Source organism: Urocampus carinirostris, chromosome 18 (genome assembly GCF_059441175.1).
Source record: "Urocampus carinirostris isolate Australia breed hairy pipefish chromosome 18, RoL_Ucar_1.0, whole genome shotgun sequence".
Classification (NCBI taxonomy): Eukaryota; Metazoa; Chordata; class Actinopteri; order Syngnathiformes; family Syngnathidae; genus Urocampus; species Urocampus carinirostris.
In genome coordinates this window covers 8,690,879-9,234,921 of record NC_142366.1, presented here as the reverse complement: position 1 = coordinate 9,234,921, position 544,043 = coordinate 8,690,879, and the positions used below count along the sequence as shown (strand labels likewise).

The following is a 544,043-nucleotide window of genomic DNA, read 5'->3' as shown; positions in this document are numbered from 1 at the left end:
AGAAATTCAGAGTCAGGGTGGGGGGAGTTTCCGCTCTTTTCTTGACATTACACAGACAAGCAAAAGTTTCAGTAGAAGAAAGTTGGAAATATTTCCAGTTCTATAATGAATTCCAACTAGCTGCTTTGTTGCATTCGAGTGACACTGTGATTTGACCTCTGCATGTCGCTGTATTGTGTCCTGCAACCAAAAATGAGTGCTGCAAAGACTCGAATTGACCAAACCGTAACATTTTTATTTTTCGCCCGGTCTTTCACAAGGTATTTGTTTTTTTGGGGTACCGGTTAAAGCAAGAGGACAGACAATGATGTCAAGCTCCTTCATATTGAACCTCATGTTATGTCAGATAAGAACACATTTCTTGACCAATATAATTATTTTTAAAAAATACACATTTGTGATAGTTCATGTATTTTTGCTCGTTATTTGATTTAATATTGGTAAAAAATATGGTACACCAAATAAAAGCTTGTATTCGTATTAAAAAGAATTAGCAATAAAAGTAATTTATTTTTTACATTACACAAAAAAATCATATAATTCAGTTTAAAATTGCCCCCTGAAAATGGGTATAAAAGTCCCTAAAAAAATTGGCTGTTCTGGCAAAAAAAAAATAAAAAAAAAATGAAAGCTTTCTTTTGTATTATTTACTGCCCCCTATTGGTAAAAATAATCAAGAATTAAAAAAAACTTGATTTGAATAATAAACAAAAATACGTGAACAATCATGAATGTCATCTCATCTCATCAGCCGTACCGCTTATCCTCATTAGGGTCGCGGGGGGGCTGGAGCCCATCCCAGCCATCTCCGGGCAGTGGGCAGGGGACACCCTGAACTGGTTGCCAGCCAATCGCAGGGCACACAGGGACAGACAACTCATTCGCTCATTCACACCTAGGGACAATTTGGACCGGCCAATTCACCTGAAATGCATGTTTTTTGGAATGTGGGAGGAAACCGGATTGCCCGGAGGAAACCCACGCAAGCACGGGGAGAACATACAAACTCCGCACAGGAAGTCTGGAGCTGGATTTGAACCCACGACAGGTTCCCATGACATGAACTGTGCCGCACAAGCGCTAACCACTGCGCCGCCGTGCTGCCCCAATCATGAATGTGCATTTACCTAAATAGTAATCGGTCAAGAAATATGTATTCATGTGTCATAACATTAAACTCAACTAGAGGGTGCTGATGTCATTGTGGGTATCTTGTTGCTACAGGAAACAAAAAACCTAGTGAAAAGGCTAGGGAGATTGAACGAATGAAAAATGAATGGCCTATTGTCATTATAAAAGTATAACGAAGTTGGAGTGCTTCTCTTTTCAGTACAAGTAAAACCAATTGAAAAGGAGCAAACAAGACAACTGGTGCTGGTTGGTCACTTTGAGTCTCCTTAGTTTGTCGGCTTCCATGTGCTTTGTAGCATTCGTTTTGGGTTGACTACACAAATGGTTGCGTTTGTATCATGTCACGCGCATCTTCAAATGTTAACAGTTGGCCATATTGGATGGGTCCAATGAGTCCACACGCAGTTTGACGTTGAAATGAAAATGGAAGGTGAAAGGCATTTTTTTACATAACTGTTTAGAAACACCACGAACTACCGCCAAGCGACCTCCGGAATAGCACAGGCGAACTTAAAAGTCCGATGATGGTTCGCTGATTGCCTTATAGAACCTTTCATATCTTCACACGTGACGTCAAAGTTGAGCTGGAGGCGAAATAACTCAGTATTCCGCGCCTATCAAAACACTGAAGAACCCAAGCTTTTTTTTTGCAGTCTTTCCAATGCATTTTTACCTTGTTTGACTCATTCTTGCTCAAGCATACTCGGGCTCCTATTTTCCTGTTTTAAGTTATTTCTGCTACTCGTTTTTAAAACCTAGTTCGCCAAAGAAGATTTGATTGCTGTACTTATAAGCTCAACCACAATAAGGTAAACTTGCACCTATCCATTACAGCTGCCATTGCACAGATTTATATAACTTTTGATCTAAAGAGCCATAATACCAAGATCCCCTCTGGGCTCCAGAACTAGAGGAGCTCAGATCAGGAACTGGCATGTCCCGAGGCGGAAAACTACCTCTACACAATCAACTTTTTTTGTACAAGGCACTAAAGCCTGAAAATGTTTACCCACTAAACTAAAGGAAGAGTCAAACTGGGTTCTTTTCAAACATTACCTTTAAAGACGTTTAATCCAAAGTCAGATATGTGACCAGCTGTAGCCTATGCAATTGTGCTGTTTTATTATACTATGTATTTTATGTATGTTTTTTTCTGTAAAAGCCCTTCTGGGGACTGACCTTGAAAATTTGCCTTGCCTAAAATGTTACAGTATGTGACATGAGTTTATGGAACATATTTGTCCCTTTTCAAATAAACGCAACTTGAAAGTTTTATTTTGGAGAGATATCTATTTTGAGACAAAATTCAGCAAAACCACCATATGTGCTCTCCAGACAAAAGCTATTTGTTTCAGCGCATTTAATCTTTCCGTGTGACATTGGATAATATCATAAAATTGGTTAATCTAGTGGTTCCAAGAGCCAAGAAGAGATCCACAGGTTTGAGAGCGTTCTCCATTCTGGCCCCGGTGCTGGGGAATGCTCTTCCCCCTGAGTTTCGATCTGCAACCTCAGTGGAACTGTTTAAATCTAGGCGTAAAACACACTTTTGTTCTATAGCATATGAATAACCTGTATCTTATGTTGACAATATATGTGTATTATTTGTTATTGCAACATCCACTGCAGCCTGGTCATCCTGGAAGGGGGATTACCCTATGTGCCCTTGCTTCATTTTCCTCGTGTTGAGGTTTTTGAAATTTTCTTTGCCCTCATGTAGGTTTTAGATCAGGGGATGGTGTAATCATAGTCTGTAGTTTGCAATAATATGTGGTATGTGCAGCCCTTTGAGTCCCTTTGTGGTTAAGTGTGTCACAAATATATATGACTTCACTTGATTCCAGAGTCTGTTCTATATCAACAAATGAACCACTTGTCTCATTCAGGCAATTAAGAACTTTGAGATTCATTTTTACCTTCATTCAAGGTGCATGGAGCGTTTTATTGCAAATATGTCACAAAAAACTGCAAACGAAAAGTTTTTGGATGAATTTCCCTTCAGCAATGTGAGAGGCGCGTGTGTTGTGTTGCACAGCTCTGCCCGCCCCTACCGCTCACCCAACCAAACTGTTTGGTGTGCTTGGCTAGAGTTTTTGGTAATTACAGTTTGTTGTGTGGGTTTTTGTAATAAAGTGTCTCAACAGTGAACATTGTTTAATGATTCTTCAGCGATGTATAGCCAAAATAGGGTGTGTTAATGGGACACTTTGACTGTAAACTGTAGGTAAAACTGTGCTCTTTATGTACTGTACCAAACATATTGTGTGTTAAGAGTAGCTTATGCTAAGCATGCTCCAAAGCTGACAATTAGTTGATTGGAATTGGAACCTTACGGGAGAATTCTCACAAGCAGTATTTTATCACTGGCATATTTACTTATAAAAAGAGTCATTTATGGCTCCGGGGCCATAGTGTTGCGTAGGGGTTGGGAACCTATCTATACAGTGATAGAGTGGTCATATATTATACACTGTCCTTTTAAATACAACTAGGCCATTTGATAGGTAATTGACTGTGATTGAAATGTCAAATCCAGGCGCCGACGTGTTCTATTTGAATGTTTACGTCTGGCGGGTTTATGGCCGCCATCTGTTGCCCCGGGATCAAAGACAGGCGGTTCATGTGACCAATTTGCCGGGAACCGCCCGAAGCGGACAGTCATCATGAATTCTGTCCATTGCTTTACTTAAAACCAGCTCAGACTTTTTTTTTTTACATCTTCACTCTGCAAAGTCTGTGTGAGTGTGGAGTTGTGGCTTGCAAATACAAGCTGGTTAAAGGGAACATCCTGACCTGATGTCGGCGACCTTTCACCTGAGCCTAGTCATGTGACTGTAGAGACCCTGTGAGGATTTGCTCTGTTATATCTGAGTCCAAACAGATAACTAGCAAATGTTTTTTGATGAGCTGAGGATTCTTTTGCAAACTTTGAGAACTTTGATACCTCTTGAGGGTCTTGCAATTTTCCACCTAATAACATGTTGGCTGCATGGCTTGCGGTTTGAGCTGAAGGCCACAAAGAGCTTCAGGAAACCTTCTTGGACGCCTATTCCACTGACTCGGTCCCAAAAACAGGATTAGATTCGGATTATGCATTCAATGGGGAGTTTGAAATTAGGTTAAGGGTTGAAAATAGGTTTAGACTAAAGTTTTTAGCAGTTTGGGTTACAAAGTGTGGTTTTGAACTTAGATTAGGCTGAGGGTTGAAGGTTTGGGTTTAAAAACAATGGGTTAGGTTTTCCAACTAGGATTTTTGACAAGTGATAGGGTCAGTGCTTGAAACTAAGGTCTGAGTTTCAAAACAGTTTTTTTTTTCTTAAAGGAACAGGATGTATCTTGGGCAGCACGGCGGCGCAGTGGTTAGCGTATGTGGGGCACAGTTCTAAGCTCTTGGAGGTTTTCTGTGTGGGTTCAAATCCAGCTACCGGACTTACTGTGCGGAGTTTGTATGTTCTCCCGTGCTTGCGTGGGTTTCCTCCGGGCACTCCGGTTTCCTCCCACATTCCAAAGACATGCATTTCAGGTGGATTGGCCGGTTCAAATTGTCCCTAGGTGTGATTGAGCGAGCGAGTTGTCTGTCCCTGTGTGCCCTGCGATTGGCTGGCGACCTGTTAAGGGTGTCCCCTGCCCACTGCCCGATGATTGCTGGGATGGGCTCCAGCACCCCCGCGACCCTACTGAGGATAAACGGCGCAGCTAATGAGATGAGATGAGTATGTATCATTTGACCACTGGTGCAACTGAAAACAGATGCCACAAAGCACAAGAAAGAATACAAATTGAAGAGAGTCAAAGTGACCAAACTGTAACACATTCTTCTTCTTGTTTTTTGCCCAACCCTTACAAACTGCACATTTTTTCTTCTCAATTTTTGACTTTCTCAATTTTTTTTCCCGATGGCTGTAGCAGCAAGATGGCAGAAAATAATCTCAGCTCCCCGAGGTGAGGCTCATGTTATATCAAAGAAATGCACATTTCTCAACTTATAAAATGCATGTTTATATTTTCATATGAATAAATTGCAAAGTAGTGATTGCGTCCTTTTGTTTGTGTTGTGTGACTTAAACTTTGAAGACATGTCTGGTGCGCCACTGGGCTGGACTTGAGCGGCTGGCAGGCAGCCCAAGGAACCAATTGGTCGGCCTTCTTTCCTGTTGGTGCGCTCATCTTTCAGGCTCCTCCCCCTGCCCCGTCAAATCCTTGCGTTTGACGAGAGTCCGTCATTGCAGGAGAGAGAAGCGAGAGTTGAAGATGCTGGTAGGTAGAAGACTGGCTGCCCTTGGGCTCTTGCTGCTCGGCCTCTGCCAAGGTAATGTAAGGTTTTTTTTTATCTCAGTCAGAACTTTTATCTTAAATGCTTGCTAGACTAAAAATAACAACCTGGAGATTGCATATCCTCCTTTAACTATTTACTGCAGTGGTTTCCAACCTTTATGAGCCAAGGCACACTCCTTTCATTGGAAAAAATCCCATGGAAGAACACCAATCAGTGCTGTTGCATTTTCGGTAAAAGTAAATCCAAACGAAACAACTTTTGGTAGACTGCAGAGGCACACAAAGTGCATCAATTCCAGGGCACAGCACAGAAGTTAATTACTGTGTGCTGCGGCACAGTGTTTGAAAAACACTTGATTTACTGGATGCCAGCTATGGAGCCTTTTTAGCATGATGAGGAAGAAGTCTACTGAAATAGTGCCAAGTCTTATATATTGTTTGAGGTGGGGGCAACTCATCTTTACTCTTGTGCCAATGTGAGACCTATGGTTGTAATTGGTTCAAACTGGATAATGTGTGCAAGAATGCTTTTAGATAGTATGACGTCAAGCAATAAAGGTCACAGCAATGTATCGAGTCAGCTCAAGTCTTCTATTTAATATCTGAGAAGCCTAATATAACAGTAAAAAAGGCAGTTCCGCCCCTATAAAAATGGGACTTTCAAACAAAAGCTGTTGAACACAATCCTTGAGTTTGCGTGTCTGGGTTGCTTACATGACTGAAATAAACAATTACAAGTTAACCCGCAGGACGACACTGCTTCTAAGTTTGAGGTGTGGGTTTGTATTTCAGGCCTGGAGGAGGACGATGGCAGGGGAAATCAGTGCGCCAATTTCACCGACCTAAACTTGTCTCACTGCCTGCTGGGCACTGAGTTGTCAGTGCGCCTGCTGCTCTTTACCGGCGCCAACCCGGCTTGCGGCCGCGAGCTGCACCACCAACGTTTGGCTTCTGAGCCGCTTTTCGACCTTTCCCGGCCCACCGCCTTCGTCATCCACGGTTACCGGCCCACCGGGGCCCCGCCCGTCTGGATCGAGAGACTGGTGCGCCTCCTGGTAGAGCGACGGGGGGTCAACGTGGTAGTGGTGGACTGGAACAGGGGGGCCGCTAACCTCAACTACATCACCGCCGTGGCCTACTCCAGGGAAGCCGCTCTCAACCTCACCGCCTTCATCAGGAACATGCAGGTGAGAAAACTTGCATCAGTGGTCAATGGTCCAAGCCTATTGTTAATCCTATGAACTCATGACAGCACGCCTTGTGGTCTGACGAGACCTACTTTAAAAACATACTGTATTGTCTGGACTAAGGCGGCGCCTTAAACTCCAAATCGGCCAGAAATTTGAATATGCGCCTTATATGGTGCAAAACTGTCACAAGCCAGAAACGGAGACAGGACCCAGTAGCGTTCGTTTACTCTGTTTTATTGATAAAGAGAGAGAGAGCAGTGCTTGCTTCCACTATCCGATGATCGACGGACACGGGTAGCAGGTGGCAGGAACGCGGAAGTGGCACTTCCGTGTCGAGCGAGGATAATCGTAGGCAGCAGGGATACCGGTCAATAGCCGGGACGGGAGAGCAAGGGCGGTATCAAGTCGAGAAAAGAGGTCTGCAACAGGTATCAGGCAGTAAACAAGGAAAAACAGGTCAATGGTCGGGATGGAAGAGCAGGGCAGAAACGGGTCCAGAAACAGGTCGGCAACAGGTATCAGGCAGAAGAAAACAGGGCAGGAAAATGTTGGAATGTTTGGAGCTTGCCTAGCTGGAAGCATAGGTTCGCAAACGGTCAGACAGCTTCCTCTTGGAAGCCAGGGATTTAAAAAGAGTCTTTGAACCAATCAGTGCTCAGGGCTGTTGGCTCCAATTGGGCAGTCACCGGTGCCCTGAATCAGAAATCATGACACAAAAGTTTGGAAATGTGTTAACATATTTGTGTCATTATGAATCAGTTTTTATCACTAATCACAGTTGCATAAAAATGGTGGCAATGAGAATCGAGCCAGCGGATAGCATTGGTAAGAGGACCGAATTCCAACTATTAGGTTTTGAATGCGTAAGGAATTGATACCTAGATTGCTGCAATGAGAGTACAGGATCCAATCCACTAGACCACTTAGGATACAGAAGATATATGAAGAGTCATTTGGTCTTATCTCATTATCACCCTTTTTTTAGTCACGGTACCAGATATGTTTGAGAGAATGTTGTTTCACTTTTTCTTGGTGCTAACTAAGCATATAAGCGACACACGTTGTAAATACATGCGGCCATGCGTTAATGTATATCATCCAGGATGACCTATTACTTCCCACAATGTTGTTCTCCTCATTCAGTTTAGAACAACCAAATTACTTTCCACAATGCCTTTCTTATTATTCAGTTCAGAATCTTGTGGGCTTCATGGAGACTTTGCAAGTCAGCTGTACCCCAAACTGGTTTAATGTCTGACAATATTCTTGCAGCCTGGCCCAATAACATCAACCATTTGGCACTGTGACTAAAAACAGTGAGATGATGACATAAGACCTCATGCCTTTTCAAGGGTTCCTTTTATCCCTAGTAGTCAAGATTATCGAATTCCAGCCAACGCCATGGCTTGAGATTAAGTCCTGTTGCATCAAATGTTATGCAATTATGATCAGTGGTATATTTCAAATCGCAAATTGAGCATTTAAAAAAAAAAATTGTGCAACCATAGCCGTTACAGTAGCTTTAATTTCATGCGCCTCATATATGGGAAAATATCACATAAGACTATATTTCAGGGGTCCGCCTAAAAGTGAGGAAAATACGATACTTGGTTGGGGTATAGAGGTACCAAAGAATTCTAAGATAATGATACCAAGCGTTCCTTTCCTGATGCTTGCATAAACTAAAAAAAAAAAAAAAAAAAAAAAAAAAAACCAGCTTCAGAACTGTTTGTGGTTTTTGCCCACAGGACGAAGGAGCCTCTCTGGAATCCATTCACCTCATCGGGGTGAGTCTGGGGGCACACCTGGCTGGCTATGTGGGCGCCAACCTGAAGGGAAAAATTGGACGCATCACAGGTAACAATAGGTTTTTTGCTTAAAAACAATTCGAGGAGTGTATGCCACAATAGTGGTAATGATTCCTTTTTTCCCCCTTGCAGGTTTGGACCCAGCCGGGCCTCTCTTTACGGGCGCCGCAGCGGACGAACGGCTTGACCCATCGGACGCAATATTTGTGGACGTCCTGCACACCGACATGGACTGTAAGGGTCAACCTACTTCTTAAACTAGCATGCTCTTTACCTCACAATTCTTTCCATTTGTTTTTTTTTTAATGCACATATGGAATGTAATTCAGTTGTTTAAAGAGGTATTAGGCACATCCCAGTAGTAAAACAACTACTTATTAAAATATATTGATTTGAATATGAAGCAAAAATACATGAAATATCAATAAACATGCATTTTTTTATAGATATTTTATTTATTTATATGACATAACATGAGCCTCACCTTGAATGAGCTGACATCATTTTTGGCCATCTTGCTGTTGCGGGGCCCCTTAAAATCCAAAAACCTTGTTAAGGCAAAGAAATGAAAAAAAATGGTGCAGCTGATTCCCTCTGAATCTCCTTAGTTAGTGTTCTTTCTTGTAGCACTTGTTTTTGGTTGCAAGACACAACACAGCAACATGTAGTGGTCAAATATTGTACACCCTCTAAAAGGACAAAAATAAAAAGCTTTCATTCTCCAACAATACAGTAGCTATTGCCCTGCAAAAACTAAAAACTAAGAAAATGTTGCCTACTTCAATTCATTCAGTGCCATTGATGACTATGAATGTCAAAATAGTGATTGTAATTCAACTGAGTGATCTCTTTAGTTTGAACATGATTCTAATAAAGTAATACTATAATTGAGCAGAATAATGTTTTATGGCACTCGTTTTTGGTTGCCTTATACAATACAGTGACTGTGGTCAAATACAGTATCAAATATTAATTAATTCATTCATTATCTGCACTGCTTATCCTCAGTAGGGTCACGGGGGTGCTGGAGCCCATTCCAGCTATCTTTGGGCAGTGGGCAGGGGGCACCCTGAACTGGTTGCCAGCCAGTCGCAGGGCACACAGAGACAGGCAGCTCACTCGCTTATTCACACTTAGGGACAATTTGAATCGACCATTTAACCTGACATGCATGATTTTGAAATGTGGGAGGAAACCGTGGTGCCTGGAGAAAACCCACACAAGCACGGGGAGAACATGCAATCTCCGCACAGGTTTGACCTCAGAACTGTCCCACACAAGCGCTAACCACTGTGCCGTCATGCTGCCCAAGTATTAAACAATGCCCATGTAAATACAAGTAGTTTATTTGAAAGGTTATTGACAGTGATTAATGTAACTAAATGTAAAGCTTTAAGTTCAAAAAAGAAAAATTATACTTGGATTATTTTTATTTTACAGTACTGTAATTTCCTGGTCACATTCCATGTTTTTTTCTAATTATGAATACAAAGAAGCCTGTCTTCACCTAAAACAAGATTAGAATTCTCCCCGAATTCTCACTTTGAAAATTAGGAATCGGCCGATTGCTCCCTTTTTTGATTGCAATTCCCCTCATTAAGCAATAACGAACCTTGCAAACACAACAAGGCACCTATTTACTCACAGCAAACCAGACTGCATTGAATTTAAAAAAAGAATGCGTATCAGGTTTATTTACCAAATAAATGCTTGATTCTACTGTACCGCGGCAATAATATCAATCTTTGATAACGTTTTCGACCAGGATAAAAGCCGAAATGGGTAAGTGACGAAAAACGAAAAAAAAAAAAGAGTTAGTCAAATTCCTGTACAAAATTGTTATACTTCGTACACAATTTTAAATATGGGGAAAATGTATAAGTTGACCGGTATGTAAATGTATTTAGTGCTGCTGGGTAGGAGGCCACTGACGTTTTTTTTTTGTTTTGTGGCAGCGTTCGGCCTGCGTGGGGCTCATGGCCACATCGACTTTTACGCCAATGGGGGAGCCGACCAGCCCGGCTGCCCCAAAACCATTTTTGCCGGTAAGCACTCACTTCTCTTGCACAAATCTGATTTCATCTTGCTGATGTCTATGAATCCCCCCTCCCCCAGGAAAGTCTTACTTTGTGTGCGACCACCAGCGCTCCATGCTGCTCTACCTCTGCGCCCTGGACGGTTCCTGCAACCTGACTGCTTACCCGTGCCCGTCCTATGCCCTTTTCCTGGAGGGGCGCTGCCTCCAGTGCCAGGCCTTTGGGCCCGCCTCATGCCCACGGTTCGGTCAGTGTCAGGTGGTCCACTTAAGCCACAACATACAACAAGTAAACGCATACCTGTCAACCTGTATGTTTTTGCTGTACGTTTATTATGCATTCTAAAACGTGTATGACGTACAAGAAAATCTGTACAGAAAAACGCAAATTTGTCAATTATGGGTACCATCCGGTATACACCGATTATGACGAAACGGCAAATCAATCAAGTCAAACGAGTTTGCCGCGGTAGCCTCTATCTCGGTATCGTTTTTTTTGTTGCAAACGAAGCGAGCGGTTTGATGCTACTGTGCGCAAGTGTTTGCCGCCTCGGATTTCATGTGGTAGTTATGTAGTGAAAGGAAGTCCGTCTCTTTTTAGAGAACCGGCTTTTTCGGCTCAACTCATTAAAGAGAGCCGGATCTCATGCGGCTCACTTGCTTTGATGCATTATATTATGAATCATTATGTTTTATAAAGAAGTTAAGAAAAAAGGAGGTATAAAAGGAGAAAATGAAAAAGACAGTTTGTGGTTATCCCTTTAATCAGTATATTACCAACAATAATTGAATGCAGAATTAATAATTTGAATAAGAACATGTATTATTCTACTTAATTATATTTGCATGTATTTTTTCCTCCTACGGTGAATGTCCAGGCTACTTCATTTTTGAATTTTTTTTAATAATACACCTCATTCATGTTGAGCAATTCAGGATCTCACAACAAAATTTTAATTAACAATATATATTATATAACGAAACACGAGTACAACATAACATGTTAAACTACATAAATAAAAACGTTTGAAAAAAAATATGGTGTAAGATTATATTGTATTTTGAAAGGGAAAATACAACATTTTGTAAGGGCATGGAGCCGTGGAGGTTGACAGGTATGTAAACGCTGTTTGACTTTTTCCATTTATCGGTTGAAATCTGTGCCCTCTCATGCAGGCTATGACATTATACAGTGGCGAGAAAGTCTCAAGCGACTGGGACCCACCAAAGTCTTTTTCAGTACCACGGCCTCGCATCCCTACAGCAGTGAGTCCAATTTCAAAAGTGAATGTTTACAAGGAAAGCAAGTATTTCAGCATAACACAACATTTTGTCCCCCAAACTGGCTCTGCATGGGTGTTGTTTCCTAGAACTGAATTACAGAGTGGACATGGTGACCTGGAACCAGTACCTGCGCTGGGCGGTGGTCTACATTCGACTCCACAGTGGCAAGAACGTGACTGAGGCCCGCATCGATCAGTGAGACGATTTTATTTTTTTTTTGCAAACATATTAAGGCCAGAGCCCAGTTCAATATCGAAGTTGATGATCAAATATCTAGTGGCAACTGTGGGAAATAGCAAGCATTTAATGCATTGTACCAGTTTTTCAACCTTTTTTGAGCCGGGCACAATTCTTTTTCATTCAAAACAAGCATAATGACCTGGCAATGCTGGGCATGCTACTTAGGCGAGGTTGTTGGGGCTGTGGTTTGGTGAATAAGCGCCAGGGAGGCACTAGGGGGTGTCAAAGAGGAGTATGACTGCATGCAGCTCCAGGCCACCTGTTCACGAAAGCAGATGTTTATCACTCTTGTTGGAATTTATTTTTGGTGCTTAGACACGAGCCCTAGCTAAAACACTCCCAGATGCCTAAAGTACAACCAGGGTTGGGTAGGGTTACTTTAACTTGATTACTTTCAATTACTTTTGGATTACTCCAATACCAAATATGCTAATAAAAGACAAAAGAAACTAAATATGAATAAAATTATGACTCACAACACGTGGTAAGCTTTCTCTCCTGGCTTTGATCTCTTTGATCTTCGGCAAAACTAACAAAATGCGACAGGAACAAAATGAAAATAAATCCTAACAGCTTGCCAACATCATTTTTGCCGTTCCATGTATTCCGTTACTCCCCAAGCCTGCACAAAATTTAGTAAAAAAACCCCATCTAGTGGCACCTACAAGAAATCGCAAATCGTTTATGAAATGAAGCTTATCTAAACTCCGTCGTTCCTAAATACAGTAGTGGGCAGGCCCCCTGGCGGTGTGCGAGGCTTCGTCAAGGGGGATATAGGCATGTTTGACTTAAAAAAAAAAAAATCTATTTCAATTTTTTTTTTAACTTTCCAAATAATTAAGAGCAATATCACCTCCACAGCACTAGGGAGCAGTGGCGCTCTCATTATCAGTGTTTTGTTTAAATGTAACCTCCTGCCAGCGCATAAAACACTGAGTATAAGCATTGAGTATGAAGTGTAGCTGTTAAGTGAAGCAGAACCTCAAGTGACCCCATAAAAAAGAATTAATCCAGATGAGGAGACTTCTTGAGGGAATGTTCCCGAAAATAAATAAGAAGCACTGTCTCAACTGTTGTTTTGGCAGTAAACTTCTGCGTCTGGAGCAGTTCACATCCACGCGTCTCCTGGCCCAGTTCGACGAGGATCTGCCACACGTGCACAAAATCTCGCTGCGAATCGGCACCGGCAACGTCATCGGACCTCGATACAAAATCCGACTGCTGCGGATACGACTCACGCCGCTGGAGCACCCGCAAAGGTAGGACAGGCTTTTCAGTATCGTCCGGGCTCCTTACCCGGGGCGTCCAATCATCTGTTTCTTTTCCGGCCAGGCCGCTGATGTGCCGCTTTGACATCATCATGGAGGAGAACACGGAGGTGGCCTTCCGACCGCAGTCCTGCGACTCCCGCCTCTGATTGAATGATAACAAGCTGTGGGCGGAGCTACAACTTAAAGACACACCTCCCACGGGTTGGAAAGTGAAAGGGACCAAAATAGACTTGGAAGTATTGCTTTTGTCGGTGATGGCATGGTTATGCCAATCCCAAAAAAGAGTGTGAAGAATGCTTTTATACAACTGCAGCTATCTTCCCGATTGGCCAGTGTGATGAGCCTAAAACATTTGCCCAAGGGAGCACCAATCCTTCCAAATCTCTTGATACGATTGGACGTCAACGCTTAGGAAACGTCCTTCCATTGAGGCCAAATTAGAGCAGATTATTGTTGTCTGTGTGTGTTTGTGCATTTTTACTACACTGACTTTGCTTTTGTACCAGAACTTTTGTTATTCTAGCAGGTGTGACTGTGTGCCTTCAAATGTAATGTTTACAAACAACACACAAAAATCATTGATTTTAACTTTAATTATATTTCATCTTGAGTTTTGTCACAAAAGAGCTCAGTAAAATCAGTCTGCTCAAGTTGTTAGTTGTTATCTCTAGAACTGCTCTCGTATGTGCCGTCCTTGCACAAGGATGAAAGAAATGTTTTCGGGAACAGTTAAAATGAAAACAATATTTGACACAACAACACACCTTTTCAGGGCAAAAGAAATACTAGGAAAGAACTGAATGCTGTGCCGGGTCAACTTTAGGCGGCATCACCAGCTAGAACCTGCATAAAAAGGACACAGCAGGGGGGAGGGAAACAAATTCAAGTTAAATCAAGAGGTAGAGCTTCTAAGCGGCGGGTAATTTTTAGCTGTGTGGGTGTGGCCGACGGAAAATAGGAAACGTGATTGGTCGCTGAGTCTAAGGCCAAAGTGGCCGGTACAGAAAAAGACATCTAAAAAAGATGTGCTGAGCTGCAGGACGGAACAGCCTCAAGAGGATCAAGGCCATTATGCAATTGTTTTCGCTAATTTCTGAGCTTGATTAGCAAGCAGGACCTTACAAATGTGTGAGACAAGAATTGATTTGAAATTAAAATAGTCCGTCCAGCATTTTTAACAGATCAGATTATTGACAAATTTATTAATAATGTCTATTCAAAACCAAACAGTATTTTAATTATTGCTTGAAAAGGTAAAATGCACCTTTTTGATGGCCAAATTCCAGCACTTTTAAGGCCAATTTTACAATTTCTCCAGTACCATTTAAAGCGTAAATGAAGTGTGAATCAATCCATAGACCCCCTGTTTGAGGTGACCCAAGTGCTGCCCGCAGGAACAAGAACCAGAAAACTTGACAAATCCAGCAGGTGAATAGGGCATAGAAAATGAAACCATTTCTGCGCCCCATTTTATCTGTTTGGTTCATGTTAAACATGTCAAACTCTCCTGTGTTCTTCACCACGGACAGCACTCAAGATGGCATCTTGGTCTGATGCAACAACTTAATCTACCTGAAGAGGGCAATGACGCTTCACATGACCAACTAATTCAATTGCATCTTCTGTGTCGGCATCATTTTTAAGATGACTTTAATGTATACACATTTTTTTCGCTCAATGCGTGGTCTGTCAAGTCAAACTTCCAAGAAGGATGGCAATTTTAAGCATTTTCAAGCACCTCATAAAAATTTCAAACATTTTCCTGTGCTTAAAAACACAACAGTAGCATTCAAGCATTTCCCAGATTTCAAGCACCCGTACAAATCATAAAAATTACACTTATCTCTGGGGACTGCGGAATTGCCGAAATATTTAATGTTTAAGGGATAAACATTAGTGATAAAAACACATTTGTTAAAAAAACTATACGAAACAAAGCAAGAATAAAACTATCATATAAACCAGGGGTGGCGAACACGTGGCTCTAGAGCCGGATGCGGCTCTTGACCAATAAGAATGCGGCTCTTTGCCTCATCATATTTTCTATATACTGTGGCTCTTTGCCTAGTTTTTTTGTGTGTATTGAGGGTGGACACTTTCCTTGAAATCAACACAGGAACAATACTTGTATTGTAAGGAGAGGAGTGTGTTATGGGAAATAATGTTTTTAATTGTGTGTGTCTGTCTGTCATGGCAGGTCAGCGCGTGGTGTGGCTCTGACTCTCACAGTTAAAAATTTCGGCTTTGTGTCAAACTTGTTCGCCACCCCTGCTATAAACCTTTTAAAAGGCAAAAAAAAATGCTTTTTGATCGCTTTGGGTTTTTGTATTAATAATCTTCCTCGTGCTGTGTAGCACTCGTTTTTGGTTGCATGACAAAATAAAGCGGCATCCAGTGGTAAAACATTACACACGGTCCCTTAAAGGTTAGGGATAGATAAATACAAGAAATGTTATTAAGGAGTTACCCTTGTGGTTGCGGCGGTTCCACTTCCTGGCGCGGGGTTGGTTCTTCAACCTTGACGCGTCGTCGTTCTTATGTGGACCGCCTCGCCTGGGACCCTGCAGACACACGCACAAACATTTCTCATTGTCCAACTTTTTACTGCCCGACGTGATTTAGGACATTAATCAGCAACCACCGGTTCCCAGGGGGTGAATCATTGGTACCTGGCTGCACAGAAATAAAAAATAACCAAAGGTTTTTCCCCGCCCATGAGGGGTGAGGACTTGGGCTCCGAGCTCGACTGAAACTGGACTTAATGATTGTTGGCCAAAATCACCCTTCATCCTCTCGATTCCTCATGAATAATATAAAAATTTGGGTTTGCTTCAGGCTTGGTCCCTCAAATCAAGTTAGTTTGTCAGGCTCAGGCTGAAGCTTTCCCATTTTGGGCTCGACCTTAACTGTTTAGCCCGTACGATGTCACCCGTCACTGAAAAACGTAATGCCAAATGTCATTGAAATATTTAATAATAATAATAATAATAATTTCCTTGTATTGTCATTCTGTGTAACAATGTACACAGAACGAAATGTCGATTGCACCTGACCCGATGCAGCTGCAGCCAAGAGAGGGCGCCGCCGACCACTTTTTAAGTCTTAGGAATGACTCGGCCGGGGCGCGAACCCGAACCTCCCAGTCTCAAAGCGGGCGCCTTACCATCTAGGCTACTGAGCTGGTAAGCACTTGGGATTCAAAATATGATTATTTAATATTATTAAATATACAAACTGCTATGATTTTTTACATTGTGCCCAAAAATGACCCAACCACCCCACCTTGCATGAAAATGTCCCTCCTTGCAGCGCAAACCTTACTAATACATCTTCGTATTAAATTTTTGGGGTACTGTAATACAACAGTAAAACATTTGCACCCCGTGCCCTATCGGGCAGGTGCACCTCCAGTAGTGTTAGCTTCTAAAATAGAACCTACAACGGAGACTGCGCGCATTCACACAGTGCGCCCTATGGGCGTGAAAATACAGTGTATGACTTGACTATTGTGAAAAGTATTTAGATCAGGGGTCGGCAACCGATGGCACACGTGCCAGCAGTGGCATGCGAGCGCACGGCCAAATAATAATGTGTTTTTTTTTTAAGCGCATTTACCTGAAATTTAGACATCTTCAGTTATGTATAGGATTTATGTGGGTTTTGCAGTGTGAGTTTGCACGGCGAGAGAGAGAGCGAGAGACCCATGCTTTTTTTTGTGCATAATGCCCCGAGAGCGTTGTACCTCGCGCATCAAGTGTTAAATGTCATTACGAGACAAAACATGAACATGAACATGAATTCAAGGCAGAGACATTAAAACGCACTGGGTCCAGATGAGGCAAACAAACACAGATTCTAAAAACCTTTGTCGCTGCTAAGAACACCACCACTGAAGCTATCCAACAAATTGCTCACTGTATAGCAAAGCACAGAAAACCTTTACTGATGGTGAATATTTTAAAGAAGCGTGTGTGTGTGTGTGTGTGTGTGTGTGTGCGCGCATGCCTTCTGCATTGCTGCTGTTATTTCAAGTTTTGATATTTCCTGCAACAAGATATCATTGATGAGTATAGTAAATGACCATATTATTTGTGTTTGATTGTAGTTTATAATTGATGAAGAATGGTTGATTCTGGTTAATTCTTGTGGTAAAAAGTTGAAGTCAGAATGGTTACAGGCCTTTCCACATGTTGTTCACATTCATATTTTAACTAATTGACGGCCGCTATTTGGAAATGGGAAGCACATTGTAAAGCGCTTTGGGAAGTCTTGACTTGAAAAGCACTATATAAATGCAGATAGTTTCATTTCATCCATATCAGTAGGTGGCAGTAGATTTTTATATACTTTTGATGTACTAATTATCTGCGCTTGAGGTAGCACAGTACATTTAATAACTTAATTTGTTTAACAAAGCGGTTTAAGATTGTACTGTAAAAAAATAAAAACAAAGCACATCATTCTTTTTTAAGTATTATTTTCCATTTTTATATACTAATTATCTGCTTATGAGGGAGTACAGTGAAATATTTGACATAACTTCATTTTCAAACATTTTCGACGGACAGTGTGCCACGGAAGTTTTTTATAAATAAAAGTGTACCCTGGTTCAAAAAGGGTTGAAAAACACCGAGTTATACGATTAAAATGTACATCCATGTTGTATATTTGGACTGGTGTAAAATGACAGCTCTGTTGGATATTAAAAAAATGTTGTGCGAGTCATTAATCTTGGTGTGGCACACTGATTTACAAGGAAATTTGTAAGTGGCACTCCGCACCGGAAGGTTGCGGACCCCTGGTTTAGATTGTCATGGTGACGGAAAAATATAAGCTCCGTCTTTTTCCTGTCAGCACTTTTTTTCCTTCTATCATGTTGATAGTTTATCAATACTGTTGATCTTAAATTCATTGTAACCGTGTACATGATGATCAGTGAAATACAAATAAAAATAATCAATTATTATAAAATTTTCGTTTGTTATGATTTTAGAATAAGTACACACATGTTTATTGGCTCACTTGGACCAGGCCGAGAAAAATATTCTCGGAAGGACAATGAACCGGTTTGTGGCACAGAAAAGGTTGGGCACCGCTGATTTAGGACTCACGGTGTTGCCGCCCTGCCAGTTTTCCGGCTTTTCCGTAGGCATGGCATCATCCCGGGTGAAGAGGATGTTGGCGGGTGCCGGTTGGCCCGTCCCCAAGATAGTGATGGTCACGCCTTGCAGACTCTTCTGACATCGCCTGTCGAGGTCATGTCTCAAATCGCCCGGCCCGTAAGATGCCTGAAACGTTGACAGCGGCAGTGGATTGGAGCCACCTTTGGCGGCATGGCCGTCAGGCTACCGGATATTGATTTTACCTGCGCTTGATTGGCTAGGAGCTCCACTTCATCAGATGATGGTGACATGTTTGTGCTGAGGATTGAAGAGAGAAAAAAATGGATGCTTGAAAATGCAAAAAGATAATCAATGTATTGATTTAGTGCCACCCTTGTCCCCTGTGTCCCCAACCATAAAATAGCTGGCTAAACTTTTTCTTTACCTGCCATTTTTTTCATTATATAGCCATTTTATTTATTCATCAAGATATTTATGAAAAAAAAAAACTTTTCTGACCTAGCCTGTTTTGAGTGTTTCAATTATTATTATTAATCGTTGCCATTTGCTTAAATGATGAATGCTTCAAAATTAGGGTTGATATAATGGTCTATTAGTAGGCAAAATAAATTATACAGTACATGTAGATGCCTGCAGGTTCATCCAATTCGTCCATCCATTTAAACTTTTAAAGTACTTTATAAATCCCGATTTGTCAAGTCAAATTTATTTATATAGCCCTTAATCCCAAAATGTCTCAAAGGACTGCACAGGATTACAATGACACAATTACCTGATCTTAAACCAACATGTGGGCAAGGAACAACTCAAAACCTCAGCGTGAGGAAAAAGAGAAACCTTGAAAGGGGACCTCACAAGTGGTACCCCCCCTTTCAGGGTGACCAGGGTGAATTTGTGTGTTCATATGGGCATTATAGGCTACAAAATGAATAAACAGATTTTTGTGAAATTAACACGCTTGTACTTAAGGCCTCTGGGAGTGTCTTTAGCTTCGTTATGTGTCAAGGCGCCCCCAATAAAATACCAACATCTGCTTTCGTGTACAAGTGGCTCTGGAACTGCAAGCGGCCATGTGGATCTTTGGCACTCCCTCGTGGCTTGCATGAATGAAATCTTAATGAGGGCAGCACGGCGACTGAGAGGTTAGCGCTTCCGTGGCACAGTTCTGAGATCATCACATCAAACTTCACTGTGTGAGGTTTGCATGTTTTCCCCGTGCTTGCGTGGGTTTACTCCGGTTTCTTCCCACATTCTAAAAACATGCATGTCCGGTTAATTGACCAGTTCAAATTGTCCCTAGGTGTAAATGAGCAAGTGAATGGTCTGTCTCTGTGTGCCCAGCGACTGTCTGGCAACTGGTTCAGGGTGTCCCCTGCCCACTACCCCAAAGATGGCTGGGATTGGCCCCAGCACCCCGCGACCATACTGAGGATAAGCGGTGCATATAATGAATGGATGGATGGAATCTTAATGATAAAAATGAGTAGCTAAATAGACCTAAATTATCTTTTTCCTCATGTATTGCTGAGGTCTAAGATTTCAGATCGTATCTGTAAATAGGAAAAAAATACATTCAATCATTTTCTTCCCCTACAAGTTTTGCCCGTCTTGCAATCAAAAAGCTTGCATACTCCTGTTTTCAAGTAATCATGGTGAGAGTGACGTACCGCTTGGATGAGAATCTCTGGTCAAGTGTCATGCCGGCGCTGTCCTCTTCAAGGTTGTCCTTGTGTCTCTGTGCCGAGAAGCGGCTGTTCAGGGTCAGGCCCTCCCCTCGGAAGTAGAGCTCTGCAAAACACAAGCACAGTAGGTCGTGGCCTACAATCTTGGGCTGTCTTGTATTCTGACCTTGGACACTGTGCACCAGTGTGATGATTTCCTGCACAAATGTTCCTCCACCATCATTCTGTATCACGCTTCCCTCCGGCCGATGGTGACTCACGTTCACCAAGTCCACCGACAGTTGTCGCTCTGACACGTAGTACCGCAAGCTGCCAGGGAGAGGACAAGAGGTCAGCTTTTTGTTTTTATTTCCAGCAAAGGATCGAAAACCAACTTTTGTTTTCACTTTACCACTGCCCTGTAATGTGACCAAAGCACAACAAGATGGCAACATTTTACAAGGCAGTCATTTGTGTCCTTCCTTCAATAGAATCACAGTATTTGCAGGCATTCTTTTGCGTGGATGAGCAGGGAAGGTCGGAGCTTGACGGTTTCCATCTTCCTTTGTTACCGCAGCATACAATTTTCTCAAATATTTTATCTGGACAGTTGAATTGTCCTGAGGCGTGACACCCTAAATCAGCTGTCAATCAGTCCATGGTGCATCCCACCTGTGCTGAAAAAGTGTTGACCTGCAAAAAAATTTGCTCGCCATCTGTAGTTCACATTATATTGTCCCAAACAACTTCTTAAATGTTACCGTTGGGAACCTAAGTGAAGTAGAGACTGTAGGTCATCTACAGACAATAATGACCCCTTTGAATAACAGCTGAAACAATGGAAAACACAAATTTGAAGCAGTTACTTACCTGATAAAAAGTTCAACCCAAGTTGCGTACTCAATTCAAGGGCAGAGTTTTGGAGGGACGTGTACCCAACAATAATATGTGAGCACTTAACAAAATGTCCCCACCAATGCCAAGACCAAACCTACACCTTAACTCATGAAGAAACTCAAACTTGCGTGAACAGAGCTTTAAAAAGTGAGGAGATGCTAGTGAGTTTTCCTTGACCGCATTTGTTTTTTGCCGTCCCAATCTTCAGCCTTGTCATTGTAAGTACTCGCTTCAAGCATCAAGCATTTTTCATGGCAACAAAGCAAAGTCTGGCTAAGGTCTCACTTGGACGCTGCCTTGACTTATGCGCCCTGCACACAAGAACATCCCCACTTGTACACGATGACACGTCCTGCTCATGATGCAAGTGACCGACAGGCAATCCAAACTCACAGTTGATAGTCTTTTCCATTTTGTATCTGATGCATTGATGTCACCTCCGGCTCTGGAGGGGTCCCGCCCGACTTGAAGGTTCTCGGTGGTGAGGTCCAGTCTCCAATCTTACCTCAAGTCCTTCTTTCATTGCTTGTAACACTTTGCACTAACGTCCATTCTTCCCTTGTCAACATCTGACTGAGCTCACGTAGCATCTTCACGTGGTGTCTAATTGCTTGAGTCCATTTTGAGCTTCCGGCCTGGTGCATCATCTTCAACCAGAACTTCTGAACTATGTCACCTTATTCAATGTGGTCAATTTGGCCAGGCTCGAAGCATCAGCATTGTATAGAAGTTTACCTGGAAAAATGACGTCTCCCGTTTACTTCACCGAAGACAAATTAAACAATAAAGGCTCATTATCAGCGTAGCAGTGCTTCTCAGAAGAACTTCATTAGAATCCAGCCGGTTTAGCTTATATAGACTCGCATACCAAAATGTCCATTCCCATTTCCCTTACAACCAAGGACTAGATTGTCGTGAACTTTCGTGTCAATGTGAAGTAAGACATGCAAGTCAGTTTCCCCAACGATATACTGTTCCCCAGCATCAGGGGGTGCTCACATGTTCCTGTTCCTTGAAATAAGCATTGTGCTCATTAACATCCGATAGTTTCTTTTATTGATGGTGTGCGGTAGGATTCCCACAATTGTGATCCATTTGATGACAGTTGAATGCTGAAACTTGTTTGCAAACGACAGCCATTATTCCCATGAATTAAACTTTTGCAGCGCAGCATAGTTGCAACATTTTCATGTCATTCTAATGAATTTTCTGTACAATGTCCATATTTCTGCAAAAAGTTCATCCATTGCCATGTCATGGTTCCTTGGTGTCCATGTTGTGATGGTCTTGGACACCTTCCCCAAACATTTTTCTTTGCTGGGAATTTAGTGGGAATGTCACATGTCCATGGTTTTCAACTTCTCCTTCTAAGCATAAACTTCCGGATGGCTTGAAACATTGCCACATTCAAAGTCAGGTTTCCAGAAAAAAAAAAAGATCCGTGTTCTGGAAAAAAGCGAGCTGACAGACGTGGTGAAGTTTCATTAAATGAGCGTCAGTTGCCAACAGAAATGTACAAACTTCACGTACTCCATGTTAATCATCTTCTTGTTCCTTTTTTGGTCCCCCCTTCAACTTGATTCCTTCTCGAATGTTCATGTTCTGATGCAGCATGTCATGTTGCCACTGTGCTGTTCGAAATTTTCTCTTGTCTGGCACAATTATTTTTCAGGCTCAAGTAATAGCACCCACAAAAAATATTTCAGGAATATCACAAAGAAAGGAGTGAAGATGTGATGAGGTTGGACGATAGACGAATCAGAATTCTCTGTAGAGCTTTTCCAACGACCAACTGCCAACACGACATGATGTTCTTATTTTGAATGAAATTTTGAAGCTAAATAAACAAATCCGAGTTTATCTTCCAGGTCAGTTTGAACTTCTTTCACACCCTGTACCCCTGAAGAACCTCCCAGAAATCAAAGAGACTCATTCTCCTCTGCCAGACTTCTCTTTTGTGGTCCTGCTGGTTTTCTTGGTAAAACTTGAATTTGGAGGAGCTTTGTGATTTCTAATACGTTACCTTGTGTGTGGGACGGAGTGGCTCATGTCCACTTTGATGGTGAGTGTCTCCTCAGTGACCACGGTCACATTTTTAGAGTTGGGTTCCTCCCACGGACGCGATCTGGGGCGTTCCACTTCCATATCCGGGTGGCCCGTGTGCCAGCGTCTGTCAAGAACGGAGCGGACATGCTCCGTGCGTTGGTCGTCTTTGGTCAATTTGGGCTTCGCTTCTTTCTCTCCTGCAACTGAGCGAGTGTCCTTTTGAATTCTGTATCTCGCTCCGTCTTCCTTATGCGGAATGTTTTCGTAACTCTTCTGAGAATCTGTCCAGTTCCCGTAGTTTCCGGTCTGGTTTCGACCGCACTCGTCTTGGCCCTCGCGCGAACCATCCCAGGCTCTGTGATTTTTGTTGGCTACTTCTCTGTCAAATTTAGTAAAGTGTGTTGGTTGTTGCAAAAGGGGGCTCCATTCGCTTTCCGAGCCATCCCCCCGATGATCTGGAAAGTGACGTTTTCTGGAATCTTCTCGGTTGAAACGTTCCTTGGAAGAGCTGGCTGGAGCAGCATATCGGTGTCGCATGTCCACATCACGCTGTCCATCATGATCCGAGCGTTCCCAGCGTGGATATTTGGATTGTTCTTGGAATGCTTGACCATGTTCCTTAAAATGATGTGTTCCAGGCCAACGAGGATTTTCATCAGGTTGAAAATGTCCAGATGAGTGGCGCTGATCCCTAAAATCATTGTTCTCCCGCCTGAACCTACCAGAGTAAGAAAAGTAAAGTAAGTGAGAAATAAAAAGGAATGTGTTCTGGACGTTTTTGGTTCTACATTTACCCGCTGTGATGCAGGCCATCTGTTTCTTCCCGGAGCCGCTTCAAGAATGCTTGAACATCCTCAGTTGGATTCTTTCTGTGATCCTCAGCATGTTTTCTTCTGCTTCCTCTTTGCTGCTCTGACCGAGCACCTGGGCTGGCTTCTCCATACCTCCCGTGGCCGCGGTAATCGGCGTCCCGCCTCCGGTCCGAGCGATCAGGGGAACTTTGAGTGTGCAGCGGCAACGATTCCCTCTGGAACCTCAGAGGTGAACATGATAACCTTCTGCTGTTCCGGTCTTCTCTGAAATCTCTTCTTTGTCGGTCTGTGTCAAATCCACCGCCATGCTGGAAAGATCCTCTTGGTGCGTAGCGGTCCTTCAAATCTCGCTGAGGTGATGGCCGTTGCTGAAAGCTTCCCTCTTGATCCTGCCGTCGCCGAAAGTGATCTTTCAGAGAAAGAGAAGATTTCCTCCCGCCTTGGAATAAGATGTCCTCACCAAACCCGCGTTCTTCATCCACGACGTTGGGCCTCCGTTCACCTCCATAGCGTCCTACTGAATCTCTGGAAGATCTATGTTCGTCCCATGAGGACCTCCTGGGCGGCATAGCAGAAATAACAATTAGAACAAGTACAATGATTAGCATGAAAACCTAAGAAAGTTAAACTAAAGAAGAACCTGTGTGCCGAAACCTGTCTGGACATCCGGGAAGCCTTTGCAGACTACAAAAACTTGATCGAATGGCGGATTTCAAATCCCGCGCCGGATCCAAGCAGAAAATCACACAGACGACAACTAAACGCTCGCTGTATTAAGATAATTAAATGCCAAAGTAGCTTATTATTAATTCCTGCCTCGTTAAACAAGGCCCGAAGCACGTTCGCTAGCTTTGTTACTTCTTCTGTGGTTTTATTTGCTTCAACGTCTTTTGGGGGAGGTGCGGGACCGCAAGGCGCATTGCCGCTGCCTGTCGGTATGGAGTAAGACACCTATTGTGTATTAAGTCATAATGTACATTTATTTATTTCGCTTTATATTTCTTTTTTTCCCTCTAGGTAAGAGTAGTAACCGTTGAAAAGCATTTTTTCCCGTTTTGAGACCCGCTTGTAAGAAACTGCACGACAAACCAGGTAAAAAAAAAGTCAAAATTGCTGTGCTGGCTCATTGTGATAGGATCACAAATCATATTCTTGCACTTTGTTTATTGGTTTAAGGGGCAGTGTGTACTATTTAGTGGCTCCAAGTGGTCCATAAAAACTTTAATTCAGTAAAAAACATTGATTTGAATACCAGGCAGAAATACATGAACTATCATACCAATGCTAATGTGTATTTAGAAAAAATATGGATGGAGACATTTCTATTTCTTTAAAATAGTGAAAGAAAGTCGCCAGCATGTTTGTCTGAAATCTTTCTCCTTTGCTGTGCTCCAATGAACTGGTTTTCATTAGACAATACAGTGCCATCTAGTGGTCAAATATTACACACTGGGCCTTTAATGATTTTAGGAAGCTTTTTTTCAAACTGTCTTTTTAAATGTGAAACTTTTGATGACATCAAAAACGGATATATCGGCTCTGGATAGGTTTCACAGCAGCAAGCAACAGCTTCCATAAATTATTTCAAAATGCCGTGACTTTTATCCTTAATCATGTGAAAATGAGCATGATTGGCAACTGTTATCTTTGATTATTGAGTCAGTAGCGTTATTTCAAATATTCGCAAAGAAGTCGGAAACGAGAGATTTTCAAATGTATGAACACATTTTTATTCGTTCTGAACACATTTATATCGGACTTGTGTTTGCACAAACAAAAAGACAGACTCCATGGCTTGATGAACTTTATTGATGCTACTCATGAGTCATCCATGCATCAGTTCTACTACAAGGATATATTGAAGCGTAGGGGGACCTTTATCCTATGATGGCCTCCCAACAGAAGCGAAAGAGTGTATTGACATGTTAGCTCACGTACTCAGAGCGGGTTAAATTGAGTGTTTAAAGGCAAAAGTGAGCGTGGAATCGATGAATAGTTGTGCAGCTAGCGTCGGTGTCTCACAGCTGTTCGTGCACAGCGGTCACACAAAGTTCTTGCTACAATTCAGCAGACATGCAGCGAGCGCCAGATGGATCTCCATTCCGTTTCTGACTTCTCAGCTCCTTCCTCGTCATCTCAGTGGCTTTGCTGGCTCGGCCGAGAGCTTCTGGCAAAATCTTTCGAGTGAGATTGGATCTTGACGATGCCTGCGCTTTTATTCACAAGTGACAGTGACTAATTTGAAAACAAGAGGCTACTGTACGTGGGAGGAAATCGCAAATGCGGATTATGGCCTGTGCCGCTTTCCCACTTCGACTTTTGTCTTCGACCAAGTGAGATGTTGAACGTGGATGAGGGCCGGCTGGCCCTGGAGGGAAAACCAAGATGGCTGCCGAAGACCAGCAAGTACGCCAAATCCTGAAAACAAGATTAGACATGGCACTTCAGGATAAAAGACCAAAAAGAGATAATCAAGGTTGGATTAATTGGCAGAAATATTCATAAATGTGTCAGCAAAGTGTAGAGCAAATACACTTTAATTCCAAGCATGAACTTTGATTCATATTGTAATCCAATCCTGTTTGTCAGGAGAAATATCTTAAAATATATACTGTAGTGCTTGGTGATAGGCCGGAGTTGGAATTGCATTGTAAAAAAAGGGACGCTTGACAGGAGGAGGAGAAACTAAAGAGGCTTCTGAAGACGATGGAAGAAGACATGGAGGAGGATCTAGGTGACGAGAATGTACAAGATGGTGAACTAGAATGGTTGTCCATTTTAAGAGCATCATCCGCGTTGAGACGCGAACACATTTTTGGGTGGCATTTAGACTACAATTTTGAAATGGGGTAGAAAAGTGCTGAGTCAGATTCTTTAAGGCATTTTTCAAATTTAGGGTAACCTATCTGACTGCCTGTGAAAGATGGTGGTCATTTCTAAACTTCCCACTTTTCTGGGACTGACAGAAACATATACAAACAAACAAACAGATATATACAGTACAAGTCAAGTCAAGTCATTTTTATTTGTATAGCCCTTAATCACAAATAGTCTCAAAGGGCTATACATACTTATATTCTAAACGAAACATCATCACCACCATCGCTTTGCTCGCAGATGATAAATATAGAATGTACATGTATGCATGTATATTTATTCATAAACGCATACGAGACAAATCACATTATCTATTTCCTCAAGTATCTCGGATTTGTGACTGTATGGGCAGATAAATGAAATCCAGTCATTCAAATCAATCAATTATTTTTTTCTTCCTGCCCCATCCCCCATGCCAATTGTTTGAACCCGGTGCTTAAAATGTTTTTTCGGTGACCATTAACCCAATGCGGCCCACCCTGTCCTCACCTCAGACGTCCACCTGTCCAGGGTCCACACGGCGGACGAGGGGAGAAGACGTGGCGGCGGCGGCGGTGGCGCAAGCCTGGATCAAGAGGTTCTCATTCAGGTCGCCAGCTCGCAGTTCCGTGTATTGGCTACTGGGATCCGGCTCGTCCGTCAGCGGCGAGAATTCTTGAGCGCTCGCCGGCTCGTCCCTGGAAACTGGACTGACGGACGCAGACCGACCAGGAATTTCCATTGAGGACCTATCGGTGACAATTCCAAACATCTAATCTGTGTTTTTATCCTCACCTGACATCCATAGACTGGACCCCATCCGACAACTCGTCCACACAGCTCTTGTCCAGCGAGGCCAACAGGACAGCAGGCGTCTGGATAGGAGTTGGGGCATCCTCCTCCAGGACCAGCGGCGACATCTCTGCCCTCACGTCACATGCTAACAGTAACATGCATGTAAAACGATTACATATAACTTAATCAAGACGGCTGCAGAACGTTTCCTCAACAATTTGGTCGGTCTACGTACGTATTGTGTTCAAATGAAGACTTGTCACTTAACCTTTTTTAGTCTTTAGGTTGCCATTGACTAGTTTGAAGTTTTAAAAGCATTTTAAACATCAGAAAATGTTCATTAAATGCACACTACATTTGACCACCAGATGTCGCAGTATTGTATTGTATTGCATGGAATTGCCCCCTCCTATCTTTCAGATTTAATTTCATCCTATGTTCCTGTTTGGAGCCTTACGCTGGGAAAATGCTGGTCTACCAGTAATCCCAAGAGCCAAGAAGATATTGGCAGGATTAAGAGCGCTCTCCATTCGGACCTTGCTGCTGTGGAATGCTCTTCCCTCTGAGATTTGATCTGCAACCTCAATGGAACTGTTTAAATCTAGGCTTAAACACACTTGTATTCTATAGCTTATAGAAGACCTAGCTTTCATATTGACGATGTCTGCTTATCTTGGAAGGGGGATTACCTCATGTGCGGTCCTTTCTTAAACTTACTTTATTTTCCTCATGCTGAGGTTTTGAGTTTTTCCTTGCCCTTATGTAGGTTTTAGATCAAGGGATGGTGGAATAGTAGTCTGAGGTCTCTAATGGTCAGTGGAGCCCTGTGAGACATCTTGTGATTAAGAGCTATACAAATAAACATGTCTTGACTATTGTGTAGTCCAACCGAAAATAAGGACTAAGCACAAGGAAGAATACGAAGAAATGACCAAAAAGCACAATTTTACTTTTTTACAAAGCTTCTCCTAATGTTTTTTACTTTTGGGGTACCCGTAGCAGCAAGATGGAGGACTATCATGTCAGCTCCCTCTAGTTGACCCTCATGTTATGCAAAATAAATACAAATTTGTCAACCTACAGATGTTTACAAAACAATGCACATTCATATGATGGTTTTACTTTTTATTCAAATGAATGGGTTTTTTTTATGATTGAGGTTGTTTGTTTTACCACTTGTTGTTGGTTGGTTGAATCCCTTAACAACAAGGCCTGAGGAGGGATGGGCACCCCTAGGCTGTACTTTCCCAAGACACACCACGTGAAGCGGTCCCCCTACGAGGTATTAATCAATAAAGATGTCCCTTTAATGATTCAGATTCTGGTAATTATTCAACAGCTTGTGTCACATGACCAACTGTGATTTTGTTTGTCCAATATCTGCACCGTTTATTGGGTGTTGGACCCCATCCTAGTTATCTCCGGGCAGTGGACAGGATAAACCCCCGAACGGAATGCCAGTTTCAGGGCACACAGAAACAGACAGACATTTACACGCTCACTCATACCTATAGATAATTTGGAGTAACTAATTCCTTTGCCATGCATGTTTTTGGAATGTGTGAGGAAATTAGAGTGCGCAGGAGAAATTCACGCAGGTACAGCAAGAACATGGAAACTCTGCACAGGAAGGTAGCTGGATTTGAACCCATGACCTCCGAACTGTGCCAAAAACGCACCAACCATTTAGCAGCTGTGCCGCCCATGACTTTGTTTGTATTTACCATATTTATTTATTGACATATTTCTTTGAGACCAGTAACCTGATTAGGTAGTTGATATAAATTAACTTGACTTACATTAAAATGTATTACAAATGTCGACTTCTATTGGTGTAATCACAATAAAAATTTGGATTAAAAAAACATCACATTTTTGGATCGTTTTCAATGGTGGTGTCTTCCACTAGAGGGCGAAATTTCCTCTCTGACTTGAGCTGCTGAGTCACACTGCAGTGACGTCACAACAACGTAAATAACTCTCAAGTGGATTCCCCAAAATAATCACTTTGGCTTGTCGTTAGAGGGAAACATAACCTAGTCAGAAATGTTTGTTGAACCAAATATGTTCAAGAATTTGTCAGAAAGCAGATCAAGTCGACAAGAGAAAAGGTACCTGCACCATCTACTGGAGCCTCCACCTCACTCTTACGAGTCCTTTTCATGATTTCTTCGATTCTCTACAAAGGAGCAGACAGATGGGAAGGTGAGGTTTGGCCCCTGGGTCAATTACCCTGGGCGGGGTCCTTTGGGGTCATCACCTTCTTCCTCTGCTGCCTCTCGTGTTCCTCCTGTACGTGAATCTGCTCGCGCTCCCTCCTCTTCCTCTCAGCCTCTCGGTGGGCCCTCTGGAAGGCTTCCTCCCTCTAAGGGCCACAAAAAAAGAGAAAGCTGAACCAAAGCCATCTCCTGGAGCCAGAGCCACATCTGAGCGTCCACCCACCTCTTTGTCTAGCTGCTCCTGCATGTCCTTCCAACGTTGCTCCTTCTGCCGGCGTTCTTCATCCTCACGACTTTTCTTCTCCTCCTGGGCCTGCCGTGCCGCTCTCTCCTGCAGGTCCTGAGCCTCCTGCTGCTTTTTGCGTTCTTCCTCAGCTCTGAGCCTACCAAAGCGACGAATGACAAGATTGCAAAAATGGAACCGAGTTCTCATATTATGGTTCATACACCTTTTTCATGGCCAAGTTCAAGCACATTTTAAGGAATTTCAAAGCCAATTTTTCAAATTTCTCTAGTATCATTCAAAGAAGAAATTTGGTGAGAATCACGTTTTTTTTCCAGGTAAACGAATATATCCACGATTTACCTATGTGATTTGTAATCTTGCATGAGTATTTATTTACTAAGACTAAGACAAAACATTTAGAAATTTTGAGTAAATTGCAAATAAGTAGCTTACATTTTCAGTTGCGGGAAATTATTCCCATTACAATTTACCACTGGGAAACGCTAACTTAATGTTTTACATGGCACTTTATAAATGTCCATAATTGAAACGTAATCTTCACACTAATAAACAGTTTATGATTGCATAGTCATTATGTGTAAAATGTAGTGAATGGTTAGCAAAATAAAACATAATTAAACTAATTCTGTAAATAAAATTTCATATGACTGGAGCGAGCTGATGCTTCCATTATGAAGACTGGGATCTCTTTATTACATACTGTGCAGCATTTAGTGAGTAGATTTGTTTCACGTTTTAGACATTGTGTTTTACTGTTTTCAAGCCATTGTTCATCAAACCGGCAGCCTGGCGGAATTTTGGTCTTTTCAACTGTCCTCTTGGGCGCGACACATAGGAGGTATTGACGCTCCATATTATAATACCGTACAAACTAATGCCAGCTGTCGTTAATAAAAAGGAAGAAGAAATGCATTGGCAAAGCCAAGCCACCAGAGCAGGCTTGTGGGCGTCATTTTCAGGCAGAATTGTTTTGTTTTCTTCATTTAATGCCTGGTCTATAGTCTACTGCTGAGAAACATGGCAACAATTTAAAGCATTCTCAAGCACTTCACCCAAAATTCTTGCATTTTTTTAAACCTTGAAAACACATTAGAATTCAAGTATTTACAAGGATTTCAGCACCCGTACAAACCCTGTGAGAAAGAAGCAGACTTACAGTTCTTGCTCCTGGCGCTGAAACTCCTCCTGCTCCTTCTGGATGCGGGCCAGGCGGCGCCGCTCGGCCAGCAACCGCGACGCCTCCTCGGCGTCCATTGTGCCCCCCGGGCTGCGGCCTGTGGGCGTCCCCGGGGATTCTGAGCGCGTCAGGGGACACGTTAACAACTTAAGCCGCTTCTTTCCGGAAATGGGACCGTTGGAGCTGACCTGCGCAGAGTTCCCTGCTGGCGGATTTGGGCATCTTCTTGTTGGCGACATTGGTGCCAGGGGTGGTGGCCCTTGGCCGGAGGGGGGAGGACGGATGCTGGCCTGGTGAGCAGGGCGACTGCGCCCGGCTTCTGCTGGCTCGCATCCTGCAGACAAAGCAGCATGGATCTATTTAGGCTAGTTTGGAGGAAGTGCTTTGGTACCAGGAGCATTTCCTCGGAGGTGGACACCATTAAAGGGACATTGTGTATTATTTGGCACCTCCTAGTCTCTATAGCAGGTGTCACCAACACGGTGCCCGCGGGCACCCGGTCGCCCGCAAGGACCACATGAGTCGCCCGCGGGCCTGTTCCAAAAATAGCACATCTCATAGAGAGCTGCGTCTAAAAATTAATTTTGTTCTGTTGCTATTATTTTTTTAATCACACTTGTATGTATATAGATTTAAAAAATACTATCTTAAAAATACTTTAAGGTTAACGCGCACAATATTTACCTATGGGCAGTAAAGTAGAGCTTGTGGGATGTGGAGAGTAAGCTAGCGGGCGCTGTATGCACTTTCGTACCCCAAAAACATGGCAGAAAAAAGAAAGAAAACGTATCTCTTTCACAGTGAATGGGAAGAGGAGTTCTTTTTTACGACTGTAAAAGAAACCTGCGTGTGTCTGATTTGCGGGACGACCGTGGCGACAGCAAAACGGCACAATGTGGAGAGATATTTCAATACGTGTCACAAAAGCTACCATGATAAATATCCACCTGCAAGCGCCCTACGGGCAGAAAAAGCCCGTGAGCTAAAGACCGCTCTGGGTAAGCAACAGTCTTTTTTTACGAGGCCGGCCAAAAACTCACAAAAAGCAACCGAAGCCTCGTTTAGAGCTACACATTTTCTGATCAAGAAAAAAAAGGCATTTACAGATGGAGAAGTTGTCAAAGAAGCGATGTTATTAATTGCTAACACTGTATTTAAAGACGAGAAAAATGGAAGCGACCTAATCTCCACTCTTTCCGACGTCCAACTGGGGGCATCTACGATGGCAAGACGAGTATCAGCTATGTCCAGTAACTTGGTCGATCAGTTGGAGCAGGATCTGGCGAAGTGCAAGTGGTTTAGCCTCCAGTGCGATGAGTCCGTGGACAGCAGCAGCACAGCGCAGTTATTGGTTTTTATCCGGATGGTGTTTAATGATTTCTCCACAAAAGAAGAACTCCTGACACTACTGCCCTTAAAGACAACTACGAGAGGAGTTGACATTTATAACACGGTGAAGGAGTTTTTCGTGCAGAAAAAGGTGCCATTGGAAAAGCTGGTAGCGGTGACAACAGACGGGGCTCCTGCTATGGTCGGCCGACAGACAGGTTTCATCGCTCACTGTAAACGTGACCCAGACTTCCCCAAATTTCTGCATTACCATTGCATCATTCACCAGCAGGCGTTGTGTGCGAAAGTGATCGGCTTTGGGCACGTGATGACTCCCGTTGTGAAAATCATAAACAACATCCGCTCCAAAGCAAAGCAGCACAGGATTTTCAAGGTACTATTAGAGGAGATGTCAGCAGAATATGGGGACCTACTGCTACACACAGAAATCAGATGGCTCAGCAGAGGACGAGTTTTGCATCGTTTTTTGTCTCTTTTGCGTGAAATCAAAGAGTTCATGCAGTCCAAAGGCGAAGATGTCTCACTGCTAGAGGACACAGAGTGGACACTTGACCTTGCATTTTTGGTGGACATTACTGGGAAATTAAACCTCCTGAACTGCCAGCTGCAAGGCAAAGGTAAGACTGTTGTCGATATGATAAGTGCTTTAAATGCATTTAAAGCCAAAATGAATGCATTCTCTGCAGATTTACAGAGAAAAAAAGTTCTGCACTTTCCCTCTGTGCAGTCAGTGCTGAAAGACAATGCTTCTGCATCTGAGACATTTGAAAAAGTGGCAGAAAAGTACATTGAAGTAATAAACAGACTTGGGCAAGAGTTTGAGAATAGGTTTTGTGACCTTCATCAGCTTGAACCATGTGTGTTCTTCATTTCCAACCCTTTCATGAATGGGGACACAACATGCTTTGCTGAGCAGTTAAGTGCAACGTTCAACTTGGATGCTGGACAGGTGGAGATTGAAATTATAACATTGCAAAATGATCTCCATCTCAAAGCCTACCAGGCTGCACCAAACTTTTGGCGCCTTGTTGACACAGAGAAGTACAGTGGAGTATGCACAGCAGCCATGAAGGTTGCCAGCCTGTTTGGCTCAACCTATCTCTGTGAATCAGCATTTTCTGACATGAACTTCATCAAAAACAAACACAGAACACGCCTCACTGATGCACATCTGAGAGACTCACTCACAGTTGCAGTGTCAAGTTACACACCAGATTACAACACACTGGTGAACAGCATGCAATGCCAGTCTTCCCACTAACCAAGGACGGATACCAGATGTAGTCAGTGACAACATGGTAGTGCCATGGCAAAGTTGAATTAAAATATTGAAGAATTGTGTTCAATTTAAAAGTGTGTTCATGACATTTAAAAGTTATAATTTTGTTAAACATAACACAGACTTGGCCATTAGTTCAAAATGTGAAATAAAAAATGTATTACATATTTAAAAATATGTAAGTTGATTTTGTTTAACATTACATAATTGTTAACTTTTTGAAACATGTTGCAACATAGTTCATGATTTGTTAACAGGGCATGTCAGTGGCTTGTGCAAATGGGATATTTTTTGCTAAAATGTAGTGATGTAAGTGATCATCTGAAAATGTAACAAATACTGTGATTAATAGAGATAAAGTGTTGAATATTGATATCTGTTTCCCACCTTGTTGTCATTTTTGATAATCATTGTTAGAAATCATTAACATGATCAGTGTCTTTACATAGGTGAGTATTACTAATCATTATAAATAATGTATAACTAAAGGCAAACTGAGCAAATTTGTTATTTCAGAAGAGCGTATCAAACTGGTAGCCCTTCGTATGATTCAGTAACCGTGAAGTAGCTCTCAGTTTCAAAAAGGTTGGTGACCCCTGCTCTATAGTATGTAATCTTATTTGTAGCACTCGTTTTCAGTGTCACAACACATATACAACACAGCTAGGGGTAAAATATAACAAACTGTCCCTTTAAGACTTTCAAATGCAACAACATCATGCAGGCTCCCCCGATTCAGGTTCTGGATCCAAATAGGTCTCCGAGGTTTATGATCTCAAAATCACAAGGCTTCCGCAGTGTTCTCGTTTGCCCGCGTCCCTGCGTCCTAGACGCATCATTTTTGCTGGGGACGCATTGTGTCAAACTTTTTTGACACAAAATTGTCATTATTACCCGATACTTTTTTTTAACAAAGATTTACCGCACTCGGGCAGCACGGCGGCAGAGTGGTTAGCGCGTGTGCGGCACAGTTCTAAGGTCTTGGGAACCTCCTGTGTGGGTTCAAATCCAGCTACCAGACTTCCTGTGCAGAGTTTGTACGTTCTCCCCGTGCTTGCGTGGGTTTCCTCCGGGCACTCCGGTTTCCTCCCGCATTCCAAAGACATGCATTTCAGGTGGATTGGCCGGTCCAAATTGTCCCTAGGTGTGAATGAGCGAGCGAGTTGTCTGTCCCTGTGTGCCCTGCAACCAGTTCAGGGTGTCCCCTGCCCACTGCCCGATGATCTCTGGGATGGGCTCCAGCACCCCTGCGAACCTACTGAGGATAAGCGGTGCAGCTAATGAGATGAGATGAGATGAGTTGAGATTTACCGCTCTCAACTTTTCGTCAGGCAGATACGCCATTATTGTTTTGGTCTCGCGGTTCGAATTTTCGTCTGCACGCCGATCTCGGAAAACAAGATTGTTGTGGAGGAAGTCCGTCTCTTTTTAGAGAACTGGCTTTTTCGGCTCAACTCATCAAAGAGAGCCGGCTCTCAAACGGCTCACTTGCTTTGATGCATTATATTACGAATCATTATTGTTGTATAAAGAAGTTAAGAAAAAAAGGAAGTATAAAAGGAGAAAATGAAAAAGACAGGTTTGTGGTTATCCCTTTAATCAGTATATTACCAACAATAATTTAATTAATTAATAATTTGAATAAGAAAATGTATTATTCTACTTAATTATAATTGCATGTATTTTTTCCTTCTACAGTGAACGTCCAAGCTACTTCATTTTGAACTTTTTTAAATAATAAACCTCATTCATGTCAAGCAACTGAGTGTCTCACAACAAAATGTTCATTAACAATATATGATATAAGGAAACACATGTACAATATAACATGTTAAACTACATAAACACGTTTGAAAAAAAAATATGGTGTAAGATTTTTTTTGTATTTTGTAAGGGAAAATATGTCGGTTTGTAAGTGCATGGAGCCGTGGCGGTTGACAGGTATGAGTATGCCTCCGAAAAAACAGTTAGTATTAGGTGAAAATCAACACAAAATTGTTAATTTCTTCAGTGTCAGTAATAAGTCGAAACATAATGCAGAAAGTGATAACAACGGCAATAATTCCGGCAGGAAAAAACAGCAGATAAATTCTTCGGAAGATCGCGGAGGCAAGGAAAACTAGTGTGTTGAAGCCAACGATTTGATGAAAGAAAATAAACTAAAGAATATAGATTAATATAATTATTTCAGTAATATTATTTTGTATAATGTAAAATATTGTTGTGAACTGAAAAATCTTGAAGTGATAACTGATTTGCATTACCAAACTGTGATGATCAAAACTGAATGAATATATAGATTTCTATTATATATTTGTCGCCGATTCACAATTTCAACCTCGATAACACTAAATTTTGGGGATCCATAGATCTCAGTTGGGACCCATAGATTTTTGAGCATGCGAGTCCCCGAGACCCATCACTTTTCAGGGGTAAAATGAACACTGCTCCTGAAAAAATAGCAGAGGAGCTGGGGACAACCTTCAGAAAATACGTGTGTTCACCTTTTTGGTGTAGCAGGTCCTTTCCTGTTGGCCCGAAAGGACGAACTCCGAACAGGTGCAGTTGGAGCTTCTCCCTGCTGAAATTACGTTAAGATGAATTTACGTTTTGCTTGTTTCGACATTTGTGTGCAAACTGACAGTGGGCGTTTTGGCTTGTGTAGTCTCCTCGGGAAAGGCTGCGACGCTTCTGCGGTTGGACAAACTGTGTTGAGGTCGCTGCTTGTTGGAAAAGGCTACACAAACAAACAAAAAAAGTTGTTCCAGATCTTGGACAAATGTTTGACGGGCTGCACGATTGCACCTCACCTGATTGCGTGTCGTTGAGGGCGGCAGCCGAGTTGGACAGCTGCTTGATCATTGCTTGATCCCAAGGAGTGGGGGGAGTCAAGAATTCACAAGCTGACGGACAAAACAATGGAGTCGGTCAAAATGGGAACTCGGAAAAAGCTCAAATGAGGTCACCACGCCAGGTTACCACAGTGATGAAAAATGACCAGGGATGCATCATCGGAAATCAGACGTTTTCCGATTGTGTCAACCACTTGATAATTGCACAAATAGGAAACAGAGGGCTTCCTCTAGTGGTTAGCAAATGTATCTCCCAATTACATATGTAGGTGGCGTCATTTTGAGCTGCCGTGATAACAAAAGGGATGGACAATATTTACACAACATATTTTGCTTTTGATGTGTTTTGCACATTAAATATAACACCTGCACACAAATGACAAAAAAGCACAAAAACACACACGGAGCGAAAAAACTAGCATGACATGCAAAGCGTGCGATTGGTCAGCGAAGAGGGCGGGGTAAAATTAAGTGAGCGATCGCTACCGTGACGGGTTTGGTGGAGCGGACCGGGCTGGACGGAGCCAAAGGCGTGGCAGGGCGGGGTCTGAGTGTTACCTGGTCGGCAGGTCAGCATTGCAAGAAATAAATGTCAAAAGATGATGCGTTCAAGAAAACAGGGAAGAAGGATGAGGCCAAGCAGGTGCCACAAAGGAAGCATGTTAGATTTGTGTCGTGGGAAAAAAATCTTGACAGAAACAATTACATTTGGAAGCATTGTAGAAAGGTTTATTTGACTACAGAAGTCAAGTAATGTATAAGAAAGCTGACGGAATTGTGCATCACGCTGAATACAAAGAACATAGTTTTACAATTTAAACATGATAAACTTGAATATATAGTTTAACTTAAATGTGATTAGTGTGTAAAGCAAGTAAGCAACCAATACTCAACAGTTGTTTTTCTACAACGCAGACACTCATTTAAAAGCCATAGTGCCACGCAAGAAGCTATTCATTCAGGGAACAATTGACATGATGACGTTAAACATGTTTCTAATATATATATCCATGTCATAAATAAATACTATGTGCCATTTCTATAAAATTGCCCAAGGGGATTAATATATCAAAAGTTTTTGGGTTACAAACGAAAATTATTTCCCCTTGGGGACAATAAAGATATATTTATCTAGAGTCGCAGCTGAACCATTTTAGGCTTGAAATGTGATTTTTTTTCTCATGTCTTTTATAAGTAATTGGAATCTGTCTATCCTGTAACAAAGAAGTGGAATAGACACAAGCTTCAGCCTAAAGCCTTTTGGCACATGTTTATGTATTATATCAATGTATTGGACTGCTGTTTTTGTGCAGCTTTTTTTGTGATTTAATTTTGTTAATTTGTGGTCGATGTTGTTTTTGTGCAGTGCCCAAATGAAAATCCACAAAATGCCCCCAAAAAAGGTTTGTTGTGGGGGCTCTTGAACGCGACACACCAAAGAGCTAGGAAGCCCTGGAGGGCGTCGACATTCTGTCCTGTAATGGCGGCCGAGTTGGGGCGGGATCAATTCTTACCGGCCTGCGTCATTTCTTGTTTGTTAAAAAACAGCGCTCAAGGTCATGTTGCATCCTCGCACAAATGCGACCTGTGGAAAGTCCCCAAGGCTCCTGGACCAAGCGGCCCCTGGGCAAAGCGGCCCCTGGGCCCCCAAATCCCACTCACCGTGATCTGCATCCGGTGGGCCCCCCCACGTCCAGCGCTTGGGCCTGTCCTCAGTGTGTTGTCGTCTGGCTTCCCCTCCGCCTCCTCTCCGGCGAACCTCCATCCTCTCAGTCCTCTCCAGCCTCTCCTGCTCGTTGCGTTCCAAAACAGGGAAAAAGAGACATTCTCTGACCGAGCCATCACTACGGCGACGCGGCCCCGGCGATGCGCAGGGTGACGCCATGGCAACCGCATCCGCACATCCGCCTCGCCCCTTCGCTACCTCAGTGCAAAAGCTCGCCGCTTTGACGCCAAAGAGCGAGTGGGCGAGAAAGAGAGAGAGCGCCGAGGCACACCTCACTCCTTTCCGCTTTGTCTTTCCCCTCCCCCCTCCCTTCCTTGCTCTCCCCATCCCATCTTGTAGAGCAGGGGTTGGGTACCATGAAAGAGCCGTATGGTAATGGATTTTTTTCAGTAGAGCCAAACCATATATTTAAAGACAAAAGTAATAAAAGATGCTAAACCTTATCTCCCGACAAAAGATCATTTTATACGGAGATTATAATTCATTCGTATATTACCTTCCGTCTCGATTACTGTAATGCACCACTCTCCGGTCTCCCGAAGTCCAAAATCAAGAGCCTTGAGCTGGTACAAAATGCTGCAGCGAGCCTTTTAACTAATACAAGAAAGTTTGATCACATTACCCCGATTTTAGCTAACCTGCATTGGCTACCTGTTAGCTTAAGATGTGATTTTAAGGTTCTGTTGGTAATATACACAGGGATGTGATTTTTCCGCTAATTCGCGGAATTCCGCTTTTTTTATCTCCAAAAATAAAATTTTAAAATTTCCGGTGTTTTAATTGGTAAAAAAAAACGATTTCGTCTCGACAGCATGCCATTTGAGTGTTTCCGTAACTGAAATGAAACGTACTTGCGATTGGTTGAAGTCTCGTGTTGACCAATAAACGCGCTTGTTATAGGAGTGTGCCATTGTTCATTTCTCACACGTTTTTGCCGGGTGTTTAAAGAAAGATGTCCGTGATCGAACGCAAAGATGCTCCGCGAGCTAAAGAAATTGATAAGATTGTAAAAAACAAGTTTCAATGGGACTGGTTGGAGAAGGAATTATCTACGAATGTTGGAAAGAAGACTGTGACGAATTTGTTCAATGACTTTATTCGGAAGATCGATCGTGCCGGGAAAGCACTTTGCATTTGGTGTCATGATACCATCGACTATGGTGGGAGAGGTTTCAAAGCTCTTGAAAGTCACGCAAAGAGCAAAAAACACGTGAAAGAACTCCAGTCAAGAACGACAAATTATTCCATCGCTGGAAGTTTCGGTGCCCAAACGAAAACTCCAAAACTTTACGGCCTCCATCCCTTATTGACATCACAATCGGAAGCGGTAATAAAGAGACGTGATCCACCCCAACAACCTGTACCAGTTGCTGATAGAGTCGTGAATTTTGAGGTAGGTGGTAAACTTTTCAAATTTATTTGACAGTTTTCCCATTTTTTTCGAAAATATTATAACGTAATAAAAATGGCCATAAATATTTAACAATTACAATAATAGATTTTCATGTGTACATTACACCAACACTTTACTGTAGGGCCTATACTTATTGTACTTTTTACTGCCCTGGTCCTACCTGGTCCCCCCCCCCCCCCCCCCCCCCCAGCTAGCAATCACCCCCCCCCCCCCCCCCCCCCGCTAATTTTCAGATAATTTCACTTTGGTCAAATCACATCCCTGTATACAAAATCATGCATGGACTTGCTCCCTCCTATCTTTCAGATTTAATTTTCCCCTTTGTTCCGGTCCGGAGCCTTCGCTCTGAAAATGCTGGTGTACTAGTGATCCCAAGAGCCAAGAAGAAATCCGCAGGTTCGAGAGCGTTCTCCATTCGGGCCCTGGTGCTGTGGAATGCTCTTCCCCCTGAGATTCGATCTACAACCTCAGTGGAAATGTTTAAATCTAAGCTTAAAACACACTTCTATTCTATAGCATATGAATAACCTATATTTTATGTTGACAATATCTGTGTATTATTTGCCCTCATGTAGGTTTTAGATGAGGGGATGGTGTCATAATAGACTGTGGTTTGCAATAATCTGTGGTCTGTTGCAGCCTTTAAGACTCTTTGTGATTAAGGGCTATACAAATAAACATGACTTGACTTGACTCTACGCGCATTTCATTTCATTGTGTGACGTTGAAGATTTCATAAAACATTTGAAGTAATAATAACAGCTTGTGTCACATGTCAACAAATATCATACTCCCTCGCGGAGTTACTTATGATCATTGAAGCTCATTTTGACTGTTATTTTTGACCGGAATAATAGTTTCATTACAAGGTGGGAGCGGAGTTCTTTTGTAAGAATGTCACAAAATACTGCATATGAGAAGGATACAGGATGTATTTACTTTGAACTATGCAACATGGTCACAGTTCTCACCTTGGGAATCGAGTGTTCATTATTTGTCTTACATTCCATTCTGATGAATCATTCCACAAATACGATAGAATACTAAAACATTGTGTAAAAATGCACACCCAAACTTTGAGTTCTTTTGTAGGTGAAATAAATGTGTGTTATACACGGATACTATGGAATTTCTTACTACTGTCCGTATGAAATAATGGCTATTTAGATGTGATGCCGTCATTTATTTTTTCGTTTTTTTGATGCCTTTATTTGTCACAAGTGAACAATGAGCATCTCGCAGCCTAGAAGATGCTGTTCACGTTCCTGTAAACTGATGATGTCATCTCTTGCCACGGCCGCCAATACTCATTTTCCAGCTCACCGCTTATTCAATGCTCACTGAGGGCCAACAGCCTTTTTCATTGAGAGGCCTCCTCCCCCATTTCCCCCTCCACATTTTCCACATCAGGCCCACTCACGCCAATCCTTAAAAATGCAATTGAGGGATCATTGATAAACCACACGCCGTCATACTCCGATTTGGCCGTTATCAATTTGTCCGAGTGAGGCCTCGTCAAGTGACAGCCCATTGCCAAATTTTAATCCAAGCTAGCTTCAAAATGGCCGAACTCTGACCTTGTGGGCCTCCCTTTGCCGCTGTGTGGTCATCTTGCGCTCTGACGGAATCCGAGTGCCGCTCCCTTTGGCCTCTGACCGTTCTGCACACATGAGCAGCATCTTATTTCATTTTGGGAAACAAGCAAAGTCAAGCCATGTTTATTTGTATGGCATTTAATCACAAAAAGCCTGAAAGGGCTGCAGAGACCACTATTACACCATCCCCGGATCTGAGACCTACATGAGGGTAAGAAAAAACGCAAAAAGCTCAGCATAAAGAAAATGAAACCGTGAGAAGGGGCCACACATGAGGCAATCCCTTTTCCACGATGACCAGGTTGCAATAAATGTTGCAAGGGCATCAACAGACAATACCCAGATATCATCAACATTAAATATATGTAATAACAGAATATCCAGGTCACAGCTTTCTGCCCTAAAACTTTACTGATGCAGCATGTTTAAGTCATCATGTCTGTTTTGTTTTGCTCACTCATCAATTAGACCAGGGGTTTAGTTTTGGAGCCACATGCTTGAAAAAACATTGTCACAGGGCCCCGAATAGTAAATAAATGGCATAAAAAGTGTGCCTTAGCTGGGGGTCTTTTTGGAGGCTCACAGTTAAACTAACTCAGCGATTTAAGATTTGATTAAAAACAGTTATCAATAATTTTTCCTTTCACTAAGATTTAATATCTCTGGTAGTGTTTATCGACTGTGCATTTAAAATAAAAAAACAACGATCAAATTAAATTTAACGACAGTATACTGTTTTAACTCTAGTAAAATCATACAGACTGCAAAGTGATAAAAAATAGCATACAAACACTAAACTAACTAACTTTATTGAATGATTTAAGTCTTTCTGTTTTTAGTTTTTTTTTTATGAAAATGTCTACCTGAATATGGGAACTTTGATGTTGGATTTAATATCTTTCATAGAAAAGATCTAAAGTTCCTTTAAAATCCTGCAGACAACCAGGGGCGATTTTTTTTCTCATTTCATTTTTTCGGAATGCCTTAAACAGTGCCTCCATGACTTTCTTAAGCAAAAGAAAAAAAATAGGTTGGGTTTCCTTAATGTTCTCTGGTTGATTAATGATAGTCAGCAAATACAGCTGTAGTGGGTGCTTTTTCTCAGTAGCGCCTGGCTTTGGCGGCATCCAGTGGACCAATTTAAAACTGCAGGTCACTGTAGCTCGTTTTTCTCTTGTGCTCCTCCCAGCATTGTCTTGCGGGTTACATAGAATGATGTAGCGGGCCACATTTGGTCCGCAGGCCATGAGTTGTCTCCACTGACCTGTGGGGCTCCTGCCACGGGATGCTGAGCAACAAGCCTTCCTATTGGTCGAAAAGGTCGTGGGTGGTGGGGCCAGAGCTGCAAGATGTTTCTTTTTTTAAACATGATTCATTTTGCCAAAAGGCAGGACAAGCATGCAAATATACAGCAACGAGTGAGAGGAAAACGTGACTGAGCTACAAGGACACAGTTCACATATTTGACATGCAAGCTATCAATCAAAATATTGTAAAATAAAATGATATGAAATATGAACCAGAACGTCATCCGGGAGCAGCTGAATCATTGTTTGCACTCAGGTGCCCTCATCAACAATGGGAGATTGATAACGTTCAAAAAGGTAAAATGTGACAAAGATGCTTTAGCTAATTGTGTCAGAAAAGTTGCACATTTAATAGCAACAAAACCTTCTTAAATCAAGACAACTTTTCACGCTAAATCAATTTAAGCTCCTTATCACAATTTCAAAATAAAAGCATTCTCTTTCTGACCAATTTTCACATTGTTATCCTCATCCCATTTTGAACTATAGGACATGTTCCGAAAATGAGAATGTAATGCTCAAGTTCTTTCTTTTCTGTAATGTAATTTAAAAAAAATGTTTCATATTCTGGATTATTCACAAATCAAGGGAAATATTTCAAGTTTTGCCATGGCTGATGAAGGCATAAATTAAAAAAAAAAATCTGAGAATATGTCCTTCAGGAACTCCACTGGCTCCCGATTAACCAAGGAATCGCCTACAAAATCCTTTTGTACACCCACAAGGCCATAACTTAACACTGGGACCTCCTTCACATTGCAATGTTATCTCGCATCCTCAGATCTTCCTCCTCCCTCAATCTCACTGTACCGCTGCCTGTCTCAGCTTAATAGGGAGCAGAGCTTTCAGCCAGTCTGCCCCCCCCCAGCTCTGGAACTCAATACCACCCTACCTCCAGAATTACACCACCATCAAATCCAGACTCAAAAGCCGCGTTTTCAGACTTTCCTGTTCATAATAATAAATAATAATTATCCGCCTCACATACCACCTCACTTTTTTAACTCTGTATTTATTTACTTGCTTGTTTTATTGTTGTTTGATAATCTATGGACCGCAACCTTGGGTGTCCTAAAAGGCGCTTTGAAGACAGATGTATTATTATTCATGTGTAAAAACATGTATTACCATTTTAGTAATATAGAGAATATACATTTATTCTCTCTATGCTTATTATTCCATTTAGTGTTTCTTTTCTACCACTAAGAGGTGCTAAATAATACACACTGACCATTTAAGCCTAGTTATGGAAATAAATGCCTCACCCAAAGTAGCAGTACTCATGCACAAATAAATGAAAACAGAAAATAAAACACGACTTGTCATTCTACAGCAGTTTTTGTACTGGTTATTTTATAGCATATAAAATGTAAAGAAAAAGAAAATGAAGTGACCTGTGAAAGCAGCCGGACGGTTCATGGCGTGGGTCAGTCTGGTCCGCCCCCCCAAATAAAAATAAATAGAATATACAATGAGACAATAAGACTTTGCAAACACTCGGATGAAAAGAGGATGGAGGACTGAGGAGGAGAGGGATGAAGAAAGAGTAGAGAGGGAGGGGGAGCACATCCGCTCCGTTTCCCTCCATCACTCATTAGCTCGCTAATAGCCTAGCATTCATAATTTATACTCAAATAAAAAAATTGCTCCTGGCCGTTTGACGCCACATCCACGGAGTGGTTTTCATTTTTTATTTATATTATTACCTTGTGTTTGTTGGAGCAGCCTCATTTGAATATTCCTCCCCTTCTTTACTCATTCAAGAGGAGACTTCAAAATTTGCTCACATGAGTGCTATGAAAAAAGATAAATGGTCGTCTTAGGTGCGCATGCGTGGAATTGTGTGCACGTTTTTTTGCTCACGTGTTTTGAGCCAGGCGCACGTGCGGCCGAGCAGACGTCAGCTGGCTATGGCCTGGCGGCACTGTGACGTCACTCCTAACGTCAAATCACGCCGTAACGTCACGTAAGGTGAAAACAAGTGATGTTGAAAAGTGACTCAGCCTTTCAGACAAAAAAATGTCTAAAGATTTATCTTAACTCAAAATTCGCTCATACTATGAATTTTTCATATAATAAAGTAATTACTTACACGTCAACAAGGTGTTTTTTTCCTCATCCAATTATCGATGCACTCAAGCCTGCTCATTTTTAAGGCCAAGGGTTTTTATATGAAACAAGCGAACTGACGTGCAGTACCCACCCGATCCTCATGAGGGGGCAGTCCAACTGCTCAAGAAGACCAAAGGTAACTGGAAAATATTTACTTTTATATTGCAGGATTCTTGCTAAAAATGTAAATTATATATATATATATATATATATATATAATTAAAATGTATTAGTAATTGGATAATGTTAGTGAACAATTTATTTTCTAGATTGCAGGATTCCTGCTAAAAATAAAACATTTTATATAATAATAGTCAGGTTATGTTTATTTGTAGAGCCCTTAATCACAAAAAGTCTCAAAGGGCTGCACAGACTACCAATTTCACATCAAGTTATGAAAACTTCAGGATGACTTTGTTTTTGCCAGTCTCTCACGAAAATGTGATTGTTTTTGTATTGGACAAGCATAATAATGGCCCAGGAATTCTCCTTGGGCGATGTTGTTGGTTGAAAAAGCGCCAGGGAGACACTAGGTAGTGCCAGATAGCCACATGCAGCTTCAGAGCCGCTTGTACACATAGGCAGCTGTTTATCGACTAAATTCATATGTATCGGGTGTGTCTTGACAACAAACCTAGCAAACCACACTCTCGAAAACCTAAAGGGCAACTGTGTAAATTCACCAAATTCGTTCAGCCCTTTCGGAGCCGATAAGCCACTTACTAACATACACGCACATCTGGATTTATATATGACTTTGGATGGATTAGAATAGGATTCATGCTAAAAGAATAATAAACAGTACAAAAACCTGCAATGTTTCTTTTTTAAATTTGAAAAGACCCAAAAAAGGCGAGAAGCTCCATTTTGTTTCAGGCCCAAGTAGGAACTTGCATTCCTACTGAAGTACAGCTTTTATGTTTAAACAGTGCAGCATGCTGAAAAAAATAAGACTGCAATACTGTTAAACTGATGATAAAAGAAGAAGAGTTTGACAAACACTTGAGAGACTTTATTTTTAAGGACGAAAAAACTACTTAATTCCAGATAGAGTTGATTTACATATATACCAAAAAGTAAATCAGTAAAAATCAAACCAAACAAAGGAAATGTTGAGTGGGACAAAGACAAAAGATAGTGTAGGTGTTTATTGGTGAATCCAAAGATTCTCTCTTTAAATTCCACTAGATGTGAAATGAATATAAATACACTTTTTAAAAGGATTTCGCAGTCAAAGAAATAATGTTCTGAAAAAAAAAAAAAAAAAAAGATTTACCCCCTCCATTGTGTCCACATTCAACAAACGTGTCTGCAGATGGAAAAAAACAAAAGATTTATATAGAGGATTTTAGAAAACGTTTTTGTCGTTGGCTCAAAATATCCCAGGCGGGTGCGTTAAAGTCTTTAGATCTGTAAGAGAAGAAAAGGCAAATATGAGGCTTACATAAATAAAGGGCTGCAACCATTTTCCGACATCTACAAATATCGATAATAGAAATAGTCGACGGTGAATTTCATTTTTGACTATGTTGCCTGACATGTTTGTCTAACAGATAGGCATCCCTGCATTAATCTCTGCTGAAGGTTGCTCAGGCGCAATAGCGTCTCTCGAGCGGTAACCAACATTTAGGAATGGCAGCCTCAACATCAACTACCGTAAATTCCGGACTATAAGCAGCTACTTTTTTCTCCAAATGTTCAGCCCTGCGGCTTATTCAGTGAAGCGGCTAATTTATGGAATTTTTCTAACGGCCACCAGCGGCAATGGAGTTTAAAAGGTAAGATTAAGACCAGTAGAATATGTGCACCAAGAAAACCTGAAATCTCTAAATCCTAGCATGTATTTTCTGTAAAGTTATAGTACGTTCCGATACTGAGGAAGATGCCCTTGATGGCAATAATAATGAGAAGGAAGTTGAAAACGACATACCGTGATTTTCACAATTACGGAATGCTATTTTTAAACAGGCACGTTTGATACATTGCGAGCGTGATCCTACTAGTGTGTTGGTACCTTTCAAAGGCACGGTTTGGGATGAAAGTTATGTTATTATTATTAAAGCTTTGAAAACTCTCTTGGTGTACCGTCTTTCTTCGTAAATATGTGTAATCATGTATAATATGTATTTGCAACTGTATATTTTTGTAATGTATTTATTTTAGAGATTTATTCTGTTATGTGTTCTACGGACGAATCAAAAATAAGGGGCGGAGCAAACGCAGGCTGATGGGAAATGTGGTAAAGCTGAGTTACCGGTAGATCTGTCTGTTGTTGCAGCGGACAATAGTGGATGTATATTTTTCCCACCCTTAACTTTGGAAATATATATTTTGTTTCCTTGGATTACTTTCAACGGGACCCGGACTTTACAAGTCTGCATCATTCGTTAATTACGGGTATCATTTTCATTTGTGATGTCAACTGTGGTTCCGGAATTGTGTACTATCTATTGAGTTACAATTTTTGAACTCCCATCCAGCTTGAGTTAAACCTGTGACAATGTTGCAAGCTTCACTGCGGCTTATAAATGGGTGCGACTTGTGTAAGTAAAAAAGCAGCAAATCTCTCAAAAAGTGGTGTGGCCTATAAACAGATGCGCTGAATAGTTCGAAATTTGCGGTACATGTGTCAAAGCTTGTTTTGGAGCATTTTAGCCTGGATACAGTTAATAAAAAATAATAATAATACAGAGATTGCCTTAGGTTTTCCAGGTAAATGGGACAAGAACAACCCCCAAAAAATGAAAATCCTTAAAGTAGTGTTGCACCTTTTTTGGGTGGCCCTTATCAGGGTGGACTTACTGGCAGAAAATGAGAGCAATCAAAAGCTTGCCGACTGTCCGACTGAGAGAACGAGCAAGAGGACCCTGTATGTATTTCAAATATGTCTATATTTTTTATGGGGGGCGCGACTCGATCAAAGCCTTGCAGACAGAGAGAGAGCAAGAGAACATATTGAGACACAGTATGTATTTTAAATGAATTGATGTGTTTGTTTTGGGGGCGCAATTTGATTAAAGCCCCGCTGACTGGCCGACTAATAAAGAGAGAGCAAGAAGGAGAACATTGCTTCGGCGGCATGACAAAGGCGCGGGACACAAACTCTTAGCGAGATGTAGAAGGAACGCAGAGCAAGTGTCAGCTCACAGTACAGTATGAAAGATATTACGATGTAAATTTGCCAATCAGCATTGGAGATCTCAAGTACAGGTTATGGCCGGTCAACATGAATCTTGGCTGCCCCCGCCCGCCATCCACTACCCCCTTCTCAGCAAGAAGACTTCACCATAGCGAGAAAGATGTCGGGAAGCATTTTTGGGGCTTTTTTTTTTTTAAATAATCTTTTTATTCCATATAATTAAATGGACAATCAACTTGAATTTTGGTTGCCCGAAAAGCATCCGTTATTTTTTATCCATTTGTATTTTGTATATTTTTCCCGCGGAGCAGTGATACCAGTGGTAACTGAAGCACAAAGTCGCGAGAGATATCCGAACTTGCGAAGTTTGCAAAGCAGATCTTGTGTATCATGGCGATAGATTAGTGACGCACGTACATTTTAAGACAAAGCACGTTGGGAGAGTTGAATGAAATTGAGTCTGAGTGACTCGCCTCTGTAAGATTCAAGTCACTATCAGGCCAATACGGTTTTGGTGACACCCACATGAGCGTGGATTCAACTAAAAAAGAGACTTTGAGCGTTATGGCAGACTGGGCCTGACAAATATATGTGAAATAAATGCATGCCGTCAGAAAAAAACAAAAAAAACATAATTAGTTAAAACCTTTTGATTTCACCAACTTTGCGGGCAACCACTGAATGTACTTCACAACGTGGACATATCTGCTTTATTTATTGTTTTTTGTGTGCAAATCCAAAGTATGATCACTAAATATGTATTTTTCACTCTACCAATTTCTCTGTTTATTGTCATTTGACACAGTGCAAAATTTTAGACGAAAAACCCAAAATATATCTGAAGATTCCACTAGTCGTTTCAATAGTCAGTGACTAGTCGACTAATAAAATAGTCGTTAGTTGCAGCCCCACGTGAAAATTTACAAAAGGGAGACTAACGTCATCGATATCCTCGTCGTCATCGCCGATGTCGTCGAACTGGATCTCATCGTCGTCGCCGGGACCGAACGTGTCAGTCTCGTTGATTTTGGCTACAAGATGCAAACAAAAAGTGACTTTTGAATCAATTTAGCGTGGCGGCGGCCTCAAATCAAAATGTAAGGGCGTCGGTTCCTGACCGTGCTCAGGCAGCTCGCCGTACGCTTTCAGACTCCGAGCCTCGTCTGCGTTGTACTTGAGGATCACGTCCGCCTTGTTGTCCTGCAAGCACACCAACAGATCGTGTCAATCCTGATGTAGAATTAAGGGAGAAACGCAAAGGTTCGCCTGCCCCCACCTGGTAATCCCTCAGCCCCACCAAGATGATGTCAGACGTGTTGATCCAGACCTGTAAGAGCGCAAGATATGAGGTCGAGGTTGATGTAGAGTCAGCGTTTAGCTTTTGTGTGAGCGTACCTTTTTCCGGAGCTTTCCTCTGATGTGGCAGAGCCGCTTGGTGCCGTCGAAGCACATGGCCTCTAGACGCCCGTTGCCCAACATTTTGATCACCTGAGCGTATTCTGAAAGAGAAAAATAAATGTAAACATCCTTAGGCAATATCTTATCTTTTCCAGAATCAAATGAAAATTTGAAATGCGAAATAAGTCCGCCCAAACCTATTGTGCGATCATGCTGAGGACTGTAGCTTCTCCTCCCATAGACTTTTCCTTTGGCTGATTTAAGTTTTGAATTATGGACCAGCGAAATGGTGGCAAATTATTACTTTTGCCATGTAAACTTTGAGGACCTCTAAGACTTAATGTTGGAGATTTAAAACTAACCCTGTCACTCAAGTGCTTACCCAGGTGTCAACTGAAGAAGGCCTTTTCCTTGTCTGCATCAGTGTCGGAAGACAGGTAAAAGTTTCTTCTAGGTTTTATTATAGCCAAATATTCTGGGCACAAACGAGCTACGAGAAAATGTCTTTTAGGATTCATAAGCACGCCATCAGAAAGGCTGACGATTACTTTTATACTAAGAAATTGAGTGATATATCAAGGATATATCAAGAAGGCAAGTAATTATATCAAGACGTAAATAATTACACTCAAACACAAACGATCACGAAGTGCAATAACTCATACAATAATCACAAGTATCAATATTATGGAAAGAAATCAGCTTATATCACATTACACATCTGATGATTGTAACATTCTTATTGGGAGTAACCAATCAAGCAGAAAATTATGTTATGACTCAACATGTTATGACGAGTACAGTAGAAGAATATGTAGACGGCACTAAGGGAGTTTCACCGTTGTCATCTTGAAACTATACAAGTTTACTTTCATCGAAGATTCCAAATAGTGTATGTGTGGACCTCAATTATTTGTTTGAATGTGTGCCCTACGACTACGCAGTGATATGCAGCTCGCAGCTCACGCACAAACTTGGGAAATAAAAATGCTGATGCAGACAAAATGCAGATGTTCCCATCCCGAGTGTTGACCAGCAGATTGCTTGTATGTGGATGCAATTGCTAAGGACTGACCTTGTCCGTCCTCTTTGAACACCAACTCTCTTTTCTCAGACTCGTTTTCATTCTTTCCACGCCGCCGATTCTTTCCTCCCTTACCTGCAAAGGGCAATAGAGACTTAAGTTAGTTCACACTGTTAAAAGGACAGTAATATTTGACTACTAAATTCCACTGCATTGCGTAGTGCAACAGAAAACAAGTGTTACAAAGCAAAAGGAAGATTAAAAACTACGGACACTCAAAGTGCTCAAACTGCTACGTTTATCTTTTAATTATTTGAAAGCTTTATTTTCTCAAATACCTGTAGCAGCAAGATGGCAGGTAAATCATGTCTGCTCCCTATAGGTGAGGCTAATGTTATATAAAATGAATGCAAATTTCTCCACCTATAAGGATCTTAGTTTTCAAGATCAATTTTAGCACCTCTAGGAAGATATGAATACTGTAATATTAATTGACCCTTTAAAGCTTGACCAAGACGAGTCTGCCACAACTTTGCATAATATAGTCACCACGTACCATTTTTATGAATGTTCGGACAATTAATATACATGGGTAGATTAGTTAAAAGTGTAACAATCTCGAGATTCGGAGCCAAATAAAGAAAATATATACAATAAACCATATTGAGTGTCGGAGGCCAAATAAGAAAGCTCGCCGACCCCTTCAAGTTAAACGAGCTCTTCGTTAACATCGGCGAGCCTCGGTTGGTTATTTTCTCATCGAATTGTAACATTTGATCATCATTAAAACGAAACACAGGTGGAAAATAGCAACGGTAATGAAAAGAACAGCGAGCTAATGCTAACTAGCATTAGCGGCTACTTGTCACGTTTCCAGCCTTGTCGCCGTTCCTTATCAATGCGCACTCACCTTTATTTTTGGGCATATTCCTTTACGCCTTCTTACGACAATCCCAAATAGAAGCAAATTAAGTTTAGGTTTGTTGAAAAAAGTCACAAACGGCGTTTAAACGTCAAGCGGACAAATAAATGAAGAGAAAAGCCCTAAATCGAGCACGAATAGCGAGTCACCGTGCCTGAGTGCGCATGCGTAGAGTGATACTGCCTGTTGGTGAAAAAAACTTTATTGGGCGAGTTTGGATTACATTGTTGGAATAGATTGTGGACTTCCGTACGAATAAAAAAAAAGACAAACGATTAATACTAATTTTTAATTGTGTTTTCAATATTTTTTTAGCCCCAATGTGTAGTATTTGGCCACTAGATGACACTGTGTTTTCTGGTGCGAGCGAGGGTCAATGATACACAGCGTGGCGGCAGGATGCCGGACAAATATGGAGCTGACTTAAATGAAGATTGCGCTGTGTAAAATAAATACAAGTTTCTCAACCTACATTTTTTTGAATGACAATCAACATTTTTATGATTGATGTGAATATTGGTCAAAAATACATGAACAATGTTTTCTTTTTACTAAATAAAAGTTATTTTGTACCACCAGGAAGCACTATGACACATCGTCCCTCTAACTAACAAAGTATGTCATATGCATCCATCGATTTGTTGTGACGCTTTTGACACAAACCGAAGCGATTTTAATGGTAGCGAACCAGAAGGAAATTTTCGTTTCCCTTTTTCATTTTTATGTGTAAATGACGAAAAAAAAATTCAAATCAACATTCATTTGGTGTCCAAGCAAACAAACCCAGACTGGTCTAAATTTACAAAAACCGGTTTTGTCGAACCTGTGACGTCATGTTATTGTCGTGTGGATTTACATGTCCTGGATTGTCGTGTCAGGTCACAAATATGATCTAGTTTCCCCCCCAAATCTATACATATAGAGGTTTGTTATAAATCAGTCAAAAGGGTACATCGTCGTGTAAGGGACTTTTGAGTGAAGAGTTAAGAGTAAATAGTATACTATTGCCCTCTCGTGGCGGGAACTTGACAGGAGTTGGCTAGCATTTTTTAATTTGAGTTTGATGTTCAGGACAGATATACAGTATATAGTAGCCTATTTTAGGATTGTAGAATATAACATCTCCTAAATATTAATGACAAAACAACAAGATAATCATCTTATTATTAGTTTTATTTTTTTTTTTCATAAAAAGTCTCCCTGCAGGTACAAAATAAAAATAAAAGAGGTGGTGCAGCACTCGGGGCCCAGCGGATCCAGGAAGAGCAGAACATGAATAAAAGGGGCAATTTTTTTCTTTACATTCCTTGTTCCCAAAGCTGTACAAATACAGAATCCCCTTTACAAAGCATCAGTGTCCTAAGTGTCACCAGAGGGAGGCCGAGCACAAACCACTTTTCCTTCTTTTGACAAGCTACACACTAACGCAGCTAAGTTTCGAGTTTTGCAAAGCAGCATCTTCAGGTGTTTTGGAAAACTTGGGATGAGTGCACCATACACAAAGCAGATCGCAGAAAGTATGGGAGCAATTATTCCATCTTGTGGCGATCTAGATGAGGACAGCAAACGGAAGCACGAAAACCTGAGCTTTTTTTCATTGGGTCGCGTCCATGACGGCGAGGAAGTACTTTAGTTTTTGTCTGCAACAGAGAAGTCATGACAGCGGACAAGACATTTGAGATGACATCTTTGCGTGCATAAAGCTTTCCCATTTGGCCAGTGCACTTTGTTCCCAGCAAAACGTTGCAAAAAACGATTCGTAATTGTCCCAAGTTGATTTTCTAAAGGGAGCTTCTCAAAACACAGATGACAAACAACGCTTTTTCATTCCTGCCAAATGAAACACCTCAGCGCTTTCCAACAAAGTTCATTAGGGCCAAATTTGGCCAGGGCACACAAACACAAAATGCAGTCATAGGAGTTGGCGTCTTTCTTGAAGTCTCAGCGCTCTACATCACGCCCTTTGTTCTCATCAACCGTTTTGTTTTTGTGGCAAGGGGCGAGGCATATACTCAACAGGTCGCCAATTAATCACAGGACGCACAGACAGATGGCCATTCGATCAAGTTTAGATTTTTCCTCCCTGCCTAACGAAACAGGAAAATCAATCTTTTTGTCAGAAAAATGTACCCTTTGTACCAACTACAATTTGTGATACTTCATCTGACCTGATTTTATTGTAAAATCCTGTATACTGTGAAATTAACCTGAGTAAAACTTATACCTTGTCTGTCCCATCTTGCACAAAAAAAGACTGATGTGAAATTTTCCTGGTTTTGTAGTGATGTATGGGACATAGCAACCACCGTGTTGTGTTCAACTTGTACTTTTGCAGCACCCCCTTGTGGCTACTTTTCCTTATTTTTAATTGAGGAATGTTTTGGCAAATTCAGCCAACTTTTATCCGCTTGACACTGCCAGATTGAGATTGCACTCTACTCCCAACTGACTCATTTTGTAATGATGAAGATTATATAATTATATTTATGTTATAGTGAGGTTTGGAAACATTTCCGATTTAAGGACCCATCTAAAAATCAAAGTGGCCATTGTATGAGCGAGAGCATCCTATTTAGAACATTAAACCAGTGTAACTCGTAAGGAGAAGGAGCGTATTTCTAGATGGACAGCTAATTATCGAAATAATAAAATGTGCCGAGTGTGGTGACACCAGACTGACACAAGTCGAAGTTTTGACCAATCACCACTTGTCAGGTATGTTGTCAGAGTAACGACAGGGAGGGATCTTCCGAAGCGTCCAGGTGATTATCATTGTTGTTTCCTGGCCTTTATGTACAGTGTGCTGGCCTCCTTTTCTGATTGTCTGAAGCAAAATTCCTACAATGGCCCCCTGATCAAAAGAGTCCGACACATGTGCAAGACGAGGACTGCCTCTTTGTGCTACGTTTTTTAGGGGCTTTGGTGCAGCCTGGATGTCATCAGTAGTCTGTCCAAGGTCAGAGTTAAGGGGGGAAGATGTCAAAGAGCGGTGGAGGTCAGTTTCTTCACCCCCCTGCGCTGCGCCAACGTGGAGCAGCCCACCGGCTCCAGCACTGGCGGCACGTTCCTGTTCAGGGCCAAGTAGGTGGCCGCCATGGCGCCCTGGGAAGCACATATTCAATCAGTCACTAAAAGCGATCTATGTTCCTAGGGAGGCGACAAAGAAGATCACACTCTTCCTAGACAAATGAAAGAAATCTTTCAAAGACAAACTTAGGCTTATCAAAATAAAAAGCAGATTTAAAGCTGCTTTAACTCAGTAGTTTATTTAGTTGAAGCTTCACCTTCTTGCAGCACTATGCCAAGCTATAGTGTTTAACAGCCAATTAAAGGGTTGGTGTACAAACATGGCTGATTTTTGTGGAAATGGCTGGGGTTACCTTGACAAGGTGCGGTGCATCCTGCCTGTTGAGCGTGTATTTGGGCAACTGATCTCGATGCGTCACCCAAGGGTGGCGCAGAACCTGACCGGCCGTCAGACGCTGGTGGGGGTCCACGTGCAGCATCTTTGACACCAGGTCCTGAAGAGCCACAAGGGTGAATATATTGTACTTTAAATTCAAAAGGAAAACCTTAACAGCTCAATCGAGCAGGTACCTTGGCCTCAGCCGACACAGAGTTCCAATAGCCTCCGCTCAATGAGAACTTGCCGCTGCCGATTCGGGCCAAAATCTCCTCCGGCGTGTCCTCGGGACCGTTGGCGAATGGAGTGAAGCTGCAGGAAAGTGGACAAGTCGTCACAACAAACAAGTGGGCAAGTAAGAGGTTTATATTTTTTCCCATTTTGACCTCACCCTGTAAGCATTGTGTAGAGAAGTACTCCCAAACTCCAGATGTCACAGGCGGCGTCGTAACCCTGCTTTTTCAGAACCTGCAAGAAACGTCTGCAATAAACACCAGTGCACACAATACAAAAATCAATCTGGCAGCTGCCGTGAATAGACCTCAGGAGCCACAAAATTGGCGGTGTAGCAGGGCGTCATGAGCAGGCCGTTCTCAGCCCTCAGCTGCTTGGCGAAGCCAAAATCGCAGATTCTGATGGATTCGGCGTTGCCGCTCTCATCCACATAGAGGATGTTGCTTGGCTTCAAGTCGCGGTGCACCACCTTTAGGAAGGATATGTATAGGCACCGTGGGCATTTGGCAGCGGAGACAACGCCAGTGAACTTATTACCCCTTGCACATGGAGGTACTCCAGCGTCTTAGTGATGGTGTAAAGAACTGCGCTAGCTTCTCGCTCAGAGAAGAACTTCTGCCGAAGGATTTTGTCCAGCAGCTCCCCGCCCTTCATCAGCTCAGTCACTAGGAAGACAGAGCGGCCGTCGTCGTAGACCTGAAGGCAAGACTGCAGCGTGAGCATTTGGGCAGCGTCACCAGCTGGCGGGCGTTGGGACTCACGTCTTTGAGCGTGATAATGTTGGGGTGCTGCCCGTATCTCAGCAGGATCTCCACCTCCTCCGTGGGGTCCCGCTTGGTCTTGTTGATAATCTGTGATGGGGCAAGGCACAAGTTGAGTTGGGGACTCGACGTGGTTAGTGATGATCAGTGTGTGGGGCCCACGCACCTTGACGGCGTATTCCATGCCGGAGCTTTTGTGCACGCAGCGCTTGCAGAAAGAGTAGGAGCCCACGCCAATCTCCTCCTTCACGTCATAGGCGTCGCTAAACTGGGACGTGCTTCTGTGGAGTTGCTGTAGAGAGAGCTTCAATCAAACTCCGCCCTCCTTGGCTTAGTTTTGTTGGCGTACCTGAACAATGGTGTTTGGAAGCGGCTGCGGTTCTTCTTCTGTGATAGCCACAAAACTGAATCCTCGGAAGAGCTGGTGGGCGTTGGCACTGGGCGGAACTCCCGGCGAGTCTGACGCCAAAATGCAAGTTAGCTTGTCAGCCAAATGTTGGCGTCACGGTGAGGGAGGAGGGCTGACCTCGCGGTGTTTTGGCAGTGAACTCCGGGTCGAAGTAGAAGGTGTCGTCGGGCCGTCCTGCTGCTGGCTTAAAAGGAGGCGGGATTTCTCTGCGGAAGAGTTTCTGCAGCACAATAGACAAAGTCTTGTTTGTGAAGGAGTCAAAAACTGGGGCGGAAAAAGACAAGGCGAAAACGGACATTCCAGTCGATGGTACTGAAAAACTGATGCCTCTTGATCTCTTCTACGCCATCCGGCCCCGCCCCTTCAAATGTGAAAAGAACCATTGAGCTAGGACGACATCAACACGGATGAAGCTCAATTGCTCACCTAATCTGTTGGAGGGGTTGCGCTTAAAAAGGTTTCTGAGGAGGCTCTGCGCTTCCGAACTTAAAAACTGCGGCATGCCCAGCTTGGCCCTGCAGACGAACATTCAAAGAGATTCTCAGCTCAACTGGGAAATGCCAGCGGCACGTTGAAGATCTTTTGGCCCACTCACTTGAGGATCATGGTCATTGTTTCTTTGCGGTCTTTGCCTTGAAATGGCAGTGTCCCCGTCAGCATCTCGAACTGCAGGAAGGACAAGAAATCACAATGTACACTAAACGAAAAGTCACATAATCCCTTTTTTGTAATGGCCAAGCTTTGATTATTTGTGGCCACTTAATAGTGTATTTTCACAAATATAAGGTTACTTTTTTCCCCTTGGTTTTAAACCAGACACTTCATAGCAAGATGTGGATTTGACATTTTTTTGCAAGATTGTATTTCTTTTTCAGAATACATTATTGGACTGTGATTAAGCAAAAATACACTATCATAAAATAGGTCAAATAAAAAAGGAGGACGTATCACTGGCTCACCATCAGCACGCCATAGGACCACCAGTCGGCACTGTGCGTATGCCCCCGCCGGTTGACAACCTCGGGGGCCATGTACTCCACTGTGCCGCAGAAGGAGTAGGCCTTATTCTGGTGGTCGATGGACTCCTTGCTCAGCCCAAAGTCTGACGACAAAGGCGATATTTGAGGGAGGGAACGCATGGCGAGGCGGTGTCAAATTCCTCACCTGTCAGCTTGATGTGTCCGTCCTCATCCAGCAAGATGCTGAAACCACAAATGTTTTAAAATCAAGATGTGAACCCAAACCAACATGACTATTTGTTGGTGTGTATTTACTTTTCGGGCTTTAGGTCCCTGTAGATAATGCCCAGGCCGTGAAGGTGATCAAGAGCCAGTGCTAATTCTGCCAGGTAGAACTTGACATCTTCCTCTGTGAACATCACCTAAAAAGTGAAAAATAAACTTGAAAGGCCATCATGAGAAGAATTGTACCAGCTTGTGATGCTTGTCCTCTGACCTCTTTAGAAAGCCTGGTGAAGAGGTCACCCCCTCTCAGGAAGTCCAGGATCAGGTAGAGCTTCCCCTCTGTCTGGAAGGCTGGCAGAAAAAAAGGAAACAGCAAAGATAAGACGACTCTTCCTGTTCCGTGGGGGCTGATTGGCGAACTTACCATAGTGCAACTTGACGATGAAAGGATGATTGACTTCCACCAGGATGTCCCTCTCCATTTTTGTCCTGACTCGGTCGCGCACTGAAAACATAACCATTTTCTTTAAGTTAACAACATGACTTCGGTGGAAAAGAGGAAGGGAGCTGTCAGTCACTAGCAAATATTTGGAGAATTCAGGATGATCCTCCAACTTTTTAAAACTCATTCCATGAAGCTTTAAGTCAGATCTTTAATAAAAGGATCTGGACAATTCGAAATGATGACTTCACTTGTCTAAACAATCATTGTTGGGGACCTTGCTTTGTAAACATCTAACGGCAATTAAATAAAAGCAAACGTTCCATTATACAGATTTATGGACTGACGATGTTTAAATAAAACACTCAACGGTAAAAACACAAATATATACATTGCAACAATTGACAAATGCAAATGAGGACAAAGACTAGTGAGAGAAAATAGGAAAAGGTCTTGAAATTTAATTAGATTAGATACATTATCTTCTGTTTTGGGTTATTTGTATTTCATTCATTTTTGTTGTGATTTCCCCCCCAACATTCAGTTGTATAAAATATTATATTGAGTGTGAATGAAGCCTACATTCAGTCCAAAATACTATGTTAGGTTTGAGCATAAAGGTAAAAGATTCTCCTTGGTTGACAGCTTTGCGTCACCTTTGAGTGTGGCTTTCTTGAGGACTTTCATGGCGTAGAGTTGGCCGGCATCTGGCCCAGTTACTTTCCTCACCAAGAACACCTAAAGAGAAGCGGCAGGTGCAGATCAGCAAGCTTTTCAATCCGCGGAAGTCACAATGAAAGCTCTTTATTCATAAACACGATGGACACTGGGCGTGAGCGTAAAGGGCCCCCAGCTTGCCGTCTTTCATGCAAACACACGGTAAGGCGTCAGCGAACAAACCTTGCCGAAGGAACCCTGCCCCAAGACTTTGCGCAGCTCAAACTGGCGAGGGTCTGCCTTCTCGCAGCCTTCCTTCACGTGGTGGGTGATGCTAATCTCCTTAAAGGACGAGTCGTCCTGTCACACACAAAAAAAATAGGTCAGACCAAATGTTTCACGATTGAGTGCTACATGTCGGGACAAGTCCACACTGTTGCTTTGAGGAGCATTTCTCGACTGCACTTGGAGGATACTTCCAAATTTAGAGGCCTGAAAAGGAGGAGCCGCAATCTTGGCTCAAATTTTGATGATTGTGCCTTTTAGGGCGAGGAGAGGAGAGAGAGCGCAAGAAAGAGAGATGTGCTTTGACCATGCTATGCTATGTTTCACCAAGCTTTTTGAAATTGGGTGCTACTTCTTGTCGATTTGAGTCCTGAACCCTTTTTTATTGAATTCAGAAGAATTTATTTACTTTTACAAGTGGGAGGCTCCAATTGTTCTGAAGACCAACAACAAATATTTGACATTAGAAAAAAAAAAAAAAAAAAAAATCAAGCCCTCCATTATCTGCACCGCTTTTATCCTCACTAGGGTTGCGGGGCTGCTGGAGCCCACCCCAGCTTTCTTCAGGCAGTGGGGGACACCCTGGAGAGGTTACCAGCCAGTCACATAGCACACAGAGACCTACAACCATTCACACCCTACATACAACCATTCAAACGCTCGTTCATACCTCGAAAAAATTCACCAATTAACCAAGCATGTTCTTGGAGTGTGGGACAAAATCAGAGTGCCCGAAGGAAACCCAAGCAGGTACGGGGAGAACATGCAAACCACGCACAGGAAGGCTGGTAGCTGAAATTGAACCCATGGCCATGCTTTTTTAGATTTTAGACAAGATGGCTGTGACCTTGATGTTGCTAACGTCAACTTCAGCCCAGGCAAAGCCATTAAAAAGAGGAGAGTTGTCTGTAGGCAAACAAATTTGAATAATTCGTTTGTTATATTGCATTTATCTCGAGACTCAAAGTGCTTATAATGGATGCATTATTCATTCACATATTCACAATTGACACAGCACTCCTGGTGACCTTTCCACTCAGCAGTTGAGGCCGTCTGCCCCCACCCTACAGACACCAGTTTCTCCTTCTGCTCCACCGATTTTGGGATAACCCATTCCGCAACAGGTGGAGAAGGCTCCCTGAGGGCGTGATGCAAACAGGTACGGTTGTCATGGAGGCGCCGCCGCTACCTGCTTTGTGTGTCCTGGTGACTCATTCCATTAAGCATTCAGCCTTCAATCTCTTCACAAAAGAAAACTACAAGGCCGACGTAATCTACTCTCGTAGTCTCCCTCCCCTTGCCCAATTCCGCCACATACCTGTCCTTCCCAGGTGGAGGGCCTACCGGCTGGTGCTGCACGTGAATTCCATTCGGCCCGGGTGTGGCTGAGGCTGTGCGGCGACAACATGCTCCTGTCACAATAGGACTGAACGGTACAGAGCAGTACCGTGCAGTACCGAGCAACACCGGCTTCTTGACACTTTGTCATCTTCATCGCCTTGCTCACTCTCGCTCTCTCGCACTACTCTCTGCCTCACTTGTTTATTTTCTCAGTTTGATCTTTTGGGAACAGGACTGGCCCATTATCATTTTCAACTCACAGGTCAGGCTAGTGTGTTTAGGATTAAATGTACTCCCAAGTGAAAAAGTTGGATAAGTAGTAGATATAGATAATGACAAACATTTGTTGAGGTTTTTAAAAAGATGGCAAAAATAGACGGATGACGGTTCCAAACATTTGCACACGTGAGTCACAACACAGATGGCAGATCACAGGCGGAGCCACAGGACTCTCGTGTCGCATCTCCAAATCACAAGATTCAAAGTGCAAAGGCGGTGCCCGTCTTGGTCTCAATTTGGATCAATCAACAAACGATTTCATTCCACCAATTCATCTTCTGCACCCCTTATCATCACTAGGGTTGCAGGGATCCTGGAGGACATCCCAGCTATCAGCAGGCAAAAGTCAGGGGACAAACTTTAACTGTTACTCAGCCAGTCACAGGGCACACAGAGACAGACAATTTACATGCTCAATCACACCTAGGGACAATTTGGAGCCGCCAATCAATATGCCATTCATGTTTCCTGAATGTTTGAGGAAACCAAAGTGCCCATGCAGCCACAGAATAGAGAGAACATGCAAACTCTGGACCACGGCGCTGACGTGCTAACCACTCAGCAGCCGTGCCGACGATTCCATTTCCCTTATGCAAAATCTCGGAACGCAGACTCACACATGTAATGAGTTTGGCCTACATTGTTTATACAAGAACTGTTTGGTTAGTCATCAGAAAACATGCCAACCAACTCACAGTCCAACAGCGGCTTGGTGATCTCAAACAAGCAAACAGGCTTTGGTTCCTCTCGCTGGGCTCGTTCCTGGGGGGCAGCATGAATTGGCGCAGCGCTTTAAGGGCCCGCAAGAGCTCAACAAAAGCGGGCACAGACGCCAACTTGCTGTGGGCCGCCAGCCTTGTCATGGCCAAAAGTCACAACTGCCAGTGTGAAGGAGTCGTGCGAGGGGATACCCTTGGCAATAGGAGATGGGGCAGTACAAGAAGGGGGAACGGGTTTCCCCACACTCTCCTCCCCCTCTGACTCACAAGTGCGACTTTCCATCCAGAATTTCCGTCAGGTGTCCAACAGATTACTAACGAAACAAATGAATTCTTTTTTCTTTAAAAGTATCAGCCAAGGCTTAGAAGATTGAGTACATAAGTCCAGCCCACACGCAAAAGCGGCACGAAAGAGTGAAACATTGATGGCACTCCATCAGCAAATATCTATTGGAAACTGATATGGTTCTCTGCGTGCCCCGCAATTGTTATAACAAGAAATCGTGGGTTGTTTACTAAAACAAAAAACAAAAAAACAGATATTACATTTATAAACTGTTAATTTACCTCTTGGTATTGTTAATTAAGGTATGTTGATTATAGCTACAACAATTTATCAGTAATTGCATGTTCTTTTTTTATTTTAAATTCAAAACTTTCTTGATTTAAGGTGTTTAACTGGAAATATTCTCAGATGTCATTGCTTTCCTTTTGACCAAGATAAAATAATTACGTGATTGGTAAAATGAAAAAGTTACTAATAAATCCAATTTATAAAATACTGGTGGAAATGTACAAACTACAAAGTTTTCATTGAATTTATTGATTCTAAAATGAACGGAAAATAGGAAAATAGAAGCATGAGTGGCATTATCCCTTGAGTAAAAGTTTTTGCTTTTTGTCCAGAATGTTCTTGTTTGGGTCTTTGGCATGCGGTGTCTGTGCCATCCTATTTTCACAACAAATGGAAAAGGCATCGACTGGACAAGTTGTTTTGGTCAGTGAAGCGACAAGGCTTATGTGTCCTTCCCAAATCCACCTGCTGACCTCTCGCACACATTGTGCACAATGACAGCCAAGCTGACATTTCTTAGGTTACCTACACCTGTTGTCACTTTCTGCACCATGACAGCCATAAAAACCGCGAAAATTTCTTTCCATCCACCGTCAACTCAAATCCAATGTGTGTGTGGCAACGACATTCCAGCACACACAACGTGTAACCTCTAATTCTGTTACGCAAGCAAATTAACAGGCCGGCCGGCAACCCTGCACACACACACGAACAAACACGCGCGCTCGGGATTTATCGGGTTAGAGGTTGGCAATCCATTTCCGCTCACTTCGGATATGGCAGATCCAATGAAGGACACATATAAGCACATCATACACCTGTGCTACAAAATCACCCAACAATTTAGTGTGCCATAGTTTTAAAACAAAATTTTGCAAATCCTTCTGATTTTAAATGATTCCAAATACATGTAACTTGAAGTAAGATGCATGGCCGTTTTTGAAAATCTCAATTTTGTCCATCTTTGTGCGTTGATGCTCTCTGTTCAAATCATGACTATCCATCCCCTTAATCTTAGTTCAGTTATGGGGTTGGCATTTCCCCGTTTTAAGTTTTGAAAGCATAAGAACAATCTGAAAAAAAAGGATTAAAAAGGAACTGTACGGAATTTGGATTTTTTTTTTTTACTCGCTGCCGCTATCTCCTGGCTTGTGTCATCATTCCAGCCCGTCTGCTAGTTCATGATGCATGCGCAAGTACATCAATTTCATAGACACGCTTGATGAAACGCTTCTTTTATCATCTTTCTTGGGATTTGATTTGGCATTTGGCCTCTTATTACTTTCACAAACCAAACCAAACAGCTCGGATGAAAAGATAAAAACAGATATGTGTAGTGGAAAATGAAGCATAAGAGCTCTTTGAATTCATTTGGGCATTGTTAACACATACTTTAAACAAACAAAAAAAATGTACTTTCAACTTTTAATGACCACGGGCTTCTTTTTTGACAAAAAGAAATGAAGACTTACATATTTGTAGATAAAAAACGCTAACTGTAGGAATGAAACTTACACACAGACAACTATCTGATTGCAAACAAAACCAAAATGTCGTTAGTGCTTTTCACAACGGGCGAAGCAAGAACAATTGATTGTGTTTTGCCAATGACCGACAGTGACAAACGCAACATGACTCAGCACATTTTCCTCAGAACAGAAAAAAAACAAAAAAACGGGACAAAGGTCAGAGGTGGTGGGCGTCCACACGTCCTTGCAGCACCCATGTTTCCATGGCAACATAACAGCAGAGCGGCTTGATGAACGATGGAGACTTTTTGTGTTCACACACTTTTTTCTCTCATTAGCGCAATCAAAGCACTTCATCGGTTGCCAAAGGAACCTCTACGAGCCTCCTAATGATTCTACAAATGAAAAGCATCCGTCCTTCCTCATTAGGGACTGCACTGGACTTGAGTCCGGCCAGACAGACTTCAGAACACACTTAAATGCTCGCTGCTTATTTGAAATATGCAAAGTACGTCCACACATATTCTAAGTAAACAAGCGTAAAATAACCACGGTTATGATATCAAAAAATGACAACAACAGCGTGCACTCAAACAAAGATGATCACTAGCGTTAAGTGTTGTTTTTTCTCTCCTTTTGTTGTCAGGCATGTCACCAGGCAAACATATTCTATCACCAAGCAGTCAAGCTCCATTATGAATGCAGCCAAACAGGACAGCTCGGAAACACTTTGGAACCAGTTTGATGTGTCCGCTGTTGCACTCCAGATGATAGTCTTGGAATATTTAAAAGCGGGAGTTGGCTTTTTCTTTATGCATAGCAAAACTCATTTTAGCCTGCTTGTAAACATGAATTTCACACCCAAAATTTCATTACTAGAGTGTCAAGTTAGGTTTATTTGTATATTTACAAAAGGTCCAAAAGGGCTTCAAAGACCAACATGACAACATCCCCGATCTGAAACCTACAAAAGAGCAAGGAAATATCTAGCCAATTTGGTTGAAAACATTTTCATATCCAGTTGAGGGTCTGCATTCTATCCTTCTTTGTACTACAAGTAAAATAACTCATAGATAATTAAATAATGAAGCTTATTGCTAACAACTTAGTGAGATTCAAGTGGACTATCTACTAGAAGATACAAACAGCCACATGAATAATTATCAAGGGTGAAGCAAACCAGGACTTCAGGCAACTCATGCAACCAGTCACATACGACATAAATTCAACTTGTGACCCATGAAAGGAAAATAGCCACAACAAGACACTCCTTCTGCTAGTGTAAGCAACTGTCAAACAAGCCCACCAACATAAAAAAATTCAACATGGCCTGACCTCAAGCCGGCGTCTCCTGGCGTGCAGCAGAAGCGTCTTCATGGCGCAGAAAACCAAGCGCGAGAAGAGTGAGAAGAGCAAAAAGCTTGGGCAAAAGCCGCCAGCACGCACAGGAAGAGCCGCCAGCTGCTCGTCACGTCCTGTCATTGTTTCCCTGGCAACCACATCTGTACAGGAAGACAACATCTGTCCACTGATCTGCCGGACTCAAATCCATCCCACAAACGTTCTTGTCGGTACAGGTTGTCAGATGTGACATTTCCCATCGGTCTTTGAAGGCACCACCGACAAAAATTCCGATGCTTGATGGTGTTTGAAATTCCACAGGTGGCAGTGCAATAGAAGAGGATGAAGGTTGAAGGGAGGAAACGAAACAAAGTTTGGAGCTGGCGTGTCAAATTCTTGCCGGGTCAGCGCAAGCATTGCAAGATCAAATTCTTTTTCACTTTCATCTCCATTTACCAGAAAACATTTCAGAGGTCAAATTCAGGAATTGTAGAAACATGGCCTTTGTTTGTACCTCATTACATAGCAATACATAACAACGTATCCCATCGGCAGATCATTTTGCCAACTTTAAGGAGTGGTGTTTTTATTTTTCGTAAAATAAGAACGTTTATACTTAAAATTAAAAAATGTGTCTTATCCGTCACTGGGTAGATTATAATGGGCGATATGTTGGTAGACAATATTTTTAAACAAGCAAAAGGATCCACAATTGGGTCGCTTATTAGACAATGTGTCTTATTTCAAGGATGTTTTTTTTATTTATCAAAAAAATATGAAATATATAAAAATGAGAAAAAATATACATAAGAACAAATATCTAGATTCGGCTAAATATGATAATTGTGCTTATTTTTAAGGATAACTTTTAAGGAAAAGATCAAATATCTTAAAAGAATAACAATAATACCTAAAATAATACATGTTTTTTACCAATGAGGTCATATTTGTTGTCTACAGTGTATAATTGAATTACCGTAAATTCCGGACTATAAGCCGCTACTTTTCCCCCCAAACGTTCAACCCTGCAGCTTATTCAGTGATGCGGCCAATTTATGTAACTTTTCTAACAGCCGCCAGCGGCGCTCGAATTCAGTGCACATGACGCAGCTTACAAGCTAAAGGCAATCGAGCAGTCCGATAAGAAGGAAACAGAGCTACTGCACACACTTTTCCTTGCGAGCGTGTTGCTAGCGTGTTTTTGAATAAGGGAGCGTGGGACGACGTCTATATGACAAAGTCTCTTTCCCATATTAAAGAAGGACAACTTTGATGACGACAATTATAGGGAGGAAGATGAGAACGGTTTACAGTGATTTTTACATGTACGGTATGTTGTTTTTAACAGACCCGTTAACTATTGCGAGCGTGTTGTTAGTAGCGTTTTGCTACCCTTCACAGAAACGGTCTGGGATGAAAGTTATAATATTATTATTAAAGCTTTGAAAACTCTCTCGGTGTACAGTCTTTCTTTGTAAATATGTGTAACCATGTATAATATGTATTTGCAACTGTATATTTTTGTTATGTATTTATTTGTATTTATTTTGGACACTTATTCTGATAAGTCTTGCACTGACCAATTTAAAAGAAGGGGCGTAACAGAGTACGGAGTACTTTATGCTCAGTTAAAATCGCGGGACTCAAAGTAGGGTTTGGGTTAATTTTATGATTGTGTTACAAGTTTTAACGTGGGCGCACGCGGCTTATATACAAGTGAGGCTTGTGTAAGTACAAAAGCAGTTATCCACCTAAAATGTGGTGGGTGCGGCTTATTATCAGGTGCGCTCTACAGTCTGGAATTTACGGTAGTCATTTAGTAAAAAAATTGACTTAAAACATTTGCATAAAGTGTAGGTGGTTGTTCAAACCTGACATAGCTTGGCCTTTGGCTAAGTTGATTTTTGCAATCCAGAGATGGAATAAGAGCTTGCTCTGTCCACTCCACGCATCGGCCCGGTATTGCAGTACCTCCGGGAACGGTGCATTCGCAATGATCGCAGCAAGGCTTTAGGGCTAGGACCTTAGCTTGGCCTTTTGGCTGAGAGTAAGTGTCCTGGCTCCTAGGCTTTGTAGCGTATTATGAACTGACCGATAATGGATAATGAATAACGAAGATAGAACAATAACCCTTAAAAACCCCCGCATATATGAAAACGGACATTTTCAAGTTTATCCAGGTGCATGAATAATATATTTTTAAAAAATGCATACATGATTGAAACTTGAAATGATCGCCAAAAAATCTAACTAAAACAAAAAGAGCTCGCTGTGTTGTGAACGCTCAGAAAAGTGTGAAGGTCACTTTACATCATGGACATTACTTTTTCAAACTGTTGCTCCCAGGTAGATTAATTAGGAAAACCGGGTCTAAAACTAAATGTTTGAAGAATAGCCTCTACCCTAAAGCAAAAGTCACCCTTGGCGCTGCTAAATGCAACGGTTACCATGCTTAGAGAATGTGCAACGATGACAGGGGATGGATGATTCCGTTTTTTTAGTATTACCGTATTTTCATGACTATAAGGCGCATCTAAAAGCCTTTATTTTTTTCAAAAGCTGACCATGCGCCTTATAATACAGTGTGCCTTATATATGGATCAATATTGAGTCGCAAGGTCTCGCAAATATGACAAGAGGCTGCCGACTAGATTTTCCCCGTAGGCGAAGTAGTCCGCAGCGTATGCTGGGATATATATATATATACCACCGTTTCATTTCCTAACCAATGTGTCAATCATCATTTGAATTGGTCACTATTGGCGAAGGTTTTTCGGGAGTAAAGGAGGCAGGTCCTTTTTAGCATTTACAGGCTCGCATAGGCTTAAGCAGGGCAAAGCAAAGCCTGCGACTGCCCGAAAAAAATGTGAATCACAAATTTGGTTGCTCAACGAGAAATTTTTTTTTTTACTACTGTAGTCTGTATTTGTAAACAGTAATTATAGAGCTAAACAGACAGCTAGCAACAGGCAACGGCCATCGATGCAAATGCTTCTTGGCAGATTTTTTTTCTTTTATTTGTCGGCATTATTGCATGTTTTGGAGTGTGAAAATATTTTACAAGGTTGGATTTAGTATACTCATGAATGTAAGAGGACCAGGGTTGCGTATTATTATTAATCGTTATGGCTGCAAGACAACTTTGGTGAGCCACCCTGGCTTTATATTTTCCCAGTATTTTGTTTCGGACTGATCTAGATGTTTCTGTGATGAGTCTATTTAAAAATTCAATTCAAAGTGTCTTTTGTCATATGCACAGTAAAGAAACACGTTTCCCTGCAATATGAAATTCTTACTTTGCTGTCCACACAGTTGTCAGCGAAAAAGAAAATAGAAATTAAGAAATGGTTGGCATTTCTTGAATCCCAAGAGTTTCTGGGTCCGTACGTGTCTGAGACACGTACTTGCTTCTTTGCGAGCCTTTGGAATGTAAAGGAGTTAATAAGTTTGACTGAAGTATCTGACCGTTTTTTTGACGTTACCACTGTAGCGCCTTATAGTCTGATGCGCCTTATGTATGGAAAATATAGGACAAAAAAAAATATTTTTGGGGCGTGCGCCTTATAACCCCGTGCACCTTATAGTGGTGAAAATATGGTACTTACATTTATTCCCTTATTCTTAAATTATTTTTAACTGTTGTTTTTATCTTGCAAATTTTCTTGCACCATTAGAATGGCACTTTTTGTTTCGTTAAGCATTTCACATGTGACAATGACAATTCTGTATTCTACCAGATTGTATTTAATTAAATCCGAATCAGAATCTTTGAAGCGTTTCATAAACCACAAATAAAAAATGTGTTGCATGAGGACAAAGAGACCCCATGGATATTACAATGGATATGAAACAGTATCCAAGAAAGCTTTAAATGATTGTTTCAAGTGTGTTGCTGACACACTAATTGTCCTTCCGAAAAGGTATCGTGTGGCAGGCTGAGCTGCCATTGGCCACTTTCGGAAAGCAAGTGAGTGAACGAGAGAGATAGCAGCAAGTTCAGGAAGACAGTCAAACGTATGACATCATCTGACTGTGACCGCGCACAATGGTTATACCCACAAAGCATTGTCCTCGGTACAGCGCCACGCCTGGTACAGAGTACAAAACAGCAAAACTATTTTGGCATTTTTCTCGGCAGCAGCAAGCATCTGTGAGCATACCTCACTGAGCACTTTCAAGAGACAAAGAATGTCAATGCAGACTGACACAACAGATTAAACACCATCTGTCACACACGCACACACAGGAAGTTGCCACATGATATGTAGAACACGAAAAGCCGCATGAACTCACAAGGAGAGGATTCATATTTTTAGTTGTGGTGCAAGAGGTCTCACTCCCTCTCTTGAATCAATGATGAATGCCTCCTTTGATCTCCCATCTCAGAGGCGGGTGGTCGGCTGCACCTCAGAGGCTTTGTGCGCTTCTTCGAGCACACACCTGAGCCGCAACAAAAGTCAGCAGATGCAGAGGGGGGCGGGGGTCCCCCCCAAGAGAGCAGAGATTCCTCTAATGTGGCCCGGAAGCCATTTAGGGCCATGATGCGGGGATCAGAGTGTGCGCACAGGGCCAAATCTGATACCAGCACATATTTGCAACAATCAGCCACTTAGTAAACAAGAGTGTCAGAAATAACCTTTTGATTCCAGTCAGATCTTAACACACAGCGCACAAACCTACCAGCTTGAACTTCAAATTGCAGACAATTGCGCACGCGTAAACGAAGCACTCTGGAGAGCAGCATAATGACTACTCAGCTTTTCTCAGCCAGACAATCCATAAAGCTATCTCCTATGCATTTAAAAATCGATGCCTGCAGCTGAGGGGAACACTAACGCTACTCTGACCTTTTGTGCAGTCAAAATGAGACGTTGGCAGAGACTTTGTAGGACGATGACAACATGCACTCAATTGCAAAACAATTTATTTTCAGGACTATAAGACGTACAGTCAGAATATTCCTTTATGATATCTTTTACAAGGCGGATGAAATAAAAAGTACAGTAAGAGCAAGGGTTTCTTTATAATTTAAAAAAAAAAAATGTTTTTTTTCCTAGAACAAAATTTATCTGGAAATATGGTTTCACAACTAAATAAATTAATTCATAAAAGGTAACCATAATATTGAAGTATTTTATTCTTATTATGCATTTCTGTTTTTATTTGCTGTATTTCCGGTCTGTAAGGTGCACCAAATAATAAAGTGCGCATTTGAATTGTTTGCAAACTTTTGGTTTTACGCTAAGCCTTACAAACAATAAAGCAAACCTAAAAAGCAAATATTGGCGCACAAAAAAAAAAGCACCATAAAACAGGGTGTACAGTCGACCCTCGCTACTTCTAGGTTCCGCGTTCGCGGGTTCAGAGCTTTGCGGGTCTAAAAAATGATAATAAAATAAATTTTAAAAAAATTAAAAAATTAAAAATTAAGCATTTTTTAAGGGGTGTCGTTACTTTGTGGTTCCACGTTCGTGGGCTCAGAGCTTCGCAGGTCTAAAAAATAACAATAATAAAATAAAATAATTAAAAAAAAAAATAATAATATATATATTTTTAAAGCATTTTTGAAGGGGCGTCGCTACTTCGCGGATTTTCACTTTTTGCGGGTGGTTTTGGGCCCCATTAACCACGATAACCGAGGGATTACAGTATTGTCTCGACTCAAAACAAGTGATTGGGAAACTTTTTGACCCAAATAGCCATGAAAGCAAAATATTTAGAGAAAAGCTTATTCTTCAGCGTATTTTATTTCACTGTGTAACATTTGATTTTTGATTAAAATCTATGAAATAATAATAATAATGTTAGTCTGTCTCCCGTAAAAAGACTGTATACCACTTAAAATTTGCAACCTTCCTAAAGTAACTTCAGAGAGTTAAGGCTTATTTTGAGCATATTTATCATAAATAATGGCTTTAAGGTACGAGCAAAGTGTTTTTTTTTAAATGTCACAAAATTCTGCAAACGAGGATCCAACGTATTTACCTTCAGCACAGACAGCACTAGGCGAGAACCATATGGGAGTGCTTGAGCTCTGAGCAAAGCTGCTCTGCCCATCCCTACCGCTCACACAATAAATTTTTTTGGGTGCTTTGCTGGATTTTTGGGGTGTTTACAATTTGTTCTATGGGTTTTCATCATAAAGTATCTCAACAAATATCATACATTGTTGAATAAGCTTCAATGTAAAGGACTCCTTAGCGAGTTAGGGCAACACAATAAAATCAGAAGGATTTGCAAGATGGTTTGCTCTGTCATAATTGTTTTCTAATAGATGGCTGACTGAATCTTGCTGTTTTGATGGGTTTAGTCAGAGAAGTTTGACATACAAAAGACATCAGAGGAGAAACTTACATTGCAATGCGTGACGCCATCGTCCTCGCCCACTGAGTCCTCAAGGTCATTGGTGGCATCCTGCAAGCACACAGGTAGTTCAACAAGGAAGCTTTTTTCTGTATCTGTCAATAAGCTGATCTCAAATTGATTGTGGAGTGCTTCAGAATACAGGACGCTTTTCTCTTTTTGATCACAAACATGTCAGTAATTTCAGACTTTTCATGCACGCTTGGAGGTTGAATTTGGGGATGCCATTCAGTCACGAAAACGCCCGCAACGTGCCGCGACATGCCGCCAAATTCCAGGAATGACACCATTCGACTTCACTGAGTTCAAGTTTGATCATGACGTGCAGTATCAAAAGCAGCTTGATTGACACCCGTATGGCAGGAAGCGAACGCCTGATGGACAGGAAGTCGCCGCTCATACAATCTCCTTCCTGAACCACAAAGCCAAGACTGCTCCTAGCAGAGATTTCTCAAACTGGAAGAACTGTGAGTGACTCCACCAGTGGAGCTGTCCCAAATATTTTTCTCCAAAAGTTGCTGTTATTTTTCTTGGATCATACCACAAAAGCCAAGAACAGAAGTGGAAGCACCACATGGGTTAAAGAATTTCAGCTTTAAGTCTCTGTTAAGACAGATTGATGTTATTGCAATAAAAAAAGAAAACACTAACAGTAAAAGAGTGTGATAATATATTTGACATAGTTCTCAGTCTTTCTTATATTTAGCTATAACCATTACCTCATTAAAAATATCACTCTGTTTTGGAATATACTGTAAACACTCTAGGTTTATAGTTATTAATGTACTATAATGTTGACCTAATAAGAAAATCATATTTCAGATAATAGAACATCATAAAAACACAATATCCATCATCATTTTAAAAAATCTTGATGAGCAGTGGTCAGCCATAAAGGCCTGATGGAAATAATACAAGCAGAACAGCAGATGGGGTCGTGGGAGTTTTACACTTTTTATAATTCAAAATATGCTTTCAGCTACATGCCCACCCCAAATAACAAGAATAAAAGACTGTGTGGCGCTGACAGTCACAAATGTGAGTTTACCCACCCATTAACCTATTGAAGTAGGCTAGCAGTGATGAATAGGCCGCTAGCTTGAAAAAAAAATAGGCTGCGAGCTTGGCAAAATATTGAGCCACAAATGTCCCTTTTTTCTTTTACGTTTCCAGCATACAAAGAACACAATTATGTCCACAAATGACACTGAACATAATCTGCTAATAGCAGTATGCCTGGCAGAATTATTGCCCATTTCATTTGATTAATTTTTAGTAAAGTTCATCGCATATTTTTTTTTCTCTTTTGGCTGCTGTTTACGAAAAACATTTCCAGTAATTAGGATAGAAAATAAAAATGACAAGACAGTTTGAAAAAGAACGCCCATGTGGGACCAATAAATCACGTGATAAATTTAGCAGATTCATCATTCATATTGTTTGTTTTTGGTGGGTTGTTTCCAGGACATTCTTTGAGAAACAAAGAGCTTATTGTGCAGTTAAACATATTTCTTATTATATTTCTACAAGATAGTGACTGCTTTTACCATAGTAGTCATGTGTAGTAAGCATGCGCAAAAGCCTGAATCCTGTTTACATGTTTTGCAATTAGCCGTCTTCACAGCATTGTGCAGTTCCCAAATTATTTAACAGATGTTTGCACATTTATTTGTCAGCAATGCAGTTTCCTTAAAGAACCAGTGTCGACCGCTCGATGTGTATTGTGTGATGCAACTGAAAATATGTGCTACACAGCACTAAAAGAATAGCTACGGGGAGACAAAGTTACCAAACCATACCATTTTGTTTTGTATTTTTTGCCCAGCCCTTCGAAAGAGTTTTTTTTTTTTTACTAGCACGGCAGGACAGTGGTTGGCGCTTCCGCACCACAGTTCTGAGGTCAGAGGATCGAACCTTCCTGTGCGGGGTTTGCATGTTCTCCCAGTGCATGCTGGGGTTTCTTCCGGGCACTCCGGTTTCCTCCCACATTCCAAAAACATGCATTTCAGGTTAATTGACCGGTCCAAATTGTCCCTAAGTGTGAATGAGCGAGTGAGTTGTCCGTCTGTGTGTGCCCTGCGACTGACTGTTAACCAGTTCAGGGTGTCCCCTGCCCACTGCCCGAGGACAGCTGAGATGGCCTCTAGCACCCCCGTGACCCTGAGAATGAGCGGTGCAGATAATGGATGGATGGATGAAGGGTACCAGTAGCAGTAGCAGTAAGATAGCTGACAATCATGTCAGCTCTTTCCAGGTGAGGCTCATGCTATTTAAAATAACTGCAAATTTCTTGATCAAAAAGGGTTTTTTTAATGCATGTTTACATAACAGGATATATATTCTTGCTTTTTTATCAAATCAGTACAGTATTGATTTGAATGAATAATGTATTTGTATGGAACCACACTTCGAATGATATAGTGTCTAAGACTAAAATCTTGAATTTCACAAAAATCCATATGCAGACATTGCAGACTAAATACTAAAATGATTGCTACCACATTCGTATTATCATTATCCTTATTATTATAGGGTCTATATTTATTTGCTACAGAGATATGTTTCCTGCACAAGCACCAGTGGTAATGGAAGTACTACAATATTTCAATATTGATAATATAGAAAATGCATATTCACCATCAGAACACTATAAATTATTTTTCAGCAGTTTTTTAAGCGAGCAGTGCTTATTATTAAGCGCCTCCTACTGGTAAATAAATATTCATTCTTTAAAAAATATGTATTGATTTCAATAATAAGCCATTATACATGAGCTATAATATTCACATGTATTTTGTAAATACTCAGAGGTTGGGAGATTTTTTTACATAACAAGAGGCTTACCTAGTTTTTATTCTTTTTCTTATTATCTATTTTTTCCTTTCTTTGTTTTCTTTCTTGTCCTCTTTTGCTCTTTTCCTTTACATTTTTCTTTTTTGTTATGTTCGTTATTATTTCTTTTTTGTTAACATTTTTTTGCATGTTTTCTTTCTTGATCTCTTTTACCTCTTTCATTCTCCGCGAACAGCTTGGGAAAAAATGAGTAGAAAAATTGTGAATTTAGGTCATTTCCCGATTGCACGACACAATACATATAGAGGTCAAATATTACAAACTGCCCCTTTAAACTTCGCACTTTTTAGGTAAGAACTGTGCGACTCACCTCGTTGGCGGCGCCCCCTAGTGGCATCTTCTGCCAGGGATCAGCCAGCTGAGCCAGCGGCATCTTGTCGTTGCTCTGCCTCGACTTGTCGGTTCTCTCCTGCCTTCAACTTTACCTCTACCTTGGCCCGGGACCTCCCGTCCACTGCGGTCCCGGTTCAGTCCAGCCAGTCGCAGTCTTTTGCGGTGTGTTTCTTACGGACCCCCAAAAAACTGTTGCCCTGATTGGGCGACTTTCGGCGGCGCTCTGGAGCTTAGGCAAGGCAGACGCGCTGTCGGCGGAGTCCGCCCCTTACTCCGGGCGTCAGACGGCTAAGAGGATGTCCGCCTTTTTTATTTCACTCGAGCGGGCGAGTTGATGATAAAAAGTAGGCGAGTGGGAGCGTGGTGGCGTATTTTCCGCCGCCGCCTTCTTGTCTTTCCGTGTGTCGCGGCTTCCGCCTATTTCCCTTCGGCGCTTTCCTCTCCACTCGCTCTGACTTCCGGTACTTCCCAATATGGCGGCCGGTGTCGGCTTACCTGTGCTGCTTCGTCATCGGGGCGGAAAGCAGCCTGCCCGCTGCGGCGCCTGTCTAAAAAAACGCCTCACAACGAATGGAAAAGAGAAAAAAATGCCCCCCACCCCAGAAAAATCAATAAAGAAAAACAACTCAAGCACCCCACCCAAAAAATGAATAAATACCTTTATAAAATGAAGGGAAAAAAGAGCCGTAAAGCCCCTCATATCAAAAATAAATTTAAAAAATACTCTGAAACACAACAAAAAGAAAACAAAACAAGACAAAAAGACACCAAAATAACATATATATTTTTTTAAACTCAAACGTAAATAACAAACATAACAATAAAGGAAAACAAGTCAATATAGTGCACCACAAAAAATGGAATTTGATAAAAAAGAAAAAAGTGCCTCAAAATACAAACAAAGCAAAACTAGTCAGATAGGTACATAACAACAAAATAAAATTAAGACCATGAAGAAAAAAGAAAACAAAACCAAAAACACCCCAACAGAAAAGAAAAAACAGTAACACACCTGGAAAAAAATGTAAATGTCCCTAAAAAAAGTGCCTAATAACAAAACAGTAAAGGAAATAAGTCTAAAAATGCTCCCCACAAAAGAAAAGGAAAAAACGAAACAAAAACACCTGAAATTTTTTAAAATTGCAAATTTCAAAACAAATAAAGAGAATTACAAAAAGTGCCCTAAATACAATGGGAAACCACGCTTAAAAAGGAAAACCAGTAAAACAAAAAAACACTACAGAAAAAATAAAAGAAAAAGGAAACAGAAAAATGTCCGAAAAAAATATGAATCATAAATAAGACAAAAGAAGCAAAAAAGTAAGACGAAAAAAAAAAATCCTCAAAACAAAACAATAAAGGAAAACAGCACAAAAACTGCACAACAAAAATATCAAAAGAATCAAGTGCACCAAAACAAAGAATGAAAACAAGTCAAAAACGCCCCGCAAGTAAACATTGTGAAGTACCCGGTGGGTGTGTTTTAGCCTGGTGAGAAGACAGAGGAAACGAAAGCTGCCGTTGCTGCTAATAGTTGTCATAATGTGTGTTTGTGCGCCAGAATCTGAGAAAAAAAAATTGTGATCGTAAATGGTTTTCACAGGATCCTAGGGGACAAAAGAAGAGAGTTGTGTTTAAATGCATTTAAGTGAAAAGGGAAAAGAGCATTAAAAATGCTTGTTTTAGCAACACACACCTTATATCAGGTAAGAGAAATGAAATGTTTATAATTGTTGCTACCAAGTCCATTTTACTCATTATATCGGCAAAAAATGCCAATGTGCACAAAACAAAAACAGGCACGAATTGCAATAATTGTTGGACAAACAATCCAAATGATTTATGGGATAAATTTAATCATCGTGTGTTTTGTTTTGTTTTTTTAAGAAGAAGCGTCTTTTGATAAGGCTATACGCTAACAGTTAGCTGAAGTTGAGAAGATAACAAGATACTTTGCCAATATAATAAGTAATAAAGTTTTGATTTCCATCCATCCATTATCTGCACCCTCAGTAGGGTCACGAGGGTGCCGGAGCCTGTCACAGCTATCTTCGGGCGGGGGGCAGGGGACACCCTGAACTGGTTGCCAGCCAGTTGCAGGGCACACAGAGACAGACAACTCACTTGCTCATTCACACCTAGGGACAATTTGGAATCGGCCAATTAACCTAACATGCATGTTTTTGGAATGTGGGAGGAAACCGGAGTGCCCAGGGGAAACCCACGTGAGTACATGCAAACTCCACACAGGAGGATTCGATCCCATGACCTAAGAAATGTGCCGCGGAGGCGCTAACCACTGCACAGATTTGATATCAACAATCATAAACGTTTAATTTCTCTTACTTGATATGCAGTGTGATATGCAAACCAAAGCGTTTTTGATGAGTGCCTCAGTCCAATCTTTTTCGCTTAAACGCTGGGATCTGTCAAACTTCAATTTGCGATCACCAACTTTTTTTTGAAGATGATGGTGGCGCGCATGGATGAAGTGGCTCACAGCTCTTCAGCTAATTTTTTAATATGTGTATTATTTGCCCTCATGTAGGTTTTAGATGAGGGGGTGGTGTCATAATAGTCTGTAAAAATAGTTTGCAATAGTCTTTGATCTGTGCAGCCTTTTGAGACTCTTTGTGATTAAGGGCTATACAAATAAACATGACTTGACTTTTCTCTCAGGTTTTGGCACACAAACACACATGACGACAATTAGCAGCTACAACAGCTTCCTTTTCCTCTGACTTCTGACCAGCGCAACTATTCCTTTGCCACCAGCTTCAACTCTGATGTCAAGCTTGACGTAGGCGATGAAAGGGTAAATAAAAACAAAGAAAAAAGGCGGGAGGGGAGTGTGATATTAATTTTACTCCTCATTCTAAAAGGAATCACGGCCAAAAGTGTGTAGCTTTGGCCAAAGGGAATTAAGTTTTATGGGGTTACCGCTCAGTTTTTTCTGTGCATATCAATGCGCCTCTGCACCACATTATTTTTGTTCAATTCCGGAGTTCGTCACGTGACGGCTTCCCGAAGAACCTCTTTTGACCAATCAAGTGGAACTATTCGGTCGCACAACAATAAAGAAAATATGCCAGGTTTTCCATGTGCAGAGTATTTACGTGTTTAAATTCAATAATAAATGTTGAACTTTAATAACCATGAGCAACAAAAGACCGAATGCTGCTGCTGTTCCAGACTGCAACGCTACTCTTGTCCCTTAGGTAGCGCTAGAAACGAGCGAAAACTTCTCAAAACTTGGCTTTTTTTGGCCCTGCTTGATGACATTGTGGAATACCCGATTATTCAGCTTAATGTTGAACATACAAACAAACAGGCAAGCAAAGAGTATTAAAAACACGTTTAAAACTTTATTCTTTTTCATAAACTTTAAGAATTCAAAATTGTTGGTATAAGACATCACCAATGAAAAGGGGAGAGCGGATGCAGTTGTAACACAGTGAAAGTCTGACCAATTGGAAGAGATTTTTTATTGATGCTGATATAGGACATTCTCATTTTTAACCCCACACAGGAAATTTGAAGACACTGAGTGACATTGTCCTAATGTTATGTGTAACAGAGTTGAAATTTGATTGTTTTGAATGTTTTTTTGAATTCTCACAAAATCTGTGTTTTTGTTGTATTACTGTTAATATTCCGGTACGTCATTCAGTTGTTAAGTCATGGGCGTCTGCGACTGTTCTTTTCGTTTGGCACTTTATGGGCTTCAGCGCTTGCCGTAGCTTAAGTGAGTTTGTAAGCGTTGAAGGCAATAAACCCAGAGATTGTGAAACCTTGTGTCGTGCATGAAAGAGGGTCGCTACACTGGTGCCGTGACTACACAACTGGATCATTTTGATCAGCCTCTGAGCAGATCCCGGCGTTGCTGCATATTCTTCTTGTGTCCACTAGAGGGTACTGTTGCACTGCATTGGCGCTTTGATTCCGTTTTATGTGTTTGTGCCACTGTGCATTTGCTATCAATACGTAAATTATTAGTTCATTTCTGGTTTTTATTTTTTCCCTTTTTTATTTTCAATTCTTTGTATTACTGAAAGTATAATGGCTGAAGGATATAGTAGTCAAAATGGCGATTTTCAGGGCTTTTCTATTGGCAGGGGTGTTCATTTTAATGGTTTGAATGCAAACACACTTACTAGTGGGTATGGAAGTGAAGGTGTAGGTGGTCTCCAAGAACATGTTAGTGATGGGAGGGACAGGGGGCGTGGTATGAGCCCAAACTGGTCTCCAAGTGAACAGTTCTTGAGGGAGAGTGCACAGACTTCAACCCCAATGAGTGATAATATTGCCCTGCAACACCTGACTGACATGGTAGGCCGAATTGGAGAGCAGATAGGCAACTCAGTATTGGCTAGTCTGCTCTCTTCTGGTTTCATTGATCGCACACATGCACATGACACACCAATGACTGGAAAAGCAGCGACTGTTATGACTAAAGACGACCCTAGACCACATAACACAACGCAGGAAAACACTACACCGGTAATTGTCCATGTCAAGACTGAACGTGAAATTGTGACTTTCAGGGGAAATGGTTCTGACAAGTGTTCAATTCAAGAATGGATCACCATGACTAAAGCCCAGCTTCGGAAACAGTCTTATACAACATCTGAAAAAGCAGATGAGATACTAAGCAGGCTTTTAGGGAGGGCAAGAGACGTTGTCAGAGTAGCTCTCAGGAGTGATGAGGCACTTGATGTGAGGCAAGACCCAGATATCATTTATGACATTCTAATACGATTTTTTAGTCATTCCTCGTCAACTCTCCCGTTGCAAGATTTTTACACCACGCAACCCACGCCAAAGGAAAATCCAGTTGACTACTGGATCAGACTAAACAAAGAAGCAGACACTGCTGATGAGGGTTTGCGTCGCTTGGGCAGAAAAATGGAAAACCTTGGCGGGGAAGTGGCACAAATGTTTGCAAAGTACTGTCCTGATCCACAGCTATCGAACATTTTCAGATGCAAGCCTGTTAATGAGTAGACCTCTAAGGACGTTCAACTCAGGATAGATGAGTATCAAAGGGAATCAGGGGCGTCAACTAGGTCTTGCAGTGTCCCTCCACTGAAGAATTACCCGACTGCAGTGCTTGACAGTGAATCTTCTTGTTGTTCCTACTCTGGCTCTATAGAGACGGGTCTCCAGTCCATTTGTCCCCACCATGTTAACCCCGATCAATATACAGATTTTTCGTGTGTTCGACAGCATGCCCAGCGCCCACAGCATGTCTCACCGCCTGTCCGTGTCCCACCACAGCATGTCCCACCACAGCATGTCCCACCACAGCATGTCCCACAGCCTGCTCAGAAAGATGACAGTGATGTCCTTGGCCGAATGATGAGCATGCTAGAGAGAGTTTTGTCTAGAGTGGAGCCACGCAATCCTGAGCGTATTCAGAGGCGCTTAAGTCCTTTCAACTCCCCTCCATGTAAGGTGTGTGGTGGCGCTGATCACTCCACTTTATATCATTGCAAATTGAATAATCTGTGTTTCAAGTGCCTAGCTCCTGGTCACTCTAAGCAGCATTGCCCCGACAAAGTTTCTCCCCAAATCAGTTCAGTTTCGGGAAACTAGCTGACCTGTATTCAGAGGGAGGCCGTACAGGTCAAAATGAGTTCTCCCACCCATTTGATCTCAATTTCAATTCAGTTTTTAATTCTGACACGTTCACACAATCTCAGTTGCCTAATATTGTTTATCAAAACACACATACTGTAGGGGGCAGCGATAGTTTGTTTTATGTACCAGTTAGAGTGGGGAGCAGTATGACTTTGGGGGGGATGTTGGATAGTGGCTCCATGGCCTGTACCGTGAGTGAGACTGCTCTGCGTAAGATGCTCTCTGTTGGAGCAGTACGTACAGAAGACGAATTTTCCACCAACGTGACACTCATTGGTGTTGGGGGTCGACGAGTGTGCCCAAAGTCAGCTTTCAACATCCATATGGAAATCAATAACTGTAAAATGATTGTGCCAACAATTGTTGTTGAGGGGCAACCTGATGACCTAATCATTGGAACTAATGTTATCAGAAACATATTGCATGAGTCAAAGAAGTTTAGTGCGTACTGGACAGCAATCTCTGCTCCATCATCCACTAATGCTGAAACGGAGCAATTTCTTTCAATGCTAGCTGGCTTGCATAGATGGAGTGGTGGTGAAATGCCCGAGAAGATAGGCACAGTGCTCTGCAATTCAGCCACATGCCTTGAGCCTGGCCGTGAGTACCTCTTGTGGGGGAAGCTGTCAAAAACTGCACGAGTATCTCCTGGGAGCGCAGCGATGACAGAACCTACGTCGGCACAATCTGCCCCCAAGGGTCTAATGGTCGCCAGAATCGTCACACCTCTGTGGGCAGATGGATGGGTTCCACTGAAGGTCATGAATGTCACAGAATATCCGCTGTTTTTGAGACGCAATGCAAAGCTGGCTGACTTGGTGCCTTGTGTTGCTTTGGAGGATCTAGACCTGGTCAGTGGCCATCAGAGTACTTCCGTTGTGCAATTGCCTCCTGTCTGCTCTGATGTAAGTAATGCTGAGGAGAAGCTACAGTCTATTGGCCTGGGTGAACTAGATGTTGGCTGTTGTGATGCATCGTCTGAGTGTAAAGACAAGTTGTCAGAGCTGATCATTCACTACCAAGACATCTTCTCGCGTAATCACCTTGACTGCAGAAAGGCGAAGGACTTTGTTTACAGAATCCATCTGGTTGACCAAAAGCCGTTCAGACTCCCTTTCAGACGTGTGCCACCGAGTCAGTATCAAAAATAACGCCAAGTCTTGAATGAAATGGAAGAGAAAGAGATCATTCGAAAGTCGACAAGTGAATATGCTTCACCTTTAGTTCTCATCTGGAAGAAGAATGGTGATATGCGTGTGTGCACTGACTTTAGGTGGTTGAACAAGAGGACTCTGAAAGACGCTCATCCTCTGCCACATCAGGCTGATTGCTTAGCAGCACTTGGTGGCAACTCCTTCTTCAGTACAATGGACTTGACGTCTGGGTTTTACAACATGCCTTTACACGAAGATGATAGGAAGTACTCAGCGTTCACTACGCCTATGGGGCTTTATGAGTACAACAGGTTGCCACAGGGGCTCTGTAATAGCCCAGGGAGTTTCATGAGGATGATGACTTCCATTTTCGGGGACCAAAACTATTTAAGTCTGCTATGCTACTTGGACGACATTTTAGTTTTTGCCCCTGATGAAAGTTCTGCACTCAGACGTCTTGAAATGGTGTTCAGCAGACTCCGTGCCCACAATCTGAAACTGGCCCCCAGAAAATGTCACTTTTTAAGGAAATCTGTAAAATTCTTGGGCCACATTATTGATGAACTTGGAGTGTCTACCGATCCAGAAAAAGTTGAAAGTATAAGCAAAATGACTGTGGCGGACTTGATGGAGTCGGATGGAGCGACACCTTCTGAAAAACGTGTACGGTCTTTCTTGGGCATGTTAAATTTTTATCAACACTTCATTCCGGGGTATTCAACACTCGCAAAGCCCTTGTTTTACCTGCTGGCTGGCCAGAAACAGAAGAAAGGCAGAAAGCCCAAATGCACTGTAGTGGGCCGCAAACTGAAATCAGGTGACTGGACTGCTGACCACGACCAGGCATTTACAGACCTCAAAAAGGCCCTTATCCATTCTGTGGTTTTGGCTCATCCAGACTTTAGTCGTCCATTTTTGCTGTCGACTGACGCCTCACTGGATGGCCTTGGAGCCGTTTTGTCTCAGGTACGTGAAGGTGACACAGTGGCTAGGCCAATTGCGTTCGCTAGCAAGTCTTTGACCCGGTCACAGAAGAACTACCCAGCTCACCGTTTGGAATTTCTTGCACTGAAGTGGGCTGTGTGTGAGAAGTTTAGCCATTGGTTGAAAGGCCATGAGTTTACCGTCTGGACTGACAATAATCCACTTACACACATTATGACTAAACCCAAATTGGACTGTTGTGAGCAAAGATGGGTGTCAAAGCTGGCCAGTTACAATTTTGAAATCAAATATGTGCCTGGTCCCAAAAACACGGTTGCTGACGCTCTCAGCCGTGTCCCTTTTTGTCAGAATGTTGGCCACAGACTAGTCAGTGAACCTTTTCATGATCTCACTGCGGAAGCTGCGGTTTTGTCTGATACAGCCGTCCAACAGACTCTCAGAGACTCTACAGATCAGCCTGTCATGGCAGAGAAGCTGTCCCATTCTATAGCCACAAATGTCCAGTCATTACTCGTGTCGGCCCAGACTGTATCCAATCAAGAAGTTGCTGCTGTTGTCCAGTCACACACTGAATGGGCCTCCGGTGCGAGAACTCGTGCAGCTCAACTGATAAGCCACATGCCCCACCTTATTCCAGATACACTACCCAGTCTGCCTGCCTTCTCTATGGATGACCTGCGAGAGGCTCAGTCCAGGGACAGAGTTTTGTCTCGTCTTCGGTTTTATGTGGAACGGTCTCGAAGACCGTCTAGACGTGAAAGGGCACACGAGACAAGTCAAGTTCTGGGCCTCCTGAAGCACTGGGAGAAGTTTGTTCTGAGTGATGATGTTTTGTACAGAGTATCCCGTAATCAGATTTCAAATGCAAAACGCCATCAGTTAGTGGTCCCTGATTGCCTGAAGGCCGAAGTTTTAAAAGGGGTGCATGACAGTGCGGGCCATCAAGGCCAGTCAAGAACCCTGAGCATCGCCAGACAGAGATTCTTTTGGTTGCATATGGACAGAGATGTGAGGATGCATGTTCGTCAATGTCAGCGTTGCATAGTCAGCAAAGTCACTGAGCCTGCAGGGAGGGCCCCTCTGGAAAGCATTGCCACTTGCCGCCCATTGCAACTTGTTTGTATTGATTTCTGGTCCGCTGAAGATTCACACAACAAATCTGTTGACGTATTAGTGATAACAGACCATTTCACCAGATTGGCACAAGCTTTTCCATGTAGAGACCAGTCAGCCAGGCAAGTAGCTAAAGTTCTATGGGAAAAGTATTTTTGTGTTTATGGCTTTGCGGAGAGGATCCACAGTGATCAAGGCCCAAGCTTTGAGAGCAATTTGGTCGCAGAACTTTTACAATTGTCTGGGGTGCGTAAGTCACATACTACCCCGTACCATCCGATGGGAAATGGAAGTGTTGAGCGTTTTAATCGTACTTTGGGCAATATGATCAGAGCTCTGCCCCCTGAATCAAAGCAGGACTGGCCAAGACGTTTACAAACACTCACATTCATGTACAATTGCACTGCTCATGAAACTACTGGATATGCACCATTTTACTTGATGTTTGGGAGAGTTCCTCGCCTCCCAGTCGACACTCTGTTTGGGAACATTTTGTCTGACCCTGACATTACCACCTACGGCAGATATGTTGCAAAACTGTCTGAAGACCTGAGGGAGGCTATGTCAATTGCTCAGGAACATGCAAAAAAGGAACAGGGCAGACAGACTCAACTCTATAACAGGGCAGCAAAAGGGCCGTCAATTGGAGTGGGAGATAGAGTCCTTGTGGCGAACAAAAATGAGAGGGGCAAGCGAAAATTGGCTGATAGGTGGGAGTCTACCATCTACACTGTTATTGAGATGAACCCTCAAACACACACATTCAAAATTCAAGACACCATCACAGAGAATGAGAAGGTTGTTCACCGTAACCTGCGGATGTTGGTTAACTTTCTCCCAGTTCAAGACCAGCCCTCTCTCCAGTCTGATTTGTCTTTGTCCTCTGCACAATCATCTGCCTCTGTTTGTTCTTCAATGACCAGTCCCACTGTCTCCGAAGAATCTCATGCTCGAGTGCCTGCTCAGCTAAACCGGTCTGGATGTGCTGCAGATGATGCGCAGAGTCTTGTAAGCATCTCAGGCCCTGACAACTACACAGATCTCACGCCTGCGTCTGGGGAGAGAACCAGAGAGTGGGTGCATGGGCTGAACTCTGAAAGTTCTGATCACTCTGGTCATTCCTTGACCACTCATACTCACGACACTGCTGTTAGGGATGACATTTCGACTCTTAGTGAGCATGATCATGTTCAATCTGTAGTGGCTGCTGTCTCTGGAGGTAACGTTAGCCACACTGATCAACCAGAGTCTGCACCACACCGCACTACACGCCTGGGTCGTGTTATACGACCAGTCAACAGGCTTCTTCACACTATGGCTAGACAAGATGTCACCAGACACCTACAGTGTAATGTTTAGACTATGCGTAACACAGTAGTTTGAGCTCTTGGGGCATGACATTTTTTCCCTTTAAAATTCTTCTAAAATAACTTGGTTTTGGAGATAATGTTTTGTGCTCATTTATGTCTTATATATGTCTTGGGTGAATGTGGAATGTGTAAGGCATTCTATAGCCGGTGGCTGGTTCAGAGAATTTTCTCTGTCCACTGCATCCTTAAAGAATACTTCTCAAGTCGGTCCTAATATGTGTGACCCAATGACTACTGTTAGATATTGATTTTGATTTTATAACCAAGTGTCAGATTTTGTCCAGAATTCGGTGGGGGTGGGTGTAACAGAGTTGAAATTTGATTGTTTTGAATGTTTTTTTGAATTCTCACAAAATCTGTGTTTTTGTTGTATTACTGTTAATATTCCGGTACCTCATTCAGTTGTTAAGTCATGGGCGTCTGCGACTGTTCTTTTCGTTTGGCACTTTATGGGCTTCAGCGCTTGCCGTAGCTTAAGTGAGTTTGTAAGCGTTGAAGGCAATAGATAGATAGATAGATAGATAGATACTTTATTCATCCCCGAAGGGAAATTCACTTTTCCAGCAGCATCCCTAAGCTGAGAACAATCGAAAATAACTGAGAACAATCGAAAAATAACACGGGAGCTGCTGGAGTGGCTGCCATTCGTGACGGCGCCGGAGAAACGATTCAATTTGAATCACTAAACCCAGAGATTGTGAAACCTTGTGTCGTGCATGAAAGAGGGTCGCTACATATGGTTTATTTTCAGGAAAGATTTCAAAGTTTTTCTTTCTCATTTTTTGTTTTATGTCAACTACGCTAAATATTGACACATTTCTGGCACATGGCTCAAATGTCCACATTCTTGGCTTCACTCCTAAGTGTTTTTTTTAATACCAGCCAACAACGCCACGGAGAACATTTTAGCTTAATAAAGGATGATCGGTACGGGGACAGTTGTAACGCATGCAAAAACTGCTACAACTGTAAACGTTAGTATAGTGCAGGGGTCACCAACCTTTTTGAAACTGAGAGCTACTTCACGGTTACTGAATCATACGAAGGGCTACCAGTTTGATACGCTCTTCTGAAATAACAAATTTGCTCAGTTTGCCTTTAGTTATACATTATTTATAATGATTAGTAATACTCACCTATGTAAAGACACTGATCATGTTAATGATTTCTAACAATGATTATCAAAAATGACAACAAGGTGGGAAACAGATATCAATATTCAACACTTTATCTCTATTAATCACAGTATTTGTTACATTTTCAGATGATCACTTACATCACTACATTTTAGCAAAAAATATCCCATTTGCACAAGCCACTGACATGCCCTGTTAACAAATCATGAACTATGTTGCAACATGTTTCAAAAAGTTAACAATTATGTAATGTTAAACAAAATCAACTTACATATTTTTAAATATGTAATACATTTTTTATTTCACATTTTGAACTAATGGCCAAGTCTGTGTTATGTTTAACAAAATTATAACTTTTAAATGTCATGAACACACTTTTAAATTGAACACAATTCTTCAATATTTTAATTCAACTTTGCCATGGCACTACCATGTTGTCACTGACTACATCTGGTATCCGTCCTTGGTTAGTGGGAAGACTGGCATTGCATGCTGTTCACCAGTGTGTTGTAATCTGGTGTGTAACTTGACACTGCAACTGTGAGTGAGTCTCTCAGATGTGCATCAGTGAGGCGTGTTCTGTGTTTGTTTTTGATGAAGTTCATGTCAGAAAATGCTGATTCACAGAGATAGGTTGAGCCAAACAGGCTGGCAACCTTCATGGCTGCTGTGCATACTCCACTGTACTTCTCTGTGTCAACAAGGCGCCAAAAGTTTGGTGCAGCCTGGTAGGCTTTGAGATGGAGATCATTTTGCAATGTTATAATTTCAATCTCCACCTGTCCAGCATCCAAGTTGAACGTTGCACTTAACTGCTCAGCAAAGCATGTTGTGTCCCCATTCATGAAAGGGTTGGAAATGAAGAACACACATGGTTCAAGCTGATGAAGGTCACAAAACCTATTCTCAAACTCTTGCCCAAGTCTGTTTATTACTTCAATGTACTTTTCTGCCACTTTTTCAAATGTCTCAGATGCAGAAGCATTGTCTTTCAGCACTGACTGCACAGAGGGAAAGTGCAGAACTTTTTTTCTCTGTAAATCTGCAGAGAATGCATTCATTTTGGCTTTAAATGCATTTAAAGCACTTATCATATCGACAACAGTCTTACCTTTGCCTTGCAGCTGGCAGTTCAGGAGGTTTAATTTCCCAGTAATGTCCACCAAAAATGCAAGGTCAAGTGTCCACTCTGTGTCCTCTAGCAGTGAGACATCTTCGCCTTTGGACTGCATGAACTCTTTGATTTCACGCAAAAGAGACAAAAAACGATGCAAAACTCGTCCTCTGCTGAGCCATCTGATTTCTGTGTGTAGCAGTAGGTCCCCATATTCTGCTGACATCTCCTCTAATAGTACCTTGAAAATCCTGTGCTGCTTTGCTTTGGAGCGGATGTTGTTTATGATTTTCACAACGGGAGTCATCACGTGCCCAAAGCCGATCACTTTCGCACACAACGCCTGCTGGTGAATGATGCAATGGTAATGCAGAAATTTGGGGAAGTCTGGGTCACGTTTACAGTGAGCGATGAAACCTGTCTGTCGGCCGACCATAGCAGGAGCCCCGTCTGTTGTCACCGCTACCAGCTTTTCCAATGGCACCTTTTTCTGCACGAAAAACTCCTTCACCGTGTTATAAATGTCAACTCCTCTCGTAGTTGTCTTTAAGGGCAGTAGTGTCAGGAGTTCTTCTTTTGTGGAGAAATCATTAAACACCATCCGGATAAAAACCAATAACTGCGCTGTACTGCTGCTGTCCACGGACTCATCGCACTGGAGGCTAAACCACTTGCACTTCGCCAGATCCTGCTCCAACTGATCGACCAAGTTACTGGACATAGCTGATACTCGTCTTGCCATCGTAGATGCCCCCAGTTGGACGTCGGAAAGAGTGGAGATTAGGTCGCTTCCATTTTTCTCGTCTTTAAATACAGTGTTAGCAATTAATAACATCGCTTCTTTGACAACTTCTCCATCTGTAAATGCCTTTTTTTTCTTGATCAGAAAATGTGTAGCTCTAAACGAGGCTTCGGTTGCTTTTTGTGAGTTTTTGGCCGGCCTCGTAAAAAAAGACTGTTGCTTACCCAGAGCGGTCTTTAGCTCACGGGCTTTTTCTGCCCGTAGGGCGCTTGCAGGTGGATATTTATCATGGTAGCTTTTGTGACACGTATTGAAATATCTCTCCACATTGTGCCGTTTTGCTGTCGCCACGGTCGTCCCGCAAATCAGACACACGCAGGTTTCTTTTACAGTCGTAAAAAAGAACTCCTCTTCCCATTCACTGTGAAAGAGATACGTTTTCTTTCTTTTTTCTGCCATGTTTTTGGGGTACGAAAGTGCATACAGCGCCCGCTAGCTTACTCTCCACATCCCACAAGCTCTACTTTACTGCCCATAGGTAAATATTGTGCGCGTTAACCTTAAAGTATTTTTAAGATAGTATTTTTTAAATCTATATACATACAAGTGTGATTAAAAAAATAATAGCAACAGAACAAAATTAATTTTTAGACGCAGCTCTCTATGAGATGTGCTATTTTTGGAACAGGCCCGCGGGCGACTCATGTGGTCCTTGCGGGCGACCGGGTGCCCGCGGGCACCGTGTTGGTGACACCTGGTATAGTGCATGTCATATGTGCACTTGGTTAGCTTTTGAATATGTGTTATGCCCTTAAAAGTAATTGGTGTGCTTTTTTTCCTAGCACGTCTAGGGAAAGAATCAGGAAGACAAGAATTGGTCCTGCCAACCAAGCAGAGCAGCCGGCCTGTCCAGCTCTATCTCACATGCTGAAGCTCAAGTTTTCAATCCAACTTCAGTGCATCATCATTTAAAAGCAATATCAAGAAAAACTGTTAAAAGATAGAGGAAAAACGTCCAGAATAAAATTCTCAGAGACACATCTGTGAAGACTGTACATGAGGAAGAGGAGAGGACTGAAAAAAAGAAGACACCACCCGTGGCAAAAAGAAGACTTACCAGTCTTTCTCATTTCAAAAGAAACAGACGAGAGAACAAGAAAGGGAAAAAAAGAAGCCCCACACTCAAAGAATCAAATGATTGAGCTACTTCTGTTTAGTCCAAGACTTCTGTTTAGTCTGTGCGAACAAATGAAAGGGTAAAGAAAAGTGGGTAAAGTGTTTTGATTGCAAGTAATTTGCCAGTGAAGGCTGCACCCCAGGCACTGGCTTATACATTTGCCACAACTGTTTGTCAGATTCTTGTTACCAATGCTGTCCATACAAAATGATGAATGTGATACTAACACTTAGTTCTATTCCATTCTCTTCTTGTCATATGTTTCTATTAAATCATAAATATAATATATCTCGATGCGGTGGAGTAGTGGCTCTACACAGAGTCCCTCACCTTATCTCTAAGGGAGAGCCCAGACACCCTGCGCAGAAAACTCATTTCAGCCACTTGTATCCGGGATCGTGTTCTTTCGGTCATAACACACAGTTCATGACCATAGGTGAGGGTAGGACCGTAGATCGACCGGTAGATCGAGAGCTTTGCCTTTCGGCTCCCCCCTCTCTTCACCACGACGGACAGGTACGGGATCCAAATGACGGCAGACGCTGCAGGCGGGTCGCCTGTGGATCTCTCGTTCCATCCTACCCTCACTCGTGAACAAGACCCCAAGATACTTGAACTCCTCCACTTGGGGCAATATCTCATCCCCAACCCGGAAAGAGCATGCCACCGCCCAATATCTCAAATGTATTTGTCATAATAAATCACACCGGTACAACTGTCCACAAGCAGTATTACAACCACGCTTGGTACTGAGTACGGTTGTAATACTGTGTATGTCTCTGTTTGAGAGACTGTCACAGAGTTACGAAGCACTCTACCATTGAAGTCTATTTGAAAAAGACAAATTAAGTTACCATGTATAAACATTTGAGAGGACTAGCACAAAATATCATAAATGGGGAGGGAGAAAGCAAAATGTGTTAAAACTGTACCCGGTTTCCCCTAATTATAAACGATATGAGGTAGAAAAATACTTGCAATCGTACATTTGTAATAAACAATGGCAGATGAGCTTCGCAGTTGTCATCCATGCATGCGTGACTCACACATCTTTCCACGAGTACAGGAATCACCACTAAATTTTAAAAAAATAAATGACGTCATTATTTCCATACGACACGCTCTGACCCTTGACATATTGATGGGAATTACATCATACAACTTTAAACCGAATAAAAGATCAACTCAAAAGTATAATTTTGAAAGGAAATAAAGTCAGTCTGAGAAAAAAAATGTTTATATTTATTTAAAACAAATAAAACTCACCAAAACTGTTCAGTCATAACAGGGAATTTCTACTAAGAGAATGAAGTATTTTTTTTTCCGAGGAAACACGTTTATTGTAGTTTATATTCATGGTACAAAAATACAATAGGAGAAAAACGCCGCTTGACTGCTTCTTTTGAATGATGTTTGAAAATTGCAAGACTTTTTTACATGTGAGTCAGTGTGTGAAAGAAAAAAAGTGCCCAGGCTTGCCCTTGTCTGTGATCATGTGGCGACGAGTCACAGAAAAAAATGACAAGTTGGTAGAACCAAAAACGAAGGAGTCACACAAAGATCCGGTCGTGTCACTTACTTTGTCAGCTCCTTTCACAATACACATTTTTTCTCTCCTGATGTGTCAAGTGTCAATCTCATATTATTTGATAATAATTTTTTCATTGTTTATTTTCCATCTTGCATCCCTGGGGCATTTCCTTTTGTTGCTGAGTGATTGTCTTTTTGATAAACTGCACTTTTGGTTTGCCATTAGAGGATTCATCAGAGCACTGCTTTTCAAGCAGGGATCCACGAAACCTTATCTAGTGTTCCACAGGAAATTTCATTTAATCTTCTTCAAAAAAAGCATGCCATTGTTCAGTATCTTCGCTTTCTTTTAACTGAGATCCTGTAGCATTCGTCCATATCAATAGGTTGCAGTAGATTACTGTTTTTTGAATGAAAAAGCATGCCGTAGCTCAAACTATGTTAAAATAAGACCGCTTTAGAAAACTTGATATCCTGACATTCACCAGAATCTTGTGAGGAAGAAACATTTGAGTTTGACACAGAGGATTTGAAGACGAATGGCCATGGGTTTTAGAACCTTGAAATATGACATTTCACAATGAGAAGATCGGATAAATAAAACTGTACAGAATTTGAAACTTTTTAACACTTTGCAGCCATCTCCTTGCTTTTAAGGGACAGTGTGGAATATTTAGTGCCTCTTAGTGGTACAAAAAAACCTTCACTCTGTTAAAAAAAAACATTGAATTGAGTAATAGGCAAAAATACATACACTATCACACCAATGTTAAAGCAGTGTTCATGGGTCGAGAAATGTGCATTTGTTTTACACAATGGAATCCATTCCAAGTAGCGGTCGCCATGTTTGTCTGGCATCTTGCTACTATTCTCTACTCATTCGATACCGGTTTTCGATTGGATTTGACAATACATTGCCATCGAGTGGTCAAATATTACACAGTAAATCTTTTAGTCATGATTGCAGCCTCTTTTTTATACTTTTCAAGAGTTCGGTTCGGGATTTGGACTGTACTTGAAATAGGCCTCTTCTTACTTTCACCATTTTCATGCTACACTAACAGATATAAGAGAAAAAGCGCAGGGACGAGCCTGAACAGCTTTGCTAAAAGTAAGATAGTAAGAAAACATTTTAAGGGCTCTTGATCTCAGTTGGGCATTGTTAACACATCGGGAAAATATTCTACTGGACACTTCTAATGCCGCACCCCACTTTAAGGTAAAAAAATAAAATAAATGTTGGAGTTGTGAGAGGTTGCCTTGGGCTTCTCAGATGCGTGTGATTTCCAGCTTCCGCTGGTCAGTCACACATTTCGCAACAAACGAGACTGGAAAGCGAAACGCAAAGGAGGATGACTAACTAAATTGTTTGCTGTCCACTTCTGCTTTTTCTCTTTCTTAAAGAAAGCTCGCTGGAGTGGCCACCTCACACAACACACTCCAAGAACGCTTCAAAATTTTGTTTGCTTCCTTTTCTAAACACCATGAAGACTTTTTTGCTGGCTGCGCTCCTGGTGGTCCTGGTTCAGCATGGACGCGGACAAGGTGAGCCGGTGGCGCGGTTAGTCCACATCAGGTTACAACGCTAACGTCCAGCTTGTGTTGCGGTCTGCTAGGGAAGCACACCGAATGCTGTAAGAAGGTGAGCACCAAGGAGATGACGGAGGAGGTCTTTGCCTACCGAGTGGAGATCGCGCAAGCACCCTGCCTGCCTGCCGTCATGTGAGTTTTGGTTCATCCTTACATCTACCAAATTAATTTATAGTACCGTATTTGCCGCACTATAAGGTGCATTGGATTATAAGGCGCACATTCAAATTTTTGATCAATTTGGGGTAAATCCGGAAAATACGGTTAGAAAGAGCACATACTGTAGGTGCCCCCCGTGGCCACAAACCGAAACACAAACCAAGCCAACTAAATGTGTCTGCAGATTCTACACCAAAGACAGCTACTACTGCGCAGCCATCCGCGCCCCATGGGTCCGTCGCAAGGCCGCCGCCATTGAGTATGTTTGGCCTCTGTCCTTGTGATCCTCATCTTTCTCCTAGTCCTCATCTTTTTTATTCTGCATCCTCACAGGAAAGCAGCCGCTGCCCGGGCCTCCACCAAAAGCACGCTGCTCTCCATCCTGACCTCGACTGCTTCTGCACTTTCCACATCTCCACCATTGTCATCATCAACAGCAGCCTCCCAACTCCCCTCGTTTTCTTCCACTGTGTGACTGAGACCACAAGAGATCACCCGTGTGTCTACAAATATTTATTGTATGACCAATTTAACTGACTTTTCTATTTATGAGCAAAATCTTATTCTCTAACTTATTGTAAAAGAACATGCTATTTATTGCTGACATAAGTCATTATTGGTGGTCACAAATAAAAAAAAAGTCTCTGAGATCTTGTCTGGTGCTTTCAATCACGTTTCTTTGCACAAGTGGTAGACATCTCTGTCTCGTGGTTTGGAGGCAGAGCGTTTACTCTCGTGGAAAAGGAGAGCCACAGCACACAATTTTGGCGCTAAACGAATTAACCCAACACATCAATTATAATAAAATACCTGATGTAAAGCACAGCGAATGTCCAAATGCTCACATGCAGACTACCAAGAGAAAAACGCTGACGTTCTCTAGGCAACACACACATAAAAATTAGTAGCAAAGATGTTGCAAAAATTTGGCTTGTCGGTCATTTTGAGCTTGCCCTTGTTTTTACTGCTACCTGCTGGAGAGAACGGACAGTGCCGATTTTCTTTTTTTCTGTGCAACTGTATATGGTAAATGTTCTGCATTTACTGTATAGAGCACTTTTCAAGTCTCTGTAGACCTCCTAAAGCGCTTTACAATGTGCTTCACACTTAACCATTGACACACACTCAGGCAACAAAAGCGGCGTCAGTTATGCTTATCGGGGGTGTCAGGAGTTCAGTGTTATGCCGAATGACACTTCAACATTTAACTTTCAGGAGCCAGGAATCGAACTTTGGTCCCAAACCGAACACTCTACCTCCTGAGCTACTGTATAGGTAAGGCAGTACTTCAACTGTCATCATGGAAATATTAAAAGAAAAAATATATAAAATAATTCAATTTATTCGGTGTAAAAGTTATTTTCTATTTAATTTCACAATGTTTAAACTTTTTTTTAATGGTTGTTTTTTCACATCTCATGAATATTATATATAAAATTAGTCAGTAAGGTATTACTGTGCTGAGCGTCTGCAGAACGAGGAACACAATACTTGTGGCAGAAGGTGATAGTGAAACCAAGGATTGTGATTTGGCGCACACACATACCTGTCAACCTGTACGTTTTTGTCATACAAAGTACTTTTATGATCCATTTTAAGACGTGTACGACGTACAAAAAAATCTGTACGGAAAAATGCAGATTTGTCAATGATGGGTACCATCTGGTATACACCAACTATCACGAAATGGCAAATCAATCAAGTCAAACGAGTTCGCCGCGGTAGCCTCAATGTCTGAAGTTTTTTTCGTTGCAAACGAAGCAAGCGTTTTGATGCTACTGTGCGCATGCGTCTGCCGCCTGGGGATTTCGCATCAAGCATCATTCCATGGTAGTTGTGTAGTGAAAGGGAGTCCGTCTCTTTTTAGAGAACCGGCTTTTTCGGCTAAACTCATTAAAGAGAGCCGGCTCTCAAATGACTCACTTGCTTTGATGCATTATATTACGAATTATTACGTTGTATAAAGAAGTTAAGAAAAAAGGAGGTATAAAAGGAGAAAATGAAAAAAGACAGGTCTGTGGTTATCCCTTTAATCAGTATATTACCATCAATAATTGAATGCAGAAAATGAATTAATAATTTGAATAAGAAAATTCTACTTAATCAAATTTGCATGTATTTTTTCCTGCTACAGTAAACGTCCAAGCTACTTAATTTGTGAACTTTTTTTTATAATATACCTCATTAATGTCGAGCAACTCAGTGTCTCACAACAAAATGTTAATTAACAATATATATGATATAACAAAACACATGTACAATATAACATAAACTACATAAATAAACACGTTTGAAAAAAAATTGTGTACGATTTTTTTGTATTTTGTAAGGGAAAATACGACATTTTGTAAGGGCATGGAGCCGTGGAGGTTGACAGGTATGCAGACATCAGCCTCAAACAATAGAATTAGTGATAATAATAACAAGCTCGCAGCAAGTCAAGCCTTCCAGTTATTCTTTTCCCCTCATTGCATGGACTTTTTCATATCTATCTATTGATACTTTTATTTTAAAAATTATATACTTCATTTATGAATTAAAGTAAGACAATGAAACATCATTCACTTCTACAGTTCATATATTGCTTTCTTGCTTTGTGAATCAAATTATGAATGAAATGTAGCTCCATTTATTTGTAAATCCGACTGTGCCTCACCAGACACCCACCAACCCGCAGGTCACTGCATTTAACATATGTTAATTATTTACCGGCAACTTTAAGACGCAATGGAAAGGAAAACATCAAGAAGTGAGAAAATGCGGAAGTAGAGAGAAGCGCAAGTGCAAAAGGGGCCGATGACAAGGCACTGAGTGGTGAGACTCGACACTGTTTCCAGGTGGCTCACGTGTCATGGAGAAATGCATGACAGGCTTAAAAGTTGCACACAAAAGTTAGGTAGGAGGTGACGCAGCTGATTACACAAAAATCCCTGTCGACGAGCAACTTCTATGTTACACAACTTTCTTCAGCTCAGCAGTTGTCATATTGAGTCAAGATTAAGCAAATGGATCCCCTTAAGTTACTGTCAAGAATCTTCAATTCAAGAAGAATACAAAAACTTGATAGCCCCACGGTTTTATTAATTAAAAACAAAGTTAATAGTTATGAATGATGACGATTTCATCGAATAATGTTGATTCTTCTTTGTTCCTTAGAAATTAAATAGTTGTAAAATGAATGAAGAAAGACATAGTCTAGGTTTTGATTTGTAATTTTCAAGCTGATGTTTGCACCTCTAAATGTGTTGCTTCATTACTTTGTCTGCGTTCCTTGAAGTGAAAAAAAGAAAAAGCGACACAACACCATGTCGGAAAAAGTGGCCTCCGGCTTATTGACAGTTGCTCACTTTTAGACTTCCCAGTAAAGAGGGCGTCCGCCATTCAGAAAAAGAAGAGAAAAGCCGGCGGAAGGATGACTAAACAAGACTTCTGCTTTTTTGGTCTTAAATTGGGCCACGCCAGAGTCGCTGCTTCACACACATTTTTGCTGACCTGCCAACCAGACCACCACTAATTTTTGCAGAAGAAATGAAGAACTGCGGGAGTCTCGCCAAAACTTTTTTGCTAGCCGCTCTTCTTCTGGCTTTGGTCAAGCGCGGCCGCGCACAAGGTAGGTTTGAAAGTCTTACTCGATCCAGTGTCAGAATGGCCATTGCTAACGTCTCGCTTGTGTTCCCCAGTAGGGAAGCCCACCGAGTGCTGCAAGAAGGTTAGCTACAAAGAGGTGACAGATGAGGTGCTCGCGTACAGAGTGCAGATTCCACAAGCGCCCTGCCTCCCTGCTGTCATGTGAGTCCGAAATAAGCTGAACACCCTCCAAAAATTATACAGGTTCTGCCATATCTGCTTCCAACAAGGCCTTCCACGTAGGCTCTACACAATAGATAGAAGGATTGCTTTGACACAACTGGCTCATGAGGCTTTGATTGATGATCAAGATATGCAAGAGCACACCCTAGGCTAGTAATTGAGAAACATCATCCGAGCTCTGACGCACTAATCTTTCTTCTACTTGTTGTCGTCCTGTAGCTTCTACACAGACAAGGACTTCTACTGTGCTGCCATCGACGCCCCTTGGGTCCGGCGAAAGGCTGCCGCCATTAGGTGAGATTCCTCTTCCTCCTCATCTCCTTCATAATTCTTACAGTTGCCATCCTCACAGGAGGGCTGCTGCTGCCGCCGCCACATCTAGTACCAGGCCACCATCTAAACGCTCCACTAATATCCCTCATTCGTCATCTCAATCGCCCTCACCTTCCTCCTCGCCACCATCATCCTCTTCCTTCACCCCTCGCCTCCGTGCCACAAGCCACTGACAAGATGAGCCCTTTGTAAAGATGACTACCATTTTACAGATATTTATTGCTTAATTAACAAGGAATTATTTATTGTAAAACATGTTATTAATATTATGTAAAGTATTTATTGTGAAACATTATCATTAATGTTGATCATTTGTATTTATTTTGGAAGTCACCTTATGAGTGGTCACTAATAAAAACTGGAAAAAAAAACTAAATGGGAGTCCTCTTAATGCTAGATTAGCATTAAATCTAAACAGCCATTATTGGAGTTTGTGTGCCTTTGGTCATGATAACACAGGTGACATAAATGCATTGAAAATAGAAATAATCATTTCAAGAACTTGGGAGCTTTGGGGCCAGTTGAGTTGCATTAACGTTTTATGTGTTTTGTTCCTTGTTAATTGGACCTTGAGTCTGCCAACTAAAGTTGAAGTGAACTATTACAATATTTAGCACAGCGTTGGAAAAACGAAAAAAGTATTTTTTGTGTAACCTTGAACGATCACAAGAGAAAGGTTTCAGTCTGCAAGATGGAGGCGGCCCTGTAGATTCTGGGGCCCGGGGTGGAGTGCGGGCCCTCGTTGAGGGCCAGCGAGGCTGCGCGCAGACTGCACTCGCGACCGCCAGCGTAGTGCTTAAGGGACACGCTCTTGTGCACCCTCCGCAGCTCGCTCTGGACCTGAACACATAAAATAAATGTTGGACGTGTGGAAAGATGACGAGGAGAAATAATTACCCCTTTTCGCACATGTTATGTTAACAAGTGGCACGCAAGCGCGCGAAAATGCGGCGGGTCCGAAATGCCGTATTTTGAAGTCGAGTCGAAGTTTTTGTTTTGTTTTACTCAATAATTGAACTGAGTTTTTGATTTATTTGATATGGCGCCTAGAAAGACAGTTTCTAAACCATGTTTTTGCGGTGCCGTGGACCATGGAGCAATGATCCAGTGCAGTCACTGCAAACACTATATTCACTATGAGTGCTCTGGACAGTCAGTTCAGGACCTAAGCCTCGCGATACAGGATAAGCAAGCTACTTACATCTGCAAGTCCTGCGTCCCCGGCTTATCCGCTGATGATAAGGATTCTTACGCCTCTCTGAGTAGCTCTGGAACGGTGTTCACCTACGTGGATAGCACTCCGGTGCCTCTATCTGGGTCGTCTGGGCCGTGCGGTGCCCTGAACTCTGCTGATTTGGTCTCTACTGTCCGTGAAACCGTGAAGGCCATGGTACCAACTTTGGTCCGAGAGATAATGACGCAGATGATGCCAGAAGTTGCTAGAATGTCGACTAGCCTAATGGAGGAAATGCTAGCAAAGGAGGCTAGGAAGCATGATCTCGTGGTGGTTGGAGCAAAGACACATCGAGAAAATGGGGAAGCTGTCCAGGATACCCAGCTCTTTCAGCAAGTCGCCGAAGCAGTTCCGGGAGTAGAGAAACAGGACATTCTGGAAGTTTTTCGTGATGAAAGGCTGAGGAATGATGGTAAACCCAGGATTGTGAAGATCCGATTCCGGAATACAAGATCAAGGCTGGCGTTTCTCCGTGGATTCAATCGGGTGAAAAGTACCTTTCCGACGTTGTCTTCTGGATTTGTTCGTCCAGATATGACACCAAAAGAAAGGGAACGCGACAGGGAACTACAGGACGAACTTAAGCGCCGTCAGGACGAAGGTGAAGTAAACATTATTATACGGGACGGGAAAATTATTGTCAAGCCGGGAAATGCCTAAGGTCGCCTTCGCCTTTCTTGAACAGCCCCTTGATTCATCTCATTAATGCCCAATGTTTGACTTCTAAGGCAGATGACTTGGTTTCGTACATCAATTTCTACACCCCTGATATTTTGGCAATTACAGAAACTTGGTACTCCGCTGGTGACACAGGGCCAACTATAGAGAAATATCAGTCCATTAGAACTGACCGTAAAAATGCCCAACATGGAGGAGTTTTGCTCATGGTTTCTCATGGTATAACTGTGTTTTCTGTCGCTAATTATCAATTCGATAGAATTGAGTTATTGAGATGTGATATTCTTATTTCTGGGGTGAAGCTGAGAATAGTGCTTGTATATCGCTCTGGTCTGAGCTCTTTTCAGGCCAACGTCGCTATGTTCGAACATCTGAATTCTATTTTTGATACTAAATTGCAAATTCTACTTATGGGTGATTTTAACTTTCCTGACCTTCACCACAGTTTTCTTCAAAATTCTGATACTAATCTAACTTCAATGTTCAAAAACTTGGTTTCAAATGCAGCTTTCTTTCAGCATGTCGATAAACCAACCAGGGGGTCCAATGTATTAGACCTTGTGTTTTCCACTGACAGATATCTGATTAAAAACATTGACGTTGGGCCGAGTTTCTCTACCAGTGATCACGATTCTGTTACTTTCCAACTTAACCTGGCTCTTAAAAAAGATACCGCTGCTCAGAACTACATAAATTTTAAAGACTGTGATCTACATGGCATGAGATACTTTCTGTCTAGTGTCAAATGGTACCTCTTATTTGATAATTGTGGGAATATTGAAGAAATGTGGGCAATATTTAAATCTGTTGTTTACACTTTGATATCTGTATACGTACCCTCAGTTGCTGTTACACCTCACGTCAACCGTGATATAGCTGAATTGCATAGGCGAAAACAGTTTATTCACAAGCTTTATAAACGTGATCAGTTGGCATACTTGGAAAGTTATCAAGATGCTTCAAGGGAACTGCGGAGGGCCATCAGGCGGGAAAGGGTGGCCGAGGAAAATAAAGTTTTAGAGGCTAATAATACTCGTAAATTATTTTCATACATCAACCGTAAACTAATTTCTAGGGCATCTATTCCCAACCTGAAGGCATCTGACGGTACCGTTGCTACAGATAATGCTGACAATGTCCGTATATTAAATGATCAGTATGCCAGTGTTTTTGGTCGTGACAATGGGGTTTCACCCGACTTTCCCAGCAGAACTTCAGCTGTTCTAAATTCTGTGGAACTTTCAAAGGACTTAATTCATAGATACTTGATAAAACTTCCCAGCAAATTTTCAGCCGGCCCTGACAAAATTCCAAATTTTTTGCTTAAAAAGCTAGCTGACTTTTTATGTGAACCATTATTTTACCTGTTTTCTAGATCTTTTGAGGATTCACAGCTGCCTGAGGACTGGCTTAGTGCTATTGTCATACCGATTTTTAAAGGGGGGAGCACAACAAGTGCAGCCAACTATAGACCAGTTAGCTTGACTAGCTGCGTCTGTAAAGTGTTTGAGAAAATTATCTCAGATGCCATATGGAAATTTATACAGGAGCACAATCTTTTTACGTTTAAACAACATGGGTTTAGGTCCGGACATTCTACCATGACTAACTTAATAGCTCATTTGAATAATATTACCAGTATGTTTTTTGTTCACAATATGGCTGGTCATGTTGTTTACTTAGACTTTTGCAAGGCTTTTGATAAAGTGTCTCATAACAAGCTTTTACAAAAACTGAAATGCTATGGTATTAGGGGAAAACTGCTTGAATGGATAACAGCATATTTGTCAAATCGTAAACAATGCGTAAAAATTGATGATGTTCTTTCAGCGTGGTCGGAAGTTTGTAGTGGGGTACCGCAGGGCTCAGTACTAGGACCATTATTATTTCTGTTTTTTGTCAACGACCTACCTGAGGCCATTCAAAGTAGTGACATCTCAATTTTTGCCGATGATGCTAAACTGTCGGCTTTCTTACCAAAAACCCAGGTGACAGGAACAATTGATTCTCTCCAAAATGACATTAAATCAGTTTTTCTTTGGTCCGAAAAGTGGCAACTGCAATTGTCATCTCATAAATGCTTAGCATAGTCGTTTTTACATGGTTCTGTTCCGCTGTATAACATTAATGATCATGATTTGCATGTTGTTACTGAACATAAGGATCTGGGTGTCACTCTTACTTCAAACTTAAAGTTTATCACGCATATCGCCAAAATTACCAACAAAGCCAATAACATAGCATCAAACATTTACAGAAACTTTTACAACAAGAACCCAGCATTCTTAGTTCGAATGTTTTGCGTTTATGTTAGACCCGGGTTAGAATATAACAGCGTTGTGTGGAACCCTTACTTACTCAAGGACATTAAACTACTGGAAGGAGTTCAACGACGGTATACGAAGCGGATACCTGGGATGCACAGCTGGTCATATCCTGAAAGACTACAAAGACTGAACTTGGACTTTTTGGAGCTCCGTAGAATTCGATTTGATTTAATTTTTGTGTTCAAAGTACTGCATGGAATGATCGATGTGCCTTTTGATCAATTTTTTGAGTTCTGTCGTGTTGATGGTTTACGTGGTCACAGATATAAGTTACGGGTGCCTAGACCTACCAGCAACTTGCACGGAAACTTTATTTCTTTCAGGATACCAAAAATTTGGAATTTTTTGCCTGACCGGGTTATTAGTGCAAATACGGTGCAAACCTTTAAGCAAAGGTTGGCAGAAACAGATCTGTCAAATTTCCTTAGGGGAGGGGGCGTAAGGTGACCATATTTGGCCATGCTCACTCTCAGCATTAGTTTTTCTTTTTGTGTCATGTTTTGATTAATGTATCCAACAATACCTTCAATAAACATTTCATTTCATTTCAAAAAAAAAAAAAAAAAGACAACGGAACTCACCTCACAGTTGAGGAAGCAGTACAGCACTGCCACCATGAGACCCTGAAACACCCGGTGAGATTAGGAGGAAGGGGAGCCAATGACAACAGGACAATACGATCCATAAAGGACAACAAAAGTGCAGTTTGGTGAGACCTGAAAAGATCCGAGCCCCAGCTCAAAGAAGATCTTGACGCGGCGCAAGGTGGGGTCGCTGGGCTCCATCAGGTGGACGAAGACCACGTAGTGGATCCCGAACAGGGGGATGAGCAGCAGGGTGGATTTGGCCAGACGCCTTACGCAAAGAAACTCAGTCAAGAACATTTTTTTGTTATTGGCCGAAGAGGTTGTCACTCAATGCATTCGACAATAAATGCACTACTCCATCTATAACTTGTGCACTCTGAGATGTGAAAACGAACTTGCTTAATTTTAGTGGAAATTGTTCCAACACTGGAGGATGCTGATCGACTGAAAACGTGTATAAACCAACTGCAATCATTAAGATCATTCTGAATACAGCGTTGATTTTTTTGAACGCCACTCATGAAATCATGACATGAATTGAAATGAGTGTTTCTTTTGAAATGTAATTAAAAATCTCAAAACTCCCACCCCCATGCTAGGAAAGAGAAGGGCCATCAGCGGCGGCCTACTTGTACTGCGACTGCTCGTTGCCGCCCACGTCGGTGCATCGTAGCTTCTGCACCAAGATGCGGATGATGCTTATGAAGAGGATGAAGTTGACCTGCCACAAAAAAGGCACGTTTCAACGAGAAAAGTCGACCTGGCTTGGACCGCTCTGTCACAGGACATACCAAGACGCACGCCATGATGGGCCAATCCAACAGTCTGCTGGCCACCGGGTTGTCATTCCTTTCCCAGCACCTGAAGATAAAATGCCGGACACATTTTAGCACAATTTTGACGCCTTCAAAATTAGGCTGAAAAACTAATCTAATAATAATTTATAAAAATTGGGGTCATATTGGTGTCCCTGCTATCCTTCAAGTGTTTCGTCTGTGGCCAAAATAGTAGAAAATATTGATTAGGAAGTCAAATTGGTTTTTTGCAGATGTAAGATGCACTGTTGCAGAAGAACTCACCAGGTGTCATCCAGATGGAGGCGGCACAAGATCCACGCAACAGTAAAGGCTCCCGGGATTCCTGCAGGGCATAAGGACGTTGTTTACAGTGAGCTGGAGTGACGAACGGCGCCAGCGCTTCAGAGTTTATAAGCCGAACATCCAAGCGCAAACATTTTGGCAGCTGGACGGATGGCTGCTTTTGTTCCGTGGAAGGCGGGCACCTATTGGCACCATGTCAACGGCAATACACGGGACAGTTTGTAGATTGGATGTTGCAAGTTTGGCTTTTGATCTTGGACAATGATTAGACACTAGAAGTGTTTTTGTTAGGAAGTCGGGCTTGGACTTCAGATAGAGGACGGCAGCAAATGAAAGCCAAGCTAGAGTGTTTGAAAGCGTTTTAAAATTGTGGCAAGGGTCGGGAGAGGAACGCGTGCCGTACCCCAGCCGATCAGCATGAAGACAGGGAGTCGGGCGCAGCGGGCGTGCAGCACCAGCAGCAGCATGTGCAAGTAGAGCGCCTCCACCAGCAACCAGAAAAAGTTAGCCATTATGGCGTAGTTGAGGAATGCCAGGCTGCTCTTGCAGCCTACCTGCCACAACAGACAGACACACAATTTTGCATTACTCCAAAATGGAAACGTCAAGAAAAGGTGCAGCTGATTGATGGTTGTGTGACTTTGTGTGTCCTTGTGTGTGCATCCAAGCATCGGTGTCCTTTGGTGTGTAAATGAGTGTTCAACCACCCGTTCACATGTAAGTGAAAAAGCACATGAGACAATCTGTGCATGACTGTCCAAAATACAGGTTGGAGGACATTTGCGGTACGCCCTCTATAGTTGTGTCAAGAAAGCCTCGGTTTCATTAAGTCTGTTTTTTTGCTAGCAAATAATGGGGATCATTTAAATATTATTTTAAAGATTTTGTAGTGGTACAAAAATATACTGTTTCAAGATTGTGCTTGTTAAAAATAGTTATTTTCCTATTTTTCTACAGTTCAGGGGAAAAAATCTAAGAGTAACAAAAATAGGGGTTAAAAAATATCAATGGAACTAAAATGCTTTTTCAGCAGTGGCATATTAGCCCCCTAAAAATAGATTTCATAGAATGTACAGCTTTGGAAAAATCAAACGATTTATTATTTAGAAAGTTTTTACGTAAACCTAGCTTATAAAAGGCTCTTTACTTTTTTTCCAAAGAAAATGGAAATTTTCAGTCTTTTTGCACATATATGTGGAAATGTGCTCGGGTCACCAGCGAGGGCTGAACGCTGCAGTCGAGCGAGTCCTGGTCCTGATCCGAGAAAAGCAGAAGATCTTTGGTCAGCACTGCGGCGGCCCTCAGCATGAAGGAGGCAAACAGGTTGACGTGGATGTAGTTCCTTGTGCAATGCAGCCTCCTGCACACATGCCGGAATGTGTTTGTGTACACGAATGTCCACACTATCAACCTTGGTAAATGAACATCTGGCCGGCTGGATTTACAGATTTGTAAACATGCACACAAACTGCTTGTAATAAGATTAAGGAAAAACAGGTAGAAGCAGGCCAAACTGGATTGTTTTTGACCCAATAAATGGTGAGAAAATACTTAAATGGATTCACAATATGTGTTACTTATAAAAGACAATTACCACAGTTAAAACTCAGATCTGCTTTTTGACAACATGAATTATGGATTTGTTTTTTTCCTAATTGTTCTTGTGGGACTTTCCTTCATGGTGCTGGATCACATTTGTAATGCATTTTTTTGCAAAGTGATGAACATTCCCCATGGTATCTCATCAAATAAGCACTTAACTTAGTATGTGTGCACACACCTGAAAAATGCAATGACGACGGTGCCGCTGAGCAGACTGATGAGCGATAAGCTGTGACCCAGCGTGGACAGAACCATCACCACCTTGTAGAAAAGCAGCTGAACACAAACAAACATCATCATGTTCCTTTTTCAAATCCTGGCTGCATATTTTGAGGCTGGAGGGATTGCGTGGGATTTAAGAGCTTCTTCTGCGAGTCGAGGCACAATAGCAGGAATTCGGACCCACTTGTGCAACGCGCTCACAAACACAGCAGTGCAAAAACACTACTTGAGTCTCTCCCTCACTAAAGTGTGGAGCAGCTGTCTTTTTTATGAGCCTCCTTCCTTGACAATGTCCATTTTTGGAGACATTTTGTCTTTTGGTGGAATTTGGTACAGGCAAAAACAAACACACACACCTACATCCTTGTGTACGAGTATGTGTGCGTCCCTCTCCTGGGGGGCATGTCTATCCATGCATGTCATGGTGTATGTGTGCCCAATCATTGTGTGTGTGTGGTGTGTTGTCTCTGCTAAACATTCTTCAGACAGAAAAAGCCTGGAACACCCAGCAGGAGACAAACACAAGTTTCCCAGAGAAGAACTTTTTTTCTCATTCACCTCAAAGCTCTGGAGAGGATCTCATGCCAGGCATGAGAGTGTGCGCCAAATGAAAGCTAAAGTGTATTTTTGTTGATATTTTTTGTGTGTTTCAGATTGTGATGACAAAACATTGCAGTCTTTCATGTCTTCTTCCTCCTCACGTAAACACACGACAGTGACCAGACCAGGAAGGAAGTCTGCACTTTTCTAAGTATGATGGAGCGCAAAGTTGCCGAAAAAGATGTGTTGTCCGGGCTCACCTCGTTGGGCTGTTCTGTGTCGTCAGACGAGCAAGCGGTGGCGATGACGGGAACGACATCGGACCAACCTCTCCGGGTGCACGTCCTACTCAGGTTCCCTGCCAAGAAAAAATAGCACATTAACTCTAGTGGCAATTATTGGACGATAATTTGAGACTTTGCACTTCAAAAGAAGATTCCAGATTAAAATATTTTCAAAGCAATTGTGTCACTAGTTAAGATAATTTGTATCTAAAACGTTTTTTTTTCTTTTCAGGTCATTCTGTTTCAAAAAAGTTATGTATGCATCAACCTAATGGTTGCCTTTATGGGTACAACTCAGAAAGTGTATTTTGCAGACTAGAAGCCACTACCTTTGTAGGTTTTGAACTCTGCAGAATATATTTCTTCCATCACTAGGGGCAAAGATAAATACTTTAGTTTTACTTAAAGTGGCCTAAAAATATCTGAATCATGGTATGTTCATCGTTCTGAGGTCATGGGTTAAAATCCAGCTCCCAGCCTTCCACTGCGGAGATGGCAAGTACTCCCCATGCTTGCATAGGTTTCCTCCGGGCACTCCGGTTTCCTCCCACATTCCAAAAATATGCATGTCAGGTTAATTAGTCGGTCCAAATTGTCCCTAGGTGTGAATGAGCGAGTGAGTTGGATGTCTCCGAGTGCATTTTGACTGGCTGGCAACCAGTTCACGGTGGCCCCTGCCCGCTGCCTGAAGGTAGCTGGGATGGGCTCCAACACCCCCTTAACCCTACAGAGGATAAACGGTGCAGATAATGGATGGATGGTATGTTCATTTTTTTTCCATGAATACTTATTAAATAATTCCAGATGTTTTCCTATTTAAGAATTTCACCAAATATATTTCAGCCATGACTGTTGCCAGGGTCAGAAATCTAGCTGGAGGCCTTCGTCATCAATTTTACAGGCCCTGTAGCATAAATACGTGTAAATAAGGCTGTTACTTTAACCAATCAGATTTCGACTTGCCAACACCATGGCCTTCTACCAGGTGTAGGGAAACATCAGCATTTTTAAAAACTATAATTGCCTAGTCGCGGTAACGGAGCTCTACAACTAAAACGTTAAGAAAAATATCCTCGTGTCCATTGCTTCAGTCAAACGAACATTATCGGCCCTAAATTGAATGGAAACTTAAGCAAGAGTAATTGAAATCTTCTTGAGGAAAGTAAGCAAGATGGATTTTGTGTACAAACAAAAAGGATTTTTGGCGAGTAAAATCTAGCAATGTACCTTAACAATTTTGAACAGGTGCAGTAAATGTTTTACAGCCATAAAATATTAATTGAGTGTTGGATTGATTTTGACGTAGCACTGCTGAAGGCCTATGTATGGAATTCACAGACCGCCACTGGTATGAGGCCAACACTTTGTTGAAACAAATAAAGAGTAAGGAATTGAGAACACACCTTTTTTTCCGAAGAGGTGGAGGAGGGGTGCGGGGCAAGGCTGTGTGAGCACCTGGCCCACCTCTGCGCTAGGCCAGCACGAAGCATTGTCCCACTCGCCAGCACATCCTGAAACAGGCAACATACTAGTTAATGTGGCTCTGCCACAAACACATCAAATGACTCCAGGTGTGACCTGCAAAGGGCGTCGCATCCTCGAGCAACCCGGCCTCGCACTCTTGGCTTGCTCTCTTCATCTCCCACACAAAATGGCACACGGAAAAGCGTCCCGCCACCTGCCGGGGAGAGATGCACAAAATCGCCAAATGTATAGTCAAATGGTCGTTCGCAGACAGCACACAGGCGTCAAAGTTCAACTATTGGGTGGACCCAATTCAAGATTTAATGGTCAGGAAATTTGTAAAGGTGATAAGACAGGGGTAGCCAAACTTTTCGATTCAGGTCTACGATGGAATTAAAAAAATTGGTAGAGAGGTCCGGGCAGGAGGAAACAAATACTGATTTGATTTTTTTTTTATATCTGCAAATACATAATCTCGATCCAATCACTCAGCGAAAACAGGAGGAATACATTTAATAATGGCCTATCCAAGTTTACTCGTATCATCGCTGCTATTTCAAAATGACGCATCACCATTTTTTGAGCACTTTACATTGGAACTTTTTTCATTGTAAACATTCCATTCATGCAAAACACAAATGACAAAAATGGAGATAAACCTTTCAGGAATAGAAGCAACCGTATACATTGAAATAAACATGCAGACATCTCTATGTACATATTATATTTCATTTTTTATTTTTCTATAAATTTACCATTTTATCTGGTTTTGAAACGCTCAAAACTGAAGCAAGGTAATATATTACGTCCCTTTTTTAACTTGATAATATACATTGAAGAACTCAAACAATGGCTAGCTCAGATTTTTTAAAATATTTGGATAAATAATGCTTAAAATATTGCAATTGTGGATACATTTCAATAATCATTTGGCCATTGGCCTTAAACGCAATTCAGATTAAAGTTTTCTAAAAAAACATTTTATGGTGAAAACACACTAAAGGAAACTGGGGACGAAAGTGGCACCACATCAACATGTTTTAAAACTAACCATAATGCATATATTATTTATATGGGCTGGATTAACCTATGTGGCATGCAGGTGCATATTAAGTACATTTTCATGTATTTGTATTTTCAATAAAATAGAGAACGTGTCAGGACCAGAACAGTCAGGACCCACTTGCATTACATTTCTCTCAGTTTTATTAGAAGAAAGGGTTGCACCCACGATCCGGTGATCGCTGAACCCGGGAAGCAGGTCGCTCTGAATGCGGAAGTGGGACTTCCGTGGCAAGCGATGGGGGTATTGGGAACGGAAAAAACGGGTTAGTAGCTGGGACAGGAGAGCAAAAAAACAGGTCAAAGCCGGGAAACAGACGGGAGCAAAAACAGGTGAGAGTCAGGGTCGAAAAAAGCTTGCCTAGAGTAAACTGAGGTTCGCAGACGGACTGACAACAGGTGACAGACAGACGTGGGTTTAAATAGTGACAGGGAGCCAATCAGAGCCCGAGGCAGTTGGCGCCAAAGAAGTGGGCACAGGTGCATCACATCGGTAATCATGACAGAACATTGAAAAGTACAAATTTGAGAGGTCAAATTTTACCAAGGGTATTGAAAACGTGTAGATGTTCAAAATGACATTGTGCTGTGATGTACAGTATATCTTATTGCATTTGGGAGCTAACCACATACGAGACAATAAACATGCTATGTATACCTTTTGGACGTATTGACATTCACTATGATTCATAATATTTGATATATCATAAACCTGGTGTGCTTTAGCATATGAATAACCTATATTTTATGTTGACAATATCTGTTTATCATTTGTTATTGCAACATCCATTGCAGCCTGGTCATCCCGGAAGGGAGGATTACCTCATGTGCAGTCCCTTCTCAAGGTTTCTTCATTTTCCTCATGTTGAGATTTTTGAGTTTTTCCTTGCCCTCATGTAGGTTTTAGATCAGGGGATGGTGTAAAAACAGTCTGTAGTTTGCAATAATATGTAGTCTGTGCAGCCCTTCGAGACACCTCGTGATTAAGGGCTATACAAATAAACATGACTTGACTTCAACGTATTTCCGAGGAATTTAGTATTTTTCTCTTCAATTGAACGCATAGTAAAACATTTTGTTGAGTTTTCACACCGCGACATCAACTGGTTGCGCTAAAGCCCAAATAATTGTGGGTATTAGGCAAAATTCCATTTAAGTTTTTCAGGGAATAACTATTGGCAAAATTGACATGTATTGAATAAAAATTCTCACCACTTTGACTCATTTAAAGAAGTACTAACGTTTTACATTGAATATATAAGTGTTAATTGGCCAGTTCAAATTGTCCCTAGGTGTAAGTGAGTTGTCTGTCTCTGTGTGCCCTGGCTGGCAACCAATTAAGGGTGTCCCCTGCCCACTGCCTGAAGATAGCAAGCCCGCAACACTAGTGAGGATAAGCTGCGCAGGGAATGGATGGATGGATTGATGGATGAATATACTGGACTGTCTCAGAAAATTAGAATATTGTGATAAAGTTCTTTATTTTCTGTAATGCAATTAAAAAAACAAAAATGTCATACATTCTGGATTCATTACACATCAACTGAACTATTTCAAGCCTTTTATTATTTGAATATTGCTGATTTTGGCTTACAGCTGAAAAAAACTCAAAAATCCTATCTCAAAATATTAGAATACTTCCTCAGACCAAGTAAAAAAATAATTTTATAACAGCAAAACTAAATCAAACATTTGAAAATGTCCATTGATGCACTCAGTACTTTGTTGGGAATCCTTTTGCACGGATTACTGCATCAATCCGGCGTGGCATGGAGGCAATCAGCCTGTGGCATTGCTGAGGTGTTATTGATGCCCAGGATGCTTCTATAGCGGCCTTCAGCTCATTTGCATTTGTAGGTCTGGTGTCTTTCATCTTCTTCTTACCTATACCCCACAAATTCTCGATGGGGTTCAGGTCAGGGGAATTAGCAGGCCAATCAAGGACAGTGATGCCATGGTCAGTGCACCAGTTACTGGTGGTTTTGGCACTGTGGGCAGGTGCCAGATCATGCTAGAAAATGAAATCCTCATCTCCATAGAGCTTTTCAGCAGAAGCCAGTGTAGCTGTTGGAGAACGGGGGTGATGTGCTGCTGGGAAGATGTTTTTGTGATGATGCGAGCAGAGGCGTTTTGAACCAGCTGAATTTTATGGAGGGACTTTTGAGGAAGGCCGAAGAGGAGAGCATTGCAGTAGTCAAGGCGGGATGTGACAAGACTGTGGACGAGAATAGCAGTGGTGCGGAGGGTGAGGGAAGGGCGGAGTCTGGTAATATTGCGGAGGTGGAAATAAGCAGTGCGGGTGATGGTGTTGATATGTGAGTGGAAGGTAAGCATGCTATCCAGGATGACACCCAGACTCTTGACCTGGGGGGAGGGGGACACTAAGGAGCTGTCGATATTGAGAGAGAAATTGTTTACTTTGGATAAAGTGGATTTGGTGCCAAGAAGGAGGAATTCTGTTTTATTGGCATTTAATTTAAGAAAGTTTGTTGTGAACCATGTTTTGAGTTCGGAAAGGCAAGAGGTGAGGGAGGGAGGTGGGAGTATGGAGTTTGGTTTGCAGGAGAGGTAGAGTTGGGTGTCATCAGCAAAGCAGTGAAAGTGGATATTAAATTTGCGGAGGATATGACCAAGAGGCAAGAGGTAGACGATGAAGAGAAGAGGACCTAAGACAGATCCCTGGGGTACACCTGTGGTGACTAGGTAGGGCTTTGAGGTGAAGGATTTCAGCTGGACAAACTGAGTGCGGCCAGTGAGGTAGGAATGGAACCAACTGAGGGGAGTATGGGTGAGACCAATGGAGGAGAGTCTATTGAGGAGGATAGGGTGAGAGATTGTGTCGAAGGCGGCGCTCAAGTCTAGGAGGATGAGGATGGAGACTAAACCGGAGTCAGATGCTATGAGGAGATCATTTACAATACGGATTAGGGCAGTCTCTGTGCTGTGGCGGGGGCGGAAACCAGACTGAAAGGGCTCATAGAGAGAGTGGAGGGACAGGTGCGAGTGGAGTTGAGCAGCAACAGTTTTTTCAAGGATTTTCGAAATAAATGGAAGGTTGGAGATGGGGCGGAGGTTGTCAAAGTTGTTGGGGTCAGCACCATGTTTTTCAGCGTGATTGACCATCATGTTTAGCTTCTTCCATTTTCTAATACTTGCTCCAAGAGTGGACCTTTTTTCACCAAGCTGCTTGGCAATTGCTACGTAGCCCTTCCCAGCCTTTTGGAGGTGTACAATTTTGTCTCTGGTGTCTTTGGACAGCTCTTTGGTCTTCGCCATGTTACAAATTAAAGTCCTACTGATTGTATAGGGTGGACAGGTGTCTTTATGCAGCTTACGACCTCAAACAGGTGCATCTGATTCAGGATGAAACATGGAGTGCAGGTGGGTCTCGAATGGGCGGACTAACAAGTCTTTCAGGGTCAGAATTCCAGATGATACAGGTGTTCAAATAAATTGTTAAAAAATCATGTATTGTGATTTCTGAATTTCTCTTTTTAGTTTATCTCCCTTACAGTGGACATGCACCGCACCTACGATTAACATTACAGACTCCTCCATGATGTCTATGTGGGAGAAAAAGCAAAATAGCAGGATGTTCAAATACTTATTTTCTTTACGGTATATATAATGCTATATTACACAAACAAATCGTTAAAAAATTATGCATTGTCATTTCTGGATTTTTCTTTTTAGTTTATCTTCCTCACAGTGGACATGCACCTACGATGAAAATTTCAGACCCCTCCATGATTTCTAAGCAGGAGAAATAACAAAATAGCAGGGTGTTCAGATAATTTTTTTCTTCGCTGTACATATACATATAAAAACGCAGACAATTTACTTTTTTATAGTCACTTTTAGGACTTGTATTGTTCTAACGGGTGGGGGGGAGATTGAATAAGTAAATGAAAAACTCAATTTGTATGGATAGATCTGATGTCACTGAACATTTTGAGTAGTTGTAAGTCCAAAATATTCATTAACGGCTAAGTTAGGACACCTTTAAGTCCAAATAATGTACACTGACATGCATTGAGTCAGGAAAGAAAACGGTTAAAAAGCGTTGCGGGCTGCATGTGGCCCACGGGAAGTAGTTTGCCCACCGTTGAGCTAAGGCATGAACAAAACCCTTGTTAAAGAATTGCTAGCGTAAACACAGCTGGATTTGTTAAAACTTTCTAAGGAGTTAAAAAAAACACTCCATATGATAGAGTCCTTCTCCGAGTGTGAGGGAGTAGGAGGGTCAGAAAGAGTGTGTTTACATTCACGCCGCAAACCATTTGAGATCAGTCAATGCTTTAATCAAGAAAACAAGACGGGCTGAACTAACGATGACGCATTTTCATATTTCTGTGCGTCGCCGGTCCAACACTCTGTTGACTCCCGGCTGGTACAAATTGATTACGCCGAGGAGATAAAGACCATAAAACATTAACCAGAAGCTGCATGGAAATGTGCCAGGGTCACGTATGGAGAGGTATGATGGTGACATCACCGTGCAGTTCCAAGTCCAACACAATGATAAAGTGCATGAGAAGATTAGCAGATGATGGGTGTCAAAAGAATTACATTAATGAGGATTATAATTGATGATCCAGTTTCTGAGCTTAATGACATAACTTTAAAGCGTATGAGGAAAATAGAAAGTCAAGCTGTATAACACCAGAAGATGCTCAACAAAGAGTATGTTTACATCAACGATCAGTTGAACTCTCGGGCTGGATCCATACTTTCTCTTCTGAGAAGGGCCGACTCAGTAAAATAATGTCATCTTTAGCTTTGTTTTTCCGAATTATGCTTTATCAATCAGCTTTCTTTCGTAGCCTACCCAACATATTATAATCATGGATGACAAGGGAGCTTTTCTAAGCAAAACACATTTATTCACAAACAATGGGGAAAAAAGATGTTCAAGTTTGGAATCGAATGTGATAAAGGATTTAGTTTAGGAGTTTAGTGAATGCAATTTTACACCTAAACCAACTTACCATGCTATACAAACTCAACACTGCCCCTATTATTTCTTTAAAAAAAAAAACATAAGATAAAAATTACCAAGAGACTCACTTCTTTTTTTGACAGACTTAGAAATTTTTGGCGGGCTGTGTTAAATCATCTATTAGACTGCATCTGGCCTGCAGGCCGTATGTTTGGCAGAAAAGATTTCCATGCAAGCAATTGCAAAGGTAATATTGCCACTATTCTGATCAAGTAAACAGAGTTCTGCAATTGCAATGGTTGGGTTAGTTCTTTCATTTTCCTATGACTCATGCATGTATACACACTAATGTAATCTAGTCAAGTCAAGTCATTTTTATTTGTATAGCCCTTAATCACAAAGAGTCTCAAAGGGCTTCACAGGTTATCACACAGATTATATTACACAGACTATTTTTCAGACTATTATTACACCATCCCCTGCTCTGGAACCAACACGAGGGCAAGGAAAAACTCAAAAAACATCAACATGAGGAAAATGAAGATTGCTTGTTTCTCTCATCAAGAATATTTGATGCCACAAAGCACGGCAATGGAGCTCACTTTTGAAGAAAAAAAACCCAAACCATTTGGTGAGTGATGTGAATGAAATATTCATTTGTTTAAAGTCAAGTCTAGTCATGTTTATTTGTATAGCCCTTAATCACAAAGAGTCTCAAAGGGCTGCACATACTACAGATTATTGCAAACCACAGACTATTATGACACCATCCCCTGATTTAAAACCTACATGAGGGCAAATAATACACATACATTGTCAACATAAACTATAGGTTATTCATATGCTATAAAATAGAAGTGTGTTTTAAGCCTAGATGTAAACAGTTCCACTGAGGTTGCAGATCGAATCGTAGTGTCCTCTATTAATTGTTCAAGGTTACATTAACCATTTACATAAAACAAAATTCAGTAAATTTAATTTATGTTGAGTAGCATATTTGGCATTCAAGTTACATTACTTTCATATTATAGTGTTCGGGTTACGTTACTGATGACATCTTTTAACAGGTAATTAGTAACTGTATCGAACTACATTTTAAAAGTAATCCTCCCTGCATAGATTGCTTAATAAACTTCCATTCACATAATTCTTTTAGCATCATACAGCCAAAATGGGGTCTGGTGGTGTGACACCCGGACTGCCAACTGTAGCCCGAATTACTCATCTTAAAGTCAGAAGCGACACAGGGGTGATCCGTGTGTTTTGAATTTGATTTCCGAGCCATTATTTCATCTCTGACCCGTATGTACTCGTGGAAAGAGCCATTTGAAAAAGTAAAAGGGAAAACAATGTCTAATTGCGTCATGATGTCGCTCATTCCTCCCTCTTGCAATCACAATACTTGCAAACACCATGGATATGGGGTTGTTACTTTGTCTCAAGCCAGGTAAACAATTTGTTTTGATTGCTCCAGAAACCTGACTTTCCATTTTCTATCAGAATACAGCCTGCTTGCAAATATACCCAAAAAACATGACAGGATCTGCCAACGTGATGGACTCACCTCATGCATGAGGAAAATCAGCACCAAGATGAACCTCATGATCTTCTCGTGCAGCTCCTTGGGCACTGGAAGAAGTGCGTGCATCAGAGTCTCATGTGCTTCTTCATCGACTCGCCATTCAAAAGCGACATGATGACGACAAAAGGAAAACTTTTCCCCGCATGTCTGCAGAAGAGTGCTTGGGATGGAAAGAGAAGCAGCAGAGGCAACTTCCAATGTGTCTCGCTTCACTATGCGCGTTCTCGTCACACTCACAACAGGCGCGCGCTTTGCCCAATCCTGGGCCACAGCGACCTCTAGTGGACAGAACAAAACTTTTGTATTGATTAGTTATTCAAATCAGAAGGGACTCTTTTGAAACATGTCTTGAGAAATATAGCAAGAAATAACGTTACAGAAGTAGAGAGAAAAGAAACCTCCATAGAAGTACAATTTGGAACATGTTGAGGCTCGAAAAAAGGCGGATTTCCAAAATGGTTGCTTCACCATCTCAAAGTTTTTCTACATTAAATTGTTTCAAATTGAGAAATGTAGAGAAATCGAACATAAAGTTTATATTGTCGATGTCTTTGGGCGAAATTTGTATCACTGTCAATTATTGTTTTTTGGATACAGCTGTTTGTACATCCCTCTTCCCTCTCTCACTCTACTTTCTAAATTGTTACATTTTTCTGGCATGAAATTGTTTCATAGTTCATTAAAATATAAATGGTCATTACTTACGTTTTGTTGTCTAAAACATTTTCTCAGTGTCAAAGTTGTTGCCATACAACAGCACACTCAGTCGTCTTATCGGCAGCCAACTTGGAATTTCAACCAGCAGTTGAGTTTGAAATAATGTTTTATTTTCACTCAGAAGGTAAGATACATGCTTGGAAAATCCCACAAAAAATGGATTTGAAAGTCATTAAAAAACATGCCAGCAACAAGGCAGAGGTATGACGCTATTAGGCGGCCATCTTGAAATTCCAACCGACAGTTGTTTGAATTTTTTTTAATTCAACAGGTAAGATGCATGCTAGCAATATCCCACGGTAAATAGTGGATTTGTAGATCATTTTGAAAAACAAATCAACAGATTTTTTTAAAAACACACACACAAAAAAAACAGTAAATGATATTAGCATCACTTGCTAGCAAAAAGGCCGATTTTCTTTGAAGTCATCTTTTCAGTGGCAATCAAAGAATTCAAAGTTAAGACAGTTAAGTTTGAAATTATGTCATTTTTGGGGCTTTTTATCTGCTCAAGATGTAAGAAATCTACTGAGAAAATCACTCCAAACCTAGATTTGAAGGTATTTTCAAATGGACAGTGTGTAATTCTCCATTCAGGCCCCGGTGCTTTGAAATGCTCTGAGATTTTATCTGCAACCTCAGTTGAACTGTTTAAATCTAGGTTTAAAACACACTTTTATTCTATAGCTTATGAATGGCCTATATTTCATAGTGACAATGCATGTGTATTGTTTGTTAATGATACATCCATTGCATACTTGGTCATTCTTTTTTTTATTTTTTTATATTATACTTTAATTATTTTATATTTTATGTTTATTTTTATTGTTTGTTCATGCAACATGGTGCGGTTTTTGAGTTATTCCTTGCCCTTGAAAGATTTTATACATTTGACTATAAAAGATTTTATAAGATTGAATACAAGTTACATTTATTGAGTGCAATAAAGATTTTCACCGAGTAGGCTTAAGTGCAATGACAGGTCACGCTGATCCGAATGCGGAATGTTTTGTTTAGTTCTGTTAATAACAGGACTCTGACGCAGGACAGCAGACATTGTTTGGAGAAGTTGTTTTGATTGGTCCAGACATCGCAGCGCTCTTCTCCGAGATGATGGAGCCAACGTGGGGGCTTCCCTGGCACGCCCATGGGAGGAGCCGGCACACCAGCTTGCGGAAAAACCGTGGGCCGAGAGAAGAAAGCGGGAGAACAAGAGAGGAGGCTTGACAGAGACTCGAGCGACACTAATTCGGCCATATCGATAGAGTTCACTTAGTTAAATTGTTTAAGAAATTAAATCTGCCCCCGTGTGGAATTGCCAGTCTCCTGTCCATCTTTTCCATCAAGAAACAAGCGCGTATTGTTAGGTGAATGTAGGTTTTGTTTGGTTAATGGAGTCAGATAACTATTACGAACAATTTGGTAAACAATACATTTTAATATTTAATTCCTAACACCCTCATGTAGGTTTTAGATCAGGGGATGGTGTAATAATAGTCTGCAGTTTGTAATAGTCTGTGCAGCCCTTTGAGACTCATTGCGATTAAGGGCTATACAAATTAGCATGACTTGACTAATATTTAGTGCCTTCTTGTGGTACAAAAACGTCATTCAGTGAAAATTAAATTATTTGAATACTAGGGAAAAATACACAAACCATCCTACTCATGTTATTTAAAAAAAATCATTGGCTGAGAAATTTGTATTTCTTTCACATAGTGGAATCCCCACTTAGGTCACCACCATGTTTGGCTGGCATCCTGCTGCCACGCTGTGCTCACTCGCACCTGACAACACAGTACTATCTAGTGGTTAAATATTAAACACTGAGTAAAAAAAAAATATATATATGCCAATGACGTCAGCATCACAAGCTCACACTGAAGCCCGGGTTTCTTTAGCCAATCAAAGCACTTTATTGCACTTGTATAGTGTGAGTGAGCCCACAGAAGACTCTTTTATAAAAGTGTCATTTTCATCTTTTGAAGTCATGTGTACAAAACAAGTCACGCACATCTGTACCGTACAAAATTGACACTATTTACATACAATACACACGCATTCACACCTGATGGGACGTGGTTGGCGCACACGCGCCGGCTAAATTGCTAGCATGGCTGATATGCATCAAAAAGTCGTTTTCTGTCACTGCAGACATCCGACAAATTAACAAAATATCCAACAGTTGGCGGCATTCTGCCCTCTACAGCTTCTTCACCTTTTTGGGACGGACTGACAATATTCAAGTTTTTCTCTGTAATAAATAGTCATATTCTGCTTCTAGACTTTGAATAAAACTTCTGGGTTAGTGCACATAAGACGCAGCATGGTATTTTGGAGCAAAAAGACGCAAGCAAACCACTTTCCTAATCATTACTATGATATGTGAAATGAAGGCCTCTTTTTGCTTCGATGCAGCGGACAATACCAAGCTCCTCACCTCTCACTATACAGTTCCTTGACTTCACCATGCCACTAGATGGCGCCAAAGAACCACAAAGAAAAAAACATAACCGACGCCCTTAAGTCAGTATGCAAATATGCATAAACTATGACATATCTAGTCATTCACTGTTATTCCTCAAGCTTTGCTACAGTTTGGGAAGCCCTCAGACCAGTCAAATGAAAACAGATGCAAACTGCATTTCCTCTGCACAGGGGCGCATCGTCAGACCGCAAATTGCAATTATGGAATTGTTGTAGATGGTCGTTTTATAAATTAGTGGGGGGGGAAAAAATCTACTAAGATTGAAACTAACAAATATTTTTCGCTTCCTGACTTGAGTCAACTTGCATGCAAAAACTCACTTCCTCTGCTGAGCACTTCCATCAGACCACAAATTGAAATGATTGGAAATGGGAATTGTATAAATTAGGGGGCCTGCAACAGGCTGGCAACCTGTTCAGGGTGTCCCCTGCCCACTGCCTGAAGATAGCTGGGATGGGCTCTAGCACCTCCTACTGAGGATAAGCTATGCAGATAATCGATTGATAGATAAACTCGGGGCAACCAAAGTGAGTACAATATTTTTCTCTTTTTTGGACTTGAGTAAACTTGTTGCTATTGCAAGGGTACAATTTCTCTGGACGGGGGCGCCTCATCAGACCGAGAACTGCAATGGTGGGATAATTGGAAATAAGAATTGTATAAATGAATCCTTCAACTTCGAGTGTGAGCCTAATTTGGCAACGTGCGGACGGAAATTTCTTGATATTCCTGCTTGAAGCGACACCAAATGTACCCGTCACACGCACGTATACACATAAAATCTGCAGGGGTGGGGGGAGGGGGCTGCATATAGGGGCTACTTGACACCTCTTGGTCTTTGCACTTTCTGTCCATATAGATTATGTCAATGTACAATATTTATATTTTTACACAAAGCTCCCCCCCCCCTCCAGTCCCAGAACACTTCCTGGGCTACATGTTGTAGGCCACGTAGATAGGGTCGAGCTGGTCCTGCAGGAATCCGTCTCGCAGATGCATGCGCTGCTTCTCGCCACGTGAGTTGATGGGGATGACGCCGATATCAGTCACCACTACCACGCCAACAATCAGGTAGTGCTCCTCCAGAACCGCCTTGGTCACCATGGGAACCAGGTCCAGCGCCTCCTGCTCCGAGCCCTCCAGTTCCACCACCACAACCAGCAGGTTGGTCCACGGGAACACCGCGCTAGCACACACAACACCATCGTTAGCTTATTTGCATACAATGGAAGTCCCTCGGCGATACACGAATGTTTAAAGCGGAAAGCACGTCGGACAGTTGAACGGAACAGTCTGAGAGTCTGTTACTATTCAAGTATCTTTCAAGCCAGTACGGTTTTGATGACATGTTTTGTACCTTACAACTGCGTATACTGTATTTGGCTATAAAAGAGAGCTTTACGCCAGACTGTGCCTAAAAAATCAAATTTATGCAGTCAGAAGAACAAACGTCTGTTGTTAAAAAGTAAAGAAAGACAAACATCAGTTGTTAGAAGTGTTTGATTTTAAACTCTTGAGAATTGTTAAAGGGACAGTGTGTAACATTTAGTGCCTCCAGGTGTTACCAAAAACCCTTCATTCAATAAAAAATAACATTGATTTGAATGATAGGTAAAAATACATGAACTATCATCCATCCAACCATCCGTTATCTGCACTGCTTATCCTGAGTGGGGTCGCATGGTTGCTGGAGCTTGTCCCAGCTACCGTCCGGCAGCGGGCAGGAGCCAATGCTTATTTTTATTGATATTCATAGGTCAATAAATGTGCAATTCTTTTACACCGTGGAATCCTTATATAGTCGCCATGTTTGTTTGGCATCTTGCGGCTACACTGTGCTCCTCCTACAAAGTGAGCCAAAGCCTCAAAATGTGTTTGGCAAGAGTTTAAGCAAAGAGAGATTTTTGGGGTAAATATCCATCCATCCATCAATTGTCTTCCGCTTATCCAGGGTCGGGGCAGCAGCCTTAAAAGGGAAGCTCAGACGTCCCTATCCCCAGCCACTTCCTCAAGCTCATCCCACGAAATCCCGAGGCGTATCCAGGCCAGCCTAGAGACCTAGTCTCTCCAGCGTGTCCTGGGTCGCCCCAGGGGCTTCCTGCCGGTGGGACATTCCCGGAACACCTGCCGAGGGAGGCGTCCAGGAGGCATCCTTATCAGATACCCGAGCCACCTCAACTGGATCCTCTCAATGCGGAGGAGCAGTGGCTCTACACAGTGACTGAGCTTCTTACCTTATCTCTAAGGGAGAGCCCAGACACTCTGCAGAGGAAACTCATTTCGGCCACTTGTATCCGGGATTGTGTTCTTTCGGTCATAACCCACAGTTCATGACCATAGGTGAGGGTAGGACCGTAGATCGACCGGTAGATCAAGAGCTTTGCCTTTCGGCTCAGCTCCCTCATCACCACGACGGACTGGTACAGGGTCCGAATGACGGCAGACTCTGCACCGACCTGTCTGTCGATCTCCCGTTCCATCCTACCTTCACTCATGAACAAGACTCCAAGATACTTGAACTCCTCCACTTGGGGTAAGATCTCATCCCCAACCCGGAGGGAGCATCCCACCCTTTTCCAATTGAATTAATACAATCATCCGACTAATCGTTTCAAGAGTCGGTGACTAGTCAACTTTTAATATAGTCGTTAGCTGCGACCCTACTATTAATTTTTTTTTCAACTTGCACTGACCACTCCATGATGCTTTTGTGCGCACGGGTGACGGAGGTCTCAATGTCGATGGGGTGGTAGCGCATGCCACGCAGCTCCATGGCCTCCTCCAAGGCGCCCACCACGAACAGCGCGTCGTGTCTCTCTGCCGACAGGAAGCGTACGTAAGGAAACACATGCAACAGGCAGGGCAAAACGTGCAACAGGCACCAACCTCCGTTGGCGTCGGTGAGCTCAGTGCGGCGGAGGAAGCCCAGGTAACCAGTACGAGCCCACACCGTCTGTGTGTCGCCAAAACTCAGCCGCGAGTTGAAGTGGTCGGACTGCAGCACCTCCTCGCCGTAGCCGCTGTAGTAGCCGCTGCCGTTGTGGGCACTGTGCACCCAAATCTGCCCAGAAAAAAGACCTCTGTTAGCACGCGCCACAAGTCCCGGAGGCGACTGCATCCAAAAGACGGCAGCACCTCGCCCAGGTGAGAGTCCCCCAGCGGGCCTTTGGTCTCGGGGTTGGCGATGATGATGCGGACGCCTGGGAGGATCTGGAGGAAATACCAGTTGCAGTGGTTACACTACTTCTGCTTGGGTTCGACTTTTAGGAACAATAACATGTTTTACTGTTGACATCATGCATTCACTATTTGCTAACTTTGGGAGCATTTATACAATATTTGACCACAGGATGTCGCTGTACTGTATATTGCAACTGAAAATGAGCACGAAAGAACACAATGAAGAATACAAACTACGGAGACTCAAAATGACCAAGACAATCGCCTAATTTACCCTGCTTTTTGTGTGAAATACGTCACAATTTTTTTTCTCTGTACTTTATAACACTTGTTTTACATTACATGACAAGATACAGGGAAAGCAAGAGTCAAATATTATTCAGAGTTCAGTTAAAAAGGAGTGTCATAAGTAGATGAGAACACTAACAGATATTGTTTGGCATTAGCCAAAATGACATAATAATAAACTTTCATAAAATCGCAAACAGCAATTGAAGATGATTTTTTTCATTTTTCTTGCAGTTTTAAAACAATACTATAAACGAAAATGAGCTCTTAATTTCTGTCTCTTCTTTTTTTTCCTGTCCATGCTGTACTAGAGCAACATGCTACACAAAGGAACAAGATTTTCATCACGCTTTGACTTGAGTCACCAGATTGTGGGAGGAAGAGCAAATGCGGCACACGTTAGAAAATAGTCTCTTTTGATTTCAGTAGCGTCTTGCTGGCAAAACAGACGCAACTGCTTTGGCAGGAAAAAAATCTCAAAGGTTTCCTTAGAAATGTCCTCAGTCAACTAAAGTACGTGAAACCAGGAAGGGAAAAAAAAGGGTCTCACTTTTCCGGACTCCATCAGCGGCAGACTGTGAGGAGAACCTCTCTCCACCAGACGCACCCTGAAAAACAAAAACATGAACGTTGCAACGAGCTTACCGCGTTTGACTTCAGCCAAGATGTTTGGACCAAATTTGACCTGTCATGGCGGAGCGCCCTCATGTCCACGTAGACAGTGGTCGGGTCCGGTCCGGACGTGCCCTGCACACCGTGACCATCAAATGATACTCAGTGTTTCAAATAAAGGTCTTACAATAAAGCTCGAAACTGATTATCAGTTGGTTGGAACAAGAAGAAAGCCCAAACAGCATCTGCTTCACGGCCAGAAATTTCTGGAGATGGAATAAGAGCTTGCTCTGTCCACTCCACGCATCGGCCCGGTATTGCAGTACCTCCGGGAACGGTGCATTCGCAATGATCGCAGCAAGGCTTTAGGGCTAGGACCTTAGCTTGGCCTTTTGGCTGAGAGTAAGAGTCCCGGCTCCTTGGCTTTGTAGCGGATTATGAACTGACCGATTACGGATAATGGATAATGAATAACGAAGATAGAACAATAACCCTTAAAAACCCCAAAACCCCACAACTCTATTGCTTTTCTTAGTCTGGACCAAATAGGACAATACATAGATATTATACTGTATTTATTAAGATTTTACATTTCAATAAAAAACTTCACTCCAAACTTATATTCGTGGTACCACCAGATGGCGCCATCGCATTTAAAAAAAAAAAAACAACGACAACAACAACAATTTGATGTTATGTTTACCTGCAAGCAGATGGCCAAGTTGACCCTGCAGCCGAAGGCAGTGCTGACGGAACGTGGGTGCAGGCCCAGATCTTTAAAGAGTTTGGAGAAGGACAGCGTGAGGGACATCCTGGGCCTCTCTTCGGCCACCACCACACATGCCCTGACCCGCGACAGGTCCAGACCTCGGGCCTATGCAGGGCAGAAGAAGCATTAAAGTCACGTGATTATGGCAATGGCGCAAACGACGCAAATTGAGCCCACCTTAAGGCTCTCGGTCTGCAGGCCAAGCCCTTTGGTGCAGAGTTCCATGACGCTATAGGAGCAGAAGGTGTCTCGCACTCTCAGCTGGCTAACAGCCAGCAGCCACAGAGCCGGGTTGGACTCCAGCTCCACCGGCGGGATCAGGATGGACTGGTGGCCTGAGTAGACACTGTGGAGACGCACAAAAAAAGGAACGTGAATCAATTCTGGAGACAGAGAGGAAATTAGATCACGCTCATATTTTACAATAATTAACAAGTCTTCATTAGGCGACGATTACGTCTCATTTGCTGGCTGATTTATGTCTGCTGGTGGGCCAAGTTTGGAAGTAAGTGCCAGACAGTTTCAAATAGTACAAAGGTTGTTTGCAAAATAAAGGAGCTCCCTTTGAACAACACTCTTGCTTTTCTGCAATCTTTTGGGTCTTGTTAAACATAATTTTTGAAACAGGTGAGGCAAAAACAAGTAAAAAACAAAGTTCTTATGTATGAAAGGAACCAAAGAAGCTGGAAAAACCTGCAGAGACACCAAAGGACGAAGCCCAGGCCGCAGTAGGGGTCCAGGCAGATGGCCACCTCTCTGGACGGGTACAACTCGCACTGCAGCTTCACCGACCGGCAGAACGCTCCCACAGCATTATGGGACATCTGTGATGGTGCACATGATGAAAACAGCACAAGGGGGACAGCGGAGAGACGGTTTTGGGTAACCTGAACTGACCTGTACACCCGCCAGCATGCCGGTGGTTGACACGCTAAAGTCCAGATATGCCAAACCGTCGGGGTTGGTGGGCTTATACAACGCTGGCGGCTTCTTCTTTGGCAGGTCATCTGCAGCACAGACACACTGAGTCTATCTTGTCCTCTTTTTTGTAAAACTTGGAGCTCGGAAAACACTAAACAGTACCTGTATCTAGGACAGGCGGCCAATTCCTGATGTCCACTGTGGCCGTGGCCTCTTTGGAGCGGAGCAGTTTGCAAATGACAGCCGTGGTCATCACGCAGGCTGAGTGGCTGACCTGCAGAAGCACAAAAGAGTAATCAGGAAAGGTCCAGCCTAAAGTTGTGTAGCCTATTCTAGTTAACGAGTCCAGCCAGACCTCCACGATCATCTTGACGGTGGGCAGCGTGGTGGAGATGTTCTGCGGGTGGGGCGGTCGTACCGTGATTGGGACGCAACCAGCGTAAAGCGAGCCATAGAAGGCGGCGATCAGATCGATACCTGGAAGGTGCACACGGGGTAGGAATGGGGAGGGGGCTTGGTTCAAATTGGGCTTTGGAATGGAGAGCAAGTTCGGTTCCTACCTGGTGGATAGACAAGAGCCACATGGTCTCCTTCCTGCAGGCCACCTCGCTCCATGAGAAGGGCCGCCACCCGCTCTGCCCGTTTGTGGAGCTGCAGGCAGGTGAGGGAGCTGGAGACTGCGCCCTAGAGGAAGCAGAGAGAAGTGTGCTATTCAGAAAATGGAGCCTGCTAGAACGTTAGAGGTTCCTCCTGAGGCTTACCCTTGAGCTGAGCAGCGTGTAGAGAACATGGTCAGGCGTGGTTTGTGCTCGCCACTGCAAAACCTCTGACAGGAACAAGAACTTGGCACCAGGAAATGAGGTGTCAGTGGAGTTGATATTTAGCAAAAAGAAAAAAACCTGAAATTTCAACAAGTCTCACCTGGTCGTTGTCGTCGGTCTGTCCCAGATCTCTGCCGCTGGCTTGAGCAATGCGTTTTCCAGACACCAAGTTGCCTACCATCACGGAGGCAGGGCCAATCTCTGCAATGTAACGGACATAATACTCAGCATTATCATATCATAATTATAACTAACAATTGCGAAGGTCACCTGGCTGCTTCTGTCTGGGTTTGGGCAGATTTGTGACGCAGGTGTGGGGGCACATGAGCACGTTGCAGGGGTGCAGCCCCCCCTCGAGGTAGAGCTGCTTGATTTCTGACAGGTGGATTCCACCCAGAGGCGTCTTGGGCAGCGTGTTGGCCGGAACCAGAGCCAAGCAGAACACGCCCACGCCGTGAATGCTGTCGATGGCCTACCGAGGTGGAGGGTAAGACATGGTAGGACACAGATCACGACTTGTCATGAACTGCGTTTTCCATGTCATTTCTACCTGCAAGACGCGACTCATCCACTGGAAGCTGTCCTCTTCAGTAGAGTCGGGTCGCTGCTCGGCCACCACCACAATCCTCTCGTCCCTCAGGACGCTCACTGAGAAGACGGCTATCCTGTGTCGCACAAAATAAATGTAGATGTTACGCCTCATGTGTTCGTTCTCTGTGGTTATGTCTGACCGTCAGTCACCTTCCCCTGTAGACAAACTTCATGGGCTCCACCGCCAGGGCGGTGGCCACAATGTCATCTGCGTTGTGCCGGCGCCCACTAACCATGATGAGGCCGTCCATCTTGCCCGTGATGAAGACTAGGCCACCGGGCCCGATGAAGCCCAGCAGGCCCGTCCGCACAAAGGCATACTCACTAACCAGACCGCCGCTGCCGCTTACTGGGTAAACCTGCGAGCGAGCCGGTCGAACAGTGTCAGACGAACACCATACCGCATTAGCATTGGCCAAGAGGCTAAAAGACGGCCCACCTCGAAGGTGTTCTTTGTCATGCCGGTCAGGCCATAGTAGGACATGCCAGTGGCCACGGCACACACACACAGCTCACCGATCTCGTCAGTCTGACACAGCTGAGGGACGCCTTCGGGTTTCACCACACACACAAGGCCTGCAACACAAATGACAGACTTGGTGAGCAGACATTAAACCAGATTGACTTCTCCTATTTAATCTTATCAATTTGATGCATAAATTATTTCATTTTTTTTAAGTGCAGCTAGTAAATCAGAAAGGCAAACGCACCTCCTGGTGCGACCGTGCCGACGTCCTGCACGGTGAGGACGGACAGCCGCTCCTCTGTGTCCACGCGGACCACACCGTAGCTCAGACCCTGCATGGACAGAACCCCGCGGCCTGGCGGCTGACTGCTGTCCTCCACCGGCCTGCGTAAACACACATTGAAGTCATTAATGATCACTGTTTGCAGTGTGGTGCTCAAGCATCTGCACCTCCTGATGGCAACGGTGAGCGCCTCGGGCGAGCTGGCACAGGGACAGATGACCTCCGCTCTCAGTCCTTTGGTCTGAAAGACGTTGAGGAAGGCGTCGCACGATGAGATTGACCCTGATGGAAAATATAATGCGCTCATCTTCTTTTCCAAACATAAAGTCAAATAAAAATATAATTCGTAATTTTTAGCTCTTACAAGGGTTCGATCCGTCGGCCACAAGCAGCATTCGTAAGGAGCTGAGGTTGATGTCTTTCTGGTCCTTGTGGGCCACCAGAGCCCAATGCATGTCCCTGGACTTGACGCAGGACACCTTTGCTGCGGAGCCACAAACATGAAATAACCGTCTCAGCCTTTTGCAGGTGGGTCACATCGCCACTCTGGTGTCGCCAAGCTCACCTTTGTACTGGCAGACTTTCTGGATCCATGACAGCGGGTTGACCTTCATCAGTGAGTAGGGCACGCTGATCACGTGCATCATATTCATCACGCTCTGCACAGTCACACAGGAGGGAAGACGTATTTTTGACTACTGAGGCAGTTAATCCTAAAACTGACCTGTTTCACTCAAATAAGAAAATAAAGCATTGCCATGGAAGTCATTTACTGCCACCTGTTTTCAAAGAAGCACTTCAGTGTTTGTATTACATTATTTTGATCAAATATAAGCATACAAAATAAAATTAAAAGGAGACTTTCACCTTTTATCAATGGTTTTTTTTTAGTTTTCTAGTTATCAAGAGTGTAATGACGCCTTCATCAACGAATACATGGATGATACAAGTAGAACCAACAAAGACACTAATATTTCTATCCCAAAAAATGAAGATTTCTATTCGTATTACCGTGAGAATTCCATGCCACAAGCCCACGTCCTTCTTGAAGTCCAGCACGTTGACAATAGTCTCCGCTGCAGAATGATAGATGTGTTAAGACAGGCATGTCCAAAGTTCACCCCAGGGGCCAGTTACAGCCCATGATCAAATTTCTACTGACCTATGGCCTTTGTCATAAAATTAATAACATGTGGTCAGCCAGTGATGTTGACGCAGTATAGAATTAATTTGTAAAAATAAATTCACCAGCTCGGTGACCTTGGGGTTAGGGCGCCCGCCTCGAGACTGGGAGGTTGCTGGGTCAAGCTTCGGCTGGGTCATACCAAAGACTTATAACATTGGTACTCATTGCTTGGCGATTGGCATTAGGGGTTGGAATTGGGGGTTTGGTCACCTAATGACTTCCAACACATCAGTTGGGTTGAGCGAGGGGGCTGGGAATCCCCTCCTCTGTATCAATCTCCCAGAAAGAGTCAGAAATGTGAATGTGTTCTTGACTCTAGCCACCTCCCACTAGGGGGATATGGCTCCGGTGTATACATATATATATATATAATAATAATAATAATAATAATTTCCTTGTATTGTCATTCTGTGTAACAATGTACACAGAACGAAATGTCGATTGCACCTGACCCGTTGTAGCGAGCCGATGCAGCCGCAGCCAACAGAGGGCGCCGCCGACCACTTTTTAAGTCTTAGGAATGACTCGGCCGGGGCGCGAACCACCGACCTCCCAGTCTCAAAGCGGGCGCCTTACCATCTAGGCTACTATATATATATATATATATATATATATATATATATATATATATATATATATATATATATATATATATATATTCACCTTACCCTTGGCTTTCTGTGAAAATAATAGCCTACCCCGTTTCAAACATGGCAAATGTACATAAAAAAAGAAATGGGAAAGTTGACTGTGAGGCCCGCCGATTCCAGGAAAAGGGAAATTGTAGTAATTTTCATGAAACAACAGTTTTCTTAATTTGCCAAGAGACTGTGGCTCTTTTCAAAGAATATAATATCAACAGACACTGTCAGACGAAACAAGCTGACTACAAAAAGCTCACTGGAAACAAGGCAGTAAAAAGGTAAAGAGAATGGAAGCTGATTTAACGGCACAGCCGCGCTTTTTCAAGAAACCCTGAGAGACAAATGCTACAAAGGTGAGCTAAGAGGTCGCGGCACTGATCGCCAAGCGCTGCAAACCTTTCAAGGAGGGGGAATTTATTAAAGACTGTTCAAAGAATGCAAGGCTGAATAGTCGGCCCTCGCACATTTTCACCAAATCTGTCCCTCTTTCTGAAAGTTTTGGACACTACTGTGTTAAGAGAGTTGCCTGCAGCCACCGGGGGACGCTCTGACCACACTTACAGGTAGTTGCATGCCACTTTCAAAATGTTTGGCTTATACAATATTTAGCTTTAAACTCTGTAGAGCAGTTAAGTTGAAACCGTAAATTTGGCATCGTCTTACCTTCTGTGTAGCAGCAGGATTGAGTCAAAGCCTGGCAATGGGTGAGCAAAGCAATCCTGGTCACTGTCACACCCAGCACGCTGCCATCCTTGCATGTTTTATACTGGCAAAGGCAATCACAACATTGGGATCAAAAATGATCTCATTTGGCCAACTTTAATTTCTCGGCATTCACCTCGATGTAGGCCGTGTCGTTGTTGGCGTCCTTGATGTGAGGGAACCAGTCCCTAGGCGGCTTGGACAGGTGCTTGGATTCAGTGACAAACCACAAAAGTTTTGGCCAACCTGGAGAACAGTTTACAATGGTACTTGAGATTTGTTGAAGAAAAGAAGTATGGATTTAAATAAATGTACCTTACCTTTAAACTGCGGAATCTCGCCGGTGGCACTTTTGGGGAGCCCTTTATGGCAGGCATCACTGGTCAGTGCCACAGTCACGCCACAGCTTCCCAACAAGAATCCGATCTGCTGGCTGCCTGCATCCTAAGAGAGGAGGCACGGTACCATTGAGTGTCCGAAGAACGCCATTCTTGGAGGCGCTATCGTGCAGAAGGCGTACCTTGCGGCTGAGGGGCACCTCAATTGGCACCGGGACCACCTCGGCTAGCAAGCAGCCGTAGAAGGCCACCACAAAGGCTACTGGGTCGTTGTTGGGGAATACCAGCGCCACCTGAGTGTTGGCGGATGGAAAACGTCTCATCAGGAATGCTCCAAATGTAGAGACACAGAGAAAAAAAATCAAGGGGCGTTACTCACCCTGTCTCCGGGCCGCACCATGGGCTCCTGCTTGCTACCAAGCTTATGGAGAATGTTGTAGGCCAGCTTGATGCTGCGAGACCACAACTTGCCTGCACACACAATGGCAGGCTTCAGGCTTCCGGGCCAAATCCGGGATGATCCAGAATGTCTGCCCACTTACCGTAGGTGAGAACGTAAAGGGGCTTGCCCGCCGTGTCCAGGCTAGTGAGGCAGGGGGCTTTGGGGGATATGGTGCCCCAGCGTTGGAGGGCAGCCTCCAGCGACGGCGGCCAATTGGTGACCACACCCAGGGCGTCACCTCGCACCAGCATCATTTCTGCCCCCTCGGGACGAGGCTGGTTGGGGTCCGGCTGTTGGACTGCACACAGGGCAAGAGAACGCTCTCATTAATTGCGCCCTATAAAATTCCAAGCTGTTGCCGTCTGCGATCTCGAACCTTCCAGAAGTTCGTCAAAGTCATCCACGAAGAACTCTCGGAGCGGCGGTCGGCGAGGTTGCTTGAGCGTATTGACCAGCTGCTGGATCTTGGCTGACACGCGACTGCTGACCGGCACTCCTGCCAGGCCCAAACAAAATGTAACATATAACAATACAAACTACGGAGACTTAAAGTAAGCAAAGCGCACGATAAATGCTAATCTATTTACCTACGAATATTAAAAAACAAAAAATGCTAGTTCATACAATAGTTCATGTAATTTCGCCTAACATTTAAATCGTTTTTTTTTTTTTAAATTGATTAAGTTTCTGCACCACTAGAAGGCACTAAATGTTAACACAATTTTCCTTTAAGCCAGTACTGTGCACTCAAATCCTTGAGAGCCGCCTGTTCTGAATAATTTTGGAGGTTTCCTCTGCTCCAAAACAGGTGATTTGAATCACCAGGATTGTTATCAAGCTCCTGTAAGCCTGCTAAGAAACTCATAATTTTTTTCAACTATGTTGAAGAAGAGAAACCTCAGAAATATTGCTGGGCCCACTGCGTTAATTTATCAACGGTGATGCCTTCTTATGTGGGCAAGAAAAGCAATGTAGAATTCCTGGCTTTTCTTTTCTTACCATCGCCGGTCTCCATGCGCTCTGCGTTGCCGTACTTTTGCGTGTTGCGGGCGATGGTGCCCATGTTGGACATGGGATGGCGCTCCGTATGAGAGTGAGGCGAGTCTGATGAGTAGCTCATCACGTCCCCTCGGCCCGAGTGGTTTTCTGCAGAGACGTTTCATGCCTTAACTTCTTTTTAGATTTAATCATCTTCTGCAGCGTGGAAATGAGAAAGTACCGTCCGACTCTAGCGGCGGCGGCCACAGCATATCAGAGCCGAACTCGCAGGAGCGACGTAAAGATCCTCCGTTCTCGGCTACGCTCAGCGCTCCTTTTCTTTTGAGCGACAGGTGCCCGATGCCTGTGCCAGACGACCAAATGACAGGATTGGGCATGAAAATGGTAAGAAGGACGTGGAGGAAATATGTTTTGGTACACTGTACAAGCCAACAAAATATTGACCCTCGTCGACCCACACTGTGTTTTAGGGATCTGCGGGAGACACCACATACACATACACTTTGGGGATATTATACGAAAAGAAAATAAGGGAATAAGCCGGGATAGGTTTGTTATTTTGGATGAATCTAGCCTCAAGTCGGTTGCATGAAAGTGGGTTATGTTTAGCTCAACTCAGGTATTGATTAACCCTAGAGATACATCTGGCACTTTTACTGTCTGTAGTGTAAAAAAAAATTCAAAGCATCTACGTATCTTATGGTACGTGCTGCCCATCTTAGCCCCGAGGGGAGCAGAGCTTTCAGCCACTTTAGAACTCATTACCACCTAACTTCCGTAATTCTGCCACCCTGTCAATCTTCCAATCCGGACTCAATCTTTCAGACTTGCCAATTCATCATAAACAGCCTCACATGGTCCTACCCTTTTTAAATACTTTGTTTTTTTGTTTTTATTAATATCACTGTTAAATATTCCGTGTAAAGCAACCTTGGGTGTCCTTAAAGGTGCCTCGAAATAAAATGTATTTTTATTCTAATAATGTATACGCTGCAGTTGACCATTCACCCCCCTGATTGGCTAGAAACATAGAAGTTTGGTTTGATTCATCCATTGCTGTATCTTTCTCGGGCGGTTATGCGTGCTGTTAATATAACAGGTGCCCGGCCAAACAGGCAACTACTGCAACCTGCGAGAATTACACTGATTTTAATTCAAATACACGACTCAAAACACCTGATTTACTCGCAGCAAAATCTCCCGATACACCCCCTCAAAACATTTCCTCCTCGAATCTACATGATTCATACAGGTAACCCTTTTTGACTTCAAAACAGCGAATTCCAATTAAGAGTAAGATATTTTTAAGACTGCAGAAACCTGTCACATGACACATCTTTGGTGACATTGCGGTCTCACCGTGGTGCGAGGACGCCAGGTGTGCCTGTGTCAGATGCGGTGGGCCCCCATGCGTATGCGCCAGATGACTCAGGTGCGAAATGTGCGCGTGCGCCAGCGAGTCGGCCAACCGGCCAGCGTTTCCACTGCCGCCGCTCTGCGTGGAGGAGGACGAGGAGGAGGTGGAACCCAAATGAGCGGGGCCCAACAGGGAAGGCCGCCCCATCCAGTGCTCCACGCCCGTCATGTCGTCACAGGGGCCTGCCTCCTCCTCGGAGCCCGACGAGGAGTCTGAGCACAAGGGCGACAGGCCTAGTGAGGGTCAGTCAGGCGTCGCCGGCCGTTGCTCGCCCCCCCACCGCTTGCTCACCTGGTGGCGTGTAAGCATCCATGGAAGTCTGCACCACAAGGGAGCGCCGCTTGGACGGCATGGGCACCGCCACTTTTCTCTCCACGTGGCGAGCCAGCACCGCCTGCACCGCCTCTGTGTGGACGTCTGAGATAAAAAAAAACATGTCAGGATTGTCTTCTACATCTTTCTGTGACCCCCAACCACTTCTGCATTCTCGGAAACAGTCAGCTTAAAACATTCCAGTTTCGAGAAAGCATGGAAAGATGAATAACCTGGGTCAATTTGACCCAACCCCTTGGGTTGCATTGGGAAAAAAACTTTTAAATGACCAAAAATCATCAATTGGTTTAAATTGCATTGTTTTGTTGTATAGAAAAAACTAAAACTAAATTATCTCCTTTTTGTAAAAAAAAACCAACAACCCCTAAAACCGAATTGTTAAGAGTATAAGATTTTTTGAATAATTAAAAAAAAAAATCTCAATCGGGAAAAAAATGGAACATTGGTTTTTTTCTATAGGTTGCACCCCAAAATTACACAAATTTCTGTCAGATTACCTTAAAAAATAGGCCAAATTGTTAAACACCCCAAAACATAGATCATTCTGTCTTGAAACACTTGGAGCCTAAAAGACCCCCAAAAGTTGGATTCATTTTATCCATTAGAACTCTTTGTATGGTCCATTTTTTATCACATTTTGGGTTATTTTAGAGATGTTGATGTAGTTTGGCCCATTTCTCCGCCACTGCCTGCTTAATTTCCAGGCAAAAACTTCCCAGGCAGGTACCTCAAACTAAAGAGGGCCGATTCTTGCATGTTTAAGAAGTTTTCTTCCTCCTACAACAAGTTCTGTGGAAATCTGATGAGCAATCTGATCAACTAATGACCGATATTTACATCAGTTCCATTCATTTTTGAATTGCCTATATTGTCATTATTAACAATGTATAGAACATTGTTTGCAATGAGATTAGACATGGCACTCCAGGACAAACACATAATAAAGGCTTTTTTTCTTTTTTAATCTAAATGGACAAGCTTCTTCACCTGAGCGGTAGCGTTCGTCTCTGGTGCCCGATGTTCGCCGGCGGTGGAAACGGGCAGCAGAAGGCGGCCCCAAGGGTACCCGGTGAGACATTGGACCTTCCATGCCTGCAAAGAGAAGCACACCAAAACACGCATGCACATACAAAACACATTAAAACACACACACCACATGTGCACAAACACACAATACAAAACGATAGCAGGGGGAAAAAAAGAAAACATGTAGATGAATTAACAGAAAAATAGCATTTTTCTGGATTGATCAAAAGAAAAATGATTCATAAAGAAAGGAAGATCAATCAAACAAAAAGTGATTGGCTGCCGGCATCAAGAGCGGAACCTGCCGTGCACGTACGTGCAACATGTCAGCAGGAGAGCAGGCCCAAGCTGAGCTCCACGGAGCGCTAGCCTACTTCCGCTAAACACATTGGCAAGCGCCATTGTCTGGTTTTGGCGGGAATTTGCCTAATTATTTGGGATAACTTGACTATATGTTTTATTTTAATCTAACATTAGCTGTGTGAGGGGTTTCAATTACCTCCAACGTGTGGAACAAAAGCTCTGATCAGCTTGGACCTCTTCTTCTCATAACCCTTCTGAGTGATGTCGCCTGCAAACACACACACGCACGCACACACACAACGTCTCGGCCAGTCAATTACACGCAGCAGGTTCAAAGGTAAGAAACTAAAAACATCAGGGTGAAAAAATAAAAAATGGAGGTAGGAGCTAAAACTCAATTGTTCTGCACCAAATATGATCATCAAAATGTTTGAGAAACATTAAACGGATTTTTCTTTTTAGCCATGGGAAAAGATGGAAGGGCTTGTTGCTTTGGCCACAGCGTTCCGTCACACGTTGGGCCCCCGGGTTCAACTAGCAGCGTTAATTCTGATAATTCCTCCACTTGTACTCCATTAAACACAGTGCTTGACTCATTATTGATCGGCAGACTCCGCAACAATACAAAACCTCAGAGAAGGAAGAAAAGAAGGAAGAGATGGAAGGAAGATGAAGTAGGGGCAGTAAAACACAAGGAAAGAGGAGGAAAGGGGAGAGGAGTAAAAGCATCAGAACAAGAAGTGTAAGAACAGAAAATAGGTCAGACACAAACATCAGAATAAGAACGAGGATAGAGGAAAGAGGGACGAAGCAAAAATGAGTAAGAATGGTAGAAGAGACATACGAAGAATAGGGAGAGGAATGATTAAAGGGATAAGATGAAGAAGAGGAGATAGACGGCCAGGAGAAACAATCAAAAGGGCCAAACATGCCATCAATGAATGGAGAGACTCATCAACATCCCTTCTGGTGATCAGGCCTCAAGGGAGAAGCCATCTTCCACGGCAGCTGCACAGGGAGGGTGTTGCCTGGCAACGTTTCTCCTGGAGAAACGGCCATCTTGGATGTGGAGAATTAAATGAGGAGCGAGAGGTAACAGGTGGGGAACCAGATTGTGGTCGTTCTCCATCTTTGATGTCTGTGTGGACATCTTGTTTTATTTGATGTTCTCATCACTTCACACACACAAACGTGCCAGAGTTACAACGCGCACGCACGAGTGTGCGTCACTGGGACCTCGGGCTGTCACGTTTGTGAGCTGCGCTCGCCAATTACACTCTGAACCGGGCCGGCATCAGCACAAAACAAAAGTGGGCCTGGCTGGTGATTCAGTGGGTCGGGGAGTGGGCAAAAATAGCAACATGAGACTTGAGGGGATGCGACTCCTATGTTGCTGAATTGCAGATGGCTTTGAAAAGACAAGGTGCTTTCCAGAGTGGACAAATTGTCCGATCAAGCGCAATGAAGGAGTCTCACAAGGTTCCAAGACGGTAGCGTCTTTGAAGACTCCTAATTTTCCCGATCTGTCAATCAACGTCAACGAGAAGCTTATCAGAGAACCGACGGTGTTTCCATCTCAGACAATCAAGCGAAGGGCAAACAACAATGACAAGAAGTGAGAATGTTTTTTTTTTTTATTGAGTGTTTCACGTATTTGTAGCTGTTGGATCCCGCTGTTTTTCAAGTGGTTCCACAAGGTGAGCCAATCAGAAAACAACACGACTGCTGCGAAGATTTAATTTCACTTCATGGTTGCGCAAATGAGGATTCATTTCAGACTACTAACGTTTATCTCTTCAAGCACTTATGCCCAACACACAGATGACAGAAAGAGAAGGAATAATTGAAAAGCTCTAGAGATTCAAACAAGTTTTACAACAGATTTGTCCGGCATACTGTGTCTCCAGCCTCAGGTTCAGAACATCTTGAGCCTCTAACTGTCACGGTCGTCATGGCGACCAGTATGCCACGCCCCCGAACTCAAGCTGAAGCAGATCAGCTGATTGCTGTTCTGCAATTTAAGGCTGGATTTTGGGTTTGGCGGGTGCTGGTTCATTACTCATTATTCACAATCCCGTTCTGTTATGCCTTGTCCTGTTTTAGTCTGTTATGCCTTGTCCTGTTGAGTTCGTGCCGGAGGAACTCTGTATTGTTCTGTTTTGCCCCGGAGTATTGGGCGACTTTTATTTTATTAAATAAAACCTATGGATCGTCAACGCATTTGAGTTCTCCCTTCATGCCTCCTGCCTCCGTTCTGGTCCGGTCACCTTCCACGCCACCACGTCTCGTGACAGAATGAACCAGCCAACAATTGAACTCAGCGAACGATCCCAGCGCGACTTGGGGAGAGCTGGAGTGCGCAGTTTGGCAGGCGCCTACTGAGTTGGCCTTCCCTGCCCGTTCGAACCACGGCCCCGCCCGTCGTGGCCCTTGCTGTGCCTCGAATGGGGTCCCAGGAAGAATTGACGCCTGCCTGCCCGACTCCCGTGCCGATTGCCTGCTATTCCCTCTCCCCTGCGTGCAAGTCCGACTCCGACTCCCAAGCCTGCCTGTTCGACTCCCAAGCCTGCCTGTTCGACTCCCAAGCCTGCCTGTTCGACTCCCAAGCCTGCCTGTTCGACTCCCAAGCCTGCCTGTTCGACTCCCAAGCCTGCCTGTTCGACTCCCAAGCCTGCCTGTTCGACTCCCAAGCCTGCCTGTTCGACTCCCATGCCTGCCTGTTCGAGTCCCATGCCTGCCTGTTCGAGTCCCATGCCTGCCTGTTCGACTCCCATGCCTGCCTGTTCGACTCCCATGCCTGCCTGTTCGACTCCCAAGCCTGCCTGTTCGACTCCCATGCCTGCCTGTTCGACTCCCAAGCCTGCCTGTTCGACTCCCAAGCCTGCCTGTTCGACTCCCATGCCTGCCTGTTCGACTCCCAAGCCTGCCTGTTCGACTCCCATGCCTGCCTGTTCGAGTCCCATGCCTGCCTGTTCGACTCCCATGCCTGCCTGTTCGACTCCCATGCCTGCATTGAGTCTCCCTGTACTGATTTTGTTCAGTCTTTCCTGTCCTGTCTTGTCTGTTCTGAATCTGATCCCCCCTTGAGTCTGACTCTTCTGAATCTGATCCCCCCTTGAGTCTGACTCTTCTGAATCTGATCCCCCCTTGAGTCTGACTCTTCTGAATCTGATCCCCCCTTGAGTCTGACTCTTCTGAATCTGATCCCCCCTTGAGTCTGACTCTTCTGAATCTGATAACCCCCTGAGTGCGACTCTTCTGCATCGGCCTGACCTGAGTGCGACTCTTCTGCATCGGCCTGACCTGAGTGCGACTCTTCTGCATCGGCCTGACCTGAGTGCGACTCTTCTGCATCGGCCTGACCTGAGTGCGACTCTTCTGTAGAGGCCTGACCTGAGTGCGACTCTTCTGTAGAGGCCTGTCCTGTTTACCCGTTCTGATTTTGCCCTGATTTTGCCTGTCCTGTTCTCGTCAGTTCTGCCTGTCTGTTATCCCCTGTCCAGCTTGCCCGCCGGACCCCCCCCTGCCGAGCGCCGATTCCGATCCGCCCGACGCAGATGGCGCCTGTCTCTCCCCGTTCCTGCGTGTTCGGAGGAGGGAGCGGGGTTGCCCCAATCGTGAGCGTCGAACCATTCCGGGGCGTGAGGTTGTAATTTTTTCTTTTTTGGGACCTCGGGAGCTGTCCCTTAAGAGGGGGGCTCTGTCACGGTCGCCTTGGTGACCAGTCTGCCCCGCCCTCTGGGCAACAGCTGAAGCAGTTTCCACTAATTGTGTGTCTGATTTAAGGCTGCATTGTGGGCTCTGCGGTGGCGGGTTCATTAATACTCATTATACACAATCCCGGTCTGTTATGCCTTGTCCTGTTTAAGTCTGTTATGCCTTGTCCTGTTTTAGTCTGTTATGCCTTGTCCTGTTGAGTTCGTGCCGGAGGAACTCTGTGTTGTTCTGTTTTGCCTCGGAGTATTGGGCGACTTTTATTTTATTAAATACAACCTATGGATCGTCAACGCATTTGAGTTCTCCCTTCATGCCTCCTGCCTCCGTTCTGGTCCGGTCACCTTCCACGCCACCACGCTCTCGTGACACTAACGCAGGGGTGGGCAAACTTTTTGAGTTGCGGGCTGCATTAGGTTAAAAGTTTGGAGGAGGGGCCAAACCTGGTGGAAACAAAGATTGATTTGATTTTTTTGTATCTGCCAGTACACGTTCTCGATCTGATATCTTGGCAATACATGAGCCAAAAAGATGATGTAGGCCTATCAATTTTTTCTCATATCGTCACTGTCATTTCAGAACGACGTGGACTTATTTCTTTGTAAACAATCCATTCAAAACTGAGAACTTGATTATGAGTTAATTAATCATAAAATAAATATCAAGTATAGAAAATGTAGCCAGGTAATTTATTATTAGCCTTGAGTTGTGTACACATAATAGCTTATAGATAACGTTTATATGGGGAAACCAAATCAACAATTAAAAAACACCAACACTATTTATATACACCGGTAATCATATTATCATTTTTGTTTGGCGGGCCGAATTCAAAAGCCATATGTGGCCCGCGGGCTGTAGTTTGCCTACCTCTGTATCGACAAGCGGACTGGATAGCAAATTAACATCTCTTGAGAAACCAAAGTGTTTCCTCCAGGACTTCAATCCTGTTTTTAAATGTCCCGAACAGCTTGAGTTCTGAACAAACGTGGGCGGGATTGCGGCTGGATGATGTCCAACTACCTACGACTACAAGTCTGTCACTACTGACGTCAACCTGCCACCCTCGGATCAGAGAACTCCAAACTAAATGGGACGCTCATCAAAAAATCAAAACAAGCAGAGATGAGAAATGCTCTTAAATGGGACTGCACTGATTCATGAAACTAAACAGGACCCTCTCCACAAACTCAGCTTTAAGTAGAAAGAATCAGAAAGGGCTATGAATGAGGCCGTACTGATTCATGGCCTGTGATTTGCATTCAGGCAAAAGTAAGGACAGACTGCAGGAGACGTTGGAAACAAAGCGCTCTCACTCGCTGAGCCAACAAAAGAGCAACAGGTCAGCAAACGGGACACTAACAAAGGTCTTCTCTCAGAACTGCAGCCTGGCAAGCATCTAGCAACTTTGCAGATTGTCCGCATTAGTTTGGGAGTAGTGTTGGAAGTAACGCATTAAAAAAGAAACGTGTTCCTCGAAAGTAATATACTTTTCTCTGTAACAAGTTCTGTAACACCTCATTAATACAATTTTGTAACGGTCGCTATAACATGGTGCATTACTCTGCTACCTTTTAAAATCAAATCATGAATTACAACATCCTTTTGTCCCTAATTTACCCTCCGCCGCTCACAATGTAACATTTAACACTCAATCCCCTAGCAACACAACACTGGACACTTTACATATAAAGGGTGGGCGTGTTTGTAGGTACCTACATACAAAGTAGAACTACAGTAAATAAAGTTACGGTGGCGCCGTCTCAAGCGCACAGTACAAGAGCACTGAATTTCTCCCTACTGATATTCTGATATTCTCTCTATTGTATACACCGTACCTGGACACAACACGTTTTAATGTATCCGCCTTTTCAGATTCGTCCTTGAATTCATGTTCATGTTTCTTCTTGTAATGACGTATAACACTTGATGTGCGAGGTACAACGCTCTCGAGGCATAATGCACAAACAGCAGGGTCATTTTTTGCACAAAGCCCCAGTCATATGTCCACGCTGGCTGAAAAGAACGAGATTCATTTCTTTATCGCGCGCCGATGTTTCTGTGGGAGGGTTAAAACACGCGAGGCACCGCGCAGAAACACACTCACCGTAGAGCCGCTAAACAACATAGCGCGCAATGAAAATGTAAAAATTTCAGGTAAAAATGCGCATTTAAAAAAAATCATTATTACTTTGTCGTGCGCTCGCATGCCACTGGTTAACCCCGCGCGTGCCAGTGCTGGCAAGCGTGTCATAGGTTCCCGACCCCTGGTATATACTCAAATCTAAGCTGTATTTACAACAGTAACATAAAATGCTCATATTTGGTTGTGTGTCCCCCGTAATGAATGGTAGGCAGTGTGCAGCGAGGGGGCGTTGCTCATACAGGAAGAATGAAACAACTAGGGCAAATGTGAGGCCAGAATTTAAGGGAAAAAAGTCCTGGAATCTTAATCCTTTTTTTATAAAATGATTTCTGCAATGCACCATGCCTGGTTAAGAAAGAAAATGTCTTGGACAGTACCCCGAAACAAATAAGGAGATATGGGAGTGGTTTGAAGACAAACGACAAAATGGATATAGAGTGTCTCAACTAAGTATTGGTTTGCAAGCTCTCAAGATAGACAGCACGTGTCAAGATATATGGGAGCTTCACCACTACCACAGGTTGTCGAACACTTTCATTTCTATTTCTTTTATTATGTGGCTCTTTACGCAGTTTTAGGGGGTCAGCTTCTTTGCGAGTATATAAAGTTACTTTTAGGGTAATATGCTACTTTTGGAAGTCAATAATCCGTCATTTTTGACCCAAGTAACGCAACCAACAGTTTTGTGATATCCTAACTTTGACAAAATGCAAAGTGAATGTTGCTTTTCAGCAAGTTGGAAAAGAAAGTGAGTAAGATGCTCTTCCGCAGATGAATAAATTAAGGATGTGTCTTCTGTGATATAACGTGAAATGTTGCTACGCCTTCATACAGCTGGGCGGCTAAGAGTGTGTATGTGGCGGGAAGAGGGAATGGATTGTGGGTCGCGGTGAGGGAGGGATGGAGGGAGGGGGGCTGAAAAAAATGTTCCCGAGCGAGCGAGCATCCTTCTCTGCTCGGAACAGGCCTCGAACAGCAAAGGCGAGAAGGCCCCAAAAGCGGCCCCAAAAGCGGCTGCAGCATCGCGACGCCCTCGACGCGCACGCGCACAGGTAGCTTCTCTGTGTCAACATCTCAAGGTCAAAGCGGGAGGGGGGCAGGCTAGGTTGTCCCCCTCCCGGGGAGGGGACAAAGAGCCGAAGCGAACCGAGGGCGAGCGAACATCACGCTCGCAAACATCTGGGTGGGAGGAGGGGTGAAGGAGTGGAGCGAATGGGGGGCGCTAACAATTAAATTCCGTTAGTGAGGGTGCGGATGGCGATGGGATAAGAGAGGGTGGGGTTCCCGCTTGCACGCACGCGGAGCTCCGCTTACCCTCTGACAGCTCCAGCTCCAGCTCAGCAAGGCGGGCTCGGATCTCCAGGGGGATCGGCGACGCCTCTCGGTCCGCCATTCCGTTTCGCTGCTCTCGTCTGGCGGCGAAAACACCTTCAGCCTCCTGCGCCCCCTCCCTCCTAGCTCAATGGCTCCCTGGCTTCGCTCCTTCTTTCCAGCAGCGCGGCAGGAGAACAAAGAAGGCGGCTGTCAACGGGGGTCCGCCATGGCGTCCGCCGTCCTGGAAGGGCTCGAGGGCCGGCCTAGTGCCTGAGCAGGCTGCGGCAGTTGGGCTCCGAGCAGCGGGCGGGTTGGCTGGCTGTCTCGGGGAGGATGAGGAGGCGGAGGAAGATGATGAGGAGGCTCGCCGAGCTTCGCTGCCGCCTGCTTGGCTTTGCTTGCGGATCAGGTCACGTGACGACATCAAGGCGGAACGGGAGGGGCTGCAGCGCCGCTTGTCGCCGCCGGGAGCGCTCTTGCTGGGAACTGTCCACAGTCACGTGAATTTGGGGTTTGTTTCAATGCTGGCAACTTTTGACGGCGAGTGATAATTTTGGGGAAACGGAGTGTACTCGTTTGTTTTCACCATTAAAATGACGATTCAAATAAGATTCGCCATTGTCATGTCTTTCTTTATCATAGTGTTTTTTATTTTGTTAAGACCACAAGCATATTATGAAAATCAACGAGACATTATTTAAAGGGACATTGTGTCTTATTTAGTAAATCCTTCATTAACAAAACAAATTCGTTCATTAACAAAACAATATTAATTTGAATAATAAACAAAATTACATGAACTATTATACGAAAGTTTACTTTTAAATATGAAATGATCTGCATCTATATAGCGCTTTTCAAGTCAATGAAAACTTCCCAAAGTACTTTACAATGTGCTTCACACTTATGCATTCAGATTCACACAGCAATAGCGGCCATGCAGTCATGCAAGGCACCAACCTGCTTTTTGGGGCATTAGGGATCCTTGCCCAAGGAAACTTCGACATATAACACAGAGGAGCCGGGAATCGAACCTGCGATCTCTTGATCCCTTAGACAAGCGCTCTACCTCCTGAGCTAATGCCCTACTCTTAGGTAAAAAAACGTATTTGACATTCCATAAATCTCACCTGGAGGGAACTTACATGATTGTCCGTCATCTGACAGCTAAGCGTACACAAACGAACCAAAAACATCGTCAAAGGCTGGACTAAAGGAAATGAAAAATGGTGTAGTCACTTTGAGTCTACTTAGTTTGTATTCTCTCTTGTGCTTTGAAGCACTTGTTTGCAAAGAATACAGCGGCATCTAATGGTCAAATATCAGACATGGGGACTTGAGACTTAGTGACTTGGACTCGAGTCGACTCGAGTCGCTGTTTTTATGACTTGTGACTTGACTTGGACTTGGCAATCTAAGACTCGGGACTTGACTTGTGACTTGACTTGCCCAAGAAAAAAATACTTGGGACTTACTTGGGACTTGAAGGTGAAGACTTGAGACTTACTTGAGACTTGCACATGTGTGACTTGGTCCCATGTCTGTCAAATATGACACAGTGTCCTTTTAAATCAATAATATAGCGTGTCTAGCATCAGCGTGATTTTTTTCCTATGCCAGATTGTTTACAGTTTACACCATCCCAGTCCTCATTCGCGATGGAACTCACCTGCCTTCTACTGGACAGAAAGGCACACTGCAGCAGCAACCCGTTTTTTACCAAATTAAACATCACAACCAGTGTCACAAATAAATACACAATACATCAAAAGCTACACTTTTATGTGGAAAACGTATTTAATACTTTAAAGTACTATACAAAGGGACAAGCCTTGTTTCATATGGAACGAAAGGTAAGTAAACAGTCAAAATAGCTAAAGAGAATCTTGCAGAATCTGTTTTTTACTTGAAATGGGACAAAATCACAAATAAAAACAAGGACTAGTCACAAATCTCAACGAATGTAATCGTCCATTTGTTCTTTTTTCCAAATATATATGAAAAACTTGCTTTGCACGGACTTGGGTTTCAGAATGCAAGTGAGTAAATAACAACAAAGAAATATGAGCAGAAACAACAGCAATGTATAAAAGAAAAGATGGAAAAACCACCTCAGCAAGTGCACAAAAAGACTTTTTGCCACATCTATTTCTCCTCAAGAGGAGGTACGGCTCGAGCAGAAGATTTCTGGCAGATGGCAGCGTAGCTCAGCTTGTGGGAGGCCTGCTCAATGACAACAGTGTCAAGCTTGGAAAATCTTTAGATATTTCATTTCTATGCTGTACCTCAATACTGATGTCATTGGCAGAGGTGGACACAGGTTGTGAGACTTCAAGTTCACGCGTCTTCTTGACACCAAGAGGCGGAAAGTTGGAGACTCCGAGCTCAATAGGGGACGGCTGGCGAGGAGGTGACGGTTGTTTCTGTGTGCGCACAAAAAAAAATCCAGACATTTGATCACAAAGCTGACATGCACGCGAAGCCATCAAAAAAAAATCCAAACCTACATGATTTAGTCCAGTTTTTTTGAAGTTCTCTCTTCTTTTAAAGCCACTGTTGACAGACCTGTTATTTAGCAATGACTTAAGACTCACTCACTCAAAAAACAAGATGAAAATAAATGGTTTCAGTCACAAGTCTGCTGGTTCCTTGTGCTGGATGTTCTACCTTGCTCTGCCGCGATGAGGCCTGTTGCCTCTGGAGCGGTAAAACCCCTGACCAGTCCTTAACATCTCCTCCGCCGGGTAGGTACAATCGTTTTGATTCCTGATTGGACCCGAGCCTGGTGTTCTGGCACCCTTCCTGCGTGGCACGCGAGGAGGGAAGCGAGGGACTGCCGGGAAGCCATTTGGGGGAGCCAGTACCTCAAGCTGGTACATACAAGAACAATTACCGTATTTTCCGCACTATAGGGCGCACCGGGTTATAGGGCGCACCCCCAAAAAATAGTTTTGGTCCTATATCTTCCATGCATAAGGCGCACCGGATTATAAGGCGCTACAATGGGAACGTCGACAAAACAGTCAGATAGTTCAGCCAAACTTATTACCCCCTTAACATTCCGAAAGCTTGCAAAGAAGCAAATACGTGTCGTAGGCACATGCGGATGCGGTGTCCGTACGATGTCACTCAAATGCATCGTTCCAAATATCATTCGGAAGGTTAAAGTCTTGGGATTCAAGAAATGCCAACCATTCCTTAGTTTCTATTTTCTTTTTCGCTTGCAACTTTACTGTGCATTTGACAATAAACACTTGGAATTGAGTTTAATTTAAAAAAAGACCCATCACAGAGATCACTCTGAAACTAGATACTGGAAAATATATCGCCGGAGTAGCTCACCGAAGTCGTTGCGTTCAATAATAATGTGCAACCATGGTCCTCTTATATCCGTGAGTGTAGTAAATCCAGGAGAGTAAAATATTTACAAACACAGAATAGTAAAACATGTTTTATCTATGCCTTAGACAAACAAACTTGCTATTCACATTCATCTTTTTCGGCCAATTGCAGGCTTTGTTTTGCCCCTTTAGCCTATGCGAGCCTGTAAATGATGAAAAACGATTCGCCTCCTTTACCTCCGAATAACTTTAGCCAATAGTGATCGATTCAAATGATGATTGACACATTGGCTGGGAAATGAAATGCCGGCATATGTATCCCAGCATACACCGCGGACGACTTCGCCTTCGGGGGAAAATCTAGTCGGCGGCTGCTTGCCTTAGTTGCAAGACTTTGTGACTTAATATTGATCCAATATATAAGGCGCACTTTATTATAAGGCGCATGGTCAGTTTTTGAAAAAATTAAAGGCTTTTAGGTGCGCCTTATAGTGCGGAAAATACGGTAAGTTTTCATGGGTGTGGACAGCAAAAATGACAAGACCACTCACCTCAGCAAAGTCTGAGTACCCAGTTTGGCCCCACAGGGGGTGTGTGAAATGGAAGAGTTGCTGGTAGGCGTCTGGGGGAAAGTAGGACGGCTGATGATCGTCCAGAAGGTCGGGCCGGGTGGGGCCAAAGCCGTTTCCTGACGTGAAGGGCAAGCTGCTGGATTTGGCTTTCATCCTCACCTTGATCGGCTTTCCCAGGAAGACGCCAACCTCCTCTCGTAGGTACTTGTAGGCCTGAGCAAGCGCACATCCAGTAGCATGCTTAATGTGTGCCGGGCCACTTTTGGCTTTGGGATATCTGGTACAACTTGATTTGGAACAGTGTATCGTATTCAAATGTATTTCTTTTAGGATCATAACAAAAAATGTCAATGAAACATTTTTCTTTTAATGTAAATTTGATCTTTTAAAGGAAGACTTCTCTTAGGTGTGATGTATTTTTTTGCCCTGTAATCAGCAGAGATTTTATCCATCATCTTGTAACATTATTATAAAAACTCGTGGTGGGCCTGATTGAATTTTGGGCTATATGAATTAAAACTATTTCAAACGTTAAAATAAAAACAAGACAAAAACAATGAGTCAACAACAATATGTTCGAAAAGGGGTAGTCAGAAGCAGATAATTATTTTCCCTACCCCTTTATCTTCCCTATTAAATACATTTTACAAATCTTCTTCTCCTCTTGTGTCTAATACAACAAAATCTTACGGATATACTTATTACATAGGTCAGATATCAATAGTTATAATAATTACAATTATCACATATTTTATACACTAATCTTCGTAATACCCATCCCTCAACGTCATAATGCCACTAGTTACCAAATATCGCTGCGGCACCAATGATAATAACAATAAAAATAAACATTATATTTATGATAACAGTTATGATATAATAATAGCAACAATAACAACAAGTTAACCATAGTTTTAAACGCAGTATTTCCAATCTCACTCATATCCGATTTTCTTGATCCCTGTATTTTGCCAGTAAAGTTTTTTTGTGTTTAAATTTGAACACATGAATAGTTGGACATTGTTTGATCTCATCTTGTAAATTATTCCAAAATTTGACTCCACACACAGACACACACATACTTCTCCTGGTTGTTCTCACCTTTGGGATTTTGAATTTACTACAGCCCCTCAAGTTATAATTTCCCTCTTTCTGAATGAATAATTTTTGGATGTTTTCTGGCACCATGTTTTTGTTGACCTTAAATAACAGTTGTGAAGTTAAATTTTTTATCAAATCATCTAATTTCGTCCAAATTATTAGGACTGCATGAATAAAATATTAGTGTGATCCCGATATCCTACCCTGTGTACGGTTCTTATTGCACGTTTTTGAAGAATAAAAAGGGGCTGCAGTGAACTTTTGTCATTATTGCCCCTGACTTCTGCACATTATGTTAAGTATGGCAGAACTAGAGAACAATATAATAAATACAATGCATTACAGTTTAATAGGAATTTGACTGTATATAATCACCTGGTAGAGGTCAGCTTCCGATCCGAAGGTGATGAACCAGCAGTCGCTGCTTACAAACTCACAATTCAAGAACTTGGGCAGCTTCTCATCACTGAAGAGCTCTTCTACTTTCTGCATGACAATGGAATACTTCATTTCAAAGGATCACAAAAGGACGCGAATCAAGAATATTCAAGCCGGCCTTTCCTGGCGTGGCGTCGTGCTCGGAATTTCACGAAGGATGAGGACATATCGGCTGTGGTTGGCTCGCACCTTCTGTCCACAAGGCGACATTTGGATCCGAGGCAGAGCTGAAGAGGAATAATAGACTCAGTGTCTCACACTGAGAATAACAAGGTCATCGACACCAACTTTTAACGACATCGGTGACGAGCTGCATGTCGGCACCAAGGCACTTGACGGTGTGGAGGTCTGCGAGTGTCGCTATGGAAACATATTCCTCGTTGTCCATCTGAGACCTGAGGTACAAGTCGCAGGAAAGGTTCTCCCTGGTGAGAAGCACAGCTGTAATTTCTTTTCATTTGCACGTCATCCAGCATCCACTTTTAAATGGTTCATTTCTGAATGAGGAGGAATGTTCTTACCTACTTAGACAGAACTCCAGCACAGACCTCAGCTGTTTTTTCAGCTCCCCTAAAAGGAAACAAAGTCATGAGCCTTGATGACTCACTGAGTCACAGCTTGCTTGTGTACCTGTGTCTGTTTCTGCTGAGGCTGGGGTTTCCATCTCAGTAGCACTCTTGTGGATCGACTCCATGGGCAGGATGTCATCTTCAAAGGGCCCCACACAAGCAATCACATTAAAAAAAAAACATGGTCTTTATAGTATGTATAAATTTCTCTCAAACATTAGAGAAGCTCACTTTGCAAGTGTGTGTGGTCGTCGGGAAACTGCATCCATGGCTGCTGAGCTTGTGACAAATTGTAGTAGCATCCTGTCCACACCTGGGCTTCAGGGTTGAGGGTCTGCACAAGGGAGCACGGGTACACGCCTGCAGCGTCATCATCCTTGCATGGCAAAAGAGAAAGACTCACAGCCTGGGGGCTGCCCATCTGCCAGGCCCACTCGTATGGACCAGGACGCATAACCGTGCTGTACGGGAAAGCTCCTAGCAGGAGGTTTCCAGCCACCTCGTCATGACTTGCATTCCAGGTCTGCGGATCCAGTGGGCACAGAGAAGCATCAGCGTCCTCTGCCAGCAGCTCTGACACCATAGTGTGCATGCCGCCCTCCTCTTTGCCCACTTCCTCCTCCTCAGGTGCTTCATGGCCCAGGAAGTGGATCTGGTAAGATGGCATGAGCGCGTGACTGTCCACCTGGTCTGCCTCCAACTGACATAAAACTGCATTGATGGGTTCGCTTTCAGGAGAAGCACAATAGGGTTTCTTTGAAGGCTTCTTTGACAGCAAGCACACAGTTTCTTCTTCGTCACTTACAGCTCCATTGATTGATTGTGAAGGATCAATTGGCTCATCTGTTTTGTCTGTTTTTTCCTGTGAAGACGGCAGGCTTTCAGAGTTTGTCACCTCCAATGATGAGGCGGTTAAACAAAGGCTTTTTGCCAGTTCCGACTCAGTCCACAGTTCAGAATGTGTGTCCTGCTCAGGGGCTTCTGGTAAACTTTTTTCCATGGACATGTTTTTATCTAGTTCTAAATTTTCTACATTTCCACAGTTGGGGTTGTGGTGATAGCACAAGTGCGTGAGAGTCGGATGGCTGTCAATTACCTGGTCTTTCTTGTTTTTACTTGCTGTGGGACCTTTGGTTTCTTTTTGCAGTAAACACGTGTCATCTTCCTCGTTTTGCTGCTTTGATTCTGGAAAGCAACTCACATTGTCATGAAGGAATCCTTTGATACTTTCAGCAGATTTTTGGGAATTTTGGATATGATGTAGATCATTTACTTCGGAAGTGTCAGGTTCTCTTACTGCTTCAAGCTCAGAATATGTCATCTGGTCACTAGAGTCTTCTCCATCAATTTGTCCAGGAGAGTAGACACTTCTAGACAGTTGGAGTGAAGTTAAGGGGATGAGGGGAGAGGTCACTTGTGTGACAAATGGGCTAGTGTAGATGATCTCCCCATCCCCTTCCACACTTTTACTTTCAGGGACATTATCCGCATTCTGGATTTTCTGCTCTATAATGACAGGTTGTGGAAAGAAATGGAGAGCATCATTAGCTGGTTGTGAACATTGGACATGGCCACCTATGTTTCCCCCGCAACTTGTATTTGTTTCCTCAGGAGTTGGAACCATTGAAGACTCCTTCTGGTCACAGGAGTCCTCTTGATCCACTGAGCCTCGATCTTGGGATTTGTTGAGGGAGATTGTGGAAAAGGTAATTTGTTTGCGAGTTGAGTCACTTTCTTCACTCTTCATCACAGTGACACCATCCTCTCTCGGTCGATGAGTTATAACTTTTTCCTTGTTTTGTTGCTTAATTACGTCAGGTTTTGGAAAGGAGCACACCTCTTTGGGACATTCATTCACTAGCTGAGAAAGTCGGACCTCCAAAGAAACACTCTGCTCTACGAGAGTCCTCGGCTCACTTGACTGCAAAAACGAGTCAGCTTCATGGAGTTGAGGAGCTTCTGAACTTTCAGGCTGATAGGGTGTTGCCAAAAGGTTTGGGGGAAACAACACTAGTGAGAGGTTTATGTTGTTGTGGATAATCTCGTCGTCATCACGTTGACAAACAACATCTTTGTCATCTCTCTGCAATACATTTTTATCTTCAATCTCTGCGTGTTCTGCAACATGAAATTCTAGGTGTGAATCAGGGACTTCTTTGTGACGTTCACTAGCTGGTTGTGAATGGCTGATGTCGAATGGGATCTCCTGGAAAATTGGAGGCGATTGACCTGAGGTTTGGACATCTGACGACACACTCTGATTGATGAGTGTCTGCACACTTAAGTCAACTTCTGCTTTTGTCAAAGCTGCCACATTTTCCTCAGGCGTTCCCTTCACATGAAGGTCAGGGATTGTTCCTGAAGTGTCGGTCAGAAATACTGGGAACAGGTCCTGGTCAAGCAGATGTTTAGATCCAAAAGTAAGGGGTGATATTGTCAGGGCTGGCCTGGGATCAGCAGATGAGGCAAATGTTTGGGGCTGGCCGATGTCATCGTGGTCAAGGTCGTTGGTGTCAAAGGTGCAAATGCTGTAGAACCTCTGAGTCCTTGTGAGAAAATCCTGGCCCAGAGTTGTGGTGACAATACAGTCATGGTTTTTAGAAGAACAGAGATCCTGACCTGAGATGGATGCTGACTTTGGTTCATGTGACACCTCGCCACAATCCACGGGGCCTGTTTGAGTAGCACCTGACCAACTACCTTCTGTCGTAAGGACCTTTTGACCCTTAGGATTGTGAGTGAACCAGAGGGCTCGACATCTAGCGTTTTCCAATATGTTCTGTCGGGCTGGACTTTGAGAGAGAACCTCCATGTAGGGGGCCGGCTCACAGCAGTGCAAAGGGGTTATGCTAGCTGATGAGTCCCCGACAAGGCTAGCATCGGCTGAGTTAAGAATAGCCGGCTCCTCCTCATCGGAGTTCCGCACAGGGTGATTATCCTCACTGTCGATTTGGACCACCTGAGATCCACTGTCAAGTCCAGCTTCTTCTTCTTTCACACAAACATGTTGAGCAACAGCCATGACTTGTTGCCTCAATCTCTCCACGCTGTCCTGGTGGTCTTTCTGCGAGTTGTGCAGGAGACGGTTCTCCTCGCTGGCCTGGTCCGGCTCGGCTTCCTTGCTGAAGCAGCAGCCCATCCTGCCAGAGAGGAAAAAACAATGCAAGAAAACTAAAAAGTGTTCTCACGTGGTCCTCCTCTCATGCTGCAATACAAGAGCATGTACACAGCACCGGCTTTGCCCAATAGCCCCCCTCTCTTACCCAGAATAGCACATTTGAAGGGGTTCATATGTCCCTGCCACTCAAGACAACACGTGTGTGTGCAACAATGAATCGGGTCAGCACATGGTCCATTGGCCCCCAATCACTGTGGAGCGCTCGCTCCTCCCACACACATCCAACTATTCAACTTTCATCCACTCCTGCTGTCTCTTTCCTTTTCACTTACATTAACTGCCAGTTCCCGAATAAACATGTCCTTAATTCCTTTTGTGCACGTCTAATTCACCCCCTCTTAAAACACGTGAGTTGGAAAATTTTAAAAAATCCAAAGGAAGTTCCAGTAAGCTAACAGAACACTCGATGATAATCTTGCATTTTCATATCACTCACGTTTTACAATTAGCACAAAGAAAATTAAAAAGGAAAACTGCAGTGCTGCATGCAGTAGACTCCCCCCCAAGCTGCCCTTCAGCTGTCTCCCTTCACATACTTCCCACCCCCACTTGGACTGAATCATTGAAAGGTTACGTTTATTTGTAGAATTTCACAGACTGATAATCCAAAATACCGCTAACCCGCTCATTGCAAAAGTTTTGATACATTTTTAGTATGATAATTTGGAATTACTATTTGCTCCAAACATGCAAAGGACACTATATATATATATAAAGTCACCCACAGTCTGATTGAACAGTAAGTTCAGCCCTGCAAAAATAGACACTAATGTTTATATTTAATTAAATGGCAGCTCATTCATTTACAAACTTTTTAATATAAGGCATTTGATGCAGTAATAGCAGCTTCTAAACCAGAATGTCCAAAGTCCGGCCCGGGGGCCAATTGTGGCCCGTGGTTAATTTTAATCCGGCCCGCGGCCTCCGTCAAAAAAAACAATAACGCCTGGCCCGGGTGTAGAATTATGTACCAGTAATACATTGAGCAGCAGTGCTGTTACCTGCGTGTTCTAAGTGCTGCCATCTAGAGGCTCCAATAGGAACAGCAAATTAGAATGTGAGGCCTGCCAATTTTCTAAAATGGCGGCAATTAACAAAAGGAGGAAAGTTGACTGCGAGGGCCGACGGTTCAATGATTGGTGGAAATTGGACTATTTCTTCACTGAAATACGTAACAACTGTGTCTGCCTCATTTGTAAAAAGACAGTGGGTGTTTTTAAAAAGTTCAATGTGAAGCGACAGACAAACATGCTGACGCATATGTCAAGATCACAGGTAATGAACGCAGCGAGAAACAGGAACATCTTGAAGCTAGCTTAATCTCACAGCAGCAATATTTTACAAAAGCTCGAGAGTCAAACGAGAATGCTACAAAGGCTAGTTACGAGGTAGCAGCGCTGATCGCAAAGCATTGCAAACTTTTCACGGAGGGTGAATTTATCAAAGACTGTGTGATGACAATGGTAAAAAAGATATCTCCTGAGTAGCAGCAAGAGTTTTCCAAAGTCTGCCTGGAACGTAACACTGTGGCGCGCAGGATTGAGGAGGTGTCATCGGACATCAAAAGACAATTGGGAGTCAGAGGAAAGGATTTTGACTTTTTTCACTAGCGACGAAAAGCACAGACACTGCTCAGTTAACTATTTTTTTGAGAGGAGTGGACAACAAAATGAATATTACTGAAGAACTACTTGACCTACAGAGCCTGAAAAACCAAACAAGGGGAAGAGATTTATTCTCTTCTGTTTGCGCTGCAGTGGATAACATGAAACTCGAGTGGAGTAAAATTTCAGGGATAATTACAGATGGCGCGCCATTGATGATTAGCAAACAAAGCGGATTAGCAACACTAATAAGTAACAAAGTAAGTGAAGAAGGAGGGAAAGCTGTAAAACTCCATTGCATCATTCATCAGCAAGTGCTGTGTGCTAAATATCTCCGATACGAACATGTTATGGGATTGGTGATAAAATCAATTAACTATATCCGCTCCAGAGCGCTATGCCACCGTCAGTACCATTAGTTTCTCAGCGAGATTCATGTGGAATATGGAGGTGTTGTCTATCACAATGACGTGAGATGGCTCAGTCGGGGTTCTGCACTGTCACACTTCTACTCACTTAGGCAAGAAATCGGTGAGTTTTCGGCTAAAAAAGGACAACTAATGGGAGAACTAACTAACCCTATTTGGCTAGCTGATTTGGGGTTTCTAGTTGACATTAAAAAGCATCTTAATGTCCTCAACACCAGACTCCAAGGACCAGATGCAGTCATAAGCCAACTATATTCACATGTCAAGGCCTTTGGAATCAAGCTGCAACTGTTTGAAAGACACCTGTCGTCGACTCAGCCCAGCACTGCACACTTTCCAGCGCTGCAAGAAATCATGGCCAGATTCCCACGGAGCGATGTCAGTGTGCAAACAAGGAGGTGCGCGTCAGATATTTCATTTCTGGCTGAAGAGTTTGAGGACTTCAGTTTCAGGACTTTGCAGCAATCGAAGGAGATCACTCTTTTTTCCTCACCTTTCTCCGTGGACACAGATGATGTTCCAGACCATTTGCAGCTGGAGGTCATTGAGCTGCAGTGTGACGCAGAGTTCTGCGGTCAGCACCAGCAGCTTGCTCTCGCCAACTTTTAGCAACAGCTGAATAAGGACAGGTTTCCAGAGATTCGAGCATTTGGTAAGAAAATGCTAAGCTTGTTTGGGTCGACGTATTTGTGTGAGAAGACATTCTCGGTTATGAACTTAAATAAGAGCCATGTTAGTACACGGCTATCAGACTCTCACTTACAAGACATCTTGCGCATCAATACTACTGCCATTGAGCCAGACCTGGCCTTTGTCCTGCACTCCAGATCTCAGTTTCACCCATCACACCAATGCGGACAAGTCCTCATTTTTCATTGAGGGGGGTTATGTTTGTTTATTACTCTGGAGTGAAAGCCTGCAGGGTTGGACTGTAAGGTACGCACACAGCACGCTACACCGCTAGTGCGCACATAACCACCGCGCTTCCTGTCCCCGGGTCGCCAAGCGAGAGGGAGAGAGAGGTGTGCCAATCAACATTTATAGTTACTGTCATATTTTGAATAAGCCCTGCACTTGTTGATATGACAATTTATCTGTTATTGTGTTTAAAAATTCTGTAAATATTAAACTGCCATGGTGAGATAGTTTTTTTATGTTACAAATGTAATTTGCACCCAAGAGTACAATTACTTCTCTTCAACTGTTATAAAAAAGTTAATAAAAGTGTTAAAAAAGTGAAGTTAAGTGAATATTTAATTTCAATTTTCAATGTCAATTGAATTTTGATATGCATGTATCAAATGAACCAAAACATATACTTAAGATAGCTGAAATTAAAATAAAAAAGCAAATGTGAAACACAGAATGGCTCGCTTAAATGTATTTAAATGAATTGCTATTATATGTAAAGAACGTCCGCCAAGGTTGGCCCACCTACATTTTTAACACACCAAATCTGGCCCACTTTGCAAAAAGTTTGGACACCTCTGTTCTAAACTGTAATGGATTCCATTGCCTTGCAAAAGTGAGAGCAATAATGATGCTCAAATTATTTGTAAATTGTATTGACTCAACTTCTGTACAAGGAAAAAGAATCAAATTAACATAAGTATGTAGCTGAAACTCTAGAACTAGCAGTGGTAAATGACCAGTCAAATACATAATATAACATAAATAACCGACCAAACATAAAACACTAAATTCACACTAATGTTGGCACTTACGCTTGCGAGAAGAAACAAATAGTTGAAAATAAAATCAGACAAAACAATAAACTAAAACGCTCACAGTTAGCTTAGTAAACTAGCATGCTAACGACGGCTATTGGCTCCAATTCGGAGTCCATCGAATTAGCTGTTACCTAGACACGAACCAAATTACGTCAAATTGAACCTTCAATTGGACACACGGTAAAAATGTAATTGTTGTAAAGAGATGGCAAATATAACTTACCAGAGTAGTTATAGTTTTGTGCACTTAAAAAAGTCCCTAAACTAGCTAACTGAGCGTGCAATTTCTGCGCTTCTTTTGAAGCGTGGCGCCTGCGAATTAGCAATCCTCAATTACTATGGCAACAGTTAAGGAGAGGATAAAACAAAAATGCTTTTAATGGATTTAAATAAAATAGCAGATCAGTGTTTGATGTTGTGTTTTTTTACTACATAAACACAAAACTATTTTTAATCCATAATCTTTAATCATATGTGGTTTGCGAGTTTAAGATGTGGAGAAACGAAAGGAAAAAAGCTCACTGATATTGGCCATTTGGCCCATTTATTTGTATTTATTTTTGTAATATTCATAAACCTTTGCAAGCAGTAGATAAACCATTTAGCTTGACCCGGATTTCTGCAAGTGTTTGTAACGTTTTCAGTTTGACAAACCTATAAAAATGTTTAGCTGATGTTAAGTTACCGTTTGTATGACAGTTTTGTGTCCAAATCACATTTTAATCCATGTATGCAGAAATGTGGGCCATCCAAAAGGGTAACACCAATTCCGTAGAATTTAAGCATCAATTCGATTAACATGTATACAAAAGAAGAATAACAAGTTGTGGAGGTTAAATGTATTGGAGTCGTGACTTTGTCATTTTGTAAATGATTATTATTATCATTTAAGCAAAAAAAAAAATGTCTGATGCATTTTCACTGTGTATTTTGCGCAAAGAAATTGCCTTTGAGCTTAAGAGTTGACAGTTGAATCTGATAGCTATTTATGAGCTAATTGTTCCAAACAAAGTCAGAATAATAGCAACCTTTTTTTTGCTATGAAGCTGTACATAACAGGCGTAACATTGAGGAAGAACCAAACATGCAAAATACATGAACTGCAAGTAACACAGTTGCTTAAAAGGACAGTGTAGTATTTGACCACTAGAGGTCACTGTGCAATTGAAAACACGTACTGTAACGCACAAGGAAAAATACAAACTATGGAAACTCAAAAGTAACCAAACGGCACAGCTTTCTCCTCATTTGTTTGCTTACCATTTGCAAAGAAAGATAAAAGAGAAGGAAAAAAGTAAAAAAAAAAAAAAAGAAACGAAAACGAAAGAAAAAAGGCGAAAAAGAAGGAAAAAAGGCAAATGGAGAAAAGTAATAAGGGTAAAGAGAAAAATTAAAAAAAATGAAAAGAGATTAAGAGATGAAAAAGAGTAAGCTTTTGAAAAGACAAAAAAGGAGAGAGACAAAGGAAAAATAAGATAAAAATAAAACAAAAATGGTAAAAAAAAATTAAAAAAGAAAGGGGGAAAGGGAAAATAAGTGGAGCAAATGAAAAAAGAGAATATTTTCTTTTTCAAAAGAAAAAAGAGGGAATGACGTGGGAATACGGAAATAAAAAGGAAAAAACAGGAAAGATAGAAAAAAAGAAAAAGACAGAATATAGGCAAAAATAGGAAATCAAGTTCAAAAGAAATAGGTTAAAATAAAGACAATGAATAAAAAAGAGAAAAGAAAGAAAAGAAAAAAAAGATAATTCACGTATTTTTGCTTATTATTCCAAACAATCTTGTTTTTGTTTTAACAAATGAAGTGTTTTACGACGAGGAGGTGCTAAACAATACACACTGTCCCTTTAATGCAAGATATGGCCTTGACCCTTAGATTGCATTCTTTTCAACTCTACTTTATTCTAAATTAGGGGTCTCCAACGTGGGACATCAGGTGCCCCCTAAGAACACCTGAGTAGCCTGTAAACAGGTTCTGAATATAGCTCATCAGTGATGGGTCATTGTGATTTTCTAGGAAATTCGATTTCTAACTGACATGGTTTTTTAGTGGTTGAATTAACCAATGTTAACCTTACTTACAACCACAACCTGCTTATAACGTAGTAACAACATAGTAATAACATGATAAGTTGTTATTTTAGCAATACATTTAAAACCAATAACCATTCGGAAACAGAAAGTAGCTCTCAGCTTAAAAAAGCTTGGTAACCCTTGGTTTAAATGATCTCCGTGAGCAACTCTTGTCACATAATAAAGTGGAGTTGTATGTTTACTTGGCGAAAGCCAAGCAGACTGTGAATATAGGTAGGCGGTGAAGAAGGTCTCAGGAGTAGAAGCTCCAGTAGATGGTGTTGAAGAGGAGGTAGGAAAGCGGGAAGGCCAATCGCGAGTACGAATCGATCATGTAGCTGTTGCTGACCAGAAGGTCTACGTGCTCCCGCAACGAGCGCTGCCGGCGAAGGCGCGTTCCTTCCGAAGGACGTGGCGAGGAGGCCGTCATTGTGGTTGTGGTCAAACCCTGAGCCGCCCGAGGGAACGTGGCGAGCTCCATGTCATTGTCGTGAAAGCAGCCGTCGAAGGCCATAGCCTGGTTGGCGTCGAATGTCGACGGGAGCTGCAACAATCATACCAGTCAAGCTGAGCTAATTGCTCCCCTTATTGATACTGTAATTATCCTTATTAAGCCATTATACATCTTTCAAACACAACAGTGCACCTATTTACTCACAACAAGACAGCCTACAGTGTCATGAAAACGTGTTTTCCTACTTCCTGATTTCTGTGTTTTTTCCAGATTTATCACTCACTAAGGTTTCAAATCATCAAAACAATTTTAATGTCACATAGAGACAACCCAAGGAAATACAAAATTCACTTTTAAAATGTTGATTGAAGTTAATAAGGCCCATCTGGCCCTATGTGAATAATTGCGAGTTTGGCCACCTTTGACTGTGATAACCGCAATAGAAAGTTTATGGTAATTGATAACGAGTCTCACAACACTGTGGAGGAATTTGGCCAACTCTTTCTTCTATGCAAAGTTGTTTTACATCTGCCATATTGGATGGTTTTCTAACTTGAACTGAGATTGAGGGTGCCAACTAGGGGCCAAACGTTCTTCTTCAGTACTACCTGGTAAACACCGCAATTCATTATTCTGTCAACCACAGCATATTGTCCAAGTCCTGAGGCAGGAAAGCAGCCGCAGACCATCACACTGGAACCACCATGCTTTGCTGTTAGCATAATGTTCTTCATGTTCTCCAGCTTCACTGGTAAAGGATCTGTTTGAGATCTTAGGACCATCAGTTTTAAATATTATTAATATATCGCTATCCTCGGGTATTGTTCCTGTAGCCTTCAAGTCTGCCGTCATTAAACCCACGCTTAAGCGACCTAACCTTGACCCAGAAAGCCTAGGTAATTATAGGCCAGTGTCAAATCTGCCATTTCTTGCGAAATTACTTGAAAAGGTCGTTGCACAGCAGCTAAATGACTACATGTCAGAAAATAACCTTTTTGAAACTGTCCAGTCAGCATTTAGAGCAAATCATTCTACTGAGACAGCCCTTGCAAAAGTAACCAATGATCTCCTTTTAACAATAGATTCTGGTGCCTCATCAATGTTACTGCTGCTGGATCTCAGCGCTGCTTTTGATACGGTCGACCACAACATATTATTGATTCGTCTAGAACGCATTGGTATCTCAGGAACTGTACTCTCGTGGTTTAGGTCCTACCTGTCAGACAGGATGCAATGTGTTAACTATGGCAATATGACCTCTAAACAATCTAATGTCCCTTGTGGTGTTCCTCAAGGCTCTGTACTTGGCCCCCTTCTTTTTAGTATTTATATGATCCCGCTTGGTGACATTATCCGCAAGTATAATATTAGTTTCCATTGCTATGCAGATGACACTCAACTGTATGTGCCACTGGAAAAAACTGGACATTTAAGTTTTAGAAATCTGGAGGATTGCCTTACTGAGATTCAAAGATGGATGTCAAATAATTTTTTACGCCTTAACCCAGAAAAAACTGAAATGTTGATTATTGGTCCAGCTCACTGTCGTCATTTGTTTTCAAACATTACCCTGAACCTAGACAAATGTAATATCACCCATAGTGACTCGGTCAAAAATCTAGGTGTTATATTTGATCCTAATCTGTCGTTTCAGTTACATGTGAAAAATATTACTAGAATAGCTTTCTACCACCTCCGTAATATTGCGAAGATTCGTTCAATGCTGTCCCAATCAGATGCAGAGATTTTAATTCATGCGTTTATTACTTCTCGGCTTGATTACTGTAATGTATTGCTTTCTGGTCTCCCGATGTCTAGCATTAAAAGTTTGCAGCTGGTTCAGAATGCGGCAGCTAGACTTTTGACTAAGACTAAAAAGTTTGAGCATATTACACCTGTATTGGCCAACTTGCACTGGCTCCCAGTCCACTTAAGATGTGACTTTAAGGTTCTCTTATTAACATATAAATGTTTGCATGGGCTTGCACCCTCTTATCTCTCTGATTTGATTTCCCCCTATGTTCCTGCACGGAGTCTGCGCTCGGAAAATGCCGGTCTACTTGTGATTCCGAGAGCCAAGAAGTCTGCGGGCTCGAGAGCGTTCTCCATCCGGGCCCCGGTGCTGTGGAATGCCCTGCCTCTGGAGATAAGATCTGCAACCTCAACGGAAGTTTTTAAATTGAGGCTTAAGACACACTTCTATTCCAAAGCATATGATTGATGCCCACCTCGTATTCTGTTTTGTCCTGTCTTTTTCTGAGGCCTGCCTGGCTGATACGAAGGAGAAGGATGATTTGGGATGGGTCAGCGGACCGGGGTCTGACCTGCAGCATGTCAACCCCTGCATTTACCAGCTGGCGTCGTCGTTGATGTCATGCTCTTTCCAGACATTTTCAACATCTTACCTAGTGTTTACTATTCTGTGTACAGTAATGCTAATTGTAATTCACCCTGTTCAATCCTGGAAGGGGGATTACCACATGTGAGGTCCTTTCTCAAGGTTTCTCTTTTCTCCTCACACTGAGGTTTTTGAGTTTTTCCTTGCCCGCATGCTGGTTTGCTAGTTTAAGATCAGGTAATTGTGTAATTTTGTAACTGTAATCCTGTGCAGTCCTTTGAGACATTTTTGTGATTAAGGGCTATATAAATAAATTTGACTTGACTTGACTTGACCTGTGGCAATTTTATTCCAGATGTAACAGGCTGCACTCCTCCCAAAAGTTTTTGACTCATCAGTCAACAGAATGTTTCTACAAAACCCTTGAGCATAATCAAGATGCTTTCTGGGAAATGCATGTTCTTTGGTGACAGCAGTGGTTTTTGCCTGGGAACTCTCCCAGAGAGGCCATTTTTGGCCATTGTCTTTTTAGAGTGGAGTCATAAACATTGACTTAACTAAGGCTATCGAGGCCCACAGTTCTTTGTATGTTTTTGGAGGTTCTCTCGTAACCTTGTAACCTGTTCTTTTGAGCCGTCGCCGCACTCTTGTAGTAATCTTAGTTGGTCGACCACTCCTAGGAAGTTTTGCCACTGTTCTCAGTTTTCTCCATTCGTAGACAATGGCTCTGATAGTGGTTCGCTGGAGCCCTACAGCCTTTGAAATGGCTTAGTGACCTTTACCGGACTGATAGATAAAAAAAAAAAAATCAAATTTCTTCTGGTATTTCTTTGGATCGTGGCTCGTCAATTGTGTTTATGAGATTTTGTAGCCAACCTCACTTTGTCTTAACAGATTCAATTTAAGTGATTTATTGATTCAACACGGGTGGTTCCAATCAATTTTGGGTGTAGCCTGTGAAATTGAACTCAGATTTCCCAATTCTGTCGTTAGTCACCGTTTCAACAAGTGAGAAAATTACTATTTTACAAAGGGCCAGATAGGTTTTTGATTTTCTTTTGTGCCCTAATCCATTAAATCAACATTTCAAAACTGCATTTTATATTTCCTTGGGTTGTCTATGTGTGGTAATTTCATTGTTTTGATGATCTGAAGCCTTTGTGAGTGATCAATATGCAAAAAAAATCCCCAGAATTTAGGAAGAGGGCAAATAAATTTTCACGGCACTATATGTAGAATTAAAAAAAGATCATTTGTGGAGGCATGTTGATATACCAAATAAACAAGCCAAAAACAATTCTTTAAGGATCTTTTCCCATCTGCAGTATATTGAGTGCAGCAATACACATTTCACATATGTATTCGACAGATGATTTTACTTAGTAGCAGCAACTGTTACAATTTAGTTTAATTTGCAAGAAAGATGTCAAAGTATCCGTTCCATTGTCTTCCTATACCTGAATGTCCTTACATGCCTGAAAACTTTCCCACAGTTGGCATCCTCTAGCTCCAACTTTTACATCCTTTTTACACAAAATGCAGAACAAGAAATAAAATCGTTTTGTTTATGATTTCTTCCACCTAGCATATTCACCTCAGAGAGATTCCCATTATTTTATTGTGTTGACTTGATGCTCTTCTTACTTGTCCCTTCTTCAATGCTTACTGTCACAATTATCACTGGTTGATTCTTCCAATATAACACAAACGCCTGATTCAAAATACACTGGTTCCTCTTTATATGAGCACCTCCAAACACAAACATTTCGATGTACGAGTTTTATTTGGAACAAAAAATTTGCCTGCTATATGTAGGAAAATCCAGTTCATGAGCAGTCCCAGAGGCTACCACTAGAGCAAAGGTCGGTAACCTTTGGCTCGCAGGCCATATACTGTACTGCTATATTCATGCGAATTCCTCTGTGCTATTCCAATTTTTGTGATCTCAGTGTCAGGTTTGGTGCGTGCATATCCAATGTTCAGTCCAATATATAAAGGGCACAGTTTTACCTACCGTTTACAGTCAAGTTGTCACACTAACAGACCCGTTTTGGCTGTACATCGCTTAAGAATCCATTACATGGAAGCTCATTAAATAATGTATGTTCACTGTTGAGAGACTTTTTTGTAACAAACCCACACAACAAACTGTAATTACCCACACAAGTACACAGAACAATTTGATTGGGTGAGCAGCAGGCGTGGGTGGAGCTATGCAACACACCACGCTTGTGTCATACTGTTTTGAAACAATTATTTATGAAAAAACGAAGGTCAAAATGAGCCTAAACAATCTTAAGTAACTGCAGAAGGGAGACAAGTTTAAAGTGGCAAATTTTTTGATATGAGACACAGGCCCTGGCATAATTATTTCATAAATTCTATCAAGTCATTTAAGGTCACACAGTGAAATGAAATGTGCTGAAAAATCAGATTTTGTCTGGAGTGCAAGTTAATATACGGTATTGCTCTCTCTCCCCCCAAAAATCTTTTTTTGCCGTTTCAGTCAAAAAAAAGTTCCGACCCCTGCACTAGAGACTGCTCGAGACCGCTAACCGCTTTAGACTTTTCACCACCAGCATCAGCTCGGTGCAGTTTGTGCATCCAGAACTACTACATCCAAAAATAAAATTAAAATGTACTGTAATTGTATGTGTGTACGTTAATTTTAAGTTACAGTAACAATATGAGCTCGATCTTATCTTTCCCCCCATATTAATAAATGTTATCCATCAAACACAATTTGAATTGATCAAAAAACCTATAAAATACTGGAAAAATGTATTTAAAAATGTACAAATTGACATGTATAAAGCCCCCTTCCTGCTTACCTTCCCCTTCCTCATCTTCCTCATCTCCTCCAGTGTGGTGCAGTAGTTGACGGCAGCGTACTCGATTACGGACAGGAAGACGAAAAGGAAGCTGGTCCACAAGTAGATGTCCACCGCCTTCACGTACGACACCTGACCAGGAAACCGTTCTGTTCGTACTTGTACTCATACTTGAGTACCTATATAAATATTTACTTTGGCGGAATGACACCGCTTTTTCTAACCAATAGGGACACTAGGTTCAGAAGATAAGGCGTCATTCTGCCAAAGTAAATCTTCAATATTTGCTAAAAGTTATTTCTATACATGGTGTAAATGCTCTGTACTTTACCTTTATATTACATTCCCCCAAAAATGAGATACAAAATCGTTTTAATGACATTTGAGCGAGTAATGTACGCGCTTTTGGTAGGGCAGACATTTCACGCGTGGGAAATTTTTGGGGAATGACCCCGGTAAGTTATAAAAACAACTGAATGAAAATGTCACACAAAAGAACATCATATTCTTCAGTTTAAAAACAGAAGATAGTGAAAAATGCAGCTGAAAAGCTCCAGTGCGACTTATGTTTTTTCCTTCTTAATAATGCATTTTTTTTGGCTGGTGCGACTTATACTCCAGAGCAATGTTCCCTCTAATTCTCCACGGGTCTGAGCGTTCACACAAAGTCGGTGAGGAACGCTTGAAACAACAGTGAGCAACAGCAACCCCAAGTGTGACAACTAAGTCATTATCAAACATGTCGAAAACTTGACATCTCTTTACATTCTGCTGAGTTTCCGGCAATTTTTTTTTTTTTCATTTTTGAATGAATTTACTAATGTATTATTGCAAAGGTTGTATGGCCTGCAAATGTCATTTGTTTTTACAACAATTCTTTCACAAGATTTCCATTTCTTTTTTTTTCCTGGTATCTTTTGTCGCATAATACTAACATTTTTGGGGGCTTATTTAGTCGGTTGCACGATACACAACTGTATTTAATCACATTTTTAGTGGAAGTACAATTTTGGCAACAAGATTGACTTGGTATAATTGGAAATTATTTGAATGAAACACAAACTTTTTCTTACTTTTCCCTGTTTTTTTTTCAAAAAAAAATTTAATTCCTTTAAAAAATCTCATTGTGTTTATTTTTTTCCTAGCTGCTTTTTTCTTTTTGTTCTCTATTTACTTTTTTTCCTTTGTTTCTTTTTCTTTTCTTTTTTTCTGTTTTTTTTCTGAATTTTTCCTTCCTTTTTCTATTCCCTTGTTTCTTTTTTTCTCAGCTTTACACTACTTTTTCATTTTGGTATTTTTTTCTTTTTTGTTCCATCCCCCCTCCTTTAAGTCATTTTGTGCATAATTTTACATAATATTTGGTCATATAGGGATGAAAGAAGCAAAAACAACCTGAAGAGCCGTTTAGGACCCGAAAGAGCCGGTTCCTTTAAGTGAGCCGAGCCGAAGAAGCCGGTTCTTGAAAAACTCTACCGACTTTACTCAACTTCGTTCTACTTTGATCTTGACTTCCAAATACTGCATTTAGAACACAACGTCAGGGGAACCCTTGTATTTTTACCTTCATGCACCTTCTGTGCGGGTCAGATGTATCGACATTTCGTTCTGTATACACGTGTACACGAATGACAATAAAGAAAATCTGAATCGGAATCTGTAACTTTGACTAAATTCACTTCTTAATTAGCAATTTCGAGCCCTGATCTTTGTGAGCTGGCTAGATTTTCTTGTGCGCGGAAAAGCTCTGGGTAGTGCGCAATTATGTACACACGCATCTTAGAGGGAACATTGCGCTGGATAGATTTTCTTGTGCGCTGAGAATGTGCGGGCAGTGTGCAATTGCGCACGCGCACAGCTTAGGGGGAACATTGCTCCAGAGCCACTTATAGTCCGAAAAATACGATACTTGTGAGGCCGGCACTTCACCTGAGGCATAGAGGAGGAGACGCCCGTAATGATGGTGGACATGGTGAGCACGGTGGTCATCCCTGCACGTCAAAAATACAAAAAAAGATTGTAATACATGAAAAAGTTACAAAGTGGGGTGAGGTTGGTGTCTGCTGAGGCACAGTCCAATTTCGAAATAAATGAAGCTAAATCGTATGCATCATTTGATTGGCAGAGCAAGAAAGTAATGTATAAACTGAAGTGTAGAAAAAACTTTTAATTGTCTTAACTTCTATATGAAGTCCATGCCCTGGATGGCTTTACTTGCTGTTAGATTGCTAATACTATAAAAGATTCTATTGTTTGGGGCGCCAGATTAGAATCATTGGTTTCACAATCACCCTCTGCTATTAAGCATGAGAATTGAGTACCTCCCTCTGCAGACGTTTAGCTGTTTTTTTTCTTCAGTTTTTTGGAATATATTTGTTCGATTATTGGAATATTCTATTTAATTCATTCATTCATTCATTATCTGGGCCGCTTATCCTCAGTGGGGTCGTGGGGGTGCTGGAGCCCATCCCAGGTTTCTTCAGGCAGTGGGCAGGGGACACCCTGAACCGGTTGCCAGCCAGTTGCAGGGCACACAGAGACAGACAACTCACTCGCACTCTAGGGACAATTTGGACCGGCCAATTAACCTGACATGCGTGTTTTTGGAATGTGGGAGGAAACCGGAGTGTCCGGAGGAAACCCACGCAAGCACGAGGAGAACATGCAAACTCCACACGGGAGGTTCAATCTCAAGACCTCAGAACTGTGCCGCACACGCGCTAGCCTCTGCGCCGCCGTGCTGCCCTATTCTTTTTCAGTTCTTCAGAATTTGATTTTGCAATTTTTCAGAATGGTTTTTCCATTTTTTCAATTCTTTCATTAATCAGATTTTTTCTTTGTTTCTCTTTTTTTCTCTTTTATGAGATGTTTTCATTTTTTAGTATTTTCTCAGTTTTTCAGAAAATAATGTATTTTCAGTTTGTGGGATTTTTGTTTTTTGGAACTTTTTTTTCTGTTCATCTGAAAAAAAAATCAATTCATTAAAAAAATAATAATAATTCTTTCAGCTCAGTTGTGCATCCCTAGATGCAGAACACGGCAGAAAATTATCTTGCATCATGGCAGAGTATCAAGCATACTGATTGCTTTAGTAATTAATCATTTTGAAAAAGAAAATCCCCAAATTGTGAAGTTAAATGCGAAAGAACTTTAACACCGAATAAATATAAGCATTGATGATGAAAGGTGAGGCACGTACCTAAGGAGACACGTGCGGGCACGGCCCTGCGGTCGATCCAGAAGGAGACCCAGGACAGGACCACCATCAGCATGGTGGGGAAGTACGTCTGCAGCATGAAGAAGAAGATGTGTCGCCGCAGGATGAAGTTGATGAAGAGCCTGTTGTACCAACCTGATGCACAAAAACACAGACAATGCATGGATAAGGGTCGCGACCTTTCTTGAACTAGGCGCCAACCTGTGCTGCTGTAGAAGGCCAAACCGCTGGAGGCCCGAAAGTGCTCGATGAAGAACTGCGACAGGACCATCTCGTCCGTTCTCAGGGAGTCGTTGCCGTTTTTCCAGTACAGCATCAGGTCGTTCTCATTGTACGCGTCTGAGGACAAGTCGGGCATTGGTGAGGACCAGATCATGACATAACCACCCCTGACACAATATACTGTATATACTCTGAATTTTACACATTTGACTATAAAGGATTTTATACATTTGACTATAAAGGATTTTACAAGATTGACTCATAATGCAATGAAGATTTTCACTGAGTAGGCTTTAGTTCAATGACAGGTCAGGCTGTTCCAAATACAGAATATTTTGTCTAGTTCTGTTGATAACAGGACTCTGACGGAGGACGGCAGGCGTTGTTTTGAGAAACGCTCTGTGTTGTTTTGAGAAACGCTCTGTGTTGTTTTGAGTACCCCAGACATCGGGACGCTCGTCTATGAGATGGTGAAGCCCAGGGGGCTTCCTTGGCACGCCCATGAGAGGAGCCGGCACACCATTATGCGGGGAGAAGTTGGCCAGTAAGAGAAAGCTAAAGGACTTCAGAAGAAGGCTTCCCACACAGACTCCAACATCACTAATTCGGCCATTTCAATGGAGTACACAAAGTTAAATTGTTAGGGAAATCAAATCTGCTCCGTGTGAAAATTTCGGCTTCCTGTTCATCTTTTCCCTCAAGAAACAAGCGCCGAATAAATTGTTGGGTGAATGTAGGTTGGGTTTGGTTAATGGAGTCAGATAACTAATTCGAACAATTTGGTAAACGGTACATTTTGAGATTTAATTCCCAACAACTCGCATATAAGCATACATCGCATGTACACTACCATTCAAAAGTTTCAGCTCACTTACATAATTTTGTGTTTTACATGAAAAAGTCACACTTTTATTTATCATATGAGTTTTCCAATATCTGTGTTCTTTTGCCCCTATTCATCTCTTCCTTTTGTTGGCCAGTCTCAGATATAGCCTTTTCTTTGCCACTCTGCATCGCAGAGTAGCCTCTAAATTGTAGATGTCCACACTGATGTTTTTTGGCTACTATTTAACCAAGCTTCTAGTTGTATTTCAAATAAACTGGAGACACTAATGTACTTGTCATCTTGACACTTCTCTTTACAGGTTGGAGCCTGTTTGTGCAATTTCTTGCCAATTTCATTTCTTAGAAAAAGAATAGACTGTTGAGTTTGATGTGAAAGTTGTCTTTTTCTGGCCATTCTAAAAGTTTGCTCCATATACTGGACTAGCTCAAAAGAAGGTCAGTTTTATAGCTTCTTTAACTAGCCAAACTGTTTTCAGCTTTACTAACATGATTGCACAAGGGTTTTACGATCATCCAATAGCCTTTTACCACAAATTGCAAGCACAATGTATGTATGTAACACTGGACTGCTCTTGCCCTTAGGTCAGGATTGCATTTCGGCTAAAAAAGAAGTTTGTTTTTTAATGTGTGCTTGACTCACAACTCTCCAGCTCCAGTGAGCAGTTTTGTGTGTCCAGAGGGAAGCTGCTGAAGTCCATGGAGCATAGCGAGGTGACGGTGACCCTAAAGGCAACACAACAGATGAAATACAGCCTTAGGCCCGGATGACCATTGTTGCCTGGGTTTCGGTCTGGGTTTTTAGCTCACCTGACGCTGTAGAGGATGTTGCCGTCTGGGTAGACGCGCAGCATGATGTTCTCCATGGTGGTGTCGTGGATGAAGGAGCGCTTAGAATGGGCGAAGAAGACGTCGGGCACCCAAATTTTCTTGACCAGCCGCGAGTCGAAAGTGCGACTTTGGTTGGTGTGCGACGGGAAGGACAGACGCTCATCCTTCCAGTAGTGGCGCAGGTACAAGGTCATGGTGAAGTCCTGCAGAAGTTGAACATGTGCACCGTTGAGGGAGACAATGCATAGGAAGTAATTTTTTTTGATGTGACTCTTGTTGGTGGACTTAAGTCTCCTGGAAGTGAACCGGGAGCCGGTTCCCCCACCAATCAGGAGCTATTTCCCTTTGAGATGGTGATATGTCTGTCATTCACGAACATAACAGCCGGCTAATTGTTTTAAACGATGGAAGCCAGTTACAGACTGGTTGAAAGCAAGAAGCTCTTTTTTCCCCCTCTCTAGCTTTTTTGTCTTGAAGGCACTCACGGTTGCTCAACATGCGTGGTGTTGTCTTTTAGAGTGCAATACAGGGGACAAAAAGAAAGAAAGTATGTCGAATAAAAGTCCAACCAGGAAAATGATCAAATTTTGGACTCATTTGACTGATATTGATCAGTGGTGTGCAGTCAGATGCAGTCATCATGGAAATATAAAATGAAAATATATTAAGTGGCTTTATTTATTCAGTGTTGAAGTTCTCATTTACTCACTCACTCACTCACTCCGGAGGAAACCCACGCAAGCAAGGGGAGAACGTGCAAACTCCACAGAGGAGGGTTTAATCCCACGACCTCACAACTGTGGCGCACACGCGCTAACCACTGCGCCGCCGTGCTTCACTTCTCTCATTTAATTTCACTTTTTTAATTTTATTTTTATAATGTCAGAATTCTTACATGATATCATGAACATTATTAATGCAATTTGTCTGTGACGTATCCTCAAAATTATAAGGTCGTAGTATAAAAATCAATTCCCAAATCGATCATTTGATCAAAGTAGCAGTTGCTTTGTTTAAAAAAACGTTGAAAATATTTTTGTACGTAGTTGCCCCACAATTTTTTTTATCAATTTGTGTGAAAGACCCGAGAACATAGTAATATAACACAAAAACTGGGCCGATTTGCCCCATGGAAAATATTTATTTCCTACAAAACAACGCAGAAAATTGGATTGAATTGATCTCAGGAATAGGTCAATTTTATCTGATTTTGGAGGGAGAGAACATTATATTTACAGTTCATGACCTTACCATTTTTTAAAGCTAACGATGGGTTCAATGCATGCTCTGAATACCGGTAGATCGAAAAAAGCCTTTGTCTAAATTATATTGTGCGCTACAACTTAGACCTGCATTCAGTAAGCTTTCTTAAGGGAGCGTGCAAAAGAAAAGCTCCTCAGTCAACACAGTCAAGTCGACCTGCTGGAGCTTGCACAATAAGATGCGCTATATTTCCAATTGTTGTTTTTTTTTTTTGTTTGTTCAGCTGAGTTTGTGCAGCTGTTCAATGAAAAAAAAACACCAAATTGGTCATGTCACATCAAGTTCTCAGAGACAATGAAGAAGGCGCTTTGGTTATTCTGATGCATAGAGAAACTTGTGCGGACTCACCATGTTGACTTCGGAGATGCTGTCGATGCTCTCCACTTGCACGTCGATGCCCACCGGGATGGCAGCACCTGCCAGGAAAACAACAACGCCATTGGAATATTAGAATATGTAACCAGCCACATTAGTGTGCTGTGTAAATGTATTTGCACCCTTCCTGGATTCTGTTTTTTTTTTTTTGCATATTTATGACTCTTTAAGATTTCAGATCATCAAATAAATTTTAATAGAAATTATAAAAAATCCAATATGGCGGCGCCCCTGTTCGGCTGGGGCTACATCGGCTCGCTACAGTTTTTTACACTTCGGCCATAAGACCCAGTCTTCGACTCAGTTTTGACGGCGCACAAAGTCGGCTCGAACTGCAGATTAATATACGATCGCAGTTTTTTTTGCTGGATATGCGATCATCCAGACATCAAGCGCTCGGTGCTATGACCACTCGGGAGTGTTTATTAGCCACGGACTGCTATGTCAACAAGACCCAGCGGCCTACAAAGCAGCTAAGCAGAGTGGCAAGACAGCGGCGTGACCGGACGAGGAAGCGAGGTTGTCGGGCCGGGGTAACAGCTAGGCTAAAGGCTAAACCCTTCAAAACGCCTCTCCCATCCATTTTCCTCTCCAACATTCGCTCTCTGGACAATAAACTGGACCATTTAACAACTGGAAGTGGCATCGAACCGCGAGATGACGAACTGCTGCGCTAAAATTCTGACGAAGACATGGTTAATCTTATCTATCCCGGCTGACGCTCAAGGAAACTGTGCGGGTCAGATGTATCGACATTTCGTTCTGTATACACGTGTACACGAATGACAATAAAGTGAATCTGAATCTGAAAAAAGGGATTCAAATCTATCAGTCCAGGAAAAGGTCACTAAGCCGTTTCCTGTCAAGCACCAGAAACGGAGACAGAACTCAATTGCGTTCGTTTCTTAGTTTTATAGAGAAGGAGGCGAAGGCTGGCACCCACGATCCAGTGATCGTCGGTTGCGGGAAGCAGATCGCTCGAAACGCGGAAGTGGCTCTTCTGTGCCGAACGATAGCGGTGTCGAAGGCGGGAAAACCGTTCGGGTTGCCGGGGCGGAGGAGAAGAGATGTGGTCAAACAGAAACAGGTCGAAGCAGGGAAACGTACGAGAGCCAAAAACAGGAGGGAGTCCGGGTCGGAAGGCTTCCCTTAGCAGGAGCTGAAGGTTCGCAGACGGTCTGACGCCGGTAACAGGGAGCCGGGGGGTTTAAAAAGTGGCAGGGAGCCAATCAGCGACAAGGGCTTTTGGCGCCAACAAGGCAGCCACAGGTGCCCCAAATTAGTAATCGTGACAGTTTCCAAGGCTGTAGGGCTCTAGTTAACCACTGTCAGAGCCATTATCCACTAATGGAGAAAACTAGGAAAGACGGTAAATCTTACGAAAAGTGGTCGACCAACTAAAATCATTCCAAGAGTGCAATGACTGTTCAACCAAGAAAGTTATAAAAGAACCTCGAAAAACATCCAGGAACTGCAGGCCTTGCTGGCCCCAGTTAAGGTCTGTGTACATGACTCCACTAAAAGACCTACACCGGCCAAAAATTGCATCAATGGGAGAGTTCCCTGGCGAAAACCACTGCTGTCACAAAAGTCCACAAAAAGACATCTTACATTTGCCAAAAGTATCTTAAATATCTTCCAGACCTTTGGACAAACATTCTGTGTGTAGACTGATGAGTAAAATTATTGAACTTTTTGGAAGGTGTGCAGCCCATTATATCTGGTGTAAAAATGGCAGAGAATTTGACAAAAACAACATAATGCCAACAGTAAAGCATGTTGATGGCAGTGTGATAGTCTGGGACTGCTTTCCTGCCTCAAGACCAGGACAACTTGCTGTGGTTAACGGAGTAATTGATTCTGGTGTTGACCAGAAGATCCCAAAGGAGAATGTCTGACCATTAGTTCATGTTCTCAAACTCAATATCTCTTGAATCATGCAGCAGGACAACGATCCGAAACACACCAGCAAGTCCATGTCTGAGTGACTCAAAAACAACACAAAATGATGGTTCTGGAGTGACCAGGTCAAAGTCCGGATTTAAATCCAATTGAGATGCTGCGGTGTGACCTTAAACGGGCTGTTCATGCTTGAAAAATCTCCAATATGGCAGATTTGAAACAACTTTGCAAAGATTGTTTCATGGCACTGTAACTCATGATTATTAACCGCGAGCAAAGCAAGGGTTGTGATAATGTTTTTGTTCCGGAGCTAAGGACTGTATGTGTATACACTACAGTTCAAAGGTTTTGGGTAGCTTAGAAATGTGCCTTTTTTGATGAAAGCAAAGTTTAGAGGATTCATTCAAAAGAAGAATCAAAAACATTCTCTTTACCTTCTTAATGTCTCAACCATACTTTCTACTTATTTTGCAACTCTTTTGATAAGTTAAAAAAAGGGTGGCATTTCATGGAAAACACACTATTTTCTGGGTGACCCCAAACTTTTGTTTGTAAGTCCAAGGAGTTAAGATATGACCACAATCTTTTACAGGCAGTCTGGTCGATTACCCTAGATGTGAAAAATGCTGGACAAAAGCTAACTAAACACTTTTGGTTTTGTTGATTGAGCATTTTTTCACAGAAAGATATTCCACTCTCCAATCCTAGAACAACATTGAATATCAACACCATTTCAGGATTTGAGCCTCCACCCGGGCTTAGTCGTACTCTTTGGAGTTTCCATTGTCATGTAGAAACGAAACAAAAATGTGGACAACCATTCTCGTTATATACTTTCTTAAACTATAACTTCTTCATTTGTTTAGTCCTAACTTCAGAGATATTTTATTTCAAATTATAACCTTACTTCTTTTAGTAGGATACACAATGAAAGACAGGGATCATCAATTTAAGTTTGTGAGATGTTAAAACAAAGCACATTCCGAGAAGATCACGTTAAGTAAAGTCCAGCTTTTGGCTGTTTGAACAAAATACAATTGAGTTAATCATTAGGAATTGATCGGCTTGAGTAGAATTTCTCCAAAGATGATGAGGCGATCATCAGTAAACAGCGAGCAATACATTTTCAATCAGTTTCTGGATTGACTTTTAGGTACAAAAATGATGATGGGAAAACACGTAGACCTTGGCACAAGTGAATTGCTAGAGGCAATGTCTTGTATGCCCAGAATATTTTGTAACAAAACCTTTGAAGAAACTGCTCATCTGCATCTCCTTTCTCGGCATCTGGAACCAAGGACCACGCTGAGGAAAAAATACATTCCTTTACACCAGGGTGCCCCCTAAAGACAAATGTGGTGCCCGTAGAGATGTTCTGAAAATAGCTCACCAGTGCTGGGTCATTGTGATTTTCAAGTAAAATAATTTGTATTGGTTGACAGAGTCTATTTAACCCTAATTTTAACAATACACCTGGTAATAAAATAATGATAACATAGAAATGACATAACGGGGGACTTCCGGTGGCGCAATGAGGTAGACGGCAGCAAGGAAAGTAGCTCTGACAAAAATCACTAAAGAGTAATGTAATACTTACTTGGAGAAAAGACAGAAAAGGTATAAATTGTGACTCATATTAAAGACAAATTATTCAACAAAACATGGTCAAGAAGGGGAAACTTGTCGAGGAAAAGGGCGCTAAGGAGAAAAAGATCGAGGGAGCAGAAGGAATGGCATCGGTCGACGAGGGACGTGACTCGGCCATCCTCCACGAAATCCGTAAATTACGGCAAGAACACACAGAAGCAGCAAGGGAAAGCAAGACTGCGATGACAAGACTGGAAAAGAGCATCGAAGAACTTCTGGAGCGCACTGTGTTGCTGGAGCGGAGGGTGGAAAGCCTGGAGAAGCTACATGCTAACACGGAAGAGCGAACGTCAAAACTAGAGCAATTAACAGTCTCCTTGCTCCAACAAACCACCAAACTAGCAACAAAGTGTGAGGACTTGGAGTCGAGATCACGACGGAACAACATTAGGATACATGGGATTCCCGAGGGTGCCGAGAGAAAAGACACAATCGGCTTCATAACAAACTTTATTAAATCGAACATTCCGACAACAGAACATATGGATGTGCGCATTGAGAGGGCACACCGCTCACTGGGGAACAAGTTTCAAGGTAAAGCACTGCCACGGGCAATTATCGTACGTTTCACCGACTACATAGTGAAAGAATCCGTAATGAAAGAAGCATGGAAGCAGAAGACAACGTACGAAGGCAAGACCGTTTACTTCAACCAAGATTACACCACAGAAATCCAAAAAAAGAGGAAACAAGTAAGGGACGTTATCAAAAAGTTAAAGGAAAAGAACGTAAAGGCACAATCACCATATCCCGCCCAGCTGAAGATGTTTTTGGACTCAGGAATAAGAACATTCTCTACACTGATGGAGGCAGCAACATTGCTAAAAGAAATGGGGATCGAAGTGGAAGAGGACAACACGGAGACACTGCAAAAGATGTTGTCAAAGAACATTTGGACCACAGTGACCGGAATCGAGAGGAAGACAAGGGAACACCCCCATCATAGAAGGTGACTTACAAGCTCCTGTGGAGCAAAACGAAGCCATATTCGGATTTGGGGAGAAAGAGTAAGGACCATATATGCCCTTTCTATTATAAATTCAATAAGTTAGAAGTAAGTAAAATACCAAGTAAAATTGTTATCTTTAAATTAAAACAATGTATGTATATATATTGGCATAGAGCTACTTTAAAATATTTAGTTAGTTATAACTATGGACGACGGTACAAAAGTTGTTCACGCACTGAGTGCATATTTTCAGGAGGGTAGCCACAACTCTCCAATTGGACTCTTGGAAGACATGGGTTTTTGTTTTTTGGGTGTGTTTTTTTTCTTTTTAGTGGGAAATTATGTGTGCTTGTCAATATGTTTGTTAGTAATTTGGTTTGTTTTGTCAATGGAGGTGTTAGTAATTAATGTAGTGTTTCTGTATGCTTCAAAAATCAGTGAGACTCAATACAAAGCATGAGCAATCTAAATATTGTTTCATATAATGTACATGGGCTAAACCACCCCATCAAGAGAAAAAAGATATTGAATCAACTCAAGACATTGCAGAGCTCAATAGCCTTATTACAAGAGACACATTTGACCGAGATTGAACATAAGAAGCTAAAAAGAGAATGGGTGAACCAGGTGTTCTACGCATCCTATGGTAAAAGGAGGGGAGTAGCAATTTTACTTGGAAAAGGGGTGGCGTTTAAAGTCGAAAAAGAAGTGAAGGACAATCTGGGGCGATATATAATGATTATAGGGTCAATGGCCGGTTGGGAAATATCAATAATGAATGTTTATGCACCAGTTGAGGAAAAGGGGACTTTTTTTCAAGTATTAGCTAAAGTAATAACCAACTGTGCGAAGGGAATGTTACTTATAGGAGGTGACTTTAACACTGTACAGAATTGCAAAGTGGACAAGTATCCTTCAGTACACGGAACAAATACAAAGACGTCGAGGATGTTAAATAACATAACTAAAGAATTGGGATTGATAGATCCATGGAGAGAGAAGAATCCCCAAACTAAAGACTATACTTTCTATTCAAACCCGCATGGCAGCTACTCGAGAATTGATTACTTTTACATTTCAAGACAACATATGCATACAGTAGTAGAGTGTGGTATAGAGAATATTACTATAAGTGACCATTCTCCAATTACTTTGAAATTAAGTTTAGACAATGAACCCCATTTTAGGTATTGGAGGATGAATGTATCTCTCCTCTCAGATAAAAACGTAGTACAGGAAATAAAACGGTGTATAAAAGAATATTTCCAAATCAATGACAACAATGAGGTTTCTCCAACAATATTATGGGAAGGAGGGAAAGCTGTAATAAGGGGGAAATTAATAGAAATATCGTCCCGGCTGAAACGAATACGCTTAAAGAATCAGAAGGAATTGGAGGATAAGATTAAGGAACTAGAAGAAGAACATAAAAAAACACCAAATTAATCCAGATTACAGGTATTAAAAACAACCAGAAGCAAATTAGATGAACTTTTGACAAATAAAGCAGAAGGGGCTCTGCGCTTTGTGAACCAGAGATACTATGAAATGGGCAATAGAGCCAGTCGACTGCTAGCCTTCCAACTTAAAAAGGCCCAAACAGATAGAATTATATCACAAATAAAACATCCTATCTCTAAACAATGTTTAGTAAAACCCAAAGGTATAGCAGAAGCATTTGCAGATTATTATAAAGAATTATACAAGGACTCAGAAAATGACTTAGATAACTACACGGCACAAAACTTTTTAGGAAAACTACATTTACCAACACTAACAGGGGGGGGATACATTAGAAATTATTCGCCCCATTACAAAACAGGAAATACAAGATACAATAAATAACTTAAAAATAAATAAATCACCAGGAACGGATGGATTCCCGGGGGTGTTCTACAAAAGTTTTAAGGAAGAATTAACACCAGTACTGCAGAAAGTATTTAACTATGCTCTAACAAAAGGAGATCCCCCCAAATCATGGTCGGAAGCCATCATAACAGTCCTGCACAAAGAAGGAAAAGACCCAATATTGTGTGAAAGCTATAGACCAGTTAGTTTACTTTGTAATGATCTAAAAATTCTTACAAGCATACTGGCAAAAAGAATGCAGAAATTTATAGCGAAATTAATTAGAAATGATCAAACAGGGTTTATTCCGGGAAGGCAGGGTGCAAACAATATTAGGAGGATACTAAACATAATTACGAGCACAAAATCTAAGACCCAACCCTCGATGTTACTGAGCTTGGATGCACAAAAAGCTTTCCATAGGGTGAAATGGAGCTTCTTACATCAATCACTTATAGCTTTTGGCTTCCCTCCAATATTTGTTGAATGGGTGAAAATAATCTATAAAAATCCGAAATCTCGTCTTAGAGTAAATGGTCACTGTTCAGATTTCTTTGAAATCAAAAGAGGAGTCCGGCAAGGGGATTGCTTAAGCCCACTCTTGTTTGCAATAAGCATAGAACCACTCGCAGAATCAATTAGACAAAATGAGCAAATAAGGGGGATATTGGATGAAGGAGGAACAGAACATAAAATATCATTGTTTGCAGACGACCTGTTGGTAATGCTGAAGGAACCTTCGTTATCAATACCACCACTGTTGGAGAGCCTTAAAATATATGGAGAAGTAGCTGGGTATTCAAATAATGAGAGCAAATCAATAGCAATGATGATATCAGGAAAATGTCCAACAGATGTGATTGAAAGGTTTGATTTTAAATGGACAAATAAAGGGTTTAAATATTTGGGGGTGACCATTACACCACATTCCACACAGCTGTTTGATGCAAATTATGGAATGTTGATAAAAGAAATAAGGAAAGATTTGGAAAAATGGGAAATTTTGCCCTTAAGTCTTATCGGCAGGATAGAAACAATCAGAATGAACATATTACCAAGACTATTATTTCTGTTTCAATCCATTCCAATTCTGATCCCGGCATCCACATTTAAAATGTTAAATAAGTTAATAGCAAAATTCCTTTGGCAAAACAAGAAACCTAGAATAAAATACAAAACCCTGTTAGCTCCTAAAGAAAAGGGGGGCCTAGACCTACCCAATATTAAATATTACTATTGGGCAGCTCAAATTAAAGCACTCATCTTGTGGATTACTACAGACAAAGATGCGATATGGGTGGACATGGAGCAACGATCTTGTCCAAATATGCTGGTGGAATCGTTACCATACATATCAGTCACGAGGTGGAAGAAATTAAAAATCCAGAATGAATGGATTAAGGGAACTATTAAAACTTGGTCAACAATACAAAAAAAATTAAAAATATCAAGATCTGTGAATAGGGCTACCAAAATAGCGAAAAATCCAGACTTTAAACCTGGGGGTATGGAGGTAGGGTTTCAAAAATGGGCCCAAAAAGGACTGATGTTGATTACCCAAGTATTGGAAGCACAGGCAATGAAATCATTCGAACAACTCCAACAAGAGTTTGACCTACCCAGAAATGATTTTTACAAATATTTGCAACTAAGGCATTACCTCCAGAAACACGAGGAATGGGGGAAAATATGTAAGGAGCCAACTAAGGTAGAGGAATTATTAATATCGTATACAAAAGCACAATCAATAAAGGGGGTGATATCAAAACTATATAAAGCTCTGAGAATGGATCTCAGTAATGAGGACATGGCAGTTAAGGAAAAATGGGAACAAGAAACTAATGTAGCGATAAAAGACAACGAATGGGAAAAAACATTGAAAGAGGGACACAAAATAACCAATAGCCCGACATGGAGGGAGTTTGAATGGAAAGTAAAAATGCGATTCTTCTATACACCCTCTATCACTTCAAAATATAAAAATACCTCAAATCTATGCTGGCGTAACTGTGGGGGGGTCGGTGACTTTACGCATATTTTCTGGAATTGCCCTGTAATATTAAATTTTTGGAGAAGTATCCAGAGAGAAATAAAATTAATCACGGGCTGGGAGTTGCGGTTGGACCCAAAGGCTTACGTAATAGGAATTTTGCCAGAAGAATTACTATCTGGTCAACAGAAATATATACTAAGGGTAATGCTTCTGGTAGCAAAGAAAATGATCACAGTGTCCTGGCTGAAACCACAACCTCCTGACATAAAACAATGGAGAGACAAATTAAAGCAAATGTACATTATGGAAAAAATCACTGCAAGACTTCAACTGAAACTTGACCAATTTGAGAAAAGATGGAAGCCTATCACACAAATTTTACTTGATGTCTAAACACCTCCCCCTATTTATTATGTGCGTTGTTTTTTTTTTTTGTTTTGTTTGTTTTTTGTTTTTTTTTGGGTGTATATTTTGATTTATTATTTTATATATATGTATTTATATATATATATATATATATATATATATATATATATATATATATATATATATATATATATATATTTCTTTTTGTATGGATGTATTGTATGAACGTTTATTCTTCCTTTCTATTAATAGTATTTTTTTCTTCTTTGTTGTTTCTTCTGTTATTTATGAGTGTGTCAAGTGTATATATTATGTGTTGATGTATGATGGAGGAATCAAACCTCTGTCAAAATTGGTGTGAGAAATAAAAAGTTAAAAAAAAAAAAAGAAATGACATAACATTTTACACATTCAAATATTTAAATTCCAGTCCATGGACTTATGGACAAAAATAAATCTATCTATCTAAAATATATCTAAGTATTGATATTTTTTTTAAGCAATTAAAAAAGAGTAATAGAATGAAAAACTATTCATGCATTAAACACATTTTTGTATTCATCTTTTTATTGGCCCTGCGACTGGCTGGCAACCAGTTCAGGGTGTCCCCTGCCAACTGCCCGGAGATAGCTGAGATGGGCGCAAGCACCCCTGCGACCCTACTGAGGGTAAGCGGTGCAGATAATGCATGGATTGATGGATCTTTTTATTGATTTATTTGACAGGAAATACAACAAACTAAATTCCAATTCATGGGTTTTATAAAGGGAATGAGCAAAATGTGCATTTTGGTTAGCTGGCTATCTGTCACGGTTGCCCATGGCGCCCAATGGGCCCCGCCCGTGTGGCCTTAGCTGCGGCTCGTTGTCGTTGTTTAAGCTCAGTGCTCTCACTCACCCTTTGTCAGTCCTTCAACGAACCTCTGCACACATAAGATGTGGGTTTTGACTCTGTCCGGTTTCCTGCTTGTGTTTCCTGTCCGGTATTGTTCCCGTCTATTTTGTCCTGTTTAATATTGAGCTCCTGTTTCATTCCAGGCTGTTTTGTTCTGTTTTTCATCGATCTCCAGTGTCTGGTAGCGTTCCTGTCTAGTTTGTCCTTTTTAATTTCGATCTCCAGTGTTTGGTATCGTTTCCGTCTATCTCGTCCTGCTTGTTATCGAACTTCAGTCTCCAGTGCCTGATATCAATCCTGTCTGTCTCGTCCTGTCCGGTATGGACCACATCTGTCTGATATCTACTCGTGCTATTGGTATCCATCTCGTCTGCCTCTGCCTTCCTGTCATTCCAGGCCAGACTGCTGCCTTACGTCTTCCGCCCAACGATCGCCGAATCACTGGCGTTTTGGGTTAACACGCATGACTGGCCCATTTCCTATAAAATAAAGCTTGTGTGAGAAACGTCACGCATCTGGGTCAATATCCTGTTCCGGTTCTTGACACTATCTGGCTACCTTTGTAGCAAGCTATCTAGATAGCTTTTACTTTTTCGCATGATATCTAGCTAACATTATATCTTTTTTTGCTAGAGATCAAACAAAATTTTCTAGCTAGCTATCCAGGTTTTTTTTTTTGCTTTCTATATTGATATTTATTTGGCTTTGTACTCTTTTAGCTCGCTAAAGTATCTAGCTCACTTTGTTTTATTTTTACCTGTTTACCGTTCTAGACTATCAGGCTTTTTAGCCATTTAAAGAGCTATCTAGATAGCTTTTTACATATTTTCTGCGTGCTATTTAGCTAACAATTTATCTTTTTTATGTTTATCAGGCTAAAGTTTGACTATCTTTCGAGCTTTTATTTTTAGCTTTCTATCCAGCCATTCAGATGGCTTTTCACTTTTCCAGCTAGGTATCTAGCCCCCTTTTAGTTTTTTACCAATTTACTTTTCTAGGTAACTATCCAATCACTTTTTTAACAAGTCATCTAGCTAAGTTGATTTTTTTTTTTGTAGAAATTTGCATCAACCTGGGTTCCCTTAGCACAAAAACAAAAAGTAGCTTGACGCTTGAAGAAGGTTGGAGACCCCTGCATTACACCTCCTTTTGAGTTTTTCCACATATAATGACACATTTTGGGGCTTGCTTTGAACAAATGGACCAAAATGTTTTTCAAATTTTCAATTTCTCAAAACAACCCAATCTAATGTCTTTTTGTAAAATCCAAATTGGGCTATTCTTGGAGCCAACTACTTTTCCAGGTGGCTTTGCAATTCCCGCTCGTCAAACAACAACACAGCACTGAAAATGCCTTTTTTTAACCACTTTTGAAGCTTCAGCGGCGGTTCGGGAGGTTCCCTGACCTCGGTGTGCTCGAGCTTTTTTCTTCTTTTTTTTTGTGTGTGTGCTTGTCTGATGTTGAGTTAATTCCACCTGAGCGTCACAATCATTGAATGGCTGCAGCTCTATGAACACTTTATCTAATGAAGCTCAGCAAAGCTCCTGCAGAGGACATCGCCATGGCAACCGCTGGCCGGCCTGGGAAAAAGTCAGAGGCCTGACTGGGGGCCCGGGTGCTCTTTTGAAAGAACTTTGCAACATTAAAATAATCGAGGAAAATGTCCAATATCTTTCCCTTTCTTATGAAATAAAATCTTTGTGTACTGATGTGTTGTTTGTGAACAAAACGGTTCCGAGAAGTTATTGACGGGACACCTTTTCCCTCTTCTGATTGGTTCTGTTTGGTCACTCTGAGTCGCCATATTTTGTATTCTTGCATGTGAGTTTTGGAACTGGTTTTTGGATGCAGTACTGAATACCCTGACACCTAGTGGTCAGATAATACATACTGTCTATTTAATAAAATAGGGTATTTAAATAGAGACAACCAGTCATGTGCTGTGCTAGAATTGCGGTACGTTTAAATACCTTAGTCGACATCAGCACTTTGATCTTATCTTAGAGAGAGAAGTCTTGGCACAATCCACAAAAAAATGAATCCATAAATAAAATAAGAATGACAATTGAAACCTGTATTATTCAATTAGGTGTTGTAAATTTGAGGGGGAGTTCAAAATAATGTCTAGAAATGGACAGCATAATGGCTTCTTTAAAAATAACAAAATAAATCTTCGAGTAATCAAATAGAAAGCTGTATGTTTTTTTCTTGTTTTAAGCTATATTCCAAATAGTTTGTGTATTCTTTTAGTTACATGTTAAGAATATTACTTAAACAGCTTTCTCCCATCTTCGCAACATTGCGAAATTCTGCCCTATGATGTCCCAGTCCGATGCTGAGATCATTAATTATGCGTTTGTTACCTCGCTTCTCGATTACTGTAATATACTCTGTAGCATCAAAAGCCTGCAGCTGTTACAAAATGCAGCAGCGAGGGTTTCAACTATGACCAGAAAGTTTGATCACATACCCCCGATTTTTGGTTGCCCTGCACTGGCTCCCTGTCAGTTTAAGATGTGATTTTAAGGTTTTCTTGGTATTATACAAAACAATGCATGGACTTGTCCGACCATATCTTTCAGATTTAATTTCCCCCTATGACTCTGCTCGGAACCTTCCCTCGGAAAATGCCAATCTACTAGTTATCCCAAGAGCCAAGAAGAAATCCACACATTCAGGAGCATACTCCATTCGGGCCCCGGTTCTGTTGGATGCTTTTCCCTCTAAAATTCAATCTGAAACCTCAGTGGAAGTGTTTAAATCAAAGCTTAAAACACTTCTATTCAATAGCTTATGCGTGATGTTGACCTAACGAGGCTGTCTGTGTGTATTTTCTGTACAGCCATTTGAGACTTCTTGTGATGAGGGGCTATACAAATAAACATCATTTGACTTCTTCATAATGAGCTTCACTTAACAAACAATAATTGTATCACTATCACAGATAAGATTAAGAAGATCAGAGAAGGCTCTCTACAGGTCCAAATGTATGGACAATGTTGGAGGGGGTGCGAGAATGTTCATACATGCCAATCTTTTGAAATTAAAAAGCAATAAAAACACAATCCATCTCAAGAACATCAAAAAACAAACAAACATGGTGTGTCATGATTACTGATGCGGGGCACCTGAGTCTGCTCCGTTGGCGCCAACAGCCGCGGACGCTGATTGGCTGCTTCCTCTTTTTTAAACCCCCATCTTCCTGACAACACTCGTCGGATCGTTTTTGAAAGTACGCTACACGCTAGGCAAACTTTTGTGACTCCTGACTCTATCCTGCCCTGTTGTTCTGTCTGATTCCCGCTGCCGACCTTTTTTCTGGACCCGTTTATGTTTTTGCTCCTCCGTCCCGGCCATCGACCTGTTTTTCCTCGCTCTTGACATTGCCTGCGCTGGACACGAAGTCTCACTTCCGCGTTCTCAGCGATCTGCTACCCCGGATCCCCGGATTGTGGGTGCAAGTCCTTTCCTCGTTCTAAATGAAACTGAGTAAAACAAACGCAATTGGGTCCCGTCTCCGTTCCTGGCACTTGACATGGTGTGCTTGTTAAAACCAGAAGGGGCAAACTTGTATCAAAACGGAAATCGAATGCGATTTTTGGAGCAGTTTATTGTCGCATAAAGTCTCGCATTAAGGTAAAGCAGCCGTAAACTCAAATACAACTGTAGATTCCTGATTTTTGTTAGTTGTTTCAATTTGAAAGACAATAGTTTAAAAGCCGTTTTAAAGGGAAAATAGCAGTAGTCTAGTGCAGAGAACGGTAGTGTTGGTGAGTATGAATGTACTTTGATTTGAGCAAAACTAAAAAGTTGATACAGCAAAAAATACCTTCTTTAAAGAACTCCAACAAATTCCGTGTATCGGCACAAAAGAGAATTTTTTTTTTTTAATGAGTTCTGAGAAAACTTCACGTGGCTGCATACTGAGCATACACAGGTGAAGAAAAACAGGCGTTGTTCGGGTGACACCGAAAAATGAGGAGAATGATGACGATGATGGATCAATCGGCGTCGCTTGACCTCCTTCATCACGTTATTCCGACTGACGAAGGACGAGACGGAATTATATCCATCATTGTCACTCCGCTGCTTGACCTCTAAGTCACCTTGATCACATTGCTAACCCGACGAGACGCAATGACGAGACGAAATTATATCCATCATTGTCACTCCGCCGCTTGACCTCTAAGTCACCTTCATCACGTTTCTCCGACCGACGAAGGACAAGACGGAATTATATCCATCATTGTCACTCCGCTGCTTGACCTCTAAGTCACCTTGATCACATTGCTAACCCGACGAGACGCAATGACGAGACGAAATGACGAGACGAAATTATATCCATCATTGTCACTCCGCCGCTTGACCTCTAAGTCACCTTCATCACGTTTCTCCGACCGACGAAGGACGAGATGGAATTATATCAATCATTGTCACTCTGCCGCTTGACCTCTAAATCACCTTGATCACATTGCTAACCCGACGAGACGCAATGACGAGAAACGTCTCCGTTGCACCAAAATTCAACAATCGTTTTACAAAATAGCTGACGGGAATGCAAGCGCTGGCAAGAACTCCACTCAAGTTCTTTTACTATTTTATATTTTTATCCTAATTGTTAGTTATTAAGCACAAATGAAAGGACGTAAAAGAAAGCAAAGATAATTTTAAAGGCCGCGCACGACAATTAGAGTCTAGAGCGTCGTCCATGCTCGCAAAACGGCGGCGCCACCCTGCTCCTCTGCTCACTTTTCAACTTTACTACATTTTGCGGAGAAGAGTTTACCCATAAAATTAATAAGAACCAAAGACCTTGAACAACTTTACGATCTACCAAAAGTTTTAGATTGTTTGTCTTTTTTTATTCTGTTCTTGCAGTCCTTGGTTGTGAATAAGCTCCTATAATGCAGTGTTTCCGAACTATTTTATGTCACGTCCCCCTAGGAAGAAGAAAACCTCTCGTACCGCCCTATATGAGAGTGCCACTGGCCCTAGTGTAGTGAAGGTGCAGTTGCATGTTATTCTAGGGCAGTTAATAAATAAATAAAAAACTTAGAGAGGTCAAACTAGCCCCCCTTGACAGAGCCTCGCCTCACTTTTTGAAAAACCACTGCTAAAGTATCAGCTAGCAACATTTACTAATAGTATTTTTCCAGAATGGCTAACTTTCCTCTAATTTTTAGCATCACTTTAGAAGATAACGCTAAATAATTCTGCCTGAAACGCCAGTTTCACAGGACATTAAATACTAATGCTAGCATCTTGTCTTCTAGACACTTATGATAATGCACAGGTGTCAAACATGTGGCCCGTGGAAGAGATCATACCCTCCAAGGATTTTTATCCAGACCGTGAGACAACAATAAGAGAAGCGCAAGAGAAAAATGAGCTGCAGATTTAAATATGTCTACTTGATGTTGCCAAAGTCAGGCACCACTAGCAAAGCAACTGGAGCTTTAACTCTCTCTCTCATTTCTTTTTTTCTCCCTCTCCCCCTCTTTTTTTCCTTCTGTTTCTTTCTTTTTTGTTTGTTTCTTTGTTTCTTTCTCTTTTTTCTTTGTTTCTTTGTTTCTTTCTTTCTTTCTTTCTTTGTTTTTTTCATTGTTTGTTTGTTTGTTTCTTTCTTTCTTTCTATCTCTTTTTTTCTTTGTTTCTTTCTTTCTTTCTTTGTTTCTTTCTTTTTTTCTACCTCTCTATCATTTTCTCTTTATTCATCTATTTATTTTTCTTTCTCTCTTTCTTTCTATCTCTTTCTTTCTTTTTCTTTTTCTCTGTCTTTCTTTCTCACTGTCTCTTTCTTTCTATCTCTTTCTTTCTTTTTCTTTTTCTCTGTCTTTCTTTCTCACTGTCTCTTTCTTTCCTTCTCCTTTGACTATTTTTATTCCTCCTTCTCTTTCTTTTTTCTCACTCTTTCTTTCTCTCTTTCTTTCATCCTTTATTTATTTCTCTATTTTCTTTTCCACTCCTTTCTCGTTTTCCTTTTGCTTTCTCATCCCCTCTCCTTTTTCTCCTTTCTCTTTTTGTATTGTGCTCTATCTCTCTTAAGTATTCTCTCTATTTCGCTCTGTCTTTTTCCCCTTGTCTCTCTTTCCTTCTCTTTTATTTACTCTGTCTCCCTTGTTCTCTCTCTCTCTCTCTTTGTATCTCTCTCATTCTTTCCTTCCATCATTCTCTCTTTTTCTCTCTCTCTCTCTTTGTATTAGTCGCTCTCTTTGTTTTTAAATCTACTTGCCTGGCCCCCGTGAAATTGTTGTTCTAGCATGTGGCCCCCCAGCTAAAATAAGTTTGACACCCCTGTCCTAGTGTCTTTGCCTTAAGGCCAATTGTAAAACCACTTCAATTTGAATGATCAGATTACATTATTTAAAATCAAACTGGACACAAAGTAGGTACATTTTGTAAATTGTAAATTTTTGTTTTGGGTTAAAAGATGAAAGTGAAAAAGTCAGAAATGTCGTAATTAGTTGTGATAAAATCAAGATTGTCATTCTGTTTTTCAAAGAACATTCTAAATTATTTACTGCCCCCTAATGTTAAAAAAAACAATTCATTATAAAAACATTATTGATTTGAATGCTAAGCAAAAAATCAACGCAACTCTCATTTGCTGGTGAGTAAAGAAGTTTGTATTTATGTGACCTAGCGGTAGCTGACATGTTTGCCGGCCATCTTGTTGCTACGGAAAACGAAAAACCTCAAGACAAAAAAGTGAGAAGAAAAATGATGCATTTTGGTCACTGAGTATCCGTAGTTTGTATTCTTTATTTTGCTTCGTAGCACTCATTTTCAGTTGCACTACACAATACTGCGACATTTTGTTGTTAACTCATAAACGCTGTCCCTTTAAAAAATGATGACACTACTAATGTCATCTCGCCCATCCCTACGAGCATGTCTACATTTTTTCGACCTATTTTTCTTACGCACGCCTTCAGTCGAATTTTAAGAACACCCAAATTGTTTGTTTACTTTGAAATGACTCACGATCCCGTCAAAGATTGCTTATTTCCTGAAGACGCTCTTTAAAACACGCGGGTGAGTCAGCCTATTGTCACGCATTCACAATTCAGATGTGACTTTCTTTCCATCTGTTCTAGACCAGGAATATAATCCAGATTATTGCACACCACACGCTCGCTCGCTATATCACAATAACCCACATGCCCGGACACACAATCCCATCACACTCACACACCTCCACGCACGATTGTGGGATGTATGTGGGTCATCAGTTGAACCATGGCCTGACAGACCTTCAAGTCGTCCATGGGTGGAACGGACCTTTCCCTCTTGCGAGATTAAAACGCAAGAAGGTCTCAAAAACAAACATTGTTCCGATTGTGAAGGTGTTTGGATTTGTAAAACCTGACTGAAAGGGTTGAGAATAAGGAAGCATTTGTGCGTGGTTTGACCTCCAAAGCCGGGTCTGATGGCAAAGTCGTGCTCTTCGATTCTCAGCAGTTGCTCGGTTTTTATGAGGAGCGTTTTGGTGCTGTCCTGCCTCTTCAGTTTGTAGTCGATGCGTCTATGCAAACGTGCAAAAAACAGACACAAAAACACACGTGAGCTCTCATTGCAGGGTCTATGTCATGAAACACAAAACAATTTTTACCTTTTGAAAGAACATTTAGCACCTTTTAAAGGGACAGTGAGTAGGATTTGACCACTAGATGTCGCTGGATTGGGTAATAAATCATTGCGTAGTAAATCATAAGGGAGAATACTGTCATGATTACTGATTCGGGCCACCTGCGGCTGCCCCGTTGGGGCCAACAGCCCTAGTCGCTGATTAGCTCCCTGACTCTTTTTGAACCCCCGTCTTCCAAGAGGAAGCTGTCAGACCGTCTGCGAACCTATGCTTTCAGCTAGGCAAGCTCTGTACTATCCGACATTCTCCTGCCCTGTTTTCTCCTGCCTGATACCTGTTGCTGACCTGTTTCTGGACCCGTTTCTGCCTTTCTCCTCCGTCCCGGCCATCGACCTGTTTTTCCGCTGCCTACGACTACCCTCGCTCAACACGGAAGGGCCACTTCCGCGTTCCTGCCATCAGCTACCCGTGTCCGACGATCATCGGATCGCGGAAGCAAGCACTGCTCTCTTTCTCAATAAAAACTGAGTAAAATGAACGCTATTGTGTCCTGTCTCCGTTTCTGGCTTGTGACAAATACAAACTACAGACAACACACCATTTTACTTTTCATATCTTTGCTCATCCTTTTTGAGGTTTTTGGGGACCTGTAGCAGCAAGACAGCAGACAAATATGTCAGCTGTTCAATCTTGCTGAAATATGGTCACTCCGTTGTTATTAAAGTCTGTACTATTCAAAGAACTGTAATAACTATCCATATTCTTATATTATTGTGCAAACTACAAGTGGTTTTAACACTACACTACACAGCATCATCTCCAAATGGAAGAGCAGCTTCAGCGACAGACTGCTGTCACAGTCTTGTTCCATGGACACACTGAGAAGATAATTTCTTCCTCATGCCATGAGGCTCTTTAACTCCACCCGCGGGAGTAAAAGCCCACATTAAACCACACCCCCACATTGCATATTACCTTATTTTTATTACAGTGAGTATTTTATGTAGCACTATTTAAATACTCTTTATCAACACGTTACATTGGGTATTTATGTATTCTATTCCTTTTACTTTATTGCTGTTTTATTTTCAACACAAGGATACTGCTGGAAGTGTGAATTTCCCTACGGGGATGAATAAAGTATCTATCTATCTATCTATCTATCTATCTATCTATCTATTTATCTATCTATCTATCTATCTATCTATCTATCTATCTATCTATCTATCTATCTATCTATCTATCTATCTATCTATCTATCTATCTATCTATCTATCTATCTATCTATCTATCTATCTATCTATCTATCTATCTATCTATCTATCTATCTATCTATCTATCTATCTATCTATCTATCTATCTATCTATCTATCTATCTATCTATCTATCTATCTATCTATCTATCTATCTATCTATCTAAAAGCGCCTCATAGCAACAAGTTCAATGGCCACAAGACCGAAGTAGCACAGGGTATAAGTATAAAAAGCTTGCTTCAAATGTCACTTGGGAAAATGTACCCTTCGTCTCTATGACAATAATGTCCAAAATATTCTGCCAGGGAAAAAAACTTCTCGAGAAGTTGTCCATCTCCAGCTTCTGATTCCACTAACATTCTCATCACCCAATATGCAACAAACACGCAAAGGACAAGAGAAAAACTTCTGTCCTTCAACATTATCAATGACAATAAATACCATTTGAATTCTAAAGTCAAGGGAATGTCTCCACTAGGATAGAAAACCAAAATGAAGATGTGTGTGACCTGGATTTTGTGACCTGGTTAGGATCATCTACAGCAGGGGTGTCAAACTCATTTTAACTCGGGGCCACACAATACAACAAACATTCTGTCGGGAGCAACAAAGGAAGAGAAAAAAAGAGACACAGAGAGGGAGAAAAGGAGTGGAAAAGAGAGACAGAGAGAGACAGAGAGGGACAGAGAGACAGAGAGACAGAGAGACACAGAGACACAGAGAGACACAGAGAGAGAGAGAGAGAGAGAGACAAAGAGACACAGAGAGTGAGGGAGAGAGAGAGACAGAGAGAGAGACACAGAGAGACGCAGAGAGACACAGAGAGACACAGAGAGACACAGAGACAGAGAGGGAGAGAGAGAGAGAGAGAGAGAGAGAGAGAGAGAGAGAGAGAGATGCAGAGAGAGACACAGAGAGAGACAGAGGGAAAGAGATACGCAGAGAGATACACAGAGAGACACAGAGAGAGACAGAGAGAGATAGAGAGAGCAAGAGAGAGAGACGCAGAGAGACACAGAGAGAGACAGAGAGAGGGAGAGAGTGCAAGAGAGAGAGAGAGAGCGAGAGAGAGAGACGCAGAGAGACACAGAGAGAGAGAGAGAGAGAGAGAGAGAGAGAGAGAGAGAGAGAGAGAGAGAGAGAGAGAGAGAGAGAGAGAGAGAGAGAGAGAGAGAGAGAGAGAGAGAGAGAGAGAGAGAGAGAGAGAGAGAGAGAGAGAAATATATTCAAGTACAGTGTCTTTGTGATCTACAGGATCGTAGGGACGTATCAAAACCATCGAGTATCCTCTAGGATGGAAAAACCGTTTGTGTCTCACCCTCCAAACTTGAACTTGCTGTTCTCCCCGAGGAAGACCTCTTTGTGCCTCCGGCGTCCAGTGTTGCGTCCTCCTGTCACCAAGGCGACCAAGCCGGCCACGGCCACGCAGGTTAGGGCCTCCACCTTCATGTCTCAAAGCATCCTGGTCCGATCCGATTGGACGCCGGCCTCACACCTGCGGCCGCATCCACACCTGGCGCATCTTCTTCTTCTTTGCTCTATTCCTGCGCCATTCTTCATCTCCTGCCAGCTTCACGTCCTGCTCTGTCTGAAGCACCCTGGATTGTTCTCTCTCTCTCTCTCTCTCTCTCTTTCTCTCTCTCTCTCTCTGATTAAAATCGATATGATTCCATTTCTCCTGGCGATGGAGGAATGCCACACTAATTCCGGGCTAATCCTCTTACGCCCGCCCGCCACAATCTTTCTACAAACACACGGCAGCACCAATCAGGAAAAAGCAAGCAGGCGACCTGTTGTGATGATGTGAGCCGCTCCTCACCTTCGTCCTCCGTGTGAACAAATGAGTGTGTTTGCGGGTAAACGTGCAGAGGCCGGCAAACAAAAGCTGGAAAATGAGGTAGCGGCTGCAATCAAACAATCAAGTCGTGCGGCTAATCCCGCCCTGCTAATCCCGCCTCATCTCACACCTCAAATTACACCTCTGGAAAGTCCTAATCCGACACAGTACGGTGACGCCTCGCTGTAACACGTTTCACTTTTCACGTCTTGCTACTTCGACTGATTTGCATGGTGCACTGCGTTGGGATTGGCAAAAGACTCTTTCCGCTGCGCTGTTATACTATACTGTTAGGTTTTAAATATTAAAATGTATCGTTTACCAAATTGTTTGAATTAGTTATCCGACCCCATGAACCAAACACAACCTACATTCACCTAACAATGCGGGCTCATTTCTTGATGGAAAAGATGACAAGAATAGCCGACATTTTCACACGGGGGCAGATTTAATTTCATTAGCCATTTAACTAAGTGAACTCCATCGAATATGACCGAATTAGTGTCGCTCGAGTCTCCGTCAAGCTTCCTCTCTCGTTCTCTCGCTTTCTTCTCTCGGCCCACGTTTTTCCGCGAGCTGGTGTGCCGGCTCCTCCCATGGGCGTGCCAGGGAACCCCCCGCGTGGGCTCCTCCATCTTGGAGAAGAGCGTCCGATGTCTGAAAAACAACACCGAGCGTTTCTACGTCATCAGAGCCTTGCTCTCAAAACATCACTCGCCGTCCCGCGTCAGAGTCCTGTTATCACCAGAACTAGACAAAACATTAACTCAGGAGGTAGAGCGCTCGTTGTGGGATCTCCGTGTTAAATGTCGAAGTGTCCTTGGGCAAGACACTGAATCCCTAATGCCCCAATAAGCAGGTCGGCGGCTTGCATGGCTGCATGGCCACTATTGGTGTGTGAGTGTGTGTGTGAATGGGTAAGTGTGAAGCACATTGTAAAGCGCTTTGTGAGGTCTTCATTGACTTGAAAAGCGCTATATAAATGCAGACCATTTACCATTTACCATTCCGCATTCGGATCAGCGTGACCTGTCATTGAACTTAAGCCTACTCAGTGATAATCTTCATTGCACTCAATACATGTAACTTGTATTCAATCGTATAAAAAATTTTATAGTCCAATGTACACGTAAGTAAAACAACTCTCCAAATTTTCGCTCCTTAAGAGCAAAAACGTTTGCAATTCAAAGTTTCTGTCATGATTAGTGATGCGCCGCACCTGAGTCTGATCCGTTGGCCCCAACAGCCACGGACGCTGATTGGCTTCTGACCTCTTTTTAAACCCCCGTCTTCCTGTCAACGATTGTCAGTTCGTATGCGAACCTTAGCTACACGCAAAGCAAGCTCTTTTTGACTCCTGACTTTTCCCCGCCCTGTTTCCCGTCTGATTCCCGGTGCTGACCTCTTTTCTGAACCCGTTTAACATTTTTTGCTCCTCCGTCCCGGCCATCGGCCTGTTTTTTCTCACTCTCGACACTGCCTTCGCTCGACACGGAGTTGCCACTTCCGCGTTTCAAGTGATCTGCTACCCATGAGCGACGATCACCGGATCGTGGGTGCAAGCCCTTTCCACCTTTGCGGAGTTTGCATGTGCTTCTCGTGTTAGCATGGGTTTCCTTCCGGCACTCCGGTTTCCTCCCACATTCCAAAAACATGCGTGTCAGGTTAATTGGCTGGTTCAAATTGTCCCTAGGAATGAATGAGCGAGTGTCTGTCTCTGTGTCCCCTGCCCAATACCCGAAGACAGCTGGGATGAACTCTAGCATCCTTGTGACCCTACTGAGGATAAGCGGTGCAGATAAATGAAAAAAAAACAGTCTGGGCTGAAAAAGGTATTTTATTGTTCTCGGCTTACCCTTAACCACCTAAATCATCGGGGGACCACTTCCTGTGGTGTGTCTCGGGCAAGTACAGCCTGGAGGCGCCCATCACTCTCTAGTCTCCCCCACATGAAATCAAGCCGTTGTTTTTCGTTGTAAAGCGCCATTCCCCGCTTCAGAGTTAAACCGGACTTTTGCATTGATTGCATACAGTAATTAAGTATTTAATTGTGTAATAATTATAAAAAGTAACGGTTGATTTTCTTTCTCTCTTTCTTTTTTCTTTCTCTCCCTCTCTCTGTCTCTGTCTCTCCTTGTCTCTTTCTTTCTCTGTTTTTTTATTTTACTCTTCCTTTTTCACCTCTTTCTCTCTTTCCTCTTTATTTCTCCTCCCCTCTCCTTTTTTCTCCCTTTCTCTTTCTGTTGTGCTCTCTCTTTCTAAAGTCTCTATTTCCCTGTCTTTCTCCCGTTTTCTCTCTTTCCTTCTCTCTTATTTACTATGTCTCCCTTGTTCTCGCTCTCTCTTTTTTTCTTTCTTTCTCTTTCTCTCTCTCTCTTTCTCTTTTTCTCTCTCTTTCTTTCTCTCTTTCTTTATTTCACTCCCCCCTTTTCCACCTCTTTCTCTCTTTCCTCTCTCTTTCTTTCTCCTCCCCTCTCCTTTTTTCTCCATTTCTCTTTCTATTGTGCTCTCTCTTTCTAAAGTGTTCTCTCTATATCGCTTTTTCTTTCTCCCCTTGTCTCGCTTTCTTTCATTCTTATTTAGTCACGTTTTCTCTCTCTCTTTATCTCTCTCTCTTTCCTTCCATCATTCTCTTTTTTCTCCCTCTCTTTGTCTTAGTCTCTCTTTCTTTATAAATCTACAAGTCTGGCCCCCGTGAAATTGTTGTTCGCCCCCTGCTAAAATAAGTTTGACACCCCTGTGCCAATGTCTTTGCCTTAGTCCCAATCGTAAAACCACTTCAATTTTAATGATCAGATTACATTATTTAAAATCAAACTGGACACAAAGGAGGGACATTTTGCCAAAATAATTATTAAAAGTAAAGGTCAATTTTCATAGATTTTGTCTATCAAAAGTATGTTTTGGAACCCAATACCCGCGATAACTATGTATAACTGAATTTAAGAACAATACAATAATTGCCAAAAAAAAAATAACTTTTTCTATTTTACAGATTTTTAGAAGGTAACCCCCAACGAAAAAAACAGGCTTAGCTGTAAATACCACATTACGTCTTTGACTAGAGAACTGTGGTCGGTTTTGCGCAATTACTCCTGTTTTACTGACACATTGTTTGGAAGAACGGCTAACTGATGTTATCAGAAACTGAAAGTATTTCTGTGTACCGTCTTTCTAAGGAAATATGTCATCTTACAATGTATAGTCGAGATCAGGGGTGTCAAACAGGCGGCCCGCGGGCCGCATCAGGCCCGCTAAGGGATCGAATCCAACCTGCGAGAAAACGCGCAAGAGAAAAATGAGCTGCAGGTTGAAATATGTCCACTCGATGTTGCCAAAGCCAGGTGCTTCTTACAAAAACGCTGTAGTTGTATTCTTTCTCTCTCTCTCTCTCTCTCTTCTTCCCCTTTTCTCTCACTCTCTGTCTCTCTCTCTTTCATTCTCTCTGTCTCTCTTTTTGTCTTTCTTTGTTTCTCTTTGTCTCTTTCTCTCTCTGTGTCTTTTTATCTTCTTTTGCTCTCTTACTTTTTTCATTTTCTATCTTTCTCTCTCTTGCTTTTCCCTTCTCTCTTCCTCCCATTCTCTCCTTCTTTTCTTCTCTTTTCCTTCCTTCTTTCTTTCTATTTCTCTTTGGATTTCTTTCTTTCTCTCTCTTTCGTTCCCCCTCTATAACTATTTATCTTTTTATCTCTTTTGTTTCTCACCTTCTCTCGCTCTCTCTCTCTCTCTCTCGCTCTCTCTTTCGCCCTTTCTTTTTCTTTGTCCCAACCTTTCTCCTTTCTCTTCCTTTCTTTCTCTTATTTCTTTCTCTCTCTTTTTTCTTTCTCTCTAATCTACCAATCGGGCCCCCGAGAGAATGTTTCTTCTATCGTGTGGTCCCCAAGTTAAAATGAGTTTGACACCCCTGGTCTAAATTTTACGGCGCTAACACAATGAAGCCTCGCTATAACGTGAACTAAAATGTAGATATGAAAAAAGTTTAAAAGGTGCGTTGATTTGTTAAACACATAGTTGTATCTGTAAAAAAAAGTTTTTCTAGTATAGAATAGAATAGAATAGAATATACCTTTATTGTCATTGTTACAAAATGGGTTAACATATTGTGACAACGAAATTGGGCATGACACTCCAGTTTTACACATTCACAGTGAGGTATGAGCCAAGAAGATAAAGGAACAGAGAAGATAAGGTTATAAAACAAGGGGGATAAGGCTATAGTTATAATTTACATGGTATTTACACAAGAAATGTCGGCATGTGGGATGTTACATACAGTGTTGTCGTGATACCGTTGGTATCGTAAGGGTTGTGCAATATTGCATTTGGTGCAAAGTCATCATAGTGCAAAAAAAATAGTCAGCATATGCATTGGTGCAAACATAGACAACATAGTGCAGAAAAAAGGAAATGGTCAGACATTGTGCAAGGTGAGCAGTAAACGTAGTGCAGTCGACATGTGCAAGAACATAGACATTAGTACCATTATATTCGTATGAGGTAGTGTTGGCACAAGTTTTCAGGTTTTTTGTGCTGTGTCTGTTTTGAGCAGTGAACAAACATAGTGCAGACAGCATGTACGTGAGTACCATTTTACATTCGTGTGAGGTAGTTTTTTGCAACAGTTTTCAGTTTTTTTGTGCGGTGTCTGTTTAGGGTGGTAATGGCTGTGGGGAAGAAACTGTCTCTGAGTCTGTTCGTTTTTGCTTTATGTGACCTGTAGCGCTTGCCGGAAGGCAGCAGGTCGAAGAAATGGTGGCCGGGGTGAGAAAAGTCCTTGATGATGTTTTCTGCTCTGCTGAGGTAGCGAGAGCAGGCAATGTCCTCCAGACTGGGCAGAGAGCAGCCGACGATTCTCTGGGCTGTTTTGATGATCCTCTGGAGCTTTTTCCTGTCTGCTGCTGTGCACCCAGCATACCACACCGTGATGCAGTATGTTAGGATGCTCTCCACTGTGGCTTTGTAGAAGGACACCTGCAGCTGCTGTTTTAGGTTTTAGTATGCCACTGTCTTTCAGATGGCGCCAAAGGACAAATTGACTGAAAGATCTCCACATTTGCCTTTAACTGCTGATACCAGACCCTAATAAGGTGACTGTGCCTACAGCAAAAGCTGAATGTTACTATGCACTTTTATAAGTTCCTGTCTGCATTTGGTCACTGATACTTTGATGTCCGTTCCTGACCAACTCGGGACTTCCAGTTCCTTTCCAGCTGTGAGTTTTGTCTGGGAGGTGCTTTTTTGTACAGCGTTTTCTCATGGCATTTCCTTTCAGTGTATCTATCCTTTGAGATGCATGTAAAGCAAATTACTAGAACTGCCTTCTTCCATCTTCGCAACATTGCTAAAATCTGTTCAATACTGTCTCAGTCTGATGCGGAAACAATAATTCATGCATTTGTTACCTCCCGTCTCGATTACTGCAATGCACTACTCTCCGGTCTCCCGAAGTCCAGAATCAAGTCTCTTCAGCTAGTACAAAATGCCGCAGCGAGGCTCTTAACCAGGACAAAAAAGTACGATCACATAACACCGATTTTGGCTAACCTGCATTGGCTCCCAGTTAGCCAAAGATGTGACTTCAAAGTTCTCTTAGTATTGTACAAAATCATACATGGACTTGCTCCCTCTTATCTTTCAGATCTGATCTGCCACTATGTCCCGGTCCGAAGCCTACGATCTGAGAGTGCTGGTCTTCTGATGATCCCGAGAGCAAAAAAGTCTTCTGCTGGTTCGAGAGCGTTCTCCATCCGGGCACCGGTGCTGTGGAATGCTCTTCCCCCTGAGATTCGATCTGCAACCTCAGTGGAAATGTTTAAATCTAAACTTAAAACTCACTTCTACTCCATTGCATATGAATAACCTACTCCTCTTGTCGGTTGAAAATAGTTTGTGTAATATAGTGTAACAATCTGTGAAGCCCTTTGAGACTCTTCGTGATTTAGGGCTATACAAATAAAAATGACTTGACTTGACTTGACTATAATAGAGTATTTAAATGCATGAATTTTTTTTATTTTTTTTTAAAAAGGTTTTTAATGTGACAAATTCGGCCTATCTCGGTTTCTTCGTGGAACCTACTCCCTGCCATGGATTATGATTCATTCTTCATAAAATCTTTTTAAAATCGGGGGCGGGGGGGGTGGGGGTTGTAGGGGGGGCTGTCAAGTTGGACACAACAGATACAGTTTCTGAACGGCTCAATGAGCACACTAAAGTCGCAGTTACATGTTTACGCTTCTGTGCCAGTGGGAAAAAAAAGTTTAGCTCCTCAGTTTGGAGCTACTTTTCCGCACGTTGTTTCTCTGTGCCAAGTCTCCATTTGCTGGAGCTGAACCCACTGCCATTTGCTATCATGTACATGTCAACCTGATGTAAGTTCTTGGAACTTTCTAGGGGGCACTAGAGTATGGATTTTTCTTTTTTAATAGTGGCTTTGAATCAAATTACAACATCTTAGAATGTCAGAGTGTGGCTGTCAGGTTTGGTTTTCTCTCTCTCTCCACCTGTCCTGCTCACTTGGCCAGGGGTCTCAAACCCAATTGAGTTGGGAGCTGCTAAGGCCAGGAGCTGGGTGAGGTTGAGCCGAATGGGCTTTTCCACAAAAACAGCGCTGATAAAAACATTTCACTGTTCTTAAATGGACAGTGTTTTACATTTGTCCACTGGATGTCGCTGTAATCGGTAGTGCCACTAATAATGAAGACTACAAACTAAGGAGAATGAATGGGATTTTACCCAGTCTTCCTGAAAGAAAGAAAAAAGAAGGGAAGAATATTTTTTTTTAAAAGGAATTATATAAACAGGGAGGAATAAAAGGGGGAAATAGGTTAAAAAAAAGGAAAACGGGGATAAAAAGAAAAGTAGGGGAAAAGAAAGAAAAAAATGGAAAGAAAGAAAGGAATTAAAGAAAAAAATGACAAAAATGAACAAAAACAGTCAATTTTCTCTATTTTTTCTTTTCATTTTTTCATTTTTTTTCATTTCTCTTTTCCGTTTTGCCTTGAGTTTTACTCTTTGTCTTATCTGTTTCTTTTTCATTTTCCCTTTGTATTTTTTCATTTTATTTGTTTGTCTTCTTTTCAAAAGTAAAAGGTGCATTTCAGTCACTTTGAGTTTTCGTATTTTGTCTTCTTCCGTTATACTTTTAGCACTTGTTTTCGGTGGCACGACAGAATACAGTGACATCTAGTGGGAAAATATTACACTCTGTCCCTTTAACTTTCCTATCAAGGCAGGGGCCTCAAACTATCATTCTGGAGGCTGCGAGTTTGAGACCCCTGATTTAGGTATTCCTGTTTTTAGGCCCTGTGCTAGTTTGTTGCCTTTTGTACCACGTTCCAAGCCTTGTTGTCATAGTTTTGTTTATTTCCAAGGTACCGAACCTGTGCCTTCTTTCTCGACCACGACTGCTGCCTCTGTTGATTAAGATACTTTTGCCCCGATTCCTCGTGTGCCAAACCCTGCTTGAAATACAAACCACTGTACTATATGTATTTCTGCACTGTGCTTCCATGCCACCCCGAAAGGGTCTCTGACATCAAAGAGTTGAAAGAGCAAAAAGAACAAAAAATGACAACAGGGCGATGATGTCATCACTCGACATTGTAAAATGTATGCTAGATTTTAGCCTAAAAGTACAGCGTGTAAGATTTGGACACTAGATGTCGCTGTATTGTGTTGTGCAACCAGAAATAAGTGCTGCAAAACACAAGGAAGAATACAAACTACGAAAACCAAACCGCAACATTTTGCCTCTCACAAAGAAAGATAAAAAAGACAAAGAAAAAGAAAGAAGCATAAAAAGGCAAAACTGAAAGAAAAACAAAAACAAATCATGAAATCATAAGAAAAAAGGAGGGGAAACAAAGAAAGGGGAAAGAGGTCTGGATAAAGTGATAAAAAGGAAGTAAAAAGAATAAGAATCACAGAAGTAAACAATAAAGAAAGAAATGAATTAAAAAAAGGAAGGACAGAAGGAAAGAAGGAAGGGAATAGGTAATAACAAAAAAATAGAGGAATGTAAAAAATAACCAAAAGAAAACAAGAAGAAAAATGAGAAAGGAAAAAAACACACACAGAAATACAAAGAAAAAAGCAAGAAAAAATGAATTAAAGAAAGGAAGAAGTGAAATGAAAGAATGAAGGAAAGAAAAAACTAAGAACAAGAGAAATAGTGAAAAAGAGAAAACTACAGAGAGAAAAAGTTTTTAGAAAAGAAAAGAAAAAAAGAAAAATGAGAAAAAAGATCCAGACATAAAGAAGATAAAAAGAAAAAAGCAAGTAAAGGAAAGACAGCAGGAAAAAAGCAAGAAAACCTCACATTATATGAAACAAATTACACAATTCTTGGGGAAAATGCACTTTTATAAGATCATGTATTTGTGTTTATTTTTCAAACCCATATTGTTACTTCTTTTGATGATTTCTTTCCCTCTAGGAGGCGCTAAATAATACACAATGTCCCTTTAAAACCTCAAAACAAAAAGCATCAAGTGACATCACACCCTAAGCTTGCCGGAAAAACAATTACAAAACACAAATAAAACAACTTTCTAGTTGCACCCAGAAGTCATTGCAGAGCTTTTTGGGTGCGGCTTAATGACGCGAGAAGATGAGTGTGTCCGATCAAACACTTCAATTGCAATTGAATACAATGTGTGAGAGCAAAACAAGGTCGGGAGCTCTTTGAATAGAAAAAGCCATGACATTATAGCAAACACTTGCTAACTCCACCCACGCGGTCGAGAGGGACCCACGGGACGAGCGTGTGTGAGCGTGAGTGCGCGAGAGAGCGAGTGGGAGACACACGCGCCGGTTCAAGCCTCTCTCTCGTAAAAAGAACCTGTTGATCCAGTGACTTACGCGGCAGCGGGGTTCGCTCTTCCTCTTCAGCGTAAGTGCACCTCCGTTTCTTTCTCCGCCGCTCTCTCGTCTATGTTGATCTCTCACAAACCATGCGAGATACTCTTCTCTTTTTTCAAGGATTGTGGGACTTCTGGCTACTCTCCCACTTTAACAAACTTCTTAACTTGTTGGGATGTTTGATTTCTCAGTCTGATGACATCTCACTGATGAGTGATACCATCGGGACAGAATCTCACATCAAATCTTGCTCTCACACTAATTTACTTCACTTGAGAATGATTGATGCGTGAGAGGGCAGTAAGACATCTGTCTTTTCACAGACGTGGGTTTTGTATGATGGCGGTTTGACTCTTCCCCCTGGTGTATTACTCCTCTCACACTTATAAAGTTGTATTAGACCAGGGGTCACTAATTTCGGCCCCCAGGATGCTAGTTTAAGGCCCTTGCCTTAATCTGAAAGTTGAAGGGACAGTGAGTATCATTTTACACGAATGCTAAAAGCGCGAGAGAAGAAGACTAAATTTGGAGACATAAAGTGACCGAAAAGGAGAGAAATAAGAAAATAAAAAAGAAAAGAAAACAAATTGAAAGGAAAAGATAAAAATGACTCAAAAGGTAAAATGAAAAAGGAAAAGAGGAAAAGGAAAAGAAAATGTGATAAGAAAAAGAGTAAAACTCAAGAAAACGAAAAGAAAAATGAAACAAATTAAGGGGCGGCAGTAGCTCAGGAGGTAGAGCAATCGTTTTAGGATTAAGGGATCCCAGTTCGAATCCCGGCTTGTCCGTGTTACATGTCGAAGTGTCCTTGGGTAAGACATTGAACCCCCAATTACCCCCAATAAGCAGGTTAGCGCCTTACATGGCTGCAAGGCCGCTATTGGGAAATGTGAAGCACAATGTAAAGCACTTTGGGAAGTCTTTGACTTGAAAAGCGCTATATAAATGCAGATCATTTCATCATTTCAGGATAGAAAACTAAATGAGGAAAAGAAAATTGGACTAAAAAGGAAGGAGAAAAAAAAAAAAAAAAAATAAAAATATATATATATATATATATATATATATATATATATATATATAAATATATGTGCGTATACAACAAATAGTGAAACCCAAAAAAAGGAGTGAAAAATAAAAAAGTAAAAAGTAAAAAGGGAAAGGGAAAAAAAAAAGATAAAATGTGAAATTTAAGAAAAAACGAAAAGAAAAATGACAAAATTCAAAAAGACAAAAAGAAATAGGAGGGTTTTTTTTGTTTTTGTTTTTTTCTTTTTATTTCCATTCCTTTTTTATTTTTCCTTTTTTTCCCTCCATTTTCTTTTTTTGCTTTCATTCCCCCTACTTTTGTTTTATTCCCATTTTCCTTTTTGTATATTTTTCTTGTTTTTCGTTCCCTATTTTTTTATTCCTTTAAAACAAAATGTTTCCCTTCTTTTTGACTTTTTTTCTAGAAAGGCTGAGGGGAAAATGTGAAGAAAAAGGATGCTTTGTGCTCACTTTCAGTCTCCGTAGTTTGTAGTTTTCCTTGGACTAAATTTTGGTTGCACTGCACATGACAGTGACATCTAGTGGACAAATATGGAACACTGTCCTTTTAAGAACAGCTGAATGTTTTTGTGGAAAAGCCCATTTGGCTTTAGCGACCCCCAACTCAGACCCCTGTATTAAACAATGGATTGTTTTGATGCCCGACTTCTCTTGGAAACCTCTGACAAATCTCAGACATACTGCTTATTTTCTTTTTCAAACGATGGTGCGATGTCTTGCTAATCTCACACCTTTACAAACATTTGAGCCTATTGAGATGGTTGATTTCTCATATAACTACAGCTCACTGATAATTGGGTCCAAATCCTACCTCTCACACAAATTATTTTTCACTCGTGTAAGTCTTTGATGAGATGTGTGAGAGGGAAGTTATTCATCAGTTTCCTTTCACATATGTCACTTAAGAATGACAGCAGTCTGACTCCTCTCGAGAGTCTCACTTCTCTCACACATATTTGACGTTGGCCTTGTTTGATGCCTGACTTATCTCAGGACGTTTTCATTAATCTCAGACATAGTGTTCTCTCTTTTTTTGTAGATGGTGGGACGTCTTGCTCCTCTCACACCTTTACAAACATTTGAGCCTATTGATATGGTTGATTTCTCATATAACTACAGCTCACTGATAATTGGGTCCAAATCCTACCTCTCACACAAATTATTTTTCACTCGTGTAAGTCTTTGATGAGATGTGTGAGAGGGAAGTTATTCATCAGTTTCCTTTCACATATGTCACTTAAGAATGACAGCAGTCTGACTCCTCTCTTGAGAGTCTCACTTCTCTCACACATATTTGACGTTGGCCTTGTTTGATGCCTGACTTATCTGAGGACGTTTTCATAAATCTTAGACATAGTGTTCTCTCTTTTTTTGTAGATGGTGGGACGTCTTGCTCCTCTCACACCTTTACAAACATTTGAGCCTACGGAGATGGTTAATTTCTCGTGTAACAACAGCTCACTGCTAATTGATCCCATTTGGGCCCAAATCCTACCTCTCACACAAATTAATTTTCACTTGTATGAGTCTTTGATGAGATGTGTGAGAGGGAAGTTATTCATCTGTTTCCTTTCACATACAGTATGTCACACTTAAGGATGACATCAGTCTGACTTCTCTCTTGAGAGACTCACTTCTCTCACACATATTTGACCTCGGCCTTGTTTGATGCCTGACTTACTTCGAGAAATTTTCATAAATCTCAGAAATACTGTTCTCTCTTTTTTTGTAGATGGTGGGACGTCTTGCTTCTCTCACATTTTTTACAAACATCTAAGCTCATTGATATGTTTGACTTACTCATCACTTCTACGTGATCCCAACCTGCAACGAATCTCACATGAAATCTTGCTCTCACACAAAATTTCCTTCACTTGTGTGAGTCTTTCATGTGTGGGTGGGCAGTTACTCATCTGTCTCCTTTCACGGATGTCACTTTGAGGATGAAGGCGGTCTGACTCCTTTCTGGGGAGTCTCACTCCTCTCACACATATAAAATTGAAGTATTTGCCATTTTCTTGTTTTGATGCCTGACTTCTTTCTGCCACTATTGGTCTCTCAGGTGTGTTGCGTTGCCTTTTCTGAAGATCTCATAGATGTCGAAACTGGCTAATGATTACACAAGAGGCCTCAGAATCTCGCAGAGCGTGACTGATTCCACTCTCATACATTCTGATGTCATGAGAGGCACGCCTCTTTCATTGAAATCTCAACCCACAACAACGGACATTCTTTGCTGCTGTATATTTTTAAGAAGGAAAACTTTCAGGAATAAAAAGTGAGCACAGTTGTTTGTAAATCCTGCGAGAGGAGGCCACAATTCGTTTGGAAATGTGAGCAAGTGAAAGCGACAAAGGCCACTGATAAAGTGGATAAGAATAAAGCGGTTATTAATACCGTGTGCCGACTTGGCACTTTTTCAGCAGCTCCCGGGTTGCAGTCAGCTTATTTTGGCCGCGTCCTTTGGGACTTTTTGCTTTTTTGGTTGTGCTGCGCTTGTATGCGGATGCGCTCGTATGCTCATGCGCTAGTATGCTCATGCGCTATTATGCGCATGCGCAAGTCTGCTCGTACGCTTGTAGGCTCATGCGCTCGTTTGCTCATGCGCTCATCTGCTCATGCGCTCATATGCTCATGCGCTCATATGCTCATGCGCTCGTATGTTCATGCGCTTGTATGCTAATGAGCTTGTATGCTCATGCGCTCATATGCTCATGCACTCGTGTGCGCATCCGCTAGAATGCTCATGTACAATTCTGCTCATGCGCTAGTAAGCTCATGCGCTCATTAGCTCATGCGCTTGTATGCTCATGCGCTTGTATGCTCATGCGCTTGTATGCTCATGTGCTGGTCTGCTCATGCGCTCCTATGCTCATTGCCTAGTTTACTCATGCGCTTGTATGCTCATGTGCTTGTATGCTCATGCACTTGTATGCTCATTGCCTAGTTTACTCATGCGCTTGTATGCTCATGTGCTTGTATGCTCATGAGCTCGTATGCTCATGCGCTCGTCTGCTCATGCGCTCACATGCTCTTGGGCTAGTCTGCTCATGCGCTTGTATGCTCATGTGCTTGTATGCTCATGCATTCGCATGTTTATGCACTTGTATACTCATGTACTTGTATGCTCATGCGCTCATGTTGTTCATGCGCTCGTATGTTCATGCGTTCGTATGCTCGTGTGCTTGTGTTTTTATGAACTCATATGCTCTTGTACTGGTATGCTCTTGCACTAGTATACTCATGCGCTCGTATGTTCTTGCACTTGTTTTCCTATGTGCTAGTGTTGCTCATGCGCTCATTTGCACTTGCGCTCGTATGCTCATGCACTCGTGCGCGTGCAGTTTTGGTGCAAAAGCGCGACGGACTCTCGCCGTCTACTGCTTTGGGCAATGGATCGGCGGCATTTATCCAGATAAGAAACCCAAACAAAGAAACTTTTTTCTGAGAGAATTTGGAGGTGATGAAATGATGCTAGAGGTGAAATCTTCCAGGACGGAAATTCACAAGTGTTCTTTCATGATGATGGCATTTTTTCTGTATTTTGTGTGGTTTGGATTTGAGTTATTAGGCATTATGTTTCTATCGTTTTGGGTTTGGGGTTAAAAAAAAAAGCACGATGACTGTGGAGAAAGTCTAAACTTGGACTGGAAACCAAATTCTGTGTGCTCGTATGGTTGAACTTCTTAGTCACATTTTCTGGATTTATACAACAAATTTGGGGCCTAGTAGTCCCTCTGAGGATATTGTGTTGGTCCTTATTGATTATGGGAGTGAAATGTGGTTTTCAAGTTTAGGTTGGACTTAGACTTTGAATTAGGCACTACACTTTTGATGGCTAAAGTTGGGAAAGTCTTAATTAGGATAGAAAAAGAAAATTGTGTGCGTGTACTCATATTTGTGAGATTCCTCGGCTCTTTTTCTGGATTTTTACGACAAATGTAATTCCGAGTAGTTCCTATTAGGATATTTTGGTCGTCCAAATATGTTTGGAACCCGTTTTGACATGGTTGAAATGTGATTTTAGAGTCTGGGCTTGACTTGGACTTTGGGTTAAGAACTCAGTTTTGATGGTAAGTAAAGCCTTAACTAGGGTAGAAAAAACTGATTTTCTGTGTTAACTAATATTTATGACCGTACTTGGACCATTTTCAGGATGTTTACAATAAATGCGGTGGCTAGCAGTCCCTGTGGGGATATTTTAGTGGTCCTGGGGTGGCTAGGACCTTTTTAAAATGTGGTTTAAGGCACTAGGTCGAACATTGACTTAGGGTTAGGCACTCTGTTTTGATTGAAAGGGTCAGGAGGACAGGGTAGAAAACGCACGATAAGAAAGGAATGTCTCAACTTGGACTGAAAAACAAATCGTGTGTGTTAGTACAGTACCGTATTTTCCGCACTATATGGCGCACCATGTTATAAGGCGCACCTTCAATGAATGATATATTTTAAAACTTATGCCATACATAAGACGCACCCAATTATAAGGCGCTATAAGTGCATGCTGGTTTAAGATCAGGTAATTGTGCAATTTTGTAATTGTAATCCTGTGCAGTCCTTCGAGACATTTTTGGGATTAAGGGCTATTTACGGTAAATAAATGTGACGACTTGACTACAGTAGAGAATGTAGTTACTTTATGCAACCTCTAGATGTTGCCACGCTCAAGGGAATGTCAACAAAATATTCAAAAAGGTCAAACTTTATTAACAAACAAGCTTTCCACAACTCCATTCACTCCCAAAATAAATAAACAGCCGTTTTATTATTTTCTCTGAGGTAAAGCATTTTCGTGACACATCTTTGAACAACATCGACATATCATTTTATTTTTTGTCCATTTAGTCAACACGCAAAGAAAAAAACGTCTGATACTGTTATTTTAAATGAAACGTTAGTGCAATCGCAATAAAGTGACACTCGTAATGTGCAAAAACAACGAGTGCAAAGCAATAACATAATAACTGTAAAATGTAAAACGTAAACACACAAAAGAAAAACAAAGATCACTCTATAAGCTCCTCATCGACGAATCCCTCGAATTCTTCTTCTGCTGTGTTCGAATTGACCATATCTCAGTGAATGGGCCATCCAACACGTCCGGTGTTTTTGTGCCAGCGCTGTTGCCTTCATACGTATAGTTATCGTACTGACACTTCTGCTTGCCGCTCTTTGTTGAACAACCCACTGTTCAAGTGTCTCCTCTAACTCTGGCCATCTTGCTTTATTGCCACGGAAACTTTGTTGAGTTTTCCTTACTTGGCGGAGCTTATCTTCATCCTTTCTCCACTTCCGTACCATCGATTCATTTAAGTTTAACTCTCTCGCTGCCGCTCTATTGCCGTGTTGTGCTGCGTGACTGATCGCTTTGAGTTTAAACTCGGCGTTGTACGCGTGTCTCTTAACAGGAGCCATTTTCTTATACAAATGCACGTATGAAAGAGAATCTCTCTCTCTCTCTCTCTCTCTCTCTCTCTCTCTCTCTCTCTCTCTCTCTCTCTCTCTCTCTCTCTCTCTCTCTCTCTCTCTCTCTCTCTCTCTCTCTCTCTCTCTCTCTAACGTGACATTCTGAATAATTCTGCGTTTGTTTAAGGTAAATTGTGCTTTACATCTTCACCAGTCATAACCCTGGATTCAGACAAATACTGTATTTGTTGAATATGAATTAAGCAGTTTAATGGGGTAGCCATTTTGCCACTTAGTAAACAAATACAACACGAGCCCTGAGGCGTGTTCAGGAGAGTGATCAGACATGTAGTCTCTTGATAATCGCTTGCCGCGCACTGCTGAACGTTTTGTAATCGCTCACTGTGATTGCCTTACTGATCCAAAATGGCCGACGACAGTACAATGGATTTCGTTCTACAGCTTGCTTTGAGCGAGTTGGCTGAAATGAGCGACAGTTCGCATATTGACACAGTTAAGGTTATCCTAAACGCAGTGGAAGGGTCATACCTGTCTTGCATTGTTCACAAACATTACCAGGCAATGTAAGACGATATATTACATCGCCAACAGCACTCGTCAGGGTGAGATCCTCCATCTTCTGCACTGTGGACGCCATGTTGGAAATCAAAGTAAGCGGTCTTTCTCCCGTGATTACTCGGGCACGCGAGCGCTCAATAATCACTGGCCGTTCAGAAGCTAGCGATAGCTCGCGATAGCAATCACTCACTCTCATGAACACGCCTCCGGCAACTACCAATCGTTTAATATTTCCCAGTATGCACAGCGCGAAAAATGGAGTCGGCGGCTGTTTCTCGTAGTTGCGAGACCTTGCGAATTTAATATTGAGCCATATATAAGGCGCACTGTGTTATAAGGCGCATGGTCAGCTTTTGAAAAAAAATAAGACTTTTAGGTGCGCCTTATAGTGCGGAAAATACGGTACTTTTATCAGTAACCTTTTTAGACCAATTTCCTGGAATTTTAGTATAATACACCTGTCAACCTATATCTTTTCTATGTATGATATGTTTTTGATTGTTTACCCTGAGTAAAATCTTTTTTTTTTTTTTTTACACCAATCTCGTCTTGATTATTAGGCTCTAATGCAGGTAATGTCTGTCACGGGTAGGAGATGACAACATCACCATAGATTGCTAATATTGTTGCAGTATTGTAAATAGTCTGTTTTTTTTTGTGAGTAAATAGGTGACAGATTGAGAAATGAAATTGTGAGAGACAGAACTGGAGTAGTAGTGGAACTGAGCAAGCGTGTGGATAAGAGAGTACTCGGTTGGTTTGGACACATGGAGAGGATGGATGAGGAGCGAATGTTGAAGAGGACCTACAGAGCAGAAGTCAATGGAAGGAGACCGAGAGGAAGGCCGCGATTGACATGGATGAATGGTGTTATGAGTGCACTGCACGAAAGAGGTCTAAGTATAATGGAAGCTCGAGCTTTTGTTGGTGAGAGGAATGAGTGGAGAGGTGTTGTAAAACGATAGTGGGAGGTTTACATGCGTTCTAAGGGATGAGCAGGGCACCCGTATGATGCGGCAGGGGTAAACCAGTGAAAGCTGTCGGGCCCTGCTGTTGAACAGAAGAGTGTGTTGTGTCACCCTGAGCCTTAGCCGCTTTCTTGTGTCCCGTTTCATCTGGAGGGACGAAAGCATGACCAACTTGGGTGCCAAAGTGCTTAACTTGTTTGGGTGTTTGGGCATTTAGGTTGGCCATGGTCCCCAAAAATTTTGTGCGTGTTTTTTGCTACTTTTTACCTCTTTTATTTTCTTTGTTTTTGTATGCGTTTGTCTTGCTGTCGGTCACCCTTCTCGAGGGATATGACCAGGGTAGATAGATAGATAGAAATAGGTGACACATTGTGTTTTTAAGGTTTATTATCGCTTAATCAGGGAAATTGTAAACATTAACAAGGGGAGTAACTTGCTGAGGTTGACAGGTATGCTATCATTGTGATTTTGTGATTAAGGATTATACAAATAAATGTGACTTGACCTAACCATTGTTGGGCCCGATTATTATATTCCGGTGGTACAGATGTAGACCTTTTTGGATGTGCTTAACAATGACAGAAAAACAAAAGTATGTTTGTTACAGATCCAAAGAAAGCAGATCTCCACGGTGGCGGATATAATGGACTGAAGGCCATCGTGTCCTTTCACAGGCAAGAAGCATGTCGGCTTTGATTTGCATTCTGGCCTGCTTCCTCCTCCGGATCAGCGCCGCCGTTGCTAGCGTTAGCGCCGCGAAGGACAAGACACCAGGTGAGACACAAAGACGTCTCTGTCCTGCAACAACCCCGAGGGGGGCGTTTTCGTCTTCAGACTGTCTTTGAAAGCCTGAGTGACCCAATTGGATCACATTTCTGTGGGTAAACTCAGCCTGACTTCAACAAGTTTGGCCAGCGCCCGACATCATTTACATGTCTTTATTGGGACAGCTTTGTTTTGAATGGGAAAAGAGACACATTTAGCTGTTTGCAGAAGCTCAATTCCACCCGAAAGCTTTCCAGTTCAATCACCTGAAAGGACTTTCTGACAATCTCAAGTAGGAGTCGTGCCGTTGCCACCTGCGGACAAAGTTTTAGCTTGCCAAGTTGGCAACATGAAGGGAAGGGCACTCAAATTCAATCGAACTCAAAACAAATGAGACAAAAGATGCGCTAGCTAACTTCCTCCAAACCGTGCAAGCGTTAACAGTTCTTTTGTCTGACTCCATGTTTGCTCGTCTTATTCAAACATGTGTCCGAATCCATCCTTTGCTGATAAAATCACAACAAAGCAGATTGCAATCAGTGCCACCTTTGAAAAGAGTTACCACCCTGCACCGGACATTATTTGGACGTTGTATTTTGGATTAAATCAGGTCAGGACATGACTTGGCAATCTTTTGGAAGATGAGAGCTACTGACATAAGTGCAATGGGATAGTTATTTCATAAGGATTTAAAAAATAACAACTTATCATGTTATCACCATGTAAGTAATATGTTATTCCCTAGTTGATATGATTAGAAGTAGGCTTAAATAAGCTCAGTCAGCCACCAAAACTGCTGCCTTGTATATGGCCACTGACTGATTTACATATACAGTAAGACCTCGGTTATCGCGGTTAATGGGCACCAAAACCACCCGCGATAAGTGAAAATCCGCGAAGTAGCGGCGCACCTTAAATGTTTTTATTTTTTTTTCAAATTATTATTTTTTAGACCCGGTTAATGGGGACCAAAACCACACGCTAAAAGTGAAAATCTGCGAAGTAGCGACGCCCCTTCAAGAAAAAAAAAAAAATCTTATCTCATCTCATTATCTGCACTGCTTGTGGGCAGGGGACACCCTGAACTGGTTGCCAGCCACTCGCAGCTAGCTGCGTTCTTCATCGACGCATGAGCCGAGTGGTCCACAGCTGGGCGATTTTACGTCCACCCGGGACAATCGGAGACAAATTCACGACAGGGTTTTTACTTGCGCCGCACCGCGGGTGCCGTTCGGTTGCTCCCGCGAGCGAGCCCCTAACCTGCGGCGCGGGTACTTTCGGGCGCGATACGCAGGACACCGACACAGTTACGGGGGTCCCGCGCACGTCCGCCGCCTTTCGCCCGCCTGTCTCATGCCGCGCTACTGGGGTCGTCGGATGAGCTGGCTCCCCCCAGTTACGGGGGTAGCCCGATCACGCCCGCCGCCTTTTCTCGCGTCGCGCCGTGTGACGCCATGTCCGCCGAACTCGCTCCGTCGCGCGGCCTAGGTGTGACCTCCGCCGACTCCCCCCAACCACCGCCAACCCCCCCCAACCACCGCCAACCCCCCCAAATTTTTTTTTTTAACCATTACAGACCGCGAAGCTCTAAAGCCGCGAACGTCGAACCGCGAAGTAGTAGTAGACACTTCTCATTAAATGTACGTACATTTTGCACGGTCCAAAGCAAACATCTCCGTCCGAAGTTTCTATATGTTTTGTGGTTATGCATCTGCCCTGAAAGGCCCGACTGAAACCACAACACCGTTTTGAAAGTTTCGTTTTTGTCATCACTGTCAGAACCAGAACAGGAGGAGGATCCAGGTGCATAACGTTTTCACACAAGCTTTATTTTACGGGAATGGGGAAGTCATGCGTGTGAACATAAACGCCAGTTATTCGGCGATCGCTGGGCGGAAGAAGTAAGACAGAAGTCCCACGTGGGAAAACAGGAAGCCAGAGGCCGACGAGATCAATACCAGAAACAAGAGCAGATACCCGACAGATGGGGTCGATACGGGAGAGGATGGGAAAGACAGGATCGATACCAGATACACAAGGCCATTTAAAGATTAAAAAACAAATAAAACCATCTTAAAATGAACCCTGAAATGCACAGGCAACCAGTGAAGGGAAGCCAGAGCCAGTATACAGACGCTGACCAACTAACAAACGGAAGATGGTTCGTAACTTGAATTTGTTCGTAAGCTGGTTCAGTGATATATTTTGTATGTTTTAAGTTTATACAAGTATATTTAAGGCTTGTATAAGTAAACTTAATTGTCTTGTCCTAAAAAAATAAACATTTCATAAAATAACATGCTCTATAAAGATAAATAAATTTAAGTTTAACCTACTTATGGAAGATGAGCTTCAAGAGTTAGGCGACTTCCTCCACGGTGGTACAAAGTGACAGAAAAAAAGCGATCCCACCATTTTCTCAACCGCATTAGGCTTTCTTATTCCACTTTCGTTTCCAAAGAAACGGCTCGCCTCTTCTTTACACTTTACACCAACCACATTGAACAGATGCTTGAGATATTAAACAATAAAAATGTTTAATGTCAGCGTGCTGGACAGACGGTATGGAAAGTTTACACACGAACTAGGAAGAGGAAGCGTATTTCTTCTTTGGGGTGGATGCTGGGTGAGCTCTCACAGCGCCACACGCCGGTAGTGGCGGAAAGAAGCACTACAGTTCTGTCCTGTACTCGGAAAAAGTTGCACAATACAAAATATGACTTACAGCGATATCCGGATATTTTTTGACATGTTCGTGTTTTTCGTAACTTGAATGTTCGTAAGTAGGGGATCATCTGTAATGTGCTCCTCCTTACTTGTGCAAGGTAAAAGTCGTGCAGCGGCATTTTGGACAGGACATGACTTAGTCCGCAGGGTGAGACAGAAGACTAGCTAATTCCATGTTACAATGCACTGCAGCCAGGATTTGAGGAAGGCATGAATCACAATCTCAAAATGGCAATTCTCCAGTAAATATCTGGAAAATAGGCTTTCATTTGGCCATTCAGTGTTGACCCAAAAACAGTTTTTATTGAAGATCTTAACAAGGTCCTTTTGTCACATTTCAACCAAACGAAGGTGTCTTCTTTTCAAGCATGAGTGGAAATCGTCCCCTGCAGCTCTGCTGACTTTAACGGATTGTCGGGAATTTGACGTCATCCGTTCGAACGGTAAGCTAGCGAGTTGGAACGTAAGCGACAATTAGGCGACGTTGGCTTGTGGTGACAAGCGGGACGCTAAAAATGTGCGCTTAAAAATGTGCCCCTGGTGCTTTCCTGACCGTTTTGGTCGACCTCGGCTTATTGCAGGTCGCCTTTTCACGCGATAGGGACGCAACGGGATTGCTTTACTTCTCTTTTTATATCGAAGGAATTTGTCTGCTTGTGACTCGTGTGTCTCATTTCGGAGAATGGACTTCATCTAAACTTTCCTGTGTCAGGACCGGAACAGGCAATGACCCCAAATGCGTAACGTTCACACAACACTTTATTCAGGGATCGAGGAAGTCAGGGACAGGGGAAAAGAAAGCGATCTGTTGCTCGCTGGACAGGTGGAACAGGAAGCCCCCGCGGCCTGTGACGGATGGGGCCGGAGAGCAGAGCGTAATCGTGGATTGGAGCAAGTCAGGTAGCCGGGACAGGAGATCGGAGCGTGGATCGGAACAAGTCGGGAAGCTAGGATAGGAGAACGAAGCGTGGTCGTGGATCGGACAAGTTGGGTAGCCGGGACAGGAGAACGCCGCGTGGTCGGAGATCGGAACAGGAAACAGGGGACGGAATCAGACAGGACATAGGAACAGTTCAGGAACAGAAAGGGAGCCAGAGTCAAAAAGTGCTTGCCTTGCATGTGCTAGGTTAGCTGACGGACTGACAAGGAGTGAACGAAAATGACTTGCTTAAATAGGGAGAGGGCTAATTAGGGAACGAGTGGCGGCTGGGGCTGAAAGAGTGACCGCGGGTGAGGGCAATTAGTGAGCAAGTGACAGAATTGTGATATCCGTTACTTTTGCATTAGAAAGTTTCCTATTTTTCAGATTTGTTTTGAATAATGAGCAGTGCCTTGTTTTTGTTTTAGCTTTCCGAAACACATTTACTACTGTCTAAGTCTATAGCCACCTGTAGCGACCCGGCTGAATGATGGCCGAGCCTTTTAACTGATGTATCACAGTGATTTCTTTAGGCAACTGCTGTCAGGACCAGAACAGGAAACAGGAAGCAGAACCCACTCGCGTAACGTTACGCACAGTTTATTGAGGAGCAGAGGAATGAGCGCACACTTGATCCGGGGATCGTTGGTCGCGGAAGTAGATTAATCGGAACGAGGAAGAGGTCAAGATAAAACAGATCGGGGCGTGAAAGAAACAGGAGCAAAACACAGGCAAAAAAACGAGATTCACAGGGCTTGGAAAAACAAGAGCAAAAAACGCAGGCAAAACGGGGATTCACAGGGCTTTTCACAGAGTTTAGCAGGAGTTTCGCAGACGCTCCGAAACCAGGCACCTCACAGACAGCGTTTAAGTAGTCAGGGAGCAATCGGTCAACGCGTTTCAGCTGCTGTCCATGGGCGGGACCAATTGGGCGCCATGGCAACCGTGACAGAACCTGGCGCCACACGGCAGGAACCAATTGAGCGCCATGGCCACCGTGACAAACAGCTTCATTTAGGGCAATTTTAGTACGTAGCAACGTAAAAGCTGTAAAGCACAAAATTACAATACATAATGATCCTTCCTATTTACAATGTTACAAGTTTTACACAATGAAATGAAATAATTGCATTAGTCGGGTTGCTACGCCACGCAGCATCGGAAATACTCCACTGCCTTGAAAGTTTTGAGTCCCTGTCATTCCAAGCACCGCATTATAGTGTTTCTGCAGTTCTATGTTTGTAGTATTTTCCATAGTAAATCTTTTGTGGTATATCTGTAGTATCACTTTAAATGTATTTTTTTAGTATTTCAATAGTCATAATTGCATAGTATTGCTGCCGTACTACTGCAGTGGTATTTTGTAGTATTTCTGTGGTATTTTTATATTTTTGGTTGGTTGGGAACCAATACTAATGGCAGAAGACAAAAAAAGAAGATTTGTCAGCATTAGAAAGTGATTACTTTTTAAAGGCTACATTTACTGCCAATAACGTCTATAGCTGTCATTCGCACCCAGTTCAGTCACCGCCATTGAAAGCTAGAGTCATCAATAGCAGTTTTCTTTCCCTTGTTTCTAATGAAAAGAAAACTGTCATGAGGATAACAGAAACACTCACCTGGCCAATGCTGCTGTTCACACCAGCTCACACTGGAACTCTCACGCCGAAATTGTCCAACAATACTTGAGGAAGCCAAACCCCTTTTCAAATATGAATCTAAAATTAAAAAAGGACAAGATTTGCGCGTTTTTCCGCATATTCTTTCGTGTGCGGTTGAAGACAATACATACCTGTCCAATCTGAAATCTCTCCAGTATTTTATGCGTTTTGATGATTTCAAATTGTGTAGTGTGGGATTTTTAATTCTTATTTTTTTAAACTCGATCTGGTTGTCTAATCCGGATGGTCTCGGTCACTGGTAGCAGACCACAACGTATCTTAGATTGCTGATGTCGTGCTAAAAATGTCACAGTTGCCCATGGCGCCCAATTGGCCCTGCCCGTTTGGCCCCAGCTGCGGCTCGTTGACTGATTGGCTTCCCTCCTATTTAAGCTCAGTCCTCTCACTCACCCTATGTCAGTCCGTAAACGAATCTCTGCACCCGCAAGACGTGTGTTTTGACTCTGTCCGGTTTCATTCCCATCTATTTTGATCCCTAGTGTCTGGTATCGTTCCCGTCTATCTCGTCCCGTGTGATATCGTACTCCAGTCTCCAGTGTCTGGTATCGATCCCGTCAGTCTCGTTCCGTCTGATGTCTGTCTCCATATACACGATCACATCATTTCCACGACATTTTGACTTTTGTCAATGTCATTTTCTCCTTTTTTTAGTTTATCCCCAAAATTGGCAATGGTGGATTACATTAATTACATAGTGTTTTCCACAAAAACAGAGCTGGTAAAAACATTCTGCGGTTCTTAAAGGGACAAGTGTTTGATATGTGCCCACTAGATGTGAATGTTGTCGTGCAACCAAAATGAGTCAAAGGAAGACTACAAACTACAGAGACTGAAAGTGAGAAAAAAGCACCCTTTTTATTCACATTTTTCCCCAGTCTGTCATGAACCAGAACAGGATCAGGACTCAAACGCGTGCTGGCACTCACACAAGCCTTTTATTTTACGGGAAATGGGGAGTCATGCACGTTAGGAAGCAGTCTGGCGTGGAATGATAGGAAGCCAGAGGCTGACGAGATTGATACCAATTGCCCGCGTTGATATCGGACAGCTAGGGTCGATACTGGACAGGGCGGGACAGACAGGATAGATAATGAAACAGGATAGCGAAAATAAACAGGACAAACTAGACGGGAACGAAAACTGGAGAAAATAATAACTGGGACGAAAATAGAAAGAAACAAAACTGGAAACCGAAATTAAACAGGACAAAATAAACAATACCGGACAGGAAATACCAACAGGAACAGGACCGAGTTGAAACCCACGTCCTGCGGGGAAGAAGTTCGTTGACGGACTGACAAAAGGAGAGTGACAGGGCTGGGTTTAAATAGCAGGGAAGCCAATCCGTCAACGAGCTGCAGCTGGTGCCACACGGGCGGGGCCAATTGGGCGCCATGGCAACCGTGACACAGTCTTTCTCAAAAAAGACAAAAAGTTTTTTTTTTAAAAGGAAATAAAGAATAAAGAAAATAAGAAAAACAGATCAATATTAAAATGGGAATAAAAAGGGGAAAATAAAGCAATAAAGGGAGAATGGAGTAAAAGAAATAAAGAAAGAAGAAAATAAAGGAATTAAGAAGAAAAAGGACATAAGCGGGGGAAAATGCAATTTTCCTTTTTCTTTTCATTTTTAAATTTTTCTTTTTGATTTTCTTCTTGAGTTTTACTTTTTGTCTTTTTTCTTTTCACTTTTCTCTTTTCTTTTTCATTTACTTTTCCTTTTCTTGTTTATCTTCTTTTGAAAAGTTATACGGAGCATTTTGGTCACTTTGAATTTTTCTCATTTTGTCATGTTTTAGCACGACAGAATACGGCGACATCGAGTTGGCAAATAATACACACTGTCCCTTAACTTTCATAAAAAGGCAAGGACCCCAAACTATCATCGTTGGGGCCACAATTGGCCCCCGGGCCGAGATTGTTGGATCCCTTCATACTACATTTTGTTCTTAGAGAGCAAGGTGAGCACATGGGGAAGTTTTTTGCGTGCGTCAGCCCACAAATGACTCGGTGCTTTTCTGGCGTCTGAGCCAAAGAATGACGGGAACGTCCGAGCCGTCTGAGAGCGGAGGGGGCTCGGGGGGGCAAATTCCCAACAGGCCGGGGAGTTTTGTGGCCTGGGGGCAACAAAAACACTCATCGGGCGTCTGACCTCATCAATAGCCAGTGGGAAATGCAGCCCACCTCAATACGTCAGCATTCTTTTGGGTCAAGATAAGTGCAAATTGCTGAAGGACGCAAGACTTTCAATGAGGCAGATTAGAATAATAACAACAATAATAATAATATAAATAGATTTTATTTAAAAGCGCCTCTCAGGACACCCAAAGTTGCTATACACCAAGGGTCTCAAATTGCGGCCCCAAGGATGATAGTTGGAGGCCTCCGCCCTAATATGAAAGTTGAAGGGACAGTGTAAATAATGTTTTCACTAGATTTTGCTGTATTCTGTTGTGCCACTGAAAATGAGTGCTAAAAGGACGACTGAAAAAGACAAAATGCGGAGACTTAAAGAGACCAAAGTGCACATTATGTATTTTGAAAAGAAGAGAAATACAAACATACGAAAAGAAAAAATCAATTAAAAAACAAAACGATAAAAGGCCATAATAAGAAAAAAGAATGAGGAAAAAAAAGAAATCAGAGGAAAAAATAACATTGAAGAAAAAAAAGGAAAGGAAAAATTAAAAAAAAGAACAAAAATAGAAAAAGGAAAAGAGCAAATGATAGAGGAAGATAAAAAGTAAAACTCAAGAAAAGAAAAATGAAAATAATTTAAAACAGAAAAAGAAAAAGGAAAAAAAGACACAAAAAAGCAAAAGAGAAAAACTAAATAAGATAAGGAATAGGATAAAAAGAAAAACTCAAGAAAACAAAAAGGAAAATAAAAATGAAAAAAATAAAAAACAAAAATGAAAAAATGAAATAAGAACACAAAAAAAGCAAAAGAGAAAAACGAAAACAAATAAGAATTTGGAGATAAAGTGAAAAAAAAATTAGAACAAAAGTACAAAAAAGAGAGAACATTTCTTTCTTCCATTTTTTGTCCTTTTTCTTTTTAATTTCTTTCTTTTCTTTCTTAATTTTCCTTCTTTTCTTTCTTTTCACCTACTTTTTTAATTATCCCGTATTCCTTTTTTGCCTCTTTTCCTTATTTTTTCTTCCCCAATTTTTATTCGTCATAAAAAAATCTCTTTCCCTCCCCTTTGTCTTTCTTTAAGAAGGGCTGGGTAAAAATGCTAAGAAAAAGGCTGCTTATTGCCCACTTTCAGTCTCCGTAGTTTGTAATCTTCATTTTTGGTTGCACTACACATTACAGCGACATCTAGTGGACAAATATAAAACATTGTCCCTTTCAGAACAGCAGAACAATTTTTAGCACGTTTTTTTTAGTTCAAAACTCCATTTTGGCCCAACCTCACCCGAATCCTAGCTTCAGCAGCCCCCAAATCAATTGACTTTGAGACCCCTGCTGTACACAGAATATAAAACTAGAATAAAGCAAACATGCAATCAATTTAAACATTGTAAATTCCAAAAGGAGGGTGACATGTGAGGAGGTTTATTATTGATAGGCTGAAGAGTCTGAAGTCTGATGAGGTGGATTTTGAGTCCAGATTTGAAAATGGACAGGGTGGCGGAATTCCGAAAGTAATGTGGTAATGAGTTCCAGAGCTGGGGGGCAGAGCGACTGAAAGCTTATGCAACCTAAAACAAGCTGAAGAGGCAACAATAGCACACCCCTTATAAGCCACACGGCGCACCGACATCTCAAGGAAGTGTTTTTCCTTATTCTGTCTTTGTTAAAATTCATCATGCTATTTGAAAACGAGCTACTTCGAAATGACTTCAGCAGCCTCAACTCACTTGAATTGCTTTTGCAGCATTTCCACGCGCAGTCTAGCTCTAGTGGACTACGGGGACGCTGCAGCTGGACTTTTGCTACTGTCAGTGCTGGCTCCTCTAGTTTTTTTTCTTTCGACATACAAAAAATCTGGTTGAAATAAAATAGAAGAAAAAGATGTTCAGAGTTGCTTTTTCAGCATATTAAAAGAATAGAACATTGCTATGAATGTTATTCAACTTCAACCCAGTGAAGAACATTTTTGGTCAGGGGCCACATTGTATTAAAAACACAAGAGAAAGAATGGAATGTAGATCAAAATGACCAAAAATCCTAAAATGTACTAAAAACTACTGAAAAGGTTGGAAAATGAACAAAAACTTCTGAAAAATTATGAGAAGGCTCGGTGAAGCATAAGAAGTATGAGGAAGTACAAAACGTGCTGTAAAATAATTAAAAACTGAAGTATAAATAGGACTAAAAATAAAAATAGGACTAAAAAGAAAAATGTCTGAAAAGTATGAAAAAAAATCCCTAAAAAGTAGTAAAACGAATAAAAGTACTAAAAAAACAAGTGAAAAAAGGAAAAAAATATTCGGAAAAGTATAAAGAAATTACTAAGTCATATGAAAAAGTTCTGAAAGTAGTAAAAAGTGCGAAAAAGTACCGATAAGTCGTAAAAAGTACGCATAACACCCCCAACATTTTAAAAAGTAAAATATGTCCAGAAAAATTGTGGGAAAAATGAGAAGTATGAAAAAATTACTGAGTGATGTGAAAAAGTCCTAGAAGTAGTAAAAAGTATGAAAAATTCCTGATAAGTAGTAAAGAGTACAAAAAAAAACCCTCAAATAAATAAGGGAAAAAAAGTCTACAAAAGTATGGAAAAATGTTCCGATCTCTGACCACGCTTCGTTCACGAGGGCTTCCCGCCCCTCCTATCCAGCGAGCACCAGATTGCTGTCTTTTCCTCTCACCTTGACTTCCAGATCTCTTAATAAAGCATTGTGTGAAACGTTACGCATTTGGGTCCACTGCTTGTCCCGGGTCTTGACAGATAAGTAGAAAAAGTACTAGAAATCAAAACAAACTAAAAGAGTACAAAATGTAAAACAGGGGTCTCCAACTTTTTTCAAACTGAGAGCTACTCCTTGCCACTTGCTAGTGCACCCAGTTTGCTATGCATTTGTGACATAATAGCTAATCTTACTACTACGTACTGTACTATGTTTTTACTAATTATTGGAAAAAGAAAGGAAGAGAAAAAAAGAGGATGAGAGAGAGAGAGAGGAAAAAGCAAGAAAGAGAACAAGAGAAAGAAAGAGAACAAGAGAAAGACAGAGGGAGAGAGGAGGAAAAAGAGAAAAAGAGGGAGAAAGAAGGAGAGAAAGAGGAAGAAAGAAAGAGAGGGAGAGAGAAAAAACACAGGGAGGAAAAAGAGAAATTGAGAAAAAACGAGAAAGAAATGGAGAAAGGAGAGAAAGCGAAAGAAATGGAGAGCGAAACACACACAGAGAGACAGAGAGAGAGAGAAGTAGGAAGTAGGGTTAAGTTGACTAAGTCAACCACGTAAAAAAATATTTTTACTAGAAAATCACAATGACCCAGCACTGTTGAAGTTTTTCAGAACAGGTCGGCGGGCACCTCAGCTGTCCTCCTGGAGCAACCTGGATGCCTGTGGGCACCAGGTTGGAGACCTCTGTACTAGAACAAGCTGACACAATCGTTTCATTTTTGTCGTTTTTTTGGTCTGATTGTAAAAGATTACGTAGTTCAAAACTGACCTAAGCGTGTGTCGTCTTTGTCAGACGCGAAAGTGAGGTGCCTGGTGTCGAAGGCCTGCCATCTCCCCTGCATGTTTCCGCCCGGACCCAACGCGAGCGTGCGCTGGTTCCGGCAAGAGGCGCCGTTGCTGAGTTTTGGCAGCCTGGTCCAGCAGAGTCACGGGCGGGCCGCCGTGTCGCCGTCCATGGTCGCCGACGGTAACGCCACCCTGATCCTCAAGGACGTAGGCCCGCAGGACCGCGGCACCTACCGCTGTCACGTGCGCACCACCCTGGGGGAGCACAACGCCAAGGTTGTCTTGAAGGTGGAGGGTACGTCGCACGACAAACTTACAAGTGATTTACGGTCTTTGGTGATTTATGACACCCCCACTGCCAATGAAATATCCTTGAAGGCTTATCTAGTTTAAAACACCCAAATAATTGGATCGTGAGGTTTCATGTTTTCTTACACGTTTTTTACAATATGGTCATAAACTATTGAACGGTGTATTGAGCTGTGTATTACCTAGATCTAGATTTGTTTTTCGTGTCAATGGTGTCCCGTATTTCCTAAACATTCTCCTGTTTCATCTTCAAAAGTTTGTTATTATAGCGTCATAAATCTTATAGGGGGGGCGTTCAAACTGGAGCCAGATATTTTACTGCGTAAAGGTGTGTTGATTTATCGCGTCATAAATCATTATTGAGCTTCTTGTGTGTAAGGTGTCAAAAATAATCCCAGGTCTTTGCTGATGTATGACATACCCGCTGGAAATTAAATATTGAGTCACTCATTTTCCTGAGCCTCACTAAAGTTGGTAACCTGAAAATCACTGGAATGTAAAGTTCAGTTTTATAATGGTCATAAATAATTGAGGGATAAAAACTGTATTTAGCTATGCATTCATTGCTTCTATGTTTTTTCTAATATACTGGTTTGCTTTTTCTTCTCTTAATCATTCCCCTTTTATGTTCGAGGGAATAACTAAAGTTATTGAGGATCTAGGAAATCTATCTGTAGAGGGGCAGCAAGGAGCTAGAAAATCTTATTGTATTTCTTACAGGTGTGTTGATTTCCCGGTTCACAGATCCCTCAACCAAGAAGGACACAACTCTGGACAGCCTTCTTCATTGTTGACGGTCCCTGGCCTGTTCTTGAGTCGAGGCAAAGTTGACACAAGACCATTTCTTAATGTTGTCGGTCCTTTTCGGTCTTCCTCTCCCTCTGCGCTCTTGGACTATACCCTGCAGAATAATCCTGGTCAGTCCTGATGAGGATCAGCACCTCAAAGTCTGAGACCATGGTACTCAGCCAGGAAAGGGTAGCATGCTCCCTCCTGGTTGGGGATGAGATCTTACCCCAAGTGGAGGAGTTCAAGTATCTTGGGGTCTTGTTCATGAGTGAGGGTAGGATGAAACGGGACATCGACAGATGGGTCGGTGCAAAGTCTGCTATCATTCGGACCCTGTACCAGTTCGTCGTGGTGAAGAGGGAGCTGAACCGAAAGGCCAAGCTCTCGATCTACCAGTCGAACTACGTTCCTACCATCACCTATGGTCATGAACTGTGGGTTATGACTAAAAGAGCACAATCCCGGATACAAGTGGCTGAAATGAGTATCCTCTGCAGGGTGTCTGGGCTCTCCCTTAGAGATAAGGTGAGGGACTCTGTGTAGAGCCACTACTCCTCTGCATCAAGAGGAGCCAGTTGAGGTGGCTCAGGCATCTGATAAGGATGCCTTCTGGACGCCTCCCTCGGGAGGTGTTCCAGACATGTCCCACCGGCAGGAGGCCCTGGGGGCGACCCGGGACACGCTGGAGGGACTGCATTTCTAAGCTGGCCTGGGAACGCCTCGGCATCCCGTCCGATGAGCTGGATGAGGTGGCTGAGGATAGGGACATCTGGGCTTCCTTTATAAGGCTGCTGCCCCCGCGAACCGACCCCAGATAAGCGGAAGACGATGGATGGATGGATGGATGGATGGTCCTGATAATCTTGTGACGTGACCATACCACTGAAGTTTCTGTCTGCCACAGTTGACAACAGTTGTAGGTTGGTAGGGTCCGATGTCCTTTCTGATGTTATTTAGTTTGTCACATGGGCTAAGAAGCTGATGCCTAGAAGTTTTCATGGCCTGGATTTTCTTAACCAGTTGTCCTGTGAGAGTCCATGTCTCACAGTCGTAGAGGAAGATGGAAGAAGTCAGCGCTTACATGAGTCTGATCTTTTATTTCACTGCTATGTTCTTGTCCCTCCAGATGGGTGTAAGTCTTGCAAGTGCAGCTGAGGTTTGAGGTAGTCGGCCATGATTTCTGGTCGTGACCCCTCTTTGATATGACCGCTCTAAGATATATAAATTTGGTGACAGGTTCTAGCTCTGATGGAGATGTTTGTGGTGATACCTTGGGGATTGTTGGTTTCTACTTTTGTTTTTTCCGTGCTTATTTCCATCCCATACTGGCTTGATTCTTTGCCCAGGCTATTGACCAGATCTCCAAGTTCCTGTTTGTCTCATGCCAATCTCGCAATATCAACAGCCAAACGGAGTGATGTTGTGTCCCCCAATACTGACTGTACCTTCATGTAGCTCCAGAGCTTCGGACAATCTTTTCGGGGAAGAAGTTGGAGAGAGAATGCAGCCTTGTCTCACACCAACTATGGTGCGAATCTAGGCTCCAATGGTACCATTGATAAGTACCTCACTGTTGGCATTGGGATACAGATGTTCAATGGTTTGAACTAGTTTCTGGCCCATGTTGTACTTCCGCATGGTGGCCCAGAAAGCGGTTTGCCATACTCAGTCAAACAACTTGAAATCAACAAAAATGTGATAGAGGTTTCTGTGGTGTTGTTGAAACTTCTCACATAGGATGCACAGATCAAAAATCTGTTCTGAGGTGCTCCTTCCCTCCCTGAAATCTGCCTGTTCTTTGCCCATGATGTTTTCATCCCGTGTTTTCAATTTGTCCAGTAAGACCTTAGCTTAACTTTACTTGTATGGCAGATGAGACTGATGGTTCTGTAGTTGGAGCATAGTTGAAGGTTTCCTTTCTTTGGTAGCATAATTACTTGCGATTTTGTCCATGCAGATGGCCATAGTCCCTTTTCCAGTTCTGATGTGTTGAGTGTTAATCTAAGAGTTTATTTATTGTGCTATATATCATTGTTGGGCTTTGCGGTTTTCGGGCTTTTAACAAATGATCCCGGGGTCATAAATGTAGCAGTGGTGGGCACAAAACAGATGTAGTTAGCAGTTTGTATAAGGTTCCTTTGACTTGTTTCTTAGATTTACTGTACTTTGCACACAAGAGTCTTAAATCTGATTAAAGGAGCAATGTGGTGCTAGGAGATAATTAACTGCCTAAAGATGTGTTGATCCAATGCTCTATAAATCATTATTGGCCTTTGCTGATTGTGGGATTGTCATGATTTTATTATTGGCATTTTGCACCCAAAAATCATATATGTGATTGGGGGAATTGTGTTAGAACCAGTTTACTTCTTAAATATGTTTTATTCTTACACAATATGTGTTCATAAACTATTCAAAAGGCTATAAATGTGTTTATTTATTTATTTATTGAGATTTAGTGGTGCCGCTTTTTCCCTCAACATTCCCCTTTTTCATGTTTGGCAGTATTTTAAAGAAGAATCATAAATCTTTCTGGAAGAGCAGTTTGGTGTTACAACCTCTTTTAACTGCTTAAAGGTGCGTTTGTTGCGCTATAGATTATTATTGGGCTTTGCTATGTTCGGGCTTGTCATAGATCAGCCCGGAGGCCCACTGAGGAAAGCTGATGGGCCCACTGACTTTATCTGAAAATACCTGACCAGTGCTGGGTCATTGTGATTTTCTAGTATTTTTTGTGTTTGGTTTAACTCTACTTCTTACTAATCTCTTTTCTTCTCCTTTTTCACTCTTTTTCTTTCTTTTGCACTTCTGTCTATTCCTCTCTTTCTCTCTCGCTATCTCTCTTTATTTGAATCTCTCCCGTTTCTGTCTCTTTCTCTTTTTTCTTCTGTTTCTTTTTTTATCTTCCCCTCTGTCTCTCTTTCTTTCTGTCTTTATCTTTTTAACTTCCTCTCTCCCTCTCTTTCTTTCTGTATTTCTCTTATTATCGTCCTCTGTCTCGCTCTCTTTCTTTCGTTATTTTTATATCTCCCTCTCGCTCTCTCTCTTTTTCACCCTTTATTTTTCCCTCCCTTTTCTTTCTCTTTTTTCACCCTGTCTTTCTCTTTATTTTTCTCTGTATTTCTATCGTTTTCTCTCTTTTTCTTTCTCTCTGTTTGTTTTCTCTCTTCTTTTTATTTTCAGTAACTTACCTAAGAATAACAACGTAGTAAGTTCTACAAGATATGGTTTTATTTTTAAAAATGTATATCAATGTGGCTGCCCTTTAGACTTAAATAGAAAAGAGGAGCTCTCAGCTTGAAAAAGGTTGAAGAACCCTGTCCTAGATAATCTGAGCGTCTTGAATGTAACAGGTTCGGTCATAAATCAAGGTCATTTGTTGCAGCACCGGTGCGAGGAATCTCGGTGGAGATGTCTCGTCTGAGCGGCTACGAGGAAATGAAGTGCAGTGTTCGTGACGTGTTCCCGCCCCCACGAGTAAGTTGGGCCACCGAGCCGCCCACTTTCCAAGACCTGCGACCGATCACGCGCATGCTGCCCGACGGGCATGGCCTCTACTCGGCCGACAGCCGCCTCAAAGTTCTCCCCGACCGCCCGGAGCTCATCTACATCTGCAAGGTGGCCACCTCCTACGGGGGACCAGCATGGACCTCCTCCTTGCGGGAGAGAGGTCAGTTCTTCTCAAGTATGGGGGTAGCCAGCCCGTTTTGGGCGGTGCTCAAGCACAACCAAATTCAACCTAAGCATCCCCAAAAAACTGTAGCACTTTTAAAACTCATTTTTTCCTTAAAAAAGGACAGGACAGACTCAAATATGTCAGTAGAGTCGCGGGGGCGCTGGACCCCATCCCAGCTATCTTCGGGCAGTGGGCAGGGGACACTCTGAACTGGTTGCCAGCCAGTCGCAGGGCACACAGGGACAGACAATTCACTCACTCATTCACACCTAGGGACAATTTGGACCGGCCAATTAACCTGACATGCATGTTTTTTGGAATGTGGGAGGAAACCGGAGTGCCTGGAGGAAACCCACGAAAGCACGGGGAGAACATGCAAACTCCACACAGGAAGGTTGGTAGCTGGATTTGAACAAATTACCTCAGAACTGCGCCGCACATGCGCTAACACCGCGCCGCCGTGCTGGATGGATAAATATCAAATGTTGTTCTTAAAAAGGATACCTCATATTATTTTCGCTTCAGTTGTGAGCATTTCAAAACTAATTGAAGAAACTAATCTATTTCAACTCAAATATAGAGAAATATGACATGCATGCATATTAATTCATAAAGGAAACTTTTGAATTTGTCCCAAGTTTTGGCCCCATTTTTTTACCCCAAACTCCAAATAATTGCCTACCCCTGTTCTAGATTATAGCGTACATACGGGTCCAAATGCCGGTACAATGGATCCCAATGCATGCACTGAGCAACACCTGGGCTGCTCCTTTTCCCTCAAGGACAAGAAGACAAGAGAATGATGTCAACATTACTAATAAGCTGTAGAACAGAGGTGGGCACTCTGGTCCTTGAGAGTCACACGTCTTTCATATTTTTCCGAGGTTTCTCTCCTCCAAAACGGGTCATTCCAATCACCAGTATGATGAACAAGCTCTGACTAGCTCTTTGCTAATAAGTGGATAACTTGTATCACCTGAGATAAAGAAAACAAACCGTCAAAATCATGCAGGGCACGTGGGCCTTAAGAAGTCGAGCATCAAACTCTGCGATAGAATACAAGTGCATCCTAAGTCTAGATTTAACCACTTTCACTGAAGTTGCATCTCAGAGTGCAGAGCATTTCGCAGCAATGAGGCCAAAATGGAAAACGCACACGAACCTGCAGATTTCTCCTTGGCTCATGGAATCTCAAGCAGAACAGTGTTTTCCAAGCAAATGCTCCAAGCAGAAAAGTAGGGGGCAATTAAATCAGAACGCTGTGAGGGGGCAAGTCTGTGCTGTCTCTTATGCGCTCAATGACAGGGTTGGGTAGGATTACTTTAACTGGATTACTTTCAATTACTTTTGGATTACTCCAATACCAAATATGCTTATAAAAGACAAAAGAAACTAAATATGAATAAAATGATGACTCACAACACGTGGTAAGCTTTCTCTCCTGGCTTTGATCACTTTGATCTCCGGCAAAACTACCATAAAATGCGACAGAAACAAAATGAAAATCAATCCAAACAGCTTGCCAACATCATTTTTGCCGTTCCATGTATTCCAAGCCTGCACAAAATTCAGTAATTTTATTCATATTTAGTTTCTTTTGTCTTTTATTAGCATATTTGGTATTGGAGTAATCCAAAAGTAATTGAAAGTAATCCAGTTACAGTAACCCTACCCAACCCTGCTCAATGATGAGACAAGGTGTGTGGCTAGGCAGGGTATTTACTTTCGTGTCACTCACAGGTAAATTGTACCATACAACTACAAACAGTAAAGGAAACACCGCGTACACTCTGTAACAATGTGGCATCTTGGGTAATGTAGTATCAGTTTTAAGTCACATAAGAGCAAATGTTGCAAGTCACCAAAAGAACCCTAAAATCACATCTTGAACTGGCAGCTCGCCAGTGTGGGTCAGCTAAAACTGGAGTAATGTGATCAAATGTTCTTATCCTAATCAAAAGCATTGCTGCAGCATTTCGTACTCGCTGTAACCTTGATCTGATAGTAGTGCATTACAGTCAACGAGACGGGAGGTAACAAACGCATGAGTTAATATTTTGGCATCAGACTCGGACAGCATATGGCAGATCGTTGCAATGTAGCAAAGATGGAAAAAAGCAGTTCTATATTACTTACATGTAACTGAAACTCTGGCAACCCGTCTTCTTCCCGCAGCCATTTTAGGTAATGAGGGTCAGGACGTGAGCATCCCCTGCTTTGCTCCCCCTTACCTGAACAGCGCCACCTTGCGCTGGAGCTTCTCCAACGGTCGCGATCCAGCCACGCCCATACTGAGCTACGACAGCATTTCTGGCGAGGGTCGCTCGGCGCCTGGCTGGGAGTTGCACGCAGAGCTGGACGGCTTCCGCGTACCGTTCGGGGACGGATCCCTGCGCCTGATGGACCCTCGGAGCGACCTGCACCAGGGAACCTACACCTGCATCTTCTCCACGCCCTACCATACGCATGCCGAGCGTGCAGATGTTGTCATTGACTTACCTGCCGGTGAGCACCTGCACCAAGGATGTGTCTTAGGCAAACGTAAAGGCTCTATTAGCTGGCTCTATGGCCGTCAAACTCACGGCCTGCGGGCCACATCCGGCCCGGCGTACAATTATATTCGGCCCGTGAAATCATTTTATATACATCTACTATAATGGCCCGGGTATTTGAAACGCTGATAACTTCCAAACTATACTCGGATGCTAAAAACCACAATGGCCGAGAAAATTATGTTAACTGACATTGCCGGTAAACCCGTGTGTCTTTTTTGTAGAGCTTTTGTGGCCGTAAATAAGGAATTTAATGTAAAACGGAACTACAAGACAAAACTTCAGAGTAAGCTGAAAAACTTGAATCCAGAGAAAAGATACAGAAAGTTGAAAGGTTAAAGAAGAATATGAAGATGTTTTTCACCAAAACCAATTCCCAAAGTGAAAAGCACAAATTTTATTTATATTTCCGTTTTTTCATATTTTGAATTTGTATGATTTTGACAAGAGATATTATTATGGAGAGCAGATTTTTAATTCATTTAATTTTTAATTTTGTTTATTCTGGAATAATATTCCTGACTGGTTTAAATTCATGTTTTTTTATGTTATTTTTTTTTAATGGCAAGTTTTAGTGTATTCAATAAATATTTATCTTATTCGGCCCACGACCAAAGGTGTGGTTTGAGTTCTGGCCCTCTGTATAATTGAGTTTGACACCCCTGGACTAAAGGATAGTATTCCCCTTTGAGATAGTGATGTGTTATTCGCAAACCGTATGGCTCAATGAGCTGACTCTAAAAAATAAACTAAAGGAGCCAAATACCAACCAATCAAGAGCCAGCTCCCTTCGAGAGTAAATGTGTAATTGGTGAACGTGACAGCTCTATGAACAATGGAAGCCAACTCCTTACCAATCAAGAGCAGGCTCCCTTCGAGGTGGTGCGTGTCAATGTAACAGCTTTTTGAGTTTTTCAAGTGAAAGACACGAGCAAGCTTCCGTCGTTCACGGAGACGGTTCCCCACCAATGAAGAGCAGGCTCCCTTCGAGATAATGATTTGTCATTGGAAAATGTAACATCCTTTTAAATACCTTTTTTAAAGTGAACAATGGGAGCCGGTTCCCCACCAAGAGCAGACTCCATTCGGGATTGTGATGTGCTGCTGGTGAATGTAGCAGCTCTATGAGCTGTCTCTTGAAAGTGGTCAACAGGGGCCGGCTTCCCACAAATCATGAACAGCCTCTTTTGTTGATACTGTTGTGTAATTGACAAATGTAGCAGCTGTTTTTTTTCTTTTTTTTAATTTCAAAGCGGTCGACAGGCACCAGCTACCTTCAAATTAATAATGTGTTGTTGGTGAGCATAACAGCTCTATGAGCCGCCTCTCTAAAGTTGAACGGTGGGAGCTGGCTCCCCACTAATAAATAGCAGGATTCCTTCGAGATAGCTATTTGTCGTTGGCAAACTTGACAGTGTAATGACGGTAACCTGCTCCCCACCGACCAGAAGCCGGCTCGCTTCAAGATAGTGATGCTATTGGCCAACGTAACAGCATAATGAGCCGGCTCCATAACGTAAACGACAGGAGCCACTGGTCACAAATTGCATTTCATCAGGGATTCTGTGTTTTTTACTTTAAATTAGATGAGTATCCAAAAAGTAAAAATATTTTACAGTTATCTGTTTAATTATGAAGTAAATTATTGCATAATGTTACATTAAAAGATATATGAACAATATAAATATAACAACAATTCGAAGAGCTGTTAGGTAGCTGATAAAGCCATCTTTTTGTGAGCAGAGCCAGAATTGACATTATTAACCTGCACAAGCGTGGCCCTATTGTGTATGTTTATTTAAAATAAATATATCTGTGTTTTTTTGTGCAGCCAATCGGAGCTCCTCACCGCAATGGTCCTACTGGTGGATTGTGGGCCTGGTGCTGGCCGTGACAATGCTAGCCTTGGCGGCCATGTTGGCTTACCTGAAACTGCGAGGTGAGGGCGGCGCCATTTTGTGTGCATGATAAAAGTTTAGCGTTTTTGAGAGATGAGAGAACACAAAACTAGCCTTTTAAAAGTTCGGCCTTATGGATAAGTAATTCAATAGATCACGACAAATAACCCTGCATAGCTCTTAAACGTCGAAGAAATCTTAATTTACATGAAATGTAGTTTTTAGTTGAAAATAAGGCAATCACCCATTAAAAATAATACCACTTTTTGGGCTAACACTTCCTGAATACATAGGTCACGTGACCAGAATAAACACATCAACTGTTAGTTTACACCGAACAATGTTTTAAAAAGTTTGCGTATTCGACAGAACAAATTCGTCAATGGTTATTTTGTTTGATGATCACAATGTTAACATATGTTGTTTGTGTCAGGAAAATTAAAGAAATCTCCGCCACATGACCCAGAGGAGGAAACCGAGCTCAAGGCTGTCAAAGGTAAAATGAAGGGAATTGCAGTACTACTTACGGCCGCTTGATTGCGTCACTGAGCTGAATTGACAAACACGACCTTAAACGGAGACATCAACTTTTTCATTTTTTATACACAAATCTTCATTAAAACACAGCCATGTACCATATCACATCCAGGAAAAAAAATAGATAAAATGCAAGTACTCTATACTTTGAATTTAATGTACTCATTTAATCGTGATTGTGAGTCAAATATCACTTATTGAAGCGCATTTTATAAAACGTTATTAAAAAGAAAAACGTCGACGACAAACATCTCGAATGTGACTGAGAAAAAGCCGCAACTTCATTTTAGGAATGATTCAAATTTCGCCTTGAATCAAGGTATGCTGAACAGAACTTACCTGATTGACCCGTGGAGGGCGTGGTTCTCGTCTTACTTCCGGGTGAGACTCATCTCCATTATATAACTTATGGTTATTGGAGAATATGACGACTATGATTTAGTGGGGAAGGGCTTAAAAATTAAAATATATAAGTTAACAGTGACACTAAACAGGATGGGGGACTCACCCTGCTTTTATCTTTACTTTAAATCAAACCCTTTATTCATCAATGTTTTTCAATCAGGACAATACAAAACAGACACAGGAAGCATTTGAAATACCAAACAACGACTAAAATAATTAGAGCAATTATGTGCATGAATGCACAATCTCGAGGTGAAAAATTAATTCTAATTCAATATTGTTTTTTTAAAATAAGCAAACATATCTGAAATGTTTCAATGTGCATTTTAAACAAAATACTTTGCATTCATTTGACTTGAGACTCCTCTAGATGGAGTATTTTCCCCCTTCCCTGTTGTTTTATTCTTCTCAATTTGTGTTGTTTCCTTTGTTCTTCCCTTCTTTTTACCCCCTAGTTTTGTTTTTTTGCCCTTTTTCTTTTTCAAAAGGCTGGTTAAAAGAAATTAAAATATTCTACTTTTGTCACTTTGAGTCTCCATAGTTTGATGTTTTCCTTGTCCTTTGCAGCACTCCTTTTCAGTTGCACTACACAATTCAGAAACCTCCATTAGTCAAATACTACACACTGCGCCTTGAAGTCAGAGTAATTTCTGGGATTCATTTTTCAGGTGACTGACAGAATTCTGTGACTTTTTACAGGCACCGGGGGCGACAATGAAAACGGCAATCGATTCGCTGTTGGAGGCCACCGGAGAGATGCAGGACAGTCCTGACGACACAAAAAAACTTAAAAACAAAACAAAAACAATTTGTGTATGCACATAGAGGAACAGAATCACATTGCTCTTGCACTTTTTTTGCACAATTGTCTGTCAGAAAAGGGGCTGGGGGCCTAAAGTGATGCACCATGCTGGCGCGTCTTTCTTCAGATATGTAGGCCTACAGGACTGTATTTTTCCTCAGAAACTTGCTGGAAATGAAAACAAAGCTTGCCAAATTGGGCGGCGGGCTCCTAGCAGAGATGTTATGAAAACCAGATGTTTCAAGGAAGACACGGGGGAGGCCAGCATCCAATTAGAGATCAACATCTCTCTGTGGACATGTTCCTTGACGAGAACAAAGATCACTGGACAAAGATGACAACATTTGCTCGAGTAGGACATTCTCCCTGAGGGGTATACTTTCTTTTGTTGCCAGCGGATTGGATGTTATAGAAATGCGGTGATAAAAATCCAAAGATTGGAAAAGTGTCTGTCTGGAATTTGTAAGAAAAATCATCTAAAATGCTTTACAATTAGTGACATTCAGCATGTATTCTTATCACAAAAAAGTCCAAGTGTGCCTAGCTCCGGGAGGGCCGACAACTATTTGAAATATGTGTGGGCAGGACGGCTTGGTCATGTGAACATGTAGCTGGGTGGATGCACTTGAGAGTTAGTGTTGCAACATTTCAGCTTTTCGTCCAACACCCTCAGTCAAGAGCATGGAATGTTGCTAGAGCAGTTGGTGGAGTCCAATTGAGAGCGAGCAGATGGAATAAAAACGGTAGATGAGAAGATGAAGTGGCTGTTTGCACTTCGCTTGCTCCTCGCTCCATTTCTGTGTACTTTGGTACAAGGAGGTACAACTTTTATTCATTAATATTTTTTGAGGGTGATGTTTCTGAAGAGTTGGTGGGTCAAAATGTCTAACTTTTTTAGTGACTGTTTACTAATCAATTATTAAAATGTCGATTTGGACTTATGGGCTAATAAAAAGATTACAGGACATTAAGACACCAATAAGTTACAGTTTGGGGGATAAAAAAATAAGATGTAATTTATCTCAGTGATGGAACGTTAATCTTAAATTTGGTTTCCATCTGCCAGCACTGATATGTTGATTTATTTGTAAATAGAAGTGCATTACTATTTTTTTTCTTTTCACATTTTTGCTTTTCTGGCATGGACAATTGAGAGCCGTACTTCTTGACTTCCAAATCAGGAGAAGGAAGTTGAGGTCTAATTAACGAGTTAACCAGTAACACGAGGTTTCAGTTTTGAAACTACGTGTTCCTTGTACGTTGCTGGACTGTGATCTGGTTCAAATGTAACACAATAAAAACAGAATTTTATGATCTTACTGGAGATAAATTGCGCTATGCTTGCTGCTCTTTGACCTCGAACTCACCTTCAACTCATTAAGACCGGATTATTTTGACTAAAACCGAAAAAGGAAAAGATTTAACAAATTGTCTGGGATAGTTCTTAATTGTCGGAATCATATTTGAGAGTGTGTCCGAGTGAACAGGGCCTGTGAGAGTGTCCAACTGGGGTTGTGGCTCACAGAATGAATTAGCCAACTTAAAAGTTATTCCCAAATTCCCAAACATGCAAAATGTGAGGAAATAGTACCCTGTTCTTGCATAAAATCTATATACAGTGAAAAAGTAAGTATTTGAACACCCTGCTATTTTGCTATTTCTCCCACTTAGAAATCATGGAGAGGCCTGAAATTTTCATCGTAGGTGGATGCCCACTGTGAGAGAGATCATCTAAAAAGAAAAATCCAGACATCACAATTCGTGATTTTTTAATGATTTATTTGTGTGATATAGCTGCAAATAAGTATTTGAACAGCTCAGAAAAGAAATGTTAACATTTGCCTTTGTTTGCTATTACAGAGGTCAAACGTTTCCTGTAGTTTTTCACCAGGTTTGCACACACTACAGGAGGGATCTAGGACCACTCCTCCACACAGATCTTCTCTAGATCAGTCAGGTTTCTGGGCTGTCACTGAGAAACACAGAGTTTGAGCTCCCTCCAAAAAATTTTGATTGGGTTCAGGTCTTGAGACTGGCTGGGCCATGCTAGAATCTTTATATGCTTCTTACAGAGCCACTCCTTGGTTTTCCTGGCTGTGTGCTTTGGGTGTCGTGTTGGAAGACCCAGCCATGACCCATCTTCAATGCTCTGACTGAGGGGAAGGAGGTTGTTCCCCAAAATCTCACACTACATGGCTCCAGTCTTCCTCTTTTTAATGCACAGCACTCGTCCTGTCCCATGTGCAGAAAAACACCCTGGAAGCATGATGCTACGACCCCCATGCTTCACAGTAGGGATGGTGTTCTTCGGATTGTACTGCTCATTCTTCTTCCTCCAAACACGTTTTGTAGAATTATGACCAAAAAGTTCTATTTTGGTCTCATCTGACCACAAAACGTTCTCCCATCACTCCCGTGGTCTTATGCAAACTTGAGACGGGCCTTGACATGTGCTGGTTTAAGCAGGGGAACCTTTCAGGCCATGCATGATTTCAAACCATGACGTCTTGGTTTTATTACCTACAGTTACCTTGGAAATGGTGGTCCCAGTTCTTTTCAGGTCATTAACCATCTCCTGTCGTGTAGTTCCGTTTCTTAGAATCATTGCGACCCCACGAGGTGATATCTTGCATGGGGCTCCACTTCAATTGAGATTGACGGTCATGTTTAGCTTCTTCCATTTTCTAATAATTGCTCCAACAGTGGACCTTTTTTCACAAAGCTTCTTTGCAATTGCTCCGTAGCCTTTTCCAGCCTTGTGGAGGTTGTAAAATTTTGTCTTTGGACAGTTATTTGGTCTTTGCTATGTTACAAGTTGAAGTCTTACTGATTGTATGGGGTGGACAGGTGACTTTATGCAGCTAACAACCTCAAACAGGTACATCTGATTCAAGATGATACATGGAATGCAGGTGGACTTCTAATAGGCGCACTAACAGGTCTTTTAGGGTCAAAATTCTAGATTATACACAGGTGTTCAAATACTTATTTGCGACTGTATCACACAAATAAATTGTAAAAAAACATGCATTGTGATTTCTGGATTTTCTTTTTAGTTTATCTCTCTCACAGTGAAGATGCACCTATGATGAATATTTCAGACCCCTCCCTGATTTCTAAGCGGGAGAAATATCAAAATAGCAGGGTGTTCAAATACTTATTTTCTTCACTGCAAATATTCCATTGGCATATTCCAATTATTTTTTTTGAGATAATGTATTTTAAAAGTCGGCTTGTCTTGTCTTGATCATCCTGAGCTGTAACGTCATCAGAGGAACACCAGCACCCTTGCAAGCCAGGCACTGTATTGGTTTACGTGTTAATTTGTCAAAGAGGTTAAAAGTGGTTCAGGGATAGTTTTAGTAGTTTTTGTGGAGAATGCTTATGTTGCAGGTGGATGAAGTAACAGTACAAAGGGATAACCGGGACCGATCAATGACAGGCGGCTGCGGCCTTGGCGGAAAAATGTGAGGCTTGCCGACCAAAAAACAGGAAATGTGCAGCCAGATTAACCGCGAACCAACAACGAAAAACTGCTTTGGCAACTAAGATCACCCGTACAGTCTCAAACATCATTAATCTGCCCATCACATACATCTCAAACCTCAACGATAAAGCCATCATACGTATGGCCAGGACTTAGATCATCCAATACACAATTACTTCTGCACTTCTATCGGGCCGCTAGTACAGAACTCTGATGTGGAAGCGGAAACGCTTCAGTAAAAGATATTCTGCTATTGCTGTATTTAACTGTCTCATAATTTTATCCAATCATCTGCATTTGTGATGCCCTGCGTATTGTTCATATTTGTCCTTGTATTATGTGTTTCTGAGGGGTCTATGAAAACAAATCTCACCCTGGGAACAATAAAGGTCTATCTAAGAATACAAAGCTGTCCAGGAGTAAACAAACAAAGAAACACAGCTAAATTGGCACGAATGCCAGGCTAGCCAGACAAAATATACATGGTTGGCAGCCAGTGAGCGCCAACCGGAAGCAAACAAAACAGGGAGCCCTTGGCAGCCCCGATGCTAATATTAAGCTAGCCGGACAAAATGATACCAACCATAACACGCGGCTTAAATTACAAATGAAAACCTAAGTCTTTCAGGGACAGAGTAAGCATAGTTCCAATTTCTCCAAGCAGAAATGGGCAGAGGTAGGTAGAGTAGCGCAAAATGTTACTCAAGTAAAAGTACTGTTACTTCAGAATAATATTACTCAAGTAGAAGTAAAGGTAGTCATCCAAATACATCTAGATATTTAGCTACATACTTGCATAGTTGTGGGTAGGAACACTACACGTTCTCTGCTTAACTGAAAAAAGAAATTGGTGTTTGGGAATACCTTGAAGTCCAACAAAAATGCAATATTCTCAGACATCGGCATTCAAAAAAATCAAGTGGGCGAGTGTTCATATCTTAAAGTCGCAACATTAACTGCAGATGTAAGCATGATGTTTTGTTTTTTTATTGAAGTGTATACGAGCTGGTTCTAGGAAATATTTCGTAGCCTTTACTGGGACGGAAACAGATTTTCTCACAGAGCAGCTGCGTCAAGAATTTGTTAGCGGGTGGATGCAGCCACAGTGGATCTATTCATAGGGCCGAACTTGAAGTGGCGTGGGGGAGGGGGTGGCTGCACGTGGCTGCTTCATGACCTCGGTACATTCTTAACTGTATCTTTGTTAGTCATTGTTAATTCCATTGGCCTTCAATGTAATTTCCACTTTCATTCAAATCATTTCGATTTGATTGGCCATCAAGTCAATCCAAATTCAAATTGTCTTGTTCATGTAAATCAAATTTCGACTTGATCTGATTGCACTTATTTGAATGTAACCGCGGTGTACGTGTCCCACCAAAGATCCACATTCACGCTGGACTGGATGATGAGGTTTTTATTATTACAGTTTCTGCAAATGGATGAGTCACAACATTAGCTTTTTCTGCTGGGTCAGATCTCTTTGATCTCTTTGTAGTACTCTGGTAAAACTGACAACAAAGCATATCAAAGAGCTTTCTTTTCACTTTACAGAAAATACATTTTAGAATATTACAATACATGTATAAATCTTTGCATTTTAACAAGATACTTTTAACAAGAGATCGTATAGTGGATTTTTAACGTTTACAATGAATTCAACATGTTTTTCTTTACTCTGAATTTTAACCAACATCATCCTTTTTTTAATGTATATGAAAAATAGGAATAAAAACAATAATGAGTATAAAAATGGGTACAATTTACCTGCAAATGGATGAGTCACAACATTAGCTTTTTCTGCTGGGTCAGATCTCTTTGATCTCTACAAGGGGAATTAATATTTAGTAAAACAGAAACAAAACGAAAATAAACCTAAACAGCTTGACAATATCAATCACATTACTATGCATGTTGAGAGATTTGTCAGCTGGGGTTATAAAGTTTAAAATTAACTTATTTTGTGGAGCACCAAAAGATATGTCTTACCTTTGTAGTACTCTGGTAAAACTGACAACAAACCCCACCTCCTGGTCACATGTTAGAAGCCAAAACCAAACCCCACCCCATACCAGCAGATGGCACTGTTGGACTCAGCATTGCAGGACATTTACCAAAAACTATACACATATTTTAGCAGGAATTTCAATAAAATAAAAGTTATTATCACACCCGTTACATGAATATGGATTAGATAAGATTTTGCTGTGTGGTCCGTCAAAGTTTGATTCTGATTGGATTGGGCCCTATTGGTGGCGCTCTTATGCAGGCCGGAGAGAGGTTATTTGTCGCTGGAACGCCAGCTGCCTTTTAGAAGCAGTCTTCCCGGTGGGCGACGACGTGGTCATCCACTGGATCAGACAGCCGGGGGACAACTTAAAAGTCCACTCTTTCTATCACGGCGCCGACCAGACGGCCTATCAAGACCAACGATACAAGGGACGGACGTCGCTGTTCAAGGACAAAATCGGCGAAGGGAACGCGTCTCTTCTGCTTGCGTCAGTTGCAGTGGCTGATGAAGGTGACTACAAGTGCTATGTGGGGACCCTCACAGACAAGAATGAAACCTTTATCCAGCTACGCGTAGAAGGTGAGTCTTCTGAGGTTTTGTTGTTTTTGGTGGCTTGACGTGGTTTTGGGTCCGTACGCAGCTCCGATCACAACCATCCAGATCCGTCGAGAGGCCATGCTTGGGCTGGTCTGCAGCTCGGACAGGATTTACCCTCGGCCCCGCCTGAACTGGTCCACGGATTCGGCGCTGCCTCTCGGCCAGGCCAACAGCAGCGAGGTCAAGATTAACTCGAAGACGCAGCTTTACAACATCACCGGTTGGCTGAATCTGACTGAGAACGCCACGCTGAAACATTTGGAATACATCTGCCACGTGCAAGCCGGCTACAACAGCAGCGATGCCACATGGAGGGAAACACGTGAGCCTGCCAAGTTTGATTTTAGCAATGTTGAGTTATTCAAATGATTTTGGGGGCTTCACACCATGTGACTCGATTCCACACAAAAGATGGACACTTGACCCAAAATAGTTTTTTTTTGTTTTTGTTTTTTTTAAACATAGTTTTTTTTCACTCTACAAGTCTGCTTGTTCCATCCTTGACAGGGAAAATTAAAAATTTCAAATGTCCTGCAGTGTTAAATATCTCCGTGGCCGAAACCAGCTTGGAGTGCGTTCCCGTGATGGGCCAGCACCGCCTGTTGTGGACCTTCAACCACAGCGAGGTTATCGCCAGCAGACGTGCAGGCCACGCCCTCTTTGTGGCTGACCAGTGGCAGAACTACGTAAAGGACGTGTCCCAAACAGGCTCCCTCCACTTGCACGAGCTCAACAGGAACATGAGCGGCACGTACACATGCATGCTAAGCAACGCCACCAACTCGCGTTTCCTAGATGTGATTCTGAGAGTGGCCGGGACTGAAGACGGTGAGCTCAAAGTGATGAACAATGAAAACTCAGATCTTGTCCTGATTTATCAGCAGTGACCTTTGATTAATCACTAAAGCCAAAAATCCATCTCCGCATCAGACTAAAAATACAGAAAACCATATGGGTCAAGACTTGCAAATTCGTATCTAGGCTTGGTCATCACAGGCTTCGCTTTGGTTGTTTTCTAACTGAATGTATGGTATCCTTGCTTTCAGTACCTCCCTGGGAGGTGGACATTGTGGCAGGTGTTTTGGGGACGCTCGGATCTGGGGTGGCAGTGGGACTCGTCTACTGGATCGGCAAGTACACATGTAGAAACTGTTGCTGCACCTGCAAATGTTTTTCTGATCCATCAGAACAAGATGGAGTCTGGTGACACCTCCACAAGTGATCATGAAAAAAACTGTAAAACTGTCTGTGTCATTGTCAGGTAAAAGAAAATGCGGAAAAACTCAGGATAAGGAGCCAAAGAATGAAGAAAGGGAACTGGGAATTCCTCTGAATGAAGGATGACAAACAAGAAAAACCAGGACCATCCCGACTTTGAAACACAATACAGTGGGACCTCGCTACTTCGCGGTTCGACGTTCACGGCTTCAGAGCTTCGCGGTCTGTAATGGTTAAAAAAAAAAAAAACTTTTTTTTTGGAAGGGGCGTCGCTACTTCGCAGATTTTAACTTTTTGCGGGGTTTCTCGGCAGAACGTCAGCGGACGCGGGATAAGGCGGCCTGTGTTGTGCCCAAATCCGACTCCTATGCAAACTCCTCCCCCCCTCGCGTGAACGCGCATTCTGCTGCGCTTCCAACAAAAGCGATCGTATTCTATATAAAACGCATATTGAAACAATAATGCTTGCTAATTAAAACGATTAAGCGATCGTAGTCGATATAACGCGCTTATTTAAACAATAAAGCGCTGTCCCTGAGCGACCGAACGGCACCCACGGTGCGGCGCAAATAAAAACCCTGTCGTGAAGCGGTGCAGATAATGAGATGAGATTTTTTTCTTTTTGAAGGGTCGTCGCTACTTTGCAGATTTTCACTTTTTGCGGGTTGTTTTGTTCCCCATTAACCGGGGCTAAAAAATAATAATAAAAAAAAAAATAAAAAATAAAAATTTGAAGGTGCACCGCTACTTCGCGGATTTTCACTTATCGCGGGTGGTTTTGGTCCCCATTAACCGCGATAACCGAGGTCTTACTGTAGTCGCTTCCTGATCCATAACTGGTCAAAAATAGGTCTGGCTGAGTCCCATTCTTCGCACTTTCACTCGCTATGTGCCCTAGTCACTCGGTTTGCGCGTTCACGTGAAAATGGGGTGTGTCCCGATACTCTCAAGACCGAGGCAGAAGTGCCCTCAAACCATGTCGTAACCACTTCAAGACCGAGGGGGCTCTCGACCTCACTTGGCAGCGAAGTGACTACCCAGAAGGCTTTGCGAATTCTCAATATCAACAAACATGCCCGGAAAGGAACCGCACAAATGTAAGTAGTTTTCCACAACCGCGCATCTATTTGCAACATGTATTGAGATATCTTAGTTAGACATAAATGCAATAGAAAATCGTATTTTCGCGTTAAAACATGAACATTGCAAAATCGCTACTTTACGAAGTGCACAAGTCTACCGAGGGAGCTGCCCAAAAAAAATCTTCACGCTACAAACTGTAAAGTAGGATAACTGTGCAGAAAACCACGGTTCAGCCCATCCCTGTTTGTATCTTAAACGAGTCGTGCTTTTTACATCTACATGCCCAGTCGCTAAAGGAGCATAGTCACAATTTCGGCTGTCGTGTTTTATTTACAATATGATTATTTCATGTGAGATCAGAATGCATTTGTTTTCATTATGCATTATGAGTAATGTCTCCGAATTTCACGTGGAAATACAGTTGAAACAAATTACTATCACACAGTCCACTGCCACTGCCTCAGTTCTAAATATTATAAATACATCACTCTCCTCAGGTGTAGTTCCAGCAGCTTTTAAGTCCGCCGTTATTAAACCCACACTGAAACGACCCAACCTTGATCCAGAAATATTAAGTAATTACAGACCTGTGTCAAACCTACCTTTCCTCTCTAAAGTACTCGAAAGAGTAGTGGCACAGCAGCTGAATGCTTTCATATCGGAGAATAACCTTTTTGAATCCATGCAATCTGGATTCAGGGCTAACCACTCTACTGAGACAGCTCTGATCAAGGTAACAAATGATCTCCTAATGTCAATGGATTCTGGCGCTTCATCACTTTTGCTGCTACTGGATCTTAGTGCTGCTTTTGACACAGTGCGCCACAATATCCTACTAGAACGGTTGGAAAAATGGATTGGTCTCTCAGGAGCCGTCCTCTCGTGGTTCAAATCTTACCTCTCAGATAGGACGCACTGTGTTAAATATGGTGAAACGACATCTGAGCCCTTTAATGTTACCTGCGGTGTTCCGCAGGGTTCAGTGCTCGGCCCCCTACTTTTCAACATTTACATGCTTCCATTAGGTGATATTATTCGCAAGTACAATATCAGCTTCCACTGCTACGCAGACGACACTCAACTATATCTTCCGTTGGAGGAATCTTCCACACTAAACTGTGGAAATTTGGAGGCCTGTCTCACTGAGATAAAAGAGTGGATGTCACTCAATTTCTTGCGTCTTAACTCTGAAAAGACCGAAATGTTAGTCATTGGTCCTTCTAAATGCCGGGACTTATTCGCAAAAACTGCTGTGAACATTGACAAATGTCACATCACACAGAGTGACTCAGTTAAAAATTTAGGTGTCATATTTGACCCTGATCTATCCTTTGAGATGCATGTAAAGCAAATTACTAGAACTGCCTTCTTCCATCTTCGCAACATTGCTAAAATCCGTTCAATACTGTCTCAGTCTGATGCGGAAACAATAATTCATGCATTTGTTACCTCCCGTCTCGATTACTGCAATGCACTACTCTCCGGTCTCCCGAAGTCCAGAATCAAGTCTCTTCAGCTAGTACAAAATGCCGCAGCGAGACTTTTAACTAGGACAAAAAAGTACGATCACATAACACCGATTTTGGCTAACCTGCATTGGCTCCCAGTTAGCCAAAGATGTGACTTCAAAGTTCTCTTAGTATTGTACAAAATCATACATGGACTTGCTCCCTCTTATCTTTCAGATCTGATTTGCCCCTATGTCCCGGTCCGAAGCCTACGATCTGAGAGTGCTGGTCTTCTGGTGATCCCGAGAGCAAAGAAGTCTTCTGCTGGTTCGAGAGCGTTCTCCATCCGGGCACCGGTGCTGTGGAATGCTCTTCCCCCTGAGATTCGATCTGCAACCTCAGTGGAAATGTTTAAATCTAAACTTAAAACTCACTTCTACTCCATTGCATACGAATAACCTACTCCTCTTGTCGGTTGAAAATAGTTTGTGTAATATAGTGTAACAATCTGTGAAGCCCTTTGAGACTCTTCGTGATTTAGGGCTATACAAATAAAAATGACTTGACTTGACTTGACTTGCCTTCTCTGTAAACACATATTAAGTAAACTAATTACCTTCTCAAAATGTTGTCCAAATGTGGAGACAATTCTAAAGCATATGTGATGCTGGCCAATAGAAGGCTCTTACAGCCATAAGAATAACATGTCAATTTTGTGTATCTATTCACTATCAAATAATTATCCAGAACACATCCTATAATTTCTCACATCAACTTGTTGAGCATCCTATACACAGTTGTTTTTGTGCAATACACAAGCATTAAGTAATTCTTGTTTTTTCCACCCAACCTAAAGGCCAATGTAGAACGTCCCGTGGAAGAGCTGGCCACCATCACAGCTACCACGCCATCCACACCAACGGGCACGTCGTTGGCATCTTCTAATCCGGCGCCAAACCCCAAATCACCCAGAAAAAAAAGGAAGCACGATACACTCCTTGACTTTTTGAAAGCGGAGTCTGCCGGAGTGAGGAAAAGGCTCGAGGAAACTGTGGCCAAAACTGAGCGGTTCCCGTCCTTTTTGGGAAGCTCGTGGACAAATTTCCAGAACAGTGACATCCCTGCAATGTTTCCCTTTGTTTTATAAAAGGAAAATATTTTATTTTATTAAGAACTCAATGAACTTCCAGTTTGTGTTTTCCAGCTTTATGGAAGTATTGGTATATTTTTGTTACAATTTGTGACATATTATTTATTTACTATTATGTATTTCGGCCCAATGTGATTTTGTTTTTCTGAAAGTAAACTATTATTTCAACTGGAGTGATTTGTAGTTGTTTTCTGTCCAACAGTCACATAGTTCACACACAGTATCTCACATCATTATGAAATAAACCACCAAGGTGTTACTCAAAATAAAGATGTTTATTGAATAGTAATGCAGAAAAGCACGGAATGCAAATGTGGGTCTGACTTCCAAAGCCTAAAACATGGCTTTTGGGCAATTTATTCCATATTAACTGTGGACAATTCTGTGTATGGTGGACCTGGGAACCCTGAAGACCCGTGACACCACACGGTGGGACAGACCGTGGGCCAGCCAGTACACGTAGATCAGGACCTCCAGCCATGGCCCTGTTCCCTCTTTAGCAGCTCCTGCAGGGCCCACATGACCTTTTTGCTCAACCTTAAGTCCTGAATGAGTTTTGACTTCACATCGAACCATAAGCACAGGATGGGAACATTCCTGTCCAACCTGTCCACGCTTATGGGACAGCCACTCTGGAACACAATAGATAACAAACAATTTAGACATAAATGTGGGCATATGTAACCGCGTTGTACGTGTCCCACCAAAGATCCACATTCACGCTGGACTGGATGATGAGGTTTTTATTATTACAGTTCTGCAAATGGATGAGTCACAACATTAGCTTTTTCTGCTGGGTTTGATCTCTTTGATCTCTTTGTAGTACTCTGGTTAAACTGACAACAAAGCATATCAAAGAGCTGTCTTTTCACTTTACAGAAAATACATTTTAGAATATCACAATACATTTATAATTCTTTGCATTTTAACAAGATACTTTTAACAAGAGATCGTATAGTGGATTTTTAACGTTTACAATGAATTCAACATGTTTTTCTTTACTCTGAATTTTAACCAACATCATCCTTTTTTAATGTATATGAAAAAATAGGAATAAAAACAATAATGAGTATAAAAATGGGTACAATTTACCTGCAAATGGATGAGTCACAACATTAGCTTTTTCTGCTGGGTTTGATCTCTTTGATCTCTACAAGGGGAATTAATATTTAGTAAAACAGAAACAAAACGAAAATAAATCAAAACAGCTTGACAATATCAATCACATTACTATGCATGGTGAGAGATTTGTCAGCTGGGGTTATAATGTTTAAAATTAACTTATTTTGTGGAGCACCAAAAGATATGTCTTACCTTTGTAGTACTCTGGTTAAACTGACAAAACCCCGCCTCCTGGTCACATGTTAGAAGCCAAAACCAAACCCCACCCCATACCAGCAGATGGCACTGTTGGACTCAGCATTGCAGGACATTTACCAAAAACTATACACATATTTTAGCAGGAATTTCAATAAAATAAAAGTTATTATTACACCCGTTACACATAGATGATGTAAGCATCATGAAAAAATGTTGAAATTACCTTTTTTATATCCAATGACAACTCTTTTGAATTAAATTCCTTATGAACTAAGGTTTTTGGGTCGTACAGGGAAGTTTGGTGACGATATTATGTCAGCTTAAGGGTCAGGTGGACTGTTCTTGTGTGTGTTTACTTTTCATCATGTCACACACTAAAGACCCCTACTATATGTCATAAAATGGCATTAAGATACTAATAAGTAGATTGCCATTTATGTCTACACAAACATAAGGTATTATGTGAACGTGCATTGTATGTTAACTTTTTACTGTATTTGACCGAACGGGTCATTTTTTTTAATGAGTGTACGTACCTTGTAAAGATGAATCAGCACTACATAGCGCCGAAGCTGTCTTCAGTATAGCACATTTCTCCCCCGTTGATTGGAGACACGGAAAAGATGATGAGCTTTCAGGCAATCGGTAATAACACAGCTGTAGCGGGCATTTTTAACGTTGCACGAACTCTCCAACTGACACACCACAGGTTGAGACTCAAGTTGTTTACATGTGACGTAGACCAATACGTCACTGAGGTCTACAGCCAATTAATATTACCGCCATCTCCTGGACAGGGGTGGAACCTTGCAAGTCTTGTCCAAACCGTCTCCACTTTGCGCTCAACTCGCGGAGGGCACTCCTCTATCGAGTGACCTCACTGGAGGGTTCTCAGGGCCGAGTGAGAGAAATGGGATTGGGAGCTTTTCGCCCAACACCCTCAGTCAAGAGCATGGAATGTTGCTGGAGCAGTTGGTGGAGTCCAATTGAGAGCTAACAGATGGAATAAAAACGGTAGATGAGAAGATGAAGTGGCTGTTTGCACTTCGCTTGCTCCTTGCTCCATTTCTGTGTACTTTGGTACAAGGAGGTACAACTTTTATTCATTAATATTTTTTGAGGGTGATGTTTCTGAAGAGTTGGTGGGTCAAAATGTCTAACTTTTTTAGTGACTGTTTACTAATCAATTATTAAAATGTCGATTTGGACTTATGGGCTAATAAAAAGATTACAGGACATTAAGACACCAATAAGTTACAGTTTGGGGGATAAAAAAATAAGATGTAATTTATCTCAGTGATGGAACGTTAATCTTAAATTTGGTTTCCATCTGCCAGCACTGATATGTTGATTTATTTGTAAATAGAAGTGCATTACTATTTTTTTTCTTTTCACATTTTTGCTTTTCTGGCATGGACAATTGAGAGCCGTATTTCTTGACTTCCAAATCAGGAGAAGGAAGTTGAGGTCTAATTAACGAGTTAACCAGTAACACGAGGTTTCAGTTTTGAAACTACGTGTTCCTTGTACGTTGCTGGACTGTGATCTGGTTCAAATGTAACACAATAAAAACAGAATTTTATGATCTTACTGGAGATAAATTGCGCTATGCTTGCTGCTCTTTGACCTCGAACTCACCTTCAACTCATTAAGACCGGATTATTTTGACTAAAACCGAAAAAGGAAAAGATTTAACAAATTGTCTGGGATAGTTCTTAATTGTCGGAATCATATTTGAGAGTGTGTCCGAGTGAACAGGGCCTGTGAGAGTGTCCAACTGGGGTTGTGGCTCACAGAATGAATTAGCCAACTTAAAAGTTATTCCCAAATTCCCAAACATGCAAAATGTGAGGAAATAGTACCCTGTTCTTGCATAAAATCTATATACAGTGAAAAAGTAAGTATTTGAACACCCTGCTATTTTGCTATTTCTCCCACTTAGAAATCATGGAGAGGCCTGAAATTTTCATCGTAGGTGGATGCCCACTGTGAGAGAGATCATCTAAAAAGAAAAATCCAGACATCACAATTCGTGATTTTTTAATGATTTATTTGTGTGATATAGCTGCAAATAAGTATTTGAACAGCTCAGAAAAGAAATGTTAACATTTGCCTTTGTTTGCTATTACAGAGGTCAAACGTTTCCTGTAGTTTTTCACCAGGTTTGCACACACTACAGGAGGGATCTAGGACCACTCCTCCACACAGATCTTCTCTAGATCAGTCAGGTTTCTGGGCTGTCACTGAGAAACACAGAGTTTGAGCTCCCTCCAAAAAATTTTGATTGGGTTCAGGTCTTGAGACTGGCTGGGCCATGCTAGAATCTTTATATGCTTCTTACAGAGCCACTCCTTGGTTTTCCTGGCTGTGTGCTTTGGGTGTCGTGTTGGAAGACCCAGCCATGACCCATCTTCAATGCTCTGACTGAGGGGAAGGAGGTTGTTCCCCAAAATCTCACACTACATGGCTCCAGTCTTCCTCTTTTTAATGCACAGCACTCGTCCTGTCCCATGTGCAGAAAAACACCCTGGAAGCATGATGCTACGACCCCCATGCTTCACAGTAGGGATGGTGTTCTTCGGATTGTACTGCTCATTCTTCTTCCTCCAAACACGTTTTGTAGAATTATGACCAAAAAGTTCTATTTTGGTCTCATCTGACCACAAAACGTTCTCCCATCACTCCCGTGGTCTTATGCAAACTTGAGACGGGCCTTGACATGTGCTGGTTTAAGCAGGGGAACCTTTCAGGCCATGCATGATTTCAAACCATGACGTCTTGGTTTTATTACCTACAGTTACCTTGGAAATGGTGGTCCCAGTTCTTTTCAGGTCATTAACCATCTCCTGTCGTGTAGTTCCGTTTCTTAGAATCATTGCGACCCCACGAGGTGATATCTTGCATGGGGCTCCACTTCAATTGAGATTGACGGTCATGTTTAGCTTCTTCCATTTTCTAATAATTGCTCCAACAGTGGACCTTTTTTCACAAAGCTTCTTTGCAATTGCTCCGTAGCCTTTTCCAGCCTTGTGGAGGTTGTAAAATTTTGTCTTTGGACAGTTATTTGGTCTTTGCTATGTTACAAGTTGAAGTCTTACTGATTGTATGGGGTGGACAGGTGACTTTATGCAGCTAACAACCTCAAACAGGTACATCTGATTCAAGATGATACATGGAATGCAGGTGGACTTCTAATAGGCGCACTAACAGGTCTTTTAGGGTCAAAATTCTAGATTATACACAGGTGTTCAAATACTTATTTGCGACTGTATCACACAAATAAATTGTAAAAAAACATGCATTGTGATTTCTGGATTTTCTTTTTAGTTTATCTCTCTCACAGTGAAGATGCACCTATGATGAATATTTCAGACCCCTCCCTGATTTCTAAGCGGGAGAAATATCAAAATAGCAGGGTGTTCAAATACTTATTTTCTTCACTGCAAATATTCCATTGGCATATTCCAATTATTTTTTTTGAGATAATGTATTTTAAAAGTCGGCTTGTCTTGTCTTGATCATCCTGAGCTGTAACGTCATCAGAGGAACACCAGCACCCTTGCAAGCCAGGCACTGTATTGGTTTACGTGTTAATTTGTCAAAGAGGTTAAAAGTGGTTCAGGGATAGTTTTAGTAGTTTTTGTGGAGAATGCTTATGTTGCAGGTGGATGAAGTAACAGTACAAAGGGATAACCGGGACCGATCAATGACAGGCGGCTGCGGCCTTGGCGGAAAAATGTGAGGCTTGCCGACCAAAAAACAGGAAATGTGCAGCCAGATTAACCGCGAACCAACAACGAAAAACTGCTTTGGCAACTAAGATCACCCGTACAGTCTCAAACATCATTAATCTGCCCATCACATACATCTCAAACCTCAACGATAAAGCCATCATACGTATGGCCAGGACTTAGATCATCCAATACACAATTACTTCTGCACTTCTATCGGGCCGCTAGTACAGAACTCTGATGTGGAAGCGGAAACGCTTCAGTAAAAGATATTCTGCTATTGCTGTATTTAACTGTCTCATAATTTTATCCAATCATCTGCATTTGTGATGCCCTGCGTATTGTTCATATTTGTCCTTGTATTATGTGTTTCTGAGGGGTCTATGAAAACAAATCTCACCCTGGGAACAATAAAGGTCTATCTAAGAATACAAAGCTGTCCAGGAGTAAACAAACAAAGAAACACAGCTAAATTGGCACGAATGCCAGGCTAGCCAGACAAAATATACATGGTTGGCAGCCAGTGAGCGCCAACCGGAAGCAAACAAAACAGGGAGCCCTTGGCAGCCCCGATGCTAATATTAAGCTAGCCGGACAAAATGATACCAACCATAACACGCGGCTTAAATTACAAATGAAAACCTAAGTCTTTCAGGGACAGAGTAAGCATAGTTCCAATTTCTCCAAGCAGAAATGGGCAGAGGTAGGTAGAGTAGCGCAAAATGTTACTCAAGTAAAAGTACTGTTACTTCAGAATAATATTACTCAAGTAGAAGTAAAGGTAGTCATCCAAATACATCTAGATATTTAGCTACATACTTGCATAGTTGTGGGTAGGAACACTACACGTTCTCTGCTTAACTGAAAAAAGAAATTGGTGTTTGGGAATACCTTGAAGTCCAACAAAAATGCAATATTCTCAGACATCGGCATTCAAAAAAATCAAGTGGGCGAGTGTTCATATCTTAAAGTCGCAACATTAACTGCAGATGTAAGCATGATGTTTTGTTTTTTTATTGAAGTGTATACGAGCTGGTTCTAGGAAATATTTCGTAGCCTTTACTGGGACGGAAACAGATTTTCTCACAGAGCAGCTGCGTCAAGAATTTGTTAGCGGGTGGATGCAGCCACAGTGGATCTATTCATAGGGCCGAACTTGAAGTGGCGTGGGGGAGGGGGTGGCTGCACGTGGCTGCTTCATGACCTCGGTACATTCTTAACTGTATCTTTGTTAGTCATTGTTAATTCCATTGGCCTTCAATGTAATTTCCACTTTCATTCAAATCATTTCGATTTGATTGGCCATCAAGTCAATCCAAATTCAAATTGTCTTGTTCATGTAAATCAAATTTCGACTTGATCTGATTGCACTTATTTGAATGTAACCGCGGTGTACGTGTCCCACCAAAGATCCACATTCACGCTGGACTGGATGATGAGGTTTTTATTATTACAGTTTCTGCAAATGGATGAGTCACAACATTAGCTTTTTCTGCTGGGTCAGATCTCTTTGATCTCTTTGTAGTACTCTGGTAAAACTGACAACAAAGCATATCAAAGAGCTTTCTTTTCACTTTACAGAAAATACATTTTAGAATATTACAATACATGTATAAATCTTTGCATTTTAACAAGATACTTTTAACAAGAGATCGTATAGTGGATTTTTAACGTTTACAATGAATTCAACATGTTTTTCTTTACTCTGAATTTTAACCAACATCATCCTTTTTTTAATGTATATGAAAAATAGGAATAAAAACAATAATGAGTATAAAAATGGGTACAATTTACCTGCAAATGGATGAGTCACAACATTAGCTTTTTCTGCTGGGTCAGATCTCTTTGATCTCTACAAGGGGAATTAATATTTAGTAAAACAGAAACAAAACGAAAATAAACCTAAACAGCTTGACAATATCAATCACATTACTATGCATGTTGAGAGATTTGTCAGCTGGGGTTATAAAGTTTAAAATTAACTTATTTTGTGGAGCACCAAAAGATATGTCTTACCTTTGTAGTACTCTGGTAAAACTGACAACAAACCCCACCTCCTGGTCACATGTTAGAAGCCAAAACCAAACCCCACCCCATACCAGCAGATGGCACTGTTGGACTCAGCATTGCAGGACATTTACCAAAAACTATACACATATTTTAGCAGGAATTTCAATAAAATAAAAGTTATTATCACACCCGTTACATGAATATGGATTAGATAAGATTTTGCTGTGTGGTCCGTCAAAGTTTGATTCTGATTGGATTGGGCCCTATTGGTGGCGCTCTTATGCAGGCCGGAGAGAGGTTATTTGTCGCTGGAACGCCAGCTGCCTTTTAGAAGCAGTCTTCCCGGTGGGCGACGACGTGGTCATCCACTGGATCAGACAGCCGGGGGACAACTTAAAAGTCCACTCTTTCTATCACGGCGCCGACCAGACGGCCTATCAAGACCAACGATACAAGGGACGGACGTCGCTGTTCAAGGACAAAATCGGCGAAGGGAACGCGTCTCTTCTGCTTGCGTCAGTTGCAGTGGCTGATGAAGGTGACTACAAGTGCTATGTGGGGACCCTCACAGACAAGAATGAAACCTTTATCCAGCTACGCGTAGAAGGTGAGTCTTCTGAGGTTTTGTTGTTTTTGGTGGCTTGACGTGGTTTTGGGTCCGTACGCAGCTCCGATCACAACCATCCAGATCCGTCGAGAGGCCATGCTTGGGCTGGTCTGCAGCTCGGACAGGATTTACCCTCGGCCCCGCCTGAACTGGTCCACGGATTCGGCGCTGCCTCTCGGCCAGGCCAACAGCAGCGAGGTCAAGATTAACTCGAAGACGCAGCTTTACAACATCACCGGTTGGCTGAATCTGACTGAGAACGCCACGCTGAAACATTTGGAATACATCTGCCACGTGCAAGCCGGCTACAACAGCAGCGATGCCACATGGAGGGAAACACGTGAGCCTGCCAAGTTTGATTTTAGCAATGTTGAGTTATTCAAATGATTTTGGGGGCTTCACACCATGTGACTCGATTCCACACAAAAGATGGACACTTGACCCAAAATAGTTTTTTTTTGTTTTTGTTTTTTTTAAACATAGTTTTTTTTCACTCTACAAGTCTGCTTGTTCCATCCTTGACAGGGAAAATTAAAAATTTCAAATGTCCTGCAGTGTTAAATATCTCCGTGGCCGAAACCAGCTTGGAGTGCGTTCCCGTGATGGGCCAGCACCGCCTGTTGTGGACCTTCAACCACAGCGAGGTTATCGCCAGCAGACGTGCAGGCCACGCCCTCTTTGTGGCTGACCAGTGGCAGAACTACGTAAAGGACGTGTCCCAAACAGGCTCCCTCCACTTGCACGAGCTCAACAGGAACATGAGCGGCACGTACACATGCATGCTAAGCAACGCCACCAACTCGCGTTTCCTAGATGTGATTCTGAGAGTGGCCGGGACTGAAGACGGTGAGCTCAAAGTGATGAACAATGAAAACTCAGATCTTGTCCTGATTTATCAGCAGTGACCTTTGATTAATCACTAAAGCCAAAAATCCATCTCCGCATCAGACTAAAAATACAGAAAACCATATGGGTCAAGACTTGCAAATTCGTATCTAGGCTTGGTCATCACAGGCTTCGCTTTGGTTGTTTTCTAACTGAATGTATGGTATCCTTGCTTTCAGTACCTCCCTGGGAGGTGGACATTGTGGCAGGTGTTTTGGGGACGCTCGGATCTGGGGTGGCAGTGGGACTCGTCTACTGGATCGGCAAGTACACATGTAGAAACTGTTGCTGCACCTGCAAATGTTTTTCTGATCCATCAGAACAAGATGGAGTCTGGTGACACCTCCACAAGTGATCATGAAAAAAACTGTAAAACTGTCTGTGTCATTGTCAGGTAAAAGAAAATGCGGAAAAACTCAGGATAAGGAGCCAAAGAATGAAGAAAGGGAACTGGGAATTCCTCTGAATGAAGGATGACAAACAAGAAAAACCAGGACCATCCCGACTTTGAAACACAATACAGTGGGACCTCGCTACTTCGCGGTTCGACATTCACGGCTTCAGAGCTTCGCGGTCTGTAATGGTTAAAAAAAAAAAAAAAACTTTTTTTTTTTTTGAAGGGGCGTCGCCTCTTCGCAGATTTTAACTTTTTGCGGGGTTTTTCGGCAGAACGTCAGCGGACGCGGGATAAGGCGGCCTGTGTTGTGCCCAAATCCGACTCCTATGCAAACTCCTCCCCCCCTCGCGTGAACGCGCATTCTGCTGCGCTTCCAACAAAAGCGATCGTATTCTATATAAAACGCAGATTGAAACAATAATACTTGCTAATTAAAACGATTAAGCGATCGTAGTCGATATAACGCGCTTATTTAAACAATAAAGCGCTGTCCCTGAGTGACCGAACGGCACCCACGGTGCGGCGCAAATAAAAACCCTGTCGTGAAGCGGTGCAGATAATGAGAGATGAGATTTTTTTCTTTTTGAAGGGGTCGTCACTACTTTGCAGATTTTCACTTTTTGCGGGTTGTTTTGTTCCCCAATTACCGGGGCTAAAAAATAATAATTTAAAAAAAAATAAATAAATAAAATTTGAAGGTGCACCGCTACTTGGCGGATTTTCACTTATCGCGGGTGGTTTTGGTCCCCATTAACCGCGATAACCGAGGTCTTACTGTAGTCGCTTCCTGATCCATAACTGGTCAAAAATAGGTCATTAGACAAAGACAAGCTGGGAGAAACCGTTTTGGGAGAGAAGCGGCCTGACCGTGATAGCTCGCGGTCAAAGAACAAGAAGCCAGTTGAGTTCACGAGAGACAAGTGTGCAGCACTGCGTTGCAAAGAATGAAAGAACTTCTGATCAAAATGCAAACTATGAGCTATATGTCCGATTGCTTTCTTTTGTTACTTTGCATTAAAATATTTATTTATTTTTCGTTCTGGCTTTGCTGTGTGCTTGAGATATGTCTCTAATAATGAAAATATACTTGGAATGGTATGCACCAAAGAAATTACTAAGTCATATGAAAAAGTTCTGAAAGTAGTAAAAAGCGCGAAAAAGTACTGATAAGTCGTAAAAAGTACGTAAAACACCCCCAACATTTTAAAAAGTAAAGTATGTCCAGAAAAGTGTGGAAAAAATGAGAAGTATGAAAAAAGTACTAAGTCATGTGAAAAAGTCCTAGAAGTAGTAAAAAGTATGAAAATTTTCCGATAAGTAGTAAAGAGTACTAAAAAAACCCTCAAATAAATAAGGGAAAAAAAGTCTACAAAAGTATGGAAAAATGTTCCGATCTCTGACCACGCTCCGTTTCCCTTCCGGGCTGCCCGACTTGATTCCGATCTCCGACCACGCTTCGTTCGCGAGGGCTTCCTGCCCCTCCTATCCAGCGAGCACCAGATTGCTGTCTTTTCCTCTCACCTTGACTTCCAGATCTCTTAATAAAGCATTGTGTGAAACGTTACGCATTTGGGTCCACTGCTTGTCCCGGGTCGTGACAGATAAGTAGTAAAAAGTACTAAAAAAAAACAATTTAAAGAGTACAAAATGTAAAACAGGGGTCTCCAACTTTTTTCAAACTGAGAGCTACTCAGCCACTTGCTAGTGCACCCAGTTTGCTATGCATTTGTGACATAATAGCTAATCTTACTACTACGTACTATGTTTTTACTAATTATTGGAAGTAAAAAGGAAGAGAAAAAAGAGGATGAGAGAGAGAGAGAGAGAGAGAGAGAGAGAGGAAAATGCGAGAAAGAGAACAAGAGAAAGAAAGAGAAAAAGGAAAAAGACAGAGTGAGAGAGAGGAGGAAAAAGAGAAAAAGAGGGAAACAGAAGGACGGAAAAAGGAAGAGAGAAAGAGAGGGAGAGAGAGAAAACAGGGAGGAAAAAGACAAATTGAGAAAAAAAAAGAAATGGAGAAAGGAGAGAAAGCGAAAGAAATGGAGAGCGAGACACACAGAGAGAGAGAAAGAAGTACGAAGTAGGGTTAAGTTGACTAAGTCAACCACGTAAAAAAAAGCTTTTTACTAGAAAATCACAATGACCGAGCACTGTTGAAGTTTTTCAGAACAGGTCGGCGGGCACCTCAGCTGTGCTCCTGGAGCAACCTGGATGCCTGTGGGCACCAGGTCGGAGACCTCTGTACTAGAACAAGCTGACTTTATCTGTGTGCAAGCACACAATTGTTTCATTTTTGTCGTTTTTTTTCGGCCTGATTCTAAAAGATTATGTAGTTCAAAACTGACCTAAGCGTGTGTCGTCTTTGTCAGACGCGAAAGTGAGGTGCCTGGTGTCGAAGGCCTGCCATCTCCCCTGCATGTTTCCGCCCGGACCCAACGCGAGCGTGCGCTGGTTCCGGCAAGAGGCGCCGTTGCTGAGTTTCGGCAGCCTGGTCCAGCAGAGTCACGGGCGGGCCGCCGTGTCGCCGTCCATGGTCGCCGACGGTAACGCCACCCTGATCCTCAAGGACGTAGGCCCGCAGGACCGCGGCACCTACCGCTGTCACGTGCGCACCACCCTGGGGGAGCACAACGCCAAAGTTGTCTTGAAGGTGGAGGGTACGTCGCACGACAAACTTACAAGTGATTTACGGTCTTTGGTGATTTATGACACCCCCACTGCCAATGAAATATCCTTGAAGGCTTATCTAGTTTAAAACACCCAAATAATTGGATCGTGAGGTTTCATGTTTTCTTACACATTTTTTACAATATGGTCATAAACTATTGAACGGTGTATTGAGCTTTGTATTACCTAGATCTAGATTTGTTTTTCGTGTCAATGGTGTCCCGTATTTCCTAAACATTCTCCTGTTTCATCTTCAAAAGTTTGTTATTATAGCGTCATAAATCTTATAGGGGGGGGCGTTCAAACTGGAGCCAGATATTTTACTGCGTAAAGGTGTGTTGATTTATCGTGTCATAAATCATTATTGAGCTTCTTGTGTGTAAGGTGTCAAAAATAATCCCAGGTCTTTGCTGATGTATGACATACCCGCTGGAAATTAAATATTGAGTCACTCATTTTCCTGAGCCTCACTAAAGTTGGTAACCTGAAAATCACTGGAATGTAAAGTTCAGTTTTATAATGGTCATAAATAATTGAGGGATAAAAACTGTATTTAGCTATGCATTCATTGCTTCTATGTTTTTTCTAATATACTGGTTTGCTTTTTCTTCTCTTAATCATTCCCCTTTTATGTTCGAGGGAATAACTAAAGTTATTGAGGATCTAGGAAATCTATCTGTAGAGGGGCAGCAAGGAGCTAGAAAATCTTATTGTATTTCTTACAGGTGTGTTGATTTCCCGGTTCACAGATCCCTCAACCAAGAAGGACACAACTCTGGACAGCCTTCTTCATTGTTGACGGTCCCTGGCCTGTTCTTGAGTCGAGGCAAAGTTGACACAAGACCATTTCTTAATGTTGTCGGTCCTTTTCGGTCTTCCTCTCCCTCTGCGCTCTTGGACTATACCCTGCAGAATAATCCTGGTCAGTCCTGATGAGGATCAGCACCTCAAGGTCTGAGACCATGGTACTCAGCCAGGAAAGGGTAGCATGCTCCCTCCTGGTTGGGGATGAGATCTTACCCCAAGTGGAGGAGTTCAAGTATCTTGGGGTCTTGTTCATGAGTGAGGGTAGGATGAAACGGGACATCGACAGATGGGTCGGTGCAAAGTCTGCTATCATTCGGACCCTGTACCAGTTCGTCGTGGTGAAGAGGGAGCTGAACCGAAAGGCCAAGCTCTCGATCTACCAGTCGATCTACGTTCCTACCATCACCTATGGTCATGAACTGTGGGTTATGACTAAAAGAGCACAATCCCGGATACAAGTGGCTGAAATGAGTATCCTCTGCAGGGTGTCTGGGCTCTCCCTTAGAGATAAGGTGAGGGACTCTGTGTAGAGCCACTACTCCTCTGCATCAAGAGGAGCCAGTTGAGGTGGCTCAGGCATCTGATAAGGATGCCTTCTGGACGCCTCCCTCGGGAGGTGTTCCAGACATGTCCCACCGGCAGGAGGCCCTGGGGGCGACCCGGGACACGCTGGAGGGACTGCATTTCTAAGCTGGCCTGGGAACGCCTCGGCATCCCGTCCGATGAGCTGGATGAGGTGGCTGAGGATAGGGACATCTGGGCTTCCTTTATAAGGCTGCTGCCCCCGCGAACCGACCCCAGATAAGCGGAAGACGATGGATGGATGGATGGATGGATGGATGGATGGTCCTGATAATCTTGTGACGTGACCATACCACTGAAGTTTCTGTCTGCCACAGTTGACAACAGTTGTAGGTTGGTAGGGTCCGATGTCCTTTCTGATGTTATTTAGTTTGTCACATGGGCTAAGAAGCTGATGCCTAGAAGTTTTCATGGCCTGGATTTTCTTAACCAGTTGTCCTGTGAGAGTCCATGTCTCACAGTCGTAGAGGAAGATGGAAGAAGTCAGCGCTTACATGAGTCTGATCTTTTATTTCACTGCTATGTTCTTGTCCCTCCAGATGGGTGTAAGTCTTGCAAGTGCAGCTGAGGTTTGAGGTAGTCGGCCATGATTTCTGGTCGTGACCCCTCTTTGATATGACCGCTCTAAGATATATAAATTTGGTGACAGGTTCTAGCTCTGATGGAGATGTTTGTGGTGATACCTTGGGGATTGTTGGTTTCTACTTTTGTTTTTTCCGTGCTTATTTCCATCCCATACTGGCTTGATTCTTTGCCCAGGCTATTGACCAGATCTCCAAGTTCCTGTTTGTCTCATGCCAATCTCGCAATATCAACAGCCAAACGGAGTGATGTTGTGTCCCCCAATACTGACTGTACCTTCATGTAGCTCCAGAGCTTCGGACAATCTTTTCGGGGAAGAAGTTGGAGAGAGAATGCAGCCTTGTCTCACACCAACTATGGTGCGAATCTAGGCTCCAATGGTACCATTGATAAGTACCTCACTGTTGGCATTGGGATACAGATGTTCAATGGTTTGAACTAGTTTCTGGCCCATGTTGTACTTCCGCATGGTGGCCCAGAAAGCGGTTTGCCATACTCAGTCAAACAACTTGAAATCAACAAAAATGTGATAGAGGTTTCTGTGGTGTTGTTGAAACTTCTCACATAGGATGCACAGATCAAAAATCTGTTCTGAGGTGCTCCTTCCCTCCCTGAAATCTGCCTGTTCTTTGCCCATGATGTTTTCATCCCGTGTTTTCAATTTGTCCAGTAAGACCTTAGCTTAACTTTACTTGTATGGCAGATGAGACTGATGGTTCTGTAGTTGGAGCATAGTTGAAGGTTTCCTTTCTTTGGTAGCATAATTACTTGCGATTTTGTCCATGCAGATGGCCATAGTCCCTTTTCCAGTTCTGATGTGTTGAGTGTTAATCTAAGAGTTTATTTATTGTGCTATATATCATTGTTGGGCTTTGCGGTTTTCGGGCTTTTAACAAATGATCCCGGGGTCATAAATGTAGCAGTGGTGGGCACAAAACAGATGTAGTTAGCAGTTTGTATAAGGTTCCTTTGACTTGTTTCTTAGATTTACTGTACTTTGCACACAAGAGTCTTAAATCTGATTAAAGGAGCAATGTGGTGCTAGGAGATAATTAACTGCCTAAAGATGTGTTGATCCAATGCTCTATAAATCATTATTGGCCTTTGCTGATTGTGGGATTGTCATGATTTTATTATTGGCATTTTGCACCCAAAAATCATATATGTGATTGGGGGAATTGTGTTAGAACCAGTTTACTTCTTAAATATGTTTTATTCTTACACAATATGTGTTCATAAACTATTCAAAAGGCTATAAATGTGTTTATTTATTTATTTATTGAGATTTAGTGGTGCCGCTTTTTCCCTCAACATTCCCCTTTTTCATGTTTGGCAGTATTTTAAAGAAGAATCATAAATCTTTCTGGAGGAGCAGTTTGGTGTTACAACCTCTTTTAACTGCTTAAAGGTGCGTTTGTTGCGCTATAGATTATTATTGGGCTTTGCTATGTTCGGGCTTGTCATAGATCAGCCCGGAGGCCCACTGAGGACAGCTGATGGGCCCACTGACTTGATCTGAAAATACCTGACCAGTGCTGGGTCATTGTGATTTTCTAGTATTTTTTTGTGTTTGGTTTAACTCTACTTCTTACTAATCTCTTTTCTTCTCCTTTTTCACTCTTTTTCTTTCTTTTGCACTTCTGTCTATTCCTCTCTTTTTCTCTCGCTATCTCTCTTTCTTTATTTATTTGAATCTCTCCCGTTTCTGTCTCTCTCTCTTTTTTCTTCTGTTTCTTTTTTTATCTTCCCCTCTGTCTCTCTTTCTTTCTGTCTTTATCTTTTTAACTTCCTCTCTCACTCTCTTTCTTTCTGTATTTCTCTTATTATCGTCCTCTGTCTCGCTCTCTTTCTTTCGTTATTTTTATATCTCCCTCTCGCTCTCTCTTTCTATCTCTTTTTCACCCTTTATTTTTCCCTCCCTTTTCTTTCTCTTTTTTCACCCTGTCTTTCGCTTTCTTTTTCTCTGTATTTCTATCTTTTTCTCGCTTTTTCTTTCTCTCTCTGTTTGTTTTCTCTTCTTTTTATTTTCAGTAACTTACCTAAGAATAACAACATAGTAAGTTCTACAAGATATGGTTTTATTTTTAAAAATGTATATCAATGTGGCTGCCCTTTAGACTTAAATAGAAAAGAGGGGCTCTCAGCTTGAAAAAGGTTGAAGAACCCTGTCCTAGAAAATCTGAGCGTCTTGAATGTAACAGGTTCGGTCATAAATCAAGGTCATTTGTTGCAGCACCGGTGCGAGGAATCTCGGTGGAGATGTCTCGTCTGAGCGGCTACGAGGAAATGAAGTGCAGTGTTCGTGACGTGTTCCCGCCCCCACGAGTAAGTTGGGCCACCGAGCCGCCCACTTTCCAAGACCTGCGACCGATCACGCGCATGCTGCCCGACGGGCATGGCCTCTACTCGGCCGACAGCCGCCTCAAAGTTCTCCCCGACCGCCCGGAGCTCATCTACATCTGCAAGGTGGCCACCTCCTACGGGGGACCAGCATGGACCTCCTCTTTGCGGGAGAGAGGTCAGTTCTTCTCAAGCATGGGGGTAGCCAGCCCGTTTTGGGGGGTGCTCAAGCACAACCAAATTCAACCTAAGCATCCCCAAAAAACTGTAGCATTTTTAAAACTCATTTTTTCCTTAAAAAAGGACAGGACAGACTCAAATATGTCAGTAGAGTCGCGGGGGCGCTGGACCCCATCCCAGCTATCTTCGGGCAGTGGGCAGGGGACACTCTGAACTGGTTGCCAGCCAGTCGCAGGGCACACAGGGACAGACAATTCACTCACTCATTCACACCTAGGGACTATTTGGACCGGCCAATTAACCTAAAAGGCATGTTTTTTGGAATTTGGGAGGAAACCGGAGTGCCTGAAGGAAAACCACGAAAGCACGGGGAGAACATGCAAACTCCACACAGGAAGGTTGGTAGCTGGATTTGAACAAATTACCTCAGAACTGCGCCGCACATGCGCTAACACCGCGCCGCCGTGCTGGATGGATAAATATCAAATTTTGTTCTTAAAAAGGATACCTCATATTATTTTCGCTTCAGTTGTGAGCATTTCAAAACCAATTGAAGAAACTAATCTATTTCAACTCAAATATAGAGAAATATGACATGCATGCATATTAATTCATAAACTTTTGAATTTGTCCCAAGTTTTGGCCCCATTTTTTACCCCAAACTCCAAATAATTGCCTACCCCTGTTCTAGATTATAGCGTACATACGGGTCCAAATGCCGGTACAATGGATCCCAATGCATGCACTGAGCAACACCTGGGCTGCTCCTTTTCCCTCAAGGACAAGAAGACAAGAGAATGATGTCAACATTACTAATAAGCTGTAGAACAGAGGTGGGCACTCTGGTCCTTGAGAGTCACACGTCTTTCATATTTTTCCGAGGTTTCTCTCCTCCAAAACGGGTCATTCCAATCACCAGTATGATGAACAAGCTCTGACTAGCTCTTTGCTAATAAGTGGATAACTTGTATCACCTGAGATAAAGAAAACAAACCGTCAAAATCATGCAGGGCACGTGGGCCTTAAGAAGTCGAGCATCAAACTCTGCGATAGAATACAAGTGCATCCTAAGTCTAGATTTAACCACTTTCACTGAAGTTGCATCTCAGAGTGCAGAGCATTTCGCAGCAATGAGGCCAAAATGGAAAACGCACACGAACCTGCAGATTTCTCCTTGGCTCATGGAATCTCAAGCAGAACAGTGTTTTCCAAGCAAATGCTCCAAGCAGAAAAGTAGGGGGCAATTAAATCAGAACGCTGTGAGGGGGCAAGTCTGTGCTGTCTCTTATGCGCTCAATGACAGGGTTGGGTAGGATTACTTTAACTGGATTACTTTCAATTACTTTTGGATTACTCCAATACCAAATATGCTTATAAAAGACAAAAGAAACTAAATATGAATAAAATGATGACTCACAACACGTGGTAAGCTTTCTCTCCTGGCTTTGATCACTTTGATCTCCGGCAAAACTACCATAAAATGCGACAGAAACAAAATGAAAATCAATCCAAACAGCTTGCCAACATCATTTTTGCCGTTCCATGTATTCCAAGCCTGCACAAAATTCAGTAATTTAATTCATATTTAGTTTCTTTTGTCTTTTATTAGCATATTTGGTATTGGAGTAATCCAAAAGTAATTGAAAGTAATCCAGTTACAGTAACCCTACCCAACCCTGCTCAATGATGAGACAAGGTGTGTGGCTAGGCAGGGTTTTTACTTTCGTGTCACTCACAGGTAAATTGTACCATACAACTACAAACAGTAAAGGAAACACCGCGTACACTCTGTAACAATGTGGCATCTTGGGTAATGTAGTATCAGTTTTAAGTCACATAAGAGCAAATGTTGCAAGTCACCAAAAGAACCCTAAAATCACATCTTGAACTGGCAGCTCGCCAGTGTGGGTCAGCTAAAACTGGAGTAATGTGATCAAATGTTCTTATCCTAATCAAAAGCATTGCTGCAGCATTTCGTACTCGCTGTAACCTTGATCTGATAGTAGTGCATTACAGTCAACGAGACGGGAGGTAACAAACGCATGAGTTAATATTTTGGCATCAGACTCGGACAGCATATGGCAGATCGTTGCAATGTAGCAAAGATGGAAAAAAGCAGTTCTATATTACTTACATGTAACTGAAACTCTGGCAACCAGTCTTCTTCCCGCAGCCATTTTAGGTAATGAGGGTCAGGACGTGAGCATCCCCTGCTTTGCTCCCCCTTACCTGAACAGCGCCACCTTGCGCTGGAGCTTCTCCAACGGTCGCGATCCAGCCACGCCCATACTGAGCTACGACAGCATTTCTGGCGAGGGTCGCTCGGCGCCTGGCTGGGAGTTGCACGCAGAGCTGGACGGCTTCCGCGTACCGTTCGGGGACGGATCCCTGCGCCTGATGGACCCTCGGAGCGACCTGCACCAGGGAACCTACACCTGCATCTTCTCCACGCCCTACCATACGCATGCCGAGCGTGCAGATGTTGTCATTGACTTACCTGCCGGTGAGCACCTGCACCAAGGATGTGTCTTAGGCAAACGTAAAGGCTCTATTAGCTGGCTCTATGGCCGTCAAACTCACGGCCTGCGGGCCACATCCGGCCCGGCGTACAATTATATTCGGCCCGTGAAATCATTTTATATACATCTACTATAAAGGCCCGGGTATTTGAAACGCTGATAACTTCCAAACTATACTCGGATGCTAAAAACCACAATGGCCGAGAAAATTATGTTAACTGACATTGCCGGTAAACCCGTGTGTCTTTTTTGTAGAGCTTTTGTGGCCGTAAATAAGGAATTTAATGTAAAACGGAACTACAAGACAAAACTTCAGAGTAAGCTGAAAAACTTGAATCCAGAGAAAAGATACAGAAAGTTGAAAGGTTAAAGAAGAATATGAAGATGTTTTTCACCAAAACCAATTCCCAAAGTGAAAAGCACAAATTTTATTTATATTTCCGTTTTTTCATATTTTGAATTTGTATGATTTTGACAAGAGATATTATTATGGAGAGCAACGATTTTTAATTCATTTAATTTTTAATTTTGTTTATTCTGGAATAATATTCCTGACTGGTTTAAATTCATGTTTTCTTATGTTATTTTTTTTTAATGGCAAGTTTTAGTGTATTCAATAAATATTTATCCTATTCGGCCCACGACCAAAGGTGTGGTTTGAGTTCTGGCCCTCTGTATAATTGAGTTTGACACCCCTGGACTAAAGGATAGTATTCCCCTTTGAGATAGTGATGTGTTATTCGCAAACCGTATGGCTCAATGAGCTGACTCTAAAAAATAAACTAAAGGAGCCAAATACCAACCAATCAAGAGCCAGCTCCCTTCGAGAGTAAATGTGTAATTGGTGAACGTGACAGCTCTATGAACAATGGAAGCCAACTCCTTACCAATCAAGAGCAGGCTCCCTTCGAGGTGGTGCGTGTCAATGTAACAGCTTTTTGAGTTTTTCAAGTGAAAGACACGAGCAAGCTTCCGTCGTTCACGGAGACGGTTCCCCACCAATGAAGAGCAGGCTCCCTTCGAGATAATGATTTGTCATTGGAAAATGTAACATCCTTTTAAATACCTTTTTTAAAGTGAACAATGGGAGCCGGTTCCCCACCAAGAGCAGACTCCATTCGGGATTGTGATGTGCTGCTGGTGAATTTAGCAGCTCTATGAGCTGTCTCTTGAAAGTGGTCAACAGGAGCCGGCTTCCCACAAATCATGAACAGCCTCTTTTGTTGATACTGTTGTGTAATTGACAAATGTAGCAGCTGTTTTTTTTCTTTTTTTTAATTTCAAAGCGGTCGACAGGCACCAGCTACCTTCAAATTAATAATGTGTTGTTGGTGAGCATAACAGCTCTATGAGCCGCCTCTCTAAAGTTGAACGGTGGGAGCTGGCTCCCCACTAATAAATAGCAGGATTCCTTCGAGATAGCTATTTGTCGTTGGCAAACTTGACAGTGTAATGACGGGAACCTGCTCCCCACCGACCAGAAGCCGGCTCGCTTCAAGATAGTGATGCTATTGGCCAACGTAACAGCATAATGAGCCGGCTCCATAACGTAAACGACAGGAGCCACTGGTCACAAATTGCATTTCATCAGGGATTCTGTGTTTTTTACTTTAAATTAGATGAGTATCCAAAAAGTAAAAATATTTTACAGTTATCTGTTTAATTATGAAGTAAATTATTGCATAATGTTACATTAAAAGATATATGAACAATATAAATATAACAACAATTCGAAGAGCTGTTAGGTAGCTGATAAAGCCATCTTTTTGTGAGCAGAGCCAGAATTGACATTATTAACCTGCACAAGCGTGGCCCTATTGTGTATGTTTATTTAAAATAAATATATCTGTGTTTTTTTGTGCAGCCAATCGGAGCTCCTCACCGCAATGGTCCTACTGGTGGATTGTGGGCCTGGTGCTGGCCGTGACAATGCTAGCCTTGGCGGCCATGTTGGCTTACCTGAAACTGCGAGGTGAGGGCGTCGCCATTTTGTGTGCATGATAAAAGTTTAGCGTTTTTGAGAGATGAGAGAACACAAAACTAGCCTTTTAAAAGTTCGGCCTTATGGATAAGTAATTCAATAGATCACGACAAATAACCCTGCATAGCTCTTAAACGTCGAAGAAATCTTAATTTACATAAAATGTAGTTTTTAGTTGAAAATAAGGCAATCACCCAAAGAAAATAATACCACTTTTTGGGCTAACACTTCCTGAATACATAGGTCACGTGACCCGAATAAACACAACTGTTAGTTTACACCGAACAATGTTTTAAAAAGTTTGCGTATTCGACAGATCAAATTCGTCAATGGTTATTTTGTTTGATGATCACAATGTTAACATATGTTGTTTGTGTCAGGAAAATTAAAGAAATCTCCGCCACATGACCAAGAGGAGGAAACCGAGCTCAAGGCTGTCAAAGGTAAAATGAAGGGAATTGCAGTACTACTTACGGCCGCTTGATAGCGTCACTGAGCTGAATTGACAAACACGACCTTAAACGGAGACATCAACTTTTTCATTTTTTATACACAAATCTTCATTAAAACACAGCCATGTACCATATCACCTCCAGGAAAAAAATAGATAAAATGCAAGTACTCTATACTTTGAATTTCATGCACCCATTTAATCGTGATTGTGAGTCAAATGTCACTTATTGAAGCGCATTTTATAAAACGTTATTAAAAAGAAAAATGTCGGCGACAAACATCTCGAATGTGACTGAGAAAAAGCCGCAACTTCATTTTAGGAATGATTCAAATTTCGCCTTGAATCAAGGTATGCTGAACAGAACTTACCTGATTGACCCGTGGAGGGCGTGGTTCTCGTCTTACTTCCGGGTGAGACTCATCTCCATTATATAACTTATGGTTATTGGAGAATATGACGACTATGATTTAGTGGGGAAGGGCTTAAAAATTAAAATATATAAGTTAACAGTGACACTAAACAGGATGAGGGACTCACCTTGCTTTTACCTTTACTTTAAATCAAACCCTTTATTCATCAATGTTTTTCAATCAGGACAATACAAAACAGACACAGGAAGCATTTGAAATACCAAACTCGTTGTTAATAATTAGAGCAATTATGTGCATGAATGCACAATCTCGAGGTGAAAAAATAATTCTAATTCAATATTGTTTTTTTAAAATAAGCAAACATATCTGAAATGTTTCAATGTGCATTTTAAACAAAATACTTTGCATTCATTTGACTTGAGACTCCTTTAGATGGAGTATTTTCCCCCTTCCCTGTTGTTTTATTCTTCTCAATTTGTGTTGTTTCCTTTGTTCTTCCCTTCTTTTTACCCCCTAGTTTTGTTTTTTTGCCCTTTTTCTTTTTCAAAAGGCTGGTCAAAAGAAATTAAAATATTCTACTTTTGTCACTTTGAGTCTCCATAGTTTGATGTTTTCCTTGTGCTTTGCAGCACTCCTTTTCAGTTGCACTATACAATTCAGAAACCTCCATTAGTCAAATACTACACACTGCGCCTTGAAGTCAGAGTAATTTCTGGGATTCATTTTTCAGGTGACTGACAGAATTCTGTGACTTTTTACAGGCACCGGGGGCGACAATGAAAACGGCAATCGATTCGCTGTTGGAGGCCACCGGAGAGATGCAGGACAGTCCTGACGACACAAAAAAACTTAAAAACAAAACAAAAACAATTTGTGTATGCACATAGAGAAACAGAATCACATTGCTCTTGCACTTTTTATGCACAATTGTCTGTCAGAAAAGGGGCTGGGGGCCTAAAGTGATGCACCATGCTGGCGCGTCTTTCTTCAGATATGTAGGCCTACAGGACTGTATTTTTCCTCAGAAACTTGCTGGAAATGAAAACAAAGCTTGCCAAATTGGGCGGCGGGCTCCTAGCAGAGATGTTATGAAAACCAGATGTTTCAAGGAAGACACGGGGGAGGCCAGCATCCAATTAGAGATCAACATCTCTCTGTGGACATGTTCCTTGACGAGAACAAAGATCACTGGACAAAGATGACAACATTTGCTCGAGTAGGACATTCTCCCTGAGGGGTATACTTTCTTTTGTTGCCAGCGGATTGGATGTTATAGAAATGCGGTGATAAAAATCCAATGATTGGAAAAGTGTCTGTCTGGAATTTGTAAGAAAAATCATCTAAAATGCTTTACAATTAGTGACATTCAGCATTTATTCTTATCACAAAAAAGTCCAAGTGTGCCTAGCTCCGGGAGGGCCGAAAACTATTTGAAATATGTGTGGGCAGGACCGCTTGGTCATGTGAACATGTAGCAGGGTGGATGCACTTGAGCGTTAGTGTTGCAACACTTCAGCTTTTCGTCCTACACCCTCAGTCAAGAGCATGGAATGTTGCTGGAGCAGTTGGTGGAGTCCAATTCAGAGCGAGCAGATGGAATAAAAACGGTAGATGAGAAGATGAAGTGGCAGTTTGCACTTCGCTTGCTCCTTGCTCCATTTCTGTGTACTTTGGTACAAGGAGGTACAACTTTTATTCATTAATATTTTTTGAGGGTGATGTTTCTGAAGAGTTGGTGGGTCAAAATGTCTAACTTTTTTAGTGACTGTTTACTAATCAATTATTAAAATGTCGATTTGGACTTATGGGCTAATAAAAAGATTACAGGACATTAAGACACCAATAAATTACAGTTGCCGTTTGGGGGATAAAAAAATAAGATGTAATTTATCTCAGTGATGGAACGTTAATCTTAAATTTGGTTTCCATCTGCCAGCACTGATATGTTGATTTATTTGTAAATAGAAGTGCATTACTATTTTTTTTCTTTTCACATTTTTGCTTTTCTGGCATGGACAATTGAGAGCCGTATTTCTTGACTTCCAAATCAGGAGAAGGAAGTTGAGCTCTAATTAACGAGTTAACCAGTAACACGAGGTTTCAGTTTTGAAACTACGTGTTCCTTGTACGTTGCTGGACTGTGATCTGGTTCAAATGTAACACAATAAAAACAGAATTTTATGATCTTACTGGAGATAAATTGCGCTATGCTTGCTGCTCTTTGACCTCGAACTCACCTTCAACTCATTAAGACCGGATTATTTTGACTAAAACCGAAAAAGGAAAAGATTTAACAAATTGTCTGGGATAGTTCTTAATTGTCGGAATCATATTTGAGAGTGTGTCCGAGTGAACAGGGCCTGTGAGAGTGTCCAACTGGGGTTGTGGCTCACAGAATGAATTAGCCAACTTAAAAGTTATTCCCAAATTCCCAAACATGCAAAATGTGAGGAAATAGTACCCTGTTCTTGCATAAAATCTATATACAGTGAAAAAGTAAGTATTTGAACACCCTGCTATTTTGCTATTTCTCCCACTTAGAAATCATGGAGAGGCCTGAAATTTTCATCGTAGGTGGATGCCCACTGTGAGAGAGATCATCTAAAAAGAAAAATCCAGACATCACAATTCGTGATTTTTTAATGATTTATTTGTGTGATATAGCTGCAAATAAGTATTTGAACAGCTCAGAAAAGAAATGTTAACATTTGCCTTTGTTTGCTATTACAGAGGTCAAACGTTTCCTGTAGTTTTTCACCAGGTTTGCACACACTACAGGAGGGATCTAGGACCACTCCTCCACACAGATCTTCTCTAGATCAGTCAGGTTTCTGGGCTGTCACTGAGAAACACAGAGTTTGAGCTCCCTCCAAAAAATTTTGATTGGGTTCAGGTCTTGAGACTGGCTGGGCCATGCTAGAATCTTTATATGCTTCTTACAGAGCCACTCCTTGGTTTTCCTGGCTGTGTGCTTTGGGTGTCGTGTTGGAAGACCCAGCCATGACCCATCTTCAATGCTCTGACTGAGGGGAAGGAGGTTGTTCCCCAAAATCTCACACTACATGGCTCCAGTCTTCCTCTTTTTAATGCACAGCACTCGTCCTGTCCCATGTGCAGAAAAACACCCTGGAAGCATGATGCTACGACCCCCATGCTTCACAGTAGGGATGGTGTTCTTCGGATTGTACTGCTCATTCTTCTTCCTCCAAACACGTTTTGTAGAATTATGACCAAAAAGTTCTATTTTGGTCTCATCTGACCACAAAACGTTCTCCCATCACTCCCGTGGTCTTATGCAAACTTGAGACGGGCCTTGACATGTGCTGGTTTAAGCAGGGGAACCTTTCAGGCCATGCATGATTTCAAACCATGACGTCTTGGTTTTATTACCTACAGTTACCTTGGAAATGGTGGTCCCAGTTCTTTTCAGGTCATTAACCATCTCCTGTCGTGTAGTTCCGTTTCTTAGAATCATTGCGACCCCACGAGGTGATATCTTGCATGGGGCTCCACTTCAATTGAGATTGACGGTCATGTTTAGCTTCTTCCATTTTCTAATAATTGCTCCAACAGTGGACCTTTTTTCACAAAGCTTCTTTGCAATTGCTCCGTAGCCTTTTCCAGCCTTGTGGAGGTTGTAAAATTTTGTCTTTGGACAGTTATTTGGTCTTTGCTATGTTACAAGTTGAAGTCTTACTGATTGTATGGGGTGGACAGGTGACTTTATGCAGCTAACAACCTCAAACAGGTACATCTGATTCAAGATGATACATGGAATGCAGGTGGACTTCTAATAGGCGCACTAACAGGTCTTTTAGGGTCAAAATTCTAGATTATACACAGGTGTTCAAATACTTATTTGCGACTGTATCACACAAATAAATTGTAAAAAAACATGCATTGTGATTTCTGGATTTTCTTTTTAGTTTATCTCTCTCACAGTGAAGATGCACCTATGATGAATATTTCAGACCCCTCCCTGATTTCTAAGCGGGAGAAATATCAAAATAGCAGGGTGTTCAAATACTTATTTTCTTCACTGCAAATATTCCATTGGCATATTCCAATTATTTTTTTTGAGATAATGTATTTTAAAAGTCGGCTTGTCTTGTCTTGATCATCCTGAGCTGTAACGTCATCAGAGGAACACCAGCACCCTTGCAAGCCAGGCACTGTATTGGTTTACGTGTTAATTTGTCAAAGAGGTTAAAAGTGGTTCAGGGATAGTTTTAGTAGTTTTTGTGGAGAATGCTTATGTTGCAGGTGGATGAAGTAACAGTACAAAGGGATAACCGGGACCGATCAATGACAGGCGGCTGCGGCCTTGGCGGAAAAATGTGAGGCTTGCCGACCAAAAAACAGGAAATGTGCAGCCAGATTAACCGCGAACCAACAACGAAAAACTGCTTTGGCAACTAAGATCACCCGTACAGTCTCAAACATCATTAATCTGCCCATCACATACATCTCAAACCTCAACGATAAAGCCATCATACGTATGGCCAGGACTTAGATCATCCAATACACAATTACTTCTGCACTTCTATCGGGCCGCTAGTACAGAACTCTGATGTGGAAGCGGAAACGCTTCAGTAAAAGATATTCTGCTATTGCTGTATTTAACTGTCTCATAATTTTATCCAATCATCTGCATTTGTGATGCCCTGCGTATTGTTCATATTTGTCCTTGTATTATGTGTTTCTGAGGGGTCTATGAAAACAAATTTCACCCTGGGAACAATAAAGGTCTATCTAAGAATACAAAGCTGTCCACGAGTAAACAAACAAAGAAACACAGCTAAACTGGCACGAATGCTAGGCTAGCCAGACAAAATATACATGGTTGGCAGCCAGTGAGCGCCAACCGGAAGCAAACATAACAGGGAGCCCTTGGCAGCCCCGATGCTAATATTAAGCTAGCTGGACAAAATGATACCAACCATAGCACGCGGCGTAAATTACAAATGAAAACCTAAGTCTTTCAGGGACAGAGTAAGCATAGTTCAAATTTATCCAAGCAGAAATGGGCAGAGGTAGGTAGAGTAGCGCAAAATGTTACTCAAGTAAAAGTACTGTTACTTCAGAATAATATTACTCAAGTAGAAGTAAAGGTAGTCATCCAAATACATCTAGATATTTTGCTACATACTTGCATAGTTGTGGGTAGGAACACTACACGTTCTCTGCTTAACTGAAAAAAGAAATTGGTGTTTGGGAATACCTTGAAGTCCAACAAAAATGCAATATTCTCAGACATTGGCCTTCAAAAAAATCAAGTGGGCGAGTGTTCATATCTTAAAGTCGCAACATTAGCTGCAGATGTAAGCATGATGTTTTGTTTTTTTATTTAAGTGTATACGAGCTGGTTCTAGGAAATATTTCGTAGCCTTTACTGGGACGGAAACAGATTTTCTCACAGAGCAGCTGCGTCAAGAATTTGTTAGCAGGTGGAAGCAGCCACAGTGGATCAATTCATAGGGCCGAACTTGAAGTGGAGTGGGGGAGGGGGCGGCTGCACGTGAGAAGGTATCACTTCATGACCTCGGTACATTCTTAACTGTATCTTTGTTAGTCATTGTTAATTCCATTGGCCTTCAATGTCATTTCCACTTTCATTCAAATCATTTCGATTTGATTGGCCATCAAGTCAATCCAAATTCAAATTGTCTTGTTCATGTAAATCAAATTTCGACTTGATCTGATTGCACTTATTTGAATATGGATTAGATAAGATTTTGCTGTGTGGTCCGTCAAAGTTTGATTCTGATTGGATTGGGCCCTATTGGTGGCGCTCTTATGCAGGCCGGAGAGAGGTTATTTGTCGCTGGAACGCCAGCTGCCTTTTAGAAGCAGTCTTCCCGGTGGGCGACGACGTGGTCATCCACTGGATCAGACAGCCGGGGGACAACTTAAAAGTCCACTCTTTCTATCACGGCGCCGACCAGACGGCCTATCAAGACCAACGATACAAGGGACGGACGTCGCTGTTCAAGGACAAAATCGGCGAAGGGAACGCGTCTCTTCTGCTTGCGTCAGTTGCAGTGGCTGATGAAGGTGACTACAAGTGCTATGTGGGGACCCTCACAGACAAGAATGAAACCTTTATCCAGCTACGCGTAGAAGGTGAGTCTTCTGAGGTTTTGTTGTTTTTGGTGGCTTGACTTGGTTTTGGGTCCGTACGCAGCTCCGATCACAACCATCCAGATCCGTCGAGAGGCCATGCTTGGGCTGGTCTGCAGCTCGGACAGGATTTACCCTCGGCCCCGCCTGAACTGGTCCACGGATTCGGCGCTGCCTCTCGGCCAGGCCAACAGCAGCGAGGTCAAGATTAACTCGAAGACGCAGCTTTACAACATCACCGGTTGGCTGAATCTGACTGAGAACGCCACGCTGAAACATTTGGAATACATCTGCCACGTGCAAGCCGGCTACAACAGCAGCGATGCCACATGGAGGGAAACACGTGAGCCTGCCAAGTTTGATTTTAGCAATGTTGAGTTATTCAAATGATTTTGGGGGCTTCACACCATGTGACTCGATTCCACACAAAAGATGGACACTTGACCCAAAATAGTTTTTTTTTTGTTTTTGTTTTTTTAAACATAGTTTTTTTTCACTCTACAAGTCTGCTTGTTCCATCCTTGACAGGGAAAATTAAAAATTTCAAATGTCCTGCAGTGTTAAATATCTCCGTGGCCGAAACCAGCTTGGAGTGCGTTCCCGTGATGGGCCAGCACCGCCTGTTGTGGACCTTCAACCACAGCGAGGTTATCGCCAGCAGACGTGCAGGCCACGCCCTCTTTGTGGCTGACCAGTGGCAGAACTACGTAAAGGACGTGTCCCAAACAGGCTCCCTCCACTTGCACGAGCTCAACAGGAACATGAGCGGCACGTACACATGCATGCTAAGCAACGCCACCAACTCGCGTTTCCTAGATGTGATTCTGAGAGTGGCCGGGACTGAAGACGGTGAGCTCAAAGTGATGAACAATAAAAACTCAGATCTTGTCCTGATTTATCAGCAGTGACCTTTGATTAATCACTAAAGCCAAAAATCCATCTCCGCATCCGACTAAAAATACAGAAAACCATATGGGTCAAGACTTGCAAATTCGTATCAAGGCTTGGTCATCACAGGCTTCGCTTTGGTTGTTTTCTGACTGAATGTATGGTATCCTTGCTTTCAGTACCTCCCTGGGAGGTGGACATTGTGGCAGGTGTTTTGGGGACGCTCGGATCTGGGGTGGCAGTGGGACTCGTCTACTGGATCGGCAAGTACACATGTAGAAACTGTTGCTGCACCTGCAAATGTTTTTCTGATCCATCAGAACAAGATGGAGTCTGGTGACACCTCCACAAGTGATCATGAAAAAAACTGTAAAACTGTCTGTGTCATTGTCAGGTAAAAGAAAATGCGGAAAAACTCAGGATAAGGAGCCAAAGAATGAAGAAAGGGAACTGGGAATTCCTCTGAATGAAGGATAACAAACAAGAAAAACCAGGACCATCCCGACTTTGAAACACAATACAGTGGGACCTCGCTACTTCGCGGTTCGACGTTCACGGCTTCAGAGCTTCGCGGTCTGTAATGGTTAAAAAAAAAAAAAAACCTTTTTTTTTTTTGAAGGGGCGTCGCTACTTCGCAGATTTTAACTTTTTGCGGGGTTTTTCGGCAGAACGTCAGCGGACGCGGGATAAGGCGGCCTGTGTTGTGCCCAAATCAGACTCCTATGCAAACTCCTCCCCCCCTCGCGTGAACGCGCATTCTGCTGCGCTTCCAACAAAAGCGATCGTATTCTATATAAAACGCAGATTGAAACAATAATGCTTGCTAATTAAAACGATTAAGCGATCGTAGTCGATATAACGCGCTTATTTAAACAATAAAGCGCTGTCCCTGAGTGACCGAACGGCACCCACAGTGCGGCGCAAATAAAAACCCTGTCGTGAAGCGGTGCAGATAATGAGAGATGAGATTTTTTTCTTTTTGAAGGGTCGTCACTACTTTGCAGATTTTCACTTTTTGCGGGTTGTTTTGTTCCCCAATTACCGGGGCTAAAAAATAATAATTAAAAAAAAAAAAAATAAATAAAATTTGAAGGTGCACCGCTACTTCGCGGATTTTCACTTATCGCAGGTGGTTTTGGTCCCCATTAACCGCGATAACCGAGGTCTTACTGTAGTCGCTTCCTGATCCATAACTGGTCAAAAATAGGTCATTAGACAAAGACAAGCTGGGAGAAACCGTTTTGGGAGAGAAGCGGCCTGACCGTGATAGCTCGCGGTCAAAGAACAAGAAGCCAGTTGAGTTCACGAGAGACAAGTGTGCAGCACTGCGTTGCAAAGAATGAAAGAACTTCTGATCAAAATGCAAACTATGAGCTATATGTCCGATTTGCATTAAAATATTTATTTATTTTTCGTTCTGGCTTTGCTGTGTGCTTGAGATATGTCTCTAATAATGAAAATATACTTGGAATGGTATGCACCATTCACAGTACTGCAATAAAACACATCTGATAAGGTCTGCCAAAGGGAAATCTAAAAGAAAGGGAGAGGAGAAATACAAAGATTGCATTTGCAAAAGGTGACACCATTTTGGCTGTCTAATTTTTATTTAATAATTGAGAACTTTCAGAACGAAAAATGTTCGTACTTGATCTCGCACACACACACACACACACACACACACACACACACACACACACACACACACACACACACACACACACAAAATATACAGTTCAAGGTCTATGTACGAATACTATATAGTGTTTCTGTTCTCGTTAGTAACACAGTAATACTGTGACTGAATTATGGAAGTTTTTCTACGACAGTTCACCATTTCCACACTCCAGTTGAACATTTTTGGCATACGAGAGTGACAATGACACGCAACAATGGTGTTAATTGGGAGCACAAGATAACTAGAATTCATAAATCCTTTAGTAGTACTAGTAGCAGGCAGTTGTCAACATGTTCAAATTTGTCACAATTCAGTGGGCTATTATTTTCACTTCAAATATATTTTAGCAAGCGTGCATTACATATTGGCGTACTTTTGGTATTCCAAGGGGGTTTGGGTTAACTGGAAATTTTTGGTTTGAAAAATAACTTCGGTTTGAACTGAATTGATGAAAATAAAAACTGAAGAAAATGGTATGACAATGTCTACTGCTTTCAAAGCTGACATTTCACACCTAAGCAAAGCTTTTCAAAAAGTAAGATTTGTTTTTGAATAAGACTTAAAAAAAATGCCCCTTGTCTATATAACTTCTGTGTTATACAAACTAAGAAAATGAAAGCGTAGGAGTGTGAATGTGCCAATTTGTATCAATGAGATGGAAAAAAGGTAAAAATGTTGAACAGATACCGTATTTATTCACGCATAACGCAGATTTCTTTCCCCTAAACAAGAACTCAGTTTGGGTGTGTGTTATACCGCATTATCGTATAACATTGGTTGGAACAGGTTTGAACGTAGGCCTAGGTGGCTACTACTAGTGATACAGATGACTTATCAAGAGCCATTGGCTTTTATCCCATGATCACACAATCTTTAGTCACTGTACCAGAGAGACCATTTTGTTGTGCTCGTCTACAATGCTTAGAATACAATAGAATGGAATTTTTTGTCTTTACAAAATGTGAAACGCACAATGATACCTGCATTGGTCTCTGGTACCGTGAATAAAAACATTGCGATGAGTTTAAAATGTACTGCCTTTTTCTGGTCTAGTGGTTAGAATTCGGTGCTTTCTCTGCGGCAACCCTGGTTCAATCCCCATCGCATCTAACCAAAAAGTTTAAGATGAGAACAAGTGAAAGAAAATTTCATACTGATATTAAGGGTGTGCATTATACACAAATAAAAATGGTATTCCATTTGATAGTTTGTCTCTCGTGTAGATGAATGACAAAAGCGGCGATGGTGGCGTAGAACATGGTGTATGGCGTCACATACCGAGGCTCCTTCTCGATCATTGCCGCGGCACATTGGCATCCATGTCGTCCACTGTGCGTATGATGACGATCTGCTCTAAGTTTTGTGCTGGGGAAGGCGGTGGCCTCAGCTGCTCTACCAGCGCATGCAGTGTTTCAGAGTTGATGGTAGACACGGGTTCGCTTTCGAAAGCTGCCGGTTGCGCTTGGGAGATGGGCTGGTGGCTTGGCTCAGACTTCAGCTCTTCAAGACCTTTGCTCAGAGAGTCGCCGCCATCCGCCGGGCTGTCGCCTGCGCTGATGTGGGCAGTGCCCCCGGCCTGAGGCGCCGCTGTTCCCATCTCGGTTTCGGGAATGGTGCTCAGGCTTTTGCCGTCTTTGCAGAGTTTACCCTGCACGAAGGCGATGGGGTGGCTTGACGCTAGCAAGACCACTAAGCACACAGAAGATTGAAGTCAGCAAAGTTCTTGCACTTGATTGTTTTAGTAGTTTAGTGAATGAAAAATGAATTCCTTTTTTTGAAAGTGGTTGGGGACCACTTTTGCTAAAATATAAGCTTCATGAGATGGATTACTTTCAATAGTGCTTTGTTTATCTGATCATACTGGAATACATCTTTTAGATTTTCAGTAAGTTCACTCGAACATCGTTTCTCTAATAGTGAGTCAGGACCAAAGTGTGGGTGGCAGACCCGTTTTATTACTAAGAACTAAACAAAAAAAACGGGGTTAATTATACTCCTTAGCCATAGGTGGCGATTATCCATGCAAATGTGGGTTAACACCCACCATTTCACAAGGCCAAACACTGATTGAGCAACAAAAATAAAATAAATAATTATATATATATATATATATATATATATATATATATATATATATGGAATTCATTATAGGGATGACAAAGCTACTGAAGTGAAGCATTTTTGATTTCATTAAAATTGTAGCTAAATATCGTTGTTACTTGAAGTTGCTAATGTTTTGCTGGTCATTTAAAAAAACATGAATATATTCTATCATATTTGGTTTAAACTGCACAATAGTTTCATTAAAAAAACAGAGAAGTGTTTTCTTTCTTTTGGGTCGCGGCATGTAATTAGTGTGGAATGCTGGGTCCTGATGTCAGACCAGTTGAGAACCACTGCACAAGATTATATACTCCATTTTTCAACATTCGATCAGTGCGGCCCTTGGCTTGTAGCTTCATTTTCTTTAGCTCTTCCATCAGTCTGACTTTGACACCCCTGCTGTAAGTGTTCCCATTTTGTATTTGTAAATATGATTCTCTTCAGTTATTTCTTCTTTTAGAAGAAAAATGTGTCGAGTACAGTGACAGCTCAAAGCTTGGATACCGATCGCAGTAAATTTGTAGTTTTTGAAATAAAACTCAGTCATAGGTTTGATCTTGGCATTGGTGGGGCCATAGCGCACTTTTTTAAGGGATCAAATACGATTGGTGGGGACAAAACAATAATAGCTCATTTTTGGTGGGAAGACGTCCCCTTCGTCCATAAAGCGACAGCTCACCTGCCCTGGCTCTCTCTTTGTGTTGGCGCACTTCCTCGGCATGCGCCTTCTCCTGGTGCTTGATCATGTTCTTCACGCTGGCAAAGCGATTCCCACAGAGCAGGCACTGGACGCCGTTGGTGCCATCTAAACAAATACCAAAAATCATGCTGACATCTTAAACAAGTAAAGTCCGAAGCGGCCTCAGATTTGCCACGAGCGAGACCTCACCCGGGTGAAGACGCCGCATGTGCTTCTTGAGCTCGGACGAGGTGACGAAGCTGCTGTCACACTGAGGCTGCGAACACTTGTAGGGCGTCTCGCCTGCACCAGAGTAGAGGGGGGCAAAGCAGGAAGCAACAGGCTCAAAGTTATTCCCAAACACCATTTTTTTCAAATACAAATACAGCATGCGTTCCTTGTTTGCCTTCGGTAGGCAGGTGATTTTCATTCACTTTTCATTTGTGTTTTTTGCCGCGCGAGTCATGGTTGGTATCATTTTTTACGGCTAGCTTTACGTTAGCGTTGGGGCTGCTGAGGGATTCCTGTTATGTTTGATCCAGGTTGGAGCTCTTTGGCTGCCTACAGTGTTGTTTGTCCGGCTAGCCTGGCGTTAGCGCCAGTTTTGCAGTGTTTCTATGTGTATTACTGGAGAGACTTGCATTTGTTGCCGTGGCGGTTTTTCGTTGTTGGTTCTTGATTCGCCCGCGTGTTTTTTGGTCTACCAGCCTCGCATTTTTTCGTTGAGGCTGCAGCCGCCTTTTTGTGATCATTCCTAGTTAGCCCCCTGTTGGCAGCTCTGTGTTTTTTATTTGCTAGTTTGCCCCTTTTTGGGTGCTCACTCATTGTTGTATCAGTACTGAATCCACCTGCGACACAATACTAGCCATTCTCCACAAGAACTACTAAAACTTGGCTTGAAACACTTGTAACCTCTTTGACAAATGAACACGTAAACCAAAACGGTGACTGGCTTGCTAGGGTGCTGGCGTTCCTCTGATGACGTCACAGCTCAGGATGACCAAGAATCAAAAAATACGGTCTTCAAAATGCATTACCTCAGAAAAATATTAGAATATACTAATTAAATGTGTATAGATTAAATGCAAAAAAAACACATACCATATTTTCACGACTAAGGCGCACCGGTTTATAAGGCGCACCCCCTCAAAAATAGTTTTTTGTCATATATTTTCCATACATAAGGTGCACCAGACTGTAAAGCGCTACAGTGGAAACGTAAGAAACTAAGTAACCCCTTAACATTCCGACGGCTCACAAAGAAGCAAATACCTGTCTCGGACACGGTGTCCGTACGATGTCACCAATAGCTCAAATGAGTCATTCCAAATATCATTAGGAAGATTAAACTCTTGGGATTAAAGAAATGCCCACCATTTCATAGTTTCTGCATCGATGGACGTTGCTTGTTGCTAGCTGTCTGTTTAGCCCCATAATTCCTGTTTACAAATACAGACTGGTAAAAAATGTTTTCTTCATCCCGTAGAGCAACCTAATGTGTGTTTTACATTCATCTTTTTCAGCCAATTGCAGGCTTTGTTTTGCCCCGCTTTAGCCTATGCAAGCCTGTAAATGCTAAAAAGGACCCGCCTCCTTTTTCTGAATAACTTTAGCCAATAGTGACCAATTCAAATGATGAATGACACATTGGTTAGGAAAGGAAACACCGGTATATATATCCTGGCATACACCGCGGACTACTTCGCTTACGGGGGAAAATCTAGTCGGCGGCTGCTTGCCTTAGTTGGGAGACCTTGCGACTCAATATTGATCCATTTATAAGGTGCACTGTATTATAAGGCGCATGGTCAGCTTTTGAAAAACATAAAGGCTTTTAGGTGCGCATTATAGTCGAGAAAATACAGTACTATTTAAACAAATTTTGCTGGTTTAAGAAATTGTGAAAACCATAAAAGGTTGGGGCCGTTAACGTACCCGTGTGCTTGCGGGCGTGCGCAATGAGCGAGGACGAGACGGAAAAGGACATGCCGCACAGGTCGCACTGGTACGGCTTCTCTCCCGTGTGACGTCGTTTGTGGTAGGTGAGCGTGCTGGACTGAGCGAAGGCCTGGCCGCAGACATCACAGACATATGGCTTCTCGCCGCTGTGCAGCCTGCAGGCAAAAAGGCAAAAGTTCCACTTTCTTAAACTCACATAAAATGACTTTCTATGCAGTCAGTGCGCTCCCATACCTGACGTGGATCTTGTAGTTGGACGAGGTGGCGAACTTGAAGCCGCAGCGCTCGCATGTGTAGGGCTTCTCCTCTCCGTGGTGCATGCGACGGTGGGCCACCAGCTGGCACTTCTGGGCAAAGCACTTGTCACAGTCGTTGCAGCCGAATGGCTTCTCACCTGCACACGAGTGACAGTATGTATCATTTAGCGCAATGCTCCGAGAGGTACAGCTCGCGAGCCAGGTGTGGCTTTTTTCATGAGTATATCCGGCTCGGAAACAAAATACACAATGTATTTAGCATGGGAGTGCAACGTCGTGTTTCTACCACTAGCACGGGATCTCTGTAGGGCTTTTCTACTATTGAGGATGGTAGGAAGAGATGTTATTTGGATTTTTTGTGTGTCTCTCATCCAATTTGAAGAATTAAAGTACACAAGCGAGTGTGATGTCTGCCATCTACAAGATATTTTTCAAGTGCATGGTTTGCCCGAACTATGAGGAAAAAATGAAGCATGATCAACAATGCGCTAATGGACTTTTAAGACAAATGTTTGCAGATTTCAAAGACGATGAAGATTCATGAAACCTTAATTTCCCCGATAAACAGGGACAGACGCTCCACTAATCACGACCACAAAACGGTACGTACGAACATTTTTTTCAGGATGTCGAAAAATATCCGGACATTGCTGTAAGTTAGATTTTGTATTGTGTCCACCTTTTCCTGAGTAGGGGACAGTACTGTAGTGCTTCTTTCTGCCGCGTGGCACTGTGAGAGGTCACCCAGCATCCACCCCGAAGAAGACATCCGGCTTCTACTTCCTGGTTCGTGTGTAATCATAACAACGTGTACTGTATTGCTAGCTCGCTAATAACTTTGACGTTTTTATTGTTTAATATCTCTTGCATCCATTCAATATGGTTGATAAAGTGTAAAGAAGAGGCGAGCTGTTTCTTCTGTAACGAAAGTGGAATAAGAAAGCTTGATGGGGCTGAGAAAATGGTCGTAACGCTTTTTTTCCGGCCACTTTTTACCACGAAGGAGGAACTCTTGAAGCGCATCTTCCAAAAGTAAGTTAAAACTCACTTTAATTATCTTTATAGAGCATATTTTATGAAATTATTTTTTTTAGAACAAAACAATACAGGTTACTTATACAAGCCTTAAACAAACTTAAACCTTAAACCAACATTCCATTCAAAATATAGCATGGAAGCATCTTACGCACAAATTTAATTTACGAATGATCGTCCGGAAGCCAACTCGTTCGTAGGTCAGGCAACGTCTGTAGTTGCCTTGCATTCCTGGCACTGCTTTTGTGTGTGTGAGTGTGAAGCACATTGTCAAGTGCTTTGGGAGGTCTTTAGTGACTAAAAAAGCGCTATATAAATGCAGACCATTTACCATTCATAGCTATAAAATTGAATGGAGAACTGTATTTTTCAGTTTTAGGCCTTTAATACATATTTATTTTGGAGTGTCTGTCCAATCTTGTTGCAAAAAAACTAATACATTGTTATCAAAAACAATAAAGACAACTTAAATCAATTCAATTTTCAAGGTAAGAACTGTGCCCACCTGGAATATCTGAAGTTAAATACTTCCTTATCCTTCTTGGTTACAGCATTTAGTGAGATTTTTTACCAAAGAACTCTGCTCACACATCGTCTTTTAAAAAAACGAGCGCCAGTTGCTCAGTAGGCAGAGGTCGCAGGTTTGATTCCTGGTTCTAAGGCCCCCTAACAGGCATGGCGGTGTGTGTAGAGGGAAGTATACTGAGAAGCGCTCTGGAGGTCTTCACTGACTTAAAGTGCTATACTAATGCAGACTATTGCCATTTAACAAAAAAATCAATTAAATTAAAAAACAAAATTTTAAGTAACTTCGGGAGACACATTTTAAGTTATATTTATTGTGTTATGGGACACAGGCTCAGGCATTTTTTATGAAATCATCAAACTAAGAATTGGTAGCTTTTTTTTGTCTTAAAATATATGGTGTGCCTCTCACAGTTTTTTTTTTTTATATATTTTGCTTGAATGGCTCCAGAGTCAAAAGGACCCCTGACCCCTAATTTCAGTCAATTTATATACAATTATAAACTGAAAGGGGAAAGCCTCCAACCTTGTACTTTTGTATAATGGAAATAAGGGCCATTCATTCATATTCACGTCTTACCCGTGTGCGTGCGCAAGTGAGTTTTGAGCTGTGTGGCTTGCCGGAAGGTTTTGGAGCAGAAGATGCAGATGAAGGGCTTTAGGCCGGCGTGAATCTGCTCGTGTCGACGCAGGCTGCACAAGTCCTTAAAGACTCTGCTGCACTCCACGCAAGTGCGAGCCTCAACAGAGGCATTGGAGGGCTTCTGCTCGCCATCTTCGGCCGCGTCCTCGCCGCTGTCTTCGTCCTCGCCCTCCATTTTGCTCCTTCCGCGGCCCCTACCTCTCCACCGTCCTCGACCCCGGCTGCGTCCCCGCCGGGGCTCCCCTAAGCGGGGCCTCTTGGAAGCCAGCTCATCTCGCGAGGGGCTCCAGTCCGCCGACGTGTCCCCGAAATCCTTCACGCTGGTGTCAGAATCCTCAAGGAAGTCTTCTTCCGTTTTGACTGTGTTAATTCCTCCTTTTCCCCTTCCTCTACCCCTCCCCCTTCCTCTGCCCCTACCACGGCCCCTTCCCCTGTAGGAAACGACAGGTCTGGGGATGTCGTCGGCTGAGCTGCTGGGCTGCGCCTGCTCACCACTCGGAGTTTCTCCTTCCTCATCCAAGCCCGCAGCTTCATTGTCTTGGACCTTTTGGACTTGCTGGCCTTCTTGGTCTTTTTGGCCTTCCTTATCCTTCTGTCCTTCCTTGTCCTTCTGTCCTTCCAGGTCATCTTGGCTTTCGTGACCCGCCATTGAGACAATGGACAGGGGCACCGGGGAGCGAGGACTAGCCGGGGAGCTAGGACTGAGCGAATAGGGGCCCATTTCTTTGTCTATTTCAGAGGGAGATGCCTCGCTGGTTTCTGACGTGGAAAAATTGCCTTCTAGGTATTTGGTGGCATCGGACATTCCCAGGAAGATGGCGGCCCGGCGGACTGCAGATTGTCTGGTGCTGAATGTTAACAAAGTTGTTTAACCAAACCACTGATAAAAATCTTGACAGGAAAAATTACACTTAAATGCCTAAGGATAAGCAATGAATGGATAAGACTGAGGCAGCCTACCTGCTGAGGTTCATCTGCCCCGTGTAAACAAACTCTAGCAGCTTCTCCAGAGCATAGCGGCTGACTTTGTCAGGGTCCAGAGTGGTGACATCCTGGTCCTTCTCAGCCTGGGAGGAGAAGTACTTGCTGAAGGCCGCCAGGACATTGCGGTGCGCCCGGAACTCCACATCTCGCACCATGATGGTGACGTCGCATAGGAAGTCCATTTCCCGCTGCTGATGCAGCCGTTGCAAAAGAAGCTTGGCGTGATTGGTGCCCTGAGCCATTGCTGCAAAAAAGTCTAGATTAATCTCACGTACTTTGGCAATCAAGGTTAATTTCCTTCAACCGATCAACGGCCTTTAGCACCAAATTGATTGCACTTTAAAGAGGAATATCACACATTTGCTTGCTTATTTTGCTGTTAAACGATGTTTGATTTTTTTTTTCTTTATTTGTGAGTGGTAGAATTAGCTTCCACTGGTGGTCATCAGTAAAGTTGTTTCCAACTTTGGAATTTACACTCATGCAAAATCTAATGAAAAAAAGTAATAAAGATGGTCACTGTGAGGGTCTTTAAAGGGTGCTCCTTTAACAATTGTCCCACTTCCAAACACTCAGGCCTCTTTCGATTGATCAGATCATTTGAAAAAGGTGTGTTGGAGGAAGGGAAACACGGAAAATAATTGGGAAGTTAATGAAAGAAATTATCTTACTCGTGTCAGTTATCTGCGAGTGATGAAACTCTGAAACTTGATTCTTCTGTTGGCGACACTTGTGACCTGGAACGAGGAAAAAAAACGAAGCTTGTTTAAACAAGTATCTAGAAAGTTTCTTGACTAGGTCACGGTCCTTTGTTGTAACTTTTAAGTTGGGGTCTTTGTTAAGGCCTAGAGATGATGTTTGACGGGTTTCATGTATCTGTCATGTCAGGGTTTTTGAAGACAGAGTCATGAAGTGTGAGCAACTGAACATTGTAGGTATTCTGAGTCAGCCGAACAGCATCTGGACCTGGTGCATGACATTACCTGAAGCCTTCTGCAACGACCGGTGTTGTGCCGATAAATGCATCCCTGCCGAGATTTGCATACCCTGGCTACTATAACCACTTTTACCTCGTTTTATCTCACTTTTATATCACTTTCGGGGAATGTAATGGCGAACATATAACCAAAACCACTTCGTCTTGCATTTGTTGTGAATGTAATCGAACGGTAATGCACACCGTATATAAATCACTTATGAGCAAGTAACATGTTAATTTTGCCTTTTTCTACTCAAATTGCTCATATTAAAACTGTTATGCACTCTACCATAAAGCTTATTTCAGCATAATAAGCTTTATGGTAGAGTGCATAACAGTTGTCAAAAGTGATTTATATACAATGTGCATTACCGTTCGATTACATTCACAACAAATACAAAGACGGAATGGATTAAGTTGTATTACATCCCCAACAAATGCAAGACAAAGTGGTTTTGGTTATATCTTCGCCATTACATTCCCGAAAAGTGATATAAAAGTGAGATACAACGAAGTAAAAGTGGTTATAGTAGCTAGGGGATGCAAGTCTCGGCAGGGATGCATTTCTCGGCATAACACCGGCTACTTGAGAAGGCAAGTTTCATTGTTGTTGTCTTGGATCTCAGTACAATTTCAGCTATAATGTTTACTGTCGCTGTTGACCATTGGTTTTTATATTGATGCCCACTCGAATCAATTGCTGCCTGGTTATTCCACCTCCTGAGCAGTCTCTTCAAGGTTTATCATTTTTTCTCACGCACGACTTACTTTTTCCGTACCATCGTGAGTCCTGTCAACACTTGCCAGACCCAGTTTGGACAAAGGACTGGTGTAATTTGTTTTCTTTTTTTTGTTTTTACAACTGCTGGTAGAAGTTGGCCATTGCATGTCCTCTTGGTACAAATTTTATTTCAGCCATTTTTTTCTTCAGCATTTAAGAGACCATACAACGTTGTTCTGTATTTGCATGCATGACTGGAATATTAAGATTCTCAATATGGTAATGGTAAAAAAATATATATTCCAGTGGAACTACAGCCTTTGTTTTACCAGTCTCATCTCACACTTAGATGTCAAATGAAAGACACACTGAGGAAATAAAGTAAACCTTCTACAAAAGGCTAGACAATTAATTGGGATTTGTGCTTGAGACTTATTCTTGTCAGTGATGTGTGAGAGATGCTCTGAAACTTGCGGACCTGAAAGGGGAGGAAGTGGTTTTTAGAGTTATCAACATGTATCTACAAGAGCTCTTGAAAAAGTCAGAGTTCTTTATTGGAACTTTATAGATGGTGAGCAACGTCAAGACCACAGATGATTGATAGCTTGGATGTTTCATGGATCGACTTTAGCGTCTGAATCACAAAACAGAGAGGTAGTTTTTAGCGTAATTTAAAAGCCAGGTTTAAGATCCAAGTCAGGTTTCAAGACTAAAGCAGGTTGACAAGTACAGGTGTCGCGGCATCAAACTAAGATTTCGAATCAAGGTTGGTGTTTCTGAAAGGCCGTCAATCTAAGATTTTTGGGCTAAATTGGGAATATTCAAAACTAAAGTAAGATTACATAGATAATCATTAAACTTAAAGTGATGACGGTGGAAGCCGAGCGGGGCACGCAAGCTAAACTGATGGAAGAAAAACATTTTGGAAAATAAAAGCTTCCTCCCGCTTCCTGAATAGGCCATCGACCTAAGCTAATGCTATTAGCCGAGAAGCGTAAACATTCGCATGCTACTCTCCGTATCACCGCGGCCACATCCCAACAGATAAGCTCACCAACGCGTCGGTTCCGAAGACCCGGTGCCGTCGGTTCGGTTCTTCGGCTGTCTCCAATTTCAGACCAAAAGATAAAGAACTCTTGTTGAAAGCAAAAGGCGCGCACAAGAAAACGCTGCGCTCTTATTTCGAAGGATTCACCGATGGCGCCGGCGGTCCCTCACAAGTTAGCGCAAACGGGAGCACGCCAATTAAATTCCTAACAAATTTGGCAAACCACCGCCATAAGAATGATTTCGGTGCTTTTTAATTTTTTTAAACCAAGTCCATAAAAGCAGCATAGTAATGTACCTTATCCGTGCTCCGCTGACGTTATCTCACAGAATCTCGCGAGAAGAATCTGGTCCGGAAAAAGAAAAGAGCTGCCCAGCTCGCTCAAAACGTCAAACAAAACTTAATCATCGGGTGTATAACAACTTATCAAATGAATCAAGAAACATAATTACACACTTCAATTTACCACTTTTTCAACGGTTGGCAGCTTTCGCACGTTGTCATTTGAGTGGAAATAAATACATGCATGCAACTTATTAGATGCGGTATTACTGTAATCTTTCTGCAACGTCGATTCCTTATTGTATCGTCTCGTACCCTTATTCGAATAAAATAAATGCGCAGCTTGATTTAAAACTTAAAATTTCAAATTGACTTGTTTATCCGCACTGTGCTGCCCCGTGTGGCCAACTGCCAGGATTGCAACAAAGACTGCATCACACTTTTACAAGCGATTGGATTTTCTTTTGTGGAAATTATACAATTTCAATATTTTACAGGTATTTCAATTAGCCCGGGAGGTCGAGTTGGTTGCGGCAGAAGACACAAAACGCTAAGACAGTGATCCTTTGATCATCTTCAATAAATAGTTAGAACACTTATTTTAAAAACGGATTATCTTTCTTTTTTTGTGAAGGGAAAAAAATAATGCCAGAGACAATGGTCCAAAACACAAATGCCTTCACAGAGATAAACAAGTTAATTTGCGCTGGAGGCTTCATTTTACCTATTCAACTTTTGACTTGAATTGCCTGAAAATAACCTGCAAGGTGCACCTGTGAAATTATATATATATTTTTAATCTCCATTGGTTTTGGGCTAGAAGACTTAATACATTATTTCAGGAGGATTCAGATTTAGACCAATATTTCTGATCACACTGACAATTTGGATAAACCTGGTGGGAAGATCCCACCGAACCTCCAGGCAGGAGCTTCACCCACTATCCTCATCTTGCTGCCACATTAAATATTCTGTTTATTCAATAGATGGCATGGAGTCACGTAGAAAACATTGATGAAAAGAAACAGCAGTGAGTGAAGATGAAGCCTAAGCAACAAAACCGCCACGACGGGAATGCAGGCGAGAGGGGTAGAGTTGGTTTCTTTGAGTGAGGCATGTCAACAGTCAAAGTGCATTTCTAGGGTGTCGTCAAAGGCCCGGCTGTCGTGGCCCGCCGCTGACAGGAAGGCGGTGGCGACCGGCGAGCCCGTTGCCGCTGCCACATTGAGCAGGGCAGCGGCAGGCGGTGTACCCGCCGGGCCCCGTAGGGCAGCGATACTGGTGAGGTTGATGCCCAGCGTCAGGCGCGTCTGCTCCAGGGCCTTCTCTGGTACGGCGAAGGCCTCCAACTTCTTCTCGCCGTTGGCCATGTAAGAGTTCTGGCAGCCGCGGCAAATGCAGTCTTGGCACGCCTGACACAAAAACAAAAAATACAATTGGTTTTCTTTTGCCTGACAGGTCCACCTTAAGTCGAAATAAAGCCCGGCGCACATCTGCTGGTAATTTGCCGTCAACATTATTGGCTAAAGAACGGCAACAGCGCCGTGCCCCTGCACACCTGAAGCCGCATGGTTTTCTGCTTTCCTCAAGGTTTTTACGTTAAGTATTTTCAGCGACTACCAAATATACAGATAACGATTTCTAATATGAGTACATATTTAATAATGTGCAGAAAGAAAACGCGAATGAGGGCTGCATCATGTAAAATGTGAGCCAAATACTTGACAGTGCTGTTATCATTGGTGGTTGCCGCTCAAATGAACCTATTCCATTTACTGTAATCGGTCCTTGGGAATTAAAGGAAACTCCAATCAGAGAGGCCAGAGCAGTGTTTTGTATTGAGAGCACTTACCTGTCAACCTATACATTTTTGCCGTACAAAGTACGTTTATTATGCATTTTAAGACGTGTACGACGTACAAGAAAATCTGTACGGAAAAACGCAAAATTGTCAATTATGGGTACCATCCAGTATACACCGACTATCACGAAACGGCAAATCAATCAAGTCAAACGAGTTTGCCGCTATCTCTGTATCGTTTTTTTTTTGGGTCGCAAACGAAGAGATCGGTTTGATGCTACTATGCGCATGCGTCTGCAGCCTCGGATTTCATGTGGTCGTTATGTAGTGAAAGGAATTCCGTCTCTTTTTAGAGAACCGGCTTTTTCGGCTCAACTCATTAAAGAGAGCCGGCTCCCAAACGGCTCACTTGCTTTGACACATTATATTACAAATTATTATGTTGTATAAAGAAGTTAAGGAAAAAAGGAAGTATAAAATGAGAAAATGTAAAAAGACAGGTTTGTGGTTATCCCTTTAATCAGTATATTACCAAAAATAATTTAATGCAGAAAATGAATTCATAATTTAAATAAGAAAATGTATTATTCTACTTCATTATATTTGCATGTATTTTTTCCTTCTGCGGTGAACGTCCGAGCTACTTAATTTTTTAACCTTTTTTATAATAAACTTCATTCATGTCGAGCAACTCAGTATCTCACAAAAAATGTTAATTAACAATATATATGATATAACGAAACACATGTACAATATAACATGTTAAACTACATAAATAAACATGTTAGAAAAAAATATGGTGTAAGATTATTTTGTATTTTGTAAGGGAAAATACAAATTTTGTAAGGGCATGGAGCCCTGGAGGTTGACAGGTATGAGAGCGCATGCATTGTGGAAAATGTCAAGTTGCCGTTTTTCTCTGTGTTAGATCGTCAAAATGCTTGAAGATTTTGGCGTCTAGCGGCAAAATTATCAAACAAGTTTAACAATGGCGTTGCACGCAGGTGGTGCCAGGTGTACGGGGCCTAAAGTTTTATTCTAAACCGACCTCGAGTCTTTCTGCAATTCATGAGGTTATCGGGTCGCTCACCTTGCGGTTGGAGTAGCAGGGGCAACGCTGCCCCCTGCAGGTAAGCACCGAAGGGTTCTGCGTGGCGCGACCGCACTTGCAACCTTTTTTCTCCACCGGCTTCTTGTAGAGAGGCTTGGAGGCGCTGGGCGGGTGACTGGGCGTATGATGAGGGGGATGAAGGTGCAGTTGTGTGGGCACCCGGGCCGGCGAGCGGGGCTTGGGGGCCCGGGCCTTGGCCTTCTTGGAACCCCCGTGGTGCTCGCCAGTTTTCTTGGCCAGCTTACCCGGGGGGCCTTTATGCACGGGCGGCAAATGGGAGTTGGGCGCGACTGAGTAATCTGCACCGAAGCAGGGGTGTTGGGGGCCGCCGTCGGCTGAGGGTTCTCGCACGAGACTGTCAATGGGGAAGGGCCGCACCTTCTCGCTGTCGCTTTCCGAGCGGGAGCGCTTGCGGTGGTAGCGGTGGGGTCCTCGGAGGGCGGCGGTGGAGGGCGGAGGGGGACGTTGCGGGTGAGGGCGAAAGGGGTGACAGCTGCTCTCCAGGGGGAGGGCAGGGCAGAGGGGGCCGTTAACGGACAGCGGCGTAGGGGGGTCGTCGGGCTCCGTGTCTAAGGTGCGCAGGACCTCCTCCACGCTGATCAGCAGCGGCCCCCCTCCGCCAGGCTTAATCTCGTCTCCAAAGCTGCTCACGTCACAAAGACCCGCCGACATCTCCTCACAGAAGTCCTCCTGCCTGACCAGCGCTCGGCCTGAGTCCAGCGAGGCTGCCAGCCCGTTGCAATGGTGAAGCCCGTTTACCGGCCCGTCGTCGACGCCGTCCGCCTCCTTTGGACGCTCCGCTCCCTCGGGTGCTTCTTCCGAATCGCCGTCCTCTGTTGGGGGCTCGCTCTCGGCCAGTCGCAGGCCTTCGTTGAGGACGGCCTGCAGGTCGGGCGAGTCGGCTGCGGCACTGGCTATGCGCTCGGCCAGCGGCGACTGCGTGATGTACAGACAAAGCTTGCGGTAGCAGCGCACCAGCAAGGAGAGTTGCCGGTTCTCCTGGAAACGAGAGTAGTCCTTGCACCAGCTACACGACGGCTTCAGCTGCATACGTTGTCCTTTGCAGCCGCGGCAAACATAGTGCTGGCACGACGAGTCGGTGGGTGCCATCGGGTCCTGCAGCAGGTTACCTGCCAGAAAAAACAGCGGACACACAACGTTACGAGATGCAGACTCATTTGAAGACCTTATTTTGAATTGAAATGTTTTTATTGTCTTTGATAACAACGTTGTAAAGCATTGTATGCAACGAGAAGAGACATGACATGATGTAATAAATACTTTAAAGAAAATATTTAGGCAAACATATTTACAAAGAAGGGCAGAACGTCAGCGCAGTGGTTAGTGCGTGTGCGGCATAGTTCTGAGGTCAAGAGATCGAACCTTCCTGTGTGGAGTTTGCATGTTCTCCCCATGCGTGCATGGGTTTCCTCTGGGCACACCGGTTTCCTCCCACATTCCAAAAACATGCATAGCAGGTTTATTGGCCGGTCCAAATTGTCCCTAGGTGTGAATGAGCGAGGGAGTTGTCGGTCTCTGTGTGCCCTGCGACTGGCTGGCAACCAGTTCAGGGTGTCCCCTGCCCACTGCCCGAAGATAACTGGGATGGGCTCCAGCACCCCCGCGACCCAACTGAGGATAAGCGGTGCAGGTAATGGATGGATTTACAAAGAAGTACTGAGAGACTGGCCTAAGTTATAAGAAAGAATAGTGGTACAATAAAAATGAGTGCAATAAAATTTAGCAGCAACAAAAATCCTAGATAAGTCTCAAGATACATATTGTTAGGGTGGTGATGGCCCTGGGGGAGAAACAGTCTCTCAGGCTGTTAGTCCTTGTTTTTTACAGGTCAAAAAGGTTATGGCCTCGGTGAGAAGAGTCGTTTACAATGTTGATTGCGCTGCTACGGTATTACAAGCTGGCAATGTACTTGTTTTGCAGTACATTTGATATTAGGCAGGCCATATTTGTGAGGTATCGTCGTTTGGCCATTGCATGTTTAAAAACTCAGCATAATGTTAGAACTTCCAAATGAATATATTCAAACTTATTCTTCATGCTTTTTGCCACTGAGAACACTTTGCTCATTAGCAGGACGTCGGCGAATTGTGAACTTCTCGCAGCTGCCGTGAGCGTGTTTATTTATATTTGGGGGCCACAAGCGTTCATTGAGCGCGGCTTCCTGGGCAACGGCCGTCAGATAGGGTCTGCAGCTGCAGTCGGGAAAAAGAATGAAAGCCCATTGAAAAGGGACATTTGCATTTCATATCAGTCTTTGGTTCAGAATTAGGAAAGGAAATAAATACATTTATCTGTAATAAACCCCCGCCCCCCAGCTAACTTGGAGGTTTAATGAAGTAGATTTTGTTTTAAATCTTTTTCACAAAATGAAAATTTCAGGGATGTTTTAGAAGGTCTTTTGATTTCTATCGGTATGAGTACCTCTCGTGGTTTAAACATTTTTGAAACATTTCAAAAATTAGCCCTGTAGCATAAAGCTGTGATTATTGCAAAGTGTATAGTCATACCTGTCAACCTGTACAGTTTTGCCTTACAAAGTATGTTTATAATGCATTTTAAAACGTGTACAACGTACGAGAAAATCTGTACGGAAAAACGCAAATTTGTCAATTATGGGTACCATCAGATATACACCGACTATCACGAAACGGCAAATCAATCAAGTCAAACCAGGTCGCCGCGGAAGCCTCTATCTCTGTATCGTTTTTTTCGTTGCAAACGAAGTGAGCAGTTTGATGTAGTGAAAGGAAGTCCATCTCTTTTTAGAGAACCGGCTTTTTCGGCTCAACTCGTTAAAGAGAGCCGGGTCCCAAACGGCTCACTTGCTTTGACACATTATATTACAAATTATTATGTTGTATAAAGAAGTTAATTAAAAAAAGGAAGCATAAAATGAGAAAATGAAAAGTCTGGCAGTGGGGTGTATATTACCAACAATAATTTAATGCAGAAAATGAATTCATAATTTGAATAAGAAAATGTATTATTCTACTTCATTATATTTGCATGTATTTTTTTCCTTCTATAGTGAACGTCCAGACTACTTAATTTTTGAACTTTTTTTAAATAATTTACCTCATTCATGTCGAGCAACTCAGGATCTCACAACGAAATGTTAATTAACAATATATATGATATAACAAAACACATGTACAATATAACATGTTAAACTACACGTTTGAAAAACAAGAATATGTTGTAAGATTATTTTGTATTCTGTAGGGGAAAATACGACAGTTTGTAAGGGCATGGAGCCGTGGAGGTTGACAGGTATGTATATTCCTTAGTTGTGGTTACGATTAGCTTTTTTTCATTGTATTTTTGTTGAAGCCCCAAATCGATTCGGACAACCGGAGCAAGTGGGGGGCGTGTCTGTACATTGCGTTCATGATCTTCGGAGATGTCTATTTCTTTATGGTCACGTTGCTAAAGTGAGAACTGTGATAAAACATTTGTTAAAGAAAGACGCAAATACTTTAATGCACCCTTTTGTTATCAGTAGACTGTCAGAAAGTAATAGTTTATTTTAAAAGAGCAGGGAAGTTTCGAGCCAATCGGTCTATCGAAGCAACGCGAGATAGTAGTGGGCCTTCCGATAGCACTTGAACGCGTCATCTGTCAACGACCACGCAAAGCAAGCGAGTGATGAAAACAAAACACGGTGATCTCGAATCAGATCCAGGCCCGCTCTGGGCAGGGTGGCCCGGGTCGGTCCACTCACCGCACACCAAGCAGGACACGGACTGCCTGAAGAAAGGCAGCAGTTTGCAGAGCTCGGCCAAGGCGCGGGGGTCTCGGGGGTCGCACTGCAGAACCGAGCGGCTCGCAGACACGTACAGCGACGTCGCGTTCACCGGGTTCATGGCAACCACCTGACCTGAACACCGCCGGTCCGCTCGGTTCCGATGGGCTCCACGAAGCCACACAAAGTCCGGAAAACACAAATGCACCAAATGCAAACATAGAGGGTCCCGCTTGGCTTTTAAGTGCGCCTTCTCATTCTCCTCCCGAATCCATCTAGTTGTTCGCGGGCGGTCCTCGTGACGGTTCGGCGGGGCATAATGAGCGCTATTTGCGCGCCCCGGAAGGTCTGTTTGGGCTTCAAATGTGCTCGAACAGCACTTCCATGCCGAGACCGAAAGAAACAGCTTGGCTGCGGCCGCCTGGCGACACTGCCATCGTCCCTGGTGTCGTGAAGGGTGGGCTCGGTACCGGAACCACTCGGCTTCCGCGTCTTGTTATTGTCCGCAGCAGCCCACAACAAACAAACGCGAAGTTTTGTCCCGGTCTGTCCCACGAGGAGCGTCGGCTCCCCCCTCGACGGAATGAACAGAACTATGCGGCTCCCCCACTTGGGTCGGAACAGCAAAACATCGGCAGGCTTTCGGCCTCGGACTCACTTGAGCGAGCCAGCCGCCTCCGCGATTCCACCAAGCGGGCTGAGCGAGCAGGCCGCGGCGACTACCGACGGTTCGCCAATCTGGCCGTGGCGAGCTGGAGGGGTTTGGAAAGCGGTTCAGAGGACGAAAAGAATGCCCTCTGAGCTTCGGTGGCGTCAGTGACCGCAAAAAATTAATTCAGTCAGTGTTTGTGTTGGATGCTACAGCTAGCAGCCGCGTATTCCTCATACCGTCCGTCGTCTTTCCCACTCGCGGCCACGCAGGGGCGCTGTGATGGGGCGCTCGCGTTTGTGACGTAGGGTGACATCACACACATTCATGAAGGCACACTTCATTACACTGCATACCTGTCAACCTGTGCGGTTTTGCCGTACAAAGTACTTTTTTTATGCATTTTTGTGAATATGCTTAATTGCTGCTAAAATTATTGAGAAAAAATGTTCAAATCTCACATTGTTTATTTGCTGTTAATAGTGTCAATAAAATTGTTCAAACCAAAAAAAAACATTTTAAAAAATCCGTACGGAAAAACGCAGATTTGTCAATCCGGTATACACTGACTATCACGAAACGGCAAATCAATCGAGTCAAAGGAGTTTGCCGCGAAAGCCCCTAATCTTGGTATCGTTTTTTTTCGAGGCGAGCGGTTTGATGCTACTGTGCGCATGCGTCTGCCGCCTGAGATTTTCCCACCATGGGGTTTTTAAGTGTTATTGTTCTATCTTCGTTATTCATTATCCGTTATCGGTCAGTTCATAATACGCTACAAAGCCAAGGAGCCGGGACTCTTACTCTCAGCCAAAAGGCCAAGCTAAGGTCCTAGCCCTAAAGCTTTGCTGCGATCATTGCGAATGCACCGTTCCCGGAGGTACTGCAATGCCGGGCCGGAGTGGACAGAGCAAGCTCTTATTCCATCTCAGGCAAAATCCTATTAGAGTCAAAGTGACTTGCAAAACAGGCAAAATCCTATTAGAGTCAAAGTGACTTGCATGCATCATTCCAGAAAAAAAATAAAATATGGTGTACAATTATTTTGTACGGAAAAATACGAGTTTGTACGAGCATGGAACCATGGAGGTTGACAGGCATGTTAGAGTCAAACTTTAAAATACATCCTGATTTTGTAGACACAACAGAAAGTATAGGAAATTAACTGATGAATGTGTTGACAAAAGCAAACCAGGTCCTTGAAATTCTGTGAAAATTATTTTTTAACTCCCAAGTTCAACTGTCAACACTGAAGTACCAACAATATTTAGCTTTATTGTTCCTTTTCAAATAAATATGTAAAAATACAGAGAACACGGGAATTAAAAGTGCTGGCTTTGAAATGAGACGTTCGACAGCTGGTAAACAATGAGTTCTGGAGCACCTTAAAAAATGCCAATATTGCTTAAAATCGGATTGGAAAAAAAGGCTATTTTGTGTTCATAGAAACAAGCTTCAGTCTTCAAACAGTTCACCACAATAATCACATCAAACCTGAAATACAATCAGATTGTAAAGTGCATGCATAAGAAAGACAAAGAAAAGCGCAAATGAAGTCAATACAAATTCATCTTAATATATTAATTATAAATATATCTGTACAAAAAAGTGAAATCCCAGTGAATAAGGTCCTTAGAGGCCATTAACAGGTCCATTTGCTGTCCTAGCTCATGGAGGTGAGCTTGGACCAGGGATGTATCCCTCGTACCTCCATAGGGGGCTGGTTTTTAAAGATGTGATTGCAGAGGTGGTCTAGGGGAGGTTCAGGGTCCGTGGTTGCAAACTGGGCCGCCTCCTCTACTTCCTTCCGAATGGCCACGTCTATATCCTGGAGGAAACACTGTAAGCAATTCAAAAGGCACCTAAAAATAAGGCACGTTCTAACCTTCAGTTCGTCCACTGACGTCATGTTATTGCTGAGCATTTGATCTTTCAAAAGCACGATGGGGTCGTTTTTCTTACGCACTTCTTGAATCTCGTCCCGGGAGCGATAGCTGCAGGAAATCACATCACTGGTTGTTAAAATACACTTGCAATTTTTTGCAATGTGCTCAGCCTGAAAAATTCCTCTTTCGTCCATGTCAGGAATGCCATACTTAAGGCAAATCAATTACACTGATTTTTAGAGATTTGTTTTGGCCAGCCAGACCAAGCTGAGAGAAGTCTCCCCGTGGGAGTGCAAAAATATTACCAGTAGTTTTAATAATGTCCACTAGATGTCGCAAAAGTGTTAAAACCCTCAATTCCAAGGCATTTCAATACTTTTTGCATCTTTTCAGTAATTTCTTACTCTTTTCAGGACTTTAGCACATTTTTAATACTTTGAAAGTATTAGTCAGGATAGTTTTAGCTATTTTACAGTTATGTTTTGTAGTACTTTTCAGTATATTTTCATTTGTTAAAGGACTTTTGAATATTTTCAGACATTGTCATATTACATGAAACTTTTTCATACTTTTAAGTTCATTTTTAAGTTTTAGCATTAGTTCCTTTCCATTCTTTTGTTATTTTCCAGAATTGTATTTTATATTTTCAGACTTTAAAGAACATGTTAATACTACCAGACCTTTCAGAAAATGCAAGGTTTTATAAGTTGGCTTTTGTTTTACTTTGTCATACTTTACACCTCTTGTATATTTTCATACTTTTTCATACTACAGTACTTCATACTTTTTCAAACTTTGCATTTTATTCATACTTTTCAGTACATTTTCACTTTTCGGTTTTTTAGTACTTTGTCATACATGCAAGTACTGTTTTATACTTTGTTTTAAGAACGTATTCCTACTTTACAGTACTTTTGTATATTTTCAAACTTTTTCATACTACCCTTTGCTTTTTCATACTTTTTAGTACTTTTTTTCCTTCGTTGTTAACGTTTCTATTTTTTGTTATTTTTATACTTTTTCTTACTTTACGACACTTTTTTAAAAAAAAAAAAACTTCTTTATACTGTGTACTTCTCGGTACTTTTTTTTATACCTTTCACAAGTTTTTGTCCTTTACAGCACTTAAGTACCCTTTTATACATACCACACTTCACTGTATGTTTTTGTAATTTTCTTTTGTACTTGTCAATTCTTTTTTCATATACATATATATTTTTTTTTTTTTTAAAACACGTGGGTCGTCAATAGAAAGGAGTTTTGACACCCCGTGGTCTGCTAATGCAAAGTCTGACCTTACGCCAGGATCACTCATGCTGTGTCCGTGGTAACGATAAGTCTGGAGCTCCATTAAAATTGGACCCTGGAGAAATAGTAGAACAAGAAATTATTGTTTTCAGAGATTTAAAATGAAGTTGATTGGCTGAAAATTCAGGAAGCCTCCTGACCTTCCCAGACCGACAGAAGTCTGCTGCAAAGTGAACAGCCTCTCGGACGCACAAAACGTCCATTCCATCCACCTTTGCGCACAGAAAAATATAAAACGTCAACTGGTTTCGTCTTTGCTTGCACGTGATAGGCTGGCTTTGTGTGCAGTATTATACATGAGCATCAGGAAGCTGAATTACATGCTCACACCTGTAACTGCCAGCACGCAAAGAAAAGAGCGCGTTCTGTTCTAGTCTTGGTCCAAAGGGGCGGTTCCAGCACATGGGATCTGCTGCAGCCGCAACCCAGGACCCACAAAAATGCATGGTGGAAAGGTGGCCATGTTTAAAAATATAGTGATAAGTTTATAGTTTGTAAATATTAGAGATATGCACAGGAGATTGCAAAACATGCAAGTTTGGCATTTTGACATTCCTCAATGTCATCACCATTTTGAGTATTATGCACCGATCACATAATTAGTAGGATATAAATACATACCATTTACCATTATCGGCCAACCATGTTTCTGTTCTTTGATTCACACACCCTTTAAGGTGGATTTGCTTTTTGTTACCCAGGAGATTTACGATGATAAAGAGCTCAGGGGAGGACTCTTAAGAGCAGGTTGGAATTTCTTATCTTAAAGTTTATGACAGTCATTGACTGTTCCGTTGAGGTTTTTGAGTTTTTCCTTGCCCTCATGTAGGTTTTAGATCATGGGATGGTGAAATAATAGTCTGTGGTTTGCAATAATCTGTGGTCTGTGCAGCACTTTGAGACTCCTTGTGGTCAAGGGCTAAACAAATAAACATGACTTGACTTCTACACAAGTTAACAATTCATTGATGCCTTCTCTCCTTATTTTGAGTGACAACCATAAACTTATCAGACGCTAAAGAAGAAAAAGCCTTTCAATGTGATTTGACTGAGGCAGAGCAGGGCTAAAGAAGTAAGTTTTCCATTTTAATGTAAGTGTCAGACAATAACAAGTCTTACTCTTATGCCTGGTACGTAGTCGCCTCTTTTGTAGTAGTGGACATTGGCCGACGCCCTTTCGGCTGACGTGCCCATTCCGTACTGGTTGTTCTCACAAAGGAAAATGCACGGCAGCTTCCAGAGGGCGGCCATGTTGAAGGCCTCGAACAGCTGCCCCTGTTTGGCACATGCAAAACTTTAGAATTGGCAGGAATGGATCAGAAATAAATACACCGTGATCCCTCGCGACTTGGCAGGTCCTACTTTGGAGCGTCAGTGTATCGCAGGTTAAAAAATATTCATTAAAAAATGGCAAAGGAAATCAACTTTGCACAAATTCTGTCAGCAAAAGATGAACACAAAACCTCAAAGTCACAGACTCCAAGTCTGATTAGCTGCCCAGCATTTGCCATTACAAACATCAAATGTCATACCGGCCATGCTCAGAGGGCACAATCAACTACAATACATGTCTGAAAGTGCTGGTTTGTTAATTTCCGTTGCACTTTTTATAAATATTGCACGTCGTAGCCTTAAAAATGTGAGATATAAGGAAAAGACTAAGTGAAAATTTTTGAAAAGGCTGACAGGGCTATCTTTTTCAAAATGCAGGAATAATGAAAATTGAAAACTGGTCCCTATTAACCGTGAAAAAAGTTGGAATTACAGTCAGGACTGGCCGAAGCCTTCATGGGGCCCCAAGCAAAATTAGATTTAGGGACCCCCATTACTCAGGGATCAGAATGGAGATTTTCATTTTCAGCTGAAATAGCCAGCGTCCAGGAATAAACCAGTATTACTGTAGTCTTTTTTTGTATTTCTAAAGTCTGATTTTTATTGAAGTTTGTAGTGTTTTGTGGTGTTACTGTAGTCTTATTTTTGTAGCATTTGTGAAGTAATTTTAATGTAATATTTCTATGGTAATTATTTTATAATGTCCGTAGTACTTTTGTTGTTTTTCAAAAGTAGAATTTTTGTTGTACATCTGTAGTATTTCTGTATTATTACATTAGTGTTATGATCATAGTATTTTGGGAGTATTACTGTAGTAGTGCTTTTGTATTTTTGTACTATATCTGTTGTATTTTGTAGTATTTCCATATCAGAATGTTTGTTGTATATCTGTAGTGCTGTATTTTTTGTAATACAGTGTTACTGAAGTTTTTTTATTTTATAGTATTATGTATTGGTATTTTTCTATTATTTTAGTAGATGTATAATTGATGTATTTCCAAAGCAGTATTTTTGTATTATTTCCATAGTAGTATTTTGTCATATTTCTTTAGTATTTTGTAATATTCCTGCGGTTGTCGTTTTGTAGTATAAACAATTCTGTAGTATTATTTTTTAATATAGTATTACCGTAGTAGTATTTTTGTAGTTATTTTAAACTGTTCCGGCCTTCTGTACTGTCAAATTCTAAAAATACTCCTATAGTTATGTTCAGATTCAGATTCAGATTCAGATCTACTTTATTGTCATTCTAGTACACGTGTATACAGAACGAAATGTCGATGGATCTGACTCCCACAGTTTCCCTCAGTGTCCTTCAGTGTACAGATATAAATAAAGCTGTATTGTGTTATTTACCATAGTGCCGATAGTGCAAGAAGAGACGCTAACCAGATGTGCAAGATGGGCAGTCAGGTTAACAAGTCAGGTACCCAGTACCATTATATTGTAAACAATAACACTGTAAGTAATAACACTGTAAGTAACAATAGTGCAGAGATCAAATGTGCAAGGAGTGGCAAGCTATAAAAAAAACTGCCACTAGTGCAAAAGTCAAATTAGCAGCCGTTTAGATTTAAGTTAACTATATGTTAGATTGACCATTTAACAGTCTAATGGCCAGGGGGACTAGACTATTGCGGAGCCTGGTGGTCCTGCACCGCACACTGCAGTACCTCTTCCCAGAGGCTAGCAGAGTGAATAGTCCATGATGGGGGTGAGAGGGGTCCCCGGTAATGTTCTTAGCATGGGATAAGCAGCGCTTCTGGCCAATGTCCTGAATGGAGGGAAGTGTAGTCCCGATTATTTTCTCCGCTGTCCTCGTTACCCTCCTCACACTACCCCAGTCGGTAGCGCTGCAGCCTCCACACCACACAGAGATACAGCTGGTCAGGATACTCTCTATGGTGCCCCTGTAGAAAGTGATGAGGGATGGTGGGGGCAGGTGGGCTCTCCTCATCCTCCGCAGGAAGTACAGGCGCTGCTGTGCCCTCTTAACCAGAGATGCAGTGTTCACGGACCAGGTGAGTTTGTTTGTGATGTGCACCCCTAGGAACTTGATACTGCTGACAACCTCCACAGCCTTGTTGTTGATGCAAAGTGGGGCATGGTTGGGCTGGTTTTTCCTAAAGTCGACAATGATCTCTTTAGTCTTGTCAACATTCAGGACCAGGCTGTTGTCCTTGCACCAGCCCACCAACTGCTCCACTTCCTCTCTGTTAAACTAATAATTCCGAAAACGAATGAAAATTATTCCAGGACAACCTTTTGACTAAATTTGATATTTAGGTTGGGCCCTAGTGGATGGGGTATTAGAAAATATGGTGCCAATGGGGTAAGAATGTATTTTTTTTTTGGTCGTATATTTGCACATGTTACCCAATGGCTGAACAAGGACGATCAACAATTGTGGGCATTTCCAAAATCCAGTAACCAGAATCCTTTTTGCAAAATGTGAGTTGCACTGGGTACATTGGTGACCTGATTGGCGGCGCCATCACCGTAGAGAGCCACGCACAGCTGACCGTTGCCTTGGTATTGACACGCCAGAGCAATGCCGGCCCCCAACGGAACCTGAACACAACATGAGATGAGTCTTTGCCCCTGCAAGGCTAGCATGAATGTAGTTCCGGACAATGTGTCTTAAGCAGAAACAGCAGATGGATTTGCCTCACCTGCGCTCCCACGATGCCGTTGCCGCCATAGAAATGCGGCGCGTACATATGCATGGAGCCGCCCTTGCCTTTCGACACGCCACCAACCCGCCCTGCAAATCCACAAAGCTGAAAGTGGCCGTTTGTAAAAGCGGTCAACATGATTTCTTACCAGTAAGCTCGCATAAGATTTGCCTGATGGAGGCGCCGCGAGTGTATGTGTAAGCGTGAGCGCGGTACGCTGTAATCAGGTGATCGCTCGGCTCGATGCCCGCCTCCACGCCAACTGCGCAAGCTTCCTGATGACAGAAAATTATTTGTTGGGTACATGTACATTAGAAGTCTCTGGTAAACATGACTTGTTTTCCAATTGAAAGAATGAAAATTAAAAAAAAAGCATATAATTGTTCATTTAATTTTCTAGTTTTTTTTATTAGTGATTTATTAATTCTTATTTTGGCATTGACATTTTTATATTTATCATCTACTTTTTCCATATAATTGTTACTTTTTTATTTATATTATTTCTTTTGAACTTTTATATATTATTCTTTATGTATTTATTATCAGTTTATTTTTCCATTTATACCATTTTTGTTTTATTAAATTTTATTTTGATTGTTTAACATTTTTTTTTCTTACGCTTCAGGAGAAATTTTGAATATCGCACGACCGACAACTTATAAGTTTAAAATTGTGTATGCCAGAACAATTTAAACACACACATTTTGGGCCTGAGGTAGTTTGCATGCGCAAACTGGACGAGCTGATGCTGGCCTAAGCGGTTAAGAGCGTTGAGAGGTCTCTACTAGCAGCCTCTGGGACTGTTCATGACCTGGATTTTCCTTCGAATAGCGAGCAAGATTTTTATCACAAATAAAATTCTCATGTTTAAGGGTGCTTGAATAAACTGGCACCACTGTATCTTTATATTTAGTTTGTAATATTTTTACTTTGTTTTACACTTAACACAGTTGTATTTGTTTTTGTAGTTATTCTTATGATCACTAGGAGTTAGGAAGATATTGTGAGTGGAAAACTTCCAGTGCTACGGGGAAGGCGGCCCCATTACCTGTCCATCATAAAGGTGGCAGAATCCGCGAATGATTTTCTGCTTGTAGAGGTGATCGGCCTTCATTTCCATGCGCCTCACCGTCTGCATGATTCGGTAATAGCGCAGGCCTTGCTCTCGCGTTAGCTCTGCCTTCACTGGAGGCCCCACCTCCAAACCGTGCACATCGCATTTCTTTGCAAAGGGAAACGACAGCAGACAAAAAAATGTTTTCAATTGACGCCCCCTCCTTTACAATGACTCTTCTGTCCACCTTAATATCTAACGTCACTCGAGGCGTAAAGTTGGAAACAGAGGCACTGATGGAGTGAGCCTGCACAAAAACACAAAAGACGATAGCAAAATTCAATTGAATAAGAGAAGCAGGTCGGTCACACATTTAAAGGCATGCATTGACGTGCATTGAGGTTGAGGCACTGTCCGAATTTGGAAACTGTCGCATAGTGAAAAAATTTGTCACTTTACTCAGTAGTCAATACACTGCTCCTTTTGAATAAAATCATCGGAAGATTATTAAAAAAAAAAAAATAGTCCACGCATTGAGAAAAAAAGAGCTTGGAAGGTTTCACGTCCAGTTAGCATGCCATCACTAAATTTTGTTTGGGGCTGAAGTGTCCAGTAAATCACGATATTATTGCCCTATTGCCCTCAGGCAAGAGCATTGTGTGCCTCACTCTGGATCTGCAGACCCCCAGTGGTTCAATTTCAGAATTTTTTATTTCACTTTTTCAGTTTTCCGACTAGTCTTGGCACTGCTTTTCAGATTTTTGTTTTTAGAGCTCGTTTAAGCATGCAATGCGCCTCATAGCAGAGTCAGCACAGTAATTAGTTTCATAATAATTGCATTCATAATATTCATGAAGACATGTAAAAATGCCATTGAGAAAAAGAAAATCCAAAAATTGTCAAGTTGAATAAGATAAGAACTCCAACGCTGAATAAATAATTTCAAATATCTGTTATTATATTTCCATGACGACAGAAGAGGCACAGCTTTATCAGACTCCCCTGACTGCACGTCACTGAAAGGCACGCATTGGTAGATGTTGCCGTCTCCAACGCATAGACGAAAAAGTTCGATAGCATTGCCCGCACTATTTAAAAGTTCCATCAAAGAAATTCCCCACAGCTTTGAATGTCCATCTCCAAAGTCAACCCGATTAGCACAAGCAGGAACTGTTAGTGAAAGACAGGCAGAGAGAAAACGACGGGCGGTGTCTCTTTTTCTTACTAACGACGTGCTAGATAAAGACGCCTCACAGATGCTAGAGCCATCTAGCGGTGGAGGTTCTGGGGGCTGCCGCGCCCGTGCAAAGTCAGCTGCCGAGGTTAAGCTGGCGTACTCAGAAAAGCTGATCAGCAACTGAGGATCACAGGGGCCAAACAAAGTGAGCGCCAGGAGATTTATTTTATCATGGATATGTTATTTTGCTCAAGGATACAATCTTGAAAAGCTTTGAAATTTGTCAGGGAATAGTCATATGATTACACAAATAACCCAAAAACGGGCCAATGCCCAAGCTTGTCTAAATTCTGGTTCTAAAGAATACAAACTACAGAAACTCAAACTGACCAAACTGAAACATTTCTCAACATGTTTTCGGCTTTCGGTACCCGTAGCAGCAGGATGTCAGTCTGTTTTCTCCCTCAATGAGCCTCTTGTTATTCAAATAAAGACCAATTTCTCGACTTATGTAATTTCATATGATAGTTCGTGTATTTCTATTTCTTATTCTAATCATTTCTCAAAATCAACGAATAAAGTTTTATTTTACCACTAGGGGATGCAAATAAATACACAATGCCCGTTTAAATCACTTGAGTCAAAGTTAAAGGTGGTGTCCGTAACTTCCAAACATTTAACTTGCTGACGCCATCTTCTAGCTGAAATCATCATTGCAGCCTTTGTCACCTCTTTTTGTTGCGCGTGCAAGTTTGTGAAATCCTTGAACGCGCGCAAATAACTTTTCTTTTTTCATCTTTTTCGTTGTATGGGTTGGTATTTGGACTATATTTGAAACAATCCTATACTTATGTTCATAATTTGGTCCTAAAACAAAGAAAACCACAACACCGCGCATGATGTGTAATGCTCGCCGTGGCACAGATGATAAAGGTAAGATAAAAGCAGATATTCGTGGCGGGGAAAAACATAAAGGCTCTTTGAACTCAGTTCGGTATAGTTGACGCACACACGTAGAGTAAATGGGCTACAGATGGTGTCTAAAAATAGTGGCTGGCATCCCTAAGGAAGATTTTAAAATCTGACCATATTGGAATATAACTGTCTGCTTTACAGTAGGTTCAATTGCCTTTATTAAACCTTATTTAGTCCATGTATTTTTTCTTTTTGTTCAAATTACTAGTGCCTTTTTAAAGAGTTACGTTTTTTTTTACCTCTTGAGACCACTGCATAATACACATTGTCCTCTTAGGACGTACTTTCAACCAAATTTGTGGTGGTTAAAGTGTCATTTAGGTGTAAAAATAAACGTGATCAAATCCGAATTGGATTAGGAAGAAGCAAATGAATGCGGAGGAGTGAGTACCTTACCTCAGAAACTGTTGGGGCCGCCTGCAGTTCAGATAAGAGGGACAAGAGAAACAAGCGTCATGTTGGAAAATTGTGAACAGGTAGAAGACAATGTGCGATTCTCTTTTGGGCACTACTGTTAAAGAGAGTCAACGGAAAAATGTTTGAAGCCATTAATGAGCATCATTGTTTTACAATCGAGAAATTGCCATGGTTGTCCTAGATTCTTCCTACTGAACCAAAACAACAACTTTCTTCCATGATACATTTTTAAACACATGCAAAAAGTGCAAAACATCAATTCATACTAGATCTTAAAATGAAAAGGATACAATGTGTTTGGCTCCAACAAGGTCAGACAGCAACATAAGCAAGCTAGCAAACTTAGCATCTTTAGCTAACTTAGAGAATGTGAGAAAAGGCGTCCCTGGAACAACACAGAATTTGCTGTAGGAAAACTTACTGCAGTCCTGCCGGTCATCCGGCCCAGCATTTTGGAGAGAAAATTGAGAAAGTTCTGCATATTTAAAGCCCATCTATATGTTAAGCATTTGAGATCACAGGGCAAGCGTTACCGTGCAAAGGTGCTGCAGTTTCGCTCTAAGTCGGAGGTGGCGCCCTTGTGACGTCACACCCGGTCTACAAATCCGGAAGTTGTTGATTTTTTATTTCAGGGAAGAATGAAACAAAAATGTGATGTTTTTTTTTAAATTTCAGACTTTTAAATTTTATTTTTGAGTCATTCCTTTCCTTTTGAGGGACAAAAGAAAAGCGAAAATTAGAGACTTTCGAATTATATTTCGGATACTTTTTTCCATCTTCGCAACATTGCTAATATTCGTCCTATGCTGCCTCAGTCGGATGCGGAGATTATAATTCATTCGTTTGTTACCTTCCGTCTCGATTACTGTAATGCAATACTCTCCGGTCTCCCGAAGTCCAAAATCAAGAGCCTTCAGCTGGTACAAAATCCTGCAGCGAAGCTTTTAACTAAGACAAGAAAGTTTGATCACATTACCCCGATTTTAGCTAACGTGCATTGGCTCCCTGTTAGTTTCATTTTCCTCATGTTGAGGTTTTTGAGTTTTTCCTTGCCGCCATTTCGGTTTTAGATCAGGGGATGGTATAATAATAGTCAGTGGTTTGCAATAATCTGTGGTCTGTGCAGCCCTTTGAGACTTTGTGATTAGGGCTATACAAATAAACATGATTTAAGATTTCCGGGGCAAAGACGCAAAAATTAAAGACGTTTAAACATAAATTTAAGTTATTTCTTTCGATATCAGATAGGAAGAATGAAGCGTTTTGAACGTTGTTTTTTAGTGTTTTTTTTTTTTTTTTCGTTTTCCTAGACGAAAAAGTAAAAACTGTTTTTAGATGTTTTTTTCGGGTCTTTTATTTCGATTTAAAACATGAAGAACGAAGATAAAATTAAACACTTTTAAATATTATTTTCTAGCCGTTTCTTTCATTCCCAGGAACGAAGAAGCAAAAACTTGACCGTTTCCTAGTCGTTTTAGGGACGGGCGTTTGTTAGCTTCCGTCTCGATTACTGTAATGCACTACTCTCTGGTCTCCCGAGGTCCAAAATCAAGAGCCTTCAGTTGGTTCAAAATGCTACAGCGAGGCTTTTGACTAAGACAAGAAAGTTTGATCACATTACAGATTTTAGCTAACTTGCATTGGCTCCCTGTGACCTTAAGATGTGATTTTAAGGTTCTGTTGGTAGTATACGTGCATGGACTTGCTCCCTCATATATTTCAGATTTAATTTCCCCCTAAGTACCGGTCCGGAGCCTTTCGCTCTGAAAACGCTGGTCTAATAGTGATCCCAAGAGCCAAGAAGAGATCCACAGGTTCGAGAGCGTTCTCCATCCGGGCCCCGGTGCTGTGGAATGCTCTTCGCCCTGAGATTCGATGTGCAACCTCAGTGGAAATGTTTAAATCCAAGCCTAAAACACACTTCTATTCTATAGCATATAAATAACCTATATTTTATGTTGATTATATGTGTATTATTTGCCCTCATGTAGGTTTTAGATGAAGGGATGGTGTCATAATGGTCTGAAATTTGCAATAGTCTTTGATCTGTGCAGCCCTTTAAGACTCTTTGTGATCAAGGGCTATACAAATAAACACGACTTGACAAGGAAAGACGCAAGAACGCGAGATTATGATCAATTTATTTTTTTTACACAAAATTGCAAAGCAGATATCGGTTTACTTTCAATTTGAATAATGAAATATACAGTAAAAGTTCAAGGGACCCACTATAAAACTCAGTTAAATAAGCTGAATGTGGCTATCATGTGACGTCACTTCCGTCAGAAAACACAGAGATGTATAAATGGAGTCAAGTCATGTTTATATGTATAGCCCTAAATCAAAGAGTCTCAAAGGGCTGCACACTTTAAAGACTATTGCTAATTGCAGACTATTATGACAACATCTAAAACCTACATGAGGGCAAATACAACCCATATTATAAACATAAAATATAGGTTATTCATATGCTATAGAATAGAAGTGTGTTTTGAGCTTCGAGTCGCAAAACAGATTGTCTGCAGCGTCTTGCATCACTCCAAATGTTTTATGTTACCTATTCTCTATATAATGTAGTATTTTTTCATGATAATGCAGCCCAAGATAAAATTAGAGACCAGACCCCAAAAACTTTGACAAATTGTTGATTTGTTATAAAGTCACAAACTCTTTATTATACTTATGTACAACTCAAAAATGTACATTCAGGTTATATTTACAATCAAGCAGTATAAAAATGATCAAAATGGAATGATTTGCAGTGATGTCACCAGATGGCAGCAAAGAGATTCTTTTGCTCGCGCTACAATGATCAATTTTGTTTTTTTAAGGTGCTTCAATTGCAAAACATAAGTGAATAAAGACAGAGTACATACCTGTAAACCTCTACGTTTTCCCTGTATTCTAAACAAAGTTTGATCATTTTAATTTGTGTACGCCTTATAAATATTTGTACGTATAAGCAACACCAAATTTACTGCGAGCGGGGGAAATAACTTAGAAATATGCTGAATTATTTATTTGTGTTGTTTTTTTGCTCAATAAAATAAAATTGTTTTACACAAATTATATTTTCTTTTATTCGACATAGTCTGTCTTGCTGTGAGTAAATAGGTGCTGCGTTGTGTTTGTAAGGTTTATTATCGCTTAATAAGGGGAATTGCAATAAATAATATAGGGAGTCATTGGCTGAGGTTGACAGGTACACAATTACAAAAAATGTGAAGATTAAGGACCAAATAAAACGTTAGCAGATTTCGAATGAACCTAAAAATCAATCAGGTGTATTAAAGCGCTGCTTTTTCCCAAATGCGGGTCAATTGGTTGTTCAAAAGCAGATGATAGCGTTTAAAGAAACAAATTTAGACATTAATGTTGATAGAAGATTTTGTTATTTACCATATTTTATGGACTATAAAACCACAAATTGACAAGAAATTCGAACGCTTTATGAACTGGTGCACCTTATATCCGGACAAAATTGGCAATGCATTACCATATTAGTGCAATTATTGATCAGTTGATGAATTGTATATCGCTGACCTCAATTGCATAACAATGGTGGCAACGGGGGTCGAACCCAGACCGCGAAGAGGAGAGCTCAGTGTCTTATCCACTCAACCCGAGGTGTCCTAAACATTTCTGAAAGCGGGCCAGATTTGCTATGATGAAAATGTGTGATGGCCAACTTTTCAGCCTGGCATTGTTTGAACAGTCTTTGATAAATTTACTCTCCGTGAAAGATTTGCAGTACTTGGCGATAGGCGCATTTTCATTCGACTTGCAGCACTTCGTGAAGAAGTGCAGCTATGACGCTAAAACAGCTTCCAGTTGCTTTACTTTTTCACAGTGTTCTGTTTTCTGTTAGCTTTTTGTAGTCATCATGTTTTCTCTGGTAGCCCCTCTTGATATACTCTTTGTAAACAACCACAGACTCTTGGCTAATTAGGCAGAAACAGTTGTTTAGGATTCAAATGAAAAAAAAATACTAACATTTCCACTTATCCTGAAAGCGGCAGCCCTCACACTATTTTTATTACAGTTGCCATGTCGGAAATGGGGTGGGCTAATGAAATGAAATGAAATGATCTGCATTTATATAGCGCTTTTCAAGTCAATGACTTCCCAAAGCGCTTTACATTGTGCTTCACATTTCCCAATAGCGGCCGTGATCTGTGCAGCCATGTAAGGCGCTAACCTGCTTATTGGGGGTAATTGGGGGTTCAATGTCTTACCCAAGGACATTTCGACATGTAACACGGACAAGCCAGGATTCGAACTGGGATCCCTTAATCCTAAAACGATCGCTCTACCTCCTGAGCTACTGCCGCCCGCTAAAATTCTCAAAGAAAGCCAAGGGCAAAATGGCCAAAGGGCTACTGCCATCATCTGGTCAAAAATGTATGGTACAAATTTATTTTATACAGTACTCCACAATACTGGCTGAATTCATATTCATTTTATGACAAATCTGATCACAGGCCATAACTGGCCCCTGGGCCAGACTATGGGCACTAGTGATACAGACAGTAGGTGAAAGGGCATTAGGTCTCAATTTTGTTACAGAAATGAACTAAGTAAACTGATCAAAAATTCTTATAAAATGTTGTTTTACATTTTCTCAGCTAAAACTAAGCATTGTAAATGAAAAAGGTTTTGAATACGTCCGGCCATGTGTTCATTTATATCTTTCAGGACGATAAAATTAAGTACTGTTCAGAATGACCGAATTACTTCCCACAATATATTTCTCATCATTCAGTTCAGTATCTGGTGCGCTTCGTAAAGACTGTGAACTGGCGATACTACACTGTATTTCAGTGGTCCCCAAACTTTTCTGTACCACGGACTGGTTGAATGTCTGACAAATATTCTTGCGACCCGGCTCAATAATAACATCAGTATTTGGAACTGTGACTAAAATTGGTTTGATGATGAAATAAAACCTAATGCCTTTTCATATGCTGTTAGTATCCTTAGTTGTCTAGGAGATAGTATATGCCCTTCCCCCTCCCGCAACCCTGGTTTGATTCCCTTTGTGTCCAACGCTATGCAATTGTGATCAGTGATAAACTCAACTGATCAATCAATGAACAAATGTGATACTTCTGAATATTGTGAGCAACCCTTACTGTATTCAATTCCATCCGCCTTATATATGCAAAAATATCACAATAAACTATTTTCTGGTGGGTGTGCATTATGATCTGTTGCGTCTTATCGTGTGGAAAATTCTGTATTTTTCAAAAACTGGGTCCATCGCAGACTCACTTGCTTCCATCACTTGGTCCTTCACTCCTGAAGAAAAATCTCATTGGTTGGTCCTCCACTCAATAAAGAAACGTCTTTTAGCGTAAGGGTGCCAGAGCGCCACCATCTGGCCTAGCTGATGAGGAAAGCCCCGAAAAAGCTGCTCTTCTCGTCCATGTCTACGGCGGAAGCGTTTGTGACGGTGACGAAAAGTCGGTCGCCGGGGCCGAGAGAGAAGAGGCCCCCTTGGTGTGCTGAGTGCAGCGAGAATTGGGAGTCCTGGGACCAGCATGAGGTCCGGCTCGTCTTCATCAGCAGGATGGGGACTGGGTAGCTGCTCACCTGTCGCCATTACAGAAAAAGGAGCAGTCATTTAGTCGCTTAGCAGTTTTTTCTAGGAGTGTGTGCTTTCAGAGTCATAGCTTTCCTAAGTAAAAGCAGATGTTTATGAACATCTTATTTTGATGGTCTGCTTCCATGAGGATGGAAACAATTGGAAAACATTTCAGGGACCCTGTGTGTTTTAGGGGACACATGGTGATAAAAAAAAAACATTTGTTTTTCTTTAAATGAAAATCTATTGATATGAATAATGAGCAAAAATACATGAACATACAGTATGAACATAGGTGGAGACATTTGTATTTGTTTTTTAAGTTTTATAACATGAATATCGCTCAGAGGGAGCTGAAATGATTATCCACCATCTATCTGTTAAGGGTCTTCAAATAAATTTAAAAAAAGCACTTTTTCTTCTCGTTTTTTTCTTTCTGGATTTTTCTTGTTTTTTTTATCTTTCTTTTTCTTCTTTTATTATTACCCTTTTATGTTTCACCCTCTATTTTCTCCTATTTTTCATCCATGTTCTGAATTCTCTTCTTATTTTTTTCTATTTTCATCCTTTTTCTTTCTTTTCATTTTTTCCCATTTCTTTGTTTTCTTTATTTTCTTCTTTTACCCTAATTTCCCTTATTTTTTTTCCTTGGTAGTTTTTAATTGTTCTTTTTTTTGCTTCCCCCATTTTCTTTTTCTTTTTTTTCCCATTTTCCTTCCATTTGTCTCCTTTTCTTTTCTATCCGTCTGTATTCTTTTTTTGTCCCTTTTCCCCTTTTCCTGTATTTTTTTTCCTTCCTTTATCTTTTTTTCCTATTTTCATCTGATGTCTTCTCTTTTTTATTTTTGCCAGTTTTCTTTTTTCAAAATTTTTTCCTTATTCATTCCTTTCTTTTGTTTTTTTGCCTTTGTGCCTTGCATGACTGACTCCCGATTTGTGTGTGAGTGTGTGTGTGAGTGAATGGGTAAGTGTGAAGCACATTGTAAAGCGCTTTGGGAGGTCTTCATTGACTAGAAAAGCGCTATATAAATGCAGACCATTTACCATTTTTACCCATTTCTTTCTTTATTCCCTGTTTTCATTTTTTTTTTCTTTTATGCTCCTCTTTTCCTTCATCGTCTTATTTTTTTTCCTTTTATTCTACAAATGATTTTGTTTTTCTTATCCTTTTTACCCTATCCTTTTTATGAGAAGCAAAAATATGCTTTTCTGTCATTTAATGTCTTCGTAGTCAAGATTCTTCTTTTAGCTTTGTAGCATTTGTTTTCGGTCGCACTAAACAATACAGCAAAATCTAGTGGTCAAATAGTACATTCTGTCTCTTTAACGATTCATCGCTTCTCTAAAGAAAGGAGGATTCTTTTGACAACATGCGCCCCACCTAAAAAATAAAATACAATAAAAAATAAGTAGTGTCACCTTCTTATAGATGTACTGCAGCAGGGGCCTCCCAACATCCTCCTGGGGGTCTTCGTGGGGGTCCCGGTCCAGAGGACGTACGTGCCGGAAGTAGGTCTGTGCGTAAACGTAATAGAGTCCAGGCCGCGGGACCACCAGCTCGCCGTCCACTAGTTGCACATCCTGCAGGAAGGCAAGACCCTTCTGGCCTTCCCACCACGAAATCTTCTGGCCGTGAACACGACGAACACCAGCGACCGACGTGCCTGTGAACAATGCGCAGATGTCAATTCCAGCTCAGCCACCACTGTTAAATCCAAGGTAAGATCTTAAGCCAAAGCTTGAGCTGATCTGAATTTCAGCCCAAGTTGGGTCCAAAATGTCAATCATTATGTTCAGGTCAGGCCAGGCTTCTCTCTCTTGCTGACTTTTTAGAAAATGAACCATTTTACAAAAAGTATACTAAAACAATGTGTCTACTAAATCAATGTTTTTAAACCTTTTTGAGCCGAGGCACAAATTTTTTATTGAAGTAAATCCCGCAGACCAACCCCAGTAGGTGACGTTGCATATCTGGTAAAAGTTAGTACAAATGAAAGATTTCGCTTTCGCTAGACCACACAGGCACACAAATTGGATAATTTCCCGCAGCACACCAGTTATCGCGCCACAGTGGTTGAAAAACACTCTACTTAAATTATAAACTCATCAGTAGTTTTTGGTCCAAGCACTCTTGACTAATGACTTTTTAGACGCTCAGAAATTTTAAGGTCTCGTAGGCAACATGAGTTTGACATATGCATTCTAAAGTCTGCTAGTTCTGTGTTGCTTTTTGACTTACCAGCTCCCTTTTGTCCTTCGTGCATTTTGGGCGCGAAGCTTCCGGTGACGTGAGCGGCGACTTTAGGCCGCGGCGCCGACAGGGCGCCGTCTTCCGGCACCAGCGAGGGCAGAACCCGAGACACTTCATCTGAACAGGAAGTCAAAGTTGCTCAAAAACAATGCTTGCTGCTAGTCTATAGAATGGCACTATTGTTCACGCACACTTTTTAAAACAGGCACACTTGTTACAACGATCATGCTTAGTATGGAAAAAACCTAAGCGTACTAGTTTTGGTCTAAAAAAATTTAAACGTGGCTTACGAAATTTTCTCTTAAGAATGTTTTAACAATGCCCAACCGAGTTCAAAGAGCCTTCATGCTCTATTTTCCACCGCGCCTATCAGCTCTTATCTTATAAGAGCTTTTTGGGGCAGAACACATTAGGTTTGAGGAATGGCAGCTAAGGGGAAGTGCTGGATAGTAAAGTCATGCTCATCTTCACGTTTTTGTTTATTTTTGGAGGGCGGGGGAGTGTAGCATTAAAATGGTAAAAGTAGGAAAAGGTCTGCCTCGAGTAGAGTCAAAATGCGACCCCATACTTCAAGAAAAATATCTTTAAAAAAGAGTTTATTCACGTACTGTACTTGCATCATGAATGAGCCGAGGCTTCTATAATGACACAAGCCAGGAGATGGCGTCAGAGAGTAGAAAAGTTCCATATTTTGTACAGCTCCTTTAAGGGAGGTCAGATCAGGATTTCCATCCAAACGTTTTAACATTCGGTTTTGACATTTTGATATTAGCCACAAACATGTGGCATACTGCCAACTCAAGCTTACCATTTGCTTCCTCTGCTAATTACAAACGCATGTTGTTTTTTGTCACCCCCCCAGCATAAGTTACTTAATTATTCCATACTTTCATCTGTCATCGTTTATCTGCAAATCGTGCTTCCAAAGCCAAGTTTGGAATTTTCATTTCATCAATAGGCTTCAGCATGCAACTGTCTGGAAGTGGAGAAACCTTTGCAGAAAAGGAGGCCTTTTTAGGGGTAGAATTGTCAAATCATATTTCCTAGAAAGTAAAAATGTAAAAAGTTGGAAACCCTGCACTTTTAGAAGGTTGCAAGAATTTCCTTATATATAAATTATATATACAGTACATACACGTGCGCTCAAAAGTTTGAAGCGCTTACAAATGTCATTATTTTATAAGGAAATAAACTGTTTTATTAAGTGTATGTTTTCCATTTATATTCTTTTCATTCATTTTAAATCCTCACATCAAGTTTTTGATGCTATTTTTAATTTAGTTATAATGAATGCACCTCATGATTATACATACATTTGAATGTTTTTATTTAACTTTTGTCTTATTCGCTTGTTGCCACAATATATCTACAGTATCTAGTCCAGGGGTGTCAAACATTCGTTGGCGGGCCAAGAATGGGCGCATCGTTTAAAAAAAATACTTGTGGTTTTCAAAGTATCCACTACGTGTCCACACTTCCAATTTCAAGGCTTTCCACTACTTATTATCCTTTTCGCTACTTTTTAATACAGTACATTTAGTTTTTTTATGCAACATTCTAAGCCTTTTCAATATTTTTCAACGCTTAAAAATTCATACTTTTTAATAAATTTTTTTTACCCCTTCACATTCAAGTTTTCACTACCCTTATCAAGCGCACATGTAAAAAATGTATTGCCTAAAGGTAGAAAACAAAATATTCAAATTTTGGAAATGGGTTTTTGTTTATATAAATTTGATTACTTTTCAGTACTTTTTCATACTGCACCTCTTAGTTTTCCTACTTCTCAATAGTTTTTGTACTTTTTAAACTTTCCATTATGATTTTGTTTTTTACAATAATAAAAATGTCACTGTTTTACAGCTAATCACTTAGGCTTCCATTTTAGCATGCTTTTTATGCACTCTCTCAATCACAAACACACACTTAGATAGACGAGCCAATATTATGATAAAAGCTAATATATCAGTCTCCACCTAAACGCGCTTCCCTGAAACAAGTTAAATACACTCTTTATGCTATTTCTTCACCAGGCATAGACTTCTCAACCACAGACTTTTTAAAATTTCAGTATTATCAGCAGTCTTGATTAATGGGCATTCAGGATTTAGGAGTTATCAGAGCCGCCGCTGTGTACTCCGCTCTAAGGTTATTCTTCCTGCTTTAATGGCTCTTCCCCCGGGTCGCATATCCAATCAAAAGGCGCAGGTGGGTAGCATCCGAGACACCGAAAGGGAAGGTAGATAGAGAACCGCTCGACGGCATCTGGGCATAAATAATCGGCTCGTCGAATAAATAAAAATGCTGATACAAATATTAGTCAAATTCCCATTTGTCCCGCCCGATATTAAGAACCCATTTGAATGTTATGGCAAGCAAAAAAAACTTACCTCTTACCGCGGATGAAATCTGCTTCTGGTAGCGCCGAGACAGTGACTGCGCGGCAAAACAAAGAAATCACGTTAGCGTCGGACAAATTGAGAGAAGTACAACAAAAAAACATGATTTAAAATGTCTTTGACCCTACAGTCGGTCCAAGTCGGACGCTCTCCTGGTTTATTTATCGCTTTCATTACAAAAACATCCGTCCGGTCCAAAATATTGGACACAAGCAGTCTTCGAATATCCTCTGGGAGCGTTTAAAATCCATGTTTGAAAAATAAATGCCGCAAAACATGGCAAACAAAGCCGAGCGGCCGGCCAGGAAACATTTGAAGTTGTCAAGTGCACAGGACACTTTTGAAATTTTCTGGGAGCTTCTCCTTCTCATTTCAAAGCATTTCTCTTGGCCATTATCATCAAACGTTCTAATAAATGTGGCCAAACAAGCAAACAGGATAGCTTCATAAAAAATGCACATACACACACATGCACAAGTATCCACAAAATATGCAAGTTATTGCGTGTTCTGCCGATGGCGAGCGGATGAATGATAAGATAACAACGCTTTGAGGAAAGGCTCATTGTGCGACAAAATCCAATTTGGCTGACTCGGCAAAACTAGAGGATTTAGCGCCGAGAACATCCGACGTTGCTTTTTTTTCAAACTATTCTTCTTTTCGTCTCACATCTAACGGGCGCTTTGCTGTATTTGCTTTTGAAAGAATTAAGCTCCCCAAACACTCAGGAATATTCATGCATTTGATTGAGTCCACAAGGCGGTGGAAATATACTTACGAAACAGATCATTTCTATTGGCAGTTTTCATAAAAAAATGATGGCGTTACGTGATATGACTTGAAAAGTCCTCACTTTTAATTTTAATGTCTTGATTCTCAGGACGAGAACTTACAGGTGCGCGCATTCCATTGTGGGGGGATCGCATCACATGCGTGCATGTCAATGGTTTCTTTGTGTCTACCTGTTGGATTCGCATAGGATACTTTTTTTTTCTTTTCTTTTTTTTAAATTGGGTTTGTTTTAACTCCTTACCGTTGGCTTACAGTGTGATGTTTGCCATTTTGTTACTCGATCACTATCCGGGGAACAGGAAGTGATGTACTTGTGCCCTCAAAAGCACCTCGTTAATCAAACACATAAATCCATCCATTATCTGCACGGCTTATCCTGAGTAGGGTCGCGGGGGTGCTGGAGCCCATCCCAGCCATCTTCGGGCATTGGGCAAGAGATACCCTGAACTGGTTGCCAGCCAGTCACAGGGCACACAGAGACAGACAACTGACTCGCTCATTCACACTTCGGGGCAATCTCGACTGGCCAATTAACCTGAAATTGTATGTTTTTGAATGTGGGGGAAGCCGGAGTGCCCGGAGGAAACCTACGCAAGCAAAGGGAGAACATGCAAACTCTACACAGTAGGGTTCGATCTCATGACCTCAGAACTGTGCCGCAGAATGCGCTAACCACTCAGCCGCCGTGCTGCTTAATTCAACACGGTGTAAACTCAATATTATTAGTATAGTCCCATTACGTGAACAAAAATAACAAAAACCTAATAGCAATTTATTTAAAATAATTATTGCACGATGTAAAACGTTCCGTCATCTTTAGTTTAGAACTTCCCCTGCTGGCAAAAAAATAAAAAAAGCAACTGGTTCCCATTAGATTCAAACATAACAAAACAGACACACCACTTTGCTAAATAAACAAAGGGGTACTTGAATAGGCCTATAATTCTACAATTCAGTTTCTTTACGACTATTAGGCACGATTTTGTAGACTGTAAGAAACCGACACGCTATCCAGTAACAGGACTTGTGCCCTAAAAAAAGCAGCAATAATCAAGCAATTAAAAAACGATAGAGTATTAGTAGTATAGTCCTTTTAATTGAAGGCAAATACAGAAAAAAAAATATATAGACAAAATAATACCGTAAAATTCGTCCTATAAGCTGTGACTTTTTCCTCACACTTTCAACCGTGTGGCTTATGCAATGATGCTGCTAATTTATGCATTTTTCCTAACGGCAGTCAGGGGCGCCCGAGCTTTTAAGTTGAGAGTGAGACACATTGAATAGATGTGTTGAGGAAGACGCAATTTTAATGTCACTTCACACTTTGAGCAAGAATAAAACAAGCATCAACAGACCCTCATCAAGGAAAAAGTGTCAATCAAAAGGGGAGCGCTGACTACCCTATTGGGGAAAATTTTACAAGTCTGTTTATTTTTAAACTGAAATAATGTGGTGAGACGAACGGATTACCAGAAGCAACGTCCAACGAAGCCGAATTGTTGAAAGCGGATTCCGATTTATCTGTCCAATTTATCATGTGTTTTGGAGTAAATATTTTACACGGTAGGATTCTATGGATGGTCCCTTGATGTAACGAAGCCCTTTTTGCGGACCTTTAAAGAATTAGAAGACGGCCCAGGGGATGTAATGGTGAGTTACGCCAGCTTTATAGTTTTTGGGTATCTTGTTTCAGACTGATGAGTATATTTTTAAATGGACTTTAAGCTTTCCAATGGCATTGTACAGACACGTATTTGTTTATCAAAAGTCCAGCGCCCTGCCAGTGGGCCGTCGAAACGTTAAGGGGTTAAAACTTTTTTCTGTGTACCGTTTCTTTGTACCGTAAATAAGCCGCTACTTTTTTCCCAAATTTTCAACCCTGCAGCTTATTCAGAGATGCGGCCAATTTATGTAATTTTTTTTAACGGCCGCCAGCGGCGCTCGAGTATGTAAGGTAAGATTAAGACCGGGGGAATAAATGCGCCGAGGAAGATCACATCTTCTGAGCGTAAACATACCCTCATCGGGCACATTGCACAAAATAAGGCTCATGACGCAGTTTCCAGGTCAAAAGCAAACGGGCATAATGCTGGGATGTATTGAAGTAAGGGAGCGTGGGACGACGTCATCACAATAAGGTTTCTTTTCAACATTGAGTAAGACAACTTAAATGTCATTCAAAAGGAGGAAGAAGCGGATGGTCTGCCGTGATCCCAACGATTATAGCATTTATTTTCTTAACAGACTAGTTTGCAGGTATGCGAGCGTCTTGTTAGTAGCGTGAGGCTACCTCCCAAAGGCACGGTTTAGGATGAAAGTTATATTATTATTATTAAAGCTTTGAAAACTCTCTCGATGTACCGTCTTTCTATGTAAATATGTGTAATATCATACCTGCCAACTTTTGAAAGGGAAAAAGCCTAGTCGCTAGGGTCCAGGTTCGGTCAGGTCCAGAACGACCCGGGGGGGAGGGATGCTGTTCATCTTAGAAATTCCCCATTTCACTTAACTGACTTCAGCACATATTTAAGCAATAAAACTAAAGGCTAAATCTCAATCTATCATGCAAACAATTTCACTGGCACATTTCTAAGTGTCACTGCTCCATTGAATCAGTCACTTCTCAAAGTGAAGCAAGGCACACCAGTGTCAATTGAACATGTGAGGCCAAAGATTTTTATTGGCTGAAAAGCAAATAATAAGGGACTGAAAAGCCATAAACATGCGTGGGTTGATTCACTTTAGCAAAATTAATGATATCCAAATGTTATCCATCTTATACAAGCTACAGCCTAATCATTAATTGTTCTCCATTGAGCATCGTTTTGATTTTTTCAACTGTTCTTTCGAATGGGTCACACTGTGGCACTTGTATCCAGATGATGTCATCGTCATTTTCCTAGTCATCAGGCTGCCATGCACTTTGGTCGATAGACTTGCCCGGATATGCAGCCAGACGACTGGCAGTGCTGACATAGCCGTTGTTTGAAATGGTACTTTGTCTCCATCTTGCGGTGGGATGTTTTTACGATTTTATTTTTTCAAGGGGAAAACCAAGTCTCTGTGACGGCACCGTATCACCGTAGTGGGTTAAAGAAAACCGTACTCATTACGGCAAAACCGTAGTACTTGGCAGGTATGTAATATGTATTTGCAACTGTATATTTTTGTAATGTATTTATTTGTATTTATTTGAGACACTTATTCTGCACGAGCAAATTATAAAAAGAGGGGCGGAGCAAATGCGGGCTGATGGGAAAGTGGGGACCGGTAAAGGTGAGTTTTTTGTGGAAACGGCGGACAATAATGGATATATATTTTTCCCACCCATACCTTTGGAAATATACACTTTTTTTCCTTGGATTACTATCAACGGGCACCTAGAATCTGCAGGTCTGCAACAAATTTTAAGTACCTATATCATTACACATTCATTTTGGCGGCTGTGATTCTAGGACTGTGTGCTTCAATAAAAGACATTTAGTTTCAATCGCGGGATTTGAAGTTTGGCTTGGATTAATTCCATGTTTTTTTTATGTGGGTGCAGGCGGCTTATATACAGGTGCGGCTTGTGTATGGTCAAAATCGGTTTTCCCCTTCAAATGTGATGGGTGCGGCTTATAATCAGGTGCGCTCTATACTCCGGAATTTACGGTAAATATCTCATGTTTAAATGTGGGCACATGCAGCTTATAGTCAGGTTTTTCCTCTAAAAATGTACTGGGAGCGGCTCATAATCAGTTGCGCCTTATAGTCCGAATTTTGCGGTAATTGCGCGTAGAAGAACTTTAAAAAAATCTGTTGTAAACACTTAACCTGCTGTAAAAACCGCAAAAATACAGGTGGACCTCATCAGTTTCACCTTGATTCAAACTACATCCATCCATCCATTATCTGCATCGCTTATCCTCAGTAGGGTTGCGGGGATGCTGGAGCCTGTCCCAGCTATCTCCGGACAGTAGGCGGGGGACACCCTGAACTGGTTGTCAGCCAGTCGCAGGGAACATAGGGACAGACAATTTGCTCGCTCAGTCACATTTAAGGAGAATTTGAACCGGCCAATAAACCTGAAATGCATATTTTGGAATGTGGGAGGAAACCGGAGTGCCCGGAGGAAACCCACGCAAGCACGGGGAGAACATGCAAACTCCACACAGGAAGGTTCGATCTCATGACCTCAGAAATGTGTGGCACACGCGCTAACCACTGCCCTGCCCCAAACTACATACAACACAAGTAAAAAAAAAACACATACTATTTAGACCTACCAGTGAACAAACAAGTACTTTACTTGGATTGTCTTATCGTCTTTATGACTTTTTAGGCACAATATTTGTTTGCATAAGCACAGACACGCTACCTGGAAAATGGAAGTGACGACATTGTGCCTTCAAAAAAACCTTTTCACCCAAACCATTTATAATATTGCATTTATAATTACTAGTATAGTTTTATTAACAAGCATAAATATCAAGAAACTAAAAACATTCCTATTAAAAAAATGTTTTACATCAGGTTCCGACGAAAAGCTCCTCCTGCTGGCAAAGCTGATAAACTACGGGTGGCCTTCCAGAGTTCCAATGTCTATTTCTTTCATATTCTTATTTAGAAGGTGCCAACATCTTCAACTCCCTTCCTAATTGTCAAAGTTGATTTTTGGGGACATTTTAACAAGGGTAATAAACAAGTCAAGCACTCACAACACAACAAACGTGCAGCTGATGAGAAACTTGCTTGGACTATTTAATTGTTGCTTTTTGCACTTCTGATTTATGAGGACGATGATGAATGTGTACATAGGCACATGTGGATGCTGCAGAATCGTGACTAATTGCGTCGCGATGGGAGCAAGCGCTCTTCCCGCGACGGAGCGACAATCTTGGTGACCAAACCAGGACACGCAGATTGGAAGCAGATGCATTACATGGGAATCATTTTTTTTCCATTCCAATGTCATCCCCAGTATGGAGTGTTTGTTCATACTTGATTGTTTTTTGGCCTTGTTTGTGGCTACTTTCCGAGCTTTCGAAGACTGAGGCTAATTTCCCTAGGCGGGCATGTGGCTTTTTGTATGATTGGCGATCATCAAGCTAATGGATGTTGCCCAGATGAAAGAAAATTCTTTTAGTGGCCTCCAAATGAGGAGATGTTTGTGTGTTGGTCATTGAGAAGTGTTATTGCCGTCTCACCTTCTCGACGAGTTGCTGAAGCTGCTGCGTGACTTGCCAGCAGGGATCATCCGGCAAAGCCGTCCAACTTTCGGGATGCTCGGCTTTCAAACAAGACACGCTGCTCCTGGCGAACGTCTCTTTCAGCTGCACTCGGGGAAATAAAAATGAAAAAAAGATTGGAGGGGAGGTGTATGTGGAACCAAATTATTCATTGATAACATAAGCGAGCTGGAGTTGAAGATTTCTTTTGGACAGGAATCATCTGTCTTTTGTCTTTTCATCTACCATATTTATTTTTGTACAACGTCCATTGGTTTTCATTACCTAAAACAGAACTCAAACTTTGATGTGCACCCTAACCCGAGGTTTTCAGTCGAAAAAAAAAAAAACTGAAATCAAACCCAGTCCATGGCGGTGAAAGCGCCCAATCCTTACACCTACACAAGTCAAGTCATGTCAAGTTTATTTGTGACGCCCTTAAACACCAGGAGTCTAAAAGGGCTGCAAAGACCACAGATGATTGCAAACTACAAACTATTATTACAGTATCATATTTTTTAGTGTATCATAAAAGAGCATCAGAACATGAAACAAATACATGGTAAAATTTGATTCCCGCACAATCAACATAAAACGAGAGGCAGATAAAGTAAAAAAAAAAAAAAGAACAAAACAAATAATTAAAATATTAATTGACTTTTTTGCTGCGCATTTATTGATAAACTGATCCAATGACGTCTGCTTTTGCCGTCTTTTGACCATCTGTCGGAAACGTGCAAGGCAGCCGTTGTAACGAGCGATCGCTCTACTTCAAGAGATTTTTTGGGGTGATTCCTTTTTACAAATTCCAAGACTTTGTGGAATTTTGCTAAAAATGTCTTTAATTTGGGCTAATTGAATGGTAGCTGCATCCTTCTCCCCGCCAGCTTGCCGCAACACCTCATCCTCCTCGTCTCTGGACTCTTAACTGTAACAATGACACAAAAAGCATGCTGGGATACAGCCAATTTGTTTCCGTTCAGGCAAACTCCAGGAGAGGCTCCCAGTGATATGGATGACAAATGAAAAAGCATTCGAATATTATATCACAATCACACTAGTTTTACTCACAGAACCAGAGACGAATGTTAAAAAAAAAATGGAGAAAACAGAAAATTGTCTGAAACAAAGAAATGAAAAAAGGAAAACAACTATTTGGTGTATCTAATGATGAATCAGACTTTGAAGAACATTAAATTAATAAATTGTGAATGGTATGATGGTTTTGTGTTCATAGTTTTAAATAAACTATTTTAATCATGGCCAAATGTAATAAGATTCGGCCCTCTCAACACCGCGACCAGGGTTCGAGTCCTGTTGCATCCAACCACAAAAATTGAGCTAAGAAAAGCGAATCAAAAGTTTAAAGCAATTTTTAATGGAAAAAATAGGGGTGCAGATTATATACACAAGTGCGCGTAATACACAAATAAATAAGGTATTCATTCTTCTGTGCATTGAACTTGTGTCAAGTCATGTTTATTTGTATAGCCCTTAATCACAGAGTCTCAAAGGGCTGCACAGACCAAAGATTATTGCAAACCACTGACTAATATTACACCATCCCCTGATCTAAAACCTACATGAGGGCAAGGAAAAAACTCAACATGAGGAAAATGAAGAAACCTTAAGAAGGGACCAGAACCAAGACTTTTGCATTTGATAAAAGGAATTGTAAAGTCCCAATAAAACAATATAATATCCTCCTGGCTGTAAAAAACACTTCATTTGTTTAGAAGAAAATATATTGATTTCAATAATAGCCAAAATTCCTTGAACTATGATATAAACCTGCATTTTTAAAGACATGTAGGTTGAGAAATGTGCCGTTATTTGAAGTAACATGAGCCTTACCTAGAGGGAGCTTATATCAGTCTGGCATCTTGAATGCCCGGAAAACAAAAAAACAGTTGTAAGGCTGGTCAAAAATGTTAGAAGAAACACTACGAGAATTTGTAGTTTGTATTCTTTCTTGTGCTGTTAGCACTCCTTTTTAAATTGACATAATATAGCAACATATAGTGGGACTATCTTCCACACTGTTCCTTTAAGGACCCTTTTTAGGATTTTAAGGTATTTCTTTTAAAACATGAGTCAGTTTTTGCAGAAGGAAGGGATTCTTTTGTATCTGTGTGATGTGTCGGCAACGATGACTACTCAACATTTTGATAACTGTACGAGTGTGAAAAAATGCGCAATGGAACACTCGAAAAACAAATGAGTTCAGCCCTGATTTAAGCATGATTGAATTTGTTTTCCAACGCTCATCGGGGGAGCAAACCGAGATGATCGTTATTATTGTTCCAGAGGAAATTCTTTTTGGTGAGATGGTCGGCGTATCGAATCCACGGGCGAGTTTTAACAAGAAGTCGGATGCGAATTTCGCAGCTCTTCCGTATTCATTACCGGCCGTTTCTCATGACTCACTGATTTAACTGCACAATTTTGGACCAGATCCAAAAAGTTCACGCACGACCGTACAAGAACGCGCTCGCTGGAAGTTATATAAAGAAAAAAAACACTTCCTGATTGTTCACAGGAGCCCAAAACAACAACTTCAACTTGTTCTCAAAGTGAAAACTCGCACAAGTGCAGACAAGTTGCGGAAATTGAAAGAAATTGATTCATGTCTGGAATTTTTTTTTCTTTAAAAACGGCTTTCTTATCAATGTAGTAAAAAAAGATAATGGATTGAACCCAGTTAGACCTAGTAAAAAGGAAGAAATTAAAAGGTTCCTTTTTTAATGTAACATCAAACTAAAACACCAATCTGATTGGCACAGAATGGCTCTCATATTGGAAAAATAATTACATATCCTACATTCTAAAAATAATCGTTAAAGTGACAGTGTGTATTTTTTGACCACTAGATGAAGCTCTAGTGTGCCATGCAAACAAAAACAAGTTCTACAAAGCACTAGGAAGAATACAAACTATGGAGACTTAAATTGACCAAAACAACATCATTAGTCTTAGCATTTTTTGCTCAGCGTTTCACTAGGTTTTCGGATTTTTGGGGTACCTGTAGCAGCAAGATGACCGACAATCTCATGTCAGATCCCTCTAGGTGAGCCTTATGTTATGTAAAAGAAATCGAAATGTATTGACCTAACCTACCTATTAATGGTTCCTATTTAAATCATTTGTAAATATCTTTTTATGCTTGGTACCAAATAATCCGCTAATCGTTCTATAATTATGTATAGCTTTTGAAACATCAACGATTATTATGTATTCATAATAGACAGGAGAACCTCACAGAGGTTCATCAACACATCCCAGAAAATCATGGGCTGTTCTCTACCCACTCTGCAAGATTTCACCCAGAACATCATTGCAGACTCTTTCTCACCCTCGCCGGCTGGCTAACTTTCTGACCTTTGACAATATTGATTTGAATAATCTCAAAAATACATCAGCTACCATATGAATATGCATTTTTTTCAAATACAAAAACAAATGTGTATTTATATGACATACGATGACCTCACTGTCCTCCATATTGTTGTTAAAGGTACCCCCTAAAGACTGAAGAATATGGTGCAGTTTGGCCATTTTGAGTCTCCGTAGTTTGTATTCCTCCTTGTGCTTTGTAGCACTCTTTTTCGATTGCACTACACATTACAGCAACATCTAGTGCTGAGATATTACCCACTTTCCTTTTAAAACACAGGCTCAGAGACACTATCTTCCCTAGGGCCATCACTACCCTTAACAAGTGCACAAGAGTTTGCTAATAATGTCATTTTAATTAGAGTACTGTTCTGATTCAAGCACAATCTTGCAAATACTACCCGCCTAGCCTTATATTCTTTTTTTAATCCTAATTTTATTTTTAAAGTCTTTGATGACATGTTTATCCTGTAGTACAATGTCTAATCTACATTCTCATCAATGACAAGAAAGACAATTGCAATTCCTGGACATTTGGATAGTGTGCTTGCGGTAAAAGTGTGTCAAACGTCTTGTCCAGGGAGAGGCGAGAGCTGGAATCGAACCAGCGACCTTCAAGACGCCAAACTGCTGAGCAACAATCTTGTCAACTTTGCTTATCTTCATTCCTTGTATACTCGCCCGCTTGGAGGACTTGTTTAAAGTCCTTTTTATACTTTTTAAGCACGAGTGTCAAGCTAATTTTCGCCGAGAGCCAAATCGGTGTAATGGTTGCCCTCTAAGGGCCTGATGTAACTTATAAATGTAACTAAATTTAAATGAATCGTACATAAACTAAATAGATCGACTCTTCCATAAAAAATTTATTATTTATTGAAGTCACAAACTGTGGCATTGAAAATATGTCACCACACATGTGTTACAAATTACCGTAGTTTTTGGACTACAAGGACTATAACAAAAAAACTACCAGAAAATTGTGAGTGCGCATTAAAATCCAGGTTGCTTTATAGGCTGTAAAATACAGTAGATCAAATTTGATTTGCATGATTAAAAATAAATACTTCATACAATAACCAATCATTAATGGTGAAACAAGATTTCATAATGATAGAAACTTATTTTACAGAGCATAAACTATTATTTTCTGATGTGTTTAAGACATCACAGTACTTTTAATTGCATGCACCTTGTAGTCTGGTGCACCTTATCTAATCTTAACTTCTAAACGACTTCATAAATGACGATTGTGTGTGTGTGTGTGTGTGTGTGTGTGTGTGTGTGTGTGTGACTTATAGGCTCCAAAACGGCTGACCCAATTTTCTTGAAAATGTACACAGTTGTACTTAAGGCCTCCAACAATTGTCTTTAGTAAGGTTTAGTTCAAGGCACCCTCAATAAAAAAACTACAAAATACATAAACTTCTGCCTTTGTGTAGTCTGGTTTCATGGGGTCTCCAACGCCCTCTGGTAGCCAAATTGGGTACTTCACTTCTCGACCACCAACCACTCCAAGCAGCCAAATACAATCCTTTATCGGCCTGGCAACGCCGGGCCATTAAGCTTGTATATGAAAAGATATTTCAAAAGAATATTTTTAGGGGAGGTGTGCCTCAAATTGTAAATGGTCTGCATTTATATAGCGCTTTTCAAGTCAATGAAGACCTCCCAAAGCGCTTTACAATGTGCTTCACACTTACCCATTCACACACACACACTCACACACCAATAGCAGCCATGCAAGGCGCCGATCTGCTTATTGGGGGCATTAGGGATTCAGTGTCTTGCCCAAAGACACTTGCAATCCAGTGTTCTTCATTGTTAATGAATACAGTAAATATGACAAAATCTTATTGGACATTTCTGTTTTATTTCTCAATTCCACCCATTGGCATTGACATGCGAATACTGGCATGTATTGGCTCTTAGCTGACAGTTTCTGGTTGTTGTTGTCCAGAGGCATTGTGGGATTTTATTTTTTTTGTTTGTTAAAGGACCCTTTAATTTTTAGACACTTAGACATTTTAAGCTCTTGCAGGTCACATAAGATGATGTGGCAGGCCACATTTCCCCCCCGAGCCATGAGTTTGACACATATGCTTAAAAAGGATCATTTTCCTTATCTAATCACATGCAAATGATGATTTTGGGGCTTTTTTTGCGTCTCCAAACGACGTATTTACGAGATCTTTTTGGTAAACAATGACTTCCTCGCAGACGAGCACGCAACTTGTTGACTTATTTTGTCGTTTCGGCGACTTCTCTACATTCTCAATGACCTTCTCGTCGGGTTAACCGACTGATTAGCGGGTAACTAACTAACCAGTAGGTTAGTGATGAAGACTGCGACTTACTTGGTTGAGAGAGTTTCCAAAGTGAAGAACGGTGACGGCGACAAGAAGCGTCTGAAGCAAGGCGGCCAGCAGCAGCAGCGCGCCCGCCATCTGCGGAGCCGAGCCCGCCATGGCGACACAGCGCCGCCCGGTACCGGCACCGGAACGCGGTACGCGACCAGCACGGTCGGCCCCCGCACACTCGCAGCGTGCGAGCACCAACAATGGCAGGGCGCAGAGCGAGCGACGGGGGAGGAGGGAACGCGAAGGGGACGGAAGAGAGGCGGGGAGGAACTGGGGGAGGAGGCTGCCGGGACCAGGCCAGGACGGGACGGGACCGCACGGGGGAGGCTCCGCAGCTGCAGCCGAACCTGCTCAACTCTACCCGTCGAGAATGACTTAAGGAGGACCCTTCCCACCTCAAATACATACTTAAATAAGCAGAAACCTCATTTTAACTTTATTTTCTTCCTTATAATGTAGATTTGTCTCTATTTTTTTAATTTAAATTTTTGTTTACCTACAGTGTATGGCGTAGTTATGCGCATGCGCATGAAAAGTTGAGAGATACCATACCTGTCAATCTCCACGGCTCCATGCCCGTACAAACTGTCGTATTTTCCTTTACAAAATACAAAATAATCATACACCATATGTTTTTTATCCGGAATGATGCATGATGGGAAATCCCCAGGCGGCAGAAGCATGCGCACAGTAGCATCAAACCGCTCGCTTCGTTTGCAACAAAAAAAAAAACGATACAGAGATAGAAGCTACCGCGGCGAACTCGTTAGACTTGATTAATTTGCCAATTTGTGATAGTCGGTGTTCATCGGATAGTACCCATGATTGACAAATTTGCGTTTTTCCGTACAGATTTTCTTGTACGTCGTACACGTCTTAAAATGCATAATAAACGTACTTTGTACGGCAAAAACGTACAGGTTGACAGGTATGAGATACAATATTGTCATGTCCAGCATGTTCGCCGTGGCGACCGGCTGGTCCCGCCCCCTGGGCACCGGCTGTAGCAGATCGTCTAATTTGCGTGTGTGCTTCTTAAGGGCAGGTTGTGGGTATTGCCGGTTGCTGGTTTATTGCGTTTTCTGTTCTGCATTAATCTGTTCTGTCTGACTTGAGGAAACCTGTGTTTGCCCATTCTGAGTAAAAGCCTGTTTTGTGAGTATTCCTAGTCTGAGTTCCTGTTTGCCTGTAAGCCTGTTTTTGTTTTGTTTTGTCCCTGAGTGTTGGACAACATTTATTTTGCTAAATAAAAGTAACTGGTCGTTACGCGATTGAGTTCATCCTTCCTGCCACCTGCCTCCGATCTGGTCCGGTCCCGTGACACAATATAATATTTTAAAGGGAACCCTAATTTTGACTGTATTTCCTCCTTTCCGATCTCGAATTTATTTATTCATTCAATTTTTTAATAATTTTGTTTCATCTCTGAGGTAAGTCGTGTGATTTTTTTGTACTCATTCGTAACCAAAAATAGTGTACACTTAAAGTACTTCTAAGTCTATCTTTCTACCCTGGTCATGTCCCTCGAGAGGGGTGACCGACAGCAAGACAAACAGATACAAAAACAAAGAAAATTTAAAAAAGGGAAAAAGTAGTAAAAACACAAACATTTTTGGACCATGGCCGACCCAAATGCCCAAACACCCGAACAAGTTAAGCACCTCGGCACCCAAGTTGGTCATGCGTTCGTCCCTCCAGATTAAACGGGACACAAGAAAGGTGCAATGTCAACTAAGGTCAAGGTGACACAACATACTCTCCTGTTCAACAGCAGGGCCCGACAGCTTTCACTGGTTAACCCCTGCCGCATCATACAGGTGCCCTGCCCATCCCCTTGAATGAGTCTAAACCTCCCACTATCATTTTACAACACCTCTCCACTCGTTTCTATTACCAACAAGAGCTCTAGCTTCCACTATATTTAGACCTCTTTCCTGCAGAGCAGTCATAACACCATCCATCCATGTCAATCGCGGCCTTCCTCTTGGTCTCCTTCCATTGACTTCTGCTCTGTAGATCCTCTTCAACATTAGCTCCTCATCCATCCTCTCCATGTGTCCAAACCAACAGAGTACTCTCTTATCCACACTCTTGCTCAGTTCCACTACTACTCCAGTTCTGTCCCTCACAATTTCATTTCTCAATCCATCCAATCTTGTCATTCCTAACATACTCCTCAAACACTTCATCTCAAAAACATTTACATTTCTAAGTACGAACATACAAACAGTGGTTTGTGTAATAAACATTTAATGTATAATATCAGTTAAAAATTTACTTGTATTTTCACTTCATTTTGAGTTCAGCTAAATTCTTCATTCAGAAAATGAAAAAAAAAAATGCAATACCGCTTTTCATCTTGTTAAATTTGGCATTTTTGTTAAAGGAACTCTATGGAACCTTGTAGTTTGGGACTGTACTTAAAGTAGGCCTCTTCTTTATTTCGTAATTTCCATTCTACACTCACAAATAAAGATACAAATAGTCACGTGGACAAGCATCAACTCATTCTCCAGCACCACCCCCTTACTCCCCACTCCTCCTACCTAATTTGTTCCGCCCTAAACAATTAAGAAAAGCAAATAAGCAGAGTGGAAAATGAAACACAAGGGCTCTTTGAACTCAGTTATGCATTGTTCACACATACTTTTAGAGAAAATATTTCACCTTCAACTTTTTAAGGCACATGAAATGATGCACCCCGTCATTTAATATTGTTTTAAATTTATTTTTTAGATATTTTTCTTTTTTGGTTTATTAACAGTTTTATAAATACACTTGGTGTGGATTTTGGGGAGTTAGGTTAATTACTTGGAAATAATGTTGATGTTCTAATAAACAGCTAAAAATAGATATTCCCCTTCCTGTTCCTGGCACACTTTCACCTCTGTATTTCACAAGCTTAATATCACAAAGGAGAATTTGCCTGGAAATCGGGCAACATTTCAACATTATGACGTGAAAAGCCCTGAGGCCAAAAGTGTCATGTGTTGGCCTGCTAATTTGTGAGTAAGGAAAAGTAAACACGAAGTTTGGCTAACACTCTAGCACGCTGACAAGCATTTCATGAGAATAATGAGGAGAAAAATGCCGTTTTAGAAAATTTAAGACATGTCGGTTAGCGGCAAAAACACAAAGAACTTCAGTCCAAAACAAAGAATAGAAAAGCCGTAAAGCCCAAAGTGCATGTATTGCTTTCACTGCCTGCTGTTAGCACGTTGCTTTCATTATTGGCCCGCTGTGTCGACACACTCGAGCGGGCAATAAACGCCAGCTAAAGACAAAAGAAAGCCAATGCTAACGTGTTAGCTTGAAAGCCACGGAGGGACACAAACATCTCACTTAAGGCATTTACAAGTGCACGTTTTACTCCGCCCTGAAACGCCTTTCAAGTGCCTTATGTGTCCGCTCCATGACTTCTTGGCTGCAGAAGCGGGCCACGCCTGGTGACCCGGCGACCTTTGACCCCCGCACTCGCCCGTCCCGATTGCGACCTATAAATGTCTGCCTGAGGTTGGCTGGCGGCCACGATCGAGCGACTCCAACATCTGGCCTCAATCTGCAGCCAGCCAGCTAGCGAGCGTCCCGCCGGCCCGTGGGAGACGTCTTAGTTCCACTCCAGTGCTACGCCTAAGAGGCCTGCTGGGGGCAACTGCGAGTGCTCATATGCGTGCTCGTAAGTTTGTGTGCGGGCGTGCACAAAGGTCAGAGGCGGCCTTGACAGCCTCCTCGCTCACTGCTGACTCAAAAAACTGAAAAAAACAGCTTTTCAAGTGGCCAAAAGTCATGTGTTAGCAATTGAGTGCTCAACAGCAAATCTGAAACTTTTTGACAGATACAAGCGCACATACGAGCGTTGGAAACTCATGCTGTGTTCAAGGAAGCTGGAAAATTTAGATCGCCACTAAGTCATGAGACTTTGACACATATAAGTGCACAAAAGGGCATTGGAACGAATGACAACTCGTGCTGTGTTCAAGGACGCTGGGAATTCGGCTACAGTATTGTGTGCTAAACAGCCAGGGTTGGGTAGGGTTACTTTAACTTGATTACTTTCAATTACTTTTGGATTACTCAAAAACCAAATATGCTAATAAAAGACAAAATAAACTAAATATGAATAAAATGATGACTCACAAAACGTGGTAAGCTTTCTCTCGTGGCTTTGATCTCTTTGATCTCCGGCAAAACTAACATAAAATGCGACAGAAACAAAATGAAAATAAATCCTAACAGCTTGCCAACATCATTTTTGCCGTTCCATGTATTCCGTTACTCCCCAAGCCCGCACAAAATTTAGTAATTTTATTCATATTTAGTTTCTTTTGTCTTTTATTAGCATTCGGCTGCATCGGCTCGCTACAACGGGTCAGGTGTATCGACATTTCGTTCTGTGTACATTGTTACAAAGAATGACAATACAAAGGAAATTATTATTATTATTATTATTTGGTAATGGAGTAATCCAAAAGTAATTGAAAGTAATCAAGTTAAAGTAACCCTACCCAACCCTGTAAACAGCCAATCTGAGACGTTTTGACACGAGCACGTACGAGCATTGGAAAAAGAAGCATCGGATCTTGTATGATGTTCAATGGAACGGGAAAATATTGGTGGCCATTCAAATGTCATGTGATAGTAATTGTGTGCTCAACAACCCACCTGAAATTTTTTTATACAAGCGCACATACGAATATCGGTAACAGCATGGCCACCTGTACTGTGTTCAAAGCAGTTGGGTAATGTGGGCAGCCGTTGTAAATCATGACATAGCATTTGTGTGCTCGACAACCAATCTTATGGGTTTGACGCACACAAGCGCACATGCAAGCATTGTAAACTCACGCTGTGTTCAAGGAAGCTTGGAAATTTTGATCGCCATTCTCAGTCATGTGTTACCAATTGTGCGCTCAACAGCCAATCTGAAACCTTTTGAAATATACAAGCCATATTTGAGCATTACAAACAGGATGGCAACTCATGCTATGTTCAAGGAAGATGAGACATTTGGGTGGCTATTTTGACTTCATGTGTTGGTAATTGTGAGCTCAACAGCTAATCTGAAACTTTTTGACACATATAAGTGCACATACAAACATTGGAAAAAACATGGCAATGTGTACTGTGTTCAAGGAAGATGGGAAATATGGGTGGCCATTTTAACTCATGACTTAGCAATTGTGTGCTCAACAATTGATTTGAAAGGGTGGATTGGACGTAATAGACAGGATTGATACGGGATACAGGATACATGAGCAAGATACTGGAAAGGACAGAACAGATACCGGATACAGGTTACAGGTGAGGATGGGACAGGCGGGATCGATACCAGATACAGGATACACGAGCAGGATACCGGACAGGACAGGACCGATACCGGATAGGACGGGAGAGACAGGATCGATAATGGATGCAGGATACCAGATAGGACGTGATTGATACTGGATACATGTGCAAGATACCGGATAGGACGGGACAGAGTCAAAATGCTTGCCTAGCAAGTGCAGAGGTTCGTTGATGGACTGAGAAGGAGTGAATGGGAGCACTAGGTTTAAATAGGAGGGGAGCCAATCAGGCAACATGCAGCAGCTGGCGCCAAACGAGCGGGTACAGGTGAGGGCAATGGGTAATCGTGACACTGATAGGAAAACAGGAAGTGAAACTGTCAAGTTCAAACTTGAGTAAACATTCAAAATAAGGAGAGAAGACATCGATGGATTTTTACTGGCGAGGACAGGGGTGGAACCCCTTAAAAGAGGGGGTTCAAACCCCCGTTCTGAACCCCCTTCCTCCCTGAACCACTTCTTCTTATTACATCTTCAAGGTTACAAAAAGCAGATCAGCCTTAATTCGTGTTGATATTAAAGAGTGACAACATGATTAATGAATAGTGACAATGATGTCAAAGGTGCATACGATTAAAAAGAACGACTCATAGTGTGTAATATAGTAGTCAAAATAATTGAACAGTGAGCCAAAATAAGCAATTGTGAACAAAGAGTAGACAAAATAATCGACATAAACGACAATCAACATACAACAAATGACTTACTTAAAAGACACGGAGGAAAAAAACAAGTAGTTGTCATGATTGCCGATTCAAGGCCCCTGTGACTGCCCAATTGGCGCCAACAGCCCTGTGAGCTGATTGGCTAAGAGACTCTTTTTAAACCCCCAGCTTTCAAGAGAACACTGTCAGCAAGCTCTCACTTTCAGACATTTTTCCTGCCCTGTTTTCCTCTGCCTGATACCCATTGCCGACCTGTTCCTGGACCCGATTCTGCTCTGTTCTGCCATCCCGACTTCTGACCTGTTTTGCCCCGCTACCTGCCTGACACCTGTTGCCGACCTTGTTTCCGAACTCGATACCGCCCTTGCTCTCCCGTCCCGGCTAACGACTAGTATTCCTGCAAATCTACGACCATCCTCGCTCGACACGGAAGTGCCACTTCCACGTTTCCAGCCACCTGCTACCCTTGTCCGTCAACCATCGGATCGTGGAAGCAAGACTTACTCTACCTCTTTATTAATAAAACTGAGTCAACGAGCGCTTTTGGGTCCTGTGTCTGTTTCTGGTCCTTGACAGTAGTATCAGCCGCATGTAGAATTATTTCACTATATTTTTCAACTATAAGCTCAAATAAACACAAAATCTATGTAGAGCACTTGTAAATGAATTTACATCAATTTTTAGCCTTGTATTACATTTTAAACACAGTAACTTATTATTTAAATAAAAACAGTTAATTACTGGGCAAAACAGAAATTCATACTGTGTTCAAGGAAGCTGTGATATTTAGGTTGTCGTCCACACGTTAAAACATGACAGTCAATCATTTTGATATTAACGTAGACTTTCCAAATCCAGCTGGTTTTAAGTCATCCTTTTGTTTCCCTCTGGTCGAATAATTTGAGAAACATGGATATAGCGTTCAGCCTTTAATGGAAGATTGATGTTTTTACACATGTCCTTTTTTCATAAAAATAAAACGAAACACACTTATTAAGTTTAACAAGGACTAGTGGAGTCTCGTAAGATTCTGGCTTAGCATCTGTTGCTGTTTTGTGAGCGCTGGCGACTCCCACGCAGATGAACTTGTCATTCAAAGAAGAAAACGCGTTATTGCAACCAAAGATGCCTGCTTTTCAAACGAGGGGCCGCAAATGTGTCCAAAAACTAACTGAAAGAATAGCATCCTTTTTATTGGCGCTTTGATGGTGTGGTGTCGACAGGCTGAAGTCGCTCGCGGTTTCTAAAAGTAAACGAATCCAAATGGAGACGTCATCTGATAAATTTGCCTTTTTGTGGATGTGCCAAAAGACCCACGCCCTCCACCACAATGTTGTGCAAACGCACGATGTGTTACAAACGCACAATGGCGGCACGCCACAAAACTGACCCATCCCAGAGCAGCACACAATTGGGGACTTTCCAAAACGCACATTTTTTTCCTTTCTGAACTGACATTGGCTGTTGGGTTCAAGGTGGCCTTGGCAGTGCCTGATGGTCCCTAGGGGCCTTCAAAATAGTTATGTGTCATTTGCGAGCGTAAGAGCTCAATGAGACGTCTATTCCGAGTGCTTTTTTTTCTATTAAAGGTGCACGTCTTTGAGAGTGCTTTACGGGGGACAAAAATAATGAGTCGAATAAAAATGAGTCAAAGTAGAGGAAGTCGAACTGGCAGGAAAATCTGAGCTTTTTAAATTTTAATCCTCAGTAAAGTGTAAGGGTGGGCGGGTCAATCCAAATATAAATATTGTCATCATTTTACCTATCACTATAATAATGTTGCGTCACGGTTGCCCATTGCCCTCTCTTGGCCCCGACCGTTTGGCGCCAGCTGCGGCTCATTGCCTGATTGGCTTCCCTCCTATTCAAACTCAGTGCTCTCATTCACTCCTTGTCAGTCCGTCAATGAACCTCTGCACTTTGTGTTTTGACTTTGTCCGGTATCCTGCCCGTATATCCTGTATCCGGTATCGATCCTGCCTGTCTCGTCCTGTCTGGTATCTTGCTCCAGTGTCCGGTATCGACCCTGTCTGTCTCGTCCTGTCCTGTATTTTGCTCCACCCTCCAGTATCCGGTATCGATCCCATCTGTCTCGTCCTGTCCGGTATCTTGCTCAAGTATCCGGTATCGATGCTTTCTGTCTCATCCTGTCCGGTATCTTGTCCCGTTCGGTATCTACCCGTGTGTCCTGTATCGATCCCATCTGTTCTGTCCAACCTTGATCTCGTCTGTTTCTGACTTCTCTGTCACACTTCTTTCGCCCAGCGATCGCCACATCCCTGGCGTTTGTGTTCACGCGCATGACCGCCCCATTCCCGTAAAATAAAGCTTGTGTGAAAACATTACGCGTCTGGGTCCTCCGTCTGTGCGGGCTCTGACAATGTTGTTAGTGGGTCACGAGATTACAAATGGATAATAACTTTCAATTACTATCCAATTTTGTTGACTCTTTATTTTACTACGAACCTTATTTTCAAATTGTTGTGCAATAAAATATATTTTATTTGTCTCGTTGATATGGTTATAAAGTATTTGTATCTTTGTCACATTGCTGTTTTTTTGGTTTTACTTTCTTGACTTGTGTACTGAAACAAGTTGTAGTAAGAGTATCTTTATACTATTAAAGGTTTCTACATTGTATCCTTTACATTGTTTGCGCTTGGACTTTTTTTTCAAAACATTGTGCAGTGATACGTATTGTTGTCAAATTGATAGCTGTAATAAAAATGTTCATATTTTTTTATGTTAATCTTTGCATTGTAGTTATTCAAAGCCCCAATATTTAATATTTGATGACTGGATCGCACAGTCTGGTACCAACAAAGACTAGTGATACAAAGCGTGGTGGCAGGATGCCGGACAAACACGGCGCCAACCTAAGTGTTGATTCCACGGTGTAAAAGGGATAAAAATGTCTAATTTTTAATAAAAATTAACATTGGTATTATAGCTCATGTATTTTTCCCTAATATTCAAATCAATACTAGTTTTGATTTACGGAATGAAAGTTTTTTTGTACCACCAGGAGGGTAAATATTATACACTTTCCCCGTTATTAAAAAAATAGAACATTTTGAGTGCCTTAAATCTTTTTGCTGTTTTTCTGTACTATTAGGAGGCTAAATATTACACACTGTCCCTTTAAAATGAAAAATAACATTTTTTGCGCCTATAATCTTTGTGCTGTTTTTATCTTATTCATTAACTAACTCAATGGGGGAGGGAGTCAATTATTCTATGATTATTACATATCGAAGCAAAAAAGTATTGAGTATCAATCAATACTACCATGTTTTACATGTTTTTACCGCCACCCCTAGTAAAGACTGTAGATTATTAAGTTGTTTCCACATTACAATTAATATTTTTTGCATGTTTTTCAGAATTTGTGTTGTTTAGACTAAAAGTGCATGAACAATGTGGCCCGCTGTGGTCTCGATAAGGTGGACCCCCCCACCCCAATTCCTTTGTTTTCACATTCTGCCATCTTGTTTTGACGACCATGTTGTTCTTAAAGTTCATCATCTGATTAATGAGCAGGGGATGCCGACCTCCACCCCCCACACTCCATATTTTTATTTCTTTTCTTTTGAAATCCGACTTTGGAGTCGAAAGCCCCGTCATGACCTCGAGGAAGAAGTACGGCTTGTTCCTCCCACTCGGGTCAGTCAGGTGCTTCCCGGCCCTCGTAAATAGAAACGCTTAAAAAAGAAGCGAGTACGAGTCATTAAAAAGTAGAAGCGAATAAAAAGAAGCATAAAAAACATCAAAAAGAATCACTTGAAAAGAAGAGTACAAAAAGAAATGTATAAAAAGAAGTGTACAAAAAGATGCGTATAAAATAAGTTAATAAAAGAAGCGCACAAAAGAACATGGAAAAAGAAGCATAAAATAAGAAGAGTAAAAAAAACATAAAAGATGAATAAATTCAAGAACAAGCTGAAAAGAGGAGTGTAAAATTAAAAATAATAAAAAGAGAAGTGTACAAAATGAAGCATAAAGAAACGGATCAAAAGAAGCATATGAAACAAAGCGTACAGAAAGAAGGTACAAAAAGAAATGTTCAAAAAAAGTGTACAAAGTGTTAAAAAATCTAAAAAAAAGGGTACCCAAAAAATTGAAAAAAGAGCATAAAAAACGAGCGTAAAAAAGAAGCGTTTAAAACAGAAGCATTCAAAAAGAAGTGTACCAAAGATAGTTAGAAAAATTGCACACAAAAACAAGCGTAAAAACGAAGCGCAAAAAAGAAGCGTAAAAAAGAAGTGTACAAAAAGAAGTTTATAGAAAGAAGCGTACAAGAACAAGCGTAAAAAAAGTGTTAAAAAAAGGAAGCATAAAAAAGCAACACCCCATGTGGCGTGGTGTTGTACAGCAGACTGTTCTGCAACCTTTGAATACTCAGATTACGTTACATCTAAGGGAGGGGTCTCAAACTCGCAAATTGCGGCCTGCGCAATAATAGTTTGAGGTCACCGCCTCCATACGAACGTTTAAAGGGACAGTCTGTTTTATAAACCCCTTTGAACCAAAAAATAATTCATTAAACAAAAACAATTGTAGCGTCATCGACATAGCACCGAGCCAAACCTACAAAGAAGTACCGTGACCACAGGGGACGTCTTATTGAGTCTTTAATTTCCTCAGGATGATGAAAACTGCATCAATACAATTCAGTGCATTGAGACCATTTGCCAGTATGTTTGCAGGTATAGAGTGTCTAAACTTCACAAAATATAATTGTTTGTACAACGCATAGACACTTTTAGAAACTTACAGCATAGCCTTGTTGATTCTACAACATGGATGGAGATGGATTGGACATGCAACAGTCCTGTCAGCCATTGTGTCTACCGTTTAATACAAGATCACGAAACCGATATTTAAATGGGGAACACGAATGTAGTGTTATCTTGCCATGTAGTTTAACTTAATAGTAGAAGAAACATGAAATATAACACTTCTTAATGAACTTGCATCTGTTTTTAGCCTTGGATTACATGTTGTAAGTTATCTATTAAAGACCGCATAGGCCACTACAACAAAAACATGCAAGCAGCCAACACAACAATATTGATTTAGAAATAAAGGAAACTTGCATGTTTTAAATTACTTGTCGTTCAAGAAATTTGTATTTGACATCACATTAATCTCATCAAGAGGAAGCTGCTATGATTGCCGGCTATCTGGCTGGTACAGGAACCCAAAAACCTCAAAAAGGCTGGACAAGAAAATGAGAAGTTTGGTCACTTTGCGTCCCAGTTGTTGTAGGGAGTTTTGCTTGAATCGGAATTTATTCGGTGTCATAAAGAATTTTTGTGTATTAAAGGCAGTTGCCAAATCAACCAGTGGTGGATGCCATTGGTTTACCATAAAATTTAGTTTTGATCAGTCTCAAATGTTCTAAAGGGAAAACTTGAATCGTTAATTTTATTTTAAATGATCAAACTTGCAGTTCATTAAGTCGATAGAACTGATTGAGCCGAAATAAATGTTAACAAACCAGATGCACACACCATTTATTTATATGTGGAATCGAAATGAAACAAGGAAAACCTTGGAAGCAGACGTTCGTAATCGACCGATGTCATGTGTAAAAGAAAAAAGGAGCGGAGGGGAGTCTTTGGAGAGAGAGTGGCTGGTACGTGGGGGGAAAGTGAGGAATCTTTGGAGAGTGGGTTGCATGCGAGTTGTATTTTTGGTGAAGCTATCGTTACTTAAAAGAAAAGGGATTCTCTATTGATGATATTCGGAGATTCATTCATACAGGAGCACACTAACTCAATTAACCCAAGAACCAGACAGCAATGGTTTGATTTTAAACCAGTACCTTGAATGGAGTGAATGGTGTGAAATCCCCATCTTGGCCTCGGGTAGAGTATGGGGACGAATGTTTGGTCGGGAATCGCGTCCTATTAAGATGCCCTTACCCAACAGCAAGAGCATGATACGTGGGCACTGTCTGCTCTATAAAGGTGCACTTATAAAATTCCCCTCTTTGAGGGGTGTGGTTTGACAAAAGCAGACTCTTTACCTTTGCGCTTCGGCTCTCACTGGTTTGAAGATTGGTGTAGTAGGTAAAGAACCTACCATAAAATTGTTTTAACGCAGGGTTTGCTTTAATGACCTAAATGGATACATTTGTATTTATCCCGATCAATTTATCCATGTACGTATGTATTGTCAGAACCAGAACAGGAGGAGGACCCAGATGCGTAAGGTTTTCACACAAGCTTTATTTTATGGGAATGCAGTCATGCGCGTGAACACAAACGCCAGTGATTCAGCGATCGCTGGGCGAAAGAAGTAAGACGAAGTCCGGCATGGAAAAACAGGAAGCCAGAGGCCGACGAGATTGATACCAGATATATGAGCAAATACAGGACAGACGGGATCCATACCGGACAGGACGGGACAGACAGGATTGATACCAGATACTGGAGACTGGAGTCAGATATCAGACAGGACGAGACAAACGGGATCGATACCTGGATACTGGAGACTGGCGCAGGATATCGGACAGGATGAGACAAGCGAAATCGTTAACGGATACCGTAGACTGTAGCAAGATATCAGACAGGATGAGACAGACGGGATCGATACCAGACACTGGAGACTGGAGTCAGATATAAAACAGGCCGAGATAGACGGGATCGATACCCGATACTGGAGACTGGAGTCAGATATCAGACAGGCTGAGACAGACGGGATCGATACCAGACACTGGGGAATGGAGTCAGATGTCAAATGAAATGAAATGATCTGCATTTATATAGCGCTTTTCAAGTCAATGACTTCCCAAAGCGCTTTACATTGGGCTTCACATTTCCCAATAGCGGCCGTGATCTGTGCAGCCGTGTAAGGCGCTAACCTGCTTATTGGGGGTATTGGGGGTTCAGTGTCTTACCCAAGGACACTTCGACATGTGACACGGACAAGCCGGGATTCGAACTGGGATCCCTTAATCCTAAAACGATCGCTCTACCTCCTGAGCTACTGCTGCCCCCAAAGTCAAACAGGAAGAGATAGACGGGATCAATACTGGACAGGATTCACAAGCAGGAACCCGGACAGAGTCATAACACTCGTCTTGCGGGTGCAGAGGTTCGTTGACGGACTGACAAGGGGTGAGTGAGAGCACTGAGCTTAAAAAGAAAGAAAGCCAATAAGGCAATGAGCCGCAGCTCGTGCCAAACGGGCGGGGCCAAGTGAGGGCAATGGGCAACCGTGACATGTACAGTATATACCAGAGCCATTGTTAGCGCTCTCGCCCTAGGAGCTAGAGTCACATTGTTGCATTCTTGTCTTTTTTTTCTGGGAGATTTATACAGAGGAGCGAATGCCCAGCCATCTCACTGAATTCAACTGATGTATCGCAATATCTGTTATCGGGACCTAACCTTCCAATGTCAATCCTTAGTTCCAAGCGCCAATGACGTTAGGTATTAGGTATGACTCCCAGTCTCGGGACAGGCACCCTACCCCTACGGCCACCGAGCCGGTTATATAGCCATAGATCTTTTAGCACAATCCCAAATTTTGTGTTGTCAGACTTGTAATCAGCTGAAAATTTGTGGTCTCTGTGACGAGACCTATGTATGTCCGGGAGCTGTCCATCAGGGGGTGCAGTTATTCCACCCATGCCAAATGCATGACTTCTTTGGCGGGTAGGGGTATAAAAAGAAAAGCAAATACAAATGTTCGGTTCGTTCTTCTTGATGTCCACTCTGAAGCGTGGGTTGGTAATAGGTAATCTAGAAAACAAGTTTGAGTTCTTTCTGTCTGTAGTTGTAAAAGAAAAAGTACAATTAAAAAGGAAAAAAAGAAAAACGTAGTCCTGGTGAAATGATAATCCAATAGAGAACGAAAGAAGAATATACTTGGGGGGGCAAAAACACAAAAAAAGACAAAAATGAGGTGGTGGTTGCTGTGGCAGGGATTTAATGCAGTACAGTAGTTTGTATTCTTCCTTGTGCTTCTTAGCGCTCATTTTTCTTTAACAGCGACAACAATACACACTGTCTCTTTAATGACATCCATTATAATTATAACAAAAATATATCTAAAGAAAGTCTTGTCACGACCACAACGGAATCAAGAACCAAATGTGTAGCGTTAACCAAAGTTTATTGAATAGAAAGAGGAAGGGCAGCGCCCACGATCCGGTGCTCGCTGGATGCGGGAAACAAGTCGCTCTCGCAGTCGGCATCTTGCTCTGAATACGGAAGTGGATCTTCTGTAGCGGGATATGGTGGTGTCAGGTACAGAAAAACAGGTCGACAGCCAGGACTGGAGAGCAAAAACGTGGTCGGGATCAAAAACGGGTCGTAAGCTCGGACGGGAGAGCAGACGTGGTCAGGATCAAAAACAGGTCGTAAGCCGGGAAGGGAGAGCAGACGTGGTCGGGATAGAAAACAGGTCGTAGCCAGAGACAAACGGGAGATCAGGAACGGACAGGCGGAAAAATGGGTGCAAAAAATGGGACAGGCCGAAGTCAGGGTCAAAATGCTTGCCTTGTAACAACAGATGTTCGCTGACGGACTGACAACCGGAGAGTGACAGGACTGGGCTTAAAAAGGACAGGAAACCAATCAGGTAGCTCGCAGCGTCTAGTGCACAAGTGATCTAAATCAGTAATCATGACAAGTCTCTGTAGTTTGTATTCTTCCTTGGGCTTTTTTGCACTTGTTTTCAGTTGCACTATACAATACAGTAATATCTGGTGGTCAAATAATACACTGTCCCTCCTTTAATGTAAGCGCAGAGTCTACGCTAGTCTTGATGTTCTTTCGTGTAGCAAAGATATTTGAGAAGAGTGGAATGTTTTTATCAGAAGTGCTGATGGGCCCAACCTGACCCTAGTTCCAGTGGCCCCCATGTAAATTGAGTTTCTACAGGGTGCCAGAAAGTTTTTGTGATATCATACAAGTTTTTAAAATGTCACGTGGACAAGCGTGTGCGTAAGAACATATGAATATTGCAGCATCCAGTCAAGATACGCCCTTTTTCTTTTGGGAGGAATGTGCGTGAGAGTTCTTGTATTGATGTGGACTGTTTTATTCATCTTTAGATTTATTTTTCTGTGTATGCGCACGCGTATGTGCTGAGTTGGACTTTTCCACAGTGCATTTCTTGTGTGTCATTTTCCTGGGTGTGTTTGTTTGCGTACAAGTGTTAACGTGTAGATGTGTTTGAGTGTGCACGCAAGCTATCCCCCTCCTAAGCTCATTGTTAGCGCTGAACTTTTCCGCGTTAAAAGCCAAGTTGGCCAAAAGAGAAGAATGAAAAGCAGGAAGTTTGCAGTGATTCCATTGAGTCGTAAAAAGTGTCAATCTTCTTCTGCTTGCGGCTTGTTTTGTTTGCTTTTTGGGCCTCGTTGCCGACTTCTGTTCTTGGTGGAGGGGCCCTGTTGTCAATCAGGGGCACGTTTGCCATCTTTCTCCAACTTTCTTTGATGTTGACAACATTTTGTGTATTGTTACCAGCATTGGGAATAAGGTCAAGTCATGTTTATTTGTATAGCCCTTAATCACAAAGAGTCTCAAAGGGCTGCACAGGTCAAAGGCTATAGAAAACCACAGACTATTATTACACTATCCCCTGATCAAAAACCTACATGAGGGCAAGGAAAAACTCAAAAACCTCAACATGAGGAAAATGAAGAAACCTTGAGAAGGGAACGCACATGAGGTAATCCCCCTTCTAGGATGACCAGGCTGCAATGGATGTTGCAATAACAAATAATACTGTATATTGTCAACATAAAATATAGGTTAGATAGATAGATAGATAGATAGATAGATAGATACTTTGTTCATCCCCGAAGGGAAATTCACATTTCCAGCAGCATCCCTGAGCTGAGAACAATCGAGAACAATCGAAAATAACACGGGAGCTGCTGGAGTGGCTGCCATTCGTGACTGCGCCGGAAGAAACGATTCAATTTGAATCATGTACAAACAAACAAACAATTGAATCATGTACAAACAAACAAACAAACAAAATATTTATGTTTCAATAAGTGGAGTGTTGATAAAATGGGGGGAAAATAATTTCTGATACTGATATAACCAGGTAAAACAAATTATTCATATGCTATAGAATAGAAGCGTGTTTTAAGCCTAGATTTAAACAGTTCCACTGAGGTTGCAGATCGAATCTCCGGGGGAAGAGCATTCCACAGCACCGAGGCCACAATGGAGTACGCTCTCGCAGCTGCAGATTTTTTCTTGGCTCTTGGGATCACTAGTAGACCAGCATTTTCAGAGTGAAAGGCTCCGGACCGGAACATAGAGCGAAATCAAATCTGAAAGATTTGAGGGAGCAAGTCCATGCATGATTTTGTATACTACCAACAGAACTTTAAAATTACATCTTAAGAGAACAAGGAGCTAATGCAGGTTAGCTAAAATCGGAGTAATGTAATCAATCTTTCTTGTCTTGGTTAAAAGCCTTGCTGCAGCATTTTGTACCAGCTGAACGCTCTTGATTTTGGACTTTGGGAGACCGGAGATCCGTCCATTACAGTAATCGAGACGGGAGGTAACAAACGCATGAATTATAAACTCCGCATCCGACTGAGACAGCATAGGGCGAATTTTAGCAATGTTGCAAATGTGAAAAAACCTGTTCTAGTAATATTATTAACCCGTGTTTGAAAGGACAGATTGGGGTCAAATGTGAAACCTAAATTTTTGACTGAGTGGTGATATTACATTTGTCAATGTTCAGAGACGTTTTTGAGAACAAGTCACGGCATTTAGATAGACCAATAACTAACATTTCGGACTTTTCAGAGTTAAGGCGCAAGAAGTTGAGTGACATCCATTCTTTTATCTCAGTGAGGCAGGCCTTCAAATTTCCACAGTTTAGTGTGGCAGATTCCTCCATCGGAAGATATAGTTGAGTGTCATCTGCGTAGCAATGGAAACTGATATTATACTTGCGAATAATATCACCTAATGGAAGCATGTTAATGCTGAAAAGGGGGCCAAGTACAGAACCCTGCAGATAAGGCCGTCACGTAATGCCGTTATTTTTTCGAGTAACGGGTAATCAAACTAATAACTTTTTCCGCTGTTACAATGCCATTATCGTTACTGACGGTGATAAAGTTAAAACTTATTTTAACTCTATGTTGGCAGAATTAAACAAATAAAAACAAGCATTAAGGTAAATCAAATTTATTAGCATTGGTGATGGCCCAAACGCCACTCGCCCCGGCTGGGCTCCCGGCCACACTGCGCGCCCCCGTGTGTCTAGTTAACTTTAGTCACACAAGAAACAGATAAATACACCGGAAATACAACTTCAAAATAAAAGAGTACAAAACTGATAAACATACAAAAGACGCAATTAGACTGATTATTGAACCATTACTTCATGTGTGTGTGAAAGATTGTTTTTATATTTAGGAATATAAAAACAAGTTATATTCACACAGTGAATTCTGAGAAATGTTACAACCAAAAACGACCAACCTATCAGACGGTCAAAAGCGCTCCGATACGGCAGTGCCTCCCTTTTGCATACCTGACGCTATTTTCATTGGCGCGGTTTTCCTCTCTCCTCCGAGTTGTTTACGTCACGTCTTTTGGGATCATGTCACCATTCAAAATAGCGACTACAATATGGTCGGATAGCGTTTATGAATACAGTATTTACTAAGCTCTGAAAGAAAAGGCGAATTGGTGAATGCAGCAACTGATTTGTATAGTTCTCCAACGAGATGGCTCTATAAATGAGCAGACTCTTGGAAGTGGGAGCCAGCTACCGACCAATCGAGAGATAGCCCTTTCAAGACATTACTTTTCTCTTATGATAGGTCAGAATGAATTTTTTTAGGGATTCTGTGCCATTGACTTTGAATTGTTGAGTATGAGAAAGGTAAAAATTTGTTTTGCATTTATCTTTTTAAGATGTATACATTTTTTTACGTTTCCTGTTTTTTTCATTGTTGACGTTCAAGCGTCAATTTTGCTTTAATTTTTTTCCTTTTTTTCAGTCCTTCATAATAATAAATGGTAATATATCGATTAAATATCAAAAACACCCCGAAGAGCCATTTGGGAGCCGAAAGAGCCAGCTCTTTATAGTGACCCAAGCCGAAAAAGCCGGTTTACTAAAAAGAGTCTTTTCAACAGACCATTCAAGTTACATTTGATTTATTAAACTCACTTTATATAGTTAACTGCCGATTGTTATTTTATTATATTGTTTACAGTTACACTTGAAGTGTAGGATAAATCTGTTGCTGGTGAGGTGCAATAAATATTACAAGGTTCTATAACAAAACTACCTGTCTGTTCTTCTTTATTCAACTGACTCGAATACTGCTCAGAAAATATTTAATTGTTTGACATACAACTTATTTTTAAAGTAACGTAAATGGTTACTTTCCCTGGTAACTAGTTGCTTTTAGTTTAGAGTAACTCAGTTACTAACGCAGTTACTCTTTGGAAGAAGTAGTGAGTGACAATAACTAATTACCGTTTTAAAGTAACGTGCCCAACACTGTTGCTCGGGCTGCCCGATTTTGGGGCAAAAACTTTTTAAGTCAAGTCATGTTTGTGTTTCCGTAGTGCAGTGGTTAGCACATTTGTCTAACATAGGAAAACTTACCGGTTTGAGACCAGATGGCCCTGAGAGGGATGGGCGCCACCAGGCCGTACCTGCCCAAGACACACCGCAGGAAATGATTACCCTATGGCCCTAATAATTAAGGCAGTGTTTTTCAACCTTTTTTGAGCCAGGGGATGTTTTTCACATTGAAAAAATTTTGCGGCACAACAATAACCAAACATTTTATAAAATGACACTGAACAGTATGTTTAATTACAATATGATATATAATACCCACAGTTTTTACAGCAAAGACCCTTGACAATGACATAATATTTTCAGAAAACAATTCATAAATGTTTTATAATATTTTACATTTAAAAAATTGACATTGGGTAATTTCTCACGGCACACGCGACGATTTCTCACGGCACACTAGTGTGCCGCAACCCAATGGTTGAAAATCACTGGGTTAAGGGATCCAACCCAACCCCAAATCATGTTTATTTATACAGCCCTTAATCACAAGACGTCTCTGAGGTCTGTACAGATCACTGACTATTATGACACCATCCCCTGATCTATAACCTACATGAGAGCAAGGAAAAACCCAAAACTTCGGCATGAGGACATTAAGAGACCTTGAGAAGGGGCCGCACATGAAAACCAGGCTGCCATGGATGATGAGCGGGCATCAACAAAAAACACATAGATATTCTCAACATGAAATATAGGTCATTTGTAAGCTATGGAATATAAGCATGTTTTAAGCCTATACTTAAACAGTTTTCAACCTAATTTTGATGCAATTTTCGGTTTTAAAAGAAAAGTCAAACTTCTATGCTTGTGTTTTGAGGTTGTGAAAACCCATAATTTCCAGACTACAAGTTACACCAGCCCCAAAACTGTGAAATTAATAAAGAAAAACCAGAGATAGATAGATAGATAGATAGATAGATAGATAGATAGATAGATAGATAGATAGATAGATAGATAGATAGATAGATAGATAGATAGATAGATAGATAGATAGATAGATAGATAGATAGATAGATAGATAGATAGATAGATAGATAGATAGATAGATAGATAGATAGATAGATAGATAGATAGATAGATAGATAGATAGATAGATAGATAGATAGATAGATAGATAGATAGATAGATAGATAGATAGATAGATAGATAGATAGATAGATAGATAGATAGATAGATAGATAGATAGATAGATAGATAGATAGATAGATAGATAGATAGATAGATAGATAGATAGATAGATAGATAGATAGATAGATAGATAGATAGATAGATAGATAGATAGATAGATAGATAGATAGATAGATAGATAGATAGATAGATAGATAGATAGATAGATAGATAGATAGATAGATAGATAGATAGATAGATAGATAGATAGATAGATAGATAGATAGATAGATAGATAGATAGATAGATAGATAGATAGATAGATATCCCCGTAGGGAAATTCACACAGGTCGCACCTGTAGTATAAATCGCTTGGTGGGGAAATGTATTTGATTAAAACCAACACCAAAAACAAAGCATACATGTAATCTTGGAAGGCAGCTCAGAGTAATTCAAATAACTCTAGCCTGAAGCACATGTTTACCAAACTACTAGCTATACTCAAATGACAACGAAATCTTCATCTTTGGTGTCACTTTCACCGGGAAACAACTCCCCTAGCTCCGGAGTCCGGACGATACGCCGCTTCCTTCCTCCGGTTCGAGAAATGTCTCCCACGTAACAGGGCAAGGTTGAAATTATCAACAGACCTAGAGCGTCGCCTTGCGGTTTAGTGTCAAAATAGCATGTACCGGTTGCATTACAGTACCAGTAATAAAAATGTAACACTCAATGATATAATAATGTGTTAATAATTCATACCTGTCAACCTGTACGTTTTGCCTTACAAAGCACGTTTATTATGCATTTTAGGACGTGTACGACGTCCAAGAAAATCTGTACGGAAAAACGCAAATTTGTCAATGATGGGTATCATCCGGTTTACACCGACTATCACGAAACGGCAGATCAATCAAGTCTAACGAGCCTCTGTTTCGGTGTCGGTTTTTTTCCGTTGCAAACGAAGCGAACGGTTTGATGCTACTGTGCGCATGCGTCTGCAGCCTCGGATTTCATGTGGTAGTTATGTAGTGAAAGGAAGCCCGTTTCTTTTTAGCTCAACTCATTAAAAAGAGCCAGCTCTCAAACGGCTTACTTGCTTTGATGAATTATATTACGAATTATTATGTTGTATAAAGAATTCAAGAAAAAAAGAAAGTATAAAAGGAGAAAATGATAAAAGAAAGAGGTTTGTGGTTATCCCTTTAATCAGTATATTACCAACAATAATTTAATGCAGAAAAAGAATTAATAATTTGAATAAGAAAATACTACTTACGGTAATTATATTTGCATGTATTTTTTCCTTCTTCAGTAAACGTCCAAGCTACTTAATTTTTGAACCTTTTTTATAATAAAGCTCATTCATGTCGAGCAACTCAGTATCTCACAACAAAATGTTAATTAACAATATATATGATATAACGAAACACATGTACAATATAACATGTTAAACTGCATAAATAAACTATGGTGTAAGATTATTTTGTATTTTGTAAGGGAAAATACATTTTGTAAGGGCATGGAGCCGTGGAGCTTGACAGGTATGATAATTCCACATATCATTCTCACCAGAGTATGAGTCGCACCCCCTGCTAATACTGCGACTTATTTCCCCTTTGCAGGTGACATCACGTTGCCTTCTATGGCAGAATGAGAGCCATGACGGACAGATGGAAGCATTTGAGCGCACGGCAGTTGAATAGGCAGTTGAGTTGAGACGAATACCATTAACCACAACAGAAGAATATAACCATTTTTTACCATGGTCATTTATTCCTATGCGGTGGGCAAGTTTCAAAGACAGATTTGGAATTTTATCACTTTTGATGAAGACAAAAGAGAGCAATGTTTATCTGCAGTCAAATGGAGGGCCTGGTACTGGCAGCCCTCAAGTATTTTTGACAAGGTATGCTTGATGTAATTCCAATTAAATTAATATTAGGTAGGTACGAGCCATGTCAAAGACACTCAATATAATAGGTTAGCTAGTTCTAACTAGCTAAGTTCATGGTTTACTGATTTTTTTAATACGTAAATTAATTGCTTTTATTGTGGTTCACCAGGAATTCAAAACGAGATGTTCCCGATATCACATGTATTGAAAACCGTAACAAGGTGCAAAATGCCCTGTGCTTTACTGTTCAATTCAGTTCACGAATACAGTGGAAACTCGGTTCTCGACCATAATCCGTTCCACAACCCTGTTCGAAAACCGATTTGTTCGATCACCGAAAATCGTTTTTACCATTAGAAGTAATGTAAAATCGTTTTAATCCATTCCATCACCTTGAATGTTGACCACGAACGTAAACATGAAGCTAACCCAGGCTAATCGTACGTTCGCGTTAGCGTAATCTTCCGTACAAAAGATTACGCTAACATGAACGTGTAAAAATAAAAAAATCAGGTCATTTACACGTCATTTAGCACCCGGGTCTCCACAAAAAGTGGTGAGCGGTTAAAGGATAAAGAAAAGAATTATGAATAGGATTTCTTACCTTTGTGGTGGTCTGCAGAAGCCATGCCCTATTCCCTCGAAAGAAGGGAAACTCGCACACCTTCTTCATTTTGCTATTATTTCTTTCTTAAATGCAATAGTTGTACGCACTGCTCTTCTTTTTTCACCTGTAGCAACTTTGCTGCTTGCACCGACCTTCTTCGGAGGCATAATTAGGGGCTAAAACACTCCGTTCACCGATATTAAAAGTGAAAGCGAAAAGAAGTGCGCGCGCACGTCATAACAGTTCTTCACGAGGGGTGGGGGCAATCTACACGATCTACACCCATACGCCGCTCAGCATCGCACCCTAGCGTACCGGCGTTCGAACTCCGATTTTTTGAACGAAAAGCGAAGCAAGAATTTCTGTAAATTTTTGGTCGAGAACCGATTCGTTCGAACTGAGAGGCGTTCGAAAACCGAGGTTCCACTGTATCTTAAACCTTGGGTCGTAGTGGTGTCTTGGGCAATAACAACCTGGAGGTGCCCATCCCAGTTCAGGCTGTTTTTTTGGGTAGGGGTTTGCGCCACATGAAACAGATAGCACTGGTTTCGATGTTTACCAGTCGCAAGAGAAAGCCTTCTAATCTGACTCAGATACAGCACCTTCGTCATCTGGGTGCTGTTGTTCTTCAGTGCAATGCGTCAGTCCAGTCTTCAGAGATGAGCCGGACCTCCACATTCCCCAAAAATTTAGATACGGAGTCATTTCAGTAATTCTTGCGCGAGTGGAAAAAGTTGTACGCATCTAGACTTTTATAAGCTTTTGGATCAGCACCGGTGTATTGGGTTATTTCATTTACGATATAGTGGTACAGACGATGGTGACTCAAGTCAGGCAGACTGGAGGATTTGGTTAAATTTGGTTAGATGTGTGAATATGTCAGGAGGAAGACTGTATAGGTCGGTAGTTAGCATTGCTAATGCTATCCTCAGCTTCTGTAAAATGAGCTTTGCGACAAAGTGAGCCACCTTATCTGACAGCTGCACAATATTGGTTTGACTAGTTATGGCCAACAGTGTTGAATAGTACAGCTGATTTTGTTGTTGCTTACTGTTTACTAGCCTTGTCCGCTATTCACTACGGATTACTACCGTCCGTCATGGTGTCGTCACGTGTTTAGGTCACGTGTGTGTGCAAAGGGTCAATAGTCTGGAAAATACGATACTAAAAGCTTGGATGAAGGACCTACCAGTACATACATAAGTGGGGTCAAAAATTAGTGTGGGGGGGATTGTAATAGCATCACGTCCTAAAGATGTTTTATGAGGAATACCTGGAATATGACAATATTACATTCGTTTTTATTATTATTTAAAAGAATAACAACCCATGGGGTCACTTTTGATCCCACGTGGTGAATCCAAGGGTTGATACTCGTGACACGCTTTAAACTTGAGCAAACATCGCCCTCTTCTGAGAAGCATTGTTAGGGTTGGTGTCTGCTCAAGCAACGCTCACGCGTGACTGTATAGCATAGCGTGCTGCTTGCAAACTTTGCGTTACCTTTATTGGCTAGTGCCATTAAAACTTGCCTCTGATTGGCCGGCGCTGTAAAAAGCCAAACTGTGACAATTCCGGTTGGCCGAAGGCTCCATAACTCAAATAACAAAGGGGAAATATTAATCATTGAAAAACTACAGTGTCTTGCAATTACACAATCGTACTAGGTCACATCATAATATCAATTAGATTTCAATTAATGGTGCAGCCCCAATTGCCAGCCAATGCAGCCATGTCATCTTCTTGTTTACCTCATGCTGCGAATTTTTAGTTTATCCTTGCCTGCGTGATTGCATGGGGGGGAAAAGAAAAAAGGAAAAAGGACAACAAAGGAAATAAAAAGAAAAAAGTAAGTAAAAAAGTAAAAAAAACAAAAACAAATAAAAGATAAAAAGGAAAAAACAAAAGACAAATAAGAACACACAAAAAGGGGGAGAGGGATTAAGGAAAAAGAAAAATAATTCAAAAATGAAGAATAAAAACAAAACAAGAAAAAGGAAACAAAGACCAAAACGCTAAAAAAAGAGAAGGAAAGACTGGGAAAACAAAAGTGAAAAAGAGTAAAAAAGCAAATTGAAATAAGTAAACAGAGAAGAAAGAGAAATAATGATAGATGAAAAGTAGACAAATGATTAAAAAAGGGAAAAAAACAAAATTTAAAAAATGAAGAAAAAAAAAGAAAAATTACAACAAATTCAAGCATCTACAAGCACTTTACCCCAATTACAATCAATTTTCGAACCTTGAAAACACAACATTAAAATTCAAGTATTTTAAGGATTTCAAGCACCTGTATGAGCCCTGAAGAAACCAAAAAGTTTACTGCAGGGATGTCAAACTTTTTCTATTTTTCTCTCTTTCTTCGTCTATCTTTCTCTTTCTTTATCGCTTTCTCTCACTCTTTTTCTCTCCTTTCTTTCTCCTTTTTAATCTCTTTGCACTCTATCTTTCTCTCCCTTTTCTTTCCCTCTCTTTCTCTTCTTCTACCTAAGCTCTTTTCTCTTTCTCTCTCAGTCTCTCTTTCTCTCATATCTCTTTCTCTTTTCTCATGGTGTATGTTCCTCTTATCTTTTGCCTTTCTTTATGTCTGTACTTCTCTCTCACTCTTTCTTTTTTCTTTCTTTCCTTTTATCTCTCCTTCTTTCCTTAAGTCTATTTATTTCTCCTTTTTATTTTTTCTCTATTTTTTTCTTTCCCTCTCTTTCTCACAGTGTCTGTTTCTCTTTTTTTGCTTGCTTTTTCTCTGTGTCTCTCCCTCTTTTGTATTCTTTTCTTTTTTTGCTCCCTTTCTCTCTGTCTTTTTTTCTTTCTGTCTTTCTTTCGTTCTTTTTCTTTCCCACAGTGTCTCTTTTTCTCCTTTTTCTGTGTCTTTTTCTCTTGCTCTTTCCTTCTCTCTCCTCTGTCTTTCTCTTTTTCTCTCTCTTTCTCATTCTGTCAGACAGGACGAAAGGAAGACTGAGATCACTTGCGCTCGTTTCTTGGTTTTATTGAAAGGAAGGAAATGACAAGGTGGGATTCTTCGATCCGTTGGTTGGCGGATTGACGGAACATGACAGGCGGGTGAAGGCTTGGCGGGAATAGTCGCGGACAGGCGTAATCGTAGTGTTCGGAAAAGAGTTCAGGAGTCAGACGGGCAGGCCAGATTTACAGAAACGGGTCGGCAACGGAGATCAATCAGAAGAGAACAGGGAGCAGGCAAAGAGTCAGAGGTACGGGCTTACTGAGCTGAAGGCAACAGGTAGCGTGAGTACAATCGAACAAAGTGTTACCGGAAGCTGGGGATTTAAATATACAGGGTGCGCCAATCAGCTGTTCTGGCTGTTGGCGCCAAATCCTGAACACAGGTGTTCCCGATCCGGGTGATTGTGAGACATTCTCTCATTCTCCCTCTCCGTTTCTTTTCTCTCACTCTTCTCTCTCATTCTCTGTCCCTCCCTTTCTTTTCCCTCGCTCCCTCTTTCTTTTTCTAACTCTTTATCAAAGCCTTTCTTTCTCCCTCCTTATTTCTCTTTCTCTGTTTTCTATCTTTTTCTTTTTCTGTTGCTTTCACTCTTTATGCATGTTTTTTCTCTCTTTCTGTCTTTCTCCCCCTCTCTCTTCTTATCTCTTTCACCTTTTCTATCTAAGTCTCTCTCTTTTTCTTTCCCTCTACCTCTCTAATCTACTAGTCCAGCCACCGCGACAGTGCCTTTTCTACCATGTGACCCTGAGCTTAAAGCAGTTTGACACCCCATGGTCTACAGTGAGGCCTTAGGTCCCCTCCCCACCTTCACTCAAAGGTTCTGGTCCAGCCAGTTCACAAAGTTCTGCAGTGCACGTTGTCCCACGTCCGACATGACGGGAAAATGCGCGAAAGACAAGCAGCCGTGAAATCCGTCCTCGTAATGGTCGGCGAAGGCGCTCACGCCATTTTGTCGCAAACGCTCGGCGAACATCAAGCCGTCGTCTCGCAAAACGTCGAACTCGCACGTCAGCACGTAAGCGGGCGGTGCCGCAGCCAACGCCTCCGGCTCCGCCAGCAGCGGCGCCGCCCTGGGGTCCGCCAGCGCCGGTACTCTGTCCAGAAGTCCCAGGGAACCTCCTCCCTCCGCCGCCAGGGGCCGGAAGTCTTTTTTGCGCTCCGCCGGCAGCAGGGCGTTCCAGTCCAGCCGGGACCGTAAAGCTGGCCGGTCCAGAACGCTGTGGTTGTTGGCCAGCAGGGTCGGCTCCAGGGACGGGTCGGCCCCCAGGTACAAAAGCCAGAAGCGGGCCATGACGGGCCGGAAGAGGATGGGGACCGCCTGGTTCTGCTGGTAGGAGGGCGTGTGGAAGTCTAGCGCCTGCAGGACCGGGTAGATCAGCGCCTGGACCTTAAAGCGGGCACTCGAAGACTGGTCCGAGCCCAGCTGGACCAGAACAAATACACACGGTTTCCTTTTCAGAAACGGATCCAGACATTCAATTCACATTGTGAAGTAATTTTTGCTTAAGGAGCACATGGTAAAAAAACGCTCTCAACAAAAAAAAAATGATTAAAAATTATGGAAAGTAGAAAAACATTTACAAAAAATACTAAAAAGAATCACAAAGTATGAAAAGCGCAATACAGTGAAAAAATACTGAAGAGTATAAAAAGTACTAAAAAACACAAATCTAAAAAGTGAAAAATGTATTGAAAAGTATGAAAAAGTACAGAAAAGTATGTAAAACTATGAAAATTAAAATGCAAAAAATGAGAAAATGTACTGAAAAGAAAAAGGAAGAAAAAGAGTGGTAAATGAAAAAAGTAAAGGAACAAAATGAAAAAGAATACAAAAAGAAGAAAAAAAAAGAAAAAAAAAACAGTAATAAGAGAAAGAAAAAAAGAACAAACAATAAAAAAGAAGTAAAAAATAAAATGAAAAATGGAGAAAATGGTAAAAGAATTAAAAATGAAAAGGACAAAATGAAGGGAAGAAAAATTTTTTTAAAAAAAGAAAAAAGAAAATGAGGAAAATAACAAGGAAACAAAAGAAAGAAGTAAAACAAAAAAACAAAAAAACAAAAGATACAATGAAAAAAAAGAAAAAGGGAGGAAAAGAAGATGAAGAAAAATATAAAAAATAAAAATAAAAAGGATAAATAAAAAAAGCTAAAGGTTAAAAAAGTAAGAGAAATTTGGAAAAAGAAAAACAAGGGGAAAAAAACAGATAAAGAGGAGGAACAAAAAAGGCAACAGTAAAAAAGAAGACTAAAAAGAAAAAAATAGGAAAAAGAAAAAAAGAAAGAGGGGTAAAAAACAAAACAAATACAAAACATGGTTGTTTTTCTAACCTAGTGTAACCATTCAATGTTGATGATGCATATAATGCGTGTGGTGGTCACCTGTATGGCGACAGCAGCCGCCAGGTTCCCCCCCGAGCTGTCCCCGGCCACGCAGAGTCGGTCCCGGTCTAGTCCGTAAAGCTGACTCGTTTCCTCCGACAAAAAAGCCCGAGATGCCGCTAGTGCATCCTGGTACTGATCCGGGAAAACTGCTTCCGGGGCCAAACGGTAGCTACGGCAACGAAAACAGGTAAGACACTGATTTGGAGAGGCTAAAAATGTATTTTCCTCATGCTTCGGTTTTTGAGTTTTTCCTTGCCCTTATGTAGATTTTAGATCAGGGGATGGTGTAATAATAGTCCGTAGTTTGCAATAATCTGTGGTCTGTGCAGCCCTTTGAGACTTCTTATCATTAAGAGCTATCTATACGAATAAACATGACTGCGAATAAAACTGTGAAAAGCAAACAGTGAAACAGCAGAGGATTAGTGCAGAGAGGATCATTTTATTTTGAAAAAGAAAAAAAACGAACTTCCAAGAACCATTATCCCCATAAACAAAAACACTCAAATATATCAATCTAGGGATTCAAATCCATTTTTTTGAGTTATTTTCTTCGTGGAAAAAAATGCTTTCTACTTACTCGACGGACATGACAACAGCGTCCAGTTCTTCCGCCATCTTGCGACACATTAAGTCGTACGATCGCATCCCTGGGAAGTAAAAAAGAAATGATATAATATCAATAAAATCAAAGATTTTGAGTGGCCTGCTTGAAACCAAAATAAAGTGCACGACTCCCACAAGAAATGCAGATCATTTTAAAGTCTTTTAAATTCCATTCTTTGTATGACCAACCAAAAAATAATTTCAATAAGCATCTTGATTATGTATCAAAAACAATTGTTTTTTCTGCGCGATATCCGATGTAGCATCCTTAGCATAGCATCGAAGCCCGACCGGCAACCCCGTTTCTGTTTATGATCCCGACGCCGCTTCCCATATTCCATGTGTTTGTTACCTCAAGTCCTAAGTATTATCCTGTCAAGTCATGTTCATATGTATAGCCCTTAATCACAAGGAGTCTCAAAGAGCTGCACAGACCACAGATTATTATGACACATCTCCTGATCTATAACCTACAAGAGGGCAAGGAAAAACTCAAAAACCTCAGCATGAGGAAAATGAAGAAACCTTGAGAAAGGACTGCACATGGAGTAATTCCCCTTCCTGGATGACCAGGCCGCAGTGGATGTTGCATTCACAAACAACCATTCTACCTATGTAAAACGGTAGATAGAAACATTTTTTTCGGGATGTCGAAAAATATCCGGACATTGCTGTAAGTTAGATTTTGTATTGTGTGCGCCTTTTTCCGAGCACAGGACCGAACTGTAGTGCTTCTTTCCGCCGCTACCGGCATGTGGTGCTGTGAGATGTCACCCAGCATCCACCCTAAAGAAGAAGAAATCCGGCTTCTACTTCCAGGTTCGTGTGTAATCATAACAATGTGTAGTGTATTGCTAGCGCGCAAAGAACTTTGACGTTTTAATTGTTTAATATCTTGTGCATCCATTCAATATGGTTGGTGTAAAGTGTAACGAAGAGACGAGCTGTTTCTTTTGAAACGAAAGTGGAATAAGAAAGCCTAATGCGGTTGAGAAAATGGTTGGATCGCTTTTTTTCGGTCACTTTGTACCACGGAGGAGGAAGTCGCCTAACTCTTGAAGCTCATCTTCCAAAAGTAAGTTAAACTTAACTTTATTTATCATTAGAGAGCATATTATTTTATGAAATGTTTATTTTTTTAATACAATACAATACAGGTTACTTATACAAGCCTTAAACATACCTATACAAACCTTAAACATACAAAATATAGCACTAAAGCAACTTACAAAAAAATTCAACTTATGAATGATCGTCTGGAACCTAACTCGTTCATAGGTCAGGCAGCGTCTGTATACATATATAAATAATTCAAGTAAAATATATAATATATAATAAAAGTATAATGTTTAATAAAAGTATAATACAATATAGTATTGTAATGTACTACCCTTTGGTCTCTTGAAGTTTAGAATCAGCTGCAGCGAGGCTTTTAACTAAGACTTTGATCAAGTTTGATCAAATTGCCTCGATTTTAGCTAACCTGCATTGGCTCCCTGTTAGCTTAAGATGTGATTTTAAGGTTCTGTTGGTAGTATACAAAATCATGCATGGACTTGCTCCGTCATATCTTTCAGACTTTAATTTTACACTAAGTTACGATCCGGAGCTTTCGCTCTGAAAATGCTGGTCTACTAGTGATCCCAAGAGCCAAAAAGAAATCCACAGCTGCGAGAGCGTACTCCATTCTGGCCTCGATGCCGTGGAATGCTCTGCCCTAAGATTCAATCTTCCACCTCAATGGAAATGTTGAAATCTTGGCTTAAACACACTTCTATTCTATAGCATATGAATGATGTTGAACTCCAGACACTACCAACCCAACATTCTGTTAATACCTATATAATATGTCAATGTCTGTGTATTATCTGTTGATGCCCTTTCAACATCCATTACAGCCTGGTCATTCTGGAAGGGGGGTTACCATATGTACGGCCCCTTCTCAAGGTTTCTTACTTTCCTCTTGCTGAGATTTTGAGTTTTTCCTTGCCCTCATGTAGGTTCTAGATCAGGGGATGGTGTAATAGTAGTCAGTACAGCCCTTTAAGATATTTTATGATTAAGGGCTGTACAAATAAACTTGACGCTATTGTAATTTCACTATTTTCTGGTGTAGGTACAATTTAGGCAAGTCTATACTAATATTACTTTGTGTCCAATGTTCCCTCTAAGCTGCACAATCGCGCACAAGAAAATCTAGCCAGCGCAAAATTGCTAATTAAGAAGCGAATTAAGTCAAAGTTACAGTGCATGAATGTAAAAGTACACGGGTTCCGCTGACGCTGTTTTCTAAATGCTGTATTTTGAAGTCGATGTCGAACGAAGTTGAAAAGTAAAGTAAGTCAGTAGAGTTTTTCGAGAACCGGCTTCTTCGGCTCGGCGCACTAAAGAGAACCGGCTCTTTCGGGTCCTAGACGGCTCTTCAGGTTGTTTTTGCTTCTATTTCCCTACACGACCAAATATTAGATAGATAGATAGATACTTTGTTCATCCCCGAAGGGAAATTCACATTTCCAGCAGCATCCCTGAGCTGAGAACAATCGAGAACAATCGAAAATAACACTGGAGCTGCTGGAGTGGCTGCCATTCGTGACGGCGCCGGAAGAAAAGATTCAATTTGAATCATGTACAAACAAACAAACAATTGAATCATGTACAAGCAAACAAACAAACAAAATATATGTAAAATTGTGCACAAAATGACTTAAAAGAAAGGGGGGAAATAGAACAAAAAAGAAAAAAAAATACCAAAATGAAAAAGTAGTGAAAAGCTGAGAAAAAAGAAACAAAAGGAAGAGAAAAAAGAAGGAAAAATTCAGAAAAAAAAATTGAAAAAAAAGAAAAGAAAGAAACAAAAGAAAAGTAAATAGAGAACAAAAAGAAAAAAGTAACAGCTAGGAAAAAATAAACACAATGATAGTTTTTAAAGGAATTAAAAAAAAATAGAAAAAAAGACAGGGAAAAAGAAGAAAATGTTTGTGTTGCATTCAAATAATTTCCAATTATACCAAGTCAATCTTGTTGCCAACATTGTACTTTCAATAAAAAAATGTGATTAAATACAGTTCTGTATCTTGCAACCGACTAAATAAGCCCCCAAAAATGTTAGTCTAGTCAAGTCAAGTCATTTTTATTTGTATAGCCCTTAATCACAAAGAGTCTCAAAGGGCTGCACAGGTTATTGCACAGACTATTATTTCAGACTATTATTACACCATCCCCTGATCTGAAACCAACATGCGTCAAAAGATACCAGGAAAAAAAAAAGAAAATCTTGTGAAAGAATTGTTGTAAAAACAAATGACGTTTGTAGGCCGTAAAACATTTGCAATAATACATTAGTCAATTCATTCAAAAGTGAAAAAAATGTTTGCATTGCCGGAAACTTAGCAAAATGTAACGTGATGTCAAGTTTTGGACATGTTTGATAATGATTTAGTTGCCACACTTGGGATTGCCGTTGCTCACTGTTGTTTCAAGTGTTGCTCACGACTTTGTGTGAACGCTCAGACCCGTGGAAAATTAGAGGGAACATTGTTTGTGTCCCATTTTTTTTCCTTCCTGCAGTTACATCTCAAATAAAACAATGTGCCTTTGAAGTCGTTTATGACTATTTTTATCCTGGAGCGCTGGATGTCTTATCTCGTTGTAAACAATGTAGACTACGTTGTGATCAATGACAATGATATATTTTTTATTCTATTCTATTCTATAAACACTGACAAGTTTATATCTAAAGCTCAGGTGTGCATACTCACCAACAATCCAGCTTTACGCATTCGATTTTTCTTTTTTTCCAAATTTTCAAATGTAAACAACAGTGCTGTGAGTTAATAGTTGACCGGTTGTGTTTGTAAGGTTTGTTATGGCTTAATAGGGGAATTGTAATCATACCTGTATACCTGTCTACATGTACATTTTTGGCATACAAAGTACGTTTATTATGCATTTTAAGACGTGTACGACGTACGAGAAAATCTGTACGGAAAAACGAAAATTTGTCAATGATGGGTACCATCCAGTATACACTGACTATCACGAAACGGCAAACCAATCAAGTCAAACGAGTTTGCTGCGGTAGCCTCTATCTCAGTATCGTTTTTTTTTTTTCATTGCAAACGAAGCAAGCGGTTTGATGTTACTGTGCGCATGCGTCTGCCGCCTCGGATTTAATGTGGTAGTTGTGTAGTGAAAGGAAGTCCGTCTCTTTTTAGAGAACCGACTTTTTTGGTAGTGTGCCCGCTTTGAGACTGGGAGGTCGCTGGTTCGCGCCTCGGCCGAGACAGACCTAATTGGTATAATGGCGGCGCCCTCTGTTGGCTGCGGCTGCATCGACTCGCTACAACGGGTCAGGTGTATCGACATTTCGTTCTGTGTACATTGTTACAAAGAATGACAATACAAAGTATATTATTTTTATTATTATTATTATTTTTGGCTCAACTCATTAAAGAGAGCCGGCTCTCAAACGGCTCACTTGCTTTGATGCATTATATTACGAATTATTATGTTGTATAAAGAAGTTAAGAAAAGAAAGAAGTATAAAAGGAGAAAATGAAAAAAGACAGCTTTGTGGTTATCCCTTTAATCAGTATATTACCAACAATAATTAAATGCAGAAAATGAATTCATCATTTGAATAAGAAAATGTATTATCCTACCCATTTATATTTGCATGTATTTTTTCCTTCTACAGTGAACTTCCAAGCTACTTCATTTTTGAACTTTTTTTTATAATAAACCTCATTCATGTCGAGCAACTCAGTATCTCACAACAAAATGTTAATTGACAATATATATGATATAACGAAAGACATGTACAATATAATATGTTAACCTACATAAATAAACACGTTTTGAAAAAAAATGGTGTAAGATGATTTGGTATTTTGTCCAGGAAAATACGACAGTTTGTAAAGGCATGGAGCCGTGGAGGATGACAGGTATTTAAATCATTAATCGGCGAAGAATTGGCTGAGTTGACGGGTACGACGAGTTCTTTTGTTTATTAAATGTTCTGGAGACGGATGGTGTTTGAGTAAACAGTATGCACGATGAAATGCCAAAACGTTAGCATGTATTTACTGCATTTCTTTTTTTTTTTTTGCACTGGTCAAACAGCGCCCTCTGCAGTAGAGCAATACCATTGCGGAAGTGAGTTGCTACTCACGCGCAGAGCCGAGCGACCATCCCCCGCCGTGGAAATAGACCACGCCTCTTTTTCTCCTGCTTCCCCCAGCGGCCGTGAAGATGCGTGCAGGCACGCCCCCCAGCATTCCCTCGCTCACCAGCACTTGAGGATCCGAGCGCGCCTCCACTTGCTCCGCCCACAAAGTCATGTGATTCAGCAGGTGAGCCTGGTGGCACACGCCCGCCCATTGGGCCACGTCACCCTGAGGACACACAAGCCACGCCCACACCGGTGTCAAGCACAAAACACGAGAAAATCCGGTCGGCCCGCATTCAACAAATTGCAAAAACTTGTTTTTTATGACGTCACCGCAGGGAAAAGGTCAATGAATCAACAATGGCATTTCATCATACAAATCTGAACAGATTTGCGGGTTTGTTTCAGTGGAAATAAAACAAATGAAAAAGGTAAACAAGTGTAAAAGAATAAATACGTAAAAAAACAATATATAAAAGATATCTAATAAATATGGGCATATTCACAATGGCAGTTGTACAAAACAGTATGCTCATTATTGCTGTAGATGGGAGTTTAGCGCGCTAATGACTTTTGGGAAGAAGCTGAAAAGTTGCTAGTAGTGAGGAAACTTTGTGGTATTACTGTTACTGTATTCTTTTTTTTTTTTTTTAGCAATTTTCTACTATTTCTGCAGTTAGATTTTTATAGTACGTCTGTAGTATTTTTGTAGTACTGTATTACTGTAGTTTTATTTTGTAATATTTTTGCAGTTGCATTTTGTGGTATTTCGATAGCAGTATTTTTGTAGTATCCCTCTAATATTTCTGTAGTATTTTTGTAGTATTTCCATAGTAGATATTTTGGTAGTATTTGTGTAGCATTAACGGAGTATTTTAGCAGTATGTCTGATGTAGTATTTCTGTCGTCATGTTTTTGTCATAGTATTTTTGTAGTATTTCTGTAATGTTTCTGTAAATTGTATTGTAGTATATCCATGGTCGATTTCCTGTATTTATTGTAGTATTGCTGTTGTGATTTTTAGTAGTTTTTGCTGTAGAAACTTTTGTCGTATTACTGCAGTTGTATTTTTGTTGTATTTCAGTTGTAATTTTATATAGTAGTATTTTTGTATTATAATATTGGTATTTTTGTACAATTTCTGTAGAAGAATCTTTGAAGTATTTCCTTACTAGTATTGTTTTAGTATATCTGTAGTATTTACATAGTAATGTTTTTGTAGTACATTATTCATGATTATTATAGATTAGATAGATAGATAGATAGATAGATATATAGATAGATAGATAGATAGATAGATAGATAGATACGGTAGATACGGTAGATACGGTAGATACGGTAGATACGGTAGATAGATAGAAGTAAATCTAAAAAAACACGTCTTTTTTCTAATGTTGGGACCAATCAAGGAAAACTCATATCATTTTAAGTTAACTAAAATATAATTGATGGAATTTCTTTCTGCAGTTTCAACATCACGGTGATGGGTAATTTGGACACAGGAAGGTTTATAAGGGGAATTGCAATCATGAATAAGGGGAGCATTGGCTCAGGTTAATAGCAATGAAAGACGTATGAAAGAGTTTTGTTAAAGGTCTAAAATAAGACCAAGTCTCAAATATGTGAATTGGGCTCTATCGGTGAGTTTTATGAATGCCAAACGCCAAAGACAATTGTTGAGTTGTTGTTTTTTTTGGGCGACAGGTGAAATAATATTGGGGCCCCCAGCCTGGGGTCTCTGTTGCAGCTGTCGGGTCCGAAGTGTCTTACCGCCCGCATGAAGAACCGGAAGAGGGCGTCGAGCAGCATCAGCTTCCAAGGCTCGTTGACTCCGTCGGGCAGCGGCAGGTACACGTAATAAGCGGCCGCCACCAGCAGAACCGAACCGAGCCCGGCCCATCCGAACCTCATCGCTGCAGGGACTCTCGCTCCAAACCAGCCGGCCCAGCGATCACCTTGCTTTAATAATAAAAGCGAGCTTCGCTCCGAGCGTCTGACGCATTGAACTGTTGCCAAATTGCTCTTATTTTGAAAGAGTGTTTACGGAAGTTGCGTTTGCCTTGCGTAACGACGTGGTAACCAGAAAATCTTGAATTCACGTATAAAAAGGACACTCTGTTAAAAGGTTTAATAACGCAAGCCTTGTTACGCATGGAAGTTAAAGGGACAGTGTGTAATATTTAGTGCCCTAGTGGTACAAAAACTTTCATTTAGAAAAAAAAACAAAAACATTGATTTGAACAATAGGCAAAAATACATGAACTATTGTGACAATGTTATTTTTTTTCCAAGTATTCATCGGTCGAGAAATGGTTGTTTTAACTTAATTAATTTCGTTAACGCATTTAAGAAAATTAGCACATTTTATAAATTGGCACAATGTAATATATAATTTTTATTTATGTATTTTCTTAATCATTGTAATAACTTAATTTATTAAATTTAATTTGATTATCTTCATTTCATTTATTTATGAATGAACGAATGAATGAATGAATGAATGAAAACTTTATTTCGAACATTAAAATAAAAACAGGACAAAAACAATGAGTCAACAACAAAATAATGTTACATAACATGTTCGAAAAGGGGTAGTCAGAAGCAGATGCTTATTTTCCCTACCCCTTTATCTTCCCTATGAAATACATTTTACAAATCCTCTTCTCCTTTTGTGTCTAATATAACAAAATCTCATGAATATACTTATTACATAGGTCAGATATCAATAATTATAATAATAATCACATATTTTATATACTAATCTTTGTAATACCCATCCCTCATTTGTTTCAGTGTACTTTAAATAGCACATTTTAAGAATTTAATACATGATTTAAACTTAATTTATTTGAATTTATCTTATACAATTTAAATAATTGCAGCACGGCGGCGCAGTGGTTAGGGCTTGTGCGGCACAGTTCATGTCATGGGAACCTGTTGTGGGTTCAAATCCAGCTCCAGACTTCCTGTGCGGAGTTTGTATGTTCTCCCCGTGCTTGCGTGGGTTTCCTCTGGGCACTCCGGTTTCCTCCCACGTTCCAAAAACATGCATTTCAGGTGAATTGGCCGGTCCAAATTGTCCCTAGGTGTGAATGAGCGAATGAGCTGTCTGTCCCTGTGTGCCCTGCGATTGGCTGGCAACCAGTTCAGGGTGTCCCCTGCCCACTGCCCGGAGATGGCTGGGATGGGCTCCAGCCCCCCTGCGACCCTGATGAGGATAAGCGGTACGGCTGATGAGATGAGATGAGATGAATTTAAATAATTGAGATGATATTTTTTAAGTTTTATGAATGACATAAATTAATGAAGGTAAATAATTCTATAAAAGTAATTATTAAAGTATTTTGTTTGAAATACATCGAAATAAATGAATGAAATTAAAATAATTGAATTAATTTAATCAAATTAGGTTGATTATAAAAGTACATTAATTGTTAAAAATAAATCAAAATTAATTTTATTGTATTATTAAAACATTTTAGATATGAAAAATTGTAATACATGGTTTAAGTTAAAATAAATGAATCAAATTATTGAAAATAATTTGATTATTAAATGTATTAATTATTAGATTTCAAATGCATGAATCAAATCAAATATATTTGTAGAGCCCTTTTCAGGCAATAAATTGTCACTCAAAGTGCTACATAAAAACATTCAGCGTACAGTAAGATGAAGGTACAAGTAGTTGGTATTTCGTGCTTGGCACGGCTGCCTGTCGCACCTCCTCCGGTGCCCATGGCTCAGCTGCAGGGTCGTCAGCTAGGATCCACCAATCATCATCGTTTTGCTCCTTTCATCACTAGAACGTTTCCTGGTGGCGGAGCAGTGACAAAGATGTCCCCCTGCAGCTGTTTTCGGGGTTTAGGTGTTCTTTCCCCAGTTCCTGCCCTTCTTCCTCAGCCAAAGCCAAAAGCTGCTTTTCTCAGCCTCCTCTACCAGCTCTGTTATTGCCCTTTTCAATTTCCCTCCTGCTACTCCTACATCCTTCAAGAGGCGTGTGGCTGACTACCCCAGTTAGCCTGGGCAGTCGACTTCCACCGGATAGATTGTCTCTTTCCACCCAGCTTCTAGGCACTCTGAAGCACTGAGTACTTGGCTTTCTTGTGCCAGGCTCGATTTCCCCTTCTGATGGCAATGTTAGTGTGATGAGGAGCACCACCCTTGCCTTGGTGGACCACACCACAATGTCACGGCGTGTTATCGTGATCTCTGTGGGAATCTGGAGCTGCCTTTTGAGATCAACTCTCATGTTCCACTCTTCATTGGGGAAGAAGGGCCTTGGTGTCTCTCTCAACCTTTTTTGTTCTCCCCTTCCTTGACAAAGCTCCCTGTTGGTAAATTTTTGCAGCTCCATTTGCGCTCTTCCAGCACCTAAGGCAGGTTCCCCAGGATTGTGTCGCAATCTAAAGCGGCCCTGGAAAAGTGCGATCTTAGAGCCTGACAAGATATGCTGGAGCCTTGTGTTGTTAGTATGCACATAATTCCACATTGCTGAACCACTGGTGAAGGTTGCAAGGACAGGGGAATGTGTCGTATGTTGCAAGAATGAGCGCGCTTATTCTTGCCCGTGGCATTTTCCACAGGTCAGATCAGCTGATATTCCAGTTGACAAGTCCCTCCCAAGTGGTCCAGCTTCCATGTCGGCTCTGTGACACCGCCTTGATGTTATAGCGCTCCTCTTCTCCCCTTGACACTTCTGCCACCACCATCTCCTTCCACTCCCTGCGGTTAGTTTTGGACCAAAACCGTGGCGCTTCTCCCCACCTCAGGCCCGCTCTTCCTGCCTGGTCTCTTTGTGCCGCAGCCTGCCCATAGCTTTATTAACCTCCGCTTGGATGCTTCACTATCTGCTAGTGGGCACCTTGGCGTTGGTATCCCTTACTGACTGGTTAGCTGATGCTTTTAGCACAAGGACAAGCCTGCCTGGTCTTATCGTGCATGTAGCCCAGCCCGAGGGACTGCAATGATGGCTGCAGTGCATTCTTCCTAAAGAAACAATAAAACCCCTCCTTCATCTCCACCCGACAACCCCAAAACACACAATGGTTGGAATACTATCTATCTACTTATCTACCGATCTAGAGAGAGAGAGAGAGATAGAGAGAGAGAGAGAGAGAGAGAGATGTTTTTTTATGCTAATATCCATCTTTTTTCTTTTTTTTTTCAAATACCGTATTTTCCACACTATAAGGCGCACCTAAAAGCCTTTATTTTTTTCAAAAACTGACCATGCGCCTTATAATACAGTGCGCCTTATATATAGATCAATATTAAATCGCAAGGTCTCGCAACAAAGGCAAGCAGCCGTCGACTAGATTTTTCCTCGTAGGCGATGTGGTCCGCGGTGTATGCTGGGATACATATGCCGGCGTTTCATTTCCCAGCCAATGTGTCAATCATCATTTGAATCGATCACTATTGGCTAAAGTTATTTGGAGGTAAAGGGGGCGGATCCTTTTTATCATTTACAGGCTCGCATAGGCTAAAGGGGCAAAACAAAGCCTGCAATTGGCCGAAAAAGATGAATGTGAATAGCAAGTTTGTTTGTCTAAGGCAGGGGTGGCCAACCCGGTCCTCAAGAGCCGCATGTCCTGCATGTTTTGGAGGTTTCTCAGGTGATGCAAATTTTAAGATTGTTTGCAAGCAGTGCGGGAGCTTGATAATGACCCAGGTGATTGGGATCACCTGTATTTGAACAAAGAAACTCCAAAAACATGCAGGACATGCGGCTCTTGAGGACCGGGTTGGCCACCCCTGGTCTAAGGCATAGATAAAACATGTTTTACTATTCTGTTTTTGTAAATATTTTACTCTCCTGGATTTACTACACTAACGGATAAAAGAGGACCATGGTTGCACATTATTATTGAACGCAACGACTTCGGTGAGCTACTCCGGCTATATATTTTACCTGTATCTTGTTTCAGAGTGATCTCTGTGATGGGTCTTTTTTTAAATTAAACTCAATTCCAAGTGTTTATTGTCATATGCACAGTAAAGTTGCGAGCGAAAAAGAAAATAGAAACTAAGGAATGGTTGGCATTTCTTGAATCCCAAGACTTTAACCTTCCGAATGATATTCGGAACGATGCATTTGAGTGACATCGTACCGACACCGCATCCGAATGTGCCTACGACACGTATTTGCTTCTTTGCAAGCTTTCGGAATGTTAAGGGGGTAATAAGTTTGACTGAACTATCTGACTGTTTTGTCGACGTTCCCATTGTAGCGCCTTATAATCCGGTGCGCCTTATGTATGGAAGATATAGGACCAAAAACTATTTTTTGGGGGTGCGCCCTATAACCCGGTGCGCCCTAAAGTGCGGAAAATACGGTAACAAAGGAAATAATAAAATACAATAAATCAGCAAAATCACGTGCAACAGTTTTTCATTATTTGATGTAGTATTGTTATTTTTCCGTGCAAAAGTAACCATTTAAAAACATAAAGGCTTAGTAGAAGGTCTTTAGAAGAGGTTGGACTTCCTTATTTGAAACCTTCTGCTTCCACTAATGTCACGATTGCCATGGCGCCCGATTGGCCCGGCCCGTGTGGCGCCAGCCGCGGCTTGTTGACAGATTGGCTTCCCTTTTATTTAAGCTCAGTGCTCTCACTCGCCCTTTGTCAGTCTGTCAACAAACCTCTGCCCCGCAAGACGTGGATTTTGACTCTGTCCGGTTTCCTGCGTGTGTTTCCTTTCCGGGATAATTCTCGTCTATTTTTGCCCTGTTTAGTATTCTCTCAAGTTTTTGTTCCTTTCTTCTTTGTCCTGTTTAATTTCGATATTCTGTTTCAATATCAATCCTGTCTGTCCCGTCCTGTCCGGTATCGCCGGCATCTGTCCGATATCTGCTCGGGCAATTGGTATCGATCTCTTCGGTCTCTGGCTTCCTGTCATTCCACGCCAGACAGCTGCCTAACGTGCATGACTCCCCATTTCCCGTAAAATAAAAGGCTTGTTTGAGAAATGTTACGCATTTGGATTCTCCTCCTGTTCCGGTTCATAACAACCAACTGATATGGACGAATGTTACAGTTACTCAGCTGATGACGGGAACACAGATACTGAACAAAGGCATGCTTTTTTGCACACTAGACAATGTTTCACTGGTTCAAAAACATTGTTCTGAATCTAACACATAAAACACTAGTGCTGATGAAAGCCCCAATGTGTAATATTTGACCACTAGATGGCTCTGTGTTGTCTGGTGCAAGGGAGTGTCAGTGATACACCGAAGAGCGTGGCGGCAGGATACCGGAAAAACATGTCACTGATCTAAGAAGGGATTGCACAGTGTTAAAGAGTTAAAAGTTTTTTGAACTATATATTTATATATATATATATGTAACCGCGATCCACATTCACGCTGGACTGGATGATGAGGTTTTTATTATTACAGTTCTGCAAATGGATGAGTCACAACATTAGCTTTTTCTGCTGGGTCTGATCTCTTTGATCTCTTTGTAGTACTCTGCTCTGATTAAACATGTTTCAAAGATTAACAGAAAAAAATGTAAATAAGTCAAAATCACAAAATAAATCAGCAGCCTTCGTATCACTGTGACACTGCACTGTAATGAGCTAAACAATATCGCTCATGTAACTAAAATTTCAAATACTGTGAGCTCATGTGGCAGGTAGGACAGTCCTCGGTTCGGCGAGTTTGATAGAAGTCACGGGTCACGGCACCAATGTAACCGCGTTGTACGTGTCCCACCAAAGATCCACATTCACGCTGGACTGGATGATGAGGTTTTTATTATTACAGTTCTGCAAATGGATGAGTCACAACATTAGCTTTTTCTGCTGGGTCTGATCTCTTTGATCTCTACAAGGGGAATTAATATTTAGTAAAACAGAAACAAAACGAAAATAAACCTAAACAGCTTGACAATATCAATCACATTACTATGCATGGTGAGAGATTTGTCAGCTGGGGTTATAAAGTTTAAAATTAACTTATTTTGTGGAGCACCGAAAGATATGTCTTACCTTTGTAGTACTCTGGTAAAACTGACAAAACCCCGCCTCCTGGTCACATGTTAGAAGCCAAAACCAAACCCCACCCCATACCAGCAGATGGCACTGTTGGACTCAGCATTGCAGGACATTTACCAAAAACTATACACATATTTTAGCAGGAATTTCAATAAAATAAAAGTTATTATTACACCCGTTACACATATATATATATATATATATATATATATATATATATATATATATATATATATATATATATATATATATATATAATGATTGTTTTCATTTATGTTCGCTTTTTCTTTTGGTAAACGATGCGTTCAAAGAACAAGCTTTACGTCCATCAGACACTAGCAGGCGGGGCTCTAAAAAAAAGAAAGGAAATGATTGGCAAGCGTTTCATCCAATCCGTTAAAGACAACGTAAGAAGGCAGGCCAATGATGGCTTTTGGCAACGGAAGCGACCTTTAGCATTAGCAAATGCACGACCGGATGAGGGAGCTGTCAAGGATCGTTCTACTTTTGTTATTGCTGAAATTTATTGGAGATTTTGGCTTTTTGTTCATTACGTGAATACTTTTCTGGCAACGGTTGAAATGTTCTTGCTTTTGACAGAAGCTTGCGGGTTTCATCGATGCCAAATGTGCAGCATTTTTCATCTGTTTTAGCCCCTGTGGACGTTTAAGGGGGCTTTACCTCTCCATATTTATATTTTATATATTTATATTCAGTCATTATGGGTGAAGTGGAACTGTCGTGCCGGGCTTACGTCAAGATGTACTTGCACGCTAGCATGTTTCCCCGTTGCAGCGTCAACGGGCTGCTGTTGTCCTCCAGCTCGCCAGGGGGCGACGTCTGCGTGAGTGACTGCGTGCCGCTCCTTCATTCGCACCTTTCCTTGGCGCCTGTCACGCAACTGGCCCTCACGCAGGTAACATTGCAACCGGACCCACTCACCTTTAAAGCCTCAGTGTGTAATATGTGAGTGGACTGGACTGGACTGTACTGTAATGTTCATTGGTATTGAAAAACCAACGCCAAATAATCACTGCATTGAAGTAAGATGCCAGACAAACATGGCGGCGACCTCTAGGTAGGGATTCCACCATGTAAGAGGAATACAAATTCTCAACCTATGATTTTTTTTTTCTTCCTAAAAATGAACAGTTGTTCAGATGGTAGAGCCTTGGGACCGAGTGGTCGCTGTTTCGATTCCCTTGAGTGAATTGTCGAAGTGTCCATGGGAAAGGCAATGACTTCCTAATGCCCTTAATAAGCAAGTAGGCGCACGGCTCTCACTACTATCGGAGTTTGAGTGTAAATGTGAATGATTAAGTGTGAAGTACATTGTAAAGCGCTTTGGGAGAACTTTAGTGACTTGAAAAGCGCTAAAAAAATGCAGACGATTTACATCTACCACTGGTATGACTGTTAATATATTTTTGCTTGGTATAACATTAGTATTTTTTTTACTAAAGTTTTTTTGGGTACCACTAAGGAGCACTAAATATTACAAACTGTCCCTTTAAAGAAGGGGGTTTAAGATGTTTTTAATAATAATAATAATAATAATTCCTTGTATTGTCATTCTGTGTACCAATGTACACAGAACGAAATGTCGATTGCACCTGACCCGTTGTAGCGAGCCGATGCAGCCGCAGCCAACAGAGGGCGCCGCCGACCACTTTTTAAGTCTTAGGAATGACTCGGCCGGGGCGCGAACCACCGACCTCCCAGTCTCAAAGCGGGCGCCTTACCATCTAGGCTACTGAGCTGGTATAATTATAAAGTTGTATATTTTCCCCATTTATGTGTTGCCTAAATGAGTTCAAAGAGCCCTAATGCTTTTTTCCCACTATCCCGATCTGCTTTTAGATTAGTTTAAGCAAAGCTGTTTGGGGCAGAATACGTTGGGTTACGAGGAATGGGGAGAGTGACTTTTTGCTCATCCCTTCTGTCTAAGAAACGCATGTTCAGTGGTACATCCTCTTACGAGCTTAATTCGTTCCAGTATCGCGATCATAGCTCAAGTGTATCAAGTGAACTTAACTGACATACAATAATATAAAACTAATAGGTACGCTCTTGTCCTCCCAAAATCATCTAAGTGAACCTTAACTTGCTGTAAAACACATCTGCCTAATTACTAAAACACATTCAAATTGTAATTAAATATTAAGAAATGCAGAAATAAGAGAGAAAAGATGATATAAATAAAATTAAATGTGAGTTTATTATGAGCACTTATCATGGTTGAGTTGCCATAATGAATGTGTGCGCGTGGTGCAGAAGAAGAGGTGCTGGAGAACCTTCGCAAGGAGTCACGTAGATCGCACACCTATCAATTTTTACTTTCTAAATAGAAAGCTATAAACAAAGTGATCTTGCTAGCTAGAAAGGAGGCCAACATTTAGCTTGATAAGTAGCAAAAAAAATGGTAAAATGTTAGCTAGCTAGCATGCAAACATGTAAAATAGCTTGCTAAAAAGGTTTCCCCATATTTTTTACGATTTTTGATCATTTCAACTTTTCTAACAATTTACTGTAACAAAAAAGATATTTCAGCCCGAATCCATGGTCTTGGTCACTTATAGCAGATGACAACGTCATTTTAGAGTGCTAATAGTGTCGCGGTCTCTACATACATAGTCTGTCTTGCTGTGAGTAAATAGGTACCATGTTGTATTATTCCTTCATAAGTAAGATGTGCAATCATTGATAAGGTGAGCTGTTGGCAGAGCTTGATAGGTATATGACCGAAAGACTGTCAATAATACGTAAGCACTTACTGTTCACTTGAAATTTAAATGAACATACACAAAATGATGACAGCAATTTTTTGGTCTGTTGTAGTTTGCATGCCCAAACTAGACGAACTGATGCTGGCAGCAAGTGGTCTGAAGCCGTCTCTAGTAGGGATCGACTGATAGGGGATGTTCATTATTATTAGTATCAAGAGGAGGCCGATAACCGATATTTGGAGCCGATATTCATTTGCTGTAAAAGCTTAAAAATTGGTCAAAGAAATTGATAAGAATGCAAAACTAAACAAATAATATTTGTTATCAATTCAAATAAAACTTTAATAGCATTCGATAAACTTTTTTTGTAAATAGATTTCAAGACCACTAACATGACTAATCTTTTACTTAAACCAAAAACTAACAGATGACACAAGCCAGGAGAGCAAGTAAATGGGTTCTAAATTGCGTACAGCTTCTTTAACTGCAAACAATGTCGCAGGTGGACGTGTGGTGCTCGCAGACGCAGCAAAGGATTGTGGGATACTACCAAGCCAACGGCTGCGCGGCAGACAGCAGGTGAGTCTCCTCCTTGTTTCGGCGTCCTCAAAATAAAACGACTGAACCCAAACGCTGTTGAGAGGTAAGAGGTATTTTATTTTTGAGGACTCGGGAGGAGGGGAGGTGATCTATGATAACTAATTCAAGCCTGTATTGCCTGTTTTAGAACCGAATTGAAAGGATTTTTTTTAAGAGTCGACAGGGAAATTTGACAAGTTGAAAATGGGTCCATAAACCGTGAGTGAGTGAGTGAGTGAGTGAGAGAGAGATAGTTTGTGTGTCTTGGAGTTGCAAACATTCTGTAACCCAGGAGATCAATTTCTAGTCAGAAGGAGGACCCTCCTAAAGGGGTAGCCAAAACTTCTAACGCAGGGTTCTCCAACATTTTTCAAGCTGAGAGCTACTTTTTGTTACTAATTAGCACAAAGGGAACCCAGTTTGATATCTAATTTAAATTTAAACTTTGCTAAATGGCTTGCAAAATAGCCAAAAAGGTATCTTGAAAGGAGGCCAACATTTAGCTTGATAAGTAGCAAAAAGGGTAAAATGTTAGCTAGCTAGCACACAAAAATGTAAAAGGCTAACTAAATAGCTTGCTAAATAGCACAAAAGGTAAAGTGATAGCTAAAAGAGTAAACATCCATCTAAATAGAAAGCTATAAACAAAGTGATCTTGCTAGCTAGAAAGGAGGCCAATATTTAGCTTGGTAAGTAGCAAAAAATGGTAAAATGTTAGCTAGCTAGCATGCAAACATGTAAAATGGCTTGCTAAATAGCTAAAAAGGTAGGAATATAGCTACTGTAGCTACAAAGCTTAAAAGGTAGCCTGATAGCTATAAAAAAACAGCACATTTTCCTCTCATTTGCTTTATAGACCCCATAAATTGGAATTTAGTTTGTTGTACTTCCTGTAAAATCAAGAAAATATGAATTCAGTACATACATTTGTTTATTACACGAATAATTTCCTATCCACTCTCTTAATTGCTTGAAGACTTGAATATTTTTTAGTGCATGAAGCCAATGAACTGGATTTTTTTTGAATTTCTATAATAACTGATGTTGTTACTATGTTACTACCAGGTTGATTTCTAAAAATAGGGTTAAATAGATTCAGTCAAACAATAAAAAAAACATTTTACTCGAAAATCACAAAGCACTGGTGAGCTATTTTGAGAACATGTCCTCAGGCACCTCAACCCTGGTGCCCGCGGGAAACATGTTAGAGACCCCTGTTCTCAAGTTTTAGTTTTTTTGGGGGGCTTTTTTCATTTTTTTAATGAAAGCGTTTTGGTTTATTTAGTATACACTCATTGTTTTAGAAAACATTTTAATAATTACCGTATTTTCCGCACTATAAGGCGCACATAAAATCTGATTTTTTTTTTTTAACTTTAAAGCTGACTATGCGCCTTATAATCCGGTGCGCCTTATATATGGATCAATATTGAATTGCAAGGTCTCGCAACTAAGAGAAGCAGCGACCGACTCCATTTTTCGCGTAGAAGTGCGCTGTGCATACTGGGAAACATTAAACAACGATTCGCTTTTATTTGTGCGTTTGTATAAAGACCCTGAAATGGCTCCTATTAAGAGACACGCTTACAACGCAGAGTTTAAACTCAAGGTGATCAGTCACGCAGTAGAACACGAAAATAGAGCAGCAGCGAGAGAGTTCAACATTAATTAATCGATGATGCGGAAGTGGAGGAAGTATGAGGATAAGCTGCGCCAAGTAAGGAAGACTAAACCAAGTTTCCGTGGCAATAAAGCGAGATGGCCACAGTTAGAGGACACACTTGAACAGTGGGTTGTTGAACAAAGAGCCGCAAGTAGAAGTGTCAGTACAATAACTATTCGAATAAAGGCAACAGCGCTGGCACGGGAACGTAACATTAAAGAATTCAGAGGTGGTCCTACTTGGTGTGTGTTTACGTTTTACATTTTACAGTTATTATGTTATTGCTTTATTGTTATTGATATGCACTTGTTGTTTTTGCACATTACGAGTGTCACTATATTGCGATTGTAATGTTTAATTTACCTCAACTGTATCAGACATTTTTTTGCGTGTTGACTAAATGGAGGAAAAGTAGAATGTTATGCCGTGCTGTCGTTCAAAGATGTTAAAGTTGTGTCACGAAAATACTTTACCTTTAAAATAATAAAACAGCTGTTTATTCATTTTGGGAGTGAATGGAGTTGTGGAAAGCTTGTTTTTTATCTATTAATAAAGTTTGACTGACCTATCTGACTGTTTTGTTGACATTCCCTTTAGCGCGGCACCATCTAATGGTTGCATAACGTAACTACATCCTCTACTGTAGCCAAGTTAAGTCACATTTATTTATATAGCCCTTGATCACAAAAATGTCTCGAAGGACTGCACAGGATTACAATTACAAAATTGCACAATTACCTGATCTTAAACCAGCATGCACTTAAAGCGCCTTATAATGCGGTGCGCCTTATGTATGGAAAAAGTTTAAAAATATATCATTCATTGAAGGTGCGCCTTATAACACGGTGCGCCTTATAGTGCGGAAAATACGGTATATATTTAAAAAAGTCAGCGAGAGATAAGCCCAGTCTGAACCCAACAAAATAATTGATATTTTGGGCCTGACCCGGGCTGAAGTTTAGGTCTGGTCGTACTGGTCAGGCTTAAAGGGGCAGTGTGTAATATTAAGTGCCTCCAAGTGGTACAAAGAACTTAAGTAAAAAAACATTTGGTTTGAATACTAGGCAAAATTTACATGAACTAGTCAAGTCAAGTCAAGTCATTTTTATTTGTATAGCCCTAAATCACGAAGAGTCTCAAAGGGCTTCACAGATTATTACACTATATTACACAGACTATTTTTCAGCCGACGAGAAGAGTAGGTTATTCATATGCTATGGAGTAGAAGTGAGTTTTAAGTTTAGATTTAAACATTTCCACTGAGGTTGCAGATCGGATCTTAGGGGGAAGAGCATTCCACAGCACCGGTGCCCGGATGGAGAACGCTCTCGAACCAGCAGAACACTTCTTTGCTCTTGGGATACTACTCGAGAAGTACAACAAGAAGAACTAGCATACAAATGTTAATTTTTATTAAAAAAAAACATTTGTATTTGTTTCACATAGTGGCATCTTGCCTGCTGTGCTCATTTGGCACTGATTTTTGTAGTCATAGACAATACATTGCCATCTAGTGGTCAAAAATTACACACTGGGGTTTTAAGATCTTACTTGTGCTTTTGACAGCCCGACGACAGGAGCCCTGAAGATCGCCGACAAGATCGCCGAACAGTTTGACGGCGCTGTTCTGCTCATGGTTAGCATCACTAAACTACCGCGCTTCACAGTTAGCGTCCACAACTTGCTCATTTCATAAAACGTCCTGCTTCATTTCCTTCATTTGACTTTGTGTCCATTTTCTGCAGCTGGACGGGAGCAAAATGTCTCCCGACTACAGAGTCCCGCCCATCGTCATGTACGAACGCAAAGATTCAAAATGGACGCTGAAAGACAAGCACACGTAAGATGGCAGAATATGGTTGCATATGAAATGCACTCATTCGGCCGCAAGATATTCTCCTCGATTGCATTTTGCTGCAACCAGGGAACTGGCAGAGTGAATTTGTCAGGCTTCCTGGGTACTTTTTTTAAGTCATGTTTATTTGTATGTCCTCAATCACAAGTCTCAAATGGCTGCACAGACCACAGACTATTACAGTTTACAGACTATTATTACACTATCCCCTGATCTAAAACCTACATAAAGGCAAGGAAAAACTCGAAACCTCAGCATGAAGACAATGAAAAAACCTTGAGAGGGGACCACACATGAGGTAATTGTCTTTCCAGGAAGTTGAAAAGTTAAGTGACATCCATCTTTTAATCTCAGTAAGGCAGGTCTCCAAATTTCCACAACTAAGTGGGGAAGTTACCTCCATTGGAAGATAGTTAAGTGTCATCTGCATAGCAATGAAAACCTATATTGGCAAATAATATCACCTAACAGAAGCATTTAAATGCTGAAGAGTACCAAGTACTGAGGCCTGTGGAACGCCACAGGTAACACTAAGGGGCCCAAAGGTCATTTCACCATAACTAACACAATGCCTCCTATCTGAGAGGTAGGATCTGAACCATTTTAAGTTCTTTCTGGCTGAAATAAACTTCATTCATTCATACACAATCCATTATCCCCAATTGCATATTGCCTTGAGCAGGGAACCGGTAGAGAGTATTTTTGTCGGGCTTGGTGACTTATTTTTTCCCCCCGTTCTTTATGCCTGAAATGAATAACACACATGAGGCCACAAGCCACTATCCGGGATTGCATATTGATACAAGCAGGGAACCAGCATAGCACCTTTTTGTCGGGCCTAGCAACTTCCCTCCAAAAAAAGCTGCATTACAGCAGCCCCGGTCCATTATCCCCGTTTGCAAATTTTTGCGAGTAGAAACCGGCAGAATGCACTTTTGTCGGGCCTGGTGATTTTTTTCCTCCTAAAATGACCTGCACTCATGCTTTCCCGTTTATCCCTGGTTTCATATTTCTCGTAGCAGGGAACAACAGAACACACCTTTGGTGGCTTTTTTGCCATTATTGCCACATAAAACACCTGCACTTGTACAACTACGACTGATTATCCCCAATCCTATATTTCTGCAAACAAGGACTGGCGAAATGCACTTTTGTTGGACCTTGCAGCTCTTTTTTGCTGTTATTTCTGCCTAAAATGATTGAGCCTGTGCTCCCAAAGCTGTTTATTATCATTGAACATTTATTCCTGCAAGCAGGGGCCAGCAGAAGGGGCTTTTGTCAAGGGCCTTGCAGTTCTGGCCTGCCTAAAAAGAACAACAGCTTTGGCCGCGATTTATTATCTTGGTGGACTATTGAATTGGCTTTGTCATCGATAAAAACGTTGTGAAACATTCTATCAAGACTAGACATGGCTGCAGAGAGCAGTTTCCGTCAGGTTGCAATTTTTTTTTTTCAGTTCAGGCTCCTGGCGTGTGCTGATGTAACTCTCCTCAAATGAACTGGACTGTTTTGGCCGCAGTCCATTATCTATGGTCGATTAGTGCCAATAGTGGGGGCTTGGAAAGAAAATTGGTCATTAGTGACGGCGTTTTTTTGTCTGTGATCTATTATCCCTGGTCAACTATTGGGAGCTGAGGGCAAGTCTTTTATGCAATGTGGCCTTTCTTTTTTTTTTTTGCCTAAAATTAACTGCACTGTTTGGCCACAATCAATTATCCCTCGTTAACTATTGCTGCGAGCAGGGGCTAAGAGCAAATTTGTCAGGCAGAGTGGATTTTTGTTTTCCTGTTCTTTCTGCCTAAAATGAACTGCACTATTTTGGCTGCGATCCATTATCCCCAGCCAACTATGGCTTCGAATGGGGCCTATTCTGAATGTTGAAAATGGGTGGGGGCTACTTTGTGGATTTTTGCATAGCATTGGGGCGATTAGTGTCCCCGTTACCTGCCGTAAACAAAAAATTACAGTAAATAAAAAGAATTTGCGCGTGCAAGCTTGGAGCTAAATAGACAATGTGCAAATACCATGTTAAGTTAGTGTCCTTTCCCACCAGGATCATGCTGAGGCAGTGGGAGGAGACCCGGGCCATTGCCGGCCAGATGCTGGAATCGCGTGATCGCTCGCTCTTAGTGGATTTCGACTGCCACCTGGATGACATCACCAAAGACTGGACCAATCAGAAGCTCAACGCCAAGATTGCCGAACTGGCCTCGCCGGCCAATGGAAACATCTGAAGAAACTTTTTGGCTTCACTCCAGATGGACCGACAGGACCAATTTTCATGTCCAAACACTTTTAATGTTTCTTGTATTGTATGTACTGAACTACTAAAACATGTGGCCCAGCCCCCTTTCCTATCCCACCCTGACATAAAGTGACTGAAATGTGTAATAAAAAACAGGTTAGTGCATGCACTATCTTACAAGTTTTTTAGTAAAAAGAAAAACTGTAAATCCATTTAAGCATATAAGACAAAAAGTTCTTCCCCTCCTTTGACATTTTGTCTTCAGACGGAACACAAAACGGATTACAAAAGGCAGAAGCTTTGCTGATGTTTAGGGCCCGGTCACACAGCCGTTTGCGTCTATATCGCGGGTAAAATTTTGCGTTTTTTTTTTTTTTTTTTTTGCCCGCGATGGAAAATGCGCAAAATTGGCCAACCCGCTGTTCATCGGTGGTATGCCCGCAAAACAGACGCCGGCGACTGTTCCGCTTCCTCATCGCATCATTTCCGCGTCATTTTCTTGTGTGGACCACGGGTATAAAAGCTGCCGAGCCGGCGTTATGCCGAGAAATGCATCCTTGCCGAGATTTGCATCCCCTCGCTACTACAACCACTTTTACCTTGTTTTATCTCACTTTTAGGGAATGTAATGGCGAACATATAACCAAAACCACTTCGTCTTGCATTTGTTGGGAATGTAATCGAACGGTAATGCACGCCGTATACAAATCACTTTTGAGCAGGTATTTTGCATTTTTCTATTCAAATCGCGTATTGAAACTGTTATGCACTCTACCATAAAGCTTATTTCTGCATAATAAGCTTTACGGTAGAGTGCATAACAGTTCTCAAAAGTGATTTATATACGGTGTGCATTACCGTTCGATGACGTTCACAACAAAAACAAAGACGGAATGGTTTATGTTGTATTACATTCCCAACAAATGCAAGACGAAGTGGATTTGGTTATATGTTCGCCATTACATTCCCTAAAAGTGAGATAAAACGAGGTAAAAGTGGTTGTAGTAGCGAGGGGATGCAAATCTCGGCAGGGATGCATTTCTCGGCATAACACCGGGCTGTAGAAATCATAACCGCTCAAGACACAGTCCCGTAAAGATCAAGATTTCAAGCTATGGCACCGAAGAAGCCAATATGTTATTATTGTAATAGTTTTTCATTTTTATTTTATTTTGTTATGAAATGAAAAGAAATGTCAAGAAATAAAAATGGATTAAGACGAGGTCACTACAGTGACGGGGATCCATGTTCACCCCTTGACGTCTCGAGCACAACTGACGTGCGCTCGGCAAATCGTGCTGTATATACGCGGAGAAAGGCGTTTGACCATCACACGCGTAACACGCTAATTTCACGTAATAACACCGCGATACAGGCGCAGAACATGCTATGACTGTGCTCCACCCACGATTACTCGCTGAAATTTCGCGTCCTACCCACGTGTAACCACGCCCTGGCCGCGGCCGGAGCACGTCGTTCCGCGTCATTACCTCGTGTGCCGCCTGCGGTTAACACGTGGTCTAAAGTTTTGAGCAGCGCAAAACTTTTTCGCGCGGCCAATCGCGTGTGAATTTCCGACCGCGTGTAAAGCACTGCTGTATCTCGTCTGTATAACGATCTCAAAGCGTCCAACAGCGTCTGCTTCACAGGCAGAAATTTCTGGCCATGATTCAGCTGCAACCGAGCCCTTTACATCCACATCAGAAAAACAAACAAACAAAAAAAGCAAATTACAGTAATTAAATATGAATACAAACAGCATCATAAAATGAGAAAATGTATGAGGAGGTTTAGTGCAGGACAGGTAAACACTTGGTAACATTGTGCAATTTAACATTCACTCTGTTTTTTTGTTCCCAATTTGGCCATCTTTTAGCATAAATACACGAACTATTGTAAAAACACGCCATTTTTAAATAATTGTAGGTCAAGAAATCTGTTTGAAATAAAACAGACCTTTGCCTCCCATCACTAGTGATAAAAGGGCATGCAGACTTTTGTTGCCACTCCAGCTAACAAAATGGCTGAAAAGCTGTGTGGACTTTGGACGGAAATGGACACAAAGTGCAGCGTTCAGACGATGTTTGTAGTGCAGATGACTTTTCAGTCGAGATTTTAAGTCTGGGCGGCCAGCCGATCCCAGAAGTGTGATGTCTCAGGCTGGCGTCCCTGAGGGCACAGCCACCAAGTTGAGCGTAATCTCGTCTAGTGGGCACTGCCGTAGGCCGAACGGGTCCGACGCCGGTCCCACGCTACGCACCTGCTGCTCAGCCAATGGCAGCCACACCTGACCGGCAAAACCAACAGAACCGACACCGATTGGTGAGACGCCCCGCCCGACAGGTGAGCTCTTACCTGGATGACGATGAGTTTTGTGTCCGGGTCTTCGGCGCTGCTGAGTTCCTCGCCGAAACAGAGCGTGAAGCTGCACTTCGGTGGCTCGCCGCCGTTTATGCGGTACTCGTCCAGTTCTGTAAAAACACAAAGTCAGCACAAACGTCTCTTAAAATGGCAGCACTAAAAAATGCACATAAGCTTGTGATTATCATCCACTAGAAAATGACGACACAAGTACGCCTATAAATATGTGTGTGTGTATATATATATATATATATATATATATATATATATATATATATATATATATATATATGGGCAGCACGGCGGCGAAGTGGTTAGCGCATGTGCGTTACAGTTCATGAAATGATCTGCATTTATATAGCGCTTTTCAAGTCAATGACTTCCCAAAGCGCTTTACATTGTGCTTCACATTTCCCAATAGCGGCCGTGATTTGTGCAGCCATGTAAGGCTCTAACCTGCTTATTGGGGGTATTGGGGTTTCAGTGTCTTACCCAGGGACACTTCAGCATGTAACACGGACAAGCCGGGATTCGAACTGGGATCCCTGAATCCTAAAACGATCGCTCTACCTCCTGAGCTACAGCCGTTCATGTCTTGGGAACCTCCTGCGTAGGTTCAAATCCAGCTCCAGACTTCCTGTGCGGAGTTTGTATGTTCTCCCCATACTTGCGTGGGTTTCCTCCGGGCACTCCGGTTTCCTCCCACATTCCAAAAACATGCATTTCAGGTGAATTGGCCGGTCCAAATTGTCCCTAGGTATGAATGAGCGAGTGAGTTGTCTGTCCCCGTGTGCCCTGCGATTGGCTGGCAACCAGTTCAGGGTGTCCCCTGCCCACTGCCCGATAATTGCTGGGATGGGCTCCAGCACCCCCGCGGGACCTACTGAGGATAAGCGGTGTAGCTAATGAGATATATATATATATATATATATATATGTATACACCGGATCCATATCCCCCTAGTGGGAGGTGGCTAAAGTCAAGAACACACTTACATTTTTGACTCTTTGATACAGGGAAGGGGGATTTCCAGCCCCCTCACTCAACCTAACTGACGTGTTGCAACATCTCACTGGGAGTCAGAAGGTGACTAAACCCCCCAATTCCAACCCCTAACCCCCAAGAAGGAAGGCAATGGGTACCAATGTTGTAAGACTTTGGTATGACCCGGCCTAGGCTCGAACCAGCAACCTCCGAGTCATGGGGCGGGCGGGCACCCTACCCACAAGGCCAGCTCAGTAGGAATGCAGGCAGTAGGAATAATATCATTAAAAATCTGACTAACCATTTGACGTGCCAATATTTTAATGGTGCACAGCCTTGATTAGCACAGGTCAGTGTAAAACTTTGAAAATGTAGTGCAGGGGTGGCGAACACGTGGCTCTAGAGCCGCATGCGGCTCTTGGCCAATAAGAATGCGGCTCTTTGCCTCATCATATTTTCTATATACTGCGGTTCTTTGCCGTGTTTCATGTTTAGTTTTTCTTGTGTGTATTGAGGGTGGACACTTGCCCTGAAATCAACACAAGAACAATATTTGTATTGTAAGGAGAGGAGTGTGTTATGGGAAATATGTTTTTATTCGTGTGTGTCTTTCTGTCATGGCAGGTCAGTGGTGTGGCTCTTTGACTCTCACAGTTAAAAATATCCGTTGTTTGTTTTAAAATTGTTCGCCACCCCAGATGTACTGGATAAAGAATTTGCAAATTGCAATTAGAATTTTTTTTTTTTAACAGAGATGCAAAAAAAATGTAAAAATAAGGGTTGGTAATGTTTGCATTTTTACCTAAGTTGATAACAAGCTTAGCACTAAAAATGGAATCAATAATGAAAAGGTTCCAAAAAGCAGCAAGTAGAATGGGGAAAACAACTACAAAAGCAAATAATCACATCAGAATGGCAACTTGGAGAGACGGGAGAGAGATGAGAGAGACAAAAAGATACAACGATAGAGAGTGATGGATGGAGTGAAAAAACAGACAAAACTAGAGAGCAAAACAGAGTTAGAGAATAGGTTGAAAGAGAGCGAGTGAAACAGGGAGGGAAAAAGGCTGAGAGATGGTGAAAGAGGTAGTGAGATAAAAAAAAGACAAGAAAAAGACAGAGGGATAGAGAGCCAGATAACAGAGGGGTGGGGGAGACTAAGAGATAGTAAGAGAGTTACTGAGAGAGAGAAATAGACAGAGACAGAAAGAGAAATGGGGATGGACAGATAGCAAGAGAGGTAGTGAGAAAGAATATGAGAGAAAAAATGAGGGCGGCAGAAGAGCGAGGAGAGAAAGAGACACAGAAAAAGAAACGTTTGAGAAGATCTTTGAGAGCTAGTGTTTGAGTGCTGTGTTAGCCTGGAGCTACTAGTGCATGAAATGCATGTTTTGCTTTTGAGATAGGAACAAAACATGGGGAACAACAAAGGTAGTCGTGCAAAAGGAAAGGCGACTTGATTTTGTTGTGTCCACTCACGTTGCCTGAAGACGTCCTTGCTGAAGAGCAGGGCGGGGGCCGAATTCCTCTCTAGCTTGTGCAGGGTAGGTTGTGGCCCTTGGGAGTCCGCATGGGGCCCGGTCCAGAAGATGCGTCCGCGGCAAAAGCGTCGGGCGTAAACGCCCTTTGGGGTGGCGGTGAGCGCCACGCCTTTCTCCATGAAGGGTAGCAGCGAGAGGAGCGCCTCCTGCTGGCAGGCGGATAGCCCGGTCGGCGGTTCGGGCAGGTGGACTCGAGGGAAGCAGAGGTCCGGCGGTGGAGGCGGTGGGTCGGTCGTGGCCCCGGAGGGCCCGTCGTACAGCAGCCGGACGTCGGGTCCGCCGATGTGCCGGATCAGAACCTGCTGGCCCAGGTAGCGGATCGCCACGCGCAAGCTCTCCTCTGAATGGAATGTAGGAATTTTAAAGAACTGCTGTCATTGGAAATGATCTGCATTACTCTATACGCAGATCTCAAGATTAATGCTACAATTTCTCTACAGCCATTTGTAGGACATTCAACATCAGGTAAGCATTGTTTTGCAATGTCCCAAAAAAAATAATGATGAAACAATGCCAAACATGTGCATTGAATCCAATAGTAGCTCTCATACAATTCTTCAAAGTGAGTGAATTGTCCGATGGGGCACTAGGCTTGAATTTGGGGTTTGGTGGTATCTCACATCAGTAGAAACAGTGGGACATTCCATACAACCCCCCCAGAAGGCCGATCAGAGCAATATGTTGTTTTATTTTCTTATCCTTGTTTTTTTGTGTTCTATTCAAATTTCCTCTGTAGATAATTAGTAAAGAAAAATCCTTCAACCTGAGAGTGTTAAATTATCAAAAACGGTGAACACGATGCCCTTAAAATTGAACTAAATAAAGGGTTATTCATCCATTTTCCTGATAAAACTATCCAAAAACTTAAAACATTTGTTGTGCTCCAAAAATGCAAGCGGGATTTAAAATTATGAAACTGGCTCTTCAATTTAATCGATGACTTGTTAGGTCATAATTGGAGCCTCTGTCAATCTTATGTTGCACGTACAAGTACGTGCATTTCTTAGACATGCTCAAATAAAGGAAGAAATGGAAAGTGTAACCAAAATAAAGAATGTACCTGGCACGTTGTCACTGTCATGTCAAAAAAACGAAAACAAAAAAAAAAAATCACATTTTTTTGGGGGGGGGTTCATTTTTTTGCTTACAACATATCACCTTTTTCAAGCTTTTTGATTGTATTTTGTATTCCACAAATATTTCTAGATTTTTGTGTTTTTTATTTTTTTAAATATTTTTTTTCCAGATTTTTTAAGGTATTTTCAGTTTATTTTGTTTTTCATAAATGTGTTCTGTCCTTACAGATTGTTATTTTAGGGTTTTTCAATTATTCAAAAAAATATATCAATATTATTTCCCAGTTTTCCCTCTATTCTTTATTGCATCAAGTGCATATTTATGCATCAGCAATAGTTACTTCAACCTGGACACTGGGCTCAATGCTGATGGATGTGATCTGCTTGACAATTTGGGATGGACTGTGAAAATCGATGAGGCGTTGATGGATCCGCATCTGAAAGCGATCCCAAGTTTTGGAGCCTTTGCCGCAGGGGATCTTTCTGGTGGTGATGCACCCTTGGTTGGCATACAGACCGGTCCCTCCACTTTCAGGTTCTTTTTTTTGGCGCCACGGATCAAGTCGGCACACTTTCTCAAGAGACTTGACATTGCGGCTGGTGAGGGTGATGCGGTGAATTTTCACCTCAGTCCCCACAGGGGCCTTACCGGAGTATTTGAAAGCCATTTGAATATGCCCTGACCGATTTATTCGGAAGAAAATAGGGTGCCAACCGCGGTGAGCCAGGAAAAGCACCAGCAACGTGGTTAGCTCTTCGACCGAAAGGTAATTTTTTTTCTGTTTTTTCAGCTTCTGGTGTCTCTCATTTTTTTACTTTTTATCATTGTTGTTTGTTTTTGTATAAACATTAGTTTTTGTTTTTTTTATATTTTATTTTAAGTTTTATGACAAGTTATTTTGAGTTTTTTTACTCGTGTTTCAGAATGTCTTTATCTCTGGTTCTTGGAATATATATTTCCATTTAGAGTACTTTTGTTGGGTGATTTTTTTGGAATGTTTTCTGGATATTTCAAGTTGATTTAGCTCAGGCGTGCAGCGATTACCTTCCTGAGGCAGTGAAGGTAGCAGGTCCTCTTGGATACAAATGTCCACGCAGATATCGGCAAGTGTCACAAAGGAGGCTGAATCATCACATAGTGTTCCTAAAAGTGTCAAAGTCGTCAATCCAAAAAAGAGCCACAACTTGTCTCCATTTTACTCACTTTTCACTTAATAAGCAGCGTTGGGTAGGGTTATTTTAACTGGATTACTTTCAATTACTTTTGGAGTACTCCAATACCAAATATGCAAATAAAAGACAAAAGAAACTAAATATGAATAAAATGATGACTCACAACACGTGGTCAGCATTCTCTCCTGGCTTTGATCTCTTTGATCTCCGGCAAAACTAACATAAAATGCGACAAAAACAAAATGAAAATAAATCCAAACAGCTTGCCAACATCATTTTTGTATTCCGTTACTCCCCAAGCCTGCACAAAATTAAGTAATTTTATTCATATTTAGTTTCTTTTGTCTTTTATTGGCATATTTGGTATTGGAGTAATCCAAAAGTAATTGAAAGTAATCCAGTTAAAGTAACCCTAACTGACCCTGTTAATAAGTATAGTAAACTAGGGCTGAAATGGCTAGTCGACATTTTTGCCAAAAACAAGACTGTAGAAATAGTCGACACTGAATTCATTTGTCGACTATTTCGCGAGCCACGTTTTTCCAACAGAGTGAGGCATCTTACATGATTAATATAATCACTGCTGAGAATCACTTATGCGCAATAGCGACTCTGTCTCAAGCAGTAACATAAACATACAGAAATAATGGCAACATCAAGTACTCGTACCAAAAGATTTTTAGCTAGTCTTGCAAAGTCTGCAGACTTTGTGTGTCATGACGGTAGATCAGGGGTCGGCAACCTATGGCACGTGTGCCAGCAGTGGTACGCGAGGGGTTAACCAGTGGCACGCGAGCGCACGGCCAAATAATAATGATTTTTTTAAGCGCATTTACTTGAAATTAAGACATGTTCAGTTGCACGCCATGTTATGTAGAGGATTTACGTTAGGCTTTACGTGGGTTTTTCAGTATGAGTTTGCCCGGCGCCTCGCAGAGAGAGAGAGAGACCCAGCCAACAAAACACGCGCGCGCGATAAATGAACGAATCGTGACGACTCCTCGAACGAAAAGATCGCGCTCTCTCCAGCCAGCGTGGACAGATGGCTGGGGCTTTGTGCAAAAAATATTATGCCCCGAGAGCGTTGTACCTCGCGCATCAAGTGTTAAACCTCATTACGAGACGAAACATGAACATGAATTCAAGGCGGAGACATTAAAACGCGCTGTGTCCAGACACGGCAAACAAACACAGACCCTAAAAACCTTTGTCGCTGCCAAGAACACCACCGCTGAAGCTATCTAATAAATTGCTCACTGAATAGCAAAGCATGGAAAACCATTTACTAATGGCGAATATTTTTAGGAAGCGTGTGTGTGCGGGCACGTGTGTGGGTGTCCGTGCGCGCGCATGCCTTCTGCATTGCTGCTGTTATTTCAAGTTTTGATATTTTCTGCAACAAGATATCATTGATGAATGGTATAGTAGCTGACCATATTACTTGTATTTTGATCGTAGTTTATAGTTGATGAAGAATGGTTGACTCTGGTTAATTCTGATGGTAAAAGGTTGAAGTCAAAATGGCTACAGGCCTTTCCACATGTTGTTCACATTCATATTTTAGTTAATTGATAAACAAGAATAGTGGAAGATAAATAGGTCAGTCATACCAGTGTGCCGCTGGAATTTTATCTTTCCAAAAATTTAGGCCATTATTCAGTATTTTTGCACTCTTCAGAAGAGGAACTGTAATAGTCATCCATATCAGTAGGTGGCAGTAGATTTTTATATACTTTTTATGTACTAATTATCTGCTCTCGATGTAGCACAGTACATTTAATAACTTAATTTGTTTAACAAAGCGGTTTAAGATTGCCCTGTAAAAAATAAAAACATAGAGCACATCATTCTTTTTTTTATTTAGTATTATTTTCTTCTTTTCATAAACTAATTATCTGCTTATGAGGTAGTACAGTGAAACATTTGACATAATGTCATTTTCAAACATTTTCGACGGACGGTGTACCACAGAACTCTTTTATAAATAAAAGTGTACCTTTGTTCAAAAAGGGTTGAAAAACACCGAGTTATATGATTAAAATGTCTATCCATGTAGTGTATTTGGACTGGTGTAAAATGACAGCTCTGTTGGATATTAAAAAAATGTTGTGCGAGTCATTAATCTTGGTGTGGCACACTGATTTACAAGGAAATTCAAAAGTGGCACTCCACACCGAAAAGGTTGCTGACCCCTGCGGTAGATCGTTGACGCATGAACATTTAAAGAGCGCGTTGGACAGTTGAACAAAACAAAGGTTCCGCCAGGATTTTTCCATTCAAATTTGAGACTTTTAAAGACCTTTTTAAAGCCCATATCCAAATATATTTAAGACCAATCTCGCACCTATTCTGGAATACAGATGCGTGAGGCGGGTGCCGATTCATGACCGACCCTGGACACATTGCGTTTATCGGTTAGAAATCGAGAATTAATTTTAATTAATTTTAATTTTAATAATTTTATGACTCAACGTTCTATACTTATGTTAGTTTACTTATTATACAGTTATTAGCTCTATCACGCAGATATGACATGGAAAAAAATAAGACATTTGAGAGTTAAATTTGCATGTTCTCCCCGTGCTTACGTGGGTTTCCCCCATATTCCAAAAACATGCATGTCAGGTTAATTGGCCGGTCCAAATTGTCCCAAGGTGTCAATGGGCGAGTGAGTTGCCCGTCTGTGTGCCCTGCGACTGGCTAGCAATCAGTTCAGGGTGTCCCCTGCCCACTGCCCGAAGATAGCTGGGATGGGCTCCAGTACCCCCGCAACCCTACTGAGGATAAGCGGTGCAGATAATGGATGGATCAATAAGAAAGTCACCTGCTTGGAGCTCTGCGCTGTCCACCTGAACTGGATGCGCTTCCGCCCAATTTTGATTCTGTGCCTCAACATCTACTTGGGTGTCCTGACACAAAACAGACGATAGCAAGAAGATGCAAAAAAGAAAAAACATTTTTTTTGGCTTTGGGTCAGGACTGTAGTATCCTCAGCTGAATGATGGTCATGCTTTCAATCTGATGCTTCAGTGTTTTATTTAAAGAACTGTTTCCATCACATGCACAGGCTTCCCCCAGGATTTTTCCATTCAAATTAAAGACTTTTGAGGACCTTTTCAAGACCACATTTATGTGTAATTTAAGACCAATGTTGCACCTAATCAGGCTTATAGACGCAGGACGTGGGCGCCAGAGTCAGTTTCGACTCTACTTTAAAGCCCTGCCCTGCGCCGAAGCAACGGGGATAGTATTGCGTACCCAGCGGCTGAAGTTTTAATACCAAGGGCGGCCGGACCACCCTAGCTATGAGGGGGAACTGGCCCCTGTCCTGGCCCCAGGCAGGCCTAGACTAAGGGTGGAACTGAGGCGGCTGTGAGCAAGACCGCGCAGTTGACGGGTACGGGCCCACCCGGGCCCCGAGGCAACTCGTGTGCCGCCACTGTCGATGAGACCGAGTACGGGGCCTTGGCCCTGCCTGGGGAACGTTGCAGAATAGGATGCTCCACTGAGGGACGTGATGGGACCGGACCCCGCTGGCGATGACATAGCCCGAACTGCCGTGTCTGAATTTTCTGACTGGCACTTGGCATTTATCAGTCAGAGATAGATAAAATCGGAGAAAGTATAAAGGAATTAACGACAAAAGGTTCCATAATTTTGTTAGTTTACTTATTATACAGTTATTATCTTTAATTTGTGGTTATCAAATGTAAGACTTTTTCAAGATTTGAAGACTCCTGCATGCACTATGTAGTGACGTACAAGCTGTGAGAAAGAAAATGAAAACACATAATGATCTTTATGGATGTTAAGTCATCGTTTACAATATTACAGGTTTTACATAATGAAAAAATGCCATATTTTTGTATATTAAACTGCTACTATTCAAACAACTGATCAAACAATCATGAATAAAATGATCATTCTCATGAAAACTCCCATGGAGTGCATTGTCACTATAATATTTAACAGAAAATCTCACATGGCCTTTTAATTGCATGACGTGGTATAAAATATGCACAAGCACCTTCGATTATGCAGGCTGCAAGCGTGTAGCACAAAAAAAGGATAAACCGGGGGTTCCGTTTAGTGTTAGTTTCAACCCTATCCCGAAAATTCTAAACCCGCTCTTCAGACAAAACTAAATTCTTTAGCGTATTTTATTTCACCGTGTTATGTTTGGCGATTTAATTAGAATCTATGAAATAATAATAAGGGTCTGTGTCCCATATTGACAAATATACCACTTAAATTCTGTCTCCTGCAGTTACTTAAGATCGTTGAGGATTACGTTAAGCATCATTTTCGTCCTAAATAATGGCTTCAAAACCAAGTGCGAGCAGAGTTCTTCCGCGAAAATGTCACAAAATCTTGCAAACGATAAAGATACCGATGTTTTTAGGAGAGTGAGCTAATATGCGGCAGAGATCCGCCCACACCTAACGATCACCCAATCAAATTGTTCTGGGTGCTTGGCTGGGGTTTTCAGGTGTTTACAGTTGCCACAGTTCAGTGGTTTGTCAACAGTGACGCCCCGATAGACAGACATGGGAAATTCCCCTTATACTAGTTAGCACTCATGCTAGAAACACATTACAGAACTCGTTGAATGAATGACACTTTGATTGTAATGCTGCACAATAAATGAAGAGCAGTAAACAAACCTTGTGCCCAGCTCCGCCATGGGCTTTTTTGTCCTCCCTTAGCAGAATCGCTTTTTACTTAGCAAAGTCTGCTAATATTTGTTCAGATCTTTCTGCCAAGATAGAATCAGAAACACATGCTTTTGGCGAGACGCCTTCAAAATGAAAGCATATTTTACGTCTGCTCTGAGTAAAGAAAATCACGGCCTGGCGTTGAGGAATATAATCAAATAATCATAGAAAGACGATTACAGCAATGCTATGAATTATGTTGAAGGTCACTTACAAGGACACGCACCGGCTCCGTTTTCACCAGGTCGTCCTCGGGGGCCGTTTTTGTGCGCTTGGCGTCGTCATGGCGATGGTCGTGTCTTTTCCGCTTGGACATCCTTTTCTCGGGCGTCCCTTCACAGACACGACGGGCACGGTGTTGCCTTCAGGTGCACTCCAAAATCAGCAAAGGCAGACCGACCTTGATCTTGCGGATCCAGCAGGCGGTAGACTTTGTAAGGCTCGGAGATATCCAGTTGGGCTCGTTCTGGGACTTCGCAAAACTCGCAACTTTTGTTGAGAGCGCAACGCAAACGCGTTTTCCACATGGCCGGGTTGCCGTCCGCGCGCCTGCCTTTAGATTCTGCCCACGCCTGAAAAACAAATCAAAAACCAAAACAGGGCTGCTGCATGCATATGAAATAGGGAAAAGAATGATTTTACAGGTTTTTTTTTTACCAGTTTCGGGGAATCTTTTTTTCAATTTTTCTCCTCATTTTTTCTGAATTGTTTTCAGTTTTTCTGAATACTTTTTTTCCCACAGATATCTGAATTGTTTTTCAGTTTTTCCTAATACTATTTTTCAGATTATTCTTTCGGTTCCTCTGATTTTTTTAATATTTGGTATATATTTGTTCCGTTTTTCAGATTTTTTTTTGTTTTAAGAATATTTTATTTTCTGAATATTTTTTTTCAAATGTGTTTTTTTTTTGTCCTATTATTATTGTTATTTTGTGTTTTATTGTTATTCTGAAGTACTTTTCTTTTTCAGTTTAAAAAAAAACTGTTTTGTAAGTAATATCCCCCCAGTTTCCAGCGTTCAATGTTTGGATTAAGAAATAAATAATAATAATAAAAATTGGAAAAAACATTTGTTTTTCAGAATAAGCTTTTTTGAGTTTTTGGGAATAATGTGTTCCAGTTTTTTTAGAATCTTACTGTTTTAGTTTTTTTTTTTCTCTTCAGTTTTTCAGATTTCTTTTCAGTTTTTGGAATACGTAATTTTCGGAATTATTGTTAATTTTTCAGAGGTATTTTTGTTTTTACCTCTCCCAGTTTTTCAAAATAATATTTTTGCAATTTTTCAGAATAATGTTTTCTTTTTTCAGGTTTTGCATAGTAAGCTTTTTGAGTTTTTGAGAATACGGTCTTTTAGGTTCCAATAATTTTATATTTACTTTTTATAGATTTTTTTTTCTTCAGTTTTTCAGAAATGTTTTCCCCCAATATTTGGTATATTATTGTTACGTTTTTAAAATGTTTTTTCGTTTTTTTTCTCTCAAAATTTTTCTTTTCAGTTTTTTGAATATTTTATTTTCAGAAATATTTTTTTTGTTTTTGTTTTTAAGGGTATTTTATTTCAGTTTTTATTTACTGGTATTTACTTTTTCTGATTTTTTTCAGATTTTCCAGCTTCTTTTTTTATTCTTTTTCTTTCAAAAATTATTCAGAATGTGAAGGCTATTATATCGCATACAATAGCAAGCTTATTGTGACTTTGTCAACTTTAGTGTTCGATGGATACAAATTGACCAGCAAAAGTTTGGCCGGGATTTCCCAGAGCTGCCCTCCTCATTTTTATCTTGGTTTTTTTACGTGGGAGTTGGGTGAGTCACGCAAGAATGATTCCACACCGGAGCTTGGCACAAAGAAAAACACGGTTTCATAAGCTGACCTTGAAAAAGGCGCCATCCTGATCCTTGCGGAAGTCCTGCTTCCCGGCATGTTTCCACGGAATTCGAAACATGGTCTTGTCCTCATCCTCCCATGTCAGACCGGGAAATTTACCGCTGTTCACCTGCGTACATTAGCCATTCATACACTTTTTAGTGACTATGTTTCACTTATTTCTCAGCAAAAAGCGCCCCCACTCCTTTCATCAGGATCGAGGTGGCGGAAAAAAACAAGCTTTTGTTTGAATGAAGCTCCTCAAATTATGTTTACAGAGTTCTTCGGCGCAAAATTGTCACCTATGGGCTACCTGACAACTAGGGCTGTCACGTTTAGTTAACGTTCTTGACAAAAAAATGATAATACAAATAGTTGACAATAATTTCCATTGTCAACAATTGTCGCCAGACCCATTTTTCTAACAGAGTAAGGCATCACTGCAGGAATACAATCTCTGCTAAGAGTCGCTCATGCGCACTAGCGTCTCTCTCTCTCCAGTGCCAACATACAAAAATGACTGGAGGTGTGTAGAGTTGTTGAACATTTGACTCAAGTACTGTTACTTCAGAATAATATGACTTAAGTAGACGTAAAAAGTAGTTATCCAAATAATTACTAGAGTAAAAGTAAAAAAATTACTTGGGGCGGCAGTGGCTCAGGAGGTAGAGCGCTCGTCTTGGGATCAAGGGATCCCAGTTCGAATCCCGCCTCGTCCGTGTTACATGTCGAAGTGTCCTTGGGTAAGACACTGAACCCCTAATACCCCCAATAAGCAGGTTAGCGCCTTACATGGCTGCAAGGCCGCTATTGGGAAATGTGGAGCACATTGTAAAGCGCTTTGGGAAGTCATTGACTTGAAAAGCGCTATATAAATGCAGATCATTTCATTTCATTTCATACTTTAAGACAAGATTATTCAAGTGCTGAGTAACTGTAGCAATCGGATCATCAAAGTCCATTCAAACAACAATAAATGAGATTGAATCCAAAAATAGATTAAGATAATCAAGGTAAATTCAATTACTTTAATAAACACTAAAATAATAATATTAAAAATCAAATTAATAGATCAGTCACATGTAGCACAGTTACAGCCCCAGTACCTTAAGGGTCAGGTGTATCGACATTTCGTTCTGCATTGTTACAAAGAATGACAATACAAAGGAAATTATTATTATTATTATTAAAACAGGCTCTGCAGGCAGAAGAATAAGCAACACCCAGAGAAGCGCGCTCTCTCTCTCTCTCTCTCTCTCTCTCTCCCCCCCCCCCCCCACTTGTCCCCCGAGCTAAGATGAATTTGACACGCCTTTTCTAGTTGGTGAGTAGTTGACACTAAATGTATCTGAGGACAGACAGGAAAATAACATTTGAGAGGAAGGATAAATTTTCGGCACAGTTCATGTCATGGGAACCTGTCGTGGGTTCAAATCCAGCTCCAGACTTCCTGTGCGGAGTTTGTATGTTCTCCCCGTGCTTGCGTGGGTTTCCTCCGGGCACTCCGGTTTCCTCCCACGTTCCAAAAACATGCATTTCAGGTGAATTGGCCGGTCCAAATTGTCCCTAGGTGTGAATGAGCGAATGCATTGTCTGTCCCTGTGTGCCCTGCGATTGGCTGGCAACCAGTTCAGGGTGTCCCCAGCCCACTGCCCGGAGATGGCTGGGATGGGCTCCAGCCTCCCCGCGACCCTAATGAGGATAAGCGGTACGGCTGATGAGATGAGAAATTTTGATAAAGTTTTGATCCCGCGCATGCGTACCTGTTCGACGATCCACTCGCGCAGCCTCCGTGAGGATCGGGGTTTGGGGGGCGCCATGGCTGCAAAAGAACGAATACAAAATTGAGGTGGTAGTTCATCCAAAATTTAAAGAATAAAATAAATAAAGAATAAACCCGATTGATTAAACATAAAAAAGTATTGTAAAAATATCAAAGAAAGCCGGGTCGCTCCACGCCACTTCCTCGTTGAGTTGAAACATTTAAAACAAACACATTGTTGAATGTTATTAAGTAACATAGGAGAACAACTTGAATGAAATCGTTTTCGCTTGTATTCAAAAGGCTTTTAAGGTTTGTTTTTAATTTACCTTGTTTTCCTGCTTTCGGCCGCTGCTTTCTGCCTCCTATTCGTAGAGGGTGCGTGCGCGCTCCCGCCCTATGGGTGCCTGTTTGCTATGGCAGCCTGCAGACGCGAGCACGCGCTCCCTTAGCCAGAATGCCGTTTCGCCTAAAACACGTGACTCCCAAGAAAGTGGACGCTGACGGCCACCATTGGGAAACAATTTCCTAATAAACACATAGGCTAGGTCATTGCATTTCTTTATTAATGGGTGTGTGTAATATGTAGTGCCTTTTTGTGGTACCAAAAAAAAGTTCGTCCTCTATCAGTAAAAATACTCGGCAAAAATACGTAAACTATCACCCATCCATTCATTATCTGTGTAACCGCGGTGTACGTGTCCCACCAAAGATCCACATTCATGCTGGACTGGATGATGAGGTTTTTATTATTACAGTTTCTGCAAATGGATGAGTCACAACATTAGCTTTTTCTGCTGGGTCTGATCTCTTTGTAGTTCTCTCTGGTAAGACTAACAACAAAGCATATCAAAGAGCTTTCTTTTCACTTTACAGAAAATACATTTTAGAATATCACAATACATTTTTACATCTTTACATTTTAACAAGATACTTTTAACAAGAGATTGTATAGTGGATTTTTAACGTTTACAATGAATTCAACATGTTTTTCTTTAGTCTGAATTTTAACCAACATCATCCTTTTTTAATGTATATGAGAAAATAGGAATAAAAACAATAATGAGTATAAAAATTGGTGCAATTTACCTGCAAATGGATGAGTCACAACATTAGCTTTTTCTGCTGGGTCTGATCTCTTTGATCTCTACAAGGGGAATTAATATTTAGTAAAACAGAAACAAAACAAAAATAAACCTAAACAGCTTGACAATATCAATCACATTACTATGCATGGTGAGAGATTTGTCAGCTGGGGTTATAATGTTTAAAATTAACTTATTTTGTGGAGCACCAAAAGATATGTCTTACCTTTGTAGTTCTCTCTGGTAAGACTAACAACAAATCCCGCCTCCTGGTCGCATGTTAGAAGCTAAAACCAAACCCCACCCCATACCAGCAGATGGCACTGTTGGACTCAGCATTGCAGGACATTTACCAAAAACTATACACATATTTCAGCAGGAATTTCAATAAAACAAAAGTTATTATTATACCCGTTACATATGCACCGCTTATCCTCAGCAGGGTCGCGGGGGTGCTGGAGCCCATCCCAGCTATCTTCGGGCAGTGGGCAGGGGACACCTCGAACTGGTTGCCAGACTGTCGCACACAGAGACAGACAACTAACTCCCCCATTTACACCTATGGACAATTTGGACCGGCCAATTAATAATAATAATAATAATAATTTCCTTGTATTGTCATTCTGTGTAACAATGTACACAGAACGAAATGTCGATTGCACCTGACCCGTTGTAGCGAGCCGATGCAGCCGCAGCCAACAGAGGGCGCCGCCGACCACTTTTTTTTAAGTCTTAGGAATGACTCGGCCGGGGCGCGAACCACCGACCTCCCAGTCTCAAAGCGGGCGCCTTACCATCTAGGCTACTGAGCTGGTAACCTGACATGCATGTTTATTGGAACCCACGCAACCACAGGGAGAACATGCAAACTCCACACAGAGAGGTTCGATCTCATGACCTCCAAACTGTGCCGCACATGCGCTAACCACTGCGTTGCCGTGCTACAAACCATCATATGAGTGTTATTTTATAAAAAAATCAGGTTGATAAATTTGTATTTCTTCGTGCCTTGTGTTTACCGGCAGAATGCCACCTCGCTGTGCTCTCAGGCACCGGACCTCGCTCTTACCGGACAACACAGTGTCACCTAGTGGTCAAATATTGCACATTAGCGCTTGAAGGCAATTAAAGGGACAGTGTGAAATATTAAGTGCCTCCTAGTGCATCTTGTTAAAAAATGATTTGAATACTAGGCAAAATACATGAATAATCAAACCAATGTAGAAAAAAAACATAGGTAGAGAAATGTTATTTCATTGACACAGTGGAATCCACACTTAGGTCCCTGGCAGGTTCTTCTGCCATCCTGTCGCCACATTCTGCCGTATACCACTGGCCCTTGCTCGTACTAGACAACACAGTGCCATCTAGTGGTCAAATATTACACGTTGGAGCTTTAAAGTCAAGCATGTTGCAACAAAATGTCTATTTAAAATATTGACTTATCAGTGGAACAACAAAAATAAACAACACAGTTAAAAAATGTTATTGTGAAACACATCCCTGAAAAACACTGGAAACAAAAATTCAAATAAATATATTAAAAAAAGCTAAAATAGAAAACAATGTTAAAGTTTTATTATATATTTTTGGAGTGGCGGAAATGTGATTGGTTTAATGCTTTTATATGAAAGCACACATTCAGGAGAAGAATAACAGGGGGAGGCAACAAAAGGTAGCAGAGAGACATGCGAAATGATTTAATAAGTATTCATGGGCCAAATCTGATTAACATTGCGTGATTCTGATATTTTTGGGGCCAGGAGAGAAGGCCTTGCAGGCCCTTATTGCCCAGCACTGCTATTTTGTTTATTGATCATCATGAGTGGAGTATGGAAGTCCAATTCCGTCATATGTACAAATAATCTATCAATAAATTAATATATCTAAAAGTATGCCTGATAAGTTCACTCTATTTTTAATATTGAAAACCTGCAAAGGACAATTCATAGGATGCCATTTTTGTCACTATCGCCCAATCATGTTGCGGTTCTTTAATTTCCCCCCTACCGCTTAGTCCAGCTTTTTGCAACTTTAAAGATTTAATAAAGGGGGCTCAGGGGAGCCTAAAAGGAGGGGTGGAATTCCTTTTCCAAGCACTAAATTTAAATGTGTTTTTGCCTAGTTATCCTGCTAGTAGTTTATCAATTTTCTCTTCAAAGTCTTTATGCATGTTTTACCCTGGAGTGCCTTGTCTAATCTTGTGGCATACAATGTTTCACGATGTTGATGTTAATGACAATAAATTGAATTCTATTCTACTAAAGTTTAAACTTATCAATGCCATACAAAAATGAAGACACTAACAAATAATGTAATGGCCAAATGCATGAAATAAATACAATTTATTCACTTTTTTTTGCATTTTGTCATGTATTTAGTCATTCATTTACTGTATTTTGATATTTATTTTGTCGTGTTTTTGTCTCAACAAAATTGTATCCAAATGAGGCAACTGGGTCAAACTGCCAGAGCTTTTCACCTGTAGCTGATCAACCAATAGGTGAAAATCCTGTTGCATGGGATGCTTCCTCATTTGAATAACTTTTCATTTTGACAAAATACACCACAAAACACTCCCCAATACTACAAAAATACACAACCAAACAAACGACAAAATAATTGACAGAAATAAATACCGAGATAAATCACTGAAAGTAGAGGAGCGGTAATCCACCAAAGTTTGGATGCCAACCATCATTAAATTTGAAGAAGACGACAATGTGCATACAAATCTACTGCATAGATGTTATATATTTACTTTTCTAAAGAAGAAATTGGTTCTTGGGTTCTCCAGGGTTAAAATAGCCGCATGCTAAAATCAATACAAACCCAAAATATAATTTAACTTGTACCTAAACAAGGATAATTATTTAAACGTAGAGATAATAAAGATCGATTTACTATACCATGAGGACAAGCTCAATCTGAAGAGCAAGCTGATGCTTTAGACCGAAAAGCAACAGTAAACAGATGATGAAGGTGCCGTATCAGAGTCAGATCAGGCGGCTTATTTTGCTACTGGTAACCATGGAAACAGTACTATCCATTGATGTGGTGGAGCAAACCCTTATCTAAAAAAATATACTTAGAGGAGAGGGATGGGCGCCAGGCACAAGACACACCACAGGAACTGGTGAACCGACAACCCAGGAGGGTAACGGGTCCGTGAACCGTGAATAAATATTAGAATAAAATCATTGGGAACCAATTACTGTACCCTAAAGCAGCACTTTGATGGCACTCAGACATTATTTTAGTATTTCGCAATAGTTTCCTTCTTCAAGTCGTTTTTTGATGTCACCGTTTACCATTCTTTCTTTCCCTTCTCACGAACATTCTTGGCCAAAAAGGGCAACAAAACTCAGTAAATTGCTATACAATAAGATGTGTATCCTACCAAACACAATTGAGACGGTGTTTATTGACTGAAAAGGAAGAGATCAGACGAAATGGGAGCATGATGACAACGCATTGCAGTGAACCACTAGGTTTGTTTGCCTGTCTTACGTCCACTAATGTTTATTTGTTCTATGTGCATACAATCCCCACCCCACACTTTTAGGTTTATTTTTTTATAGTTCAAAATTTGGCTGATATGCGAGTATCTATGGTATGTGCTAGGATAGACCAAGCTTTATCTCGTAATATTCCCTGTATGCCTACATACAAATACAAATATACTGCATAGATGTTATATATTAAGGTATTGCATGTGTTATTGGTGTGTTGATTTATTTCAATGGCATATCTTTGGCGCCCCGGTGAGCAGAAGCGTTCCGAGGAACTTTGTCACCAAGAGGAACTTCCATCAGATTCTGCAAAAAAAAAAAAAAAAGCAGCCAGATCCAACAAACCGGAGCTGTTGTGAGCCGTCTTCCATTCTACTGATTCGATTTGGTCGTGAGAAAAAAACCAAAGAATTCTGACCTCGAGCAGGCGAGCAAGGTAGGCGTCCTCGTCCTCATCTTGGCTTCTCAGCGTGTTTACTTGGTAGCGGTCGCAGGCCCGGATTAGGTCGTGGGCGTCATACATGGGAGCCGGGTCCAGCGAATGGGCGTTGACCAGACTCACCAGGTACTCCCGGTAGTGTTTCCTACAAACACGTAGCATGACATTTAAAAATGAGCATTTTGCTAAAGCCATTATTGCCTGGAACTCACTGGCAGAGCCCAGCCTGGCCCGGCTGCGTCTGGGCGCCGCAAGGAGCGTCTACGGGTTGCCACCCTTCGTCTTTTTGCTCCATCACACCGCACGTGTCTGCAAATTACAAAATGGAGGGGAGTGAAGACTGTACATGAAGTACTGTAAATTCAGGACTACAAGCCGTTTATTTTTATAATCTTTAAATCAGTCGCTTTATTTTTTTAGATTTATCGGATATATTAAAGACATATTTATGTTCCTCTGTTCAGATCTTGAATTTTCGGACAGATAGAAAAATAGTGCACAAAAAACAACATATTCTATAATATGTAATATATCACAATATAAAAATCCAAGTATTAACTTGACAATAAACAAAAATACATACAAATATATGCTATACACCTGCGAACATTTAAGACACTCTTTTCCTACCACCAAGATCATATTAAATTTTCCTTCTATCTGTAGCAGTTGTTTTTATCCACCAAAATATCAAAAATGTAATCCCACTTTTGAAAATGTGGTCAACAACTTTTTGGGGGTTGAATTGTTGAATATGGTTCCCAATATGAAAATTATATATAATATACTTAAAAATCTGTCCCTTGTGTGGAGTTAAACATGTCATTAGTAGTATTATAATTAATACTTTTCCCTTTTACTTTATTTACTTATTTTTTGGATTTTTTCTCTATACTTCTGTTCCCTTGAAAATTGTTAACTTCGTTTCATGATTAAACAGGCAAACGCTACAAAGTTGAAACCTTTATGCCAATTCTGTTTGAAATGAGGTAACGTTCAATAAAACAGGTTAAAAATCATAAAATCAGTTTTGGCACCCTCTGCAGGACTAAAACGGTACTAAATGTCAAAATGTCATCTGTTCTGCATTTATATAGCGCTTTTCAAGTCAATAAAGACCTACCAAAGCACTTTACAATGTGCTTCACACTTTCCCTTTTACACACTAACTAACCGATAGGTAGCTTTAGAGGTAGGACCGGACCTAAAAAAATCCAGCCCGACCCGGCCTGCGGCTATAAAATCCTGAACCAGCCCCAACCCGACCAATTTACTTGATTTGAGGGGCAGAGCCCCAAGTAAACCCGATTTTTCACATTTTATTTGTGAGGAAGAAGGGTGATTTATTATACCTGCTCATCGGGGGCATTAGGGACTGGCTTCATATGCCCAAGGACACTTCGACATACAACACGGAGGAGCCGGAAATCGAACCTGCGACCTCTTGATCCCAAGACGAGCGCTTTACCTCCTAGGCTACTGCCCCCCCAAATACAACTTTGAGCGTCACAAAAGAATTGTGTGCACTCGAATTAATTGATTTAACGTACCTAGTGACTCATGAATCACTTGATACTAGAACGAATCGATGATCTGATTGGTTGCCAACTCCATTATTAATCGATTTTAATTGATTTTATCTATTAGTTGTTGCAACCCTCGTTCTATGTCCCTGTACTTCATGGAAGATCTGGGCAGCATGCACGCTGCTCAGCAGTTGAGCTGCTCACGGTGTTTGGTGCTGCGCCGTGTTCGGCGGCACTGTCGGACACAGAAGGCAAGGACCTGGCAAGGGAGGGGAGGCGGGTTGGTTTCAGAGACGACCAAAATCACCATTCCTCCACACAAATAAAATGTGAAAAATCTGGTTTACTTGGGGCTCAGCCTCTCAAATCAAGTAAATCGTTCGGCTTAGGGCTGGTTCAGGCTTTTATAGCAGCGGGCCGAGTCGGGTTGGATTTTTATAGGCCTGGTCTTACCTCTAAAGAGACTAAAGCACTTACCATGTTGTAGTCCGTCAGACGTTTCCGTGTTAAAATCCACGCCGCTCCTCTGAGAAAGGAAGCAGAAAAGTGAGAAAAACAAGACGAAGGAAGGCATGGTGGAGTTGCCGGCATACGAGGTCAAACCTGCAGTAGCGCTTGCAGCCGTGAGGTCTCCCAGTCTCGCAGGTAAAAGAGGCAATCACGAGGGTGGTGAGCGTGGAGGCCCGACAGCCGGCACTGCTCTGTCCTGCAGCCCGTCTGCCGCACAAAAGACGAAATCAAACAAAACTCTTCAAAGAAACCGTTTTCAATCATTCAACCACCGGGCGCCACCAGGCTGTACAAGACACACCACAGGAAATGGTGCCACACGACCCTAGTGGTTAAGGGATCTTTCCCCCACCCCCACCATAATATATTCTTGCTTATTAGCAGAACGCTACTGGTAAGCATGGAAACAGAACTATCCATTCATGTGGGGGAGCAAACCCTTATCTAAGAAAAAAATGTACCGAGGGATGGGCGCCAGGCTTGTACTTGCACAAGTCACACCACACTGACAACTGACATCCCAGGTTAATGGGTCCGTGAACCGTGGATAAATGTTAAAATAAAATCATTGGAAACCAATTACTGTACCCTAAAGCAGTGCTTTGATGGCACTCAGACATTATGTTGAAATATACGTACCGTAGAGGGAGGCGCCCATCCACAACCAAACAAACGACAAATTACTCGACAAAAATAAATACTGAGATAAATCACTGAAAGTAGAGGAGCGGTAATGCACCAAAGTGATGGATGCCAACCACTATTAAACTTGAAGAAGACAACAAAGTGCATACGAATACAAATCTACTGCATGGATGTTATATATTTAATTTTCCAAAGAATAAATTGGTTCTTAGGTTCTCCAGGGTTAAAATAGCCACATGCTAAAATCGATACAAACCCAAAATATAATTTAACTTGTACCTAAACAAGGATAATTATTCAAACGTGGAGCTCAATCTGAAGAGCAAGATGACGCTAAGTTTGGACCGAAAACCAACAGTGATCAGATGATGAAGGTGCCGTATAGGAGTCAGATGAGGCGGCTTCTTTTGCTACTGTAAACCATGGAAAAAATACTGTCCATTCATGTTGGGGAGCAAACCCTTATCTAAAAAAATATACGTAGCGTAGAGGGATGGGCGCCAGGCACAAGACACAACCCAGGAGGTTAACGGGTCCGTGAACCATGAATAAATATTAAAATGAAATCATTGGAAACCAATTATTGTACCCTAAAGCAGCGCTTTGATGGCAATTGGACATTATTTTAGTATTTCGCAATAGTTTCCTTCTTCAAGTTGTTCTTTGATGTCACTATTTATCACTCTTCCTTTCCCTTCTCACTAACATTCTTGGCCAAAAAGGGCAACAAAACTCAGTAAATCGCAATACAATAAGATGTGTATCCCACCAAACACAATTGAGGCGGTGTTTATTGACTGAACAGGAAGAGATCAGACGAAAGGGGAGCACGATGACAACGCATTGCAGTAGACCATTAGGTTTGTTTGCCTGTCTTACGCCCACTTATGTTTATTTATTCTATGTGCATACAAGCCACCCCCCACCTTTAAGTTATTCTTTTATAGTTCAAAATTTGGCTTATATGCGAGTATCTATGGTATGTGCTCGGTTAGACCAAGCTGTGTATTGTAAAATTCCCTGTCTGCCTGATGTACCGGCCATAGCATAGTGTTCTATGGTGACCTACTGTGTGGAAGGGGTTGTTACAGCCGCTGCAGAATTGGTAGCTGCACTGGGAACAGCTGAAGTGCATGCAGCCGCCTTTGGTCAGCGCGTACTGGAAACGGCAGTGAGGACAAGCTGCAGGACCAGGGTACATGTTAGATGACCAAAAACAGACGGGGAGGGGGACGTTTTTACGCGCCACTCACTAATGCCGTTATCCCGCAGGTATCCCGCCAGGCCCAGGCGCTGGTACTCAGGATCGTTGTCCCGCTTCCACTGCTGGAACTGCTCGCAGGTTGTGTCCTGATGCTGCGTCTCCCACTGGCCAATCAAGACGGAGCGTTTAGATGAAGCAAGGCTCTTTCCTGTGCAACACCCAACTCACCGCTTTCTTGCACTTGCCGCACAAGCTGTGGCAGCAGGACGGACACGTCACCTTCAGCTGCTCGCTGTCATTGATAAAGCCGAAAACGCACTGCAAAGCATAACTTTCGTTTTCAGTCGGCAACATATTAAAAGCCGGAGGTAAGATCTTAATCTGAAACCCGAGTTTTCAGCAACAACCAGTCCACAAATGAGAGCCCAAAGGTAAGATCTTAATCCCCAGGCTGAGTCAGACATAATTTTCAGGCTAGGTCAGGCCTAAAATGTCAATTATTACGTTCGTGTCGGGCCGAAGATGTCAATTATTATGTTTGGGTCGGGCAGGACTTCTCTCTTGCTGACGTTTTTAGGATGCTGTATGTAAACATCTGAATGAGTGGGTATTACCCTGTAAGTGTCCGAGCTAGTAGCATAGGCTATGGCAGGGGTCGGGAACCTATGGCTCGCGAGCCATATATGGCTCTTTCTATGAATATCTATGGCTCAGAGACAAATTTGATTGCAGGCAAAATTTCTCCATCCTATTCGAAACTTGAGTAGTTCGTCCTATTCGGGTACACGCAAAGCCAATCCAGAACTAAGTCTTACGGCGTTACTTCGCAGTATATATAGGGCACGTTTTTCACTACAATTTACAGTCAAGGTGTCACACAAAAAAGGTGGGAAAAAAACTCGTTTTGGCTGTACAACGCTAAAGAATCCTTTATATAAAAGTTCACTATATAATCTGTGTTCAGTGTTCAGATACCTTATAATGAATCCACAGAACACGCTGTAAATACGCCAAAACACCGGAAGAGAACTTAGTCTTTTGATTGGGTGAGTGGGAGGGATGGGTGGAGCCATGCAAAAAGCGCAAGCACTCCCTCCCATCTCTCGCCCTACGCCATCTGCGCCAAAAGTGAGCTCATCAGGCTCCCTATTTGCAGAATGTTGTGACGTTTTTACACAATAACAGCTTGCATCTGGTTTTGAAACCAATATGTATGTAAAAAGGGTCAAAAGGAGTTTAACCGATCTTGAGTAATTGCAAGAAAGAGACAAGTTTAAAGTGGTATGTTTGTTGATTTTGGGACAGGGGCTCTGGCATTATTCTCTTTTCATAATTTTTATCAAATCATCAAAAATAAATGTGCTGAAGACTAAGCTTTTGTCTGGGGTGCGGGTTTAGCAATTTTGTAAATTTGTCTCATAATATATGGTGTGGCTCTTTCCCAAAATAAAATTCATATTTTTTGCTTTTATGGCTCTTTGAGTCAAAAAGGTTCCCGACCCCTGGGCTATGGTGTGCACATGGCCCGCAAAAAAAAGAAGTGGGCTAATCACAACATATAATATACTGAACTATTGAAAAGTCAATTAAAAAAAAGCATCCTGTCTCTATTATGCACCCATCATTGTTCTTCTTTGTCTCTCTCACTCCATCAGGTGTCGCAGGTTGTACTGCTGCTGTGGTTTATGGCCCAGTTTTCAAAATGAAAAGTGCTAGGGCTGTTGTCATTGGTGGACGCCGCGGCAACCGACTCGTGTTGTTCGTGAACAAAACGGTTCTATGAGCCAGCTGTTGGAAGTGAACCAAGCAAGAGACCCCTAAAAAGCCGCTTTATAATTATGATTTTCCTTCCTAGTTTTTAACTTCTTATTTTTCTTCTAGTATCTCTTTATTACTTTTTATTGGATTTTTTCTTTCTTTTGTTTCGTTTTTCCTTTTTGTCTTTATTTATTTTTTCTTTATTTTTCCTATTTTGAATTTATTCTGTAATGTTACAAAATAATTAGTAATATATGGATAGAAGCAACAAAAACAACCTGGAGAGCGCTTGAGAGCCGAAAAAGACAGCTCATTTTAGTGAGCTGAGCCTAAAAAGCCAATTATCTCTTAAAAAAAAAAAAAAAAAAAAAAAAAAAAAAGGCAGAATTCCTGTCTCCACAACGGGCTATTCACTTCCCCGAGGAATAACGTAAACTTAGGTCGAAAACGTCACCGCGGTGTTTTGTAATTCAAAGGCATCCGTCAAGTCGCTGTTTTCATTGTTCCCCCGCACAATTAACGAATTTGGCGAGCGAGCGCCAAAACTATCTAACATGTTTGAAATTCGACACCATTGTCGCCGCACCGCTTTCCTGCCGGGGACAATCGGCATTCTGTTTCTGGCATCAGGTCTGCGCGGGGCTTAACAGACCGATCCTCGCGACATCATATGATTGGTGAAACACTTGTTAATCCAGCTGCATTAAAGGCAAATCGGATACTCAGAATAGCCGCCAAAGGTAAACTATCCCAGATTCCTCTTTCAAATAACACCATCAGCAACGGAATAACCGACATGAGTAAATACATCTTGGCTCAAGTTGTCGAGAAAAACGTTACGTTTTGAATTTGAAAATCTATTAAATATACCCCCTAAGTAAGGTTCAAGTGAATGCGCAAATGAAACATGTAGGGTTCAGTAGCTCCAAGAAAACCGGAGCAAGGGGTGACTGCAGAGCTTAACGCTCAATTTCGAATTTTTGGGGTGAAATCCGATGTTTTTGTGAGAATTCTAAATGAATACGACTCTTATGTGTCTCCTGCGTGAACGCCATAATTGTCCCGAACGTGCAGAAGAGGATACATGACGTATTAGCAATGTGTTTATTTTTTTGCGGAAGTACTCATGGATGCTAACACCGTTGCGTACATAGCAATTTGAGAGTAATTGTGCTACTGGAGGCTAAACGGAGTTATCCCCCAGAACATAAATTAAATACAAAACCTCACTTTCTCTCCATTGATTGCTTTCTATGTTTCCGTCAGCCATGACTGTTGATTTGGACACTTCCTTTAGCCTCTCGTTGACATGCAGGTTGCATGAATGCGCCTTGTCTGATCACACATAAGTTGCACTCCAAAAGATCAGATATTTTTCAGATATATGACCGTGTATGAATGTGGCTTAGGTTTGGCGTCCAAAAATCAGATTTGTGCTGTCCGGGCAGACTTTAACAAATCGGATATATGTCCCGCGCAAAAAAAAAAAAATTTGATTTTCCTGCAGTGTGAACTTATCTCAAGTTAATTGGTCAGGCTTGGTCGGGCTTGAATACACGCTGATCTGGAATGACTGATCTTACCTCTAGGTGAGCCCACCCCCAAATGAAACAGGTCACAATACAAAAGTCAACTGACATTGCAGCACCACAAGAACTTGGGGTCCTTCATGAGCGCATGCTCATTTAGCTTCTTGTGGAAGAGCGTGTAGACGTCCGGCTGCAAACATTCGCGCAGCTGTGAGCACAAATACGCCAAGGTCAAGACAGAAAGCCACCCGTTTGACACTTTGCCACCCCCCATACCTGGATGTCTAGCATGGAAAAGTAGCTGTCCAGCTGCTCCGGGTCAGTGATGTCAGGCCCCCGGCAAACAGGGCAGACCATGTCCCAAATGTGGCGGTCGCGCACCATAACTGTGAAATGCTGTGTGAAACATTCCAGGCAGACCGAGCACTGGCACGATGTCAGGGACTGCATCTAGGGGGGCAGACCGTCGTCATTCATCATTTCTCAGATAAAATAGCCTTTAAATTAATTGATCATTTGCAAAGATAAAGAGCCTCTCTTGAACCCCGGAGATTTCACAGGTGATAAAATCCCAAAAAACAAGAGGGTTCTTGACAAGCTCATTTTTGCACAAGGGCCACATGGTGGAAAAATAAATCTCAGAAAAAAAGTACAGCGTGAGCGAGTGAGGAAAAAGTACTGAAAAGATACAAAACATAGTACTGGACATATTCAAAACTGCATGTTATTATTATTTTTGCACTATTTATTCCTGTGCTTCTCTTAGCTTGGTCTTGCAGGGCTGGTTCTCTGGTGGGTTCTGCTGCCGAGCCTCGGGAGCAAACACTACGCGGATCGAAAATAAAAACAGGCACGCATTGCAAACAATCGATGTGCATACGATCCAAGTAATTGATTGGATACATTGAGTTATTCAAATATTTGTTTTTTGGGGGGGAGAAGCATCTCTTGATAGCATTTATAATATAAACTCGATAGCAACAAACTTAAATGTTTAATTTATCTTACTTCATGTGAAATGTGCGCAAACCCATGCATTTGTGATGAGTGCCTCAGCCCAATCTTTTCACTTAATGCACAACTTTCTTTTTTTTTTTATGAGAAGTGTCTGCTGGAATCAAATTATTTACTTCAATTTATGATGACAAATCGTTATTTTTCCTCCTCTGGCACACAAAAACACAACATGATGAGAACTAGCAGCTACAACAGCTTTATTTTCCTCTGACTTTTGACCAGTGCAACGATTCTTTTGCCGCCAGCTTTAATTGTGACGTCACACGAGATGTAGGCTACCCAAGGGTCTATAGCAGGGGTCGGCAACCTATGACACGCGTGCTAACAGGCACGCGAGAGCACGGCAAAATAACAATAATTAATTTTTTTAAATGCAAATTTTTACCTGAAATTTAAACATTTTCAGTTGCAGATGACTGGGACTTTGTGTAAAAAATGACCGTGCTGTTAGTACATTATGCCTCGAGACCGTTGTACCTCGCACATCAAGTGTTAAATGTCATTACGAGACGAAACATAAACATGAATTCAAGGATGAGTCTGACAAGAGAGAGACAATAAACCGTGCTGTGTCCAGGTACTGCAAACAAACACAGACCCTGAAAACTTTTGTCACTGCTAAAACGCCACCACTGAAGCAAGCTATCACATTGCTCACTGCATAGCAAATCACAGAAAACCATTTACTGATGGCAAATATATTAAAGAAGCGTTCTTGTCAAGCTCAGAGGTTTTGTTTAATTGCTTGCCTAACAAAGATAATAATTTAAAAAAAAAGAATAAAAGACATCCCCATGTCAGCCAGAAGTGTTGAACGGCGCGTGCAGGAGCTGGCAGAAAGTGTGTGTGTGTGTGTGTGTGTGTGTGTGTGCGTGTGCTGCTGTTCAGATATTATTTCCGTTGCCCTTATTTTCAAGTAGCCTTATGCCTTGCCGCTGTTATTTTAAGTTTTGAGATTCTCTGCAATAATTGATGAATGGTATGGTAGCTGTCCATATTACTTGTTTTTTTTTGATTATACAGTAGTTCATTGTTGATGAAGAAGGGTTGATTCTTGAGGTAAAAAGTTGAAGTTATAGATGTCTACAGGCCTTTCCACATGTTGCTCACATTCATTTTTTAGTTTATTGATGTACAAGAATACTGGAAGATAAATTGGTCAGTTATACGATTTCAATGTACATCCATGTTGTATATTTGGACTGGTGTAAATTTACAGCTCTGTTGGATATCAAAAAAGTCTTGTGCGAGTCATGGTAGTGTGGCACACTGATTTACAAGTAAATTTAAAAGTGGCACCCCACACCAAAAAGGTTGCTGAACCCTGCTCTGTAGGATTGACTCTATACCGAAAAGTGCAAATAATGCACAGGCGCGCACACACACACACACACACACACACGCACGCGCGCGCGCACACACACATACACACACAAATTAGAGAAAGAAAAGGAGCAATGATGCTAAAATGATAGACTTAGCTCTAAAAAAACAACAGCAAAATCAAACAACGAAAAACTTTGGAGGGCCGAAATAAATCATTTGGTGGGCCTGATTCATTCTGAAGGCCCTATGCTTGACAACCCTGCTTTAAAAGAAGCCCCTGTGAATTTTGCCCATTTTTCCCCGCCGGTACGCAGCTGACCTTGCTTCGTGGGAAAAAGCTGAGGCAGCACGGGCATTCGTTGTTGAGGACCCGACGGATGAAATCTCGATCGTGTGATTCTCGCACAGCTTGCACGACGTCCTCCAGCGAGTAGTTAATGTCGGTCTCCTGCAGCAGGGAAATCGCCAGCTCGCAGCGTCCCCAACTGGGCAGGTCGTATAGTGCCAAAAGACGCCGGCACATTCGCTGGAGAAAATGGCAGAAATACGAGCAGACATGAGCAAAATCAATGAAACAATGAACGAAAACATGACAAAACAAATAAATACTTTGCATTTAGATTATACACTATATATTTTGGGATTATGTGTTGCTTTATTTCTATGATGTATGTTTTAGCTATTTATCAATGCATTTATATATACCTCTTTGTCGGGGTGGTTAGGGTCCAGGGGGGGCAAGGGCTGCTGACTCCAGATGCGCTTGTAGAAGTCGTCCATAAGGGGGCGCTGCAACACGGTCAGGGCTCCCTTCACCTGGCCACCACTTTGTCGCAGGGCCTCCTCGCACATGAACACATCACGGAAGCCCAGTGAGTGCAGCTCCTTCATCTGAGCACATAAGTATATTTTCTATTCAACTTTGAAACGAATCTCTTTAAGACCGTGGAGAGTTTTGGTATGTAGTAAAAAAAAAAGCACTTCATAACATTGACCAAATTGCACAATCCGTCTGTATGAGCTGCTTTACTTTTTTCTGAACACTTTGACAGATGTATTTAAAGTGAGAGAAAATTATTTGATCATAAATATTTCCAGTGTCACGTCTGCTTAAGAAAAATAACCTTTTGTTGTAAATCCTGACTCCAGCCAAATACCAAAAGAGTGTTCTTACACCAGGCACAGAAAGCTTTGGCCTGCGAGCCAGATGCAGCCAATAAGGCTTTTTGACCTCGCCCTTTAAAGTAAATTGGTAAAAATATGATAATAAAAATAATAGTCAAAAAAGTACTACAAATAAAATTGTGCCACTCTTGGTGTCCCTGCCTTGGGACTGCACTCAAGGCCAATTTGCAAATCTACATGTTTTCTTTCAGTAATTTGTTTACACATTTCCAGTGCCGTGAAAGAGTACAGCTTTTAGATCATACTGCAACCATCCAAAACACAACAGCAAGTTCACCTATGAATGGTTCAAAAAACAAAACAAAATTAAGGTTCTTCAGTTGCTAAGTCAAAGTCCAGATTTAAATCCAATTGAAATGCTGTGGTGTGACCTGAAACAGGCAGTTCATGCTATAAAACCCTCTGATATGGCAGGTTTGAAACATTTATGCAAAGAAGATTGGGCCAAAATGCCTCTGGCGAATTGTGAAAGACTTTTTACCAATAATCGTAAACTTTGGATTTATGTTATCGCTGCCAAATGTGGCCTGACTCATTATTAGGTTCAGGGGGCAATTCATTTTTCACATAGGGCCAGATAGGCCTAAACGTATTTTTTTCTGCCAAATGGAATCAACATCCAAAAGGTGCATTCTGTATTTCCTTGGGTTGTCTCTGTGTGATATTAAAAGTGGTTTGATGATCTGAAACATTAGTGAGTGATGAATATGCAATAAACACAGAAATCAGGAAGGGGCAAAAACCTTTTCACTGCACTGTAAATGTGCATCTTTTTGAATAATTATAGGTAGAAAAATTTGCATTTACTTGACATAACATGAGGCTCACTAAAAGGGAGCGGAAATGATTGTCGGCAATCTTAATGCTACAAGTACCCAAAAACATCATAAAGGCTGTGCAAAAAAAAAGAGAAATAAACTGGTGTGTTTTGCTTACTTTGTGTCTCCTTAGTTTGTATTATTCCTTGTTTGTTTTAACACTTGATTTTGGTTGCACTAAGCCATACATAGACATCTAATGGTCAGATCATACACATTGTCTCTTTAAGAATGGGATTTTAATTCTGAATGTTTCTAGACCAATTTGATGAAATGATCAATTGAGACAAAAATACAAAATGAAATATATAATGAAATATAAATGTATATGTCTGAATGCACATGTATTCATAAATACATTTGAGAAAAATTGGATAAGCCTACACTTTCCTTCTTTTATCATGTATCGGATTTAAGACTGTATCGACAAAAACAAAAAATTACAATCATGCACATGTCAACTTAAACGTTTTAGTATTTTATACGTTTTCTGATCATATCAAATTGTGCACGCTGTCTAACAATTTTCGTACGGGGAAAAAAACAAAACAATCTCCACGAAAACAATAAAATGCGCTATTTTTTTTGTTAGACCGATCATGCCCATTTGGGTTCTAACCCAGATCGTCTCTGTCTCAGGTTGCAGGGTACAACGTCATCAAGTATAGTTAGACTATGAGGACTAATACTCTGACATCTTTGTTGCAAATTCAACTAAATTGTGACTGTTACAGAGTTAAACCATCTGTATAACAAATGAATTCTACAAAACTCTGAACTGCTACGTATAATACTGGGAAAGGGAGGAAAGGAAAATAAAAGCTTTTCTGTTGAGAAATGTCATTATTTTGTGTAAATAAGACGCATCTTTGTCTATCAAAAAAATAATACGCAACAGTAAAATTACTGGAAGAGGGGAAGGAACTAAGAAAGATGCAGAAAGAATTGTGTGTGTTGTTTATTTGCTAAACAAAAGAAACTTGTTTACACAAATGATATTTCTTTCTATCCTACATAGTCTTTCTCGCTGCTAGTATATAGGTGCCGCCTTGTGTTTGTAAGGTTAATCATTGCTTAATAAGGGCAATACAAATCATTAAAGGGAGCAAATGGCTGAGGTCGATAGGTATGCAATCAATACATTTTTTTTTCCCTCATAGCGTGGCCCTTCAGCTTTTTTGGTAACGCAAAGCGGCCCACAATTTAAACTGTGTTTCACGCTGTGACTTTATTTTCTGTCTAACCTTAATCTGTCGGTCCCTGAGCAGTTGCGTGACGGCCCGCTGAGTTTCACCCTCTGCCGCCAGCCAGGCCAGTTTTGCCTCAGCCCGGGAGACTTTTAGGCTGCCGCCGTGGACCGAGGCAGCCATGGCGCAGATCTCGTCCAGAAGGTTTGGAAGTTTCGAAACCGTCCAATCGCACGGATCCATAGCGATGCCGTTGCATGCTTGCAACGCAGCGTACACTTCCTCAGGGCTTACCCCGCGCTTCTCTGCTTCCTGTGGAGTCATATCTCATCAAATGGTCTTTGGTTTTGTGTATTGTGTTTTCTGCACGAGAAGGTGCACCGGATTATAAGGTGCACCCCGGAAAATAGTCTTCTGTGAAATTATTTTCATATATAAAGGCGCAGCGGACTGTAAGGTGTATACAATCAAGACTACAGTAAAGGCTAGGTTGCACAGAAAATAAAAAAAGTGCTGATTTCTTGCTTTGATTGATCAGTCACATATCACGAATCACAAATGCATAACATTGGATGCAACAGGAATTAAACCCGGATTGCAGCAAGGAGCACACACGATTCTATCCACTAGAGCACTAGGTATACAGAGATTACATGTAAAGGCTTTCAGATTTATCTCATCATCACGCTATTTTTAGTCAAAATACCAATTTTTTGATATTATTGAGCTGTGCTGCGAGAATATTAGCAGACATGAAACCGGCCCGTGGTACAGAAAAAGGTTGGGGACCACTGAAATACAGTATTGTATCACCTACTCACAGTTTTTTTATGAAGTGCATAAGATTGTGATCTGAGTGAAGACAAAGGCATTGTGAGAAGTAATGCAGTCATACTGAAAGCTATAAATAAACGCATGCCTGCACATATTCAAAAGTTTGGCCCCTACAATGCTTAGTTTGAGCTCCAAAAAGTGAAATAAAACTTTATACAAATTTTTAATCACTTACTATTTTCTCATTTCTTTAACATATCTGGTACACTGACTTAAAATTGTGTGATAATAAGATTAGGCCTAATGCTCTTTCATATATTGTTTGTATCCGTAGTGGTCTATTAGATAGTATCCAGCGCTCTCCCCACCACGACTTCCGTTGCACCTAATGTTATGATGCTCTGGTTAAATCCCCATTGCCACCATTGTCATGCAATTGTGGCCAGTGATAAAATCTATCGACTAATCAATAATTGCACAAATATGGCAAGGAATTTCTGATTTTGCCCTTGCATAAGGCACACCAGATTATAAGGCGCAAGTTCAAACTTCTGGTTTATTTGTAATTTTTGGGTGCACCTTACTGTTCAGAAAAATGGTATGTTGAAGTCGTGATTTTAAAAAATAACACTTTGCTGCTTATGAAGTAGTGACTCAAAAGGTCAGTTTCTCCTACGATATTTTGAATCCATAAGACGTCATCAGTTTTTTTTACTTTGATTTGTCGGATGAGCTTGAGGCCGTCCTCCCTCATGCTTTCCTGCCGCTTCCTGTCCAAGCCCACTCGGGGCTTGGGCTTGGGTATGGTTTCATGACGTTGGAGGTCGCCCGAGGGTTTCGAGGCTGGATTCGAGTGTAGATTCAATGGGGTCTGCATTCCGTGAGATGATTTGTCTGTGGAATTGCACACTTCGCACGTCGACGCCGACATCATGTTGACAAAAGTGCAAAACTGGCACGTCCAGGAGGACTGAGGAACAACAAAAAAGGGATCTTCTTTGGTCAAAATGTTGGGAGTTACATGTTAAAAAGGAACGTGTTCCTGGAATGGAATTACTTTTCTTGGTAACAAGAACTGTAACCCATTATGGATAACATTTTGTAACTCAACTGTCATAACAACATGGTATATTACTCGACATTTTAAAAGCAAATCGTGAATCACAATGTCAATAGCACTGTGGCTCATGAAATCCTATATAACTCTCATTCCGACAATGCTGAATAAAAACGACTATAGCTGGGATGTTTCTATCTCCTTACAAAATACAACTGAATACAGTTACAGTGACGCTGTCTCAAGCAGAGTACGAGAGCACTACTGATATTTTGATATTCTTACTACCGTATATGATCACGTCCGAGCCGGACTACAATTATAAATCAAACTACTGAAATCAGGGGGTCAGTTTAAATGAACACCTGGGTTTGATTGTGTGTCACCAGAAGTGTTACTTTGCAAGCTTTCAAAATTGCACAAGCAAAGAAAACTGAAGGTTCACTGCTCTTGCAGGTTGGCGAACACTTTTTCTTCTATTTCTTTTACGTAAATTGTATACGGTAATTTGTAACTACAGTATAAAGGTAAATATAGAAAAACAAGCTATTTTAGGGTGTCAGAAATTTGGGGTGTTATACAAATATGTTTTTAATTAAAATAACTACTGTATGTTCCGGACAATAAGTTGCTCCAGAGCATACGTCGCACCAGCCAAAAAATGCATAATTAAGAATGAAAAAACATATATACCGTAAAATCTGGTCTATAAGCCAGAATTTCCCCCCCCCCCAAGCTTTCAACCCTACGTCTTATGAACACATCACTCGCGCAAAAGGTACTTTACCAGCAATTTTTCAATTATCAACACAGGCCTAGAGCGCCCTCTTGCAGTTTAGTGTGAAAATAACATGAGAATTTTTTACCCGGGTGTGTTCAAATTTCACAGATAAGTCTCACCGGAGTCGCACACCCATCCAAATATAGTCCGGAAAATATGGTAATTACTTTTTTCAGTAACCTGCCCAACACTTTTGGTCAACATACAAGAAATGGCCACAGTAGGCTGAAAGGGTTGACAAATACCCCAAAATAAAAGTCCTATAAGACCTGTTCCTTGTTGTCAGAGCCAGAAGCAGAAGCTGGCCGAATGCTGCAAAATTCGCTGGTGGCTGAGAGTGGCGGAGCCAGACGGGGCCGCTGACAGACCTCACACAAGACGCTGCTACCTTGATTGATGACCGTGCAGCTCTTGCACTGCCACTCTGCAAGAACATAAATGCTTATTTCAAAAAGCTCTGTCTGAAAAAAAGTATAAAAGAAATACGTGCTAACCAGTCAGTCATCAGCAATGTTTACGATACTCAAAATTTTGGAACCTAATTAATTCCCCCCAGTGAGTATTATTAGACAACTAGATGTTGCTGTACTGAAAACATAGAATACTAGAAAACTACGGAGACTTAAAGTGAAAAAAACTGCAACCATTTTTTTCCCACAAGTTTCTTGGGTGTACCTGTAGCAGCTAGAGGGTGGACAATCATGACAGCTTCCTCTAGGTCAGCATCATGTTATATAAAATATATACATATGTATTGACCTATGAGTATTTGAAAAAAATTGAGATTTATTTTATACTTCATGTATTTTTGTTTATTTTTTAAATCAATATTTTTTTTTGTTTTTTTAATGAAAGTGTTTTTTTACCACTCCAAGGCACTAAATAGTACACAATTTCCCATTGCGCACTAAAATGCTTTGTTTATTTTTATGGGTACCCCGTGACCTTTGTGAGGATAAGCAGTTGGGAACTGAATGAAAAAAACAAAACAAAAAAAAAACCAACAATTTTCGTCTAAAGTTTCAAACTGTTTCACAACTATAACTCTGCTTGATCGCCCCCTGGTGGCAGTACAAAAAAAACACCACTTGGCCCCAAAAATATCTAAATACTGTCTGTTTCATTGCATAACTTGCTAGGAAAAAAGCAGCGGTTCGTAGTCCATAAATGACTGTAAATTGATACGAATCACGCCTTGTGACCGGGAAGCTGCGCCGACCTGAGCCTCTTCGTTTGCAAGTGGCACAAAGCGAGTTGTCTGCATTGTTGGTGGTGGCGCAATGAAGACACGTCCACTTCGCCACTGAAACGCTGCAAGCACAAAAAGTCAACTTCCACAATGAAAAAAGCGCGATCACAATTTCCATTATCCGTTCGTACCTGTCAGCCTTGTCGGGCGCTAGCAGCGTCCTGCTGTGATTTTGGCGCTCGGGGTGCGAGTGGAAGAGGCCGTCGCACTTCAGGCACAAAGTTTGCACGCACGTGCAGCAATAAGAATGCACGGACAGCACACCACAGATGGAGCACATGCCTTCATGGAAAAACAAACGGAGTGGAAACAGAAATCAAAACAGTTACCGCGAGGTAGAGGTAATGCTGCATTCCAGAAAAGTTGGAAGTTGGAGTTTTTCAACTTCCGACCACTGAACTATCATTAGAATGACACCTAAGGTAGGAAATCCTGGTTGCCAAGTCGGAGAAAAGGAATACACCCTGACTTCATCCAGTTCCTTTGATCATACGTAACACGACAAAATGACGATAGCCATGGAAACACAGGCGGTGAATGGTAAAACTAAAGGCAGTTAACAGTTGGCGCTGTTGATCTCAGCAGTCGTTTTTACTCCATAATAGGAGCGCTTGAGATGAAGGCAGGTTTGCTGGAGGTCCACGTTTCTTTTACAGGGCCCGTACATCTTTTTCATGGCCAAATTTTAGGACTTTCGAAGCAAATTTTCCAATTTTTCCAGTACCATAAAAACAAAAACATCCGGTGTGAATCAGGTATTTTTCAGAGCGACAAATATATCAGCGATTTACATATGCAGTTTTAATACTGCATGTGCATTTATCAAGAAATTATTCTTAAATCTTGACCAGATTACAAATATATTTGTTTTTGATACAAATTTCTCCCCATATAGGAGTTGGGTAACAATGACAGTAATATGTAACTTACATTTTCAGTTGCCGGAAGCTCTTCCCATTAAATTTGACTACTACAAACGCTACTTCAATTACTGTTGCATGGCCTAGAATAAATGACAGTAATGTTATTGGCCTCCTTGGACTAATACAAACTTTATAGTGCCCTGTTTAGGTGCAGCATGCACCTGTCCTTCTGGTCGATACCTGTAGAGGGCAAAGACGCTTCAAGGAACAATGCTGTACAAACTAATGAAGGCTGCAGTTAATCTTAGAGGGAAAAAGAAATGCAATAGCAATGAGTAGCCACTAGAGAGCAGTGTTGATGTCGTTTTTTTAGCAGACTCATTGAGAAGCGCTTTACCCAAAATTCTAGCACATTTCAATACTTGAAAACACAACGTTAAAATGTAAGAATTCTCAATTATTTCAAGCCCCCGTCAGTCAACAAAAAGGCAATGCCCCTAAAAACACAAAGTGAGTGGTAAAACTAAATAAGGCAGTTTACAGTGTGCGCTCTAGACCTCAGCCGCAGTTTTTTTTTTTCTCCACAATTTGTGCGCTTGCGTGAAGGTTTGCTGGAAGACCAAATGTCTTTTAATAAGCAAAACGAAACACAACTTTTCACAATCAGCCATCTTTGCAGTATACATTTTCTTGGAACGCTTTTAGGTCATATCTTGTACCATCCGAGTAGGATAAATACGACTTTCCAATTTTCTGGAATAAACCATAAGATCGGGCCTAAAAAAATCCAGCCAACCCGCCCGTGGGTATTGAAGTGGAACGAGCCCGAGGATGACAAATTAACTTGGTTTCGGGGACCGAGTCTGAAGAAAACCCAAATCTATATTTAACTTGTAAAGACTTTTTTTATTTATTAGTGAGAATATTTCTGTTTATTTTTCTCTGTGGAAGATCCGCACACACTGTGTGCATGCGGAGTGAGTAGCCCGAAAAGGGGACAGAATCTGTCACGGGAATCCTCCACAAAGAAAAATAAACTAGGAACAATGACGGGGAGGAAGATTTTAAAAAGTCCGCGTGAGAGAAGCCCGGACGTAGTAATTATTGACATTTTAGGCCTGACCCAACTCAAATTTCGGTTTGGGCTCGGGTTCAAGCGTAAGATTTTCCCTCTACCATGAGGACAGAATTGGCTCACCTCGCTTGTGATCTTTCCTGGTCGGGTGGCAATGAAAGAGGTCATCGCACGCCTTGCAAAAGGCTTGCTGTTCACAAGACGGGCAAGCCAGCGTGGCCAGTCCACCACACAGATTGCACTGGACCATCACATGCACTATTTCGGGGTCAGAACTTTTGTCTAAAAACCAAAATGGAGGGGATATAATACACTGACTGGACAAATTATTTCCAGAAGGGTATGTTTGTGAGCCGCTCACGTGGTGAAGATGGTTCGGGTGCCAGTTCCTGCAGTTTGGGCTTTGGCATCACAGGTGGAGGTGGCAGCTTGCCCGGCGACTTCTCCTCTTGTGGCAAGTCCTGGACAGCTTCACTCACAGTTAAATCCTGGCAAAAAAAAAGTATTCATCAGGTTGGATTTGCAAGCCAGACCATAAAATGTTCTGCACACCTGCTGGAAGTTCAACCCGGGGATGATGTCCATGAAGACGTCCCCATGACGGTGCGTGCCCTGACAACAAAACAGAGCCGCTGTGAATTGGGGGACGTACAAGAAAAAATAGCTTGAGGAGAATTCCAACCATAATGAGCATTTCTAGCTCGAAACGCAAGGTCATGACCTCCAGTGTCACCGCGGCTACAGTCTCCCGGTCAGGCTCTGCAACGTCCTCTGGGAAGCTGAGGCCGTCAGACTGTTGTTTGGTGTAACCGTACAGGTAGAGCACCTGCCGACCGCCCTGTAGTGATAAGAAGTCCGGATCTTTATGGAGAACCGGCTCTTTCGGATCGACTAAATAATAAAAGTCGTCTCTTTCAACTTTTGAACAGCTCTGCAATTTTTTTGTGGCTTTAAAACTAGGGTCCCCAACCTTTTTCAAGCTCAGAGCAACTTTTGGTTACTAATAAACGCAAAAGGCACCCAGTTAGATAGGCATTTTCTAAAATAACTTAACAAAATGTAACTGTGTTTTTATTATGTTATTATCATGTTAATTATAGGAAGGAGGGCTAAATCACCTCAGTCAACCACTAAAATAAATCATTTTACTATAAAATTACACAATGACCCAGCACTGGTGAGCTATTTTCACAACAAGTCTAAGGTCCCCTAAGCTGTCTTCAGAGGCACCCTAATGCTCACGGGCACCATGTTGGAGACTCATGCTTTAAAAGATACATAACCCACAGCAATGCGCAACATTATGCACGGAATGACTTAATACTTAATAAAAATAACTATAAAATCCATAACAAATTTAACTTTTCGTATACTCAACAAATATAAAGTCAACAACACAGAATCCCTCAAACAATTCATATTATGACCAAGCACGAGCACCTTCAAGAAAAAAAAAAGCATATCTGGCTCCTGACCATTCAGGAGCTGACTCCCTTCATTCATGGCAAAGCGCCAGCTCATAGAGCCACTCTGTTTGCCAATGGCACATCACAATTTCGAAGAGAGCCAGCTTCTGCTTGGGAGGGAGCAGGTTCCTGTCGGTCACACTTATGGAGCAGTTACATTCATAAATGAAATATCACTAACTGGAAGGGAGCCCGCTCTCTATTTGTGGCGAGCCGGCTCCCGTCGTTCAATTTAGAGAGCCAGCTTATCGAGCCTTTAAGTTCGTGAGCGTCAAATCACTATTACAAAGGAGCTCGCGCTTGATTTGCGGGGAGCCGGCTCCTGTTGTTCACTTCAGCGTGCCAGCTCGTTAAGTCGTTAGGTTCATGAGCAACACATGAATAACTGGAGGAGAGCTAGCTCTTGATTGATAGGGAGCCGCCTCCCGTCGTTCACTTCAGACAGCTCGCTTATCGAGCCGTTAAATTTGTGAATGACACATGGCTATCTGAAAAGGAACAGTCTCCTGTTGTTCACTTCAAAGAACGACACATCACTACTGCCTAGTGCCAGTGATGATTGGCCATTTTGGACAAAACGGTTACTCCGTTTACGGCGCTCACCTGAATAGCGTCCACGGTGGATCTGAAAACTGGATTATTGTGCTTGACACTGCGCCAAAACTTGGGCCTGGTAGGGCTGGTCAGGTTACAGCCATATTTCTCCAGGATGCTCAACGCCTTTACCAAATGATTCAAGGACTCCAGAACCTGAAAGCAGACAAGTTAAAAGGATTTAATTCAAACTGAAGGAGAAAACTTGATATCGGGTCTGGACCTGAGTCTTCTCGCTGCTGGACACGTTCTCCTTCAACATGTTTTCCACGTTGATGTGTCGGTACTTCTGAGATAGTGGCAGGGAGACGTCGGCCATCAACTGGACTTCACCCTTCACGCGGTGTACTTCGCCTGAGGTCAGGAAGGCTTGGCCTCGCTTTCTTGCTGCCTTCATCTGGAACAAGGGAGCTCAAACTCAGTTCTTAGACGACCCCATCATTAAAAGGAAGTCATTTTAAGATGTTTAGCCTACTGTAGTTTGCAGTACAATGGTACCTCTTTTGTACTCTCAACACAAGAATTTTGATGGATGAGTTTTATTTTTAACTAAAATCATGCCAGCTCTATGAGGGAAAATTCAGTTCCCTAGCAGTCCCTGAAGCTTCTAATAGAGACCGCTCAAGACCTCTCATGACTGTTTACCGCCAGCATCAGCTTGTCCATTTTGTACATGCAAAAAAAATGTGCTGTAAAATTGTGTGCGGGCATTCATTTAAAGTTACAGTGACTTTAGTTTAAAGTGTACAGTAAGAACTTGTGTATCATCAGCAGGGTTGGGTAGGGTTACTTTAACTGGATTACTTTTGGAGTACTCCAATACCAATAAAAGACAAACAAATAAAAGAATGCTAATAAAAGACAAAAGAAACTAAATATGAATAAAATAACACGTGGTAAGCTTTCTCTCCTGGCTTTGATCTCTTTGATCTCCGGCAAAACGAACATAAAATGCGACGGAAACAAAATGAAAATAAATCCAAACAGCTTGCCAACATCATTTTTGCCGTTCCATGTATTCCGTTACTCCCCAAGCCTGCACAAAATTTAGTAATTTTATTCATATTTAGTTTATTTTGTCTTTTATTGGCATATTTGGTATAGGGGTAACCCAAAAGTAATTGAAAGTAATCCAGCTAAAGTAACCCTACCCAACCCTGATCATCAGCAGTCTTGCGATCTTATACTTTTAAAACATCGCTAATTGCTCCCATTCTAATGCTTGCAATTCCACTTATTAAGCTCCGAACCATACAAACACAACGTGGTACCTATTTATTCACAGCAAGGCAGAAAATGTAAATACCTCGACACAGGGCAAAAAGGCAGGATAGGCAAATGCTTAGACGGACTGATAGATTTTTTAGGTAAATTGCACATCTGGCCCATTCATTTGAATGAAAGGAATCTTGACTCTGCTCTGCATATGCATTTCTTGTTTTTTTTTTTTCATTTTAGTTTATTCTTCAAATCATGTGTTATAAGACTGGTTTTAAATACTCAACATGTGGGTTGCTTTGAGAATCTCTGCCACTCTTCCTGTTACTGTACTGTGGCTGCTGCTGAAAGAAACTTCTCGAAGCTCAAACTGATTAAAACCTCTCTGAGATCTTGTAAACCAGTAAATCAGTAGAGGGTTGAGTGAGATTGAGGAGGTAACATACTGTTTTTTAAAATATCTTATTTTGTGCAGTGCCTTATTTATTTTGCATTTAAAAGTTAGGTTATGTCACTTGTTTACACATTCTATTTTGGGGGCATTTAGATTTCACACCTTATGTAAGCTATTTATATTGTTGTTTTTTATTTATATATGTTCTTAATTAAGTATGTTTATTGTGCAATATTTTTATTTAAATAAAAGACTCTCTAGAGGCAAAGCCGTTTCGTGTGAGCATATGTACACTAGCAGTGGATCTTAGTGTGATGCAAGGGGGGGCGCCCCCTAAAATACTGCCTAGGGCGTCAAATTAGTTAGGGTCGGCCCGGCCTCGACAATATTAGTAATTTAGGATGACGTTGTCGGGTCCTACCAGTGACCGAGAGGTTCCGGATTAGACCCAAAATGGGTAAGACAAGATGAGTCTTTTAAATTGTTTACACTTATAAAAATTGTTATACAGCTTACACAATTTGTCACTCTTCCTTGCAACAAATTCATTTTGAATAAGGTTTCACCGGTGTATTATGCTTTATCGTTTAGCCAACTTTAGTAGCTCAACCGAGATATTATAATCATGGATGTAAAAGGTTTTTTTCTTAGCATAACACATTTTTTCAGAAACGACGGGAAAACATGTTCATCATGTTTGGCATTTAACCCGTCAACTTTTTTTTTTTATAACAGTTGAGTGAATTCAGTTTAACACCAGAACCAATTTACCAGGCTGTACAAACACAAGGGGGAGCTATGAAAAAAAAAAAGTTTTGCTTTAAGAAGTGTTCCGCTGGTTCGAGAGCGTTTTCCATCCGGGCACCGGTGCTGTGGAATGCTCTTCCCCTTGAGATCCGAACTGCAACCTCAGTGGAAATGTTTAAATCTAAGCTTAAAACTCAATTCTACTCTATAGCATATGAATAACCTATAATTTTCGTGGACAATATCTCTGTATTATTTGTGATTGCAACATCCTTTGCTGTCTGGTAATCCTGTAAGGGGAATGCCACATGTGCAGTCCCTTCTCAAGGTTTCTTCATTCTCCTCATGTTGAGGTTTTTCAGTTTTTCCTTGCCCTCATGTTGGTTCAAGATCAGGGGATGGCGTAATAATAGTCTGAAAAAATGTGTGAAGCCCTTTGAGATTAAGGGCTATACAAATAAAAATGACTTTGACTTGACTTGATCTCGTACTGGTTTGAAATTAATAAAAAATAAAGTTTCAACTGTGAGTCGGCAATACGATTAGACTACAGCAGGGGTCAGGAACCTTTTTGACCCAAAGAGTCACCATAGCAAAAAATTTTTTAAAAAGAAATTGAGACAAAAATGAAAAAAACTGCCAAACACACTCTCTAGACAAAAGCGAATTCTTCAGCACATTTTATTTCACTGTGTGTCATTTGATGATTTAATCAAATGTATGAAATGATAATAATGCCAAATCCTGTGTCCCAAATCAATGTAAATGTGCCATTTACAATTTGTCTTACACCTTCAGTTAAGAGTGTTGAGGCAATTCTTTTCCATGAAATTTGCCCTTAATAACGGTTTCAAAACAATGTGCATGCAAAGTTCTTTTGGAAAAATGTCACAAATTACTGCAATCGATAAGCACATCGTCATATTCACTTTCGGTGTAGACTGCACAGAGCGAGAGAGAGAGAGAAGGAAGTGCCTTGCGCTGTGTGCAGGGATCCGCCCACCTGTACTGCTCACCCAATCAAAGTTGTTTGCCAGCGTTTTTATTTAACATCAGTTTAAATGGTTTCTTATCGAACTTCTGCATTAAGTTGCTTCACCTTTATATGGACCAAAATCACTTGACTTTGGAACGCCGCAGAGTGACGTGCAATACATACCTGTCAACCTGTACAGTTTTGCCGTTCAAAAGTACGTTTTTTATGCATTTTAAGACGAGTACGACGTACAAGGAAATCTGTACGGAAAAACGCAAACGGCTGGGGATTTCCCATCATGCATCATTCTGAAAAAAATAAAAGAATTTCGTGTACGATTATTTTGTATTTTGTACGGGAAAATACGACAGTTTGTACGGGCATGGAGCCGTGGAGGTTGACAGGTATGGCAATAGTTACATTTTATTTCGGAGCCATATGTACTCATGAAAAGAGCCATTTATGGCTCCCGAGCCACAGGTTCCCTACCCCTGGACTTCAGCAACTCAAACTACTAGACAGGGCCAACTAAAACTGAGAGAATATCCTTTACTGCCCACTAGCGATCAAAGGAGGATTCTGTTTAAATTAATTTCAATTATCATAACTTTAGATATAAATGATTTTGAGACTTGTTTCTTTTTTTTGATAATACTCAGAAATGTATGGCGGGCTGGATTAAATCATCCTTGGGGTCAGGCCTTGGTTGCAGGCTGTATGTTTGACATACCCAATCTTGGCAATGCTGTCAACAAAGAGTACAAATTCATGGGCGCTTTTCCACAATTTTTATGAAAAATTGGCCCATTTTATGAGGTAACCATTTTGATATTTCCCTCCAAACCAGAGCTCGGCATCAGAGAACACACGTTTTGTTGCAGACTAAGGAAATGTGACGAATGAATAAAATCGTTTTTCCTGTGTTTCTCAAATTTCCTCCAATCTAAAAATGTCTCGACTAGTTTCTCTTAGACCACCGGTGTCAAACAGGCGGCCCGCGGGCCAGATCAGGTCCGCTAAGGGATTGAATCCAGCCCGCGAGACAACACTCAGAGAAGCGCAAGAGAAAAACAAGCTGCAGGTTGAAATATGTCAACTTGATGTTGTCTCACAAAGACACTGTACTTGTATTTATTCATTTTCTCCCTCTCTCTCTTCCACTCCTTTTCTACCACTCTGTCTATTTCACTCTCTGTGTCTCTTTTTCTCTTCCTTTGTTGCTCTTTGTCTCTTTCTCTGTGTCTTTTAACCTCTTTTGCTCTAACTTCCTTTTTTCCTTTTCTCTTTCTCCATACCCTTCACGCTTTCTTTTATCTTTTCTCTCCTTCTGTCTTTCTATTTCTCTTTGGATTTCTCTCTTCCTCTCCCTTTCTTTTCTCCCTCTCTCGCGACTTTTTATCTTTTGTTTCTCACGCTCTCTACCTCTCTCTAATTCTTTCTTTGTAGCCCACCTTTTTTTTCTATTATTTCTTGTTCTCTTTTTCTTTCTCTTTAATCTACTAGTCCGGGCCCCGACAGAATGTTTGTTCTATCTTGTGGCCCCCGAGTTAAAATGAGTTTGACACCCCTGTCTTAGACAGAAAGAAAGTCCACAATTGGAAAAAGAACCTCGGGAAACTTAATGAGTACTGTACATCAAAATAAAAATAGTTTTTCTCTTTCTTGGTGTCGGCAACTTGTACGGCATTTCAATTCAACACATTCAAGTTTATCAATCGTTAGCACAAGCAAAATTGTCCTTCCCTGAACTTGAATTTTAAATCCTCACAGTTTACATTTAAGAAAGGAAAAAGACAATTTACGTTGTTTTTAGCTCACCTTTATCGAGTCATGTTTGTGGCACAATGCGGAAGATCGACGGTCTAATTCCTTACCGGTTTGATGAGTTTCACGTTTCAAAGTAAAAGCTAACCACAGAAAACAGTGTCCTAGATTTTTCACTTGGTTTGAAATTTTCACAGCAAAACAACTACGGATAATAAAATATGAATACAGTATGGTCAGTCACTTTGGAAAGACAGTTGTGAATATTTCAATGAAAACTTCTTTTTTAACCTTATAGTGAAAATTTGAGCAGAAGTACTTTCAGTCGACCAAAACCGTAATTGACGGTGCTTTAAATCGAAAGTAATCAAAATCGACACAACTCGACACTTACCCAATTCCAACTTTTTTTCAATACTTAACCCAGAAGCAAATACATTTACGTCAACTACTTAAAAAAGTTGCTTCAACAAGTCATTTTTACCTTGATAGTGAAGATTTAACTCCGTGAATGACGGAGTTAGAATCGAAAGTACTGTCATCAAAATCAACTTGCTTCAACATCGACTGTCTCAATTCGCAGTTATGATTCAATACTAAACAGACAACTCAATACTTTATGTCAATACTCCAAAAAAAGTTGCGATTACTACTAACAAGACATTTTTTTTTATCTTGATAGTGAAGATTTAACCCCGTGAATGACAGTTTAGAATCGAAAGTAATCAAAATTAACTTACTTCAACACTCAATGTCTCAATTCATCCATCCATTAGCTGCACCGCTTATCCTCAGCGGTGGCGCTGAAGCCCATCCCAACTATCTTCAGGCAGTGCAGGAGACACCCTGAACTGGTTGCCAGCCAATCGCAGGGCACACACAAGCACAGACAATTCGCTCGCTCATTCACACCTAAGAACAATTTGAACCAACCAATTAACCTGATATGCATGTTTTTGGAATGTGGGAGGAAACCGGAGTGCCCTGAGGAAATCCACACAAGCATGGGGAGAACATGCAAACTCCACACAGGAGGTTTGATCTCTCAACCTCAGAACTGTGCCGCACACGTGCTAACCACTGCGCCACCGTGCTGCCCTGTCTCAATTCAGTTATTATCAAATACTCAACAGGGAACTCCATACTTTTACGTCAATTTCCTTAAAAAAAGTTGTGATTACTTCAACAAAATGTTTTTTTTTTTTACCTTAATAGGAAACATTCAACGCTGTGAAGGACATAGCTTTAAATAGAAAGTAATCAAAATCACCTCTTTTCAACAATCACTCTGTCTCAATTCACAATTATCAACCGATACTAAACAGAATTCAATGCATTCACGTCAGTTACTTAAAAGAACTTTGACTTCGTCTTTCTGCTGCACTTCATGTTTTTCATGTTTTAGTTGATTCTTTTTCTATTTTGGGTGCTTTGATGAGAGTGATAAGCAACAAGAGTATGAGTATCGATGTTAAGCGGGGACTGTATGAGAGTGTGATTGTGTCAACAGTGTTGTATGGTGCAAAGACTTGGAGCCTGAACGCAGATTTGAGAAGGAAATTAAATGTTTTCGAGATGAAGTGTTTGAGGAGTATGCTAGGCATGACAAGATTGGATAGATTGAGAAATGAAATTGTGAGGGACAGAACTGGAGAAGTAGTGGAACTGAGCAAGCATGTGGATAAGGGAGTACTCGGTTGGTTTGGACGAATGGATGAGGAGCGAATGTTGAAGAGGATCTACAGAGCAGAGGTAAATGGAAGGAGACCACGAGGAAGGCTGCGATTGACGTGGATAGATGGTGTTATGAGTGCACTGCAGGAAAGAGGTCTTAATATAGTGGAAGCTAGAGTTCTTGTTGGTGATAGGAATGAGTGGAGAGGTGTTGTAAAAGGATAGTGGGATGTTTAGACACGTTCTAAGGGATGGGCAGGGCACCTGTTTGATGCGGCAGGGGTAAACCAGTGAAGGCTGTTGAACAGAAGAGTATGTTGTGTCACCCTGACCCAAGTGACATGGCCGCTTTCTTGTGTCCTATTTCATCTGAGGGACGAAATCATGAGAAACTTGGGTGCCGAGGTGCTTAACTTGTTTAGTTGTTTGGGCATTTTAGTTGGGTATGGTCCAAAATATTTTGTGTGTGTATTTAGCTACTTTTTCCCTTTTTTATTTTCTTTGTTTTTGTATGTGTTTGTCTTGCTGTCGGTTGCCCCTCTTGAGGGATATGATCAGAGTAGATAGTTTATTTATATTTGATTAAAAAAAAAAATCATTGCTCTCAAAATAATCCTGCTAAAACACCAAGTCCGAATCAATTCAAACTTTTTATTCCATTGTCAAACAAAATCCTTTTACAAAGCGTCATTTGGTTGCTTAAAGTATAAAAAACAAAAAAATATATATCTAACAAAAGTCTCCCAGCAGAACTCTAGTCTTAAACTTCCGGCCCTTCTCCACCTGGGATGAGCTGTAAAGAAAATATTAATACCAAATGTCAATTTGCCTCCTCCCTAATAAACATTGTTCGTGCTTGGTTACCATGGTGATGTTGTTGCCATTGAGCAAGATTTGGTCCAGCTTTGTTATCCTGCGACCTTCTGGCGTAAGTTCACTAAAACACCACAAGAACATATGAAGTCAAACACCAAACTAAAAAAAAAAAAAAAAAAAAAAAAAAAAAAAAAAAGTCAACTTACAATTCGGTCACATCCTCCAGGACCATATCTTACAACAAGTTAAGGACGCATCACGGAGTGGTCTGCTGAGAGGACAGCTCCAGGCAAGAAAACCTTACAGAGGGCCATCACCATAAGTCAGAAAATCATGGGGGCAGCTCTCTGCCAAGTCATAAGGACATTATTAGCTTTTATGACGTTTTTATTGTGGAGTCTTACGTTTATTCTTATTCAAAACAATGTTCATAAGTTGTTATCAATGACATGGAAGACTGTTAGTTATGAAATAATTGTCAGATTTCTGGTTCCAAGGAACCTTATTGAAGTGAAGAGCTTTATTTGATAAAAAAAAAAAAAATAGGGCCGATTTGAGTCGCAAATAACTGTGTTTAAATCAGGGATGTGATTTGACCAAAGTGAAATTATCTGAAAATTAGCGGGGGGGGGGGGGGGGGGGTGATTGCTAGCTGGGGGGGGGGGGGGGGGGAAACCAGGTAGGACCAGGGCAGTGCCCTGGTGGGGGGAAAAGTGGGGCGAAGCCCCCCCCCGGAGCTCATGGGTTTTTTTAAGTACTTTCAATGCACTCAGATGACAAAGAAATAGACAAGACAACAGCATAAATTTTCAATGTATATTGAACTATCCCATATAAAATTACAGTTTAAGTCAACTCAAAATCAGTCACATTAAAAAACATTTCCCCAACGCCACTATCTTAATTGTAAAGAAGATGGTTCCAGTGGCAAGGGAGACCCTAGACGACCGGCATCTTTCTACAACTGCAGGCGGCTAACGGGATCCAGGTCTGTAGGAAACCGCCTCAAAGCGTGCCGCCACCAGCTTTTGGGATCACTCTTAGTCTGGACTCTACCCTTCGACCTGTTCGGCTTGGGTAACCCTACCAGGAGTACGAGACTCCCGCCGACATAGCTCTGGGGGTCATGGAGACGCGCAAAGTGCCCCACCACGATAAGGTGGTGATCCGTCGGGACACAGCTAAATCCATTCACATGACCCAAACACTACTTCCTCCTAGACTTCATTGCTTTGGAATGGGTCTTTCTAGCCTGCTTCTGTGCAGCTTTGATGGTTCTTCTTGAGGCAGCCTTGCTCATTTGGGTGTCCTGTTTCACAGCAAGTTCTGTTCGTTTTGCAGACAACATAGCTGCTTCTGCATCCTTCTCCTCCCTGTACCTTTTGGAGGATGTCCTCAGATTTAGGCACAGTATGGACTGCACAGGATCCATCAGAATGTCTTTCCTTCCAAAATGGCTGACAGAGGTGGTATTTCTTGCTCTTAGGGCATATTTTACAGTCTGGATAGAACTGTATGTGGCTATGTCCATTCTGCATGCTTTGGGGTTCAGGACATCACCCATGACACTAAAAGCCCCCTCTACTTGCGGCCCATGGAAGCAACTCATGAGAGCCTTCACCATCTTGGCCAGGGTTGGGTATCTTCCAACAGCAAAGACTTGGGCCCACCAACGATCCAGTGCAATTGCCTTCCCCTCTGAGTCCAAAGGTGTTGGCAACTCACTGTCCAACTGGTATTCTCTCACCTCGAGATCATAGTTCCCCAGCTCTGACTCATCAAGGACATTGGTGACCAACGACGACAGCTTCTTCAGTTGGTTTAAAGTTGAGCTGTGTCCTCTGGCAAGTGGGTCAATGGCAGAGGCTGCTCTCAGAAGCTTGCTGTTCATGGGCAACTTTTTCTGAAGGTACAGACCACATGCCAGATATGCTGCCTTGGCTTTGGCTTTGAACTTGAACACAACTGACGACTTGTTAGAAGAATCCATCAGTTTGCTGGTGACACCACCATAGAAAATATCATTTTCTCGGAGTTGGTTGGCTTTGTTGTTCAGTTCAATTTCTGTCAGTTTACAGCCTTGAAGGGACTCTGGCTTTAGGAAACAGGACAAGAACTTCTTGAAGAAGGACACTTGCTTGTCGTTCAGCTTGTGGATCATTGGCGTTTTCGTCTCAAAGGTGATCACATAGTTCTTCAGCAAGGGCAGAACTGCTGTGTATAGGTTGAGGGTGAGAAGCGTATCCAATCTTGTGAAGAATATCTTCTCATAGATCCTCTGCTTCCTCTTCCTTCCTTCCTCAGTCATGTTCTTTTGGCCTAAAGCTGATTGTATGTCTTTGAGTTTGGCTTTGACTTCTCTTGAAAGATCCTTCTTGTGGTAGATGGCCATGATGGTGGGAAGATAGAGTTCTTTATCTCCTCTGCCAAGAAATGCATAGTAGAAGATGGTAAAGACATCCATGAGGCGTAAGGTGGACATTGAAACATTATAGTTTGAAAGCCATCGATGGCTGACAAATCTCTCTGGCATGGTGAAGGTGATGCCTGTCAGAAAGCAAATTTCTTGAAGAGCTTCCTTCAGATCGGTTGACCACTTGAAATCGTTGAAGAGATCATTATGGAGTCCTTCAATCTTGTACTCAAATGGCTTGCAAAAATGCTTAGAGGCGTTGTGGATGTGGTGGCAGGTATCCCCATCTATGTCAAGGAGATGTGGTGCTGGTCCCTCTCGCAAACGCGTCTCAACTCCAGATTTGGAACCCCGCATCACTGCACATGAGTCCATCAACACAGACACCAAATTGCTCCAGGGAATATTGTTCTTGGTCATGAGGGCTGAGAGTTCATCAAAGAGAGATTTGCCGTCAACTTTAACAACACTCAAAGATGCTAAATGTTCCACCACAACAGACTTTGTCGACGGGGAGAAATAGCTGACGAGAACACACAGGACACGGTGTAGATTGTTGCTGGTGGACTCATCAATGTTCATTGAAAAGTGGGAGGATCTTAAGTTTGTTAAAGTCTCATCAAGCATAGTATGGGCAAGGCCATACTTTGTTTTGTAGGATGCACTGGTTCTATCCATGGACAGTCCATTCAGAGCTTTTGGATCCCTTGCCAGTTCCTTTGACAGTGTGATGAGCTTTGGGGCCATGGTGAACGGAAGAGAATTTTCGGCCAGCACTCCCAACAGCATTGCCTGAAGAATAAAAGAAATTTAACAATAATCAGTAAACAATTAAATAATTTAAATAATTATTTGAATTATAATCCAAAATGTCATGCGACCAAAGTAAATAAAAAAGGATTTAGTCTAAACTTTCATGCACATTCACATGTCAGAGTATTTATTATGGTGACAAAAAAATGTTGAAAATTAGCTACAAACCATTGGAAATAATATTTACCATGCAATAAATCATTTAATCAATCATTCTTAATACATAATGGATAACAAAAACATACAAAATACCTCATGCAGCAAGCTCTGATAAAAACACAATCATGCATTCGACTAAGATCATCTCTGTAACTGCATACATCAAGACACTCAACATCTTGAAACCTAAAAAGTGCAAACATGCAGCATTCATTTGAGTTTGTGTCAATGATTAACCATGTTATTAATATTAAGTAAATTATGTACCATAATAATATCGTGGCCATTAAGAAAATCAATGGTAGAATATCATACAAGTACTTAATTTAAAAAATATAAATACTGACAATAGTTTTGATTACTATTAGCAGGGATGTGATTTGACCAAAGTGAAATTATCTGAAAATTAGCGGGGGGGGGGGGGGGGGGGGGGGTGATTGCTAGCTGGGGGGGGGGGGGGAAACCAGGTAGGACCAGGGCAGTGCCCTGGTGGGGGGAAAAGTGGGGCGAAGCCCCCCCCCGGAGCTCATGGGTTTTTTTAAGTACTTTCAATGCACTCAGATGACAAAGAAATAGACAAGACAACAGCATAAATTTTCAATGTATATTGAACTATCCCATATAAAATTACAGTTTAAGTCAACTCAAAATCAGTCACATTAAAATTTTTAAATTTCCTAAATCATATTTTAAATGTAATAATTTATTTCTTTAATAGCAGCGTATCCAAGTATTTGATAAATGAAAGTACAATAAGTATAGGCCCTACAGTAAAGTGTTGGTGTAATGTACACATGAAAATCTATTATTGTAATTGTTAAATATTTATGGCCATTTTTATTACGTTATAATATTTTCGAAAAAAATGGGAAAACTGTCAAATAAATTTGAAAAGTTTACCACCTACCTCAAAATTCACGACTCTATCAGCAACTGGTACAGGTTGTTGGGGTGGATCACGTCTCTTTATTACCGCTTCCGATTGTGATGTCAATAAGGGATGGAGGCCGTAAAGTTTTGGAGTTTTCGTTTGGGCACCGAAACTTCCAGCGATGGAATAATTTGTCGTTCTTGACTGGAGTTCTTTCACGTGTTTTTTGCTCTTTGCGTGACTTTCAAGAGCTTTGAAACCTCTCCCACCATAGTCGATGGTATCATGACACCAAATGCAAAGTGCTTTCCCGGCACGATCGATCTTCCGAATAAAGTCATTGAACAAATTCGTCACAGTCTTCTTTCCAACATTCGTAGATAATTCCTTCTCCAACCAGTCCCATCGAAACTTGTTTTTTACAATCTTATCAATTTCTTTAGCTCGCGGAGCATCTTTGCGTTCGATCACGGACATCTTTCTTTAAACACCCGGCAAAAACGTGTGAGAAATGAACAATGGCACACTCCTATAACAAGCGCGTTTATTGGTCAACACGAGACTTCAACCAATCGCAAGTACGTTTCATTTCAGTTACGGAAACACTCAAATGGCATGCTGTCGAGACGAAATCGTTTTTTTTTACCAATTAAAACACCGGAAATTTTAAAATTTTATTTTTGGAGATAAAAAAGCGGAATTCCGCGAATTAGCGGAAAAATCACATCCCTGTATCAATTTCTTTAGCTCGCGGAGCATCTTTGCGTTCGATCACGGACATCTTTCTTTAAACACCCGGCAAAAACGTGTGAGAAATGAACAATGGCACACTCCTATAACAAGCGCGTTTATTGGTCAACACGAGACTTCAACCAATCGCAAGTACGTTTCATTTCAGTTACGGAAACACTCAAATGGCATGCTGTCGAGACGAAATCGTTTTTTTTTACCAATTAAAACACCGGAAATTTTAAAATTTTATTTTTGGAGATAAAAAAAGCGGAATTCCGCGAATTAGCGGAAAAATCACATCCCTGTATTAGGCTTAATAATATTTTTAAATTTCCTAAATCATATTTTAAATGTAATAATTTATTTCTTTAATAGCAGCGTATCCAAGTATTTGATAAATGAAAGTACAATAAGTATAGGCCCTACAGTAAAGTGTTGGTGTAATGTACACATGAAAATCTATTATTGTAATTGTTAAATATTTATGGCCATTTTTATTACGTTATAATATTTTCGAAAAAAATGGGAAAACTGTCAAATAAATTTGAAAAGTTTACCACCTACCTCAAAATTCACGACTCTATCAGCAACTGGTACAGGTTGTTGGGGTGGATCTCGTCTCTTTATTACCGCTTCCGATTGTGATGTCAATAAGGGATGGAGGCCGTAAAGTTTTGGAGTTTTCGTTTGGGCACCGAAACTTCCAGCGATGGAATAATTTGTCGTTCTTGACTGGAGTTCTTTCACGTGTTTTTTGCTCTTTGCGTGACTTTCAAGAGCTTTGAAACCTCTCCCACCATAGTCGATGGTATCATGACACCAAATGCAAAGTGCTTTCCCGGCACGATCGATCTTCCGAATAAAGTCATTGAACAAATTCGTCACAGTCTTCTTTCCAACATTCGTAGATAATTCCTTCTCCAACCAGTCCCATCGAAACTTGTTTTTTACAATCTTATCAATTTCTTTAGCTCGCGGAGCATCTTTGCGTTCGATCACGGACATCTTTCTTTAAACACCCGGCAAAAACGTGTGAGAAATGAACAATGGCACACTCCTATAACAAGCGCGTTTATTGGTCAACACGAGACTTCAACCAATCGCAAGTACGTTTCATTTCAGTTACGGAAACACTCAAATGGCATGCTGTCGAGACGAAATCGTTTTTTTTTACCAATTAAAACACCGGAAATTTTAAAATTTTATTTTTGGAGATAAAAAAAGCGGAATTCCGCGAATTAGCGGAAAAATCACATCCCTGTTAAATGATTTAAGGACCTCAATTTAAATGTAAGCTTTTTTTTTATTTCAACCACTACTCAAAACGTAAATAGCGGACATTCCTCATGTTTCTTTCCTCAAGTCTCTTTTGTCATGATTGCAAAAATTCTTGTTTTTTCCACATTGAATAAAACTGTAGAAATTACAGAGTAGGTCCACAAAATCTTAGATACCTGAAAAGCTGTTTTTTTCCCTCTGTTTACGATATTGACAAAAATAGAAAAGTAGACATTTGCCATCATATCTTGATGCCAACAAAACAGTCTTAAAGCGAGTTGAGGAGCTCCTTACAGAGCTTACATAGTCATTTACACAGCCAAGGAAATTATAGGCTGCTCTCTGCCCGGCTTTTATGACATGTTTATCGCAAAGAGTCAAGTTTCGTCTTGTTGTAAACAACGTTCATTATGTCATTGTCAATTTAAATGAAGACTAATCTGATTATGATCAAAGAAGCTTATCCAAATCCTAAATGAAAACCATTTTCAGAATAATTGGGGACTTTAAGGATACTGACGAAGTCGTCGAAGCCCAGGAGGGTTCCGACAATTTCTTTGTCTGTCTTCATGACGATGTGGATGCGGGAACCGATGCACTTGTCCACCAGCTCTGAAACAAAAAATATGGACAGGACGATGAATGAAAAAGTCGTTCGAGAGGAGCATGAATGAACTACCGTACACCAAATCAAAAAATAAAGCGCAAACAAAGATTTTTCTGATAAACTCCAAGTGAAAATGACAGAGAAAAAAATGATTTAACATACAAATATTGTGTGACTGGCTGGCAACCAGTTCAGGGTATCCCCTGCCCACTAATCAAAAGACAGCAGGGATGGGCTCCAGCACCCCAGCGACCCTACTGAGAAAAGTGGTGCAGAAAATTGATGGATTGATGTACAATAGCAGCCTGTGATGACCCAAAATTAGCGAGCCTCAATTCATTTAAAGACGTTACTCTTACACTCCAAAATTAAAATGACATGGATACAAATTTTTATTCCTTCCAATGGTTCATTAAAAAACGACGAGTACCGTACAAATAGATAGTACATCTCGGGAATGAGAGTTTTGAACGAATGTTTGTAGTGAGCATTTAAGACACGTGCAGGGAAGTACACATGAATTCAATTGTGTAGAAGTCTTTCAGCCTGCAGTGACATTTATACTTATTTTTGTAAAACAAATACTAATATATATATTTTTAAACTGTCTTTTCACGCTCTCGGAGGACGAAAACACTTCAATTAACCGTGCAACAATAGTAAGCTCACTTTACTTGTGTTCATAACTCAGCAAATGATAATATACATTCGGTTTATTAGTGCAGAATATCAACGTTGCAGAAGTTTTGATCAAAATTATTTTCAAATGTACAAACCCAAAGGGAGCAATTGTGAGGGGTTCGTTGCTTGAGTTACCGCCATGTTGGACAACGCAATTCAGACAGAAGCAATCCGAGGACGAAACTCCAGACCAAACCAGTCGGGTCCTGATATATTCATGATCTGCCAGGACTGCTAACGCACTTTTTGTGTCGAATAATAACGTAAAACAATCCTTACTTTGGCATCTAGTTATATTGGGCAGGAACACAAAAACTGCAAAAATATGACTACTAAATAATTATCAAACGAGGAAAAGTATAGATGGCGTCATTCTAATTCAAAGAGTAGAGTCAAGGGCAAGATGATTTAGGAAGAGGGACGGTTGTTTGACGGACATAAGTTTGGTAAATAGAACATCAACGATCAAGGTTTGAATTGCTACTTGATAAAAAAAATATTTTCGTAATCGTATAAAAATGACAACAACACCAGAAGAACTTATTCTTAAATGTCAGTGTAATGAAATGTGAGTAGCTGGAACCGGAAAAGCCCAGCAATGCACTCTCTTACTGTGCGTTCTTCTCTTTGCTTGCAGTACCCAGGCGGAAGTGGAGACGGTTTGGTGTTTTTGCTTGTTATTTTCCATTAATCAGACATTATTTTTGCAGTTTTTTATCCACGTCACGGCTAAGGAACATGGAGGAGCCGCAGGGGCCGGTGCTCCACATTGTGGTGGTTGGCTTTCACCACAAGAAGGGTTGCCAGGTGCGTCAAGCTTCTGCAGCGGAGGATGCTAAATGCTACGTTGCTAACACATGAAAACAGCAGATGATGCTGAAGAGGATGTGGATGATTTCTGCACAAACTTAAAGCCTTTGCAATATTTGGTAGACAGTCAAAATAGGGCTTTGAGTCACAGGCAGGGTTTTGATTTTGGTTTTAAAGACAGCGCTTTCTTTTTTAAAGAGAACCAGTAAACAGTTGGAAACGGTCCCAGTAGAGGGGTTTGTAGCCTGTTTTATGGTTTTTGAGATAATGGGGTTTTGTAGTAGGATTTCATTCCACAATAAAAGCAAATTTACACGTCTATTTATTTAAGTAAGTCTGTGAACAGCAGTCAGATCTGTAGCTTGGGTTAGTTATAAACTAGGACATTAAACACTGGATTAAAAATGGTTTCTTATTTAACTCATCCTGAGGTTTTGAGTTTTTCCTTGCTCTTGTGTAGGTTTTGGCTCATGAGATGGTGTAATAAGTCTGTAGTTTGTACAGTCCTTTGAGACTTCTTGTGATTAAGAGCTATATAAATACACATGATTTGACCTGATTAGGGTTTCAAACCCAGGGTTAGGGATTCCAAGTAGATTTTTATGCCAAATGTATTTTTCTTCATGTATGATTTCACCCCAGCATGCCAGGGTTTAGTTATTATTTGGATTTGGGTTGCAGGGCAGACAAGCTTGTTGAAGTTGTCAAACCTGCTCTTGTGCTTTGAGGTTGCACACCAAACCTGTTCTGTAAGCCGACACTATTTTGTCCTCAGTAGAACCAAGTGACTCAAACAGCAGGCTATTATTCTGTGAGTTATTTACATTTCCTGACATAGCTCACTATAAAAATGCAAATGTTTTTCTTTGGCAGTTTTAGACGACACTTGCAACCCCCAAAACAAAGTGCAACTCGTATAACTCTACATGCATGATTTTAAGTTCTAAATCCAACTGATAAGTCAAAAAAAGCTGGCTGATCCTAAAAGGAAATTCCTAAATTCCAGTATCTCATTTTTTTAGGTGGAGTTCTCATACCCGCCATTGATGCCGCACGAGGGTCACGATAGCAACATGCTGCCCGAGGCGTGGAAGTATCTCCCCTTCCTGGCACTGCCCGACGGGGCGCACAACTACCAGGAAGGTACAAACACATGTGGCGCTTTTTTACTCAGATTGTAAAACTCTTAAGACACCCGCCCCCCCCAAAAATTACATAATTTAAGCAAACCTAAACTTGAAAAAGTAGTTGCCACCCAATATGGAATAGAATGTTTTGACCCTTGAGTATAAAACGTCAGAATATTGAGGCACTCTCATGGGGAACTTTGTCCTGCAGACACAGTTTACTTCCACCTGCCCCCCCTCGATGCGGACTCCAAATGCGTGTATGGCGTCTCCTGTTACCGGCAGATCGAGGCCAAGGTCAAGCACGTTATCTAATCAAAACACCTCTCAGAAATTACATTCATAATCCTATTTATTTATTTTCGGGTGTTTTTTTTTTCAGGCGCTCAAAGTCCGACAGGCTGACGTCACTCGGGAGACGGTGCAGAAGAGCGTTTGTGTGCTGAGCCGGGTGGTGAGGCGCATAGTTAATCATTGGGCTTTAAAATTTGAAACAAAAGCACCTGTTAACGCTATTAAAGCCTGTTCTTAATGAAAGGGCTGTCATGTGAACGGTTAATTGTGTGAGTTTGTCAAACTGATGAATTGAAAGCCAAATCGCAAAATGTGTTATCAGCCTCTGTTCGGCCTCCTCCAAGCCAAACTACAGCTCATCACGCACGCCTACTTCGAGGAGAAAGACTTTTCCCAGATTTCCATCCTGAAGGTGAGCAAGCTTCTCACGTTCGTGGCAAGCAGACACTAGCAGCGTTTTACCTGTGTCTGATTTCCGCACAGGAGCTGTACGAGCACATGAACAGCTCCTTGAGGGGCTCCGCCCTGGACGGCTCGCAAGTTTTCCTTGGTATGCCCCCGCTTGCTTTTCTTGTGTCCTGGACTTCTGAGCTCTTTTGTCTCTGCAGGCTTATCCGCGAGGGAGCTCATCTTACACTTCAGGCACAAGGTAAGCCATCAAAACAACGTTGTTGGAGAAAAGTAGCGGGGTACCTTTGTAGTACGCTATCCAGATGGATAATTGTGCATCTTCTGGCAGGCTCTTATCCTCTTCAAGCTTATCTTGCTGGAGAAAAAGGTGTCAACACACACGCACACTTCTTCATGTCTGCTTTGTGACTGACAATTTGTTACCACCGGCACAGGTTCTCTTTTATGTGTCGCCTGTCAGCCGACTGGTGGGGACGCTGATGAGCGTCTTGTCATTGTTTCCAGGTACGTAACGTTCCGTCGGCTCTGGCCGAGTTTAGCACAACTTCACCGTGATGCACCCACAGGCATGCTGGAGCACGGCTTGGCCGACTCGTCGCACTACCGACCCAAAAGCAGCGTGTCAGAAGAATTGAGTCCAACAGCGGGTGAGGAGTTCGTGTCCCTCTCAGCTTCAGAGCTGCGAGGCAACGGGGATACCCGAGTTGATAGGGACACCCGGTCTGATGGCGTCGATCCTCACCGTGGGTCCTTGGAGTCTTCGGAAAGTGATTGGGAAACGTTGGACCCTGGTGTACTGGAGGAAGGGCCCGGTGCCCCGCCTATTACTGTGCAGCCGCTCGGGGGTCAGGGCGGTGTGGCCCATGGGTTGCTGTCAGGTCTAGAAGAGGACCAGTATGGCATGCCGCTAGCCATTTTTACTAAAGTAAATGTTTGGTTTGATAGTTACTCAAAAAGGACAAAAGATTTGTGAAAGCACTGTTCCTAATAAGCATCCGTTGGTTGGTAGGGTTTCCTGTGTCTCCCATACATGGCACTGCAACAGCATCACCTTTTGTCAGACGTGGCAGTGCGCGGCTACGTCGCGGGAGCCACCAACGTCCTTTTCCGGCAGCAGCGGCACCTGAGCGACGCAGTGGTGGAGGTAGATGAGGTGAGGACGGGAAAAAGCATCACTACCCTTTTGGAAATAGATACAGCATTTTTCCCCTTTAGGCCGCCATCCAGATCCACGACGGCGAGCTGCGCAAAGTGGTCGGCCTGACCACGGCCGACCTGCGCTTCGCCGATTACCTGCTGAAACACGTGACGGACAACCGAGACGATGTCTTTTTAGACGGCACGGGCTGGGAAGGTGGCGACGAGTGGATCCGTGCGCAGTTCGCGCTCTACCTCCACGCCATGCTGGCATCCTGCTTACAAGAAGGTGGGAGTCACGTGCAACTAGGCCAGGGCAATATGACAGAAATCATCATGATAAAACATTTCTTATATGTTAACATCAATTAATATTGCGATTATTATCACGTCTTTTTTTCCTTTCCCATTTTTAGTAATTTTTGGGGCGGCAGTAGCTCAGGAGGTAGAGCGATCGTTTTAGGATTAAGGGATCCCAGTTCGAATCCCGGCTTGTCCGTGTTACATGCCGAAGTGTCCTTGGGTAAGACACTGAAACCCCAATACCCCCAATAAGCAGGTTAGCGCCTTACATGGCTGCACAGATCACGGCCGCTATTGGGAAATGTGAAGCACAATGTAAAGCGCTTTGGGAAGTCATTGACTTGAAAAGCGCTATATAAATGCAGATCATTTCATTTTCATTTCATTTCATTTTCATTTCAATTTTTGCCTGAGTAAAAGCTGACAAAATCTGATGCAGCTTCAACCAATGTTTTATGTCAGAACCAAGACGCATGGTGACAAACTATAACATAGTATTTCACAAACATGAGGAACGTTAAACAAGTGAATAGCATCTCAGAGCCGAGCTGGTTGCAGGGATACTCAGGTAGCGCCTTTCGTGGTAAGTTCTTTTCATGGAGCCCAGTGCCTGTTGAAGGTCTGCAGGCACTTGTTTTTCCTCTAACGCAGGGGTAGGGAACCTATGGCTCGGGAGCCCTATATGGCTCTTTTCATGAGTACTTATGGCGCCGAAATAAAATGTAACCATTGCACATCTCTCCGTGGCGTTCAAAAGTCAAGTGATTTCATCCCGATTTTGGTCCATATAAAGCCGAACCAACTTAATTCAGAAGTTCGATAAGAAACCATTTAAACTGATAAATAAAAACGCTGGCAAACGACTTTGATTGGGTGAGCAGTACAGGTGGGCGGATCCCTGCACACAGCGCAAGGCACTTCCTTCTCTCTCTCTCTCGCTCTGTGCAGTCTACACCGAAAGTGAATATAACGATATGCTTATCTTTTGCAGTAATTTGTGACATTTTTACAAAATAACTTTGCATGCACATCGTTTTGAAACCGTTATGAAGGACAAATTTCATGGAAAAATATTGCCTCAACACTCTTAACTGAAGGTGGAAGACAAATTGTAAATGGCACATTTACATTGAGAGTGTGTTTGCAAGTTTTTTTCTATTTTGTCTGAAAACATGTGATGTGGCTCTCTCAATTTCTTTTTAAAACATGTTTTGCTTGTATGGCTCTTTGGTCAAAAAGGTTCCTGACCCCTGCTCTAACGTATTATAGTGGGCTATACCGTTTTAAATGGTGGAATAAGTATGTCGTGTTGCCCGTCTGTGTCAGCAGTTTGTAGTGCACGTCGCAACTGTTTATCAGACTCTTAAGTAACCAAAATACCTTCAAACAACTGAACATTAGGGGCCTCTCCTGTCTGACTCTTCCAACACGCTTTGAGTAGGTTTGCTGGGTGTCCCTTAGTCTCTTTAAGTCCTTCTGCTTTCACTATGTGAACTGCTTTTTATGCAAAGTGATTGGCCGGTCCTTGTCATCTTCTTAGTCTCCTTAAGTATTGTCTGGAACTTGTGTTTTCAAATCATTAGCACCCTCATTTTCTCCGGTGATCAGGTGGTAATTACAGTTTACAGTTCTTTTACTAAACATTTTTATTCATCTTAGCAAAAATGATATGACGATAATTATCATTTTCCTACCCAGGTCAACTTGCAAAATTTTGCTTCTATATTCATTTACCACGTCTTTTGTGGTAGATAACGAGAGGCTTCTGGCGGATTACGGCGCCCCTTTCATCGCCGGCTGGAAGGTCACGCATAACTACCGCCTGTGGCACAGCAACAAACACGCCGCCATGGCTGCTGTCACGCCAGGGTAACGTCACTTCCATTTATTGTTTATAATTCAAATATCAGATGGTGCAATTCATTCCCCCCCTTTTTTTTTTGTGCACGGCAGACATCCGTTCCAAGGGCAGTACAGTGTCACTGATGTCAAACTGCGTCTGACACAGTAGGTTCCAACCACTTGTAATTCTCTCGAGGAACTGATTAATCTGTTAAGTCATCGGCTAAACATGTCTCTGCTTTTGATCATGTGCAACTCAAAAATTTAACTTTAATGTGTGCGCAAAGCTCTGTGAACAACAGCGAGCGTGGCAAGAAGATTGGCAATGCCATGATGACCACCAGCAGGAACGTGGTGCTGACCGGAAAGGCCGTTGGTGAGAAAGCCTGTTAATACTACACACTATGTTGTCCCATATTAAGAAAAATTAGATGGTCCAGTGATACGCACTGAAAACAAGGATTGTACAAATCATGTCACTCAACTGACTCTCATCCACTGTCTTGTGCACTCAGGTCAGTCCGTAGGCGGTGCTTTAACTAGTGCAAAGTCAGCCATGTCGTCCTGGTTCTCTACCCTGGGTCAGCCGGCCACTACATCGCAACTCGAAGTTCCTGGTGACCAGGCACAACCTTGACCCGATTGTGCCGTTTGGGTTTTTTCTCATTTTCGGTGAGGACACCCGTTCCGAATCACCAGAGCAACTTTTGTGGCGCAGGCTGGAGCTTTGGCGCTGATGACAACCAAACAGCATGTCATAACATGGCAGTTGCCTTGGGAACATGGAGGCTTCCCTTGCTACTTGACCGTAGCAGCAACCTGGAAGATGTGTTAGCCACAGCAGGATTACGTCTGTTGTTCTGTTGGCTGTGCAATCAAGGTTTTGCTGCCCCAGTGTGGTTGTACAATTCACAACCTCTGTTAATGCCAAATTGGGTCTTCTTGCAGAGTGCTGTGATTTTGCTGCTAACCCAAAATAAGTGATTTTTTTTCCACCGAACAATGGGTTTAATTTTACATTTTACCTGAGTCATAATGAGGACATTTGTTATAACAATTTCCTCTTTTATCCTAACACTATTTTAAAAGATATTTGTGGATTCCTGATCCCATGAAAATTTGTTCTCGAAACCTTTTAGCTGAAACACAAGGAAACATTCAATAAAGACTTAATCATTAGTCTACATTCTTACAAGAACAGCCACGTTATGACAATAACTTTTATGTAATTTTAAAGATAAAAAATGACAACCATCATCTGCTCTTGATGTTGACTCCTCCGCCCCTCTTGCTATTATTGTCGCATCAATCAAATATATTGTGTGGACTCTGGAGAATTGTTTGTTTGCAAACTTGTTAAGTGTTTGACAAATTGGGTGACCATGCTGTAAATCCATCCAAGCTTTCTCCAAAATGCTGCTTTGGAATGAAATTCTATTTTTAAAAGTGTGTATTTTTTTGGACAGATGCTCGTGATGTAATAAACCATATTGCCGTTTTGTTTTCGACTGTTGACGTCGCTTTTCAAAGAAACAAGAAACCTTTGGAAGGGGTATGCTTTTTAATAAATTAATGTTCATTGAAAAAAAACAGTGCCAAAGGAATACAATGCAGCCAAACATGCTGGAAACATGAAGCACCTGTGCTCATGAGTAGAAGGTCCCAACCGCTCAGACAACTGATAGTGGTTGCCATGACGACTTCATGGTACCAACAACACCAACACTTCTAATCAGTCACACTACAGTAATGTCTGATATTAAATATTTTTAAAAAATAAGACACTAATACAAAATAGAATGATAATTGCCTCCCCCCACACTAGAACACGAGTTTTAAACATATGAAAAATAGATATTTGATCATATATATACTATATATATAGTTCAGCAGCTTTCAAATGACAAATGCTGATAGTGGAGGTGTGTGTGTGTGTGTTACGGATGACCATCAGTGTAGCGTGACAGTTGAACAGGGGGGAGGCGACTGGACCTGCAGTCACCCTTGCTGCCCCCCCAACATGGAAAAACTAAATTAATGCACCAGGTCATCCATCGAGTGATGTGAGCTTTTTCTTGGCTCCTCTGAAGGGTGAAAGGATAAAATGGTACAAGTAAAAAGGGCGGGCTCAGGATGGAAGCAAGCCATCAGTACGTTTTAGTGGCTGTGGTGGACAAACTAATCCTAGCTGACTTTTGGTGATAGGTGGCAAGGCACATGCACCTTTTCCAAAAAGCTTCTGATTTTTCAGGACGAACTAAGGACTCGGTAGAACCTGAATTTACCTTAAAGCGACTTGTAGTTTGAGTGTGGCACTACAACTTCTCAAATAGCAAGTGGCTGCGTGGCCATCAGAAGCCAAAAACTCAAGAGTATTCAATCTAAACTGTTCGCATTTTGACTTAAGATTTCCTTCCAGGTAGTGCTTCTATTTGTAATCATGGAAGGGTGTTTTCCCTTTACACACGACTCCTGAATAGACTTTGAGTCAATTTGTATCGGGAGTCTTAATTTGCGTTGACATGCTTTGGGAATGTGGGAGGAAGTTTAAAAAAATAAAAAAATCAAAATCTACGCAGCAGCAAGCACAGGGTGATCATGCAAACTCCACGCAGCAACGCAAAAAATTGGAAGACGGCACAAGACTGCCACCCCCTGCCCCCGTCCATCCGTTATGAGCTCAAGAAGTTTGTCCTTCCCTAAACGAGGGGCAGCGACACCAGCTCGCCGTCCATTTCAAACTCCTCTGCACCGTCAGGCGAGAAGAGGTAGGCGGGTGGCTTCCATGGCGATTCCTCCAGGCAGGATGGGTACAGCTTGCCCACAGCGCAGTGGAAGCGGTCGCCCAGCTCCCACAACACACGCTCCGACACAGGCTGACGCAGGTACCAGCGATCCAGCTCCACGTCGTACTGGTAGATGGCGTACTTGGGCCGATCCTGCATGTGCGTCTCGCGCATGAAGACGCATAAGCCGCCCAGTAGTACCACGGCGTGCACGCATGGGTCAGAGTAGCGCTTGGCTGGCACGTTTGCCGCCTGGCGCCATTCGTTTTTCTTGACGTCGTAGATCTCCACTGCCAGCGAAGTGCCGTCGGGGCCGCCCGAGCCGACCGCCGCACGCAGGCCTCCCATGTAGAAGAGGAGGTCCCCGAAGGCGGCGGCCGAGGCGTAGCAACGGCTGTTCTTGCGCGCCGCCATCTCCACCCAGGCATCGGCCCGCGGCAGATAGCAGTAGGTGAGGTCCAGCGTTAGGACGTAGATGCAGTCATGCGCCACCACGCAGGTGCTCCAGCTCCATGCCAGCGGCAGTGGACTTACCATCCGCCACTCGTCCCTGTCGCGGTCGTAGCGCTCTACCGTGCGCCGGTTGAGTTCGCCGCCTACGTTGTCGCCGCCCACGGCGTAGATTGCGCCGTCGCAGTAGACCAGTGAGGGATTGACGCGAGCGCGCAACATCGGTGTCTTGGCCTCCCACGTGTTCTGCTGAGCATCCAGCCAGAAGAAGCTGTCCACTGAGCCCACCACTTGCAAGCCACCTCCGCGGACAAAGGGGTTCTCAAGCACCAGCTCGCCGCCGGCGATGAAGACGTCGTTGTCAGGCGTGACTAGCGTGCCCATTTTCTGCAGTTTTTTGGGCGGGTTGCGGAGCTTGTAGACCTTCTCGGCTTGCGGGCTATAACATACCATAGCAGCGCGCACCGCCGGCGTCACGGCATTGACGCCCGACGTTTCGGGCAGGGCTTCCACAAAGATGAGCATCTCCTCCTTGGTCATGCCCAGCCGCGGCTTGAAGTACTTGGGCATGGATTTGTAGAGGCCCTGCACCACCACCGACTTGTCGTTGGGCGGCAGGCCCTGGAACCAGGCCCGCTGGGTGACCTCGGAGAGGGCGTCGATGCGAATCTGGCTGAGGACGGAGGACAAGTGCTGCGAGCGCGCCTCCATATTGTACTCTAGCCACAGCATGGCAGCCTCACGCACAGTCTCCTCCTTCTCCACGTTGAGGTTGTCACTGCTCAGCACCTCCAGCAGCAGCTCATGCGACAGCTGCAGGAAGGCGTCCTGACGGTACACAGTGGGAAACTTGTGCTCCACCATGCGCTTGGCGCTTTGTTTCAGTTCGCTGCAGCTGAACAGGTCACCAATGCTCAGCATGCGCACACAGTTGCTAGGATTGATTTTCTGCATCAGGTAGTTGCGGCACATCTCTTGGGCAACCTCCAACTAAAAAAAAAAAAAAAAAAGGGGGGGGGGTGAAAGTACTTGATCTTTTACACCCATTATTCACTTAATCATCTTCTATGACATGCAAAAAAGTATGTGAATGGCAGACCTGTAGAAAGCAGGCGGTTTCATAGAGCGGTTCTGCGGTACTGTCGCTGATGAGCAAGTGGCCGGTGTAGGCGTACGTGATGATGGTCTGCAACGAGGCGGCATCCACATTCCTCAGATGGACGTGTGTCTGCTTACTTTCGCTCAGTCCACCCATGAACATCGCCCTGTGTACAAACGCACAGATATTTGGTTCAAGCTTTTTCTATTCACACAACATGCCCACAAACATTTCCATCATCCCTACAAAATTTTGAACCACTATAAAAGGTGGTTCTAATCTGGGATGGTTTCACTTCTGCGATCTCGTCCTTGCATCATTCCCACCACCGCGCAAAATTGACATTACACTTCCTAGAAATAATAAACAAGGCTACAAATGGGATTTGGGGGGATTAATGTGCAGCATGAGTACACTCAGAGCACAACCTAAACTTTTGAAGTAAGGAAATCCAAAACTAGAACAGCAAAAAATATTTTTTTTTTTCACTAAATAACGATGAAAAGTCAAATACAAACGCAATGTCCTTCAAAGTTTAGGACGACTAGAACGAGGCGGAGATTGCTCAGGACACCACCAGAGGAAGCTTATAGTAAACCACCATACATGTTTAGACTTATTCTAAGAATTGACGAATTGTGGTGGACCTTTACTATCTACAAAAACAAAATGTTCCTCGAGTTTGCATATATCACTACCCTTTTGGAGACTGACTGTAGCCATAGATGGAAAAACGGACCTGAAGTAAGAGCTGCATGCAGCCAGCACCATCTTGTGGCACGGGAACTCAGCATCGTCCACCAGCAGCACCACGTCCGTCAGCAGCTTCTGCTCATGGAAGAACTTGAGCTGCTCCAGCAAAGTGATGGCGTAGTCGGTGTTGATCAACCGCTGGCCCAGATCCGACATGGTCGCATCACACGAATAGCGCCCCAGTTTTAAAGAGTGCGTTCGGCCGGCCGAGCCGGGCTCGAGTCAACCAGGGAGAAAAAAATAGGCTCCTTGGTGGATTCTGGGATTGGGGAGCAGAGGAGAGAGAGGGTGGGCGATACGACAGCTCCTTTCGTTAGTAACCGAACGAATCTGCTCTCGCTGGCGAAGAGGCGAAACATACGCACTTGTGAGCGCTGGGGGAAGCAGATCTCAGCCTTGATGATGTAGGCAGGCTGCAGCATGGAGGTCTTACGGCAGCAACAAACAGAAGCCAAGGGGCGGGGAAAAAGTTGGAGGTAGCGGAACGTGGGACCAGTGTCACAACATGATAACATCAGAGGCAGCCTGCGGGAAACATTGAGCACAGCTGGGATGAGTCACACTATCTGCTATGGAAAAGCCAATGACAAAAGTGCCTGAGGTCTATTGTTGTTTTGATCGCTACAGCTTTATGTCATGCCTCCTGTTATTGTTTCTAAAAAAACATTTCCTGTACATAAAGAGTTGAATGTCACCAGAAACTTTAAACTCAATGGAGAAAGGTAGAGCTGTTTGGTGTTATTAAACTTAAAGTGTACCATCAGGATGCACATATCGAAGGATGCCGGCATTATTACTTCTTAAATGAAGATAGGGTATTAAATTATATTAGAAATTTTCAATCAATCTTTCTGGCATGAAATCAAAACATTGCACATTCAAGGAGGTTCCGAGGTTCATCACCTCATCAGAAATAGAATAATTTCAAAAATTATTTAGAATAGCGACAAAGAGAATCCATGCATTTTGTAATATCAAATGTGACATAAAAAGTAAAGAAGGATCGCTGTCAAGAAATGTCTATGCCTCCCTCCATCCATGACATGTCGAGTATCATTAGTATCATTGGCAACGCTACTGCTAATCGTTAGCAGCTTCAGCTGCACGTTTCTGCGCCGGCAAAGCCAATTTATGTCAAACATGTGCCAAGATCAATTAAATTATTTCAAAAGTGCGTTTAGCATGACATGGAATTAAAAACAGCAAGTGGCTATTACCACAATCAACGATACGGCTAGGCTAACGGCTAAGCTACGAGCTAGCAGTATCTAACCACTATTTCTCCCGGGACCTTCAAATAATAAACTGCGATTTTCTTACTGTAGTTTGAAAAAACTCGAAGCAAAGAATTCGGCGTCGTCGCCAGTGAGACGTGTGTAGTTGTTTCCAAAAGCTGTTTTTGTGTTTTAAGTGGCTGAGTTGGTTGGGGCCGCGCTCACAAGCTTCCAGTGCATTTTGAAGAGCCTCCAAGCACTTAGCGATGGAGGCCCAATGACTACACTGCGCATGTTCAAACGCTAGAACAATTCTGTAACCGTTTTCGTTTTTCTACTCAGGCAATCGTGTGCAATTACTCAAATAGTATATCCCAAAAGTAATTAGTACCACACTGCGGTTTTTATATTCAAAATTTTGACTTTTTTAATATACCAATGCTTCTCACAGAGAATAAACCGCTATCTGTCCCTATATAAAGTGTCTATAATTCTTGACAAGCACGGTTTTTTCCCATTTACTACCACAGTTTTTACACTAAAAAGGCATCTTATTAAAAACCTTTATGTGTACAGTATATTTCAACAATCGGCTATCCGATGGCGTATACTGCGCATGCGTGAAACTAGGACAATTGTAAGGAAAATTATTAGCATAATATCTTAATAATGAATTTAATAATTTATGTAACTGCATTTTTAAAAAACTCAGCTAAACAAGTAAAATAACTAAAACATTGAACACAGACGCTATTAGTGTCATACCACCACACCACAATCTTTATTTTACAGTAGATTCTTTTTACACCGCCCATGCGTCGGCAATCTGTAACAACAATGATTTGTTTAAGTGTGATTCCGTTTTTTTGGGGGGGAAAAATTTCGTTAATGGTTTACAGCGCATGCGTTTTCGTCTTTATTGTTATTCTACTCCAATCATTTTTTTCCTGCTCTATGCGTCCTCTAGCGGACAAGTGTAGGTGAAGACAGGTGTGCCCCGTTAAACTAATTATGAGAACATCTTCCGCCGCTTGACAAATTTTGGACGCTAGATGTGAAACGTTTTTGTTGTTGTTTACCCTTATTTTCGGCTGCCTTTGCTTCTGCAAAGTGATATTTGGGACAGGAAAGAAAAGGGGAAGACATGGATGGTAAGGTATTGTTTTATTAGGTGCTTTTGCAGACATGTGTTGAATTTTTGATTTAACAAAGGCACTTTGCACAAATAAACTTGAGACACGGTTAAAGAAATGAAACTTGTCTACAGTCACTTCTGAAGAAATTGTCTGCAAAGGAGATAAATTGTGATTTGATTCCAGACGGAGGCAAGCCACCACATTCGGGTGGGAACGGGCCGCCCCGAAGCCCTCACCCCAGACCGTTTTTCTACGTGCAGCCTCCATCTCAACCTTACTACCTTTATCAGCATTGGCAGATGAACAACCCCTACGGTCAATTTGGTCTTCCTGGAGGTAGCAATTTGCAGTATTCTCATGCAAATTTCTTTTGAAGCTGACGCTTTGTGTGTGTGAACACAGGTTTCAACTTTGGGCGCCCCTACATGAGCCCGTATCAGTATATGCCATATCCAGGGTTTGTTTTCCCTCCCGCTCCCTTGTACCCGGTGGATTACCGGCGCATGTTTGAGCCTCGCTTTTTTGAGGGAGGTCCTCGCCCGCAGCAACAGCCTCCAGCCCGGCGAGAGACGTCCTCCTCCGAGGTTCAGACCGATCCTAGTGACGCCATCAGCAAGCTGCTAGAGTGTTTGCACAAGATCCAAGCCAGCGATCGGGAGCTAGACTCGGGGATGGCCTCTCACTCCTCTGGGATGTTCTCTCCAGTGGAGGAGAAGAAAAGTGAAGAGCAGGGGAACGCTGACCCTGTGCCGGTTGTCCCAGATGCCCTTGGGTTGGAGTCTCCAGCTGTTGGCTTCAGCGACTCCACCACGGCCGTGTATGACGCTGAATCCAGCCACCGGAGTTTGGACCCCTTGAGCTCCTCGCAGGTGTGCTGGTCTGAAAGGCCAGAGACGGATCTGCCTCTTGATAGCTCTTCTGTTCATGAAGATGGTCCTGTTCTTGAACCTTCAGCGCAGCCTTTTTTGACTCAGCCAGAAGTAGCCACCAATATCCAGCCAGATACTCCTGTGTCTAATCATAGCACTCCCAAATGTGATGAGAATGAAAATTCCCACAGGCCTCTGTCGCCTTCTCTGACACTCCAGGATGATCAGCGCGCCTGCAAAGCTTTGAGTGAAGCTGATTTCAAAATACTGCAGCTGCCTCTAGAAAGCGTTCTTACCTCCGGAGCAGGATCTCGCGTCTCTTCTTCGCCCACCCACTCTTACTACTACCACCATCGCCTCTCCAGCCACGAGCGCATGAGCGTCCTCAGCCCGTCCCTTGATGAGCTCTCCTCTAGAGATGAGAATTTTTCCACCGACATGGATGACTCCGATCTTTTCCCTAGGCGGGCCTACTCGGGCAGGAGGCCGTCAGAAGCCATGGGGTGCAGGCAGACAGCAGACCTAGCTTGGCTACCCACCCACAAGAGGATCATGTGCGCCTGCTGTGGTAAAAGTCTGCCCAAAGGTGGCGGTCGGGACAAAGGCCACACCTCCAAGTTGTACAGGGAAGAACTTCAGGACACTGAGGATGAGGAAAGCTGTGGACAAGGAGAGCCGCCTCACCGAGTGCCGCCTAGAAAGCATCCTATCCCCAGGAAGCCTCACTCAGTTCCCCCAAGGCAGTCTGCCAGACCCTGGTATAAAAGAGGGGAGTATAAGGACCCCCTGGACACTACGGAGCCCGACCACAGATGTTTCTGCAAGCCCGGAGAGACGAGCGGTGGCGAGTTCCAGTGCCGAAACTGTCAAGGTTTGAGTCTTTTTTTTTTTTTTTTTTTTTTTTTTTTTTTTTTTTAGTTAATTTTTTTGGGGGGGGGGGATTGAGATTTAAATGCGCGTTTGGAGAAATTTCCAATTGGAAACTTTACAGAGGGTCACTTATCTGAAATGTCGTGCATTAAGGGTATGATTGGTGGTTTTTCACAGACAGACAATGCAGAGTCGAGAAAAGCGCGTCCGAGCAGAGCAAGAAGGGAGACGGCGGCGTTCCCAGAAGATGGCAAATGTCTCCTCAGCAACAAGGTCTTCCACCATTTACCTGATCTTAAAGCATTGCAGCAGATCCTCATCACTGTTTGTTTTTCGCTTGGCAGGGTCGAGCACTCCAAGGAAAGCAATGCAGCAAAGAAGTCGAGATGAGGACGACCATGATGACGATATCCAGGAACTGCCATCCTTGCACTGGGACAGAGGTTCGTTTTGATCCCTTTCTTGAATGTGTTTTTGTCATTTTGTGTTCTTTTTTTGCTTGCAGGTTCATTACTGAAAGAACCCAGATGACTTGTCCCAACAGATTTGTGTTGAACTGTAAGTTTCCATGCTTGGTATGACACTTATTATTCTGATTGTTACTAATCAAGACCTTTCCATCCACAGGTCCCCCTTATAAGTGTGCGTTTTCTAGGGAAGACATTGGGAACATCGTGTATGTGTATGCATATATATATATATATATATATATATACACACACACACAAAGTGGAGCACTAGGTGTAAAGTTCACTGCACAGAAATCTTTTTTGTTTGCTAAAAAAAAAAAAAATAGAAAACATATTTTCATGTTCCTCACATTTCTGGATGTCACAAGAAGGGCTCAAAGGTTGTTTTGCAGTTGTCACTGTTGGGGCCAGTCCAATAAACGATTTGTCATGACCGAGTCTGTCTTGGATTTATTACAACTATGAACATTTAGGTTTACAATTTAACCTGTTTACTTTCAAGTTTTCATGTCTAGTTTGGATTTGTTTTCATCCTGTTAGCTAAGGACGAAGAATGTGGTTCTGTTTTTACTATTGGACATTTGCAAAAGAGACTGCGTAGGATGCAAGGGTTGTTCCTTATTATTAATTCATGTACACTGTAGTATTTTTACTATTGTGCACTGTTTACATTTTTGTCACAATTGTCCAATCATGTTTGTTATTGGTATTCCACACTTTTGGAATTTTTCATCTTGAGTTATGCAAGATTCTCTTTTGCAAGCTCAAAACCTGTCAAGGTGTTCCCTCTCATTTTGAATGTCTACTAAACTATAAACCAGTGTCTGAAACTCGTGACAAAAAGGTACCTGACACCAGGGCAGACAACTCTTAAAAGTTGCCTGCCCAGCCATAAAGTTGCCTGCCCCATTTTTCACAATAAGACTAATTGTAAAAAAAAAAACCTTGTTGCAAAATATTAAGGATTGATAATCAGAATATATAACAGAACAACACTTCAAAATTAAGTTTATTATAAATCTACTTATAACATTCATTGCATATATATGACATCGCTGTTTTCCATCTGCCATCAGTATGTACCTGTATTTATCTTCAATCATGCAATGTTTGTGCTGCGTTGTCTGCTACAAGCAATGTGAACTCCTCTTACCACGATGCTTTTAATATACTTTTACTAGCGTCATAAATTTTGTTAGCTTCTGTAGAATCTTCTGGGACTGAGGTTTTGGCTTGATTCCTAACCACTTATCCATTTTTCTTGTATTCTCCGTGCGTCTACTTTGGAAAAATGATATGCAAATGCACGACCTTATAACGCTAGGGAAAGTCCGGAAGCACCAAGTTATTCGATGCAGTCTTCTGATCGGCTGCAGAGTTTGCAAATTGCTAAACGAACCGAAATTTCCAAACCGAAGATTTGGAAATCGGAATAAAGCAAACGTTTGATTTGTAAAAAAAATCTTTAGCTTTTTTTTTTTTTTTTTTTGGAAAAAGTTGTCGGCCAACCGGACGGAGAAGTTTTGCAAGTTGTACGCCCGACGTAAAAGATGTCCCGGGCGTCCGGACAGATGTTATTTCAGACACTGCTATAAACCTATGAATAGAAACAATTAAGAACACGACAAAATCATCCTCTGTGAATGTAACTAAACCAGTCAGTCATTGCAATCGGTGACAACACAAGTACTGTACACTTGAAAATTTATGAGAAAAAAAATCAACATAAGGAAATGTGAAATTCTTCAAATGAGATCTGAATTAAGGAAGCCTGTTTTCAGGCATTCAAATTAACCATTTGGTATCACCGTAAAGATCTGAGGCTCAACCTCTTATATAATACACTGTAATTTTTAGCAAGCTTTCCTCAAAATATTATCCCCCCCAAATAATAGACCTCTGACAGGGGCCACTAACGTAACAGAAGCATAAATGGCCGTTTTGTGGTTTGCACAGTCTTCTAAATTGTCTATGAATGAAGGATGCAAAGGCCAATAAACTCATTGTCTTGTGCTCCTAAGCTGAAGGACATCATCAATCTGAGCGAGTGCTCATCAGCTGCAGCCGCTGCCCGTCCAATCAGCACCAGGCCCAAGTCATTATAAGGAGGGCAAACACTCCCAGTTTGCCCAATTTCAAACATGAGAGCTGACTTGCTTGGCCCTGCACAAACATTTGGTAAGGAACCTAGGAGAGCATGAAAATTGTGGCAATTTTCATTCTGTATTTCTCTGGCCAGGAATGGACGCAAACTCTTGCAACACTTCCGGCAATTTGGGTCCTGGCATTCCAAATGTGCCACACGGACACCCTGATCCCAAAGAACCCAGAGAACCGCGCCCTGAGCAGCAACAGCAGAAGCACAAGCCGCTTTTCCACGTTCAGCCCTCTCAACCATACTTGCCTATGCCCATGCAAGGACTTGAATGGCCGCTCCCTGTAGCAATGCCCTTTGGCTACAACCCCTACTTTGGATGCCCGCCCCTCGGTTGGTTAATTCATCTTTTGCACCCACACCCTCTAAAACAGTGATCGATAACCACTGGGCCTCTGACTGGTACCGGGCTGCACACACAAAAAAAAGCCTTATTCTTTTCTTATATTAGAATCGGAATCATCTTTATTATTGTGTTGCTAAAAGTTCCCATATTTGTGTACAAATGCATTTTTCACCCAGTAAGAAACTGTTTGGGTGCATGTTATTCCAATTTTTACAATAGCAAATCATCTTTAATTGAGCAATGATTGATCATTTGACAAAAACAGCTGTTATCATTTATTCGGCACCGGATGCAACGGGAAGCAAACCTGAATCGCGGCAGTGAGTGTGACAAAGCTCAACCGCTAGACTAAGCTTGTAGATGACAAAGGAAAATGCATTGTATCATATCACACTAATTTACCCACAATGCAATATTTTACAGCATTGTAATGGAGTATTATAAAAGTTTAGTTACTACTGGGCACAGTGAGTCAAGAGAAAAACAAGCTGCAGGTTGAAAAATGTCCACTTGATGTTGCCAAAGCCAGGTGCCTCTCACAAACACTACTTGTTTTTCTTTCTCTTTCTCCCTTTTCTGTCTTCCTCACTTTCTTTGTTCCGCTGTCTGTGTCTTTTTACCTTATTTTGCTCTTCCTTTTTTCCTTTATTTTTAACTTTCTCTCTTGCTTTCCCCTTCCCTCTTTCTCCACATATTTCTCTCCTTTCCCTCTGTATTTTTTTCTTCCCCCTCTTACTATTTCTCTATCTCTTTTGTTTCTCACATTTTCTCTTTACTTTTTCTTTTTGTCCCACCCTCTTTTTTTTTCCTGCCCTCATTTCTTTTTTTTGAGTTAGAATGAGTTTGACACCCCTGCTCTAGGGCATATTACTGTTTTGTCATTTGAAAACAGTCAAATCATTCTCAACCTGACTAGATGAGGTTTTGTTGCATCAACCTGTTTACTGCCATACCATCCTGATAATGTCCAATCTCTGTAATCTTAACTCGGTCGGGCCCAGTTAGTACTCATATTGGAGACTGCCTGGGAATACCAGGTGCTGTGATTCGTTCATTTGGCACACGCTATGCTGTGATGGCACTCACTGTAATCCCCCTGTAAAGTCGGTGAAATAATATTTCTGAAAGGGGACTGAATAAATTAAACAAATAAACCATGCAGAAAGGAGAATCGTATGCAACTGTGTCCTGTATTGCAGGTTACGGCATGCCGATGATTCCTCACTACCAGCCCAATCCTTACCTGGAGCCGCCCACGTTCATTATGCCCCGAACGCATCTCCACCTGACAGACTACAGGCGCATGCTCAACCCTTACCACTACCAAACAATGGCCTACCACTCCCGCAGGTTCCGTTACCAGCAAAACACACCAGCCAAAGAAGTTGCCAGTAGTGAGGTCCAAACCGAACCGCTCCACGGTACCTACGCAAGTGAGAACCAGGAGGCTTCGGAAATCTTCGGAGTCTGCAGAAGTGAGGAGACCCCGAGTGGGCCCTCAACAGTGGTAGCACCAAGTGGTGACAAGAGTACTGAAGACGGGCGCTTTGTCATTCAGACAGAGGAGTTGACTATTAAGTGCCTCACTACGCCAGTGGAACTATTCCTTGGCTCGTGTGAGAATGCGGAAGTCTTCCACAAGTCACCTGAGTACATTGACCAGAGTCCTCTGGTGGAGGACTTGCAGCAAGCGTGTCCTGAAATCCTCTTGATGGGCTCTGCCAGTGAGAAGATTCTTCAGTCTGACAAGCACAAAGATGGCGTCATGGACTTAAAAATTGTGTCAAGCGAGACTACTGCTAAAGATCGAGAGTTGGCCTCTGTTCAATCTCAGGAGGAAACCATTTGGTCAATGGAAGACACTTTAGTGCCCTCTCCTGAATCTCTAACGCACATGGAAGAATACAATGGAACAGTCCCTGTACTGAATACCAATGTGGCCCCTTGTGGAGAAGATAGACCCTACATGGAGGACCAAATCGGTGAGGCATATCATACCAAGCATGACTCTCCAAAGCTGAAGCGGAAAGCTGAATCCCATCTCTCGCCTGGTTTGGGAATATTTCAGGAGAATGAAACACAACTCGGGCATGATCGGGATCTTCAGGACCACCAGGAGACCTCGTTTGAGTCTTTGCCTGCATACCTCCCCTCCAGCAGCTGGCTAGCAGACTTTGACAGAGTCTATGCTTGTAAGAGGGTTCCAGACACTCCTAAAAAGCAAAACCCAAATATCAGCCGGACTGCCCTGGAGGTCCCTGCTCGGAGGAGAAAGCTGGAGTACAGGGAGACAACTTCAGTCCGGAAGTTCAAAGAGAAGTATGAGCCCAGGGTCGAGACAGACCGGCAGAGCCAGTCGGACCATGAGTTTTGCCTCAGTAGAACCTTCAATGAGAACAACTTTAATCTGAAGAGCCAGCAACTCTGCGCCAAATGTTTGTCCAAGTCTGGCCCAAGTTTCAAAAGAAAGGCGGTCCCCTTCCAGCAGAGCAACAGAGGCCCGGTACCCACCGGCCAAGCTTGCAAGGTTCATACCAGTAGGAGGCTTACCAGAAAAGGTTCCGTTCCTGACATCTGGGCACCGTGGCGCAGACTGGACACGGAAGGAGACTCTTCGGAGAATGGTTCGTGTCGGTGGCGCAAGAGGCCCTTGGGCCCAAAGCAAAACTGGGAGAAGAACCATGACAGAGACTTCGGGCCATTTGAGGCTTGGGAATCGCTGCCTCACTGTCCCCACGGCAACACCATTCGAGAGCTGGACGAGAATGCTTGCTGGCAAACGGGTCAGATATCAAGGCTCTGCCTGGTTCTCCAGAAGAACATTTATATTTTATCCAAAATCTGAGCAGAATCTTAAAATGGTAATATTTTTTTATGTCCAATTTGTGGCCCAGCAGAGAAATCCCGGAAAGCGGCGGCAGCCAATCAAGGCTGCACCAGATCACCACATTTGAAGAAACACAAGATGTCACAATCACAAGGTAGCCCATTCCTCTTGGAAAAAAAGGCAATTTGATTATTTTCTCCTTTTCAGGTCTTCACAGACACGACGCACGATGCTGATTTGCACCACTCACTCTTATGTTTTCTACACTTAAATTATTCTCACTTATTTATCAAGACTGAAGTCACTCTTCACTATTTATTAACAAATAAACACCTATTTTTGATTAATCCGCTTATGTGATTTTTTTGTTCTGTAAAAATATTCACAAGTAATTGTCTACTCTTACCAGATAGGGGCCAACAAACGCATGACTAAAATGTACAGTGCATTGAAACAATTTTGAGACCTGATATTTGAGAAAAAAAAAGTAAATCTCACCGAATTGGTTATGATTAAGTCTCTCATGTTCGGTGAATTTGGGAAATAGAAACGCAACATTATATAATGTAAAACGTCAACCACACAAAATGCATTCTATGAATACAAGTATAATTTGGACTTAAAAGTTTTTTATCTTACCGCTGTAATGTAAAAGCTGGGTTGTTTTCTTTAGGAAAATGCATTTTCGGTATTATCGTTTTAAAAAAACTATTCGGCCACTAGATGCTGTTGTATTTAGTGCAGCCAAAAAGTGCTAAATAGATAGATAGATAGATACTTTATTCATCCCCGAAGGGAAATTCACAAAAGCACAATGAAGAAAATGAAGTATAAAGACTTGACATGACCAAAAAATGTTTTTCCTGCTTTTTTAGCAAAGTGTTTGTTTATTGGTATTCCCCGGAAGCAAGGGGCGTAGTATTTTGTCAAAGCCTTTTGCGTAAAGCTCATGTCAAATAACTTCTCCACTTGCGAGTACTTAAAAAAACATTTATATGATCATGCATTTGTATTGCTTGAATCAATATTGGTTTATTTTTTTTTTACCAACAGCAGGTACTAAACACACCGTTCCTGTAACTTTTCATTGTGATCTGTGTCAGCCAATCACGGTTAGGAAGACTGCAGCGCTGGTGTGAAGGTTAACTATATTAGCAAAATTCTATCTGGAAAAAAAATAGTGTTTTTTTTTTTTCATCCCCGGCTGGAATAAACTCGATATACTGGCACGGTCGATCGTATTCGGAAGAGCGGTCCTGGGTCACCTTCCAGAAGCAAATTTTGATTGGTGAAGCTGAAATTGCAAAACTGTTCATGGTTACAAGAGAGCAAAAAATGTTACATTTTGTCAACTTAATTAGTCTAGATTTTAGAATGACCACGCAACTCTCGGCTAATTAACATAGCATTATCTGCTTTATCATCAAACGTTTCCAGTAGATATTTAGGCTTGTTTAAATGACTTTCACTGGTTTATATATATATATATATATATATATATAAAGCTATCATGGTTACAAAAGTCAAACATGAGCATTGAAATTAAACAGTCAAACAATACTTAATCATTTACAATGGAACAGTAAGTGCTGAAGTATGTAGAAAAAAAATAATTAAAAGGACATGTTTAACTCAACACAAGGAGCTATTTAAGTATACAGTATTCTCTCTGTGTCTGTCTCCGTCTGTCTGTGGTTTTTATAATTTACTATAATCAATAAAGCAAATAGTCCGTTGAGAATATTTTTATAAATCGGGTTACATTCTGGCTATTATGAATACAATTTTTAGCTATACTGTAAATCATTTTTTATTATATTTATTGAGCTTTGTTTTACACGATAAACCTAAATTATACAATCTCTGGATATGTAAAAGCAGAAATTCCACTTATATGTATTAGCAGATGAATGTAACTAAATCTGTCCAGATTAAGGGAAGCTGAGCCACTTTTAGTTAGTTGCACTTTATTTACTAAAATAACTTTGGAGGTATTTTCAGAACCAGTATGTAGGTTACTCAGGTGGTTTTAAATGCAATCTGAAGCCTTGGGCATCACATTCAAGACTCATGGACTATATTGACTCAAATTGTCAGCTACTTTCCGTAGCATTAGCAGCACTTAAAAGTTTTCAGCGAATGTTTAATTAGCCAAATGACATTGTGGATCGTTGCCATCCTAATTGTCATTCATCCACCTTAGACGTTGGATAAATAAACATGGGGCCACCTTGAATCTGTTTTCTTTCTTTTGATCAACGACCTGTGTGCACTCATTGTTGGGCGGCAGAAACACACAACTAAATACAAAATACACTAGAATGTTTATGAAAAACTTTTTTTGGACTGGTCGAAAATATTTACTGTATTAGGGTCAGGTTTGCTTTCGCATGAGTCAATCCTAAAAATGTCCTGAACTGCAAGATTTACACCAGAAAAAAGGCAAATGCATGCTTGTATTTGGGGAGAAGAACAAGATGTAAGCAGTCAGGAAGTCTGCCTAAAGACTGATGGCAACAGGCTTGAATTTGAGGGGAAAAAACGATTTTGGAGGATTTTACAGTGTGCATACCTTGTTCAGTGTACCCAAGTGGGACGAGGCACTCTGATGCTCCTGTGCCAAACTAAGCTGCTGGCAATACCTTGTGTTCTCGATCTCCAAGAGCATCCCCCTAAAATGATCACGACTCAATGTCACTCGTAGCACAAATAGCTGACACAAAGAGAAATATTTAAACAAAAGCAAGGTTTTAGCGTACACATATTTGATGAGCACGTCAGTTTTAACCTGTGTATTAAATCAGTTATAAAAATTCCTTGAAACAACTTTTTCCCTTCCTTTGATGACTTTATCTACTATTCCCCCCAAAAGTGTTTCAATACTTTGAATTTCAACCTTTGGGACTTTTATAAACTAAGTAAAAAAACATAACTTTTTTTTTTTAATAAAAGACTATCGACAATGTCAAATATATTTTGCCGATAATCATTTTTCCACCCAGATACTTTTAATGCTTTTAAAATTGTAAAACATTTCAGTACAATTAGTAGTTTTTAGTTGCACCTTATAGTCTGTAAATATGGTAAATAAATGCTTCCTAAAGAGCATACCTGTAAATCTGTGGTCAGCAACCTTTATAAAGATGAGAACTACTTTTTTGTTTTTGATTAGCACGCAGGGCTATCAATTTGATCTGAATTTCAAAAATAACTTAATACTATGTCATTACTATGTCATTAACCGGTTGTTGTGATAAGAAGTAGGGTTCAAATAGGCTCAGTCAACCATTTAAAACATCTCATCTCATTAGCCGTACCGCTTATCCTCATTAGGGTCGCGGGGGGGCTGGAGCCCAACCCAGCCATCTCCGGGCAGTGGGCAGGGGACACCCTGAACTGGTTGCCAGCCAATCGCAGGGCACACAGGGACAGACAACTCATTCGCTCATTCACACCTAGGGACAATTTGGACCGGCCAATCCACCTGAAATGCATGTTTTTGGAACGTGGGAGGAAACCGGAGTGCCCGGAGGAAACCCACGCAAGCACGGGGAGAACATACAAACTCCGCACAGGAAGTCTGGAGCTGGATTTGAACCCACGACAGGTTCCCATGACATGAACTGTGCCGCACAAGCGCTAACCACTGCGCCGCATGTCAGTTAGAAATCAAATGTCTTGGCAATAACAATGACCCATCTCTGAGCGATTTTCAGACCCGGTTCTCTGAGCTTCTATTCTTAGGCTATCTGTTGCCTGCAGACACCTTGTTGGTGCTGCGGATGTCATTTTCTAAATATTGTAGCTTTGTAAATTCTATGGCAGGGGTCTCAAAATCAATTATCTTGGGGCTGCTGGAGCTAGGGTCCTGGTGAGATTAGGACAAATAAAGTTTTCCAAAAGAAAATGCCCGCTAAAAATCATTCAACTGTTCTTAAATATATTTTTTTCTTGGGTTGTAAAGATACACAGAATTAGAACAGATCAGAAATCAAATAACTCATGGATAATGGAATACAACAACGATTCAGCAAAATTAAGTACATTTTCTTCAATAAATTTGATCTCAAAATAAAGATACAAAAGTGAGGATTATTATAATTTGACCAGGGGCCTTAAACTATGGGCAGCAAATGGCCTGTGAGCCGCAAGTTTGAGATTAATGATCTATGGAATCTTGTGAGACTGCAATAATCCAACTAGATCATTTTTTTTAATCCACAATGGGGGTGTGCTCACTTATGCAATTCCTTTCATGCTAGTTGCAATCGCTCGGCTTTGCGCATGCGCGGGAGGCGCACGGGGAGGGCGTGTCCGCCCGAAGAGAGGCGGCCGCCGCGCTTGTTGTGCTCGTCACCGATTTATTTCTTTTTCTTTTTCTTTTTGTGCTGCTTTTACACAACAAGGACTACTGCATGTACGTGCGCGCACGCAAAAAGGTGAGCATATCTATTCTGTGCGTGCTCGCCTTTCGTTCGTCCGCTATTTTGATGTGTGCCTGTTTGTGTTTGCGCACCGCGCTGTTGTTGTATCTGGAAGAAATGGTGCGTTCATGTTCATGCAAAGATGCCTCAGCCGGGACAAAGGAGACGTGCACGCGTCTCCTTTGTCCCGGCCGCGGTCAAACAAGGACACTTAAGTTGAAGTGATCAGGATTCTTGATGACGTCACTTGTATTGCATCTGTTCTAATGAAATCAAATGTACGGTATTTGTTTTGCACTTTTCCGACACTCAAACGCAACTGCAATGATAAAAGGATTTACCGTGCAAGGGGAAAATAAAACTCGTGACGTCAATTATAGATAGACATGTACAAAATAGGGAAATAAATACATACCTAAATAAATAGGAAGTAGTTGATATGTGCCAAGAGCACAACATTGAGACATGATCCAAAATGAGGAAGAAGTGGAAAGGGAGAGAAATAGTAAATTAAAAAACAAGAAAAAAAACACAAGTACCCATTAATTGTTTTTTGATTATGTTAAATAATTGCACTACTTTTCATTGCAATACTATGACGATGCAGTATTCTTTCATGCAGTTGTGAAGTCAAGTCATGTTTATTTGTATAGCCCTTAATCACAAAGAGTTTCAAAGGGCTGCATAAATCAGAGACTATTGCAAACTACAGACTATTATGACACCATCCCCTCATCTAAAACCTACTTGAGGGCAAATAATACACATATTAACATAAAATATAGGTTATTCATATGCTATAGAGTAGAAGTGTGTTTTAAGCTTAGATTTAAACATTTCCACTGAGGTTGCATATCGAATCTCAGGGGGAAGAGCATTTCACAGCACCGGGGCCCGGTTGCAGTAATATTGTAACTTAGGCCAGTCTCTTTAAGCACTAGTTTTCAAATATTTTTGAATATTTTATCCTGACATCAATTGATTTAATTTCAAAATGGTTTAAATTCAAATTGTCTTTTTCATCATTCATAACTGATAACATGATTTCTGTTTCTGCCTAATGCACTTCTTATCACACAACGGTTAAGATGCAGTTTTTTATTTCTGTATTTTTTAAAACTTAGGCCAGTCTCTAAGCGCGACCCTGTAAATATTTTTAGCCAATTAACAGCTAATTTTTAGCTAACAGTTTTTCTTATCTTTAAAGTCCTTATTACATATTTACACTGGAGTGCCATGTCTAACGTTGTTGCATAAAATGTTTCACAACGTTGATATCAATGACAAATTGGTGGGTGGGTGCATCCCTTAACCACTCGGGTCGTTAGGGGCTCCATTTCCAATGGTGAGTCCGTTCTCTAGGCACAAACAAACGTTTCCACCCGGTCTCGAACCAGTTACCTTTCGGGTTCTAGGCATATGTGCTAACTGCCCAGAGAAACACACGAATGACTTGAAAGATGATTCAAATTAAATGATCAAAATAGCTATATATCATGCCATCATCTGCACCGGGCCTTCTCAGTGAAGTCGCGTATTAAGTGCCATTCTTATTTTACATTTTCTTTTGAACGATTAAAGATTTGACATATTATACCAACTGGCACGAGCTTATAAATATTTTCCCATTCATCCTGACTTCTTATTTTTTGGAGTCTTTGGGACGTGTTTATCTTGCAGTGCCACGTCTAATTTTGATGTAAACAACATTTACTAAGTTGTTATTGATTTCTTTATTAATTGAATTCAATTGTCTTCATTGTCATTTGAATCAACGTTGTGAAAACTTGCTATGCAACGAGATTCTACGTGGCACTCCAGGGTAAACATGTATTATAAACTTTAAAGATAAAAAGAAGAGCACTAAGAAGCGACCAAAACATGTTATATAATCAGTTAAAATCAGTCTTCAATGAAAAATAAGACAATTCCATTTTGAATTTTTTTGAAATGAAACCATGTAAAACAAACGTTCATTTTCCATGACTTGAGGACCTATTTTTTGCTTGTTGTCGTTGTTTGCATGTGCTTTTTGTATTGTTTTGTGTGTTTACTATGGGCCCCAATGGTTATTTTTAACTTGCACTTTCCTGCAAGTGAAAAAAAGTGTGCGCCTGTTTTTGTGTGCGCAGCACCACTTGCTGATGACGTCATGCGTAGCCTCTGTTCAAATCTTTCATGGCACACTGTGGACAAAGAAAATGCAATCATTTAGGTATCTAAGTCAAAGGAACATTGTTTATGGTTTAGCTACTCTTTGTGGCAAAAATATGTTTGATAAAATTTGAAAATTAAGCAGAAATCCAATTTTCTCTGAGGTGGAGTCACTTTGCATTTATGTGATATAAATGCGGTCTTTTTTCCATATTTTTCTTTTATATTTTTTCTTCATTTTTTTTCATTCCTTTTTTCTTTTTATATTTCATTTTTTCTTTTTTTATCGCATCCTTTTTCTTTTCTCTCTATTTTCTTTTCTTTTTGCCTCTTTTCCGTTTTCATCCTTTTTCTTTATTTTTCTGTTTGTGTCTTTTATTGCATTTCTTTTTTTTAAATATTTTTTTATTCCTCAGCATGTTTTTTTTTCTTATTTCTTCCAATTCATTTTTTTTCTCTTTCTTCCCTTTTCTTTTTGTCTTTCTTCGCGAATGGCTGGGCCCCAAAAAATGCATTTTGGTCATCTCGAGACTCTGTAGTTTATGTTGTTCCTTGTGCTTTGTAGCACACATATTTAGTTGCACGACACAATACAGCAACATATAACAGTCAAATATTAAACGGTGTCCCTTTAATAATTCCTTTAATACAATGAATACAATTAGAGTCAGGTTGCCACCATATTATAGTATGAACCAAAAATGGCTTGTAGTGTGACATTTGCTTTCCAAAAATCGGAAATGGTCACATTAGAACAAGAGAAGAACTTAAAAAGGAGAAAGAAGCGGGAATATGTAAATGATCTGCATTTATGGGAGGTCGCTGGTTCGCGCCTCGACCGAGACATACCTAATTGGTAGAATGGCGGCGCCCTCTGGCTGCGGCTGCATCGACTCGCTACAACGGGTCAGATGTATCGACATTTCGTTCTGTGTACATTGTTACAAAGAATGACAATACAAAGGAAATTATTATTATTATTATTATTATATAGCGCTTCTCAGGTCACTGAAGACCTCCCAAAGCACTTTACAATTACTATCACACTTACCCATTCACACACACTCACACACCAATAGCAGCGTCAGCCATGCAAGGCAACTACCTGCTAACCGGGGGCAATAGGGATTCAGTGTCTCGCCCAAGGACACTTGACATATAACAGAGAGGAGCCGGGAATCGAACTTACGACCTCTTGATGCCGAAACGAGTGCTTTACCTCCTTAGCTCTATAATGGGCAAATTTCTAACACTTTTTAAGAAATTTCAAAGCAAATTTTCTTTTTTGCCAGTAACATTAAAACAAGAAATCCGGTGGGAATCTTTCAGCAGTATTTTTCAGAGCTACAAAATAAAAGAATGAGACGAAAAAATGACGACAAAGATGAGAAGAAAGGTCAAAGAAAGACAGATTGAAACATCACAATGAAAACGAGTAAGATTGATACACAACGAATGAAACATTGTATGAACCAGGACACCGTTTTTCTCCCATTTGATCATTTCTCTGGAAATGGTATTTAGTGAAGTGGCAACTCTGCATTTTTTTGCTCACTTGCCAGCAAGTCATGATTCAGCACTTCTGGAAAAAAAAACTCATGCATTCATTCCGACCTTCTTAAAGGAAACCGGACCCTCGTCGCATCAAAATGCACTCCTGGAATTTAAAACCCCAACTCGTGACACACCTCAGGGGGAATCTAATTTTGGAGTTTATGATGAGATCGTTTGATGTAAACACTTATTTGAAATCCTGACCCCAGTAACAATGTTAAAGGTCAAGATTTAAATGCAGATTTAAATGAGAGTTAAGGTTTCAAATCTGGCTTACACAAACATTTTAACAGTTTCTCATTCATTTAGAATATTTCTTTAGGAATAGGTTTGACGGTGGTACTGCAAGGGTGAAGGACAAATACAAGAAAATTAAAGGACGAAGCATCCCTTTTCCCCAGAAGACGGGGATTAGTTTTGATCCGAAGTCGATGTCACGCAGCTTGAGATTTCCTCACGCCCATCAACGACCTTCAGTTTAACGGCGACCTTCAGATCTCCTTTTGCTCAATGTAATCACCAATCAGCAGCAGATTTGGACTTTCCTGACTTTTTATTTAATCCAGGAATAAAAACTATCTTTGGTCTTTTCTGTTACCATGGTGTCATGAATTTTGGGCCAATAAATGATTTGAATAATTGGCAAATAAGACTGAAGAAGCAAGTTTTATATATTAAACCCATCTCGCCTTGTAGGAGCACAACATTGTTTTTGGGCAGGGGTCGGGAACCTTTTTGACTCAAAGAACCATAAAAGCAAAAAATATTAATTTTATTTTGGGAAAGAGCCACACCATATATTATGAGCCAAATTTACTAAATTGCTAAACCCGCGCCCCAGACAAAAGCTTAGTCTTCAGCACATTTATTTTTGATGATTTGATAAAAATTATGAAAAGAGAATAATGCCAGAGCCCCTGTCCCAAAATCAACAAACATACCACTTTAAACTTGTCTCTTTCTTGCAATTACTCAAGATCGGTTAAACTCCTTTTGACCCTTTTTTTCATACATATTGGTTTCAAAACCAGATGCAAGCAGTTATTGTGTAAAAACGTCACAACATTCTGCAAATACGGAGCCTGATGAGCTCACTTTTGGTGCAGACGGCGTAGGGCGAGAGATGGGAGGGAGTGCTTGCACTTTTTGCATAGCTCCACCCATCCCTCCCATTCACCCAATCAAATTACTAAGTTCTCTTCCGGTGTTTTGGCGTATTTACAGTTCTGTGGATTCATCATAAGGTATCTGAACACTGAACACATTATATAGTGAACTTTTATATAAAGGATTCTTTAGCGTTGTACAGCCAAAACGAGTTTTTTCCCCCATTTTTTTGTGTGACACCTTGACTGTAAATTGTAGTAAAAAACGTGCCCTATATATGCTGCGAAGTATTTACAAGTCAATTAGCTTTGGTTTGGCTTTGCGTCAACCTGGATAGGATGGACAATACAAGTTTTGAACAAGACGGCAAAATTTTGCATGCAATCAAATTTGTCTCTGAGCCACAGATACTCATAGAAAGAGCCATATATGGCTCGCGAGCCATAGGTTCCCGACCCCTGTTTTTGGGGATACTTTTATCAGAAAAACGAATGACGAACTTTAATTGTAGTTATTTCCAAGTAAATTATTTTTCACAGTTTTTGGAATTTCACACTCATTTCCGACACATGTGCTCAGATTGAAGTTTTTTTTGTTTACTAATCATTTACAGAAGAAATACAATATAATTGAATAGAATAGAATATACCTTTATTATTATCGTTACAAAATGGGTTGAATATATTTTGACCACGAAATTGGACGTGGCAGTCCAGTTACACATTTAGACTGTAAAGATAAAAGATAAAAAAAAAAAAGATCACACGAATTTGGATATAAACTTGAGTAGAGCACAACACAAACATAAAAATAAAATAAAGACAGAATGAAAAATAGCTTGGGATTTTGGCTGCCACAATTAGGATAGAAAACAACATGGTTGGCTAAATTTTAACTGTAGATAGAACTTAAGGCAACTGGGTGTTATTGTGATTGGATATCATTTTCCTTTAATCACACAAATTCTGTGCATGTTACCATTGGGATGCAACTTGGTTGCAGTGCATTGATGCGATGATAGTTTAGGCCTGTTCAGGTCTGGGCAGGAGACTGGAGGTCCAGTGGCCTGGTAAGGACCATAATCACTGGTGTCAATAAGACGTAGCTTTGGTTGGCAGCTGGCGGCTCCTTTCTTTGTCCCATGGGGAACTTTCTGCAAGCATATGTTAGCGTCTCTATGCTAATACTTCACTTTCAATTAATGGGGGATGGTTGTTCGAGGGGGGAATGGTAATTCATTTATGTGTCTTCCCCCCCTCTGCAAAACAGGAAGCAGTCCTTAGCTGATGTACTCTGCAATGGTGACCTGTCTATTCTGTCCATAGATGTGGAGTGGATAAGTTGGAAATAGTGCTATATTCCTCAACGTGGTTGAAGATGTTAACATGTCTCTTGCGGTGTTTCAGATGGACCAGTATGTTGTCACCAGCGGGCCGTGACCTTGCAGTGACGCCATCCGGGCAGCGCGTCCTTCCAGAACAAGGACGTTTTCTCGACCCCCTAGAACGTAAAGCTGCCCGCCGTTACCATGGAGACCGTCTCCCACGACTCTTTGCTGGAATGCCAGATCTGCTTCAACGAATTCAGCCCGCGGCGGCGCCGGCCCAAATTGCTAGCGTGCCGCCACACGTGCTGCTCACTGTGCCTGGCGCAGATGCGCAGCAGCCACAAGGAGATCCGATGCCCGTGGTGCCGCGCCCTCACCGAACTGCCGCCCGGCCTCTCTGTGGCGCACCTGCCCGATGACCCCCAGGCGAGCGAAGCCCTCCCGTGCGCCTCGGAACGCACGCCCGTCTTCATCCGCCTGCCTGGCAGCGGCTGCTACGTTCTGCCGCTAACCGACGAGGACCGCACGCCCGCTTTGCTGGCGTGCCGCTTCCTGCCTGGCGGCGGCGCCAAAGGTGTGGCGGTGGTGAGCCTGCCCGAGGAGGAAGGGGAGGACGGCGAGGGTGGGCGGCGGCTGGCAGTGGGCACGGCCGCCAAGGGCCCCACGTGGTCGGGCGTCTGCACGGTGGTACTAGTAGCGTGCGTACTGCTCTTTCTGCTCGCCATCGTGCTGCACAACATGTCCTGCATCTCCAAACGTTTCACCGTCATCTCCTGTGGGTGACCCCCAAACCATCCCTGGAGACAGAACATTCCAAAATAAACACTCTTCAGAACCATCCTTTGGTTTCTAGACTCAGGCTTGTCTGATTGGTTGTTCAGTTTGTATCAGTTGTTAAATTTCATGGACGGGTTCTTCTTAGCCGCAGATGTCTAATGGACGTCTATTTGGCGTCTCCTGTAGACCAAAATTAAACCCACATATAACTTGGTCTTTGCCCAAATTGAAACGACTAAAATGAATTAACATACCTGTCTACCTGAGCCAATTGCTCCCCTCATAATAATAATAATACACTTTACAGCACCTATTTACTCACAGCCTGACAGACTATGTGGAATACCGCAACAATATAAGCATACGATGATGTATTCTGCTACCAGTTACAGAGACGATCCAAATTAAAGCCGAAAAGGCAAGATGAGATTGATGTCACCAAAAAATATACGGAGTTCATTATTTAAAATAATCTAAAAACATATAAAAATGTAATATGTATCAATTGGAAGTTATGTATTTAATACAAAAATGACAAAGTCGTACCAAAAATAAGGCTTTTTTCAAAGGGACAGAGTGTACTATTTGACTGCTAGAAATCGGTGTATGATGTAATCCAAGCAAAAATAACACTTAAAAGAAGTTATCCCGGCAGCACGGCGGCGCAGTGGTTAGCGCGTGTGCGGCACAGTTCTGAGGTCGTGGGAACCTCCTGAGTGGGTTCAAATCCAGCTCCCGGCCTTACTGTGCGGAGTTTGTATGTTCTCCCCGTGCTTGCGTGGGTTTCCTCCGGGCACTCCGGTTTCCTCCCACATTCCAAAAACATGCATTTCAGGTGAATTGGCCGGTCCAAATTGTCCCTAGGTGAGACTGAGCGAGTGAGTTGTCTGTCCCCGTGTGCCCTGCGATTGGCTGGCAACCAGTCCAGGGTGTCCCCTGCCCACTGCCCGATGATTGCTGGGATGGGCTCCAGCATCCCCGCGACCCTACTGAGGATAAGCGGTGCAGCTGATGAGATGAGATGAGATGAGAAGTTATCCCAGTGGAAGATAAATGTGTTTACTGTGTTTTAGCTTTATCAGCTTTTTTTCCCTGCAAAAAAGAATGAAAATCAGCAAAATGATGTACAAGATTTTTACTTTTAAGTGTTTAATTTCTTTTCCTGCAGTGCAAACCCCTTAAAGGGACACTGTGTAAAAGTTGACCACTAGATATCCATTTATGGTGTAGTGCAACCGAAAATGAGGACTGAAAAGCACAAAGAAGAATCCAAACTAAAGGCTAAGTGACTAAAACACAGTATTTTACTTCTCATTTTTTGCTCAGCCATTTTGAGGTTTTTAGGTACCGGTTGCACTAAAATGGTAATACAATTTTCTTGACCAAAGTTTTTTTTTAAATGCATTTTTATAAGATAGTTCCTGTATTTTTCCTCCTTTAAAAAAGAAGTATCTTACCACTAAGAGGCACTAAATAATAAACACAGTTCTTTTAAATTGTCATTGATCAATGCATAGCATAATTTATATTTAGACGTCTATAAATAAACTTCCATTCTCAGACCAATTGTAGATTACAAACAAAAAAAATGGTTGAATTGATCCAATATGATAGTATAAATAATATCCAGGTATCGTGTATTTTAGGTAGTGTTATAGTCTGACTGAATCTAAATAATCTTGTGTACAACCACTTTGTCAAAATGAAATAGATCAAATTAAAAATCTGTTCTTTTAGTAAAGAATTTTAAACGGTAAGATTAAAAGATCTAAAAATGGAGGACTAGAAAAAAATGTACATTTAGACATCGTATGTTCATTAATTGTCTAAAATTGTGCAATGTGTCTAGTCTAAATTGAGGTGTCTAAAACCTTTCCATTTCAGACCTTTGGTAGACCAATTTTAGCTGAGGCATCTAAGTGACTTTAGACACCATTTTAGACGTCTTTCAAATAAAAACAGTTCCGATTTGGGCCTCAGACTCTCAACTAAGTGTAAAAATTCAAGTTCTGTTTGTGTTATTTGTAAACTGTGTTGTCAATAAAGCTTTTATGTGTAGATTACTAAACACAAATATGAAATGATTCAATTTTTCAACAGTTCAACAATTTTTAATTTTACATTTTTTAAACCAGCGTTTTTTTTATTTAGTGAATGTGCCTGGTTACCAAATGTTTACAATTAAATAGACAATTCACAAGTTCAAATACTAGTGGTTTTAGGAATAAAATTGAAAGGAACAAAACATCTCCCATTGAAAACAAAGAGACTAAACATTCAATCATGGGATAAAGCAAATTTTCTTAATATGGGGGGAAAAATGACATAATTCAATGGGGTATTTTCCAATCAGAACCATAATTTTATGTTTCAAAATAATAACATTTAAAAGACTTGTACCTGGCATCCTGGTCGTGGAGCCCAGTTGTCTCAAGCTTCACTTTTTAAGTAATTACGTGCAAAAGTTTGAAAAAATAAAACTGACTTTATTCTTCATTCGAACCTTGACTCCAAACTTTGTTGATCCACTCGTCCACAAACAACATGATAACATCCAAGCACTCTGATTGCAGCTAACTAGCCTAGCATGTTAAGTGATCACACTGATGTTCATTAGCTAAAGCTAAGTTAAAATAAACGTACTGATTACTGCTTTTTGAATGTTGAGACAAATCAAGTGTATGTCTTAAATTCTTTAGTTTTTTATTTTCAGTGATAAATAAGATGGACCTTGTTCATCCTTCTAACGGTGAATCCAATCTTTGTTGATGCACTCGTCCACCCGCAACATGCTAACACATGATAGAGCTAACTGCGGCTAACTAGCCTAGCACGCTAAGTGATCACACTGATCTTCATAAGCTAAAACTAGTTTAAATAAGTTACTGATTTGACTGCTTTTTCGATGGTGAAACAAATAAAATGCATGTCTTAAACTCTTCGTTTTTGTTTTATTTACATTGATAAATAAGACAGACCTTAATCGTCCTTTGAAGCTTGAATCCAAACTTTTGTTGATTAATTCGGCCACAAGCTAACACAAAGGTGCTATTTGCGGTATGCTTGCCTAGCATAGTAATAGAGCACACTGATATGTTATTAGCTTAAGCTAGCAGAAGGATTTACTTTATTACTTTTGTAACTTTTTTGATACCATTATTATTTCATGTATACTTTTTTTCTTTTCTTTTTCAAACAAACTAACAAACAGCTCCCGAATTTCATCAGTGAAACAAAAACAATTTTACCGTTACATATTGACTGCTTTTTGGAAGATGGGACAAATGTCTAAAAAGTTATTTCTTTGACTTTGATAGCCATGAATAAAATAAAGTTACTCAGTTAAATATACCTGGACTAAAGACATTCAGCTTCTACACAATGTCACAGACTATACATATTCAACCAATGACTTTTATAAACACAAAGTAAACTGGATTTAATATATTCATTTTGACAAACTACCACTGAATTGTTGGAACATAATCAGGTCACCAAAGTATCTTTGGAGTATTTTATTAGCAAAATACAAAACAGTCTCAACGTTTGCATACTGCGCTAGCTAGTGTAACATAAGCAGCCACACGTCTTCAAGTAAAAAGATCAAAAACAAACACGTAGTTGTTTTTTATAATCCAAATGGTCCTTTATACATTTGGCACTTGATGCAGATGACAGTCCGAGCTTGGTCCATCAGGTGACGCTCACACCATGCTGGCACGATGGATCAAATTCTCTTCTTGCTTTCCAAAAATCAGTTTGCTTCCAAAAGGACACTATTTACTCCCATATAAATAGACCAATAAATTAAAAGTTGAGGTGGCCTTTTTTAAGTGTGCTTTCAAATCCCATGTCTGTGGTGCATGATGCAGTCTCCAAATGTTGCCTGAAAGCCAAAATAGTTTGCATCCAGTACGTCAAAGTCATGACATTGAGGTGGAGATGTTGTTCTTTCCAGGCGACTCTACTTAGGATCCATTGTGCATTCCATCCTCACGTTGCATTCAATTGATTCAATTATTTCTTACTCTGAATACGGGCAACCTGAGCAATGGTGGCCATATTGGATGGGTGGGTGTATGTAACGTTGCTGCTTATTATTGTTATTGACCTTTGAAATATGGTGATCAAAGCTCTGAACGGTTCTAAGCTGCTGTTAAATGAACGATCCAGGATACGCTATGACCACAATTGTTCCATGAACGACAAACACGACCCATACTTGTTCAAGCAAACGTGTAGTTTGGGGTTGGGGTTTAATTAAGGCTCTCTTCAGCACGAATTTTGGTTCGTGAATGGCGCACTATTATGGGCTAGACGTATTAACTCGCGCAGTGTTGGGAGTAACGCCGGTATGAATAATGATGTTACGTAACTGTTATTTTTACAGTAACAGGGTAATATAAAGAAATATGTTTTCTGCTGTTACAATGCCATCACCATTAATGACGGTCATGTTACTTTGACTGCTGAACGTCAATGGCGCTGTGTTCCCCTCAGCGCACCTGACGGCGTTTCCAGCTGTCCGGTTTTCCACTCTCCTTCGAGTTGTTCACATCATGTCTTTTCGGTTCATGTCACCATTCAAAATACGAACTATAGTATTTACTAATCAGGGCTGATCCACGAAGAATGTAAGCGCTATTTGACCACACCCGAATTGCGTCGTTCGCGAACTGGCTCGCGAGCCGGCTTTTGGAAGTGAACGAAGGGAGTCCGCTCCCCTCCAATCGACAGCTGGTTCCCTCCGAGACATCTTTTTTCTCTTGATATTGGTCTATATGCATTTTTGGGGACCTTAAATTTGTTAAACATAAAAAAAGGTTAAAATTGTTTTGCATTTTCTCTTTATTTTGTAAATGTATACATCTTTTAATTATATTTCCTGTGTTTTTAAGTGTAAATGTGTTTTTTTAATTATGAAAATGTAAAGTATCTTCTTTTACTTTTTGAATCTCTCTTTTTCCTTTTATTATATTTTTTCTTTTGTTTCTTCTCATGTTTGTCTTTTTTTCCCACTTTTTAAGTCCTTCTGGGAGTAATATTACATACTAATTGGTATAGTACAATCTAAAGCCACAAAAACAACCGGAAGACCCGTTTGGTTCTCTACAGTTCTCTAAAAATCGTTAAAATTCCGAACCCTGCAAGTAAACTCCCATCAAAGACATCGCTGCGATGTTTCTTTCGTATTTGCTCCAAAAAAATGTAAATTCTTTAAAATAAAACCTTTTTAAAAGTTACATAAACAGTTACTTTCCCTGGTAACTAGTTCCTTTTAATATAGAGTAATTCAGTTGGAAAAAGTACTGAGTAACTATTACTAATTACTTTTTTAAACTAACTTGTCCAACACTGTGCCTGGGCCATCCCTGGGGGTCTCGTTGAGTTAATGTGGGGCCTGTCTTTGCCCTCCAATCACCGGACACGGGTGCACTCTTTTTGTAAGGCTTTCAGGGACACTCAGGGTTCTCTCAGGAGTTCATTTCAGCTGAAAAACAGCACACTATTTTTTGCTAGGTTTCATGGCACGTATGGGAAGTCACATTGACTAAGTGAGGTTCTCCCTCTACTCTCCACTCACCGAGTACCGGTACTTTAAAAAAAACTGAAAAACTCAAAAAACAATGCCTTACATCATCCCCTTTCATTTGAAAATGCACCACAATAGTGTCGATTTCTGTCAACATCAAACCACATCTGTTAGACCCATCCAATATGGCTGACTAATTACATACATGGATGATCATGATGTCACACGAAAACCATCAATTAAGTTGATGCCAAAGGACAGCCTTCTTCTTTCTTCTCTAGGAAATGATTCTACTTTTTCGTGTGGATTCGTGTTAAAGGGCCCCAATTGGACCCCACAGAAGCAGGCATGTTGTCAACGCTGACATTCTTTCTGGAATTCGTCTGTGACCATAAAGGCGTCACCGTATTGTCGAGGAGGCTCTACATGGTTCAAGTAGTTCGAACGGTTGGTTACGGCTACCACACGGGAGAAGCATTGTTGTCCAAGACGCCGTACATCTCAGCTAGCTTGCGGAAACGGGGCCCCCATTCGTTGAGGTAATCGTACTCGTGGTCAGCCCCCGAGGTGCCAGACTGCAGAGAACTGAGCGATTCGGCTACTGAGCCGTCTCCCTCGTAAGCGTACGTTTGCAGCGAGTCGTAGGGCGGCGCGCAGGGATCGGCGTCCGCCTCCAGCAACTTGGACAGGACGTAGCCGTGAACGCTGTGGACGGGTGCCGGGACGGGCGCCGGCACGTAGCGGGACAGACTCTGGACCTCGGGGAAGATGTCCTGCCGGGCGTCGGGCGTCGGCGCCCACATGGCTGCGATGTCGAAGGCCTCGGTGTCTTCCTCGCCGCCGCCCTCGTCGTCGTAGCGGACGATGTTCTCGTGCACGTTCTCTTCCTGGTGGCTCAAGTACGGCTTCTTGCGCTGGAGTCGCAGCGACAGCATCAGCAGGGTCAGCGCTAAACAAACAACAAAAGTCCAAGTGTGACTGGCGTAAAATCAATGCCGGCTAGTTCCCGAGTTGAAACACACAACAAATGATATAAATTGTTCCAGCACACTAGCAATAAAGTGAGTTTGTTTCCTAGATTAAGAAAAAGTATTGAATTGAATCGTCTTTATTGTCATTGATATCAATAGTATTTGTACACCTTTTTCATGGCCAAATTCAAGCACTTTTCAAGGACATACAAAGCAAATGTTGACATACATATTTGCAGTTAATGTATCCGTTTTTAATCTTGCATGTGCATTAATCAAGACATATGATTTTTAGATCTTGAGTAAATTACGAATATTTGTATTTTTTAGACTAATCTCTCCCTATAAAGATGTTGGGAAAAAAATTATGTAGCCTACGATTTAAGTCACGGGAAGTCCTTCCCATTACATATTACCACTGTGAATCTCTATCTTAATTTTTCATTTGGTCCATAAAAATGGCCATAATGTATAAATAATCATTGCACTAATGCACATTTATCAGTGCCCTGTTTACCAGCTCAGTAGCCTAGATGGTAAGGCGCCCGCTTTGAGACTGGGAGGTCGGTGGTTCGCGCCCCGGCCGAGTCATTCCTAAGACTTAAAAAGTGGTCGGCGGCGCCCTCTGTTGGCTGCGGCTGCATCGGCTCGCTACAACGAGTCAGGTGCAATCGACATTTCGTTCTGTGTACATTGTTACACAGAATGACAATACAAGGAAATTATTATTATTATTATTATTATTTAAGTGTACCATGCACCTGCCATCATGGGCGCAACCCATAGGGGGCAATGAAGCTTTGTAGAACCAAGTCATACAAACTACTGCCCGCTGCCATTAATGACGAGGTAAGAAGTAATGTAATTGCAGAGCAAGTCCACCAGAGAGCAGTGTTGTGTCATATTTAAGGAGACTTCTTGAGAAACATGTCAACCATTTCAAGTATTTGCAGGGCACTTCACCCAAAATTTAAGCAGTTTTCAATCTTTGAAAAGGCATCATTAAATTCAAGCATTATCAAGGATTTCAAGCACCCGTACATACACTGATCAACGTAGCGAAAAATTGTACGCACCAGATTAGACATGGTACTCTAGGGTATCATGTAATAAAGACATTAAAGAAAACAAAACATAAAAAGACTGTCAAAATGGATGGACAAAAAGAATAGTGCATTGTAACAATAGTGCAATGAAAACTAGTGCATTAACATTAGGCAGCAATAAAAACATCCCAAATAAGTCGCAGGACATATATTTTCACAGTTTAGTTGGCTTGTTCAGGGTCGTGACGAGCCTATGTCTGTCTCAGAGCCTGTTTGTCCTTGTTTAAAGGAACCTCAGAGAGAAATATGTACTGTATTTATAAACTACAATATTTTTACGACCACAGGCAGAGTCTCCGTAGCTAGTGCTATTTCTGTATTTAACACTACACAGGGCGCACTGCATGATAGGGCGCGGGTGCCCTTTGCTGCGGCCGCTGTTCTGATGAATAATGCCCCTCTTGCACATACAAGGTGCAAATGCTCCGTGATTTACGGTCCTTTTACATTCCCCCAAAAATTAGATACGCAGACGTTTCAGCAATGTTTCGCGAGGGGGGGACATTTCATGCAAAGAGGGGGGGCATTTTTCGGCACAATACCGCCTTACAATACAGATAGGCGTACAAGTGTGAGTATTTAAAAGTATAACGGTACCAAAACTGAGTTTGGTTGTGGTTTATGTAAGTATTGATTACAAAGTAAAACACTTGGATAAAAACTTGTCGCAGTTTGTTTTTCAGCATCCTCTGCTTGTGAACTTTCATTTAATTAATCTTCAATCCTCTCACAATTGCTGGGTTTTCATGTTCTTCCGCATAGCGTTGAAATACACACACCATGGTGGACGAAAACACAGAAAGCATTCAATAGAGGGAAAGTAAGGTTTTCGATTTAATTCATATTTTGGGGACAACTCTGTTCAGCCTTCCGTAGCACAATAAATCAAATTGCTAGATACGCTACGGTGTTAGAATCCATGAGTACTTCTGCAAACAATGCATTGTGTGTGATGTCACATGTCCTCTTCCTTGCAAGAGGGATACGGTTGCGTCACACAGGAGGCGTACAGAATTCACGGGAGATCACATACAGGTCGCATTTAGTTGGAAATGTGAATGATCACACAAAAAAATATCAGATTTCACTCCAAAAGAATTGAACATTAAGCTCTGCAGTGTGAACGGCAACCTCATGGTGTCTTCAGCTACGCCCGCTGCTCTACATTACACACAGGGTGCGCTGCTCGATAGGAAGCGCTGCACAATTTGAAGAAAATCTTAAACTTTCATGGTACTTGAGTTGAATACTTATTAATACTAAATTGGACCACAATATGTATACTAATTAAATCAACTTGCATTTTTTACCTCTCTTAACCACTTGGCTCCCAATGCTCTCCAGCCCGACAAATGTTTCCACCCGGTCTCAAACCGAGGACCCTTTGCAAATTAGGTGAATGTGCTAACCATTGTGCTACATAATCACTTTCACTATCACAAATTTGCGAACCTGAAAACATAGACAACACAATGTTCTATATATGCAACACACACACTTGATTTCATCTATTAAAGTTTTCTTGCATCAATTCATGAAGTGTTGAATTAATGAAAACTCCTGGATTGAATTCATGACCTTTTTGGTTTTGATCTAAATATGGGAATGTATTGTGATTGTCATGAGAAAAAAAAGATCTCCATTTCTGTGATTTTTCTTGCCTTAGCGAATGTTTACAAATCAAACGAGGTCATGCAGTACAAAAGAACCCCCACAACGGGTTAATTTCATTGAAGAATGATTTGTATGAAAAAGGGGTCCTTTTTATTTTAGATCATCTGGACTCCCACATTTAACTTACCCAGGAGCACAAATGCAGCGGCCAGGATGGCGACGAGGGCAGCCCTGCTGAGGCTGGCATGCAGCCGAAAAGCTTGCGGGGCGCAACTGAGGACGCGTCCGTGGCGGTCGCAGGCACAAACGCGAACGCTCAGTGTGGACGTGCTGCTCATTGCGGGCGCTTGCCCGTCCGTCACTGTGATGGGAAGGTAGAAGACGCTCTGCTCGCGCTGGGACCAGCCACTGCGACGGGTCAGGATCCAAGCTGTGTTGTCTAAACACGAAATTGACACGTTTTGGTTAACCTGAAAGGTTTTGGGGTACGGTGTTCCCTTGCTGTATTGAGATTTACCCACACAACTTTTCTGCTTTTGCCAGTGCATGTTTTAATGATGTTGTGATCCAGGTTGTATACATACATACGTACGTGCAAATATTTTTCAATTTCAAGTTTCTCTAAAGGCAAGCATGTCAACAAAATACTCAAAAGCACCATAAGCTAGAGGAAGATGCTTTCTATCGCCAACAAAGTGGGACTTTTCGACATGTAAATGAAGGTAAAAGCAGTTTTTCACAAAGTCCCCATAAGGGCTACAGAAATAACATCTGAAGTAAAGTGAAATGTTTTGAAATGCTTAGTTATTTTTTTAGATATGGCCTCCCAAACAAAACAGTCAAAAACATAATGATAATATATCATCACACTAATAACATAAGTGCATAATTCACATTTTTCTGCCAATTATTTTGCCTAAATAAGGTTCCCATAAAAAGCTGCTTTATCTGCACATGTGCCCAAATGGGTCAACCAAACATATTAAATTTGACCAATCAATAGTGCAAAAGAATTTGCTAAATTATTTTTCAAAGTATAATTTGACAGTTCATATTTTTTGTGTGAACAAAAACATTTGTAAAGTACTTTGTAGTTTGGAATGTTCTTTTCATGCCAAATTGTTTTCATTCACACAATGGCGACAAAACAAAGTGGTTCGTGTCCTTATTCAGAAAAGTCCTGTAAAAAAGAAGCAAGACTATTTTTATAACCATAGATTGACAGTAAATAAGTTATTTGTAAGACAAAAAAACTTTTATAAAATACAGTACTTGTATTCTTTTAAACTAACACTTAAATAGAGTTTGTTCTTTGGTTTTAATGTTTAATAGAGTATTTGATGAATGAATAAATAAAGGTTTCTACTTTGCGGTTTTTGACAGTTATGAGACCTTTTATGAACACAACCTCCACGAAAAATGACAAAGTACTGTATTGGTGCGCTTACCTTGGTTGTCCCGCAGGGTGAAGTTGGGGTTGTTGGCGGCGTGCGGTGCAAAGGCGTAGGCGAAGCGATGCCCGCCAGAAGGTTCGTCGGGATCCTCGGCCGTCACCGCCTGGATCAGCTGCAACGCCCCAAAAAGTCAGTGGACCACTTGAGTGTCCGTGCTCGGGTCAGGCGCTCAGGTTACCTGTCCGGCCTTGGCGCTGTCGCACACGATGGCTTCCAGGGAATCGCTGAGCGTGGGCGCATTGTCATTGACGTCCTGCACGCGGATGGACACGGCTGCACTCGACAGCTGCGAAGGATTATCTAAAACAAACATCAATGGATGCTTGATTCTAATCACGTCTATAGCCATCAATGCTGATGAATGAGCTCATGTGATTAAAAGAATGAAATGGTGCCACACATACTCATCTCCATGGCTAAGACGCTGATGTTATGCCAGCCCAACTGCTCGCGGTCCAGCGGACGCAGTGTCATCAGAGCGCCGGACGTGATGTCCACGTAGAAGAACTTGTCCGGGTCCGTAGTACGGTCCAGGGAATACCTGAGCATAGTGATGGGCAAAATAAGACGCGGCTTCAAAGCTTATGTCAGGTAAAGGTGAGCGTTGGGAATGAAGCCTCATTGGGAAGTCCGTGCTGTTGACGCAGCGTCATGTGAACGGTGAAAATGAAGCCTCATTTTGGGCCAGTGTTGAGCAGAATCAGTCACTTGACCAGGCTTGCCTCATTACTTGTGTTTGTTGGCGTGTCACCAAGGTATATAATGGCTTGAATTAGTTATCCATCCATCCATTATCTGCACCGCTTATCCTTAGTAGGGTTGCGGTGGTGCTGGAGCCCATCCCAGCTATCTTCGGGCAGGGGGACAGCCTGAACAGCCTGTTGCCAGCCAGTCGCAGGGCACACTGAGACAGACAACTCACTTGCTCATTCATACCTAGGGACAATTCGGACCGGCCAATTAACATGCATGTTTTTGGAATGTGGGAGCAAACCGGAGTGCCCGGAGGAAACCCACACAAGCATGGGGAGAACATGCAAACTCCACACAGGAACGTTCGATCTCATGACTTCAGAAATGAGCTGCACACGCACAAACCACTGCGCCGCCGTGCTGCCCTTGAATTAGCTATATTTAAGTCAATTAGTTAGTCAGTTAGACAGATAGTTTGTTCATTTATAGTTGTTTGTGAAATTTAGTCTTTATGATTAAAACAAGTTGTCAACTATTAATAATGATTCTTTAGGACTTCATTGCAACATTACAATATTAAATAAACCGGACGCAGGTGGTTAGGACTGCATGGGGCATCGTGGGCGAAAGAAAAAGCGATGACCATGGATCCCAGCCGCCCAGGCCACATACTCATAGTACCGCTCCTGTCAGGAAAGCGCCACAGGAATATCTGCACCACCACAAACAGACTGAGAAGCAGTTTTTTCCCCAGACAAGTCAAGTCCATCAGCCCCCCCGCCAACCCCTAACTGCAGGACAATAATTTATAGGCTGTGAGGCTCAACACAACATACTTTTTACACTCAGACATACCTTGATGAACATATAAAAAAATGTATATATATATATATAAACATATATTTCATTTTCATTGTACCCTCATTTTAAGTTTGTTTTATCAACACTGTACACCAGGTTTGCGAAGAAAATTGTATTGGCATTTAATGTTAATGCCATTAAAGTCCATCTTGAATATTGAGCTGCAATTCTGCACTACTGCAGCAGAGAGCAGTAAATAGTCAATATGAATGAAATACTGAGTAGAGAACCTTTGGATGTACAGTATTAGATTAGGCCTCTCAGATATTAGATGAAGACTTGAGCTGACTGGATAGGTTGCTGTGACCTTCCTTGCCTGGCATTTCCGTATGAACCAATTCAGGCCATTGAGTAGCACAGAGCCACAATGAAGAGGCAGAGTCATCAAGACAGTATACTGGTAAATAGGCTCTATCTTGGATATAAGACAGACTTCTTCCACAGTATACTGAAAAAGGCTCCGCAGCTGTGTATTCAATATTTCTGCCATCCAGTAAAGTGTTACGAGAATATACAGTCCCCTGGTTCTTATTTTATTATAGTGAGCATTTGAAATAAAAGAACTGGGCTGAGGTTCAGGCACACCTTTCGGATGAAATAGTTGTCTCATTGCCTCAGGTGGCTTAACTTTGCCCATCCCCACATGAGGAGGTGGGCGGATAGAGTCAAGTGGAATAAGAGCAGAATGAAGTGAAAAATGAGCTGCAAAACAGGAGGAACCTAACAGAAATAACAATAGAAATAGAGGATAAAAAGGAGGTAGGGAGGAAGACATAATGGAATATGGATGAAGAAAAACAGCAAGGAATAAGTAAAAGGTGAAAACAAGGAGTCAGGAAATGTGATGTCATGGCGACCTCTGCTTGCAAGTCTTCAGCTGACTTCGCCATCTCTCACCTGACAGTGTGGTTGTTGACGTCAGGGTCCCTGGCGGCCACCGTCCTGACCAGCGTGCCCACATCGGCGTCCTCAGCTACGTCTACCAGGTAAGAAGTGGCCTCGAAAACGGGAGGTTCATCCACGTCTTCCACGCTCACGTGCACAATGGTGACGTCGCGCAACGTCACTGTAGAAGAAACCGACGAGGAAACTGACTCCGATAGCGTGTTGGCGCCTTCCACTTTTAGCGTGTAACTGCGCTTGGCCTCGAAGTCCAGCGCCTGTAGCACAAATAACAAATTCAAGCCTTGAACGCTTTCTCATCATCAGGCCAACTATCAGATACGATCCAGCCCACGAGACAAAGATGACAGAAGCACAAAGAAAAATTAAGCCCCTTTTTACGTCAAATAATGAAACGCAGTTTAAAATATGTCCCATGGATTTCACCAAAGCTAAGCAACACACCGCTGTATTTAATGACTACCATTAATCAACCAGAGAACATAAAGGTACATAAAGGTACACAGTGTATTATTTGACCACTGGAGCGATCTGTATTGTCTAACGCAGAAGAAAACTCGTCCCAAATGAACACAGCATAGCAGAATGATTCCAGGCAAACATGGCGGCAATTACTAGGTATGGACTCATAGTTCTCCACCTCGGAATATTAATGAAAATTTACATCTGTACGATTGTGTATTTTTGCCTACTATTCAAATCCATGTATTTGTTGCCCCAATGAAGGGGTTTTGTACCTTTGGGAGCCACTAAATTTTACACACGGTTCCTTTAAGAAAACATCTCAATGTTATTTTACTTAAAATAGAAGTCATAGACGTGCGGTTTAAGGCAAACGATTGCACTCACCTGTATTAAAAAAAACACACACAATTGCAGATGTCTTAATATGCATTAGCTTCTTTTTATTATAGATATGAAATCTAAGAGAAGTTTGCAATTTCAGGTAAACAAAGTTTAAATCATTTAAGTCACAATGTGTAATATTTTACCACCAGATGGCACTGTGTTGTCTGGTGCGAGCAAGGGTCAGTGCCTCAGAACACAGCGTGGTGGCATTCGGTGGATTCCACTGTGTAAAAGCAATACACATTTCTTGACCTATGATTTTTAATAAGAAATAACATTGGTATGATAGTTGATATATTTTTTCCTAGTATTCAAATCAGTTTTTTTTTCCTGAATGAAAGTTTTTTGTACTGCTAGAAGGCACTAAATATTACACACTGTCCCTTTAAATCAATAATTTTCTCAGGCTTTTTAACCTGGCCCGCCAGACGAAAACGATTAAGATATAATTGTCATGATTACTGATGTGATTCAGCTGTGCCCACTCATTTGGCACCAACTGCCGCGGGATCTAATTGGCTCCCTGTCAGTATTTGAACCCAGTCCTGTCAGTCCCCTGTTGTCAGTCGGTCTGCAAACCTCAGTGTAAATTAGACAAGCCTTTTTAGACCCTGACTCCCGCCTGAACAGTTTTTGCTCCCGTTTGTCTCCGGTTACGACCTGTTTTTGATGCTGACCACGTCTACTCTCCCATCCCGGCTTACGACCCCTTTTTGTTCCCGACTACGTCTTCTCTCCCGTTCTGGCTCACGACTTGTTTTCGACCATGCCTTGCAGTCCCAGTCCCGGTTACTGACCAGTTTTTCCGTCCCTGACACCGCCATCGCTCACTACAGAAGATCCACTTCCGTGTTCGGCCAGCGAACACCAGATCGTGGGCGCAGAACCCCCTCTTACTTCAATAAAACTTGTGGTAAACGCTACGCAATTGGGTCCTGTTTTTCGTTCTGGTCCTGACAATAATGCTAACATATATGTTGAAAATAACGACTTCTTATCCTCTGTTCCCTTCGTGTGCCACCATAAAACCTATATGGGGTTTTGGGGTTTTTAAGGGTTATTGTTCTATCTTCGTTATTCATTATCCATTATCCGTTATCGGTCAGTTCATAATACGCTACAAAGCCTAGGAGCCGGGACACTTACTCTCAGCCAAAAGGCCAAGCTAAGGTCCTAGCCCTAAAGCCTTGCTGCGATCAATGCGAATGCACCGTTCCCGGAGGTACTGCAATACCGGGCCGATGCGTGGAGTGGACAGAGCAAGCTCTTATTCCATCTCCGGAATGCAAAAATCAAAGATCATGGCAAAGGCCAAGCTAAGGACCTAGCATCAAGGCCAGTCCGAAAGGCCAAGCTAAGGACCCAGCATGAAAGCCTAGCTAAGGCCAAGTTAAGGTCCTAGCAAAAAGGCCAAGCTAAGGACCTAGCATCAAAGCCTTGCTAACCACCTTCATGATCATGGTATCTCCCCTGCCAGGTATTCATTTTGCTCTTGGCCAACTTTTAAAAAACTGGCTACATTTTTCTCATCTCATCTCATTAGGTACACCGCTTATCCTCAGTAGGGTCGCGGGGTTGCTGGAGCCCATCCCAGCAGTCATCGGGCAGTGGGCAGGGGACACCCTGAACTGGTTGCCAGCCAATCGCAGGGCACACAGGGACAGACAACTCACTCGCTCAGTCACACCTAGGGACAATTTGGGCCGGCCAATTCACCTGAAATGCATGTTTTTGGAATGTGGGAGGAAACCGGAGTGCCCGGAGGAAACCCACGCAAGCACGGGGAGAACATACAGACTCCGCACAGGAAGTCTGGAGCTGGATTTTAACCCACGCAGGAGGTTCCCATGACATGAACTGTGCCGCACAAGCGCTAACCACTGCGCCGCCGTGCTGCCCTCTACATTTTTCTGAACCTGCTTTTTTAAAATAAATTTTGTTAATCTTGATTTAAAATTTTATGCAATAAAACATCCTGAAGTAGCCCTATTGCATGTTTCAATGCAAAATGGTCATATTTCGTGCTTCACAAAGTAGACATTCATTTGCTATTACTTTAAATTAAAGATTTTATGTGTAGCAAATGATATTTATTTGAATATTTTGACTGTTTCAAAACCAATTGAATGAACAATTGGAGAATGAAACAGGTAAATGCAAACAAGAATGAAAATGTATTGGCTAATGTTCTATTTTTTTCCTCGTGTCTTGCCGAGGTATTGGATTGACGAATCTCTATTGGCATATACAATAAAATGAAAGACGTCAATCGGACGTTTTTTTCCTCCGGCTTGGCTTCTGTGCAAATGTTTTAGAATCGATGTATTCCCCCAACTCAAAAACATTGCCCACCTTTTATTGTCATCATCACAATAGTTATCTATGTCAGACCTTGTTGACGGTGATGATGGCGTATCTGTTGGTGGCATCGGTGTGGATGGCGAAGGTGTCCCTTCCGTCGCCGTCGATGACGCTATACGTCATATCGGCGTTGATGCCCAAATCGCGGTCCCGGGCCGAGATGCGACCCACCTCCGAGTCGACCGCTGCCGATTCGGGGACGCTCATCTGGTACAATCCTGGGAAATGTCACAGGACAAGCCTGCTCGTTACAAAAACTCCATTATTTTCTGTCAAATATTAACAGATTTTCTGTCTCCAGGGAAATAGAAGAACTATTTCCTGATACCGCCCCACTATTTGAGACATACTGCCTAGAGTGAGACAAACTCGCATTTATTTCAGCCAACTTCAAAACAAATACCGCACTGCGGGGTTCGGAACGTATGGCTCATAAGCCAGGTATGGCTCTTTTTATGAGTACATCTGGCTCAAAGATGAAATTCTCTTCTATTTCTCCCCATGTTCCTGCTTGGGGTCTTCGTCAGAAAATACTGGTCTACTGGTGATCCCAAGAGCCATGAAGAAATCCAGTGTGAGAGCGTTCTTCATTCGGGAGGAGGTGCTCAGGAGTGCTCTGCCATCTGAGATTCGATTTGCAACTTCAGTGGAAGTGTTTGAATCTAGACTTAAGACAAACTTTTATTCTATAGCTTATTGTTGATGCTGACCTCATTCTCTTGTGTTCTTGTTCCTGAAGGAGAAAGATGAGCCTGGTTGTTACAGGTGCATGCATTTTGAGCCTGATGTACGCCAACATCAAGAGCCTCCTGCATTGCCCAAGATTTTGGAACAGGAAGCTATAAACTGTACATTCTGTTATGACCTATATTATATGTTCATGATGTCTGTGTATTGTCTGGTGATGCCTTAGGAACATCTCAAGGTGTCTTCATTTCCTCATGTTGAGGTTTTTTCCTTACCCTCACATATATAAATATAAATAAATATACCGTATATATATATATATGTATATATATATATATATATATATATATATATATATATATATATATATATATATATATACAGGGTTGGGTAGGGTTACTTTAACTTGATTACTTTCAATTACTTTTGGATTACTCCAATACCAAATATGCTAATAAAAGACAAAAGAAACTAAATATGAATAAAATTATGACTCACAACACGTGGTAAGCTTTCTCTCCTGGCTTTGATCTCTTTGATGTCCGGCAAAACTAACATAAAATGCGACAGAAACAAAATGAAAATAAATCCAACAGCTTGCCAACATCATTTTTGCCGTTCCATGTATTCCGTTACTCCCCAAGCCTGCACAAAATTTAGTAATTTTATTCATATTTAGTTTCTTTTGTCTTTTATTAACATATGTGGTATTGGAGTAATCCAAAAGTAATTGAAAGTAATCAAGTTAAAGTAACCCTACCCAACCCTGTATATATAGTATATATATTTAATAGGTTGCCGACCCTTTTTCTGGGGATGTCGTTATACCAGCCACCGCTAGAGGGTAACAAACTTCCACGTGGATTCCAAGAGAATATTTTCATCAACGTTGGGGATTCGAGGACTGTCAAGTGAATACAATACTGTAATTCGTTTTTACCGGGGTTACGACACAAAAAGTAAATGAGATAGGTGAAATTCATTACGGCCAGTCCACAGCGACAGGTGTTAATATCTCATCTCATCTCATTAGCTGTACCGTTTATCCTCATTAGGGTCGCGGGGGGGCTGGAGCCCATCCCAGCCATCTCTGGGCAGTGGGCAGGGGACACCCTGAACTGGTTGCCAGCCAATCGCAGGGCACACGGGACAGACAACTCACTCTGGATTTGAACCCGCGCAGGAGGTTCCCATGACATGAACTGTGCCGCACAAGCGCTAACCACTGCGTCGCCGTGCTGCCCAGGTGTTAATACAAAAAACAACACGAAAAGGGACAGAGTATAATATTTCACCACTAGATGTAGCAGTCTTATGTCGTGCAACCAAAAACATGTGCTAATAAACAAAAGTAAAATTATGAGCAATTGAGATTCAATATGACCAATCCACAGCATTAATCTTCTAATTTTTTTGCCAAGCCTTGTGTGAGGTTTTTGGGTGCCCGCAGCAGCACGATGGCCGACAGTCATGTCAGCTCCCTCTTGGTGAGGCTAATGTTATGTCAAACAACATATTTCTTACCTCAGTGTATTTGAAAATAAATGTTTGTATAATAATTGATATATTTTGTATATTTATTTTTTTAATCAATATTGTTTGATGAAGTTTTTTATGACTACGAGTTGCTAAATAATACACATTGTCCCTTTAAGTGTCTGCGATGTTTTTCTTTTTCTTGTTTTTTATTTTATTTTCAGTACTGATGCAAAAGTCTTTGCCATCTTTGATTTGTGTGCTGCGTGGTCTTACTTTGATCAAAGATGGGCGGATTGTCGTTGATGTCGCTAAGCGAGATGTCGACGCGGGCGGTGCCGGCCAGTCCGCCCAGTTGGCCGCCCATGTCCTTGGCCTGGATTACCACTGTGTAGTTCTCCCGGGTCTCCCGATCCATATCGGCCAGCGAGACCCGCACCACGCCTGAAAGGGTTTGGTCAAATCCAGAAGCTGTTAATCCCCTATCCAAATCCCAGATTCTGGTCTCAATGTTTTTGAATTAAACGTACCAGTCTTGGCATCCACCGAGAAGTAAGGTTGTCCCTCCAGGATGCTGTAGACCACACGGGCGCTGTTGCCGTACGTAGGGTCGTCGGCGTCCGTGGCGCTTAGCTGGATCACCGGCGTTCCTGGTAGGCATCAAACGCAAATTGTGAGTAAAATTCAAGTTCTGATTCAGCTAAAATAAGCGGTGGGCAAACTACGGCCTGCAGGCTGCATACGAGGCCTTTTAAATCCATTCTGCAAAATAAACTTAGTGAAAATGTTAAGTTTGAAAAAAAGAACTACTCCCTTTTAGAAAGTGTGCCTTTTAAACCAGAAAAAGAGATTAATACAATAGGAAATGTATAGTTACAATTAAATGATACTGCATATGGTAACTGTTCTGCCTTTGAGAAACAAATGGAGTTACGAATGAATGCCCTTTTGTAGTTAACAGGCTAATTGAAAATACTCTTTTAGTATTGCTTTGGACAATAACTGTAAGGATGAAACGAATAGAGATTACTTGAATGAAGTTTTTGGTTTATGGTAACGTGTGTGTATAGTTAGCAAGCTAAACAGGACTTCTTTGTACTTTGTTTTTAGGTTTATGGTAACCTTATTATAAGGGTTATGGTGAAGGCCATTATCCAAATAAACAGCAACTAAAGGAAAGAACTCTTATTCGGAACATCATTTATGAATAAAATAATTAATTTTAGAGGTGAAACCGGAAGTCATAGTGTCCATTTATAATCCATGAAATAACTCATTTCAATTTAAATGTATTATTTAAATTTAGTATTAATGTCCAGTGCGCCCTATATAGGAAAAATATATTTAAAAAGGCTACTTTTTGGGGGTGTGCATTCTTATGAGGAATAAAAAGTTCATTTTCCCTTTTCCTGCAATGCTCACGTTCCCCCAAACGATGGCACACTCAAACCACATCGGTGGAAGTACTCCGTCCATTCCCTGCTTCACATTTAGTGACCTGATCCACAGCATGGAACGTATATTACCATCATATCTTCTCTTTTTAGTTTTGTTTTCAATCTGTTCAAGTTGACATTTCATTCAAAGTGGACGGAAGATAATGAAAAATGGACAACCAACCAACAAGATTGGGGAGGTGACAGAAAGATCATGACGGGAATTAACATCTGCGATTCACGCAGCTTTAGATATTTTAAATGAGCGATAGTTATTTAATTACACTGAAAAATGATCACCATTGGTAGAATTTCAAAATATTATGCCTATTTGTCAATGAAATAAGTCACTGTGTCCCATTTTTTGAGAGTACAAGCATATTAATGACTTTGGTTTCAGTCTTGTCCCTAGTATACCCTTATAATCGCCTAATCCATCCTCCAAATGAAAAATATTCTTCAAAAAGCATCTTAGATACACATTAACATCTACTGCTCTCAAGGCAAACATTTATATGTATCATGGCTACCTTTTTCTGTATGTTGTAAATGTATTGTATAGATCTTTTATTAAGAAAAACAGAAATCAGTGTTTTGCTGCATAAATCTAAAGTTGAGCAGATAAATACAAAAATGAATAATGCTTACTTGCCCTTTTGCCTTTTAAGATGTAATCTGCCTTCTAAGATGTAATTTGTATGAAGCAAAGTATGGTACCTATTTTGGACATCTCGGGCACGGAGGCCCGGTAGGGCGCGTCCAGGAACTTGGGCTCGTTGTCGTTGATGTCCTGGATCTTGACGATGAACTGGGATTCGGGTTCCAGGGGCCGGTCGGTGAGGCGGTGGCGGGCCTGGGCTCGAAGCACGTACTGGGCCTTGAGCTCGCGGTCCAGTCTCTGGATGGCGTGAATGTCGCCTGTGTTGTCGTCGATGGTGAATGTGGTGCCGGCGCCTTCGCCCGTCAGGATGTACTTGATAGAGCCGTCGCCTTTGTCCATGTCCGAGTGCAGCTGCAGCCCAAATGATGCAAAAATCATACACAAATTCTCACCTCGGGTTTAAAATCGGCAAGTAGGAACAATCAGGAGTACTCAAAAAAAAACCTATTATGAAAGTTAGTGTATTCCAGCCCATTTTTCTCGTAAGTATTTTTTTTTTTTAATGTTTTTTTTTACCACTAGGGGGCACAAAATGATACACTGTCCCTAAAAGGCAAGGTAGTCAAACTCAGTTTGACCGAAGGCCTCACCAGCATGATGGCTACCCTCAAAAAGCCTGATGATCCTTATAAATTTAACAAATGTAATTGAATGGTTTGGTAAACAAATGTAATTTTTCATTCACCCAAGATAAAACTACTTTTAAGTCACAGACATAAGTCAAGTCAAGTCATGTTTATTTGTATAGCCCTTAATCACAAAGAGTCTCAAAGGGCTGCACAGATCAAAGACTATTGCAAACTACAGACTATTATGACACCATCCCCTCATCTAAAACCTACATGAGGGCAAATAATTCACAGATATTGTCAACATAAAATATAGGGTATTCACATGCTATAGAATTAGATTAAGCTTAGACTAGCATTTCGGTCTTTTCAGAGTTAAGGCGCAAGAAGTTGAGTGACATCCATTCTTTTATCTCAGTGAAGCAGGCCTCCAAATTTCCACAATTTAGTGTGGCAGAAACTGTTGCATTTAAAAAATGTCACTACACGTATATGTTGTAAGCTAAATATAATAAAATCTCCTGAAAACATACTCGTATGATATAAGTACATAACAAAACAAGTCATAAGAAATAAGTAATTATTTGAATAATCAACAATCCCAAAAATAATATTTAATGCATTAAGATATTAGAAAGTCAAATACATAATAAAAAGGTATATGAAAAATGTATAAACATAAAAAAAAAAAAAAAAAAGTATTTTAAAAACAAAAAAATCAAATAATTTTAAATAAGAGTTCAAAAAGTAAAAAAAAATGTACATCAAAACTTAAAATACATCAATAAAAATGAATCACTAGAAAATTTGTGTCAGGACTGAGGACAGGAAACAGGAAGCAGAACCCACTTGTGCCTAGATGGTAAGGCGCCCGCTTTGAGACTGGGAGGTCGGTGGTTCGCGCCCCGGCCGAGTCATTCCTAAGACTTAAAAAGTGGTCGGCGGCGCCCTCTGTTGGCTGCGGCTGCATCGGCTCGCTACAACAGGTCAGGTGCAATCGACATTTCGTTCTGTGTACATTGTTACACAGAATGACAATACAAGGAAATTATTATTATTATTATTATTATATACTTCCGGCGCCGTCGCGAATGGCAGCCACTCCGGCAAGCTCCCGTGTTATTTTCGCTACTTTTGTGATTTATTGTTTTGTTTTTGCTTATATCTTCAGTGTTTGCCTTGCCTAGCCTTGCAGCACTTTGGATTACTTTCTATCCTATGGATATGGGTTATAACGCACAAAAATGCGTTTATTCGAGGAATCAACTCCTCTACCTGAAGAATTCTCGAGCCGGCGTGGTTCCCCTTTTACCTGACGAGGTGAGGCGACCCTATCGGGGGTGCAGAGCCGGTGCTAGGGTAAAGGCTAAGCGGCTAGCGGCGAAGTGGGGATATAAGCCCTCTGTACCGTCCATAATCATGGGGAATGTCAACTCCCTACCAAATAAGATCGACAAACTGGCTGTGCTTGTGAAAGACATCAAAGCACACAGGGAGTGCAATTTGCTTTGCTTTACGGAAACGTGGCTCACGTCTAGCATCCCGGACGCTAACGTCGAGCTAACTGGCTTCTGTGCTGTTAGAGCAGACAGAGACACAAAAGCCTGCGGGAAGCGCAAAGGAGGCGGACTTGCCATCTACGTGAACATGAGGTGGTGTAACCCAGGGCATGTAAACACAAAGATTTCTATCTGCTGCCGTGATGTCAAACTTTTGGCCGTAAGTCTGCGTCCCTATTACTTGGCCAGAGGGTTTGGACACGCCATTGCTGTTATTGTTTACATCCCACCGCGCGCTGATACGGAAGTAGCGTGTGACGTCATCCACTCCGCTGTGGCCAAGCTACAAACCAAACACCCGGAGGCCGCCATGTTAATCTCTGGGGACTTCAATCACGTGACTCTTGATACAACACTGCCTTCTTTCGTCCAGTATGTGAACTGCAAGACCAGGGGAAATAGGACTATTGACCTTCTGTACGCGAACATCAAGGACACATACAGTGCTATGCCACTGCCTGCCCTTGGGAAAGCGCACCACAACCTCATTCTGCTTAAACCTCATTACAAACCAAAAGTGAGGAGGCTACCAACAACCACACGCTCTTTCAGGAAATGGTCTACTGAGGCAGAGCAGGCTCTGAGAGACTGCTTTGGACGTACGGACTGGGATGTCCTGCTTGGGTCCAGCAGTGGGGACATTGAAGAGGTGGCAAACTGCACCACTGACTACATTAACTTCTTTATGGACAATGTTGTTCCCATAAAAACTGTACGCTGCTATGCCAACAACAAGCCCTGGATCACGAGCAACATCAAGTGCCTTTTGAACCAAAAAAAAGAGGGCCTTTAAAGATGGTGATCAGCAGGAGCTAAAACGAGTACAGAGGGAGCTCAGAGTCCAGCTCCGGGAAGGGAAGGAGCAGTACAGGAGGAAGTTGGTGAAAAAGCTGCAGAACAACAGCACGAAGGAGGTGTGGGAAGGGATGAAAACCATTACTGGCTGCAGCACCAAGCAGGGTGTGGCTGTGGACGTAGATGTGGGGAGGGTCAACCAGTTGAACAACTTTTTCAACAGGTTTGACCACCCCAACTCATCCTCACCCCAGAGTACTGCAGCTGTCCTTCCCCCTTAGGACACTAGCACGGAGGACATCACCCCACTCAAGATAACTGCAGTCCAGGTGTGTGGAGAGCTGAGGAGGCTGCGAACCAGCAAGGCAGCTGGTCCAGATGGAGTATCCCCCTCGTGAGTCCTGCCACGTGCAAAAGTTTGCTGATGACACTGCGATCGTAGGATGTATCAGAAGTGGGCAGGAGGAGGAGTACAGGAAATTGATTCAGGACTTTGTCCAATGGAGCGACGCAAACCACCTGCACCTGAACACCACCAAGACCAGGGAGATGGTGGTGGACTTCAGGAGAACTAAAACTCACCCGGTTCCTGTAACCATCAAAGGAGAAGGTGTTGAATTTGTCCAGACCTACAAATACCTCGGTGTGCAGCTGGACAACAAACTGGACTGGGCTGCCAACACAGAAGCTCTATGTAGGAAAGGTCAAAGCCGACTTTACTTCCTCAGAAGGCTGGCCTCCTTCAATATCTGCAAAAAGCTCCTGAAAATATTGTATGAGACAGTTGTGGCAAGCGCCCTCTTCTATGCAGCAGCGTGTTGGGGAGGCAGCGTCATGAAGAAGGATGCCTCTCGTCTCAATAAACTGGCGAGGAAAGCGAGCTCTGTTGTGGGCACAGAGCTGGACAGCCTGACAACAGTAGCTGAGAGACGGGCACTGAAAAAGCTGCGGTCAATCATGGACAATTCATCACATCCACTACACAGCATTATATCCAGACAGAAGAGCAGCTTCAGCGACAGACTGCTGTCACTGTCTTGTACCACGGACAGACTGAAGAGATCTTTTCTTACTCATGCCATGAGGCTCTTTAACTCCACCCGGCGGAGTAAAGCCCCACATTAAACCACACCCCCTACATTGCATATTACCGTACTTTTATTGCAGTGTGTATTTTATGTAGCACTATTTAAATACTCTATACAACACGCTACAGTGGGTATTAGCACGTCACATTGGGTATTTGTATATTGTATTCCTTTTGCTTTATTATTGTATTGTTCTCAGTGAAGGGATGCTGCTGGAAATGTGAATTTCCCTGTGGGGATGAATAAAGTATCTATCTATCTATCTATCTATCTATCTATCTATCTATCTATCTATCTATCTATCTATCTATCTATCTATCTATCTATCTATCTATCTATCTATCTATCTATCTATCTATCTATCTATCTATCTATCTATCTATCTATCTATCTATCTATCTATCTATCTATCTATCTATCTATCTATCTATCTATCTATCTATCTATCTATCTATCTATCTATCTATCTAACAATACTCACAGTTTATTGGGGAAAAGAGAAAGGAGCACACTCTCGATCCGGAGATCGTTGGTCGCGGGGTGTAAATTGCTCGTAACGCGAAAATTGTCAATATCAAACAGATCGAAGCGAGAGCAAAACAGGGGCAAAAACACAGGAAAAAAACGGAGATTCAAAGGGCTTGGCAAAATAAGAGCAAAAACACAAGAAAAACGGAGAGTCACAGGGCTTGGCAAAACGAGGGAAAAAACACAGGAAAAAACAGAGATTCTCAAGGCTTGACGAGTCAAAACAGAGTTTAGCAGACTCTCCGACAAAAGGTGACTCTCAGGACAGCGTCTAAGTAGTTAGGGAGCAATCTGTCTGTGAGTTCGAGCTGGTGTCCATGGGCGGGGCCAATTCGGTGCCATGGCAACCATGACAAAAACTGGCGCCACACGGCGGGGGCCAATTGTGCGTCATGGCAACTGTGACAATTTGGAATTGTTACATAAAAAAAACACACAAAAAATGAAAACTATGTCAAAAGAAAGTAATGCATGTAAAAAGCTTTGGAAATTGTATTTGGGATCTATCATGGTTTAGCTCTTGCAGTCCCTCCTCTTCTCCAATAGATGGCAGCATCCCAATTCTCCAGTCTCCCTTTAATCTCCCCTGTCCTTGGGCTCCCAATCAGCAAATTAGCCAGCTTCTACTGTAAATATTCCGGTCTCCCTCTTTACTTTGGATATTTGTCTTTGAACCTTGTTCAAGACATTCACTTGCCAAGACGACAAGCCACTCATCCAAAGACTTCTGTCCTTAAGTTCCCTCCTCATCTCAGGACCTTCTCCACCAGATGTTTTTTCAAGGTACTCCTAAATCTTCTTCAGAAGACATTTCCTACATGTCTGTGCTGGCTGTCACTTTGTGGGAAGCGTAGTCAACACGCTGACATATTTTAAGTACTTGCTGGCCACAAAAAAATGATGTGGTGGGCCACATTTGGTCCGCGGGCCAAGAGTTTGACACTAATGCTTTAAAACAACTGTCTGTGACTTGATCCATAAACTAAGCCATCGTCATTTCTTGCTCCCTTATTGCCATTTTAATCATAAGTTCTCTTTTCTAAAATGGATAATAAAACGGTTCCTTCAGTCCAAGCTTAGAGTCCTTAGAAAAAAAAGAAAAAGATGAAATGATGACATGCTCGAGGCTTCTTGATCTTCTCGAAAATAGGTGATCATGTCTCTTCTCTTGTAATAACACGATAATAACAAATTACGGGGCCTGGCGGCTGGATAGCTGATTGCATTTAAGAAAAGATAATGCTTTATTGATCCTCCAGGGGTCTAGCTCCAAATTGGATTAATTAAAAACAATGTGGGCACTGCAATCAATGCAAATTTTGACATTTGTCGAGTAAAAAAAATAAATGAAAGAAAAGAAAAAGGCGCCCTCTGTGAGCTGGGCTCCGTGTGAAACGGCGCTTTGTAATCAGGAGCCAATCAGCTGCTTTTGTTGCGTCGCAATCACAAAGCTTTGTGGTTGGCGAGTGCAAATGGCAGCCGCTGATGGGAAATCACTCCACGCTCATTTGGGGGAGGCTCTACCACAAGAAGCATTTTCCAAGAGGAGCACTTGCAATATTTGTAAAGTAGGGAAGAAAATCATTGACTCCAAGTGGCAAATTGAAGTTTTTGTGTGTGTTACATTAGACCTCTCATATTTAAGATAGATGACTTGAGCTGACCAGCTAGGCTAATATGACTTGTCTTTGCTCGGCTTATTTCTAGATAAAAGCTCTTTTCGAGTTTAAACTATTGAAGACCATTAGGCTTCACATTCGGACATTGATGAGCTTGAGTGCCCCCTCTTTGCGTAAGGGTGCACCAAAACAGGATAAGACCATATTCTGCTGAAACAGGCTCCACAGATGTGCATTCAATCTTTCTGACATTCCGTAAATAGTTCACTGAAAATATGCAGTATCCTGGTTCTTATTTCTATTGTAGCGAGTATTTAAGATAAAACAACCCGGCTGAGGTTCAGGTAAACCTTACATGTGCTTCCACCCACCTTTCCAATGTAAAGAGGGTCCAGTCCAGTGTACTCTTCCAGGACGAAGAACTGGTTCCAAACCCAGCCTCGCTTGACCCTGGGGACCCTCTGGGCCGAGTGGGCAGAATTGCGGGTCAGCAGGATGCTCAGGCAGAGCGCCGCCCACAGACACCTGTGTGACCACACTTCCATCTTCCGGTCGGTCCTTCATAAGAGCACAAACAAAGAGCGGCATTGTCAAAGATTGTCGCTGGAGAATCCCACAAGACTAGTAGAACTCCAGAAAACGGGTGGGTTGTGACTTGTATATTTCTTTGCATTAATATTTGAGATCAAGACTTCTTTCACCACTCAGCTTTCTGCAGATCACAGCGCAGAAAGACATTAGTACAGTAAATGGTGGTGTTTTATTGTTTGGTGCACCAGAGGTCAGGTTTGATCAGGTTTAATGGACCAATTAAGGAAGACAATAAACTAGCAAGGAGCTAAGGGGACTGGGTAAAAATAAAGGGAAGTTCATGAGTTGTGATAGAAGGGAAAAACTATGACAAATCCAGAACTGAGAAGATTATCCACTGTCTAGCCACCCAACATCTTCTGGTGACACCTCAGTTTTAGACATGATTTAGACCCAGAACAGATGTGTCAAACTGGGTGATGTTTAGTTTATCCATATATGACCCAAATCAGTCCCAAAATAACAATTGTTGTGTTTGCTTCATCTAAAGCACCTTTCTATTTTCACTTTTTGACCAAGTAATCTTTGGGACGGAACCTTATTGTCTAAGCGTCTTTCAACATATTTTCCCTTCTGGTTCTTAACATAACAAAACAATCTTTTAGGAGGAACCTTGCCCTCTTTTTGATGACTTTCCCCAACCAAATAGAGATATATTTGGGATGGAACCTTGCCTCCTTTTAACGTTGATTCTACTTCAAATTTTATTATTATTATTCAAATATTCAATATTCTCAGTTATACAATATACTCAATATTCATAAACAAGCAATTTCCTCAAACATACAAACCTCTGAAATACCAACATAAAAAACAACAACAAAACAAAAACAAAAAAAGATATGTATATCTATATATATATCCATATATCTATATCTCTATCTCTATCTCTATCTATATCTTATCGCTATATCTATATCTTATCTCTATGTCTATCTCTCTCTATCTCTATCTCTATATCTACATCTATATCTATATCTATCTATATATATATATGTATCTATATCTATATCTATATCTATGCAGTTGAAGGCATTTTTTTACAAATGTTCAGATAAAGACAAAATCAAAGTGCACCCTGGACCAATCGATGGAGACGTGTCTCCCAAGAAAGGCCTCAAAATTTGTTAACCACAGTTTAAATAGGAAAGAGGTGTGGATTTGCTAAATGGAACATGAAACAGGCCAAGAAATGAACTCGCATCCTATTCAAGAGCCCTTTTTAAAAACTGGTTGCAGCTGTACAGTATATTGAAGGTAGTATGATAAGATAAGGGCTGACCTATGCTGGGAAAGTACTGATAAAAAAGGATACAGCGGGTAAATACTTTTTCCAAATATGTGGATGAACATAAGTGCATTCATAACAACTAAATGAGTAATGATATTCCTAAAGTAATGCTGTGATGATTGAGGAATACATTTGATCTAACTCATGTTATAGAAACAACATACTCAGTGACCTATTTTAATGATCCAACACTACTAAAATAAACTAAACTGAACATTATACCATTACTGCTCGTGTTTCGTTCAGCAAATAAAACTCAAATAAAGCAGTTACCCAGCCTTGGACCGATATATGAAGGTGTAGGGTTGTGGGAGGGTTCAATGTTTTTTAAGGTATTTACAACATCTTAAAAAGTAATCTTTTAAAACTTCCAATTTCAACCGAAACATCTGCATACATATTGAAGACGTATTCTATAGTTGCAATTTTTTACCATGTAAAAACATCTTTTAGACGGAAAGTTGTTGTCTTTATAATTTTTTTTTTCATTTTTTAAAGACCTTTTTAATGTTTGAAAACTTGAAAAGGTAGGTGTCTTTTCTAATCCAAATTTTCAACTTCAAGACATCTGTTGCCCGGAATCTCAGCATTTTATTAACAACTTTTTGACTTGAAAATGTGTTTTGTACTTTTGTGAGAAACCTTTTAATATATTTTTAAACTTTTAACTTCCTATATCCAATCAAAAAAGTCATCTTCTGGACGGAATGTCTCTTTGACGTCTCTTCAGGCAGATTGTACTGGGTGGTTATCCCACCTATCTAGTGAGTGCAGATGAACAAGGGTTCATTTGGATTCCGCATTGGAGGCGGCAGCGTGGTGAGAGCGGCTACAGAGAAGATTTCTTCCGGCTGGCCGGACCTTCACGAGACTTTTGTGAGCTCGATAGACTGCGGGACTCCATCAGGCTTTTGTGCGGCCGTCTGCAGACTTTTTGAATGTGGTGGCCGGCTGCGTCATTGTGACCGTCCTTGGGGGAGGCGTGGCGGCTTTGTGGGCGCACGGCGGGCGGGACGGCTGACATTTAACCCCGCCGCCCGCCCTCCACAATGACGGCAAATTTGCTCTCGCTCCGCCCTTGGCAGGTCACAGCCGTTTTGGAGCTTTTGCACGCCGCCTTAAATGCGCTTGGTTAATGTGAGCAGCTGGTGTTTATGGAGGGGGGAGGCATCATATGAAGGAGCTTAACTTTTCCCACTGCATTCCGATGCGCATGCGAGAGAAAAATATCCGTTTTGCCGCAGGTGGTAAAAGGGCAAAAAAAGCAGAAGGCCATGAGGGGAGGCAACGGCATCTGCCGACCCCGGCACCTGCCCAATTGTTAAAGTTGCCGCACTTCATCATTTGGTAACCCACTCCAGGGTATGTACACCTCCAGGTTCGGGTGAGCTTGGAGAAACAAGTTGGAAAAATAGAACTTTAATAATAATTTTTGAACATTTACAACAAAATACATCTTACATTTACAAAATATGGGATCCCTTCATTGTAACGGTTTCCATGGCGCCCAATTGGCCCTGCCCGTGCAGTGTCAGCTGCGGCTCGTTGACAGATTGACTTTCCGTCTCTTTAAGCTCAGTGCTCTCACTCTTTCTTTGTCAGTCCGTCAACGAACCTCTGCCCTGCAATACGTGGGTTTTGACTTCTTCCTGTTTCCTGTTGGTTTTTCCTGTCAGGCATTGTTCCCGTTTATTTTTGTCCTGTTTAATATCGGTTTCCAGTTTCGTTCCCGTCTAGTTTTTCCGGTTTAATTTCGATATCCTATTTTGATATCATTCCTGTCTGTCCTGTCCTGTCCGGTATCGACCCCATCTGTCTGTTATCTGCTCGGGCAATTTGTATCAATCTCATCGGCCTCTGGCTTTCTGTCATTCCACGCCAGACTTCTGCCTAACTTGCATCACACCTCATATCCCGTAAAAAAAAAAGGCTTATCTGAGAAACGTCAAGCATTTGGGTCCTGATCAAGTTCCGGTTTTTGACACTCATTTGAGTTCTTTTCAAAAAGAAAAATCCATTTAGGGTTTAGACACAGTCAAAGTCAAGTCAAGTCAAGGGAATCCAGGATAAAAAACAACAACCACGAGATCACTGCTACTGGTGAAGGATGGTAGAGTTCAATTAGCAAACTCGGTAGCTTGACATCAATCTCGGGTTATGAAGTCCAAGGATCCAAAGATAACTGGAGTTCCCAAGTCTACCTTGTAGAAATGGGACAATTGTGCGTGCGTGCGATCTCTTTCTAGTGATGTTAGGCTTGAGTGAAATATCACAGGTGCAATTCCCGATTACCTCCAAAATAAAACGACATTGAACTCTTAAGCAAAATACCAATAACTGATTACACAAAATAGAAAAAAGCTTTTGATGAACCCCTTTTTCCAGGTAGGTTTGAATCACAATGTAGCGCTCATATCAGACATAACTTCTCTCCAGTGACATGCAGTGAGGTTGGTGTCTGGTGAGACAAAATCAGATTTCCGAATAATTCAATCTACATCTTATTCATCATTTGATTGGCAGAGCAAAAAAGCTCAACTGTAACACATCTTACCTCAACTTGTAAATGTAGTCTATGAACTGCTTCTTTTGAATAAAAACATCAATAAATATGAAAAAAGTCAATACAACATGAAAGAAATTGGGTGGAAGGCTTGATTGGTTGTTAATAATAATAATAATAATAATAATTTCCTTTGTATTGTCATTCTTTGTAACAATGTACACAGAACGAAATGTCGATACACCTGACCCGTTGTAGCGAGTCGATGCAGCCGCAGCCAGAGGGCGCCGCCATTATACCAATTAGGTATGTCTCGGTCGAGGCGCGAACCAGCGACCTCCCAGTCTCAAAGCGGGCACACTACCATCTAGGCTACTGAGTTAACTTGCTAATACTATCACTAGTTCTATTGTTTGGGGCTGAGGTGTGCACCAACTCAGAATATTTGGTCTCACTCTCGCCCTCTGCCTTGAGGCAAGAGCATAGCGTGGCTCACTTTGCATCTGCAGAGTCAGAACAGTAATAAGTCACATGCTAATTGTATCTATAATATTCATAATGTAAACATCCAGACATTTTGTAAAATGAATCCCAATAAATGATGAATTAAATGACAAAGAACTTCAACACTGAATAAATATAACAATTTTTTTTTTACATTTTAAATTCTATGTATCTACGATGACAAGGGAAGCATAGGCTTCCCTGCCTTCCCTGACTGTACATCACCACGTCCCTAACACTCAATAATACATGTCACCAGAAAACGTCAAATAAATATTAATAATATTAAAATGGCTGGCACAAAATAAAACATTGAAGGCGAAGGTAGGTTTTATCAGACACATCATTTATTTCCTAAATATTGGCAGGTCATGCTGAACTGTGTGTTCAATCAGCGATATAATTCCCCTCAAAACACTCAACTTGTTTTGTTAGATTTCCTTATAAACACACAAAAAAGTATTTAATACTCTGGATTTCAAACTTTTTGGCTCTCTTTTTAATTTAGTAAAGAATAGAACTTATTTGTAAGAAAATACATTCTTAATGTCAATAAGTTTTGAACTAATCCACTAATGTGAAAAGTGTTTTGGTTGTTAAGGTGATATCACCCAGATGAGCTCCGCCGTTTTTCGTGTCTGCCCTTTTTTTCATTCTGCTCTGTTGAAACTTTTGTTACTTTGCATATGATAAACAGTGGAAAAAATAAATATGAATGCCAACCAACCAACCAACCAACCAACCAACCAACCAACCAACCAACCAACCAACCAACCAACCGACCAACCAGCAACCCAACCCCCCAACCACTCAACCAACCAACCAACCAACCAACCAACCAACCGACCAACCAGCAACCCAACCCCCCAACCAACCAACCAACCAACCAACCAACCAACCAACCAACCAACCAACCAACCGAGCAACCAACCGAGCAACCAACCGAGCAACCGACCAACCAACCGACCAACCAACTGAGCAACCGAGCAACCAGCCAACCAACCGACCAACCGACCGACCGACCGACCAACCGACCAACCGACCAACCAACCAACCAACCAACCAACCAACCAACCAACCAACCAACCAACCAACCCACCAACCCACCAACCAACCAACAAACCCAGACAACCCCCCCAACGACCCACCCAATCCACCCGAACCAACCAACCAACCAACCAACCAACCAACCAACCAACCAACCAACCAACCAACCAACCGACCGACCAACCAACCAACCAACCAACCAACCAACCAACCAACCAACCAACCAACCAACCAACCAACCAACCAACCAACCAACCAACCAATCAATCAATCAAAATGAAACAGGTTCAAACCGACAAGGGTTAAAATTACATTGAATACGTGTTTTCAAATACTGTATGTCAGCTACCTTTTGGCGAGGCTCAGGCTAAGTAAAACAAATGCAAATTTCTTGACCTATGAGTGTTTCAAAAAAGTACGCGTTTATATGTCATTTCATCTATTTTTGCACATTATGTAAATAACTTTTTCTTCATAAAGTTTCTTTTGTCACTAGATTTTGCAAAATAATACACAGTCCTTTTAATCTTGTCAGTGTTTGCATTCTAGTGCAGTTGCATCTGGTTTCTGAACTCCCCTGAGTGTGATTGTCCATGAAATTGGACACGAACAATGAAGTTGTGCTACGTGCGATTTGGGAAGGCCGAGCGCAATCCTGTCACCATTTCACAGTGGCCGTATTCCCCGACACCCCCATGCCGTGAAAAGGGTGTTTCAAAGTGGGCGGAACCGTGCTAAAAGCCCCAACGAACCCCAAGAAACTCTCACCCCAACTGGTGGGAGGGCTACGGCCAATTTGTTAACAGAATCGATTTCACACTTTGGCTTGCAATCTCCCTGCTTTAAATTAGGGGTGGGAAAACTTTTTGGGTGGCGAGCTGCGTTGGATTAAGAAAAACAAAGAACTGAGGGGCCTGGATAAGGGGAAAAAGGTCGATGGATTAGATTGTTGATAGGTGATTGTAGGTGGCGAAATTGTACCTTATAAAAGGCATCAACAAAAATAGGAAGAAAAATGCCTGGACACAATGAGTCTCTGTAGTTTGTATTCTTCCTCGAGCTTTGTAGCAGTCTTTTTCAGTTACATTTACCAAAACAGCCACATCAATTGGTCAATATTACACCATGCATTAAATTTGCACCGAAATCTCAATATGCATTAGTGATAGCTAAAAAGTGTTTTCTTTTAATTTTGTGAATATTTTTAAACACATGATTAATAAAATAGCATGTACATAAAAATCTAGGTAGCTATTTTCACATTTGTCTTGTTTACAAAGCCAGGAAAGGGACACTGGGGTCAAAACTGACACAACATTTTAATAATTACCGTTATTTCCAGACTGTAAGCTGCACCTGACAATAAGCCACACCCAAAACATTTTAGAGGAAAAAACATTTTGTTAATATATAACCCATAAGTGACTATAAGCCGCATTTTCCATGAGGAGGGTCAGTTTTTTCTCATTTTATTCATGAAGAAAGCACGTTACCGTATGTTAAACTTTAATGCTGTTTATTGGCAGTTTTGACTTCCTGGAATGGAAACTACCATTTCACTCTTACCCTTTCTTCTTGAGTGACCCTGGCGACAGTTAGAAAAATGCATACATTAGTCGCATCTCTGCATAAGCCACAGGGTTGAATTGGGAGACAAAAATTGGGGCTTATAGTCCGGAAATTACGGTAGTACTTTTTTTGTTTTTTAGCATTTTCGTTCAGTGGGCCGGATTAAAAATCCTGCTGGGATACATGTGGCCTGGGGTGTAGTTTGCCCACCCTTGTTCTAAATAATGAACCTCTTTTAGATTTCCGTAAAATGATGTTTGCAATGTAGCTCAAGCCCACTGTGTGCTGCTGCATGCCGTCTTCAATTATATCCAAGCGAACCCCCTCGTTTCTTAATACTTTTGCGGATAAACTGCATCTGAGCAGGCTTCCAACAGAAGCTGGTGAAAGGATTCCTGCCAATCGGCAGGAAATCAAACTGGCGATGATGTCATCAAGCTTCAACATCAAGAGCCCGACTTGGCAATCAGCGTCAAGGCAAGCCATGCTTCACTTCTCATTAAGTCGGACGCCGTCACCAAGAGGCGACGAGCAGCATCTTATTTGAGGAAACAAAAATAAATTCAGACTTCCGAGCTCATCCCGAAGCCTCAAAAAAAAAAAAAAAAAAGCAATCAAATGAAATCTGAATCCGAGCTTTGAGGTGTGAACGCCGGCGGGAGTTGGCACGTGCTCTGAATCGGCGGTGCCGCCCAGCAGAACGTCTGAAAAACTTCTGTCCGATTTCCTTATCACAAAAACAATACCAGGCCACAACAAGCACCCTCCATTCTCCAGGCCTGTTAGGGGTCAAGTTTGCTTCCACCTTTCGGATTGCAATCAAATCAGCCAACCGCAAAAATAAAGACAAAAACAAAAACAGCATTTTTCTTACCATTCCTCTTGAAAGTTGCCATTTCTTTAGTATTCCATCAAATTATTTGGGTCCATTTCCAAAGCAAAGATACGTTTTTTCTCAGAAATCACATTTCATTGCATTGAAGGTCAAAACATTTGTTGAAATCAGACACAAAAAATGCAACCGTTACAAAATTATTCCTTCAAATTTTAACAAAGGTAATCAATACAAAAATGACTTTAACAGAGATGCCGAATATCAAAAATGACATTTCAGAATGCAAGGAGAATGGGAGACGTGTCATTCTTATAGTTATATGTGTTGATTAATATGTAAATAGTGATGGACAAGAGAAGCTTCATAAAGCACTAGTCATAGTGATTGATTCCTCTGGATGATGTCCTTTTTATGAATAATTTTTAAACTTGTCTTTGGATTTAAAATAATAACACCATCTAGATAAGTAAAAATAAACATTGGAAACAGATTTCAGTGTAGCATCAAACTATTGGTACTTTGAGTCAATTGTCCTCTTCGGGTTTGCCAACGTCCTCGTCTTACCTTCTTCTATTTGCTCTTCGTTCTGGTGTCTAATCTGCTGTCGGTCTCGTCTGGTTTTGGTCCTCACTCCTGATTCCTTTGAAAATATTGTAACACTGACCGCCTCTGCCGTCTGCGGGCTCTCTTGTGGGATGCCGGGTCCTATCTGGGGAGCCAATCGGTGCTCAATGCTACTTGACTGCTCCTTGGAATCAGTGGGGACCCCCTCTCCCCCATCTTTTTCCAAAGCAGCCATCCAGGAAAGAGCGGAGAGAGGAGGAGGAGTAATTTGGAGCAAGAGAGTATTCTAAGGGGTGGGTGGGGGGAGTTGGGGGTTAGTAGATTAAGGTGATTCCGGTCCACTGGAGATGACCAAGACTTGGGAAGAGTTTTCGGTCCTAAACTACCTTTGTCCAATCAGAAGCTAGCTCGGGCACTTAGTTGCCAATGTGCATCTAGTTCCATTCACTGAACCAGACGCCACTGTAGATGTCCAAGACCTGGAAAGATTTAGGGTCATGGACCAGTTATGTTCTTTTGAAAGCTCAGTGGAGATCTCAAATGGCAATGTGCGTATAGTTCCTTCTGCGAAACCCACAGCCGTTATAGATATCCAAGACCTTGGAAAAGTTTTAGGTCTTAGACCTGTTTTGTTCCACCAGTAGCTCACTGTGATCTTAGACTGTGTTGTGCCTCTGGTTCCATCCACTGAAACCCAAAGGCCTTAGCGTTTTCCAAGACCCAGAAAATAATTTAGGTCCTGGAGTGCTTTTGTTCCGACAGAAGCTTACCTGGAGACTCAAATAGTAATGAGAATCTGGTTCTGTCCACTAATAAAGGGGTCTCTAGAAATTACTGAGAACTGGGGAGTGGCTCACTGGAAGGCTCAGATGGCAATGTGCATCAGGTTCTGTCCACAAGAACAGGGGCCACAGCACATGTCCGAGACCTTGGAAGAGTTACAGGTCTCTCCTGCAAAAGCATCCCCCTAAGACTAATACAGCAATGTGCACCAGATTCTGTCCACTAGACCAAAAGCCACTGGAGATCTCCAAGACCTGGGAAGAGTTCTAGGTTCTGGACTTCACTTGTTCCCACAGACGCCCAGAGACCGAGACCGCATTGTGCCTGCAGCATGACATCAACCAGACAAACAGAAAGTCAGCACCTTCTGTTTTGTTTCACTAGTTGTGCTTTTGCACGTTTGTCAGGGCAATTCCTACATCCGTCTCTAACGAAGCCTGCTGAGAAACCGACGAGCATAACCAAAGGAGCGTTGCATCTTGCCACCACGTCCAAGGAGCGGCAATTAGTTTGGCAAATTGCTGCAAAATGCAGAAAAATGAGACGGGCCGACGGTCACGGAGACATGATCCGTGTTCAGGGACGAACGGTGCCCCCCTAACAACCCCCTCCCCTCCTCAGGGGAATCATTTGGGCGAGGCGACGGAGCATGTTGGAAGTGAAATGAGAATATATTTGAGAGGAAGTGCCTTCTTGCTTTTCATTACACACCTGCTATTGCATAAATATTGGATTTACTTAAGTGATGGAAAATTCCACCTTTTACAAAGTGCCCCCCACCCTCACAGAACTAACACTCAAAAGTGTAGAGGAACTTGGAATTTCAGACCACTTTAGGCTCCGTTTCTCAAAATACTGCAATACATTTACATTCAAATGAAAGGTTTAAATCCCCCCCCACTAAGAAATGCATAAAACGTTGCAGTCTTTGCTGGCCTGACTCGATATCAAATGACTTTTGAGCAGGCAGATGGAGGAAAAATTCACTTCAATACATTTACCCAGCCTTGTCTTTTTTTCCCTTTCTTCGACACCCCGACTTCTACACCCCGCCCCCTGCCATCTTTGTCCGTGTTCAGCACCCGAGTCAATCTGTCAGCGGATGCCTGGACAGCCCCCTCCCTTCGAGACACATTGCGGGCTCCATCACAGTGGCAGAGCCGGGATAATAATTGGCAGAACAAATTGAAGCTAAAAGGCTTACGGAGGAGCTTGGAAAGTCGTTTTTTTTGTTGTGGGGGGGCTTGGGGTGTCATGGAATGGGAGGTGTGGTAGTGTTTGGGTGAAAAGCTGTATTAAGAAAACAAGTCCCTGAGGGTCGGCGGCACAAAGGCGCAGATCCGCCGTAGAAATAGATTGGATACAGTGGCGTGGCGCAAGCCGCCAACTTTGGTTATCAGCTAATACGCGAGATGTGGAACGGACACGCTGCTTTTACGCCCCTCCTCCCCTAAATGCTTCCTTAGAGGCAGTGGCATGTCAGGTCAGCTCACCCAAAATGCAGCGATGCCCTCATGAAAGCTCATTGCTGGCTCTAAACATAAAAAAGGGGTATATTGCTGAAAGTGTTCAGAACTTCGCCAAACAGCCCCAACGCAAGACTGCTTAGCCTCACTTTGTAAGCTTAGCACTTTTGTCTTGTTTAGTTTTAAGTTAGTCAATGATGCCACTTTAGCCCCTCGGAGTCCTAATCCAATATACAGTTTTTTTTTATTTACGCTTTTTGTTTTCTTTCTTTTGTTTTAACGTTTTTTTCCTATTCACGGTTAATGGATCCTTAACCAGCTAAGTTGTTGGGGCACGACTTCCCATTGTGTGTCTTGGGCCATCCTGCTCCAGGCCATTTTTTTGGTAGAGGATTGCTTCCCTAAATAAAAAGATAGTACTTGTTTTAAGGGTTACAAGTCCTGCTTATACTAACCTGCTATCATGATATTACATTGCGTATCATTTAGCGCATCTCAGTGGTAGAAAACATAAACCCCCCAAAAATGATTTGAATAATATGCAAAATACATGATATATCATTCAAACGGGCATTTTTTAAAATACTCTTTGGTCATGAAATCTGTTTTTATTTTAAATAACATGAACCTCACTCAGAAGGAGCTAACATGATAGTCTGCTATCTTGCACCTTAGGGTACCCCAAAAAATGGCAAACCTTTTGAAAGGCAAAAAAAAGGATGAAAGTACTTTTTTGTCTCCATAGTTTGTATTGTTCCTTTGTAACTATTATTTTTGGCTGCACTACGCAATACAGCAATATCTATTGGTCAAATATTACACAGTGCGCCTTTAAGGAACTGTCACAATTGCAAAAACTGCAAAGTGGGGAATGTGTGAAGCCGGCACAAAAGCAGACAGGTTTCTTTTTTTTTAAGAAGTGAGGAAAGCCCCTCGCCACCATGCTATGCTAATGAGCTCACAGGGGACGCTTTGCTAGCATGTGGTGCTTTGCCTTAAGAACTTGAAGAAAATTGGGGGCCGATTCGACACGAAGTGGCAAACAGCTTTTTTTTTTTTCATGTTACTGTACAAAGAGAACGTTTACGGGACCCTGATGGGGGCGTTGACTGTGAAAGCTGCCCTTAAAGCGTCATCTGCTTTGCTCGTTTTTGACGGAGTTCCACAAAGGTCAGCCTTAGCGCCCTTTTGATATTCCTCCTTTTTGTGAGGGCTCTGAATGGGAATAAGATTGACTTCCAAACTCAGCAATGTCCGTCCATACGTTCCAACCAAAACAAACGTCTCAAAATGTCTGGTTCTAAGTCAAGCCTGACCGGACCTGCTTACTCACAAAAATGAAGCACCAGTTGGCAATTGGGTCATGGAATGTGCTAAAACATGAATATGCATCGGATGAGCAAGTGAAGCATGAGTGCAAACAAGCCCGTGTCGCCTGTCTTTGAGTGCCACCGATGTTTCATTGAGATGTCAGCTGGAATCGGACACGAGCTGCTCGTGTTTTTGCGTTCTTATCCTGGAGTGGCATTGCGGCATCAATTTTTCCGATGCACAAAAGCCAAACAAAGTGTTTCTGAAATGAAGCAGCACCTTTTAAAGAGACAATGGGAGATTTTGTGAAGCTCGACATCCTTTTAGCTCCACTTACACATCGAAATATGAATCCTGGCAGTGCACATTTGAATTTTTTTTTTGTGTTTCTGGCAGAAGACTCCTCGTATCGGCACCGGGGAGAATGAAGGTTTTCGCCGGCCGCAGAGGAACCGAAGCTTTCGAGTCATTTTAGATAACAGGCTCAGCTCTGGGCCTAAAACATCACCCCGAAGTGCATTGAGCTCCTCCGGGTAGTTGGTATCAAATTGGCTAAGCTGGTAGGTCACCAAGTGCAGACACTTTGTGAAGTACAATCAAGAAATGGGGAGTCAATGTGACATAGACAATTGTATTTTCCAGAATAAAGGCACCATTTTTTCTAGGTTTCGAATGATGGGACTTATGCGATAATGCAACTAATTTGCAGATTTTTAGGGGTGCTATTTCATAGATTCTTTTCCAAACGGCCGCCGGGGGCTTGGGCGGAAATGGTAAGAGTGAGCTAGTTTCAATATATTGTTGAGAAACCCGCTTGTTTGGACTATTCAACGTGGTAATTATGAGAAATGCATATAAAGCAGCTTTTAATGGTGTATTAGTTCTGTGTTACAGAGACTGACGGTATAAAAAAAGTTTAGGTATCTTTTCAAACATTAAAAAAAACTCATCTAGAGCAATGTTCCCTCTAAGCTGCACGCGTGCGCAATTGCGCACTGCTCGCACATTCTCAGCGCACAAGAAAATCTAGCCAGCGCACAAAAATGATGGCTCAAAATTACTAATTAAGAAGCAATTTAAGTCAAAGTTACAGTGCATGAAGGTAAAAATACAGGGGTTCCTCTGACGTTGTGTCCTAATTGCGGTATTTTGATGTCAATGTCGAACGAAGTTGAAAAGTAAAGTTAGTAGAGTTTGTCGAGAACCGGCTTCTTCGTCTCGGCTCACTAAAAGGAACCGGCTCTTTCGGGTCCTAAACGGCTCTTCAGGTTGTTTTTGCTTCTTTAATCCCAACATGACCAAATTATTATGTAAAACTATTCACAAAATGACTTAAAAGAAGGGGGGAATAGAACAAAAAAGAAAAACATACCAAAATGAAAAAGTAGTGAAAAGCTGGGAAAAAAGAAACTAAAGGAAGAGAAAAAAAGAAGGAAAAATTTAGAAAAAAGCCAGAAAAAAAGAAAAGAAAGAAAAGTAGGAAAAAAAGTAAATGGAGAACAAAAAGAAAAAAGTAACAGCTTGCAAAAAATGAACACAATGAGACTTTTTTTAAAGCAATTTAAAAAAAAGTAGAAAAAAACACGGAAAAAAGAAGAAAAAGTTTGTGTTGCATTCATATAATTTCCAATTGTATCAAGTGAATCTTGTTGCCAACATTGTACTTCCACTAAAAAATGTGACTAAGTACAGTTCTGTATCTTGCAACCGACTAAATAAGTCCCAAAAAATTCTAAAATTATGCGACAAAATATATCAGGAAAAAAAAAGAAATGGATATCTTGTGAAAGAATTGTACGAACAAATGACGTTTGTAGGCCGTACAACCTTTGCAATAGTACATGAGTCAGAAAAAAAATTTTGCATCGCCGGAAAACTTGATGTCAAATTTTGGTTTGATAATTAATTATCTTGCCACACTTGGGATTATGGTTGCTCACTGTTGTTTCAAGCGTTGCTCACCGACTTTGTGTGAACGCTCAGACCGGTGGAAAATTAGAGGGAACATTGATCTAGAGTCAGGTGCATCTTATATACGTAAAATATATTTTCCTTTATAAAGCTACCGTGTGCTATTTATAATCTGGTGCATTGTTAAGTCGAGGAATCATGATCATACGTTTTTTAAAAACTTTTTCTCAGCCTTAAGTAAGCATTGTAAGCGACAAACATTGAATCAGTGCGTTCGTGATCAAATTAGTTTTTGGAAAGCGTAAACTATAAACACAATACAAGCATAACATTTCCAATGTATTTACTCAACGTCTGATTCATCATCAAAAACACCGAAGATTTTTTTTTCCCCCTCGTTTTCCTTTTTTGTATTTATTTATATCTATCAGGACGACTCTCTGTTTTCTCCGTTCTCAAACATTTGACTCCGGTATCGAGAGTAAAAAAAGTGATAATGAAATCAAATCTAAATGCTTTTTTGTAAGCTATTTCTATCGCTGGTGGTCTAGTGGTTAGGATTCGGTGCACTCACTGCCCTGACCTAGGTTTGAAGCTGTGGGGCCGGAGGGTGGGTGCCAGACTGCCCCCATGCGATATATTTTGACTGATCAATCATTGCATAAAACCTCTATAACTCACACTTAAACTAAATGAGATAAAACCTAATGCCTCTCTGTGTGTCATCTACAATTCCAGTCGTATCCTATGTTTTGAGATTGTTGTCACCAATCGTAAAACCTCGTGTTTAATGCGCACCCAAACTTTTGGTAGAGAAAGAAAGAAAGAAATACATGAATACGTACGGTACTCAACAGAAACACAATTATGGCAAACTTGTCATGATAACTCATAACACCTCTTGCCCTCTCGTTTGGCGCCAGCTGCTGCCTGCCTTCTGATTGGTTCCCCGTCCTACCTAAGCTCAGTCCTTTCAGTCGCAGGTTGTCAGTCCGTCAGCTACCGTCTGTTTTCAGAAGGCAAGCATTTTGGATTCTGACTCCCGTCGGTCCCGTTTTTCACTCGTTTTCCACCCGTCAGTTCCTGGTTTCCCTGTTTGTCTCCGGCTATGACGTGCTTTTTGACCCCGACCACGTTCTGCTCTCTTGTACCGGCTAACGACCTGTTTTTTTCCGGAAGATCCACTTCCGCATTCGGAACACGCTCCGATCCCGTGAGCGGCTTGCTTCCCGCGTCCAGGAAGCACCGGATTTCTGGCACTGCCTTTCCTCTATATCTGTCACAGACCAGAAACAGACACAGGACCCAATAGCGTTCGTTTACTCAGTTTTTTTAATAAAGAGGGAGAGTAGGGCTTGCTTCCACTATCCGATGGTTGATGGACAAGGGTAGCAGGTGGCCTGAAACGCGGAAGTGGCACTTCCGTGTCGAGCGAGGATGATCGTAGATTTGCAGGAATACTAGTCGTTAGCCGGGACGGGAGAGCAAAGCCGGTATCGAGTTCGGAAACAGGTCGGCAACGGGTATCAGGCAGAGGAAAACATGGCAGGAAAAATGTCTGAAAGTGTGAGCTTGCCTAGCTGGGAGCATCGGTTCGCAACGATCTGACGGTGTTCTCTTGAAAGCCGGGTGTTTAAAAAGAGTCTCTTAGCCAATCAGCTCTCAGGGCTGTTTGCGCCAATTGGGCAGTCACAGGTGCCTTGAATCGGAAAATATGACAATATCTCAATAAACTTGTGAGAAACGTTACACGATTGGGTCTACCATTTGTTCTGGTCGTGACAAAAAAATTAAATTACTACTTAAAACAGATTACTGTATTTGTCTTATTATGCTGTAACACCATGTTGAATTGACAAGAGGAAGAAAAGGAAGTGCATCCTTGCTGGCGTTGTTGCGGCGGCGAGACCTTTTGTGTAATTGGTGGCTTCCAGCCGGGATGGCGCGATGCGGCGTCGGGCGACGGTCGGTAGAGCGAGCGTGACATTAAGCGGCGTCATGTGACTTCCCGCTGGGCTGTTTGGCCCCGGACAAGCTGTTTCTTTTGGCAGCCTTCTCCAGCTGACCTTTTCTCCATTTGTGTGTTTGGAGGGTTTTCCACGTTCACTGCGCCACGTTCCACCTCCACACTTTAGCCTTGTGCATACTTAACGGCAATTGTGTGGGGAATTTGGTGTCGAATCTTTGGACTGAAAACACCAAAAGTGCCATCTCTGGACACCAGGAGCCGTTTTTAGCTCTACTCCAGGTTGCCTAGGTCAAGCATTTTCGGTTTGTGTGACTTTTCAAGATGGTGACTACCAAATTTAGATAGCGAAGTGAAGGATTTTATACATTTGACTATAAAGGATTTTGTACGGTCAAATACAAATTACATTTAATTGCAAAAGATATTCACTGGCTGAGCTGTGGGGCGAGGTCAATGCAACCTAGTTGAGAATGATGTTTACAGGAACAGCGGGAAACTGGTACAAAGGGCTGATAAGATAATCAGCACTTCTCGACGCAGAGGGGCCCTGGTGATGTAGAAACACTCGGGGATATTTTGACTATTTCAGACATCGAGGCGAGAGGGCTTTCCTGGCACGCCCATGGGGGGAACTGGCACACCCGCTTGCGGAGAGACGTGGGTCGAGATAGGCAGATGATCGAGAGAGGAGGCTTGACGGAGACTCGAGCGACACTAATTCGGCTAATTCGGCCAGATATTCGATGGAGTTCACTTAGTTAAATAGTTTAAGAAATTAAATCTGCCCCAGTGTGGAAATGCCGGTCTCTTGTTCATTTTTCCATCAAGAAACGAGGGTGCATTGTTAGGAGAATGCAGGTTGTGTTTTGTTAATGGAGTCAGATAAGTTATTCAAAAATTTGGTAAACGGTACATTTTAATATTTAATTCCTAACAGAAGCCACAGACGAGCACATATTTACTTCTGTGCCACTAGAAGGAAGGATGGGAAAAATGTGGAGTAAGCCCTATATTTCTAGACAACACCATTTTCCCAGTTATGCGCGCTTGATTAGGGTGGTGATGTTCCTTGGAGAGAAACTGTCTCCTAGGTTGTTAGTCTAATTGACCTGTAGCGCCTACCAGGGGGCAAGGGGTCAAAGATGACTGGGGTGAAGAGAGTCCTTTATAATGTTAATGGCTGTGCTGGGGTATCCCGATCCGGCAATATTTAATAATGAGGAAAGTGATGTCCATACTGTTGTTTTGCTCCTGTTATGTATCATATAAAATGATTAGTAAAAACATCTCTGAATTTCTCCTCTAGATATGCGTCTGAAATGTTTTCAGACATTACCGCTGTATTTTGTATTTACAGCGCATGTGTTGTGAAAGAAGGCAGTTCCTCGTTTTGCTCTGTACACTTCTGGAATGTGGCGACCAAGCGCCAAAATAATTAAACGCTTGATACTCAATGCCTTTGGTGCTGTGCCGTTTCCCTCCAAAAAGTGCCCCCTCTCGCGCATTTGACTCCAGAAGCAGAATGCTCATTGCCAGTGGCATTGCACAGGGTTGGCGTCAGCTGTCCGTGGGGCTAAGGAAGGTTGGCATGCGAGGAGAGAATTGGCGTCACGGGTCTTTCACTATTCCAACAGGAGCCTGAGTTTGGCCGTAGTGCAGATCCTTATTTGATGACCCCCATTCCTTCTCTTTTTTGCCCCCCCTGACCCCGCCGGCGCCGCCACATCTGAGCGAGCAAAGCGACTTTTGAAGCTGCGACGTGTTGTGACTGACGGGCAGCAAACACGGCGAGCAGCTCCATTATGGATGCGGCTTCAATATTTATTAAGCTGCAACTCAACACACCAGTGACTTCACTCACTCTGACAGCAAACACAAGTGGGGTCCGTGGTAGTGTGGGGGGGTAGGATTACAGCCCCCAGCCCACCCCCGCTGGAAAGATGTCATTCAAAGTCTCCGGATTATTGTCTTTTCAGTATGAGCACTTATGCGGCACATGTTCATCCGGTACAGTTAAAACCAGACTTATTAGAAATGAAGACGCCAAATAAACAAGCCCAAGAGGCTGCAGGACCTGCCCACATCATATGGCAGTGACAAGAAAGCTTGGAAATTGATATATTAAGGATTTCTCCTTCAGATCCAGGCTCCATTCATCAATTTATCAGTTGAAGGTCGCGAAAGTACAAACACAAGCATGGAGAAGCAGCATTTGCTCATATGTTGTACATAACTACCCAAATTCACTGTTGCCTTACAAAGCCAAAATCCAGACTGGCTGGTTAAACAAAACGTTGTTTTAAAATGGAATAAAATTGCCCCGCTCCCAATGTTTTTTTTTTTGCAGGCTTCTAGCATCCATTTTCCGTATGTGGGGTATCTGGAACAAGCAAGAGTCCATTAAGTAAATAAATAACCAGAGGTTTCTTTGAAACGCTATCTAGATTCCTCCACGCTGTCCTCACCCCTAGGGAAGGGAATAATGTAAGCCCCCCTTGTCCAGGTCGCGGTCGCCGGCGCACGCATCAGCGAGTCAGCCCGAGTTGCTCGGCAGAGTCAATAGAATGACAATTAGAAGGCGACGTGCACGCTTCATTACTCGTTTGGCATGCGGGCAAAGGGTGGGGGGTTGGAGGGGCATTTTTGTATGCACAAAGCCCTGGTGTCTAACCTGCAACACGGCAGATTAGCGTCTCCCGTGTTGCTTTGTGTGTTTGGACTCGTCCTGAGCCAGCGATCACAGGAGGAAATTGTTGCACTGCGTTTCAACACCGACACCGGTCTGCGACAAGCGGCCTCCCAACCAGCTACCCACCCTCCGGCCCCCAGCTTCAAACAAGCCTTATCAGTCTGCTCCCTTTCTTGTTTTAGCAACCTTTATTCATTTTCCCAGCGTGCAGTACTGCATCTGTGGAAATTGAAGCTGAGCTCGCAACAGCCTCACTGTATGCAAGCAAGTCGATATCAAATTATGAGCGACCAATTTTTTCAATAGCGCTTAATAGTCCGTCTGGCACACAAGAACATGGACAATTAATCCTTAATGTCAGAGAAAATGAAAGTATATTTTAGTTGCTACTGTCGACGGCAGCTCCAGATCTTCCATCTGTTTCTACACACCTTGAATCCCTGGGTTGCTTCTTTTCATCTGTTGCGCGCCATATTGCTATTTTATCCTATGCCTTCCAAATCCCTTGAGAGTCTTTGAAGAGCCAACACCTGCACTGTCACAGACAATTCCCTAGACTTGTTCAAGGTCCTCCACGTGAACCTGAAGCTTTTTACGTTTCGTAGATCAGCGATAGGTGGAGGTACATACTGTTACGATATGCAGAGTGGACCCAATACGCAAGAACCATTGTTTCATAACAAAACCCGGGAACAAAGTCAGAAAAAAGTGGTCTAAAAACTATAAATGATTTTGTGAGAGACCAGAACGGAAACAGGACCCAGTTGTGTTACGTTTCTCACAAGTTTTTTTAAAGGAAAGAAGGAGGGCTGCGCCCACGATCCGGTGTTCGCTAGGTGCGGGAGGCAAGTCGCTCTCGTACTCGGACTTTGATCAGAACACGGAAGTGGATCTTATGTAGCGAGCGATGGCGGTGTCAAGGACAGAAAAACATCTCGATAGCCGGGACAAGAGAGCAAACAGATGGTCGGGGTCAGAAACGGATCGTAAGTCGGGACGGGAGAGCAGACATGGTCAGGATCAAAACGGGTTGTTGCCAGAGACAGACGGGAGCAAAAACGGGACAGGTGGGAGTCAGGGTTGAAAAGGTTTTCCCTTATATTCACTGAAGTTCGTTGATGGACTGACAACAGGGGACTGACAGGACTGGGTTCAAATACCGACAGGGAGCCAATCAGCCCGCAGCAGTTGGCGCCAAATGAGTGGGCACAGCTGAGTCACATCAGTAATCATGACAGGTTTTAGAACACTTTAGAGAAAGATTTTGTTTTAGGGACATTCAACAAAAATGTTAAAGCAGGGACGGAGTTCTGGTAGGGCATTAAGTTCCCACATTCGGCACTAATGCTTCCAGGTGTAGAGTAGGACATCAATCACGCACCTTCCAAGGTCTTTATTTATCTAACAACAGGACGTTGCTTCCTGACTGAATCCCGACCCTGATGAGGCGTGAAGCTCTCATGCGTGATGACTGATCCACAGAAAAAGGAAATGACTTTGCTCCCATTAAGGGGTGATTCAAGGTTTTTGTTCAAGACACAGTTTTGGTGTGGTCCTGGGTGTCCCCAAGTTAAGCTAAGTTTTAGATTTCAGGTCCTAAGAAAAAATATTTAAAGTGACAGGAGAATTCCCGCATCTAATGCTGACTGCCAAGGCCAAAAGTCAACCCAGAGATATTCTAGCAGTGTTTTTCAACCTTTTTTAAGCCAGGGTATTTTTTTACATTGGAAAAATTTTGCGGCACATAACTACCCAAACATGTTATAAAATGACACTGAACAGTATGTTTCATTACAATATAATTTATTATACCCCCAGTTTTTACAGCACAGACACTTGACAATGATATAATATTTGCAGAAAATGATTCATAAATGTTTTATAAAATTTTAAATTTTAAAAAGTGACATTGGATCATTTCTCACGGCACACCTGACGATCTCTCACGGCACACAATTGTGTCGTGGCACAGTGGTTGAAAATCACTGCTCTAGCAGACCTGGTGAGAATGTAACGTTTTTGAGACTGAGACTTGGACTTACTTTGGCAAAATGAGGCTACCAAGTCGTCACTGTCGGGCACGGCAGTGCAATGTGACACCTTTACGCTCATTCAACTGACATCAACTCACATATTATTTTTTGTAGGTGGGGGTGGCACACAAGTAAGTCCAGATATCTCGTCTTTGGCTGTGAAATGAAATGAAATGATCTGCATTTATATAGCGCTTTTCAAGTCAAGACTTCCCAAAGCGCTTTACAGTGTGCTTCACATTTTCCAATCGCGGCCGTGCGGCCATCTAAGGCGCTAACCTGCTTATTGGGGGCATTAGAGGTTCAGTGTCTTACCCAAGGACACTTCAAAATGTAACACGGAGGAGTCGGTATTCGAACTGCGATCTCTTAATCCCAAGACGAGCGCTCTACCTCCTGAGCCACTGCTGCCCCCATGGTAGGCTGAAAGACTTTGAACCAATCAGAGCACTGTTTTCTTCACGCTTGTTTGTTCAAGGTGGACCGAGACAATCATCTCATCAGTAGTCGCAACTTGCGAAAAGTTTGAAAGTCAATTTCAAAAGCCTGCAGGGTGCGTTTTGACCAGCTGCGGTCTCCTCAAGACTTGGTTGCCCGCGGGTCCAGGTAGGCACAGCGCACGCTATGTCAGAGCACACCAAGCGAGGCTAATGTGCAGCTGTCTGACCCCGTTAGTTTTAGTGTTAGCGTCCCCCCGATCCATCAGAGGGAATTTCTGCTCGAGTGAACGCAAACTCGCATTCAGGTAGAAGGTGGATTGGAAGTAAGAGCGGCTGAGGCTCATGTGCCAGACTCCCCCCGGCGGGAACGCCACTCGCTGACGCTTTTAAGTGACATGCTTGTGCCCGGGAAGCGGATGTTTTATCTGTTTTTTGAAAGGATGTGCAGCAAAGGGGTCAAAAGTGCTTCCCGTGGGCCAAAGACTTAGGTCCATCAGTGGTGGGAGCCAGGACCTATAGGGCAAGGTTGGAGAAGAACAGTTAGCTTTTCCACCAATTACATGCTGCCAGTGCCAACCACGATGACGTCCGCACTACAATTCAATAGCTAGAGCAGACGTGTCTAACTCATTTTAGCTCATATGGTAGAAAAAAAAAACTCTCGGGGGCTGGACTTGTAAATGAATGGCCAAAAATGCCTTAGCTGCTTCCTGCTTTTAAATGAACTTAATCCTCCAAGAGGAACGCTAATCACATTTTAACGTACCATATGTTCGGTCAAATCTAGAGCTCAGGGCTGTAAAAAGTACAGCCATAAAACCGATCTTTCAGAGCTTCACAATTAAATTATGATTCCGGGTTGTACGATTTGATTATAAAAGGATTATTCTTTTTTTTTTTTAATTCATATTTTTTCCTTCACTAAGATTTTATCTCTCGTAGTGTTTATTAACTGTTCATCTTGAAAAAAGAGCAAAACAACAATTGATTTCATTTCCACTACACTTGATTTCATTTTAAGTAAAATAACACTGGAATGGGTATTCTCAAAGTTCTCTGGTTGATTAATGGTAGTCAGCAAATACAGCTACAGTGGGTGTTTTGTAAGCACTGCCTGGCTTTGGCGACATCCAATGGACATTTTTAAAAATTGCAAGTTATTGTTTGAAATGATAAGGCTCATATGCCTCTTGTACTCCTTTCATCGCTGTCTCACGGGCCTGATTAAATCCATCGGCCGGCCCTATCCAGCCTGCGGGTTAATTGACACCCCTGAGCCAGAGATTGGACTGAATCTTACAATATGTTGTGATAAGTGTTCCTTATGGAGGACGGTGCTCAACAAAACATGAAAACAGCTTTAAAATATTCTCAACGCTAATACTTTTGTCCATCCATCCCGGGTCGGCGGTCCAGGTCACCGAGACGTCACCTGAAAGAGTTTTTCCGTCACCCGCAAACTTCTAGCGAAGCGGAACAAAAGGTCGGCAAACAAAAGCGTCCGGCGGAGGCTCGGCGGTCTTGGAGGTGATTGGATATTTTCTCATCCATTAGCTTAGCTCTAATCGGCGCCGGCCTCCGAGAGCAATAAGCAATTACGTCTGTTTATCCCCGCGACTCCGACAACTAATCTGCTCTCGACAGCCAGCGCAGAAAATAATGAAATTAATTACCACAATGAATGCGAATGGCGGGGAAAGGTAGAAACGTAATTATCCGGATTGCTGCCTTTCTCCCCCTTGTTGCTCGGGATAAATGTTACGCCATCTTTCCGTTTGTTTGCTGTAAGCGGAAGTGGCGATACTTCAGTTTTAGCTCATCATCATTGTTGCCATTATCAGTTCCATTGCAGTGACCTGGTCGGTTTGACCTCGATATTCGCTCTTTAAATGTCAAGCCAAATGATTCCGTGATCACAGTCAAATCCACAACATTGCATAATAGATAAAAAACAAAACAAAAAAAACAAGACCTTACACATGAGGACAGACAGTATAAAGAAGGTCAAAAACACAATGACGAGTGCTATTGAAACAATCCTGGAGAGTGATTCCTTGTGACAATTGGGAATTCTGTGGGCACATCAGCAGTCAGAATAAGGCAACCGCTTCGGTCTAAAACGGCTAGTTTAAGCTTCACTCGGCCAAGATAAGTTCAAACAATAAGAAAAATCTGACCTCGTGGTCACATGGAAATTGTAGCAGAGCTGCCAAACATTGAAAATTATATGTCATGACGAATAAAGAGAATATTAGGATTTTGAAAATTGCTTGCATTTTTTTGTCGAAAGTGGTTCTTAAAGGGACAATGTGTAACATTTAATGCCTCCTAGTGCGACATTCAGTAAATAAAAGAAAACATTAATTTGAATATATACATATACCGGAGCCATATCCCCCTAGTGGGAGGTGGCCAGAGTTAAGAACATATTGACATTTTTGACTCTTTCTGGGAGATTGATACAGAGGAGAGGATTCCCAGCCCCTTCGCTCAACTCAACTGATGTGTTGGGAGTCATTAGGTGACCAAACCCCCGATTTCCAAACCCTAATGCCGAGCATCAAGCAGGGAGGCAATGGGTACCAATGTTGTAAGTCTTAGGTATGACTCGGCCGAGTCTTGAACGAGCAATCTCCCAGTCTCGGGGCGGGCGCCCTAGCCCCAAGGCCACCCGTGCTGAAATTGTTTGTATTTTTATGTTGAAGGTGGTTCTTAAAGGGACAGTGTGTAGCATTGATTTGAATACTATGCAAAAATATATGAACATCATACTAATGTAAAGAAATTTGGAATCGTTACTCAGGTTGCAGACATGTTTGTCTGCCCTGGTATCGCTTTCTATGGCACTGGTTTTTGTTTGCATTATGCATCAGTGCCATCTAGTGGTCAAACATTACACACATGGTCTTTTAGACAACATTAAACCGCACACCAAACCTATTGTTAGAACACAAGAGCATCAGAGGACTAATGCACCCTCAAGAACCATGGAACAATTGACATTGTCACAAAATGAGCATAAAATGATTTCTTTTATTTTTAAGATTTTTGTATTCATTATTGAAAATACATATTTCGTACTTTGTTATAAACTGCCGTAGTCAACTGTGTAAGATTCGTTGGATTTGCGAACATTGTTGTAGCATCAAATTTGGTGGAGAGCTTTCAATCTTTTGAAAGGACACATGAATTGGGGTATATTGGTTTGAAATCACCAATTTGGGACCCATTAAGTTTTTTACAGGTGTCCTCACTAGAATTAAGACCCCCAAGAATATTCAATCACTCCCAAAATCTGGAAATAATCTTAAAATCTACTGTTACTCACTATAAAACAAGTACTACAGGCTCAGAAAAAGTTTCTCCCCAAGGGCCAACACCTTCTTTAACAATTAAATGCACGAAGTCTGAAGAACAAGTGTTAGTTGCCAAAACAGTTTGTTATCAAACTGCTGAGAATCGTTAAGTTCTTTTGTTAGAGACTTTGCGGTTGACCACTTAATGTACTTCACAAAATGCACATCATTTTTGTTTTATTTACTGTTCTACTGCTGCTAATGACCCTGTCCTTGGTGTACAGTGGTGCCCACGGGCACCATGTTGGCCCCTTAGGACAGCTGAGGTGCCCATGAACCTATTCTGAAGTTAGCTCACCAGTGCTAGGTCATTGTGATTTTCTGGTAAAATTGACTGAGTCTATTTAACCCTACTTCGAATAATTAACCTGGTAACAACATAGTAAAAACATAGCAATAACATGCAAGTTGTTATTTTAGAAATGTATAACAAAGTGGGTGCCCTTTGCGTTAACTAGTAACAAAAAGTATCTCTGGGCTTGAAAAAGGTTAGAGACTCCTGGTTTCCAGGGATAAAAAATGTTTACTTGATTTTAATTCTTCATTCATTTTCCTGTCCCTTAAAGAGGACAGAGGTTTATTTATAAATGTATGTCTCTTCTGACCGAGCACTCTAATTAATTTCAGGTAGAGCATTTAAATTTAATTTTTTGTTCTAATCCACAGTATGTTCAATACAATATGTATTTTTTTAAACATTTTTTTGTATTTATAATCATTTTCCACATCATTAAATCAACTTGATGCTAAATTCAAGAAAAAAATAGATATCAGACGATTCTGCTCATTGTTTCAGTAGTCGGTGACTGGTTAACTATTAAAATAGATGTTAGTTGCAGCCCTGAAGGAGAATGATCCAAAACTAAATCTCCCACTTAGCATCGCAATAGTAAATGTGAAAATCAGTAGTACCACCTCCAACATGTTATTATCTTTAACAGCGAGTGCGCTGAATGCCTCGGGACCAAGCGTGGCTTCTTGTTAGTTTTCTTTTTTTCCGTGAAGCACTTCAATCTGGAGGCTGGTTTTTGTTTGCGGCCCGAAAATGAAATGGGCGGCGTACGTCTCTCAGGTGGCGAAATGGTGCGCTTTTGTTCGCCTCCTTTTCTCTAAAATTGTTCTGCAAGCTTACGACTCTGCTTTGGTATCGATTCAGCGTTCGCACAAACTTGCAGATAGAAAGAGGAGAAAGAAACACGTTTGAAGGATTCACTTTAGTCTTAACTTTTGTCTTCTTTTTCCAAACACATTCATGAGTGGGTCATACAGGCTCTATATGAAAGAACAAAATGGAGGCTTATATTCTAAAAAAACACACACACACCGTTTTTGTTAAGCTGTGTTTATCTCAATTCTGAGAGAAACTCATGTCAAGTTTTTGAGCCAAAAGATCTCTGCTTTAGTAAAAATCAAATCATGTAATTTATATGTATCTACCCAAGTCAGGAGTCACCAACCTGTGCCTTTAGAGCAGTGGTGTCAAGACCAGAACAGGAGGAGCACCCAGATGCGTAACGTTACTCACAAGTTTACTGAGATATAGAGGAAAAATCAGCGCCAGCGATTCGGTGCTTGCTGGATGAGTGAAGCACAGGATCGGAGTGCGTTCGGAATGCGGAAGTGGATCTTCCGGAGCGGGAGATCGTAGCTTGGCCAAACGAGATAGACGGGTCATTAGCCGGGACGGGAGATCAAAACGTGGTCGGTGGTCAAAAAACGGGTCATATCCGGAGACAAATGGGGAATCAGGAACAGACGGATGGGATACAGGTGACAAAACGGGACCAACGGGAGTCAGAGTCAAAATGCTCGCCTTGTGTGAACAGAGGTTTGCTGATGGACTGACAAAGGGCGAGTGAAACCAATCAGGTAACCAGCAGCAGCTGGCGCCAAACAAGTGGGCACAGTTAAGTGTAATGAGTAATCATGAAAAATGGTGTTCAACCTTTTTCAAGCCGAGATCCACTTTTTGTTAATAATTAGCACAAAGGTCACCCAGTTTTTACATGCATTTCTAAAATAAAAAAATAGATGTAGATTTACATAAACTCAGTCCACCATAAAAAAAATTTTTTTTTCCTAGAAAATCACAATGACCCAGCACTGGTGAGCTATGTTCGGAACACGTCTGTGTGAACCCCAGCTATCCTTAGGAGGCTATCTAGTGAGCGCGGGCACCCCGTTGGAGACCCCTGCTCTAGTGCCACATGTGGGTCTTAAGTGCTGCCTAGTGGCTTTCAGATATGGTTGAAAAAGGAAAAAGATGGGCGAGGGAAATACATTTTATATTTTAATGATGGCTTATGTACGAGCACATACATAAAAATATTCTTAACCTTTCCAAATGCTTTCAAAATATCTGATCCAAACTTATATATGAATCCTAATTTACATACGTGTGGGTTCGTATGTGGCTTATATGCTCCAAAATGTTTGAACTGATTTTTGTGAAAATGTACACAGTAGTAGTTAAGGCTTCTGGGAGTGGTTTTAGCTAGGTTTTGTGCCAAGGCACCCACAGAAAAAAAATCGATAAACATCAGCCTTTGTGTACAAATGGCTTTGGCGCTGCATGCAGCCATGCGGCTCTTCGGCTAGTGGCACTCTGGCTTTTTTCAATAAACCACCGCCCCAACAACCTCATCCAAGAAGAATGACCAGCAACACCAAGCCCTACAACAGAACCATGATGCTTGTTTTGAATAAATGTGAAATATGAAATGACTAAATTATACGTATGAATACCCTTTTTGTTTTAAATTCAAAACTAGGTTTAGCCTTGAGGCATTCGGGCCGCGGTGCTGTGGAATCCCCCTGAGATTCGATCTGCAACCTCAGTGGAAATGTTTAAATCTAAGCTTGAAACACACTTCTATTCTATAGCATACGAATAACCTACAATTTAGGTTGACAATATCTGTGTATTATTTGCCATCATGTAGGTTTTGGATCAGGGGATGGTGTCATAATAGTCTGTGGTTTACAATAATCTGTGTACTGTGCAGCCCTTTGAGACTCCTTGTGATTAAGGGTGTCACAAATAAACATGACTTGACTTGACTTTTGAGGACAATCTTTGGGGTGTTTGTTTAGTGTCCATTATCGCTCTTTCTACCTTTTGGGTTGCGAACACCTGATATTCATTCATTTATTATCTGCACCGCTTATCCTCAGTAGGGTAGCGGGGATGCTGGAGCCCATCACAGCCATCTTCGGGCAGTGGGCAGGGGACACACTGAACTGGTTGGGACAGACGATTCGCTCACTCATTCACACCTAGGGACAATTAGGACCGGCGAATTAACCTGACATGCATGTTTTTGGAATGTGGGAGGAAACCGGAGTGCCCGGAGGAAACCCACCCAAGCACGGGGAGAACATGCAAACTCCATACAGCAGATTCGATCTCATGACCTCAGAACTGTGCCACACACACGCTAACCACTGCGCCGCCGTGCTGCCCTACCTGATATTCAATGAAACACAAAAAAATGATGGAATAAATACAAGATTAAAAAAAACTGAAAAAAAAAGAAATACAACTTTGAAAAATATACCCATAGTTTCAAGAAGTCAAGAAGCATTTTTCCTTGCAATAGCTTTGATGCTAGCTTTGATGATACCGACTTATGAAGAGCTGCGCGGTCTCTCTTAATTAGTACTGAGCTAACGCTTATATGTCCTACCATAAGAGGAAGAGAAAATAGCTCCAAAAACCCTCACAGATATTTTGGAGTCAGTACACAAAATCCAATTTGAAGCAGTATTACAAAAGTGTCCTTCCTTGTCCTCCTCCTGTGCAGCAAACGACCGTAATGGATGAAAGACTAGCTTGACTGATTTGAACAATGAAAAAAACAATATATAGGAGATATACCTGGACACAGTGTTCCCTCTTAGCTGCGTGCGTGCGCAATTGCGCACTGCTCGCACATTCTCGGCGCACAAGAAAATCTAGCCAGCGCACAAAACTGAGGGCTCAAAATTACCTATTAAGAAACGACTTAAGTCAAAGTTACAGTGCATGAAGGTAAAAATACACGGGTTCCCTTGTGTCCTAAATGCGGTATTTTAAAGTCGAACGAAGTTGAGTAAAGTTAGTAGAGTATGTCGAGAACCGGCTTCTTCGGCTCGGCTCACTAAAAAGGGTCCTAAACGGCTCTTCAGGTTGTTTTTGCTTCTTTAATCCCAACATGACCAAATATTAAGTACAATTATGCACAAAATGACTTAAAGGAAGGGGGGAATAGAACAAAAAAGAAAAAAATACCAAAATGAAAAAGTAGTGAAAAGCTGAGAAAAAAAGAAACAAAAGGAAGAGAAAAAAAGAAGGAAAATTTTAGAAAACAGCCAGAAAAAAAGAAAAGAAAGAAATGTAGGAAAAAATTAAATAGAGAGCAAAAAGAAAAAAGTAACAGCTTGGAAAAAATAAACACAATGAGATTTTTTTAAAAGGAATTAAAAAAAAAAGTAGAAAAAACACAGAAAAAAGAATAAAAAGTTTGTGTTGCAATTAAAATAATTTCCAATTATATCAAGTGAATCGTGTTGCCAACATTGTACTTCCACTAAAAAATGTGATTAAGTACAGTTCTGTATCTTACAACCGACTAAATAAGCCCTCAAAAATGTTAATATTTTGCGACAACATATATCAGGAAATAAAAAGAAATGGATATCTTGTGAAAGAATTGTAAGAACAAACGATGTATGTAAGCCATACAACCTTTGCAATAGTACATGAGTCAATTCATTCAAAAGAGAAAAATAATTTTGCATTGCCGGAAACTCAGCAAACTGTAACTTGATGTCAAGTTTTTTACATGTTTGATAATTAATTATCTTGCCACACTCGGGATTATGGTGGCTCACTGTTGTTTCAAGCGTTGCTCACCGACTTTGTGTGAACGCTCAGACCCATGGAAAATTAGAGGGAACATTGCCTGGACACCCTGCCAGATAACTGAAACATTTTGTGATTGTTAAGCTACGCGATAGCATGATGTTTTGAAGTACAATTTCTTCTTCCAGAATCCGACTAAGTGTAAAAAGCACATAAAAACACCTGGTAAGTGAGACTAATCCAAAAAAGCCGAGTAGGAGAGCATCGCTTTCCTCTGAATACGCTTCTTCTTCCCATCAGCCGCCTGCTGTTTGTAATGTTGTGACAAACACACGTCGAGACACGTCAACTTCCCGCGCCGATACCATTGTCTCCATGATAGATCCCCAAACCGCTTGCAAAATCGCACACACCTCTGGATGTATTCAACACTACTCAAGTGGCAACAATTAGCTAAATAGGCCGTCGATTGATCTATGAAGGCTAAGTGGGGGATCGACGCCCTCTTGAGGGAAACGTAAACAACGCCGTGTTGACGGAACTGGAAGAAGTCCGGAAGGAAGGCGCGAACGTAACATCTCCTTGAGCTCGCTCTTTGACGTTAACGACGGTGGATTCTTTTTTCTATGCTAATCTTTTTTTTTTCTATTAAAGGCACATCATAATGCATGGTGACGTCTCTGAGAGGTCAATTAAGGTTCACGGTGGATGGATCCAAGGGCAGCACGGCGGCGCGGTGGTTAGTGCGTGTGCGGCGCAGTTCTGAGATTCATGGGTTCAAATCCAGCTACCAACCTTCCTGTGTGGAGTTTGCATGTCGTCCTGGCACTACGGTTTCCTCCCACATTCCAAAAATTTGCATGTCAGGTTAATTGGCCGGTCCAAATTGTCCCTAGCTGTGAATGAGCGGGTGAATTGTCTGTCCCTGTGTGCCCTGTGACTGACTGGCAACCAGTTCAGGGTGTCCCCTGCCCACTGCCTGGAGATGGCCAGGATGGGCTCCAGCACCCCCGTGACCCTACTGAGGATAAGCGGTGCAGATAAAGGCTGGAAGGGTCGGTGGATGGATCCCTTGGGTCGTAGCAAAGTTGGTACCAGTCCATTCCTTGATGTTGTGGGCCCAGTTCTTTTTCAGCCTTTACCCCCCCCTTGGACAGTGCCCTTGAGAAAAATCTTGGCCAGCCCAGATACTGTAACCTTGTGACTTGAACATACCACTGCCAAGTCAAGTCAAGTCATTTTTGTTTGTATAGCCCTTAATCACAAAGAGTCTCAAAGGACTGCACAGGTTATTGCACAGACTATTATTACAGACTATTATTACACCATCCCCTGAAACCAACTGCAATTCTTGTCTGTGCACAGTCGACAACAGTTCTTGGCAGGGTCCAATGTGCCCTCTGATGGTGTTGCGCACAGTGTTGTTTGTCGCATGGGCTATGTATCTTATGCTTAGACATTTCCTGTAGTATCACTTCTCCATGGCCTGGATTTTGTTTTCCAGTTTTGCTATGAGAGTCCATGTCTCGCAGGCGTAGAGAAAGATGGAAGTAACAAGCGCTTGCATCAGTCTGATGATCTTTGATTTCACTGCTATGTTCTTGTTCCTCTAGATCAGGGGTCGGGAACCTTTTTGACTCAAAGAGCCATAAAAGCAAAAAATATTAATTTCATTTTGGGAAAGAGCCACACCATATATTATGAGACAAATTTACAAAATTGCTTAACCCGCACCCCAGACAAAAGCTTAGTCTTCAGCACATTTATTTTTGATGATTTGATAAAAATTATGAAAAGAGAATAATGCCAGAGCCCCTGTCCCAAAATCAACAAACATACCACTTTAAACTTGTCTCTTTCTTGCAATTACTCAAGATCGGTTAAACTCCTTTTGACCCTTTTTTTTCATACATATTGGTTTCAAAACCAGATGCAAGCAGTTATTGTGTAAAAACGTCACAACATTCTGCAAATAGGGAGCCTGATGAGCTCACTTTTGGCGCAGATGGCGTAGGGCGAGAGATGGGAGGGAGTGCTTGCGCTTTTTGCATGGCTCCACCCATCCTTCCCACTCACCCAATCAAAAGACTAAGTTCTCTTCCGGTGTTTTGGCGTATTTACAGTGTGTTCTGTGGATTCATCATAAGGTATCTGAACACTGAACACAGATTATATAGTGAACTTTTATATAAAGGATTCTTTAGCGTTGTACAGCCAAAACGAGTTTTTTCCGCCCTTTTTTGTGTGACACCTTGACTGTAAATTGTAGTGAAAAACGTGCCCTATATATACTGCGAAGTAACGACGGAGACTTAGCTTTGGATTGGATTTGCGTGTACCTTAATAGGATGAACAACTCAAGTTTCGAACAAGATGGAGAAATTTTGCATGCAATCAAATTTGTCTCTGAGCCATAGATATTCATAGAAAGAGCCATATATGGCTCGCGAGCCATAGGTTCCCGACCCCTGCTCTAGATGGATTGAAATCTGTTAAGTACGGCTGTGGTTTCAGCTATCCTAGCCATGATTTTTGGTTCTGAACCCTCTTCTGATATGCAGAGGACAAAAAGAGAGTCAAAAGGATATGAGTTAAAGCAGAAAAAGGAGACAAACTTGGACTCATTTTAAAGATATTGCTGTCAAAAGAGCTGAATAAGTTACTCAAGTAGTGACAGGTGGAGACACTGGAGAGGAACCAAACATCAAGTTCTTAATGGGGTCAGGGGATATGACACAAGGCGCTTCACAAGGGAGGAAAAGACATTACGGGGAAATATAACACAGTCCTCAAGGTTGGAAAAATGCAAACGTCTTTCTGGGCATACAGCAGGTTTTAAGGGTTTGAAGAGGTGGCACAGAAGAGACAGAAGCATCAACAATCTGACGCTGAGGATCTGTCCATGCCGTCCTTGAATGCTGGCGTCTCAAAGAGCACCAGGTGTGCCCAATCAGGCAATTAATCCCCAAGCACCCTCAGGTGGGCGTTGGCACACTTGCTCCTCACACCTAAAGCTGAATCATATTTGAAGTATTCCGTAGAGACTGCTAATCGTTTTCTTTGTGTTTTAAGTATTTTTTCAGGGGTTCTGTGTGGTTTCTGTCTAAATTGGCGAAACGTTGAGTTGTAGATAATTAAAAGTTTTTTTAAAGAGCGGTTAAGTTTATACATTGATAAAAAGGCTTTATAATTAATCATTTATTTGTTATTGAAGATATTTGATTCAAATTTTGTGTTTTTTAGGGATCCTGTGTTTGTTTCAAATATGTTATTTATTTAAAAAAAGGTAATAGTTTATTCTGGAATTTCATAGTTTGTTGTTGCACCAAAAAGTGAGTCATTTTAAATTTACATGTTGTGATGTTGTCATGGTTGCCAGGGCGTTCAATTGGCGCCGTGTGGCGCTAGGTTCTGTCGCGGTTGCCACGGTGCCCGAATTGGCCCCGCCCACTGACACCAGCTAAAGCGCATTGACAGATTGCTGCCGGACTACTTAAACGCGGTCTCGCTAGTTGCCTGGTTGTCAGAGCGTCTGTGAAACTTCTGCAAGACTCCTGTTAAACTCTGTGAAATGCCTAGTTCTGTGAATTTGCCTGCAATTGATCCTGTTTTATTTTTTGCCTGATTTGTTTGATTATGACCACTCTTTTATTTGGATTTCAATCCACTTCTGCGACCATCGATACCCGGATCGAGTGTGCGTGCATCCCTCCTCTCCCTAATAAACTGTGAGTATGTTACGCTATTGGGTTCTCATCTCTGTTTCCTGCCCTGGTTCGTGACAGATGTGTGTTTTCAGGGATTTCATGTTGATTGACTGTAAGATTTTGGCACAAGCCAAAAACGGAGACAGGACCCAGTAGCGTTCGTTTACTCAGTTTTATTGATAAGATGGAGAGAAGGGCTTGCTTCCATGATCCAATGGTTGATGGACAAGGGTGGCTGGTAAGCGGAAGTGGCACTTCTGTGTCGAGCGAGGATGGTCATAATTTTGCAGGAACACTAGTCGTTAGCCGGGACGGGAGAGCAAGGCCGATATCGAGTTCAGAAACAAGGTCGGCAACAGGTGTCAGGCAGGTAGCAGTGCAAAACAGGTCGGATGTCGGGAAGGCAGAAAAGGGCAGTCAGGCCCGGAAACAGGTCGGCAACGGGTATCAGGCAGAGAAAAACAGGGCAAGAAAAGTGTCTGAAAGTGAGAGCTTGCCGAGCTGGGAACCTCAATTCGCAACGGTCTGACAAGGTTCTCTTGAAATCCGGGGGTTTAAAACGAGTCTATTAGCCAATCAGCTCTCAGGGCTGTTGGCGCCAATTGGGCAGTCACAGGTGCCTTGAATCCGTAATCATGGCAGGTTTCTTACTACTGAAGAGTTTAAACTTTAAACAAGTTGTATGTTCAAAATAGTTTGTTAAAAAATGTAGTATATTATAATCCATTATCTGAACAACTTATCCTCAATAGGGTCGCGGGGGTGCTGAAGCCCATCCTAGCTATCTTCGGGCAGTGAGCAAGGGACACCCTGAACTGGTTGCCAGCCAGTCCCAGGGCACACAGAGACAGACAAGTCGAATATTATAATACAGTAGTATAATAAATTTTTAACTTTAAGTACCGATTCATTTTGTTTATTATGTTTCATTGTTAATAGTAATAAATTGATTAAACCAAAAAGAAATATGTCATTTGTGAGGTGAAGGAAAAAACTCTTTTTAGCGAGCCGAGCCGAAAGAGACCGTTCTCTAGAAAAAGCTGGAATTCTCATCACTAGTCTGGGGGCAAAAGTAGCTTAAGAGGTAAAGCGCGAGTGTTGGGATCAAGAGGTCGCTGGTTAGATTCCCGAAAATTCGAAGCTAAATGTTGAAGTGTCCTTGGGCAAGACACTGAACCCCTAATGCTCTAATGTGCAGGTAAGCTCCTTGCATGACACCGCTATCAGTGTGTGAGTGTGTGTGTAAAGAGCTAGATGTGAAGCAGATGGTAGAGCGCATTGTCAGTTCTTCAGTGACTTGTAAAATGCTATACAATTGCAGTCCATTTTACAATTTGCCATTTAGTCGTCCTGACCCACTTCGAAAGAAAAAATGTCACCAAGGGGATCAAACAAAACGTCAAAATTCACACGTACATCAAATGTATAAGCAGATTGAGGGTATTTGATGCCGTAAATAAAGCGTTTCAATTCCGCCGCATGACAATGAGACTTGGCAGCCGAGGTGGCGAGACGTTGGCACGGCAGTAAAGATGATTTAACGATGACTTTGGTGGCGACGAAGGATAAATGCGCGCCCCCTTCCCCCCTCGCCCAGCTTCTTGCTGATGTGCCCACCGACAAGCGCATTTCCACGTTTCACAGCCTTGTGGTTGCATCTACCCACCAATTCGTCAAAGGCTTTCTTTGCAGATAAACCATAAATCAAAGAGCGAGTCTTTGTTTTAAAACTGTGCTTCACAACCTATTTAGAGCCAAGGCACACTTTCCCATTTTCGTTTTTCCCTGTCAATTTATGGGCATAGAGCGCACTTTTTGTTCCTAAAAAGAAGTCAGGGTGCACATTACTTCACTTTGCGGTCCTATATTACCATATATGTGTGAAAATTTAGCTGACCACAATCGCAGTCCGCCAGTGAAATTGACTTTATCTCATTACCACTCATTTTTATGCTTGGTACAATAGAAATAATGTTAGAGAATAAAGAAAACAAAAAAATCGTCCTGAAAGCATGACAAGGGAAACAATTCATTGGTGTATCTGATGATGAATCAGACTTTCAACACGTACAATAAATATATTGTACATTTTCAGTTGGCATCGTGTTCATCGTTTTTATTGTCAATAAATGATTGTAATCATGGCCGCATGTATTAAACAATACTTCTGCTACTCGTATTCATGGAAACCAGCTCTATCTGTTTCATATGGGGGAGCAAACCCTACCCTAAAATGTCTGGTCAAGTCATTTTTATTTGTATAGACCTTAATCAAAGAAAGTCTCAAATGGCTGCACAGATCACCATTAGAACATCCACTCCCTTTTTTTTATCCACTGATGTCCAAATTCTGCAACAGCAATCTCAGAATCGAACCATTGCGTAATGACAATAAAGACCTATTATTCCACTGGAATTCTGTGTTCTGTGTGTTTATTTGTAGATCCATGGTTGTTATTTTGTTACAGTCATACACATTATATGTTACTGATTATCTAATGAATAAATAAATGTTTCTACTTAGCGGGTTTTGACTATCACGAAACCTCTGAGCAAGACTAGTGATTACTGTTTGGTTGCGTGTCACCTGTACCGATTGGTGGGCAGCACGTGTAAAGGGGGTGTGGCTTAGCCAGGAACAAGGAAATCATTGGGGCAAAGTGAGCACAGAATTTACTGTAAAATATTGTGGAGTTTTTTTTTATCTGTAAAATTATTTTTGTGCCTGGAAAAAAAAAACTGGCCTGGTGAGAAAAGGGCACCCTCAGGGTGTACTTGCCAAAGACACAACACAGGAAATAGTCCTCGACACCCCAGGGGGGAATTGTTACCACCTCATGAGCAGATAATTAGATACTTAGTGCATAAAACACCGTTAGGATCTGCTGCCACCTAGTGATCTGGTTGAATGTTACGGTTACTCGACATATAACTGAAAAATTGCACAGATATTGAACAATGGCATCATCCTCTATTGCGAAGATAAAATTGGGTAATTTCCTGCGACAAACTAGACAAGTTCTTGCGGCAAACTAGTGTTTAAAAGCCTGCATCCCATTTCGAAGTCTGCGGGGGTCGCAGGGAGCAGGTGTCGGTCTTGTGGATTTGGGCCTCGCCCAGGGCAAAGGGAGATAAATGGAAATGGTGAACACGCTGCTTGGATCCCCATGGGCGGATTACGTTTGGATGAGGACACACGTGTCGGAAAAGACACAGGAAATCGTCCGTGTTGCTTCAAAGCGGCCATTTAGGTTCATCGGTTTATTTACAAGTGGTTTTCCAATATGCTTTAAAATTTAACCCCTGGAGCACCTGTTTCTCTGGGAAAATTACATTTTTAAAGCAATAAAGGTTGGATCTACAAAATGGTGTCATGAGAGACAATGTGACCATTCCCAAGTCAGGAAAATTGTTACGGTTGGTGGACGCAGACCCGAGCGCATATGCTATGAGCAAAGTTAACTCATTCAAAGAATAAAGCTTTGAAGTGTTGATTGTCCTTACTTATATCTTCGCCTCCTCATCACACTGCGCGTACTTGGCATATGGGCCGCCTACACACTACCATACGATATTATACGGTGGATACAGAAAGCCAAATTAGGGACAACGTTTGTTGACAAAGATATGATCAACGCCATCCCTGCCATCTAGAGGTGATTTTTTGTACGGAATTAACGCAAATCAAACAACAGCAAAGCAGCAATTCTCCAAAGTGGGCTGCTAGAGACGATCATTAAATAGGGACACAGAATAAACTGTAAACTCCCAAAAGGACAGCCAAGCACACTGAGCAATTTAATTGGGTGAGCAACAGGAGTGAATGGATTTGATTGGGAAAGCGCTAGGGGTGGGCGTATCTCAGCGCTCACAGCTTGCTTTCTTCCATCTCACATGCGCCAACTGTGCTGAAGGGAAATACTATACAGCTGGAAACTTTTTGTTTGCAGTATTTTGTGACATTTTTACAAAAAAACTGCTTGCACGTTGTTTTAAAACTATTATACATGAAAAAATTTAGGTCAAAATAAGCCTCAATTATCTTAAGTAATTGTGCGAGGTAGACAAGTTTTAAGTAGTATAATTGTTGATATATCATTACTCTTATTTCATCAAATCATCTAACGTCACACAGCAAAGAATAATGTGCTGAAAAATTAGATTTTGTCTGGAGAGCAGGCTCTGTTAGTTTTTTTTAAAATATGTCATACAGCTCGGGCAGCACGGCGGCACAGTAGTTAGCACATGTGCGCACCAGTTCTGAGGTGATTAGATCGAACCTCCTGTGTGGAGTTTGCATGTTCTCCCCGTGCTTGCGTGGGTTTCCTCCGGGCACTCCGGTTTCCTCCCACATTCCAAAAACATGCATGTTCGGTTAATTGGGCGGTGCAAATTGTCCCGAGGTGTGAATGGGCGAGTGAGTTGTCTGTCCCTGTGAGCCCTGCAACTGGCTGGCAACCCGTTCAGGGTGTCCCCTGAACGGGTTGCCAGCCCTACTGAGGATAAGCAGTGCAGATAATGGATGGATGGATACAGTTCTCTTTAAAAAAAAAAATAATCCAAAGATTTTGCTATAATGGCTTTTTTGGTAAAAGGTTCCTGACCACTGACCTACACATTTGAAAATATTAAAGTGCCTCTCTCTTCTTTTTCAGTTTCCAGGCATTTTTCAAAAAGCTCCAGGGAGCCAATAGGATGGCGCAAAGAGATCCAAGATGCTCGAGAGCTGCATGTTGCTGACCCCAGCTCTCGGGTAAAACAGCATGCCATGACAGAAAACAGTTGAAAGGTTTTGGGACACTACCTGGGGTAGACCTAGAAAAAAAATAAGGAAAAAGGTGTTCTGAAAACCCACTTCTCTGTTTGAAGTTTGAGGTTTTTGAGTCCTTGACACATCAAATTAGTAAAGCGAGATATATTATGAACAAAGACACAAAAATGTCACAAGGAATATATTGCTTTAAAGTTGGCGTTTTAGCAGCTCAAAGGGAGAACTCATAACTCCCGAAAAGTGTCAAAAGCCCGAGGACAAGAGGATCATATTGCGCTTCCCATCTCGGAGTCGTCATCACGTTAGCGTCTCCACAAGTTTCTCAGCCGCAACGTGAGCCGCACTTTATTGTCTGCAGGTGGACTCTTTTGTTCCTGACCGAAAAAAAGCCGACGCGTTGTTGTCAACATGAAACATGACAACTTCTATCACATTTGGCTGTCACTCGGAAAAAAAGACGGGAAGTCCTTTGTCTTTACGACGTCACGCAAGTGTCCCCATCGTCTTCAGTCTTCAAGGTTGGCTTTATCATGAATAATACGGAGAAATTTCGGAAAAAACACCGCATACATTACACGAGCGGTCGCTTCACCCTTGAGGCGAACGTTCACGCTCGAGTCCTCACAGTGTCTCCAGGGGACGGCACAGAACATGACTAAATGTCCCACTTCTGACACCATTTTGTCAGTCTGTGACACTGCAGGAGTTCATGTTTACTATTCCAATTATATGCAGGTGACCTGGATAAGGCCAAAGATGGTTATATAATTGGAAAAGAAGAAGGAACAGTCCTGTTTTTGTCTTATCTATATGTCAAAATTCCGCTATCTGCTGGTTGGTTGGGTCCCTTAACCACTTGGGTTGTAGGGGCACCATTTCCTGGAGTGTTTCTTGGGCAAGAACAGCCTAATGGTGCCCATCCCTCTCCAGACCAACATATGTTTCCATACAATGAAGAGAAGTCAAGGTAAAGTCATAGTTGTTTTTGTCAGGAGTATCATATACAGGGTTCATACACTTTTTTCATGGCCAAATTCATGCACTTTTTAAGGACTTTCTGTCGGAACCAGAACAGACGGTAGACCCAAACGCGTAACGTTTTACAACAAACTTTATTGCGAAAGCTGAGAAATAAGGTGCGGGAAAACAAACGCCAGCAATTTGACGATCGCTGGGCAGGAGGAGCAGGGAGCTCACGAGATCGGAGCGTGGTCGGAAGGGGGAAACGAGTTTAGCAGCCGGGATGGGAGATTGGAGCGTGGTCGGTGGGCACAAATGAGTCGGGCAGCCGGGGCGGGAGATCAGAGCATGGTCGGAGAAAGGAAAAAGTCAGGGAGCCGGAGACGATCAGGAAGCCAGGGGCAGACGAGCAGGATACAGGAAAGGACGGGACAGATGAGAGTCAGAGTCAAAAAGTGTTTGCCTTGCATGTGCGGAGGTTCGCTGACGGACTGACAAGGAGTGAATGAAGGCGTTGAGTTGAAATAAGAGGGGAACCAATAAGGCAACGAGGCGCAGCTGGCGCCAAACGAGCGGGCACAGGTGAGGGCAATGGACAATCATGACACTTTCAAAGCCAATTTTCAATGTTTCCAATACCATAAATAACACAATATATTGTTGATAACAATAATAAATGAATAATTTCCGTTATCGTTATTATTATTAATCCCACCAAAAATGTATTTAAGGTGGGTGTAAGCCAAGGAAAATCAATTAAAGGAGCTGTGCGGAATTTGTTACTCTTCTATTAGTCTCTGCTTCCATTTCCTGCCCGGTGTCATTTCAACTTCAGTCAGCTTATTCACGATGCATGTGCAAGTATGTGCATTTCTTAGATGCGTTCAAAGAAACGTTTTTTTTTCAACTTTCGTTTTAAGCGGAAACATTTATTTTTCTTCATTTGTTGCGTACTCTTTCAAGTCAGACTACCGAGGAACACAGCAACACTTCCAAGCATTTACAAGCACTACACCCTAAATTCAAGCACTTTTCAATCCTTGAAAAGACAAGATTAGAATTCAAGCATTTACAGTGATTTCAAACACTAGTACAAACTCTGTATAGAAGAAAAACATATTTAAATGATGTATTACACTCTAAAAACACAAATATGGGGAACTGTACTCCCCAAATCCATTCAATACGTGGACTATTCTATTCTAAATATTGGACCAACCAATCACTACTTCAATGATTCGACCCAAGTCTTTAGGGTCCTTTTACAAAAAAGACTACATTTTTTGGCTTGTTCTCTTCAAAATGACCACAAGCTGTTTAATTTCAAATGAACCATCTTTGGGTAGTTCTAAACAACACACTTCTATTTTTTTAAACAGAATAATTTTTCTTGGAATTATTTTAAAGACAGCAATCGATTATGTTGTGTAGTTAAAACATAAACATAGATTGCAGATAGTGTTAAACAATAGAAGCAATTGTGTGGGTGTTGTTTCTACAAAACAACACAGGATATTGAGTCAATTCAACCAAGTAATGGATTGTTCTATATTTGACACACCAAACTTTGGTCATTCTGGACCCACAGTTGTGTAAGGTACTCTGTATCCAAGTGATAATTACTTTAAATTTGCTGAGTCTGCACGTGTAGAGCCCAAAAATGAGCTCTAAGATGGAGCCAAAGAAAATCAATCTAACTACCACAATGCAATTTGATTTGGAGTCCAGAGCGATTAGTTCAATGTTATAATTTGAGGCTACAGAGGAAGTGTAGCCGAAGATATGGCATTTAAATGGTCTCTCGGAACAGGTGAATAATTGAAAGGCAGGATGGATTTCCAGGTGGCATTTGTGAGTCTATGTGGAGACTCCGGTCTGGGTTCTTGAGGGGGCGTGCACTCTCTTGAAATAATTTGGCAGGTCGCGGACTTGCAAACACGGAGGCCAATTAAAGGGGCAGGCAGATCCATCCAAGGATCAATTTTATTGATAGTAAGCAAGTACTTGGATTGTCAATACTATTGTCCTAGGAACAATAGCGCAGCCCATCTCTCTCTTAGCAAGCACCCTCAGCCACTCTCTATTGAGTTATGACAGAAAGGCACACTTTTAGCATCTCAAGCTACCTGTTCTGCGGCTTCATCCTGCCTGCCAAGCAGAACCAAAGGTGTAATCTATGCGCTTGACCCAACCAAAGGCTAAAAATCACAAAGGCAAACAGGAAGCGTATGTACTTTTTTTTCAACTGCTCAAAAGGACAATGCCAATCGTAATTTGTGTCGTAAAGTGGTCTGATACTGTGGCAACACTACAATTTACAGAAACAGATGAAAAAAGCTCACCCTGCAGAGAGCAACAAGCTGCAATTGAAATACAAATAGGTCACTGTTTCTGAACAAAAACCTATACATCTGTTTTCATTATGTCAACAGAGCCAATGAGAGACAATTGTCACTGTTTTGCTTTCCTAAGTTTGAGAGTAGTCATGGGACTCCAGGGCAAACATGTAATAAAGACCTAAACAAGAAAATAACAAAAGACTGTCAGAATGAATACGGAAAACATATTCACAACTCTGCTTAGAGTTTGGCCCAAGTTATCGTAAGAGTGCAACAAAAAAAGATATGTTTGGCCCCAGGGAAGAAGCTGTCTCAGAGTCCATTTGTCCTTGTTGTAAGGTACCTGCCAGAAGGCAACGGGTCAAAGAGTTGGTGGCCAAGGAGAAAAGAGTCCCACACAAAGTATTGTAGTTCCCTAGTTAGCATTGTTATACAACATTTGTATTTGTTACATTGCTGTTATTTTTTGGTTTGACTCTCTTGGCTTTTGGTCTGAAACAGTTGTAATTTAAATATTGTTTTTTAGCTCATTGAGTGCCAAAACCTGTTCTTACGTTTTCAGAAGCATTGTCCCTGAGTGCCAAACCGTAAAAATATTTTGTTTTTGTTTTAGTTTTAGAAAACTACTACAAAGACTTTGCAACTGGCTTTCAACCAGTTCAGGGTGTGACCTACCCACTGCCCGAAGACAGCTGGGATTGGCTGGCATTTCCCATTGGAGGGAAACGACTGGCACTGAATGAGGTAATTAAAAATAATAAATCAAACATATTTATGGCCTAAAATATTTGTGCTGTGTTTATCGTAATTATAAACTAACTCAAAGTTTAATCATTCAATGATCCCGACATTTCCAAGCAAAAAGTAGAGTGATCCCAAGAGCCAAGAAAAGATCCACAGGTTCGAGAGCGTTCTCCATTCGGGCCTGGGTTCTGTGGAATGCTCTTATCCCTCAGATTCAATCTGAAACCTCAGTGGAAATGTTTGAATCCAAGCTTAAACCATACTTCTATTCCATAGCATATGAATAACCTATATTTTATTTTGACAATATCTGTGAATTATTTGCCCTCATGTAGGCTTCAGATCAGGGGATGGTGTCTGTGGTTTGTGATCATCTGTGATCTGTGCAGCCCTTTGAGCCTTTTTGTGATTAAGGGCTATCCAAATGAACATGACTTGACTTGACGTTTGGATCGGGACTACTATGTATTTACATGGATCGGATCAATACCAAAATTCCCAGTAACACCCACCCCTACCAATTGAGCATGTTGTGCTGTTCACAAATACCTGGTTGTGTCCGCTAGAATCAACGTCATATTTGAATGGGGGTTGTGGAGGGCCTGTTTGCTCTGCGGAAGGTGTGGGCGGACAGATTGTTGTTGCTGTTTTTTTTTTGTTTCTCCTCATCAGTCTCATCTACTCTGACAAGGTTCCCTGTGAGGGCTTTCTGCAAGAGCTACAAAGAACACGGGAAAAATCAATGAGGTTTAGATAAGCTAGCTATCAATCCTGACATCTTGGCTTCATCTTCTGCTTTGCAAAACAACAAACACATTTTGCCGCCTGCTTGTACGCATCACACGAGAAGCGTGGAAGGGGGGAAGCTTACACCAGGTTGGGGGTCATTCTGAGATCTCAAAACTTTTTCAAAGACTTTTCCTGGCTCTCGTTTGTACTTCCTACCTTCACCTTGAATTTTGTTCAATTTTGGCAGGTTTCAAATATTTTTTTCTGGGATTTTTAAGAGGACAGCCCAAAATGTGGTGTGATATCAATGCTGTCATTACAACGACTAAATCTTGTTCTTTTCACCTTGGCTGCGAAAGGCCACTTTACCACCCAATCTGCATTAAAACTTTAGGAAATTTACTTGATTGCTTATACAGTAGATAGCAGAAAATATTCAGAGGCGTTTTTACATCAAGTGGTAAACTTTGTATTCAGTAAATATATTCTAATAAAATGTGTTTTTTCTTTTGAAATTATGCTGTTCTCTGGATGTAGATAGGTGCTTTAGATGAATGTTTTTCAACCTTTTTTTGTGACAAGGCACATTTCTTTTATTGAAAGAAATCCGGCGGGACACTACTAGTCAATGCCGCTACATCTCTGGTAGGAGTAAATTCAATTTTAAGATACTTTTCGGGTAGACCCCACAGGCACACAAAATGTATAATTTCCCACATAACATTACAACACAGTGATTGAAAAACACTGCCTTAGATTATTACCGTGTTTTTTGTATTTCTCGCATTTTCTTTTACCTAAAAAAGAACAAAAAGTTTGGGTGCGCGCTATACATGAGGTATTATGGTAGTATATTCTCATATTTGTTCAATGATTGATCATCTGCCCACATTCGCAAAACATTTTCTGCAATGGGAATCGAACCCCTATGGCGGTGGTGAGTGCGCCAAATCCTAACCACTAGATCACCAGTGATATTAAAAGGCATTTGATTTAATCTCATTATCACACTATTTTCATTCATTTACCAGGGGTGAATGTCAGAGAATGGAGAATACAAAAACATTGTCCTAATTTGAATTAAATAAACGCAAAAAACCCACAACAACAGAGACAACCCTTTGATAAGTCCGACTTTGAGGGACATAAAACAAATGCATTCTAAAATTGACGTTGGTATATTTTACCATTTGACAACATTTGTCACTTTCAATGTTTAGTAAGAGCTGAGAAATAGAGAAACAACATTTTCTACAGATTTTTTCCCCCAAAATTAGGGGTTCACATTATATACCAGTGCATGTTGAATACACCAAAAAAATGGTAGTTCTCTTGGAATTTTGTAAATACAGAGCTGTGGAATACTAAAAATGGCACAATATTTCAGAATGAATAAAGATAATTCTCAGATTTTTTTTCATACAACCCCTAGCAAAAAGTATGGAATCACCAGTCTTGGGCAAGCCCTCACTCATTTATTCTGTACAAAAAAATTCAGATCACAAACATAGAGAAATCGTAAGGTCATTCCAAAGTGCAAAATAATGGAATTCAGAAACACGAAAATAAATCAAGAAAAACATTGCAATGGTTAGTAAATGTTACTTTTCTAGAGCAAGTGCTGGGAAAGAAATATGGAATCACTTAATTCTGAGGAAAAAAAATGGGAATCGGTGCAGTTTGAGTAGAAAATAAGGACACACCCAGTCAATTTCCTTTCCTTTATTGGGTAACTGGCCTAGATTAATTTTGCTTGTTAGTCTGCAGTTAAAAACAGTGCCGTTATCACTGGACTAAGTGGATTGGCAAGAATCATGGCTCGAACAAGAGGGAACGGGATCATCAAACCTCTTAGAGAAGGTATCTCTACTCGTACGGTTGCCAAAGATGTGGGCTGTTCAGAGTCAGTTGTATCAAAGATTTGGACCAAGTACAAACAGCATGGAAATATTGTTAAAGTCAAGCATACTGGTAGGCCAAGGAAGACATGTAGATGTGAAGACAAACGACTAAAGGCCATATGTCTTCAAAACAGAAATTGAACAAAGACAAATGGGAGGAAGTTAGAATAGAATAGAATTTACTTTTATTGTCATTCTTTGTAACCATGCACACAGAACGAAATGTCGATACAGCCAAACAGGGCGCAACCATTTTTAGTCATTAGGTGACCAAACCCCCCAATTCCAACCCTTAATGCCGAGCGCCAAGCAGGGAGGCAATGAGTTCCAATGTTGTAAGTCTTAGGCATGACCCCTCCAGTCTCGGAGCGGGCGCCCTACCATCTAGGCTACTGAGCTGGTTGTGGAGTAAATGATATCACGTGTGGTTGAGGTTTTCTTTAGTTGTAGGATGAAAATGGTGAACGTAAGAATAGGATTGTTTCTAATACAGTGTAAATACCAGCGCAAGCCCCCCCAAAATACCACGACAAAAAAAAAATACTCGAGCATGCATTTGTTACCTCCCGTCTCGATTACTGTAATGCACTACTCTCTGGTCTCCCGAAGTCTAGAATCAAGTCTCTTCAGCTGGTACAAAATGCGGCAGCAAGGCTTTTAACTAGGACAAAAAAGTACGATCACATAACACCGATTTTGGCTAACCTGCATTGGCTCCCAGTTAGCCATAGATGTGACTTCAAAGTTCTCTTAGTATTGTACAAAATCATACATGGACTTGCTCCCTCTTATCTTTCAGATCTGATTTGCCCCTATGTCCCGGTCCGAAGCCTACGATCTAAGAGTGCCGGTCTTCTAGTGATCCCAAGAGCAAAGAAGTGTTCTGCTGGTTCGAGAGCGTTCTCCATCCGGGTACCGGTGCTGTGGAATGCTCTTCCCCCTGAGATCCGATCTGCAACCTCAGTGGAAATGTTTAAATCTAAACCTAAAACTCACTTCTACTCCATAGCATATGAATAACCTACTCTTCTCGTCGGCTGAAAAATAGTCTGTGTAATATAGTGTAATAATCTGTGAAGCCCTTAGAGACTCTTCGTGATTTAGGGCTATACAAATAAAGATGACTTGACTTGACTTGTCTTGAGCGTATTTAAGAATTTTAAAAATAAAGGAGCAACAAAAGGAGCTACAATGATAATTACAGCATGAAGATGGCATCAGTAAGTAGAATAATTTTGAAGTAACATACACCACCTTTAGGAAATGATGGCTTATAAGGTCAAAAACATTGCAGATAAAGGACTTTTTTGAGCTGTTTTAGGCAATCGTTGCTACCCACCCAATGCTAAAGATATATGTTCATCCAATTCTGCAAGCATATCGTGTAAAGTTCTATTTTTCTATGGTCAGTACGTTTTATTGTAGCAGAATTTTCTTTATGTCAAGCGTGCCCAGTCCTCATTGTGTTTGAGTCTCTTTTAATGTCGCAGTCGTGGAAGGGGGCAGACCACAAGTGTCCGGTCCTGGCGGACAGTGAAAGAAACGTTCTCTTTTCAAAGAGAAACACTGGAGGGGGTTGCCACTAGCGGCAAGAATAAGGAAGACAAAGCGTCCACGGAGGGAGTCGGTTGGCTTTTACATCCGCTCCTTGCCTGAGGTACGACCTGGGTGGTGTTCTGGACTTTCACTCTCTTATCTAGCACAGGGAGTCCATTCAGAAACACATTAGCAACCTTCAATTTCTGACTGCAAAATGAATGCCTAGTTGTTTGTGTTCTGTAGCTCTGCGTAGGTGAGGAATTGAAGAGATTATTAAGACAAATTGTTATTTTTTTGTGACTTGTTGAAGAATACTTAGGCAGTCATTGTCTAATATCACGGATGTGATTGAGAGCAGATGTTTCCGACATGAAAGAAGAAATGTCAGGATCCGGCACCTCACTTTCCACCAGAGGACGCCACCTGGAGGGGAGTAGAGCATCTGGGAACACCTGCACCGAATCTCCCCACACACGGTTTATCTTCCCTAGCCTTTAATTTGACTGTCAGGTCATTGCTATTGTTATAGTCAGGGCAGGTTTGTTTCTTTTTATTGTTGTTTGGACACTGTTGCTTTCTGACTTGGGTTTTGTTATTACTATTTGAGTATGTTCTTTTGGTGATTTGGTGATTTTCTGCATATGCTTCCACCACTATATCAAAATATATTTTGATCCTCTATATATTGATCTCCGCAGGAGATTAATTTGTTCTCAGAACAAGCTCGTATTCTGAAGGAAATTTCTCGATATAATTTAACTAAAAAACAATTAATCCATTCCTGGCCTCTCAAGTGCATCTAGTTTAACCCTAAACAGCTGTAAAACACATCATCCTGATCATTAAGAACACATTAAATAGTCATTGAACATACAAATACAGTACTAAGATAAATTAATTTAAAGCCCAGCCACTCGTCGAAGGAGCTGCGAAAGTGCTATGTATCGAGCCGCTGGGTTTCAGTTCTTTTAACATAGATTTTCTCTCAAATGTCTGGCAAGATTTTTGTTTGAAAGACATCTTGAATTCTCTGTATCTCGAACAGCTTGTATGTAAAAGTAGCACTGTAGACATACTAATTTCAATCCGTGTAATGAGTTTAGTCCAACATATAAACAGACATTTTTCCTGCTACCAGATGCCGCCATACTCTGTAGTCTGATCCTTGAACCCGTAAAGTCGATTGGACGCTGAGGCCAATGTGGTGCAAAACCACAAAACATGATGTGATCTGCCGAGTTGAGATTAACGTGTAATACGGGACCTCGGCTCGTTTATCGCAGCAGCATTCAGGAAAAAGCGGTCCTGGGGTTTTCGTCTCCCTGGGTTAGCTTTGGGCAGGGCAGGTGTGCTCCTCCCGTGACCCGCGCCGCGTCCACCGAGCACGCCGACACCAATCATGCAGCGAGAGCGGCAAGCACAACAGAGCGCCCGCTGAGCGCCGCCTGCGTCTGTTTGTTTGTGTGCGTGAAATCGGGATTGCCGGCATTTAGGCTTCCAATTTTCTCACTGATAATGTCTGACTGCAAAGGGGGAGTTCGGTTATTTCCACACTTTGCAACCTGAAATCTCCTGGCGCTGATTGCGAAGCAGATGTCTCCTTTTGATCTTCTTTGTCCAGCTCATTGTGGCTTCAGATTCACCATTGACGACCGTCTTGTGACTTTTCCAAGGTCCCGGGTCTCTTATATAAAATACTTGAAATAATTTCTGTTTGAGTTGGCTCACCGTCATGGGGCATTACATTTTGGGGGAGCCAACTATTTGTTTGGGATTACAGATGCTTCTTCGTTTCTATTTTTAAAGAAACATTAGCTCCAGCCATTGGACCTCAACTTTGGACTTTACAACTGCTGATTACATCATTGCGTAATAGCTATATTTGATTTTAAACTTAAGTTAAAAAAAGTCCTCATTTCTATGCAATCACAGGCAACATCTGACTTATGACCGAAATCGCTTATAACCGACCAGTCGTAAATCCTTTTCAAAGGCGCTATCTGCTGCTGAGATCGTATCAAGTTACTCTACTGAGTTTTGTGGTAGATATCTGTACTGGCTGGCTTCCCAAATTGTTGTACGCATTTCCAGGCTGCTACACTCTGTAAAGCCAGACATAGAATTAAGAAAAATGGGAATCTGCTGGACAAAATAAGCATCTGCTGGTGATTATCGCATCAATAAGTGGACACTAGTCGAGAAGGTATGTTGAATTAAGTTCAGGATCTTACTGCTGTACTGCCATCTTGTACAACAATGATCATGTACTCAAGTTTTGGAAGCAAAACCTTACTCTTCTACTGCTCTGATAACATAAAGATCTTCTTCTCACTTCCACACAGTTTTGGGTCGAGATATGACCTACAACCCAGACTGATACCCAGTCAATCGCATGACACCTTTTCAATCGACCTTCACGCTTTTAGCATTTTGTTTTCAAACTTAGCAATCGTGTTTCCAGAGTGACTGAGGAAACTGTAAGATGACAGCAGAGCCAAGATTTGGACCCCAAACCCAACAAATGAGCTGCAGCTTGGTTTGAAGTCTGAAGGCAGTCATGACTGTCCTGAGGCTCATTTGAATTTCCGTTACTGTGATGTGGAGTCCAAACAAGGTTTCAACCTTTTTGAAATCCGCACCAGCATATGAGCAGAGGTGTTGTGTTGTCTGGTGTCCTCATTTGCATTCGTCTATTGCCTCTATTTTTTCCCTTCCTGCGGAATCTCGCCAGTGAAACACGACAGGTTGTTTTTTTGAGCGGGGGACTCTCATTAAGTTTCTCACAATGAATCTTTGTTGTGTTTGACTTCAATTTTTTTTTTTTGCGCCATATTGAACATGGTGGAGATCACGACCTCCTGCTACCTGTCGGTAATTCAGCTTGAGCCTGGATCTAAGATGTAATGGACCCCCATTTCTTTTTCAGCGGTGGGGAGTCAATTAGAAAACTTAAGTCTGCAAAGTTAGAGTGTTGATTGCAAAGGCTTTTCGTTGCATTCTGAAGAGTTTCCCGGGCACCGTAATCACCTCGCTAATATGCGTAGCCTTTTATCCCGACAGTGGCATTAATCAAGTGGTGCTGCTGAGCGCCGGCGCATGATTGGGACAATAAGTGGTGCGTGTCATCCAAACAGCCATTAAGTGTTTGGACACTGTGCCTTCATTAACGGGCTGTTGGACACAAATGCTTCCCTCCCTGTTGATGGCACGCTCAAAGCCGAGAAATTTCTCTCGGGTCATTCAAGGTGTGTCAACAAACTTCGAGTACTTGAAGTCAGAATATGCACCTGGTTTCCGCTCGCTGTAAAGCAGATGATGGACCAACAAGTCCACTCGTCTGGCCCCATTTGCCAGATTGTGGCAGGACAAGCACACCCTGACAGTATTTGACAGTTCCTTGGATACATGTCTGGGGGAATGGCTGAATCGTGCACACCAGCGTGTAATCATCGCACTCCGTACCTGGATGATTGCAGCCCTACATATTGACCGTTTCTGCTGGTAAACACTGCTGTTTTGTCTTGGCGTTTGCTTCCCGACCATTGACCATTCTTGGACTTTTTGGACTTCGGTGTGAGTGCCTATAGACTACCTTGTGACTTGTGTTTATTGGCCCTGCCAACCAGTTTTCAGGCTGTGTTTATATTTTGTCTTTGCCTTGTGGAGCACTCTGGTTGTCTCTGTTTTCCCCAATAAACCCGTTGTCCCAACTCTGATCTTAATGTCCGCACCCCGAAAATGCAACTGTACCAAGTAATCTCAAGTTATCAGATAGAGTTATCTAAATAGTATAACTTCAGCGCTCAAAATGCAGCGCCGAAGTGTGTTACTCAATGACAGTACTGTAACTTCAGGAAAATAACCCTCAAGTAGAAGTAAAAAGCAGTGTCTAAATAATTTCTTGAGTGAAAGTAAGTGAGAAAAAAAAAACACGGCGAGAGAGAAGTCCTGCCCGGCTTGACTTAATGATTGACATTTAATGCCCGAACCCGAATTTTGGGCCGGGTTTGTGTCTGGGCCCAAGGTCTTACCTCTACTCCACCAATGCTTGGTCAGACCTGTGACTTTTTTTTACATGGCGCAAATTACAATGCACGGATGAAATGGGCTGCAGGAGCCAAAGCCGTCAGATTAAACTTGTCTCTTCCGCCTGCAAATTGTCGGGCGAGGGAAACAAACGGCCGCCGCAGGGGGTGATGGGAGCCATTCGTCAGGGAAGATTGAGGAGGCACAGTGGAGATGGCCCACATCTCCATAAATCACCTTGACAATGGACTTGAACGGCAAGTCTGCCATAAACAGCCCGAGATGGAAATTAAAAAAAAAAAAATGACAACCCGACGTGTCGCACGTGACCTGCGACGTTAGCGACACTCTCAATTAAAGAGATAAAGGCCATTTCTCAGGCGCCTTGCATTTTTACGCACTTATCTGTGCAAGCAGATGCTTTGTTTGAGGACTTGATGACTAAATTGCTTCTGTTTACACGTCTGCGAGATACATTTACAGAGACTTTCCCTTTCCAGAGATGATAATGTTCACTTCTGATGAACAACACTATTCATTGCTGAACGCCAGGCAGCTATCTTGGAGTTTAAACAACAGAAATGTACAAAGTGAACTCTTTACCACCTAATGCCAGAATCTGAATGGTAATGACCTGAAATTGATGTCACGCGGCCAAAAGCAAAAAACAGGTGAGCTGTGACATGGGCAATGTGAGCCCCAAGGCCAGGAGCACGCTTGACACGGCTTACAAATGATTCAAAGTCATTTTCCACAAGACGGCTTGTTAAAATGCAGTGTGCCCTCTTTTGTCCTAACACTGACGTGTTGATGAGTGATGTTTTTCAGTGTCGGCAGGCTCAGCATGAGGCATTTGCCTGCCTTCCGCCAGATGTTGACTCCAGCACCGCGCAGATGACAAACTTTGACAAATCGGTGGCTCAGCGGGCTTCCGCTTGGCTTTGTTTGCGCCGTTGTCGCCTCTCGTTTCCTGTGCGTCAACATCATAACGTGTCGGTAAACAACAAAAACGGCAACATGAGCCTCCGGAAATCTCATTTGGATTACTTTTTTATTTATTGACTTCGGAGGGTTCTTAAAAAGTCAATAACATGTTCGCTAAAGCAAAATTGCACTTTGTCAGAAATATGTAAAAACATGCATTTTTGTATGAGAAAAATGTCTTAAGAGTACCGAATGTGAGTCTATTTTATATCTGTGCATCTTATTGGGAATATGAAAAAAATCACTCTTTATCAATTGACCATTTTTTTTATAGCAAACAAACTAACTTTTAATCTCCCCGTAAACAACAACATGATTTACAAAATAAGGTTGAAGTTTGCAACACATTGTTCTGCTAGAATTCATGGTCTATCTATCTATCTATGGTCATATCCCTCGAGAGGGGTGACCGATAGCAAGACAAACACATAAACAAAAACAAAGAAAAGAAAAAGGGAAAAAGTAGCAAAAAATACCCAAAAATTGACCATGGCCAACCAAAATGCCCAAACACCCAAACAAGTTAAGCACGTCTGCACCCAGTTGGGCATGCTTTCGTCCCTCCAGATGAAATGGGACGCAAGAAAGTGTCCATGTCACTTGGGTCAGGGTGACACAACACGCTCTTCTGTTCAACAGCAGGGCGTGACGGCTTTCACTGGTTTACCCCTGCCGCGTCATACAGGTGCCATGCCCTTCCCTCAGAACGCATCCAGGCATTCCACTATCCTTTCGCAACACCTCTCCACCCTTTCTTATCACCAACAAGAGCTCTAACTTCCACTACGTAATAGACCTCTTTCCTCCAGTGTACTCATAACACCATCCATCCACGGCAATCGCGGCCTTCCTCTTGGTCTCCTTCCATTTTCCTCTGCTCTGTAGAGCCTCTTCAACATTCGCTCCTCATCCATACTATCCATGTGTCCAAACCAACCGAGTACTCTCTCATCCACACGCTTACTCAGTTCCACCACTATGCTGTGGTAGTAGGCCCATTTTATTTACAAACATTTTTGTAAAAAACAAAAACAAAAAAACAAAGGACTACCAGGGCTGATCACTCAAGTGTGAGTTACTGTTAATTAAAAGGTGTCTCAGCTTTAGTCTTAAATGGACATAAAGTATATGAATTTCTGTGCAAACTGCCATAGGATCTCTACTAACTACACAAACTGCCACAGGATTTTCTACTAACCATGCAAACTGTGACAGGACGTACTGCTGACAGCATTTTGACAACAGATAACTACGCAAACTGCAAGATAACCTCAAAATTGTGAAGTTCAAACGGACTCCAAGACCACAGAAGCACTGGGGTTCACCAGAAATTGCAGGGTGACAGGATGTGGACCAAGAATGAGAAAACCCCAGAACTGTAATTTCATCCTGTGCAACTTAGGCAGTGTCTCAGTCAAAGCATTAAAGCTTGATTCAAATCTTTCTAAGACACACTCTTCTCAGTTTGTAGCCTTTTCCCATATTACAATAGTGTCCAAATATTCTGCAATGAAACTTTTGGGGAAAATGTTTTTCTCCAGCCTTTGATTTTAACCAACATTCTAGATGTCGACCAATTATTAGGCAGATATTTGGGGATTTGACAGACATCGGTATTGGCATTTTTATTGATTCGACAGGGTGATTATCTAGCCCAAGATTGCATTAAACTTTTCTCAACCACTCTCCCACTCACCAGCCTTCTGTCTCACGCGCTATTCTAAGGCAGGAAGAATAACGTTAGAGCGGAGCAAACAGTGGCAGTTCTGCTAACTCCCAAGTCTCGACATTCTTGTGAGTCAAGACCACTAAAATCAGTGAAAAGCGTGTGTGTGATTTAGAGATATATTAGCTCTTTTCATAACATTAGTTGGTCAATCGAGTGTGTGTATTTGTGATTGAGAAAGAGCATGAATAGCACTCTAAAGTAGAACATTAGTTTGTAAATCTGGCTCTAAAACAGGAGAGGCCACCCTTTTCAAATCCCGAGCTCCGTTTAAATTTTGACACACTTTTTGTTTACGGTTGATTTAAGTCATGTTGGTTATATTCCATCCATCCATTATCTGCACCACTTTTCCTCAGTAGGGTCGCGGGGGTGCTGGAGCCCAACCCAGCTATCTTCGGGCAGTGGGCAGGGGACACCCTGAACTGGTTGCCAGTCAGTCGCAGGGCACACAGAGACAGACAACTCACTCGCCCATTCACACCTATGGACAATTTGGACTGGCCAATTAACCTGACATGCATGTTTTTGGAATATAGGAGGAAACCGGAGCGACTGGAGGAAACCCACACAAGCATGGGGAGAACATGAAAACTCCACAAAGGAGGTTCGATCTCATGACCTCAGAACTTTTCCGCACACAACCTAATAATAATAATAATAATTTCCTTGTATTGTCATTCTGTGTAACAATGTACACAGAACGAAATGTCGATTGCACCTGACCCGTTGTAGCGAGCCGATGCAGCCGCAACCTAACCACTGCCCTGCCGCCCTTGTTGGTTGTATTGACATTTTCATTTATTTTTTATGAAATAAAAGTTTCATGGAGCTATTTAAGTTTCATGCAACTTCATGCCAGTGGCTGCTGAGCCTAATTTTAATTCCTGCACAATTAGTTTTTGCTTTAAAGTGAAAGATTAATCATGTTAGTTGTCATGAAATTCTAATGTATTTAATGTAAAAGGTTTCAGAGAGTTATAAATGTTCCATTTAAATTAATAACAAAAAATATTTGTTTCTTTTTGCATTACTAACATTTTCTTATGACAATTGTTATGGTTTGATAGCAAATAAACATCAGCTCCAAATAATGGTTATTGGTCTCTTTTTGATACTAATAACCGGTATTGACCCTTAAAAAACATATCAGTCGACCCATACAACATTCTCAGAAATTCAACAAAAACACAAAGGACAAGAATGGAAGAAAACAGTCCTTTCACATTGACCTCAAGTCAAATCCTGACCAGCTCACTAGAGAGCTACGTTAAAGTTTGCAACCTTTTATGCTAGCAGATTAGCATCAATCAAAAAAAGAGCAACCAAAGATACACCTGAATCCCCACTTGCAGGTGAAGCAGGTGATAAAAGAGGTACAAGGCATGGTGGTTGTCGGCGTCTCGTCTTTCTTTCCTAAAGCGATACGAATGTGATACAAACACGTCATCGCTCCAAGTGGAGAGGGTGCTGGGAACTTGTCCACAGGCTGTCTTTTAGAAGTGGGCAAGGCAAACGTGTTAACAGGGCAAAGCACAAAAGGGATGTGCTTGTTCGTGCAGGGCCCATAATCCAGTTGTGTAATATGAGTACAACTTTTACTTCATGGAGTTGAGTATATGTATCATTTCTTTGCAATGACATGTTCTATAACAGGGGTTTTCTACCTTTTTCAAGCTGAGAGCTCCTTTTTGGCACTAAGTAGCGCAAAGGGAACCCAGTTTGATATATACTTTTTAAATAGCAACTAGATGGGTTGCTAAAGAGCTAAAAGGTAGCTTGATAGTTAAAAAGGTAAACTGGTAAAAAACTAAAAGTGAGCTAGATAGCTCGCTAAAAGAGTAAAAAGCCAACTAAAAAGCATGATAGAAAGCTAAAAGCTTGATAGCTTACTAGAAAGGAGGCCTAAATTTAGCTTGATAAATAGCAAAAAAAAAAAGGTTGGGTAGATAGCATGCAAAACATGTAGAAAGCCGACTAGATAGCTTGCAAAACAGCCAAAAAGGTAGGAAGATAGCTCGCTACAAAACCAGATCACTAGCCAAAATAACTGCCCATTTTTTGCTCATTCGCTTTATGAAAGTCAAGTCACATTTCAAGTCACATTTATTTGCATAGCCCTTAATCACAAAAATGTCTCAAAGGACTGCACAGGATTATAATTACACCATCGCCTGATCGTAAACCAACATACGGGCAAGGAAAAACTCAAAACCTCAGCGCGAGGAAAAAAGAAACCTTGAGAAAGGGCCTCATAAGTGGTAATCCCCCTTCCAGGTTGACCCATAGATTGGAATTTAGTTTGTAGCATTTCCTGTATAATAAACCAATAAAAAGATGATTAAATGAAATGGTTTATAACAGGAAAGAATTTCTCATTTGATTGGTTTAATAAATTGCTATACATAATTATCAATACTTGAATATGTTTCCATGAAACCCCATGAACTGGAATTTATTCAATTGAATTTCTTAAATATCAACTTATGTTATTACTATGTTGTCACTATGTTATTACCAGGTTAATTATTAAAAATAAGGTCAAATAGACTAAGTAAGCATTAGAAATTAATTTCACTAAAAATACCAGTGACCCAGTAATGGTGAGATATTTTCAGAACAAGTCCGCCTCCACCTCAACTGTTCTTAGGGGGAACCCTGGTGCCCGCGACCACCACGTTAGAGACCTCTGCTCTTTTAAGTACATGTGTTATTCATAAAAAGTTCAATTGAATGATTTTAAAGAAAATGCACTTTTCTCTGTGCCGAGGACACTTCCATATTTAAAGACTTGTTCATCTACATGTGTCCTTGGCGACATGAATGGAAGCAGGAAGTGAATCAATGGCAATTAATTGAGCAGCGGAGGTCCCGCTGTCTATTACTGGATGTAATTACTGGACGTAATAGGCAGAGCCACAGCCGGCGCCGCTGATTGCTTTCTTGGAGGCGGACGCCCGTCATTTTTCGCCTTTGCCGCAGCTGCTCGCTTCCGATGAAAATCCTCAAAAAGCGCATCGACCTTTGAGGTGTTCCGGAGCTGCTACATCCAAATAAAAACCTTATAAACCAATTGCATTAAAGAAAACAATCATCAAAAGAATAGCTTTTGTTGTGTTTGTGGAGGCCAAACACAAAGTATCAAAGCTTCTCGCAAAGCACCTGTGTGCTCCTTTCAAGCCCAACATGGATGTTATTTGATTTTGATTTTCTTTCTTTGCCTGTGTGGGAGTTGCAACACGAGCCCGGAGGTAAGTTGATCCCTCCCCGGCCTTCAAAGCGGGCGTACAAAGCCACCCGAGCGCTTCATCACCCCGTCCGGCAAGCCCCTCCAGGCCGCGTTTGGTTCGCCATCGTCATGGAGACCTGCGCTTCATCACGCCGACTCGTCCCACAACAGAAGAGACACCAAAGAAAGACAAAAATGGACAGGTGTTCTGGTCCACCTTGCCCATACGCTTCCCTTCCTCCTCAACATCAAAACACATATTCTCTCAGCTTACTGGGACAAACCGCAAAACACAGAATGGATTCAGAGCTGCCAAACATTGACCATAAAGAGCATTTAAGAGTGCCAATTTCTAAATTGAAAGTGGTTCTGAACAATGTTGAAAAGCCGCACATCCCACCTGTTGTTACTGCAAGTGTCCAGCAGATAGCAACAATGCAATATAAATAACCAAGAAACAATGTCAACACAAAAGTGAGCGTTTCCATAGAAAATGTCCTATAAACCTTTGTAGTAAACTACGGAAGATTTGTAGCACTGAAGATTGAAACAATGACTCCAATATTAAAACGACCATGATATTCTTCTGATCTGCACAAAAAAAAATCCCAATACATTATTATCCAGTCACATTAATATATTTGGATACAATGGATGTTAAATTGTATGTTTTGGAATCCTAGGTACTTCATCGCGTTTTTTTACTTAAACTTTGGGACAGAACTGATTCTCATTAAAGGCTGCTGGGTCACCTATTGACTCCTCTTACTTGGCAACACTCGAAAGGGAAGATTAGCTTCTGGATGGTCACACTTAAAAATTGATACAGATGAAATGCATGCGCTTGAGTTGTAAATCAACCTTGGTTTTCCCACAACTATAACTATAGCCTTATCCCCCTTGTTTTATAACCTTATCTTCTCTGTTCCTTTATCTTCTTGGCTCATACCTCACTGTGAATGTGTAAAACTGGAGTGTCATGCCCAATTTCGTTGTCACAATATGTTAACCCATTTTGTAACAATGACAATAAAGGTATATTCTATTCTATTCTATTCTATTCTATTCTAATAACATCTTTGCCTTACTTTTCATACAATAAACTCTCGGTCAGTGTTTTTATCCAAAGACTGAGGATCAGAGTGAGCTATCAGCTGTTTGTATAAAATACTTAATCTTCTTTTAAGTCGGAATAGGTCCGGAATGGTTGCTGTTCATTGGCAGAGCCTTCGGGGTCACCTCAATGAACATTTGGGGGCTGCCTGACACCAAAAGCACAAAAGTGCTGCAAGTAAAAGCCAGACTTTGAACTTACAACAATCAGACTACATGCTGACAAGCTCACCATATGTGCTGCCAATTTTTACATTTTAAATGGCAGGACATAAGATCGGAAGAGGTTCTCCGAGACGAGAATCAAATTAGGTGACCTCGATCTCCCTCCAAAATATCGGCGGCAATTGAGGAGCACCAGCGGTCTCCTCGAGTCTTGTTTGGTATTCAGCGGGCACTCAGGTTGATGCAACCACAGTGGCTCGGTCATGCTGGGAGGGTGTCGGAGGGGCTTTGGTGTCTCATGTCATGGCCGCACAAAGAAATCTTTCTTTTGAGAGGCTCCAAACTTGGCAAAGCTGCTCGGCGTCTCGGGAATTTTGCCTTCCCCCTACTTTCTCCGAGTGCAACCGTTAGTCACTTTCTTCAACTACATAGAGACTCACAAAGAGACTACAAGATCGCTGAATAGAAAGGCATTTGTTACCTTGGAAGAATTGACTGCCCAACTTGTTCGTCTTCGGTTGAAAAAGACTGAAAAGCTTGTTTTCTGGTTGCTCCTGGAACGTCTGTTTGTGCAGAAGATGCTCACTTCTTCTCCCCGTCTTGCCTGTGCTCGTACTGACTGCCTGCCTGCCTGGCACTCCTCATCCTCACTCTCCTCCCCTCCTCCATCCCTCCCCCGCCTCTCGCCTCATGAATGCTTCGACACGCCAATCTCAGGCTGAAAGGTACCAAATGAACCCGCAGGATTGGATATTCGCTCACTCCCGACTCAATTCCTGGCACTTTTTAGATTGTTCTTAACGCTCGCTCCCTCACTGGTGCAGCTCACGGCCGCGTGCCTCCGGGCTCGGCCCGAGCTCGTCGTTGCCGCTTGCGGACCGGCAATAGCTCGGAAATGAACAAACATGAGCATTAAAGAGGGATATGTTTGATGAATAAGTAAATGTTTACTAGCTGCGGCTCTGCTCTGATGAATCATTTATGGTTGGCAAATGAATCACGCCGCTGGACAAATTGAATCATTAGGCGCCAACTCACAAGAGTCTTTGCAAAGTCAAATAAATATAAAATGCAAAATTTTTGTGTCAAGACTAACGGAAGATCTTTATTGCGGAATTAACAGTGTTTAAGCCCTTTGGCTTACTGTATTGTGTTCAGCAGAATAAATTCCCTGAATCGACCGCTAGCTTCAAAGCTACAGGAATGACAAAAGCTCGAGTGAGCATCCAAGTCATGGGTTTTATTGAACTTGCAGTTTTCCATGAATGTTAAAAATCCAATTAATAAACAAAAAATTAAGATGGATTCAGTATCTTTTGACTGCCAAGTCAAATTTGGTTGAATCTTCATTTGAGCCTTCTCAAAAAATTATCCATGAAATTGCATCATGACTCCTCACATAGAAAAACCTTGACTTTTAGTAATTGGTTCTAGAGACTTATTTGGGTGTCGTCAATTTGTCAACAAGAACAGTAAAGGTGGTGTTGATCAGTAAAGCCGCTATTTTGGGCACGAACAGGTAATTTGGGCGTTTTGGGTTTTAGAAAAAGCCTTAAAAAAAGTCTCCAAAGTCTGAAAACATTGTAACATTCCCGTGGTGGGCAAAAAAACTGTTGCATTATCAGCCCACAGGTGGACTCTCGTTGAATAGGTTATTATCCCAGGCTGGCAATGGAACATGTCACAGTTGCCATGGCGCCCAGTTGGTCCCAGCCAATGTTCCCTCTAATTTTCCACGGGTCTGAGCGTTCACACAAAGTCGGTGAGCAACGCTTTTAACAACAGTGAGCAACAGCAACCCCAAGTGTGGCAACTAAATCAATATCAAACATGTCCAAAACTTGACATCAAGTTACATTTTGCTGAGTTTCCGGCAATGCAAAATTATTTTTCTCTTTTGAATGAATTGACTCATGTACTATTGCAGAGGTTGTACGGCCTACAAACGTTTGTTCTTACAATTCTTTCACAAGATATCCATTTCTTTTTATTTCCTGATATATTTTGTCGCATAATATTAACATTTTTGGGGGCTTATTTTAGTCGGTTGTAAGATACAGAACTGTACTTAATCACATTTTTTAC

At 41.7% G+C, this 544,043-nt stretch overlaps 29 protein-coding genes, 3 long non-coding RNA genes and 4 pseudogenes across 56 annotated transcripts; 12 read left to right on the top strand and 24 right to left on the bottom strand.

The window, feature by feature from the left end:
- Positions 1-5,365: 5,365 nt before the first annotated feature.
- On the top strand, positions 5,366-13,886 carry lipib (lipase, member Ib). 2 transcript variants are annotated; one of them, XM_088321968.1, is made up of 10 exons: positions 5,366-5,440; positions 6,199-6,593; positions 8,345-8,453; positions 8,537-8,638; positions 10,360-10,449; positions 10,520-10,687; positions 11,616-11,705; positions 11,810-11,918; positions 13,049-13,222; positions 13,296-13,886. In XM_088321968.1, exons 1-10 carry the CDS (start codon positions 5,383-5,385, stop codon positions 13,378-13,380), a joined length of 1,380 nt encoding a protein of 459 aa, XP_088178094.1. In that variant the 5' UTR covers positions 5,366-5,382; the 3' UTR covers positions 13,381-13,886. The 2 variants fall into 2 exon arrangements, with proteins under 2 accessions (XP_088178094.1, XP_088178095.1); XM_088321969.1 differs by lacking the exon at positions 13,296-13,886 and having other exon boundaries at positions 11,616-11,706; positions 11,786-11,918; positions 13,049-13,197.
- On the bottom strand, positions 13,810-24,662 carry LOC148348303 (uncharacterized). 2 transcript variants are annotated; one of them, XM_088321967.1, is made up of 10 exons: positions 24,414-24,662; positions 24,234-24,331; positions 23,756-24,162; positions 22,939-23,679; positions 20,206-20,348; positions 20,025-20,145; positions 18,600-18,654; positions 18,346-18,522; positions 15,702-15,795; positions 13,810-14,077 (listed from the first exon to the last, which is right to left on the bottom strand). In XM_088321967.1, exons 2-10 carry the CDS (start codon positions 24,279-24,281, stop codon positions 14,064-14,066), a joined length of 1,800 nt encoding a protein of 599 aa, XP_088178093.1. In that variant the 5' UTR covers positions 24,282-24,331; positions 24,414-24,662; the 3' UTR covers positions 13,810-14,063. The 2 variants fall into 2 exon arrangements, with proteins under 2 accessions (XP_088178093.1, XP_088178092.1); XM_088321966.1 differs by having other exon boundaries at positions 23,756-24,331.
- An 898-nt stretch (positions 24,663-25,560) lies between these two features.
- Positions 25,561-44,398, bottom strand: map7d2b (MAP7 domain containing 2b). 9 transcript variants are annotated; one of them, XM_088322052.1, is made up of 16 exons: positions 44,297-44,365; positions 42,548-42,625; positions 41,266-41,348; positions 38,211-38,337; positions 37,035-37,106; positions 36,507-36,599; positions 36,339-36,433; positions 36,201-36,277; positions 31,256-31,401; positions 31,047-31,185; positions 29,867-30,026; positions 29,685-29,789; positions 29,540-29,603; positions 27,425-27,569; positions 27,140-27,339; positions 25,561-26,191 (listed from the first exon to the last, which is right to left on the bottom strand). In XM_088322052.1, exons 1-15 carry the CDS (start codon positions 44,319-44,321, stop codon positions 27,141-27,143), a joined length of 1,608 nt encoding a protein of 535 aa, XP_088178178.1. In that variant the 5' UTR covers positions 44,322-44,365; the 3' UTR covers positions 25,561-26,191; position 27,140. The 9 variants fall into 9 exon arrangements, with proteins under 9 accessions (XP_088178178.1, XP_088178174.1, XP_088178175.1 ...); XM_088322048.1 differs by lacking the exon at positions 44,297-44,365 and adding an exon at positions 43,985-44,144; XM_088322049.1 differs by lacking the exon at positions 44,297-44,365 and adding an exon at positions 43,985-44,144 and having other exon boundaries at positions 36,201-36,274.
- On the top strand, positions 32,413-34,288 carry LOC148348302 (general transcription factor II-I repeat domain-containing protein 2A-like). The gene is made up of 2 exons (XM_088322057.1): positions 32,413-33,034; positions 33,104-34,288. Exons 1-2 carry the CDS (start codon positions 32,431-32,433, stop codon positions 33,676-33,678), a joined length of 1,179 nt encoding a protein of 392 aa, XP_088178183.1. The 5' UTR covers positions 32,413-32,430; the 3' UTR covers positions 33,679-34,288.
- A 1,301-nt stretch (positions 44,399-45,699) lies between the features above and the next one.
- On the bottom strand, positions 45,700-51,365 carry eif1axb (eukaryotic translation initiation factor 1A X-linked b). Its single transcript, XM_088322801.1, has 7 exons — positions 51,174-51,365; positions 50,315-50,398; positions 49,237-49,340; positions 49,118-49,168; positions 48,960-49,041; positions 48,781-48,872; positions 45,700-46,112 (listed from the first exon to the last, which is right to left on the bottom strand). The coding sequence occupies exons 1-7, from the start codon at positions 51,187-51,189 to the stop codon at positions 46,107-46,109; spliced, it is 435 nt and encodes a 144-aa protein (XP_088178927.1). The 5' UTR covers positions 51,190-51,365; the 3' UTR covers positions 45,700-46,106.
- Positions 51,366-52,340: 975 nt separating this feature from the next.
- On the bottom strand, positions 52,341-74,313 carry LOC148348298 (ribosomal protein S6 kinase alpha-3-like). 2 transcript variants are annotated; one of them, XM_088322800.1, is made up of 22 exons: positions 73,810-74,313; positions 70,638-70,697; positions 58,519-58,635; positions 58,275-58,356; positions 57,601-57,681; positions 57,448-57,527; positions 57,267-57,373; positions 57,157-57,194; positions 56,952-57,094; positions 56,588-56,658; positions 56,419-56,507; positions 56,289-56,353; positions 56,110-56,212; positions 55,933-56,042; positions 55,750-55,875; positions 55,584-55,673; positions 55,360-55,518; positions 55,130-55,291; positions 54,980-55,056; positions 54,783-54,900; positions 54,566-54,706; positions 52,341-54,287 (listed from the first exon to the last, which is right to left on the bottom strand). In XM_088322800.1, exons 1-22 carry the CDS (start codon positions 73,870-73,872, stop codon positions 54,165-54,167), a joined length of 2,205 nt encoding a protein of 734 aa, XP_088178926.1. In that variant the 5' UTR covers positions 73,873-74,313; the 3' UTR covers positions 52,341-54,164. The 2 variants fall into 2 exon arrangements, with proteins under 2 accessions (XP_088178926.1, XP_088178925.1); XM_088322799.1 differs by lacking the exons at positions 70,638-70,697; positions 73,810-74,313 and adding an exon at positions 64,278-64,542.
- LOC148348299 (U2 spliceosomal RNA) lies at positions 66,160-66,276 on the top strand (annotated as a pseudogene).
- A 10,735-nt stretch (positions 74,314-85,048) lies between the features above and the next one.
- LOC148348297 (general transcription factor II-I repeat domain-containing protein 2A-like) lies at positions 85,049-87,354 on the bottom strand. Its single transcript, XM_088322747.1, has 2 exons — positions 87,271-87,354; positions 85,049-87,108 (listed from the first exon to the last, which is right to left on the bottom strand). Exon 2 carries the CDS (start codon positions 87,044-87,046, stop codon positions 85,658-85,660), a length of 1,389 nt encoding a protein of 462 aa, XP_088178873.1. The 5' UTR covers positions 87,047-87,108; positions 87,271-87,354; the 3' UTR covers positions 85,049-85,657.
- Positions 87,355-89,545: 2,191 nt separating this feature from the next.
- vipr2 (vasoactive intestinal peptide receptor 2) lies at positions 89,546-113,486 on the bottom strand. Of its 2 annotated transcripts, XM_088322521.1 has the most exons (14): positions 113,249-113,486; positions 105,798-105,897; positions 105,623-105,730; positions 104,196-104,293; positions 103,352-103,449; positions 102,787-102,931; positions 101,975-102,125; positions 101,551-101,611; positions 101,263-101,332; positions 101,101-101,192; positions 100,601-100,739; positions 100,466-100,507; positions 96,300-96,485; positions 89,546-91,362 (listed from the first exon to the last, which is right to left on the bottom strand). In XM_088322521.1, the coding sequence occupies exons 1-13, from the start codon at positions 113,330-113,332 to the stop codon at positions 96,309-96,311; spliced, it is 1,365 nt and encodes a 454-aa protein (XP_088178647.1). In that variant the 5' UTR covers positions 113,333-113,486; the 3' UTR covers positions 89,546-91,362; positions 96,300-96,308. The 2 variants fall into 2 exon arrangements, with proteins under 2 accessions (XP_088178647.1, XP_088178646.1); XM_088322520.1 differs by lacking the exon at positions 89,546-91,362 and having other exon boundaries at positions 96,167-96,485.
- Positions 91,179-92,028, top strand: LOC148348296 (uncharacterized). The gene is made up of 4 exons (XM_088322522.1): positions 91,179-91,298; positions 91,370-91,475; positions 91,687-91,761; positions 91,836-92,028. The coding sequence occupies exons 1-4, from the start codon at positions 91,238-91,240 to the stop codon at positions 91,975-91,977; spliced, it is 384 nt and encodes a 127-aa protein (XP_088178648.1). The 5' UTR covers positions 91,179-91,237; the 3' UTR covers positions 91,978-92,028.
- Positions 113,487-115,875: 2,389 nt separating the features above from the next.
- On the bottom strand, positions 115,876-139,374 carry LOC148348293 (disco-interacting protein 2 homolog C-like). Of its 2 annotated transcripts, none has more exons than XM_088321888.1 (38): positions 138,967-139,374; positions 131,989-132,060; positions 131,451-131,555; positions 130,422-130,547; positions 130,073-130,363; positions 128,934-129,056; positions 128,714-128,860; positions 128,091-128,210; positions 127,815-128,012; positions 127,652-127,743; positions 127,455-127,565; positions 127,255-127,378; positions 127,071-127,180; positions 126,896-126,998; positions 125,414-125,478; positions 124,968-125,061; positions 124,767-124,886; positions 124,570-124,684; positions 124,364-124,503; positions 124,093-124,229; positions 123,804-124,012; positions 123,613-123,727; positions 123,333-123,534; positions 123,163-123,263; positions 123,003-123,083; positions 122,802-122,925; positions 122,597-122,718; positions 122,404-122,515; positions 122,218-122,327; positions 122,014-122,144; positions 121,498-121,666; positions 121,255-121,425; positions 120,625-120,686; positions 120,490-120,547; positions 119,607-119,681; positions 119,358-119,532; positions 119,165-119,288; positions 115,876-117,657 (listed from the first exon to the last, which is right to left on the bottom strand). In XM_088321888.1, the coding sequence occupies exons 1-38, from the start codon at positions 139,043-139,045 to the stop codon at positions 117,405-117,407; spliced, it is 4,866 nt and encodes a 1,621-aa protein (XP_088178014.1). In that variant the 5' UTR covers positions 139,046-139,374; the 3' UTR covers positions 115,876-117,404. The 2 variants fall into 2 exon arrangements, with proteins under 2 accessions (XP_088178014.1, XP_088178015.1); XM_088321889.1 differs by having other exon boundaries at positions 130,073-130,342.
- Positions 120,820-120,892, top strand: LOC148348294 (U2 spliceosomal RNA; annotated as a pseudogene).
- A 1,376-nt stretch (positions 139,375-140,750) lies between the features above and the next one.
- Positions 140,751-152,231, bottom strand: LOC148348292 (uncharacterized). Of its 3 annotated transcripts, none has more exons than XM_088322263.1 (12): positions 152,151-152,231; positions 145,219-148,127; positions 145,049-145,126; positions 144,940-144,988; positions 144,707-144,843; positions 144,545-144,645; positions 144,356-144,469; positions 142,859-143,092; positions 141,634-141,836; positions 141,474-141,531; positions 141,252-141,389; positions 140,751-141,189 (listed from the first exon to the last, which is right to left on the bottom strand). In XM_088322263.1, the coding sequence occupies exons 2-12, from the start codon at positions 148,124-148,126 to the stop codon at positions 141,112-141,114; spliced, it is 4,098 nt and encodes a 1,365-aa protein (XP_088178389.1). In that variant the 5' UTR covers position 148,127; positions 152,151-152,231; the 3' UTR covers positions 140,751-141,111. The 3 variants fall into 3 exon arrangements, with proteins under 3 accessions (XP_088178389.1, XP_088178387.1, XP_088178388.1); XM_088322261.1 differs by lacking the exon at positions 152,151-152,231 and adding an exon at positions 148,251-148,275; XM_088322262.1 differs by lacking the exon at positions 152,151-152,231 and adding an exon at positions 148,251-148,275 and having other exon boundaries at positions 141,474-141,519.
- A 214-nt stretch (positions 152,232-152,445) lies between these two features.
- Positions 152,446-186,445, bottom strand: LOC148348291 (gamma-aminobutyric acid receptor subunit rho-3-like). Of its 3 annotated transcripts, XM_088322289.1 has the most exons (10): positions 186,134-186,445; positions 183,386-183,498; positions 166,347-166,414; positions 164,715-164,938; positions 164,548-164,630; positions 163,041-163,178; positions 162,822-162,974; positions 161,552-161,613; positions 159,626-159,757; positions 152,446-154,546 (listed from the first exon to the last, which is right to left on the bottom strand). In XM_088322289.1, exons 1-10 carry the CDS (start codon positions 186,262-186,264, stop codon positions 154,256-154,258), a joined length of 1,395 nt encoding a protein of 464 aa, XP_088178415.1. In that variant the 5' UTR covers positions 186,265-186,445; the 3' UTR covers positions 152,446-154,255. The 3 variants fall into 3 exon arrangements, with proteins under 3 accessions (XP_088178415.1, XP_088178414.1, XP_088178416.1); XM_088322288.1 differs by having other exon boundaries at positions 162,822-163,178; XM_088322290.1 differs by lacking the exons at positions 183,386-183,498; positions 186,134-186,445 and adding an exon at positions 183,169-183,379.
- An 8,996-nt stretch (positions 186,446-195,441) lies between these two features.
- Positions 195,442-226,815, top strand: LOC148348289 (butyrophilin-like protein 2). Its single transcript, XM_088322082.1, has 8 exons — positions 195,442-195,545; positions 204,125-204,291; positions 215,263-215,550; positions 219,739-220,023; positions 222,205-222,534; positions 224,413-224,520; positions 224,913-224,975; positions 226,121-226,815. Exons 2-8 carry the CDS (start codon positions 204,201-204,203, stop codon positions 226,192-226,194), a joined length of 1,239 nt encoding a protein of 412 aa, XP_088178208.1. The 5' UTR covers positions 195,442-195,545; positions 204,125-204,200; the 3' UTR covers positions 226,195-226,815.
- On the bottom strand, positions 208,586-215,920 carry LOC148348290 (uncharacterized). Its single transcript, XR_015847538.1, has 3 exons — positions 215,239-215,920; positions 209,548-209,646; positions 208,586-208,975 (listed from the first exon to the last, which is right to left on the bottom strand). It is a non-coding gene; the product is annotated as an uncharacterized LOC148348290 (long non-coding RNA).
- Positions 226,816-226,875: 60 nt separating the features above from the next.
- Positions 226,876-267,072, top strand: LOC148348287 (uncharacterized). Its single transcript, XM_088322859.1, has 20 exons — positions 226,876-227,042; positions 231,980-232,300; positions 232,362-232,640; positions 232,856-233,146; positions 244,574-244,885; positions 244,947-245,225; positions 245,441-245,731; positions 245,950-246,033; positions 246,165-246,245; positions 248,537-248,824; positions 253,039-253,323; positions 255,499-255,828; positions 257,709-257,816; positions 258,206-258,268; positions 260,145-260,333; positions 264,453-264,773; positions 264,835-265,113; positions 265,329-265,619; positions 265,838-265,921; positions 266,053-267,072. Exons 1-20 carry the CDS (start codon positions 226,979-226,981, stop codon positions 266,133-266,135), a joined length of 4,323 nt encoding a protein of 1,440 aa, XP_088178985.1. The 5' UTR covers positions 226,876-226,978; the 3' UTR covers positions 266,136-267,072.
- On the bottom strand, positions 256,739-258,669 carry LOC148348288 (uncharacterized). Its single transcript, XR_015847539.1, has 3 exons — positions 258,648-258,669; positions 258,300-258,341; positions 256,739-256,861 (listed from the first exon to the last, which is right to left on the bottom strand). It is a non-coding gene; the product is annotated as an uncharacterized LOC148348288 (long non-coding RNA).
- Positions 267,073-267,222: 150 nt separating the features above from the next.
- Positions 267,223-279,164, bottom strand: mynn (myoneurin). Of its 3 annotated transcripts, XM_088322079.1 has the most exons (10): positions 278,736-279,164; positions 278,567-278,615; positions 276,193-276,258; positions 275,498-275,765; positions 274,475-275,385; positions 272,312-272,471; positions 272,054-272,232; positions 270,329-270,421; positions 270,119-270,244; positions 267,223-269,025 (listed from the first exon to the last, which is right to left on the bottom strand). In XM_088322079.1, the coding sequence occupies exons 4-10, from the start codon at positions 275,761-275,763 to the stop codon at positions 268,631-268,633; spliced, it is 2,130 nt and encodes a 709-aa protein (XP_088178205.1). In that variant the 5' UTR covers positions 275,764-275,765; positions 276,193-276,258; positions 278,567-278,615; positions 278,736-279,164; the 3' UTR covers positions 267,223-268,630. The 3 variants fall into 3 exon arrangements, with proteins under 3 accessions (XP_088178205.1, XP_088178204.1, XP_088178206.1); XM_088322078.1 differs by having other exon boundaries at positions 278,567-279,164; XM_088322080.1 differs by lacking the exons at positions 278,567-278,615; positions 278,736-279,164 and adding an exon at positions 278,276-278,559.
- A 336-nt stretch (positions 279,165-279,500) lies between these two features.
- msl2b (MSL complex subunit 2b) lies at positions 279,501-286,202 on the bottom strand. Its single transcript, XM_088322081.1, has 3 exons — positions 285,206-286,202; positions 281,443-282,593; positions 279,501-279,963 (listed from the first exon to the last, which is right to left on the bottom strand). The coding sequence occupies exons 1-3, from the start codon at positions 285,345-285,347 to the stop codon at positions 279,670-279,672; spliced, it is 1,587 nt and encodes a 528-aa protein (XP_088178207.1). The 5' UTR covers positions 285,348-286,202; the 3' UTR covers positions 279,501-279,669.
- A 925-nt stretch (positions 286,203-287,127) lies between these two features.
- Positions 287,128-297,275, bottom strand: LOC148348284 (pyruvate dehydrogenase E1 component subunit alpha, somatic form, mitochondrial-like). Of its 2 annotated transcripts, none has more exons than XM_088322338.1 (12): positions 297,118-297,275; positions 296,676-296,696; positions 294,375-294,434; positions 294,122-294,295; positions 293,222-293,348; positions 293,071-293,162; positions 292,877-292,969; positions 290,186-290,341; positions 289,207-289,278; positions 289,054-289,121; positions 287,758-287,866; positions 287,128-287,700 (listed from the first exon to the last, which is right to left on the bottom strand). In XM_088322338.1, exons 1-12 carry the CDS (start codon positions 297,175-297,177, stop codon positions 287,536-287,538), a joined length of 1,197 nt encoding a protein of 398 aa, XP_088178464.1. In that variant the 5' UTR covers positions 297,178-297,275; the 3' UTR covers positions 287,128-287,535. The 2 variants fall into 2 exon arrangements, with proteins under 2 accessions (XP_088178464.1, XP_088178465.1); XM_088322339.1 differs by lacking the exon at positions 297,118-297,275 and adding an exon at positions 296,987-297,023 and having other exon boundaries at positions 296,676-296,777.
- A 2,427-nt stretch (positions 297,276-299,702) lies between these two features.
- LOC148348283 (tumor necrosis factor ligand superfamily member 10-like) lies at positions 299,703-318,977 on the bottom strand. The gene is made up of 6 exons (XM_088322561.1): positions 318,683-318,977; positions 312,915-313,040; positions 306,922-306,967; positions 304,520-304,648; positions 303,700-303,944; positions 299,703-302,288 (listed from the first exon to the last, which is right to left on the bottom strand). Exons 1-6 carry the CDS (start codon positions 318,791-318,793, stop codon positions 302,079-302,081), a joined length of 867 nt encoding a protein of 288 aa, XP_088178687.1. The 5' UTR covers positions 318,794-318,977; the 3' UTR covers positions 299,703-302,078.
- Positions 318,978-342,184: 23,207 nt separating this feature from the next.
- Positions 342,185-354,068, bottom strand: LOC148348282 (neutral cholesterol ester hydrolase 1-like). The gene is made up of 5 exons (XM_088322348.1): positions 353,793-354,068; positions 352,026-352,248; positions 346,830-346,899; positions 346,247-346,418; positions 342,185-345,288 (listed from the first exon to the last, which is right to left on the bottom strand). The coding sequence occupies exons 1-5, from the start codon at positions 353,931-353,933 to the stop codon at positions 344,677-344,679; spliced, it is 1,218 nt and encodes a 405-aa protein (XP_088178474.1). The 5' UTR covers positions 353,934-354,068; the 3' UTR covers positions 342,185-344,676.
- A 6,380-nt stretch (positions 354,069-360,448) lies between these two features.
- Positions 360,449-369,263, top strand: emc9 (ER membrane protein complex subunit 9). Its single transcript, XM_088322377.1, has 5 exons — positions 360,449-360,942; positions 363,255-363,331; positions 366,561-366,630; positions 366,740-366,834; positions 368,903-369,263. The coding sequence occupies exons 1-5, from the start codon at positions 360,748-360,750 to the stop codon at positions 369,081-369,083; spliced, it is 618 nt and encodes a 205-aa protein (XP_088178503.1). The 5' UTR covers positions 360,449-360,747; the 3' UTR covers positions 369,084-369,263.
- An 837-nt stretch (positions 369,264-370,100) lies between these two features.
- On the bottom strand, positions 370,101-385,200 carry irf9 (interferon regulatory factor 9). Of its 2 annotated transcripts, XM_088322772.1 has the most exons (10): positions 384,902-385,196; positions 384,574-384,632; positions 382,818-382,940; positions 381,345-381,516; positions 381,159-381,277; positions 379,054-379,138; positions 376,102-376,200; positions 373,919-374,320; positions 371,450-371,565; positions 370,102-371,381 (listed from the first exon to the last, which is right to left on the bottom strand). In XM_088322772.1, the coding sequence occupies exons 2-10, from the start codon at positions 384,628-384,630 to the stop codon at positions 371,250-371,252; spliced, it is 1,305 nt and encodes a 434-aa protein (XP_088178898.1). In that variant the 5' UTR covers positions 384,631-384,632; positions 384,902-385,196; the 3' UTR covers positions 370,102-371,249. The 2 variants fall into 2 exon arrangements, with proteins under 2 accessions (XP_088178897.1, XP_088178898.1); XM_088322771.1 differs by having other exon boundaries at positions 370,101-371,565; positions 384,902-385,200.
- Positions 375,251-375,724, bottom strand: LOC148348280 (small ribosomal subunit protein uS10 pseudogene; annotated as a pseudogene).
- Positions 385,201-389,061: 3,861 nt separating the features above from the next.
- Positions 389,062-416,132, bottom strand: LOC148348278 (E3 ubiquitin-protein ligase RNF31-like). 2 transcript variants are annotated; one of them, XM_088322770.1, is made up of 24 exons: positions 416,012-416,132; positions 410,396-410,569; positions 410,182-410,328; positions 408,795-408,950; positions 408,665-408,724; positions 408,474-408,600; positions 408,236-408,394; positions 406,306-406,456; positions 406,145-406,236; positions 405,195-405,349; positions 403,803-404,057; positions 402,371-402,625; positions 399,829-400,014; positions 399,443-399,649; positions 397,057-397,230; positions 396,890-396,988; positions 393,722-393,811; positions 393,543-393,657; positions 393,359-393,471; positions 391,738-391,851; positions 391,612-391,660; positions 389,821-389,917; positions 389,588-389,753; positions 389,062-389,475 (listed from the first exon to the last, which is right to left on the bottom strand). In XM_088322770.1, exons 2-24 carry the CDS (start codon positions 410,567-410,569, stop codon positions 389,392-389,394), a joined length of 3,225 nt encoding a protein of 1,074 aa, XP_088178896.1. In that variant the 5' UTR covers positions 416,012-416,132; the 3' UTR covers positions 389,062-389,391. The 2 variants fall into 2 exon arrangements, with proteins under 2 accessions (XP_088178896.1, XP_088178895.1); XM_088322769.1 differs by lacking the exon at positions 416,012-416,132 and adding an exon at positions 415,326-415,378.
- Positions 416,133-417,582: 1,450 nt separating this feature from the next.
- On the bottom strand, positions 417,583-425,693 carry lsm5 (LSM5 homolog, U6 small nuclear RNA and mRNA degradation associated). The gene is made up of 5 exons (XM_088322041.1): positions 425,411-425,693; positions 424,544-424,639; positions 417,968-417,995; positions 417,810-417,882; positions 417,583-417,738 (listed from the first exon to the last, which is right to left on the bottom strand). The coding sequence occupies exons 1-5, from the start codon at positions 425,454-425,456 to the stop codon at positions 417,706-417,708; spliced, it is 276 nt and encodes a 91-aa protein (XP_088178167.1). The 5' UTR covers positions 425,457-425,693; the 3' UTR covers positions 417,583-417,705.
- A 259-nt stretch (positions 425,694-425,952) lies between these two features.
- On the top strand, positions 425,953-432,739 carry avl9 (AVL9 cell migration associated). Its single transcript, XM_088322040.1, has 16 exons — positions 425,953-426,122; positions 427,148-427,268; positions 427,464-427,549; positions 427,635-427,706; positions 427,869-427,958; positions 428,030-428,096; positions 428,155-428,195; positions 428,286-428,324; positions 428,392-428,461; positions 428,524-428,882; positions 428,967-429,110; positions 429,173-429,383; positions 431,149-431,266; positions 431,351-431,404; positions 431,527-431,615; positions 431,755-432,739. The coding sequence occupies exons 1-16, from the start codon at positions 426,054-426,056 to the stop codon at positions 431,874-431,876; spliced, it is 1,752 nt and encodes a 583-aa protein (XP_088178166.1). The 5' UTR covers positions 425,953-426,053; the 3' UTR covers positions 431,877-432,739.
- A 42-nt stretch (positions 432,740-432,781) lies between these two features.
- kbtbd2 (kelch repeat and BTB (POZ) domain containing 2) lies at positions 432,782-437,833 on the bottom strand. The gene is made up of 5 exons (XM_088322039.1): positions 437,648-437,833; positions 436,693-436,852; positions 436,314-436,586; positions 435,575-435,740; positions 432,782-435,465 (listed from the first exon to the last, which is right to left on the bottom strand). The coding sequence occupies exons 3-5, from the start codon at positions 436,481-436,483 to the stop codon at positions 433,939-433,941; spliced, it is 1,863 nt and encodes a 620-aa protein (XP_088178165.1). The 5' UTR covers positions 436,484-436,586; positions 436,693-436,852; positions 437,648-437,833; the 3' UTR covers positions 432,782-433,938.
- A 661-nt stretch (positions 437,834-438,494) lies between these two features.
- LOC148348274 (bucky ball-like) lies at positions 438,495-441,323 on the top strand. The gene is made up of 7 exons (XM_088322787.1): positions 438,495-438,692; positions 438,861-439,013; positions 439,080-440,417; positions 440,594-440,689; positions 440,761-440,859; positions 440,922-440,974; positions 441,044-441,323. The coding sequence occupies exons 1-6, from the start codon at positions 438,686-438,688 to the stop codon at positions 440,945-440,947; spliced, it is 1,719 nt and encodes a 572-aa protein (XP_088178913.1). The 5' UTR covers positions 438,495-438,685; the 3' UTR covers positions 440,948-440,974; positions 441,044-441,323.
- A 1,606-nt stretch (positions 441,324-442,929) lies between these two features.
- Positions 442,930-446,561, top strand: LOC148348273 (uncharacterized). Of its 2 annotated transcripts, none has more exons than XM_088322721.1 (5): positions 442,930-443,064; positions 443,126-443,374; positions 444,587-446,170; positions 446,285-446,368; positions 446,422-446,561. In XM_088322721.1, exons 1-5 carry the CDS (start codon positions 443,028-443,030, stop codon positions 446,448-446,450), a joined length of 1,983 nt encoding a protein of 660 aa, XP_088178847.1. In that variant the 5' UTR covers positions 442,930-443,027; the 3' UTR covers positions 446,451-446,561. The 2 variants fall into 2 exon arrangements, with proteins under 2 accessions (XP_088178847.1, XP_088178846.1); XM_088322720.1 differs by having other exon boundaries at positions 446,282-446,368.
- An 836-nt stretch (positions 446,562-447,397) lies between these two features.
- LOC148348272 (uncharacterized) lies at positions 447,398-451,248 on the bottom strand. The gene is made up of 3 exons (XR_015847508.1): positions 451,054-451,248; positions 448,787-448,886; positions 447,398-447,508 (listed from the first exon to the last, which is right to left on the bottom strand). It is a non-coding gene; the product is annotated as an uncharacterized LOC148348272 (long non-coding RNA).
- On the top strand, positions 450,506-460,059 carry rnf152 (ring finger protein 152). Its single transcript, XM_088321893.1, has 2 exons — positions 450,506-450,653; positions 456,860-460,059. Exon 2 carries the CDS (start codon positions 456,982-456,984, stop codon positions 457,561-457,563), a length of 582 nt encoding a protein of 193 aa, XP_088178019.1. The 5' UTR covers positions 450,506-450,653; positions 456,860-456,981; the 3' UTR covers positions 457,564-460,059.
- A 693-nt stretch (positions 460,060-460,752) lies between these two features.
- On the bottom strand, positions 460,753-542,567 carry LOC148348269 (cadherin-20-like). 2 transcript variants are annotated; one of them, XM_088321891.1, is made up of 12 exons: positions 542,440-542,567; positions 484,692-484,878; positions 478,219-478,513; positions 476,596-476,715; positions 476,342-476,509; positions 473,933-474,120; positions 470,687-470,949; positions 468,640-468,776; positions 468,414-468,535; positions 468,230-468,347; positions 466,969-467,220; positions 460,753-464,039 (listed from the first exon to the last, which is right to left on the bottom strand). In XM_088321891.1, exons 2-12 carry the CDS (start codon positions 484,863-484,865, stop codon positions 463,549-463,551), a joined length of 2,328 nt encoding a protein of 775 aa, XP_088178017.1. In that variant the 5' UTR covers positions 484,866-484,878; positions 542,440-542,567; the 3' UTR covers positions 460,753-463,548. The 2 variants fall into 2 exon arrangements, with proteins under 2 accessions (XP_088178017.1, XP_088178018.1); XM_088321892.1 differs by lacking the exon at positions 542,440-542,567 and adding an exon at positions 486,960-487,179.
- LOC148348270 (U2 spliceosomal RNA) lies at positions 472,742-472,960 on the bottom strand (annotated as a pseudogene).
- Positions 542,568-544,043: the final 1,476 nt, after the last annotated feature.

What these genes read in the sequence shown, in the direction of transcription:
- lipib (XM_088321968.1), top strand. Translation starts at nt 5,383, where the DNA reads ATGCTGGTAGGTAGAAGACTGGCTGCCCTTGGGCTCTTGCTGCTCGGC. An exon ending in GCTGCTCGGCCTCTGCCAAG is followed by an intron (nt 5,441 to 6,198) that starts GTAATGTAAGGT and finishes TTTGTATTTCAG; the next exon opens with GCCTGGAGGAGGACGATGGC. An exon ending in CCTTCATCAGGAACATGCAG is followed by an intron (nt 6,594 to 8,344) that starts GTGAGAAAACTT and finishes TTTTGCCCACAG; the next exon opens with GACGAAGGAGCCTCTCTGGA.
- LOC148348303 (XM_088321966.1), bottom strand. Translation starts at nt 24,439, where the DNA reads ATGTCCAGACAGGTTTCGGCACACAG. An exon ending in CAGAGATTCTCATCCAAGCG is followed by an intron (nt 18,655 to 20,024) that starts GTACGTCACTCT and finishes TTCAATCCTCAG; the next exon opens with CACAAACATGTCACCATCAT. An exon ending in TCCTAGCCAATCAAGCGCAG is followed by an intron (nt 18,523 to 18,599) that starts GTAAAATCAATA and finishes TCAACGTTTCAG; the next exon opens with GCATCTTACGGGCCGGGCGA.
- LOC148348302 (XM_088322057.1), top strand. Translation starts at nt 32,431, where the DNA reads ATGGTGTTTAATGATTTCTCCACAAAAGAAGAACTCCTGACACTACTG. An exon ending in CTGCCAGCTGCAAGGCAAAG is followed by an intron (nt 33,035 to 33,103) that starts GTAAGACTGTTG and finishes CATTCTCTGCAG; the next exon opens with ATTTACAGAGAAAAAAAGTT.
- map7d2b (XM_088322052.1), bottom strand. Translation starts at nt 44,321, where the DNA reads ATGAGGCTGCTCCAACAAACACAAG. An exon ending in CCGTGGCAGGAGCCCCACAG is followed by an intron (nt 41,349 to 42,547) that starts GTCAGTGGAGAC and finishes TCATGTGTGCAG; the next exon opens with AACGGTCAGAGGCCAAAGGG. An exon ending in GTCCAGTCTATGGATGTCAG is followed by an intron (nt 27,340 to 27,424) that starts GTGAGGATAAAA and finishes TGCGTCCGTCAG; the next exon opens with TCCAGTTTCCAGGGACGAGC.
- eif1axb (XM_088322801.1), bottom strand. An exon ending in GAGGAAAGCTCCGGAAAAAG is followed by an intron (nt 49,169 to 49,236) that starts GTACGCTCACAC and finishes GCGCTCTTACAG; the next exon opens with GTCTGGATCAACACGTCTGA. An exon ending in CGGCGAGCTGCCTGAGCACG is followed by an intron (nt 48,873 to 48,959) that starts GTCAGGAACCGA and finishes TGCATCTTGTAG; the next exon opens with CCAAAATCAACGAGACTGAC.
- LOC148348298 (XM_088322799.1), bottom strand. Translation starts at nt 64,463, where the DNA reads ATGTTGTCTTCCTGTACAGATGTGGTTGCCAGGGAAACAATGACAGGA. An exon ending in AGTACCTCCATGTGCAAGGG is followed by an intron (nt 55,292 to 55,359) that starts GTAATAAGTTCA and finishes TCCTTCCTAAAG; the next exon opens with GTGGTGCACCGCGACTTGAA. An exon ending in CCAATTTTGTGGCTCCTGAG is followed by an intron (nt 55,057 to 55,129) that starts GTCTATTCACGG and finishes CGTTTCTTGCAG; the next exon opens with GTTCTGAAAAAGCAGGGTTA.
- LOC148348297 (XM_088322747.1), bottom strand. Translation starts at nt 87,046, where the DNA reads ATGGCAAGACGAGTATCAGCTATGTCCAGTAACTTGGTCGATCAGTTG.
- LOC148348296 (XM_088322522.1), top strand. Translation starts at nt 91,238, where the DNA reads ATGAAGACTTTTTTGCTGGCTGCGCTCCTGGTGGTCCTGGTTCAGCAT. An exon ending in TCAGCATGGACGCGGACAAG is followed by an intron (nt 91,299 to 91,369) that starts GTGAGCCGGTGG and finishes GCGGTCTGCTAG; the next exon opens with GGAAGCACACCGAATGCTGT. An exon ending in CGCAAGGCCGCCGCCATTGA is followed by an intron (nt 91,762 to 91,835) that starts GTATGTTTGGCC and finishes GCATCCTCACAG; the next exon opens with GAAAGCAGCCGCTGCCCGGG.
- vipr2 (XM_088322521.1), bottom strand. Translation starts at nt 113,332, where the DNA reads ATGCACGCACTTCTTCCAGTGCCCAAGGAGCTGCACGAGAAGATCATG. An exon ending in CTTCATGCTGATCGGCTGGG is followed by an intron (nt 101,612 to 101,974) that starts GTACGGCACGCG and finishes TATGCCCTGCAG; the next exon opens with GAATCCCGGGAGCCTTTACT. An exon ending in CCATCATGGCGTGCGTCTTG is followed by an intron (nt 101,193 to 101,262) that starts GTATGTCCTGTG and finishes TTTTTGTGGCAG; the next exon opens with GTCAACTTCATCCTCTTCAT.
- LOC148348293 (XM_088321888.1), bottom strand. Translation starts at nt 139,045, where the DNA reads ATGGCGGACCGAGAGGCGTCGCCGATCCCCCTGGAGATCCGAGCCCGC. An exon ending in ACACGCTGCTCAGCTCAAGG is followed by an intron (nt 122,926 to 123,002) that starts GTAAGCCTCAGG and finishes TGCTTCCTCTAG; the next exon opens with GGCGCAGTCTCCAGCTCCCT. An exon ending in TGCAGACCGAGAGCCTTAAG is followed by an intron (nt 121,426 to 121,497) that starts GTGGGCTCAATT and finishes TGCCCTGCATAG; the next exon opens with GCCCGAGGTCTGGACCTGTC.
- LOC148348292 (XM_088322261.1), bottom strand. An exon ending in GGTACTCAGACTTTGCTGAG is followed by an intron (nt 141,837 to 142,858) that starts GTGAGTGGTCTT and finishes TGTATGTACCAG; the next exon opens with CTTGAGGTACTGGCTCCCCC. An exon ending in CCTCATCGCGGCAGAGCAAG is followed by an intron (nt 141,532 to 141,633) that starts GTAGAACATCCA and finishes GCTAAATAACAG; the next exon opens with GTCTGTCAACAGTGGCTTTA.
- LOC148348291 (XM_088322288.1), bottom strand. Translation starts at nt 186,264, where the DNA reads ATGAAGGTGGAGGCCCTAACCTGCGTGGCCGTGGCCGGCTTGGTCGCC. An exon ending in AGCAAGTTCAAGTTTGGAGG is followed by an intron (nt 183,499 to 186,133) that starts GTGAGACACAAA and finishes ACGTTTGCATAG; the next exon opens with ACGCATCGACTACAAACTGA. An exon ending in CATCAGACCCGGCTTTGGAG is followed by an intron (nt 166,415 to 183,385) that starts GTCAAACCACGC and finishes TTTTCCTGGCAG; the next exon opens with GTGCTGCCATCCCGGTGGGC.
- LOC148348289 (XM_088322082.1), top strand. Translation starts at nt 204,201, where the DNA reads ATGTCGGCTTTGATTTGCATTCTGGCCTGCTTCCTCCTCCGGATCAGC. An exon ending in CGCGAAGGACAAGACACCAG is followed by an intron (nt 204,292 to 215,262) that starts GTGAGACACAAA and finishes CGTCTTTGTCAG; the next exon opens with ACGCGAAAGTGAGGTGCCTG. An exon ending in GGTTGTCTTGAAGGTGGAGG is followed by an intron (nt 215,551 to 219,738) that starts GTACGTCGCACG and finishes CATTTGTTGCAG; the next exon opens with CACCGGTGCGAGGAATCTCG.
- LOC148348287 (XM_088322859.1), top strand. Translation starts at nt 226,979, where the DNA reads ATGAAGTGGCTGTTTGCACTTCGCTTGCTCCTCGCTCCATTTCTGTGT. An exon ending in AGTGGCCGGGACTGAAGACG is followed by an intron (nt 233,147 to 244,573) that starts GTGAGCTCAAAG and finishes CAGGCCGGAGAG; the next exon opens with AGGTTATTTGTCGCTGGAAC. An exon ending in TGTCATTGACTTACCTGCCG is followed by an intron (nt 255,829 to 257,708) that starts GTGAGCACCTGC and finishes TTTTTTGTGCAG; the next exon opens with CCAATCGGAGCTCCTCACCG.
- mynn (XM_088322078.1), bottom strand. Translation starts at nt 275,763, where the DNA reads ATGGCTCAGGGCACCAATCACGCCAAGCTTCTTTTGCAACGGCTGCAT. An exon ending in GGGCAGATGAACCTCAGCAG is followed by an intron (nt 275,386 to 275,497) that starts GTAGGCTGCCTC and finishes GTTAACATTCAG; the next exon opens with CACCAGACAATCTGCAGTCC. An exon ending in AACTACAAGATCCACGTCAG is followed by an intron (nt 272,233 to 272,311) that starts GTATGGGAGCGC and finishes TTTTGCCTGCAG; the next exon opens with GCTGCACAGCGGCGAGAAGC.
- msl2b (XM_088322081.1), bottom strand. Translation starts at nt 285,347, where the DNA reads ATGAACCCGGTGAACGCGACGTCGCTGTACGTGTCTGCGAGCCGCTCG. An exon ending in CGTGTCCTGCTTGGTGTGCG is followed by an intron (nt 282,594 to 285,205) that starts GTGAGTGGACCG and finishes TTTTTCTGGCAG; the next exon opens with GTAACCTGCTGCAGGACCCG. An exon ending in CCTGCTACTCCAACCGCAAG is followed by an intron (nt 279,964 to 281,442) that starts GTGAGCGACCCG and finishes TTTTTGTGTCAG; the next exon opens with GCGTGCCAAGACTGCATTTG.
- LOC148348284 (XM_088322338.1), bottom strand. Translation starts at nt 297,177, where the DNA reads ATGCAGAACTTTCTCAATTTTCTCTCCAAAATGCTGGGCCGGATGACC. An exon ending in GAGTGACGTTAGATATTAAG is followed by an intron (nt 294,296 to 294,374) that starts GTGGACAGAAGA and finishes CCCTTTGCAAAG; the next exon opens with AAATGCGATGTGCACGGTTT. An exon ending in ACGGCATCGTGGGAGCGCAG is followed by an intron (nt 292,970 to 293,070) that starts GTGAGGCAAATC and finishes TGTTGTGTTCAG; the next exon opens with GTTCCGTTGGGGGCCGGCAT.
- LOC148348283 (XM_088322561.1), bottom strand. Translation starts at nt 318,793, where the DNA reads ATGGCGGGCTCGGCTCCGCAGATGGCGGGCGCGCTGCTGCTGCTGGCC. An exon ending in TTCAGCAACTCGTCGAGAAG is followed by an intron (nt 306,968 to 312,914) that starts GTGAGACGGCAA and finishes TTTGCCGCGCAG; the next exon opens with TCACTGTCTCGGCGCTACCA. An exon ending in TGCAGTACATCTATAAGAAG is followed by an intron (nt 302,289 to 303,699) that starts GTGACACTACTT and finishes TAATGGCGACAG; the next exon opens with GTGAGCAGCTACCCAGTCCC.
- LOC148348282 (XM_088322348.1), bottom strand. Translation starts at nt 353,933, where the DNA reads ATGAGGTTCGGATGGGCCGGGCTCGGTTCGGTTCTGCTGGTGGCGGCC. An exon ending in TCCGGTTCTTCATGCGGGCG is followed by an intron (nt 352,249 to 353,792) that starts GTAAGACACTTC and finishes GTGTGTCCTCAG; the next exon opens with GGTGACGTGGCCCAATGGGC. An exon ending in GCTGTTGTCATGTCCGTCGA is followed by an intron (nt 346,419 to 346,829) that starts GTAAGTAGAAAG and finishes TCGTTGCCGTAG; the next exon opens with CTACCGTTTGGCCCCGGAAG.
- emc9 (XM_088322377.1), top strand. Translation starts at nt 360,748, where the DNA reads ATGGGTGAAGTGGAACTGTCGTGCCGGGCTTACGTCAAGATGTACTTG. An exon ending in CGCAACTGGCCCTCACGCAG is followed by an intron (nt 360,943 to 363,254) that starts GTAACATTGCAA and finishes ACAATGTCGCAG; the next exon opens with GTGGACGTGTGGTGCTCGCA. An exon ending in ACGGCGCTGTTCTGCTCATG is followed by an intron (nt 366,631 to 366,739) that starts GTTAGCATCACT and finishes CATTTTCTGCAG; the next exon opens with CTGGACGGGAGCAAAATGTC.
- irf9 (XM_088322771.1), bottom strand. Translation starts at nt 384,630, where the DNA reads ATGGCGCCCCCCAAACCCCGATCCTCACGGAGGCTGCGCGAGTGGATC. An exon ending in CGGAGCCGGTGCGTGTCCTT is followed by an intron (nt 379,139 to 381,158) that starts GTAAGTGACCTT and finishes GTTTTGTGTCAG; the next exon opens with GACACCCAAGTAGATGTTGA. An exon ending in CAGCGCAGAGCTCCAAGCAG is followed by an intron (nt 376,201 to 379,053) that starts GTGACTTTCTTA and finishes TGACACTTTTAG; the next exon opens with GAACACTATGTGATGATTCA.
- LOC148348278 (XM_088322770.1), bottom strand. Translation starts at nt 410,569, where the DNA reads ATGAAGGCAGCAAGAAAGCGAGGCCAAGCCTTCCTGACCTCAGGCGAA. An exon ending in GCTCTGACAACAAGGAACAG is followed by an intron (nt 404,058 to 405,194) that starts GTCTTATAGGAC and finishes GTTGTTCCTCAG; the next exon opens with TCCTCCTGGACGTGCCAGTT. An exon ending in CCTGCGGGATAACGGCATTA is followed by an intron (nt 393,472 to 393,542) that starts GTGAGTGGCGCG and finishes CTGGTCCTGCAG; the next exon opens with CTTGTCCTCACTGCCGTTTC.
- lsm5 (XM_088322041.1), bottom strand. Translation starts at nt 425,456, where the DNA reads ATGGCGGTAACTCAAGCAACGAACCCCTCACAATTGCTCCCTTTGG. An exon ending in GGGCTTCGACGACTTCGTCA is followed by an intron (nt 417,996 to 424,543) that starts GTATCCTTAAAG and finishes ACTTGTTGTAAG; the next exon opens with ATATGGTCCTGGAGGATGTG. An exon ending in CTGGAGGATGTGACCGAATT is followed by an intron (nt 417,883 to 417,967) that starts GTAAGTTGACTT and finishes GTGGTGTTTTAG; the next exon opens with TGAACTTACGCCAGAAGGTC.
- avl9 (XM_088322040.1), top strand. Translation starts at nt 426,054, where the DNA reads ATGGAGGAGCCGCAGGGGCCGGTGCTCCACATTGTGGTGGTTGGCTTT. An exon ending in GTCAAACTGCGTCTGACACA is followed by an intron (nt 431,405 to 431,526) that starts GTAGGTTCCAAC and finishes GTGTGCGCAAAG; the next exon opens with CTCTGTGAACAACAGCGAGC. An exon ending in GCTGACCGGAAAGGCCGTTG is followed by an intron (nt 431,616 to 431,754) that starts GTGAGAAAGCCT and finishes TTGTGCACTCAG; the next exon opens with GTCAGTCCGTAGGCGGTGCT.
- kbtbd2 (XM_088322039.1), bottom strand. Translation starts at nt 436,483, where the DNA reads ATGTCGGATCTGGGCCAGCGGTTGATCAACACCGACTACGCCATCACT. An exon ending in GCATGCAGCTCTTACTTCAG is followed by an intron (nt 435,741 to 436,313) that starts GTCCGTTTTTCC and finishes GTTTGTACACAG; the next exon opens with GGCGATGTTCATGGGTGGAC. An exon ending in AAACCGCCTGCTTTCTACAG is followed by an intron (nt 435,466 to 435,574) that starts GTCTGCCATTCA and finishes TTTTTTTTTTAG; the next exon opens with TTGGAGGTTGCCCAAGAGAT.
- LOC148348274 (XM_088322787.1), top strand. An exon ending in AATGTCTCCTCAGCAACAAG is followed by an intron (nt 440,690 to 440,760) that starts GTCTTCCACCAT and finishes TTCGCTTGGCAG; the next exon opens with GGTCGAGCACTCCAAGGAAA. An exon ending in ATCCTTGCACTGGGACAGAG is followed by an intron (nt 440,860 to 440,921) that starts GTTCGTTTTGAT and finishes TTTTGCTTGCAG; the next exon opens with GTTCATTACTGAAAGAACCC.
- LOC148348273 (XM_088322720.1), top strand. Translation starts at nt 443,028, where the DNA reads ATGAGAGCTGACTTGCTTGGCCCTGCACAAACATTTG. An exon ending in TGGCCCTGCACAAACATTTG is followed by an intron (nt 443,065 to 443,125) that starts GTAAGGAACCTA and finishes TTCTCTGGCCAG; the next exon opens with GAATGGACGCAAACTCTTGC. An exon ending in GAATGCTTGCTGGCAAACGG is followed by an intron (nt 446,171 to 446,281) that starts GTCAGATATCAA and finishes TTTGTGGCCCAG; the next exon opens with CAGAGAAATCCCGGAAAGCG.
- rnf152 (XM_088321893.1), top strand. Translation starts at nt 456,982, where the DNA reads ATGGAGACCGTCTCCCACGACTCTTTGCTGGAATGCCAGATCTGCTTC.
- LOC148348269 (XM_088321891.1), bottom strand. Translation starts at nt 484,865, where the DNA reads ATGGAAGTGTGGTCACACAGGTGTCTGTGGGCGGCGCTCTGCCTGAGC. An exon ending in ACAGCGCCAAGGCCGGACAG is followed by an intron (nt 468,348 to 468,413) that starts GTAACCTGAGCG and finishes GGGGCGTTGCAG; the next exon opens with CTGATCCAGGCGGTGACGGC. An exon ending in CGCTGCATTTGTGCTCCTGG is followed by an intron (nt 464,040 to 466,968) that starts GTAAGTTAAATG and finishes TTGTTTGTTTAG; the next exon opens with CGCTGACCCTGCTGATGCTG.